A 576,716-nucleotide genomic window follows, 5' to 3' on the forward strand; every position below is an offset into this window, starting at 1 on the left:
GCCCACAAAGACCAACTGTGACCAAGATAACAGCCTGATTTATAACCTTGTTTACAGTTAACCAAAAGTCAGAGCAAGAATGCTCTGCAAATGAAAACAGAAGCTTCCCTGGACATAGGTAGGAAACAAAGTTTTTAAAAAGTCCTCTACAGACCATATAAACAGGACAAAGCGTAATTATACAGTATTTGGTCCCTGCTCCCACACAGAAGGAGGAGGGGCAAAGAGGCATGACTGACCACTAGCTAGCAAGGATTTTTAAATGACACAAACTAACAAATGCAATAGCTTTAAGTTAGTTAGTTAGTTAGTTAGTTAATGATTTATAGAGCGATGGATACCCAAGGGCTTCCTAGCGCTAAAAGAAATGTCCCAATCTCATCAGTGCCGTAACAGTGTCTAACAGGGAAATAAGAAGGTCTTCAGTTTCTTACGAAAGGAAAGTTCGCTATGGTCCTGACAAAGTCCCAAAGGCAAAGTTTTCCAGAGATGAGCAGATTTTACTGAAATTAAATTGCCTCCCCATCTGAACTTTTTAAAGCGAGGGGTATTGACTCATGAAGCAGAGGAAGACCTGAGGGGCCTAGTCAGAACATAAAAAGACAGAGTCTGTCTAAGAAATTTCAGCCCACTGTTATGCAAGGCTTTATGAGTCATACACATCGCCTTGAATTTGACTCGCTGATTTATGGGGAGCCAATGAAGAGAAGCCAGGGTGGCTTTGACAGAGGTGTGTCTGGGGGTCTTTTTTAACAGCCGTGCCGCAGAGTTCTGCATGATCTGTAACCTTCTGATTACTTACTTAGTAGAACTGAGAAAAAGAGAATTGCCGTAATCCAAGCAAGATAATAATAATGCTTGAATAAGAAGTCTTCTAGCCAAAAATGGTAGAAGATTGATGATTTTCCTTAAGGTCCTTAATAGAGCAAAACATGATGCAGCAAGTCTTTTGGATTGGTAGTCCATAGTAAGATGTGGATCTAACCAAAAACCCAAACTTTTGATGTTGTCCTTAGAAGACGGGAGAGTTCCAAACCCATCGGGCAAAACTGTCAGAGAATTAGAAGGGGGATGATGGCCAATGATAATTACCTCTGACTTATCGTCATTCAGCTTGGACTCTGTCATCCATTTGGATGCCTCATCCAGGCAGGCTGAGAGGTTGGATTGAGGGGTATTTCCAGAATTCGAAAAGGACACCATTAGTTGGGTATCGTCTGCATAAGAGACCAAAGAGAGGCCGTGGGGTTCTACAATCTAGGCCAACAGAGAAAGATAAATGTTAAAAAGTGTGGGACTAAGCGACGAACCCTGTGGAACTCCACAGGGGAGGGGCAAGGAATTGGAATAAAAAGCACGATCCAGCACCTGGAAGGTTCTATCCTTTAAGAAGGAGGAAAATCAGCAAAGTGTGTTCCCCTTAATTCATATCCCAGAGAATCTTTGAAGGAGAATGCTGTGGTCCACGGTATCAAAAGCAGCACTCAAATCCAGTAAGATGATAGCTGCCTGACCGCCACAAATCTAAAATTTGGCGTGCACTCTCTGTAACCGCTAACAATGCTGATTCCATGCTATGTTGTGGCCTGAACCCCATCTGAGAGGGATCTAGGAGTTTGTGTTCCTCAAGAAAGCATGTTAGCTGATTGTTGATATGTTTCTCCATAATCTTAGAAAGAATTGGGAGCCGGGCAATAGGTCTGTCATTCTTCTGATCCAAAGGATCAAGGTTGGATTTCTTTAATAGGGGTTTGATGACAGCATGCTTAAGAGATTGTGGTAGTATGCCTGAATTTAAAGAGTGGTTCAGAATTTCTTTCAGCACAGGGCAACTTATGTTAGAGGCTGGCGCAAGAATGTGAGGTGGAGCAGGATCTAACGGAGAGCCTGACTTTATTGTCTGAAGATAACTGATAATGAGGGCAATAGTAATTGGCTGAAAAGAAGAATGAGAGGGCCCTAACCTCTGGGGCTCATTGTGGAGGTTTCTGTCTTTTATAGGGTCCAGTGAAGGGGGGAAGAAGCATAGATATCAACAATCCTTTTTAGAAAGAAGTCTGCTAAACTATTACTGTGGTCTAAGGAAGTCTCTATTGGACGATCCACCAAAGGGGTTGAAGTGAGTTCCTTAAAAATCATAAAGATTTCTTTGTGAGAGTCGGCAGACTGTTCAATTCTTTGACTGTAGAATGAAGCTTGAGCTAACTTAATTGAGGCATGGAAGGCTCTGATTGCTTCTCTGTATTTTATCTTAGAGAAGGTGTTATAATCTTTCCTTCACCTTCTTTCTAGTTGTTTGCAATTCTTTTTCTGCTCTAGTAGTTGGGGAGTGCACCAAGGATTGAATTTGTGAGCCGTCCTTTTGACCCTCAGCTTGACGGAGAGAAGAGTATCCAAGGAGGTAGAAATCCACTTATTAAAATCCTCTACTGAGCCGGTGTTAGACTGATCCTGATTGGATGGCAAGGCAGCGAGGGTATTTGGTCAATCTGTGGGATCTAATTTTGACCATTGCCGGGAAACTAATTTTGTAAGATGATGATCGGAGGAAGGAGAGGACCAGGGTAAGGTTAGTGATACTAGCTAGTTATCAGTCCAAATCAGTATGCAAGGGGTGTGGAGACATAGATTGGGGAGGGCTGTAAAGACTAGGTCAGGAGTATGGCCTTTAATGTGGGTTGCTCCTTTAATGACCTGAGCTAGGTCTAAGGCACCTAGATTAGAAAGTAACAATTTAGTGGAAAAGCATTGTTCATCCTCTACATGGATATTGAAATCCCCTAGGATGGTAAAATGGGGAGTTTTACAGGAGATATCAGCTGCCAGGTCTGGCAAGGCCTGCAGAAAATCTCCATATTGGCCTGGAGGTCGATAAATAAGTATCCCGGAGAGGGTGAATGTGGCATTGGGGGTCAGAGCGAAGGCCAGACTTTCGCAGTCCGGGATCTGCAGTAGAGTCACAGAACATTTGATACCTTTCTTGTAGATAATGGCGATCCCGCCACCTCTCCCATGGGGTCTGTCTAGCCGGGAAATCGCGAAATCACATGGAAGGGCTTTTAGCATGTTAGGGGCGGAATCCTCATTTAGCCAGGTTTCTGTGAGAAACAGAATATCGGGAGACCATTCCTCTAACAGTGAGTGAATATATAAACTATGTGCTGGTAGAGATCGACAGTTAAGCAAAAATATATTTCCTAAATACTCCTTAGTGTGAGCTAAGGGAGAGATTAAATGTGAAGAAGGAGTCCAGGGACAGCTCTTTCATGTCCAATTATCTAGTTCCGGGTGAAGTTAGAATGTTCTGGTGTCATGGGGATAAATTACAAGCCAGCAGCTGTTGACGGGAGTAGACTAATCTTTTAGCCTTGGTGCCTATTGTGGAGCCGGTCTCTGGTCTCTGCTAGGTGCCGATGGGCACAGACGGGCTTGCCTTTGGCGCACCCGCTGCGCGCACGTCGCACAGGGCTGCTCATATGGAGCATTCGAAGAGCCCATGACAACTAGTCTGATGCTAGCAGATGTAGCAGAGTAGAAATGGCTGTCAATGCCTCTAAACACGGGCAGGCAGTGAGCAAAGACAAATACAGAGAATAAAATCGGTGAGAAAGGCAGTAATATGTTAAAATTATTAACTAACTAAAATGCACAGCTGTGTTTATGAGCGCAGCCTTCCCCCTTGATTCTACAGAGTTCTGGTCACTGATTAGGAAGAGACATACCTTCAAAATACACGGCTCGCAGGGCTGCTTAGTACAGTAAATATACTAAAAGCATACGCGAGGTTGAACGCTTACGCTTAACCTAAAAATGGGATGCAGGGATAGAAGCCAGCATTTCCTCGCAAGCATGCATACTTGAATTTCCTCCCATTTCGGTAGGATTCATAAACAGAATTCTACCACATTCATATCAATGTAGCACAACTCTATGAATCCTGCGAAATGTGTAGTTGGTGTTGTAGCCGATCTGTACATCAGACACAGCACTAAATACCCTCCTCATCACCTTTATGTTCAGGGCAAAGTGGCTCCCAAGGCATTGCCATTGTTCATGTGCTGCAGGTACTGATGGCTTGACTGAAGGCTATACTCATTGTTTAATATCCTTGCAAGACTGCTGCTCAGTACAAAACCTGACAGTTCCTTGCTAGTGGGTACCTATGTCCCTAGTTCCCACAAAACCACAGGCACAGGGAATACCCTTCAGTTGTGCCAGTGATCCAAATTATTATGCCTACAGTACCCGTAGAACACTGTCTACATCCAGGCCATGTAAAATCTGAGCACAGGGCATTTACAAATGCCAAGCTGCAATGGCCACCTGTGGCTACCACGCCTGTGAAATTTGCTAAGAGTAAAGCCTGTGCTCAATACCTGTGCTCACAGTGCATCTTGGCCAGCACCCAGGTCAGCAGCACAGGGAGTGCATGACTGTTGGCTCTGTCCTATGGGGACTTAACACTTGGCATGGCCTTTGCCCAAATCTTTTGTCTTACATCCATGTCACAGTCCAGATAGTGCATAACATTTAATTATGTCCAGTACACACATCTTAGGTCCAGTATCCATGCCCACAGTGCCTGTGGCCACGACCTTTGGGCACAGAGTATGGCCTCCTATCTAAAATGTTTTCTTCACTCGAATGAGGTTCCACAACCAGCTTACCCTGAGCTGACACTTCAAACCGAAAATGTGATCATACATTCCACCCCTGTGAGGTGTATACTAGCCTGCACGTTGATGGGGTGTCTTCAGCCTGCCCTATTCATGAACCAAGGAGAGGCATTGTTTATAAGCTGATCTACCATGTCTTGTTCAGTTGGTTCTGGTCTGCCTTGTGCTTTGTTACCAATGTGTGGGTAAATAACCAGTTAACGATGGATACTAATCTCTTAATCCAGAGTATGGTTAGACTGGTAACTTTTGACAGTGCTGGGGCAATGGACTTTTGGTATCTATTCTGCTGGAGGAGAGGCTGCATACTGCCTCTAGCATGTATGATCTCTGCATTTCCCTATAAATCCTACTTTCCCCTATGTTGTGGGTGTGCATAGTGTTCTGTCCACATGCAGCGTGTCTACACAACTTCAGCTGACTGAACCCTGCTTAGAAGTATTCTTGGGTTACTGAGTCACGAGGGAGCTATGTGGAACTTAAGATCCAGCTGAATAGAGCTCATTCAAGAATCTTTAAGATGTTAAGAGGGGTGAGAACATATAGGGAGTTTCCTCTCTGCCCTATACCTTAGGGCAGGGTTCTGTTGGATTAAGTCGTTCTATGTGATTTTGGTTATGTTTAACCATGTATTTATAGCCTTTTGCTCCCAGAGTTATCACATACTGAAGTCACTGTTACACCCAAACATGGCTCATATGTGCCACTGCCAATCTGCGAATCATAATAGGGACAGACCAGTTTACAGATATGGGCTCCCTGTGTCCTGGCACCAACAGGGTGCCTACTTTGGGTGCTAGACCGACTTCAGTGCCAGTAGTGTCCCTGCAATGAACTGTTATTGTGACAAATGTGGACCTTACTGATCTCTTTCTGATCAATTTCTCGTTCTTGAACATATATTTTTATATATCCTGGTATCCATGTTAAATGGACAACAAAGACATGCCTGTTAAGTGGTCTTTAACATCTTAATCCATCTTCATTGACTTGAGTGGGGCTCCTGTTCAGTTTTGGTGGTGGTAGTTCGAATTACTTGGACATTAAGATTATTTTTACTGGAACTGCAGTCACATGGGCGTCAACCCACTGTTATTCTGCCCTTCCCCATCACCTGTGAAAAATCAGATTGAGATTAAAGATTGAGCAATGATCAGGACTCATAAGATGAAGATCTGACCCTATATGGAAGCTCAGATCTTGTGGGCTATTCTCTAAGATGAGCCATGTTTAAAGATTTTTTGAAAGTCCATGTGGATCAGAGCCCCACTGCCATCTTTATCTGGGCCTGGTATTGTGACTGTCATTAGAAAGTCTTCAGTCATTAATAAATCACGTTCTCGAACAACAATGAAAGGAGCACAGTGGTTCCTAATGAAGGCTTGTGTTTTAATTTCTGTTGTGGGCAGTAAACTCTAATTAGAAGATACCATTTTAGGTCTTGGGTAAGCCCAGACCTTACTGTGTCCAAATGTGTGACTTAGAGTGAAGCCCGACCTGATAGTATTATTATATATTCCCTCTACTAAGTACATAGGTTATACAGGGTTCTATGCTAGCAGAAGAGCTCTTCTCTCAGAGCCCAGATGTGTATTGTTTGGCACTTTCAGAAAATCAATTTTCAATCAAAGGTTAATTTCTAAGACAATAGCAATCCAGTTTCTGGTGTATGCAACACACCTTGTCATATATACTCAATCCGCATGTTTCTGCAAAATTCTCCTGCGAGATGCCCTGCGGCTTACTCTCACTTTCTGGACATTACCCCCATTGACCGATAAGAGGAATCCATGCTTTTTAAGTCTGTTTTTAGGATCAGGCATAGCCTCTATTTCTTCCTCCATACCAGCAAGCTTATATTGCAGCAAACCATGTCCCCATTATTCAAGCTTGGTTGGCCCAGTGTGCTCACGCTAGAGAACCCTTCTTCCGAGGCGGGGACTCTGGGAGAGAGGGTGCATTGCCTGTATTTGTGGAATGAGCTTCACTGCCCATCTTAAACAGCCTCTAAGTTAGCATGTGGGAACATCATTAAGTCTGTGCCCTGCTGGAGATAGAGTTTTGCTAGACCACATCGATGATGTTACTCTACAATCATGTATCATTTTTCCAAGACTTGACAACAAGCTCAGAGTGTAGAATGTGCAGATCCCCTTTCTCCTTCTCATCAGCTAGCCATCACACTGTTGCCACCTCACCCAGCCACATCTTTCCCAATCAGATCAATGAAATTCATTCAGTAAAAGGACATCATTCCATTGAGAAAGTGGTATGAAAATATTTTAGAGGTATATTTTCTGCAAAACCGTGTCCACTCCACAATTAAGAAGGTTATTTAGCCTGGATTATTCTGCTTTTGAGACACAAGATGATTGGTCAGGTCTAAGCTTACTTTCAAATTCTCAAGATGGAAAATGTTGTTGTGGTCTGTGTACAGTCTACCATCAGAGAAGATCTGGGAATGGATCATATAAGATATGATAGTGAGCTATAGAAGTTGTGGCAATGGGCCATAAAACCTGGAGAAGATATTGGAGTTGGCCAAAGAAACTATATGATAGTGAGCATAGAGCATATGACAACAAGCCCATCTTCAGAGAACCAATGACAATGGGCCATCAAAATGTAAGTCTTCAGAGAAATTGTGACAATGAGCCATAGAAAACATTACATTGGGCCATAGAAGATAATATAGTGGGCAACAGAAACAATGACATCTAGCCAAAGAAGATATGAAAAAGGGAAATGGAACTGGGATCCTTCTGACACTCTTCACCACTGCACTCTTATCTACTTTGCACCACGGCACTCTACAACACTGCACTCTATGATACTCTACTCGAGGCCACTGCACTCTACGCCACTTCACTCTTCCCAGAAACAATCTAATCTATGCCACACTATTCCACTCTGCTCCTTTCCACTCTGTCACTGCAATCTACCCTTTGCCACTTCACTCCACTCCATCCCAGCATACTCTACGCCACTCTACTCTATATAGCTGCACTCTACACCTGCGCACGCTACTCAACTTTACTCACAACTAATACACTCTACACCACTGCATTGAACTCCAATGTATTCTGCACCACTGCACTGTACACCACTATATTCTACAACACTCTAAGCCACTGTACTATACACCACTGCACTCTGTCAGTTTACCCTGCACCACTCTATACCACTTCACTCTATTAATGTACTCTACAGCATGCACTCTACAACACTCTATGCTACAATACTGCACTCTCCGCCACTGAACTCCACACCACTCTACTCTGCGTCGCTGCACTCTACTCTGCACCACTCTACTTAACACCACTCTAATGCACTCTACACTAGTGCACTCTACTCCACCACACTCTGTGCCACTAGACACTATGCCAGTCCTCTCTATGCCACTCTAATCTACTGTGCACGACTGCACTCTATGACACTGAACTCCACACCACTTCACTATATGTCTCTCTACTCTACTCTATACCTCTCTACTATATGCTAGTGCATTCTCCACTACTGTGCTGTGCACCACTGCACTCTTTGCCTCTGCACCACTGCACTCTGAATAACCCTACTCTGCACCACTGCACTCTATGCCACTCTTCTCTGTGCCACTGCAGTCTACATCACTGCACCACGCAAATCTACACCACTCTACTGTGCTCTACGTCAATGCACTCTATGCCACTGCACTCTGCATCACTCTACGTTGCATCACTCCACCCTACGCCACTGTAATCCATTCTGCACCACTGCACCCTACACCATACCACTTCACTCTACACCACTCTTCTCTATGCCACTGCACTCTAAGCCACTCTGCTCTACACCTCTGCACTCTATCTGGCGCCACTCCACTCTATCCTGGACTACTCATCTCTACTCTACTTCACTGTACTGTGAAATAATCCACTTTGTGTCACTTCACTCTAAATCACTGCACTCTATGCCACAGCACTCCACATTGCACTTCTCCACTGACTGCACTCTACGCCACTGCAGTCTACACTGCACCACTCTACACTACCTCACTGCGCTCTACGCCAATGGACTCTACACCACTTTACTCAAAATGAACGCACTTTACGCCAATCTACTCTGCACCATTGTACTTTATGCCTCTTCACTGTAGTCCACTCTACGACACTCCAGTCTATGCCACTCTACTCCATGATGCTCCACGCTATGATGCTCTATTCTATCAAACTCTACTCCACTCTATGCCACCCCTCAACATTCTACTCCACTCTATGCCCCTCCACAACACTCTAATCCACTCTATGACCCTCTACAGCACTACTCCAATCTACAAAGTTCTACAGAACTCCCTCCACACGACTCTATGCCACTATACTCCACTCTATTCAATGACACACTCCTCCACTCCACTGCTCCACTCTACACCACTCCTCTCCACTTTATGCCACTTTATGCCACTCTATGCTGCTCCACTCTACTCTACATCACTCAGCACTACAACACTCTGGCTATATGCCATTCCACTTTCTTAAACTACTCCACTCTGTGCTACTCCACAATGTCCTCTGCTCTATGTCACTCTACTCTACAACACTCTGCTTCACTGCACCATCCATATCACTCCACCCTATTCTACACCACTCCATGACACCATGCCACTCCACAACACTCTACTACATTTTAGCATTCTACTGTACCACACTCAATTCTATTTTACTCTATGCCCTTCCACACTATGACACTCTTCTCCCTCCACAACTCTCCACACACAGCACTCTACAGCACTCCGCTCTGTCATTTCATAACACTCCACTTCACTCCACACCACTGAAACCTCTACTCTGCATCACTCTATGCCACTCCATGTATCTCTGCACCATTCCATAACACTTCATTTTACTCAATTTTGCAACTGTCCACTCCACTCTCATTTACCACTCTTAATTTTAGTCACGCTGAACAGCAGCAATGCAGGTGTACAACATGGCTAAAACATATTGGCAAAGACAATAGCTCCTGTATGGGCGAGACCCATTGACTTTGCAGTGCTTCTTTTAATAGAAGCCAGCACATACATATTTCTGTTCATTTTTCATCTTTTCAGCTCCTTTCCATTATGAGCCAGGACCTGAGGCTATCTATGCTGAGGTTATGACATGTCAACCACACTCACTGCATTAACAATATGCCCACTGCTGTGAATCAAATTTTTATTGTTGGTGGTGTCATTTTTAAAATAACAAATAACTTGTGATAATATGGTCACTAGTTGAAGCACATGGAATGTTTATGTCAGGGACAAGCTTTTTGCCCTTTTTTCAGATATACACTTATTGATGGGCGAACTGCCCCACTATATATATATATCTCCAAAACGAGATGCGAGATGAAGGTGAGAAAGTCATATAGGGCTCAGATGGGAGGAGCATTTAGAAACCTTACGAGACTTCTAGGAGAAGTGAAGTACTCAATAGGCAAGAACAGTGAAGTCATTTTTCGCCTTTAGAAGTGATTGGCCCGAGATGGACAAAGCACTTGTTAGGGTAGGAGAGCAGTGTGAGTTCTTACCTCCAGATGCCAGCCATCAAAGAGATGCCATGAATTGAAAGGGCATCAGCCTTAGAACCAATCCGTTCATGAGAAGCGGTAAACTGGCATGATGAACGATGTAATTTCTGCTCCTTAGAAATGATCATTCTTCAGCTAGGTATAGTGAGCTTACTCCCATTTAATTTCCAGTGTGAAAGACTAAAATAGTGTCTCTTGGGAGTGATGCGATCTCTCCCGCTTACAAGTGGTCCCTCAGAAAGATGAAAGCACTAAATGAGTACGAAGATCAGTGTGTGCCACCTTATCACAACGTGTGGTCACTTTATGGAGAATCTGTTGCATAAAAACACATTAATTAAATGTATACTCATTCTTAGAAATGATCCTTCAGAGAGAGGACAAACAATGTAGTTATGGGGGAAGAGAAGCTAAAGAATGCACATGCCCTCTCACCTCTAGGGATGATTTCTTAGGAGAGAAGCAGGGAGGCTCGAAGTTAGAAAACTGGCAGGATACCTGAAATGAATACGGAGCTAGATGTAATTTGGAAGATACCCAAGCATCTGTACCGCCTCGGCAATCATTGGAAAGAACCTATGTAAATCCGTTAGCTAAACCTTTGAGAGGTTAAAGATGGTATTGTGGCCAGGATGGTAAGTGATGGTTTTACAATAGTAATCAATTTTGAAACAAGCTTCATAGTGTTCCTTCTGAACACAATCAACATCTTTTGAACTGTAGACAGAATTTGTCAATTTTAATCTCTACTATCAAGCTGCGATGTCCGAACGTGTTGAACTAGAGCACTCGACAAGCTATGATTCCCTAGTTCCAATCGTGAGAAGAGAAGAATGAGCTTGGACCAGAGATCACCCACCGCAAAATGTGAGTTTAGAACGTTTACGGTCAGAGATTATTCCAAAAACTAGCAGGTTTCGAGTGCCTACAAAAGGTAATAAACATAATAAACTCGCAATATTCCTATTGTTACAACTGAAAAGCATTAACACAATCAATTTGAAAAAATAAGGCAGCCACTGGAGAGAAAATAGCTAATACTGAGTACTTAAGCCGAGTGATTTTCCTAAAAGCATCTACTCATGCTTGAGAAAATAAGGCACACATCACAAGAGATGTTTGATAAATGTCATAGTCAGAATCCATGGAATTCTTGAGGCACTCAAACCTTCTATTTGCACTGCAGTCTGTATCAATATATTGGGTGTTATTATTTAAAGCTCGCCTGTTATGGATAGCCTACCTTTTAACCTTCATTTTTTCAGCGCTGCTCCTTAGATTTGTGTTTCATGGAGCCAGCATTTACAACAAATTGTTATAAGGTTTTAAATTACACTAGTGAAATTTGGGACCCCATATACATTTATTACACATACCTATTTTTATTCATAAACAGGTTTATTTAGAGGCATGTTTCACGTTGGCCACTTTAGGGTGCTAGGAACGTAGCAAGAGAAGATTAATTAAGGGGGGTAGATACAGCAGGATGCAAGGGAGGGTCTGAAAATGGGCATTCTTCAAGTGCTTCCTTAGGGTAATTGGTTCTAGTTGAACTTACATTGCAAAAGCTTGGTGTTATGTCGGGAACTCCCCCCCCCTTCCAAGAACAGGGCCTAAGAATGAGAGCGAGCCCTGCGCTGCGTGGGCACTGAGGGAGACACATGTGACACGGGAGGGCCTCGGGTGTGCTGACTACCTCTGTGCAGCCCCACCCATTTATTTATACCTGCGGTTCCATGAACATGGCCCAAACCAAAATGGGCCTTGAGGGGACTGGGATGTGATGGTGAACACCCCTGCGCAGCCTGAAACATTACATTATTCCTTTATTATAAGATGAAACATGTAGAAAAGTAAGGCCAAAGGCCGGCATGGTGTAAAATGATAAAATGTAATCCAACTAGGAGTCCGGCATGACATTATCTAGGAGATGACAAACACAGGTTGTGCATAAATGCCTGCCCATAGCTTAACAGGTCAAAAGAACCAAAATCAAAGGATACTGTCAAATACACATATCAGCTCTTTGAAGCGGGATCTTCATTTTTCTGTTTATCAATCCATCACATAGTCCTGGAACTGATGAGATGGCGTTTGGATTTCGCAGTAGGTGATACCTCGAGAGACCCCCATCGGGTCTCTGCCATTCAGAGGGGGGCTTTTTGTTTTCCACCTCCAGCGCGGAGGGGGGCAGAGGGGTCCAGTTCAGATCTTGATGGTGACAAAGAGGCCAGCACCTCAGGAGTGTGTGGGGTGATTGGCAGTTCATCTGTGTTTGGGCCATCTTCACAATGATTGGCATACTCATTTGAGGAGTCAGGCACATTGGTAGGGAGTCTTCATTGTTAGCCAATTCTCCCCACTTTTTCGTCCAGGCTGGGGAACTGTACCTTGCTCCTTTAATGGCTCTTTGCTTCACAACTCCGTGGTGTGTTCGCTGAGTCAGACTTGCAGGTACGACTAGTCGGGGTCCTCAAGTAGATGCATGTCAGCTGAGACAGAGAGTTTATTCTTCAAGTGTCACAGTGACTTGAAGGTGTTCTGTGCTTCCGAATTCTTCTGTGAGAGCGTGGCCATGATGCTGTTCCACTTTCTGGACTGGACGGCTGCCATCGCTTGTTGAAAGCAGTGGTCTGCCCTGGTGGCTTTGATGATGTCAACTAACGAGATGGAGAGTGGTCGTGATCTCTCTACTACAATCTGCACATACTTTTTGGCCTCTTCCTGTGCTTCTTGAGGGGCGGAAACAGGCCATGCATGCCTTGAGAGATAATCAGCTGGGTTGTGGGTGCCAGGCTGGTATTCCATGAAGAATTGCTATTTTTGGAGTTGGAGTATCCACTTCTCGATCCTGGGAGGAGGCTTGGAGGCCGAGCCTTTAAAGAGTATCAACAGGGGTGTGGGGTCTGTGTTAACAAAAGGGTGTCCATACAGATAGGTGTGAAAATGCCAGCAATCCCAGTGGATAGTGATCGCTCCCTTTTCACTGTGAGAATAACTTTGTTCTGTGGGGGTCAAGGACTGTCTGGCATAGGGGATGGGGGCCCAATTTCCGCACAGCTGTTTTTATGGATAAGACCACTCCAAGGCCGGAAGGGCTTGCACTGACGAACAACATGGTGTCCTTGCACTGGTTGAAGTATGCAAGCGTGGTGTTGGCGGACAGGGCTTGCTTGGTGCCCTGAAACAACTTCTCTTACTCAGGACCCATTGCCAGGGGTGCAATGCCTTGGTGAGCTCCTGCAGTGGCCCGGTGGATTGGGGCAGGTTCTATATGAAACAACCACAGTATGTGACCATTCCCAGGAAACTTGTATCAGCGCAGCCCAAAGTGCGTGGAGAAAGTGGTTGCGTGCCGTGACTCAGATGTAAGGAGGAATTGGTGGTATCCTGAGGTCAGGTCCATCTTAGAGAACTACCGGGAGCCTGTGAACTCTCCCATTATGTTATTGACCTTGGGTGTCAGGTGATGCTCCTGTCTGATAGCAGTGTTCAGAACCCTCATGTCGACATATATGCGCACCTCCCCTGGTTGGTTGGCCTTATGTGAGGCGACAATAGGTGACACCCATGGTGTGGGCCCTTCCACTCTCTTGAAAATTTTGGTTTTCTCTAACTTCATAAGCTTGACTTCTATCTTCAGTTAGAGGTGGAAGGCAATGTAGCGGTGTCTCAGGGCTACCAGCTGCACAGACTGGTCAATGTGGAGCTGGACCATCTGGTTTTTCAGGCATCCAATGCCCTGGAAGACCTTTGCAAACTCAGCAAGGAGGGAATACAGGGAGCTGACGTGGACCCCAAAGGCGAACTGAACCAGCTGGTAGACATTCGGTTATGTGGCAACTGGGTAGCAGGTCTGCTCCTCTTATGGTGACACATATCTTTGTTTTTGTGACTTGATCTTGATTGCTGATAGTAGGGGTAAAGACTCATTCCAGCGGGAGGCACGTGGTGGTGCAATAGGTGTACACCTTGGTGGTGGTAGGGCACAGGGGTGGGGGGTGACAGAATGGCTTTATGTAGTGCTAGAGGTAGCATATTGATCGAATCTCCTGTGTTGATGAGAGCTACTAGCGGTTCTCCTGGGACTACGACTTAGCAGCAAGGGCCTCTGCGGAGGCAACCTGGATCAGGCTGTACCTTATTAATGACATGGAGAGTTCGTCAGACTTGTCTTCATCCATGTCCTCATCTTTGGCTATCACGGATTCGGTATTCACCTGGTTGGTGGTCCTCCTTTTCTGTCCTTTTGTAATGATTTGTTTTGCCACATGCTGCACACTTCTGCCCTTCCACTATGCAATCTCTTTCATGTGGGGTGAGGCTGCCGCACCACTGTATGGCGTGGCTGCTTGTGGTGTCTTCAGGCACTCCGTCTTCTTTTGAGGTGAGGACGTGGCACCTACTTGGTTGACAGGTTTGGACTTGATAGCCTGTTGGAGCATAGCTTCTTTGTGGGCTGCCCATGTTTTAGACAACTCTTTAGACCTGCCCAAGGTCAGGATGTCATCTATTGATATCCGAGGCACTTGAAAGATGTTTTCTGGCAGATTGGCTGAGGCACAGCCACAGATAAATTGGGCACGGATTTCATCCTGTTTGTTGGGGAGGGTGCACATGGTCGCCATATTACAGAGCCTGGCATAGAATACGTCCACCAACTGCTCTGGCATTTGCCAGGCTTGTCTGAGCTGGAATCATTCATAGTCTGGATTTGTTAGAGGTGCAAAATGAGCTGTCAAAGTCGGTTTTAGTGTGTTGTAGGTATGGGGGTGGTCCATCTTACCTCACTTTCTTGGACAGTTTGTAAACACTGACACCTCCCAGGTGCAGAAGCACTGGTCGTTGTTGCTCCTCCGCTAATTTGACCACTGCGAAGTACATTTCTAGACGGTCCACCCACATGGCCCATTTTGTTGATTGGAACGATGGGGCACCAGCTATGATGAAAGGTTCAATGATGGACACTGACGTCACGAGTGTGGATATCTACCGCTTATAGATCTGCTGTGGTGGCTGCGGCTAGCTGAGGTTAGGTGTCCAAAAGTGGGAGCTATGGTCTTCCTGTTTTCTCTTCTTCTGTTTTGGTGCAGAATTGTGCCTACGCTGCAAGTGGGTGCGCAGTGGCCTATTCCTTTGGCAACTTATGTTGTTTACAGGAATTCTGTGCTGCCATTCCTCCACCTTGCTTGCACTGTGTGCTTACTGTTGGCTGCCACGTGGTCTTGTGTCAGGTAGGGTGGTGGTATGTGGTTGGGCCTCTATGTTTACCCCTAGATGGTCAAAAAATTGTGCTCTCCGAGCACGTGCTGTGCATTTATGCTGGCATGCAGTGTGGGCGGTGGATTGCATGCTGTAAGTCTTTCTGTCTGCTCACAACACTTACTGGGGTGGTGGGCGGAGCCTCGCAAACCATGCAGCGACACTGCCTTCTTCTGCTGAACTTTTCAATAGTTTGGACCTTTCCAAGTGCCACGTGGTAGGTGATGCATTCTGTTTGACGTCACCAGTTATCATGTCGGGAACCCCCTCTCCCGAGCGCAGGGCCTAGGTATGAGAGCGAGGTCTGTACTGCGGGGGCTTTGTGGGAGACAAATGTGACACGGGAGGCCTTCTGGTGCGGGGACTGCCCGTTTATTTATACCTGTGGTTGCATGACCATGAGCCAAACCAAACCAAATTTGGGCGCCGGTGTGTAGGTGAACACCCCTGCATAGCCTGAAACATTACACTTCGGTTTTAATAGTTTTCTAAATTGAAGATAGTTGTGTCCAGGTCCCAGGTGAAGCTTTAGTGTGTACCAGTATGTATCATATAGACATAAGGGTGACAACTGTGGCTCAAAAAGGAGGTTAATTTAACTTATTGCACCAATAAGGGTCCCCAAGCACTGTGCATGGGCCCCTGACCTGAGGGCTCCTTACTGGGTCCAGAACGTAGGAGCAGGGCCGGCTTTAGGGTGGTATGACCGGTACACTGACTTTAGTGCGAGCGCGGTGTTTAAAAATAACTAATGGCTTTAGAAGCATGTAAACTTGCTTGTGCATCCAGCAGTTTTTCCCAATTTTATCTAGTGGCAGCTTTGGTGGATAATGTTGCTGCTGTAAAGAACGTGTGCCATGCACATCACAAACCTGTGATTGAACTGTGAGTAGAGCTTCAAAAAAGAAAATGAAATGTGTGTCAGAGAGGGACAGAGGACATGTGAGGGGCACTCTTGGAGAGTGGTAGAGAAGGAATTTGTGGAGATGGGGTCATGGGGGCCCCCCAAAAAAGACACTTACCTGGCGCCACCAGCGCAAAAGGAAGCCCCGCGTGGAGGGTCTCCTTTGTGTGTTTTGCAAAGGGGGAGCTCAAGTTTCATTACACCACTGAGGAAAGGTTAATAATTAGCAGGTACAGATGTGCTTTCCATTTCAGTCGTGTTTTTTTCCGGCCTCATCACAAGTTGGCAAGCTTATCTCTGTACCCTTTGCCCAACAGGCTTGGCTTGCTCTATTCGGGTCCAAAGACAGCGAAGATCATTTACCGTGCGCAAACAAAGGGAGAGTCCAGTGCAGCAACTGCACAGCGCATTTCATACCAAGGAGGCTGGACACTTAACACGGCTCGGTCCGCATGTGCTTCAACCATTTGTGACACCGAGAGAACAAAGCATCTTGGGCCGCACTCACATCTCGGACTGGCTCATAGGACAATCTGTCAGTGCCCGAATGGGTGGTCTCACAGATCAGTCCATTGGCAGTTTTTTTTAACTGTTTAATGGCTTGTTTTAAATGTTAATTTCTCTAGTTTTGCCACAAACATAGCCTGCAGCAAGCACATTTCAACGCAGTATCCATTACCTTTCGAAACATTTGTCATTGAGAGTTTAAAAATGCCCTGATTATCAAACGGGGGTCACTTTTTTATCTATCCGATTCACTAATAAAAGCCATTTTTAATTTGGTGCTTTGGACTATTTACTGCCCTCCGACACTGGCCACTCACACGACGAGTGGAGCTTTCCCCACGCATCCCCAAGGTTCCTACAGCAATGTCTCCCTCCAGGCAGTTCAATAGGTAAATACAATCCTCCTTCCTGTCTGTATTCAGTGAACAGAATGCACAGCACATCTCCTAATGGTAAAAAGTAAAACTACAAGTCACAGAAAGAACTAATAATTACATGCATCACAGATAAAATCGGTCCACTGTGACTTGGTAGCTAAGTGCCCACGATCCCAGTAATGCAATCTGGGTGTCTCTCAAGTGTCTCCGTTCTGCACTCTGTCAATCTGCACCGTTACGCTGGCAGTGTCAGTGCTTATTTGTACTGTGCCGGCCAAAATCTTTCATTTTTTCAAGGAACGGGTTGATGCCCCTTTAAACTGATCGGAGTGGGCTATTCCATAACCAAGAGGGAGTGTCCCTTGTGGTTAAAAATATGTGTCTTTATTCATCAACAGTAAGTTTATAGCATTCTATTTCTCAAGGTCTAGATCCATCGTTTGTAAATTTCTTTTGGCCAATATTTCTTCTGACATCTGTTGCCTGTTTATTGTCTTTCTCTGTGTTTCTGCTTGTGGATTTTGTTGTTACTCACAGTCAGGAGAGATTCCTAACTGAATGAAAAGGTAAAGAAGAGTTCTACGCCAGAAGAAAAACATACATAGCAAAGCAGGTTTCCCACTCTAGGACATAAAAGAACTGGCGAAATCATCCAGAAAAGATATACAACATATACAATATACAAGATATACAAGTGTTTTGGCGAACTTACACTGACCGACACCGTACCACCTGTTGCTGCTGCTGATCTGTGTGTGTATGTGAGTCTGATTGGTTCCCAGTTCGAGGCCCTCCTCCACCTGCGCCTCAACTCTGGTAGTCCTCTGTCTCAGCTGCCTTTCTGCTTCCCTCTGCTTTTCTTCTGCCATTATTTATGTTTCTCCTTTTTTTGTCTGGTTTACCCTTTTTCCGTTTTTCCCATGCTTGCTCGCCGCCACTGCTGTCCCTGTGGCCCTTCCCACTTCTTTGCGACCCACTTTCCCGTCCTCCCACTGCCTAACTGACCAACTCCTCTCACCTCCCTCCCCTTCCTAATGGTGGCTGCTCCGCAGTGAAAGGGGGGAACGTACACTGACCTTGGTCTGCGTTTGTGCTGCTTTTCCAGCACAGCACCACCTGTTGATGTGGTTGCCCTGCGTGTGTAAGCCTGCTCAGCTCCCAGTTTGAGGCCCTCCTCCACCCACAGGCAGCCGCCTGCGCCTCATCCCTCATGGCCTAGTGGTGGCCTTCAGTCTGTCTCTGCTGCATTCTGCCTCTATCTGCTTTTCTTCTGCCTTTTTAATTTTTCTTCTCTGTTTGTCTGTTTTTTCCGCACTTGCTCCTGCCGCTTCTGCCCCTAAGGCCCATTCCCCCTCCTTGCGATGAGCTTTCCCACCCTACCGCCGCCCAGCTGACTGACCTCTCCCACTTTTCTCCCCTTCTTAATGACACCCGCTGCGTGGTGAAGGGGCAAACTTACATTGACTTTGGTCAGTGTTTGTGCTGCTCCTCCGCATAGCACCAGCTGTTGCTGCTGCTGTCCTGTTTGTGTGAACTTCCTTGACTCCCAGTTCAAGGCCCTCCTCCAACCACAGGCAGACCGATCCCTCCCACCTCCTTCCCTTCCTAATGGTGGCCGCTGTGCAGCTGCAAAATGGGTGCACGCAGCAGGCAGGCTGCTGGCACACTGAAGACACTCCAAAGGCATGCCCGTCAGCACCCATCCACCCCTGAACTGTGCCCAGCACCACAGACCTTGGTTCCCGCACCACTCATCGGTACAATGCCTGAACCTATGTGCCCTCAAAACCAGAGACTCCACCACATGCCACCATGTCTCTCCGAAGGACAAGCAAGGCCCTTTATCCTGCCACAACTGCGACTTCACCTGCCCTTGCACACCATAGTGCCCCACCCTGAGCCCAGCCGGACACCTCAGATGTATACTTCTAAACACCTCTCCCTTGTCAAGCGCGCAGTAGAAGTACAGGATCTCCTCAAATCTATCGCACCTGATGTTGCCTTTCTCATGGAGACTTGGCTTACACCCACCTCAGCCCTGGACATCGCCACTGCTATCCCAGAAATCTACAAAATCGTCCATTAAGACCATATCAACCGACCAGGAGGAGGCATCACTATAAACTACAGGAACACACTCCAGCTTACGACCATCACCGAGGCCCAGACCCAGACAACCACCACCGAACACCTGCACTTCCAAATCTAGACCAACCCAAACACCTGTCTCTGTGGCAGCCACGTCTACAGACTTCCAGGGCCAGCCCCCAGTTCAGCAAAGCCATTGCCAACATCATCGCCACCCACCCCCTCTCCTCCGCCGAATACATCCTCCTCCTCAACTTTCACCTCAAAAACCACAACAACGCAAACACCACATCCCTCCTGGACAACCTCGCCACTCTCTGACTCAAGCAACTGGTCAACCTCCCCACTCACTCCGCAGGACATACCCTTGGCCCTGTCTTTTCAGCAGGAAACAACATCTCCCTCTCTCACACCTCCGAACACTTCTGGACTGATCGCCGACGTGTCCACTCACATTTACCAAGACCACCATACGCCCCACTATGCCCCCCTCCACCATTCCCTCTGCAGGAACTGGAGCAAGATTCCAGAAGCCCAGCTCACTGATGCACTCAGTCTCTCCCTTGCACTGGAGACCACAGACGAAATGACTTGGCTCGAACCACCACAGCTAGATGGCCAACACTGTAGCCCCCTTAGAAAACCCACTGGAAATCAGCACCACAGGAAACCCAGCTGGGTCACAACCTAACTCCAATATACTAAACGCACCTGTGGACGACTCAAACGAAAATGGAGGAAGAGCAAAACAAGGCAGACCACACAGCATACAAAGATGCAATCACTGCGCACCACCAACGCATCAGAGCCTCCAGAAAGGCTGCCATCTAGGAAGGCATTGGCACTAATGAGCATAACAGGTAATAGCTTTTTAGCATACACAAGTAATTCATGAATCCTGGCACGGACACTACAGACATCCCCCCTCATGAACTCTACCCACTCCGGGGCACCCTTGAATGCATGCCTACACCAAATCTTCTACTGAGTCATCGCCACCATCACCCCAAGGTGAGCCGGATAATCAACCACTTCATCGAAACCGCCACCTTCCCGAATGACTGGAAACATGCAGAGAGCAACCCGCTACTTAAGAAACCCACAGCCGATCCTAGAGATATAAAAAACTACAGGCCCAATTCTCTTCTCCCCTTCCCAGCCAAGGTAACCGAAAGGCCATCAACACATGGCTCATGGAATTCCTTGAGTCAAACCACTTCCTGGACCACTCCCAATCCGGTTTCAGGAACAACAACAACACCTAAACCTCCCTCCTTGCAGCCACAGATGACATCTGTACCAAACTGGACCACAGAGACATGGCTGCCCTCATCCTCCTTGACCTCTCTGTCTCCTTCGACACCATATCCCACACCACTCTATGCACCAGACTTCATAACATTGGCATCCGTGGCAAGACCCTGGAATAGATCTGCTCCTTTGTCACCCGAACAACCCAGACTGTCAGACTTCCGCCGTTCATCTCAGAACTAACATAAGCCCACTGCGAAGTATCCCAAGGCTCCTCCCTGAGCCCAACCCTCTTCAATATCTACATGGCTCTGCGTGCTAAAATGATCAGACAGCACAGCCTCAACATAGTCTCTCACGCCACACAACTAATTCTCTCTCTCACCGATGAACCATCAACAACCAAAAACAACTTCCGCAACGGAATGAGAGCAGTTGCTGACTGGATAAAAAACAGCTGCCCCAAGCTAAACTCGGAAAAGACTGAGATCCTCATTGTGGGTCCCACTCCCTCTGCCTGAAACAGTTCCTGGTGGCCAGCTGCCCTCGGAAGCGACCACAGACCATACACACAATCTGCGCATCATCCTGGACTCCACGCTGTCCATGACCGGCCAAGCCAACACATCTCATCGTCATGCTTCCACACCCTCCGCCTCCTCTGGAAGATCTTCAAGTGGATCCCAATGAAGCAAGAAGGACGGTCACCCACGCACTTGTCAGCAGCAAACTCGAATACAGCAATGCTCTCTATGTCGGAATCACAAAGAAGCTCCAAGCAAGACTCCAGAGAATTCAGAATGCAGCAGCCAGAGTCACCCTAGACATCTCCTGCCACAGCCACATCTCCACCCACCTTATAGACCTGCACTGGCTCCCCATCAACAAACACATCGCCTTGAAGGTCCTCACACATGCCTACAAGGCTCTGCACAACATCTGACTGGACTACCTCTACCACCACCTATCTTTCTACACCCCGCCAGACAACTCTGATCTTCTCAATGTGCCTTCGCCGCCACCCCTAAAATCAGGAAGAGCACAGTGGGAGGCAAATCCTTCACCCTACCTTGCAGCGCAGAGTAGGAACACACTACTAATCAACCTCAGGCAGTCCCCCCTCTCTGAATCAGTTCAAGAACGACCTCAAGACCTGGCTTTTCGACTGACCGATTCTCCCTCGACATCGCCTTGAGACCCCATGGGTGATAAGCAGCACTATATGCAACTTACTGATTGATTGATTGAAGCATCCCAATAAGAAAAGGGATATACTTCTGGTGATGATTTTTGCAACACAACTAATAACTAATTGTTTAAATTGAATTTAAAATATGTCAGATGTCTATAAATGATGAAAAGGGTGTTTTCTCACATGTTCTTCATTGTCCCATTCTATCCTATGGGATTTAGATTTCAGCAGATGGGATGTCCGTCGCCATTGTAACGGAGTAACCCATCTGCTGAGTTCTAAATCAGGCCCTAAATCTTGAAGAGCACTGCAAACAAGTGAAGACTCAGAACCTAGAACAAAGTATGGGACTCTTTCATTATTAATACCAACTTTTGAGGTCCCTCCAAACCAAGCACTATACTATCTTGTCTTATTCTTTATTTATTTTGTAAACAGATGTTATTGATTTTACATTCTTCAAGTAGCACTGGTATACATCTTAGACATATTGAATTACATCTTCACATATGGTAATTTTCACAAAATCGGAGCAGTGCTAATCATGTCAACCTCTTCTTCCTCCTCCCACTCCCCTATCGTGCACCTAATGTATTGTGTTGTCTACGAGTGGGTAACCATCAGCTCATTACCGCTTGAGGCTACCTCTTTGTGGCAGTACTATACTATGTGATCATCAGTCTCTCACCGTCTACTCCTGTACGAACATAAGTCTTCCCTCAATTCTATGTCATTAAGGAGCATAGGATGGGGAATCATTAAGGGATGGTTCCATAGGTTTAGATTCTTCTACTAGCATTTCCCATGCCCAGGCCATTTTAAGGGGACCTTGGTCATGATGGGCTCCACGGAGAAGCACTCCTCCCTCATAGTCCAACCATTGTTCCAATTCACATCTCCATGTTGTTAACCTAGGCCCCCCACCAACTGCCTTGTCTAATTTTTTAGCCACCAGTACCATTCTGCATGCTGGCACCCACTATCATGTGCCAATATCAGTGCAGCTTTGCATAACTCTCTCAGTCCTTCATGACTATGACAGAGTAAGCACCTTGCCACTCCCTATCACCTACCACACTAAACTGTCTCTGACCGTCCACCAGTCTTGAGATAAACATTTTTCTCTGTTTCCACTCTCAGCCACTAGCCCAGCTACTCTGTAACTGTACTTTTCTGCCACTGCTACAGAAGCCCATGCTTTCACCAAACACCCTGCTTTAACTTTTCACCATTGTTGACCAAAGTACTGAACTTCAGGATTCCAAGTATTTCCTTATCCCCTTCTCTCATTCAATAGCTTGGCGAATCGACAAAGTAAATCAAGTACATTAGCATATGTGCCATCCTAATCATGGTCCTCCTGTTCATAATACTTTAGTAAAAACCCAAGGGTGGCTCCTTCGCAATGGCAAAGGAGTGTAGTCCCACTGACTACGACCCAGCAGCTGAAACATAAAACAATATTTTATCATCTTTTTATTTTTCAGCTGCTGGCTGATCCAGCATGTTCAGGGAGGGGTGGGGCTGGGCCATGGGAGGGGGGAGTAGGAGTGGCTGACCGGATTCCAAGTACCCCTATCTCCGTAGGAGCCCACCTTAACTTGGCTCTCGCGTACTTACCTATTACACTGTTCAATTCTTTCTTCCCCCAGGAATGGTTGAAAATTGCAGTGTCCACTTTTAAAATAGCTTTTGGCCATTTTAAAGAAAACTGTGTACATTGTTGATTCCGTTCAAAGTTCTGATTATAACTATGCAAAGTAACTTACATTTTATGTATTTACCTGCAAACTGAATCTTGTGGTTCTAGAAATAAATTAACAAAACACATTTTTCTATAAAGAATCCTATTGGTCTGGAGTTAAGTCATTCAGTGTGTGTGTCTTCTATTTCTTGTGTGTGTACAACACATGCTTAACACTACCCTCTGATAAGCCTAACTGCTTGACCACACTACTACAAATAGAGCATTTGTATTATCCATTATTGCCTCTGTCAAGCCTCTGGGAAACCCCCGGACTCTGTGCACACTGTATCTCATTTTGACATAGTATATACAGACCCAGCTTCCTACATTGGTGGATCAGCAGTGAGGTCTACGACTTGCATTTGCTGGACTACTCAGCCAACACCTGATCACACGACTAAGGGCAAGATGTATTAATAAAACCCTTAGCGAATCGCAAATAGCGATTTTTTAAGAAATCGCTATTTCTGAGTCGCAAAATACAATGTACAAAATTGCGATTTGGGAATAACGATTTCTTAAAAATCGCTAATGCAAATTGTGAGGCCCAAATATCGAATCGCAAATATTTTTGCGATTCGGTATTTGGGCCTCGCATTTTGAAAATTGCAAATTGCAAAAAAGACACCTGGCACAGCCTGATGACATCACAAGCAGGAGGTGAGTCAGTCCAGGAGCCACACCCAAAGGAGCAGTGAGAGAGACACAGCCCAGCCCTAGGCAGCAAGTCCGTGAGCAAGTCAAGACTTTACATCACCATAGCCAATGCTGCTAATGGGAAGGAGAAGGGAGAGATGAAGAGAAAGCTGAAGTTCAGTCAGCAAGAATTGGAGGTGCTCACTGAGGAGGTGGTGCGGAACCATGACCGGCTATTTGGGAAGAGCTCACTCCAGGTCCCAGAGAGTGAGACGCGCAAACTTTGGGCTGACATCCAGACCAAAATCTGCGCAGTGGGGGTTGCGCAGCGCTCAGTTGGGGAGATAAGAAAGAGGTGGTATGACCTGCGTTCCCGTGCCAAGGAGAGGGTGGCCAGCAGGCTACAGGAGGCAAGGAGCACAGGAGGCGGACCATCCACCCAGACACCCTCCACCCCCATGGAAGACCTGGTGGAGTCGACACTGCTCCCAGAAGGGTCACTGACATAGACACGTCCGGCACACCCAGCACCAGTAAAGGTAAGTCCAATAATGATATGTAATCCCATATGTGTATGTACAAATGCCCCTTAGGAAATAGCAAGTAGTGCAAACCATTGTGATAAGTACTCCATTCCACATCTTAGATGCCGCACAACAATGCCTTATGGGAGTGGTAGTCCATAGCCCAGAGTTGAAAGTAGCACATAGAATGTAATTAAGTAGAGCAACACCCAGAAGAACACAACACCCACTACATAGTGATACGATGTATGTGTACATTTATTACCATTGTGCAACATTTGGTGATACATACATAAATGACATGCTGCACACTGTCGTTGCAGATGGCCCAGGCCCAGCAGCAGAAGATTGTGCCATTGTGGGGGATGCTGAAACACAGCCTCCATCAGACTCCAACACCAGCGAGTCATTGAGTATTGCGCCAATCAGACGGAGGGCAAGGGGTTTACCTCTCCCCAATTTGAGCCTGGACTAGGATGACGTGCGGGATGAAGGCCACACTCCATCCCCAGAAGCCAGATCCACCGTAAGGCAGCAGTCCCTGCCCCAGCGTTACTCAACACCCCACAGGAGGCCTCACGATGCAGGCACACAGTACACGGAAGTAGGTGAGGGCCCATCATTCTTCGGTGGCCTGGAAGCATCAATGCTCAAAGTGCAGTGCCTGCAAAACAAAAACATGAGGGCAATGCACAGACAGATGCAGGCACCCAATACCAACATGGGGGGGCTGCAGAAGCAGTTGGAGTGTCTGAATACCAACATTTGCAAGCTGCATGAGGGACAGCTAACAGCTGCGGAGAACACCAGGGAACTGACCAATGCAGTAAAGGAACTCTGTACTGAGGTCAGGCATGAGAGAGTCAGTCACCGCAGGCATGAAAGGCGATTCATGGGGATGTTCAGTGTCTTTTGTAGATCAGTCAATCGCCTAGCTACATCCACTGCCCTCATATCACACTGTGCTGTGGTGGCAGCACATAGCAGTCAGGATGTAGCCCAGGGACTGGTCCAGATTACCATCATTCTGGATACTATGCTGGCAAATCGCAGTGCTACACCCAGTGAACTTGGAGTTGGGGATACTGAGGAGTCATCTAGCCTCAGCAGCCTTGCAGTGCCCACGATGGATCCTAGGCGTCGAATGGCCAGGCACAGCAGTGCCACTGAGGCTGATACAATAGGTGCCGGCGAGGCCACTGCGCACTCGAGTGGAATGCGTGGCCGTAAAAAGTGACTTTGATGGCCACAAGGGACTAACTGCACAAGTTGAATTGCATAAAACTATGAAGACAATAGTGCAACACTGTAAATGGCTCATTTATGACACATGTGTATTGCTTTGTCCCAGTGACACGTATGTTACCTGAAGTCAAGGTAATAAAGGTGCTAACTACCAGAACACATGTAGGTGAGGTTGTGTTGTCATGGCTTACATCTGAAATGGTTGTGCGTGATGTCAGCACACCTTTGCTTGCCCTCTGCTGCACCGGTCCTGTCTTTTGGCTGAAGGGGTGGTATGGGATCATCATCATCATCGGAGTCTGTCTCTGATATTTCCACAGGTATGCCCCTGGTGGTAGCTATATTGTGCAAGATCGTACATGTGGGCACTATTCTACAGGTCGTGTCTGGGCTGTACTGTAGTGCCCCTCCACTTTTGTGGCTGCACCGGAAGCGACTCTTCAGCAGGCCAAAGGTGTGCTCCACCACATTGCGGGTTGCCCTGTGTGCTGAATTGGATCTCTGCACTGCTGGTGTTGCAGGATTTAGGTAGGGCGTCATCATGTAGGTGCGCACTGCGTAGGAACTGTCTCCTGGAAGGAACAGAGGGTATAATTAGTAGCTGAGCCATCTGACGTCACACTGCCATCAATGCACCATTGTAAAGAGGGAAAATACCTAGTAGATATCCTTCACCAAATTCCCCAGCTAGCAGTCCTGTGTGAATCCAGCTGTGGCGAAAGATGTACGAATCATGTGTGCTCCCTGGGTAAATGGCCACGAGATCAGTTATGATATAGAAGGCATTGCATATCACCTGTATATTCATTGAATGTTGGTATTTACAGTTGCGGTACACATACTCTGTGGCCGATGGTGGACAGATTGCAACATGTGTCCCATCTATGGCACCCAGGACGTGGGGGAACTGTGCTATCTGGTAGAAATCTCTTTTTGTCTGCTGTAGTTCCTATGGGGTGTGGGGGAATCTGATGTACTGGTGTATCCTACTCAGCATGGCGTTTAGAAATGCATTGAAAAACCTAGAGAGGGCACTCTGTGATACCCCACCAGCTGCTGCTATGACCCCTTGATAGCTCCCGGTGCAGGGAGCATAATACCTGCACATGGGTGGGTATGCTATTGGTCCTGTGTTTTTGTGCGCTGCAGTATAGGCTGTAGCTCAGCTATCAGGTCAAGTATCATGGCTGAGTTCAACCTGTACTTCTCATATATTTCCTCCTCAGTCTGGTCAAAAAGGGTAATGCGCACTCTGAAAATGCGCTCCAGTCTCCTCCTCCCTCTCCTCAAACCTGCCAAGATCCTCACTCTCCTCGCCATGACGTAGAGTGCAGCCATTGTGGAAAAGAGTCTGAGGCATTCTGGGCCTCTTTATATAGGTTGCACCTGGTTGCCACCTGGTTTCACTCCGTGGTAATTTGCATGTGCAAAAGGCCATTCTGCGAAAATTCGCAATTTGCAAATTTTTGATGCATCAAATTGCGGCATGGTTTTTCGTGTCGCATTTTGCGTCTCGCAATTTCTGACGTGAAATACCGATGCTGTATTTGCGAGTCGCTATTCTGATAGCGATTCGGTATTTCATGTTGCAAATTGCGAGATGCAAAATGCGACATGCAAAACCATGTCGCTTCGCAAAAAATCGCAAATATTGCGATTCCTTGTTTTTGGCCTGCAAATGCCTTTTATGCATCGCAGACCACGTTTTTGCATTCGCAAATGGCCAATTTCTGCAATTCGCACCGTTTGCGAATGCAAAATCGTTTGCTACATCAGGCCCTGAATTCCAAAATTGTCATTAGAAAACTGATTTTTGAATTTTGACTATTTTTCTAAATTTTTTAAAGTCCTGCTAGAGCCTTGATTAAGTCCCTTTTAGCATCTCATTTTAGGTTTAAAAGATTTTGTAAAGCTAGGATTTAGTTACTAGAAGTAGTTTTTAGTTTCTAAAAAGTAATCGCAACTTTAGTACCATAATGAGCAGCTCAGAAGAAATAGTGATGGAATTCAACCTCACTCTTTACCTCCATCTAGGGATAGCAGAGCTAAGGTCCCTCTGTAAGCTAAAAAATATTAGAACTGGTTCCAACCCTACCAAGGTCAAGATCCAGGAGCTCTTGGCAGAGGACACCAGGGACCACCGTAGTGAGGAGGAAGACCTCCCCTCAGATGGGGAAGAAGTTAGGGATCAGGAGGTTGAACTCCCACCTCCTAACCTAACTAGGGAGACCAGGGTTCCAAGATCCCTGTCTCGAAGAATAGTACTTACAGGATCTGGATCTTCCACAGGGGAGTCCAGTTCCTCTGGGAACATTGAGGACAGTCTCAATGAAGAGGACATCCTTTTAGCAAGGATGGCCAAGAAGTTAGCTTTGGAGAAACATCTCCTAGCTATAGAAAGGGAGAGGGCAGAAATGGGCTTAGCACCCATTAATGGTGGCAGCAACATAAATAGGGTAAGCAAGAATATTGACATTCTAAAAATCTCCAAAGGAAGTGCCTCAAAATATGAAGAGGGTGGTGATATCACCAAGTGGTTCACATCTTTTGAGAGGACTTGTGCAAACAGAAAGGTAAACAGATCTCACTGGGGAGCTCTCCTTTGGGAAATGTTCACTGGTAAGTGCAGGGATAGACTCATCATACTCTCTGGTAAAGATGCTGAGTCCTATGACCTCATGAAGGCTACCCTGATTGAGGGCTTTACATTCACTACTGAGGAGTACAGGATTAGGTTCAGGGGGCTCGACCAGACCTGGGTTGATTTTGTTGACTACTCAGTAAAGACACTAGATGGTTGGATAACTGGCAGTGGAGTGCATGACTATGATGGGCTGTATAATTTGTTTATGAAGGAAGACCTGTTAAGTAACTGCTTCAATGATAAGTTGCATCAACATCTGGTAGACCTAGGTCCAATTTCTCCCCAAGAATTTGAAAAGAAGGCAGACTGTTGGGTCAAGGCAAGGGTTACCAAGATTTCCACAACGGGTGACCAAAAGAAAGAGGTCACAAAGCCTCCCCAGGGGAAGGACAAAACTAAAGAGTCTTCTCAAAGGCCCCAAAAACCTACTCAGGAGGGTGGGCCTAGAGCCTCTTTACAGTCCACAAATGGGTATAAGTGTAAACACTTTGGGGGTTATTCTAACTTTGGAGGAGGTGTTATATTACATTATATCCTATGGAACTCGTAATACGGCTGGTGGTATATCCGTCACTTTACCGTCACTTTTGGGACGGATTAACACTCCTCCAAAGTTAGAATAACCCCCTTTGATCCCAAGGAGGCCTGGTGTCACAACTGTAAACACAAAACTTGAGACATGGCCTGCCCCTAAAAGAGTCCCACTAACTCTATTCCAGTCTCCAGGTGGGATCAACAGTGTGCCCAGAGCAAATCAGGCTTCACACTGATGTTGAAGAAACAAAAACAGTGGTTAATGTCTAATATTCGCACATCCATACATAGGATAAATGATTAGTAAGTCCAAACAACGTTAGAGTTCTCGTGGGTGCAGAACCCGGTAGTAATACCCAACCACCACGGGTATGCAGTGCACTGATCAAAAATAATTTTTTTAACTGTGCTGGAAAGTAATTTGGAAAATGATTAACTGACTTTTTCAACATTATACATGTAAAATCCTTACATGCAAGTTTTTGGCTTGAAAAAGTCTGTTGGACGAAATACGTGTTGGCTGTTTGTGGACTGTACACACTCATGACTGTTTGTGGACTGTTTACCCACAAGGAATTAAAGCTTACCCAGTTTGGAAAACAACCTTGATTGAACTTTGGACTTCTTAATTTTTTCACTTTGGATCATTTTGTTTGGACTGTTTTTTGGAGTGCCCCGGTACCATTTTCCAAATGCACACTTGTAAGGAAATGCCTCCTTGGCATGGTTGCCCCCTGACTTTTTGCCTTTGCTGATGCTATGTTTACAATTGAAAGTGTGCTGAGGCCTGCTAACCAGGCCCCAGCACCAGTGTTCTTTCCCTAACCTGTACTTTTGTATCCACAATTGGCAGACCCTGGCATCCAGATAAGTCCCTTGTAACTGGTACTTCTAGTACCAAGGGCCCTGATGCCAAGGAAGGTCTCTAAGGGCTGCAGCATGTCTTATGCCACCCTGGAGACCTCTCACTCAGCACAGACACACTGCTTGCCAGCTTGTGTGTGCTAGTGAGGACAAAACGAGTAAGTCGACATGGCACTCCCCTCAGGGTGCCATGCCAGCCTCTCACTGCCTATGCAGTATAGGTAAGCCACCCCTCTAGCAGGCCTTACAGCCCTAAGGCAGGGTGCACTATACCATAGGTGAGGGTACCAGTGCATGAGCATGGTACCCCTACAGTGTCTAAACAAAACCTTAGACATTGTAAGTGCAGGGTAGCCATAAGAGTATATGGTCTGGGAGTCTGTTTTACACGAACTCCACAGCACCATAATGGCTACACTGAAAACTGGGAAGTTTGGTATCAAACTTCTCAGCACAATAAATGCACACTGATGCCAGTGTACATTTTATTGTAAAATACACTACAGAGGGCACCTTAGAGGTGCCCCCTGAAACTTAACCAACTATCTGTGTAGGCTGACTGGTTCCAGCAGCCTGCCACACTAGAGACATGTTGCTGGCCCCATGGGGAGAGTGCCTTTGTCACTCTGAGGCCAGTAACAAAGCCTGCACTGGGTGGAGATGCTAACACCTCCCCCAGGCAGGAGCTGTGACACCTGGCGGTGAGCCTCAAAGGCTCACCCCTTTGTCACAGCCCAGCAGGGCACTCCAGCTTAGTGGAGTTGCCCGCCCCCTCCGGCCACGGCCCCCACTTTTGGCGGCAAGGCTGGAGGGAACAAAGAAAGCAACAAGGAGGAGTCACTGGCCAGTCAGGACAGCCCCTAAGGTGTCCTGAGCTGAGGTGACTCTAACTTTTAGAAATCCTCCATCTTGCAGATGGAGGATTCCCCCAATAGGGTTAGGATTGTGACCCCCTCCCCTTGGGAGGAGGCACAAAGAGGGTGTACCCACCCTCAGGGCTAGTAGCCATTGGCTACTAACCCCCCAGACCTAAACACGCCCTTAAATTTAGTATTTAAGGGCTACCCTGAACCCTAGAAAATCAGATTCCTGCAACTACAAGAAGAAGGACTGCCTAGCTGAAAACCCCTGCAGAGGAAGACCAGAAGACGACAACTGCCTTGGCTCCAGAAACTCACCGGCCTGTCTCCTGCCTTCCAAAGATCCTGCTCCAGCGACGCCTTCCAAAGGGACCAGCGACCTCGACATCCTCTGAGGACTGCCCCTGCTTCGAAAAGACAAGAAACTCCCGAGGACAGCGGACCTGCTCCAAGAAAAGCTGCAACTTTGTTTCCAGCAGCTTTAAAGAACCCTGCAAGCTCCCCGCAAGAAGCGTGAGACTTGCAACACTGCACCCGGCGACCCCGACTCGGCTGGTGGCGATCCAACACCTCAGGAGGGACCCCAGGACTACTCTAAGACTGTGAGTACAAAAGCCTGTCCCCCCCTGAGCCCCCACAGCGCCGCCTGCAGAGGGAATCCCGAGGCTTCCCCTGACCGCGACTCTTTGAATCCTAAGTCCCGACACCTGGGAGAGACCCTGCACCCGCAGCCCCCAGGACCTGAAGGACCGGACTTTCACTGGAGGAGTGACCCCCAGGAGTCCCTCTTTCTTGACCAAGTGGAGGTTTCCCCGAGGAACCCCCCCTTTGCCTGCCTGCAGCGCTGAAGAGATCCCTAGATCTCCCATTGACTTCCATTACCAACCCGACGCTTGTTTCTACACTGCACCCGGCCGCCCCCGCGCTGCTGAGGGTGAAATTTCTGTGTGGGCTTGTGTCCCCCCCCGGTGCCCTACAAAACCCCCCTGGTCTGCCCTCCGAAGACGCGGGTACTTACCTGCAAGCAGACCGGAACCGGGGCACCCCCTTCTCTCCATTCTAGCCTATGTGTTTTGGGCACCACTTTGAACTCTGCACCTGACCGGCCCTGAGCTGCTGGTGTGGTGTCTTTGGGGTTGCTCTGAACCCCCAACGGTGGGCTACCTTGGACCAAGAACTAAGCCCTGTAAGTGTCTCACTTACCTGGTTAACCTAACAAATACTTACCTCCCCTAGGAACTGTGAAAATTGCACTGTGTCCACTTTTAAAACAGCTATTTGTGAATAACTTGAAAAGTATACATGCAATTTTGATGATTTGAAGTTCCTAAAGTACTTACCTGCAATACCTTTCGAATGAGATATTACATGTAGAATTTGAACCTGTGGTTCTTAAAATAAACTAAGAAAATATATTTTTCTATACAAAAACCTATTGGCTGGATTTGTCTCTGAGTGTGTGTACCTCATTTATTGTCTATGTGTATGTACAACAAATGCTTAACACTACTCCTTGGATAAGCCTACTGCTCGACCACACTACCACAAAATAGAGCATTAGTATTATCTATTTTTACCACTATTTTACCTCTAAGGGGAACCCTTGGACTCTGTGCATGCTATTCCTTACTTTGAAATAGCACATACAGAGCCAACTTCCTACATTGGTGGATCAGCGGTGGGGTACAAGACTTTGCATTTGCTGGACTACTCAGCCAATACCTGATCACACGACAAATTCCAAAATTGTCATTAGAAATTCATTTTTGCAATTTGAAATTTTTCTAAATTCTTAAAAGTCCTGCTAGGGCCTTGTGTGTTAAGTCCCTGTTTAGCATTGTCTTTTAGAGTTTAAAAGTTTGTTAAAAGTTTGAAATTAGATTCTAGAAACAGTTTTAGATTCTTTAAAAAGTCTTCCAACTTTTAGCAAAATAATGTCTGATACAGAGATGAATGTGGTGGAACTCGACACCACACCTTACCTCCATCTTAAGATGAGGGAGCTAAGGTCTCTCTGTAATATCAAAAAAATAACCATTGGCTCCAGACCTACCAAAATTCAGCTCCAGGAGCTGTTGGCAGAGTTTGAAAAAGCCAACCCCTCTGATGATGACATCACAGAGGAAGAAATTAGTGACTTGGAGGCCAATGTCCCTCCTCCAGTCCTAAATAGGGAGAACAGGACCCCTCAAGTCCTGTCTCCAACTGTGTTAGTCAGAAATGGTGAGTCCCTCACAGGAGGGTCCCACATTTCTGAAATCACTGAGGATGCTCTCAGTGAAGATGACCTCCTGTTAGCCAGGATGGCCAAAAGATTGGCTTTAGAGAGACAGCTCCTAGCCATAGAAAGGGAAAGACAAGAGATGGGCCTAGGACCCATCAATGGTGGCAGCAATATAAATAGGGTCAGAGATTCTCCTGACATGTTAAAAATCCCCAAAGGGATTGTGACAAAATTTGAAGATGGTGATGACATCACCAAGTGGTTCACAGCTTTTGAGAGGGCTTGTGTAACCAGAAAAGTGAACAGATCTCACTGGGGTGCTCCCCTTTGGGAAATGTTCACTGGAAAGTGTAGGGATAGACTCCTCACACTCTCTGGAAAAGATGCAGAATCTTATGACCTCATGAAGGGTACCCTGATTGAGGGCTTTGGATTCTCCACTGAGGAGTACAGGATTAGGTTCAGGGGGGCTCAAAAATCCTCGAGCCAGACCTGGGTTGACTTTGTTGACTACTCAGTGAAAACACTAGATGGTTGGATTCAAGGCAGTGGTGTAAGTAATTATGATGGGCTGTACAATTTATTTGTGAAAGAACACCTGTTAAGTAATTGTTTCAATGATAAACTGCATCAGCATCTGGTAGACCTAGGACCAATTTCTCCCCAAGAATTGGGAAAGAAGGCGGACCATTGGGTCAAGACAAGGGTGTCCAAGACTTCAACAGGGGGTGACCAAAAGAAAGGGGTCACAAAGCCTCCCCAGGGGAAGGGTGATGAGACAACCAAAACTAAAAATAGTAAAGAGTCTTCTACAGGCCCCCAAAAACCTGCACAGGAGGGTGGGCCCAGAGCCTCTTCACAAAACAATGGGTACAAGGGTAACAACTTTGATCCCAAAAAGGCCTGGTGTCATAGCTGTAAACAGCATGGACACCAAACTGGAGACAAGGCCTGTCCCAAGAAAGGTTCCACTCCAAACTCCCATCCAGGTAACACTGGTATGGCTAGTCTCCAAGTGGGATCAACAGTGTGCCCAGAGCAAATCAGGGTCCACACTGAAGCTACTCTAGTTTCTGAGGGTGGGGTGGATTTAGCCACACTAGCTGTCTGGCCGCCTAACATGCAAAAATACAGACAGCAACTCTTAATTAATGGGACTAGAATAGAGGGCCTGAGGGATACAGGTGCCAGTGTCACCATGGTGACAGAGAAACTGGTTTCCCCTGGCCAATACCTGACTGGAAAAACTTACACAGTCACCAACGCTGACAATCAGAGAAAAGTACATCCCATGGCAATGGTTACTTTAGAATGGGGAGGGGTCAATGGCCTGAAACAGGTGGTGGTCTCCTCAAATATCCCAGTGGACTGTCTGCTTGGAAATGACCTGGAGTCCTCAGCATGGGCTGAGGTAGAACTAAAAACCCATGCAGCAATGCTGGGTATCCCTGAACTGGTGTGTGTGAAAACAAGAGCACAATGCAAGGCACAGGGTGAACAAGTAGAGCTGGAGTCTGGAAGAATGGCCCAGCCTACCAAGAGAACAGGAAAGTCAGTTGGGAAACCAACTGCAACACAGCAAAAGAAAGGGAACCTCTCTTCTCAGGAAGAAGTTCTGCCCTCTGAGGGAACTGAGCCTTTGGAGCTTGAACCTTATCAGGTTGAGCTCTTAGGCCCAGGGGGACCCTCAAGGGAGGAGCTGTGTAAGGGACAAGAAACCTGTCCCTCTCTTGAAGGCCTTAGGCAGCAAGCTGCTGAAGAGTCCAAAGGCAAGAAAAATGGAACGCATAGGGTCTATTGGGAAGATGGTCTCCTGTACACTGAGGCCAGAGACCCCAAACCTGGTGCCACTAGGAGAGTGGTAGTGCCTCAGCTGTTCAGGAAGTTCATCCTAACATTGGCCCATGACATTCCCCTTGCTGGACATTTGGGACAAACCAAGACGTGGGAGAGGTTAGTCAACCACTTCTACTGGCCCAATATGTCCAACATGGTTAAGGAGTTTTGCCTCTCCTGCCCCACCTGTCAAGCCAGTGGTAAGACAGGTGGACATCCAAAGGCCCCCCTCATTCCACTTCCAGTGGTGGGGGTTCCCTTTGAAAGAGTGGGTGTGGACATAGTTGGTCCACTAGAACCTCCCACAGCCTCAGGAAATATGTATATCCTGGTAGTAGTGGATCATGCTACCAGGTATCCTGAAGCTATTCCCCTTAGGTCGACTACTGCCCCTGCAGTAGCCAAGGCCCTCATTGGTATCTTTACCAGAGTGGGTTTCCCTAAGGAGGTGGTGTCTGACAGAGGTACCAACTTCATGTCAGCATACCTAAAGCACATGTGGAATGAGTGTGGAGTGACTTATAAATTCACTACACCATACCATCCCCAAACTAATGGCTTGGTTGAGAGATTCAACAAGACATTAAAAGGCATGATCATGGGGCTCCCAGAAAAGCTCAAAAGGAGATGGGATGTCCTCTTGCCATGTCTGCTTTTCGCTTACAGAGAGGTGCCACAGAAGGGAGTAGGATTCTCACCCTTTGAACTTCTGTTTGGTCATCCTGTAAGGGGACCACTTGCCCTTGTTAAAGAAGGCTGGGAGAGACCTCTCCATGAGCCTAAACAGGACATAGTGGACTATGTACTTGGCCTTCGCTCTAGAATGGCAGAGTACATGGAAAAGGCAACCAAAAACCTTGAGGCCAGCCAACAGCTCCAGAAGTTTTGGTATGACCAAAAGGCTGCACTGGTTGAGTTCCAACCAGGGCAGAAAGTCTGGGTTCTGGAGCCTGTGGCTCCCAGGGCACTCCAGGACAAATGGAGTGGCCCTTACCCAGTGCTAGAAAGGAAGAGTCAGGTCACCTACCTGGTGGACCTGGGCACAAGCAGGAGCCCCAAGAGGGTGATCCATGTGAACCGCCTTAAGCTCTTCCATGACAGGGCTGATGTGAATCTGTTGATGGTAACAGATGAGGATCAGGAGGCAGAGAGTGAACCTCTCCCTGATCTTCTGTCATCAGACCCAAAAGATGGCACAGTAGATGGAGTGATCTACTCAGACACCCTCTCTGGCCAACAGCAAGCTGATTGTAGGAGAGTCCTACAACAGTTTCCTGAACTCTTCTCCTTAACCCCTGGTCAGACACACCTGTGTACCCATGATGTGGACACAGGAGACAGCATGCCTGTCAAAAACAAAATCTTTAGACAGTCTGACCATGTTAAGAAAAGCATCAAGGTGGAAGTCCACAAGATGCTGGAATTGGGAGTAATTGAGCGCTCTGACAGCCCCTGGGCTAGCCCAGTGGTCTTAGTCCCCAAACCTCACACCAAAGATGGAAAGAAAGAGATGAGGTTTTGTGTGGACTACAGAGGGCTCAATTCTGTCACCAAGACAGATGCTCATCCAATTCCAAGAGCTGATGAGCTAATAGACAAATTAGGTGCTGCCAAATTCTTAAGTACCTTTGACTTGACAGCAGGGTACTGGCAAATAAAAATGGCACCTGGAGCAAAAGAGAAAACAGCATTCTCCACACCTGATGGGCATTATCAGTTTACTGTTATGCCCTTTGGTTTAAAGAATGCCCCTGCCACTTTCCAAAGGTTGGTGAATCAAGTCCTTGCTGGCTTGGAGTCCTTTAGCACAGCTTATCTTGATGATATTGCTGTCTTTAGCTCCACCTGGCAGGATCACCTGGTCCACCTGAAGAAGGTTTTGAAGGCTCTGCAATCTGCAGGCCTCTCTATCAAGGCATCCAAATGCCAGATAGGGCAGGGAACTGTGGTTTACTTGGGCCACCTTGTAGGTGGAGGCCAAGTTCAGCCACTCCAACCCAAGATCCAGACTATTCTGGACTGGGTAGCTCCAAAAACCCAGACTCAAGTCAGGGCATTCCTTGGCTTGACTGGGTATTACAGGAGGTTTGTGAAGGGATATGGATCCATTGTGACAGCCCTCACTGAACTCACCTCCAAGAAAATGCCCAAGAAAGTGAACTGGACTGTGGAATGCCAACAGGCCTTTGACACCCTGAAACAAGCAATGTGCTCAGCACCAGTTCTAAAAGCTCCAGATTATTCTAAGCAGTTCATTGTGCAGACTGATGCCTCTGAACATGGGATAGGGGCAGTTTTGTCCCAAACAAATGATGATGGCCTTGACCAGCCTGTTGCTTTCATTAGCAGGAGGTTACTCCCCAGGGAGCAGCGTTGGAGTGCCATTGAGAGGGAGGCCTTTGCTGTGGTTTGGTCCCTGAAGAAGCTGAGACCATACCTCTTTGGGACTCACTTCCTAGTTCAAACTGACCACAGACCTCTCAAATGGCTGATGCAAATAAAAGGTGAAAATCCTAAACTGTTGAGGTGGTCCATCTCCCTACAGGGAATGGACTTTATAGTGGAACACAGACCTGGGACTGCCCATGCCAATGCAGATGGCCTTTCCAGGTTCTTCCACTTAGAAAATGAAGACTCTCTTGGGAAAGGTTAGTCTCATCCTCTTTCGTTTGGGGGGGGGGGTTGTGTAAGGAAATGCCTCCTTGGCATGGTTGCCCCCTGACTTTTTGCCTTTGCTGATGCTATGTTTACAATTGAAAGTGTGCTGAGGCCTGCTAACCAGGCCCCAGCACCAGTGTTCTTTCCCTAACCTGTACTTTTGTATCCACAATTGGCAGACCCTGGCATCCAGATAAGTCCCTTGTAACTGGTACTTCTAGTACCAAGGGCCCGGATGCCAAGGAAGGTCTCTAAGGGCTGCAGCATGTCTTATGCCACCCTGGAGACCTCTCACTCAGCACAGACACACTGCTTGCCAGCTTGTGTGTGCTAGTGAGGACAAAACGAGTAAGTCGACATGGCACTCCCCTCAGGGTGCCATGCCAGCCTCTCACTGCCTATGCAGTATAGGTAAGACACCCCTCTAGCAGGCCTTACAGCCCTAAGGCAGGGTGCACTATACCATAGGTGAGGGTACCAGTGCATGAGCATGGTACCCCTACAGTGTCTAAACAAAACCTTAGACATTGTAAGTGCAGGGTAGCCATAAGAGTATATGGTCTGGGAGTCTGTTTTACACGAACTCCACAGCACCATAATGGCTACACTGAAAACTGGGAAGTTTGGTATCAAACTTCTCAGCACAATAAATGCACACTGATGCCAGTGTACATTTTATTGTAAAATACACCACAGAGGGCACCTTAGAGGTGCCCCCTGAAACTTAACCAACTATCTGTGTAGGCTGACTGGTTCCAGCAGCCTGCCACACTAGAGACATTTTGCTGGCCCCATGGGGAGAGTGCCTTTGTCACTCTGAGGCCAGTAACAAAGCCTGCACTGGGTGGAGATGCTAACACCTCCCCCAGGCAGGAGCTGTGACACCTGGCGGTGAGCCTCAAAGGCTCACCCCTTTGTCACAGCCCAGCAGGGCACTCCAGCTTAGTGGAGTTGCCCGCCCCCTCCGGCCACGGCCCCCACTTTTGGCGGCAAGGCTGGAGGGAACAAAGAAAGCAACAAGGAGGAGTCACTGGCCAGTCAGGACAGCCCCTAAGGTGTCCTGAGCTGAGGTGACTCTAACTTTTAGAAATCCTCCATCTTGCAGATGGAGGATTCCCCCAATAGGGTTAGGATTGTGACCCCCTCCCCTTGGGAGGAGGCACAAAGAGGGTGTACCCACCCTCAGGGCTAGTAGCCATTGGCTACTAACCCCCCAGACCTAAACACGCCCTTAAATTTAGTATTTAAGGGCTACCCTGAACCCTAGAAAATCAGATTCCTGCAACTACAAGAAGAAGGACTGCCTAGCTGAAAACCCCTGCAGAGGAAGACCAGAAGACGACAACTGCCTTGGCTCCAGAAACTCACCGGCCTGTCTCCTGCCTTCCAAAGATCCTGCTCCAGCGACGCCTTCCAAAGGGACCAGCGACCTCGACATCCTCTGAGGACTGCCCCTGCTTCGAAAAGACAAGAAACTCCCGAGGACAGCGGACCTGCTCCAAGAAAAGCTGCAACTTTGTTTCCAGCAGCTTTAAAGAACCCTGCAAGCTCCCCGCAAGAAGCGTGAGACTTGCAACACTGCACCCGGCGACCCCGACTCGGCTGGTGGCGATCCAACACCTCAGGAGGGACCCCAGGACTACTCTAAGACTGTGAGTACAAAAGCCTGTCACCCCCTGAGCCCCCACAGCGCCGCCTGCAGAGGGAATCCCGAGGCTTCCCCTGACCGCGACTCTTTGAATCCTAAGTCCCGACACCTGGGAGAGACCCTGCACCCGCAGCCCCCAGGACCTGAAGGACCGGACTTTCACTGGAGGAGTGACCCCCAGGAGTCCCTCTCCCTTGACCAAGTGGAGGTTTCCCCGAGGAACCCCCCCCCTTGCCTGCCTGCAGCGCTGAAGAGATCCCTAGATCTCCCATTGACTTCCATTACCAACCCGACGCTTGTTTCTACACTGCACCCGGCCGCCCCCGCGCTGCTGAGGGTGAAATTTCTGTGTGGGCTTGTGTCCCCCCCCGGTGCCCTACAAAACCCCCCTGGTCTGCCCTCCGAAGACGCGGGTACTTACCTGCAAGCAGACCGGAACCGGGGCACCCCCTTCTCTCCATTCTAGCCTATGTGTTTTGGGCACCACTTTGAACTCTGCACCTGACCGGCCCTGAGCTGCTGGTGTGGTGTCTTTGGGGTTGCTCTGAACCCCCAACGGTGGGCTACCTTGGACCAAGAACTAAGCCCTGTAAGTGTCTCACTTACCTGGTTAACCTAACAAATACTTACCTCCCCTAGGAACTGTGAAAATTGCACTGTGTCCACTTTTAAAACAGCTATTTGTGAATAACTTGAAAAGTATACATGCAATTTTGATGATTTGAAGTTCCTAAAGTACTTACCTGCAATACCTTTCGAATGAGATATTACATGTAGAATTTGAACCTGTGGTTCTTAAAATAAACTAAGAAAAGATATTTTTCTATACAAAAACCTATTGGCTGGATTTGTCTCTGAGTGTGTGTACCTCATTTATTGTCTATGTGTATGTACAACAAATGCTTAACACTACTCCTTGGATAAGCCTACTGCTCGACCACACTACCACAAAATAGAGCATTAGTATTATCTATTTTTACCACTATTTTACCTCTAAGGGGAACCCTTGGACTCTGTGCATGCTATTCCTTACTTTGAAATAGCACATACAGAGCCAACTTCCTACAACACTGATGTTACTTTAGTCTCTGGGGGTGGGGTGGATATAGCCACACTAGCTGCCTGTCCGCCTAAACTGCAAACATACAGACAGCAGCTCTTGATAAATGGAAAAAAGGTAGAAGCCCTGAAGGATACAGGTGCCAGTGTCACCATGGTGACAGAGAAACTGGTTTCCTCAGGACAGTATTTGGCTGGACATACGTATCCAGTTACCAATGCTGACAAGTGACTAAAGTCCATCCCATGGCTATGGTGACTTTACAATGGGGGGAGTTTACTGGCCTGAAAGAGGTGGTGGTCTCTTCTCCAATCCCAATAGAGTGTTTGCTAGGGAATGATTTGGAGTCCTCAGCATGGGCTGAGGTAGAACTCAAAACCCATGCAGCCATGCTGGGTATTCATGACCTGGTGTGTGTAAAAACAAGAGCACAGAGCAGAGCACAGGGTAGAAAAGAAGTGTTGGAGCCTTGAATAATGGCCCAGCCTTCCAAGAGTAAAGGGGGACTGGCCTCTGAACAGCACAAGTAGCAAAACCTCTCTTCCCAGGAAGATGTCTTATCCCCTGAGAGAACTGAGTCCCTGGAGCTGGAGCCTTACCAGGTAGAGTTCTTGGGCCCAGGGGGACCCCAAGGGAACAGCTGTGCTAGGGACAAAAGAGTTGTCCCATTCCTGAAGGCCTGAGACAGCAAGTTGCTGAACAGGAAAAGGGAGATGTCAGTGGCTCCCACAGGGTCTATTGGGAGGATGGACTCCTGTACACTGAGGCAAGAAAACCCAAACCTGGTGCCACTAGGAGAGTGGTAGTGCATCAAGAGTTTAGAGAGTTTATCCTCACATTAGCCCATGACATCCCCTTAGCTGGGCATTTGGGACAGACCAAGACATGGGACAGACTAGTGAACCATTTCTATAGGCCCAACATGTCCTAGAAAGGAATGGAGTTTTGTAGCTACTGTGTAACCTGTCAAGCCAGTGGTAAGACACGTGGCCATCCAAAGCCCCCCCTCATTCATCTTCCAGTGGTGGGGGTCCCCTTTGAAAGGGTTGGTATGGACATTGTGGGTCCACTTGAACCTCCTACAGCCTCAGGGAATCAATATATACTAGTAGTAGTGGATCACGCTACCAGATACCCTGAAGCAATTCCCCTTAGGTCAACTACTGCCCCTGCAGTAGCCAAATCCCCAATTGGTATTTTTACCAGAGTGGGTTTCCCTGAGGTGTGGTTTCTGACAGAGGTACCAATATTATATCATCTTACATAAAAACACATGTGGAATGAGTGTGGGGTGACTTATAAGTTCACCACACCATATCATCCACAAACCAATGGTCTTGTTGAGAGATTCAACAAGATATTGAAGGGCATGATCATGGGGCTCCCTGAACAACTCAAAAGGAGAATGGATGTCCTCCTGCCATGCCTGCTTTTTGCCTACAGAGAGGTGCCTCAGAAGGGAGTAGGGTTTTCCCCCTTTGAACTTCTGTTTGGCCATCCTGTAAGGGGACCACTAACACTTGTTAAAGGAGGCTGGGAGAGACCTCTCAATGAGCCTAAGCAAGATGTGTTGGACTATGTGCTTGGCCTTTGCTCTAGAATAGCTGAGTGCATGGAAAAGGCATCTAACAACCTTGAGGCCAGCCAACAACTCCAGAAGTTGTGGTATGACCATAAGGCTGCAAAGGTTGAATTTCAGCCAGGGCAGAAAGTCTGGGTTCTGGATCCTGTATCTCCCAGGGCACATACGGACAGATGGAGTGGCCCTTACCCAGTCCTTGAGAAAAAGAGTCAGGTCACTTAACTAGTGGACCTGGGCACTAGCAGGACCCCAAGATGGTGATCCATTCTAAGTGCCTAAAACTTTATAATGATACGGCAGACATAACCATGCTGATGGTTACTGATGAGGATCAGGAAGCAGATAGTGAACCTCTCCCTCACCTCCTCTCAACTGACCCTAAAGATGGATCATTAGATGGAGTTGTCTACTCAGACACCCTCTCTGCCCAACAGCAAGCTGACTGCAGGCAAGTCCTATAGCAGTATGCTAAGCTCTTCTCTTTAACCCCTGGTCAGACACACCTGTGTACCCGTGATGTGGACACAGGAGACAGTATGCCTGTCAAAAACAAAATATACAGACAGTCTGACCAAGTCAAAGAGAGCATCAAAGTGAAAGTCCACAAGATACTGTAGTTAGGGGTAATTGAGCCCTCTGATAGTCCCTAGGCGAGCCCAGTGGTCTTCGTTCCCAAGCCTCGTATCAAAGATGGCAAGAGAGAAATTAATTCTGTCACTAAGAAAGAAGCTCATCCCATACCCAGAGCAGATTAACTTATTGACAAATTGGGTGCAGCCAAATTCCTAAGTACCTTTGACTTAACTGCACGATACTGGCAAATTGGGATGGCAGCTGGAGCAAAAGAGAAAACAGCACTCTCAATACCTGATGAGCATTATCAGTTCACTGTTAACAATCAAGGTATTTATACAGCGCGCTACTCTCCCGTGAGGGTCTCAAGGTGCTAGGGGGGGTCACTGCTGCTCAAAAAGCCAGGTCTTGAGACGCCTCCGAAAGGCGAGGTGGTCCTGGGTGGTCCTGAGGTGGGCAGGGAGGGAATTCCACGTCTTGGCTGCCAGGTAGGAGAAGGATTTCCTCCCGGCGTTGGTTCGGCGGATGCGAGGGACGGCGGCAAGAGCGAGGCTGGTGGAGCGAAGTTGACGTGTGGACATGTAGAAGGTGAGGCGACGGTTGAGGTATTCGGGGCCCTTGTTGTGGAGGGCTTTGTGTGCGTGGTTGAGGAGCATGAAGGTGATCCTTTTGTTGACAGGTAGCCAGTGCAGGTGTCTCAGGTGGGCGGAGATGTGGCTGTGGCGGGGTACGTCGAGGATGAGGCGTACAGAGGCGTTTTGTATGCGCTGAAGACATTTCTGAAGTTTTGCAGTGGTTCCTGCGTATAGGGTGTTTCCATAGTCCAGGCGGCTTGTGACGAGGGCGTGGGTCACAGTTTTTCTGGTGTCGGCGGGGATCCAGCGGAAGATCTTTCAGAGCATGCGGAGTGTGTGGAAGCAAGAAGACGAGACGGCGTTGACTTGCTTGGTAATGGTGAGAAGGGGGTCCAGGATGAATCTGAGGTTGCGTGTGTGGTCTGAGGGGGTCGGTGCGGTGCCCAGGGCCGTGGGCCACCGGGAGTCCTCCCAGGCGAACGGGGAGTTTCTGAGGATGAGGACTTCCGTCTTGTCTGAGTTCAGCTTCAGGCGGCTGAGTTTCATCCATTCTGCGACGTCTTTCATTCCATCCTGCAGGTTGGTTTTGGCGGTGGCTGGGTCTTTGGTGAGGGAGAGTATCAGCTGGGTGTCGTCGGCATAGGAGATGATGTTGATGTTGTGTTTGCATGCGATGTCGGCGAGGGGGCTCATGTAGACATTGAAGAGAGTGGGGCTGAGCAAAGAGCCTTGTGGGACGCCGCAGATGATCTTGGTGGGTTCCGAGCGGAAAGGCGGGAGGCAGACTCTTTGGGAACGGTCCGAGAGAAAAGAGATGATCCAGTCCAGGGCCTGTCCTTGGATACCGGTGGAGCGGAGGCAGGTTATTAGGGTGCGGTGGCAGACGGTGTCGAAGGCAGCCGAGAGGTCGAGGAGGATGAGGGCGGTTGTTTCTCTGTTGTCCAGTAGGGTTCGGATGTCGTCGGTGACTGCGATGAGGGTGGTTTCCGTGCTGTGGTTGGCCCGAAATCTGGACTGGGAGGGGTCGAGCAGGTTGTTGTCTTCGAGGAAGTTGGTCAGTTGCTTGTTGATGGCCTTCTCAATGACTTTGGCCGGGAAGGGGAGGAGCGAGATGGGGCGGAAGTTCTTCAGGTCGTTGGGGTCCGCCGTAGGTTTCTTCAGGAGAGCGCTGACTTCCGTGTGTTTCCAGCTCTCGGGAAGGTGGCAGATGCAAACGAGCTGTTGATGATGGTCTGGAAATAGGGGGCGATGCTGGCGTCGGCTTTGTTGAAGATGTAATGTGGGCAAGGGTCCGAGGGGGCACCGGAGTGGATGGTGTTCATGGTAGTTTTGGTCTCTTCGGCGCTGATGGGTGTCCAGGCGTTGAGGGTGACGGCTGGGGCTGTGAGTTCCGTGGTGGTCGGCGGGGTCTGTGGACCGAAGCTGTCGCATAGGTCGGTGATCTTTCGATAGAAGAAGGTAGCGAGGGAGTTGCAGAGTTCTTGTGAGGGCGTGATGGAGTTGGAGCTGGCGTTGGGATTGGAGAGCTCTTTGACGATGTTGAAGAGTTCTTTGCTGTTGTGGGTGTTCTTGTCCAGTCTCTCTTTGAAGGATGCTCTTTTGGTGGCGCGGATCAGCTGGTGGTGTTTGCGGGTGGCTATTTTGAGGGCTGACATATTTTCTGCGGTGTCTTCTTTGCGCCAGGTTTTTTCGAGGGGACGGCAGGTTTTCTTGGATTCTTTGAGGGCGTCTGTGAACCATGGAGGTTTCCTGATGTTGGTCTGTCTTGGGAGGCGTCTGAGGGGGCGAGGTTGTCAGCGCAGTTGGTGATCCACTGTGTGAGGCTGAGGGCTGCATTGTTGGCGTCGGAGGTGATGGCAGGTTGTTTGTGGTTGAGAGTGGAGAGTAGCTGTTCTGTGGATATTTTGTTCCAAGGTCTGTGGGTGATAGGTTGTGTGCAAAGGTGGTGGGTCTTGCGTCTGAAGGTGAAGTGGACACATCTGTGGTCAGTCCAGTGTATCTCGGAAGAGTGGCTGAAGGATACGTGGTTGCTGGCGGAGAAGATGGGGTCGAGCATGTGTCCAGCGATGTGGGTGGGGGTGTTCACCAGTTGCTTGAGACCGAGGTTGGCGAGGTTGTCGACTAGGGTGGTGGTGTTGGTGTTGTTCTACTCCAGGTGGAAGTTCAAGTCTCCAAGGAGGATGTAGTCTGGCGAGGCTAGGGTGTGCTGGGAGATGAAGTCTGTGATGGATTCGCTGAATAGGGCGCGTGGTCCAGGGGGCCTGTAGACGAGAGTTCCTCTGAGGGTGGTCCTGGGGTCGGTGTGGATCTGGAAGTGCATGTGTTCAGCGGCGTGGAGGGTGTCTTCGGTGGAGGTAGTGACGTTGATGGAGCTCTTGTATATGATGGCGATTCCTCCTCCGACTTGGTTGGTGCAGTCTTTCCTGGCGATCTTGTAGCCGTCGGGGATGGCTAGGGCGATGTCGGGGGCCGATGAAGCATTCATCCAGGTCTCAGTGATGAAGGCTACGTCTGGTGCGGTAGAGTCCAGGAGGTCCCATAGTTCAATGGCGTGCTTGTGGACGGAGCGTGCGTTGATGAGGATGCACTTGAGGTGGTTGTTGGAGCATGGGCTGGTGGACGGATTTCAGTCGCGGTGGAAGGTATACTTGCAGGTTTGACAGGCGAAGGGTCCATGTGTGCGTTTCGGGCTGGCTTGGTAGCAGGTGGTAGTACGTCCGGGGTTGAGTGCGTGGAGGGAGGCGGAGTCGTAGCTGTGCTGGGGGTTTTGGGAGCGCTGGGGGCCACGGGTTCTGGCACTGGGTGCGGTCCAGGCGCGGACGGGCGCAGACGGGCTTGCCTTCGGCGCGCTAGCGGCGCACCCGCTGCGCGCGGCCGCACAGCGGCCGCCATAAGAGGGAAGAGGGGGAGGAGGGGTCAGCTGGGAGGAGGGAGGCAGGAGGGAGGGCGACGAATGGGAGCAGGGGGGGCGGGGCCGCACGGATGGCAGCAGCGGGAAAGCAGAGAGTGGGAAGCGGGGAGGCGGGAAAAAGAGAAAAAAATTGAGAAAAAAAGAAGCAATTCACTGGAGAAAGGCGAGGATGGCCAGAAAAAATAGAAAAAGTCAGAGGAGGAAAAAGCGCAGTGGAAAATAGAGGGGCGAGATACACAGGAGTAGAAAGCGCAGTGGCAGAGTGTAGAGGGGGAAATTCACGAGAGGAGAGCCAAGAGGAGAGGAGAAACAAAGAAATGGACAGGAGAGAGCGCAAAGAAGTTCACGAGGGGATAGCCAAGAGGAGAGGAGAAACAAATAAATGGACAGGAGAGAGCGCAAAGAAGTTCACGAGGGGAGAGCCAAGAGGAGAGGAGAAGCGAAGAAATGGACAGGAGAGAGCGCAAAGAAATTCACGAGGGGAGAGCCAAGAGGAGAGGAGAAACGAAGAAATGGACAGGAGAGAGCGAAAGAAGTTCACGAGGGGAGAGCCAAGAGGAGAGGAGAAATGAAGAAATAGACAGGAGGGAGTGCAAAAGAGCACCTACGGCCTCCAAGCGGTGGCAGGGGCCTGGGCAGGTGGAGCTGCAGCAGCGGGGAAGTGACCTACCCTAGGGTCAAGGGTCGCTCCCTAGGGTCAAGGGTCCCTAGGGACACTGTTATGTGCTTTGGCTTAAAGAATTCCCCTGCCACCTTCCAACGGTTGGTGAATCAAGTCCTTGCTGGTTTGAAGTCCTTTAGTGCAGCATATCTAGATGATATTGCTGTCTTTAGTTCCAACTGGCAGGATCAAGTGGTCCACCTGGGGAAGGCTTTGCAGGCCCTCAAAGCAGCAGGCCTCTCTATCAAAGCATCTAAGTGCCATATATGGCAGTGAACAGTTGTATACTTGGGCCACCTTGTAGGCGGAGGCCAAGTGCAACCTTTGTTACCCAACATCCAGACAATTCTGGACTGGGAGGTTAAAGAAACCCAGCCCCTTAAAGAAGCAATGTGCTCAGCCCCAGTTCTAAAAGTGCAAGATTATTCAAAGCAATTCTAAGCAGCGTTTGAGTGCTATTGAGAGGGAGGCCTTTGCTGTGGTTTGGTCCCTGAAAAAGCTGGCACTTACTCTGTAGTTCAAACTGACCAAAAACCTCTCAGATGGCTAATGCAAATAAAAGGTGAGAACCCTAAACTTTTGAGGTGGTCCATATCCCTACAGGGAATGGACTTTGTAGTGGAACACAGACCTGGGACAGCCCATGCCAATGCAGGTGGACTTTCCAGGTTCTTCCACTAAGACTATGAAGACTCTCTTGGGAAAGGTTAGTCTCATCCTCTTTCATTTGGGGGGAGGGGTTGTGTAGGAAAGTGCCACTGTTCACATGGTTATCCCCCCCACTTTTTGCCTAGTGTTGATGCGAACTTTGATTGAAAGTGTGCTGGGACCCTGCAAACCAGGCCCAAGCAGCAGTGTTCTTTCCCTAAATCCGTACCTTTCCTCCCACAATTGGCACAGCCCTGGCACACATTAAGTCCCTTGTAAACTCTTCCGCTGGTACTAAGGGCCCTGTGGCCAGGGAAGGTCTCTAGGGGCTGCAGCATGTATTATGCCACTCGGGGGACCCCTCACTCAGCACATACACACTGCCTTGCAGCTTTTGAGTGCTAGTGGGGAGAAAAAGACAAAGTCAACATGGCACCCCTCTCAGGGTGTCATGCCCACTAATCACTGCTTGTGACATAGATAAGTCACCCCTCTAGTGGGCCTTACAGCCCTAAGGCAGGGTGCACTATACCACAGGTGAGGGCATTGCTGTACGAGCAATATGCCTCTACAGTGTCTAAGTCTATTCTTAGACATTTTAAGTGTAGTGTAGCCATATTGAGTATATGGTCTTGGAGTTTGTCATTATGAACTCCACAGCACCATAATGGTTTCACTGAAAATTGGGAAGTTTGGTATCAATCTTCTCAGCACAATAAACTAACACTAATGCCAATGTGGGATTTATTGAAAAAGGCACACATATGGTATCTTAGAGATGCCCCTGTATGTTAGCCCAACTACTAGTGTAGGACTGGCCAGTCTGTGCCAGCCTGGCACTTTCAGGAGAGTTTCTGACCACATGGGGTGAGTGCCTTTGTGCCCTCTGTGGTCAGAAACAATGCCTGTTCTGGGTGGAGGTGCTTCACACCTCCCCCTGCAGGAAATGTGACACCTGTCGGTGAGCCTCAAAGGCTCACACCTCGGATTACAGTGCCCCAGGCACTCCAGCTAGTGGAGATGCCTGCCCCCACCTGACAAAGCCCCACTTTTGGCAGCAAGTCTGATGGGAATATTAGGGAAAACAGGGGAAGTGACCGCCCCAGCCAGGACCAGCCCTAGGGTGTCCAGGGCTAAGGTGACCTCCTCCTGCAGAATCCTCCATCTTGGTTTGGAGGACAGGCACCAAAAGGGATAGGAATGTGCACCCCTCCTCAAAGAAAGTGGGCACAAGGAGGGTGCAGCCACCCTCGGGGACAGTAGCCATTGGCTACTGCCCCCTGACCCTAACAAGCCCCTAAATCTGGGATTTAAGGGCCTCCCTGGACCCAGTTCACCAGATTCTGGTGACCTACAAGAAGAAGAAAGAATGCTTAGCTGAAAACCCCAGCAGAGAAGAAGGAAGACGACAACTGCTTTGGCCCCAGCCCTAGCGGCCTGTCTCCTGCTTCAAAGAACCTGCAAAAAGAACAGCAATGCGTCCCGCCGACCCAACAACCGCTGCCAACTCCAGAGGACTGCTCTGCACCCAGAAGGACGAAGAACTCCAGAGGAGAGCAGCTCTGTCCCAAAGAAACTTTCTACCAAGGACTCGCACCTCACTCTGGATGCGTGAGTCGTGACCCCTGTGCACCCGGCACCCACAGCCCATGTTCAGGTGGTCCACTCAGCAAGAAAGGATCCCCAGGAGATTGGGAGCAAAAGCCAACCCTGGGATGACCCCTCCAAGCCCCCACGACAACGCCTGCAGAGAGAATCCAGAGGACGGAGATATCTGATGCCAAAACGACACACTGCACCGCAGACCCCAGGCCTTGGAGAACCTGACCCCCGGTGCAGGATCAACCAGTGGGCAGCCCTCTGCCCTGCCTGACCAGTGGTGTGCCTGAGACCCCCCCCCGGACCTCGCCCACAGCCTCTGAGTGACCCCCAGGGTCTTCCCATTGACCTGCATTGGAAACCCGATGTGCTGTTTGCACCCTGCACCCAGCTGCCCATGTGCCTCTGAGGGTGTGTGTTTGGTGCCTAATTGTGGCCCCTCTAGTGCTCTTCTAAACCCTCCTGGTCTGCCCTCCGAGTTGCGGGTATTTACCTGCTCGCTCTCCGGATTCCAAGTACCCCCTATCTCCTTAGGCACCCACGTTAACTTGACCCTCCTTTGACCTCTGCACCCGACCAGTCCTGTGTTGCTGGTGGTGGGTGTTTGGGGCTAACTTAAATGCCCAATGACGGACTACCTAAAACTCGCAGATAAGAACTGTAAGTCGTATACTTACCTAGTACACTGTTCAATCCTTTCTTCCCCCAGGAACGGTTGAAAATTGCAGTGTCCAGTTTTAAAATAGCTTTTTGACATTTTAAAGAAAACTGTATACACTGTTGATTCCATTCAAAGTTCTGATTATAAGTATGCAAAGTACCTTACATTTTATGTACTTACCTGCAAACTGAATCTTGTGGTTCCCACGTCGTGTTGTTGGATACAGGCTGTTTGCGTTGCATTATTTCGCCAACAAGCCTTGGTTCACGCAAGAACGTATTTTGTGTCAAAGAAGAGCTGCCCGGACCAAGGAGGGACCTGGGGGTCTCAACTCACACTGAGGAGACAGAGGGGGCTCTCAGCACTTCGGAGAGCCCTCAGAAGACCTGGCAGCACCCACAGGTGTCCCAGGATATGGGAACAAAGGAGTTGCATAGTATGGTTGTCACAGCACTACACAAAGAGATCCCATGCTGACGGAGAACAACTCAGGGAGCTGAGCGTCACAGGATAGAGTGCTGGTGACCCAAACTACACTGTGCATGAAGAACTTTTGGAAGAAGTGCACAGAAGCCCAAGGAGCTGCAGAGGATGCGATGCACAGGGTTACTGTCTGGCACGGGGAGGCATGCCCCTACCTCCACCAAATTTGGACAGCTGGAACTTTGGACAGTCAGGATCTCTTCGGTGCACCACCTGTGTTCCAGGGATCACGCTTGTGGACAGGAGCAGAGTCCCAGAGTACCAGTCGTCATTGTAGAGAGGTGCCTGCTGAAGCAGGGAACTGACTCCGTCACTCCACGGGAGATTCCTTTGGTTCTTCTGGTGCAGGGTGAAGACAGGCAGTCCTCAGAGCGTGCACAACCTGGAAACTGTTGCAGTTGCTAGCTGGAGCTGAAGTTGCAGGTCACCGTAGCCTTCCGGATACTTTGTTGCAGTGACAGTGGTTCCTGGAGCAGTCTGTGGTTGATCCGACGGTCAGAAGCTGAAGCAGAGGATGCAGAGGAGTCCTGGTGGAGTCTTGCAAGCCGAATCTGAGGAAACACCCAGAGGAGAGACCCTAAATAGCCCTGAGAGGGGGGTTTGCTGTCTATCCAGGTATGCACCTATCAGGAGGGGTTTCTGACGTCACCTGCTGGCACTGGCCACTCAGAAGCTCCCAAAGGGTCCTCACACCTTGGAATCCAAGATGACTAACGCCAGGGACACTCTGGAGGAGCTCTGGGCACCACCCCTAGGGTGGTGATGGACTGGGGAGTGGCCCCTCCCCTTTCTTTTGTCCAGTTTTGCGCCAGAGCAGGGACTGAGGGTCTATGAACTGGTGTAGATTGTATTATGCAAGGAGGGCACCATTTGTGCCCTTCAAAGCATTTCCAGAGGCTCTGGGAGGATACCTCTCCCATGCCTGTAGCACCTCTTTCCAATGAGAGAGGGTGTAACACTCCTCTCCTAAAGGAAATGCATTGTTCTGCCTTCCTGGGATTAAGCTGCTTAATCCCCAGGAGGGTAGAAACTTGTCTGTGAGGTGCCAGCAGCTGTGGCTGCAGTGCAACCCTCAGAGTGCTGGCTTTGCAGTACTGGAGGTCCATGGTGGAGCCCCCAGGGTGCATGGAATTTGCCCCCCAATACCAGATTTGGATTGGGGGTTCAATTACACAATCTAAGACACCTCACATGTCCATATTGGGAGTTACCATTGTGAAGCTACATATATGTATTGACATATATGCAGTGCACACTTATAGTGGTGTCCCGCACTCACAAAGTCTGGGAAATTGGTCCTGGACAATGTGGGGGCACCTTTGCTAGTGCAAGGGTGCCCTCACACAGAGTAACTTTCACCTAGCTTTCAGTATCTGAAAGTTAGACATAGAGGTGACTTATAATTTACCTGGTGCAGTGAAAATGGCTGTGATATAGTGTGTGCACTATTTCACTCAGGCTGCAATGGCAGTCCTGTGAAAGGGCTTGTCTGAGGTCCTTATAGGTAGCAAAAGAAATGCTGCAGCCCATAAGGATCTCCTGTAACCCCAATGCCCTGGGTACCTAGGTACCATATACTAGGGTCTTATACGGGGGATCCAGTGTGCCAATCTGAATTGGAATATTAAGTCAGTAAACTATAGTGACAAATATGGTAAAAAGAGAGAGCATTAGCACTGGAGTTCTGGTTAGCAAAACTCCAATGACACAGTCAAGCATACTGACAACACAGTAAATCACACTGGCATATAGGCCATAAGCTATGAGTACTGGGGTCCTGACTAGCAGGACTCCAGTGAGACAGTAGAAACACACTGACAAACACTGACAAACAGGCCAAAAATGGGGGTAACCATGCTAGAAGAAAGCCACTTTCCTACAGGCTTACCTCTATTTCTCTTCATCCACTGGTCTTTTGTTGTGTCTTTGCCATATTTCTGCCACTGGTTATAACATACATGTAGGGGCAATGGGGCAGCCTGTTTCAGCAATTGGTTAACTTCACTGTGAGTATTTGGATTCTGCTCATTCATAAGGAGCACATAAACACAAAAAGTAGTTCCCTTTATTGCCTGAGACTAGTATAGCAATGTGTACTTTTTGAGAACAAAAATGTTTTTGCTTTTGGACAATGTTTTTAGGTCTTGCCTGAGACAGTGCAGTGAGTCTCTTTTTAATAAGAAAAAGAAAACTTAAAAGGCGCATACAGTGCCCCCATAACTTAGCATTACTTAGCATTGGTTGGCTTCAACATCACTCTCATTTTCTCGCTTCTCATTGGTCAGTGCCTCCTGCTTTCACTTTCTGTTCCTGTGTTTGGCCATTCTCAGGAGCATGGACCAAGTAAAGCTTCCCATTTTTTGGCCAGTGTCCTTCCACTGACTGCATGCTTCAGGAGGTACTTTAAAAAAAAATATATTCTTTGTTGCACTCCATAGCAGTGCATGTGTGTCTCTCGCCCCACTATCAGTAGTGTGGCTTTCCCCCTCCCAGCCTGTGGGTACTTGCCCCACCATCTCTCTTCCTCCTCCTATTGTCCATACTGTTACTTTCTTCCATCCTCCTCCCACTGTCTGTAATGTAGCTTGCTCCCTCCATCCTATCACCATCTGTGGTCCTATTTCCCCTCCTTCCTCTCTTGTGTTGCCTGTCCGTACTTTCCTCTACGGCTGTCAATTGTTTTGTGCCCCTCCGAGTTGTCACGTGTTGCTTATTTACAATTGCCTACTTCATGCCTCTGTGTGATCCATGGAGAAGTTTGAGGCCCAGCTCCCTATTTACCGGTGCCTCTGCGGCCTCAACTTAAGATAAAAACATGCATTGGCATAGGTCTTGCCTGAACAATATCTAGCGGCCTTGTCAATGTTTTTTAGTCATGTTGCAAAGCAGCAAAGGCGCAGTGCAACATATCTGAAAGTAAAGAAAAAAGCGCTAAGATTTGACCAACATTGACCATGACATAGCGCTTTTATTTTCTTTACTTTCAGCCATGTTGCATAGTGGCTGCGCTGCTGTGTAACATGGCTAAAAGAACATTGACAAGGCCAATATATCTCGTACAGGCAAGACCTATTTAGATTTGCCAAGTCTTGTTTATGTGTTGATGAGGGTCTCAATAACCCTGACAAAACAAAACAAGCAGTAGCAAAGCCAAAAGGCTGGAAGCTTTCACTCAAGGAATCTGCATGATCTATTTTAACATTGCTGGTCTTCTGGCATATGCTGTACAAACAGAACTTGTATTACAGCAGTGCATTTAAATGAAACACCACCCAGACAGCTAGAGATCTTCCCCTGCCTAGTATGATGCTTGGAACAGTCCCTTTATACAGGTGCAGTGCATACATTCTCAGAGTACCACACTGACACAACTGGACGGGTCACCCACTTTCCACAGACCTCGCAGAACAGGGCATGGCCACGCTTGTGGACAGCAAGCGAGCACTGTCGTGTGGTTGGATCGACAGTTCATATGGTACTTTATATGAAAGTGTAGTGCTTATTTCCTGAGCCATCTAGCTCTAGGCAATGTACAAACCATTGTCTACTACCAAGCAGGTATGCAATGTATACTACTGTATCTGTGAAGCAGGCCTGCCAATTCATACAGTGCTACTCTGCGTCACATGATACAGTGTCCCTTGGCATGGTCACCCGGGGAAGTGCCGATATCACATGGTGGTAGGGAGGCAAGCTGGAAACCCTCTCACGAGTGGGTTTCCAGCTTGTCTTTCGATAGTCCATTAAGTGGCATGAAAACGGACAACGGTGGAAGTCTCAGAAACATTTTTTTTTTTATTTTTTTTTATTAGTTGGTGGCAGAGGGAGCGGAAGTCTTTTAGGCAGTTCTTGGCCAGAAGCCGCCCCCCTGGGCCCTAGCACTGCAGATGTTTAGCTTTAAAAAAAAAACAGGGGCCAATAACCTTAACATGCTTGAACGTCCAAATAAATAAACACATGCACCACAGTTCCAAAAGAATAAAGTTCATGCCCCAATTCCCTGCCTGAATACAACGAGTAAGTAATGCTCTTCAAACACAATAACGTTGCCTCAACAGAAACTTGACCTTTGCACACGTAACGTAAACGATGGTAAATTGTAATTTGTGAAGTGAGCATGAGAGACAGATGTTAGCAGGATGCCCGAATGATGCCCCCATACTTGAAGGAATCTGCGTGAAGCCTACAATCATCAAGTAAGGATCACATAGTTCATATATAAAGAAATACATGCACTTCACTACCCTCCCCAAACACAAAGCTCTCGAACTTGTGTAGCCTAAATTAGGATCCCCTGATATAAGATTGTTAAAGCACAGGGAAATCTGATATCTCGTTCGTCAGAACATTATATTTTATGTATCTACACATTTATTTATCTATGTATCTGGATTTCTGTGGATATTTGTATCAGTATATCAATGTATCTATGAATCTGTGCATCTACGAATCTTTGTATATTCGTTTCCTGATATCTGTGTCTCTTTCTCTGCATATACTTGTATCTACACATTTATGTATCTGTAGTTCTGTGCATCTAAGTATCAGTGTATCTGTGTACCTGTGCATCAGTGCCTCTCTATGTGTCTGTCTTTGTATTCATTCACCAGTGTAGTTCATCATCTGTGTATCTATGCATCTTTGTACATTTGTTCCTTCAAATCTATGTATATGTTTCTCTATGCATCTTTGCAGCTATGTCTATGTGACCCTTTGTTGCTATGAGTTTAAGCCAGTGTTTCCAAGTATCTGAGATTATGTTTTTGTATTAACGTACCTAAACAAATGTATATCTTTAAGGCTGGTGCTTTGTACCTGCATGTCTATGTATCACAGTGTCTCTATGTATCTTTGTGTACGTGAATACTTATATCTCTGTATCAAATTATCTATGGATCTGTGCATCTATGTCCATACATTTATCTTTGTATCTATGTGCCTGTGGGTATATATCTCACTCTACATTTGTATCTCTGTTTCACTTTATCCATGATGTCCAGTCTTACAAGTTTCATTCACCGTTAGGACAGAGATAGTGGCCTCCAATCTGTAATTGAACAGAACTGGTCAATTGGGCATGAGTTTCCATCCCATGATGTACTGTTGTTTTCTCAGCGTGGTTCAGAAAATTGATTGTCTGAATATCAATGTCCCATAATGGTAATGGGGCAGGAATAAGTTAAGCACCTTCTGGTTCCTGACAACTGAACCATCCTAGTATGGCATCTGCTTCTGACTACTGGACCATCCTGGTATAGCTAAATCCTGATCCTGCACTACGAAGTAGAACATCTGGAAAAGACCAGGATATGTAGCATGGTCAGGTTTCCTGTTTTGAAGGTCTATATTAACCAGCCATTTTAGCCCTCTGTGCTTCCATTGTCTTCAACGGTGCATCCAACATTCCAGTGTTCTAATATAGCTTTAAAACCTGCCATAGCCCTTTGACTGATTATTAAAGCCCCATCCCTTTTTTATTTCCCTTGCCTTTGACTGAGGCCAATAACACTGGAGAGGGACTTTAATGACTAACAGTGCCCATTGTAGGAGGGCTATATTAACAATCATCAGTAAAATATGCAAAGGTAATGGAATAACGGGAATCTGACTATCAGGAATGTTATTACTACATGATAATTTAAATAGCTCTCTCATTTACCTTCATAAGGACAGTAATTCCATCAACTATTCAAATACTGTGCAAATTTGCAATTGAGAGAAAGAAATACAGTGGTTCTATGATTGCATAGAAAAACAAATTCATAGAGTACCAATACTGAGAAACCATTTCATCTAAACTAATTAGTCGAAATTTACAAGATGAATGACATTTATCATTAGTTAGAAACAATGTATAGTATATATGTTTTCTAAAATTGAATTTTACATGTTTTGCTAAGGTATAAATGCCATTAATATTGAAAAGGGGTAATCATGTTGATTTTTAATAAAATTAGTAATCCCACATCCATTCAAAAGGAGACATTTAACCTTTCTATTTAAATTGTTTTTCTTTGGGGAGGGTCTTCCCCCAAGTGCCACTTCCTACTTTCTATTACTTTCTTTTTCTCTACTGTGGTTTTTCTCGCTCCCTCCTGCTCCATGCTTCCTCCTTCTTTCCAATTATTTGTAGCCCCCACCCAACTTATTTTCAGCCACTTTTAAAATTGATTTACTAGTTTATTTAATTTTATTTTATTCTTCCACAATGTTCTTCCCCTTTTCATGCCTTTGAAGCCCGCCATGCATACCATTATTCTCCCTGCGAACCATTCCCCTACTTAAAACTATAGTCCTTATTTGGGATTGGTGGGCGTCCCGTCATATTTAGAGATCTGTGTCTGTCTGCTGGAGATCTCTGTCCTATGAGACGGCTCAGTGGAAGGAACTGTAGCTTTGCTGAGTGGCCAGCATATTTTTTGCAGCCAATCCGCAAATATGTTTGTTTTTCAAAGACAAACTGCCAAAGCGAGAGTTTGTTTTTGAAAAACAAAAATGCAAGGGCCCTGACACTTTGGGAGATTTCTCCTAGAACATGAGGGTCATTTTATTCTTTCCTGTTTGGGATTGCCAAGTTTTTCCTGTTGGTCCCAGACAGGCTCCAACTATGTCCGAGTTTCTTCCTAAATAGGATGAATGGTCTGAGATACCTAGTCCTATGGCTCAATATCAGTGGGCACATCTGTCAAAGGTTTCTGCTGGCGAAGACAGAGACGGTCCCACAATCCGAAACATGATGGTTTGATCAACTCCACCATGTTTAAGTTTGTAGCAGTTCCTGAAATGGAGTAAAAAGAGAACATTGAAGAAAAAGAAACATTTGCGCAGGTGTTCCTTGTTGTAGACTCAGTGGTGGGTAGAAAAGAATGGAGTGAGGCAGAGAGCAATGACACTGAGAAAAGTTCATTTCCGTTGGACAGGTGGCTATATAAACATACATTAGTGGGGATTTCCTTGCCTCTTGATTGATCAGAGATGAGGGGAATGAAGTGTAAGATTTCTGGTACACAGGGAATAGTCTTGTGGCACCATGGAATGTGACACATGGTGGGCACATGGAGTTCACTTGCATTAAAGTTTCAGTCTATTGTGCTATGGATGAGCCTGCGTAGATATGTGTATAGGTGGCACTATACCCACCAAGCTGTAAATAACATTGATATTTGCTGATGAAGCATTCAGAGTAGGCTGTAGATTTGGATACACTGTTCCAGGAGATCTGCAGACCTAGACAGATAGGGACTGTTTTAGAGGAGAGGAAAAGGGATATGTACGCTTTCCTCATGTGAAGAATACAAATGTGCTCCTTGAATAAATAAAGAACAAGGGTTGTTTTCAACATGCACGCCATTCAGCAGGATGGATCCGACATCCTGGAAATTCCATTCACTCAGAGTTTCGAGGAAACCGGTGTGCCTAGAAAGAATTTCCAGAACAGATTTCCTTGATTATTTTTTTTTTAAATCACATACAACCGACTCAACAAAAAAGTTCACATTACATATCCCCACACGAATGCTGAAACTGGCAAAACACCCGGAAAGGAGACAGGATAGCAAATCAAGAAAATTGTGTGGGGAAGAATATTTTACCACTCTGGATGAGGACCAGTCAGTGCTTAATTCATAAAGAATACTTGTCGGGCTCATAATTGTGCTCAGCAGCCGATGCATCAGCTATAGAAAGTCAAGGTCCTGAATACCAAGGGTGTGTACTCTTGCCTCCGTCAGCCACCACCAGACACTCCCTGTCTTTTTAGCTCACTCCTGCGGGCTCTTTTACATCCTAGTTTTCCCCTTTTCTCACTGTTTTTCCATCTTTCTCTTACTTCTTTCCTCCGTTTGTGTTTTACTCTCTCTTGCTCAGGATCAAAGTCTGTAGAGGAAAAATATGTGTTGGTAGCCAAAGATTAGTGCTGGCAGGTCCCACCTGTAACCAACCGTTCAAATTAAGCACCGGTGGACCTCAGAGAAGGTGACACACAACTCTCATAAAATAATTGGCCACAAAGTACCAATCAGAGTAGCACAGAAACCCTCAGTCTTCTGCTGCGCATGCGCGCAGTACGACACTGTTTGGAACCGTCATTGGGCCGACTTAAGCTAACAAGCAGCGGGGGCAAGGGAGGCTGAACTTGTGCGAATGGCGTACAGACTTTGAAAAAAGATAAGCACCCACCTGAACCTGTCCAAACATCAAAAATCATTCCGACTGATTTTGTAATGCTTCACCTTAGCTAGCTGGTGAACATGAGGACAAGGAGAATGTGTGCTGGGAGGGACATGGCTCTGTTTCCTACATGTTGTTGACGCCTCTGTGGCGTGGCTGCCGCGGTCATCCGTGTGGTGAGGGAGGCGATCCTCAGTCTCTTCAGGCCGTTGGACATGGAGAGCTCCGGGCTTGGGTTTCTGCTGGCCTTGGCTTCCATCGGCCTCTTGGCTGAGTCGAACCCCAGAGGTCGAAAAGAACTCGATGCAGACACCAACGGGATGCAGGTTTGTGAACCTTTGAATCTGGAACAAAATCTGAATTCAGACAGGCTATGCAAGTACTACTAAAGCTAATGTTTTTCTTTATTCTGTATAGTAAAATGGTTCCCTGAGCTTTATTACCAAAGACAGAACATGTACCACATGGGCAGCGCTATTGCAAGCTGCTCTCCCCCACTGAACATCCACAGGCAATAGTGCAAGCTACGCTCCTGCAAAGAGTGTAAGAACAAGTTTAGAATAGGTGTCAGGAGTACAACTATCGCTAGTGTACATTCGGGCACAATCTGAGCTTGTCTCGAATGTGCAAAATGTTGTTTAAAATGGGTGATCGACAGTTAATGAACAGATTGTCTGCTCCGAAAGTAAAGTGGCTCTGTTAAATTACTCAGTAATGAAAGCTTCACTCCCACATAGATCAGGAACAGCATGTGCAGAAGCTGTGGTACCAACTCCCCTCACACACGTAGGCGCAGTGCGGGCTGCCTACATCAGTGCAAATGTAACCTACATAGACAAACATGTATTGGCGCTCGACACACACACACTCCCTCCTGTCACGCTCAGCAAGTACTGAGTAAGCATCAGCAGTGCTAACTTTCATTGTTGACAGAACAGCTGAGTTTGAGCAACAGCAGCACAAGCTTCCCTCCCACGCAGAGCAGTTGCCACGTAGGCAGCAGTAGTGCAAACCAGTTTGAGCCGCAGCACAAGCGTCCCTATCACATCGAGCAGTAGTGCAAACTTCCTTCCTAAGCAGAAAGGCTACAGTTCGGTTTGAGCAGTAGCAGTTCAAGCTTCGTTCTCATACAGAGAGAGTAAATACTGCACAGTTAAGTGTAGAGGTAGCATCCTTCATACACAAAGCAGGCACAGGTAGCTGATGTGCAAGCTTCCCTCAAACACAGAATATGTGCAGCATGTGCTGTAAGTTCCCTAACCCACACAGAACACATGTAAACCAGACTGCGGCACTGCAAACCCTCACACAGAGCAGATGTGGCAGGGGATGTAGTAAAATATTTAATTTTGTAGAAGTGATGCAACAGTGAGGCCGGGAAGACGATGGCTACCTGGGTCCTGCTCTCTCTCCCTTCGAACTCAGCTGCTTAATGCTAGTGGCCATGAGTTCCGGAGATGTGGTTGGACTCTCAGCCCTCCTCCTTTGCCCACCCGGGACCCCTCCAGTGACTAGTGACCTTGGCAACCCATGTCCTGTCTGTTAGGGTGTCGCTGCTAGTTTGTGTTAAGAGGGCTTGAATGCTCTGCTGCGGAACATGCTTTTACGGGCACTACCGGGCACTGGGTGGTTTCTGAGTAGGCAGGCAGGGTGGGGTTCGCTTTTGTTGCTGGCGACGGACATGATGCGTTTCCTGTCAACTGCGGTTCCGTGTTTCAACAAGCATTGGCAATGCCAATAGATCTGGCTCCAAAGGAATGTTTATGGTAATGTGAAGCATTACAAGGAAATAGAATATGTATTTGTGTGGAAGCAAATAACTGTGTACTAATTGGTGTAGGTTAAATGGTCAGGTGACACTGGCACGGTCAAGTCAAATCTAAAAGTCCATTCCATGTAGATTCATGTCTGCCCACCACCCACCTGTGCTGCTGGTAACGAAAGACAAACAGGATAAATTATCTAGTTATCTAAGACATTTTTACAGCATTACAAAGTCACATGTGTGCCCCTGAAATTTCAGGCACCTGAATAAATAAAACTATCATCGATTGTGGAGGCAAGCACTTTTTAGTGAAAGCACACAACTTCTGCCCAATCAAAACATGTACTCCTGGCTCCCAGCATGCGGGCAGAGCCAAAGCCCCTCTCTAGCGGAACTCACATGATAGTCTGGTGACAGCTGGGTTGTCAAGCCAGACCATAAAATAAACAATGCAAAACAAATGATTTTAGAGTGTGGTTCAAAATAATTTGTTTTTATGTTGTGGTGTTTCCTGTCACCTGCAGAGTTGGCATCAGCAACGTTGAACTTCACGGATTTTCAGGGAGAGGGGACAGGTGTCTGTTGCTTGGCTCATAGAATACAGTGCATATATGATAAAGGAAATTCAGTTTTCATTGCAAAGGAATTCTGTTTAGTATATTAAACTCTATCATTGCATTGAGTGGCAGTTGTTAGAAGTGACATCATGAACTTAGAAACATGTATGCCATCATCACCTTTAAGAAGATGCTATAAGTGAATCAAGAGGAAATCTGTGTTTTGCACCCTATACGTGGCCTAGGGTTTTACTATATCAGTGCACACACCAAAATGATATATTTCAAGGTGCTTTCATGTGAAGATGAGTCGAAAGGAAGCACTAAGAAACAACCATTGGCAAAGCCAATAGGGCTCACCTACCCAAGCTCTATTGACTTTGATAATGTTTTTAGCCATGTGGTACTGCAGAGCAGCTGCTGTGCAACATGGCTGAAAGTAAAGAAATCTAAACACTAAGACGCTGACAGCGCTTGCCGCATCATAGTACTTTATTTCTTTACTTTCGGCCATGTTGCACAGCACGCGCACTGCAGGATGGAGTGGGAGGTGTGAGGCAGAACAACATCCTCATAATTAACTTTTAACCCTTTTATAATTTTAATTATAGTTTTAACTTTATTTTATTTTGCAGAACATAATGACGTTGGAAAAACACTTTGATGCAGTCAGTACTTGTTGCATCACAGTGTTCTTTTAACTTTATTCTTTGTTCACAATTCTTTGCCACCTGCTTGTTATTCTGATGTCTATAGATCTTATTTAGGATTGTTGATGAAACTGGAAGCCTTAATAATAACACCAATGTGTCTCAATTGTATTTGAGCATTTGTGTAGCCTTGCAGACCACTGATGCAGGATCCAGCTTGTCTGATTAAGGAATGTGACAGCACTAATGGCAGGGGGGTTTAGTTTTGGTACATTCGGCACATTTTACAGATAAACAAGGATGGGGAAGAGGGGTCGGCATGGGCAAGCAATGACAATGGGGAGGGTTGGGGGAATGGGTGTAGCAAAATGCTGAATTGGTGGGAGGGGGAGAACAGGGAGAGGGTTTGGGTGGGAGGGAAAAGAAGAAATACAGAGAAGGAGTGGGTGGGGAAAGAGAAATAGTACCTCAATCATACCAGGATCAGGGAACCGATACTAATCAAGAGAGAACAATCTGTGCATGGTCCATGCTCCACAGAAAAAAAAGGAAGTGATCTGACGCGCACTGGCCAAATAGATGTCAGCAAAGAAAAGGGACAATGAAGCCAATGAATGGTAACCAATAGAAGGCTCAAAGCCTTTTATTGTAAATAATACCACTCACAAGTGATGGCACATGCAGGGCATGCGTTGTCGCAGGCAAGAACTAAAAAGTAATTGCTTCCTGGTTTCACATTGTGCAATTCAGCCACTCCATGGGTATCTTATTCTCTCTCACTTTTTACATCAAAGCTTAAAGTTGTATTTTTAGTTATTTCAGGTCTAAATCAGAGTAGTGCTAAATACATCCAGGCTATGCAAATTTCAAAAGCACTGGTGGTAGTCGTGTTTGGAGAACTTCATGTTTCAATGCAGAAGCAGATTTTAAAACCAGAGCATCCACTCCTGGTCAGTGCATTGTGAATATATGCTCCATGTAGCTGAAAGTCTTTATTCATTTCCATCGATTCTTGAATTAATTCATCCATCAGCATTAATTCATCCACCCACACGTCATCACCCAATTAATCATTTGTTGAGCCTTGCAGCTTTGTCACTGTTCGCCATTCACCCATACAATGATTGGACAAGATTCTATCATGAAAAATGTGTTGTAAAACCCACCACATTTGCAATTCTGTTCGAACATCTTGTAGGAGAAGGACCCCAAAACTCACTTTGAAATGTGATCAGGCTTACTCAATGTGCCCGGTTGCTACATGCAGTACATGGGCAAGTCTGACAAAATTTGCCATGGCTGCTTTTGGTTCCCAGTCCGACTCTGCTGGGAAGGGTTACTTCAGCAGTGATATTCCACTAGCTAATCCGACATAGGGTGAGTGTCTGCACAGGGGGCCTCCCCCCTGCAATACCATGCAGACCAGTGTGTCATCCCTCTCTAACAATTCTTTGGTTATGGGTGCTTGTCCCCATGCTTACTGTCCTGTGCAAGTGTGGCAGCTGTGCATACTTTGCATTTCTTCCTTATTGCCCTTCTGCCTCCTGCCCAGGGAACTATGCCCCACATTATGACTGTCAAAATTCCTCATCTCTTTGCAGTTTGTGTTCATGGTTGGGGAAGGTGGCAAGAGTGTGTGCCAGGGCTTATGAATCGGAAGGGCCAAAGTGCCCCAAATATAGCTGACTTTTACTTCCTCACCCGGGGTCAAGTAGAGCCGGGCCAAAGCTAGGAGTATAGGGTTTGGGAGTAAGGCCACCAGAGATGAGGAACACAGAAGAAGTGATGGTCCTCTACCTGCGGGTACGCTTTTGAAAACAGGTTGCTAAGGGCCATTAAAAGTTAAGGCACACATTCCCTTTTTTATTCATATGAAATAGTGATCATAACATCCAATAGATATCAGGATGCCGTCTCAGCATCTTGTTGCATTGGAAACCTATGTGCTATAAACTTGAAGTAATGATGCTACACATCAGACGTCATGGCCAGGCGCACAGCGCAGAAGCCTCCAACTTAAAAAGGACAAAGCAGGCAGATATTATCCAGTGGAAATACACTTTTCAGGTACACAGGGGATCCCCATGAAGGTCTAAAACTATATTTATTGATTTATTTCTCTAAATATTCTACCATGAAATATGCAAGTCTTATCCTTACACTGCAATAACAATACTAATTTATTTTTCAATGCTTCAGTGGGCTTTCACCGTATAGCTCTTCATGGGGCCGATCATAAAACCATTTAGGTGTAAGGAAAATGATGTATGGGTTTGAATTTTGTTAGAATACTCCTCACCTGAGTGGAACTTCTTGGGGGTGTGACACATGCGTTTATATGTATATTGCATGTCTTTGCAGTGAAACGATAGGAGTGTTTTGGGAGTACGCATTTGTACACCAAACAAATACACAATGCAACTATTGCAAGTTTATTGTTCAGCTAGAGAAAAGTGAGACTCATGCCTTGTGAGATATATATATATATATATATATATATATATATATATATATATAGATATTTTTTTTTTTATATATATATAGATATATATGCAAAAAAGAAAAGAGAACTCTAGGTAGTTCCCAAGTTTAGGTGGAGAGCAGCTCCAGTAAAGCGCACCCTGCAACACCAGCGACACTCTAGATTTGCTCACCTCAAATGTCTGTTTATCTAGCAAAGTTTTTAAGCATAGGATCAGCCCAGTTCTATCCACCCCGAGCTAGATAGGGACAAAGTCTTTTGCCATTTGTACAGCAAGAATCTTTAAGCACAGGATTGACACAGTGCTATCCTCGCAGAGCTGTAAAATGACAAAAGCCATTCACCACTCCAGGTACAGTATTACAGCTTTGGACTGGTAAAATACCATCCAAGCCAACCTAGAATGAGTAAAAACAACCCTTGAAGTGTGTTTCACTCTCTTTAGAGCTCTTCAGAGGAGTTTAGCTTCCTCCATACACAAGGGAGCACCCAATATAAGTCAAACAAATCCCTTTCAGGGTTAGAGTGACGCATAAATTATGCAAACAAGAAAAGAGAACTCTGGTTACTTCCCAAGTTTAAAATGAGAGCTGCTCCAGTAAGGCGCACCCTGCAACACCAGCGACACTCTAGTTTTGCTCACCTCAAATGTCTGTTTATCTAGCAAAGATTTTAATCATAGGATCAGCGCAGTGCTGTCCATGCCGAGCTATATAGGGACAAAGGGGGTGATTCTAACCTTGGCGGACGGCGGAGGCCGTCCGCCAAGGTACCGCCGTGAAATGACCGCACCGCGGTCAAAAGACCGCGGCGGCCATTTAAACATTTCCTCTGGGCCGGCGGGCGCTCTCCGAAAGAGTGCCCGCCGGCCCAGAGGAAATGCCCCTGCAACGAGGACGCCGGCTCAGAATTGAGCCGGCGTAGTTGCAGGGGTGCGACGGGTGCAGTTGCACCCGTCGCATATTTCAGTGTCTGCAAGGCAGACACTGAAATACTTTGCGGGGCCCTCTTACGGGGGCCCCTGCCATGCCCATGCCATTGGCATGGGCACGGCGGCCCCCAGGGGCCCCGCGGCACCCCCTACCGCCATCCTGTTCATGGCGGGTTTCCCGCCATGAACAGGATGGCGGTAGGGGCTGTCAGAATCCTCATGGCGGCGGAGCGCGCTCTGCCGCCATGAAGGATTCCCCCGAGCAGCGGTAAGTCGGCGGGAGCCCGCCGACTTGCCGCTTCTGACCGCGGCTGAACCGCCGCGGTCAGAATGCTCGTGGGAGCACCGCCAGCCTGTTGGCGGTGCTCCCGTGGTCGGTGGCCCTGGCGGCCACCGGCCGCCAGGGTCAGAATGACCCCCAAAGTCTTTTGCCATTTGTACAGCAAAAAACCTTAAAGCATACGATTGATACAGTGTTATCCTCTCTGAGCTGTAAAATTACAAAAGCCATTCACCCCTCCAGGCACAGTATTACAGCTTTGGACTGGTAAAATACCATCCAAACCAACCTGGAATGAGTAAAAGCAACCCCTGACACGTGTTTCACTCTCAATGGAGCTCTTCACTCTAACCCTGAAAGGGATTTGTTTTGATATATATATATATATATATATATATATATATATATATAGAGAGAGAGAGAGAGAGAGAGACCTGCATATCTATCTATCTATCTATCTATCTATCTATCTATCTATCTATCTATCTATCTATCTATCTATCAATCTATCTATCTACTGGTCTCTATACCAGAAGGATTTCGCTTGGAATGTGAGTGTAATGGCTCTGTGCATGAGTGTGTGAGAATGCGCATGATTGTGAATGGTAAGGTTGTCAACACTAACGACTCAACTCACAGGGCTGAATTTGGCTGGACTGTCGGCAGTGAGCCAGATCTTGAATAAAGCTGTGGACCTCTCATAAGGCCAGAGACATAAGACTGGAACATGTCAACCAGCAGAGTGGAGAACCAATAGAAATTCTCAATATTGACACTTTCACTGTTTCTAATATCTCTACAGATTTCATGTAATTAAAAGTCTTTTTGGCTATGTAAAGGGCATTTTAATGCTCCGTTTGGATCCAAAAAGTACCAGAAGAAGGCAATAACACCTCCACATAAAAGATTCTTATCACCTGGAAGCCCATCCATTCCACCACAACTGTGGTACAGATGCGGTGTAACCTGACGATAAAGCAGGCCACCATGGGTGAGCAGCCACCATCAATTTTAGAGAAACTCACACCTTTTCAGAGACAATATCCCACAACTGTAAAGTATCAGGAATGATATTCTCATGTCCGAATTGCTCATTTTGATTTCTGGTAATTCCTGTATAGGAGGATATAAGCCCTGGACAGCCACTCTTCTTGCTCCCCTTTTTGAATGGGACACACAATTAAACTAGCCAGGGTCACATTAAAGCTCCAGATTTTGAAAACACCCAACTGCTTTGTTCAGAAGCTATCAATTTTAGGTAGTCCACTTGAGCAGGAATAACCTCCTTCCTGAAACACCAAGATGAAAGAATACAAAAGTCCTGAAGCAATCATTCCTGGAAAGTGAACCTAGGGTGAGGAAGTCTAGCACATTGAGTGTCAGAGCAATACAGTACTAAATAGTTTTTTTTTAAAAACGGAACATTAGCATTTTCCAGCAACACTTTCCGCTGTAAAAGTAATTTCTTTCTCCGAGAGAATTTTCAGCATGGTTATTGTAGTTTCCATTTTTAAAAATCCTTTTTAGGTCGAGCCTAGGCAGTGTGCATGTGCTGTCTGCAAGGCCTGCTGTATTCAGTAAAAGGACTTTGATCCCACCTGCTGCTTATGATAGGTTGATTCCAGTGTCGCTCTTCTTTGCTGCCTCCTAACTGGTTCGCGCAGCCGATACCTCATTTCCGTTCTTAGCTGAAGACCATAGGCTAAGTACTATATCCTTACACTTCAGGTGTTTATCTGTTCATTTGGGGGACTACTTTTTTTCTTGCCTGCTCGTGCTACACTGTGGGTGCGTGTTCACAAGTGCTAGCGATTTCACTCGCTATGACGGCTCCCATTGCTGCTTTCATTTTATTACATAGTTCACCTAATCTCCCCATACCACGCCCCCACCTCCTGTCAGTCACACCTTTTTCCTACAAGAGTGTGGGCTAATGTTCTCTTGCTCCCCCACCCCACCCTGCTCATTTATGTTGATCTGTGAATGTTGCCGATTAGCTCGTTAGCAGCATTTCATATTGTCACTTTTAAAAATGGCAACTTTATCTCAAATCCCCATCCTGAGCTTCCCATTGCGCTTCATCTCACTCCCCTCCTTCATGTTTATTTCTTCCACTCACCCTACCCCCACCAGCAAGTCAGTGATGTCTTTTCAAACAAAGGGCAGTGTGTACAAGCACCATAGCCACTTTGCTGAAAGTTTAACAGCATGTAAACAAGCATTTTCAATGCAACAGGTCTCGCATTTACTTGAGTTAGAGCTATTAGCATTATTAACTCCTAACTGGACTTTTCCTGCCACACAGATGAAAAGAAAAAAAAATGCAGCGCGAACGCTAACGCTCAACCGAAAAAGGAAACATCTACAGCGGGTGCAGGGAAGTGTCAACACATACCAATTCTGTTAATTAAATAACTGTTGTGAGAGTAGGTGCTCTCAGGGTGTAGATCCTGAAATTCCTCAAGCACCAGAGAAAACACTTTGTGGCAGAGGCGCGTTTGTACGTTTACTGTGTCATCCTCCCCCTTCTTCCGTGACTGGCTGTGTGTATCTCCCCTATGACCTAAAGCCTCACCTCCTCAGGACACCAGCGTCTACGTTGCCTCTACCGCTACTTGACATGAACAGACAGAAGCAGCAGCACATCAAGTGGAAGATGAGCTGCGAGCGATAAGCAAAGCTTTTTCTTTGCAGCAATGCAGCCTTGTATGTAAGTTAACCCTAAAAATGCTGCCATTATTCATCTAAATGCAATATCACTAATAGTGTAATGCCCAGCTGATTTACCTGTTGAGGATTGAAATGGAAAACAAAAAACAGTACTGAAGCCTTCTAGATTTCTCTAGATCGAAATGTTTACATCAGTGTGCACTATCAGGGGAGGCTGACATACTATACGTTTTTGTAAACTAATAGACTTAAAACATGAAGGAATAACAACATGAAATGCTTTAACTACAATAAAAGGTGGCTTTTTGAGGAGGTGTGTATTTAAAAAACATTTTTGATGCAGGCCCCTTGCCCTGAACCCTGTCTGTATGCCCTGTGCACAGCCGGGGAGGGGGTATGTGATGTCAAACACTGATGCTATTAATAAACGGACTCTGTGTAAAGTAATTTAGGAGGGCAAGGTGTGATGATTGGATACTACTCATCACAAAAATGTGAAAGCTTCCCTCAGAACCCACCACTGGGCACTCTCATAGAGCAGCACCTTAAAGGGAGTCATCTCTAGGCGATTGCAGCCTGCATAGTGTGCGCCTTATGTAGGTGTTCGGTCTGTTTGTGAGTGCCTGGAAGGCGGCAGATCACAAGAGCTTGTTCAAGTGTAAAACAGAGATTGCAGGTTATCAATTAACGATTCATTTCTATGCAAATTTTCCTTACTATACTGTGCTGGAAACACTCTGCAAATATCTACTCTGGTGCTTAATAAGAGTCGGGGGGCACTGTATGGGTACACAAATACACTACACACCACACATTTCCACCTCACACAATTCCACAACTACCAATTCCGATTCAACCCACATAATTCCACTCCAAGCCACTGACATCCACTCCAAGCCAAACAAAAACTCATAGATAAAAGACTTTGGCCCTCATTATAACATTGGCGGTAAATGCTGCTTACCGCCGTGCAGAAGACCGCCAACACATCACTGCAGCCGTGGAATTCCGCCACAGGTATTACGACCCATAGCTCAGAACCTGCCAAAATCTAGACACCCACACAATTCCGCCACACAAAGGTCAGTGATAAACTGCCGATAACAAAACCGACACCGTCACACCAACAGGAATACTCCCACACTATCACGACCCACGAATCCATGCGGCGGTCTTTCAACCGCAGTATTCCATTGGCGGTACACACCGCCACGCTCAAAATACACACGCAATTACAAAACACTACCACATTGGACAAATCGAAATACACACACCTGATACACATACACACACCACTCCCACACACCCAATACAATATAAGACACACACACACATTACCCACAAACCCTTAATACCCAAAAATGTGAAGAAGCCCAGAGAGACAGCAAAGCAAAGACAACACCAGCATACAGAGGCACACAACACCATCACACATACACATCCACGCACAAAACCACACACACCCCTAAACATCACACCCCACATCACAACACACACCACCTCACACATCACCCACACCACCCCGTGGCACCGCAAAGACACCACAGGTTTTCTGAGGAGGAGCTCAGGGTCATGGTGGAGGAAATCATTCGGGTAGAGCCACAGCTATTCGGATCACAGGTGCAGCACACCACCATAGCTAGGAAGATGGATCTATGGTGCAGAATCGTGGACAGGGTCAATGCAGTGGGACAGAACCCAAGAACACGGTATGACATCAGGAAGAGGTGGAACGACCTACGGGAGAAGGTGCGTTCCGTGGTCTGGGGACACCACATTGCGGTTCAGAGGACTGGCAGCGGACCCCACCTCCTCCCCCACAACTAACAACATGGGAGGAGCAGGTCTTGGTTATACTGCATCCTGAGGGCCTCGCAGGAGTAGCTGGAGGAATGGACTCTGGTAAGTTAAATCTTTAACTATTTCATCCCCCACCCTATCTGCATGCTAACACATATCCCCACCCTCGCCCTCACCCCCATCACTCCAACTCCTCACATATGTCCCACTATCACAAACCACCCATCCCAACACCAAGCCCTGCATGCAACAACAAAGCATGGACACCCATCACCAATGCATGTCCACTACACATACCCACACAGACCCCTAAAAAATTATCACACAAGGTCCTACACAGGAATGGAAGCACTGGGGTACAGGGTCACCCACCCATTGCACACCATGGCACACACAGATAATCATACCTTTACACCGCTGCAGGACCCCTACCCAACGTCACCGGACAGGAGGTTTCAGACATGTCCACTCCCCCCACAGAAGAGGCCCACAGTGATTACAACAGCTCTGTCCAACTGGATCTAGATGACCAGCCCGGCCCATCTGGGACCTCGGGACAGTCGGTTCCCCTCACACAGTCACAGGCAAACCGGGGAACTGGGAGAGCTGCTGTGCGACAGGGGGAGCACAGGCCCAGGGAACCCACTCTCCACTAGGCCCTCTCCAACATCATGGGAGCCTACCACCATTCCCAGGAGACGATAGAAACGGTACTGGCCAAGTTTCAGGAGACCCAGCGGCTGCAGGAGAAACAGTATTTGGGCTTCAGGGAGGAACTCAAATCCTTCAATACCACCCTGGGCACCATTGTAGGGGTGCTGAAGGACCTCGTGAACACCAGGAGGGACACTGTGGCACAACAAGGGGCCCCTTACACTAGCCTGGACGATGACCTGCCCACCACCTCCGCCGGCACTAGTGGACAGGAGGCACCGCCACAGGACCACGACACCAGCACCCCACCCCCTGCAGATGGAGAACCACCCCACAAGCTGTCCCTGAGATCCAGGACAAAGACAGAGAACAATGCCAAGACCCCTGCCAAGAAATGAAACCACCCTGATTGTCATCCTTCTGTCCCACTTTGTCACCCTGTCCATCCTTAAACTGCCCTAGCTCCACTTCCTATGCCCCTTTGGACAATGCACCGGTGAGGCAAATAGACTGGACTCTGCCATGGACATTCCTCCACCATCACCCCTGACCATTTTACAACCCCCTCCACTATTTAGCACTTAAATAAACCCCCTTGAATCACAAAACAATCTGGAGTCAGTCTGTGCTTTCACAATTGTGTATTAGCAATAACTGAGGGAGATGGCAATGTCCATTGTATTGTCAACATACCTATGTCACACAGCTCTACTCCATGAGGTAACATAGCAGAGGTCACACAGTGGGACCCACATCTGTGAAATCGAAAGGGAAAGTGACAGATCAGGGTCCATACACTGGGTGAAAGTGACAGACAGATGAGAGGTCAAACAATTTTATCAGATGTAGGAGGCAGTGATGTCTTCTTACCTGTGTCTCACTGGAAGTATTGATGGATCACAGTGTTTCTGTTGTCTATATCCTCTTCTTCTGCCTCCTCTTCTTCACTGTCCACAGGCTCCACAGCTGCCACAACACCTCCTTCAGGACCATCCTCCTGATGAAAAGGCACCTGTTGTCGCAAAGCCAAGTTGTGCAGCATACAGCAGGCCAAGATGATCTGGCACACCTTCTTTGGTGAGTAGTATAGGGAACCACCTGTCATATGAAGGCACCTGAACCTGGCCTTCAGGAGGCCGAAGGTCCTCTCTATAACCCTCCCAGTTCGCCCATGGGCCTCATTGTAGCGTTCCTCTGCCCTTGTCCTGGGATTCCTCACTGGGGTCAGTAGCCATGACAGGTTGGGGTAGCCAGAGTCACCTGCAAATGTCGAAGGACAACTGTTAGACACACACTAATCCTTAGGGGCAACCTCAGATCCAGACAGCTATTCACACTGTATAGGGTCCATGTCCTCACCTAATAGCCACACACAGTGCCTCTCGAGTTGCCCCTCACATAAGGGATGCTGCTATTCCTTAGAATGTAAGCGTCGTGCACTGAGCCAGGAAACTTGGCGTTCACATGGGAGATGTACTGGTCGGCCAAACACACCATCTGCACTTCATTGAATGGTAACTCTTCTGGTTTCTGTACACCTGTTCACTCCTGCGGGGGGTACCAAGGCCACATGTGTCCCATCAGTGGCACCTATGATGTTGGGGATATGTCCCAGGGCATAGAAGTCACCTTTCACTGTAGGCAGATTCTACACCTGAGGGAACACGATGTAGCTGCGCATGTGTTTCAGCAGGGTAGAAAACACTTTGGACAACACGTTAGAGAACATTGGCTGGGACATGCCTGATGCAATGGCCACTGTTGTTTGAAAGGACCCACTTGCCAGGAAATGGAGTACTGACAGGACCTGCACTATAGGGGGGATTCCTGTGGGATGGCGGATAGCTGACATCAGGTCTGGCTCCAACTGGGCCACAGTTCCTGGATTGTGGCACAATCAATTTTGTAGGTGACTATTACATGTCGCTCTTCCATTGTCGACAGGTTCACCAGCGGTCTGTACACCGGAGGATGCCGCCATCACCTCACCTGCCCCAGCGGACGTGCTCTATGGATGAGAACAGCGATTAGAGGGTCAGCCAACACTGAGGTACGAAATACTTTATTGCACACATTTGTCAATCCGCTATGTGCCTGTCTTAGTGTGTATGCAAGGCCTAGATATGTGTGACACATTTAAAATTAATGCCATGTGGCCCCCTGAAATGGCGACTGCCTGACCTGTAATGTGGGACAAGGGGATATGAAGTAACTGCGCTGGCGTTGTACACCGTCGTGGTAGGCGGTTGAAGACCACAGCGCAATCCTGTATTGGTTAACATTGGACCCTATGGGTCCCAGGAGACAATGACGATGTATGCCGGCAGTGACGGTATGCACCGGCGCGGACGTGACCGCCATTTTCTCTCTGTTCACTCACTTGATACCTGATCTTCGACCAGAGAGGACCTACACTGCAAGTGCTGCTGTGACCTCAGTCTGGAAGAGACAGTGGCTCAAGTGTCTGGGGAAAGGGCCCCTGCCTTCACATCGGAGGAGTTGGACAAACTAGTGGATGGGGTCCTCCCCAGTACACGCTACTCTACTGTCCTCCAGACAAACAGGTGAGTACACTGTGAGCATGCTGTATGGGCAATGCCTTTTTGGAGTGGTGTGGATGGGAGATGGGGGGGAATGAGGCGTGCATGAAATGACAGTGAGTGTATGTGCGTCAGGGCAAGGGTGGGAGCGTGGGCCAATGACTGTGACGGTACGGACGGTTATAGTTTTTCCTTTTCCCCTGTACTATTCCTGTAGGTCAGCGCCCACCAGAAGAAGGATATTTGCCGTGCCATCACCAAGGACATCCGGGCCCTGGGGGTCCACCACAGACGGAGCACTCACTGCCGGAAAAGATGGGAGGACATTCGCCGCTGTAGCAAGAAGACGGCGGAGGCCCAGCTGGGGATAGCCTCCCAATGTGGGAGGGGTGCCCGTCGCACCATGACCCCCCTGATGTTCCGGATCCTGGCGTTGGTGTATCCGGAGTTGGATGGGTGCTTGAGGGCATCACAGCAGCCACAAGGGGGTGAGTACTGTCACATCCATCTGATTCAGCATGCATTGGAGGTGTCTGGGTGGGGGAGGTGGGCTCTGGGTTCCCTTAGGCCAGGGCGAGTTTTGTAGGCAAGGTCCCTTCATGAGGCAGGCTATGTGGCACCCCACCCCACCAGTGTTAAGAGCCATCTACCCCTAGTCAGGCTCCTGTGACTTCCATGTGTGCAGCAATCGGGCATAGGCCTTGTACCCCATGTCCCTGTGATTAATTAGGGAACTCAAAGTGCATGGCGTAGTGCAGAGGGCTTCTGTGTCTGTAGTGTCCGCCGATGGTCGCCGTATAGCATGCACTGAACATGTCTTTCTACTTTCTTTCCCCCCCCTTTTTGTGGCCTCCCTGTTCTTGTGTACATTAGCATCATCAGGCGGAGGAGCTGTGCCACTGGAGCAGGAGGTAGCTGCATTCCACATGGCCCTGGAGGGCGAGACTACGGACTCTGAATTCACCAGTGGGACGGAGGGCGAGGGGAGCTCCACGGTGGCGACAGGAGCGGAGACCAGCGACACGGACTCGTCCATTGATGGGAGCTCCCTTGCGGTGGCGGGCCCATCTGTGCCCACCGCATCTACAGGTACAGCGCCACCCCCCCCTACCATCACCCCGCTCCCAGCAGCCCCTCAGCGTGTGCCCCATGGCCGCTCACCAAGGAGGGTTGGCATCTCCTTCACCCCAGACACCTCAGCCCCTGCCCCAGTCAGCCCTAGTGCCCTCAGTGAGGAGGCCATTGACCTCCTCAGATCCCTCAGTGTTGAGCAGTCTACCATTCTGAATGCCATCCAGGGTGTAGAGAGACAGTTGCAACTGACAAATGCATACCTGGAGGGCATTCATTCTGGTCAGGCAGCCCAACAGCGAGCATTTCAGACTCTGGCCTCAGCACTGATGTCAGTCATTGTCCCTGTGTCCAGCCTCCCCCCTCCAACTTCCTCCACCCAGACCCAATCCCCGGTACCTCAGCCTATCCCAAGCACACCATCAGACCAGCATGTACACACCTCAACACACAAGGGTAGCTCTGGCAAACATAAGCACCACACATTCTACATACCAACAGCCACTGCCTCCATTGTGTCCTCCTCCTCCACATCTCCCTCCTCCCTCCCTTTCTCATCTCCACTTACACCTGCATGCACTACATCTTCAGCCACTACATCCATCACCAGCACGCCCATCACCACACACTGCTCACATGCAATCACCACCCCCACTACCATTCACACATCCCCTGTGTCCTCTCCCAGTGTGTCTGTGAGCCCTCCTCCCAAACTACACAAACGCAGTCACACACCCACCCAACAGCCATCCACCTCAAAACAGACTCCAGCCCATGCACCTTCACCCAAAGTCAGCAAACAAACACCTTGTGACGGGTTCTTTATCCCGATATTGGAAGAAGGCGACAGACTCGGCTTTTATGGGGTTAGTGAGTTTATTTCTGTTCGTTTGCGCTAGACAATTATATTACTTTTCAAAGTTGTCTTGTGGTCAGACTCCAAAGAAATTAATATGAATCCCTTTATTCTTTTTCAGGGTTCGGTGGTGCTCCGGGAATAGCCTGGTCCAGTTTGGAGAGAGGTCTCGTTCTCCCGACTCTCAGTGACACCGGGTTTCCCAAAACAAAGAATGAGAAAGGAACAGGTAAGTGGGGGAAAAAGTAATTAAACACAGTTAATTAAGGTTAGTAGGGCGTGGAGGGGGGGGGGTTGTGAGAGTGGAGGTAAGTGGGGGCTACTTTTCCTTCGTGGTTTATTCTTTGTGAACTCTTCGTGCTCCCCTTTTATTCTATCCCACTGCTTCCTGTTTGCGGCACTTTGTGCTATTATAGTCAGTTAGTCTCTGTCTTATTTACACCGTCTCCCCTTCTCTGCAGGATCTCAGCCCTTTCCCCTTAACGCCCCGTAATCCAGCTAGCCACCCGGAACCCCAGTCCCACTGTCGGTACGCGCGTACCTTGGTTGGCCACGCCCCTCCAGGGACGTAGCCGGCTTCCAGGTGATCTCCCGACTTCTCTCGAGCAGGGGCGGGAGGCTCCCTGAGCTTTCCGCTCCTCAGCAATGCCTCTTCCTTCGTGGCGGGGTTTCCCTTCCCGGTCGGCGGCCCGCGGCGTTCCTCCTCTCGGCTCCTCGTCGATCCAGCGTCTCTCTCTCTCCTCCTCGCGTCGTCGTCTCCTGGTCCGTTTTCTCTGTCGGGTATTTCTTTCTGACAGGTGGCGTTGGACGTCATCACGTCCGGAGTTTCTCGGGTGCCCCCGGGGTATCCCTCGGCGGTTGTCCTATCTGCATATGAACCGGCGTCAGGAGGCGCCCGGTTACACACCTCCTACAACCACTACCTTTTCCTTCACACCCAAACCCCCTTCATCTACCCGTCCCAGTGTGTCTTAAAAACGTTTCCTGATAAACCTTGACCTCTTCCCTTCACCTCCCCCACCCCTTCCGTCCCCTAGGGCCCGCCTTTCCAGCTCCCAACCCAGCACCTCAGCCACCACATCACCGGGAACAGTGGTGCCAGCAGTAACCGGCTTCTGGAGAGCGCCAAGCAGCCGGGCAGCCAGTGTCCCAAGGAGCCAGTCCAAGGACATTCCCCCACCTCCAAAACAAAAGAAGTTGCCCACAGTCTGGAGGGCGAAGGCCAAAACACCTGCCACCAAGGGCTCAGCCAGGACAACAGTTGAGAGGGGCAAGACAGCTGCGCCACCATCCAAGGTGGGGTAGGGCCAGAGAAAGAAAGGGAAGTCGCCGCCAACCTGCACGGCGGACAAGACCGCCACCGGCACTGCCGCCACCGGCACTGCCACTCAGGACACCGCCGCCAGCAGCACGTTCAGTGAGCCCCCCACCAGCACCGCCGCCAAGGACACCGCCGCCAGCAGCACGCTCAGTGAGCACCCCACCAGCACCACTGCCCAATGAGCGCAGCAAGCACCGCTGCTACTGAGGCCGCCGCCAGCACCGCCAGCGGCCACGCCACATCCTGTGCCAGTGGCACCACCGCAGACATGGCTGCCATCCCTGGTGGTCAGTCATACGAGGCTGGTGGTCAGTCCCAGGGGCCTGGACAGCTTCCATGTTGCCCCACCGTCAGTGGACTGTCAGATCCACTACCTCTGTCCTTGGCAGGATGAAGCACTCAGGGCACAAAGCCCCCTCCAGAACCAGTGGAGAATGACATCCACTACCTCTGTCCTTGGCAGGAGGAAGCACTCTGGGCACAAAGCCCTCTCAGGAACCAGTGGAGAATGACATCCACTACCTCAGTCCTTAGCAGGATGAAGCACTCTGGGCACAAAGCCCCCTCCAGAACCAGTGGAGAATGACATCCACTACCTCAGTCCTTGGCAGGATGAAACACTCTGGGCACAAAGCACCATCCAGAACCAGGGGAGAATGTCATCCACTACCTCTGCCCTTGGCAGGCTGAAGCACTCTAGGCACAAAGCACCCTCAAGAACTGGTGGAGACAGTTATCCACTTGAGAGGCTGTGGCTTTGCACTATAAAGCAGTGGGCAAACCACCCACTGGAGAGACTTTTGAGACTGTGGCTTTGCACACCCAGGATAAAGCAGTGGGCAAACCACCCACTGGAGAGACTTGAGAGACTGTGGCTTTGCACTCCCCAGGATAAAGCAGTGGGCAAACCACCCACTGGAGATACTTGAGAGACTGTGGTTTTGCACTCCCCAGGATAAAGCAGTGGGCATGGAGCCCCCTCACAGAGCTGGCGTCGTGCACTCATGCGGCTGAGGTGCCCCCCTTCCTTTCCCCCTGAGGTGCCTGTTTTAGTTTGATCTGATGCCCCTGCAGTGTTCTCTCCGTTTGGATCGGGTATTAAGTGTGGGCCTCGCCCATGCATTTTGGGCCCAGTGGTCCACGAACTATGTAGGTGCAGTACCTGGACTTGAATTTTTGGTGTACATATTGGTTAATAGTGTATATATATTTTTGACTAATGGATGTTTCCTGATTACAATCGTTCACCTCATTTCCTTTTGTCCTTGCGTTCTTCCAGTGGGGGATTGGGTGGTGTAAACGTAATGTTTCAGCATGTATTTGTGTGTGTGTTGTGTGTGAGGGTGGGGGTGTTTCGTGTTGCATGTGTGTGTCACTCTCTTTTCCCTCCCCCCCTCCCCTGTGTCGTAAGTGCAGTACTCACCATGGCCGTCGCCGCCGTCGGTCATGCTCCTGGTAGAGGAGCAGGAAGACAATCGCAGGTAGAATTTGGAGTTCCGGCTCCATGGCGTCCTGGTTCCTCGTGGGGTGTGTAGAGGTGAGAGTTTTCCCTTCCAAGTCCAGTTTCCGCTGTGTTTTTGTTTGCATTGAATCCGCCCCGGAAAAGGTGGCGGATTGGCCTCTCATAATGGTGTGGGCGGTACATTGTCTTCCACCTGTCTGTTGGCGGTGACCGCCATGCTGTTTGTTTGTACCGCCGTGGCGGTCGGAGTGTTAAAGTAGCTGTCTATGTTGGCGGTTTCCGCGCGGTCATAATTCCATTTTTTTTACCACTGGCCTGTTGGCGGTATTACCGCCGCTTTAACACCAACCGCCACGGTTAAAGATTTACAACTGTACATTCTACTCAATATATACAATAGCTTATTAAATGCTTATATCAGTATTATACTGTATTGTATTAATAGATTTCTCTTGAGATATTGGATTACGTTTTTCTATTGTATGAAATGGTTGATTTGTGAAAGTTCTCTGTCATCCACAGATCTTGCCTTTATTATGAAACTGCTTAAATTAACAAATTGCATAGCTTTAAGGTGCATGAGACCATTGCACTGAAGTTCACTGGCATATTTGTACTACAACATTAAAGTGTTTCATGCCATCATTTTAAAGTTCCTAAACAGATTATGGGGGTCATTCTAACCCTGGCGGTCCGCGACTGCCAGGGCTAAAATGACAGAAGCACCGCCAACAGGCTGGCGGTGCTTCCCTGCACAGCCGCGGTCAGAAAACCGGGTCCGGCGGTTTCCCGCCGGATTAGCCCCAGCTGGGCGAATCCTCCATCCGCCATGGGGATTCCGACCCCCTTCCCGCCAGCCTGTTTCTGGCGGTTTTTACCGCCAGGAACAGGCTGGCGGGAACGGGTGTCCTGGGGCCCCTGGGGGCCCCTGCATTGCCCATGCCACTGGCATGGGCAGTGCAGGGGCCCTCTAACAGGGCTGCAGCCTGCTTTTCACTGTCTGCTCAGCAGACAGTGAAAAGCGCGACGGGTGCTACTGCACCCGTAGCACACCTACAACACCGCCGGCTCCATTCGGAGCCGGCTTCCGTGTTGCAGGCCCTTTCCCGCTGGGCCGGCGGGCGCTCCCTTGGTGGGCGCCCGCCGGCCCAGCGGGAAAGTCAGAATGGCCTCCGCGGTCTTTTGACCGCGGAGCGGCCATTTGGCGGTTTCCTCCAGGCGGGCGGCGACCGCCGCCCGCCTGAATTGGAATGACCCCCTATATGTTTCATGCTATTTTAACAGAGGTTTGTACATCACAGTATTGCCATTAGTATATCATAGCACTATTGTTCACTTCTGTATTATGTCACAGCATTAAAATATATTGATGTTTCATACATTTGAATTCAAGTTAATGGACATAGGGGGTTATTCTAACTTTGGAGGAGGTGTTAATCCGTCCCAAAAGTGACGGAAAAGTGACGGCTTTACCACCAGCCGTATTACGAGTCCATTATATCCTATGGAACTCGTAATACGGCTGGTGGTATATCCGTCACTTTACCGTCACTTTTGGGACGGATTAACACTCCTCCAAAGTTAGAATAACCCCCATAATATACCCTAGTACGCAATTCTTTCAAGTTATTATGCAATGCTGTGAAGGCTACCCAATACATCATACCATACCTTTAAAGTGCTCAGGAACTGAATTTCATTGACACAGAATTCCAAACTGTTGTGGTTTGTCAATCGATTATGCGCTATAATTTAATCAACCGATCATTAAAGTTAATTGAGTTCTGAATATCATATCACTAACGTTAGTTTCAAAGTCATACCATAACATTACCTCCGTTGACAATAGCCATAGTTTGTCAAAGTATCTTACACTGAGCTCCTGCACCACGTACCCCATTGAGACATTCACACATGACCCCAGCACTCTGACTATCCAAAACCAATCCACATCAACACTTCCGTGGGATCACTCAGCCTTCCCCTGAATTCGAAGCCAACACTATACCCTCTCCTCGTCGTGTCTCATAAAATCCCACTCTAGTGCAACGTTTTACAGCAAGGTTGTTTTATCCATGTGACTGGTTGACACCTGTTCGGTATAAGTCAATAAGGACGCTCAATGAAGGACCACACGCCAATTATGAATACAATTTAGCTTTACTAGAATTTCAGGTAAATGTATGCATTTAGCACATCAACAATGGTAGAATAAAAATAGCAATGAGGAGCATCTATTTATATATGAGTACACTAAAAAGAGCATTTCAGGACTCTGTGTTACCCGCATAAGAAATAAATTAATGAACTGAATTTGAGCTTGCTGGGCATGATTTTGTTTCAATAACTGGGATCTGACCAACGGAATCGGTGCAGCCGTCAGATGGCCATCAGTCCATCTGTTGAAGATTTATATATATATATATATATATATATATAAATATATATATATATATACAGGGAGTGCAGAATTATTAGGCAAGTTGTATTTTTGAGGATTAATTTTATTATTGAACAACAACCATGTTCTCAATGAACCCAAAAAACTCATTAATATCAAAGCTGAATATTTTTGGAAGTAGTTTTTAGTTTGTTTTTAGTTTTAGCTATGTTAGGGGGATATCTGTGTGTGCAGGTGACTATTACTGTGTATAATTATTAGGCAACTTAACAAAAAACAAATATATACCCATTTCAATTATTTATTATTACCAGTGAAACCAATATAACATCTCAACATTCACAAATATACATTTCTGACATTCAAAAACAAAACAAAAACAAATCAGTGACCAATATAGCCACCTTCTTTGCAAGGACACTCAAAAGCCTGCCATCCATGGATTCTGTCAGTGTTTTGATCTGTTCACAATCAACATTGCGTGCAGCAGCAACCACAGCCTCCCAGCCACTGTTCAGAGAGGTGTACTGTTTTCCCTCCTTGTAAATCTCACATTTGATGATGGACCACAGGTTCTCAATGGGGTTCAGATCAGGTGAACAAGGAGGCCATGTCATTAGATTTCCTTCTTTTATACCCTTTCTTGCCAGCCACGCTGTGGAGTACTTGGACGCGTGTGATGGAGCATTGTCCTGCATGAAAATCATATTTTTCTTGAAGGATGCAGACTTCTTCCTGTACCACTGCTTGAAGAAGGTGTCTTCCAGGAACTGGCAGAAGGACTGGGAGTTGAGCTTGACTCCATCCTCAACCCGAAAAGGCCCCACAAGCTCATCTTTGATGATACCAGCCCAAACCAGTACTCCACCTCCACCTTGCTGGCGTCTGAGTCGGACTGGAGCTCTCTGCCCTTTACCAATCCAGCCACAGGCCCATCCATCTGGCCCATCAAGACTCACTCTCATTTCATCAGTCCATAAAACCTTAGAAAAATCAGTCTTGAGATATTTCTTGGCCCAGTCTTGACGTTTCAGCTTGTGTGTCTTGTTCAGTGTTGGTCGTCTTTCAGCCTTTCTTACCTTGGCCATGTCTCTGAGTATTGCACACCTTGTGCTTTTGGGCACTCCAGTGATGTTGCAGCTCTGAAATATGGCCAAACTGGTGGCAGGTGGCATCGTGGCAGCTGCACGCTTGACTTTTCTCAGTTCATGGGCAGTTATTTTGCGCCTTGTTTTTTCCACACGCTTCTTGCGACCCTGTTGACTATTTTGAATGAAACGCTTGATTGTTCGATGATCACGCTTCAGAAGCTTTGCAATTTTAAGAGTGCTGCATCCCTCTGCAAGATATCTCACTATTTTTGACTTTTCTGAGCCTGTCAAGTCCTTCTTTTGACCCATTTTGCCAAAGGAAAGGAAGTTGCCTAATAATTATGCACACCTGATATAGGGTGTTGATGTCATTAGACCACACCCCTTCTCATTACAGAGATGCACATCACCTAATATGCTTAATTGGTAGTAGGCTTTCGAGCCTATACAGCTTGGAGTAAGACAACATGCATAAAGAGGATGATGTGGTCAAAATACTCATTTGCCTAATAATTCTGCACTCCCTGTATATATATATATATATATATATATATATATATATATATATATATATATATATATATTTATTATATGAGCAAAGAGTTCATTGACAGATATAAGCTTTGATTAACTGTATACCAAAATGCGTCACAATACGATGTTGAGGAAGCAAAATATAAACAAGCTGAATACTTCAGATATGCTTTGATTAACTGCATACCAAAATGCATGTTTCAATTACGGCAGCAAGCTCACACTACGATGTTCAGAAAGCAAACTATAAACGAGCTGAATACTTCAGATTATAAACACAGTGCAATCATAATAATCAATCATAATAATAGAGCAGAGAAACAAAGGCCTTTCATCCCTGTGTGGAAATTAACTTAGTCCACGAAATGCTGAGAAGCCCTCTACCGCCCGCTTGGACCTCTCTCCCCCTTAAGCATCACGGTCTCTGAACAGCAAGCAGGGAGGGAGCGCTGGACCTAGAGATGGCAGCTTTCACAACCCCATCTGCGAGCTTCAAATCCCTCAGCCGCACTTCAGTGCTTAAATAACTTGAAGCTTGGATTATATCCCTTTCTGGCATTTTCTAGCTATGTTATCAGCGCGTGTCTCTTGGCTGCTCTGCCCTTCCCCAGCCATTGTTTTCATTCTATCTTCTCCCTGTACTCTCGTTCTCAAGGTTGAGACGGAGTCTCCTACACAAACAAGCTTGAAAATAACATTGTGAACTTTTTTCCACATTGTTCGGGTTTCAGCAGGCATCACGCTCATCTACACTGCTCAAGCTAATTAACCCTTCGAGTCACAATGTCTTCCGCACCTTTCCCTATACTGATCAAAGGTCATTGACTGTAAAACATTAATCTGCACTCCCAACACAACCTCACAAAATAGGTTATGAAAATCTGTGTGAGGTATTCATCAGTGTAGTGAGGGAGATATGTAAGCTTAGTTCATGTCATGTTCCTTTAGCTGCAATGAATGACTTACAGCCATGCTCAATGGGTACTAAGCCTTGTCTCGAGTATCCATGTCTTTGCATCTCACGCAGCATGATCTACAACCATGCCATGCACACAGTCCCAGCCTTCCTGTGCCCAGTATCAATGCCTCTGGTGCCTATAGGACATGGTGTGCTGCCATATCCTACACAAACTAGTCATGCCATCAGTACCTAGAAAGCAAAGCCTAAGGCAATGTCCTACAGGCACTGGGTGCAGGGCATTGACTTCACCCTTATACACTCACAAGAGGTTCATCAATGCCTTGGTCTGTTCAGGCAACTCACATTTAAAATGTGGTACTTTGATCCCATTTTCCACCCCGTATGTCATGGAGCCCGAGTGGAGGATGTTCACCTTTCCCAGCCTAGCCTTCTAGAGATAAAAGACCTTTTATGGATTTGAAAGCTATGCCATTCTCCCATGGCTATGTTTTTTCAGGTCTGCTTCTTGTTTTGTCTCCAGTGAACTAGACAATGGGGGTCATTACAACATTGGCGGTAAAAGCCGCTTACCGCCGTGCAGATGACCGCCGCGGAATTCCGCCACAGTCATTATGACCCACAGCTCGGAATCTGCCAAAATCCAAACACCAACACAAGTCTGCTACACCAAAGGTCAGTGATAAACTGGCGATAACAAAACCTCTACCAGTAATACGCCCACACTGTCACGACCCACGAATCCACGTGGTGGTCTTTCAACCACGGTATTCCATTGGCGGTACACAACGCTGCGCTCAAAATACACACACATTTACAAAACTCAACCACATTGGACAATTCCAAATACACACACCTGATACACATACACACACCACTCCCACACATCCAATACAATATAAAACAAACACCCACATCACCCACAAACTGTTACAACAACAATTGCGACTGAGGGCCAGAGAGAGACACCACCATCTACAAACTAGCATCCACAGGCACTCAACACCATCACTCACACAACATCCACACACAAAACACTAAACACCTCTAAATATCACCCCACACATCACAACACACACCACCCTCACACATCACCCACACCACCCCATTACACCGCAAAGACACCCCAGGTTCTCTGAGGAGGAGCTCAGGGTCATGGTGGAGGAAATCATCCGGGTAGAACCACAGCTATTTGGTTCACAGGTGCAGCACACCACCATAGCTAGGAAGATGGAGCTATGGCGCAGAATCGTGGACAGGGTCAACGCAGTGGGACAGCACCCAAGAATTAGGGATGACATCAGGAAGAGGTGGAACGACCTACGGGGGAAGGTGCGTTCCGTGTTCTGGGGACACCACATTGCGGTTCAGAGGACTGGCGGCGGACCCCACCTCCTCCCCCACAACTAACAACATGCCCCATCTCCACATCCTATGCCCCTTTGGACAATGCACCTGTGAGACTAATAGACTGGACTCTGCCATGGACATTCCTCCACCATCAGCCCTGACCATTTTACAACCCCCTCCACTATTTAGCACCTAAATAAACACCCTTAAATCAAGAAACAATCTGGAGCCAGTCTGTGCTTACGAAAATGTGTATTTGCAATAACAGTGGCAAAATGCTATATCAATGTAATGTCAACATACCTATGTCACACGGCACTAGTCCATGCGGAAACAAAGCAGATGTCACACAGTGGGACCCACATCTGTGAAATCGTAAGGGAAAGTGACAACTCACTGACCATACACTGGGTGAAAATGATAGACAGATGAGAGGTATTAGAATTAAATCTGATGTAGCAGGCTGTGTTGTCTTCTTACCTGTGACTCAGTGGAAGTATTGCAGGATCACCGTGTTCCTGTTGTCTGTGCCCTCTTCTTCAGCTTCCTTGTCTTCACTGTCCACAGGCTCCACAGCTGCCTCACGACCTCCATCTGGACCATCCTCCTGCAGAAGAGGCACCTGTCGTTGCAAAGCCAAGTTGTGAAGCATACAGCAGGCCACGATGATCTGGCACACCTTCTTTGGTGAGGAGCATAGCGAACCACCTGTCATATGGAGGCACAGGAACCTGGCCTTCAGGAGGCCAAAGGTCCTCTCTTTAACCCTCCTAGTTCTCCCATGGGCCTCGTAGCGTTCCTCTGCCCTTGTCCTGGGATTCCTCACTGGGATCAGTATCCATGACAGGTTGGGGTAGCCAGAGTCACCTGCAAATGTTGAGGGACAACTGTTAGACACACACTAACCCTTAGGGACAACCCCAGACCCAGAACCCTATTCACACTGTATTGGGTCCATGTCCTATTTCTCAAAATGTAAGCGTCATGCACTGAGCCTGGGAATTTGGCGTTCACATGGGAGATGTACTGGTCTGCCAAACACACCATCTGCACATTCATCGAATGGTAACTCTTCCGGATTCTGTACACCTGCTCACTCCTGCGAGGGGGGACCAAGGCCACATGTGTCCCATCAATGGCACCTATGATGTTGGGGATATGTCCCAGGGCATAGAAATCACCTTTCACTGTAGGCAAATCCTCCACCTGAGGGAAAACGATGTAGCTCCGCATGTGTTTCAGCAGGGCAGACACAACACTCTGGACAACACGTTGGAAAACATAGGCTGGGACATCCTTGATGCAATGGCCACTGTAGTTTGAAATGACCCACTTGCTAGGAAATGGAGTACTGACAGAACCTGCACTTGAGGGGGGATTCCTGTGGTATGGCGGATAGCTGACATCAGGTCTGGCTCCAACTGGTCACACAGTTCCTGGATTGTGGCACGATCAAGTCTTCTAGGTGATGATCGCATGTCGCTCCTCCTTTGTCGACAGGTCCACCAGCGGTCTGTACACCGGAGGATGCCGCCATCTCCTCACATGCCCCAGCGGACGGTGTCTATGGAGGAGAACAGCAAGCAGAGAGTCAACCAACTCTGAGGTACGTAAACACAGCATACTCAGAAATATTAGCAAATCGACATATGCCTGTATGAGGATTTAGGCAAGGCCCCGATATGTGTGACGCATTTAAAATTAATGCCATGTGGCCCCCTGTAATGGAGGCTGCCTGACCTGTAATGTGGGAAAAGGAGATATGAGGTAACTGCGCTGGCATTGTACACCGTCGGGGTAGGCGGTCGCAGACCGCAGCGCAATCCTGCATTGGTTAACATTGGACCCTATGGGTCCCAGGAGCCAATGACGATGTATGCCGGCGGTGACGGTACGCACCGCCGCGGATGTGACCGCCATTTTCTCTCTGTTCAATCACTTGATGCCTGATCTTCGACAGGAGAGGACCTGCACTGCAAGTTCTACTGTGACCTCAGTCTGGAAGAGACAATGGCTCGTGTGTCTGGGGAAAGGGCCCCTGCCTTCAGCACGGAGGAGTTGGAGAAACTCGTGGATGGGGTCCTCCCCCAGTACACGTTAATCTACGGTCCTCCAGACAAACGGGTAAGTACACTGTGAGCATGCTGTATGGGCAATGCCTGTGTGGAGTGGTGTGGATGAAAGATAGGGGGGTGAGAATGAGGCGTGCATGAAACAATGGTGAGTGCATGTACGTCATGGCAAGGGTAGGGATGCGGGCCTATGACTGTGACGGTGCGGAAGATAATAACTTATCTTTTTCCCCTGTACTATTCCTGTAGGTCAGCGCCCACCAGAAGACGGACATTTGGCGTGCCATCGCCAAGGAAGTCCGGACCCTGGGGGTCTACCACAGACGGAGCACCCACTGCCGGAAAAGATGGGAGGACATTCGCCGCTGGAGCAAGAAGACGGCGGAGGCCCAGCTGGGGATGGCCTCCCAACGTGGGAGGGGTGCCCGTAGTACCATGACCCCCCGATGTTCTGGATCCTGGTGATTGCATATCCGTACTTGGATGTGTGCTTGAGGGCATCACAGCAGACACAAGGAGGTGAGTACACTCTCATTCTGCTGATTCAGCGCGCATTGTAGGTGTCTGGGTGGGGGAGGTGGGCTGTGGGTTACCCTAGGCCAGGGTGAATTTAGCAGGCAAAGACCCTTCTTAAGGCAGGCCCTGTGGCACCCCACCCCACCTTTGTACAGTGCCAACTACACCTAGTCAGGCTCCTGTGACATCCATGTGTCCAGCAATCGGGCATAGCCTTGTAACCCATGTCCCTGGGATTGAATAGGGAACTCCACGTGCGCGGCGTAGTGCAGGGGGCTTCTGTGTCTGTAGTGCCGTCAACGGTAGCGGTATTGCATGCACTCAACATGTCTTTCTTCTGTCTTCCCCCCTTTTTGTGGTCTCCCTGTTCTTGTGTGCATTAGCATCATCAGACGGAGGAGCAGTGGCACCAGAGCAGGAGGGAGTTGCATCCCACATGGCCCTGGAGGGCGACACAACGGAGACAGAATTTACCAGTGGGATGGAGGGCGAGGGGAGCTCCGCGTCGGGGACAGGAGCTGACACCAGCGATACGGACTCCTCCTCTGATGGGAGCTCCCTTGCGGTGGTGGGCCCCTCTGTGCCCCTGCATCTACAGGTACAGCCGCCACCCCCCCTACCAGCACCGCCCTCCCAGCAGCCCCTCAGCGTTTGCCCTGTGCCCGCTCACCCAGGACGGTGGGCATCACCTTTGCCCCAGGCACCTCAGCCCCTGCCCTTGACCTCCTCAGGTCCCTCACTGTTGGGCAGTTTACCATTTTGAATGCCATCCAGGGTGTAGAGAGGCAGTTGCAAGAAACCAATGCATACCTGGAGAGCATTCAGTCTGGTCAGGCAGCCCATCAGCGAACTTTTCAGACTCCGGCCTCAGCACTGATGGCAGCCATTGTCCCTGTCTCTAGCCTCCCCCCTCCAACTTCCTCCACCCAGACCCAAACCCCTGTACTTCCGCCTATCCCAAGCACACCATCAGACCAGCATGCACAAACCTCAACACACAAGGGAAGCTCAGGCAAACATAAGCACCACACATCCCACAGGCACTCACGCAAGCATCACACACATGCAGACACACCAACATCCACTGCCTCCACTGTGTCTCCCTCCTCCTCGTCTCCCTCCCTGTCTCGTCTCCACTCACACCTGCATATACTACATCCTCAGCCACTACGTCCATCACCAGCAGACCAACCACCACACCCTGCTCACGTGCACTCACCACCCCCACTACCATTCACACATCCCCTGTGCCCTCTCCCAGTGTGTCTGTGAGGCCACCTCCCAAAGTACACAAATGCAGCCACACACCCACCCAACAGCCATCCACCTCACAACAGCCTCAGGCCCATGCACCTTCACCCAAATTCAGCAGACGTACACCTCCTACAACCACTACCTCTTCCTTCACTCCCAAACCCCCTCCATCTACCCGTCCCAGTGTTCCTAAGAAACTTTTCCTGTCCAAACTTGACCTCTTTTCCTCACCTTCCCCACCCCTTCAGTCTCCTAGGGCCAGACTCTCCAGGTCCCAACCCAGCACCTCAGCCACAACATCTGCGGGACCAGTGGTGCCAGTAGTAACCGGCTTCTAGAGTGTGCCAGGCAGCAGGGCAGCCAGTGTGGCAAGGAGCCAGAGCACGGAGAGTCCCCCACCTGTAAAGCATAAAAAGTTTGCCAGTGCCCGGCGGGAGAGGAGAAAGAAATCAGCCACCAAAGCCGCTCCCAGGGGTACAGTTGGGGGTGTGGAGACAGCTGTGCCACCATCCAAGGTGGGGAAGGGGCACAGTAAAACCAGCAAGTCTGGGAAGATCTGCACGGCGGACAAGAACGCCAGAAGCACTGCTGCCCAGGACACCGCCGCCAGCAGCACCACTGCCCAGGACACCGCCGCCAGCAGCACAGCTGCCCAGGACACTGCCACCAGAAGCACCGCTTCCCAGGACACCGCCGCCAGCAGCACCGCTGCCCAGGACACTGGCGCCACCATCCCCACTGCCCAGGACACTGGTGCCAGCAGCATGGCTGCCCAGGACACCGCCGCCACCATCCCCGCTGCCCAGGACACTGCCGCCACCATCCCCGCTGCCCAGGACACCACCTCCAGCAGCACCACAGGCCAATGAGCGCCATAGCTTCTGACGCTACTGAGGCCGCCACGGGCAGGATGAAGCACTCTGGGCACCATGCTCCCTCCAGAACCAGTGGAGAGATACATCCACTACCTCAGTCCTTGGCAGGATTAAGCACTCTGAGCGCAAAGCCCCCTCCAGAACCAGTGGAGAGATACATCCACTACCTCAGTCCTTGGCAGGATGAAGCACTCTGGGCACCATGCCCCCTCCAGAACCAGTGGAGAGATACATCCACTACCTCATTCCTTGGCAGGATGAAGCACTCTGGGCACAAAGCCCCCTCCAGAACCAGTGGAGAGATACATCCACTACCTCAGTCCTTGGCAGGATGAAGCACTCTGGGCACCATGCCCCCTCCAGAACCAGTGGAGAGATACATCCACTACCTCAGCCCTTGGCAGGATGAAGCACTCTGGGCACAAAGCCCCCTCCAGAATCAGTGGAGGGATAAATCCACTACCTTAGTCCTTGGCAGGATGAAGCACTCTTGGCACCATGCCCCCTCCAGAACCAGTGGAGAGATACATCCACTACCTCAGTACTTGGCAGGATGAAGCACTCTGGGCACAAAGCCCCCTCCAGAACCAGTGGAGCGATACATCCACTACCTCAGTCCTTGGCAGGATGATGCACTCTGGGCACCATGCCCCCTCCACAACCAATGGAGAGATACATCCACTACCTCAGTCCTTGGCAGGATGAAGCACTCTGGGCACAAAGCCCCCTCCAGAACCAGTGGAGACTGTTATCCACTTGAGAGACTGTGGCTTTGCATTCCCCAGGATAAAGCTGTGGGCAAACCACCCACTGGAGAGACTTGAGAGACTGTGGCTTTGCACTCCCCAGGATAAAGCAGTGGGCAAACCACCCACTGGAGAGACTTGAGAGACTGTGGCTTTGCACTCCCCAGAATAAAGCAGTGGGCAAACCATCCACTGTAGAGACATGGGAGACTGTGGCATTTTACTCCCCAGGATAAAGCAGTGGGCAAACCACTCACTGGAGAGACTTGAGAGACTGTGGCTTTGCACTCCCCAGGATTGAACAGTGGGCATGGAGCTCCCTCGTGGATCTGGCATCGTGCCCTCATCTGGCTGAGGTGCCTCCCTTCCCTTCCCCCTGAGGTGCCTGTTTTATTTCTATCTGATGCCCCTGCAGTGTTCTCTCCGTCTTGTTCGGGTATTGAGTGTGGGCCTCGCCCATGCCTTTTGGGCCCAGTGGTCCACTGACTATGATAGTGGAATACCTTGGATTTGTATTCTTGGTGTATATATTTGTTTATAGTGTGAATATCTTAATATATGTATATATTTTTGATTACTGTCTTCGTATATATTACAATCAATCAACTAATTTCCTTTTGTCCTTGCATTCTTCCAGGGGCGGTTGGGGGGTGTAACTGTGATGTATCATGATGTATTAGTGTGTGTGTTGTCGTGGGTGAGGGTGTGGGTGGGAGTGTTGCATGCTGCGTTTGTGTGTCACTGTTTTTTCCCTCCCCCCTCCCCTGTGTCGTAGGTGCAGTACTCACCGTGGTCTTCTCCACCGGCGTTCGTGCTCCTGGTAGAGGAGCAGGAAGATAAGTGCTGGAAGTATCTGAAGTTCCGGTTCCATGGCGTCCTGGTTCCTCGTGGGATGTGTAGAGGTGAGCGTTTTCCCTTCCAAGTCCTGTTTCCGCCGTGTTTTTGTTCATGGTGTATCCGCCCCGGAAAAGGTGGCGGATTGGTGGCTTGTAATAATGTGGGCGGTACACTGTCTTCCGCCTGCCTGTTGGCGGTTACCGCCACGGTGTTTGTTTGTACCGCCGTGGCGGTCGGAGTGTTAAAGTGGCTTTCTATGTTGGCGGTTTCCACCACGTCGTAATTCCATTTATTTTTACACCGGCCTGTTGGCGGTTTTACCGCTGCTTCAACACCGACCGCCAGGGTTGTAATGACCACCAATGTATGGATCCACAGGAGGTCCTCCATGACTGTGCTGATATTTGAAAGCAGAGCTCTAATCTCATCTGGTCAAGCGGTTGCACTTGAAAGTGTCTTCTCACACACAGTTAATAATTTTAAGTGCAGTGACACAACCTTTTTTTCAGTCACTTAGAGAAAAGGCACCTCACTAGTCATTGCTTGTATTGTAAAAAGTGAATGGTGTCCTAATGAGGAAACAGTGACAAACTGCACAAAATGCCTGCTCCTCTTCTTGCTGCTATTATCCACCACATGGCTTTGCTAACCGGCTGTCAGAATGAATGGCTGGAGGTACTGCTTAGTGCTTGGAAATTTGCAAGTACAGGGAATCAATTTTGCAAACCAGCTCTTTCCTAGGGAAGTCGGTTCTTGCAGATTGTCAGTGCTGTCTGGACTGAGGCTTTGCATGCAGGGAGTATACAACATCAGAACAAGGAACTACATTTCCCAACAGGCCATGAATACCCACAAGGTATGGAGATGCAGTAACCATCTTTGACTTCTGGATATAACTTTCATCGTGGCTCACAATGTCCTTACTAAGCAATAGTGATTCAATGTTTCAGGAGCCAGAACCTTATTACACTGATCTAGGAATTCCTTTACTAAAGAACTGTTGCTCTCTTGGAATTTAGTGAACGATATTGGAATACAGGGAAGCATTTCAGGAAGTCATCTTGTTGATGAACATACAGTCTGGAGTATTTGATCATTATTATGAACTTTTAGAATGGGGGCTTGATGAATATTTACTGCGTCAGAGCAGGAGGGGCTTTTAAGCCAGGACTATGTACTCGTGGTTGTATAAGTGTCAAATCATAAGGTATAAGATTTTTAGTATGTTTACACAAATTGCTAGATAAGGCATACCAAATGTTTAACATTTAATAAATACCTGGCAGTGCTACACGAGTCACGTAGAAACTATAACTCATCTTCCACAGAGAGCGCTTAGTGAGAAAGAATGAGGTAGTTATTCTATTCACAAAGAGAAGAGTCAAGTGAACATATACTTACCATACTCATTATTATTTGTATGTTTAATTTCAAGAATTACAAGTTCCACACCACGGCACAGAGAGTTCGTAAAACAGAGATATTACTAAGGTATATCAATTTTCTGTTACATTTAAGTGTGGAATGTTCATTGCAAGTTACAAAAGATATATCTTTGCTTTTAGCAGTGCACTATAGCCTGCAGACCCACTGACCAGCAGAAGCAATGAGTCAAGGAGGTGGGGTGCAGTATCTCCATTTTCCTTCTTATTCCACTCCCTTATCCCTATTTCTACAGCTGTCTCTCATATTCCTGTGTCTGTGGTAAATGGTGGTGATACTGAGAGACTGAAGAGTGCATCACTTCAGTTGGAATCCAAGAATCTGGGTAGTGCATCCTGAAGCCTGCATGCTACTGTCTGTGTAGCCTTTCTTCATGAACACTATAAACGTCTGGTGGGCTTGTGCAATGTACATGAAAATATAAGTACACTGTTCCAAGAGAAAGCAAAATAGCACAGGGTAGCCCTTATGTTAGAAGCAAGTGCCCTCACACACCCAGTAGGGTGTCATGCTTTATCATCGGGCATGCTCCTCATCAGACCGGCGCTGCAATGTCTGACGGGCTCTTTGCTGGAGATTTTTTCTCTGTGCCGTGATGAAAGGGATACAAAAGAGTCAATGCCCACCTTCAGGCACTATAACAAGTAGGAGAGTGAAGGAAAGTTGAAATTGGCTCAAAACCCAAGCAAGACACCTAAATTTAATGATCAATAATGGGTATTGATCAGATGGTGACCTGGGGTCAAGGCAGAAATCAACAACAGAGGACCTAGTAGTCAATTTATCCACGAGACCCTTATCATCAGACGAGAGAGTGGCCTTGAACAGAGGTTTGAGCTTTGTCCCTACCCCCAGTGAAGATCTTTTCAGATTAAATTGTGAACTTTCCAGTTCTTCAGAAAGATCCGGGTGCACTTCTTTTTCAAGGATAATGTGATGGACCCCCAGCCTGAGCATTCTGGTTTAAGGAAACCATCTTCCTTTGTTCCCCCTTCTCCCACCATGCCCTGTGAAGAACTGGCTTTTGATAAACAAGTGATGTCTGATCTCAAGCAACTACAGCCGAAACGCCCCTTTATCAACATCCAGAGAGAGGAAGGGCTTGCAAACTTTAGCGTCTGACTCATCGATCGTGATCAAGCCTGCTGACAAGGGCGGCACCATTGTCATAATGAATTCAACTGACTACAGACAGGAGTGTATGCGTCTCTTTAGTGATTCAACCTACTATTCTCCCATCTCTAGAGATCCGACAGAACGTATACAGACTCACATACGGAGTACGATTGAAGAAGCTAGGAGTAATCTCTGGATTTCTCAAAAAGAGGTGGAGTTTTTAGACACTGCCCATCCACGGATTCCATACTTGGGACGAGAACCCCCCCTGGACATCCGATGGTGTTGGGTATTGGGTCTGTTCTAGAACCACTTTCGATGTTCTGTGACCACTTTCTACAACCTTTGGTTAGGAATTCCACCACCTATCTGAAAGATACCAAAGATGTTCTAAATCTGATCGAATCCGTCAACTTGACCACTGAAGTACATGCGTTGATCAAACTAGGAGTAGAGTCTCTGTATACCAACATACCTCAGGGGGCAACTCTACAAGTGGTAGAGAATGCCCTTCTCGCAAGCAATTGGGAGTCTCCCACTCCTGCTCACTTTATCATGCAACTTGCCACTACAGCTATGACTGAGAACCTTTTTCAATTTGAGGATCTCATTTTCCATCAGATTAGAGGGACTTCCATGGGGAGTACCTTTGCTCCTAGTTTGGCTTGTCTTTACATGTATGATTTTGAGAAATTATACATACTTCCCCCCACCAATCCTTTTTATGCCAACATCAAATTGTGCTGGTGCTACATTGATGACATCTTGATCATTTGGCAAGGTTCACCTACTCTTGTCACCACATTCAATGAATGGGTTAATGGTCCCGACACTTTTCTGAAGTTCACCTCCACCGTCTCTCTTACCACCATCCCTTTCTTGGATGTGATGATTACTATTGATAGAGGCAAATTAACGACATGCACTTACCACAAAACCACAGATCGTAATAGTTTGCTCCTTTTTGACAGTCATCACCCTAGAGCATTACGTGAAAATATACCTTTTGGTCAGTTTCTATGATTACGACGGAATTGCAGTAGTATTCAAGCATATGAGAACCAGGCAGATGATCTCACTATCAAATTACGGGAAAGACATTATCCTCGCCACGTTGTGAACACTGCCCGTAAAAGGGCGAAGAACAACAATAGGGATGCACTCTTGACTACCACCACAAGGGAACCTGACACTCGATTGACATGTGTTTCTACATTCACTCCTCTATCCAACAGTATTAAAAAACTGATCAATAAGAGATGGTCTATTCTAGAAAGCGGAGGTACATCCATTCCAAAACCCCTATTTACCTTTAAATGAACCAGCAACATCAGGGATATAGTGGTACATACTCGCCCACCCACACAGTGTGTGACTATTAAACAGGTGACCCTGTGGAACTTACCCCCAGTCTCAGGCCATTTCCCTTTTGGTAATTGCAGCGTCTGCCCATTGACCAGACGTCTTAACAAACTGACAAACTCGACTTGGAACCGATAGGTACATGCCGACTTACGAAAAATACTAACTGTAACACACGTAATTGTATCTATCTGATTACTTGCCCTTGTGGTCTACGTTACATTGGCATGACCACTAGACCAATCAAAATAAGGATTAATGAACACCGTAGTAACATCAGGTGTGGCCGCGTTACTACCAAATTGAGCGCACATTTTTTGGAATCACATCACAGTCCAGATGACATGTGGTGGGTAGTCTTGTACTCCCCGAGACACGTCAGCAGTGACTGCAATAATCTTTTTGAAACTGAACAACGGTGGGTGTTCAAACTGGGAACACACGTCCACAGGGTCAACGATGACATTCCCTGGTGACATTTTGCCCATTGACTTGCCTACATGCATCACTTAACTGACCCCGTGCTGAGAGGTGACTGTTTCCTCCTTGCCCTGTGCCTTCTATGTTTAAACAGCACTCATCATGGGATGAACTTTATTAGATACCTCTGTTATGTGTCATAATGGATGCCTTTTTCCCTTTGAGTTAATATCTATCCTCTATATGTATTTTTCCAAAAATATTTCCCTTTGATCACCATCCTTCTACACCTTCTTTAATCAGGATGTTTTTGTTTCAGTAACATGGAGGCCATTTTTAGTTGGCATAATTTGCTTATGGCTCGCAAGGTCTATTTTTGTTGATAGTGACTAGAAAGGTTGTTCCCCATACGTATATAAACATTTCTGTATGAATTCCGGATTGTTCCTCTGTTTGTGTTGACTGCTGGTTGGGAGAATGTGTCTCTTCCAGCGGTCCGTCGTTAGTTTTGATAGTGGGACTCACATGACCCGGCATGCCCAATTGGATCATGTCCTCTGCGATTGGCATCCGGGTCGCTCGACCTTTAACCCCTTCTGTGCCGCGGACGTAATGGTTACGTCCCGCGGCACAGTGCTGCTGTGCCGAGGACGTAACCACTACGTCCTCGGCACACAGCCCAGAGGGAGCGCTCTCGCTCCCTCTGTGTGCTTCCCCCCACCCCCCCAAAGTCAGGGATGGAAGGGGAAGCCCTTCCCCTTCCACCCCCGACCCCCCCACCCCCCCATAATGACGTCAGCGCGCGATCGCGCGCTGACTTCATTATGGGGATTTCGCCGCACAGGAAGCCATTTGCTTCCTGTGTGGCGACGAGGAAAGAGGTGAGTTCCTCTTCCCGGTGGGTGGGGGGTTTGGGCTAAAGAGGCACCGGGGGAGAGGAAAGGCTTTTCCTTTCCCCCGGTGTCTCTTTGAGCATTCCTGCTGCCCGATCGCATTGCGATCGGGCAGCAGGAATGCCCACTAGACACCAGGGATTTGTTTTTTTTGTTGTTTGCTCGTGTTTCTTGCTGGCGGGGAGCGGCCCCTTGGGCAAGGGTCGCTCCCCTTGTGGGGGCAATTAGTTACGGCCATTTCTGCCCCCCTTGGGGGCAGATTGGCCTACTTTTTAGGTGGATCTGCCCTTGGGGGCAGAAACCACTGGATCACCAGGGATTTATATTTTCTGTGCAGGTATGTTGGGAGGGGGTGCCCCCTTGGGCAAGGGGCGCCCCCCCCAAGGGGGCAGAGAACTGTTGGCCATTTCTGCCCCCCTTGGGGGCAGATCGGCCTATTTTTTTTAGGTCCATCTGCCCCCAAGGGGGGCAGAAGCCACTTAGGCACCAGGGATTGTGTGTGTAGTGGATGGGGGGGCGCCCCCTTGGGCAAGGGTCGCTCCCCTTTGGGGGGCATGTCTTTTAGGGCCATTTCTGCCCCCCTTGAGGGCAGATCAGCCTATTATTTTTAGGTTGATCTGCCCCAAGGGGGGCAGAAACCACTAGAACGCCAGGGATGTTTTTTTATGTGTTTATTTTTGTGGGGGGGCGTCCCCTTGGGCACGGGGCGCCCCCCCAAGGGGGGCATTGACCTGTTGGCCATTTCTGCCCCCCCTGGGGGCAGATGGGCCTATTTTTCTAGACCCACCTGCCCCCAAGGGGGGCAGAAGCCACGTAGACACCAGGGATAGTGTGTGTGTGTGTGTGTGTTAGTGGATGGGGGGGGGCTTGGGCAAGGGTCGCCCCCCACTTTGGGGGCACATGTACCCAGGCCATTTCTGCACCCCTTGGAGACAGATCAGCCTATTATTTTTAGGCTGATCTGCCCCCAAGGGGGGCAGAAACCACTAGAACGCCAGGGTTTTTTTTTTATGTGTTTATTTTTGTGGGGGGGCGTCCCCTTGGGCACGGGGCGCCCCCCCAAGGGGGGCATTGACCTGTTGGCCATTTCTGCCCCCCCTGGGGGCAGATGGGCCTATTTTTCTAGACACACCTGCCCCCAAGGGGGGCAGAAGCCACGTAGACACCAGGGATAGTGTGTGTGTGTGTGTGTGTTAGTGGATGGGGGGGGCTTGGGCAAGGGTCGCCCCCCACTTTGGGGGCACATGTACCCAGGCCATTTCTGCACCCCTTGGAGACAGATCAGCCTATTATTTTTAGGCTGATCTGCCCCCAAGGGGGGCAGAAACCACTAGAACGCCAGGGATTTTTTTTTATGTGTTTATTTTTGTGGGGGGGCGTCCCCTCGGGCACGGGGCGCCCCCCCAAGGGGGGCATTGACCTGTTGGCCATTTCTGCCCCCCCTGGGGGCAGATGGGCCTATTTTTCTAGACCCACCTGCCCCCAAGGGGGGCAGAAGCCACGTAGACACCAGGGATAGTGTGTGTGTGTGTGTGTGTTAGTGGATGGGGGGGGGCTTGGGCAAGGGTCGCCCCCCACTTTGGGGGCACATGTACCCAGGCCATTTCTGCACCCCTTGGAGACAGATCAGCCTATTATTTTTAGGCTGATCTGCCCCCAAGGGGGGCAGAAACCACTAGAACGCCAGGGATTTTTTTTTATGTGTTTATTTTTGTGGGGGGTGTCCCCTTGGGCACGGGACGCCCCCCCAAGGGGGGCATTGACCTGTTGGCCATTTCTGCCCCCCCTGGGGGCAGATGGGCCTATTTTTCTAGACCCACCTGCCCCCTAGGGGGGCAGAAGCCACGTAGACACCAGGGATAGTGTGTGTGTGTGTTAGTGGATGGGGGGGGGCTTGGGCAAGGGTCGCCCCCCACTTTGGGGGCACATGTACCCAGGCCATTTCTGCACCCCTTGGAGACAGATCAGCCTATTATTTTTAGGCTGATCTGCCCCCAAGGGGGGCAGAAACCACTAGAACGCCAGGGATTTTTTTAAATTTGTTTATTTTTGTGGGGGGGCGTCCCCTTGGTCACGGGGCGCCCCCCCAAGGGGGGCATTGACCTGTTGGCCATTTCTACACCCCCTGGGGGCAGATGGGCCTATTTTCTTAGGCCCACCTGCCCCCAAGGGGGCAGAAGCCACTTAGGCACCAGGGATAGTGTTGTGTGTGTTTTTTTTGTTTTTTTTTGTTTGAGGGCTGTCCCCTTTGGCAAGGGTCGCTCTCCATGGGGACACAGTACTAAAGGTATTTTCTGGCTTCCTTGGGGCAGACAGGCCTATTTTTTTAGTAGGCCCATCTGCCCCTATGACAGAATCCACTTAGGCACCAATTTCTAAAATGTTTGATGGTGGGGTGTTTGTCAACTGAAGAAGTCTTTGCATTTGTGATAAAAAAAATGTTCCTCCTTTTTGTTCTAGTTCAAAGCTTTTGCTTTATTTGCTGTGGCTCCTTGCGGTTTTGGCGGTGGTTGACCTGCATTTTGCACAGTTGCATGTTTTAGGTAAGTAAAGGAGTATTGTTGCCATGCATGAATGACATGTTTGTAGGGGGTGTACTAAATGCAGGATTGTGTGTGAAATTGTCCTTAGGTTTGTGCACAATGATATTTGTTTTGTCTTATTTCTAATTTGCCTTTCTTTCTTTCTTTTTAGTGGGATATCATTGGTGATTGCTGTGTAGTTGCTGGTGAATCAAGCTTTTTCAGGCAAGTGAGCGGTATAGTTTTTGAGTTTGTAACTCTTACTAACAAAGCTACACTTTGTTACTTGTCTTACACAGTGCTGGTTGTTGGTGGTGAATTTGTCCAGTTAATTTTAGCAGGAGAGATCATGGCTAGCCGCAGGATGACCGCTCAGCAGGTGGTTGGTATGCTTTTTGAGTCACAGTCTGATCATGACTATGAGACGGACTCTGCATCTGAGGCAGAGGAGGAAGTCAGAGATTCTGGCAGTGATGTTTCTGTTGGAGGGGAATCTTCTGATGATGAAGCCACACTCAGTGCAGATGAAGGTTCTGTTTTAGAGGAGGACATTGATGTGCCAATAGTGCAGCAACCTGGGGCTGAAAGGTTTCCCGTTAGAAGACCTGATGTCTGGGTTGCCCCAAACATGGAGCAGCCAGAGTTGCCTGCCTTTACTGGTCTCCCGGGGTGTAACGCCAATACAGAGAACTTTATGCCTATCAATTTCTTTGAGTTATTCATGGATGATGTGTTTTTGGAAGAGATTGTTGAGCAGACTAATTTGTATGCGGAGCAGCATTTGAGGGACAACGCTGCTAGACTTAGGCCACACTCTAGAGCTGCCCAGTGGATTCCCACAAATTTGGAGGAGCTAAAAAAGTTTTTGGGTTTGACTTTTTTGATGGGGTTGATAAGGAAGCCGTCACTGGCTTCTTATTGGTCTACTAGTCCCTTGATGGCAACAGCTATATTTCCAGCTACCATGAGTCGTAATCGGTATTTGCTTCTTCTTAGGATGCTGCATTTTGTTGACAATGCATTAGCCTTGCCACGAGATCACCCAGATTCTGACCGTCTTTTTAAGATTAGGCCTGTCCTTGATCATTTTGTAGATCGGTTTTCGGAGGTCTATGTTCCAGGCAAAGAGATAAGTGTGGACGAGTCTTTGGTCCTCTTCAAGGGTCGTTTGGTTTTTAGGCAGTACATTCCTAGCAAAAGGGCACGATATGGAATTAAATTGTATATGCTGTCTGAAAGTAGGACAGGATATGTGTATAGTTTCCGTGTGTACACTGGTAGGGATTCCAATATTGACCCCCCTGGTTGTCCTCCCACTTTTGGAGTTACTGAGAAAATAGTGTGGGATCTTGGTAGACGACTGTTCAACAAAGGTCACCATTTGTATGTAGATAACTTCTACACTGGTGTGCAGTTGTTCAAGGAATTGTTTAGAGTGGACACAGTTGCTTGTGGCACAATCCGTTCTAACCGGAAAGGCTATCCAAGGGAGCTTGTCTGTAAAAAACTTGAGAGGGGACAGTGCTGTGCCTTGCGGAACGAGGAGCTGCTAGCTTTGAAATTTTCAGACAAGAGGGATGTCTACATGCTAAGTACCATCCATGATGATAGTACTTCCCCTGTGACTGTTTGGGGCCAGGTTGCTGAAGTGCGCAAACCTGTGTGCATTTTAGATTATAATAAGCACATGGGAGGTGTAGATAGAGTTGACCAGAGGTTGGAACCTTATACTGCTATTCGTAAGTCTTATGTTTGGTATAAGAAGTTAGCACTTCACCTCTTCCACTTAGCAACCTTCAATGCTTTTATTGTGTTTAGGGATAGGTCTCCAGACTCAAAGATGACATTTGTGAAATTTCAGGAGTCAGTGATAGAGAGCCTTATTGTGGTGGAACAGGCCAGAGTTCCTAGAGAAGCAGTGGTGGAGGATGTGGCTAGATTGAAAGATCGCCACTTTGCTGAGCACATTCCTCCCACACCCAAAAAAGACTTTCCAGCTAAGAAATGTAGAGTGTGTTTTCGAAGAGGTATCCGGAGGGAGACTCGAATGTACTGCCCAGATTGTCCTTCAAAGCCTGGGCTGTGTGTCGGTGCTTGTTTTAAGAATTACCACACCCAGAAGAATTTCTGGGAACAACCATGAGTGTAAACTCATGTCTGTTTTGTATTTTCATGTGTTTAGTTTCATGGTTAGCATTTCTGTCATGTTGTTAGTTAGAGCTTTTGTGTTTGTTGTTTTGTAATTCTTTCTACTTAGTTAGGGGTTCCTCTGTTAAAAAAAAAAAAAATATGATGCCATTGTGTGTGGAGTGGGGCTTGGCTGAGACTGTACATATTGACTTGATGTTGGCTACTGCAACACACTGCAAGCCAAACACCAGTCCACACACTCCCATCAGCTGGTGTGATTGTTGTATCAGGCATGTGGGCGTATGTAAGTGATGGGCCCTTGAGTGGCGCTGTCTGTCGATGTGAGTGTTGTAATGTGCTGGGCCCGTGGCTGGCGGTGTGAATGGCCTTGTGTGTGTCATGTATGAAAGTTGTGTGAATGGACTGTAAAGCGGTTGGTGCCTTGTCGCGGCTTTACAGCTCACGAGCTGTGAGTCATTGGTTCAGTTTTTTGCCTTTCAGTTACTAACAGTGCTTTTCATTTTTGTGAAAGCTCTTGTTAGTAAAATTTGATCCACTGAACCATCACTCACCCTCGTGCCAAATCCAACCAGTATGTGTGGTAAAAATGACCAAACCTGCTCCGCTGTAATCAGGCGTCGCAGCACACCTATGACACGCTAGGTGCCTCAGGTGGGACCCCGATGATGAAGCATGCCACCAACTTGGTTGGTGGGTGAGGGGTCTTTTTCACATAACCTAAGTGTGTTTCTTTTCAAAATTTTAGTGTTTGGCACATCACGGACGTATGTGGGCACATCAAAACGATATATTACAAAACTACCTGTGTTTGGGGGGGGAGAGGGCACCTATGTTTTTGGTCCTGTGTGCGGCCTTCATCTAGGGAAACCTACCAAACCCAGACATTTTTTAAAACTAGACACCCCAAGGAGTCTAGGGAGGAGTGGCTTGCGTGGATCCCCCAACATTTTCTTACCCAGACTCCTCTGTAAACCTCAAAATGTGCTTAAAAAAAGCATATTTTCCTGACTTTTCTTCGTACGATCACCACTCCAGCACAAAATTCCTACTCCCCAGTGTTCCCCTCAGTCTCCCAAATAAAATGACACCTCACGTATGTGGGTCCCCAAAGCAGAGTCAGTCTAAAGATGTATAAAAGAATATGTCCTTATAAACTCGCAGTACTATCCCCTGTATCTCTACAAGTTTTGGGCCTTATTCTGTTGGAGGCACCTGGCCCACCCACACAACTGAGGTATCATTTTTATCGGGAGACTTGGGGGAACGCTGGGTGGAAGGAAATTTGTGGCTCCACTCAGATTCCAGAACTTTCTGTCACCGAAATGTGTGAAAAATGCGTTTTTTTAGCCAATATTTGAGGTTTGGAAAGGATTCTGGGTAACAGAACCTGGTCAGAGCCCCTCAAGTCACCCCATCTTGGATTCCCCTAGGTCTCTAGTTTTCATAAATGCACAGGTTTGGTAGGTTTCCCTAGGTGCTGGCTGAGCTACAGGCCAAAAACTACAGGTAGGCACTGTTTTCAATGAAAAAATGTGATGTGTCCACGCTGCGCTTTGGGGCGTTTCCTGTCGCGGGCGCTAGGCCTACCCACACAAGTGAGGTATCATTTTTATCGGGAGACGGGGGGGAACGCTGGGTGGAAGGAAATTTGTGGCTCCTCTCAGATTCCAGAACTTTCTGCCACAGAAATGTGAGGAACATGTGTTTTTTTAGCCAATTTTTGAGCTTTGCAAAGGATTCTGGGTAACAGAACCTGGTCCGAGCCCCGCTAGTCACCCCTCCTTGGATTCAACTAGGTCTCTAGTTTTCAGAAATGTACAGGTTTGGTAGGTTTCCCTAGGTGCCGGCTGAGCTAGAGGCCAAAATCTACAGGTAGTCACTTCGCAAAAAACACCTCTGTTTTCTTCCAAAATTTTGGTGGTGTCCACGTTGCGCTTTGGGGCGTTTCCTGTCGCGGGCGCTAGGCCTACCCACGCAAGTGAGGTATAATTTTTATCGGGAGACTTGGGGGAACGCTGGGTGGAAGGAAATTTGTGGCTCCTCCCAGATTCCAGAACTTTCTGCCACAGAAATGTGAGGAACATGTGTTTTTTTAGCCAAATTTTGAGGTTTGCAAAGGATTCTGGGTAACAGAACCTGGTCCGAGCCCCGCCAGTCACCCCTCCTTGGATTCCCCTAGGTCTCTAGTTTTCAGAAATGCACAGGTTTGGTAGGTTTCCCTAGGTGGCGGCTGAGCTACAGGCCAAAATCTACAGGTAGGCACTTTGCTAAAAACAGGTCTGTTTTCTGTGATGTGTCCACGTTGCGCTTTGGGGCGTTTCCTGTCGCGGGCGCTAGGCCTACCCACACAAGTGAGGTATCATTTTTATCGGGAGACGTGGGGGAACGCTGGGTGGAAGGAAATTTGTGGCTCCTCTCAGATTCCAGAACTTTCTGCCACAGAAATGTGAGGAACATGTGTTTTTTTAGCCAATTTTTGAGCTTTGCAAAGGATTCTGGGTAACAGAACCTGGTCCGAGCCCCGCCAGTCACCCCTCCTTGGATTCCCCTAGGTCTCTAGTTTTCAGAAATGCACAGGTTTGGTAGGTTTCCCTAGGTGGCGGCTGAGCTACAGGCCAAAATCTACAGGTAGGCACTTCGCTAAAAACAGGTCTGTTTTCTTCCAAAATTTTGGTGATGTCCACGTTGCGCTTTGGGGCGTTTCCTGTCGCGGGCGCTAGGCCTACCCACGCAAGTGAGGTATCATTTTTATCGGGAGACTTGGGGGAACGCTGGGTGGAAGGAAATTTGTGGCTCCTCCCAGATTCCAGAACTTTCTGCCACAGAAATGTGAGGAACATGTGTTTTTTTAGCCAATTTTTGAGCTTTGCAAAGGATTCTGGGTAACAGAACCTGGTCCGAGCCCTGACAGTCACCCCTCCTTGGATTCCCCTAGGTCTCTAGTTTTCAGAAATGCACAGGTTTGGTAGGTTTCCCTAGGTGGCGGCTGAGCTACAGGCCAAAATCTACAGGTAGGCACTTCGCTAAAAACAGGTCTGTTTTCTTCCAAAATTTTGGTGGTGTCCACGTTGCGCTTTGGGGCGTTTCCTGTCGCGGGCGCTAGGCCTACCCATGCAAGTGAGGTATCATTTTTATCGGGAGACTTGGGGGAACGCTGGGTGGAAGGAAATTTGTGGCTCCTCCCAGATTCCAGAACTTTCTGCCACAGAAATGTGAGGAACATGTGTTTTTTTAGCCAATTTTTGAGCTTTGCAAAGGATTCTGGGTAACAGAACCTGGTCCGAGCCCCGCCAGTCACCCCTCCTTGGATTCCCCTAGGTCTCTAGTTTTCAGAAATGCACAGGTTTGGTAGGTTTCCCTAGGTGGCGGCTGAGCTACAGGCCAAAATCTACAGGTAGGCACTTCGCTAAAAACAGGTCTGTTTTCTTCCAAAATTTTGGTGGTGTCCACGTTGCGCTTTGGGGCGTATCCTGTCGCGGGCGCTAGGCCTACCCATGCAAGTGAGGTATCATTTTTATCGGGAGACTTGGGGGAACGCTGGGTGGAAGGAAATTTGTGGCTCCTCTCAGATTCCAGAACTTTCTGCCACAGAAATGTGAGGAACATGTGTTTTTTTAGCCAATTTTTGAGCTTTGCAAAGGATTCTGGGTAACAGAACCTGGTCCGAGCCCCGCCAGTCACCCCTCCTTGGATTCCCCTAGGTCTCTAGTTTTCAGAAATGTACAGGTTTGGTAGGTTTCCCTAGGTGCCGGCTGAGCTAGAGGCCAAAATCTACAGGTAGTCACTTCGCAAAAAACACCTCTGTTTTCTTCCAAAATTTTGGTGGTGTCCACGTTGCGCTTTGGGGCGTTTCCTGTCGCGGGCGCTAGGCCTACCCACGCAAGTGAGGTATCATTTTTATCGGGAGACTTGGGGGAACGCTGGGTGGAAGGAAATTTGTGGCTCCTCTCAGATTCCAGAACTTTCTGTCACTCAAATGTGAGGAAAATGTGTTTTTTTAGCCAAAATATGAGGTTTGCAAAGGATTCTGGGTAACAGAACCTGGTCCGAGCCCCGCCAGTCACCCCTCCTTGGATTCCCCTAGGTCTCTAGTTTTCAGAAATGCACAGGTTTGGTAGGTTTCCCTAGGTGGCGGCTGAGCTAGAGGCCAAAATCTACAGGTAGGCACTTTGCTAAAAACAGGTCTGTTTTCTGTGATGTGTCCACGTTGCGCTTTGGGGCGTTTCCTGTCGCGGGCGCTAGGCCTACCCACACAAGTGAGGTATCATTTTTATCGGGAGACGTGGGGGAACGCTGGGTGGAAGGAAATTTGTGGCTCCTCTCGGATTCCAGAACTTTCTGCCACAGAAATGTGAGGAACATGTGTTTTTTTAGCCAATTTTTGAGCTTTGCAAAGGATTCTGGGTAACAGAACCTGGTCCGAGCCCCGCCAGTCACCCCTCCTTGGATTCCCCTAGGTCTCTAGTTTTCAGAAATGCACAGGTTTGGTAGGTTTCCCTAGGTGGCGGCTGAGCTAGAGGCCAAAACCTACAGGTAGGCACTTTGCTAAAAACAGGTCTGTTTTCTGTGATGTGTCCACGTTGCGCTTTGGGGCGTTTCCTGTCACGGGCGCTAGGCCTACCCACACAAGTGAGGTATCATTTTTATCGGGAGACGTGGGGGAACGCTGGGTGGAAGGAAATTTGTGGCTCCTCTCGGATTCCAGAACTTTCTGCCACAGAAATGTGAGGAACATGTGTTTTTTTAGCCAATTTTTGAGCTTTGCAAAGGATTCTGGGTAACAGAACCTGGTCCGAGCCCCGCCAGTCACCCCTCCTTGGATTCCCCTAGGTCTCTAGTTTTCAGAAATGTACAGGTTTGGTAGGTTTCCCTAGGTGCCAGCTGAGCTAGAGGCCAAAATCTACAGGTAGTCACTTCGCAAAAAACACCTCTGTTTTCTTCCAAAATTTTGGTGGTGTCCACGTTGCGCTTTGGGGCGTTTCCTGTCGCGGGCGCTAGGCCTACCCACGCAAGTGAGGTATCATTTTTATCGGGAGACTTGGGGGAACGCTGGGTGGAAGGAAATTTGTGGCTCCTCCCAGATTCCAGAACTTTCTGCCACAGAAATGTGAGGAACATGTGTTTTTGTAGCCAATTTTTGAGCTTTGCAAAGGATTCTGGGTAACAGAACCTGGTCCGAGCCCCGCCAGTCACCCCTCCTTGGATTCCCCTAGGTCTCTAGTTTTCAGAAATGTACAGGTTTGGTAGGTTTCCCTAGGTGGCGGCTGAGCTAGAGGCCAAAATCTACAGGTAGTCACTTCGCAAAAAACACCTCTGTTTTCTTCCAAAATTTTGGTGGTGTCCACGTTGCGCTTTGGGGCGTTTCCTGTCGCGGGCGCTAGGCCTACCCACACAAGTGAGGTATCATTTTTATCGGGAGACGTGGGGGAACGCTGGGTGGAAGGAAATTTGTGGCTCCTCTCAGATTCCAGAACTTTCTGCCACAGAAATGTGACGAACATGTGTTTTTTTATCCAATTTTTGAGCTTTGCAAAGGATTCTGGGTAACAGAACCTGGTCCGAGCCACACAAATCACCCCATCTTGGATTCCCCTAGGTCTCTAGTTTTCAGAAATGCACAGGTTTGGTAGGTTTCCCTAGGTGGCGGCTGAGCTAGAGGCCAAAATCTACAGGTAGGCACTTTGCTAAAAACAGGTCTGTTTTCTGTGATGTGTCCACATTGCGCTTTGGGGTGTTTCCTGTCGCGGGCGCTAGGCCTACCCACACAAGTGAGGTATCATTTTTATCGGGAGACGTGGGGGAACGCTGGGTGGAAGGAAATTTGTGGCTCCTCTCAGATTCCAGAACTTTCTGCCACAGAAATGTGAGGAACATGTGTTTTTTTAGCCAAATTTTGAGGTTTGCAAAGGATTCTGGGTAACAGAACCTGGTCCGAGCCACACAAATCACCCCATCTTGGATTCCCCTAGGTCTCTAGTTTTCAGAAATGCACAGGTTTGGTAGGTTTCCCTAGGTGGCGGCTGAGCTAGAGGCCAAAATCTACAGGTAGGCACTTTGCTAAAAACAGGTCTGTTTTCTGTGATGTGTCCACATTGCGCTTTGGGGTGTTTCCTGTCGCGGGCGCTAGGCCTACCCACACAAGTGAGGTATCATTTTTATCGGGAGACGTGGGGGAACGCTGGGAGGAAGGAAATTTGAGGCTCCTCTCAGATTCCAGAACTTTCTGCCACAGAAATGTGAGGAACATGTGTTTTTTTAGCCAAATTTTGAGGTTTGCAAAGGATTCTGGGTAACAGAACCTGGTCCGAGCCACACAAATCACCCCATCTTGGATTCCCCTAGGTCTCTAGTTTTCAGAAATGCACAGGTTTGGTAGGTTTCCCTAGGTGGCGGCTGAGCTAGAGGCCAAAATCTACAGGTAGGCACTTTGCTAAAAACAGGTCTGTTTTCTGTGATGTGTCCACGTTGCGCTTTGGGGCGTTTCCTGTCGCGGGCGCTAGGCCTACCCACACAAGTGAGGTATCATTTTTATCGGGAGACGTGGGGGAACGCTGGGTGGAAGGACATTTGTGGCTCCTCTCAGATTCCAGCACTTTCTGCCACAGAAATGTGAGGAACATGTGTTTTTTTAGCCAATTTTTGAGCTTTGCAAAGGATTCTGGGTAACAGAACCTGGTCCGAGCCACACAAATCACCCCATCTTGGATTCCCCTAGGTCTCTAGTTTTCAGAAATGCACAGGTTTGGTAGGTTTCCCTAGGTGGCGGCTGAGCTAGAGGCCAAAATCTACAGGTAGGCACTTTGCTAAAAACAGGTCTGTTTTCTGTGATGTGTCCACATTGCGCTTTGGGGTGTTTCCTGTCGCGGGCGCTAGGCCTACCCACACAAGTGAGGTATCATTTTTATCGGGAGACGTGGGGGAACGCTGGGTGGAAGGAAATTTGTGGTTCCTCTCAGATTCCAGAACTTTCTGCCACAGAAATGTGAGGAACATGTGTTTTTTTAGCCAAATTTTGAGGTTTGCAAAGGATTCTGGGTAACAGAACCTGGTCCGAGCCACACAAATCACCCCATCTTGGATTCCCCTAGGTCTCTAGTTTTCAGAAATGCACAGGTTTGGTAGGTTTCCCTAGGTGGCGGCTGAGCTAGAGGCCAAAATCTACAGGTAGGCACTTTGCTAAAAACAGGTCTGTTTTCTGTGATGTGTCCACGTTGCGCTTTGGTGCGTTTCCTGTCGCGGGCGCTAGGCCTACCCACACAAGTGAGGTATCATTTTTATCGGGAGACTTGGGGGAACATAGAATAGCAAAACAAGTGTTATTGCCCCTTGTCTTTCTCTACATTTTTCCCTTCCAAATGTAAGACAGTGTGTAAAAAAGACGTCTATTTGAGAAATGCCCTGTAATTCACATGCTAGTATGGGCACCCCGGAATTCAGAGATGTGCAAATAACCACTGCTTCTCAACACCTTATCTTGTGCCCATTTTGGAAATACAAAGGTTTTCTTGATAGCTATTTTTTACTCTTTATATTTCAGCTAATGAATTGCTGTATACCCGGCATAGAATGAAAACCCACTGCAGGGTGCAGGTCATTTATTGGCTCTGGGTACCTAGAGTTCTTGATGAACCTACAAGCCCTATATATCCCCGCAACCAGAAGAGTCCAGCAGACGTAACGGTATATTGCTTTCGAAAATCTGACATTGCAGGAAAAAGTTACAGAGTAAAACTTAGAGAAAAATTGATGTTTTTTTCACCTCAATTTCAATATTTTTCTTTTTCAGTTGCTATTTTCTGTAGGAAACCCTTGTAGGATCTACACAAATTACCCCTTGCTGAATTCAGAATTTTGTCTACTTTTCAGAAATGTTGCGGTTTATGGGATCCAGCGTTGGTTTCATGCCCATTTCTGTCACTGACTGGAAGGAGGCTGAAAGCACAAAAAATCGTAAAAATGGGGTATGTCCCAGTAAAATGCCAAAATTGGGTTGAAAAATTGGGTTTTCTGATTCAAGTCTGCCTGTTCCTGAAAGCTGGGAAGCTGGTGATTTTATCACCGCAAACCCTTTGTTGATGCCCTTTTCAGGGAAAAAACCACAAGCCTTCTTCTGCAGCCCATTTTTCCAAATTTTTTTAAAAAAATGAAATTTTCACTGTTTTTTGGCTAATTTCTTGGCCTCCTTCTGGGGAACCCACAAAGTCTGGGTACCTCTAGAATCCCTAGGATGTTGGAAAAAAAGGACGCAAATTTGGCATGGGTAGCTTATGTGAACAAAAAGTTATGAGGGCCTAAGCGCGAACTGCTCCAAATAGCCAAAAAAAGGCTCGGCACAGGAGGGGGAAAAGGCCTGGCAGCGAAGGGGTTAAGATTCCTGCTGGCTACGCTCCTGACTGTCTGCTCGGGAGCACAGCAATGGGTAGGTCCCATACAGGGAAATGGCAATGGAGACGTGAGTAAATGGTTAATTGCTAGAGCGAGCGAATAGTTTCACATTTCTTTTCAGATTTGTACAATTGTCGAATCTTGAGGGTACTGCGCAATTGAGTCATGCTTGTTTTTTTGGGGGGCCCTGTGTAATCCATCCTTAACCTCTATAATGGATGTGTACTTTATATGAAGGTTTCTTCTCTATCCGCTGAATGTTTGTGAGCACAACTGGTGCACTCCTTTTACTTCAAAGTGTGTATACCCTTCCTTGGGTTTGTGACTACTTGCACATATATTATGCAACATTTGCCTCCAGAGTTTTTGAGCCTACCTTACACGCTTGGTGTTCTTTAAAGAGGATATATATTTTTTATATGTGACTACTTGTACGTATGTTGTGTGCCTTGACATTTGACTCCCTAGTTCAGAGCCTCTTTTACATGCTGAGTGTTCTGCAGAGAGGATACCTTTACATTTGATTTCATATACCCCTGCCAGCATCACTAAATATTTTTACCTTGTGCTAAATTATTGTAGTGATTGCGCTTCCCCTCTGGCTTGTGCTTTCCCATGGAGCCGGGTCCTAGTTGTGGGACAGTAAGCTATTATTCTTATGTTCCATACACTACCACTGAGCATGAGTACACCGCTTGTTCACTGTGGGCCACTTCCATTACGTGTGGGCATCTTTTGTTATGACATACAGCGGAGTTTAGTTGTGTGCTTTTTTCTTCTTTCACAGGTTGGCCCTTGAGATAGACTAGCCTGACGTGCAGTTTACTTTTATTAAGTGACTGGAGTCTAATCAGATTGACAGTTGTGGACTTATTGAAATGTTGTAATTGAATTAACAGGAGAAGTATTCAATTAAGTGTTTTGGTCCTGATGAAGTGTTGCTGGATCCATATGGACCGTCTAAGACACAAAACATGTTGACCCTGCTCACAGGGGTTTGAGATAGTTTCCCAACCCCTATTTTGATTGTTTTGTGACAGTGTTTGAGCATTATCTCATTCCCCACTCTCCTCTTTTGTTTTTATTACTTTGGCCATTACCCTTGATTGATCATAAAATGTAGGTGTCTTGCTTGGGTTTGAGCCAATTTTAACTTTCCTTCACTCCTACTTGTTATAGTGCCTGAAGGTGGGCATTGACTCTTTTGTATCCCTTTCATCATGGCACAGAGAAAAGATCTCCGGCAAAGAGCCCCCTTCCAGGGGTGCCCGTCAGACATTGCAGCGCCGGTCTGACGAGGAGCATGTCCGATGATGAAGCATGACATCCTATTGGGTGTGTGAGGTCACTTGCATCTAACATAAGGGATACCCTGTGCTATTTCACTTTCTCTTGGATCAGTGTACTTATATTTTCAAATAATTGATTAAGGGAGACTGTCCACTGGCCCATTAATATCCCGGTCCCTCATTTTTTGACTATACTTAGTGCAGTGTATATCCATCCACTACCAGATACAATTTTCCTTGCCACAATGCCAGGGTACCTCTCACACCTTTTTGTGTACTGGGTATAATCTAACGACTTGAGATCTTTGTTAAGGGTGTCTGGTGTCAGTCAAGGCTAATCCACATAAGTTGACCAGTTAATAACAGTTAATAACAAAAGTCGGGCATTAGAGAAAGCCCAGATAGAAGGTAAAAAGTCCACAAAGATGCATTCTGTCATGACTGGAAGATGTTTTTAATTTTAATAATTGCTTGTGCTTTGATAGTCTTTAGTTTCTGCCAGGTCTGCCAAATGACAGACAATGGATCTTGGAATTAGGCTCTTTTTTCCCACCCAGAGAAATATTTACCAGTGGCAGGAGTTATTGCTCGGATCCCTTTCCTTCTCAGGAACAGGCACAGGCAGCCTACTGCCATGACATGAAACAGAAGAAAAGGAATCCCTTGTTATGACTTGTATGGATCCCACTATGTTGTTTCACTTAGAAAGGCCTGCACAGTTCAAACGTTGGGTAAAATCACACCTTTTCCTCACATTTCTGTGATAGAAAGTTCCAAAATCTGCAGGGAACTACAAAAGTCCTGCTACCTAGCATTCCTACACCTCCCTCAATAAAAATGGTACATCTCTTGTGTGACATGGGCCAATATCATCATGGAGGGTGGACTAAAAAGTAGAAAAAACAATAAAAAGTCAAACATAACAAAGGTGAAGGAAAGAAAGCTCAGTGAGCAACCTTGAGAATGTAGCCAAAGCCACAAGAACCCAAACATAATGTTGCTAGGCAGCGTGGTGAACATTTTTCTGCCTTTTATACTGCTACTGCCTAGCATGACTTAGAACTACAGTGAGATCTATATCTCTGAAAGGGCTAGTGATCCCGAAATGCTACATGTCTACAACGCACTAGTTTTTCCCACATGTCATCATCTTGTCTCCCAGAGCCTGTTAGCACATCCCTGCGCCAGTGTCTTCGTAACTGCTCCTTCTGTGTTGTTGGACTAATAGAACATCTGTGTAGGTAAGCATCCTGTCTTTTACTGCATAATGGTTTTATCCTGTTTTAAATTAGATGACTGTAGATGACTTTCACTTTCTATGCATGCACTTGCTGCACACTTCCTGAGTCCCTGATTCCTGACATGTTTTCCAATTCATTTCTTTTACTTCATATTGCAGTGTATTCTGCTGATGTTACACCGTTTTCTGTCTCTGTTATGTAAACGAGAACTCTGTAGCAGAGGTTGAGAACTATGTAGCAAAGGTGGTGTTTACAGTCAACCGCAACAAACAGGATATGACATACAGGAACAGGAAGCAGGCCATTCTGAGCCATCTAAGGAACACTACAAAATCCTCCTCCATCATGCTGCTCCTTTTGGTTAAGAAATTCTCAAATGGCTGAGCAAAAAGAAGAGAGGGCTTTCTCCCAAGAGGACTTGTCCAGAAATAGCCTCATTCAGGGGACCATGGGCAAGCAGGGCCTGCTGGATCTCAACCATAGTGGTTGAGGTCAATTGCCGCTGATGTCCTGGGGGTCTGTCCTACTATAACACATTAGTAAAATAAATGCTTGTCCAACTCACTGTTTGACTTTCAATAAGTAGAGTATTTTAATGCACTAGAACTCAATATTACACACAAAGGAAAATGTACACAATGCAATTTAGTGTCCTGCGCTGGAGTACATTGGTGTCCACTGTTGACCCCAGGGTTTACGCACGCTCACTCACCTGGTCCCTCTTTCGTGTCTCCACTTTCTTGTTGCGCTTTGACCGCCTGTGTTTGCCTCTTCTCTAGGCTCTTCTTAGACTTTTTGCACTAAATTTTTCACTTTCTGCTGCTTTGTGTACTGCCATTTCAGTCTTTCTACATTTCCAAGCCTCCCTTTGCCACCTTTTGTGCATTTCTTCTTCTTTCTGTTACCTTTTTCTCCACCATCTCATTCATCTTTTGACCCTTCTTGAGTGCCTCACAATCAGTCTTTGATACAATGTGGGCAACCTTTCACTCCTCTTATTTATTCATTCTTTATGCTCTCCTATGCCCTTTTCTTGCCCTTTCTTTGCTCTGTTTCATCTTTCTTTAGACATTCCTTTGGGAGCTTTTACCCCATCTTTGGTCTCTTATAGCTCCTCTCCTACTTCCCGCTCTTTTGCTCTCCTTCGCTTCTTTCCCACATTCTCTCCTTTGCAGTGCTCTTGTCCCGCTTCCCCTCAACTGCTAAGCCCCACCAATCCCCACTCCCTCTCTATTTAATGGTGGCCACAGCATGGATGCAAAGCAGAGGCACGGCTGGCATGTGACAGGTGCTCCTAAGACAAGCCCGTTTGCTCCCATCTGCGCCCTGCCTCTACCCAGAACCAGGAACCCAGGTCCTCCACTCACCCACTGCTGATTCTCTATCACCACCCTCCATGACCTCAACCCTGTCCTCTCCATTCTGCATTGCATCTGAACCTCACTGGCCCACAGCAAAGAGGCCTTAACCTTCCCCTCTTGAACCTTCTGGTGCACCCTCCGGCACCCATTCACCTCCTCCATGTGCACAACACACTTCAATCACAACACTCACAGCAAAAAGCACACTCCCGACCACACTACGCTACTACCTCCAGTCCACAACCTCAGTCTTTCCTGTTGTTCATCCTTTTCAACACCCACTCACTCACCAAACACACCACCGAAATCTGTGACCAGCGTCATGACCATAAACTGGACCTGCTCTTCCCAGTGGAAACCTGGCTCACTCCCACATTGATGCCGACACTGCCAATGCGATACCCCAGTATACAAGATCATAAGACAGGACTGGACTGTCAGACCTGAAGGTGGAATTGTCATCATCTCCAAGGTGTATATTCTGTGTGTCACAACTGCAGTGGATTTCAACATGAAATACCTGTCTTTCAAGCTCCTCATCACTGCCAAATTCACCCTGAACTACATTCTTGTCTACCAACCCTAGGGACACTGACCCAACTTTGCAAGCACAATCACTGATATTGTCGCACCCCTGGTACTCCAGGGCCTTCATACTCCTCAATATTCTTTGAGGACAAACAATTACCACCTTGAGGACCCGACAGACCCAAATGCATCCAATCTGTCCAACCTTGGACTCCCCCAGATAGTGAAAGACCCAACCCATGCTGCTGAACACCTTTTGGACCCCAAGTATTCTAGTTTCAAAAACCTCACATTGGGCAAACCCACACCGATCACCTGGTCTGACCACCCCTTTCTCCATTTCAACATACCTATTCCTTACCACTGCAGTAATGTCACCATCAAATTTACTCGTTGTGACTGGACCAAAGGCTCAGAAGAATCCTGCTCCTCTGAGCTCCTATTCCACTACCAACAATACCTCAACAACCTCACCAGATCCACCTCCAACTTCAATGCCAGGTTTACCTACTGGTAGACAACTTGGCCCCTGTCAAGATCACAAAGCCCTCAGAAGCTGACCTCAAGAAAGCTGGTACACACAAGAGCTCAAAGTCACCAAAAGTCACTGCAAGCAGTTAGCGGGCAAATAGAGACTAAGCCAAGAAAACACTGACAAGAACACTTTCAGGTCAGCCCTTAGATGATACCATCAAATGTTCAGAGCCACCAAACATATCACTCTCACCAAACTAATCAAAAACAGCACAAACACTGTAAAATAAATCTTTGCCATCATTTCATCTCTTCAGCAGCAGGCTCCATCAGCATCATGTGCTTGCAGGACTTCTGCTATCAGCTGTCCCATTTCTTTAGCACATGTGACAATTACAAACCCCAATCGGACCCCTCACCCCTCAGCACCCTTCTAACAGTCAACCCGGACAACTAGAAGACCACACTAACCATCTGGCTCACCATCACCATCCATGAAACTGCAGTTAACATGCAATCTCTACATTTCAGAGCATCGTTGAACCCACACCCACCAATGCATCTTCATCAAAGGATTGGACCCCATCAGCATGGCCCTCAGCTCCATCCTGAATGACTCAACACAGCCACCTTCTGGGACACCTGGGAATATGCCACAGTTCTCCCCATCCTAAGAAGACCACAGTGAACCCTACTATGCTTGCCAGCTACTTGCAGATCTCCCTGCAATCTTTCCTAGAGGAAGTCTTGGAGAAGAACATGGATAAACGACTAGCAGTCTTCCTTAGCAGTACACCATAGTGACAATGATCTCCTCGACACCACCCAATCCGGTTTCGGACCCAATCAAAGCACTGAGATCGCCCTCATTACCTCCACGGATGACATCCAACTCATCATGGACATAGGAGGCACAATTGTCTTCATCCTTCTGGATCTTTCTGCTGCATTTGATACCTTGTGCCACTGATCCTCATTCAACGCCTACACAAAGCTGTCATCCAAGGACCTGCACTACACTTGATCTGTTCCTTTCTGACAGACAGCTTGCAATCAGTCAGCCTGACACATTTCATCTGATATGCTACCAAACTCATTTGAGGTGTATCCGGAGCATCCTTGCATAGCCCATCGCTGCTCAATACATACATGGCTCCACTCACCAGCATCATTCTGACCCATGGAATTAATGTTATTTTTTAAGTGGACAAAACCAAGGTCATGTTCTTCCTCTCTGACAAAACTGAAAACATTCAGACTAACTTCTCCAGCTGCATGTCCAAAGTTGCCAGATGGATGAAGACCAAATGTTTCAAATTTAAGACGGACAATACAGAAGTAGTCATCTTTGGAAAACAAAGCATGATCTGGAACTCCACCTGGTGGACTGCCAACCTTGGACCCTCCCAAACTTACCAACCATACCAAAAAATCTCAGAATAGTGGTTGACAATCAACTCTCTATAACTAGTCACATGAACACAGTCTCTGCCTCCTGCCCTAACACACCCAGTAGATGATCAATAAGGTCTTCAAATGTATTCCCCTCAGCACCTGGAGAACTGTCACCCAGGCCCTCATCACCAGCAAACTGGACTAAGGAACCCATGAAAAGAAGGAATCAATGTACTACCAACCAGGAAACTTCAGTCAGACTCACAATAAAATTGGCAATCTCCTCCCACATCACCCCAAACCTCACAAATCTCCCATCACTCGACGTACGTATACAAATGGGCTCTTTTCAAACTCCTCTCATGTTCTTAACTAACAAGGCTCTTTCAGCCAGCAAATGGTCACCCATTTTTGGAGTGGCTATCTAGTTCCTCTCATGGTCACTCGCTCACCAACACTGCCTCATCAATTAGAGTCTGAGTCTTCACAATTCCTGGCTAGAACTGCCATGTAGAGACAGCAGGCTTACGGACTCAAGGGCCACAAAGCATAGTTATCCGTCTTCTTCCTTTGAATGTCCCAAAGACACGAGACATGCTGCACCTCGTTCCTCATGGACAGACACTCTTCTGGTAGAGTTGCCACGCTCCGTCTCTCTCTCAGAAGGACAGGCTTTTAGGCACTTAAGGTTGGGTATATAGTTCTTCAAGCAATAGATCAGACTCAGGTAATGTTTCCTCCCATCAGGGAAGCTTGCCTTTCCCTGACCCCAGAGGATTTGTGTCTGGAGAAACAAGCATGGTAGTGGGTCTTACGTTTATACAGCAAAGCCAAACAGGAGATGTGTATCCACTATATGCATCTTCAGAACTGTTTTTGGTGGTACTTCTGAAGAGATTAGGGAAAAGACAGAAAACTAGTGTCACCTAAGGGGTCCATTTTCCTTGAACAGTAGAGACTGCAGTCCCACCCTTGAACTACACCATCTACCAAATAGGACTGCCTCAGGAAGACTTATCAGCAGCTCTTCCCAAAATAGGCCCTCATTACAACCCTGGCGGTCGGTGTTAAATCGGCGGTAACACCGTCAACAGGCCGGCGGTAAAAAAAAAGGAATCATGACCACAGCGGAAACCGCCAACACATACAGCCACTTTAACACTCCGTCCGCTACAGCGGTAGCAACAAACACCGCGGTCGTAAACACCAACAGCCAAGCGGAAGACAAGGTTCCACCCACTGTATTACAAGAGGCCTATATGCCACCTTTTCCGGGGCAGTACCAACACCATCAAAAGCATGGTGAAAACAGTATTCTGAAGGGAAACAACTCACCTCTCGACACTCAAGGAAGAACCAGGACGCCATGGAGCCCGAGCTGCAGGTCTTCCCCATGCTGGTGTATCTGCTCATACACCAGGAGCACAAACGTCGGCGACGATGACCACAGTGAGTACTGCACCTAGCACACAAGGGAGGGGGGGGGAGGAAAAAGAGAGCGACACACACACACGCAACATGCAACACCCCCACCCTCACCCCCAACACCATACACAAAAACACATGCAACAACATTACATATACACCCGTAACCCTCTGGAATAATGCAAGGACAAAAGGAATGGAGTCAAATGAGTGTAGTATTAGACATACTTAGAAGTACGTTCAGAAATCAAAAACAGTATTTACAATATATACAATATATACAAAAGGCGGGACAATGCCCACTCAAAATGTCCGTGGCCCACTGGGCCAGAACACATGGCCAAGCCCACACTTGACTCCTGCCTCAATACGGAGAGAACACTGCAGGGGCATCAGGTCGAAAACACAAAGGCACCTCAGGGGGACGGGGAAAGGGGGCACCTCAGCCGAAAGATGGTACAACACCACTGCTCTTTAATGGGGCTCCATGCCCACTGCTTGGTCATGGGGAGTGCAAAGCCTCAGTCTCTCAAGTGGATGGTTTGCCCACTGCTTGGTCCTGGGGAATGCAAAGCCACAGTCTCTCAAGTGGGTGGTTTGCCCATTGCTTGGTCCCAGGGAGTGCAAAGACAAAGTCTCTCAAGTGGGTGGTTTGCCCACTGCTCGGTCCTGGGGAGTACAAGGCCAAAGTCTCTCTAGTGGATCCTTCTTCCACCGTTTCTGGAGGGGCTTTGTGCCCAGTGTGCTTCATCCTGGCAAGGATAGGGTGAGTGGATGCCTTCTTCCACTGGTTCAGGAGGGAGCTTTGTGTCCAGTGTGCTTCATCCTGGCAAGGAGAGGCTGAGTGGATGCCTTCTTCCACTGGTTCTGGAGGGGGCTTTGTGCCCAGTGTGCTTCATCCTGACAAGGATAGGTGAGTGGATGCCTTCTCCCACTGGTTCTGGAGGGGGCTTTGTGCCCAGTGTGCTTCATCCTGGCAAGGAGGGGCTGAGTGGATGTCTTCTTCCACTGGTTATGGAGGGGCCTTTGTGCCAAGTGTGCTTTATCATGCCAAGGAGGGGGTGAGTGGATGCTTTCTTCCACTGGTTCTGGAGGGGGCTTTGTGCCCTGTGATGCAGCACATGGGGAGTGCAAGGTCACAGTCACTCACCTGGGTGTCAGACCCACATAATTTTCTATGGGCAGGATGCATGACACTCCATGGAGGCAGGGCTGGCGGGGACAGCTGTACAGTGGTGGCAGTGGCGCTGCTGGTGTCAATGCTGCCAGTGGTAGGGTGAGGCTCCAGCCCTCGGACGGCTGCCCACTGGGGCTGCTGCTGCTGGCAGTGGTGCTGCTTGCCGCGGTGCAGGTGGCGGTGCTCACGGCAGTGCAGGTGGTGGTGCTGGCCGCGGTGCAGGTGTCGGTGCTGCCAGTGGTGGGGGGAGGCTCCAGCCCTTCCCCTGCAGCCTCGGACAGCTGCCCACTGGGGCTGCTGCTGCTGGCAGTGGTGCTGCTTGCAGCGGTGCAGGTGGCAGTGCTGGCTGAGGTGCAGGTGTCTGTGCTGCCAGTGGTGGGGGGAGGTTTGAGCCCTTCCCCTGCACCCTCAGTCGGCTGCCCACTGGTGCTGCTGCTGCTGGCAGTGGTGATGCTTGCGGCAGTGCAGGTGGCGTTGCTGGCCGCGGTGCAGGTGGCAGTGCTGGCAGTTGTGGTGGTAGCCTCCAGGCCTTCACCTACAGCCTCGGACTGCTGAGGTGCCCTGACTGGTGTTCTGTGCCCCTTCCTGCTCTTGGCAGATGGTGGTGCCTCCTTTCTTCGGGCAGCTGGAGTCTTTGACTTGGCCTTGCTGGCTGGTTGTGCCTCCTTCTCCTTGCTAGATGCTGTCCCCTTCTTGCCCTTGCCAGGTGGTGGAACCTTCTTGGCCTTGGCAGGTGTTGGTGGCACACTGGCTGGGCTGACGGGTGCCTCCTTAAAGCCTCTCACAGCTGCAGAAACCACAGCGGATGTGGACTTGGTGGCTGATGTGCTGGGCTGGGTTATGGCCACCCTGGCCCGAGGTGAAGGATTGGGGGGAGGGAAGAGGTCAATGTTGGCTAGGAAAAGCTTCTTAGGGACATTGGGGCGGGAAGAGGGTGAAGGTTTGGGAGTGGAGGAAGAGGGAGTGCTTGTAGGAGGTGCCAGTCTGTTGTGTTTGGGTGCAGGTGCATGAGCTGGATGCTGTTGTGAGATGGATGGCTGTTGGGTGGGTGTGTGGTCGCGTTTGTGTACTTTGGGAGGAGGGGTCACAGACCCAGTGGGAGAGGACACAGGGGACGTGTGCATGGATGTGGGGGTGGTGACTGCCAGTGAGGGGCGTGTAATGAAAGGCGTGCTGGTGATGGAGGTAGTGGATGCAGGTGTGAGTGGAGACGCAACTGGGAGAGAGGTGGACGAAGAGGAGGAGGGGGACACAGTGGAGGCAGTGGATGTTAGTGTGTCTGCATGGGGATGGTGCTTGTGTGAGTGCCTGTGAGATGAACTGTGGTGCTTGTGTCTGCCTGAGGCACTTCTGTGTGTTGATTTGGGTGAATGCTGGTCTGAAGGTGTGCTTGGGATAGGTTGGGGTTGAGGGGGACTGGGAACAGGAAGTTGGAGGGAGGAGGCTGGAGACAGTAACAATGGCTGCCGTCAGTGCAGATGCCAGAGCCTGAAATGCTCTCTGTTGGGCCACCACGCCAGAGTGAATGCCCTCCAGGTATGCATTTGTTTGTTGCAAATGCCTTTCAAGACCCTCCTCACTGAGGGCAGCAGGGCTGCCTGGGGCAGGGCCTGAGGTGCCTGGGGCGAAGAGATGCCCACCCTCCTGGGTGAGCGGGCACGGGAAACATGCTGAGGGGCTGCTGGGAGGGTGGTGCTGGTACAGGGGGTGGCGGCTGTACCTTTTGTTGGGGTGGGCACAGAGCTGTCCGCGACCACCAGGGAGCTTCCATCGGAGGAGGAGTCGCTGTCTGTAGTGTCCCCTCCTGTATCCGTTGTGGTGCTCCCCTCGCCCTCCGTCCCACTGGTGCCCTCACCGTCAGTGAATTCGGCCTCCAGGCCCATGTGGGATGCATCTACCTCTGTCGCCGGTGCCTCTGCTCCTCTGCCAGATGATGCTAATGCACACAAGGACAGGGTGAAAAAACAAGAAGGGGGGGAGAGACAGAGGATTCACTTGGTCAATGCCAGCAACAATACTACCATTGGAGTACATAACACACAGGGATCAGCCCTATGTACTAGGCCATGCACTACCAGTTACAAAGCTAGTCACCAGCCCATGGGGTACATTGCCCAACGCCATTGGCTGCACACCTGAAACCAACAGGACTCTGCCCAGTAGTAGATTCCCACTAACACTATTGGGGTTGGAGTGCTTTAGAGCCTGCCCAACAGGGGACCTACTCTGCTAGTTCACCCTGGCCTACGGGCACCCACAGCCCACATCCCCCACCACGGTACAACCTTAACGCATGCAAAGTCAAGATTCAGAATCTGTACTCACCCCCCTGCTGTGATGCCTTCAATCGCCCATCCAATGCCAGTTAGGCCACCACCAGGATGCGGAACATCAGGGGGGGTCAGGGTACAACGGGCACCCCTTCCTCATTGGGAGGCCAGGCCCAGCCCGGCCACCGCCGATTTCCTTGTCCAGTGGCGGAGGTCCTCCCACCGTTTGTGGCAGTGGGTGCTCCGCCTGTCAAAAACCCTGAGGGTCCACACCTCCTCGGTGATGGCACGCCAAATACCCCTTTTCTAATGGGCACTGACCTGCAGGAAAATATGCATAAAAAAAGGTATTAGTCATACCGTCCGGACTATTACACTCATGGCCCACAATATCCCTCCCATCCCCTTACACACAGACATTGACCACCAGACATGCAGCACTCTGTCCAGGACCCCTCAGGCCCCCCCTACACGAGGCTTACACACACAGCAATCCATACATTCATGGCCCATGCATCATGCTCACAGTGTACTCACCTGTTTGTCTGGAGGACCATAGAGTAAAGTGTACTGGGGTAGGACCCCATCCACCAGTCTCTCCAACTCCTCCGAAGTGAAGGCAGGGGCCCTTTCCCTAGACACTTGAGCCATTGTTGCTTCCAGACACAGGTCACAGCAGCACTTGTAGTGTAGGTCCTCTCCTGTTGAAGGTCAGGTAGCAAGGGAATGAACAGATAGAAAATGGCGGTCATGTCCACGACGGTGCATACCGTCACAGCCGGCGTACATCGCCATTGGCTCCTGGAACCCATAGGGCCCAATGATAACCAATGCGAAGTTGCGTGGCGGTCATCGACCGCCGACCGCAACGGCACACAACGCCAGCAGTATTACCTAATTTCCACATACTGTTTCTGTAAAGGGAAAAATGCATTTTTAATTTCACATATGTGTGAATATGACCCTCTGCTCACCGTTTTCCACCCTAGAGTTCAACCGGTGAGGGTGAATAGGAGATGGAGACATCCCCCTGTGTACAGACCCCTAGTGGACCTGGCGACAATAGAGGACAGACACATTATCCTTACCTACAGACTTGATAGGGCCACAATCCAAGAACTGTGTGCTCAATTGGATCCAAACCTGATTTCAGCTATCCGCCAGCCCACAGGTATCCCCTCTATAGTGCAGGTCCTGTCAGTGCTCCATTTCCTGGCAAGTGGTTCCTTCTAAGCAACAGTGGCCTTGGCATCAGGGATGTCTCAGCCAATTTTCTCCAACGTGTTGATCAGAGTGTTGTCTGTCCTGCTGAAACACATGCGCAGCTACATTGTATTCCCCCAGATGGCGGATTTGGCTACAGTAAAGACTAACTTTTATGCCCTGGGACATATCCCCAACATCATTGGTGCCATTGATGGTACATATATAGCATTTGTCCCCCCCGAGAAATGAACAAGTGTTCAAGAATAGAAAAAGCTTTCACTCTCAATGTTCAGATGGTGTGTTTGGCGGACCAGTACACCTCCCATGTGAATGCCAAGTATCCTGGCTCTGTGCATGATGCCTTTATCTTGAGGAATAGCAGCATTCAATATGTGATGTCTCAACTCCAGAGGCACCGGGTGTGGCTAATAGGTGAGCCCATGGTCCCCACCCAGTTGATGTAGGTATATGGGTGTGGGGTTGTCCCTATGGTTGTTATTAGCAAGGCACGTTTGGGTTGTGTGAGGTGTTATTGGTTTGGCTAAGTGATTGTCACTAGTGTGCATGCTGTGGTGATGGGTGTCCATGCAGGTCTGTGATGGGTGTCCATGCATTGGTGTTGCATGCAGGGCTTGGTAATGGGATGGGGGGTTGTGATAGTGGGGTATATGTGAGGTGGTGGAGTGATGGGGGTGAGGGTAGAGGTAGGAGTTTGTGATGGCATGTAGGTGGGGTGGGGGATATAGTAATAAAGATTTGACTTACCAGAGTCCAGTCCTCCTGCTACTCCTGCGAGGCCCTCAGGATGCATGATCGCCAAGACTTGCTCCTCCCATGTTGTTAGTTGTGGGGGAGGAGGTGGGGGTCCACCGCCAGTCCTCTGTACGGCTACCTGGTGGCTTGCTACCACGGAACGCACCTTCCCCTGTAGGTCTTTCCACCTCTTCCTGATGTCATCCCATTTTCTGGGGTGCTCTCCCACGGTGTTGACCCTGTCCATGACTCTCCGCCATAGCTCCATCTTCCTTGCAATGGACGTCTGTTGCACCTGTGATCCGAATAGCTGTGGCTCTACCCGGATGATTTCCTCCACCATGACCCTTAGCTCCTCCTCAGAGAACCTGGGGTGTCTTTGTGGTGCCATGGGTGTAGTGTGAGTGGTATGTGTGAGGGTGTGTGGAGTGATATGTTGGGGTGTGTGCTGTGAGGTGCATGGATGGTGTATGGGTGATGGTGTTTTGTGGCCCAGATTCAGTGGGTGCTCCTGGCTTGTCTTTCTCTCAGATGGCAATATTTATTTTCATTGTAAGGGGTTGTGGGTATTGTGGGTGTGTGTTTTAAATTGGATTTGGTGTGTGGGTTTGGTGTGTGTATGTGTGTCAGGTGTGTATAGTTTGAATTGTCCAATGTGATGTCGTTTTGTTAGTGTGTGTGTATTTTGAGCACAGCGGTGTGTACCGCCACTGGTTTACCGCGGTTGAATGACCGCCGCAGTTATTCGTAGGTCATGATGCTGTGGGTGTATTTCTGTTGGCGTAACAGTGTGGGTTTTGGTTCCGCTAGTTTAACACTGACCTTTGGGCTGGTGGACTTGTGAGGGTGTCTGTTTAGTGGCGGATTTCTCTGTGTGGGTCATAATACCCGTAACGGTATACCGCCGCGGTCAAATATGTTGGCGTCCATCAGCACGGTGGTCAGCGGCATTTACGCCAGGGTTGTAATGAGGGCCATAATGTCTAATAGAATTAATAGAATGCCTAAAAGAGCCCTGCCTCCTCTCATCCCACCCAGTGTCCAGGAATCCTCCCTCCAACAACCTCATCTCTCTCCTGTGCACAAGATCATGGTTGGGTTATCCAAAATGGATTCCACAGGCCTCCTTTATTCTGGTTCCCTCCTAAACACCGTGCATGTACCATGCAGGGTATATACAAAACATGCACAACATACATTTGGTATGTTTACACTAAGATCATGTTAGCACATAGAACTGCAACTGAGCAAGCAGGCCTCCAGTGACAGAACAAAGGGGTCTCATTGGAAATAGGTATTCAGAAAACATGGTACGCAGCCACTATTGCTCAATGTACTAAACCAATGACAGTAAGAGTAGTCCTAGACCACTGTACACCGAAGGCTTGATTGGTGCATCCCTTCAGTTCACGTTCCTCAATCATGTGCATACAGTGTTAATGTTTGTCATTCATGTGTGATTTAAGTCAGGTGAATGCTGTTTCCCTATGCTTTCTCATCCTGACTTTTTCATAGCGGCAGAGAAGAGCTCCGCCTAGAGGAGTACTACTGAATCCGATTGTAAAGTTACTAGAAGTAACTTTATGGTTGTAATTTAAGTTGTAAGAGTCTCAACCCCATCACAGAAGGTTGTGGGCACTCCTAATTCTACTACTGGGTGGCTATTGCCACCCAAAAATAAAGAATACCATCTAGGGGGATTCTGGACATGACTTAGGCAAAAATCAACGTGTGCAGAGATCTCCGAGTACAGATGTTTGTATGTGAATGGTGTCAATGGGCTCTTTACCTTTTTTCACAAACAAGGTACATACCCTTACACCAATTATCAGATTCCAGGTAGCCAAGATATCTGTAAACCATGTTGTGTGTCTAAACTGGACCTTTTTGGTTACTGAGGTTTGGGGATTATTTTTGAAGGGATGCCAGTCATCTGGGCTGAAACCAGGTAAGTATCGTGCTATGAGCCTGAAACCACTGACAAGACACACTACGGGGAAGATGTAGTATAACAAGCTTGATTCATTGTTGCATTCTGCCTTGCACTTTTGCCACATTGACGTGAACATAATAAACATAGCTAATTGAAAACTTTGTCGATCACAAAGTCTGCATCACACTGACCCTTTCCTCAAAGCATAACATTGACTATGGACTCTGAAGTAATTGCATTGTTTATTCCTGGATACATCCTAACTTGTGTCCGTGGACTGGTGCTGAATCGTAACACAGGATGGCGTGGCTTGCACGGATCTCACTATGGGGGTGATTCTAACCCTGGCGGTCGGTGATAAAGCGGCGACCAACCCGCCAGCAGGCCGGCGGTCGAAAAAATGGAATTCTGACCCTGGCGGCAACCGCCAACACAGCCCGCCACATTAACACTCCGACCGCCACGGGGGTACAGACAAACAGCGCGGCGGTCACCGCCAACAGGCAGGCGGCAGACAATGTACCGCCCACCCTATCACAACTCACCAATCCGCCACCTTTTCCGGGGCGGGAGCCCCGCCGATAAAAACACGGCGGAAACAGACTACGGACGGGAAAACGCTCACCAAAACACACTCCACGAGTACGGAGGACAGCATGGAACCCGAATTAAACATCCTACCTGCTCTCGTCTACCTTCTCATCTACCACGAGTACGAACGCCGGCGCAGACGACAACGGTGAGTACTGCACCTACGACACACGGGAGGGGGGAGGAGGAAAGGTTACGGGCACACACATATGCGACCCCCACCCCCCCAAACTATGTACACACCAATGCAGAGCAACAATGCACAGTGACACCACCCAAACCCCCCTGAAAAATGCAAAGACATAATTAAATTGTGAAGAAAAATTTATATAAAAAATAGACTCTGATATGTATCGGTCAACTATGCAAAATATCCATAACAAAATAATACTATACACACTGCCATGGAGAACCGAGGCAATTAGTCCTCTACATCAAAGTTAAATCGAACAGTCCGTGGGCTACAGTGTAGCGACACAAGGGCAAAGCCCACACAGGAGACCTGAGTCCTTTGGAGAGAACACTGCAGGGGCATCTGATGAATAAACTACAGGCACCTCAGGGGGAAGGGGGGGGCACCACAGCCACATGAGTCCACGACGCCAGATCCACGAAGGGGCCACCATGCCCACTGTGCCATCCTGGGGAGTGCAAAGCCACAGTCTCTCAAGTCTCTACAGTGGGTGGCTTGCCCACAGTGCCATCCTGGGGAGTGCAAAGCCGCAGTCTCTCAAGTCTCTACAGTGGGTGGGTTGCCCACTATGCCATCCTGGGGAGTGCAAAGCCACAGTCTCTCAAGTCTCTACAGTGGGTGGGTTGCCCACTGTGCCATCCTGGGGAGTGCAAAGCCACAGTCTCTCAAGTCTCTACAGTGGGTGGGTTGCCCACTCTGCCATCCTGGGGAGTGCAAAGCCACAGTCTCTCAAGTGGATGACAGTGGGTGGGTTGCCCACTGTGCCATCCTGGGGAGTGCAAAGCCACAGTCTCTCAAGTCTCTACAGTGGGTGGGTTGCCCACTCTGCCATCCTGGGGAGTGCAAAGCCACAGTCCATCAGGTGGATGACAGTCTCCACTGGTCAAGGAGGTGGCATGGTGGGCACAGTGAACCATAAACAGTGCTTGACAGGAAGGGCCCAGCGGAGCGGTACTTGACAGGAAGGGCCCAGCGGAGCGGTGCTTGAGACGGTGGGGCCCAGCGGAGCGGTGCTTGAGATGAAGGGCCCAGCGGAGCGGTGCTTGAGATGGCGGGGCCCAGCGGAGCGGTGCTTGAGACGGCGAGGCCCAGCGGAGCAGTGCTTGAGACGGCGGGGCCCAGCGGAGCGGTGCTTGAGACGGCGGGGCCCAGCGGAGCGGTGCTTGACAGGAAGGGCCCAGCGGAGCGGTGCTTGAGACGGCGGGGCCCAGCGGAGCGGTGCTTGAGATGAAGGGCCCAGCGGAGCGGTGCTTGACAGGAAGGGCCCAGCGGAGCGGTGCTTGAGACGGCGGGGCCCAGCGGAGCGGTGCTTGACAGGAAGGGCCCAGCGGAGCGGTGCTTGACAGGAAGGGCCCAGCGGAGCGGTGCTTGAGATGAAGGGCCCAGCGGAGCGGTGCTTGAGACGGCGAGGCCCAGCGGAGCGGTGCTTGAGACGGCGGGGCCCAGCGGAGCGGTGCTTGAGACGGCGGGGCCCAGCGGAGCGGTGCTTGACAGGAAGGGCCCAGCGGAGCGGTGCTTGAGACGGCGGGGCCCAGCGGAGCGGTGCTTGAGATGAAGGGCCCAGCGGAGCGGTGCTTGACAGGAAGGGCCCAGCAGAGCGGTGCTTGAGACGGCGGGGCCCTGTTCAGCGGTGCTCTTCTGCACGGCGGGGCCCTGTTCAGCGGTGCTCTTCTGCACGGCGGGGCCCTGTTCAGCGGTGCCTATCTTCACGGCGGGGCCCTGTTCAGCGGTGCTCTTCTGCACGGCGGGCCCTGTTCAGCGGTGCTCTTCTGCACGGCGGGCCCTGTTCAGCGGTGCCTATCTTCACTGCGGGCCCTGTTCAGCAGTGCTCTTCTGCACGGCGGGCCCTGTTCAGCGGTGCTCTTCTGCACGCCGGGGCCCTGTTCAGCGGTGCTCTTCTGCACGCCGGGCCCTGTTCAGCGGTGCCTATCTTCACGGCGGGGCCCTGTTCAGCGGTGCCTATCTTCACGGCGGGGCCCTGTTCAGCGGTGCTCTTCTGCACGGCGGGCCCTGTTCAGCGGTGCTCTTCTGCCCGGCGGGCCCTGTTCAGCGGTGCTCTTCTGCACGGCGGGGCCCTGTTCAGCGGTGCTCTTCTGCACGGCGGGGCCCTGTTCAGCTGTGCCTATCTTCACGGCGGGGCCCTGTTCAGCGGTGCTCTTCTGCACGGCGGGGCCCTGTTCAGCGGTGCTCTTCTGCACGGCGGGCCCTGTTCAGCGGTGCCTATCTTCACGGCGGGGCCCTGTTCAGCGGTGCCTATCTTCACGGCGGGGCCCTGTTCAGCGGTGCTCTTCTGCACGGCGGGCCCTGTTCAGCGGTGCACATCCAGTAGGTCCAAGGGAGCCAGACCTGGGCTGGACTCCCTGCTCAGTCGCCCTCCGTCCGTGATGTTTCTGGACCCTTCGGTGACGGAGTCCTGGGCCCTTTGGTGTCCTCCTTTACAGCTGGGATGTGGCATGTGGGGCCCACCTGCTCCGCGCTCCTGCTGGCTGACTTCTCCGCCCTGCTGCCCTTACGCTCCTTAGATGGGGCTCTCGGGCCCTTGCCTCCCCTAGATGTTGTGGCTGGTGAAGTGGGCGAACTCTGCTCCCTGGGGGCAGCCGTGTCAGTCCTCGCACGGCGGCCCTTGTGTTTCCTGGTCCTCTTGCTGGGGGGGGGGGGCTGGATGTGTCCTTGCTGCTGATGGAGGTGTCACTGCTGGCAAAGGGTGGACTCCAGAACCCGTGCACAACAGTGACACCCGAAGCTGGGCTGGTGGTGGCTGTGGTGCTCTTGGGACTCTTTGCAGATGGAGGGGGTAGGTCATCGGAGGGAAAGAGGTCAAGATTAGCAAGGAAACGTTTTTTAGGGCCAAGGTAAAGGGTAGGAGAAGTGGTGATGGGAGAGGAGGAAGAGGATTTGGTTGTAGGAGAGTCAGGTGTGCTGTCATTGGGTGAAGGTGCTGGTGCTGTAGGCTGTCGTGAGGTGGATGTCTGTTGGGTGGGTGGCTGCCTGCGTTTGTGTGTCTTGGAAGAGGGGGTGACAGACACAGTGGGAGAGGACACAGGGGACGTGTAAATGGCAGTGGGGGTGGTGACTGCACGCGTGCGGACTGTACAGGAGGGTGTGGTGGTGATGGAAGCACTGGCTGATGTTGGTGTGCATGCAGGTGTGAGTGTAGACGTCACAGGGAGGGAGGAGGGAGACGAGGAGGAGGGGGACACAGGGGTGGTAGTGACTGTTGGAATGTATGCATCTGGGTGTTGCTTGGGTGAGTGTTTGTGGGATCTGTGGTGCTTGTGTCTGGATGAGCTGCCCTTGGGTGTTGAGGTGTGTGCAGGCTGGTCAGATGGTGTGGATGGGATAGGCTGAGGAACAGGAGACAGAGACAGGGTGGAGGCAGTCAGAAGAGGGAGGCTGGAAACAGGGACAATGGCTGCCGTCAGTGCTGAGGCCAGAGCAGTGAACGATCGTTGATGGGCAGCCTGACCCGAATGAATGCCCTCCAGGTAGGCATTGCTCCGATGCACCTCCCTTTCTACCCCCTGGATGGCATTCAAAAGGGTAGTCTGCCCAACAATGAGCGTCCTCACAAGGTCAATGAGCTCCGCACTGAGGGCAGCAGGGGTGACAGGGGCAGGGGCTGAGGTGCCTGGGGCGAAGGAGACGCCCGCCTTCCTGGGCGAGCGGGCACGGAGCGTAGGCTGAGGGGCTGCAGGGAGGGCGGGGCTGGTGCGCTGGGTGGCGGCTGTACCTGTAGAGGCGGGGGGCACGGATGTTGCCGCCACCGCTAGGGAGCTCCCATCCGAGGACGTGTCGCTATCGCTGGTGTCACCACCGGTCCCCGTTGTGGTGCTCCCCTCGCCCTCCGGCTCACTAGTGCCCTCGGTGTCTGTTCCTGGGCCCACCGGGGCCTTGTGGCTTGCAGCTCCCTCGTGCTCCGATGCCAAATCTCCTCCGCCTGATGATGCTAATGCACACATGCACAAGAAGATGAAGAAGAAGGGTGGGGGGAGAAAAAGAAGACCTGGTTGAGTGCATGCAATGTCAACACCGTTGGCGGAGAGGACAGACACAGGAGCCGCATGCACTAAGCCGCGCATTCGGGGTACACTACTCAGTACTTCTGACTAGGACAACAGGTCAAGAGACGACAGACGCGCACATGTGTGAGGCTGGACCATCAATAGCTGTACTTGTCACCCTACAGAGGTGGGGGCCGGGAGCACAGGGCCATGCCTAAGGGAGAGGACTGCACTACAGAAAGCGCCCTGGCCTAATGTCACCCACAACCCTCATCCCCCACCCAGACGCCTCCACTGCGCAGAAAGATAGCAGAATGTGCTGATACTCACCCCCTTGTGTCTGCTGTGATGCTCTCAAGCGCCCATCCAAATCAGGGTAGGCCACCGCCAGGATCCGGGACATCAGGGGGGTCAGGGTACGACTGGCACCCCTCCTAGGTTGGGAGGCCATCCCCAGCAGTGACTCGGCGGTCTTCCTGGTTCCGCGGCGGATGTCCTCCCACCTCTTGCGGCAGTGGGTGCCCCGTCTGACGTGGACCCCCAGGGCCCGGACTTCCTTTGGCGATGGCACGCCAAATCTCGACTTTCTGATGGGCGCTGACCTATGTGACATGTACAGGGTGGGAAGGAAACATTAATCAACTTACTGCATGTTAGATGTGATTGGCCCCCCCTCCCCAACCTTGCAATATAGCACATGCTCTCATCTGTCATGCGTTGCACTCCTCATTCGCCCCCCACCCCACCAACTTACATCCACCCCACTCCACACAGGCATCGCCCATTCCATGTGTACTCACCTGTTGGTCTGGAGGACCGTAGAGTAACGCATACTGGGGGAGGACCCCATCCACGAGCTTCTCCAACTCTTCAGACGTGAAGGCAGGGGCCCTTTCCCCAGTCGCAGCAGCCATTGTCTCTTCCAGACCGAGTTCACAGCAGCACTTGCAGTATAGGTCCTCTCCTGTGGATGAGCAGGTCTCGAGTGATTAAGCAGATATAAAATGGCGGTCACGCCCGCGGCGGTGCGTACCGTGACCGCCGGCGCACATCGTCATTGGCTCCTGAAACCCATAGGCTTCAATGTTATCCAATGCGGCTCCGTATAGCGGTCTTCGACCGCCTACCGCCACGGTGTGCTCCGCCAGCGCAGTGACCTCACATCCCATTGTCCCACTTCACAGGTCAGGCAGCCGCCATTTCAAGGGCCCACATGCATAATTTCTACTGCGACACACAGGCCTAGGCCTTGCATTGCCACACATACACGCCTTTCAATACATAGATAACCTTGTGCTATGCAAGCTGTGGTGAACGTACCAGTGATTAGCTTGACTCTGTGCTCCATGTTGTCATTCCTCGCGTGTACCGACCGCTGGTGGACCTGTCGACAATGGAAGAATGCCACATCATACTACGATACCGACTTGACCGTGCCACTATCCATGAACTGTGTGCCCAGCTGGAGCCAGCCCTGATGTCCCCCATCCGCCAACCCACAGGAATTCCCCCTCTGGTGCAGGTGCTGTCAGTCCTCCATTTTCTTGCAAGTGGCTCATTCCAGACAACAGTGGCCATGTCATCTGGAATGTCTCAGCCAATGTTTTCAAAAGTTCTGTCTAGAGTGTTGTCTGCCCTGACGAAACACATGCGGAGTTACATTATATTCCCTGAGGAGGTTGATTTGCCCACTGTGAAGGGTGATTTTTATGCCCTTGGACATATTCCCAACATAATTGGTGCCATTGATGGGACCCATGTGGCTTTAGTACCCCCAAAAGACGATGAGCAGGTGTACAGAAACAGGAAAAGTTACCATTCTATGAACGTCCAGGTGGTCTGTTTGGCTGAACAGTACATCTCCCATGTGAATGCCATGTTCCCTGGTTCAGTGCATGACGCGTATGTGATGCGTAATAGCAGCATCCCTTATGTGATGGAACAGCTACAGAGACAACGTGTGTGGCTAATAGGTGACTCTGGTTACCCCAACCTGCCTTGGCTATTGACCCCAGTGAGGAATCCCCAGACCAGGGCTGAGGAACGGTACAATGAGGCCCATGGGCGAACTAGGAGGATCATAGAAAGGACTTTTGGCCTCCTGAAGGCCAGGTTTAGGTGCCTGCATATGACAGGGGGATCCCTGATGTACTCACCAAAGAAGGTGTGCCAGATCATCGTAGCCTGCTGTATGCTTCACAATCTGGCATTGCGACGTCAGGTGCCTTTCCTGCAGGAGGATGGTCCAGATGGTGGTGTTGAAGCAGCTGTGGAGCCTGTGGAGAGTGAAGAGGAGGAAGACTCAGAGGACGACACAGACAACAGGGACAGAGTTATCCAACAGTATTTTCAGTAGCACACAGGTAAGAATCACACACGCCATTTTACTTTTCCTGAAAGCCTCCAGCTTCTCAACTTTGTCTATGACCCCCCAGTTCTTTTAAACTGATGTTTGATTTTCCCTTCCCTTTTCAGTGCTGTATGACCCACTGCGTGACTTCTGCTTGGTTAGCCCATGGACTAATGCTTATTGATCTCGGTATGTGTTCAGCACAAAGTTAACAGAACATCATTGATCGGTAATGTGTTATACATTTGTAAATAATACAGCCTGACTCCAGCATGATTTCAGTGCATTGAGTGATTTATTTTTGGTGCTAGATAATGGTACATGATATTAACACGGTGATGGGTGGGGGTGGAGTAATGTCCATGGCAGAGTCCAGTTCTCAGTCTCACAGGTGCATTGTCCATATGCCTGTGGAAGGATGGAGCAGGGGCAGTTCAAGGTTGGACAGGATGGCAATGTGGGACAGTGGGATGACTTCAGGGGGTATCTCATGCTGGCGGGGGTCTTGACATCCTACTGTGTCTTTTTTTTTTTTATCTCAGGCTCCTCTTGCGGGGTGGTTGTTCTTCAGCAGGAGGTGGGGTTCTGGTGGCCTGTCGTTGTGGTGAGGCCTCCTGTCCACTAGCGCCGGCGGAGGTGGTAGGCTGTTCCTGGTCCGGGCTAGTGACAGGGGCCCTGTGTGGTGGCACATGGTCCCGCAACGTGTCTTCTATCCGGTTGAGGGCCTGGACTGTGCTCCCCATAGCGGTAGAGATGTTGGTGAGATGATTGGTGAACCCCATGTAGCGTTCCTCCTGCTGTGCCTGGATCTCCTGGAACCTGGCCAGTACCGTCGCCATCGTCTCTTGGGAGTGGTGGTAGGCTGCCATGATGGTGGTGAGGGCCTCTTGGAGAGTCGGTTCCCTGGGCCTCTCCTCCTCCCCCTGTCGCACAGCAGCCCTCCGAGTTGCCCTGTTTCCCCCGGCCTCTGTCCCCTGGACGGTGTGCCCACTACCACTGCCCCCAGGTCCCTGTTGTTGTTGGGGTGGTGGGTTAGCCTGGGTGCCCTGTAGTGGCAGACACACCGCTGATTGACCTGTCCTAGAGACAGAGGCATGGGCCCGCTGGGTGGGAGCTGTGCTGTTGTTCCCAGAGGGGGTTGGGTCTGCTGTGGCCTGTGTGTGGGGAACCGACTGTCCAGAGGTCCCCGATGGTCCGGGCTGGTCATCAGGTTCCAGGTCGACAGAGCTGCTGTCATCACTGGGGGCCTCTTCCGGGGGGGGGGTGGACATTTCTGGACCCTCCTGGCCGGTGTGTTGGCGTTCGGGTCCTGCATGGGGTAAGAGAGTATGGTTATTGTTTCTGTGTGTGCTATTGTGTGCGATTTATGGGTGCCCTTGTCCCCCAGTGCTGTCATTCCCTTGGGGGAGGTGTTGTGGGGGTGTTTGGGGGGGGGTATGTGCAGTGGTCATGCTTAGGTGATGGGTGTCCATAGTTTGTGGTGGCATGCAGGGGTTGGTGTTGGGTGGGTTGTGCTGGAGAGACATTCTCAGGGAGGATGTGTGATGGGGGGTTGGGGGTGAGGGTGGTGGTGGGGGTTAGCATGCTGGGGGGGGTGAAGTAGTTGAGATTGTACTTACCAGAGTCCATTCCTCCGTGTACTCCAGCGAGGCCATCAGGATGCAGGATGTTTAGTACCTCTTGCTCCCATGCTGTGAATTCGGGTGGAGTGGGTGGGGGTTCCCCGCCAGTCTTCTGCACTGCGATGTTGTGTCGCGAGACCATCGAGCGCACCTTTCCCCGTAAGTCGTTCCAGCGTTTGCGGATGTCGTCTCGATTTCTGGGATGCTGTCCCACCGCGTTTACCCTGTCCACGATCCGCTGCCATAGCTCCGCCTTCCTGGCTATAGTGGTGTGCTGCACCTGTGAGCCGAAGAGCTGGGGTTCGACTCTTATGATTTCCTCCACCATGACCCGGAGTTCTTGGTCCGAAAAGCGTGGGTGCCTTTGGGGTGCAATGGGGTGGTGTGGATGAGGTGTGGGGTGGTGTATATGGTGAAGAGTGTGTTGGTGTGTGGTGCTTTGTGCTTCTATGTGGTGTGTGTGATGGTGTAGTGTGCCTCTGTGTGATGTAGCTCTCTATTCTGTGATGTGTCTCTCTCTCCTTCGTCTCTGATCTTCGGTCGTAGGGGTTTGTGGGTGATGTGGGTGTGTGTTTTATAGTTGAATGGATGTGTGGGAGTGTTGTTTGTATGTGTGTCAGGTGTGTGTATTTCAAATTGTCCAATGTGGCTGTGTTTTGGAGCTGTGTGTGTATTTTGAGCGCCGCGGTGTGTACCGCCAATGGAATACCGCGGTTGAAAGACCGCCGCGTGGATTCGTGGGTCAGAATGGCATGGGCGTGTTTGTGTTGGCGTGGCGGTGGAGGTTTGGTCATCTCCAGTTTTCCGCGGCCCGCTGATGAGGCGGCCTTCCTTGGATGTCGGGTTTTTGGCGGATTCACAGTTGGTGGTCAGAATGACCGTGGCGGTTTACCGCGGCGGTAGTATGGCAGAGTTCTGACCGGCGGTAAGGCCCTTTTACCGCCGAGGTCAGAATGACCCCCTATGTCTTTCTATGCAGAACACCCTGCTCATTTTAAACTTTGGTTAAAAAAACTGAATTACTTCATATCGCTGATGAGGAAAGCTCCGAATCGTTTGCCAGTTTCAAAGTCCTAGCATACTCTCCCATTAAAAGCAATACTCAACTTGTGTCGTGGGCCTACTGCATGGGACCATGTGAAGCTAATGCAGTGTCAATGTGGTCTTTACATGGTCACCGTTTTGCCCTTTTCCTTTCACATGCAATCAGTCTGGGTTTGACAATGCAATTGAATCCATGCAAGCTGCACCATACTGGTTTGCCCTGGGTCATTAGTTTTCAGAAAGGGTCACCTCGGTGCCTACTTACCCCAGTTTCCAGTAACTTCAGCCATCTATTATGCATAGAAACTGAGAAGAAATTTGATTTTTTTCCTTAGTTTTGACATTTGCAGTTAAATTTACACAGCATAAAAAAAGGCAAGAAAGTGCAGTGGCCACTGTTGACATGCCAAATTTGTTAATATGTCATCCAGAGTTTCTTGCACTATCCCTCCCAATTTCAATTCAAAATGCTAAATTGTTTCCCTTTTTTACTCCTCAACAAAAAAACCTTTCCAAAATCAAACTTACTTGCACACCTTACTTGTACAGTATTTTGGAAGTGTTTTATGTAGATATGTTATGACACAAAAGTTGTAATCAGTCCAAAACAGGCTTTGACTCTGGCCTAACCAACTCAACCATAATTACAGCCACTATCACCAACTGTAGTGTTTCTCTCTCCTGCTCTCTGTCTTTCTCTCCTGCTCTGTCCTGGTTTACCTATAATTTCTTGACCACTGAGAGAGTAACAAACTTTGCCAATTCTTTTTCTCTTTCTTCTCCTAGGATGGTTACTTCATGGACACTTCAGGAGGTTGGCGAATTAACAACAACGAGGCCCCCTTGGGTGACTGGGGTGACTATGTCTATCTTTCAGGCGCCACAAATCTTGTGGCTTACAGTGTAAGATGAGTCAAGATTAAAAAATTGCTTGAAAGACCAAATGTAGTAGAGCCATAGTGACACTTCCAACTTGGCTAGTATTGTGAATTTCAGAAGAAAGTCTTTGATCAAAAATAAATCAGTTTATCTATAAATTATGGATGCAGCAAATTGTTCCACCAAAGGCTAGTGTTACTTGGAATCTTGGGGATTAGTGGTAACTGGTCCTCCAGGTCTCCAACAAACCCAGAACTCACTGAGCCAAGGTGGGTGTATTTCATCCAGCAGTCATTGTTATATGCATTAGTAGACCTAACCACTTACTTGACTCACGAAAACTAGGGGTGCCTACATGGCCTACACAAGGCAATGACTATCTTTGTTTAACACATATTTTACTGCAATTTTAGAATCCATCATATATTACAACATGGTCATATGTGATAATATTACAGTGTAGAATCATTCTGAACACGCAACAATATTCAGTGTGTGGATACATCATACAATTGTGGGCAATTATTGGCATACGGCCGCTGCTGCATTATGTGCAATTTTCACATGTGACTGTGATGGACCTGTAAACAATGAGAGTGAAAAGATAGACTCCTATACAAACATGAATACCCCCCCCCCACCCCCGCCGCCGGATCCACAGCCAGTCATCTTTGATCCATGTTTTTATGAATTGTGTATTGCATGCGAAGTGGTGCCTTTTGCTTGGGATTTTCTATATATGTGGGCTCAAGTGGTTATACGTGCATGGCATAAGGTACAGCTGCAGGTAGAGAGTGCCTCTAGTCAGGAGGAGGGAAGAAGAGGGGTTGGGAAAGGGCAGTACAACGCAGTTTAGATGCTGCAGGAGGTGTTAGTATCATCTTGGAATTTAAAAATGTCCACAAAAGCGTCTCAGACTATGACTAAAGATGGCTTACGGAGATCACTTTATTCCACCCTTCATAGGGCATATCCTTCCGCAGTGCTCTGTCGTTTAAATTCCTCTCTCCAGCTCAAGACCAGTAGTGCGCAGGGTGACTTCCAGTGCACGGCAATCTGCTGTTTGGCCAACAGGAGGGGAAAGTGAACAAACCTAGCTCGACTTTAAAGCTATTGGGTATGGTGTAAAGGCCCAGGAAGCAGTGTTCAACATTGTTCCAGTGAACAGCCCCTATCAGAGTGGACAGTGCATTGGGGACACCTTCCCAGTAAGGTGCTAACACTGGGCAAGCCCACAGCATATCTGGGTGTCAGTGTAACACCTAGAGCATGTTGAGGGGGACAGCAGGGAAAATTGAGAATTGGATAAGTGGTGTCAAATAGGCTTTGTGCAGTATTGTGAATTGTATGAATTTAAACCGCGGGTTTCAGGAGATCCTACAGGTGTTTACCAGTGCAAAATGCCATTCTTTATCATGTAAGGAATGGCCAAGAACACCTTCCCATTTGACTCTCAGAGGGTTGAGGAGGGTCCTGGTGTGAGCATGTATTTTTCTGTAGAGCCATTTAACCAGATAACTAGCGTGATCTATGTTACATACTGTTTGTATAAATGTATCTGTAGTTGTTTGGTGCCTTGGGGGTTCGAGGTGGTGCGAAGAAGATATTGCATAACCATGGCATGAGGTAGAACAAGCATTTACAATGCAGTAGGTCTTTCAGTTGCGAGAGTTAGTGCTATTGTCATTGTAAATGACAAAGGGGGTCATTTTGACCCCAGAGGTAAAAACCGCCTACCACGGCGACGGCTGCCAAAAGACCGTCACCACAGCTACCAGCCGTCTGCCGGATTATGACCACAGCCAGATTTCCTCCAGAAGGATGGCAGAAATCCAGCTGTGGCCATGCCGGCGGATGGCAGTAAGGTGGAGCTGCTGCCAGCAGCAGCCCCACGCCAGTAGACCACCGCCGACCGTATCATGACCTGGTGGTGTTCTGTTGGCGGATACTGCTGCTGGCAGCAGTGCCCCGTCCAGTCTCCTGCCGGAGGACCCCCTGACAACAGGTAAGTCGGGTGCTCCAACGGGGGAGAGGGGTTTGGGGTTGTTGTGTGTGTGTGGGGGGTGTATGTCTGTGTATGCATGTATGCGGGTGTGTGTTGCATGTTGTATGTGTGTGCATGTATGGATGTGTGAGTGTGTGAATGTTTTGTTGTTTGAATGCGTGTCTGCTTGTATGTAAGTGTGTGTGGATGTGTGTGCAAAAGGATGTATGCATGCATGGATGAATGTGGGAATGTGTGTATGTATGCGTGTGTGAGGAAGGGGCATATATGAAGGGGGGTTCTGGGGAAGAAGGGTGGGGGGAAGACCCCTATCAGTGACAGGGAAGGGATTCCCTGTCACTGAAAGTGCCTACTGTAATGGTTTTCGTGGCGGTAATGTTGGCACGAAAGCCATGGCGGTAGGCGGGGTCATAATCCCGCAGGTGGGCAAGTAACAGCCACCGGGCTAGAGAGTGAAGTCTCTAGCCCGGCGCTAGTAACCACAGTGGCGGTCGGTGTGGTACATTGGCGGTTTGGCTTTAGCCAAACCGCAAATGTCTTAATATGGAGAAAAGTGCCGCCAGCCTGTTGGCAGTACTTTTCTCCATATTAACGCTGTCCGCCGGGGTCATAATGAGGGCCAATGTCTTTACCTATGTGTTTTGGTGTGAAGTGTAGTGGATGCACGTGGTGTGGAGTGGACTTATGTGGGTTAAATTGGAATTGTTAGTTGTGGAATTGTGTGAGGTGTAATTGTGTGGTGTGTAGTGTAATTGTGTAGAGGAATGATGAATACATAGGAATCAAAGCCACACAGAATATATAGAAAGGGAGATAGAGAGGGATAGGTAGCATGTGCACGAAGTGATGAATGAAGAGTGTATGAGAGAGAGGATGAAGGGGGAGTATGCATTAGATGCATAAAGAGGGAGCTTCTGCGTCCAAAATGTTCCCCCCTTCGCTGCTAGGCCTTTCCCCTATCAGGTGCCAAGCCTTTTTTTGGCTGTTTGGGGCAGTTCGCCCTTAGGCCCTCATAACTTTTTGTCCACATAAGCTACCCACGCCAAATTTGTGTCCTTTTTTTCCAACATCCCAGGGATTCTAGAGGTATGCAGAGTTTGTTGGTTCCCCTGAAGGAGACCAAGAAATTAGCCAAAATACATCACAAAGTTCCTTTTTTTTTTTTTAAATGGGAAAAAATGGCTGCAGAAGAAGGCTTATGGTTTTTTCCCTGCAAATGGCATCAACAAAGGGTTTGCGGTGCTAAAATCACCATCTTCTCAGCTTTCAGGAACAGGCAGACTTGAATCAGAAAACCCCATTTTCAACACAATTTTGGCATTTTACTGGGACATACCCCATTTTTACTATTTTTTGGTGCTTTCAGCCTCCTTCCAGTTAGTGACAGGAATGGGTGTGAAACCAATGCTGGATCCTGAATAGCTAAACATGTCTGAAAAGTAGACAAAATTCTAAATTCAGCAAGGGGTAATTTGTGTAGATCCTACAAGGGTTTCCTACAGAAAATAACAGTTGAAATAAAAAAGAAAATGAAATTGAGGTTTCTCCACGTTTTACTCTGTAACTTTTTCCTGCGACATCAGATTTTTTAAAATCAATATACCGTTACGTCTGCTAGACTCTTCTGGTTGCAAGGATATATAGGGCTTGTAGGTTCATCAAGAATCCTAGGTACCCAGAGCCAATAAATGAGCTGGACCTTGCAATGGGTTTTCATTCTATGCTGGGTATACCAATTCATTTGCTAAAATATAAACAATGAAAAATGGGTATCAAGAAAACCTTTATATTTCAACAATGGGCACAAGATAAGGTGTTGAGAAGCAGAGGTTATTTGCACATCTCTGAATTCCGGGGTTCCCATACTAGCAAGTGAATTACAGGCATTTCTCAAATAGAAGTCTTTTTTACACACTGTCTTACATTTGGAAGGGAAAAATGTAGAGAAAGACAAGGGGAATAACACTTGTTTTGCTAATCTGTGTTCCCCCAAATCTCCCAATAAAAATGGTACCTCATTTGCGTGGGTAGGCCTAATGCTTGCAACAGGAAACGCAATATGGACACATCACATTTTACATTGAAATCTAATGCGTTTTTTTGCGTAAGTGCCTAGCTGTAGATTTTCGCCTATAGCTCAGCCGGCACCTAGGGAAACCTACCAAACCTGTGCATTTTTTAAAACTAGACACCTAGAGGAATCCAAGATGGGCTGACTTGTGGGGCTCTCACCAGGGTCTGTTACCCATAATCCTTTGCAAACCTCACAATTTGGGCAAAAAGCACTTTGTCCTCTCATTTTGGTGACAGAAAGTTCTGGAATCTGAGAGGAGCCTCAAATTTCCTTCCACCCAGTGACCCCCCCCAAGTCTCTCGATAAAAATAGTATCTTACTTGTGTGGGTAGGCCTAGCGCCTGCGACAGGAAATGCCCGAAACACAACTTGGACACATCACATTTTCCTAAAGAAAACAGAGCTGTTTTTTGCAAAGTACCTAGCTGGCATTTTGGCCTCTAGCTCAGCCGGCACCTAGGGAAACCTACTAAACCTGCACATGTTTGAAAACTAGACACCTAGGGGAATCCAAGATGGGGTGACTTGTGGGGCTCTCGTCAGGTTCTGTTACCCAGAATCATTTGCAAACCTTAAAATTTGACCAAAAAACACTTTTTCCTCACATTTCGGTGACAAAGTTCTGGAATCGGAGAGGAGCCACAAATTTGCTTCCACCCAATGTTCCCCCAAGTCTCCCGATAAAAATGGTACCTCACTTGTGTGGATGGGTCTAGTGCCCGCAAAAGGAAATGCCCCAAAACACATCAAAATTATCAAATACAAAACTACCTGTTTTTGTGGGGGGAGGGGGGGCAACTTCGTTTTTGGTCCTCGGCTCAACAGCCATCTGTGCAAACCCACCAAACCTAGACATTTCTGAAAACTAGACACCCGAGGGAGTCCAGGGAGGTGTGACGTGCGTGGATCCCCCAATGTTTTCTTACCCAGAATCCTCAGCAAACCTAAAATTGAGCTAAAACAAATCACATTTTTCCCACATTTCTGTGTGGGATCACTGCACCGGGACGAATTTCCTACCACCCAACGTTCCCCTCAGTCTACTGGTAAAAATGATACCGCACTTGTGTAGGTGGGCCAAGTGCCTGTGACAAGGAAGTGCCAAAAACATGTTGAAATTGAGGGGGAACCAAAGCGGGTCCAAAAGGGCAGTTTTAAAAAAAACATTTTTAGGCTGACAAGTGCAGCAGAATTATTATCGGTATAGATGAGACAATGCTGGGTGGTAGGAATTTTGTGCATTCCTGGAGATTCCCGAAGGTTGCCATCACAAAAATGTGAGAAAAATGTGTGATTTCCAGCAAAGTTGGAGGTTTGCAGAGCATTGTGGGTAAGAAAATGGTGCGGGGTGCATGTGAAGCACACCACCTTAGAATCACCCAGATATTTAGTTTTCAGATGTGTCTAGGTCTTGTGGATTTTTCTACATGGCAGCGTCCCAAAGTCCAAAAAGTGCAGCCCTCACCATTCTAAGTGGGACAATTTTGAGAGTTAGCCAAGCTCTCATGGCCCAAAAGTAAAACCAAACCCCATATAATCAATTGTCTTCTTGCTTGCCGTGGGATAAGATGTTTCAGTGTGCAGGGGGAGAGCTGAAAGACTGTTACCCCCTTCAGTTGGGCCAGGGGCATAACCAGGCCCATTCTGGTTGGTAGCCACCACCCCACTATTTTTTTTTTAATTCCCTGGCATCTAGTAGACTTTCTCTCCCCAGGGTGTGGATCAGGTGTAATTGCCTAATCTGCCCACTGGTAGGCAGAACAACTTTGGCCCCATTTATTTGGGGTGGGAGTATGGCCTTACCGCCACCCTCTTATTTAGAAAAAAAAATCTTCCCTGGTCTCCAGTGGGCTTTCTACCCCCCTTCGAGGCAGATGGGCCTTCCAAAAATAGGCCGATCTGCCCCCAAGGTGTGTAGTGGAAAAATGTGGCATGGCGTGCTGTGGAATTATATGGATAGTAATTAAATGGTATTAACAGTTGTGGAATTATGCAGAGTGAGATTGTGTGTTATAAACTTAATTATGTGGAATGGTGTTGTGGAGTGGCATGTTGTGGAGTTGAATTATGTGGTGTGCTGTTAGATTTTGTGGCATGATGTGGAACTTTGTGGTGTGTATTGGAGGGATGTGGTGTGTTGTGGAATTGTGTTGTGTAGCTGAAATATGTAGTTTGGTGGTATGTTTTGGAAATGTGTGGAGTTGAATTATGTTGTGTGGTGCAGAACTCTGTGGCACTGAATCGTGTGGTGTTGTGTAGAATTATGTGGGATGGTTTGGAGTGGTGTTATGTGGTACGGTGTGGAGTAGTATGATAAGGTGTGGAGTTCTGTGGCATGTTGCAAATTTGTATTTTTTGTGTGGAGTGTAATCATCCGTTTTGGAATTTAATGGACTGAGGGATGGAAAGACTGCCCCGGGCCATAAGCAGGATGTGTCCAGGTCCGATAGTTCTGCTGCAGCACCATGGGAGGGAAATACAATTCTACTCCAGCCTAAACCTACCATGTCTTGGATTGGCTTTAACCATGATCAACAATCAAGTACAATGTAGTTCAGTGTGGACAATTTCTTCTGTAAACAGCCCCCCTAACTATTTTGTATAAATGATTCACACAATAGAAGTCACAGGGTGGAAGCTAACACACTATGGGCCTCATTTCAACCTCTGTGGTCTTTTTTCAAGACTGCTGAGTACCGCTGTGCTGAAGACTGCCAGTGCAGGCGGTTTTCCACGCAGCGCATCAGGACTGCTGGCAGCCCTCTGTCCTTTTTCGGACGGAGAGCCACCAGCAGCCGTACTGGCTGGCGGCGGGGAAGTGGCGGCTGCTCCACCGCCCCGTCATCAGAACACCGCCCACCGAATCCCAACCCAGGATTCGGTGTGGCGGTGTTCTGGTGCGGGGAGCTGGCGGCGGAGCAGCCCCATGGTTCCCGTTACCTCCCGGAGGATCACCGTACAAGGTAAGGTGATCATCCTTTAGGGGATGGGGTTGGGGGATGATGTGTGTTGTGTGCGTGCATGGGGGAGTGCATGTGAGTATGTAGAGGGGGTGTGTGAGTGCGTGTATGCATGTGGGGTGTGTGTTGTGTGTCTGGAAAATGTGTGCCGGTCGGTCTGTTTGCATGTCTGTATGTGTGCGGGTATGTGTTGTTGTAGTGTGTGTATGCATGTAGGGGTGTGTGTGTGTGTTAATGTTGGGGGCGGGGGTGGGGAGGGGGTGAGTTTGTTAATGTTGGTGGTGGGCTGGGGAGGGGGGTCAGGGGTGTGGGGGGAGGACTCGGGTGGGGGAGGGGGGTGGTGGAGACCCCTATCAGTCCCAGGGAAGGAATTCCCTGGCACTGATAGTCCCTACCGACATGGATTTCGTGGCGGTTCCAAACCACACGAAATCCATGATGGTATGCAGGGTCCTGATACCGCAGGCGGTCTGGTGACAGCCGCCGGGCTGGAGACCGAAGTCTCCAGCCCAAGGGTCGTCACCGCCCTGGCGGTCGGAGTGAAGAAGTGGCGGATGACCATGGCGGTAACCGCCATGGTCATAATTCAATTCTTTTTCTGACGGCCTGTTGCCGGTATTATCGCCACTTCTCCCCCGCCCGCCAGGGTCGTAATGAGGGCCTATATGTAGGTGCACCAATCCACTGAGCTGCCTTCTGCTTTGAGTAAGGAGGTGCATTGTTCCAAGCTTGAAAATGTGAAAACCTATCCTGCATCACAAGACAAAGATGGACACAAACTGTAAACAACCCTACAAAAAGGGTTAGGAAACACACACTGTATAAGTGTCAGCCTTTTTAGGTACACTGTGTGTGTTGTAGTGACTGTGGACCTGGGAGACTTGAGTTCTAAACTCGTTTTCCCTAGATTGCTACACTGCGTGATCCTCGGCAGAGCACAGTCTCCTCCAGCACCCAAAATCTCTTCCCTGTAAAAAGTGGATCTTTGTAGAAAGACACTACATAAACAACTGAATATGTGCAAGCCTGTAGTGCGTAGAGGCGCCTGTGTGCCAAGTCAGGGCACAGAGACCATGCCAGCCACTGAATTACTGCCTGCAGGACACAGTGGCTGCACACCACGGAGATCCAACACACCAGCTTCATCCTCGTGGACCCCTCCTCATCCCTCGGACCCCACCTGGCTAGGAATCCGGGTTGGTGGATGTCCCGTCTGGATGGGCACAGGGGACCGAATTGAGACTCAAACAGAAAGCACACAGTGGAGGCACCGGTTCAGCAGTCAGCAAGGGAGGAGCGTAGGTCCATGGAGAATTGGGTGGTGGGGGCACAGAGCCAGAAGAAGGGATGGGAGGGGTATGGAAGGGTGCGATCTAGGCCCTTACCTTGGCTTGAGCACTGCGATCAGAGACTGAAAGTGAAAGGTTGTGTGCGACCGGCACTGATGGTCCCCACCTACTCTCACGGCTAGGATTGGGGGAGGGCGATATGGGGCCTCCTCATGTGTTATAAAACATTCAAGCATAGAACAATCTAGAGAGGCATGTGTATTTGGACAGCTGCATGGAGAGTTCAACCCCTGAATCCCAGATAAAGCTATCCCAGTAAATGTGATGGCCGGAAGATCCCATGTTGCAGTGATGACACTTATGCAGCCTTATATATTCAATTTAACAGCAGGATGTTGCTGTAGTGTGTCTCCAGAAATAGGAAAATGCCATGAAGATCAAAAGTAAAGGAATATGGTTGTTATTACCATATTTAAATATACAGACACAAACAAGCCCACGAGCAGAACGATGCAAGTTGGTTAACAGGACTCCAGGCAAACAGAATCTAGAATCCTAAGTACCATGGTTGCAAGATGGAATGGTACAGAAGTAATCTAGAATTTTGAAACACATAGAAAATGACATCGCCTTCCCCCATAAATAAACTAAAACAATAACATTATAACAAAACTAAACTAAAACAGTGTATATCACTGCCCTAATACATTTCAAAATCTATAAACATAAGCCAGAATGTTCACAGTAATTTGACCCAGATATATGAACTTGTTTAAATCAACTAGGTCATCTTCAATCTGTTGCTGACCTTCAATAACAACAGGATAATTGATGGTTGTGACACTAGTAAGATGTTACTGATTGTCAGGAACAGATTTATCTCTGAAATTAGGAATGTTCTTTGAAGATATTTATTCAAATTGCTCAGAATTTCTCTTATTCTGGAAAACATCAGTGGACAACATAGAATGATCTGTTGTGTTGCAATTACATGTTTCAAAATATATATCCGCCTCAGCATTTGTAATAGGAGTCACTCTGTTTCTATTCCACCATTTGATCAAAAACCAATCATTAATGATAACGTCTTGAACATTTTTCTTTCTATCAAAATACTGTTTCTGTTTGTCCTGTCTATGTGCCACAACATCTCACATTTTTTGTCAATGTTTAACTGATTATATTTGACTGTGTTAGTAGACTCTAACTAACTGGGTACAAGTGTAGTCCTGACATACCTGCCACGTGAATTATTGAATGAAGAATCCCCTGTAATGGAATGACGTGTTGTTAAATACCCCCACATCTTTTCTTCCACAAACTTTTCTACATCAAAGTTCGCTGAAAGAGCAGTTTAAATTCCATCTGTAATAAAAATGTTTGCTCTCTCAACTTTCCCATTGGAAGATGGACTATACAGGGCAACTTTTAAATATTTGATATCCAATTTCCGCATCAACTTATTAATCTCTCTTGAAAAAAATGCATCCCATTATCCGTAACAATGAATTGAGGATTTCCCTCAGCATAAAAAACTTTTGTTAAAAACTCTATTGCTGATTTGGTTTTAGATACATCCACAAAATCATAATAGATCGATTTAGAATAGTAATCCACTAACATGATCACATACCTTTGCTTCCTAGGAAGTAAATCGAACAGCCCAATGAAATCCATGGCCACCTTAACCCAAGGTCCTGCTGGAAGAGGTACTGGAAAAAGAGGCTTATTATATGTCCTCCAATACTTATCGGATGCAATGCACCGTGGACATTTCTAGATTAACATTGAAACACACTTATCTATCCCTAGCCACCAAAAATACTGTTTCAGTTTCTTGCAGGTAGCTAAAATACCTAAATGACCAGTGTGTGCCATCATCATAATACGTTCTTGTGAACTATTGGGTGCAACAAACAAAGAATCTCCTAATTTAATCTAAATCTAAATTTGATTTTCACATAACAGTTCTGCTGACACTTGTGCAAAACATCTCAACTCATGTGTCAATGATTTCTTAGAGGGCCACCCTACTTTTAAAAAATGAAACGCTTTCTGTAGTGTTTCATCCTGTTGGGTAGCTAAAAGCCATTCATCCTCTGAGATCACACCTTCACAAACAGAAATTACATCAATGGCTGCAACTATGCAATCCTCTTGATCTTCTTGTAGTTTTGACAAAAGGTCAACTAATTGCGAAGAAGCTTTGCAAAGACCATTACCACTTAGTGATCAGTAAACAATTGGTATGCAGTATCCCGCACATATGTTTTACATTTTTCCACTGCCCATACACAAGCTAAAGTTTCCCTTTCAATTGTACTATAATTCATTTCAGATTGGAAAAGTGCTCTAGAGGCAAAAGCTACAGTCCTCTCAACACCATCTACCCACTGACCAAAAACTGCCCCCAGACCTTTTAAGCTGGCATCTACTGAAATGAATGATTGGCCTGAAGGATCATATGATTGTAGTGCAGGGGCTTTGATAACTAATAGGTTCATTCTGACCCGCCCGCCTGGCGGGAACCGCCAAATGGCCGCTCCGCGGTCAGAAGACCGCGCATGCCATTCTGACTTTCCCGCTGGGCCGGCGGGCACCCACCAAGGGAGCGCCCGCCGGCCCAGCGGGAAAGGCCCTGCAACACAGAAGCCGGCTCCGAATGGAGCCGGCGGTGTTGCAGGAGTGCGACGGGTGCAGTTGCACCCGTCGCGATTTTCACTGTCTGCTAAGCAGACAGTGAAAATCATGCTGGGGCCCTGTTAGGGGGCCCCTGCACTGCCCATGCCAGTGGCATGGGTGGTGCAGGGGCCCCCAGGGGCCCCACGACACCCGTTCCCGCCATCCTGTTCCTGGCGGGAAGGGGGTCGGAATCTCCATGGCGGCGCTGCTTGCAGCGCCGCCATGGAGATTCAGCCCAGCAAGGGGAAATCCGGCGGGAAACCGCTGGATCCCCTTTTCTGACCGCGGCGGTAATGGGCTGGGAAGCACCGCCAGCCTGTTGGCGGTGCTTCCGTCATTTTAGCCCTGGCGGTCGCGGACCGCCAGGGTTAGAATGACCCCCTAAATCTTCAACATTTTCAAATGTCCGATTAATTTCTTCTGACCACACAAATTTAGTACCTTTTTCTAAAAGAATACATAACGTTTCTACTTGAAGAGCTTAACCAGGTACCAACTGTGCGTAATATTCGCATAACCCCAAGAAAGGTCTCGAAGTGTCCTTATCAGTAGGAGCGGAAGCTTTTCTTATGGCTTCTACATTAGATTCTTTGGTTCCTGTACCAGAACTTGAAATCTTATGTCCAAGATTCTCTACTTGTTGTACCAAAAAAGTGCATTTTTCAATTTTAACTGTCATGTCCCTTTCTTCTAAAATATAAAATACTCTCTCCAACACAGTCATATGTTCCTCCCTGATTTTGGTGTGGACTAGGATATCATCCTGGAATGCTTGGACATGAGAATTATATTTAAACAAATTGTCCATCAACTTTTGAAAAACCCTTGCAGCTGAAGCAAGTCCAAATGGAAGCTTTGAGTATTTATAAGCACCATAAGGTGTGACAAATGTTGTTAAAGATTGTGATCTCCCATCAAGAGCAATCTGGTGATAAGCTGCATGTAGATCAATAGTTGAAAAATACTTAGAATCCCCAATATTTGCTACCATTTCCTGTATATAGGGTAGAGGGTGACAGTCTACTAAAATATTTTGATTAAGTGACCTCAAGTCAACGCATAATCTTAAATCACCAGATTGTTTCTTGGTAAGCACAATTGGAGAAACCCATTCAGATGAGTCAGTAGAAGTAATTACCCCTTCAGATATAAGTTTCTCTAACAGATTTTTTAAGTCATCTCTTACACTCATAGGAACCTGTCCCACTCTATGAATTACTGGCTTAACATTCTCTTTTAGTTTTATCATGTGTTCCAAACCTTTTACTGTACCTATGGTATTTGAAAACACTTTCAGGAAGTTCTGTTGCATCAATTGTTTGACATCACCTACACCATCCAGATGTAGAATTGGTACCTCACCTAAAACTAAAGGATCCGAATGAACTGGGCATAGATAAATCCCTTATTTAGCTAAGTCATCCCATCCCACAATATTGCGTCCCTTAACAGCCACATACATTTTAGTACAAATCTGTCTGCATAGACACTGCAAAGGGGAAGAAAAATATCTAAGTAAATCTACATCCTGTTCCCCAAAAGCTTTGGGATTTATATCCACTGGAATTAGTAGAGGGTTTTCTGGCCAGAGTGCGAAGAATGTGGAATTTGATATTAAAGTGAATGGGGCTCCAGAGTCTGCCATAACATGAATGTCTTTACCATCAATTGCCACTTTGCAGTATGGACCTTTGATCCTCCCATCATTCCGATAGCTCTCTGTGCCATCATCTAGAGTTAGGAGTACATTGGAGAACTTCTGAGTGCACTCTTGAACGCCTCCAGACTGATATTGTGAATCTTGACTCTATTAGGTGACCTCTTACCTCCTCTACATAATGCAGGAAAATTATCTATTTTCTTACAATGACTACACGCTTTCTCAATTGCTGGACAAAACAAATATTTTCCAAAATGATTTTTTTGAGCCACACCTATGGCACATTTTCGTAGCCCCTCCACTAGATTGTGGTTTCTGTTTACTGAATGCACATAGTTGTGATTCCTCAGTAATGCAATTGACTGGAGATAAACCTGTCGACAAAGCACTTTAGTCATTATTATGATTGGCCATTACATGAGTAGTTAGAATGGACCTTTCGTTGCTCTTGGCAGTATCAATAGTTCTTCAAGTGTAGGATTTCTACAAGCTAGTAACCTTTCGTGCACTTTTTTTAGAGTAGCAGTTGAACACAAACTGATCCCTGATTTAAATGTCCACACTATTCTCAAATTCACAATTTGAAGCTAACACTCTCAGGATCACAATGAAATCTTCTACCGTTTCATCATTTGCCTGTTTGCATTTGAAAAAGTCATACCTTTCAAGCAATACACTTGTGTCCTCTGAATATTGTTTAAGCATACGCTCTTTTGCTTCAACAAACATGTTCCAAGGTGCGTTTTCCACATCAGGCTCAGACACTACCGATAAATTGTCAAACACTTTTTTGCCCCTCTACCCCTAAATGATTAAAAAGCAGTGCTTGTTTCCTGGAAGGCAGAAAATTATTTGCATCAGTGGCATCAAGTTTTCAAAAATATGAAGCCAGTCTCTCCATTTAATATCTGCTTTCCCTGGTTTCTGTAAAAATGGAGGAGGTTGTACCAATCCTTGTATGTACGCCATAGTCTAAAGTAAGAATAAAAGTATCAGTTTTTCCTAATTCAGAATATAGTTATGTTTTTTTATTTACTTTTTTTTATTCACTTTTTTCCCAAAAAATAAGTATTTAAAATGACACTTTTCAATTAAAGTTCCACAATGGCTGCTCCGTAACAACAGAGTGCTACTGAGCAACGTTGAAGACTCTGCGCATCAGACAACTTGTTTTCCACACAAATACTTTTAAATCTAAAGAAAATGTCCGCCGCATGATGACAACATGTTCCAGGCAAAGTATGCAGCGTGCTCTTGAGCAATGTAGCACCACTCTCTTCGAAGCTGCGCCACCGTGCTGCGCCACCTCAAAGAAAACCCTGGCAACCAGCGTGCTTTCCAACAAAATCCTAGCAACTATTGTGCTTCTCCATAACATAACTATCACTCCCGAAGCTGTGTCACTCTCCAGCGCGTGACGAACTGTATTCAAAAGTAATCCTGGAAGGCGCATGGGCACGTGGCAAAACCCCGTTGAACAAGGCAAGTAACTTGCATGTACGCACATGAAACCGGCATGAGGGCGCGATGAATAATATTTTATCAAAGTTCAATTTCGACATATAGACCATGTAGCATTCCCGAAAAATAAGATGAATCAGCAGCGTTAAAGCTGTATTCTCCGTACTAGTCAGTCATTAAGAATCAACACACAGCACCGCTCGTAACACAGCAAAAACCACTCACCAATTGAGCCTTTTAAAGAATCAAAACTGAAATTTCCCTCCTGTCACCTTCAGACTCCCAAAATGAAACAAGAGGAGCTTCCAACGGTCGATCGGTCTCTCCTCTGTGAGCTTGTCTCGTAGTTCAGCAAAAATAAACAGAGACCCCACTCCTGGTACCAAAATGTAGTGTGTCTCCAGAAACAGGAAACGCCATGAAGATCAAAAGTAAAGGAATATGGTTTTTATTACCATATTTAAATATATAGACACAAACAAGCCCACGAGAAGAACGATGCCAGTTCGTTAACAGGACTCCAGGCAAATAGAATCTGGAATCCTAAGTACCATGGTTACAAGATGGAATGGTACAGAGGCACTATAGAGTTTTACAACACATAGAATATGACTATCACCCTTCGCATACTTCAATAGATAGCACTGAATTAACACCCATTGATAATTAACTGTCAAAGTACTGCAGTGGTGACCTTGGCTGTATTAATTCAGTGTTACCGCACTGCTAAGTGCCATGATCATAGTACACAGAACCCCTACCCCTCTCTCTCCCCCCCTGGCTCCCCCAGTCTCTGCAGGGCCTCTCTATTCCTCACTGCAGTTGTTTAGGCCCTTCTCTAGGGCTCACTTTGCTCTGGTGGGGTTTCCCAAAAGTATACAGTGAGCACGTCACAACCACTAGGGGTTGGTACTCTTTTGCGTTCACGCACTGCCTCAACTCTGCCTCCAACAAATGGTCAACAACCAAAAGGAGGAAACGCTGCCCCAGAAGTGCTCTCTAAGGTAGTGAACGTAGACATACGTACAACCCCTGGTCGCAGCCCAGAGGTCGAGAGTCCACCGAGGATGAGTCCATGGATAAATTATCAGAACAGCCTTATGAAACCGTACCAGAAACCATGGCCTTCATGCATTGGCATCGCATGGCATCAGAAATAGAAAGATTTTTGCCAGAGACAAGCAATTTTGAAATACTCCTGAAATATAAATGTTGCAGATGTTATTTAAAGGAATGTTTCAGAATCAAACGTGTTGCTTTGCTATCTGTAGGTATTCTTTGGTGTGTTAATACATTGGTACTCATGTTCCTGAATTTGTACCACCGCACTTTGGAATATCAAACTATGTCACGTTTAAGATGGCGGTGGAATTAAGCTACAGGTTTACAGTAGCATTTGGGGATTGAGAGCACCCTGCTCTGTTCCTCTTTTATGTTTGTGATGCTGGCTGAGTCATGTTTCAGACAAGCGAGCAGCTCCAAGCAGAGCACAACAGCTGATCTGTTCTGGCTTGGGAGGAGGTGGGAGGGCTGAACGGGTGCAATCAAATGCCATGAGCTGAGCCGGAAGCATCCACACTGTGGCACCAGCAAGAAAGTAACAAGCATTTGCAATGCACTAGGGTCTCGCATTTCTCCGAGTTACAGCTATTAGCAGTTGTAAACTCCCCACTGGATTTTTCTTTCCACATTGAAAGACAAAAAACAGCACAATCGCGCTGCTACAGTTCACTCGTAATGAAACCTATTGACAAAAGTACAATTATCTACGTAACCGGCAAAAGTGTAAATTAACTATATAACATCGTTGATGTTATGCAAAGCACTCGACTTCTGCCAAGCGAGATCACGCTGCGAACAAAAGATAAAAAGTAGTCCACAAACTGGACGGGAAACAGCGAGCCTCGCATGTTTTCAGTACTTGGTCGCTGCGCTCGAGGAGGACTAACCACCAGAAAAGACATGACGCATGCGTGCCTTCCACTAATGAAAGAAAGCAGATTTTAACAGGAAAGCCCATGAACCAATGAAAGACAACTGACGTGACGTGAACGGGCTCCGAGCCCTTTTCTGACTCCTAAAGCGTCTCGTAAGCGAAACGCATGCGCAAGTGCATGCGACACAAGCTCGACCCTTAAAATGAAGTAGTCGCTGAAACCAATAAGTAAAGAATTATGGAGTAACTAAACAGTAGTCCTTGCTCGCAAAGAGAACAAGCTTTGCAATGCAGTGGGTCTCACGTTTGCTCGAGTTAGAGCTATTAGCGTTTTAAACTCCTAATCAGACTTTTCTTGCCACATAAACTGAAAAGTAAAAGAGTTTCACATAAGCGAGCCCATGGCAGCCATGAGTGAGAAGCACAAAACACACAAAAGGAAACCGAAGTTAGCTTGTGGTAAAAAGTATTGGCAAAAGTGCAATTATCCATGTACCCGGCAAAAGTGCAATTATCCATGTAACAGGGTCGATGTCATGCAAAGCGCTCGATTACTGCCCAGCGACATCCAGCTGCCTATGAAATAAAAAGAAAAAGTAGTCCAGAACCCATACGGAAAACATTGAGCCTCGTATGTTTTCAGTAGTTGGCTGTTGAGCTCGAGGAGGGCTAAATACCAGAAAAGGCATGCCTTTTACTAATGAAATCAAGCTAATTTTAAAAGGCAAGCTCACGAACCAACCAAACTGTTGGGCGTGACATAGACGTGGTTAAAAGCCCACAGAGAGATTACACCAGGGACAAAACGCTTTGCGCGCTCAATCCTAAAAACGCGGGTCAAAAAGAAATGACTGACCACTAGCAAGCATGGGCTGTTAAACGACACTGAAACCAACAAATTAAATCGCTTAAAGCCTGTGAGAAGCTGGTCTGGTTTGTAGTAGGTACCAGAGGTACTTACACCTTATACCAGGTCCAGTGATCCACCTTAGTGAAATGTAGGCTTTGTCTAGCAGCTCAGGCTGTCTAGGGGTAGCTGTAGCAGAGCAGCCAAGGCTGAACTAGGAGACATGCAAGCTCTTGCAATACCACTATAGTCACACAGTACTTATACACAAGAAAATACAATACTCAGTGTTACCAAAAATAGAGGTACTTTATTTTAGTGACACAAGGCCAAAAATATCTTAGGGGCTATACTCCCTCTGGAGGTAAATATTGTACACAATATATATACTATTAACCAAAATCAGGTAAGTAATCAGTCATAGAATAGTGCAAACAGTGAAAAACACAACAGGTTACGATGGGCCTAGGGGCAACACAAACCATATACTAAAATAGTGGAACACAAATGTCGGTTTCCCTCCTAGGCAAGTGTAGGTCATAGAGGGGCGCTAGGAGTGCAGGAAAACACCAAAGGTAAGTAAATTACCCCACCCCTGAGCTCAGGTAAAGTACAGAAGGTTTCCTCAGAACACACTCATGGTAAAGATTATGCAAAAAGCAAGCAAGTCTGCAAGAAACCAACAATGGATTACTGGATCTGAAGACCGAGGAGATAAAGTCCAAAAGTCGATGAAGAGTCCAGGAAGAACAGGAGCCCCTGCTAACCCAGATGAAGGTGCAAAAGTGGATTCCCAGGTTTGAGGAAGAAGTCAGAAATGCACCAAAGAAGACCGCTGCGGGATCCTGCTTGGTGCAAGAGATGTCGCACATCGAGTCGTTGGATGCAGGCTGGTTTTCGTCGTTAGATTCTGCCAACAAGCCTGGGCTCACACAAATGTCTTGGTTGGTGGCAAAAGGCGCTACCTGGGCCCAGGAGGGACCTGGGTGTCTCAACTCAGACTGAGGAGACAAAGGGGGCTCTCAGCACTTTAGAGAGCCCTCAGAAGACCAGGCAGCACCCACAGGAGTCCCAGAACTGGGGACAAAGGAGTGCAAAATGCAGTTGTCGCAGAACTACACAAAGGGATCCTACGCCGCCAGAGAACAACTCAGGGAGCTGAGCATCACAGGATATAGTGCTGGGGACCTGGGCTACGCTGTGCATGAAGGATTTCTGGAAGAAGTGCACAGAAGCCGAAGGAGCTGCAGAACACGCTGTGCACAGGGGTACTGTCTGGCATGAGGAAGCAGCCCCTTACCTCTACCAAATTTGGACAGCTGGACCTTTGGACAGTCAGGATCACTTCGGTCCATCACCTGTGTTCCATGGATCACGCTCGTTGACAGGAGAGGAGTCCCAGAGTACCGGTTGTCATTGCAGAGAGGTGTCTGCTGCTGAAGCAGGGAAGTGACTCTGTCACTCCACAGGAGATTCTTTCAGTTGTTCTGGTGCAGAATGAAGACAGTCCTCAGAGCGTACACAACCTGGAAACTGTTGCAGTTGCTGGCAGGAGCTGAAGTTGCTGAGTTGCAGTAACCTTTTTGGATACTTTGTTGCAGTTACAGTGTTCCTGGAGCAGTCTGCGGTTGATCCGATGGTCAGAAGCTGAAGCAGAGGATGCAGAGGAGTCCTAGTGGGGTCTTACAAACTGAATCTGAGGAACCACCCACAGGAGAGACCCAAAATAGCCCTCAGAGGGGGGTTGGTCACCTAACCAGGTATGGAGGAGTCTCTGACGTCACCTGCTGGCACTGGTCACTCAGATGCTCCCAGAGTTTCCTGAGCATCCGGAAAACAAGATGGCAGAAGCCAGGGACATTCTGAAGGAGCTCTGGGCACCACCCGTGGGGTGGTGATGGACAGGGGAGTGGTCACTCCCCTTTCCTTTGTCCAGTTTCGTGCCAGAGCAAGGACTGGGGGTCCCTGAATCAGTGTAGACTTGATTATGCAAGGAGAGCACCATCTGTGCCCTTCAAAGCACTTCCCGATGCTCTTGGAGGAAACCCCTCCCATGCCAGTAACACCTATTTCCAAAGGGAGATGCATTGTTCTGCCTTCCTGGGATTGATGGTGGCTTGAAAGGAAGACCGCTGGCATTGGATCACCAATGTGTAATAAGGGCCCAGTCCAAGGAGGGCCCAGTCTAAGGAGGGCAGAAGCCTTTCTGTAATGTGGCAGCAGCTGGGACTGCCGTGAAAACCTCAGAATACTGGTATGGCAGTACTGGGGATCCAGGGTGGAGCCCCCAGCGTGCATGGAATTGGCCCCCAATACCAGAATCAGATTGGGGGTACAGTTTCTCAATCCTAGAGACCTCACATGGCCATATTCGGAGTTACAATTGTGAAGCTACATATATGTGTTGACCTGTATGTAGTGCACATTTATAATGGTGTCCCCGCAATCACGAAGTCCGGGAAAATGGGCCTGGACGATGTGGAAGCACCTCTGCTAGTGCAGGGATGCCCTCACGCACAGGTACCATGCACCTAGCCTTCAGGGTCTGAAGGTTAGCTATATAGGTGACTTATAAGTGACCTGGTGCAGTGAAAATGACTGTGAAATAGTGCTTACACTATTTCACTCAGACTGCAATGGCAGTCCTGAAGAAGTGTTTGTATGAGCTCCTTATGGGTGGCAAAAGAAATGCTGCAGCCCATAAGGATCTCCTTGAACCCCAATGCCCTGGGTACCTTTGTACCATATACTAGGGACTTATAATGGGGGTCCAGTATGGCAATTTGGAGTGGAATACTGGTTTACCAGTATGTAAGTACAAATTTGGAATCAGAGAGAGCATGAGCACTGGAGTTCTGGTTAGCAGGACTCCAGTGACACAGTCAAGCATACTGACAAAACAGTAAAACATACTGACATGTAGGCCACAAACAATGAACACTGGGGTCCTAACTAGCAGGATCCCAGTGAGACAGTAAAAACAAACTGACAAACACTGAGAAACAGGCCAAAAATGGGGGCAACCATGCTAGAAAGAGGCTACTTTCTCACAAAGCGCACAGTATAAGTGTATTTAAAAGTATACAACAGGTCCTACGCTTACGCTTGACCTAAAAAGATAATGTGATAAACCATATATTTGTTGTCAACCTCCTGATACATCATGAGCACACATTCTGTAAATAGATGCCCCAGTGTAGTGGCTCCCACGTCTTGACAGGACAACAATTTATCACTGTGAGCAGGCCCAGTGCTGATAAAGTTAGGGGGGTAAATTTGTATATCAGAGGGCAGATTTCCAGGGGGTAAGGGCAATTAATAGGGAGGTGGGGAGGGTTTGTTGTTCCCAGTAGGAGTAAACTGTGAAGTTCACCCGCTTTTAGCTGTTGTTGTGTGTAGCTGATTTTATCTAGATGATGGCCTGCCAGCAAGTAGGACAGCCACTGAAGCTGCCCGGCTAGAAAATAGGCTTTAAAATCAGGTGCCCTCCATGCCTCCCTCGTCAGGTGGTAGTTGCATTTTGGGTAGTCCCACACTACGTCATCCTGTTCCCTACATAATGACAGGCAAGTTGACAGACAAAATAATATAACAAGTGGGCAATATCACTCGCTTAGTCAGCGAAATCCAGCCCAGCCTAGCACTGGCAGAGGTAATGTGATCTAAAGTTTTACATTAGATTTCAGTGATGCAATGGGTTTGGCGTATAGTAGTCAGATCAAGCATGTAAAGTATTGGGGGATATTAAGTTTACTATGGGCTGAGAACATGTAGTCCCATCCTAATGTGTTGAAGCTTGTACGTCCAACGTGAGGCAAAAACAACAAGTGATGGACAGAATGCTGAACATTGTCAAACACTCACCCCAGTCACAGATCTGGGTTTAATCCATCGTTCTTTTGCTCACCATGCCACCCCAGTTTGGACCCAGCCATATGCAAATCAACCTTGACCCTGTTCCTCATGGGAACAGTCCAGCCCGAACTGCCAAGCCAGGTCCTCACTGGACCAGAAACAAGCATCCTGGGACCGGTTTCGGGGTTTCACCCCTTCATCAGCCGGGCTGGCTTGAATCCAGTGGCATGGGAAGCACGGGACCCACGTCTGGGCATACCCTTCCCACTTAGGGCGACAAAGCAAAAACAACAAGTGATGGACGGAATGCTGAACATTGTCAAACACTCAATGTGAGGCAGCCTGCTGCTGGTAGTGCTCAGGGGGTGCTTTCATAACCTGGTATCATAATCTAATATTCAGGGGGTGCTGTCACTGAGGAAGGTGTCTGTGCTGCCAGGGGCTTGCAAGGGGGAGCTGTATATAACTCAGTGTAATATTTGTGGAAGGCATCATTAATCTCAGCTTGTGTGATGTGCTGATTATGTGTGGGTGTAATCATCAATTGTCACAGTGCAGGAATCTGTGCTGATCTAATCATATGTGCCAAAAGTACACCAGTTTTATTATCCTCCATGTGCATTTGTTGTATGCAAGGAGCATGGTCACCCACTCTGAGAGAATGTATTATGTAACAACGAATGTAGGAACCACGCATGCCTGAACTATGCGGTCGAAACAACGACCGTGTTGGTACCACAAATGCCTTTACAGCGATTTTTTGTTGTAAAAGCATGCCTAGTAAATGCATGTGTGGGAACGGCATGCATGGTTCTAGGATGCAACCCCCCACCTTCCCTAAGGCCCAGAAGTACCCTACCACTAATACTAAAACTACCCGACCATCCACCCCTAAAAAGAACCTACACTGGATACCTCCCAGCCACCCACCTTGAGCCATAAACCCTTCCCCGACCTCTCCCACCCACCTTAAAAACAACCGACCCTCCCACCCCACAGCTAAATACAAAACTACCCCGACCCCCGCACCCCCATGAACCAAACTAGCCTGATTACCCCCACCCCCAAAAACTAAACTACCTTGATCCCCCCAACCTCTAAAAACCAAAGTACCCTGATCCCCCACCCCCAAAAACCAAACTACCCGACCCCCCAAACCTCAGCCCTAATAACAAAAGTATCTTGATCCCCCCCAAAAACCAAACTACCCGACCCCCACCCCAAAAAACAAAAGTACCCTGATCCCGCCACCCCCAAAAAACAAACTACCCTCATCCCCCACCCCCAAAAACCTAACTACCTGATGCCCCACCCCCAAAAAACAAAATAACCTGATCCCCCGACCACCACCCCCAAAAAGCAAATTACCGCGCCCCACCACTTAAAACAAAAGTAGAGCCAAAGAAAAACACCCCCAAGAACCAAACTACCCCGAACCCCGTCCCCCAATAACCTTCCCCACCCCCAAAAACAAAAGTACCCCAACCCCCACCCCAAAACAAAAGTACTGCGACCCCGTGGACCCCATCTAAAAACAGAACTGCCCCGATCCCTCCACCCCTAAAAACCAGAACTACCCCGATCCCCGCCCCAAGCCTTTTAATCTACCTCACCCCTAAAAACTACCCCTCAACCCTGCCCCAGCCCCACTTACCTGACCGCATCCTCTCCTGATGCACTCTCCCTTTTTCTCTGCCTTAACCACGCATGTGCGTTGTTCAGCACATGCGTGGTTAAGGCAGAGAAAAAGGGAGTCATTGTTAACGCAAGCGTGGTTTCGCTTGCGTTAACATTGTAACGTTCCGGACGTTTCCCACTCTGAGATGCTCAAGGAGCTCAGCATATTTAATTCTGTCCTTCTGTAGCCTGTCCACGTGAGAGTCATCTAGGGAGGACTCATGTTCAGGGAGGCTCAGTTGGGTCTCTGTCCGTTTAAGGTATTGGTGTATGGTCCTGCGAACAACCGCTATGGTATTAATGGATACCCCTCTCACCACCACTTTAAAGGCCACCCACTCTTTCAGTGGGGATGAAGTGGTGTAGAAATACATTGCGTGTTGTGTTTGGAGCATAATTGCTGCCCTACCATGTAATGAACCTCTGAGAAAAATGTTGCATATTCTTATCTATTCTAGTGTCAGAGGTACTCCTGTTTGCACCCAAACAGCAACCCCACAGGCAAAGGCAGTGTATGTATTAGTAAATAATTGTCCTTTCCATTTTGTGTGTAATCTCACAGCTTCAATGGCAGGCAGGTAGTCTATTATAAGCAGACTATGTTGGTCCTACGGTGGTTGTGTTGTGCAAGGATCCTGTACCTTTTCTGCAAAGACCCCATATCCCTGATACTCCAAATTAGTACTTTAAATGAATTTGTAACCAACATTTCAACCAACAACACAGTCTACCATAATATATATCATGCAGTGGACATCTCATGCAATATAAGGCATTTAGGACCAGAGAATACAGAGGGGTGTACTTCTGGTTACTGCCTCTGGAGAGTCAAAAAAGAAGGCTTGTTGGTTGTGGATCACTTTCAGCTTGGTGGGGAACATAAGTGCGTATGTGACGCTTTCTGTTTTGTTTATGGTGGCTTGAAAGGAAGACCGCTGACATAAGATCACCAATGTGTAATAAGGGAAGAGGGACACCTTAGCGTTATCGATGGTGGTAGGTGCACATTCCTTGGCTTTTTGCAGTATTATGTTGTGATCTCTGAAGTTGAGTATCTTGGTCATTATTGGTCGTGGTGGTGTCCTCGGGGCAGGGTGGCATGTTGGGACTTGTTGGGCTCATTCTCCTGTGAACAGCGCCGATAGTCCCTGGGGAGGCAACCTGGGTTTTAAGCCAGTTCTCCATGTATAATGCAGCATCGGAGCACTCCGCGCTTTAACACATGCCAATTATATGCCTGTTATTTCAGCATGCTCTGCCTTCTGCATCTTCAGCCTATCATACAGGTTGGCAAGTTGAAGTTGGAGGTGTTCTATGGCTACAAAGTGTTCTGACTGCTGCAGGGATAATGAGGACAAATTTAACTCCTTGGCTTTGAACCTGTTTGACAGTTTATGTTGTTCATCTCTCAGAAGGCTCACAACTGTGGCCAATAAGTAAGTATGGTGCTCGATAGCTGTTGTAGAATCTCTGACTTCTTGCGGGATGACATCTAGCTTATCAGTGTTTCTTGGTTGCAACAAGCCATAACAATTTCATCTACAATCTCTACAAGGCATGTATGGTTTTCTGCCAGTGGCTGAGCCTTCCTTTCCGCACTCTGATACATTTTTGGCATTTCTAGAAACCTGTTTCAATGTGACTGTCCCTTCAAAGGCCAATTTTAGCTTAGTTTGTGTTAGGAAGTAGAGATGTTACCATATTTACTCACTATTTTATAAGAGGCTCCATCAACAGTTGGATAACAGCATATTCCCCCCTATCAGAGTAATATCCGCTGTTGACTGATGTGTGGAATCTACACTTTTTGAACAACATTTTGGCACGAGGCCGAGCCTTATGTCTTCCTCTATACTAGTTGGCTTAATGTATAGAAACCAATTTCACTTTATTCAGGTGTTCCACAGCATGATGTTGCTGAAGAACCTTTCTCCTTCCTGGGCAGACACTACAAGTAAGTGCCAGAGGCTGTTACAGTGATATCTGAACTATTCACACCCCTTACCATCATATCTAGTAAATGTGCCACCTATCATTCTTGGGATAACAAATTTCTCTACATGTCTTGTTGGGGCTAAATTTTCCGAGGTACATGTATATTATCATATGGATATTATTACACAAGAACCATTACTTACTGATTCCATGACTTGACAACAATCACAGAATGATCAAATTGCAGACTTTCCTCTCTGCTTTATATCAGCTGACCGTCACAATCTGGGCATCTCATGATGCTGGCATATTTAATCAAGTTTAGAAGGTAGTAATAAAACATATTTTCCTCAAAAAAGACCATTTTCCTCAAAAGTGGAAATAGCTCACCGTAGGCTTAGGTGTGTACTATTCCTCTGTGTTTGAGGCACAGGATGACTGACAAGTTCTAGGTGCCCTCTGGATGTCTAAGGAGAGGAATCGTAGCCTTGATTAGTCTCAGAACTTTAAGTTGTTCTGCAAAGACCCATCTTACATTAAGCTACTTTGCGTTATACATTAAAGTAATACGTGAAAAAATCGCTATAGACAATCAGCATTAAATGTAGCGAAAATATTAGCCTAGCCTCCCAATATATGCAAAACATCGCTCTATTATTTTAAACAAAACATAGAGAATGTTAATTCATAGCATCGCTAAATGGTGCCAGAAAAGTGCTCAGTGTTCCAGTGATCACATGAAAAAAGAATTTACCCTGTGACCAAGTATAGGATTATGTAAATGCAGAAGACACACAGCTTCAGTCTTTTTTTAATTTCAAAAATACTTTATATTGATTTTTTTTAAGAGAAGGTACTCTGCGATTATACAGTCATACCTTGGAGAGCGCAATCAATGAAAAAACGCTGAATCCATATCATATTCCAATGGAAATGACACATATAAAGTACATAACTGTGAGAGAGATACTTTAAGTTTTAAGGGACAGTATAAATCAAACATCAAGTGAAGTAACTGTAACCCAACCGTGACTATAATAGCAAGGTGTCTATAATAGCATAATGTCTAATCAATAGTGTAATAAAAATAAAAAGAGAGATGTATGTCAGAGAGACGAGAGGGGAGGGGAGAGGAGAGAAGGGGAGGGTGAAGGGTGGAGAAAGTAATTGTTCTGGGTCAACAAAGTTCAATATGACCCTGTATTTGGGAGGGACTCATGAATTCTGACGCCTATTTAGAGTATTCCCAGTAAAGCTACCCAAGTCGTCACAATCGTGGGTCAGCAAAAGCAATTCTATAGCGTGAGATACAAAATGCTAATTATGGGGGTTTGCATTTCTGCAGGTTTTCATTAATGCTGCCTCGAGCTACGAAACAAATAGAACTTCGGATCCATTAATGTGTCCTAACTTCTAGAAGTGCAGAGCAAGGGCCGCCATTTTTTATGACACAGTGGAGGTTAATTTGCACTCCATCAGTATTTGTACCAAAGGTTAGGAATGGGTTGAGGAGTAGTAAATCGTGAGTCTGCAGGGTGGACTAGATTGAGTGGGCAAAAATTCCAAAATCCTTTGTCAGAAAATCTATCATAAAAGTTACTTCAAAGATTTCCTAAATCATGGTTTGTATTCTAACCCAAAAGGGCTGACCAGTATACAGGAATAAAGCATATGTTCCAAAGAACCCACCACCTCATCGCATTTCCAACAGAGTTTGGACTCAGTTAGACCCAGTTTGTGAAGTCTGACTGGGGTCTAATCAGTTTTATGAATTGACCAGAAATTGACTGTGCTAAAGCAGGGGATAGTTTGTCCAGAAATGGGGAGCACCACATCTTTTGCCATGATGGATCCGTTAAAGAACTAGTAGGATTAATGCATGAGCTCCATTTCTTTTTTAGACATTCTCAGGAGGTTCAAGAAGTTTGTATATGTGTGATGCCAAACAAACGGTCAAGCTTCCGAAACTTAGCTAACAGAGCAGGGAGGTCAGGGGAGTGTGCGTGAGCTAATTTGCCAAGCGTACCTTTCAGTTTAAGAAAATTATAAAATTCTGTGTCAGAAAGAGAAAATCCTGTGCACAGAGAGAAGGGTAGATCATTATCCCATGTTCCCAAACCACCTATAAGGTTGATGCCTCTTACAGCCCAGTGTTCCCAGCAGATCGTTTTGAGAAGTACCTTGATTTTGTTGTTATGCCACAGAGAGCTGCACATGCATTTATCTAGTTTTTATCTTACTTTTTCAGAGCGTGGACTGCATCTAGAATTATGGCCTGGAATGTTCTAATTTTAGTAGCTGGATTTGATGTATGGTGGTGGTAGCACTAAGGGGCATAGGATGTACCAGATGGGACTCTATCTGTAACAAAAGTGGGGCTTGGTGCTCCTGTGATATAAACCACTATGTAACTTGGGCAGCCAAAAACGCAAGTTGGTGTCTCAGGAAGTTAAGGAGATTGAGGACCTCCTTAGCTTTAATAATTTTTGGTATGTTCATGGCAACCGTGGTTCTTTTGCCCTCCCACAAAAAACAGATTTGAATTTGTTTACTGAATTGAAAAAGGACGGTGAGAGTGAGACCAGTGGCATATTTGTTAGGGAATTAACAAGAGGCCCACCATCATTTTGAAAATGTCTGTCCTCCCTCATCAAGTGATATGTCTGGGAGTCCAAGCAGTTAACAAGTCTCTGATCTTGGTTAACATTTTATTTTTATCAAAAGCTATCGAGATTTTGAAGTCATTGCAAAACGAAACACCCAGATATTTGAGGGAAGAGGCTTGCCACTTCAGGCCCTAGCGGCCAATCGTGATTGATGAGCAATGAACATTGAGGTGAAGACCTCTGTTTTCTTTCTGTTAAGCAAGTAACCCAAGACCTTTGAGTATCTCTCTATCTCCTGCATGATGACCAGGATTGCTTGCTCAGCCTATTCAGTTAACAGTAACACTTCATCATTGTAGGCTGCAACTAATTGTCTAAGAGACTGGAATGGAATCCCTTTTATAGCATGATTATTTCTGAATGCCGAAAGAAGTGGTTCTGTTACTAATAGAAATAGGTGTTGCAACAATGGGCAGCCCTGGTGTGTGCCCTGAGATAACTGGGATGTTCGCTATAAGTGATAGTAACCATCACTCTCGCCTCTGGGTTCAAAAAGGGAGCCATAACCATACATATAAAGTCTCCACTGAATCTGTATTTGTAAATAAATAAAATAAATACTCAGATTTTTATAGCACATGCTTCCAACCTGTGAGGGTATCCAGGTGCTGTTCATGTAAAGGTGATTGCAGAAAGGTACAGGAAGCCTTTTCAAAGGCCTTTTCTGCATTGAGTGCCAAAGCAGCTGCTGGTGAATGAATGGATTTGGTTTTATCTGTTGCATGGCAAAACAACCCGATATAGTTGTCGTCCAATCTACCTTTGAGAAACCCAATCTGAGAAGAAGGGATAACTTTGAACTTAAGTGTCTCTAGCATGAATGCAGAATCGTCATATATAGCTTTCAGTGAAGATTTATTAACAGCACCGGTCTGAAATTCTTACCATCTAGTTGGTCTTTCCCTTCCTATGGAATAATAGTGCTTGTGGCTCCGGTAGCCGTCCATGAAATAAGCTCTAAATTTCCAAACAGATAAGAAGTTGTGTCTAGTGGGTCCGTATACATATCAGCAAATGTCTTACAGAATCTGCTAGAGTAGCCATCGGAATTAGGAGCACTCCTTGGTGTAAGACTGTGAATGGCATTCAGAAGCTCCACTTTGAAAAGGAGAATTAAAGTGCAACTGATCCTCATAAATGATGTACAGAAGGTCCATGGTCTCTAGGCACCAGGAGTGTGGAATTTCATAAAATATCTACTTGTTCATGGGACATATTGCTTCATAAATCTACTTGTCCCATAACAAAATGCACTTGTCTCTTTGGTGCAATGTAGTGCGGCGACAAATCATGGCAGCAATCTCATTATAAAAGAGCTTAGATAATAGCCTCTCTGATTATGCCATGGCTCATACTATAGTAAGGTTGGAATACTAGTAACTCCCTTATTTTGCCACAATTCCGCAGATCTGCATACTGGGACTGGAGGTAGCAGTAAGCAATAGTTTCAGGGTTAGAGTGCCCCTTTGAGTATATTGAAAACTTAATTACTTGAATGTTTTAGGGGTTTTCACAAGCTCTTCTCTAATCTTTTCCCATGTTGGAAAAGGTTGGAAATGTACTCCTTGACAAGAGCAAAAGTTAAATATCTACTTGCTTTGGGAAAAAAAAGTGGTTTGAGGGAAAGTGAACTTGTAAACTTGCTCAACAGATTTTCACATAAGCAAATCTATGCATGCATATTTGCTCATGCTAAAATAGAGTTCACAGATATTTTCTAGGAGTAGTATTTCCTGGCCTACTAAGGTAAATTCTTGTGAATTCATGAAAGCCAAAAGTCTACACCAACACATATACCATGGGTGCATGTCTGATATTAAGAATTGAGCATCTCGTTTGGTCTGGTGGTAACCAAGATCTTTTGTAATTATTAAAATGTTATCTCTCATACTGCTCTTCCATATGGAGCATACCAGCACAAGAAAGTTTTCTTCAATGCCAGGAACTACTGTGGTAATGTGTGCTTTTTGAGACTAAAAATGTTTTTGCTTTTCGCTAATGTCAGTTAAAATGGCGAGGGCCTGGCAGCTCCCACAACAATAAAGTTGTACAAAGATCATGTCAAAACAGACATTCATTGACAAAACCAAAAGGCTGGTGACCAATGTTAGACCCATTGGCTTTGCCAATGCTGTTTATTTTAATATTTCCAATAATCTTGTTAAAACTGGTTTACGGTAATTTCCCTTTATGAATTTTTTTTTTAATGCTAGCATGTATAAGCACATTTGACTAAATAATGCTTCAATGAAATGGTGCCTACAATTTCACAGTAATTTAGCAAAATGTTTTTTCCCTAGTTGCATTTTTAGTACAATTTATTTTGAAAGCAAAGAATCACTAATTTTGATTTCAGCATCTGCAAATATTTGCATGTAAGTAGAGTGCATTCTGGTAAGATTATATGTAACCTCATAGTTGTAAACTTTGGAAATGTGTACACATTTTTATACTGGAACCTGTGTTAGTAATGCGATCCAAGCTCATAACATTTCCATTGAGAGGTCACCCTAATAATAAACGCTTTGCTTTAGTAAGCCACAAATACAAGTTCGAACAGCATTAACACATGAACACAATTATTAACTGAGCTGCAGACAATGACCTTCCCTGCTCCATATTACAGTAAACTGGCTGCCAACAGGTTTGTGATGCAAGGAATCAGGCCTAATTGTCCCAAGAACAAAATAAACAATAATTCTTGTTGTTCTTGACCCAAACAATATACCCTAGTTGTCAGGCTATAGGAATTCCCTACCCCTAAGGTACTCTGAGCCTTCCATTGAGGAAAATGATGTGTTGGAGTTATTAACAATAGTATAAAAATAATTGAGAATACCCTGTGTTGAAGTTAGGACCTCACTGGTATCGCTCTTGCTGGGGGGATATAAGATATTTGTTTTCTACTGTGTTTCAGGTCTTTTGCTAGTCATTTCCCATCTTTGTTTTTGGCACACATTTTGTCTGCTTTAGTTAGGTCCACCCTTTTTTGGGCCTCCTGACTCAGCATTTTGTTATATCCATACTGTAGATTAAGAAGTTGCATCAGATCTGCGGATACCCTAGTATGTATATGTTTTTTATCCACATTTTTAATCTATGTCTCTAATATTGCCAGTTGTTTGGCGAATGACTTATTTTTAGCAGTCATTATATTTACCAATATCCATCTGATTGTGTCTTTAAGCACATCCTATCTATTCAAGGGAAAGTTATCAGTGACTGCTATCACTAATCACTTAAACTATTTTGTGTTTAGAAACTGTATCTTCTCACTGAATCGCCATTGTTTGGGTGGAGGTGTAGAATCTCCTAATGTAAGTTCCTCTGCAAGTCAGGTGGGATCAGAAATCACTACTGGCACTACTCTAGGATTTGTGGATATAGGGAGCAGTTCTTTACTTACCATTAGAAAGTGAATTCTAGAAAGGGAGTGGCATGGATTAGAATAAAACATGTAGTTACTACATGTGTGATTGTCTAAACTCCAGACAGTATTTGCACAGCATACTTTCATTAGGGTGGGAGATTTTCTACTGAAGAATTTACTATTTGTTACTCTGTCTAGGGTCCCATCCATAAGGAGATTAAAGTCACCAGGTAAATCAGACACTGTCTTGTCTAGATTCTGCCAGAATCCCATTGAGTTCTCCATAGGGGCATAGATAGTTACAATATAACTAAATATAGCCTACTTTGGTGATCATGAGAAGGTGTCACTATATTGATTGTGGACTTTTTAGAAATGATGGTGATTAGCCCATTTTTCTTATGGATAGCTGGAGAGCAGGTGATTTTCGAGACACAAGAGCTATAGATTTTGGCCTCATTGAGAGAATTGAGTTGTGTTTCCTTTAATATGATCATATCTTCCCTTAGTCTATTGGCCTGATTGAGAAAATTGAGTCATGTTTCATGCAATAATATCTTATCTTCTCTCATTCTATTGAAGTAGTCTGTAATCTCCATTTGTTCAGTGTGCTGATTTAGGCCCTTGGAATTAAGTGACAGAATTTTAATAGGTTGAACAATTATAATATTATTTTCCTAGGTTCAGTATGTTGGGTAGTCGACAAAACCTGGGTGTGAGCAGAGCCCAGTTCACTGTAAACCAACCCCTTGTATGAGTATAGACTTTCATATGGAGACAAGTGTGAGTGCCTATGAGTATGGGAATCTTGTGATTCAAAGGGCATAGACATCTATAGTAATAACAGGGCATCCTTGGTTACGGATATGATAGGCGCATAGATGAGGAGGGCTCACTACCAGTGTGGGAAGAGGTGATAGGGAAAAAAGATAGGTAGGGGGAAGGAAAGAATAAAAGCAAGAGAGTAAATATAGTCTCACAAACGTGAACCAAAAACAAACACATAATCAAAATCCAACCCCCAGCCTACACTCGAGATGCGGCAATTCCGCATCACCGCACCCAACACTGTACTGGATCAGGCGATGCCAAGAGCAGGCCTGCCAACATCATACATACCATACTATAGGCATTAGGTGACTAACAGATGGGACTGATCAAATCCAAAGTGTTGGTGATGATATCTGTCCTAGGGAATTCATGGGACGGGTACATTTGATGTGAAGAGTGGTGGGGTACATCTTTGAGTATACTGAGCATACTATAAATGGAATCGGTCCAGGAGGGTGAAAGGAGAAAGTGGTCAGAGGAGTTACAACCCAGATTCCACCATAATGAATCAATCAGTGAATCTAACCCTACAAGAATAAGGTGCTATGTTACCAATAATAAATGAAGCCAGGTAGAACCCAGTTGTCTGAGGAGAAGGAGTGCACAACAAGAATTTAGCTATCCCATAAATGGTAACAGTGAAATGAACAATATGTCAGTGACAAAAGAGATCCCTAGGAAAATAATTTCTTCAAATATAATTTCTGACTGAACAGAAGTATAAATAAAAGATTCTAAGTCAGTTGGTTCAGAGAAAATCATCAGCTTCCCTTTATAGACATTTTGTTATTTGACTGGGCCAATAAACAAGAATGGGATGGAGAGATCCCCAACATTTGATGAAGTGCCAAACAGCCTTTCTGTCAGGAGGCTATCTCTTTTGAGTAATCTTGCATGATCACGAACCTTGTGCCATTTCATTGCATGTGTTTTGGCTTCCTCATGTGTGCCAGTATAAACCCAGCGAGATGCAATCATTGGTTTGAAGGTCAGACTATGGCCCTCATTACAACCCTGGCGGTCGGTGTTAAAGCAGCGGTAATACCTCCAACAGACCGGCGGTAAAAAAATGGAATCACTACCATGGCAGAACCCGTCCACATAGACAGCCACTTTAACACACCGACCGCCATGGCGGTAGCAACAAACACCGCGGCGGTAACCGCCAACAGACATGCGGAAGACAAAGTACCGCCCACCCTATCACAACCCACCAATCTGCCAGCTTTTCTGGAGCGGTACCAACAACATCAAAAGCTTGGTGGAAACAGGACTTTGAAAGGAATCCACTCACCTCTCGACAAGAAACAAAGAACCAGGACGCCATGGAGCCCGAGCTGCAGGTCCTTCCCATGCTGGTGTATCTTCTCATACACAACGGATATCAAAAGTGGCGGCGGCGACCACGGTGAGTACTGAACCTGGCACACAGAGGACGGGGGGAGGAAAAAGAGAATGACACGCATACTCAACATGCAACACCGCCACCCCCACCGTCACTCACAACACCATAAACACAAAAACATGCATCAACATTACAGTTACACCCCGTAACCCCCTGGAAAAATGCAAGGACAAAAGGAATAGAGTCCAAACAGTGATATATTAGAAATAGGCAGACATAGTAAACGTTTAGAAAAACAGTATATACAAATATTTACAATATGTACAGAAGGTCGTACACTGTCTTTTGCAAATGTCCATGGCCCACTGGGCCAAAAAATCATGGGCAAAGCCCACACGTGACTCCTGCCTCAAAACGGAGAGAACACTGCATGGGCATCAGGTCAAAAACACACAGGCACCTCAGGGGGACGGGGAAGGAGGGGGCACCTCAGCCGGAAGATGATACCAGTCCTGGAGGGGGCTACATGCCCACAGTGATGTCCTGGTGAGTGCAAAGCCACAGTTTCATTAGTGGGTGGTTTACCCACTGCTTGGTCCTGGGGAGTGCAAGGCCACAGTCTCTCAAGTGGGTGGTTTGCCACCAGCGATGTCCTGGGGAGTTGAAAGCCACAGTCTCTCAAGTGGGTGCTTTGCCCACTGCTTGGTCCTGAGGAGTGCAAGGCCACAGTTTCTCAAGTAGGTGGTTTGCCCACTGCTTGCTCCTGGGGAGTGCAAAGCCACAGACTCCCAAATGGGTGGTTTGTCCACTGCTTGGTCCTGGGGAGTGCAAGGCCACAGTCTCTCAAGTGGGTGGTTTGCTCACAGCGATGTCCTGGGGAGTGCAAAGCCACAGTCTCTTAAGTGGGTGGTTTGCCCACTGCTTGGTCCTGGGGAGTGCAAGGCCACAGTCTCTCAAGTGGGTGGTTTGCCCACTGCTTGCTCCTGGGGAGTGCAAAGCCACAGTCTCTCAAGTAGGTGGTTTGCCCACTGCTTGGTCCTTGGGAGTGCAAAGTCACAATCTTTCAAGTGGGTGGTTTGCCCACTGCTTGCTCCTGAGGAGTGCAAAGCCACAGTCTCTAAAATGGGTGGTTTGACCCCTGCTTGCTCCTAGGGAGTGCAAAGCCACAGTCTCTCAAGTGGGTGGTTTGCCCACTGCTTGGTCCTGGGGACTGCAAAGCCACAGTCTCTGTACTGGATGGCTTTTTCCACTGTTTCTGGAGGGGGCTGTGTGCCCAGTGTGCTCCATACTGCCAAGGATAAGGTGAGTGGATGCCTTTCTCCACTGGTTCTGGAGAGGAATGTGTGCCCAGTGTGCTACATCCTGCCAAGGATAGCGTGAGTGGATGCCTTTCTCCACTGGTTCTGGAGGGGGCATGGTGCCCAGTGTGCTCCATCCTGCCAAGGATAGGGTGAGTGGATTTCTTTCTCCACTGGTTCTGGAGGGGGCATGGTGCCCAGTGAAGCTGCACTTTGGGTGTGGCAGTTCACATTCCCTCACCTGGGTGTCTGAGGCACGAGATTTGCAGGGAACATGTAGCATGATACCCCATGGAGGCAGAGCCAAACTCCATCCTGCGGTGACTAAGGCTGCAAGCTGGTGGTGTTGCCGGTGCTGGTGGGGGTGCTTCAAGTGGTGGTGGGACGATACCTGGCAGTCTCCTGCAGCCCTGGACGCCTGGCCACTGGGGATGATGCTGCTCACAGTTGTAGTGGCCCAGGTGGCGGTGTTTGCAGCGGGGTCTGTGGCGGGGATGCTGCTGGTGCTGGCTGTGGTGCAGGTGCTGGTAGTGGTGGAGGGAGACACCAGGCCATCTCCTGCAGCCTCAGATGGCTGCCCACTAGGGATGATGCTCACAGTTGGTGTGGCAGCGGCGGTGCAGAGGGCAGTGCAGGTGGCGGGGGAGGTGGCGGTGCCCGCGGCGGTACTTTCCGAGATACAGGTTGCAGGGCTGTTAGTACTGATGATGGGCACTAGTCCCTCACCTGAGCCTCCGTGGCCTGAAGTGGCTTGCCTTGGGTTTTCTTCCCCTTCTCCACCTTGGCTGATGCTGCTGGGACCGTGGCACTGGCAGCTTGAGTTTTGGAGGAGGCCTTGCTGGGTGGGTCGTACTTCTTGACCGTGCTGCATGCTGGCCCCTTCTTCACCTTGGCAGGTGGCAGGATGGGTTGGTCCTTAGCAGTGGTCAGTGGCACACTGGCTGCCCTTATGGGGGCCCCCTTTGATCCTCTGGGACTTGCAGGTACCACAGCGGATGCCGACTTGGTGGCTGAGGTGCTAGCCTGGGATCTGGACACCCTACCCGAGGGGAAGGACGGGAGAGGGGGAGGGAAGAGGTAAACATTAGCCAGGAAAAGTTTTTTAGACACACTGGGATGGGAAGATGGAGAGGGTGTCGGAGTGGAGGAAGAGGGAGTGGTTGTAGGAGGTGTACGTCTGCTGAGTTTTGGTGAAGGTGCATGGGTTGGATGCTGTTGTGAGGTGGATGGCTGTTGGGTGGGTGGGTGCTTGCGTTTGTGTTCTCTGGGAGGAGGCGTCACAGACACACTGGGAGAGGACACAGGGGATGTGTGCATGGTTGTGGGGGTGGTGACTGTCAGTGAGGGGCGTGTAGTGATAGGCGTGCTAGTGATGGAAGTAGTGGATGAAGATGTAGTGCATGCAGGTGTGAGTGAAAACAATACTGGGAGGGAGGTGGAGGAGGAGAAGGAGGAGGAGCAGGGGGCACAGTGGAGGCAGTGGATGTTGGTGTGTTTGCATGGGCATGGTGCTTGTGTGAGTGCCTGTGAGATGAAGAGTGGTGCTTATGTTTGCCTCAGCCACTTTTGTGTGGTGATTTGGGTGCATGCTGGTCTGAAGTTGTGCTGGGGATAGGCTGAGGTAGAGAGGACTGGGTCTGGGTAGTGGGAGTTGGAGGGGGGAGGCTGGACACAGGGACAATGGCTGCCATCAGTGTTGAGGCCAGAGCCTGAAATGCTCTCTGTTGGGCCGCCATGCCAGAGTGAATTCCCTCCAGGTATGCATTTGTTTGTTGCAAATGCCCTGCTAGACCCTGGATGGCATTCAGTATGGTTGACTGCCCAACAGAATGGGATCTCAGGAGGTCAATAGCCTCCTCACTGAGGGCAGCAGGGCTGACTGGGGCAGGGCCTGAGGTGCCTGGGGCACATGAGATGGCCACCCGCCTGGGTGAGCGGGAACGGGAAACACGTTGAGGGGCTGCTGGGAGCGCGGTGCTAGTAGGGGTGGTGGTGGTTGTATCTGTTGTTGGGGTGGGCACAGAGGAGTCCGCCACTGCCAGGGAGCTACCATCTGAGGAGGAGTCGATGTCAGTGGTCTCCCCTCCTGTCCCCGTCGTGGTGCTACCTTCGCCCTCCGTCCCAATGGTGCCTTCACCCTCGGTGGATTCGAGCTCCATGCCCATGTGGGATGCAGCTCCCTCCATCGCCAGTGCCTCTGCTACTCCGCCAGATGAAGCTAATGCACACAAGGACAGGGCGACAAAACAAAAAGGGGGGAAGAGACAGAGGATTCGCTTGGTCTATGCCAGCAGCACCACTACAGTTGGCGTACACAACACACAGTGAGCTGCCCTATGCACTAGGCCATGCCCAACCAGTCACTAAGATAGTCACCAGCCCATGGTGTACAATTCCTAATGCCAGCATCCGCACACCTGACACCCACAGGACCCTGCCCAGTAGTAGATGGCCACTTACACCATTGGGGTAGGAGTGCGCCAGAGCCTGCACACAAGGGACCTATCCTGCCATGATGGCCCCGGCCCAGGGGCACCCACAGCCCCCATCCCCCACCCAGCTACCTCATAAAGCACGCAAAGTCAGCTTTCTGAATCTGTAGTCACCCCCTTGTGGCTGCTGTGTCGCCCTTAAGCGCCCATCCAACTCTGGAAAGGCCACCACCGGGATGCGGAACATCAGGGGGGTCATGGTGCGACGGGCACCCCTTCCATGTTGGGAGGCCCGCCCCAGCTGGGCCTCCACCGTTTTCTTGGTCCAGCGGTGCAGGTCCTCCCATCTCTTGCAGCAGTGGGTGCTCCGCCTGTGATAGACTCCCAGGGTCCGCACCTCCTTGGCGATGGCACGCCAAATACCCTTTTTCTGGTGGCCGCTGACCTGGAGGAAAAAGACAGCAGAAAAGGAAATCACTCAAACGTCCGGACCTCCACACCCATTGCCCACCAGTTCCCACCCATGCCCTTAAACGCATACACTTACCACCTCTCATGCAGCACTCAGGCCAAGACGCATCAGCACCCCCCAACATGTGGCTTACATCCACACCACTCCAAACTTGCATTGCCCACACATCATGCTCACAGTGTACTCACCTGTTTGTCTGGAGCACCGTAAAGTAATGTGTACTGGGGTAGGACCCCATTCACCAGTTTCTCCTACTGCTCTGCAGTGAAGGCAGGGGCCCATTCCCCAGACACATGAGCCATTGTCAATCTAGACTCAGGTCACAGCAGCACTTGCAGTGTAGGTCCTCTCCTGTTGAAGGTCAGGTAGCAAGTAAGTGAAGAGATAGAAAATGGCGGTGACGTCTACAGCTGTGCGTACCGTCACCGCCGGCGTACATCGCCATTGGCTCCTGGAACCCATAGGGCCCAATGATAACCAATGCGCAGTTGCGCGGCAGTCATCGACCGCCTACTGCGACGATGCACAACGCCAGCGCACTTACCTCATTTCGACTTGCCCCTCCTCACAGGTCAAGCAGCTGCCATTTCAGGTGGGCACATGGCATGGCACCTAACTGCGTCACAGCAGACATTGGCACATCATCTGACTCTCGACTTCACATACTGCTTCTGTGACATAAATTCAGCAATATTAATGCAATCTATGTGGAAATATGACCCTTTGCTCACCGTTCTCCTCCATAGGCTACAACCTCTGAGGCAGATTATGAGATGGCGGCATCCTCCAGTGTACAGACCCCTGGTGGACCTGTCGACAATGGAGGACAGACACATTATCATCACATACATGCTTGATTGTCCCACAATCCAAGAACTGTGTGCCCAATTGGAGCCAGACCTGATGTCAGCTATCTGCCAGCCCACAGGAATCCCCCCTTCTATGCAGGTCCTGTCAGTGCTCCATTTCCTGGCAAGTGGGTCCTTTCAAACTACAGTGGCCATGGCATCAGGGATGTCTCAGCCAATGATCTCCATCGTGTTGACCAGAGTGTTGTCTGCCCTGCTGAAACACATGCGCAGCTACATCGTGTTCCCCCAGGTGGATGAATTGGCCACAGTGAAAGCTGACTTTTATGCCCTGGGACATATCCTCAACATCATAGGTGCCATTAATGATACACATGTGGCATTTCTCCCAGGAATAGAAAAAGCTATCACTCGATGAATGTGCAGATGGTGTGTTTGGCGGACCAGTACATCTGTCATGTGAATGCCAAATATCCTGGCTCTGTGCATGACGCCTATATTTTGAGGAATGGCAGCATCCCATATGTGATGGGACAACTCCAGAGGCACCGGCTGTGGCTAATAGGTGAGCCCAAGGTCCCCACCCAGTATAAGTAGGTGTCTGGGTATGGGGTTGTCCTTAAGAGTTAGTGTGTTTAACAGTTGTCCCTCAATATTTACAGGTGACTCTGGATACCCCAACCTTCATTACTACTGACGCCAGTGAGGAATCCCAGGACAAGGACAGAGGAACATTACAATGAGGCACATGGGCGTACAAGGAGGATAATTGAGAGAACCTTCGGCCTATTGAAGGCCAGTTTCAGGTGCCTCCAGCTGACTGGTGGATCCCTGTACTACTCACCCAAGAAGGTGTGCCAGATCATCGTGGCATGCTGTATGTTGCACAACCTGGCCTTGAGACGCCAGGTGCCTTTTCTGCAGGAAGATGAGCCTGGAGATGGTCTTGTGGCAGCGGTGGAGCCTGTGGACAGTGATGAAGAGGAGGCAGAGGAAGAAGATATTGACAACAGAACAAACATAATACAGCAGTACTTCCAGTGACACACAGGTAAGAGACTGTAACTCCACTTAACATTTCAGTAATCTGTTGGACATTGTACATGGCAGCCTCCTACCCTATGTCTATTGCCACTGAAGGTTCCTTTTGGAGTCTCTATTTTCAGATCTGTATGCCCCATTCTGTCTCCTGCTATATGTACTGATGCCCACCAAAGGCCATCCTGTAGTGAATTTCACTGCACATATATGTTGCAATGCTTTGAGAATGCTGTACTAATAAATTTGAGATTCATTACACTGACTCCAGTTTGGTATTTGTTTCAAGGGTATTTATTTAGTTGCTAATAAGTATAGGGGTATGTGCAATGGGCTGGGGTGAAGGTGGAGGAAAGTCCATGGTAGAGTCCAGTCTCTTGGTATCACAGGTGCATTGTCCAAGGGGGCAAAGAAAGGGGAGCAGTGGCAGTTCAATGTGGGCAGGGGAACTGAGTGGGACAGAAGGGTGACTATAAGGAGAGTCCTATTTCCTGGTGGGTGTCTTGGCAATGTTCTCTGTCTTCTGCATGGATCGCAGGGAGCGTTTGAGGGGTGTTTCTTCTGAAGGGGGTGGGGTGCTGATGGCCTTTTGGTCCTGTGGCGGGGCCTCCTGTCCACTAGCGCCGGCGGAGGTGGAAGGCTGTTCCTCGGTTTGGCTAGTGTCAGGCACCCTTTGTTGTGCCACTCCCTCATGGTCTTGCCCATGTCAGCCAGCACCCCTGCAATGGTGACCAGGATGGTGTAGATTTTGGTCAAGCCCTCCCTGATCCCCAGGTACTTTCCCTCCTGCAGCTCCTGGGTCTCCTGCAACGTGGCCAGTACCTGGCCCTTGGTCTCCTGGGAATGATGGTATGCTCCCAGGATGTTTGAGAGTGCCTCATGGAGAGTGGTTTCCCTGGGACTGTCGCACAGCAGTCCTCCCAGCTTCCCTGTTGTCGTGTGCCTCTGTCCCCTGAACAGTGTGCCCACTGCTACTGACCCAGGGTCCCTGATCGTCCTGTGTTTGTGGGGTTGCCTGGGGTCCCTGTAGTGGTGGACACACTGCTGATTGACGTGTTCTGGGGTCAGTGGCATGAGCCCGCTGGGTGGGTGCTGTGCTGGTGTTTCTGAAGGGGGAAGCTCTGTGGTGGTTTGGGACTGTGCCAGGGTAACCAACTGCCCAGAGGTCCCTGATGGGCCAGGTTGTTCATGCTGATCCAGGCGTGCAGAGCTGCTGTAATCACTGTGGGCCTCTTTTGGGGGAGGGACTGGATGTAGCTGGCACCTCCTCTCCGGGGACTTTGGGGAGGGGTCCTGTTGGAATGCAAATGCATTGTTTATATATCTTCGTGTGCCATCTTGTGCATGGGTGTGTTTCCCGGGATGATTGTAATTTCCCTGTCGGCTTGGTCTTGTGTGAGTGGTGATTTTGTGGGCTGGGTGAGTCTCTCTATTGGGCATGCTGGGGTGATGGCTGTCCATGCAGGTCTGTGATGGGTGTCCATGCATTGTTGTTGCATGCAGGGCTTGGTATTGGGATTGGTGGGTTGCACTAGTGGGGTATATGTGAGGTGTTGGAGTGATGGGGGTGAGGGTAGGGGTAGGAGTATGTGATGGCATGCAGGTAGGGTAGGGGGATAAGGTAGTTAAGATTTGACTTACCAGAATCCAGTCCTCCTGCTACTTCTGCGAGACCCTCAGGATGCATGATCGCCAAGACTTGCTCCTCCCATGTTGTTAGTTGTGGGGGAGGAGGTGGGGGTACAGCAATCTGGTATCTTGATACCACGGAACACACCTTCCCCTGTAGGTTGTTCCACCTCTTCCTGATGTCATCCCTGATTCTTAGGTGCTGTCCCACGACGTTGACCCTGTCCACGATCCTCCACCATAGCTCCATCTTCCTTTCAATAGACGTCTGCTGCACAGGTGATCCGAATAGCTGTGGCTCTACATGGATGATTTCCTCCACCATAACCCTTAGCTCCTCCTCAGAAAACCTGGGGTGTCTTTGGGGTGTCATGGATGTGGTGTGAGTGATATGTGTGAGGATGTGTGGGGCGATGTGTGGGATGATGTGTGGTGTATGCTGTGATGTGTGTGAATGGTGTATGGGTGATGGTGTTCTGTGTCTCTGATGGGGTGGGTGCTCCTGGCTTGTCTCTCTCAGTTAACTATCTTTTTTTACGTTGTAAGGGGTTGTGGGTATTATGTGTGTGTGCTTTATAGTGGTGTGAATGTGTGGGTGTAGTATGTGTATGTGTATGTGTGTTAGGTGTGTGTAGTTTGAATTGTCCAATGTGGTGATGTTTTGTAAATGTGTGTGTATTTTGAGCGCGGCGGTGTGTACCACCAGTGGTTTACTATGGTTGAAAGACCACTGCGTTGATTCATGGGTTGTGATACTGTAGGCATATTCCTGTTGGAGTAACGGTGTGGGTTTTGCTATCGCCAGTTTATCACTGACTTTTGGTGTGGCAGACTTGTGTGGGTGTCTGTATAGGGGTGGTATTCTATGTGTGGGTCATAATACCCGGAGTGGAATACCGTCGCGGACACGGTATGCTGGCGGCCGACCGCATGGCGGTAGGCAGCTTTTACCGCCACGGTTGTAATGAGGGCCTATGTCTGTTCTCTTTCTGTTATTGTTTTCTGTCATCTTTATTTATTTTTTCCTTTCTTTTCATTCTTGGCTCTTTCTCTCTCTTTTCAGACTTTCACTTTCCCCGCACTTTGTTCCCTGATGCCCCCCTGCCTCTGTTCGCACTGTGCTGTGCAGGTCCACATGTTTGCTGCTGCTGCCTCTGCTGCGAGCGAACTGAGAGCCTGCCTGACTCTCAGCTCGAGGTCCACCTCCACCCGCAGGCTCCTGCCTGCACCTCATCCCTGGTGACTTAGTAGCCATCTGATTGTAAGTATCTGCTGTCTTTTCTCTTTTTGATATTTTTTCTGTCATTTTTATTTTTTCCTTTCTTTTCATTCTTGTCTCTTTCTCTCTCTTTTCAACCTTTCACTCTCCCTGCGCTTCGTTCCCCTGCCGCTGCTGCCCTTGCAGCCCCAACCCCTCCTGCCCACGCAGCACTTTCCCACCCTCCTATCTCTTAGCTGACCAGAACCCCCGCCTCCCTCCTCCTCATAGTGGTGGCCACTGCGCAATGAGACAGTCACTCCTCTGACCTCCTGGTCAGTGTCTGTTTGCCCTCCTCTGTACAGCTCCACCTGTTTGCTGTTGCTTGTGCCTCTGCTGCGAGTGAACTGATAGCCTGTCTGACTCTCAATTCAAGGCCCATCTCCACCTGCAGGCTCCCGCCTGCGCCTCATCCCTGGTGGCCTAGTGGCCATCTGAGTGTAAGTATATGCTGTGTCTTTTCTTTTTACTATTTTTTCTGTCATCTTTAATTATTTTTTCCTTTCTTTTCATTCTTGTCTCTTTCTCTCTCCTTTCAACCTTTCACTCTCCCCGCACCCCGTTCCCTGCTGCTGCCCTTGCAGCCCAGCTTTCTCCCTCCTGCGAAGCACTTTTCCACCCTCCTGCCTCCCAGCTGACCAGACCCTCCCGCCTCACTCCTCTTCATAGTGGTGGCCGCTTCGCAATGAGACAGCGGCTCCTCTGACCTCCTGGTCAGCGTCTGTTCACCCTCCTCTGTGCAGCTCCACCTGTTTGTTGCTGCTGCTGTCTCTGCTGCGAGTGAACGGAGAGCCTGCCTGACTCTCAATTCAAGACCCACCTCCACCCGCAGGCTCCCGCCTGCACCACCTCTGTGCAGCTCCACCTGTTTGCTGCTGCTGCTGCCTCTGCTGTGAGCGAACTGGGAGTCCGCATGACTCTCAGATTGGGGCCCACCTGCACCCACAGGCTTCTGCCTGCGCCTAGTCACTGGTGGCCTAGTGGCCACCTGAGTTTCAGTATCTGCTGTCTCCTTTCTTTTTGCTATTTTTTCTGTCATCTTTATTTATGTTTTCCTTTCTTTTCATTCTTGTCTCTTTCCCTCTCCTTTCAGCCTTTCACTCTCCCTGTGCTCCGTTCCCTGCCGCTGCTGCCCCTGCAGCCCCAAACCCTCCCTTCTGTGAAGTGCTTTCCCAACCTCCTGTCGCTCAGCTGACCGTACTTCCCGCCTCCCTACTCTTCTTAATGGCGGCCACTGTGCTGCCGCACCAAAGGCAAGCCCGTCTGCATCTGTCCGCACTTAGACCGTGCCCAGGGCCACGAACCCTGGAGTTCCAACCTTCCATGGCTACAACTATGAGGCCCTCCATGCGCTGAACACAGGACGCTCCGCAGCCTGCCATTTCGCATCACCCAGAAACATCCATGGAAGGTTCTCCTGCCTCTACTACCACCGCACTCTCACCCTACACCAAGCTATGGACCCTCCCACCACTGAACCACCAAACACCAACCCAGACCACCCTAGCTGCATCCTCCTCAATGTTCGATCCCTCCACAAGCATGCCGTAGAACTCTAGGACCTTTTAGACTCCATCTGCCCAGACATCACCTTTCTCACTGAGACATGGACAAACACAGCGCCTGGATAGGACATTGCCATCCACACCCCCAGCAACTACAAACTGCTATGCAAAGACCAGCCATCTCACCCACACCATCATGAGCAGCATCCGCTACGGAGCCCCTCTGGACCTCTGCCCTCACCACATTGTTTAAAAAAAAAACAACACCTACATCACAACATCATGCCAGACATCTCCCAATCAGGGTTCAGGAGCAACCACAGCACGGAGACCACCCTCCCCGCTGCCACAGATGACATCTGCTCACTCCTCAACTGTGGCCATAAAGCAGCCCTCATCTTTCTGGCCGTATCGGCTGCCTTTGACATGGTTTCACACCTCACCCTCTGCTCTAGACTCACCGCAGCCGCCATCCGCGGCAAGGCTCTACAATGAATATGCTTCTTCCTGACTGGCAGAACCCAGAGAGTCAGACTCCTGTCTTTCCTGTCAGAACCTACTGAGGTGAACAGCAGAGTTCCACAGGGCTCCTCCCTGAGCCCCACACTCTTCAACATCTACATGGCCCGCTCGCATCCATCGTCAAAAACCAAGGGCTGAACACCGATGACACCCAACTGATCATCTCTCTGATGAAAACCCCACAGCTGCCAATAAGAATTTCCACAACAGGATGGAAGCCATCACCACCCGGATGAAGGATAGCTGCCTCGAGGTAACCTCTGACAAGACCGAGATCATCATCCTCCACATCAGCCTGGAATGACTCCTGGTGGCCATCCACCCTCTGCACCCCCCACCCCTACAGACCACGCATGCAGCCTTAACATCATCCTGGACACATTGCTCACCATGACCTGCCAAGTCAACTCAGTTGCATACTCCAGTTTTCACACTCTCTGACTGCTCCGGAAAATCTACAAATGGATCCCAAAGGATTGCTGCAGAAACGTGACCCATGCTGTGGTTACCAGCAGACTCGACTATGGCAACACCCTCTACGCCGGCACCATCCAGGAGAACCTGAAGAAATTACAGGCCATACAGATCTCCTCAGCCTGACTCATCCTGGACATTCCCTCTCGTGAATACATCTACAATCACCTGAGCAACCTCCACTGGCTTTCTATCGAGAAAAGGATTAACTTTAAACGCCTCATACACGCACACAAGGCCCTCCACGACTTAGGATCCGCCTACCTCAACCACCACATCACCTTCTACTCCCCCACCAGACCTCTCCACTCTGCTCAACAAGCACTAGCCACCTTACCCACATACGGAAGACCTTGGCTAGTGGAAGGGTCTTCACCTTCCTCGCGGCAAAGAGCTCAAACACCCTGCCCCTGCACATCAGGCAGTCACAATTCCTGCATCAGTTCAGGAAGGACTTAAAACCTGGCTCTTCAACTGAAGCTCAGAGGACAAACCCTCTCAGTGCTTTGAGACCCTTACGAGTGAGTAGCTGCATTTTGTGAACATTGATTTGATTTCATTTGATTTGAAGGTCATTGTCTTTGGAGATTTTAGAGTGTTACTCAAGGTTTTCATAGGTTTGCCTGATGGGATTCTATGTGCCATTTCAATCTGGAAATATTTCTCAAAGATGAGGCACAAAGATTGGGGTATTCAAGATTCGAAGAATTCAGCAGATTAATTAGCATCACATTCTGCTTTTTCAGGTAGACCAAAAATCCTCAGGTTACCTCAGGTTACCTCTAGGATTTCAGTCTTCCGTTCGGCCACATATTTAGATAACACATTTTTTTGATCTGCCATTCTTGATTGTTTCTACGCAGAAATATTTGAGACCTCCAGCATGCTGATTTTAGAGTCAGCTTCTGTAATCTTAACTGCCAGGTCTTTTAAGTCGTTTCGGAGGACCTGGAGCTCATGATGCATTACGTCTGTGTTACTTTTGGTTTCTTGAGCCAAATTGTGAAGTGCCCATAATCTTTGTATGATAAGTTCCATATATACCGCAGAATCAGATTTTGGTTTGATTGGTGAATCAGGAAGCAACAGATCCACCTTTTTGTGTTTCAGGCTGGATTTGGTTTATTTAGATTCCCTGGTTTCTTTGCTCTCTTTGCTTTTAGATTTGGTTACTGTTCATTGTTCACTAGAGGCAGGTGAAGCAAGATGTACAGTCCCTGTAAAGTTTGGCAGGATATGTAGCAGTTAATTCTTTGTAAAATGCTGGATGCTGTCATTTAGTATAGACAAATACAGATGTGCATGAAATCGAGATTGAGGAGGGCATGCGTCCATGCACCAGAAAGTATGCGAGTGTGCATTCTCTCTTAAGTTAAAAAAATAAAATAGGTCAGTTACAGTTGTCACATAAAGGAATATTCCAGGCCAGTGAATGTAGATTAGAGCTACAAGAAGCCCCAAAAGTGAAATATGTTGCACTGTACCTCTGGTGTAGAGCACACGGTGTCTATGCAGTTCAACAGAAGGAGAATTCAGAGGAGTTAGACGGGTGAGAGGTGCATTTGTCTACACATCTTAAAAAACCTCTGAGAGCCCCATGCCGTATATAGTATTCTTTCCTAGGCCTCCAGGTGGCATTATCGTTGTAATTACATTGTTACAACTGGTACTGGCTTATCAGTATATAGGCTGGATGTCTCTCTTGCCAGCGGGGCAGGCGTACTGCTCAGGACATCCAGGTTTTTATGTGGTTCTGCCGGTGCTCATCTTGAATCAGATTTAGCATTGAGAAGGAACCTCCCATTACAAGTGCCGTAAGGCAGAAGAAATATCTGCCATATTTATGATGTAGTAATCTGTTCACCAAACTCTAAATCTGTCGCTGAGTGTTTATAGTAGTTTCAATGGCATTTCGACCTCTGTATTTATTTATTTAGTGTAAGGACACCAAATAAGTGTATTTGTTGCAAGAGATTGAAAGTAGTAATAATCAATTAGTCTAATAAATTGAATCATTATGTGCTATTGCTTGAAAGTTATGCGGTCTGTGTCGAGCGTCAGCGAATGGTGTAAATCAATGTGGAAAAGCCAGCAACTCATACGGTCAATACCTCAGGATTAAAGGATGGGTTTCAGTGCAAACAGTCACCCTTCAAAGAAGATATGACGATATGATGGTGGGCCATAGAACCACTAGTACATCTTCAGAGGAGATATAACAATAGGCCATAGAACCTATGACAGTGGGCCATACAAGGCATAGGCGAAAGAAGCAATAGAACTGGCAACTTACATGCAGAGAAGATCTAACAATGGCCATAGAATTGGCAGCCTCACTTAACTGAAGTTATGCCACTCGGCCAAAGAAGACATGACAGTTCTCATAGGAGATGTGGTAGTGGGCCAACATAATAATTACATTGTGCCACAGAATTGGCAGCCTGTCTTCAGACAGAGTATGACGAAGGGCAAGTCAAGCTATACTAGTGGATCATAGAAGATGTGACACTGGGTATGGTTTGAACAGACCAAGAAAGATAGTGTGAGATATTGAGCAAAGTTCAGTACCTTCTCCTTTAGTTTAAATTTGATGAATTACTGTGAGGGGCAATGCTTCTGAGAATGTGTAGGGCATTCCAACCTCTAGGTGCATTTCTGAGTAAGGGCATTAGAGGGTGAACATTTACTGTGAAATGCTGAAAAGTTATGTTCATGTGCTTCTTCGGGTTCTGGTTTTGCTGTAAGGTCTTGTGTTATATACTGCCAGTGTGAAGGTTTAAAGGTAAAGCCTTGAATGTGTGGAAGTCTGTTTTATAAGTGGGGCAAGATTCAAGTGTTAAAAATTTGAGGGTCTTCAAAGCGGGTTGATTATGTCAAATTTACTTGTTTTGGTAAACAGCCTGGCAGCTGAGTTTAGGAGGCCTTTGAGAGAGGTCAGGCCAGACTTAGTCCAGTTATATCACGAGAGCCTAGATGGTGGATTTAAAGTCATGTTTAGGTGTGAAAGATGTGAAAGATGTGGTGTTTAGGAGAAGCTTCTTTTGGATTCTGGTGCTTTAAGCAAGTTCTTTTATTTGAAGATAAAGACTGATACATCTGAGCGTCTAAGCAATGTGAGGGAGGGGAGTTCTGGTTGACTAAAGGTGGTGGCCCTGTAGTGGATGGCGACCTCCAATGACTGACTGCCTGCTGAGTCAACTGAAGTGGCACCGACAATCATTTAGCAGTTCCCCAAGTCTACATGGGATGGTAAACTAGCTGGTTGGGTGGAGTGGGAGACTGACTGATTTGCAACAGGCCAAGCCCTCTGCCAAACCCTAAAGGACCCCCACAGTCTATTGAGGATTCAGATAAATTCTGTCAGGGACTTCCATGAGCTGATGTCGGATGGGCACAGGACTAGAAAGTCAGTGTCATTGGTCTTGAGAAACAGTGTATCACCCATAAAGTGATGAACTTGCTTTGGAGACAATCTCACCAAATGGTCAGAATACAAGTTAAATAGTAAGGTGCAATTATAGATCCTTGTGGTAGTCCAAACAGAACAGCTGTGAACACTGATAAGGGATTGCCTATTTTAATGCAAAAAAATAAACTGATATATTTTTTAACCATTCAGTACCATACTCTGAATGCCCACTCTGTTTCATAAAGGTTTGAAAAGGCTGTTACGGATGATAGAATTGAATGCTGTGACAGGTCCACGAGTACTTGCAAGTAGTGTTGCCTTCGCCCAACAACCTTAAGGAGTCAACAATGATTTTGAGCATGGAGGTTTCTAATTACATTGGTCTTCACTTTCAGGAATTTGTTTACGCACAACAAACTATGGTTATCAGCTAGGATTCAGGCTGTAATAGTACAGGGCCCAAGTGAAGTCTTCAGCATTGTACTGCGTCAGACTTTGGCAGTGACGGCAAACCAGTGTTTGGGAGAAGGGAACGTTTGTTTCACTTTGAAAGACCATACACCCTCCCTCTTTCATCAAAATTGAGATTAATGGAGATTCAATGCAAGCCTGAGTAGAGGCATATTGCATATTGGCTGCAGTTGTGGAGTTCGCCACCCTTGGATGCAATTAGGGAAACTATTACAGATCTGCTGAAGATCTATGTGGTCCTTCTGTACTGTGGACAGCCCGAGATAGAGAAATGCCCAAACAATGGCACTCGCTGGAAGCCATTACGTCTAGTAATGAGATTACAGTTAAAACATCACAGATGGGGAATGTGTGAAATGGCAGTGGGTAGGAAGGATCATTGCCAGGTGTGTGGCCCGCTAACGTGCAGAATAAAGATTTACCAGCCAGAGGGCTGTAGCTGGACATGACTGACCTACCTTATACAAACCTTTTGCGCTGAACATTTAGGCGTTCTCCTCCTTACCAAATATATTAAAGATGAGAGCTAGAGGACTGCTGTCCTGAAGCTGTGTCTATTGCAGTGGCAATGAGCACATTATTATTAGCAATAGAAAGAAGTGGCTAGAGACAGTTATGATGAATGATCAGAAATTTAGCATTTATGACCCACCGCTAATTGTATAGCTATTGCTGCTGTCACTTTTGCAGTTACAAATACATTGACGCGGCTTGGAGCGCTCGTCATAGCCATTTTGCATATGAAAAACATGGTCACACTCCCATGCTGTACAGGTTCTGTTTCTAATTGATTATAAAGGATTTGTGCTTGGATTTTTACATATGATTTGCTTGTGACTGTCATACCTGGCATTCGTAATTTCCGCCTACCATTATCTGTTGGTACCATGTTGTAGGTGTTTTTGAATTGTTGGTATGTATGGCTTCCCACATTTTATTTGCTTTCTATGTTTTTGTTTGCAAAGATTCTTACAGCGGAAAGAAATATAATTGTATTGGTCTAGTCAAACTCCAGATTGGTACAATCCAAATAAATGGTTTTGTGCTGCAAGTTTCTACAACTGAGTAGATAGGTTTTCTCTATAGATTTAGCCAGGAGAGGTAGCCTCTTATTGAGATTGTCAGGGTCAGTAATAAGAGTTTTATAAAAGGACAAACATATCCCACTTTAAAGGCACCAGGAAAGGAGCGAGTACAGCAAGTTCCTTGAGTAGGGAGTGAGTTAAAGTGGCAGAAAAGAAGGAAAATGCCTTAGTGGCTATTTCACGTTAAATTGCGACATCAGATAAAAGCCAATGATGGCACAGAAGGTATTTTCACCGTTAGGGGATGGGGCTAAGATTCTGGTTGGGAAAGAGTCAATCAGTACCTTTCCTGATTGCATGAATGTTTTGGAAGAAGTGTTTAGCTCTGCCACTCAGCTCGGAATGTTGGGTGGAGGATTGTTGGACAATTGTGACTGGTCATGAATAATTTTGAAACTCTCTGCGTTTATTCATAGCAATCTGTTATTTGGAACAGAAAAATGAGAAATTTGACTTAAAAGCGATTTTTTTCATTTGTTTCCTTCTGTGGGGCAAGAGTTGGGAGAGAGATTAGAATTTTAATGTTTCCCCTCTGCTGGGAACGTTTGACCTTTTTCGGATTTTGTTGAGCCAACTGGCAGGCTTCTTTGGGTTCATTTTTACTTAGTTGTGGCTGAAGCACTTTTATTAAATATCTTGGATATATTGTATTTGTAGAGATGTCATAGTTCACTGGGTTCATTGGAATGGGGTTTATCCTGGTTGAGAATGTTTATTTATATTAAAATAATACACAATGTCTTGGATTCACAAAAATCACTGCGCCAGATAAAACCACCTTATTATTTTTTTAAGTTAACAGTTTTGTTCCTTTTACAGATTTCTGAATCACACGTCATAAAGTATCTGCCCACGTTTGACCAGCTCCTTCAGGTAATAACACTGAATAAAACAGAACTACAATGTATTGTGTGTGTCAGTCACTGAGATTTAATGGCTCTAAATCCTGAATGAGCGAGGGTGGCACTATTTGGGTAAAGGCGAACATTTAAAGAGAACAACATACAATCCAAATGACCCTTAATTCGCTTAACTGAATAACCTATGAGCAGTAAATAAAACAACACCATAGCTTAGAATTGATCAAGTCGAAATATTACAACTGTGTCATAAAAAAAAACGTTTACATCAGTATCGGGCAGCTAACCTTGTTGAAATATTGTATTTTGAAATTCATTTGTGGAACCCATACAAGGATGAAAAATAGTTTCAAGTCGACACTGGGCATGCTTATTTATTTTTTAGATCGGTGACAGTAAAATCTGTGTCTTTATTTAAGCCCAGGCACGCAAACTTCCGCACCTCAGGGGGAAAGAGGTCATGACCTCCGCCACCTTGTCAAAAGGCCACCCGCCATATTCAGAGATCCCTGCATGCCATGCGGGGATCGTACTGGCGTGAAGGAAGCACCACCATAGCAGCTTCCTTTCCAGCAGTTAAGTTTGCCAAGTACGCCATGGTTAAAACGAGAGACAACAGACTCTCAAAGTGTCCATGAATCAGATACTAGCGCTTGTGCCTAGGAGAGTGAATTAGAGTTTCAACATTTGCTCTTCTCTGCGCTACAAAGATACCCAATGAAAACATCTGCCCAGCAACAACACTGGCAAATAATCTTTTTGAGTGCTATTCGAGCAAAGCACTGCTCTGGCCATGATGTCTGGCTTTCGGCCTTGAGATTCATTTCTCATTCCAATGCAGGACACCTATGAAAATTCCAGCGAAGGGATTCAATCTACTCTAGTTGGCGAAGGAGATCAATTCAAAAGATTGCTTTCCTGTACGTACTGCCGCTCTCAGCTGGTCGTTTGTACTTGTTTAGCTCTTGACAGGAAGCTCTGCAGCTCGAGCTGAGAGAGACACCCTTCTTTTATGAGGTTTTCCTGGAGGCTAAGACACTGCCTAGCACCAAAAGATCAGCCTGAATGAAGCTGCTGCTGCTCTTTGGGAGAAGAGGGCCAGGACCAGCCTCAGAAGAGGTGAAAGAAACTGCTAAGACCTACAAGGGGCAGAATCAAGAGTCATGAAAATATACAGCATAGCCAATATGTACAAGGGGGTTAGAAGCACACTGCCTCACATCCCAGCACAGTTCGCCCCTTAGCATAATGATAAATGTGGTGCACAATTAGCACATTCTTCAAATTTTACTGCTTTTGTTTTGCCACAGTTGGTGCAGGTAGTGCTGTATATCTCTAGACACATGCATACATTTCTGAATTTCATCCTTCATCAGTAGAGAGCAAAGAAATTTAATCTGGGGTTTCTGGAAATGCACTCTAAGTCTTCACAGGTCAAGTGCCACTCACAGGAACACAGATGCATCTCTAAAGCTCGTCAGCTTGTTGGCTCAAGGGGGCCTTTTAACCGGGGGCACGGGGTTAAAGCAAACTACCTTACATCCCAGCACAGCTCGCCCCTTTGCATTATGGTAAATGCAGTTCACAATTAGCCCTTACTTCAAATTTTACTGTAGAGAGAATAGAGCCAAGGGGTGAACTGTGCTGGGATGTGCCGCAGTGAGCTCCCAACACCCCTTCTAGCTGATATGTATAGTGTCTTCCATGATTTAGAACAGAACCTGTCTGGCTCCCCATGGACTCTGTATCAGTATAACGTAATCACTAGAATAGAATCTAATGAAAGCTTGCCTTAGATTGTTGGAATTTGTTTGTACACTCAGAGGAATAAAGACGTGTGATCAACAGCTTCTTGTGTGGCCTAGTAACTCGGCAAGTGTCAGGCTGGGGAAGATGCTTCAACTGGCGATGAGAAACTGACTAAGTAACCCTAAGAAGAAAGTGCTCTCCTAGAGAGTTTGCCTTGGTCCAAGCAAACTGCTCTTGTGTACCACGTGTGCCTTAGTTGAAGTGCCAAGTTGACGGTTGGTGTATGTGAAGTCAAAGCGCAACTCCAGCTGAAGTGAAGCATGTGAATAGAAAGAGCTTCATGGAAACTTCTACGCATTGTTGATAAAAAAAAAACTGCAGCCAAGATTCTACAAAAAGGTACAGCGCTGGCACGCATACTAAAGTTATACGGTATATGGAGTGTTTACATGGAAGGCAGATTCAACCAGGTTTACAAAGCAGTTAAAGACAATTATCAGATACCAATTAGTGCTTCATGGTAGAGCTCAGCCAGGTGAAAGACAATGCAAAAGAAAGCAAAAAAGCATAGAGTAAATGACTTACTGAGACCGCTGAAGAGAGTTGTTGCATCATGACCGACACTGGCCCCAAGAACATTGCACGGTAGTGTGCTAAATGAGCTGTCCAGATCGACATTGGCGAGAAATTTGGCAGAAGGGTGTTCTGCCAATGAATCTCATCAAGGCCGATCCCAAGGCCTGCCCCTCCCAAGGCCAGGGCCGGGGCATAAATGGAACTGAACCTGATTTCCAAGCAAAGAGGCTGGGGAAAGCTCCAATCCCAACATTAGTAAGTTTCACACTGGTATACAATGTTGTTGCCTTCCTCAAACCACCACCACCATTCTACACTGTCAAAAAGCAAAATATTGTCAATAGATAGACTGCATAGATAGAGACATTTGAAGATTTCATAGATGCACTCAAAGAGGCTGATAATAGAAAGATGATCAAATATCTCAAAAATCTTGCTGGTGATGGTGTGAAAGAAATCATCAGGAAGATGCCAAGAATTGACAAAGTCACACACCTTCAAATTAAGAATGTTGAATCTCAAGTTTAATCCAGTACTATGAACAATATGTTTTCAGCCAAGAACATCAAAAAGTTGGCAAAACAATCGATTAAATTGTGAAAAGGTTTCACTTGCTTATCAAACATTGTAAGTTCAATGAATTACATGATGAAGAAGCCACGAGTCTTAGAGTGATCAATGGATGCTAGTCCTATTCATTAAGACAATGAATGCTGAGAGAAACTCTTAGTCGAGGTGAGTGTTGATGGCTCCCAGAACGAAAGAACATGCTGAGAGACAAGCTGCTGACATCGAGGCCGGAGGTGCCCAGAGCAAGTCAGTCATGAGTGTGAAAAGCAATTCAAAACAAAAGAATGAAGTACACAAAGTGATGCTACATGCAAAAAGAAGTTGTGTTCTAGGTGTGGATTTGTGTTTCCATACAAAGAAAAGTGTCCTGTCATTGGTCAGATATGTAAAGACTGTGGTTTCGTGACGATGTGCAGAGCAAAAGAAAAAGTGAGTGAGTCATGGCACAAAGACAAAAAAGCCGTCAGAACATTCCAGAACCAACATTCGACGTGCGACCACAAGGCCAAGCAGCGAAATCAGTTGAAGCAAATAGATACTAAACAAAGTTGATCTTCTTCTAAATCGTCAAACAGTTCTTCCGCATCAGTGATAAGTGGAAGTGAAGAAAGTGATTGCACCATGTCAATGCTTACCTCAGAAAAACGTGTACATGTTGAACTGGTTGCCTGTGAGGAGAAAAGTCAGTCAAAAAAAGTCAACATGTCAAAGAAATGAAATCATATAAACACTGTCCAAAGATGACTTTGAAAATAAATGGATATCCAATTCCTCTCAATATCGATAGTGGTGCCTCGATAAATATAATGCCTGAAGAAAAGTATAATGAACTGTCTCCATTATCGTGGCTTGCACCGTCAAAGACCAAAGTGTACACTTGGGCTGCATCGATGCCTATGAAGAGTCGAGCTTCGTTTATAGCAACAGTGAAAAATAAGGAAACAAAAGTTCAAGGACCAATCCATGTGCTTCAAGGCACTGTGGCAAGTGCCTGCCTGCTCAATTTTAACACTGTTGCTGACATGGTATTGATTTCAGTGAATTATAACATGAATGCTCATCATGAAACAGTAAGTCAGTTCCCTTTATTGTTTCCTGGTTTAGCCAAGTTAAAGACTATGAAAGTAACACTTCATATTAGTGAGGTTGTCCGTCCTTTTGTTCAGAGATATAGACTAGTTGCTTTTCATCTACAAGAAGTTGTTGAAAAAGAACTTGAATTATTACTTATCCATGACATTATTGAACATTCCACTGGTCCAATGTCATGGTTTTCTTCCATAGAAGTACTGTCTAAAAAGAACCGTGAATGAGCTATGCGCATATGTCTTGACCTGCAACGGGCAAACAAAGCAATTAAAGGGCCGCACATTCCTGACATGTTCATGCAATTGAATGGTGCCAAAGTCTTTTCTCGACTTGATTTGAATAAAGGTTATCATCAGGTAGAACTTGAAGAAAGCTGCAGATATATTACAACCTTTTCTACACATGTTGGTTTGTTTAGATACAAGAGACTTAGGGCCTGATTTAGAGCGTGGTGGATGGGTTACTCCATCACAACGGTGAAGGATATCCCATCCGCCAATATCTAAATCCCATTATGTCCAATGGGATTTAGATCTTGATGGACGGGGTATCCGTCACTGTTGTGAAGGAGTAACCACTCCGCCAAACTCTAAACCAGGCCCTTAGTTTTGGTGTGTCATCGACTTCAGAACTTTTCCAAGACATCATACGGTGCATCACACAACCTGTTGTGAATGCATTTAAACATATCAATGACATATCGGTTTTTGGAGCTCCATAGAAGGATCACTATAGAGCACTCAGTAAGTATGTCAATTACTCAATGGTGCTGGTTTGACTTTAAATGCAGACAAATGTTAGTTCAATAAAACAAAGCTGCAATTCGTTGGTCATATCTTTTCGGACGGGGGCATGACACCTGATCCTAAGGTAACTATAACTCGTTCCTTCGCCATGCACAGCTAATTACTTCACATATTATATCATTGATGACACCTTCTATGGCATCTTTGATATCATCACTACAACATTTGCAACAAAATTATTGTTGAGAAAACTGTGCATGGCAAGGGCGCAAGTTATGGTTACCTTAAAATGTGAGTTATAGTTACTTGAAATAACTCTTACTATAACTTCTCAATAGTTATGTTTTTGTAGCAATAAATTCAGAACCTAACTGAACTGTCCCTGTGACCTTTGTTTTATCAGTGAATAATATATATATATATTTGTATGTCTCATGAGATATATATATATATATATATATATATATATATATATATATATATATATATTTGTATGTCTCATGATTTTCTGAAAAAATTACAATTTTTGATTTAACAGAGGGGGGAGATGTTAGCGTCTTGCCTGATTTAGAATGGAACCTTTCTGGCTCTCGGAGGACTCTGCATCAGTGTGATGTACTCGCTAGATAAGAAATGAATGAAAGCTTGGTTTCGAATGTTGGGGTTCACAAGTACACTCAGAGGAATAAAAGGTGCGATTAACAGCTCCGTGTGTGGCCTACTCATTCAGCGGGTATCAGGCTCGGTAGACGCTACAATGTGGACTCACAACTGAATCATCTACTGACCCATCTACATGGATACATGGCTATTCCCTATTTTACAACTATCTTTGGACAACTAACTCCAAAGAAACACATTATTGCTATCCATAAAGACAGACCTAAAAATATATAGGGTGAATAGCCAACATCCATAAAGTGTCTTGGAACTGTGCCACACAAATATCGCCCAGTTACTTGCCTTTGAGCAACTGTCAATCATGCTGAACTTGTATTACAAAAATATTTGGGACTTCCTCATTATTTATTGCCACCCTTGTCACAACTCTAGCTTCACAGAACAATTCAAAATGTTGTCATGAATATGTCTCTAGCCTACTCCAACAACATATATTTAGGAGACTTTTAACTTCAAAGCGAACCACTTAAGTGGACAACTGAAAGGAATCTGCAACTGATATAACTTATAAACTCTCCAACTCATACAAATGGCAACACACACAACCTTATCATAGGAGATGAGAACGTCATTACCAAGGAGGATCAAATCAAATTAGTCTGACCACCATGCAGTCTACTCAGAAGCCCTATAATGACTGGTCAGAAATGATGTCAATGGAGAATCATTAAAATTATGCTTATCCTCTACTCTCCACCAATTAAGAGCTGAGGGGCTGCGATGTGTGAGAAAACCAGCTTTATGTCTTTTACTAGAGGAAAATGGGAAAAGGGAGTAGAAGATAAGCACACTTGAGGCTGTAGACATCCCTTGGTGGTTCAGGTTAGTACACTTCTCCCTCTTGAAGGTGTTAGTTAAAAGAACCACACATGCCACAGGTACAGCTAATATAACTATAGTGACCAATGTAATCAATTCAGCGTTGTACTAGATATTAATATACCACAACAGAACACAATCCCCATTCCCATGTAACTCACCAGATACTCTGATGCTCCAAAAGTGACTATGGTAATGACCGCAGGCTGTAGCCAGAGATCTTCTTGAGCTTGGTGGCACCAGGAAACACAAAAGCAGATGTAACATTGAGTGAAATTCACTAATTAAGGTCCAAGGTGAAAGCCAGAGACAAAAGATTTTTTTTTACATAACTCTACTTATTAACATTTGCACATAGCAACACAGTTCACAACTTAAACTCATCTCTTTGTAAATAAATCAAATCAAGCATCTCCACATGAGGATACAGAAAGGATTAGTCACCTTTCTTTTACAGCGCCGTACCCTGCTACCCATCGAAGTGTTCCAGCCATGGGCCCCATATTTTCTTGTGTTTCATTTCTCAGTGCGCACTCTTGATTTATAGATTAACTCTTCTGCTATAGCGCATAAATCTTGCTGCATCCCCATTCGTCCATTAGCCCTAATAACATCAGTTTAGGTTCTGGAGCAATAGTCCTCCCAGTTACACAAGTCAAGATGTTGAAGACATCTCACCAGTAATTTTGTATTATTGGTCACCTCAGACCATGTGAGTGAAGGTGCCCTGGCCTGTGTTACATCGCATATAGTGAGGATTGTGATTTGGATTCATTTAATGCATCTGTGCAGGGTTGTGGTAGACTCTGCAAATAAGATGGATAAGCCTCAGTCGCATAGAAATTGCTAACACTCTCAGTGACATATTAGCCTCTTTCCAATTCTATTCTTGTAGTGATGCTATGTACTGCTCTCATCGCTCCTTCAGGGCCTTTATTGGGGCAGTCATGGTATTGACCAGTGTACGACAGAAGTGGGTAGTCCCTTTCTTTCTTATTTTGGTTTTGGTGACCTGGGTCTCCAATTGGTTATACAGTGGAAGGTTCTGAGTTTGATTTAAGGAGGCCACCAATGCATGTCAGTGTTGTAGGTAGCAGTAGAATTGTGTGTTCTATAGTTCATAAGAAACTTGAAAGTGTTGATAGGAGTGCATTGTTGTTCCCTCCCACACATCACCCAGTTTGGAGATTTCTATTGTTTTCCAAGCCCAGAATCCCTCCAAGGTATTTGTGTGGGGTAACGAGATACCCTCCCACTCAGGGTCTCTGCCATTGGTATGCTGAGTAATTTTGCTCCATGTGAAGCCAGTCATTAATAGGCGTTGTTAGACCTGACATTCTTGGTGTGGTTTCTCCTAACTTTCTGCCGTCAGCCCTCCTGTTTTTGCCGTCCTTAGGATTCGTAACTTATAGTGAAGTTGGATTTTAAATTGCAAACCTGAAAATGCCACATTTAGAAAGTTGACATTTTCTTTCCTTAGCCATTTGGTACCTGCAGCATATCTCTGGTCACATAACTCAGTTTAATTGGCAGTTGGGCTTTGTGTATTTCTCCTAGACAGCCACATTCAATAGGAGCATAGATGTGACTGGATGGGCCCTCACTGGCAGAATGAGAGGAAAGATCTGGGTCCAGCCTCACTTACACCTGAATATTTTGTGCCCTGTCCCAACACAAAGGGCTGCCTACCCTCTCTAGTTAGCCTGGAGCCAAGGCAGGGAGGACATCTGTGCACTACAAAGGCATGATTTTGAAATCTCCCTCACATCAAAGGCAGCACTGGGTATAAGAAATGAACCTTAGACACCATCACTTCAGTACACTTCTGGACCTGTGGATACTCTGCTAGGAAGAAGGACTGCTGTACTGTTGAAGAATTGCCACTCTGCTGGACTGCCCTCTAATGGACTCCTGCTGCTGTGCTGACCTGCCTGCTGCCATCTTGCCTGGGAGTGAGAAGAACTGGACCTGCATCTCTCCAACCCAGAACCCAGCGTGACTCCAAGGGCTGGTTGGCTGGCCTCCTGATCTAAAGTCTCAGGGACTTAAAAGACGTCCAACCACCATGCTTCTTGACCTGGACGCTGCTATCTCTGACTCTACCCTGCCAACCCCAGTACTGGACTCGTGGAAGTGGACCTAAGGTGCTTCCCAGTGGTACCAATGCTTCGTCCCTGCTGAGCCTTGCATCTCTGAGTAGAACCGTGGCATCTCCTCAGCTGAGTGGCGCATCCTCAAGCAAAACCGAGTCATCGTTGCTGCGTGGATTGGACTCAGCTCAGAAGACCCACAATGCTGCCACATCCCACATCTTCATTGCAGTGCCTTTGGAACCGTCACTGTGCAACGCTTCCCTGAAGCAGGTCCTCGGATCTCTCTTTGACTGCAGCCTCGGTGATGACGCCAAAGTTCTGCATTGCAACTTCATCATACATTGGAACCGATGCAACGCCTCAGCTGCTCAGCACATCCATAACACTGGCCTTCACATTGTAAGCCCCGTTGGTGGGATCCTCGACACAACAGGACCTCGCACCGCAGCCTCGCTGCATCTAGTAACCAACACATCTCATCAGCTGCGCGATGCATCTTCGACGCAGATCCACACACAGGATTTAAGGCACTTTGAACAGCGGACCTAGCTCACACCCCAGTCAACCAACAACCCCATTTCTCACTGACGTTATTTGGCTGGCCCAGTAGAAGAGCTTCAAATTAGTGACTCCCAGGTTACTGTCTTAGAGATAGAGGACACATTTGCGGAAGGAGATGTATGTTGGTGATCCAGTCCAAACGGAATTTCACCTTTGCTGATTGCAAGCCTTGGAAGAAATGTGGTGATATAGCATAGGGGTAATTCTGGAGCGTATAAAGCATCATAGGAGGATAGTCATTTTAATAAACACTACTCTACCCACTATAGTTTAGGGGAGGCCTTCCCATGCATCCATTTCCAGTCTGGTCCTAGCTAATAGCTGGGCTACGTTCAAGTCCCATGCCAGTTGCCTATCAGAAGTTATGTGTATTCTGAGATATCGGAGTCGTTCAGCCTATTGTAATTGGGTTGTGTCACATTAGTAGTCATGATTCTCGGTTACCCGGTTAGGGGGAAGTACAGATACTTAGTCCAGTTGACCGTAAAGCAGGAGGCGTCCCCATCTACTTGTAGCATGTGTATCAGTCTAATAAGGGAAGGTTCCTGAGCACTGAGGTAGACTAGAACCTTGTCAGTCTACAACAAGACCCTGTCTTTGGGACAATCCGGCCAACTGAAGCCCCTGAGGTCTGTGTTTTACCTTATCCACTCTGCCAAAGGTTCAATAGTAAAGGCAAAGAAGAGGAGTGAGGGGTGCATTCCTGTCAGGTCCTCTAATCTATGTGGAATCTGGGGGATAGTTCTCTGTTGACTCTGTCTAGTGCCCATGGTGTGGAGTAGAGTATTGTGATATGATGACAGAAGCATAGTCCGAAGATCATTCGGTCCAGTAAGCGGAACATCATTTCCCAGTAGAATTCTCCCTGTTTGAGAGCCTCCATATACATGTCAGGCAGCGGGGCAGTGAGGTGGGAGGCATATCTTTTGAAAAATTCCAAGGGGTACCCATTAGGGCTGGGTGTTTTCCCGACAGTGAATGATTGCATTGCTGTTGATATTTTGGCTTCTGTGAGTAGTTTGTCTAGGCCCTGTCTGTCTGCATCTGTGAGGCGCAGCAAAATCAAGTTATCCATGATTGGGTGCATTTGCTTTAGTGCTGGTGTGTATTGTACTGCATATAGTTGTTCATAGTAGTTTGCTAGTTCCTGCGTTATCAGTGTGTGATCAATAATGATGCCATGGATGGACAGTGTGAGTTTAGGGACCAAGGAGAGAGCTTGGTCTCTATTTGCGAGCTGCTGTAGTAGTTTCCCTTCTCTATCCTCCAATTGGTATATTGTGTATTGGGTCATTGCGTGGGCTTTGGAAGCGTGATCCAGGAGTTTATGGTGTAATGTCAGTCTCATCTTCTCTAAATCATGCCTAAAGTGGTCATCTGATGTGTTGTCCAGCTTACTTTCTGCCTCTACTAAGTTGTTCTCCAGCTCAGTCACTGCACTGTGTTGACTATGTTTTGCTGCCATCTAGTAAGACATGGCTTGCCCTCTCAGGACAGCTTTCAGTGCTTCCCATGGAATAGCAGGGCTCCTAACTGGATCTTTTTTAAGATCAAGTTAATCATCTATGTGGTGTTGAAGAAAGCCTGCACATGGGGCTGGGGTCGCACAGCCATCATGCGCTCAGCGTCCAAAGGCCAAATTGTCCTCTGTTAGGGTGCTTGAGGGCAAATACTATCAGAGTAGTGTAGTGGATACTGTTTAGTTTTTATGGGAATCAGGAGTCTAGCTTAGCCTTCTGGCTTGCAGGCCTTTGCCCCGTCAGGCAGTTACTTTTAACCTACTTAGCTTGCTCTGTTTTAGCACATTTATTTAATTATTTCTTCCAAGATGGCTTCTATATTTATAGTTAGGAAGATGCTTAGTTTCACATTATCAGTTCCACTCTGTAAAGGCATCATTATCAGTGTCAAAGATAAATGAGATACGTAGGTATTCACATCATGTACTTTCCCACTTTCGTGTGACAGTAACATAATATACCTTTTCAGGGAATTGTTTATAAAATTGCCGCCGCAAGCATACCTTCTTATCTATTGTTTGGGAACATACTTGCGTCAGGGGTCCTACAAGATCTGAATAAATCCATAATCACACAGACAAGGTTATCAGAGGGATTCCTACCAGATGCCATCAACGCTATCTATGCTACACATCGCCTTGATGCAGAACCGTCCTTCGTATCGCCACAGAGTATAATCAAGAGACATCATTCCAAGGTAACGTGGGTTGGGGGGGCTCTTCTTAAGGACATGGTACTGGCAGATTAGGTTTATCACACCTATCTCTCTTTAGGTTAGAGAGGTCTTTGTAATTATGACTCTCATTTTTACCTAACAAAACCTATTGAAAACTTAATCTCCTTTATTGTCTGTGTGTGATTGAGACGTTGCTCCTTTTAACCACGATTCCCCTGAGATGTCGCACTCTTGAATCCATGCATAAAGGCTGCCACAAATCACCTTTTACTACATAGGTTTTTGGTGATGTGCTGCTTGTGAGCCGGGAGGGTTGGGCCGACAGTTGCGACTTGTTGTAGGATTGGCCTAGTCACCTACAAACAAAAGTGCTGTAATCCGTAAACCAGCAATCTTGCCTAGAGAAAGAGTCCAACTACAACAATATGATTGGATAGGGCCTGAGGCAGTATGCCTGCTGAAACCAACATCAGTGTGTTGGTTGAGGGCATAAATACATAGGTGATCATTACAACCCTGGCGGACGGTGTTAAAGCGGCGGTAAGACCCCCAACAGGCCGGCGGTAAAAAATGTGCAATTATGACCGTGGCGGAAACCGCCAACAAAGACAGCCACTTTAACACTCCGACCGCCACGGCGGTATAAACAAACAGCGCGGCGGTCACCGCCAACAGACAGGCAGAAGACAATGTACCGCCCACAGTATCACAACCTACCAATCCGCCACCTTTTCCGGGGCGGATTCACCATGGATAAAAACACGGCGGAAAAAGCCATTTCAAAGGGAAAACGCTCACCTCTACACACTCCACGAGGAAGGAGGGCACCATGGAGCCGGAACTCCATATTCTGCCAGTGCTAGTCTTCCTGCTCCTCTACGAGGATCATCAACGCCGTCGGCGAAGACCACGGTAAGTACTGCACCTACGACATAGGGGAGGCAAAAACACAGGGACACACACACTCAACACCCCAACCCCCCGGAAGAATGCAAAGACAAAAGGAAATGAGTGGAACCATTGAAATATATCAAAATACAGTAAGCAAATATATACATATATATATATATATATATATATATGCACAATAAACAAAATATACACCACGATTAATAGTGCAGGTATTGCACCATTCATAGTCCGTGGACCACTGGGCCCAAAATACATGGGCGAGGCCCACACAAGATACCCGATCCAAACGGAGAGAACACTGCAGGGGCATCAGACCAAAATACAACAGGCACCTCATGGGGAAGGGAAGGGGGGGCACCTCAGCCGGATGAGTGCATCACGCCAGATCCACGAGGGGGCTCCATTCCTATTGATGTATCCTGGGGAATGCAAAGCCACAGTCTCTCAAGTCTCTACAGTGGGTGGGTTGCCCACTGTACCATCCTGGGGAGTGCAAAGCCATAGTCTCTCAAGTCTCTACAGTGGGTGGGTTGCCCACTGTAGCATCCTGGGGAGTGCAAAGCCACAGTCTCACAAGTCTCTCCAGAGGGTGGGTTGCCCACTGTTCAATCCTGGGGAGTGCAAAGCCACAGTCTCTCAAGTCTCTACAGTGGGTGGGTTGCCCACTGTACCATCCTGGGAGTGCAATGCCACAGTCTCTCAAGTGGATGTAGGTCTCCACTGGTTCTGGAGGGGGACTGGTGCCCAGAGTGCTTCATCCTGTGCAGGACAGACGGAGTGGATGCTGTTCTCCACTGGTTCTGGAGGGGGACTGGTGCCCAGAGTGCTTCATCCTGTGCAGGACAGACGGAGTGGATGCTGTTCTCCACTGGTGCTGGAGGGGGACTGGTGCCCAGAGGGCAGCCTACACCCCGTGACATCCCAGTTGCGTCACTGGCCCTGCCACAAATGGGCTAGCGGTGCTTTCCATGGCGGTCTTTGCCCTGTTCAGCGGTCCTTGGCTTGTTCAGCGGTGCTTGAGTTGCCAGTGTCAGACCTGTTCAGCGGTGCTTTCCATGGCAGTGTTTGCCCTGTTCAGCGGTCCTTGGCCTGTTCAGCGGTGCTTGAGTTGCCAGTCTCAGACCTGTTCAGCGGTGCTTTCCTTGGCTGTCTTTGCCCTGTTCAGCGGTCCTTGCCAAGGCGGTCCGTCATTACCCAGCAGGGCTGTGGCTGGCGGTCCTTCATGGGTTAGCTGGGCTGTGACGTGCGGGGCCCTCCTGGCCAGCTGGGCTGTGGCTGGCGGTGGCCTCCTGGGCAGTGACTCTGACGGTGGCCTCCTGGGCAGTGACGATGGGGCTGGCGGTGTCCTCCTGGGCAGTGACTCTGGCGGTGGCCGCCTGGCCAGTGACGATGGGGCTGGCGGTGGCCTCCTGGGCAGTGACTCTGGCGGTGGCCTCCTGGGCAGTGACGATGAGGCTGGCGGTGGCCTCCTGGGCAGTGACGATGGGGCTGGCGGAGGCCTCCTGGGCAGTGACAGTGGGGCTGGCAGTGGCCTCCTGGGCAGTGACTCTGGCGGTGGCCTCCTGGGCAGTGACGATGAGGCTGGCGGTGGCCTCCTGGGTGGTGACGATGGGGCTGGCAGAGGCCTCCTGGGCAGCGGGGATGATGGCGGTCTTCTCTGCCGTGCTGCTCCTCCCAGACTTTGGAGATTTCTTCTGCCCCTTCCCCACCTTGGGAGGAGTCACAGCTGAGTCGACACTCCCCCGGGACCCCTGTGAGCGGCATGGCTGGCTGGAGTCTTCCCCCTCTCCCGCCGGGCACTGTCCAACTTCTGGTGCTTGACGGGGGGACTGGCTGTGCTGTGGCTCTGTGCCACACAGGCTGGCCTGGTGTCCTTTGCACTCCACTTACCTGTAACAACAGGCACCACTGGTCCCAGAGATTTTTTGGCTGAGGTGCTACTAGGGGACCTATGAGTTGGGCGGGGGGGAATAGGTTAAGGGAGGACAGGAAAAGTTTTTTGGAGACACTGGGACGGGTAGTTGGAGGGGGTTTGGGAGTGGAGGAAGAGGTGGGGGTTGTAGGAGGTGTAACTTTTGTGGCTTTGGGTGCAGGTGCATGGGCTGGAGGCTGTCGTGAGGTGGATGGCTGTTGGGTGGGTGTGTGCCTGCGTTTGTGTATCTTCGGAGGGGGTGTCACAGACACACTGGGAGAGGACACAGGGGACGTAGAAATGGTAGTGGGGGTGGTGAGTGCACATGAGCAAGGTGTGGTGGTGGGTGTGCTAGTGCGGGATGTAGTGGCTGTAGTGGTAGTGCATGCAGGTGTGAGTGTAGACAAGACTGGGAGGGAGGAGGGAGCCGAGGAGGAGGGGGACACAGTGGAGGCAGTGGATGTTGGTGTGTCTGTATGTGTGTGATGCTTGTGTGAGTGCCTATGGGATGTGTGGTGCTTATGTTTGCCTGAGCTTCCTTATGTGGTGAGGTGTGTGCAGGCTGGTCTGATGGTGTGCTTGGGATAGGCAGAGGTACAGGGGATTGGGTCTGGGTGGAGGAAGTTGGAGGGGGGGCTAGACACAGGGACAATGGCTGCCATCAGTCCTGAGGCCAGAGTTTGAAGGGTTTGATGAAGGGCAGCCTGACCAGAATGAATGCCCTCCAGGAATGCATTAGTGTGTTGCAACTCCCTTTCTACACCCTGGATGACATTCAAAATGGTAGACTGCCCAACAGTGAGTGACCTGAGGAGGTCAATGGCCTCCTCACTGAGGGCAGCAGAGGTGACAGAGGCAGGGGCTGAGGTGCCTGGGGCGAAGGTGATGCCCACCCTCCTGGGTGAGCGGGCACGGGCGAAGGCTGAGGGGCTTCTGGGAGGGCGGTGCTGGTAGGGGGGTGGCGGCTGTACCTGTAGAAGTGGGGGGCACAGATGTTGCAGCCACCACAAGGGAGCTCCCATCGGAGGATGAGTCTGTGTCGCTGGTTGCAGATCCTGTGACCGCCGTGGTGCTCCCCTCGCCCTCCGTCCCACTGTTGTATTCTTAATCCGTAGTGTGGCCCTCAATGGCCATGTGGGATGCAGCTCCCTCGTGCTCCGGTGCCCCTGTACCTCCGCCTGATGATGCTAATGCACACAAGAACAGGGAGACCACAAAAAGGGGGGGGGACAGAAGAAAGACAGGTTGAGTGCATAGCTTACTGCTACCGTTGGCGGACAATACAGACACAGCAGCCCCCTGCACTATGTCGCGCTGTTGGGCTCTACAGATGCAATTCCTGGGAAATGTCCTACAAGGCTATGGAGGACATCTGCACACATAGATGACACAGGGGCATGAATACCTGTACTTGGCACTCTACAGAGGTGGGGTGGGGTGCCACATAGCCTGCCTTACGGAGGGGCCTTGCCTACGGAACTCGCCCTGGCCTAGGGAAATCCACAGCCCTCCTCCCCCACCCAGACACCTTCACTGCGTGCAAAGTCCGCTGAATGATAGTGTACTCACCCCCTTGTGTCTGCTGTGATGCCCTCAAGCGCCCATCCAACTCAGGGAAGGCCACAGCCAGGATTCGGAACATTAGGGGGGTCATGGTTCGACGGGCACCCCTCCCACGTTGGAAGGCCATCCCTAGCTGAGCCTCTGCCGTCTTCTTGCTCCAGCGGCAAATGTCCTCCCATCTTTTCCGGCACTGCGTGCTCCGTCTGTGGTGGACCCCCAGGGTCCGGACGTCCTTGGCGCTGGCACGCCAAATATCCTTCTTCTGGTGGGCGCTGACCTACATGACATGTACAGGGGAAGAAGAGAAGTCATTACCAACTGCACCGTCAAAGTGAGTGGCCCACATCCCTACCCTTGCCATGTAGCACATGCATTCACAGTCCTTCATGCACGCAGAACTGTGCCCCCTTCCTTCTTACAACCAGCTCTCGCCACACAGGCATAGCCCATACAACATGCTCCCTGTGTACTTACCTGTTGGTCTGGAGGACCGTAGAGTAGCATGTACTGGCGGAGGACCCCGTCGACGAGCTTCTCCAACTCCTCTGCAGTGAAGGCAGGGGCCCTTTCCCCAGACGCACAAGCCATTGTCTCTTCCAGACCGAGGTCACAGCAGCACTTGCAGTGTAGGTCCTCTCCTGTCGAAGATCAGGTATCGAGTGATTCAACAGCTAGAAAATGGCGGTCACGTCCATGGCGGTGCGTGCCATCACCGCCAGCGTACATCGTCATTGGCTCCTGAGACCCATAGGGTCCAATGTCAACCAATGCAGCATTGCGCCGCGTTCTTCGACCGCCTACCGTGACAGTGTACAACGCCAGCGCAGTTACCTCTCATCCCATTGTCCCAGTTTAGAGGTCAGGCAGCCGCCATTTCAGGGGCCCACATGGCCTAATTACCAACTGCGTCACACATACCTAGGCCTTGTCTCACAACACAAATACAGGCCTCATTTTGTGTATGAATGGTGTTCTGTGTAGACTGTGGGTACATACCTCTGAGTTGTTTGACTCTGTGGTCACTGTTGTCCTTCATAGGCACCGTCCGCTGGGACATTTGAGGAGATGGAGGCATCCTCCGGTGTACCGACCGCTGGTGGACCTGTCGACAATGGAGGAAAGAAGTTTGATAATTACCTACAGGTTTGACCGTGCCACAATCCAGGAACTGTGTACCCAGTTGGAGCCTGACCTGATGTCAGCAATCCGCCATCCCACAGGAATCCCCCCTCAAGTACAGGTGCTATCAGTGCACCATTTCCTTGCAAGTGGGTCATTTCAAACAACAGTGGCCATGGCATCAGGGATTTCCCAGACTATGTTTTCCAAAGTGTTGTCCAGAGTGTTATCTGCCCTCCTGAAACACATGCAGAGCTATATCGTTTTCCCTCAGGTGGAGGACTTGCCTACAGTGAAAGGTGACTTCTATGCCCTTGGACATATCCCCAACATCATAGGTGCCATTGATTGGACCCATGTAGCTTTGGACCCCCCCACAGGAGTGAACAGTTGTACAGAACCGGAAGAGTTATCATTCCATGAATGTACAGATGGTATGTTTGGCAGACCAGTACATCTCCCAGGTAAATGCTATGTTCCCTGGCTCAGTGCATGACGCCTACATCCTGCGGAATAGCAGCATCCCTTATGTGATGGGTCAACTCCAGAGGCACCCGGTGTGGCTATTAGGGGACTCTGGTTACCCCAACCTGTCATGGCTACTGACCACAGTGAGGAATCCCAGGACCAGGGCAGAGGAACGCTACAATGAGGCCCATGGGCGGACTAGGAGGGTGATTGAAGGCACCTTCGGCCTCCTGAAGGCCAGGTTCAGGTGCCTCCATATGACAGGTGGTTCCCTATTCTACTCACCAAAGAAGGTGTGCCAGATCATCGTGGCCTGCTGTATGCTTCACAACTTGGCTTTGCAACGACAGGTGCCTTTTTTGCAGGAGGATGGTCCAGATGGCGGTGTTGTGGCAGCTGTGGAGCCTGTGGACAGTGATGAGGAGGAAGCAGAGGAAGAAGACATTGACAACAGGGACTCAGTCATCCAGCAATATTTCCAGTGACACACAGGTGAGAAAACATTCCTGCCTACTACAAGTACTTTAACACTTCTACCTCTATCCTGTCTGTCATTTTCAACCAGTGTATGGTCACTGAGTTGGCATTTTCCCTTACGGTTTCACAGGTGTGGTTTCCAACGTGTGTCATCTGCTTAGATTCCTCATGGACTTGAGATGTGTGACATAGGTATGTTGACATTACATTTGAAAAAGCATTTTGTCACTGTCATTGCTAATACTCAATTTCGAAATCACAGACTGACTCCAGATTGTTTTGTGCTTCAAGGGTGTTTATTGAAATGCTCAATATTGGAGGGGGTTGTAAAATGGTGAGGGGGGATGGTGGAGGAATGTCCTTGGCAGAGCCCAGTCTATTAGTCTCACAGGTGCATTGCCCATATGGGCATAGGAAGTGGAGCTGGCGCAGTTCCAATATAGACAGGGTTACAAAGTGGGACAGTGGTTTGACAATCAGGGTGGTCTCATTTCTTGGCGGAGGTCTTGGCATCGTGCTCTGTCTTGTTCCTGGATCTCAGGGACCGCTTGCGGGGTGGTTCTCCGTCTGCAGGGGGGGGTGCTGGTGTGGTGGTCCTGTGGTGGTGCCTCCTGTCCACTAGCGCCAGTGGAGGTGGTGGGCAGTTCATCGTCCATGCTAGTGTCAGGGGCCCCTTGTAGTGCCACAGTGTCCCTCCTGGTGTTAAGTATTTCCTTCAGCACCCCTACGATGGTGCCCAGGGCGGAGCTGATGATTCTGAGTTCCTCCCTGAACCCCAAATACTGTTCCTCCTGCATGCGCTGGGTCTCCTGAAACTTGACCAGGACTGTTGCCATTGTCTCCTGGGAGTGGTGGTATGCTCCCATGATGGAGGAGAGGGCCTCGTGGAGAGGGGGTTCCCTGGGCCTCTCCACCCCCTGTCGCACGGCAGCCCTCCCAGTTCCCCTGTGTTCCTGTGCCTCCATCCCCTGGACCGTGTGCCCACTGCCACTGCCCCCAGGTCCCTGTTGTTGTTGGGGTGGTGGGTTATCCAGGGTTCCCTGTAGTGGTGGACACACAGCTGATTGACGTGTCCTGGGCACGGAGGTATGGGCCCGCTGGGTGGGTGCTGTGCTGGTGTTACCAGAGGGTGGAAGGTCTGTGGTGGGATGTGCCTGTGTGAGGGGAACCGACTGTCCCGAGGCCCGCGATGGTCCGGACTGGTCATCTGGATCCAGTTGGACAGAGCTGCTGTCATCACTGTGGGCCTCTTCTGTGGGTGGGGTGGAGATGTCTGGACCCTCCTGTCTGATGACGTTGGGTAGTGGTCCTGCAGGGGTGTAAAAGCATGATTATTGAATCTGTGTGTGTCATGGTGTGCAATGGGTGGGTGACCGTGTACCACAGTGCTAGCATTCCTGTGTGTGGGCTTGTGTGATGATGGTTGGGGGGGTGTTATGGGTATGTGCAGTGTGCATGCTTTAGTGATGGTTGTCCATGCTTTGTTGTGTCATGCAGGGCTTGGTGTTGGGATGTATGATTTGTGTTATTAGTACATTTGTGAGGAGTTGGAGTGATAGGGGAGGGGGCGAGGGTGGTGGTCTGTTATAGCATGCAGGTAGGGTGGGGGATATGATAGTTAAAGGTTTGACTTACCAGAGTCCATTCCTCCACTGACTCCTGCAAGGCCCTCAGGATGCAGAATAGCCAAGACCTGCTCCTCCCATGTTGTTAGTTGTGGGGGAGGAGGTGGGTGTCCGCCGCCAGTCCGCTGTACCGCCAGGTGGTGTCTTGAGACCACGGAACGCACCTTCCCCCGTAGGTCGTTCCACCTCTTCCTGATATCGTCCCGATTTCTTGGGTGCTGTCCCACTGCGTTGACCCTGTCGACTATTCTTCGCCATAGCTCCATCTTCCTAGTTATGGAGGTGTGCTGCACCTGTGCTCTGAATAGCTGTGGCTCTACCCGGACGATTTCCTCCACCATGACCCTGAGCTCCTCCTCCGAGAACCTGGGGTGTCTTTACCGTGCTATGGGGTGGTGTGGGTGATGTGTGGGGTGGTGTGTGTGGTGATAAGTGTGGTGATATGTAGTGGTGTGTGGTGTTTTGTGCGTGGAAGTTGTATGGGTGATGATGTTGAGTGTCTGTGGCTGCTAGTTTGTGGATGGTGGTGTCTCTCTCTCTGGCCTTCTTTCGGAATTTTCGGTAGTAGGGGTTTGTGGGTGATGTGGGGGTGTGTTTTATATTGTATTGGGTGTGTGGGACTGGTGTGTGTATGTGTATCAGGTGTGTGTATTTCGAATTGTCCAATGTGGCTGTGTTTTGGAGATGTGTGTGTATTTTGAGCGCAGCGGTGTGTACCGCCAATGGAATACCGCGGTTGAAAGACCGCTGCGTGGATTCGTGTGTCGTGATAGTGTGAGCGTATTTCTGTTGGCGTGACGGTGGAGGTTTTGTTTTCGCCAGTTTATCACTGACCTTTGGTGTGGCGGACTTGTGTGGGTGTCTGTATTTTGTCGGATTTCGATATGTGGGTCATAATAGCTGAGGCGGAATTCCGCGGCGGTGTGTTGGCGGTCTTCTGCACAGCGGTAAGCGGCTTTTACCGCCAATGTTGTAATGACCCCCATAATCTATCCTAGAAGAGAACTTGTGAGAGTGAGAGTAAAATGTGTATTCGGTCAGTTGAGGTTGGAGCAAGAGCCAGGTGTCAGTAAACCCAGTGAATCAGCCCATTTATTTAATGGTGTGCATTTACAGATGTGTGTGGAGTTAGTATCAACTTCTGAGATCATTAATGCATTGAAGTCCCCTCCAACTATTGTACAGACTGAAATGGAGTGCAGCAGGATAGTTGTAACTTTGCGGAGAGTACTCTAGTAATAGTCCAAAGTGTCTCCTCATGTGGGCCTCTATCACAGTGAAGCTGCCTAGATCATCATGAGTCATAGTTGTAACATGTAATAGGAAGTGCTTATGGAGTAGGAGGCTGGCCTTCGTGGATGTGCTGGTGTAACCGGCATGATACACTGTAGTGTATCCACCTCAAGACAAAATGGTGTGTTTCCTCAGCAGCACTACTGATGGTCATTGACGTTTGAAGTATTGGAAGTCAATGCCTCTCTTAATCTTGTCATTTAGGCCACTAGCATTCCAAAAAGGACCTGGAAAGCTTTGTGTGTTTTGCATCCATGGTTGATCTATGGTGCCTGTTGTCTGGGGGATGCTCATCTGGCAGTGTATTTGTTGTGAATGGACCATAACATTAACTTGATGAAATAAAAAAGTAATTTCTCAACTACCCTCCTCTCTACACTTCTCAATGTGAAGCATCTTTCACCATAATCCAACCTTAGGAACATTTGTCACTGAGTGTATGAGTAATTTCTCCCTTCACACGATCAAGCAAGAGGATTATGTCAGAGGTTTCATGCAGATGACTGAGCTGTAAGTCTCATCTACACTACAGTGGTCTTTTGTAGTAAAGTCCTGTCACCTGCCCAGTAATCCCATGGTCGTATATTGAAGTGTCTCATTGGAAAAGGATATAAAGAATTCAGTTATGCGCCAGTGGCCCATAAGTCTCTAGTGTGGGTCCATCTAGGGCTTCAGAGGTAACCAGATGATCTCTCATATTGTTTTGTCATCTATTACATGGAGACAGTCTCCTCCCTCCTGTGGGAGCACTGTCGTTAAGCATGTGCACCTCTTGATCTGTTCCTTCATGTCACGGAGAGCACCATTTTTACACTGTAGTCAAAGGCGGCGGGTTACTGCATGGGCTTTCATGTCTTGGCGACCAGATGCCCAGCTAGTCCCATACAGCTTGTGGTAAATCACAGGAGTGGGTTTTCCCTTCATATATGATTTTCAGTCTGGCTGGGAACAGTAGCATGTATTTCAGATGCATTTCTCTCAGTTTCCTCTTGATGTCCCAGAAGGACTTACATTGGTTCTGCACTTGTAAAGCATAATCCTGTCAACACCAGAGCAGTACGCGCTCTATTGGCGACAAAAATGCAAAAACCCAGCACTCTCAAAACAAAGTAATTTATGCATTGTGCTGATATGTTGTGGTTTAACCTTTTGCATTGCAGAGTTCAATCCTGAAAACTTATTTTTAATATGCTTACAAATACTGTTCCTTTGCAATGTATTGCTGCAGGTTTTCACAGTGTGCTAGGGTGTGGCCCCTTTCCAGGGCCTTCCAGAGACTTTCCCTGCAACATGCCTGGGCGTGGTTCTGGGCTGGGCCAAGACTCTATAAAAGAGAGCCAGCCCAACTCCCAGTGCTCACTATTCAGGGGTCCCGGTGCAGAGCAGCAGCTTCTTCCTGAGCTCCGGTCTCGGTGGCCTATTTGGATCTTCCAGTCTTCTGCCCTTCATCCTTCATTGGTGATCATTGTTCCAGGCGGTAAGACTGTGGTTGGACTGTCCCGACACCACTATTGAGAATTTTCATATTCTTGATTTAATTCTTAAATGAGTAACAGATTACTTGCGCGATACCATTTCTTGACATTTATATAGTAGTTTACTAATAGGCAAGACGCGCGATTTGTTTCATAAATGTTCGGCTTTGTTATTCATTGCATGCTACCATTTCTTGACACTGGCATGGTGGCTTAAGAATCAGCAAGACGCGCAATTCGTTTTATGGTGTTTAAACATTGTTGTCCATTGCGCGCTACTATTTCTTGACATTTACATGATGTTTTACGAATTGGCAAGACGCGCAACTCGTTTCATGAGGATTTAACTTTGTTGTTCATTGCGCGCTACCATTTCTTGACATTTACATGGTGGCTTAAGAATCGGCAAAAGGAGCGCGATTCGTTTAATTGTACTTTGATCTTGTTATTTATTGTGAGCTGTTATTTCTTGACATTTACCTCGTGTTTTACGAATCGGCAAGACGTGCAATTCGATTAATGATGATTTGACTTTGATATTCATTGCGTGCTACCATTTCTTGGTATTTTACATGGTAACACTCGAATCGGCAAGACGCACAATTCTCTCCTCAACTTTATTTCATGTTGTTTATTGTATGCCACTATTCTAAGATATTTATTATGTAATATTCAAGTTGACAAGTTATGTGATTTGTTTCCTGAATCCATATTGTGTTATTCATGGTGCACAATCCTTTTATGGTGTTTACTATATATATATATATATATATATATATATATATATATATATATATATATATATATATATCTGCAATATGCGCAATTTGTGTTGAAACATTTTAAGAGTACACAGAAGGCCAGAGTTTCTAGATGCAATATTGTATGATCCTAGTATACATTCTCAAAACAGGATTTATATGACTGGTTTAAAATTTAGTCAGAATGTTTTTCTGATTCTCATGTAAAGGAAAGTACTTGAATAAGAAAGTTTTCATTTAATTCATCTCGATTACCTTACAGGTATCTGGCCATCTTAAAACTTAGTCATTTTAAACTTAACTCTTAGATTGTTCATGTTTTCAGAGTGACTAGGCTTAGAATCATAGTCTAGTATTGATTTCAGAAGATATAATTTTCATATTGTGTGTTCTAACCTTTTTCTTACTACAGGTCTCCTTCCCAGCTGTTCCCTTCCTAATCCCCTCTTCCCCTCTTGATTTCTCTCAGTCTCTGTGATTTATCTATCAGAGTCTTGGAGCTGTTCAGTGGTGGACGTGTTGGGAATGTACACAGGCCCCGAGGATCTGGTGACTCTGACAAATCCGAATATATGCTGACTGTAACAGTGCCAAGCTTGAGAGTTGCCAGGAGTCTGGCTTGTTTCAAATTTTGTCTCATTTTGCATAGTTTAAAAACCTGGCAATCACTGGCTGAGAGGGGACCTGGGGGGGGTGGGGGGACCTGGGCACGCTGCCAGTAATCTATGTGCCCTTTTTTATGACAAAGCAGGGTGAAAGTGTGGTAGAGGGCAGGCATGTCTTAAGCCAGGTTGCAAGCAATCTTTCTGGGAGGGTGCCCTCTACCCCTTCTGGGATGTCAACAAGGTGCACATTGCTGCGTAGGGAGCACCCTTCTGCATCCTCCACCCTGCATTTGAGATGACATACTTATTCTTTTAGGTGGGCGACATACGTAGATAGTGTGTGGGCTGAGTCCTCTGCTGTGGAGATCTGTTGCTCGTCTTCCATACCTCTGTCTGCAACTTTGCCTAGATCCTGGCGGACCAGTCTGAATTCTATTCCAACCCCCCCACACCAGTCTGTGTTTCCATGGTAGAACGCATATTGTATCTGGCTTGTACGATTTGCTCTGGGGTGACCTGTGATACAGCAGCATATGCAAGGTGCCTGGTTCTCCATGTGACTGCTGAATGGGGGTGGCATATTTACTGATTTTGGTTTGTTGGGTAGTTTTCGGTGCCTGGGTTTTCCACATTTTTAGAGAGACCGGGGGGCAATCAATGGTGCCACAACCCACTGCCAGTATAAGTGCCCCCTTCCACAGGTGCTCATCTGGTGCAGCCCCAATTTCACCACCACAGTCCGAGTCAGGAGGGTTGAGGAGGACTCTTAATGAGGAGCAGGCTATGTTGTGGTGGTGGCCCCCCCTTGGGGGCAGAAAGTCCCTGGCGGGCCACTTTCAGTCTGTCTCAGTGCTGTCGTAGTTGGACTCGCTCCTAGGTGAGACTGCTGATTTAGGGATAACAGCACTTATGTTAGTAGCCGACTTAGCCACTCCTACAACAAGTCGCAACTGTTGGCCCAATCTTCCCGGCTCACAAGCAGTACCTCACCAAAACCCCAAATAGTAAAAGATGATTTATTACAACCTTATACATGGACTCTAGATTGCAACATCTCAGGGGAGTCGTGGTGGAACAGAAGTTACCTTTTTCTCACATTACCAGTAAGTCTCATTTACACACAGGCAATGAAGGAGATGCAGAAAAGTTTTCAATATATTTATTGAAAAGGCTGCAATCTACAATAAAATGCATGAGCTGCAAAGATTGGGATAACAAACAACAAAAGAAGCATAATTGTCAAGGTGAGAGTCATGAATACAAAGACCCCCACCATCTTGCAATAAACTTGAGATGTAAAATCCCTAGCATAGAGAAACTAATCCCTAACCTAATGAGACTATGGTATGATAAACCTAATCTGCCAATTCTGTGTCCATGAGAAGTACCCCCCCCCCAACCCTTGTTACCTTGTAATGAGGTCTCAAGGTCAGACTCTGTGGTGATACAAAGGCTGATTATGCAGCAAGGTGACGTGCAGTGTAGATGGCATCTGGAAGGAATCCCTCTAATGACCTTGTCCCTGTGAGATGTATATATACAGATCATGTAGGACCCCTGACACAGGTATGTTCCCAAGCAATTAATAAGGAGACAGACTTGAGACGGCAATTATGTAAAGAATCCCCAACAAGTGTACATTATGTTCCTGTCACACGTAAGTGAGAAAGGGACATGATATGAATACCTATGTACATCACCTGATCATGACACTGATAGTGACGCCTTCACATAGTGGCACTGATAATGTCATTCAAAACATTTATCTAACTATAAACAATAGTAGCCATCTTAAAAGAAATAATCAAATAAATGGCCTGAAACAGGGCATGCTAAGTAGGTTAAAAGTCACTAGGTGACAGGGGCACAGGCCTGTAAGCCAAAGGGCTCAGTTAATCTCCTGAGTCCCAATAAAACTAAATTGGATTCAATACACCCTCCCCATTGCCAGAACAAGGATGATAAGATGCTAGTGAGGGTGCAATTAGTCCAAACTAAAAATGCTCTGAACTAAAAACAGATTAAAATTGAATTAAAAACTAGGCTAAAAACATACAAAGCGATACAATGTCGACCATGACAAGCACAGCAGACCAAATGTGAATCGAATTTGGCAGTAAGCTTTTACATTTTTAAATAAGGTCAGTGGCCAAATCATTTCACAATAACCATGATCTTTAAGAATGTCTCCGAAGTCATTGAATGGGATCGTATCCAGGAATGACTCCACATCATCGGATGTCAGATTGATTACAGGATTTGCAGACGGATCCACGGAGCAGAAGCTCGCAGGGGCCTCAAGCACAGGATCACCCATGAAGGCAGCACTATCCATAATGCCTGAAGGAGCCAAATAGTTCACCCGAGGTGGCTTATCAGTGGCCTTGCGAATCAGCCGCAGTCTCATGGGACACGACTGTGAAGGAACCCTCGTAGGAAAAATCAGCAGTTCCTTGTCCACAGGAGGGACTGGCTGAATGGCAAGGCACACCAATGGTAGACACTTGAAGAGGCACCAGGTGCAATGAAAGACAAGTTGCACGCACTATAGGACTGGTCGGAATGAAAATGACCAGTCATGCTCCAATTCCTCCAGCAACGGGGCACCAAAGAACTGTACCATGTGATTACGGCACAACTGGGCTGGTGATAGTAGCTCCATTACTCTGCTTAACTGAGGAGGCACAACCACTGCGTATCAAGAATAGCAGCAACAGTATCCCACCAATCAGTGCCAAAGTCACAAGAAAGCCACCAAACACACTTGAAAAGAGTGAATGAATAGCTGATGGAATGGCTCTGAAGACAGTCTGGAAGATGGAAACAAATCCAGACCCAACAGCCTTAAAGAAGTGTACAATCCCCGCAGTGCTCGAGGCATTGAAAATTCTGAAGGCCAGCTCTCCAAAGTGCTTGGTGAAGTTGGTATTCATTCCACAAAAGTTCTGATAGCTCAGGACTACATAACTTCCTTTTGAAAGTATATGAAATGCTGGACAAATCAAATGGATGGGAGTACCCTTCAGAAAGCATGCCAAGTTTGTGACCCCTGCATATCAGAAACCATGAAGAGACACCTATTTGAAGATTATTGAATGACTAACAGTAGTCTCACATTCACTTCAGCTCAAAAAGACTTCTCTCTCACAGTTCAGACATTCAAACTCAAAGGGCAACTCCCACTTTTCCTTAATATAGCTCTCTCCTAGCCACTTGTATCTGCCCACAGCAAAATGTTACAAACATTTTGTGAAATGAAAGGTGGAAATTGGCAGATTTATATTGGCATATGCTAGCCATTTTTTGATGGTGTCTGCTACGGTAAAAGGCAGCTTTTCTAACCTTTCTATGTTAAGCATGGTGTAACTTGCTTCCTTTTTAGCCACTATCTGCTGCTCCCTGGATAAATTAAAATCAGCGAACAAGTCACTACTGTTGATGTATTTCCATGGGACTCGGCCATTTTTTAGAATCTGTAACGTCCAACCCAACTGCATGATAGAGCACAGCTGACTTTGCCCATGATGTAGGAAGAACATGTCATTCTGAATGATGTCAATTGCAGAGTACACAATATTATTAAGTGTGTATTTTCTGTTGGGCAGAGTATTCATGCCATTATCGACAACAGCTAAAGCCTTGTCCATATTTTCCTTATCTATCTGCCTTAAATATGCAGCTGCTACCATTTGAGAAAGCTTCCATATTTCATTTCATATGGCATACAGGAATCGTTTAGAGCGTGGTTTTCTTGGACCTAGCAAGAAATCTTGCAAGTCTACTTCCTCTGATAGGTGACTTAGGTATTCTTTAACTGCTGCTAAGGTGTTAGTGTGTAACCATTGTTGGCACAGTTTACCCGCACTGTATGTTGTAACTATACCTGAGTGTTGACCAGAGACATAGCAAAGGTTCGGCCAGCTAAACTTGAAACCCCGTGAGGAATTAACAAAACATGCCTGACACCTATTTGTGTCTATTGGCAACAATAACCACCCACCAAGACTTGAAAGTGTGGAATTATGGGTACCTTAGTGAACGCAAGCATCTAGTTCTTCCTCTGTGACATTAAGGAAAGTTGCCAACTGGTGAATTTGGCTGGTGTGGGGATAATGGGTGTATTCATTTATTTTATTTTCACTAAACCTATTCATGATGTCTGTTGAATTGTGTCATTTAAAAATATCATTTGGACAGGAATAAGGCATGCCCCAAACAAAGCTTCCCTACCCTGAATTTGCAAATCTTGTGTTCCCCCTATGCTTCTCACATCTATAGTCACTTCCAGCATTCATAACCTTCAACAGAAAGTCTGGAAACAAAGGAATCGGAGTAGATTAATTTGGTGTCAGTTAGCAAAATCTTCCGCTTTTTAGAAGGAGGTATTTTGAAATAATATCATTCAGCATTTTTAGTGTAATGCCCAGAAACGGATGCAAATGTGTCTACATACGTTTTGGAGCTCCCCACAGGTGGAGTTGAACAATGATCTCACTGTGTGTAATTAAATACTGATCTATGTCTAGTTGCTCGGTGCAGAAAATAATGTCTCCACTGAGGATAACTGAACATTTCCCCATAATTCGCTGTGTTCATGTGCACATCTTCACTTTCAAATACAAGGTAATCCTGCAATTCAGCAAGTATATAATTAATTGTTTTAACACACCATTCTTCAGAAACAATTCCAGGTATAATCAGCCATTGAAATTTATAACATATATGTAATTTGGATAACCTTAGTAGGCCCGAATATATATCAAGTGGAACTTTATCCCAAACAATCCCATCTGGAATTGGTAATGCTGAACTGTTCACAAGAGACAAGTCTTCACGAGCCTTATGTGAGGAAATGTATGGTGTTAAAACTTCATCCTCTTGCTCAACAGAAGAGTGTTCAGGAAGATAATGATCATTTATCAAGCGAAAGGAAACAGTCACAATACCAATCTATAACAGAAAGGCAAGCAATGTCAGAAATATCCACAGCTAAAACCATGGATAAACCAAATTGTGTTTTTTAAGTCATATGTGCAGCTTACGTGATTTTGAAACAGTTTGAGTAGCCAGTGCAGATGAAGTTGAAGAAAAGTCAGCAAGGTCGATGGAATAACCAGAAGTGGTCTCTGTAAACACAGGAGCTGGTGCATTACAGGTGGATGGATCCTCTTTGTGTGGGGGTTCATATTAGACAATGTTATCAGTTTGTGTTTCATTTAAGTAGAAAACAGCTACATCTTGGACAGTTCTTGTCAGTGAAGTGGTAACAGAAATCAGCAAAAGCTCATTCTCCACCCTCCCCATGCTCGAGGAGGCATTCGTAGCATCATTGTACATGCTGGTATCGTCTGAAGTGTTGTTATTTCTTCTTTGACGAGGTATGTGTTGTTGGGTAGTGAGAGGGGAACAGGGACTTATCAAGGGACCTCTCGGTCTACTGTGCAGGATCAGCCACATGATGCAATTTGATGTAATCGATGGAGACAAATCTGCTTCCTTTGGAACCTGGCAGCAGTGGTAGGATGACAATTCTCGAACCTTCTATTCCCAGGACTGGAACTGGTACTCTGTAAGATGGGCTGAATTTTTTCTTCACAGCAATCTTCTCACAAACCAGATCCCCAGCTTTAGAATTCCAGCCCATAGAAGTTGTTGGCAAATCCCTTATTCCAAAGGTGGCAGCACTGGCGGAAGAATTATACTGGCACAAAATGGTTGAAGCTCCTGTAACACAGTGAGATGTTCATTTATGTCAAAGGGCATGTCTGCTGCCAGCATACCAGGGCCATCTAGATCTGGGACATACATAGGCATCCCAAAGAGGACCTTGTAAAGAATGTGTCCTCCCAAGGACTCTCCTGGCAGATTATTCAGTGCTCTCTGGACCCCATATAGGTGATGAAGCCAACTGCAGCCTGAACCTAGTACTCTAGCTGTTAAGGACTGCTTCAGGTCACGATTCCTCCTCTCCACAACATTATTACTCTTGGGTTGATATGGGGAAGAGTAATGGAGTTCGACACCCATTGTCCTCATGGTGTCACTGAATGCCCTAGAGGCAAAGGGAGGGCCCTAGTTCGAGTGGAATGCTGCAACCGCGTATGTATTGATAGACCAGCAAGTCTTTTATAATAATTAGAGCGTCAGTGGACCGCTGTGGCCATACTCACAGGAATCTAGAACAAGAATCAAAAACGATTAAGATGTATTTGTCTGCACCACCAGGATGTAAGGGACCACAATGGTCCAGGTACACACATTGTAGAGGCCTATTGGACATGTAACACCCTTATAAGATCTAATCTCTGGTCTTGGTTGGGGTTCACTCGATCTCCGACCCCAGGAATTGTTACAAAGGCAACATTCTGTGCACTAATATGGTAGGAATATTTTGTAGGGCATGCTCTTGAAAGAGGCTTGCCTTCAGCCGAAGCTTTCACGGCTGCCAGAATTTCAATATCTAATCTCGTATGGGAACGAGTCACTGCAGCAACAGAAGCCGTAGCTACTGTAGATTTTGCCACTTCATCAGCCAAGGTGTTTCCTGTAATGTGTACTCCTACAGGTTGGTGGCCCAGTGAATGTACTACATGAACATTGGGTAGCTTATCCTTAAGATCAATCAATCTCCCCCACAAAGTTCTATGTTTTATGGTATTCCCCTTTGAGTCTCTGAACCCCTTCAACCACCAATGACTGAGGTAATCATTGTAGGACTGGACACAGTAGTATGAATCACACACAATCAATGTGAACTGTCCTGGAACCGTATGTTCCAGTGCCAAAATAAGAGCTTTGAGCTCAGCCAACTGTGCTGTGCAGTCCTCTATGGTCTGCTTGTAGGTATTCTGAGGGGTGGAATACACCATCCTAATACAGCTGGTTGTGCTGAACCATCAGTGTAAATGACAGTTTGGTATCTGTCAAGGGGCATGATGTTAAGAGGTGCGGGGTACTCCTATTTCTATAGGAGAAATTCTTGTATTTGAAGTTTTGAGTCAAAGATGTAATCTACATCAGTGGCAGTCATTGAGGTTACTCATTGAATCCAACATGGATGTAATGTTTTAGCATTAGGAACGCTTTCTTTGGTGACAGCCTCTAAGGCTGGTACCGGGGTAGCAACAATAATGCGGTTCCAATGGGCAAGTGGCCTCTCCTTAATGACAGCCATCCATACAGCAGTCAGAATATGTTCTGTGGATGCAAAAGTTGTTCTGCATCTAATCACAAATGTTATTTATATGCTTTGGGCACCGTGTCGCCCTCATTAAAGGTGGCATAGGTGAACCCGATGGCACCAGCAACTACTCTGGTGACCATATTTGTTTTGTTGTCACATGTGTAAGTGTTTTGCTTCTAGCATGTCTTGCTGCAATCCTCTAAGGATGCACGTTGTGTCTGCTTGAGAAATCTGGGTGAATTAAATCAAATAGTGGTTTTATGCATTAGGCATAATCTGGAATATAAATTCTGACCAAGCTGAAGAAACCAAGTAAAGACTGTAGTTTCCTGATAGTATTTCGTGGTTGAAGTTGAGCAAATTTTTCTAGAAAGTTTGGGGCCAGGCTCTTGCCCTCATCTGATAGCTCGTGTCTCAGGAACAATATCCTGAAAAAGACAATTTTAGTTTTCTTAAAATGTAATCTGTAGCCAAGAGCCGTGAACCCTAAGACGATCCGATCGACCCTGGCAAGGTAAATGTTGAGGTCATCTTCTGTGAGATAAATGTCATCCACATAGGAAAACGCCTCATGATCAATATCATGCAATATTGATGTTACAAAGGCAGATAACAACCCTGGGCTGTTCTTATAGCCTTGGGGCAAACAAAAGAAATGTTTTTGTGAGCCAAATGACAATGCACTCAGGCCCTGACTTTCATGCACTAAGTTTTGGCAGAAAGAAAACATTGGAAATATCCAAGGTTGTTTTGTATTTCTTATGCACTATGTTGTTAATTAGTGCGGTGCTGTGTGAATTTTGTATTGCATATATGTGCATATAGTTGTTTAGTTGTCTGTAACCTAAGACTCTTCTACATGAATGGTATGGTTTTGCAGTGGGGAATAAGGGATTATTCATTGCAGAAACATAGGGCTGTATTGCTCCCTGGTAATCAAGCTTATTGAGAATCTCTCACAGGAGCTTCAGCCTCGTGTTGAACAGGATATTGGGGTTGAGGCTGAGGTGTAGACGTAATATGTATTCCTTGGTAGGGGGAATCTTTATCCCACCCGTGGTTGTGGTATAGTGCGGGAGCCTGCGCCAAAGTCCAGCCTCCAGCATAGGCTTCTTTTACCGCTTCCGGAACAAGATCTGAGAGAGAAGGCAAAATGACATCTTCCCCATGTGGGAGCTTACGGACCTGTTCAAGCGGCCAACCTCTTTCTGCCAATAGGATATCATAATTAAGTTCCTCCCAAAAAACTCTATAACTCCCTCAATTTGGATATTTAAATCATAAACCCTGTCGGGTGGGAGAACCAGCCAGTCCACAGTTTCAACTGCAAGAAAGCCATTAGTTGCTGTCGCATCCAGATGATCTTTCATACTCTGGCAATACAGGGAGTGCAGAATTATTAGGCAAATGAGTATTTTGACCACATCATCCTCTTTATGCATGTTGTCTTACTCCAAGCTGTATAGGCTCGAAAGCCTACTACCAATTAAGCATATTAGGTGATGTGCATCTCTGTAATGAGAAGGGGTGTGGTCTAATGACATCAACACCCTATATCAGGTGTGCATAATTATTAGGCAACTTCCTTTCCTTTGGCAAAATGGGTCAAAAGAAGGACTTGACAGGCTCAGAAAAGTCAAAAATAGTGAGATATCTTGCAGAGGGATGCAGCACTCTTAAAATTGCAAAGCTTCTGAAGCGTGATCATCGAACAATCAAGCGTTTCATTCAAAATAGTCAACAGGGTCGCAAGAAGCGTGTGGAAAAACCAAGGCGCAAAATAACTGCCCATGAACTGAGAAAAGTCAAGCGTGCAGCTGCCACGGTGCCACTTGCCACCAGTTTGGCCATATTTCAGAGCTGCAACATCACTGGAGTGCCCAAAAGCACAAGGTGTGCAATACTCAGAGACATGGCCAAGGTAAGAAAGGCTGAAAGACGACCACCACTGAACAAGACACACAAGCTGAAACGTCAAGACTGGGCCAATAAATATCTCAAGACTGAGTTTTCTAAGGTTTTATGGACTGATGAAATGAGAGTGAGTCTTGATGGGCCAGATGGATGGGCCCGTGGCTGGATTGGTAAAGGGCAGAGAGCTCCAGTCCGACTCAGACGCCAGCAAGGTGGAGGTGGAGTACTGGTTTGGGCTGGTATCATCAAAGATGAGCTTGTGGGGCCTTTTCGGGTTGAGGATGGAGTCAAGCTCAACTCCCAGTCCTACTGCCAGTTCCTGGAAGACACCTTCTTCAAGCAGTGGTACAGGAAGAAGTCTGCATCCTTCAAGAAAAACATGATTTTCATGCAGGACAATGCTCCATCACACGCGTCCAAGTACTCCACAGCGTGGCTGGCAAGAAAGGGTATAAAAGAAGGAAATCTAATGACATGGCCTCCTTGTTCACCTGATCTGAACCCCATTGAGAACCTGTGGTCCATCATCAAATGTGAGATTTACAAGGAGGGAAAACAGTACACCTCTCTGAACAGTGTCTGGGAGGCTGTGGTTGCTGCTGCACGCATTGTTGATGGTGAACAGATCAAAACACTGACAGAATCCATGGATGGCAGGCTTTTGAGTGTCCTTGCAAAGAAAGGTGGCTATATTGGTCACTGATTTGTTTTTGTTTTGTTTTTGAATGTCAGAAATGTATATTTGTGAATGTTGAGATGTTATATTGGTTTCACTGGTAATAATAAATAATTGAAATGGGTATATATATTTTTTTTGTTAAGTTGCCTAATAATTATGCACAGTAATAGTCACCTGCACACACAGATATCCCCCTAACATAGCTAAAACTAAAAACAAACTAAAAACTACTTCCAAAAATATTCAGCTTTGATATTAATGAGTTTTTTGGGTTCATTGAGAACATGGTTGTTGTTCAATAATAAAATTAATCCTCAAAAATACAACTTGCCTAATAATTCTGCACTCCCTGTATATTGTGACTCCTGCTGCACTGTCCAGCAGGGTCACTGCCCACGTCTTGTTCTTCAGCAATGTTTTCAAGTTCACTGCCATGTTTGATTGAAATTGCTGCCACACTTTTCAACTGTGGCTTTTGTTTGTGAGGATTTGTCTTCTTTCTTTTGTGAAGACCGCTCAGGGGTGTGGAATTTATTAAAATATCTACTTGTCCATGAGACAGGTTGCTTCTTAAATATACTTGTCCTTTAAAAAATCTACTTGTCCCTTTGGTGCCATGAAGTGCAGTGAAATATGGCAAAACTCTCATTATGTAAGAGCTCTGATAATAGCCTCTCTGATTATGCCAGGGCTACTACTGTAGTAGGGCTTCAAAACTTGCAATTTTAATCCCTACTATAGCAATCTCCTTCTCTTGCCACCTTTCCGCAGATCTACATACCGAAGCTGGAGGAAGCAGAAAGCAATAGTTCCAGGGCTGGAATGCCTTTGAGTCTGCAAACCTATTAACTTGTATGGTTTAAGGATTTTCACCAGCTCTTCTCTAATCTTTTCCCATAATGAGAAAGGTTGGAAATGTATTTCTGACAATGGCAGAAGTAGATGTTCATCCAGGGATTGCGGAAAATCGGTTGGAGAGAAAATGAACTTGAAAACGCTCAGTAGATTTTCACATGAGCAAATCTACGCATGCGTATTTGCTTGTGCTAAAACACAGTTCATACATATTTTCTGGGAGTACAATTTTCTAGTTTCCTTCTGTAAGCTCTTGTGAATTCATGAAAGCCACTAATTCAAAGACATTTACCATGGGTGCATGTTTGTGACTTTCTTTAAGAATTGGGTCCCTAATTAGGTCTGTCGTTAACAAAGACATTTTATTTTTATTAAACTTCTAGTTCTCTCTCTCACTATTGGCTAACTTTACTGTGAGTGATCACATTCTGCTCTTCCACAAAGAGCATATTGGCACACAAAGTAGTTTTGTTCAGTGCCAGAAACTCCCACAACAATAAAGTTTTACAAAAGCCATGTCAAAACAAGACACGCATTGACAAAACTTCCTATGCCCATATGGGCAGTGCACCTGTGTGACCAATAGACTGGACTCTGCCATGGACATTCCTCCACCGTCCCCCATCACCATTTTACAACCCCCCTCCATTTTTGAGCACTTAAATAAACACCCTTGAACCACAAAACAATCTGGAGTCAGTCTGTGATTTGGTAAATGTGTATTATCAATGACAGTGTCAAAATGCGTTCTCAATTCTAAAGCCAACATACCTATGTCACACATCACAAGTCTTTGAAGGATGCAAGCAGATGACACACGTTGGTAACCACATCTGTGAAACCGTAATGGAAAGGTACAACTCAGTGACCAAATACTGCTATTAAATAACAGACAGGATAGAGGTAGAAGTGTGAAAGTGAATGTAATGTTAAAAAATAAGATGTTCTCACCTGTGTGTCACTGGAAATATTGCTGTATGACTGACTCCCTGTTGTCCATGTCTTCTTCCTCAGCTTCATCCTCATCACTGTCCACAGGCTCCACAGGTTCCACAGCTGCCACAACACCGCCATCTGGACCATCCTCCTGCAGAAAAGGCACCTGGCGTCGCAAAGCAAGATTGTGAAGCATCGAGCAGGTGATGATGATCTGGCACACCTTCTTGGGTGAGTAGAATAGGGAACCACCTGCCATATGGAGGCACTTGAACCTGGCCTTCAGGAGGCCGAAGGTGCATTCGATCACCCTCCTAGTCCGCCCATGGGCTGCATTGTAGCGTTCCTCTGCCCTGGTCCTGGGATTACTCACTGGGGTCAATAGCCAGGAAAGGTTGGGGTAACCAGAGTCCCCTAATAGCCACACACGGTGCCTTTGGAGTTGACCTATCATATAAGGGATGCTGCTATTCCGCAGGATGTAGGCGTCTTGCACTGAGCTAGGGAACATAGCATTTACCTGCAAGATGTACTGGTCTGCCAAACATACCATCTGTACATTCATCGAATGATAACTCTTCCGGTTCCTGTACACCTGTTCACTCCTGTGGGGGGGGACCAGAGCTACATGGGTCCCATCAATGGCACCTATGATGTTGGGGATATGTCCAAGGGCATAGAAGTCACCTTTCTCTGTGGACAAATCCTCCACCTCAGGGAAAACGATGTATCTCCTTACGTGTTTCAGCAGGGCAGCCAACACTCTGGACAACACGTTGGAAAACATAGGCTGGGACATCCCTGATGCCATGGCCACTGTTGTCTGAAAAGACCCACTACCAAGGAAATGGAGCACTGACAGCACTTGCACGTCAGGGGGGATTCCAGTGGGATGGCGGATTGGTGACATCAGGTCTGGCTCGAACTGGGTACATAGTTCCTGGATAGTGGCACGGTCAAAGCTGTAGGTGACGATTAAATGTCGCTCCTCCATTGTCAACAGGTCCACCAGCGGTCGGTACACCAGAGGATTCCGCCATCTTCTCAAATGTCCCAGCTGACGGTGCCTAGGAAGGACAACAGCGACCACAGAGTGAACAAATTCTCAGGTATGTACCCACAGATACACAGAACACGACACCAAACACAAAACTCTTCCTGTATGTGTGTTGAGTGTAGGCCTAGCTATGTGTGATGCAGTAGTAAATGAAGCCATGTGGGCCCCTGAAATGGCGGCTGCCTGACCTCTAAACTGGGACAATGGGAATGGGAGGTATCTGCGCTGGCGTTGTACACCGTTGCGGTAGGCGGTCATAGACCGCGGCGCAATGCTGCATTGGTTAACATTGGACCCTATGGGTCCCAGGAGCCAATGACGAAGTGCGCCGGCGGTGATGATACGCACCGCCGTGGACATCACCGCCGTGGACGTGACCGCCATTTTCTATCTGTTCAATCACTCGATACCTGATCTTCGACAGGAGAGGACCTACACTGCAAGTGCTGCTGTGACCTCGGTCTGGAAGAGATAATGGCTGCTGCATCTGGGGAAAGGGCCCCTGCCTTCACTGCTCAGGAGTTGGAGAAGCTAGTAGACAGGGTCCTCCCCCAGTACACGCTACTCTACGGTCCTCCAGACCAACAGGTAAGTACACAGGGAGCACGTTGTATGGGCTATGCCTGGGTGAGGATGGTTGGTTGTAAGAGGGAAGGGGGCAGAGTGCAGGGAACATGAAGGACTGTGAATGCATGTGCCACATGGCAAGGGTAGGGATGGGGGCCACTCACATCGACGGTGCAGTTGGTAATGACTTCTCTTCTTCCCCTGTGCATGTCATGTAGGTCAGCGCCCACCAGAAGGACATTTGGCGTGCCATCGCCAAGGACGTCCGGACCCTGGGGGTTCACCAGAGACGGGGCACCCACTGCCGTAAAAGATAGGAGGACATTCGCCGCTGGAGCAAGAAGACGGCAGAGGCTCAGCTGGGGATGGCCTCCCAACGTGGGAGGGGTGCCCATCGCACCATGGGCCCCCTGATGTTCAGGATCCTGGCGGTAGCCTACCCGGAGTTGGATGGGCGCTTGAGGGCATCACAGCAGACACAAGGGGGTGAGTACACTCGCATTCTGGGGACTTGGCGCGCAGTTGAGGGGTCTGGGTGTGGGAGGAGGGCTGTGGGTGTACCTAGGCCAGTCAGAAATACGTAGGCTAGGCCCCTCCGTAATGCAGGGCATGTGGCACCCCCCCACCTCAGAAGTGCGCCAAGTACAGGTATACATGCCCCTGTGGCATCCATGTGTGCAGATGTCCACCATAGCCATGTAGGCCATATCCCAGCAATTCCATCTGTAGAGGCCAAGAGCACGGCGTAGTGCAGGGGGCTGCTGTGTCTGTATTGTCCGCCAACGGTAGCGGTAAGGCATGCACTCAAACTGTCTTTCTTCTGTCGTCTCCTCCCCCTTTTTGTGTTCTCCCTGTTCTTGTGTGCATCAGCATCATCAGGTGGAGGTACAGTGGCATCGGAGCACGAGGGAGCTGCATCCCACATGGCCATGGAGGGCCACACCACGGACTCTGTGGGACGGAGGGCGAGGGGAGCTACACGTCGGTCACCGGATCACCAACCAGCGACACGGACTCATCCGCCGATGGGAGCTCCCTTCTGGTGGTGGCACCATCTGTGCCCCCCACTTCTACAGGAACAGCTGCCACCTCCCCTACCAGCACCGCCCTCCCAGCAGCCCCTCAGCGTTCGGCCCGTGCCCGCTCACCCAGGAGGGTGGGCATCACCTTCGCCCCAGGCACCTCAGCCCCTGCCCCAGTCACCCCTGCTGCCCTCAGTGAGGAGGCCATGGCCCTCCTCAGGTCACTCACTGTTGGGCAGTCTACCATTGTGGATGCCATGCAGGGTGTAGAAAGGGAGTTTGCAACACACTAATGCATTCCTGGAGGGCATTCATTCTGGTCAGGCTGCCCATCATCGAACCCTGCAATCTCTGGCCTCAGCACTGATGGCAGCCATTGTCCCTGTCTCTAGCCTCCCCCTTCCAACTTCCTCCACCCAGACCCAATCCCCTGTACCCCAGCCTGTCCCAAGCACACCATCAGACAAGCATGCATACACCTCAACACCCAAAAGTAGCTCAGGTAAACATAAGCACCACACAACCCACAGGCACTCACACAAGCATCACACACATGCAGACACAGCAACATCCACTGCCTCCACTGTGTCCCCCTCCTCATCGTCTCCCTCCCAGTATCCTCTACACTCTCACCTGCATGCACTACATCTACAGGCACTAGGACTCGCACCAGAACGCCCAGCACCACACCCCGCTCACCTGCACTCACCACCCCCACTCCCATTTACACGTCCCCTGTGTCCTCTCCCAGTGTGTCTGTGATGCCTCCTCCCAAAGTACACAAACGTGGGCACCCACACACCCAACATCCATCCACCTCACGACAGCCTCCAGTACCTGCACCTGCACCCAAAACACCTAAAGTGACGCCTCCTACAACCACCTCCACTTCCTCCACTCCCAGACCCCCTCCAGCTACCCATCCCAGTGTTCGTCAGAAAGTGTCCCTCTGCAACGTTGACCTCTTTGCCCCCACCCCTCCAATTCATCAGTCCCGTAGTAGCGCCTCAGCCAAAAAGACTCCAGTACCAGTGGTGCGTGTTACAGGTGTGTGGAGTGCACCGGCCACCAGGGCAGGCAGTGTGACACGGAGCCAAGGCACTGCCAGTCCACCCCCTGTAAAGCATCTCAAGTTGGAAAGTGGCCGACGGGACCGGGGAAGTCTCCTGGAGGCAAAACTACTCACAAGGGTCCCAGGGGGATTGCAGAGTCAGCTGTGACTCCTCCAAAGCTGGTGAAGTGCCAGAAGAAGTCTGCACAGCCTCGTGAGAGCAGCACGGCGGAGAAGGGCAGCATCCTCCCCGGCGGACTGGACGCCAGCACCGTCGTCACTGGTAAGGAGACCACCGCTGGAGTCAGTGCCCAGGAGGGCAGAAGTATAGTCACTGGTCAGGAGACCACCGCCGGAGTCAGTGCCCAGGAGGGCCCCGGCTGCCAAAGCCCCGCTGGGCAATGAGGGACCGTCATGCCACACACCAATGCACAGGTCAGAGACCGCCATGCCACACACCAATGCACAGGTTAGAGACCGCCATGGCAAAGCACCGCTGAACAGGCCAGAGACCGCCATGGCAAAGCACCGCTGAACAGGGCAAGCACCGCTGAACAGGCCAGAGACCGCCATGGCAAAGCACCGCTGAACAGGCCAGAGACCGCCATGGCAGAGCACCGCTGAACAGGGCAAGCACCGCTGAACAGGCCAGAGACCGCCATGGCAAAGCACCGCTGAACAGGGCAGAGCACCGCTGCAGAATGAAAACACCGCCACATCAAGCATCGTTATCCCATGTACAGCTGGGACAGTGACGGGACAGGAACTGTCACGGGGAGCCTAATCCAGTCTAGGCACCCTTCCCCCTCCAGAACCAGTGGAGAGATCCATCCACTCCATCTGTCCTTAACGGGATGAAGCACTCTGGGCACCAGTCCCCCTCCAGAACCAGTGGTGACTGTTATCCACTTGAGAGACTGTGGCTTTGCACTCCCCAGGATGGTACAGTGGGCAACCCACCCACTGTAGAGACTTGAGAGACTGGCTTTGCACTACCCAGGATATGGCAGTGGGCAACCCACCCACTGTAGAGACTTGAGAGACTGTGGCTTTGCACTCCCCAGGATATGGCAGTGGGCAGCCCACTCACTTGTGGGACTTGAGAGACTGTGGCTTTGCACTCCCCAGGATGGTACAGTGGGCAACCCACCCACTGTAGATACTTGAGAGACTGTGGCTTTGCACTCCCCAGGATATGGCAGTGGGCAACCCACTCACTTGTGGGACTTGAGAGACTGTGGCTTTGCACTCCCCAGGATGGTACAGTGGGCAATCCACCCACTGTAGAGACTTGAGAGACTGTGGCTTTGCACTCCCCAGGATATGGCAGTGGGCAAACCACCCACTGTAGAGACTTGAGAGACTGTGGCTTTGCACTCCTCAGGATACATCAATGGGCATGGAGCCCCGTCGTGGATTTGGCGTGGTGCTGTAATCCGTCTGAGGTGCCCCCCTTTCCCTTCCCCCTGAGGTGCCTGTTGTATTTCTATCTGATGCCCGTCAGTGTTCTCTCTGTTTGTGGACAGGTATCTTGTGTGGGCCTCGCCCATGCATTTTTGGCCCAGTGGTGCACGAACATTGATATGTGCATATCTGCGCTACTTCTCGTAATGTATATACTTTTTAATGTGTTTATATATATATATGTATATATTTGGTAACTGTATTTTGATACATTACAATGTTTGAACTGATTTCCTTTTGTCCTAGCATTCTTCCGGGGGGGTTGTGGGTTGTTACTGTGATGTTTGGAAATGCATTGATGTGTGTGTTGTAATGTGCAAGGGTGGGGGTAGGGGTGGGGGTGTTGCGTGTGTGTCCCCCTGACTTTTGCCTCCCCGCTCCCCTATGTCGTAGGTGCAGTACTCACCATTGTCTTCGCCGCCGCTGGTGTTCGTAGATGAGTAGGAAGACAAGGGCAGGGAGGATTTGTAATTCCGGCTCCATGGTATCCTCCTTCCTTGTGGGATGTGTAGAGGTGAGCGTTTTCCCATTGCAAAAGCTGTTTCCGCCGTGTTTTTATGCAGGGTGAATCCGCCCCGGAAAAGGTGGCGGATTGGCGGGTTGTGATACTGTGGGCGGTACATTGTCTTCCGCCTGTCTGTTGGCGGTGACAGCCGCGCTGCTTGTCTGTACTGCCGTGGCGGTCGGAGTATTAAAGTGGCTGTCTTTGTTGGCGGTTTCCGCCACGGTCATAATTCCCTTTATTTGTCCGCCGGCCTGTTTGCGGTATTACCGCACCTTTAACACCGTCCGCCAGGGTTGTAATGACCACCTATGTCTCCTTTCGGAGATCTCTGCATGCGGAGAATCTGCTCTCTGACTTATTCTGTCTTTATTTTGTTCTTGTTTATCCTAGTGTTTTTTAGAACCCTCTTGTGCTTGTTTAGTATCGTCCTTAGGAGTGGTACTCTGAATTTCAGACTTCTTAGGCGTGACTCCCAAACTATCCCGTCCTATACTAAGTTAGGTATTGGAAATTATAATTTTCAGTAGTTGACTCCCCTGTTACAACTGTAGAATCTCCCGGAGCCACTGGCATATAGCCAATGCTACTGTCTCCTCTTTAATGTCACTGAGTATTATTGAGGAGACTGTCGAAGTTATACATCAGTTTCATTCCCAAATTCAGGGCTGCAGCAGCCCGTGTTCATTTTGAATTAGCTTTAACACTTCCGGCAAGTTGGTAAGTGTCAGGGTATCATGCATAATAGTGTAAATTGAAGCGAAGACTGAATCCCATGTGGTCCAATCATCCACTGAGGGAACCATTCCGAATGGCAAGCACATTGTGAGATTTCTATGTTTATTGTGCAGTCCAGTATGGGGAAACACTGCTTCTAGCTGGTTTGTTTTTTTTGCTATCCAGAACAGTATTTGTTCATGTTCCATGAGCGCTTTGGCCATGATAGAGTTTATTGTTTGTGGGTAAGTCCCAGTAACGACCAATTGGTGACTAGCTGGTGCAGCCCGTGCTGGGGTGGTATTCAAGATCCGCATAGCGAATTGTACCAGACATCTGTAAAGTTGTACTCGCTCATTGTAAAGTGTGCATATGTCAGCTATTTGCATAGCCTGTACGGCAGGATGTGGTGAGTATGTGGCAAATATGGGCCACGTTGGTCCATCATTACTTAAAGGACCTAATCTCACAAGTTGTATTACAGGTGGTAGGGCGCCATTGAACCAGTTTTAATTTTCTTGATAGGAAAGGGGTATCTCTAGATACTGATATGCTTGGAACTGCAGCAGTACATTTACTGTTTGATATGTGTGAAATGCATATGTTGTTTCATCTTCTTCTGGAAAGGTCACTCAAGAACACAATGTCTCTGTTTGGTAAGCTTCATGAGCGTCCACTATAAATGTGACATCCCCACCCTCATCTGTTAAGCCATGGGCTATGAGATGTTGTGTTAATGTGGGTCTGACATTTTCTGGAATGTCTATGGCATTAGCCATGTTGAATAATAGATACAGAGAAGGAACACCAAATGGGGAGAAAGTCCTTTTAAGATTTCAGGCTTGAACAACCTAAGGCCTAGTTAGATGGTCCCTATTTAGCTGAGGAGTATTATCCCTAAAATCACGGACGTCTTTGTATAATGGTACTTAGGGTACCTGCTGTGTGTGAGAACGAGATACTCAGGCTATCCGTAAATTGGTGCCAAAACACCATTGTTGGTGGTGCCATGTCGTTGTTTGACCCTCGCAGTGTAGATAGCATCTGAAAGGAATCCCTCTAATGACCTTGTCCGTGTGAGAAGTATTTATACGAATTATGTAGAAACCCTGATGCAGGTATTTTCTCAAACAATTGATAAGGAGGCAGACTTGTGTTGGCAATTATGTAAACAATCACCGACAAGTGTACATTATGTTCCTATCACACGTAAGTGAGAAATGGACATGATGTGAATACCTACATGCATCACTTGATCATGACGCCGATAGTAATGCCTTCACAGAGTGGCACTGATCATGTAAATCAAAACATTTCTCTAACTATAAACAATAGCAGCCATCATAAAAGAAATAATAAATTAAATGTCCTAAAACAAAACACGCTAAGTAGGTTGAAAGTCACTAGGTGATGCAGGGCACAGGCCTGCAAGCCAAAGGGCTAAGCTAATCTTCTGAGTCTAAGTCCCAATATGACTAAATAAGATTCTCTACAGTGTGGCATAGAAAATAGATGCACCGGTCCTCAATGCGGTACTCTTGGGGCTTCCGCTTGGTGGTCCATAGAAGGAAAGGTCTTGGCCCTCCGCCACCCTCCACTGCCAGGCCCTTGCTGCAGCAAGTCTTCAGTTCCTCCACACCTCCCACATAGGCTTCAGGCACTACCCACCTGCGGCTCCATGAGTGACACCGCCAGGCGCAGTCAGCATCACCTCCAGGAGCACAGCTAAGCCCATTTGTTCCAAAGGCACGAGCGTCAGCCTTCACTTGGTCGTGGGACTTCGAGGCGAGAGCTGACAGAGGCCTCTCCTCCTGGTCTGTGAGGCCACCTGTCACCATGGAAGTCAGAATCAGTCCTCCCTTACTCATGCCTCAGTACTGGCGAAGACATTCTGTAGCTACTCCTAAAAAATCTTAATTCATCACTGTCCAAAGGCATTTTTTCAACAGCTCTGAAGTCTGGACAAGTCACCTCACTATCTAAGAGACCATCCCAGAAACCTTCAGAACTGCAGGCTGATGAACAAACTAACCTTCTGTGCAAAATAATCGAAAACACAGTGTATTTACAACTCATGTTGCACATCATGACAACAAACAACCTGCTTAACAAAACACGTTCAGGCTTCAGATCCAGGTCCCCTACATCTCGCAGAGGAAAATCTCAAAATGGCAATTTTAAACCTGTAGGTAGCATCAAATAGTATCAAACATACATCCTTGACAAACATTCTCTCAGCCAGAATGGGTATCGGAGGATCAGTCCTAAATCGGTTGCAGTCATTTCTTACAAGCACGACCCAGTTTGTAGTGCTTGACGTCTTGAAGTCTTAACATAAACCATAAACTGTGATGTGCATGCAAGGATTACCCCTGGCCCCAGTCCTCTTGTGCCTTTGCATGGAGACACAGACAGAAATGATACAAAACAAGAACATAGCAATACACCAATACGCTGATATAAGCTGATGGCTGTTCCTCAGGATCTCCAGTCCTTTGAAAATAATACATTTGAAAATGTTTCTAAAAAAAAATAATTGAATGGATGTCAATCTTAATGAAACTGAATCTTGACAAGTTTGAATTTATCCTTATCATGTCAAAGACTTTCACCACCTGGTTAAAAGTCACATAAAACTCTAGGAATTTTGCCTATAATTGCTCGGGTTGTAAATCTTTGAGATTCACTGTTGACACTAAACTTCTTTGAATATGTCAATAAACTAACAAGACACTCTATATAAAATCTACCCCTCCTAAACAGAATTAAGAATTCCATTCCACCAGAAAACGGTGATCTATCTCTTTATGTTCCTTTAGCAAGGCCACCAAAATCCACAATCTCACCACTGAAAGTCACCCCAGATGTTGCAGCACATATGGTAGCAAATGCAAAAAAATCAGATCACTTTCCGATATGAAAGCAATTACCTTGCTCCATATCAGATCCATAAGATGGTGACTGGTTGGATATATACTTTATATGTACGAGTCTTCATTATGTTTGGCATCAAATATTTGGATGAATTAGTCAAAAGATCCAGCTAATTTTACACCCAGATACTTATGGGGCTTTGTTTGGAATGATTTCGCAACCTACCAGTAGCACCTTAGGGCAACAGCCATTTGTGTTTGCCCCCTTGTCTATTGCCAGGTTACTAATAATACAAAAATAGAGAGATTAGCTGAGTTGCCTCCCTTTAGTCAATGGTTTAATCAAATCAACGGGTGACAATGTTTGAGAGTTTATATGCTGCAAGAATGGGGCCTATGAAAAAATCTTCTGAGATTTGGCGATTTCTGCCTGAAATGGTTGTGTCTATGTGTTTCTTCTACCTCCACCATTCACTCGTTTTATGGTGAAATTAACGTAAGTGTAGTCGCTATTCGCTTTGTGCCATTTTCATGAATTATGCTGTGAGATGTAACAACTTTATGGTGAAAGATTGTACTGATATTTGGAGTAATGTATGTAATGATTTTTTCCGCCCAAAAAAAAAGGAAAAAAAAGCAATTACATTGGGTACCGCTAAAAGTACAAATCAATTACAAGAAAGATAGACTTTGAGCTCATATTCTACCTGCAATAAAAACTTCACATCCCAGGGGGACATAAACTAACAAGTGGAAATCGAGTCTAACACTGGAAGTCCTAAAAAAATGAAGACCAAGACTTTGAAACAGGATTATTCCTGTTTAGCCACAAGGCTATGGAACCAGCTCCCATAATCTATAAAAACAATGACGTATCTCCTCATCTCTCAAAATAAAGCTTAAAAGGCACCTTTTCAGACCCTTTCTACCATAGTGTGTACTACCTAGGCTCCACTTAAACTGATTTCTCTGAAATACATTTATTGGAATTCGATGGAATAAGATATTCTATGGTAATACCATTTTTGTAAAGCACACCTCTGCTCAGTATTAATACTGTTAGTAAATAAGTAAATCCATAAATACATACATCTACGTCACAAGAGTGAAAAGGACATGAAGGAAACACCAGAGGACTGTGCTGTCTCCTTGACTGCTTACTGTGTTCTTGGGGTGACCACCTCGCAATAAGACAAATTCTGGACAGGACTGTAAAAAACTTCAGGACAAAGGGTCAAAATTTAGGACAAATATTCAGGACGAAGGGTCAAAATGCGGGACAAAAATTCAAGAACAAACGTCAGTTTTACAGACACACCCAAGATAGGCCTTACTCCATTAGGTTATCAGCGCATTTTTTTACTCTTTTTAACATAGCATTATTTATTTATTCACTGTGGTCTGTTTGTGATTGCCTCCTCCTATGCAACATTCCGGTGTCATATTAAGTCCTTGTTCAATAGTAAATGAATGCCCTTCAGCACTGTTTCAAGGCCATCACCCCAACCCAAATCTACTCAATCTTTCTTTGAGAGAAAGCAGCAGCAACATTTTAATTATGTTGCTGCTGCTTTTAAAACATTTTAAAATCCATGGCAACAGTTTGGGAAACATTAAAGTAAGTAATCTTAGGCTAGTTTAAACAGGTTGAACAAAAGAATCTGGCTCACCTCAACCTCCAATGGACTTTCAACCTAAAAAAAAATTAATGAGACAGAGCAGATGGTGTGGGAGACAGTCTCACACCTGATGTCAGGATGTGAGGTACCCACAACTTGTCTGTAGTCTCACAGCACTACAGTGTACGTCCAGCACTCTACATTTATCTCAGAGCTGGGAGTCCGGACTACCAATCATAGATAATAAAAGAGGAGGATGAAATTGTGATCAAATGCGAGATCCACTGCAGCAGATTCAAAGGGTTGTTGCTAAGAACCGGATAAATAAGGAAGACAAGAACATGGTGGGACAATTCCTAAAATCAGACAAGATGGGTTCACCAAGAATATAGGAAGGTATTGCGTACCTGGGGAGGTGTCTCTGTAGACAGGAGAGAAACAGAAGAGGTACTGTCACTGAGTTGAACAAGAAGCACCAACCCACCCTGGTAAGCTCTTCTGGTGCAGTGGTTCGCCGTTCGTGCTTGTGAAGGGTGAGCAGGGGTCAGACCCCTTTCAAGGTTGTGCAAGGCAATTGCCTGCTCTGTCCATGTCTTAAAATGGTTTTGCATTTGAGCAAAAGCCAAACCAGTGATCTGGGTTATCCCTAAGTGTCAAATACACATAGACGTGGTCATTACAACCCTGGCGGTCGGTGTTAAAGCGGCAGTAAAACCGCCAACAGGCTGGAGGAAAAAAAAATGGAATCACGACCGTGGCGGAAACCGCCAACATAGACAGCCACTTTACTACTCCGACCGCCACGGCGGTACAAACTGCTGCTGGAGGTCCTGTCTTTGGCAGCGGGGCTGCTGGCGGTCGTCTCCTGGGCAGTGGGGCTGCTGGCGGTCTTGTCCGCCGTGCTGATCTTCCCAGACTTGCAGTTTTACTGTGCCCCTTCCTCACCCTGGATGGTGTCGCAGCTGTCTCCACACTCCCAACTGTACCCCTGGGAGCGGCTTTGGTGGCTGATTTCTTTCCCCTCTCCCACCGGGCACTGTCCAACTTTTTATGCTTGACAGGTGGGGGACTGTCCGTGCTGTGGCTCCTTACCACACTGGCTGCCCTGCTGCCTGGTGCACTCCATAATCCAGTGACTACTGGCACCACTGGTACCGCCGATGTTGTGGCTGAGGTGCTAGGTTGGGACATGGAGAGTCGGGCCCTAGGAGACTGAAGGGGTGGGGGAGGTGAGGGAAAGAGGTCAAGGCTGGCCAGGAAACGTTTCTTAGGAACACTGGGACGGGTAGCTGGAGGGTGTTTGGGAGTGAAGGAAGAGGTTGTGGTTGTAGGAGGTGTACGTTTGCTGACTTTGGGTGAAGGTGCATGGGCTGGAGGTTGTCGTGAGGTGGATGGCTGTTGGGTGGGTGTGTTGCTGTGTTTGTGTACCTTGTGAGGTGGCCTCACAGACACACTGGGAGAGGACACAGGGGATGTGTGAATGGTAGTGGTGGTGGTGACTGCACGTGAGTGGGGTGTGCTGGTGTGTGCTGGTGATGGACGTAGTGGGTGAGGATGTAGTGCATGCAGGTGTGAGTGGAGATGAGACAGGGAGGGAGGAGAGAGACGAGGAGAAGGGGGACACAGTAGAGGCAGTGGATGTTGTTGTGTCTGTATGTGTGTGATGCTTGCGTGAGTGCCTGTGGGATGTGTGGTGCTTATGTTTGCCAGAGCTTCCCTTGTGTGTTGAGGTGAGTGCACGCTGGTCTGATGGTGTGCTTGGGATAGGCTGAGGTACAAGGGTGTGGCTCTGGGTGGAGGAAGTTGGAGGGGGAGGCTACAGACAGGGACAATGGCTGCCATCAGTGCTGAGGCCAGAGTCTGAAAAGCTCACTGAAGGGCTGCCTGACCAGAGTGAATGCCCTCCAGTTATGCATTGGTTTGTTGCAACTGCCTCTCAACACCCTGGATGGAATTCAGAATGGTAGACTGCCCAACAGTGAGGGACCTGAGGAGGTCAATGGTTTCCCCACTGAGGGCAGCAGGGGTGACTGGGGCAGGGCCTGAGGTGCCTGGGGCAAAGGTGATGCCCACCTTCCTGGGTGAGCGGGCACGGGGCAAACGCTGAGGGGCTGCTGGGAGAGCGGTGCTGGGGGGGTGGCGGCTGTACCTGTAGATGCGGGGGGCACAGATGGGGCCGCCACCGCAAGGGAGCTCCCATCAGAGGAGGAGTCCGTATCGCTGGAGTCAGCTCCTGTCCCCACCTTGGAGCTCCCCTCGCCCTCCATCCCACTGGTGAATTCGGAGTCCATAGGCTCGCCCTCCAGGGCCATGTGGGATGCAGCTCCCTCCTGCTCCAGTGCCACTGCTCCTCCGCCTGATGATGCTAATGCACACAAAACAGGGAGACCACAAAAAGGGGGGGAGTCAGAAGAAAGACATGTTCAGTGCATGCAATACCGCTACCGTTGGCGGACATGACAGACACAGAAGCCCCCTGCACTACGCGGCCCACTTGGGGTCCACTATTCAATCCCTGGGAAATGGCTTACAAGGCTACGGCCGATTTCTGCACACATGGATGTCACAGGAGCCTGACTAGGTGTAGTTGGCACTGTACACAGGTGGGGTGGGGTGCCACAGGGCCTGCCTGAAGAAGGGAACTTAACTACCAAACTCGGCCTGGCCTAGGGGAACCCACAGTCCACCTCCCCCACCCAGACACCTACAATGCGCGCTGAATCCGTAGAATGAGAGTGTACTCACCCCCTTGTTGCTGCTGTGATGCCCTCAAGCGCCCATCCAACTCCGGGTACGCCACCGTCAAGATCCTGAACATCAGGGGGGTCATGGTGCGACGGGCACCCCTCCCACGTTAGGAGGCCATCCCCAGCTGGGCCTCCGCCATCTTCTTGCTCCAGCGGCGAATGTCTTCCCATCTTTTCCGGCAGTGGGTGCTCCGTCTGTGGTAGACCCCCAGGGTCCGGACTTCTTTGGCGATGGCACGCCAGATGTCCTTCTTCTGGTGGGCGCTGACCTACAGAAATTGTACAGGGGAAAAAGAGAAGTAATTACCAACTGCACCGTCACAGTCATTGGCCCGCATCCCTACCCTTGCCATGACGCACATGCACTCACCGTCGTTTTATGCACGCCTCATTCTCACCCCCCCTATCTTTCATCCACCCCACTCCACACAGGCATTGCCCATACAGCATGTTCACAGTGTACTTACCTGTTTGTCTGGAGGACCGCAGAGTAGCGTCTACTGGGGGAGGACCCCATCCACAAGTTTCTCCAACTCTTCCGTGCTGAAGGCAGGGGCCCTTTCCCCAGACACACGAGCCATTGTCTCTTCCAGACTGAGGTCACAGCAGCACTTGCAGTGTAGGTCATCTCCTATCGAAGATCAGGTATCGAGTGATTGAACAGAGAGAAAATGACGGTCACGTCCGCGGCGGTGCGTACCGTCACCGCCGGCATACATCGTCATTGGCTCCTGGGACCCATAGGGTCCAATGTTAACCAATGCAAAATTGCGCTGCGGTCTTCGACCGCCTACTGCGATGGTGTACAACGCCAGCGCAGTTAGCCCATATCCCCTTGTCCCACCTTACAGGTCAGGCAGACGCCATTTCAGGGGCCCACATGGCATTATTTTGTACTGCCTCACACATACCTAGGCCTTGCCTAAATACTCATACAGGCAAATTTCGATTTATGAATATTTTCAGAGTAAACTGTGTTTACGTACCTCAGAGTTGGTTGACTCTGTGTTCGCTGTTCTCCTCCACAGGCATCGTCCGCTGGGGCATGTGAGGAGATGGCGGCATCCTCCGGTGTACAGACCGCTGGTGGACCTGTTGACAATGGAGGAAAGACATGTGATCATCACCTACAGGCTTGATCGTGCCACAATCCAGGAACTGTGTGCCCAGTTGGAGCCAGACCTGATGTCAGCTATCCGCCATCCCACAGGAATCCCCCCTCAAGTGCAGGTGCTGTCAGTACTCCATTTCCTAGCAAGTGGGTTTTTTCAAACAACAGTGGCCATAGCATCAGGGATGTACCAGCCTATGTTTTCCAACGTGTTGTCCAGAGTGTTGTCTGCCCTGCTGAAACACATGCGGAGCTACATCGTTTTCCCTCAGGTGGAGGATTTGCCTACAGTGAAAGGTGATTTCTATGCCCTGAGACAAATCCCCAACATCATAGGTGCCATCGATGGGACACATGTGGCCTTGGTACCCCCCGCAGGAGTGAACAGGTGTACAGAAACCGGAAGAGTTACCATTCCATGATTGTGCAGATGGTGTGTTCGGCAGACCAGTACATCTCCCATGTTAATGCAAAATTCCCTAGGTCAGTGCATGACGCTTACATCCTGCGGAATAGCAGCATCCCTTATGTGATGGGTAAACTCCAGAGGCACCAGGTGTGGCTATTAGTTGAGCACATGGACCCAAATCAGTGGGAATAGTTGTCTGGGTCTGTGGATGTCCCTATGAGTTGGTGTGTGTCTAACAGTTGTCCCTCGCCATTTGCAGCTGATACTGGTTACCCCAACCTGTCATGGCTACTGACCCCAGTGAGGAATCCCAGGACAAGGGCAGAGGAACGCTACAAAGAGGCCCATGGGCGAACTAGGAGGATTAGAGAGCGGACCTTCGGCCTCCTGAAGGCCAGGTTCCGGTGCCTCCATATGGCAGGTGGTTTCCTATTCTACTCACCAAAGAAGGTATGCCAGATCATCGTGGCCTGCTGTATGCTTCACAACTTGGCTTTGCAACAACAGGTGCCTTTTCTGCAGGAGGATGGTCCAGATGGAGGTCTTGAGGCAGCTGTGGAGCCTGTGGACAGTGAAGACGAGGAAGCAGAAGAAGAGGACATCGACAACAGGAACACAGTGATCCTGCAATACTGCCAGTGAGACACAGGTAAGTAGACAACACTGCCTTCTACATCTAATTTAAATCTAATAACTCTCTACTGTTTGGTATTTTCACCCAGTGTATGGTCACTGAGTTGTCACTTTCCCTTACGATTTCACAGATGTGGGTCCCACTGTGTGACATCTGCTTTGTTTCCTCATGGACTAGAGCTGTGTGACATAGGTATGTTGACATTACATTTGAAAGAGCATTTTGGCACTGTAATTGCTAATACACTATTTCGACATCACAGACAGACTCCAGATTGTTTTGTGTTTTAAGGGAGTTTATTTAAGTGCTCAATATTGGAGGGGGTTGTAAAATGGTGAGGGGTGATGGTGGAGGAATGTCCATGGCAGAGTCCAGTCTATTAGTCTCACAGGTGCATTGTCCAAAGGGGCATAGGAAGTGGAGCTGGGGCAGTTTATGGATGGACAGGGTGACAAGGTGGGACAAATGGATGACAATCGGGGTGGTCTCATTTCTTGGCAGGGGTCTTGGCTTTGTTCTCTGTCTTTGTCCTGGATCTCGGGGACCGTTTGCGGTGGTTCTCCCTCTGCAGGGGGTGGGGTGCTGGTGTGGTGGTCTTGTGGTGGTGCCTCCTGTCCACTAGCGCCAGCGGAGGTGGTGGGCAGTTCATCGTCCAGGCTACTGCCAGGGGCCCCTTGTTGTGCCACAGTGTCCAGCCTGGTGTTGACGAGTTCCTTCAGCACCCCTACAATGGTGCCCAGGGTGGAATTGATGGATATGAGTTCCTCCCTGAAGCCCAAATACTGTTCCTCTGCAGCCGCTGGGTCTCCTGAAACTTGGCCAGTACCGTTGCCATCGTCTCCTGGGAATGGTGGTAGGCTCTCATGATGTTGGAGAGGGCCTCGTGGAGAGTGGGTTCGGTGGGCCTGGCCTCCCCCTGTCGCACAGCAGCCCTCCCAGTTCCCCTGTGTTCCTGGGCCACTGTCCCCGTCCCCTGAACCGTGTGCCCACTGCCCCCAGGTCCCTGTTGTTGTTGGGGTGGTGGGTTATCCTGGGTTCCCTGTAGTGGTGGACACACTGCTGCTTGACGTGTCCTGGGGACAGAGGTATGGGCCCACTTGGTGGGTGCTGTGCTGGTGTTTCCATAGGGGGGAAGCCCTGTAGTGGCCTAGATGGGCCGGGCTGGTCATCTAGATCCAGTTGGACAGAGCTGCTGTCATCACTGTGGGCCTCTTAAGTGGGTGGAGTGGACATGTCTGGACCCTCCTGTCCGGTGACGTTGGGTAGGGGTCCTGCAGGGGTGTAAAAGCATGATTATTGCATCTGTGTGTGCCATGGTGTGCAATGGGTGGGTGACCGTGTACCCCAGTGCTTGCATTCCTGTGTAGGACCTTGTGTGATGATGGTTTAGGGGGGGTGTATGGGTATGTGCAGTGGCCATGCTTTGGTGATGGGTGTCCATGCTTTGGTGTTGCATGCAGGGCTTGGTGTTGGGATGGGTGGTTTGTGATATTGGGACATGTGTGAGGAGTAGGAGTGATGGGGGTGAGGACGAGGGTGGGGTTATGTGATAGCATGCAGGTAGGGTGGGAGATGAAGTAGTGAAAGATTTGACTTACCAGAGTCCATTCCTCCAGCTACTCCTGCCAGGCCCTCAGGATGCAGAATAGCCAAGACCTGCTCCTCCCATGTTGTTAGTTGTGGGGGAGGAGGTGGGGGTCCACCGCCAGTCCTCTGTACCGCAGTGTGGTGTCTGGAGGCAACGAAACGCACCTTCCCCAAAAGGTCGTTCCACCTCTTCCTGATGACATCCCTAGTTCTTGGGTGCTGTCCCACTGCGTTGACCCTGTCCACGATTCTTCACCATAGCTCCGTCTTCCTAGCTATGGAGGTGTGCTGCATCTGTGATCCAAATAGCTGTGGCTCTACCCGGATGATTTCCTCCACCATGACCCTGAGCTCCTACTCAGAGAACCTGGAGTGTGTTTGCGGTGCCATGGGGTGGTGTGGGTGATGTGTGGGGTGGTGTGTGTTGTGATGTGTGGGGTGATATTTAGTGGTGTGTTGTGTGAGGTGTGTGGATGTTATGTGGGTGAAGGTGTTGAGTGCCTGTGGATGCTCGTTTGTAGATGGTGGTGTTTCTCTCTGGCCTTCAGTCGCAATTGTTGTCGTAGGGGTTTGTGGGTGTGTGTTTTATATTGTATTGGGTGTGTGGGAGTGGCGTGTGTATGTGTATCAGGTGTGTGTATTTCGAATTGTCCAATGTGGTAGTGTTTTGTAAATGTGTGTGTATTTTGAGCGCAGCGGTGTGTGCCGCCAATGGAATACCGTGGTTGAAAGACCGCCGCATGGATTCGTGGGTCGTGATAGTGTGGGTGTATTCCTGTTGGCGTGAGGGTGGAGGATTTCTTATCGCCAGTTTATCACTGACCTTTGGTGTGGCGGACTTGTGTGGGTGTCTAGATTTTGGCGGATTCCAGCCTTTGGATCATAATGACCGTGGCGGAATTCCGCAGCCGCGGCGGTGTGTTGGCAGTCTTCTACATGGCAGTAAGTGGCTTTTACGGTCAATGTTGTAATGACCCCCAGAATCTTCAAACCATTTGGGATGTAACTTGCACAAACAAAATGTAAGAACATGAGAAAGATTTTAAAATGTAATTAGGGTTTCTTTAACATATGGTACTGTTTTCCCCTTTTTATACAACTAGACCTCAGATTAAACAGGGAACCAGTTAACTTTCGAGACCTAGTGATTAATATCTACCATTTCCCCACTGATTTGCAGGATGGAAATCTCATCAGAGCGTCATTGTCCCCCTGAGCCCAGTTTGCTTTTTGGTCTTTTCTTCTGCTTTCTATAGTGGGCCACATGGCATGAGTGTAGGTGGTGTGCTACCTGATGATAGTGTTATTTTACAAACCTTCCCCTGCTCATCCTTCATTCCTTCTTCAAACACACCACACATCTGATTTGGTTTCTGGGGTGCCGTTGTGTACTCTTTCCACTCTACAGCTACCCACGACTGCGGGTGGATTTGGCCTTGAGGACTTAGAACACTATTATTTAGCTGCACAGGACCAATGGGTGGCGTCCTGGCTGTCTGCCCGCCCTCCTACATGAGATGGGGTATACCTGTAAAGACTTTTAAGGAGGGCTTACTGCACTGCTCATTGTTTCCTACTGACTATTCTATGGAACACCATCCGGGGTCATCATGCACAGTTTTCACTTGCCATGCTAGAAGCTGTAAACACACTGACACGAAGGAAGCTTGGACACTTGCACTACCTTAGCTAGGCCTTCCCACTCGAACAGGACGGCTGTGCTCAGAACAACTCCGTCAGTGGCATGCTGCAGGTGTCTTAAAATTGGGGGATTTGTTTCTGTACGGCGGGCTACTAAATTTCCAAACCCTTGTGGCAGACTACCATCTTCAGCCCGGTCAACTCCTTACTTACAACCACCTTAACCAATCATTAAGTGCCCTATTTCATTTCTGCCACCTAGCACTAACTCTACATGAGGTGTGCCAGAAGCTCTACACCATAGGGACTGATAAGATGAGTGTGCAGACCTTTACTGCAACATGAAGACCACTCCAGGTCTTCTTGTCATACTACCTGGACAATTGATGTGGCCAAACCTCTGCAAGATACGACTGGACAAAAATATTGGATTTTCCCCATAAAGTATCCCATGGCTATAACTTTAAGTCATTCATAGAACTTTCTTGGGAATGCATTCCACCCATTGCTTGCCATTGGGTTTGTGGCTTGTAACTCACATTTCGTTGCATTCAGTTTGCTGGCTTTATTTGTTTTAGGCTATCTAGCTAGTTTGTCCCTTCCCTTACCCAAACCTTATTTACAGTATCTCCCTTTCTATGAACAGGCCTTATCTCATCACATCTTCTGTGCATTCAAAGAACAAGGTCAAATGTCAGGCTCTGTCTTGGTGGGAACTTAGAGCCACACGTACATACCTTTTATCTCGTCACAAACAGGCCGATTCGCAGATTCGGGCCATTTGCGATGAGAAAAATGCTTTTTGGTATGTACAGACCTATTTTTGAAATTCAGTAATCTATTTACCGAATCACAAAAAGGGTTTGCGAGTCGCAATTAGGAAGTGACGTTCCCATCCTAATTGCGAGTTGCAGTTCGATGTATGATTGTTTTGTGCCATGAGTGCGGTTCCAAACTTGTACTAACCCATTCGCAAATGGGAAGGGGTCCCCGTGGGACCCTTTCCCCTTTGTGAGTAGCAGTGAAAATATTTTTTAAGTGAAGGCAGTGGACCACTGCCTGCTCTGAAAAATTGATAAGAAAACTTAATTTTTTGTTTCTGAAATGCATCTTGTTTTCCTTTAAGGAAAACAGGCTGCATTTAAAAAAAAAAATGCTTTATTTAAAAGCAGTTACAGACATGGAGGGTCATTCTGACCCTGGCGGCCGGTGGCCGCCAGGGCCACCGACCACGGGAGCACCGCCAACAGGCTGGCGGTGCTCCAATGAGCATTCTGACCGCGGCGGTTCAGCCGCGGTCAGAAGCGGAAACTCAGCGGTCTCCCGCTGACTTTCCGCTGCTCTTTGGAATCCTCCATGGCTGCGGAGCGCGCTCCGCAGCCATGAGGATTCTGACCCCCCCTACCGCCATCCAGTTCATGGCGGGAAAGCCGCCATGAACAGGATGGCGGTAGGGGGGGTCGCGGGGCCCCTGGGGGCCCCTGCCGTGCCCATGCCAATGGCATGGGCACGGCAGGGGCCCCCGTAAGAGGGCCCCGAAAAGTATTTCAGTGTCTGCCTTGCAGACACTGAAATACGCGACGGGTGCCACTGCACCCGTCGCACCTTCCCACTCCGCCGGCTCGATTACGAGCCGGCATCCTCGTGGGAAGGTCGTTTTCCCCTGGGCTGGCGGGCGGTTTTACTGGAACCGCCCGCCAGCCCAGGGGAAAACTCGTAATACCCGCCGCGGTCTTTTGACCGCGGCGCGGTAATTTGGAGGGCGGGATCCTGGCGGGCGGCCTCCGCCGCCCGCCAGGGTCATAATGAGGCCCATGGTGGTCTGCTGTCTCCAGCTGGCCACCGTCCCTGTGAGGGTGGCCATTCCCAATGGGGTCGCAAATTGTGACCTACCTTATGAATATTCATGAGGTAGGTCATTTGAGACCCCATTGGGAATCGCAAACAGTGTACAGTACACTGTTGTGCATTCAGTTTTGCAAGTCGCAAAACCAAATCTTTGTACATGTGGCCCTTAGTGTTTACTTTTCTTTCTCTGACTTCAAAGTGAGAGGATTTATGCGACAATCTTGCTGGATACTGGGGGTAGGAAAGAGTATTTTTCTGCAACTTGACTATATTTAAATAAACTGTGCAAGGATTTCAGAATATATCAGAATTAGAAATACAAATGAAGCACAATTCTGAACTGTGATGGAAATAATTACCTTTATATTATTAAAACAAATCATTACATTAGGTGTTGCAAGTTCCACTCATCATCATCTTTGCGCTGTATAGTTTTATTTGAAGAACTGCATGCCTGTGCAAATGTAATGGTCATTTCAATCAAAAACGTGTTGTTACCACACAATGCATACTCCACTCTACTCTACCTTCCACCACTCCACACCACGGCACCCTACTCTGTACCATCCTATGGCACTGCACTGAGGGACACTGTACTCTTCTCCACTCTTCTCCACTCCATGCCACTGCACTCTATGCTACTTCACACTATGCCTCTCTACTGTACTCTGTACCACTCTACAATGCACTTTATGTCTCTCTACACCACTGTGCTCTGTGCCTCTGCACGTTATACAGGTCTAGGCAACACTAATTTACTCAGCACAACGCCACTCTACGCCACTCTGCAACACTTCACTCCATGCCAATACACTCTATGCTAGTGCACTTCACTCTGTATCACTCATCACTATGCCCCTGCACTCTACATCAATACATGGTACGTCACTCTCATCTACTCTGCACCACTGTGCTCTACTTCAATGCATTCTATGCCAGTGCACTCTAAACAACTGCAATATATGCCACTGCACTCTACTTTGCACCACTGTACTCTATGCCACTGCTCTCTATGCCACTCTATTCCACAATACACCACTTTACTCTGTACTACTGCATTGTGCACCAATACACTCTATGCCACTGCACTCTATAACACTCTACTCTGCATAACTCCACTCTACACCATTGCACTTTACAGCACTATACTCTGCTCTTCACTGCTGCACTCTACACCACTCCACTCTGCAACACACTATGCCACTCAAGTCTGTGCTGCACTCTATGCCACTGCACCACTCTGCACTACTGCACTCTCTGCCACTCTATTGTGTGCCATTCAACTCCACTGCACTCTCTGCCACTCTACTTTGCCCCATGCCACTCTATGCTACTGCACTGTAAATCACTGCACTCTGCACCAGTGCACTCTAAACAACTGCACTATACGCTACTGCACCACTGTGATCTACACCACTGCTCTCTATGCCACTCTACTCCACACCACTGCACTGACACTCTATGCTGCAACATTGCAGTCTCCACCACTGTACTCTACACCACTCTACTCTGCTCCATGCCACTGCACTCTAAACAACTGCACTCTACTCTGCACCACTGTACTCTACGCCACTGCCCCTATGCCACTGTACTCCACTCTACACCACTGCAATGACACTCTACTCTGCAACATTGCAGTCTCCACCACTGTACTCTATACCACTCTAATCAGTACTACTACATTCTACACCAATGCACTCTATACCACTGCACTCTATGCCACTCTGCTCTGCATCACTCCACTCTATGCCACTGACCTCTACAGCACTATACTCTACACTGCACCATTCTACACTACTCCACTCTCCACCACTCTTCACCACTGCACTCTATGCTACTCGAGTCTGCTTTGCACTCCATGCCACTGCACTACTCTACACTACTGTACTCTCTGCCACTCTGTTGTATGCCACTCTGCTCCACTGTACTCTATGCCACTCTACTCTGCCCCATGCCATTTTATGCAACTGCACTCTAAAGCGCTGCACTCTGAACAACTGCCTTGTACCCTACTGCACTCTACTCTGCACCACTGTACTCTACACCACAGTTCCTATGCCACTCTACTCCAATCTACACTACTGCAGGGACACTCTACTCTGCATCATTGCACTCTCTGCCACTGTACTGTACACCACTGTACTCTGTACTACTACATTGTGAATGCAAAACATTCTACAGCACTATACTCTACTCTGCACTACACCACTCTACGCTATTCTACTATGCACCACTCTACACCACTGCACTCTATGCCACTCGAGTCTATACTGCACTCTATGCTACTGCACTATACACCACACTACACTACTGCACACTCTGCCACTCTACCCTACACCCCCCACTCTGCACCCCTACACTCTACTGTGCACCACTGTAATCTATGCCTCTGCATTCTATGACACTACATTGTACGCCGCTGAATTCTATGCCGCTGCATTCATTGCCACTTCACTCTAGACCACTATATTCTGCAACACTCTACACCAATGCACTCTACATCAATCAACTCCACTGCATACCACCCCACTATATGCCACTCTATGCGACTCTACAGTATGCCACTCCTAAACACTACACTCTCTGCCACTGTACAACACTACTCTTTGCAATTCCACCCTTCAGCACTTCGCAACACTCTCCTTTAAGCCAGTAACTTTTAGCCATGCTGAACAGCAGCCACTCTGGTGTATAACATGGCTAAAACACATTGGCAAAGCCAATAACTCTTGCGTAGACAAAACCTATCAGGTTTGCCAATGTTTGTTAGTACTATGAGGTGCTGAGGACCCTGAAAGCACTGTGAATGTGTAAGTCCTTATTTCAAACATGCATTACACACATCATAATATAGGCGGCTACAAAATGCGCAAATACATATAGGATAAATAAAAAGTCCATCTAAAATACAAATGTCAATAATATACAGATTATACCTAGTGCAAACATTTTTATAACTGTCCATTAAAACCACACACTCCTATGGCACTCTACTTCACTCTACACTACTGCACTGACACTGTACTCTGCAACATTGCATTCTCTGTCACTGTACTGTACACCACTCTACTCTCTACTTCTGCATTCTACTTCAATACATTCTACAGCACTATACTTTATTCTGCGCTGCACCACTCTACGTTATTCTACTATGCAACACTTTACACTCCTGCACTCTATGCCACTCGAGTCTATGCTGCATTCTATGCTACTGCACTATACACCACACTACTCTACTGCACACTCTGCCACTATTGTACGCCACTCTACGCAGCCCTACACTTTACTGTGCGCCACTGTAATCAATGCCTCTGCATTCTATGACACTACATTGTACGCCGCTGAATTCTATGCTGCTGCATTCAATGCCACTTCACTCTACACCACTATTTTCTGCAACACTCTACACCAATGCACTCTACATCAGTCAACTCCACTGCATACCACCCCACTATATGCCACTCTACGCAACTCCACAGTATGCCACTCCTAAACAGCACACTCTATGCCACTCTACAACACTCTACTCCACTCTTTGCCATTCCACTCTTCAACAATTCACAACACTCTCCTTTATGCCACTAACTTTTAGCCACGCCGAACAGCAGCCACTCTGGTGTATAACATGACCAAAACACATTAACAAAGCCAATAACTCTTGCGTAGACAAGAGGTCCCTGAAAGCACTGTGAATGTGGAAGTCCTTATTTTAAACATGCATTACACACATCATAATATAGGCGGCTACAAAATGTGCAAATACATTTAGGATAAATAAAAAAAAGTCCTTCTAAAATACAAATGTCAATGATATACAGATTATACCTAGTGCAATTTTTTTTATAAGAGTCCATTAAAACCACACACTCCACAGCTCACCTTGGGACACCCTTACAGTACCTCTCTACAAGAAAATATCTTTGATATCTGAAAGCATCAGGCCGCCTTGTCAGGGGTAGTAAGCGCTATATAAAGTGACTCCTTTCATTAAAGTCAATGCAGGATTCCAAGCCCCTTTGTGTTTGCAGATTTACCAGTTGTGCACATTTGCATTTCTTTAAGGAAGGAGACCCCCTGGCAAGAAAGCCCTGTTCTTATCTGTCTGCCCCTCCCTCCCTCAGAGCACACTAGACTCCCTGCCTTTCAATCCATCTGGGGAACTGATCGTTCATAATTCCATTTTGTCCTTTAGGTGAAAGTCTAAAATTACAGATAAATGCTGTCCCTTAAGCCTTTCATCATGGACAACAGACGGAAGGGATAAATCACGGGCAGTCCGTGAAAATTACGGACAGGTAGTCACCCTATGTGTACTCCTGCCCTATAGCTCAGCGGAGTGCTTCTAAGTTAGTTACCAACTGGTGGACAGAAGTGTGCCAGGAAAAAAGTCACTTGATCTCATTTGATGTCTCGTTGCTCCTGAAACCCAGATTGCTGACTAAGATGAGCACAATACAATACTGCTCCCAAGAACTGTGTCCATTGATCTCCACATGAGCAGAGCGATTTCCTTACACAGGACATACATCGCCTAAAGGACTTTGGCCCTCATTACAACCCTGGCGGTCGGTGTTAAAGCGGTGGTAATAACTCAAACAGGCCGGTGGGAAAAAAAATGTGATTACGACTGTGGCGGAAACTGCCAACATAGACAGCCACTTCAATACTCTGACCGCCACAGCGGTACAAACAAACAGCACAGTGGAAACCGCCAACAGACAGGAGGAAGACAATGTAACGCCCACCCTATCACAACAGGCCTATCCGCCACCTTTTCCGGGGCGGAACCAATGCGAACAAAAACATGGCGGAAACAGTACACAAAAGGGAAAACACTCACCTCTCAACACCCCACGAGGAACCCGAACGACATGGAGCCCGAATTGCAGATACTGCCGATGATGGTCTTCCTTCTCTTCTATCAGGAGCTCCAACAACGGTGGCGACGACCATGGTGAGTACTGCCCCTACAACACAGGGGAGGGGGAGGGAAAAGAGAGTGACACACATACGCAACACGCAACACCCCACCCTCATCCACAACAACATACACACAAATACATGCAGCAACATTACATAAACACACCCCCACCCCCTGGAAGAAAGCAACGACAAAAGGAATTGAGATGAACGAATGTAATCATGTGAAATCTCATTATCAAAGTTCAAAATCCAGTAAACGCAATTATGTACACTAACTACATAAGTTCGGATAGTGCACCAATAATTGTCAGTGGACCACTGGGCCCAAAATGCATGGGCAAAGCCCACACCAGATTCCAAACGGAGAGAACACTGCTGGGGCATCAGACCGAAAATATACAGGCACCTCAGGGGGAGGGGGAGGGAGGGCACCTCAGCCAGATGAAAGCACGGCGCCACTGCTGCACGAGGGGGCTCCATGCCCATTGATGTATGCTGGGGAGTGCAAAGCCACAGTCTCACAAGTCTTTCCAGTGGGTGGTTGCCCACTGCTTTATCCTGGGGAGTGCAAAGCCACAGTCTCACAAGTCTTTCTAGCGGGTGGTTTGCCCACTGCTTTATCCTGGGGAGTGCAAAGCCACAGTCTCACAAGTCTTTCCAGTGGGTGGTTTGCCCACTGCTTTATCCTGGGGAGTGCAAAGCCACAGTCTCTCAAGTGGATAACAGTCTCCACTGGTTCTGGAGGGGGCTTGGTGCCCAGAGTGCTTCATCCTGCCAAGGACAGAGGTAGTGGATGTCATTCTCCACTGGTTCTGGAGGGGGCTTGGTGCCCAGAGTGCTTCATCCTGCCAAGAACAGGGGTAGTGGATGTCATTCTCCACTGGTTCTGGTAGTGGATGTCATTCTCCACTGGTTCTGGAGGCAACTTGGTGCCCAGAGTGCTTCATCCTTCCAAGGACAGAGGTAGTGGATGCCATTCTCCACTGGTTCTGGAGGGGGCATGGTGCCTAGAGTGCTTCATCCTGCCAAGGTCAGAGGTAGTGGATGTCATTCTCGACTGGTTCTGGAGGGGGCATTGTGCCCAGAGTGCTCCACGTGCAGTGTGGCCGTTACAATACACTCGCCTGGGGGGGTGCCACGAGATTGCCGAGGTGCAGGTAACATGCTACGCCATGGAGGCAGAGACATACCCCACACTGCTGCTGCTTCGCATTCCATATGCAGGTGACAACTGTGATGACAGTGATGCTTCATGGAAGCTGCCCAGGGTCCTGGAACTCCCCACCAGCCTCGGACGACTGACCACAGGGGATGGTAGGCATGTCTGCGGTAGTGCCACTGTCTGAGGATGTTGCGGGTCTGCTGGCGGTGCTTACAGCGGTTTCAGTCGTGGCGGTGCTGGCTGCAGGGTCCATCGTGGCAGTGCTGGTAGCGGGGTCTGTGGCAGCGGTGCTGGCGGCGGGGTCTGTGGCTGCGGTGCTGGCTGCGGGGTCTGTGGCGGCGGTGCTGGCTGCGGGGTCTGTGGCGGCAGAGTATGTGTCAGCATCTGCTGAGGGAGAAAGCAGGATGTCTCCTGCAGCCTCGGACGGCTGCCCACCGGGGAAGAGGCTGGAGACTGTCGCAGCAGCTGTAGACGGGCCGGAGGCGGTGCAGGTGGCGGTGCAGGTACGGTGTTCGCCGCCGTACAGGTTGGTGTGGACGTGGACAGAAGGTGTGACACTGGTCCCTCAGTAGGTTCCACCATGCCCTCTCCTGACCTGCCCTTCAGTTTTTTGCCCTTCCCCACTTTTGATGGTGGCGCAGTTGTCTTGCCACTATCCCCTTTAGTTTTCGCTGACCCCTTGGTGGCAGGTGGTTTTGTCTTCTCCCTCTGGGATGTGGGCACCTTTTTAACCTTGGCAGGCAGCGGTATGTCCTTGCCCTTGCTCTCTGGCACACTTTCAGCCCTGATGGTTGGCGCACTCCATGACCCCGTAGTTGCTGGCACCACTGTGCCTGGGGATGTGGTGGGTGAAGTTCTGGGCTGGGACCTGGAAAGCCTGGCCCTAGGCGAAGGACGGGTGGTGCTGAAGGGAAGAGGTCAATGTTTGACAGGAAACGTTTTTTAGACACACTGGGATGGGTAGATGGAGGGGGTTTGGGAGTGGAGGAAGAGGTAGTGGTTGTAGGAGGTGTACGTCTGCTGAATTTGGGTGCAGGTGCATGGGCTGGAGGCTGTTGTGAGGTGGATGGCTGTTGGGTGGGTGTGTGCCTGCGTTTGTGTACTTTGGGAGGAGGGCTCACTGACACACTGTGAGAGGACACTGGGGATGTGTGAATGGTAGTGGGGGTGGTGATTGCATGTGATTGGTGTGTGGTGATGGGCGTGTTGGTGATGGAGGTAGTGGCTGAGGAAGTAGTGCATGCAGGTGTGAGTGTAGATGAGACTGGGAGGGAGGAGGGAGATGTGGAGTAGGGGGACACAGTGGAGGAAGTGAATGTTGGTATGTGTGATTGGGTATGATGCTTGTGTGAGTGCCTGTGGGATGTGTGGTGCTTATGTTTGCCTGAGCCACTCTTGTGTGTTGATGTGTGTGCATGCTGGTCTGATGGTGTCGTTGGGATAGGCTGAGGTACAGGGGATTGGGTCTGGGTGGAGGAGCTTGGAGGGGGGAGGCTGGACACAGGGACAATGGCTGCCAACAGTGCTGAGGCCAGAGCCTGAAATGCTCTCTGTTGGGCTGCCTGGTCAGAATGAATGCCCTCCAGGTATGCATTTGTTTGTTGCAAATGCCACTCAACACCCTGGATGGCATTCAGAATGGTAGACTGCCCAACAGTGAGGGATCTCAGGAGGTCAATAGCCTCCTCACTGAGGGCAGCAGAGCTGACTGGGGCAGGGCCTGAGGTGCCCTGGGCGAAAGAGATGCGCACCCTCCTGGGTGAGCCGGGACAGGACACACACTGAGGGGCTGCTGGGAGGGTGGTGCTGGTGGAGGGGTGGCGGCTATACCTGTTGATGCGGTCCCATCCACTAGTTTTTCCAACTCCTCCGAAGTTAAGGCAGGGGCCCTTTTCCCAGACACTGTAGCCATTGTCGCTTCCAGACACAGGTCACAGCAGCATTTGCAGTATAGGTCCTCTCCTGTTGAAGGTCAGGTATCAAGTGAGTGAACTGACAGAAAATGGCGGTCACATCCATGGTGGTGCGTACCGTCACCTCCGGCATACATCGTCATTGGCTAGTCGGACCCATAAGGCCCAATGTTAACCAATGAAGAATTGCACCGCGGTCTTCGACCGCCCATCGCAACAGGGTAGAACGCCAGCGCAGTTACCTCATATCCCCTTGTCCCACCTTACAGGTCAGGCAGCCACCATTTCAGGATGCCACATGGCATTTATAATAACTGTGTCACACCAATGTAGGCCTGGAATACACACAGTTACAGGCACATTGCGAATTAATAAATGTGTGCAAATGACATTTTGTGATACCTCAGTGTTGGCTGACTCTCTGCTTGCTGTTCTCCTCCACATGGCACGTCTGCTGGGGCAGGTGATGAGATGGCGCATCCTCCGGTGTACAGACCGCTGGTGGACCTGTCGACAATGGAAGACACATCATAGTCACATACAGACTTGATCGTGCAACAATCCAGGAACTGTGTGCCATGTTGGAACCCGACCTGATGTCAGCTATCCGCCATCCCACAGGGATACCCCCTCTAGTTCAGGTCCTGCCAGTACTCCATTTCCTGGCAAGTGATTCCTTTCAAACAACAGTGGCCATTGCATCAGGGATGTCCCAGCCAATGTTCTCTAACGTGTTGTCCAGAGTGTTGTCTGCCCTGCTGAAATACATGCGCAGCTACATCGTGTTCCCTCAGGTGGAGGATTTGCAAACAGTGAAAGGTGACTTCTATGCCCTGGGACATATCCCCAGCATCATTGGTGCCATTGATGGGACACATGTGGCATTGGTACACCTCCCCCACAGGAGTGAACAGGTGTACAGAAACCGTAAGAGCTACCATTCGATGAATGTGCAGATGGTTTGTTTGGCAGACCAGTACATCTCCCATGTGAATGCCATGTTTCCTGGCTCAGTGCATGACGCTTACATTTTGAGGAATAGCAGCATCCCTTATGTGATGGGACAACTCCAGAGGCACTGTGTGTGGCTAATAGGTGAGGCCAAGGGCCCTATACACTGTGAATAGGTGTCTGGGGATGGGGTTGTCCCTAAGGGTTAGTGTGTGTCTAACAGTTGTCCCTCGATATTTGCAGGTGACTCTGGTTACCCCAACCTGTCATGGCTACTGACCCCAGTGAGGAATCCCAGGACAAGGGCAGAGGAACGCTACAATGAGGCACATGGGCGAACTAGGCGGGTGATCGAACGAACATTTGGCCTCCTGAAGGCCAGATTCCGGTGCTACCATATGACATTATTTTTGATGCAAAAGTGGTGCAAACTTACAAAACACAATTGTATTTTGAAAGTTTGCGCCGCTTTTGCAAAAAAAATGGCGCAAATGCAGTGCAAAAAAAGAATAAGTATGGGCCTTGGTTATATGTTGTAATCTGTCTGGTTTAGTAGGTTGATTGGGGGTGGTCAACAAGTCTATGTGTGAGGTAAGTGGGTAAGACAAAATTTCGACTGAGATTTGGCGAGTCCTATGTGCACCAGGACAGACCCATTGATCAGTTGAGAGTAAGATTTGCAGGTCACATCTTGCTTGCAAATGTGGGAGAATGAGAAGGAGGAATAGCTGCATGAGCGAAAAGGGCCATCAGTGAAAATAAATAAGGTCTCTGAAGCGATTGCATACCTTCCTGTAGTAAACCAGCAGGTTTGTTTTTGGTTATTGGTTTTTGGTCAGTGCTCGCAATAATTTGCATTAGTTTTGTGTGAAATGGAATTTAGGAGGACAAGCTGCAAGACTTTGTCAGCTGCAGTGTGTGAGCATGACGTCAGAGTGAGCCGCGCTGGGATAGGTTGGTTAGTAAGAAGAGTCGCAAGTGGATTTCCAGCCGTCCGTGAGAGACAATTGGTTGAGAAAGCGGGTGAAGGTAATCCTGGGAGTAAAAGTAATTTCCTTATCGAATTGAATAAAAACAACAGAGAAAGATGACGTTTTTCAAAGCATTTAGGAGTGCCTTGAAGGGTGATACATACATTAAGGCGACAGTGGGGGAGCCTACCCCACCGGAAAATTCTCCAGCCTATATATTAATGGAGGAGCGAGGTGTCCCGCCATGTTTGTGGTTAAAGCAGTGGTGCAAATTGACTGAGAAACAGGGAGCTTTAGCATTTCCAGAGCATGTAACATTTAATTTGAGAATTTTGGATCAATTGCGAATGACATTATATGAGACAAAGCCACTTCCGAGACCGGCACAGTTTGAGGCATTCGCGGTTTGGGAGCTCATAGCAAAACAGCAGCAAGAAATGAAATTTTAGAGGAGAATAAGGAAGGTAGAGACGTCTTTAGCAGAGGCAAGATGGGATTGGGAACAGAAGAAGTGGAGAATGGCGATGTTGCAGGGTGTTAAGTTCTTTCCTGCTATCACAGAGGAAGACGAGTCAGAAGGGAAAGAGGATACTAGCAAGAGAGATAAGAGTTCATCGGGGGTAAGAAGAAGAAAAAGACCTATGTAGAAGAGGAAGATTCAGATGTTGAGGATATTACTACTCAGGTGTAGAGAGATAGACCTCCACCCTATGCGATGCATGAAGGGGGTCCAAGTACTAGTTCTGCTCCAACTGCCCCAGCTCAAGTATTGGGGATAGCGGGACTAATGCAAGCAGATAATGGACAGGTAGAAGAGGTAGTGCAGAGTACTCTGAATGCAGTGACTACGTTGGTAGTCCAAGCGCAGATGCACCCACCACGGGTACAGAGAATTTATCCAGAGGTACGGATTCTCAAGACAACCTCGAACTTAGTGGTCGCTACGGAGCAAGTGGTTCCGATGTTAGTTCAGACCGAGCCAACTCTAATGTTGATGCCTCAGGCACAGCCACAGGGTTTGCTGAAGTTCATACCAATGATAGGGACATAGTCATATGTGACACCAGTAATGAATCAGAGCATGGAAATAGCCCTTCCACAAAATGCGAGTGTCAGAGAGGTACCAGATGCAATATCGCTGCTGATTACTGTTGGTCCAGCGGTACCATTATTTGCGCAAAAGAAGCCGATTGCAGGAGGACAGAGTGAAACATCACAAAGCCTCGTAAGGAGGGGGGTGAGAGAGCATGTGCAGGTGGTTTCATCTATGGGTCAGACCTTTGATGGATCTAGGCCGTTAATGGACCTTAGCCCACTTGTTGGCTTCCAGATGCCGTAAATGGCCTGAGTGTAAATCAGAGCTTGAAGCTTTTGACACCGCAAACTCCAGGTGCAGTGGTGCAACAGGTGCCATTGCTGAACGCAAGTAATATTTCATTATAGGGATTGAAAGCACAGCAGTCAAATGAGTGGTTAGGTAGACTGAATACTCCACGAAACACGTCCAAGAGTGAAGAGCAAATTGATCGCGTAAGGCTGGCTATAGAATTGACTGAACTGGTTGAGGGATCTATGGGAGTGAATAGTTTAGAATCCTATACTGAAGAGAAGCTGAGGTACTTGTGTCCGAGAATCACGAGAGAAGTGGGCAAGATACATCAGAAATTGGTAGACTTAGCAGAGAAGCATGACATAGAAATTGAGAAAATTAAGCATTTGAAATGAAGCTACAGATTCGATTTTGAGGCAAAAGACTTTGAACACATGAGGTCAGCTGGAATGAAGGTGCATCTTAAAGAGCTATTGCAGAGTGCTCAGATCTGGGGAGCATTAGAGAAGTGGGAAGGCAGATGGGCGAAAAAGAAAGATAAATGGAAATGAGATTCACAGGAAGGGTCCGAAAGTGTTCAGAAAGAAAGGGATCCAGTAAACGTTTTACCAATGAGGGAAATTCCAGGAGGGCAGTTTGTTCACGTTCCATGGCACAAGAGTGATATTTTGTCATTCACAAATGATTAGCCAAAGCTGAGGGAGAAACCGGTTGAATGGTACCAGCAGACAGATAGATTTGTGAAACGTTTGAAATGTCTGTGGGAAGACTTGAATACTTTGTTGGAGATAGTAGTGCCAGCTAATTTGTGGGATGAATGCAAGATGGCAGTGGATGAGTGAACCAGAAAGAGATAGAGTTACAGGTGCACCATCACCTGAAGTGATGAAACATTATTATAAGGTGAATGAGTTCCTGAAGACAAGAATCTCGCCTAAACATATTGACTGGCAGAGAATTGACAGGACAGTGCAGGAGGTAAAATAATTGATACATACATACTATGAGAGGTTGCTGAAGGTGTTCAAGGAGTACAGTGGCAAGGAAGTGATTGAGCCGAAAGACATGCTACACTTTGTGTTCAGGTTCGTGGAAGGATTGAGACCTGAAAATAGGTGAGATGATTAAGAGTCCTTTGATTTGTTGGCAAGCAAAACCAATTGATGAGGTATTGCAGTATGCGAAATACTGTAGTGATGAGATTGAGTTGAAGCAGAAGAAGCTGAAAGAGAAAGCAATGGTGATGCAAATTAAGGCAGCTCAGACAGGAGTGCGAGGAGCTCTAGTTCAACAGATGCCGCAATCGCAGGGAACTGTTATGTTTCAACCTTAGGTGAGAGGTAGAGGTCATGGAGCTAATATGAATCTGGGTCCAGATTTGAGTACCGTAGTGGTTCAAAATGATGTGCAAGGGAAGAAAAATATGTTGCCGTGTCATCTTTGCGGAAATATGGGACACTGGAAACGGAAGTGTCCAATGATGGTGCAAGATGGTGTTGTTCAGCAAAGTGGTGATGTCAATACATTTCAGACTGTGAAAGTCCCTAGAATGAGAGGACTTAATCCGAATTTCCAGAGTAATATGAATCAAATGCAACATTTTCAACCTATGCAGCAGATGCAAATGCCACGTGCACAAATGACACAGCTGCAACCAATGCAGCAGCAGGTTCCTGTGGTACCTAGACAGCAAATGCAGATACCTCAAGCCCTGATGGACCAGCAACAGATGATGCTTACTCAGCAGGTTGCAGGTCAGAGACAAGACAGAAGTAATGACACAGTGCACCAATTTCCATTACATAGTGAGAATGAAATAAATGACAAATGGATGTGTGAGAGTTGGGATGAGGAGCCATGCATGCTTGCTGCGTCCCTAGAGGTAGATCAGAGAGGACCTTTAGTGAAGGGAAAGGTGATGGGTCATAGGGTCTCATTTCTAGTGGACACAAGAGCTACGCACTCTGCAGTAAGAAGTGCAGAAGTTCCAAACGTACCTCTTTGAGGCAGGACAGTTCAGGTTGTAGTATTAGCGAACAGACAGTTGATAAATCCGATCACAGATCCAGTACAGGTTGAGATTGGTAACTTTCAGGGACTGCACAAGTTTGTAGTTTGTGACTCAAGTCCACTATCTCTACTGGGAAGGGACTTGTTGTGCAAGACCAGATGTTCGATTAGTTGTTCAACTGCTGGAATAGAGGTTCAGACAAATAGTGATAATGAGGAAGAACAAGCTCCTGAAACTAAGAATGAAACCACTAATGAAGAGTACCCGTTGACTGAGTTTTTCCCGATGTTTACTGTAAAAGAATTACATGCAGATTTGCAGGGGACAGTGCAGGAAAATGTGTGGGACCTGACAGGTAAAGAAGTGGGTTTGATTAAGGGAGTGGAGCCAATTAAGATCACTTTGAAGCCGTATGTAGTGTTCCAGCAGCTTCCACAGTATAATATGGCACAAGATGTTCTGATGAAAGTGGCGCAGATGATTGGAAATTTTCTGAAACAAGGGGTTTTGAAGGAAGTGTTGAGTAGCCCATGTAATTCACTGATAATGGGATTAAAGAAGCCTTGTGGGCAAGTACAAATTGTGCAAGACTTGCGAAAAGTGAATGACATGGTGGTCAATGTTGTCCTATGGTGCCGAATCCAGCGGTAATATTGTTTCAGTTTCCATGCGATGCAGAATGGTTCACAGTGGTTGATTTGTCACAAGCTTTCTTTTCTGTGCCTCTTCATGAGGATAGTCAGTTTCTTTTTAGTTTCAAATTCCTAGACAGAGTCTACAGCTGGTGCAGGCTTCCTCAAGGGTACAAGGAGTGACCATCCTTGTTCAATCAGATCTTGAAAAAAAATCTGCAGTCATTGGAACTACCGTACCAATCGACTCTGGTGCAATACATCGACGACTTACTGATTGCATCCAAAACAAGGGACGAGTGTAAGTATGACTTGATTGCCCTGTTAAATCATTTGGGAAAATTCAAGCATAACGTGTCACCTTTGAAATTGCAGTACTGTCAGAAGTCAGTGAAATATCTGGGACACCTAATTGAGAAGGGGTCAAGGAGAATTTCCAGAGAAAGGATTACAATGATATTGGAGAGAAGTACCCTGACTTCACAGAGAGATGTCAAAATGTTCCTGGGAATGGTAGGTTATTGTCATCAATGGATTCCAAATTTTGCTGAGATTGCCAAACCATTGCAGCAGCTGACACACAAGGATGTTACAGATCCCATTACCTTAGATCAGAATCAGATGAAGGTGTTAACTGAGTTGAGAGAGAGTTTGTGCAGAGCTCCAGCGTTGGGAATGCCTGATTACACTAAGCCATTCATATTGTTTTGTCATGAACGTGATGCTTGTTCTTTGTCTGTCTAGACACAGGTCCATGGAGGTGCTTATCGCCCAGTAGCCTATTTTTCAGCTACCTTGGACCCAGTTGCAGCCGCCTTACCAGGCTGTTTGTGTGCAGTTGCTGCAGTTGGTCAAAGCCTTTCACAGTGGGAGGGAGTAGTGATGGGATACCCTTTGACAATAATGGTACCTCACTCTGTTGAGATCTTACTGACAAGAACGAAAACACAGTATTTGACTGCTGCCAGACTGACAAGGTATGAGACGAGCATTCTATGTGCTCCAAATGTCACATTGAAAACATGCACAGTGTTAAACCCGGCAACATTACTTCCAAGTGTTACTGTTGAAATTGAAAAAGAAGAAGACATTGAGCATGATTGTCTTGAGGTAGCTGAGTTGTGCACGAAACCCAGACCTGATATTAGAGATACCCTTTTGGGAGAAAGTGACCAAATTGTCTTTGTCGATGGCTCATGTCTCAGAGATGGTACAGGAACATAAGAGCAGGATATGCCGTGTGGACAATTACAGGTACTTTAGAAGCTTCTTTGCTTTGAGGTGTACGTTCTGCACAAGTAGCAGAATTGGTAGCTCTTACTAGAGCGTGCCATGTATCTGCGAGATTGAGAGTTACTATCTTTACAGATAGCCAATATGGATTCGGAATTGTCCATGATTTTGGTCAGTTGTGGTCGCAAAGAGGTTTCCTAACCTCTACTGGTACACCAGTAAGAAATGGCGACAGAATAAAAGAGCTGCTGTATGTAATACAATTACCTGAAGAAATTGCCGTGGTGAAATGCAGTGCACATCTGAAGTCACAAGACTACATCTCACTAGGAAATGGATATGCAGATCAAGTCGCAAGGTTTTGCGCATTGAACTGTATATCGTTCAAAGACAAGTGGGAACTGATGTCAGAAGAAGACAATTCATGTACAAGTTTTGTATTGAAAGTGATCGATACTCTGGAAGAATTGAAAACACTGCAAAACAATGTTGACAAAGAGGAGAAACGACTTTGATCTAAACTAAAATGTGTTCAAAGGACTGATGAGATATAGGTTTCTGAGGAAAGTCAGATGGTCCTGCCAAATAGTTTATTGTCACAAATGGTCAGGTATTATCATGGGCAGGCACACATTGGGAGGGATGCAATGGTTCGGTTGTTCCAGATTGAGTGGTTCAATCCTAAATTTAGGCAGGCAGCAGAGGCAGTATGTCATCTCTGTATAATCTGTCAGCAGCTAAATGTGGGAAAAGGGACAGTGGTGAATTTGAGCCACATTGGAAGAGCAGGAGGTCAATTCAGCAGGATGCAATTTGATTTCATTGAGATGCCTGCATGTGGAGGTTTGAAGTATGTTTTGGTGATTGTGTGCATTTTTAGTCACTGGATTGAAGCATACACCACAAGAAGGAATGACAGCCTCACAGTAGCAAAGTTGTTGCTCAGGGAGTTGATACCACATTTCAGGTTTCCGATCTCTTTAGAATCAGATAGGGGAACTCACTTCATCAACAAGGTGATTTAACTCTTATGTGCAGCACTAATCATTGAGCAGAAGTTGCATTGTAGTTACCACCCTGAAGCATCAGTACTAGTGGAACAGATGAATGTATTTTGAAATCCAGAATTGCTTAGATGTGTGCAGCTACGAATCTGAAATGGCCAGATGCATTGCCTTTGGTGTTGATGTTGATGAGAAATACACCTGACAGGAAGACAGGGCTATCGCCCCACAAGATTCTCATGGGCAGATCAATGAGATTACCATCAGTTCCAGCAAATGTACTTGTAAACATTACAGATGATATGGTGTTGGACATCTGCACGGGTCTGGCTGATGTGGTTCGCTCTTTCACTCAGCAGGTGCATGCCACTACCCTGCCACACATCCACGATCCAGGACACAATCTGAGAGCCAGTGGCTGGGTCGTTGTTTGAAAACATGTTCACAAGACGTGTTTAGAGCCTCACTGGAGAGGGCCTTACCAGGTGGTCTTAACAACTACAACAGCTGTGAAGTGTGCAGGACTTCCGAACTGGATTCACGTGAGTCATACAAAGAAGGTGGCATGTCCATTGGATAAGGAAGAAGTTTTGTTGAGAGCACCAACAACAGTGAAACAGGTTGTCGCACCTGAGCCAGAAAGAGAACCAAGAGAGGCTGAAATGAACGAGTACTTGTGGAAGATGGTTCTATGATTCCTGTAAGAGACAAACGTGAAGAATTACAGGAGGGTGCGGAAGAATCAGTCTCTACGGATACTAGCTCAGCAGAGGTTCTCCCAGAAGCAGACGGTGCTGAAAAGCAAACAGAGCAAGTGCCAGACCACGAAAGTGAAGGGGTTTAGACGGAGCAAAGCCAAGTTGATCTGACTCCTCCTCAGCCTGTTGCAGGTCCATCAAGAGAAAACACTATAGAAAAAGAGAAAGAGAAAAGTCCAATCTTGAGCAGGATATTGACAGAAGGATTAAGAAAAGGTGATAGTTGGCCTGAATCGCAAGTAGGGAAAAGAAAGGAATTGGTCATAAATGAAACAATAGAGGAAGAGGTAGGTACTACGAGAAAAGAAGAATTGAGTGAAGGAGAAATAAGTGGTGATTGAAAATTAAGAAGAAAGAGAATAGCAAGTCGTCGTTACGCAGGTCCTGAATGGGCTTATGCAACTACAAATGAATGGCAACACAAGTTTATGTCCTTTTGTTTTTATAGAGCAGTTCCGAGTCAGTACTTTGATGTGACCCGAAGGTGAACAAGAAGCTGAAGTGTTGAACCAAGCTGAAATACTTTAAAGAGACTGTTGAAAATAAACCGGAAGAGACACTGAAAACCTGATTTGACATAAAACCGGATGTGACAAGCTGCTAATCGATTTTGACAAAGGAAAAGGGTTCCTGGATGTGAAACTGAACAGTGAGAGAAGATTTTTTTCTTATTTTTGATTTTTATTGCACTGTATTTAAGAGTTACTTCTGCTTTCTGGTTCTTTGCAAATCATGGGCGAGATAAATAATAAAGTTAGGAATGCTAGGCGCTGTAGATATACCAGCATTGGATTGGCAATTATGTGTGAAATTTTGTTTATAGTAGTCATTGTGGGAGTGTCTGTTCTTGATATGAAAGGAGCCAGTCATATTTCTGTTCCTGAAACTACTACACTAACGGCTTTAGAGAGGTTTAAGTTAGATGAGAAGTATTTGCATGAGTATACTAATGCTCAAGGAGAGCTTTCTTCTAATGTCTTCTATCGATTATTGAGTGAATATGTTGAGACGATGGATGCAAGGGATTGTCTTGTGTGTACGCAAATTCCTTCGTCAGTAGAGGAAGTAGTTATGTACCACAGCTTACCATTAACCTACAGAATAAGCTGTAGTCTGCTACTAACAAGGTTCTATAATCAAGAGTATATACAGTATTTTTATTCTAGTTATGATGTGGTGTTTTTGTTTGTTCCTATTATTAGGTATTTGAGTAGAGTAGCTAAGGATCATGATATAGTATTAGTTAGAGGATTTTTTGAGCCTACACTAACATTTGGAACTGCTTATGTGCATAAAAATAATCTCACATGCTTGCTTACACATTTTGAAAAGAGCTCTATAGAGCATACTGATGATAGGAGAAAAGCACTTAAAGAGAAATTAGAAAAAGATTTAGGGAAAAGGACTTACAAGAATGATTATGCTTTCACTGCAATTAAGACGCAAGGGAAACTAGCTTTAGATGCCTTACATGTAGGGAAGCTTTGTATATATAGGCTAAAACCATGCACTGACACTTTATTTGTGGGAACGAGTGAATGTAGGCATGTGTTTTTGTTCCAGAGTAAATGGACTTTTATGTTGAATGGTCAGGACCCTGCGATTCCTGGTAGCTATTATATTTGTGGACCTAATGCTTATTATCGTCTTCCAAGAGGATGGTATGGGACATGTTATTTGGGGATAGTTTTCCCAAAGATTTATCAGATAGATGACTTGAAGAAGTTTCCGAAACTGACTGAATTACATCATAAGCGACAGAGGAGGGAATCCTCTTCTGCTATTGTGGGAGTGGGAGATATATTTGGAGCGGTGATTCCTTCACTAGGGGTCATCCTGAATTCAATCAAGATACGAAAGTTGTCTACTGTTGTGGATAACATGCTGACAAATTTTACAGGGGCGATACTCCTGACAGATACAGAATTAGCTGTGGATAGAGCTATGACGCTTCAGAATCACCTTGCTTTAGACGTCCTTCTAGTGAAGGATGGCGGAGTCTGTAAAATGATTAACTCTAGGCATTGCTGCTCATATGTACCTAAAAATAGTAAAGAGATAATAGACTTACTTACTAACCTGACTAACTTAAGTAAGGATTTGAAAGAATTGGAGGAACCAGGTGTTTGGGAAAAGGTTGGAAAGGGATTTGCTTCAGCAGGAAATTGGCTTAGTAATATTTGGAATGGGGTATTTTTTAAAATCATGCAGGGAATATTAATTGTGATTGCTTGCATATTATGATTATGAGGTTTATGTAAATTGTGTCAAAAGATTAACTTCAAGGGTCGCTGGGACTGTGAGAAAACAGTAAGGGTGTCCAAAATACCCCACCCCAAGACCCTGAAAAGTAGGAGTAAAGTTACCCTACAACCCCAGAAAGACAGAATAGTCGTGATAGGGGATTCTGCAAGAACCACAAGCACCAGCAAAACACTGAAGATGGATTCCTGGACCCGAGGACCTGTAAAGGAAGGGGACCAAGTCCAAGTGTCCGGGGGGGCAGGAGCCCACTAAACCCCGGATGAAGGTGCGAAAGGGCTGCCTCCGGGTGGAAGAAGCCAAAGATTCTGCAACAACGAAAAGGGCTAGGAACTTCTCCTTTGGATGGAAGATGTCCCACGTAGTGCTGGAGGTCGCAGAAGTGTTTCCAGGCAGAAATACCGCAAACATGCCTTGCTAGCTGCAAGAGTCACGGTTGAGGATTTTGGGTGCTGCTGGGGACCAGGAAGGACCAGGATGTCGCCCCTTGGAGGAGGAGACAAAGTGGGCGCTCAGCAACTCAGAGAGCCCCTGCAGAAGCAGGCAGCACCCGCGGAAGTACCGGAACAGGCACTTAGAAGATCTGAGGACTGCGGTCGACTCAGAGTCACAAAGGAGGGTCCCACGACGTCGGAGTCCAACTCAGCGAGTTGGGCAGTGCAGGATGGAGTGCTGGGGACCCAGGCTAGGCTGTGCACAAAGGAATCCTTGGAGAAGTGCACAGAAGCCGGAGCAGCTGCCAATCACGCAGTACACAGGTTTGCTGTCTGGTGTAGTCGTCTTGCTACTTTGTTGTGGTTTTGCAGGCGTCCTGGAGCAGTCCGCGGTCGATCCTTGGCAGAAGTCGAAGAGGGAAGTGCAGAGAACTCTAGTGAGCTCTTGCATTCGTTATCTGAGGAATAGCCCAGAGGAGAGACCCTAAAATAGCCAGAAAAGGAGGTTTGGCTAGTAAGAAAGGAGGCTTGGCTACTGAAAGAGGTAAGCACCTATCAGGAGGGGTCTCTGACGTCACCTGCTGGCACTGGCCACTCAGAGCATTCCATTGTGCCCCAACAACTCTGAATCCAAGACGGCAGAGGTCTGGGACACACTGGAGGAGCTCCGGGCACCTCCCCTGGGAGGTGCAGGTCACGGGAGTAGTCACTCCCCTTTCCTTTGTCCAGTTTCACGCCAGAGCAAGGCTGGGGGATCCCTGAACTGGTGTAGACTGGCTTATGCAGAGATGGGCACCATCTGTGCCCATCAAAGCATTTCCAGAAGCTGGGGGAGGCTACTCCTCCCCAGCTCTTCACACCTATTTCCAAAGGGAGAGGGTGTAACACCCTTTCTCAGAGGAAATCCTTTGTTCTGCCTTCCTGGGACTCGGCTGCCCAGACCCCAGGGGGGCAGAAACCTGTCTGAGGGGTTGGCAGCAGCTGCAGTGGAGCACCCGGAAAGGCAGTTTGGCAGTACCCGGGTTCTGTGCTAGACACCGGGGATGCATGGAATTGTCCCCCAATACCAGAGTGGTATTGGGGTGACAATTCCATGATCCTAGACATGTTACATGGCCATGTTCGGAGTTACCATTGTGACGCTACATATAGGTGGTGACATATATGTAGTGCACACGTGTAATGGTGTCCCCGCATTCACAAAGTCCGGGGAATTTGCCCTGGACAATGTGGGGGCACCTTGGCTAGTGCCAGGGTGCCCACACACTAAGTAGCTTGGCACCTAACCTTCACCAAGTGAGGGTTAGACATATAGGTGACTTATAAGTTACTTATGTGCAGTGAAAAATGGCTGTGAAATAACGTGGACGTTATTTCACTCAGGCTGCAGTAGCAGGCCTGTGTAAGAATTGTCTGAGCTCCCTATGGGTGGCAAAAGAAATGCTGTAGGCCATAGGGATCTCCAGGAACCCCAACACCCTGGGTACCTAGGTACCATATACAAGGGAATTATAAGGGTGTTCCAGTGTGCCAATGAGAATTGGTGAAGATAGTCACTAGACTGCAGTGACAATTGTGAAAAGAAGAGAGAGCATAAACACTGAGGTTCTGGTTAGCAGAGCATCAGTGATACAGTTAGGCACCACACAGGGAACACATACAGGCCACAAACCTATGAGCGCTGGGGTCCTGGCTAGCAGGATCCCAGTGATACATATCAAACACACTGACAACATAGGGTTTTCACTATGAGCACTGGGCCCTGGCTAGCAGGATCCCAGTGAGACAGTAAAAACACCCTGACATATACTCACAAACAGGCCAAAAGTGGTGGAAACAAGGCTAGAAAGAGGCTACCTTCCTACATTAATGTAGGAACAATTTGACTAGTGGAGCTGTCAGCCAAGATTACCAGCCATCAAAACGTTTTAATTATATATTTTTCTTTTTCAAAAACACACTCACAAAGCAGGAGTTTGTTTGTGAAAAACAAAAAACTAATGCCCCCCACACCCTGGTAGTTCACTCTGAGTGTGGGTGTCATTATTTTTTCCCTGACTGTTTTTTTTTCTCTCTTGTTTTTTGGCAATTACGAATAGGAAAAAAAGAGACTTTAGGCTGTTCTACCTAAATTGAGCAGACAGTCTAAAATCCTTCCTCTGATGTCCCTTCCTCCATTGGGCTTTAGAAGGAAGTAGTAGGGCTTCATCGATGAAATACTTATGGCCTGCCGAACTCTAAATGAGGCAGGCCAACTGAGGGTTTGGGGGACAGGGTACTTTGATGCGTTTGCAACAGAGTACCCTGGCTGCCAAAATCTAAATCTTGCCCTAAGACCTTTATTTACCTTAGGCTAAATAGTGATGTGATTGGTTGGCCTGGTGCTATACCAGTTCTACATGATCAATTCAGAATGTTCTCATTCATGTTTTATCCATTTAGTTTTACATGTGGTGTGGCAGTTGCTTCAAGGAAGCAGAACAGCTCCAGAAGCTTGATGAAGCACCAGCTTGGGATAGATATTTTAGCTATGTGATGTACTTGGAGGAAACATATAGGCCCTCATTACAACCCTGGTGGTCAGTGATAAAGCGGCTGTAATACCACCAACAGGCCAGCGGTAATAAATATGAAAGTATGACCATGGCGGAAACCGCTCAGACAGACAGCCACTTTAACACACCGACTGCCAGGGCGAAATCAACAGGCACCACGGCGGTAACCGCCAGCAGCCAGGCAGAAGACAATGTTCCGCCCAGTGTATTAAGACACACCAATTCGCCACCTTTTCCGGGACGGTACCAACGACATCGAAAGCCTGGCGGAAACAATGCACAGAAGGGAAACGACTCACCTCTGGACACTCAAGGAAGAACCACGCCGCCATGGAGCCCGAGTTGCATGTGTTCCCCATGCTCTTCTACCTTCTGCTCCACTACGAACACCAACGCCGGCAAAGACGACCACAGTGGGTTCTGCTGCCTAGCACACGGCGGGGAGGAAAGCGAGAGTGACACACACACACGCAACATGCAACACCCCCAACCTCAACACCATACACACAAACAGATGCAGTAACATTACATATTCATCCAGTACCCCTCAGGAATAATGCAAGGACAAAATACATTGATTAAAGTGAGTGTAATAAGATAAAATAGTATAAATATGTGCATCCAAATCAACAAGTATATACATATTTACAAACGTACGGACACTGCCCAGTTTTCAATGTCCGTGGGCCACAGGGCCACATCACATAGTCCAAGGCCCCACCTCGCTCCTGCAAGAACACGGAGAGAACACTGCAGGGGCATCAGGTCAAAAATAACCAGGCCCCTCAGGGGGACGGGGAATCGGTGGGGCCCTCAGCCGGAAGATGGTACAACGCCACTGGTCCTGGAGGGGGCAACATGCCCATTACTCTGTCCTATGGAGTGCAAGGCCACAGTCTCTCAAGTGGGTGACTTGCCCACATGCTCTGGAGAGGGCAGCATGCCCTGTGCTTGGTCCTGGGGAGTACAAGGCCACAATCTCTGAAGTGGGTGGCTTCCCCACATGCTCTGGAGGGGGCAACATGCCCTGTGCTTGGTCCTGGGGAGTGCAAGGCCCAAGTCACTCAAGTGGGTGACTTCCGCACATGTTTTGGAGGGGGCAACATGTCCTGTGCTTGGTCCTGGGGAGTGCAAGGCCACAGTCTCTCAAGTGGGTGACTTGCCCACTGGCTCTGGAAGGGGCAACATGCCCTGTGCTTGATCCTGGGGAGTGCAAAGCCACAGTCTCTCAAGTGGATGTCTTCTCCACTGGTTCTGGAGGATGCATTGTGCCCAGTGAGCTTCATCCTGTGGAGGATAGGGTGAGTGGATGGCTTCTTCCACTGGTTCTGGAGGGGGCATTGTGCCCAGTGAGCTTCACCCTGTGGAGGATGGGGTGAGTGGATGGCTTCTTCCACTGGTTCTGGAGGGGCATTGTGTCCAGTGAGTTTCATCCTGTGGAGGATGGGGTGAGTGGATGGCTTCTCCACTGGTTCTTGAGGGAGCAATGTGCCCAGTGAGCTTCATCCTGTGGAGGATGGGGTGAGTGGATGGCTTCTTCCACTGTTTCTGGAGGGGACAAAGAGCCCTGTGATGAAGATCTTGGCGAGTGCAAGGTCACAATCTCTCACCTGGGTGTCAGACCTACAGGATTTGTTGGGGCCAGGCCGCACAACAGCCCATGTAGACAGGACTACACACTGTCTGCCGGCGGTAACGGCTGCTCAGTGGTGGCAGTGGTGGTGCTGCTGGTGGAGCTGGCAGTGGTGGGGGGAGGCTCCAGCTCATCCCCTGTAGCCTCGGATGCCTGCGCACTGGGGCTACTCCTGCTGGTGGTGGTGCAGGTGGCGGTGCTGGCAGTGGTGGGGGGAGGCTCCAGCCCTTCCCCTTCAGCCTCAGACAGCTGCCCCTGGGGCTGCTGCTACTGGTGGCGGTGCTTACAGTTGTGGGGGGAGGCTCCAGCCCATCCCCTGCAGCCTCGGACGGCTGCCCACTGGGGCTGCTGCTCCTGGCAGTGGTGCTGGTGGCGGTGCTGGCAGTGGTGGGGAGGAGGCTCCAGCCCTTCCACTGCAGCCTCGGATGGCTGCCCACTGGGGCTGCTGCTCCTGGCAGTGGTGCTGGTGGCGGTGCTGGCAGTGGTGGGGAGTAGGCTCCTGCCCTTCCCCTGCAGCCTCGGACGGCTGCCCATTGGGGCTGCTGCTACTGGTGGCGGTGCTTACAGTTGTTCGGGGAGGCTCCAGCCCATCCCCTGCAGCATCGGACGGCTGCCCACTGGGGCTGCTGCTGCAGGCAGTGGTGCTGGTGGCGGTGCTGAGAGTAGTGGGGGAGGCTCCAGCTCTTCCCCTGCAGCCTCAGATGGCTGCTCACTGGGGCCGCTGCTGGTGGTGGAGATGCTGGCAGTGGTAGGGGGAGGCTCCAGCCCTTTCCCTGCAGCCTCAGACGGCTGCCGACTGGGGCTGCTGGCAGCGGTGCTGGTGGTGCTGGCAGTGGTGGGGGGAGGCTCCAGCCCTTCCCCTGCAGCCTCAGGCGGCTGCCCACTGGGGCAGCTACTGCTGGCAGTGGTGCTGGTGGCAGTGCTGGTGGCGGTGCAGGTGGTGGTGCTGGCAGTTGTGGGGGGAGGATCCAGCCCTTACCCTGCAGCCTCGGATGGCTGCACCACCATGGTTGGTGGTGGGGGCTCCGACTGAGTCCCTGCACCAGCTCCCTTGTCTCTACTGCCTGCTGTTACAGACCCCTTACCCCTCCTTCCTGCAGCTGGGGCTACCTCCTTGCACTTCTTCCTGCGGCTGGTGCTCCATCCTTGTCCTTCCGTCCTGCAGCTGGGGCTGCCTCCTTTCCCTTCCGTCCTGCAGCTGGGGCTGCCTCCTTGCCCTTCCATCCTGCAACTGGAGCTGACTCCTTGTCCTTCCTCGAAGCACTTGGGCCTGGCACCCTGTCCTTCTGGCTGAGAAGTTGGGGACACTACTGTGCCCGTGGACCAGGTGGCTGAGGTGCTTGCCTGGGTTTTGACCGCCCTGGCCTGACATGAGGGACAGGGGAGGGGTAGGGAAGAGGTCAATGGTGGAGAGGAAAAGCTTCTTAGGAACATTGAGGCGGGAAGAGGGAGATGGTTTGAGAGTGGAGGGAGAGGGAATGGTGGTAGGAGGTGTCTGTCTGCTGTGTTTGGGTGCAAGTGCATGGGCTGGATGCTGTTGAGAGGTTGATGGCTGTTGGGTGTCTGAGTGTTTGCGTTTGTGTACTTTGGGAGGAGGGGGCACAGGCACAGTGGGAGAAGACACAGGGGATGTGTCCATGGATGTGGGGGTGGTGACTGCCAATGAGGGGCGTGTACTGTTAGGTGTGCTGGTGATGGTGGTAGTGGATGAGGATGTAGTGCATGCAGGTGTGAGTGTAGACACAACTGGAAGGGAGGTGGAAGACAAGGAGGAGAGGGCCACAGTGGAGGCAGTGGATGTTGGTATGTCTGCTTCTGGATGGTGTTTGTGTAAGTGCCTGTGGGATGAAGTGTGGTGCTCCTGTTTGCCATGGCCACTCTTGTGTGTTGTCCTGCCTGGGTGCATGCTCGTCTCACTGTGTGCTTGGGATAGGTTGGGGTTGAGGGGAATGGGATTGGGAAGAGGAAGTTGGAGAGGGAGGCTGGAAACAGGGAAAATGGCTGCCATCAGAGAGGAGGCCAGAGCATGGATTGATCTATGTTGGGCCACCAAGCCAGTGTCAATGCCCTCCAGGAATGCATTTGTCTGTTGCATTTGGGCTGCCAGCCCCTGCATGGCATTCACAATGGTTGGCTGCCCAACAGAGATGGACCGCAGGAGGTCAATAGCCTCCTCACTCAGGGCAGCAGGGCTAACTGGGGCAGGGCCTAAGGTGCCTGGGGCATCTGAGATGCCCACCTTCCTGGGTGAGTTGGCACGGGAAACTCGCTGAGGGGCTGCTGGGAGGGCGGTGCTGGTATGGAGGTGGTGGGTGTACCTGTAGCTGGGGTGGGCACAGAAGTGTCCACCACCACTAGGGAGCTCCCAGCGGAGGAGGTATTGGTGTCCGAACTTTCCCCTCCTGTCCCCGCCGTGTTGCTCCCTTCGCCCTCTCTCCAACTGGTGCCCTCACCGTCGGTGGATTCGGCCTCCTGGGTCCTGTGGGATGCAGGTCCTTCCGTCGCCGGTGCCTCTGCTCCTCCGCTAGATTATGCTAATGCACATAAGGATAGGGTGACAAAACAAAAATGGGGGGGGGGAGACAAAGGATACACTTGGTCAATGGCACCAACAACACCACCGTTGGCATACACAACACACTCACACACAGGGAACAGCCATGCGCACTAGACAATGCACTACCAGTCACAATGCTAGTCACCAGCCAATGGATAGGAACACCTAACGCCAATTGCAGCATACCTGAGACCCACAGAACCCTGCCCAGTAGTGGATGCCTACTAGCTTGTTTGGAATACTTTCACATCAGAACCCTGCCCAACATGGGACCTACCCTGCAATACCAGGCCTGGCCTAGGGGCACCCACAAGGCCCACACACCCCACCCGGATACCACCACACCAAGCGTAAGTAGAAATGAAGGGCATTGTACTCACCCCCTTGTGGCTGCTGTGATGCCCCCAAGCGCCCATCTAGCTCTGGATAGGCCACCGCCAGTGTGTGGGCCATCAGGGGGGTCAGGGTTCGACAGGCACCCCTTCCTCGTTGGGAAGCCATCCCCAGCTAGGCCTCCTCGGTCTTCCATGCTCAGCGTCTCAGGTCCTCCCACCGTTTCCGACAGTGGGTGCTCCACCTGCCGTAGACCAACAGGGTCCACATGTCCTTGGCGTTGGTACGCCTTATACCCTTCTTTTGATGGGCGGTGACCTGCAGGGAAATAGACACAGTGAAAGGTACTAGTCAGACCATCCTGCCTGTTACACTCATGGCCCACTATGCCCCTTCCCATCCCCATTAACACAGACATGGCCCTCCATACATGCTGCACGCTGCCCAGGGCCCATCCACCACCCACCCCCTACATGAGGTCTTCAAACAGCACTCCATACATTCACGCCCCATGCATTGTACTCACGGTGTACTCACCTGTTGGTCTGGAGGCTCATACAGCATTTGGTACTAGGACCCCATCCACCAGTCACTCCAACTGCGCAGAGGTGAAGGCAGGGGCCCTTTCCCATCACACGAGTCATGGTCGGTTCCAGACACAGGTCACAGCAGCACATGCAGTGTAGGTCCCCTCCTGTTGAAGGTCAGGTAGCAAGTGAGGAATTAGATAGAAAATGGCTGTAACATCTGCGGCAGTGAATACCGTCACCGCCGGCGTACATCACCATTGGCCACTGTACCCCATAGGGCCCAATGTTAACCAATGAGAAGTTGCACAGCGGTTCTCGACCGCCTCCCGTAACGGCGCACAATTTCAGCGAAATTACCCCATTTCCACCTGTCCCTCCATGCAGGACAGGCGGATGCCATTCCAGGGGGGAGGGGAGGCAGGCCATGGATCCTAACTGCATCACAGTACACAAATACACCATTTGGACATCTCCAACAAAATACTGTTACAACACAACATACATTGTACTGTAGTGGTTGAAATGTAGAGATAATGACCAGCTGCTCACTATTTTACCCCATAGTTTGCAACAGCTGCGGATGAATAGAAGATGGAGACATCCCTCCGTGTACAGACCCCTGGTAGACTTGGCAACAATGGAGGGCAGGCACATTATCCTCATCTATAGACTTGACAGGGCCACAATCACGGAACTGTGTGCCCAATTGGAGCCTGACCTAATCTCTGCTATCCCTCACCCCACCGGGATCCCCCCTCTTGTGCAAGTGCTATCAGTGCTCCATTTCCTGGCAACTGGCTCCTTCCAAGTGACAGTGGGCTTGGCAGCAGGAATGTCTCAGCCAATGTTCTCAATAGTGCTGACCTGAATGTTGTCTGCCCTGATTAAACACATGTGCAGCTACATATTTTTCCCCCAGGTGGAGGATTTGGCCACAGTGAAAGCTGATTTCTATGCAATGGGACATATCCCCAACATTATTGGGGCTATTCATGGAACACATATTTCATTTGTCACCCCCGGCGAAATGAAGAGGTGTTCAGAAATCAAAAGAGCTTTCACTCCATGAATGTACAGATGGTGTGTTTGGCAGACAAGTACATCTCTTACGTCAATGCAAAGTATCCTGGGTCTGTGCATGATGCCTTTATCCTGAGGAATAGCAGCAACCCAAATGTGATGGCCCAACTACAGAGGCACAGGGTGTGGCTAATAGGTGAGCCCTGGTTCCCAACCAGTATATGTTGGTGTATGGGTATGGTGTTGGCCCTAAGTGTTAGTGTGTGGCTAACAGTTTTCCCTCGATATTTGCAGGTGACTCTGGTTACCCCAACCTCTCATGGGTCCTGACCCCTGTGAGGAATCCCAGGACAAGGGCAGAGGAACGTTACAATGAGGCACATGGGCGAACAAGAATAATTATAGAGATGACCTTTGACCTCCTGAAGGCCAGGTTTCGTTGCCTCCATCTCACAGGTGCTACTCACCCAAGAAGGTCTGATAGATCATCGTGGCATCCTGTATGTTGCACAACCTTCCCTTGCGTCGCCAGGTGCCTTTTCTGCAGGAGGAGGAGGCTGGAGATGGCTGTGTGGCAGCAGTGGACCCTGTGGACAGTGAAGATGAGGAGGCAGAAGATGAGGACAACAGAAGTGCAATTATTTGTCAATACTTCCAATGAGACACAGGTCAGACAGTGTAACTTCACATTTAATTGACAGTTTTGTGTTTGGCATTGTCACTGGCAGGCTGTGAATTCTCACTTCTATGGCCACTCACTGTACCCTTTGGCATCTCTATTTGTAGATATTTGTGCCCCACTATCACTCCTGGTGTGTTCACTGCAGCCAACTACAGGTCTTTCCTATGTATACATTACTGTACAGTTGAATTACAATGTTTAAACCTTGTTAAACAAATACATACCTAAATCATTTGACATACTCCATACTTGTATTTTTCTAAAAGGTGTTTATTTAAGTGCTAAGAAGTAGAGGGGGGAGTGCAGTGGGCTGGAGTGATGATGGAGGAAAGTCCAGGATAGAGTCCAGTCTATTTGTATCACAGGTGCATTGTCCAAGGGGGCATAGGAAGGGAAGCAATGGCAGTACAAGGTGGACAGGGTGACAGAGTGGGACACAAGGGTGACTATCAGGAGTCTTATTTCCTGGTGGGGGTCTTGGCAAGTGTCTCTGGCTTCTACCTGGATCGCAGGGAATGTTTGTGGGGTGGTTCTCCTTCTGCAGGGGTAGGGGTGCCGGTGGCCTGTGGTTCCTGTGGCGGGGCCTCCTGTCCACTAACGGCAACGGAGGTGGAGGGCTATTCAATGGTTTGGCTAGTGTCAGGGACCCGGTGGTGTGCCACTGCCTCCCTTATAGTGTTGGTCATGTCTGCCAGCACCCCTGCAAAGGGGACCAGGGTGGTGTTGATGTCCTTCAAGTCCTCCCTGATCCCCAGGTACTATCCCTCCTGCAGCTGCATGTTCTCCTGCAACTTGTCCAGTATCTGGCCCAGCGTATCCTGGGAATGTTGGTATGCTCTCAGGATCGCAGTGAGTGCCTCCTCGAGAGTCAGTTCCGTGGGCCTGTCCTCCCCCTGTTGCACATGAGTCCTCCCAGCTTCCCTGTTGTCCTGTGCCTCTGTCTCCTGAACCGTGTGCCCACTGCCACTGGCCCCATGTCCCTGATCGTCCTGTGTTTGTGGGGTGGCCTGTCGCCCCTTTAGTGGTAGACACACTGCTGGTTGACGTGTCCTGGGGACAAAGGTATGGGCCCGCTGGGTGGGTGTTCTGGTGGTGTTTCCTGATGTGGGAGGCTCTGTGGTGATGTGAGACTGTGCCTGGGTAACAGACTGTATGGAGATCCCTGATGGGCCAGGTTGGTCATCCAGATCCAGGCGACCAGAGCTGCTGTCATCACTGTGGGCCTCTTCTGTGGGGGTACTGGATGTTGCTGGCACACTTTGGGTGGGATACATGTGGAGATGTAATTGCAGTGTTATTGTTTCTGCATGTGACATATTGTGCATGGGTGTGTTGCCCTCTATGGTTGTTATTGCCCTGGCAGATTTGCCTTGTGTGAGTTGTTATTTGGTGGGCTAGGTGATTCTCTCCAGTGTGCATGCAGTGGTGATAGGTGTCCATGCAGGTCTGTGAGGGGTGTCCATGCATTGGTGTTGCATGCAGGGCTTGTTATAGGGATGAGTGGGTTGTGATGGTGGGGTATGTGGGAGGTGGTGGAGTGATGGGAGTGAGGGTAAAGGTGGGGGTTTGTGATGGCATGCAGGTAGGGGGGGTGATAGTAATAGAGATTTGACTTACCAGAGTCCAGTTCTCCTCCTACTCCTGCCAGGCCCTCAGAATGCACGATTGCCAAGACTTGCTCCACCCATGTTGTTAGTTGTGGGGGAGGAGGTGGGGGTCCACCGCCAGTCTTCTGTACTGCGATCTGGGGTCTTGCTGCCATGGAATGCACCTTTCCCCGTTGGTCGTTCCACCTCTTCCTGATGTCATCCCTTGTTTTGGGGTGCTGTCCCACGGTGTTGACCCTGTCCACGATTCTCCGCCATAGCTCCATCTTCCTAGCAATGGATGTCTGCTGCACCTGTGATCTAAATAGCTGTGGATCTACCCGGATGATTTCCTCCACCATGACCCTTAGCTCCTGCTCTGAGAACCTGGGGTGTCGTTGTGGTGCCATGGGTGTAGTGTGAGTGGTGTGAGTGAGGGTGTGTGGAGTTTGGTGTGTGATGTAAGGTGTGCGAGTGGTGTATAGGTGATGGTGTTATGTGGCTCTGGTTATGTGGGTGCTCTTGCTGTATCTCCCTCTGTTGGCAATTGTTTGTAGTTGTAAAGGGTTGTGGGTAATGTGGGTGTGTGTTTTATAGTGGTGTGGGTGTGGTGTGTGTATGGGTGTCAGGTGTGTATAGTTTGAATTGTTGAATGTGGTGTTGTTTTGCATGTGTGTGTGTATTTTGAGCGCAGCAGTATGTTCCGCCACGGTCGAATGTCCGCCGTGGTGATTTGTGGGTCATAATGTGATGGGTGTAGTTCTGTTGGCGTAACGGTGTGGGTTTTGCTACTGCCAGTTTATCACTGACCTTTGGGCTGGCGGACTTGTGTGTGTGGCTGTATAGTGAAAGATTGGTATGTGTGTGTCATAATATGGTTGGCGGTTATCCGCCGTGGCAACGTTATGTTGGCGGCAGTCGACATGGCGGTAAGTGGGATTTACAGCCAATGTCATAATGAGGGCCATAGTGCCTATCAAAAGAGGCTAACAACCTCAGGGAATCCACAGTTGTAGACCATGATTAGAAAAGAAGTGTAGCTGAACTGTAAAGCAACAATGTGTGGTTTAAACATCTTCACAAGCATGGGTGAAGCACCCCCTTTTGTACAGCTAGCATCACTTTAAACAAGTGCAGGAAGCCCACCCTTAATAATCACAGGCCTACATGCCACAAGAACAGTAGGAGCACCTCATGCTTGAGTTCTTCGCTCACCTTCCATTTTGTATCTGCGTTGCACAGTCACTGATCAGTGTAATGTGGATAACTATCGAATGCACAGTCTCCATTTATGATGATCCTTAGGCTGAGCAGTAGCATGAACACTCCACTCTAGTGCAGCTCTTCTTTCATCATAGACAGCTGGACATAGCATTTGCAGCTTCTGACCCTTTGTGCCTTTTGCAATGAGTTAAGGTAGGTAGCTTACAGGGCTTTCTACTTCAAAGTCCTCTCTAACAATTAGCAGCAAGGTTTCTTATTCAGTTCTAAAGGCTGTTCGCGGCTGCTAAGGGAGGACATCACCAAAGTCCTGCCTCAGGTCCACTCTTTCCTCTGTCATAGTGCAAAAAAAGTCTGCTTGAAGTGAAAGGACAATTGATATTTAGGCTCACTGAGCCTACTTGTATCCCAGGATAGAGGCGGCTACACTGGACCTTGTGAGGATTTGAACATTTGGACGCGGAAACACAATTCAAGCACACCTATGTGCACATCACCTCCAGAATTAATGGTGATGTCTCAAATCCCTTAATATGGCCTGAAGACGTGTATTTATTCCAGAAAGGCTTTAACCAATCAGAGGTGCTAACAGGTATTGCAACTCGTCTTACTGAGATGCACATAGAGGCGATGGACATAGAGTTTATCTTTATATCCAGATAAGAACATATTGCAGTGCTTTAGCCATAATGCCAGAGATGCTGATCGAGAAGTGGCAAATCCAGCTACACTGCACTAAATGCCACTCCACATAACCCACAGCACTGCAGCTCCTCCACCCCTCCTTTTCTAATGTCTTAATCTTTTTTTTTACCTCCGTGGTGGATGTCAGACCACAGGGTTTGAACGCACAGCCATGATCTGGTCACCCCCCATTAACACATACACAATCCCAATCCATGTCCAGTGCACCACCATACCACCTCCGGAGTAAATTCAAGGTACTCTGGACAATCGGACAAAAGTACATTAGAAGCTGGGGAGAAGAGGAGAGGACTAATCCCAGTAACACAAGAGGCCCAAGAAACTAAGGGCCTGATTACAACTTTGGAGGACGGTGTTAAACCGTCCCAAAAGTGGCGGATATACCACCTACCGTATTACGAGTCCATTATATCCTATGGAACTCGTAATACGGTAGGTGGTATATCCGTCACTTTTGGGACGGTTTAACACCGTCCTCCAAAGTTGTAATCAGGCCCTAAGTAACAGAACATGGAGCATAATAGTGTAATGGTTTCTGTAGGAAAGGGCCCCTTTTGGCATGGTCACCCCCCACGTGTTGCATGATACCTGATGCTAAGTTGACTGAGTGTGTGCTGGGATCCTGCTAACCAGGCTCCAGCAACTATGTTCTTTACCTACACTGTACCATTGCTTCCGCATTTGGCACACCTCTGGCACACAGCTAAGTCCCTTGTAAAAGGTATCCGTAGTACCAAGAGCCCTGTGGCCATGGAGTTTCTCTAAAGGCTGCAGCATGTATTGTGCAATCTAAGGGTCCCATCACCAAACACATGCACACTGCCATTGCATATTGTGTTTGTTGGTTTGGAGAAAAAGGTAAAGTTGACATGGCATCCCTCCCTGGGTGCCATGTCCACAAACCACTGTCTGTAGCATAGGCAAATCACCGCTCTAGCAGGCCTTACTTACAGTCCTAAGGCAGGATGCACTGCACCACAGGTGAGGGCTTAGCTGCATGAGCAATATGCCCTTACAGTGTCTAAGTCAATTCTTAGACATTGTAAGTGCAGTGTAGCCATATTGAGTACATGGGCTGGGAGTTGGTTTTTACGAACTCCACAGCTCGATAATTGCTTCACTGGATGCTGGGAAGTTTTGTATCAAATGTCACAGCTCCAGAAACCTACAATGATGCCAGTGTTGGATATTTTGTAAAATACACACAGAGGGGCATCTTAGAGATGCCCGCTTAAATTCACCTAACTCTCTAGCATGTGGCTGACCAGTCTGTGCCAGCCTGCTACCACCAGGCAAGTTTATGGACCAATGAGGTGAGTGCCTTTGTGCTCTCAGGAGTCAGGAACAAAGCCTACACTGGATTAAGGTGCTTCACACCCCCCTGCAGGAACACCAACACTTGGCAGTGAGCCTCAAATGCTCCTGCCTTTTGTTATGCTGCCTCAGGGCACCCCAGCCAGTGGAGATGCCTGCCCTTCAGACCAGGCCCCACATTTTGGCAGCAAGTCTGTTGAGAAAATTAGAGAATACCAGCTGGGACCAAGCATTTGATACTTGAAAGTGATACATTCTTGAAACTATATGCACCTGCAACAAAGATCCTTTTGGTTCTAGAAATAAAAATGACCAACTATATTTTTGATACATAAAACATTGGGCTGGAGTTAGTAATTGAGTGTGTGTTTCATTCCTTGACTGTGTGTCTACAATTAATGCTTTGCACTACCCTCTGATAGGCCTAACTGCTTGACCACACTACCACAAAAAAGAGAATAAGTATTATCTACTTTAGCCTCTGTAAAGCTTCTGGGGAACTCTTAGACTTTGTGCACACTATACCTCACTTTGGTACAGTATATACAGTGCCATATTCCTACAGTTTCTGCAGGAGGAGCTCTCACAAGACAGCTATATGCATATCTGTATATTGGGAGACGTATTCTCTTCTAAATGACACATTGTCAGTCCATCTTACTGCATCTCTCCCTGTACTCTGCAACTGTGTACCAACTCTACTTTGCTCTGGTGGGTTCCACTTTCTGAGAACCCCAGATTTAATCACTTTTCCCCAAACCTTTCAAGCCTGTTATACACCATAGAAATGATAGTGAAGTCTGAGTGATGGGGCAGGTAGCTCTGCCAGAGTTTGCTCTTGCCAGATTGGGGGGAGGTAGTTTGTAGAGAACAGCACTGCTGTGGAGGGGGCATACACCATTTCAGTGAAGAAAAAGCGCTCCTGGGGGGATTCTTGGGTTATACTACCACGCAACGTGGACTGGTGGGTGCCAATACAACCCAATTGATATTGCAAAAATAAATTAGAAGCAATGTAATGGTCTTGATGCATAAGATGATAGCACAAACCATTGAAGCTTCAGTATGGGAGAATGTCCCATACTTGTGGAGGGAAAGTATTTACACACACAGTACTCGAAGTGATGCAGACCTGGCTAGAGTAAGAAAGGGAGCATTGGCATAACCAAAAGGTTTGGCCTGGTAAGCTCATGACAAGCACACACAGACGATATTATTAGAAAAAACTGCAACCACCTAAATGTGTCTGCCATATGCTTGCAATAAAAAAAAAACTTTAAAAACATTAACTAATGTGACCATGTTTCTTGTAATGTTGATTAAATAAGCTTTGTAGTGGTGCCATGCATTTTATTGTTATTTTTGAAGGGGACAGTATACCAAATAATGAAACACTGAAATTGCACACAGATACAATATTATTATGAATGGTGTTCCATATCATTTTGAGCAGAAGCTTGAGTTTACAGTTAAATGGTATTACAGGTCTCATGGTATTATTGTATGCAGTAGCGCCTCATTTTTTTTTCTTAGGGGCAAATCCTTGGGTTCATTCCTGGAGGACTTATACCAAGACAAAAGGCTCAGAATTATGGGTTTGCTTATTTTTGTATGCTGAACTCCATTTCACATTGGCTCTTAGCGGATCAACTTGTAATCCCTCAATATTACACATATCCCCAACATAGGTGTAGTATCACCACCGGAGCCTTACAATCTACTTTTAAATGGCCACGAAACTTTAGGGTTTAGGGTGTTCTTGAATGGCCGAAGAATTGCTTTTCAGGATGGGGTACATTTGGTTTATATCTTTGAATATCCATTGTTCATTTAGCCTTTTCAATCTGCCTTACATTTTTATATGGCACCTTAGCTATAGTTACCCTCCTGCTCGTTGCATTTCTTATTGCTTCAAATCTTTGATGTTTTAAAAGTATGACAGTAAAAGAACGCTGTCCAGTTCTTCCAGTTCAAATGCTCCAGGGATGGAAGCTAATTCCAGCTCCAACTAATTCCATTGTAATGTGTACATCGTGAGACAAAACCTAGGCCACGTGCATGCTAACCCTGACAGGCTTATTTTGAGAGTGGTTCACGGGGAGGGAGGTGTCAAGGAGGAAATAGATAGTCTGTTTATGAATAATGAATAAGTGATCTGATTGGCCATTGGAAGATTTCTTTCCGTTTGTATTGATCCAACAATCAATATGTAAATACCTTTCAGACCTTTAAGATGGTACTTCTGGAGGTCAGGACTGTGTGTGATGGTTTCACATTGCAAATTATTTGTGAAACTAACTTCATGGACTTCCTTCTGAATAAAGTGTTAATCTTGTGGATTTTAGATAGAAATGTTATTTAAAATCTACGATGAGGTTACGATGTTCGAACTTGTCGAGCTAGCGCCCAACTCCACCGAAAACAGATGTCGCGACTGCTGCACTCCAACACCCTACGATTCCCAGCTTCCAATCATGAGAAGAGAAGAAGGAAATTGGACCATAGACCATAGGGTGAGTTTTAGTAATAACTGAGATTCACTAATCATAATATTTAATATTATTAAATTATTCAAAAAACTATCTAAAAATGATAACAAATGCACAATGGCGTAACAAAACTTGAGAGCCCCCCTGCAGACTCACTCAGGAACTCTCAGGTCTGTGCTGAGGGGGCCCTTGGAGCTCAGGAGCCCCACTCACCGCAGCAGCTGAGGCAGCCTTTCTTATGCCACTGTAAACACAGTATAACTATTGCCCTAAATACAATTGCAAAAAATTGACAAAGGTATAACTCTAAAACATTGGTTCCCAACCTGTGGTCCGGAGACCCCTGGGGGTCCGTGAAGCCTTCTCAGGGGGTCCGCGAGAGCCTAGAAAATTTTAAAATATTAACAAATATTGACAAATTAGGTCCCCAGCTTTCAGTAATGACTCAAACGGGGGTCCCCGGATTCTAATGATGATTCAGTGGGGGTCCCTGGGTTCCATTAATGTTAAAGTGGGGGTCCACAGAAATCAAAAGGTTGGGAACCACTGCTCTAGAACATATAAGGTGTCGCTAGAGAGAAGATCTCCAATACCAGGGCCTTATGTGATTAAAGTCACTTAAGGCATTAATAATGTTTCTAACACATGTGGCACAAACCACAAGATAGGTTTTGAAATCATCATAGTCACTTTCCCTGGACTTCTTGAGCTACTTAATTCTGCTTTAGGTTCTGGATTCTTTACTTAGTAATCAGTTAAATAATATCTCCCACGTTTCCCTCTATCTTTCCAACCTCTCTAACCTCTCCTTGAGATTTATTTCTTATTGATTCAGTACATAAAGTCAGTTGTTATAAGTTTTTGAGTGATGTTTTATGTGGAATAATGCAATTCCAACTATGCAGCTTTAATTGCGTTCTTTGGACGAAAATCGGATCTATACATATTTGACTGACTTAAAATGGAAAAACTCATAACTATGTTACAATCATATTTATTTGTTATTTATAAAGGGGTATATATATATTTCTTCTTGACACCTTAGCCACTTCTGAGGGATATGAAATGCGCATGAAAATGAGTTAAAGGTGTTCAGTAGAGTGTACGAAAGAGTCTGAAAACATACTTCAATTGATGTCTTTGTTGTAGCTGGTTCTGGTGGAAGGCCCTTCCTGAGGCGAAGAGAGGTATGTTTAGCTCCGAATTTAAGATTCAGGGTGTATCAATACAATGTGTTTTTGATTGACGTAAGGGTGGGAACTAAGCCACCATAAGAAAGTTAACAATTTTGAAAGAAATCAATAGTTGCAATTAAAATATTATTTTCCCTGCAGAAGACAGGGAATTCCTGTGAAACACGGGGCATGCCCTAAATTGTTTTTTTGGAACTATGTCACAGAGCAAATAATGTGTTTGACACCAGAAATTATGGTGCGTAAATAGCTATAATTATGCGTTATACAAATCACAGGCTGACCGGATCATGAACACATGAAATCAACCGTTTCAGTATTGTACCGGCTTAAAGGGTGGAGGCTATAGAAAAAGGGCTTTTAGTTGCCGGGGCACTCCTAACACAGGAAGCAGTATTAGTCACTTCCTGGTTGGGACAGGTAGTTGGGGCACATGCACTTAATTCTGTCAGTATCGGAGGCAAGGATTATGCATTTCTTTCTTCACTTTATTAAATAGCAGCTCTCAAAGGACTTATGAAAGAAAAAACAATAAGACATGAACCACTGGGAATGAGTGTCCATAACAACCATAGTCCAATCATAACTCAGTCTATATATACAAGTGTGTGACGTCCCTTCCTCTTCCTCCACTGCTCGTCAGTTAAATCACTGCTTTTCTTAACTTTGCCTCCCTAAATAAATACTTTAATAACTGCTAGCTTGTTTACATTTTATTGTTGTATTCTTGGGTTTTCATCTGACCCTTTTGCGCGGTAGGCTTTTAGCTCGAGTGCACGTTTTTTTTTATATCCCGCAAGGGTCCTGTGGATGCGCTCATGTGTGTTGACAATTGTACTGTCAGGCGCATTGCGGCCTGTTTGAGCGGCTTGTGTAGTGCTCCTAAAAGGCTTGCATGCGCATTTGGGTAAACCATGATAGGTTTTCTCTTTGGGTTTTCCTCACGTTTCCCATGCCAACCCTTGCATTCCAGACACCGCTACGTCAATTGCTTCCCTTGTTTTTAGGGTCGAGTCTGCGTTGCATGCGCTCGCGCATGCGTATCGCAGCGAGACGCTTTTGTATTTAGAAAAGGGCTTGGAGCCCTGCCAACTTCACGTCAGTGTTTTTTATTGGTTCGTGGGCTTGCCTAATAAAATCTGCTTGCTTTCATTAGTCGAAGGCAAGCATACGTCATGCCTTTTCCGGTGGCTAGCCCTCCTCGAGTGCAGCGACCAAGTACAGAAAACATGCGAGGCTCGCTGTTTTGCATCGGGCTCGTGGACTTCTTTTTCTCTAATTTACGAGCGCGATCTCGCTTGGCAGAAGTCGAGCGCTTTACATAATTAATTTCACTTTTTAGGGTTGTGTACACAAATGCACTTTTGCCAGATAGGTGAAATGTCGGGTTAGGAGTTTACAACGCGATCAGCTCTAACATGAGCAAACGCGAGACCCGTTGCATTGTAAATGCTTGTTTCTCTATGCAGCCAAACAGCTTAAACGCCACCTGGTGGCGAACACATATTATCGCACCCATTTTATACAGTTTATGAGCACTTGTGAGTGGGCTGCCCTCTAAAAGCTTTGGCCCTAATATATTGCTGTTGGCGCTCTCACCCTCATTTAATGGACCACTTCAATGATCATGAATATTCCTCCTTACAGAACGCAGAAGAGGAATGGCCTCCACAATGCCTCCCTGCAGGGGTTGACCAAGCACTTTCAGAGCATTTTTAGAGTGCTGCCCCCCCCACCTGCAAGATCAGGTAGATAAATTGGCTAAGAGTATTCCAGGGGTTTTCAGTAACCTTTCATCAATAAGAGCAGGCCATAGTGCTAGTGCGAACGGGGAAAGAAGGCCTCTTAAGTATAATGCAGGGCACCCGGAAGGTTTCAACAAGTTAACAGAGACCTTCCGTAAGAGTGAGTGCATGCTTAAACCTGCACCATACGGGAAAGGAGACAAACCCAGAGAAATTAGGGACGCAGTTGCCCCAAATTCAGATCTTGATTCTGGGGGTTGCTATATAGGGGAGGGTGATTCAGATGGATACATCTCATCCAACGAGGATAAGGACTCAGGCACACCATGGTGCCCAGGATCAAATTCCTCTGAATCCCCAGAAGGGGACACAGGCCACTCAGACATGTTCGATCCCACTGGTATCTACCATCCCTGCTTGTCCAAATGGACCCGGACCAAAAGGTGGCGCACTACGTAGCTAACAAAATCCGCCAGCCTTTAGAAAAGCAAGTCTGAGTAAGACTTAGGGCTGAATGCCCCAGGCCCTCATTGCAAGGGAAAGTGCCAGCCACACCGTATATTGATCCCAAATTGTACACATCCTTCAACATATACAGTATATGAGGGACTCTAAGAAGGACATAAACCATTCTTGGAGAAATTGCCAAGATAAACTCATAGACGTAGTTGGTCCCCTTACACAGATCATTCAGATGGTGGAACAGTCAAAGCAGTCAGGCATCCCCATGTCCACAGAAATCGCGGCTGGTTTGGCGCAGAGGGAATGCAAACTGTGTGCTAGCAGCAGAACAAAGATCTGTCCTCATCAAGATAGACTCCAAGCTTGGAGAACTCGCAACCTCTGAGGCCGGGGTCATTGCCCAGGGTAATCTCTTTGGGGAACCATTTGTAAAGGAAGGGCGCAATCTTCCATTAAAAAGATTTTTCCTGGGAAGGTTTGTACAGGGGCTGGACGAGGCAGGGGCCACTCATCCGACCAGTTGTACCAATAAGACCCCTCTAGAATCCAGTTCAAGAGGAACAATAGCTGGAACTGTGGAAGACAGAAAACCTTCCATCCCATCAGAGGGCAAGGCAGAAAAAGGAGCAGGCACAAATGAATCAGGAGGAAATTCTGGTAAGCAGTACCATTTATTTCCCACAAAACCTAGGGGGGAGACTTCTAACGTATGCTCACAAATGGAGGAAAATTACACCAAACAGTTTGAGGCTTTCACATCAAGTTCTACAGATCTCCAGTTCAGGAACCTCGACCGAGTGCTGTGGTCTTCTGGAATGATGAGATTAATCTCATAGATTAAGAGGTAACAGAACTTCTAGAAAAAGGCACCATTTACAGGTTGGTACTTTATTCTCAGGGTTTTTTGAGCAACCTATTCCTCATACAGTAGAAGGACAATGGCTTCAGGCTGGTCATGAACTTGAGAGAATTCAATGAGTGGCTGGTATACCACCATTTCAAGATGGAAGGTATCCATCTGCTAAGAGCCATCTTCTAACAGGGGACTGGCTGGTCAGACTGAATCTCAAGGATGCCTAACTCACAGTACCCATCTGTCTACCTGATTAGACATTTCTCTAGTTTGCATGGGGTAGACAAGCGTACAAATTTCAAGCTCTCCCCTTCAATCTTTCATCAGCCCCATGGTGCTTTACAAAGCTCCTCAGACCAGCGGTGGAGGTTCTCCACACAAGGGGGATTCGGATGATCATCTATATGGATTACCTCCTTCTTATGGACCAGTCTCGGGTGCAACTCAGATACAATCTGAACATGACTATTGCACTCCTTCAGGAAGTGGGGTGTATCATCAACGAACGGAAAACCAAACTGATTCCAACCCAACACATGACATTCCTGGGGTTCCTCTTTGACTCAGTCTTGGCTTTCCTGATTCTTCCCTTTTCAAAGGTCACAAAAATACGGAGGGAACACAGAGCTGCCCTAAGACAGGTCAGAATCTCTCTACCGCAACGGGCCGGAATAGTGGGACTTCTCTCCTCATCCATTCAAGCCAACTTCCCAGGACTTTTGCACTATCGAGCCCTACCTACGGAGACTCAAAGCGGCACACCTACGAGAACTAATTTCCTTGTCTCCGTAAGCCAAGACAAATCTCCAGTGGTGGCTTGACCATATGGATGCCTGGAATAGAAGGGTGATTTTTGGGACAATGCCGGACATAGTCATAGAATCGGACTCCAACCTTCTGGGCTGGGGGGCCAGATGCAGTGATGTATGGATTGGTGGCAGATGGTTGAAGGAGGAATTGCAATTTCACATCAATTGTCTGGAACTCCTGACGGGATCCCTTGCAATAAAAACCCTCACCAAGGACAGAGCATCCTGCTGTATTCTGTTATGGATGGACAACATCTCAGTAGTACAATACGTTAACTGATTGAAAGACATCTGCTTGAAGATTCTGTTGAATCTCACAAAGGAATTGTGGCACTACTGCCTGCAGAAACTGATTTCAGTGACAGCAGAATACCTTCCAGAGATTGAGAATTCGGTGGTGGACTGGAACTTCAGGAACTTCGTGGTCAGCAGTGATTGGAAATTGGATTGACCAATTTTTCTAGCTCTGATAGACAGATGGGGTTCGTGCGACTCGGATCTTTTTGCATCTCAACTGAACCATCAACTAGCAAGGTAAGTAAGCTGGAGAATGGATCAGGATGCACTAGAAGTGAATGCTTTCCTACAGGACTGGTCAAAGGATCAGCCGTATGCCTTTCCACCTTTTCTGATGTTTCCCAGGGTAGTGGCTCAGGTCATACAACAATCAGCACCTCTGTTGCCAGTAACGCCAAATTAGAAGTCGCAAACAAACACAAGTGCATCCTGGGCCCAGTTTCAGGGTATCACCCCTCATCAGTCAGGCTAGCTTGAATACAGTGGGCTAGTAGTCTTGTGACCCACATCTGGGCATACCCGGTGCACTTAGGGCAACAAAAGCAAACAAACACAAATGGTGGATGGAATGCAGAACCAATCAAACATTCACCCCCAGTCACAGATCTGGGTTTAATCCATCAATTCTTTTGCTCACCATGCCACCCCAATTTGGACCCAGCCATAAGCAAATCAGTCTTGACCCTATTCCCCATGGGAACAGTCCAGCTTGGCCTGGAAACAAGCATCCTGGGACCTGTTTCAGGGTATCACCCTTCATCATCCACGATAGCTTGAATCCAGTAGCATAGTAAGCCCAGGACCCATGTCTGGGCATACCCGGAGCACTAAGGGCAACAAAAGCAAACAAGCATAAATAAGTCACAGATCTGGGTTTATTCCATCAATTCTTTTGTTCACCATGCCCCCCAGTTTAGGCCTAGCCATATGCAAATCAGTCTTGACCATGAGAATTTGCAAGCATGTTTCCTATTGTAGAAGGAACCGTCCTAGAATCACCCGATAGAACTGCCCTTATTCCCCCCAATCCTCAGGGATCATAATGGCATTCTGCTCCCTGTGGCTCTTCAGAGTCATCTCTCCCTCATGGCATGGAACATTTCCAGAGATGCTGGAAGGATGACCACCTTTCAGCAGAGGCTGCAAACTTCATCCAACAGGCATGGGCTGCTGGCACCACCAAAAGATATTGTTCGACTTGGAGACAATGGCATCATTCTTTTGTAGAGAAACATCTGGACTCCTTGGGGGCATAAGTTACTTTGATATTAAATATTTTAGCGTAATTGACATAGTGAAGGTTGGCATACAATACAGTCGGCCATATCATCCGGCCATGAGACTACTGATAACAAGCCTGTTGGTGAACATCCTTGGAATCTGTTAACTAATGTGAGGTATTTGACTTTCTAGACCTCCAGAGCCCAGACACTCTGCCTGTGGGATGTTAATTTGGTACTAAGACTATTATTGAGTTGGCAAGATAATCAATACCTGTCTTGAAACTGGCCTTCTTATTATGTCTAATATCATGCAAGAGTGTCTAAAATATATGGGCACTGCATACTTCAGGCAGAGTTTTCACAATAGAGGGAGAAACGTTTGTCATATCCAGGTGAACTAAGACTAATACCAGGTCCTTATCCTATCCTGCCTTTTCGGAACACCCTAAGTTATATGTGGTAAGATGCATTAAAGCATACGAAGATATGGTAGCTGATGTCAGACCACCAGGTGAGAGACAACTTCTCATTGCCATTCAGAAACTGTATCTTCACCTTCCATTGCCAGGTGCGTATGGTGGATCATGGCAGAAGGTGGTGTGGATATACAAAAATGTGGATCTCATTCCACTAGGGGGCCATGGCATCTAAGGCCATTCAGGTAGGTGGCAGACTGGAAGACATCATAAGTGTGGTGGACCGATCATTTGAATCAACCTTTAAGATGTTCAATTTTAAACCCATTTCGGAAGCTGCAGATCTGGTGATAAGTGAGCTTTCAACATGCATAATCCTTGCCTCTGGCTATGACATAGATTAAAAAATGTCCTAGCTAACAAGAAGGACATTTTAAATTCTATTAAGAACAAGGAGGTGAGGATTATGCATTTCTTTCATCACCTTAATAAATAGCAGCTTTCAAAGAACTTGTGAAAGAAAAAACATTAAGACTACATATCTCATGAACCTTTGGGAATGAGTGCCCATAACAACCATAGTCCAATCATAACATGGTCACCTGTATATAAGTGTTTGATGTTTATCCCTATCTACTAATTTAGCATGGTCTGGGTTTTCCTCAAATCTTAATGACTAGTAAAAGCAGGCACAACCAATGAGTCAAGCAATATATCACGTCATATACCTAGCTGTAACAAATGTGCTTTACCTTAAAGCACACATTTTACGTCTTTGACCATTGTGATGTTACCTTCACCTAGGCTAGGAATTTGTACTGGAAGGTGAACTTCCATTACAAATCTTAGGCCAGACACTGTTGGCTTGCCGTTGAGCAACAGCGTTAGGCCTAGCGACATACACAACAGTCAGGTATAGCGGGACCGCTGACATTGGCAGAAGACTCTTACTAAATCTGGAGCTGTGCTGTTGTCTGGCCTTTACTTATTACACCCTATCAGTTTTTCGTGCAGAACTCCATTGCACGAAGGACAGTAAATCTGGGCCTTAGAATCTTGCACAAAACTATTCTACCCCTTCCAATTGCCTGCCATAAAAATATTGTACAAGCGCTTATCTCAGATAGAACTCAGCAATACATTTTAATTAGGTCTCCCTGTTGCATGCTGAAATGCCTAGAGATACTTCATAACATGGCTGCCTGCCTGATTGGACATGCCCATGACCTCTACATTAAGACTACATATCTCATGAACCATTGGGAATGAGTGCCCATAACAACCATAGTCCAATCATAACATGGTCACCTGTATATAAGTGTTTGATGTTTATCCCTATCTACTAATTTAGCATGGTCTGGGTTTTCCTCAAATCTTAATGCCAAATAAAAGCAGGCACAACCAATGAGTCAAGCAATATATCACCTCATATACCTATCTGTAACAAATGTGCTTTACCTTAAAGCACAAATTTTACGTCTTTGACCGTTGTGATGTTACCTTCACCTAGGCTAGGAATTTGTACTGAAAGGTGAACTTCCAATACAAATCTTAGGCCAGACACTGTTGGCTTGCCTTAGAGCAACAGCGTTAGGCCTAGCGACATACACAACAGTCAGGTATAGCGGGACCGCTGACATTGGCAGAAGACTCTTACTAAATCTAGAGCTGTGCTGTTGTCTGGCGTTTACATATTACACCCTATCAGTTTTTCGTGCAGAACTCCATTGCACGAAGGACAGTAAATCTGGGCCTTAGAATCTTGCACAAAACTCTTCTACCCCTTCCAATTGCCTGCCATAAAAATATTGTACAAGTGCTTATCTCAGATGGACCTCAGCAACACATTTTAATTAGGTCTCCCTGTTGCATGCTGAAATGCCTAGAGATACTTCATAACATGGCTGCCTGCCTGATTGGACATTCCCACGTCTCTTGTTATTTAGCTGTCTTTCATTGACTTTCTATTCATCTTATGGCCCAGATACCTGTTTGATCACTGCTGCCGGAATATTCTAATCATTTGGTGCTCCCCCATATCAAATGAGCAGGATTCAGGGGCAGATCTTATCAGCAAAAACATGGAACAACCTGCCTTCCATGATCAGATCTATTTCTAACCATATCACATTATACAAAGCCCTTACAATGTGTCTCTTTTCTTAAGTGTTTTGACTTGTGGCTGGACAGGTTTCACTGTTAAAGTAGCACTGACACACCTTATTGAAGGCACTGTTCAAGCTTTAGAACTATAGTTCAATTCACCTTCTTCAGTCTCAGAGAGAACAAAATCTTGGGGGCTCGATACAGCTTTCTGTGGATCTCTCCATCTTCATCTCTCACAAGAGAATTTGTGCTCTTTGCCTCCCTATATTTACGCCTCCCCACACACAAGATTTTGAGTATGCAGTGAACAGAATGTACAGTACAGAACACAATAGGAAAAGGTAAAACTACAATTCACAGAATGCAACGTGATGTTGACTAAAAGACCAGGAATAATTGTATGTGTTACACATGAAATAAAACCACTTGACACCTCTGGGTCCCCGACTCCAGTGTTGCAATTTAGGTGCACCCACATTATCTTCACTTCAGTCTGTTACCTCTCCCATCATTGTGTCAGTATAATTGTCTGCTTGTACCTTGTCAACCACTATCTTTACTTTTTTCATGATATGGGTAATACTTATTGAAAACATTGTGGAGAGGCTATTCCTTAAATGTATAAAATGGGAATAACTCTTTTGTTTGAGATTGTATCTTAACTCATTGTCAGTAGATTCAGACCATTGGACTCCTCATGGTCTCAATTTGTATTTTGTAGTACTTTCCTCTTGGTTAATATTTTTTCCTTCTGTTATAGTTTTCCTTATCTTTCAGTCTGACCATCTGTTGTTGTTTAAGTTTTCTTTGTGGCTGTTGGCAGTCAGGACAGATTCCTGATTGGATGATAGAGAGACCAGAAACCTATGCCAGAAAATAGACACACTAACTAAGACACGGGCCACGCTGATGCAGTGTTCTCACATAAGGATGAAATAAGAACAGTCTAAAACATACTCATTAGCGTATCTCCTGATGGAGATAGCTCCTCCTCGAACTCCATCCAGCGGGAACAGAGCTTGCCATTCTGACCTTTAGAAGATTCCAGTCCTGAAAAATACCCCCCCCCAAAGTAACCATTCTCATTGGTTGATACACATTGACCCATTCAAATGAGGAATGAACACAAAACGTGCTCTATGTGTGATGTAGTAGCAGACCCCCAACTATGAAGAAAAGAATTCTACTTAACACCATTTTTAGCACATCCTCTCTTCTGTGTCGGCAATATCAGTTTATAGATATGGGAGAACAATTTAAAGACTTTTAATGATAAAACAATTGAGCCCCTATAAAAAGAATAGGACTGCCCTATAAGAAACAAAGTATATAATATGTGCTGAAACTTCATAATTTATAAATTTTTAGGTTTAGGTATTTTTTTAACATAACTAATAACCAATTGTTTATGTTGCGTTTACATTTTTTGAAGGACCATAATGGTCAGAATATGTGTGTCTTGTGTGTTCTTCACTTCTATAAAAGGCACTCTCTGTTGAGATGATATCGGCTTCACTAAAATCTTCCCCTGGTAACACATATGGTTGAACAGTTTTTAGAAAAACTCCATATGATAGACAGCTCTATATCTTTCGAAACCCAAACTCAGAAAATGGGTAAAGACTCAGAATCTATAACCATATGGAAGATTCTTTTATTACAAGCTCCAACTATAGTTGCCACTCTGTAGCATGTGCCAGGCTATCATACATTACTTGACACTGCTGGAGGGTAAAGTGACAACCTTGTGGCATCTTGCCAACCAGCAAGCATATCTGTTTTTCCACCTGCAAATGACTTACAAATACATCAGTCCAGATACAGAAGATGACAGATGCGCCCCAAATGTCACCACAGGAGGGTCACATGACCTCCCAGTGGGGTCCAATCGACCAACAAGGGACTTTGTTCTCTCTAATTTCCCTCCCATGAATGGCTTATAAATACATCAATCCCAAGGTAATAGGAGACAAAATTGCCCCATCTGACACCACATGAGGATCACCTGACATCCCTTGCCATCCTGTCACCAGCAACTGGCTCTGCTTCCCACCAGAAAAGGGCTTTCACAATCCTACCCCCAAGCTATCACTCACCTTTGCACCCTTACTTAAGTGAAAACAAACAAGGGCATCATCTATTTGGACCTGGAAGTACCTAGAGTCTGAACACTTGGTCGAGGTATACTATTTTGACTGCAGCCTCACAAATTTCTCACTTAGCACTTAGATCAAGGAAACACATTCACTTCTCTTGCACATCTGTTACCTCTAAATTCATCCACGTATCACTCACCAGAATACACGCCACGTCTATAACATAACACATCAGCTAATGCTTATCAGTGCACATTGTGCAGCCATACATGCTCCAGGTATGACTGACATCAACCACCACTATACAGTTAATGCACTCTTCTTCACTTACACCTCATTCACAACCTCCTCCAGTTACATCCTGGAAGTCCTTATCCCTGTTGGTTATAGTATGAAACAGTTTGACCTTACACTCAGACCAGGAGGGGGACTTGTGACTATCCCAAGAACATTTGGCCCTTCACTCTTAGCAATGTTACCACACCAAAACCTTTCAAGCTCCTGATGGGCCACTTTGCTTTTGAAGCATTCAAAGCAGCCCCCTTTAACATTATCTACAGATTACACACACCAAACAACCACTCCCTGGAGGAAATCTCAGCTTCATCATATCTACTCATTCTAACACACTCACCCCACATTTCTCAGACTCTTAAGTCTCCCCGGCAATGACAACATGAAATGCATGAAGGAAGCTTTCTACACACTCTTCAACACACTGGAATAAATCAACTCATTTATGACCTAGCACACACCACAAGCACAACACTGGAGCTCATTCTTTCAACTTTCATTATAGCCAGTGCCAAACACCTATAGCTCTTCCCACATCACCATCCTCGTCACCATCGCACATACTACACTTCATCATTAGGTTTAACCAAAAAGAAAGAAATTAGCATTCTGCTTCATCAAAGACACCCATCTGGAAAAAGTGCAAAAGATCTAAACAATCAGACAGAACGTTTCCAGACTTCCAGAGGTGTCACTTCTCTCCTCGATGTCTATAACAGAGAAATCCTGTTGAACACTATGTGCAACCTGAAGACCTGATTGACCAAGCCAAGGCCCTAAGTCCCTTGGTAACCTCAAGAGCTTAAAGAAAATTAATGTACCTTAACAAAGACTGGGGAATATCAAAACAGCCAGTAGACTTCACCATACATAAAACACTCCCCTACAATTGTTAATCCCTAATCGTCATGCTGAATACCTTTTACTACAAGACCACCTTCACAGAGGCAACCAACACAAGCAATGTCCTATTCAAAACTACCAAATACTGAACCAACAGTCCTCGCATCAGTTGACAAATGCAATGCCATCAACCACTTCTTCACTGAGATCGACAAAACTAGACCCGACATTGTCACTACTTCATTGGCCCCCCTCACCTCCAGCAATCCCCAGTCGCCTCACCACCAAGTAGCCCACTTTTTAATCTGAAATCACACACAGATTGCTCCCATACCTCAAAGTCTCTCAAGGTAACCTCCCATGAAGACAATGCCCTTCCTTTTTTCAACCATCATACACTCACAGGAGAAGCCCTCACACCCTTTCTCAACATCATCAATGCCTTGCTAGGCCAAGGAACATTCTGAGATCCCCTGAAGGCAAGTCAAATGCTTTCCTGACTAAAGAAACTAGGTTTCTCGTTGTCGGAGTATGCACCCTGTACAAGCAGTGTAAGTCAGATACACACTGAAAGATAACCTGTGCTCACCTTCTAGTAGGTTGGCACAGAGCAGGCAAGCTTATCTAAAGAGGCAATGTGTAAAGTATTTGTGTAACATAACACAATTAAAACGCTTCAAAAAACTCTACACCAGGTTACAGAGAAAATTGTTTTTATAAATAAATCAAGACAAAAAGGACAAACATCCAATAAGTAGAAGTTGAATAAGAGTTCTAGCACTTAGAAGCAGTAAGTGTCAATGGGGTAATCTGGTCGTGCTGGACCGGAATAAAGTCAACAGTTCAGGCCAACCACGATGGAGCACAAGCCTAGTGAACAGAGTACCATGGTCCTGGTCACAACAGTGTGATGCGGGGTGCAGACTAGCAGTGCATTGAGCAATACATTGATGTCAAACTTGAGGTCGAGGGATGCATCTATTTTGTTCACGCAGTAGTGGCAATGTGTCGGTTCCAAAAACAAAGCGCTGAGGTGAGATGCATCGGTTCCAAAGTGCGATGTGCCAGGTTTCTCCATGAAGTCGAGGGGATGAGTCAATCTCTCAAAGCTGCTGCAACGGTGTCTAAGACTGGTCGGGTATGTGGTGGGTACCTACGGTACTTACACCTTATACCAGGTATCCCTTCTTAGTGTAGTGTAGTCAGTACTAAGAAAGTGGAATGTGAAAGTCAGTCCCCCACCTAGGTAAGTGTAGTGTGTAGAGGTGAGCTGAGAGCACTAGGAAAGCCCAGAGGCAAGTACCACAACCCACCCCAGCGACCAGGAAAGCAGTAGTTAATCACTGTAAATTTGTGTGATCACACACAGAGAAGAGAAGAAGAATTGACCAAAGCCCAGAAGAGACTGCAAGACTCCAACAGTGCATTCCTGGACAAGAGGACCTGTGAAAAAAAGGGGCCAAGTCCAAGAAGCACAGCAGGGTCCAGGAAGGGCAGGAGCCCCTACCCACCAGGGTGAAGGTGCAAGAGGTGAACCACCGGTGAAGAAGAAGAGTCAGCACTGCACCCAAGAAGACGAAGTTGAGTTCCTGGAGTATGCAGGTGATGGCCCACACCAGAAGAAGGATTGCAGTAGGGTTTGCGTCTTCGGGTTCCGCCAACAAGCCTTGGCACACACAAAACGCATAGTTAGTGGAAAGTGGAGCTGCCGGGGACCAGGAAGGACCAGGTGGACTCTACCCACGGGGGAGGAGTCAGAGGGGGCCCTCAGCAACATAGAGAGTCCACAGAAGCCCAGGCAGCACCCACAGGATGGGGACAGAAGAGTCGCAGAAGAGGCCCACGCAGCACTATGAAAAAGGATCCTACGTCGACGGAGAACCACTCAGGGAGCTGTGCGTTGCAGGAAGGAGTGATGGGGGCTGAAGCTTCAAGTTGCGTGAAGATCTTGTGGAAAGGATGCCAACAAGCCTTGGCAGCTGCAAAGGACCGGTGCACGGGGGTACTGTCCTGTGTGGGCAAACAAGGGCTTACCTCCACCCCAATTGGACAGCTGGAAGAGAGGATGTAGGAAAGTACCATCTTGCCTGGCATGTTACCCCCATTTTTACTGTATGTATGTTTGTTTTTGCCTATGGGTCACTGGGATCCTGCTAGCCAGGACCCCAATGCTCACAAAGTGTGCCCTGTATGTGTTCCCTGTGTGGTGCCTCACTGTATCACTGAGGCTCTGCTAACCAGAACCTCAGTGTTTATGCTCTCTCTGCTTTTAAATTGTCACTGCAGGCTAGTGACTAATTTTACCAATTGTGATTGGCACACTGGAACACCCTTATAATTCCCTGGTATATAGTACCTAGGTACCCAGGGTATTGGGGTTCGAGGAGATCCCTATGGGCTGCAGCATTTCTTTTGCCACCGATAGGGAGCTCAGACAATTCTTACACAGGACTGCCACTGCAGCCTGAGTGAAATAACGTCCACGTTATTTTACAGCCATTTTACACTGCACTTGAGTAACTTATAAGTCACCTATATGTCTAACCCTCACTTAGTGAAGGTTAGGTGCAAAGTTACTTAGTGTGTGGGCACCCTGGCACTAGCCAAGGTGCCCCCACATTGTTCAGGGCAATTTCCCCGAACTTTGTTAGTGCGGGGACGCCATTACACACGTGCACTACATATATGTCAATACCTATATGTAGCGCCACCATGGTAACTCCGAACATGGCCATGTAACATGTCCAGGGTCATGGAATTGTCACCCCAATAACATTCTGGTATTGGGGGGACAATTCCATGCATTCCCGGGTCTCCATCATAGAGCTCGGGTACTACCAAACTAACTTTCTGCAGCTACTGTTGCTGCCAACCCTCAGGCAGGTTTCTGCCCCCCGGGGCCTGGGCAGCTCAGACCCAGGAAGACAGAACAAAGGATTTCCTCTGAGAGAAGGTGTTACACACCGTCCCTTTGGAAATAGGTGTGAAGGGCCTGGGAGGCATAGCCTCTCCTGGTCTCTGGAAATGCTTTGAAGGGCACAGATGGTGCCCTTCCTGCATAAGCCAGTCTACACCGGTTCAGAGATCCCCCCAGCCCTGCTCTGGCACAAAACTGGACAAAGGAAAGGGGAGTGACCACTCCCCTGATCAGCACCTCCCAGGGGAGGTGCCCAGAGCTCCTCCAGTGTGTCCCAGACCTCTGCCATCTTGGATGCAGAGGTGTGAGGGCACAATGGACAGCTCTGTGAGGCCAGTGCCAGCAGGTGACGTCAGAAAACCCTCCTGATAGGTGCTTACCTTTCTCTGTAGCCAATCCTCCTATTTAGGGTCTCTCCTGTGGGTATCTCACCAGATAACGAATGCAAGAGCTCACCAGAGTTCCTCTGCACTTCCCTCTTCGACTTCTGCCAAGGATCGACCGCTGACTGCTACAGGACGCCTGCAAAAACGCAACAAAGTAGCAAGAAGACTACCAGCAACATTTTAGCGCCTCATCCTGCCGGCGGTCTCGACTGTTTCCTGGTGGTGCATGCTCTGAGGGCTGTCTGCTTTCACCCTGCACTGGAAGCCAAGAAGAAATCTCCCGTGGGTTGACAGAATCTTCCCCCTGCCAACGCAGGCACCAAACTTCTGCATCACCGGTCCTCTGGGTCCCCTCTCATCTTGACGAGCGTGGTCCCTGGAACACAGGAGCTGGATCCAAGTGTCCCTGACAGTCCAGTGGCCCTTCTGTCCAAATTTGGTAGAGGTAAGTCCTTGCCTCCCCACGCCAGACAGTAATCCTGTGTACTGCGTGAACTGCAGCTGCTAGGGTTTCTGTTCACTTTTGAAAGACTTCATTCATGCATAGCCTAGCCCAGGTCCCCAGCACTCCATCCTGCATTGCCCAACTCGATGAGTTGGACTCCGACTTCGTGGGACTCCCTTTTGTTGTGCTGAGTTGACTGTCATGCTCAGATCTTCTGAACGTCTGTTCAGGTGCTTCTGCAGGTGCTGCCTGCTTCTGCTTGGGCTCTACGTATTGCTGAGCGACCCCTCTGTCTCCTCCTCCAAGGGGCGACCTCCTGGTCCTTCCTGGGCCCTGGCAGCACCCAAAACCTTCAACCACTAGCAAGGCTTGTTTGCGGTCTTTCTGCGTTGAAACAACTCTGCATCCTCCAGCACACCGTGGGACATCTTCTGACCAAAGGAGAAGTTCCTGGCACCTTCCGTTGTTGCAGAATCTTTGGCTTCTTCCACCCAGAGGCAGCCCTTTTGCACCTTCATCCGGGGTTTAGTGGGCTCCTGCCCCCCCTGGACACTTGCGTGACTCTTAGACTTTGACCCCTTCCTTTACAGGTCCTCAGATCTAGGAACCCATCTTCAGTGCTTTGCAGTCAGTTGTTGTCGTTGCAGAATCCCCTATCTCGACTTTACTGTCTTTCTGGGGTAGTAGGGTAAATTTACTCCTACTTTTCAGGGTCTTGGGGTGGGGTATCTTGGACACCCTTAGTGTTTCTTACACTGCCAGTGACCCTCTACACATTACACTAGGCCTGGGGTCCATTCGTCTTTCACATTCCACTTTTGGAGTATATGGTTTGTGTTGCCTCTAGGCCTATTTTTCCCTATTGCATTCTATTGTGTTCTATACTGTTTGCACTACTTTTCTAACTGTTACTTACCTGATTTTGGTTTGTGTCTGTATATTTTGTGTATATTACTTACCTCCTAAGGGAGTATATCCTCTGATATACTTTTGACATATTGTAACTAAAATAAAGTACCTTCATTTTTAGTTACTCTGAGTATTGTGTTTTCTTATGATATAGTACTAAGTGATAAAAGTGGTATAGTAGGAGCCTTGCATGTCTCCTAGTTCAGCCTAAGCTGCTCTGCTATAGCTATCTCTATCAGCCTAAACTGCTAGAACACTACTAATCTACTAATAAGGGATAACTGGACCTGGCACAAGGTGTAAGTATCACAAGGTATCCACTATAAGCCAGGCCAGCCTCCTACAGAGGACAATCGGGATCACTTCAGTCCACCACCCATGATGCAGGATCCATGCAGCTCAGCGGGAGAGGGGATCCACGGAGCCGGTTGTCATCGCAGTTGGTGCCTACAGAAGCAGGGGAGTGACTCCTTCACCCCAAGGGAGATTCCTTCTTCCTTCTGATGCAGGCTGAAGACAGGCTGTAATCCGAGGATGCACGACCGGGGAAATGTTGCAGTTGCCGGAAGGAGCCGGACATATAATGTTGCAGAAGGCGTCTTGCTTCTTTGTTGCAGCTTGTAGGATCCTGAAGAGTCCAGCTGCAGTTTCTTTGGTCAGAAGTCAAAGTGGAGTTTGCAGAGGATTCCTGCTGGAGTCTTGCAATCCGAATCTGAGGAACCACTAAAGAGAGAGTCCCTAAATAGCCCTGGAAGAGGAATTGGTCACTGAGCTGCGTGACCTATCAGGAGGGGCCTTTGACGTCACCTGCTGGCACTGGCACTCAGATGCCCCAGAGTATCCTGCCAACCTTGAATCCAAGATGGCAAAACCCAGGGACTCTCTGGAGGAGCTATGAGCACCACACCTGGGTTGGTGATGGGCAGGGGAGTGGTTACTTCCCTTTCTTTGTCCAGTTTTGCACCAGAGCAGGGACTGGGGGGTCCCTGAACCGGTGTAGACTGGAGGCTACCCCTCCCAAGCCTGTAACACCTATTTCCATAGGGAGAGGGTGTAACACCCCTCTCCCAAAGGAAATCCTCTGTGCTGCCTTCCTGGGCTTGAGCTGCTCAAGCAACAGGAAGGCAGAAACCTGTCTGGGAGGTAGCAGCAGCTTGGGCTGCTCAGAAACCCTCAGAAGGCTGAAATGGCAATACTGGGGGTCCTCTGAGGAGCCCCCAGAGTGCATGGGATCATACAACCAATGCTTGCAAAAGCCTTTTGGTATGTGTTAGAAATGGGGTTTTTGGTTGGCAGTTAGGTTGCCCTCTGTCCAAGCAAGAACCCTCACTCTAGTCAGGGTAAGTCACACACAATCCAAAATCAGCCTGTGCTCACCCTCCGGTAGCTTGGCACGAGCAGTCAGGCTTAACTTAGAAGGCAATGTGTAAAGCATTTGTGCAATAAATCATACAACACCATAGCATAACACCACAAAAATACACCACACAGTATTTAGAAAAATATATAATATTTATCTGGGTATCTTCAGGTCAAAACGATCAAAGTTGCAATATGAATTTGTAAAGATATCACTGAAAAGTGATATAAAGTGTCTTTAAGTCTTTAAAAAGCAATAAAGTGTCTTTCAAGCACAGAGTACCTGGTTTCTGGTGGGAAATCTCCTCAGAGGGCCACAGGAGAAGAGATGCGTGGAAAAAGGGGGGCGTGCGTCGATTTCCTCTCAGCACACACAGACTTGCGTCGTTCTTTTCCACGCGGGGAAGTCGGGCGTCGTTTTCCGGCGTGCAGACAGTCTCTTTTTGTGGATCGCGAGGATTACCAGATGTCCCGGGTCTGTGCGTGGATTCTCCTGCTTATTTTCCGGCTGCGCGTCGTTCTGCGGGGCTGCGCGTCGAAGTTTCGATCTCACGGTAGGCGTCGCGTCGATTTCTCCTTGGAAGTCGGGCGGCGTTGTCCTTGCGAGGCCGTGCGTCGAAATTTTGGTCTCACGGCAGGCGTCGCGTCGATTTCTCCTTGGAAGTCGGGCGGCGTTGTCCTTGCGAGGCCGTGCGTCAAAGTTTCGCACTCACTGTAGACGTCGCGTCGATTTCTCCTTGGAAGTCGGGCGGCTTTGTCCTTGCGAGGTTGTGCGTCGAAGTCTCGATCGTCCCGAGGGCGTCGCGTCGATCAGCGTCGGTGTGCGGCGTCTTTCTCGCCGCGAAACAAGCTGTGCGTCGAAATTTTCGGCGCACGGAGCGTCCAAGTGAAAGGAAGAAGTCTTTTTGGTCCTGAGACTTCAAGGAACAGGAGGCAAGCTCTATACAAGCCCTTGGAGAGCACTTTCACAGCCAGACAAGAGTTCAGCAAGGCAGCAGGGCAACAGCAAGACAGCAGTCCTTTGTAGAAAGCAGACAGGTGAGTCCTTTGAGCAGCCAGGCAGTTCTTCTTGGCAGGATGTAGTTTCTGGTTCAGGTTTCTTCTCCAGCAAGTGTCTGATGAGGTAGGGCAGAGGCCCTGTTTTATACTAAGTTGTGCCTTTGAAGTGGGGGTGACTTCAAAGAGTGTCTAAGAAATGCACCAAGCCCCCTTTCAGTTCAATCCTGTCTGCCAGAGTCCCAGTAGGGGGTGTGGCAGTCCTTTGTGTGAGGGCAGGCCCTCCACCCTCCCAGCCCAGGAAGACCCATTCAAAATGCAGATGTATGCAAGTGAGGCTGAGTACCCTGTGTTTGGGGTGTGTCTGAGTGAATGCACAAGGAGCTGTCAACTAAACCTAGCCAGACGTGGATTGAAGGGCACAACAAGTTTTTAGTGCAAAGAAATGCTCACTTTCTAAAAGTGGCATTTCTAGAATAGTAATATTAAATCCGACTTCACCAGTCAGCAGGATTTTATATTACCATTCTGGCCATACTAAATATGACATTCCTGCTCCTTTCAGATCAGCAGCTGCCACTTCAACAGTGTATGAGGGCAGCCCCAATGTTAGCCTATGAAGGGAGCAGGCCTCACAGTAGTGTAAAAACGAATTTAGGAGTTTTACACTACCAGGACATATAACTACACAGGTACATGTCCTGCCTTTTACCTACACAGCACCCTGCTCTAGGGGTTACCTAGGGCACACATTAGGGATGACTTATATGTAGAAAAAGGGGAGTTCTAGGCTTGGCAAGTACTTTTAAATGCCAAGTCAAAGTGGCAGTGAAACTGCACACACAGGCCTTGCAATGGCAGGCCTGAGACAAGGTTAAGGGGCTACTGAGGTGGGTGGCACAACCAGTGCTGCAGGCCCACTAGTAGCATTTAATCTACATGCCCTAGGCACATGTAGTGCACTCTACTAGGGACTTACAGGTAAATTAAATAGTCAATCATGGATAAACCAATCAGTAGTACAATTTACCCAGAGAGCATATGCACTTTAGCACTGGTTAGCAGTGGTAAAGTGCCCAGAGGTCAAAAGCCAACAACAACAGGTCAGAAAAAATAGGAGGAAGGAGGCAATAAGTTTGGGGATGTCCCTGTCAAAAAGCCAGGTCCAACATGACCCCCTACCAGCCTAAAGCCAGGGGAGTACAATCACTATCCTGATGTACTTCCCTGTTTGAGGCGACAGAACAAGGACCCAGGCCCACAACAGCAGGGGCATGCTCCAGTTCTTCGCCTTCCTGACTCCAATTGGATCACTCTGTCCATACTCTCAGGGCCCACTAAGCCAACCCATGGGGAACCTTTCTCCTTACCTGCGGATCCCATCTGTGCAGCACCTAACCTTACTTTGCTCACAGATGTATCCCAGGAGCAGGATAGTACCACCATGACCAACACAGTGGTGTTGCCCACTCTACCCCTGGGGTGTGACACTTGTCCCCTCCCCAGGGATAACTCTGTCCACCTGGACAGCAAGCCACAGTGATTACTGACAGCTGCCAGGGATGAGAGCCAGCCCCCAGGCCTCTCAAAGCTCTCCAACCACTGTGGCTGTGGAGAGTGGGGGGCGGTAGCCCCAGGTGCTGGGCACCCTTTAACCACTCTCCCTTCCACCAGGTCAGGGATGACAGCCTGAACCTGGTCCTCCCCTCTGGGGCTTTGTACCCTCCCTCCTGGAGCGGTACCCCCAGAGTCCAACATGGTCAGGGTGCTTACAGAAGTCACCCTGTACCATTCCTCCACCAGTGCAGGGCTGTTAACCTGCAACTGGCCCTCCAACCTGGGGCCTGTACCTACAGGTTGGACTAGGGCCCGGGGTGAGGCTTCCCTCCCCCTGCCCTCCCTTCTGGGGTCCAGCACCCTCCAACTAGGAGTGGCCTCCTCAGAAGACAACATGGTAGGGGCACTGTTATCAGTAGCCCCTCCCTCCAGGTCCGGGGGGACACCCTGAACCTGGTCTTCCAGCCCAGGGTCTGTACCCTCAGACTGGATCACTGCCTGGCAAACCAGGACTTCCTGGGAGGCACACCTACCCCCCACCAGGTCAGAGTTTAACCTCTGCACCTTCCCATTCAACTCAGAGTCACCACCCTGAAGTTGAACAATGGCCTGGCACGCCAGGACTTCCTGGAGGGCACACTGACCCTCCACCAGGTCAGAGTTTAACCTCTGCACCTGACCATTCAACTCAGAGTCACCACCCTGAAGTTGAACAATTGCCTGGCACGCCAGGACTTCCTGGAGGGCACACTGACCCTCCACCAGGTCAGAGTTTAACCTCTGAACTTGGCCATTCAACTCAGAGTCATCACCCTGAAGTTGAACAATTGCCTGGCACACCAGGACTTCCTGGAGGGCACACTGACCCTCCACCAGGTCAGAGTTTAACCTCTGAACTGGGTCATTCAACTCAGAGTCGCCACCCTGAAGTTGAACAATTGCCTGGCGCACCAGGACTTTCTGGGAGGCACACCTACCTCCCACCAGGTCAGAGTTTAACCTCTGAGCCTGGTTCCCCAACCCAGGGTCACCACCCTGAGGTTGGGCAATTGCCTGGCACGCCAGGACTTTCTGGGGGGCACACCTACCCCCCACCAGGTCAGAGTTTAACCTCTGAACCTGGTCATCCAACCCAGAGTCAACACCCTGAGGTTGGACAATTGCCTGGCACAGCAGGGCTTCTTGGGAGGCACACCTACCTCCCACCAGGTCAGAGTTTAACCTCTGAACCTGGGTATCCAACCCAGAGTCACCACCCTGAGGTTGAACAATTGCCTGGCACGCCAGGACTTTCAGGGGGGCACACCTACCCCCCACCAGGTCAGAGTTTAACCTCTGAACCCGGTTATTCAACCCAGAGTCAGTACTCTGAGGTTGAACAATTGCCTGGCACGCCAGGACTTTCTGGGGGGCACACCTACCCCCCACCAGGTCAGAGTTTAACCTCTGAACCCGGTTATCCAACCCAGAGTCAGCACTCTGAGGTTGGACCACTGCCTGGTACACCAGGACTTTCTGGGGGGCACGCCTACCCCCCAACAGGTCAGAGCTTATCCCCTGAACCTGGTTAGCCAACCCAGAGTCACCACCCTGAGGTTGAACCATTGCCTGGCAGGCCAGGACTTCCAGGGAGGCACACCTACCTCCCACCAGGTCAGAGTTTAACCTCTGAGCCTGGTTCCCCAACCCAGGGTCACCACCCTGAGGTTGGGCAATTGCCTGGCACGCCAGGACTTTCTGGGGGGCACACCTACCCCCCACCAGGTCAGAGTTTAACCTCTGAACCTGGTCATCCAATCCAGAGTCAACACCCTGAGGTTGGACAATTGCCTGGCACAGCAGGACTTCTTGGGAGGCACATCTACCTCCCACCAGGTCAGAGTTTAACCTCTGAACCTGGGTATCCAACCCAGAGTCACCACCCTGAGGTTGAATCTTTGCCTGGCATGCCAGGACTTCCTGGGGGGCACTCTCACCCCCCACAAGGGACACACTGTCCCCAAGGGCCACACAAGAGTCTGGTTGGCGCAGGTCTCCCGACCTCTGCCCATCCGGCAGAGTCTGGGTTTCCCCCAAACCAGAAACGGTTTCACCTGGGTCATTCCTGGGGGGCTCTGCTCTCAGAGCTGTCCCCTGACTCTCAAGGTCCTCCACTGGGGTCTGCAACCCCCTCTCAACCCTATGTCTGGACTTCTGCACCCCCTCACTAGGAGGGGTACTGCCAGACACCAGAACTGTTGGGATGCTGGCTACAGTCACCCCCCCAAGTTCTTCTGACACTGCGGGGCTTCCCTCAAAAGGTGGCCCTACGGTACAGGCTAGGCTTCCCTCCTGGTGTTCCCTCATGGAACCCTCTAGGACCTGGGACCTACCTGGGACACTACAATCCTCTCCCACCACACTCGGTTGGGAACCACCTAGACCACTCCCTTCAGGAGCACCCCCAAATGCCTCTTCAGACTCTCTGGTACTCACTCAGAAGTCTGCCTCCATTGTAAGTTCCCTGGGGTCAGAGAACTCACACTCCACCTGGTGTTGGCGTAGCTCTGGAAAATAAGGACCAGACATATGCTCTCCAGCAATTACATCACTCTGCCCTTCACATGTATTAACCACAGTACCCTTCACCCAACCACCCAGTAACTCAACCTTGGAAAAGCACTCTACTTCACCCTCCTGAGACTGGTGAGACAGTATCTGTCTGTCCCTGACACTCAACCCAAACTCTTCTGGGATGTCTCTACACTCTATATCCAGGACGTCCACCAGGGGGGAACCCTTTTCTCTGTCACTCTCTGCTAGAGTCAGTAAAGTGTCCCTCCCCCCAGTAGGAATATGACTCCCTGTGCCAGTTCCCCAATCCTTCTCAGGGACCCTGTGCATAACAGGAACTACCTCATACCCTTGAACTGCCTGGGGTGTGTCAACTCCCTTCTTCAAGTTGGGCACCACATCTCTGGGCTTGTGCCCTTCTTCAGCAGTACTAGATGCAAGATTTTTGCTGCCCCCATCTGAACTGGACTCAGCCCTTCCGGCCTCCAGTTTCAGCTCTTTACAGCTCAGCTCTTGAGCTGCAATCTTTTCTTCTTCCAGGGCTAAGAGTCTTTTTGCCTCAACCTCTGCAAGATACTCCTCTAATTGTTGCTCCTGTCGCCTTTGACTTCGGAGCCATTCATCTATTTCTGGGTCACTGTCCAACTCTGAGTAGTCTTCCTCCTCATCTGAGTAGTCTTCCTCCTCATCTGAGGGGTACTTAGTCATTTGGTTTCTTGCTGCCTCTCTCTCTGCCCATCTTTCCTCCCCCCAGACTATGTAGTGATGGAGCATCTCCGCTTTAGTAGATCTCCTTGCTACAGGAAGGCCCCATTGTCTGCAAAGCTTCCTTAGGTCAGCCTTAGTGAGGTGGTCAGTAGGAACAAAGAATGAGTAGGTACACAATCCCATTTTGATAAGATCTTATCAGCAAAAACCAAAATCCAAAGTCCAAAATATCAATAGTATATCCAGGAGGACATCAGAGAACCAAGAGCCAGAAAAGATGAAAAATCAAGTTGACCTTCAACTGTGGGTAGGTAGTGAAATACTTAGCTACTGTATGTCACTGCACAAACACAAGTCCTATCCTCACCGCTGATCACCAATGTTAGAAATGGGGTTTTTGGTTGGCAGTTAGGTTTCCCTCTGTCCAAGCAAGAACCCTCACTCTAGTCAGGGTAAGTCACACACAATCCAAAATCAGCCTGTGCTCACCCTCCGGTAGCTTGGCACGAGCAGTCAGGCTTAACTTAGAAGGCAATGTGTAAAGCATTTGTGCAATAAATCATACAACACCATAGCATAACACCACAAAAATACACCACACAGTATTTAGAAAAATATATAATATTTATCTGGGTATCTTCAGGTCAAAACGATCAAAGTTGCAATATGAATTTGTAAAGATATCACTGAAAAGTGATATAAAGTGTCTTTAAGTCTTTAAAAAGCAATAAAGTGTCTTTCAAGCACAGAGTACCTGGTTTCTGGTGGGAAATCTCCTCAGAGGGCCACAGGAGAAGAGATGCGTGGAAAAAGGGGGGCGTGCGTCGATTTCCTCTCAGCACACACAGACTTGCGTCGTTCTTTTCCACGCGGGGAAGTCGGGCGCCGTTTTCCGGCGCGCAGACAGTCTCTTTTTGTGGATCGCGAGGATTACCAGACGTCCCGGGTCTGTGCGTGGATTCTCCTGCTTATTTTCCGGCTGCGCGTCGTTCTGCGGGGCTGCGCGTCGAAGTTTCGATCTCACGGTAGGCGTCGCGTCGATTTCTCCTTGGAAGTCGGGCGGCGTTGTCCTTGCGAGGCCGTGCGTCGAAATTTTGGTCTCACGGCAGGCGTCGCGTCGATTTCTCCTTGGAAGTCGGGCGGCGTTGTCCTTGCGAGGTCGTGCGTCAAAGTTTCGCACTCACGGTAGGCGTCGCGTCGATTTCTGCTTGGAAGTCGGGCGGCTTTGTCCTTGCGAGGTTGTGCGTCGAAGTCTCGATCGTCCCGAGGGCGTCGCGTCGATCAGCGTCGGTGTGCGGCGTCTTTCTCGCCGCGAAACAAGCTGTGCGTCTAAATTTTCGGCGCACGGAGCGTCCAAGTGAAAGGAAGAAGTCTTTTTGGTCCTGAGACTTCAAGGAACAGGAGGCAAGCTCTATCCAAGCCCTTGGAGAGCACTTTCACAGCCAGACAAGAGTTCAGCAAGGCAGCAGGGCAACAGCAAGACAGCAGTCCTTTGTAGAAAGCAGACAGGTGAGTCCTTTGAGCAGCCAGGCAGTTCTTCTTGGCAGGATGTAGTTTCTGGTTCAGGTTTCTTCTCCAGCAAGTGTCTGATGAGGTAGGGCAGAGGCCCTGTTTTATACTAAGTTGTGCCTTTGAAGTGGGGGTGACTTCAAAGAGTGTCTAAGAAATGCACCAAGCCCCCTTTCAGTTCAATCCTGTCTGCCAGAGTCCCAGTAGGGGGTGTGGCAGTCCTTTGTGTGAGGGCAGGCCCTCCACCCTCCCAGCCCAGGAAGACCCATTCAAAATGCAGATGTATGCAAGTGAGGCTGAGTACCCTGTGTTTGGGGTGTGTCTGAGTGAATGCACAAGGAGCTGTCAACTAAACCTAGCCAGACGTGGATTGAAGGGCACAACAAGTTTTTAGTGCAAAGAAATGCTCACTTTCTAAAAGTGGCATTTCTAGAATAGTAATATTAAATCCGACTTCACCAGTCAGCAGGATTTTATATTACCATTCTGGCCATACTAAATATGACATTCCTGCTCCTTTCAGATCAGCAGCTGCCACTTCAACAGTGTATGAGGGCAGCCCCAATGTTAGCCTATGAAGGGAGCAGGCCTCACAGTAGTGTAAAAACGAATTTAGGAGTTTTACACTACCAGGACATATAACTACACAGGTACATGTCCTGCCTTTTACCTACACAGCACCCTGCTCTAGGGGTTACCTAGGGCACACATTAGGGATGACTTATATGTAGAAAAAGGGGAGTTCTAGGCTTGGCAAGTACTTTTAAATGCCAAGTCAAAGTGGCAGTGAAACTGCACACACAGGCCTTGCAATGGCAGGCCTGAGACAAGGTTAAGGGGCTACTGAGGTGGGTGGCACAACCAGTGCTGCAGGCCCACTAGTAGCATTTAATCTACATGCCCTAGGCACATGTAGTGCACTCTACTAGGGACTTACAGGTAAATTAAATAGTCAATCATGGATAAACCAATCAGTAGTACAATTTACCCAGAGAGCATATGCACTTTAGCACTGGTTAGCAGTGGTAAAGTGCCCAGAGGTCAAAAGCCAACAACAACAGGTCAGAAAAAATAGGAGGAAGGAGGCAAAAAGTTTGGGGATGTCCCTGTCAAAAAGCCAGGTCCAACAGTATGATTCCAACATGCTTGACACCAAACGTGCATATGTTCAGAGTTACCATTATGTAGCTGGACATAGGCATTGCCCTATATCCAGCTCTCCCTCAGCAGAGTCAGGGAGCAGCAGGGTAGCACAGCAGAAAAATCAGTCCTTCCAGTTCATCAGCCCAACAGAGTGACATTTCTTGATGTAGCACAGCACTTCTTCTGACAGAGTCTAGTTATAGGTCCAGAAACGCAGGGGTTATACCGAGTTGTGCCTTTTAAGCGGGGGTGACTTCAAAGGGTCTTTGAAGTGCATAGGGGGCCTTGGCTCCATGCAAGATTTAAAAGTACATGTCCTACTTTATACGTACACAGTACCCTGCCCTATGGGCCTACTTTAGTGGTGACTTAAGTGTAATAAAAGGGGCATTTAAGGCTTGCCAAAGGGTTTTAAATGCCAAGTTGAAGTGGCAGTAGAACTGCACAAAGAGGCTCCGCAGTGGCATGCCTGAGACATGTTTAATTGGCTACTTGTGTGAGTGGCACTAGCAGTGCTGCAGGCCCACTTGTAACGTTTAATTTACAGGCCTTGATTATATGGTACACCACTTTATAAGGGACTTACAAGTAAATTAAATATACCAGCTGTGTATAAACTGGTGTTACCTGGGGAGAAACACATGCACTTTAGCACTGGTGGTCAGTGGTAAAGTGCCCAGAGTCCTAAGTCAACCAAACACATCAGCAAAAACATGAAGCAAGTAGGCAAAACTTTTGGGGGGAGACCACCTTAAGGCTGACAGGTCTAGAAGAAACTATCCCTGAACCCACCTCATCCCAGCATTTGCATCCCCATTATTGAAAGAAATCACCACCAAGTTGCAGAAGCACATAAGCAAGAAATGTCTTCTACAGAACCACCAATCAGGATTCAGACTATGATGCAGTACTGAGATACTCACTCTTCAAGTAGCCATCTGCACCCTCCTCTTCAATGCCAGGAATGATTCTTGCCTCTTGGTCCTGCGTGACCTTTATTAAGCATTCAAGACATTTGGCCATTGAGCTCTCCTCACCATCCTGAGATTGGATTCTCACCCACTAGTCTAAAGTGAACCACATCCAATCTCACCAACTTTTTCCAGCTCTCACTTTAGGTTCCACGTGATCAGAGGCACTTCTAGTCTCCTACATAGTACCCAAAGTCTCCATCCCCCTCTCATAATCTTTAACATTAACATTTCACCCCCTAGACACATTGCTAGAGTCAGCAAAGTCAAGAACCATCAATACACTGATGATACTCTAATTTACCAACAAGTATCCTTTACAAGTGATATACAGATGATCAGATCCTACCTTGAATCTAATCAGTCTTTGATGTCAACTGGTACCTGAAGTAGAACTCTCTCAAATGTTTAAATCTGTCTGTTAGGAAACAGCACCAAACAACCCCAGGCTCAAGCCAGGTCTTCCAACTTAACCCTACCAAGCTTCACCCCATCAGCTTATATACCAAGCAAAATCCCTCAGATTCACCCTCTATACCCACCTCTGGTTAAAGATTCAACAAGCATCACCAGGAAGACCAAGACAGCTTGGTTCCAACAGTCCCCCTTAAAGAAAGTGAAGCTCTTTCTCTCAGAAGACAACGTCAGAATGACAATGTCAGAACAACAATATAAGCCTTAGTTCGAGGTGGATGGAACGAACACCCTCTTCAGTGCTTTCCCTGACACCACTGTGGCATCCCTGCAAAGTATTCTATATACTGCATATGGGCTCATCAAGGACTCAAGGAAATCCAACCACATCACTTCCACATTTAAACACCCACATTAAATCCTCCCCTTCAAGACTAGCTGCCTTGTTTATAAGGCCTCAACAATAGCACCTTAGCTTATCTGGGTAGCAAACACACATCTGAAGGACAATGTCATACCAGGCACCTGGATGCACCCAGACTGGAGTCAAAACATAGTAAAAAGGAAAAACCAGAAGAAAAGCCTTCTATGTTCATGCTTCCAGGATTTGGAACAGGATGCCCGTCAGCAATAGAAAAGGTCAAATTGAGAATAAAACCGGAGGACACACCTCTTCAAGGAGCATTAGCCCTGACTTGACTATTTACCCTTGACCTCTCCCTATGATTGTATCTTCCTTGCGGTCATGGCCCCAGTAAAGCACTCTGTTGCTACTGAGTTATGTTTGTGCACTTCAAATACCAATAAAAACATAAATATATTCATATTCTGTAGCCACCAGTACTGTTCTGTGTCCTAGTTTCCCCTGCCATGTGTGATCACCAGCGCAGTTTCAACATAAGTCTTTCAATCCTTCATGATTGTGAAAGGCCACTCCCCATTCCGAGCCACACTACCCTGTCTGTGCCCGTGTCCATCAGTCTTAAGGTAAACATGTTTTCTCCAACCACCCACAGTCGTCTGCTGAGCTACCCTAGGACTGAGCTCTAGGGATGACTGCAGACAGAAGAGTCCCCTGCATGGTATACAGTTGTGTCCCCAGCCCTGTGTGCCCATCTGTGAGTATCTAGTATCCCTGCTTTTGAATATTGGTGTCAGCCTAAACTAATCTTACATTTACACAAAGGAAAAGGCATTCCCTTGGACACGGTCCTGGACTTGGAGAGGCACACCAAGCATGCTCTCCATAACGGTAGAGGACTACTGACAGTGTCAAACATTAATGTGCCTAAGACAGTGGTGGCAGCAATCTGAGGTTTAAAAAAAATCATAGTGTGACCAGACCTTTTTTTATCTGTGTCACGATAAAAGAGTCCTGCTTGCTTACTCGTTTAAAGTTCTACAGCTAGAGATGAAGCCAGAGTCTAGGGCCGGTATACCTAACACACTGATGTACACATGTTGCTTGTGTTTTACATGCTATGATTGCCTAAGTGAACCAGAGTGACAGAAGCCTGTGTGGTCTCTTTTAAAAGCAACTGGTTTGTTCATGTGCGCAAGATGGAGGTAACCTTACTATCCCAGACAGTGGAGGTGAATTACTGACATTCCTTAGAGGTTTGGAACCTAGTTACAGCAGTGGAGTAAAAGGAGATTGGTGTCCCCTTAGAAATTTTTTTATGTCCTTTTGATTCGGAGGGCTGCTGATTAGTCTTCCTTAAGCTGCCATCTGATGGATGGCAGGGGTGAAAGGTGGTACTGCAGTTCCTCTTGTTATAACGTGAGTGGTTCTTTAAAGAGGGTCAGACGTTTGTCTCTGTTCCTGACCACTGTCAAGTGTATCTGATGATAGTCAAGTGCACACTGCTTACTCTTCCTTGTGCCTCCGTTGTGAGTGTTCCAGTCTAGAGATGGCCCCGCTGGGAGGAGCAATAATCTTGATAAAGGCTTAGGGCCTTTTGTGTAAGCTTATGATTGTTTCCTACTCACAAAGTTATTTTATGGGTAGTATCTTTATGACTGTGGAGTCGCCACACATTTAAAGGTAGGGCAATCCTGTGAAGTATATTTGTGAATAGCAAATAATCATAAACCTACACACAAGTGTAAGTTTACTTTTGTGAATTAGGCCTTAAGTTTAGAGGACAGCATGAGAAGAACATGTGAAATGAGAACTGACACAAATATGTTCTATAAGGGCTGACAGAGAATACACATCCCCTGTCTGCCATCCATGCATAAAGTGGGAGCTGTTGACCCACTTGTTATTCCAGTTCCAAGTTATTTTTGACCAAGGAGGGGGTACTCCATGGAGTACCCAGAGGACTACTATGCAATCAGAGCTAGTGCCTGACTGGCAACCAGCTTCTTAGAGGTGAGAGGACATCACCTGAGTATGATCTGGAGGAAGAACTGATTTCCCTCTCCTGAAAAGCCTGGAGAGTTCCACCTGGACAAGTGGAAGGAATGATGAATCCTGCAGGAGGAGCTGAGCACCTACTGTGGACATGAGCAGTTGTTCCCTGTGCTGAGGGTCTGTCCTCCAGAAACTACTATAAAGCATGACTGACAATCTTCTGACTTCGAACCAATCACTTAAGTTGAAGTGTAAGGTTGACAGCACAACCAAAATATGCCTGAGTGAATCCCACATTGTTAACACTGGAGCCGCAGCCATGGCTCTTGCTGGTGGTGCCAGAATGGTCTGTATCACTCAAGAATAACCATGTGAAGCGGTGGCACTTGCCAAAGTGTGTCTGACAGACTGAAACTGAGCCTGGTATTGATCATACATATGCCCATGTGGAGAATGTAATTGAAAGTGAAGCCTGCTATTTTGAAGTACTTGCCAACATTTGCCAAAGCAACAGAGTAGCTGCCTGTGACGCTAGCCAAAGTGTGTCTGAATGGATCCTCCCACCACAGCTACAAGTGCCTTGAAGCCACTCAGTCGCCAACCTCAGACCTTTGCCTTGACGAGGACTACATCAACATCTCATCCCAAGGAAGCCGAAGTGACTGACCTCAAGGCAAGGCCTGCCTTAGACCAGCAAGATCCGTGCTTCTGAGGCTGTCAGCCAAGGAGGGTGCCAGCATTGAAGACAGCAGTGCCCCGCACTGTCTACAGAATGTTGCCTTGTGGCCCAAGCCTCCCTGCTTAGACCGTAGCAGCCACCATGACTGACTGTAGATGACACCTTTCCTCTGCAGCGAGGAAGAATTATGAACAAAAGCTTGGGAGGCTGATACGAGGCCTTGCACAGCCTCAGAATAAGGTGGAGAGGCTGTGCTCCTACTGCCTTAAGACTGCTAACCTAGGAGAGCAGAGATGAGCCTGTACTACTACACACATAAGCTGCTGTATCGCGGGGTGGGGGCTGTAAAGAGACAGAGTGAGGAAGGGAAAGCCTTTCCTGGAAGTATTAGCATCTTAACCCTACCCTGGAAAATGGATACCTTTTGTGCAGTATGTAGTACTGAGTTTTAGCGTAATTAGGTGCTTGTCTTTTTTCAAAGAGAAGCACTGAGCTGGACAATTATGTGATTATGCTATTAGGTGTCCCTTGAGTGCTGATCTTGTTGTACCCCTACACTAACCTATACAAAAATAATTTCAAAGGCACGAAAATATTTGTTTCCTTCAAATTAACTCTGTGTGTTTTATTCAAAGAATTGGCCACTACGTGTTTCACAATACAGATTGCTTCTTCAGGGCCACCATTGTCCATATCAAAATCTATAGAGACATAAAAACATAGAGAAGCTACACAAGCACCATATAATACAGCAACTTCCTCCAATCCATACAGGGAAATTGAACTCATACTTCCCTTAAAAAATCTTTTTTAATAATCACATATATATTCAATCTATACTTAGGATATTAGTACCTGCTCACCATTAATTAAGCATAGTACCATATTTAAGTTATTTATAATTACAAAAAAACTATATATTGCAAATCGTAATCCATCCTCAAAATTTACAACAACATCCAAAGCAACTTAGGTGCATTCATAAATCCACCCTTTACTAGTACAGTCTAGGTTACACTCCTACACAAAGGTTGAGCCTTATACCTACTAACGTCTCACTGATATTCACTTAAGTACCGAATTACTTTTCTTGAAGCTCTCAGGATGTCTCAACACGTCATAAAATCCTCACCTCAACACATTCAGCTCTCTTAAATACAGACTACTCAAATCCCTCTTATACAAATAAAGGTCCAATTCCAGTACCAACTAGTAAAACCAGCTCTGTGCTGCATATATCACATCCAATTTCTTAGTACTAAAAAGACACCCCTTTCCTAGCCGATACGTCAAGAAATTCAATTGTAAGGTTTTAACCGGTGTTTCAAAAAGATTTAGATTGGTTGTTAATGTCAAAAGGTAATCTTAATTTGGTATCTTTGCAACACATATTAACCGCATATCAAAAATCGTTCCCAACTCGTAAAACAATAAGCTTTAAACAATAACACAACAGTAACACTAATTCTTCCATAAACAGTTCATTACCTGAAGATCGCAGCAGAGTGAGGGGCATAGTAGCTCCTTTCAATAGTGTTTATGAATTCTAGAATGCCTCAAAGTGGTAGCTTTGTATGTGGACCACCTACACAGATGGCTACCACCTCGTGGTTTTGACGTTTTACTTCTCTCACACCAATGTCCCTGAGAAGTCTGTGACTGCTCGCCATTGCTACTGCTGAGAGTCAAGTGCTTAGTACTTGGTCTAGGTTGCACAGCCATAATAAGACAAATCCTGACATATCAGAGACAAACGACCCCAGCCCCATTGCTGTGGCCCATTAGCCCTGCGAACGTCATGTAATTTTGAAAGTGAACACGTTAACAGAATGCCCCATCGATGGTTACTATGCAGAAATTAAAGGAACGTGAGTGCTATGTACAATGACCAAATAAGCACACCAAAATCCACAACTAACGTATTGAGTGCACTTCACTACCCTCCCCAAATACAAAGGTCTGAGCTTTGCATAACATAAGCTATCAACCTCTGATATCAGTAAGCGAGTTCAGAATATTATAAATCCATTTAACTTTACCTTCTGGTATATATGTGTGTGTGTTCATCTTCGTACCTGTGTAGCAATGTCCCTAAACACTTGTGTATCTATGAATATTTACTTTTGTGTCTGCATATCTGGATAACTGTGTAGATAGTTATCTTTCTGTCTATCAATATGAGTAGCTTTTTATCTAGGTATCAATGTCTCTGTGAGTCGGTGTATCTGTGCATCTTTGTATCAATGAATATTGCTATAGGTGTATCTTTATAGTTATGCATCTGTCCCTCTATGCATTTTTTTTGTATTTATGAACGTGCATATTTTTGATTCTACGTATCTATGGCTCTCTGTATCAATATATCTGTGCATCTCTGTATTGCTCAGTCACTGCTGAGTATCTGCATTTGAGTACAAATATTTGTGTGTGTGTCTATACCTCCATATATTCACTATGTCTTTTTTTACAGGCTTCATCCTCTATTTGGAAAGAGGTAGTGGCCTCTGATACGGAAGTGAACAAAACCAGTCCTATGAGAAAGAGTCCCCATCACGCCATGGACCGCTGCTCGCACTGCTGCCTTCTCAGCGTGGTTCAAAAAGTCAAACGTCTGCATGCCAATGGCTCATAATGGAAAGAGGCCAGGTATAGTGGGGCCAGCTTCTGGGTCAGTCATCTGGACCGTTCCACCATGGCCAAATCCAGAGCCTGCAGCCTACAGGAGAATCCAGGACCTACTCAGGAAAATGCTAAACGTGTCTCTCTTTCGTCCTCACCTAGGATAATTCTGAACCTATACGCTATTTGGCTTCTACTTTCCATTATTCAGAGTTTCTTACATCACACAATGTGTTAATTTTAATGTTTATTGTTATGTAAAGCATGTTGATTCATCTGAGGTATAGAAAATGCCAAATAAATAAGTAATAACATACATACATACATTTCGGTTCCTACGCACTGTTTTTAAATGTATGAGTCTCCAATCTTATGTTTTTAGCATAGCTCTCATTTTCTTGTTGTTTTTTCCTTGCTGCCCTGTACTAGACGCTGCTTTGGATCATCTTAATACCCATACTATTTCCACTCTTGCCATCCTTTGCTCTTGATCAAAGCACAGTTTTTAATGTGAACTTTCCATAGCTTCCCTGTGCTAGACATTAGCGCCATTTTTAATTTGTTGTAGGTATTGGATAAAGCATGGGGCTGGCTTCATTGAAAAGATGAGTGATGCAGATAGACCATTTTTATTTCAGGAGGAGCATCTTAAACATGAGGAGCTATGCATAGAACATTATGGTGTCCTGGAGCGTGTAAAAACATACCTTACAGAATCCGAATGTAGTGTGGTCATGCGGTTGGAAGAGTAACACTAAATAATTGGACTGTTTACATTATACTTGTTCTTATGTTATGAAATTGCATACATTCACCTTTTTCAGGTCCAAGAGAAGGGTGTAATATGCTCAAAATTCAAAAAATTTCTTTCAAGTGCCAAAGCCTGGACTAGACAGTAATTTACCCGCTTGGCTATTTCTTCCTAATATTTCCTACAGGCCACTCTGTGGCAGAATTACAATATAATTATGATTAAATAAATACACTAAAGGTATCAGAGATGGTCAAACTTAAGTTCATCCGTAGTCGTCCACAAAATGAGATTATGATGTAAAGCTTGTGGCATACATCTGTGTTTTGACGTGCTAGCTCTTCCTGTGAAGGCTTCCTCTTCATGTCTCAGAACTAATCTATATTTAATTTGCTTTCATTCAAAGCCTGAAATTTGTTTTAGTAAAGAAGGAGATGAAAAAACCTGTTGCTTTAAGCCAATTGTACTACAGAGTATCGAAGGTATAATATAGAAGGGTCACAATATTGCGAACAGAGTATTGATACAAAATGTTCAAGCCATGAGTCCACAGATGGAGGTTCGTTTCTTAACTCTCTCTCTCTCTCTCTCTATATATATATATATATATATATATATATATTAATATATATATATATAGAGAGAGAGAGCGCGAGAGAGAGAGAGAGAGTGAGAGAGAGAGAGAGAGAGAGAGTTAAGGAACGAACCTCCCTATATATATATATATATATATATATATAGAGAGAGAGAGAGAGAGAGAGAGAGATTTATATGAAAATTTGGGTTGGTGGTTGACTAACTGGGGTGTGAGCTATGGCCAAGCAACTACCACAATCCCTTTCAGGGCGAAACACAAATAGTCTCTAATTTAACCTGTGCTTAACCCTGGGTAACTTGTCATGAAAAGGAGTCAGGCTAAACTTACAGGCAATGTGTCAAGTATTAATGCAATACACAGACAACAACATTAAAGCATTAACACAATAAAAACCTCAAAGTAATTTAGAAAACTAGAGAAAAATGTAGTACATTACTTAACACCAAAACCATCAAAATCCAATTAGAAGAACCAGAGTTATGAATTTGTAAAGTTTTAGGTTCAAAACACCAACTCCTCAGTTTTAGAAAATGCCCATCTGGGCACTTTTAGCACCACAACCAAGGGTCTAGGAGTGGATGGAGATCTCTTTGGGATTCAGTACTCATTCAAGGTGGGTCCCGGTGTGGGTTTAGGATGGGGGCAGTTATGTTCCTGTGGCTGTGAACAGGGGGCCAGCTAAACTAGCCCTTGGAGTCACTTCTGGAGTCCTGGGTGCAGGTGAAGATGCAGGGATCCATAGCAGGGTTGGCCTCTGACAGTTCAAGGCAGGCTCCAGTCAGTGAAGCAGTCTTTCCAGGTCTAGCAGCAGTCTGGTAGAGTGCACAGTAGGTCACAACAGCAGGCAGTCTTCTGAGAGTCCTTACACAGGTCCAGTAGTGGACTGAGGAGCAGGTCTGATAGACCTATTTTTATACCCTGGTGCCCTGCTCCTAGACGTTTGGAGTAGTTTTCAGAAGGGTTCTGTGAAGCTCCAGGAATATCCTGCCTCCCCCGTCCTGGCTCCTAGCTGGCTGCACTGATAATACAGAGTTGTTAAGCCTATTGTGTGGTGGCAGAGCCCAGCTTATTCATTTGCAAGTAGGGCTGTGTTTAGTTCTGCCACTCCCCCCGCCTTCAAGTCAGTTAATGAGCCATTCAGGTTCTGCTAATCCCACTACTGTGTGACAGTCTAGGGGCATTTCACAAATTATCAACTGTCAATTACACCCAGTCATGTGACCTAGATCAGGCTGCTGACACAGAGGGCTAAAGGTAGGAAAATGCCAACTTTCTAAAAATGACATTTTCAAACTTGTGATGATAAATCTGACTTTACCATTAAAAGAGGGTTTATCATTACAAGTTCATAGATTCCAAACATGTATATCTATCATCTATGGTTTAGGAATTACTGCTTATTAAATACAAAAAGGAATCCTCAATGTTATGATATGGGAGGAGTAGGCCTCACAGTAGTGAAACACTAATTTGGAAGTTTTTCACTACTAGGACACATAAAACTAAAAATTACATGTCTTACATTTTAATTTCACAGCACTCTGCCCTATGAGCTAACTAGGGCCTGTCTTAGGGGGTGACCTTAGGGGTGATATATGTAATAAAAGGGAAGTTCAAGGCTTGACAAGGGGTTGTATATGCAAAGTCAACATTGCAGTAGGGTACTGCCTCCAGGCTGCAATGGTAGGCTTGGGAAACGTCTTAAGGTGCTACTTAAGTGGGTGGCGCAATAAGTGCTTTAGGCCCACTGGTAACATTTAATTAAAAGGCCCAGGGTATATGGTATACCACTCTACAAGGGACGTACATGTAAATTAAATATGCAAATAAGGATTATGCCAATCAAACCATGTTTAGGGAAGTGAGCGCAAACACTTTAACACTGGTAAGTCCTAAGACCAACATGCAAAAATTCAGAAAAAAGTAGAAGGAGAAAGGCAAAAAGTTTAGGAATGACCATGCAGAAAGGGCCATTTCTAACTATATATATATATATATATATATATATATATATATATATATATATATATATGCACACATATACATGTATATACCTATGTATGTGTGTGTGTCTATCTATCTATCTATCTATCTATCTATCTATCTATCTATCTATCTATCTATCTATCTATCTATATATATATACCTATATTTGTATGTATTTATACAAAGAGAGATAGATATTACCTATATATTATCTAGTTAAGAACTAGTTCCTTTAGAAAAATCTTTTTTTGTTTTGTTAATAACGTTTGCACCATTTGATGAATCTTCACAACATTTTCCAAACAACAATGGACATCACTTCAGTTGCTGTCTGGAAAGTTTCAGGGTGATCATCAAGTGGGGGCTGAGAAAAAGAGGGAGTCCCAAAACACGTTTTCCCCATTCATTTTTCCATGGGCATTTTGAACAGCGACAGCGCCAAAACCACTGGACCGAATGACACCAAATTCTGCAGAAAGATAGCTCTTGCTCCAGAAAGAGGCCTTTTTGCTGTTTGGCGTAAATCCATTCAGTAGCTTTAAAGAAATTAAAGGAAATTTAAATCTGTGTATATATAGGGATGCAAAGGATTCACGATCCCCTCCCGATCTCGTGCTGAGATCTGATTGGATGACAACACTTCAACAAAGAAGTGTTTTTAGCAATGTTGGTACTGGGCTTCTGCTGAGTCCCACAAAAAAGCTTAAAAATAAAGAAACGGGGTCAGGGTGGAGTCATCCTGACCCCTTAGCCCTGGTGGAGGAGTCCCAGAGAGATCCCCCACAGGGCTAAAAAGCATTTTCCCGTTACATTTTTCCTGCAGAATCGCAACTGGGTTGGGAATCGGTTGCAAACATTTAAAAAAAAACAAAGTGCAAGCGCCCGCGTTTTGTCATTTTGAAGCCCCCTTGTGGGCCATGTCCTGGGGGCATTATTTAAGTGTGGGCACCCTCTCCCGCTGCCCCAGGAACCGCCACCTCCCGGGGCATTAACCAAAGCTAATGCCAGCAGCTGCCTGCCCCCCCCCCCCTGAAGCCAAGGGGACCACCACCTCCCAGGGGTATTTGTTTGGGAGGGGCCGTGATCCTCCCCACCCCGCAGCCCTGGGGACCATCACCTTCCTGGGGCATATGCTAAATTAATAGAAAGGGGGTCTGTTTTAGACCCCCTGCAGCCCCGGTTACCACCACCTCCCCGGGACATTCTTGTTGTAGAGGAGTTGCGCTGCCCCCCCTCGTGGAGCCTCTTATGGCCCTGGGGACAGCCATCCCCCAGGGCAAACTCTTGCTATGTCTTGGAGTGCCCACCCCTGGTACATAGCTATTTGCTGTGGCTTGGCTGCAGCTTTGACAGCTGCAGCCAAGTCACAACAAACGCTTCACTTTCTGACGGCGGGATCTGACAAACTGGTCCAGCTGTCGAAAAGCAGAGTTTTCATCTCGTTCCATGCACGCAGGTATGCATGGAATGTGATCATGAAGTCTCGGTCCAAGCAATAGGCTTCTACTGTACATGGGGCAGAACTGTGAAGACATCTTTATGCTGAAAGGCTGTGAAATCCTGTACCAGCTTGTATACACTGAACACAGACAATTGGCTTTAGCAGCTGGGGAATTCCTTTATAAAAGGATGCTCATTGTAGGAGGCTGGCCTGGTTTGTAGTGGGTACCTAAGGTACTTACACCTTATACCAGGTCCAGTTATCCATTATTAGTGAAATGTAGGCAGTGTCTAGAAGCCAGGCTGTAAAGAGGTAGCTGTAGGCAGAGCAGCCAAGGCTGAACTAGGAGACATGCAAAGCTCTTGGAATACCACTGAAGTCACACAGTACTTACACAAGAAAGACAATTCTCAGTGTTACAAAAATAAAGGCACTTTATTTTAGTGACACAAGGTCAAAAATATCTTACAGGCTATACTCCCTTAGGAGGTAAGTATTATACATAAAATATACACTAGTAACCAAAATCAGGTATGTAAACAGTCATAAAATAGTGCAAATAGTGAAATTCACAATAGGTTGCAATGGGCCTTGGGGGAACACAAACCATATAAATAAATAGTGGAAGGTGAAAGTATGTTTCCCACCTAGACAAGTGTAGTGTGTAGAGGGGTGCTGGGAGTATAAGAAAACACCAAAGGTAAGTAAAAAACCCCACCCCAGAGCCCAGGATAACAGGAGTAAAACACAGCAAGTTTCCTAAAACACACTACAAGTTGTGGTATAAGACAGTGCAAGAACCAGAAGAGACTGCAAGACACCAACAATGGATTCCTGGACCTGAAGACCTGTGGAGGAAGGTAACCAAGTCCAAGAAGCAGCGAACCACCAGTGAGAAGACACAGTCAGTATTCCACCAAAGAAGATAGATGTGAGTTCCTGGTTGGTGCAGAAGATGCCCCATGCCAGATGGATGAATGCAGTCTGGTTTGCATTGCAGGATTCTGCCAACAAGCCTTGGTAAATGCAAAACTTGTGTTTCGCAAAAGGTGGCGCTGCCTGGGCCCAGGAAGGACAAGGTCAACTCTACCCAGAAGGGGGAGACAGAGGAGGCTCTCAGAAACTCAGAGATTCAGAGATTGATTGATTGATTTTAGAGAGCCCTCAGAAGACCAGCCAGCATGCACAGGAGTCCCACAGCATGGGGACAAAGGTATTGCAAATGCCGATTGTTGCAGCACTACACAAAGGGATCCCACGCCGCTGGAGAACAACTCAGGGAGCTCAGCATCGCAGGATAGAGTGTTGGAGACCTGGGCTACAATGTGCACAAAGGAATTCTTGGAAAAGCACAGGAGTACTGTCTGGCACAGGGAGACAGGCTCTTACCTCCACCAAATTTGGACAGCTGGACCTTTGGACAGTCAGGGTCACTTTAGTCCACCATCTGTGTTCCAGGATCCACGGTCGTCATTGGGAGAGGGTACCCAGAGTACTGGTTGTTGCTGCAGAGAGGTGCCAGCTGAAGCAGGGAAGTGACTCCGTCACTCCACTGGAGATTCCTTCAGTTCTTCTGGTGCAGGATGAAGACAGGCAGTCCTCACAGTGTGCATGAGCTGGAAACTGTTGCAGTTTCTGGCAGGAGCTGAAGTTACAGAGTTTCAGTAGCTTTCTTGGATACTTTGTTGCAGTTGTAGAGTTCCTGGAGCAGTTCTGCTGTTGATCCGACTGTAGAAGATGAAGTAAAGGATGCAGAGGATCCCTGCTGGAGTCTTGCAATCCGAATCTGTGGAAACACCCACAGGAGAGACCCTAAATAGCCCTCAGAGGGGGATTGGTCACCTAACCAGGTATGGACCTATCAGGAAGGGTCTCGGACATCATCTGCTGGCAGTGGCTCCTCAAATGCTCCCAGAGTTCCCTGAACATCCTGAAAACAAGATGGCAGAACCCAGGGACACTCTGGAGGAGCTCTGGGCACCACCCATGGGTTGGTGATGGACAGGGGAGTGGTCACTTGCCGCTCCTTTTTCCAGTTTCATGCCAGAGCAGGGACTGGGGGTCCCTGAACCGGGGTAGACTGGATTATGCAAGGAGGGCACCATCTGTGCCCTTCAAAGCACTTCCAGAATCTTTGGGAGGAAACCCCTCCCATGCCTGTAACACCTATTTCCAAAGGGAGAGGGTGTAACACCCCTCTCCTAAAGGAAATGCTTTGTTCTGCCTTCCTGGGATTGAGCTGCTCAAGCTTCAGGAGGGCAGAAGCCTGTCTGTGGGGTGGCAGCAGCTGGGGCTGCAGTGAAAACCTCAGGAGGCTGGTATGGCAGTACTGGGGGTCCATGGTGGAGCCCCCAGGGTGCATGGAATTGGCCCCCAATACCAGAATCGGATTGGAGGTACAATTTCTCAATTCTAGACACCTCAAATGGCCATTTGAAGCTACATATATGTGTTGACCTATATGTAGTGCATACTTAAAGTGGTGTCCCCTCACTCACGAAGTCTGAGAAAATGGGACTGGATGACGTGGGGGCATCTCTGCAAGTGCAGGGGTGCCCTCACACACAGGTACTGTGCGCCTAGCCTTCAGGGTTTTAAGGTTAGATATATAGGTGACTTATAGGCGTCCTGGTGCAGTAAATGGCTGTGAAATAGTGCTTACACTATTTCATTCAGGCTACAATAGCGGTCCTGACAATATGTTTGTATGAGCTCCTTATGGGTAGCAAAAGAAATGCTGCAGCCCATAAGGATCTCCTGAATGCCCTGTGTACCTAGGTACCATATACTAGGGACTTATAAGGGGGGTCCAGTATGCCAATTTGGAGTGGAATACTGGGTTACCAGTATGTAAGTGTAAATTTGGAATCAGAGAGAGCATAAGCACTGGAGTTCTGGTTAGCAGGACTCTAGTGACACAGTCAAGCATACTGACAAAACAGTCAAACATACTGACTTGTAGGCCACAAACTATGAGCACTGGGGTCCTGAATAGCAGGATCCCAGTGAGACAGTAAAAACACATTGATAAACAGACCCAAAACGGGGGTAACCATGCTAGAAAGAGGCTAATTTCTCACACTCAGCCAGAACAATTCTGTAGATGAAACAAATTTTTGTTTGCTTGGTTGAAATAAATAGAATTTTAAAAAAACACGCTGAGTGGCCTTTAGCTCCCCTGAGAAAGCATTTGTTTTGGAAATATATATATATATATATATGTATTACCTACTGGCAATCGCCTCTATGTAGTTATAGTTAAAATCATGTTTCCATAGGAAAAGCGTTTTCTGACTTGTCTAGATCTTTCACTGCTGTATGAGGACCATCAAAAAATGTTCCCCTAAAAGTGTGCTCATAATTCTTGATACTCATGGAAAGCTTTGAGGTGATCTGTCAAGAGGGACCAAGAAAAAGGGGTTAAAAAAGTGCATTTCTCAGGTTAATTCCAGTAGGAGTTTCGAACACTACAGCCCGAACCACTGGACGGAATTACATCAAATTTGTCAGAAAGCTAGATTTTGTTCCTCAGATTGTGCTTTTTGTTATTTGCTGCAAATCTGTTCAGTAGTTGTTGAGAAATTTAAGGAAATCCAAATTTGTATATCTTGGGACGCAGATCCTGCCCTGTGACTTCGCAAAGAATAACAAGCTCCTGCAGGGAAATGCAGAGCTCCTATTGGCTACCAACACTTCAACCCGTAAGTGTTGGCAACCATCTTGGGACTTGGTTTGTTTTTAATTAAGCCCCCGGGTGGGCCAGGTCCCTGGGGGCAATGCTCCTTTATTAAATTAAAGGACGGGGGTACACATGGCCCTTCCCCCCATGGGCATTTTTATGGTTTGGGGACCACCACCTTCCTGAGGCTTATGAAAAATGATGGTGGGGGCCATACAGACCCCTGGGCTCTAGGGACCACCACCTCCCCAGGGCTATAATTTAAATGAATAGGGGGGCCATGGAGACCCCTGATCAAATTTTGCAGCTCCCTGTGTGTAAGAGCAATGCAGCCTCCCACAGGAGGCGTGGCGACAGCTGGGGTCACAGGGGCATTCAGGCTCCCCCCCATGTCCCTCAAAGCTGCTGACTGGGTACCCTGGGTGGGAGACATGGCCCGGCCCCCGGGGATGGGGAGGTAGGAACCTGAACCAAACATTTTGATTGCCCGATCAGCTTTGCGGAGAGGAGAAATCGACTCTGTTCCCTTGAAACGCCCGATTGGGCTGCATAAGCACAAATGGGGTGGAAGGTTGACTAGATCTATCAGGCCACCACATCTCTGACCACACCGAATTCTGGGTACCAAAGGTCAAAATCTCTGTCTTTTCAGCATTATGTGTTCGGGTAATTCTCCTTCATCTAACTGCTGATGTTTAACATGCATTGTTTGAACATTTTGGCCACTTTTCAATACATGTATTTATCATTTCTGCAATTAACACAATGTCTATGGTTTTTGCTGTTATGCATTAGTATTGAGCTGTGTTTTAGCCCAAAGAAAATTGCTTTGTGGCACCATTCTAATTCAGGACCGGAGGCTTCGGATTATGCTTCTTTTTCTTTATTGAGTAAAAACACAGCAGCCAATTAAACACCTGAAAACTCTAAACCACATATCCCATGAGCCCCCAACAGCTCAATGTCTCATCCAATCATTGGACCTCATCTCCATATAAATGTTCTTGCCACCATTGTCCATCCTCTTTCAATGCTGCAGCAACTAGAGATAGATGCATTTCGATTTTGTCCTTGATTGATTGCACGCTATGTTATGCTTACTGTGCTTTTATATTTAATGATAACTAGCAGCAGAGTGGTTTCTGCTTTTGAGTCCTTTTGATTTCCTCCATTGTGTTGGCCATAAGTGGAGCTGGAGTGGGGATTTGCAGAGCTGACTTGCGGTGCTTAGAGCAAGGACTTTGCCCTCTTTAATTTTCTAACTTCGCTCATGCGTGCAAACCTGATCTTGACATTTTGATTACCCGATAAGCTTTGCAGAGACGAGAAATTGTCTCTGTTCCTTTGAAACGCCTGAGGGGGCTGCATAAGTGCTAACAGGGCCTTACCCTAGGGAATTTGGCAGGTGGCTTCCTCCACGCTTTATTGTACTGGCAAGGACAGTTTTACTGTCAAACTATATGATGGCGAAGACTTTCTGGCACCTGCTGTTCGGGGCTGTCGTTCCCCGGCAAACCTCTTCCAATCCCCATGAGACCTTTCACCACATTGGATATTACGCCAAGGAGGGTGAAGCATATCAAGAAATTTCAGACGTACCCTATGAGCACCAAATGTAAGAGAGGTTGGTGGAGGCACTGGGTAACCATGTGCAGGATTCCATTAATGGAGCACTGATTAAAGCACTCAGGCCATTTACACAGCCATTAGTCTGTTATGGCTGGTGTGAGTTAATTGAGGGACCCTCTGGTGGCAGATTATTTCATGACTTTATGACCACTGACCCGGGCTTTGCCCAGGGATCCTCTTCGGTGGGGTTCTTCCTCAGTGCTAGCACAAATGGCCACCTCGGTCCTCTGGGAGCGCTGCTTCTCAAGGCCCTCCGGGGTTCTTTCGGTCCCAAAGTTGTAAACAGCTCATTTGTCTTCTGTGCCCTCCATTCACTCATCTGATTCAGAACCCTCTCAAGGGTACCTGCAACCTGCGACAAAACGGACACGTAAAGCTCATCATTCTTGAACCGAAGTCTCGGGACCAAGCAACTGGAACTTGCTGTTTGATTCAGGAAATATCGCTCACCCGCGCTCCACCAAATGGGTCCCATAAAGGGGGCTGGCACATTATGTTCTGGACAGATTATGCAAAGGGCTCGTACGTGAAGTGCATAACACCTGGAGATCAGAATGCCCTCAGCCCTCTCTCCTTGGTAAGGTTGTGGACACCCCAGAATTAGGCCCCAGTATGGCAACTTTTCTTGAAAAATTTGCAAAAGACCTTCCAAAAAAGTTCTCGATCGGGCATGGTGCGGATGCCAAGATATGCTCTTGGACCTTTCCGGCCCCCTTACAAAAAATCTTGAGTTGGCTGTCCAAGCGAAGGATGCGAGTTCTCAGATGGATCCGGAGGTATTTTTTTAATGGAACCAGAGGGCCCTGTGCCTTCTCAACAACACTAATTGTGCGATACCAACAGAACACCACAAGCCTTTCCTCATACTAATTGACCCAAAACTGGTGGAATTGGCCTCTACTGAGGCAGACCCCTTGAAAAAAGTATTATTGTTCGGAGACAAATTTGCCAAAGACCTTGGCAAATATGTCACCACGTTCTCAGCATTGGACAAGACCCAAACATCCATGAAGAAAGAGTTCACTGGCCTTTCTGTGACGGCAGGATTCTTCCAAGCTCAGGCACCATGACATGATTCAACCAGACTTCACAAGTTTACTTAAAAAGGGGAAGAGGTACATCCTACAATTCCTCCAACTTCTATCCCACTCACAACAGAGGAGGTCGTAGCTGTGCCCACCGAGGAGGATATCGTCGAGGATCCTTCGCCACTGATGTCACTTATACAAATAGAAGGTATTCTCTCATCAGAGGTTATTTTGGGGGAAAGGATAAAGGTTCACCTACACAAATGCGAGATGATCATCCAAAACCTTTGGGAGTTGCAGACATTTCATGGTTTCAGATTAGAATTTTTTTGCACTCCTTTTCTAGAGCGCCCCCTTAATCCTCTTTTTTTTCCCCAAGCAGACAGCAGTTTAATGGACAACGAGATTCACTCACTGCTGTAAAAGAGGACAATGATCAGGTCTTTGCCCGACCCCCAGGGTTTTGTCAACACAGTCTTTTTGGTGCAGACCAAGGACGGCAGTTCCCACCTGGTTCTGATCCTGAAATATTTCAACTCTTGGATAGTGCATTGCCATTTCAAAATGGAGGGCATACACTTTCTCCGAGACCTGTTACAAGAAGGCAATTGGATAATGTGACTCAATCTCAAAGGCACCTAATTAACAGTTCCGATGTTTGCCCCTCCTCAACTGTTCCCCCAGTTTTTCTGGCACCACCAATGGTACAAATTTACTGCCCTTCCTTTTAGTCTTTCATCAGCCCCCTGGAATTTCAACAAATTGCTTCGGGCAGTGGTTCAAATTCTCAAGGAGTGGGGGTAAGATTAATCATATATCTAGACGATATTCTTGCCATGGCACAAAGAAAAGATATGGTTCTTCTTAACCTCTCTTGGGTTATTCAGCTCTTACAAGATCAGTTTGTCATCAGCTCATAGAGGCCGATCACAGTTCCTGCTTAAGCTCTAGAATTCTTAGGTTTCAAGTGGACTCAATCAGAACTCAGCTGAGGTTGCCGTTAACGAAATGAATTTCTATAAAAAAAGAGTTGAGGAGAGTCCTTACCTCTTTGACTATATCATTGAGGATTTTGGCACGCCTGGTAGGTCTATGGTGTCATTCATCCAGGCTATCTTCCCGGGACCACTTCATTATTGAGCACTTCAAAGACTGAAGATCTTACACCTCTGGAAGGGGTTGCCTTACTCGGAATGGATAGTGTTATTGGAGGAGACCAGGACAGAGATTTCCTGGAGGCTGGATCACATGGATGCATGGAATAGCAAAGCCATTTTTGCATCAGTTCCAGAAGTGATCATAGAATTGAAGGCCAGTTGATGGGGCTTGGCCACTCAGTGTGGTCTGGTGGAGATGGAGGGCAGCTGGTCCCCAGATGAACTTCACCTCCACATCCACTCCCTTAAGCTGTTAGCAGGAGACTTGCTGTTTGAACGTTATCCCCTCGCAAGGTGAACTGTTGCATTCTCCTCAGAATGGACAATGTTTCAGCAGCAGGGTACATCAGCCATATAGGGGATGAAATCATGTCTTCTGGTGAAGATTACGAAGGATTTTTGGTACTATTGTCTCAGGCATCAAATTTCAGTGACGGCGGAGTATATTCGGAGTCGATGCGATGTGAAAGCAAAGTGGAACTCTCGTTTCCTCTATGATGCCAGTGATTGGAGACTTCATCCATGTATCTTTCATGCACTGAATCTGCATTGGAGTCCGTGCAAGATCGAACTATTTGTATCTCATCTTTCAATCTTTTAAAGTTGGAGACTGAATCCCCTTGCCACAAATTCTGATGCTTTTCTCCAAACTTGGTCGATGGGACTTCTGTATGTGTTTTCTCACTTTTCTATGATCCAGAGAGTACTCTCTCAGGTGTGGCAGCAAGCAGCAGAAATGGTCCTAGTGACCCCTTGTTGGAAGGTCCAGTCTTAGTTTCCAGTAGTGATATCGCTGTCTTGCGCTTCACTGGTTCGGGTTGACTCCTCCCCAGATCTTTGCTCCGATCCAATGGACATTCCTCACATACTGGTGGTTCAGGATTGCTTGTCTCTTATGGCGTGGAGACTTTCTGGTGATGCAAACAAGTGCCAAGAGTTTCAGAAAATGCAATGTTCTTCTTATCACAGTCTTGGGGTCCCATTGCTCATAAATGATACAAAGCGGCCTGGTAATTTTCAGTTCTCTTCAAGTTCCTGTAGTATTTGTTTCTCATATTTTCCATTTCAATCTCTTCCCTCCTCAGTTTATTCTTTGCTCTTTGCACCATCCAGAATTTGTATGCTTTGTAAAATCCAGGTGCACAAATTATACACACAGTCACAATCTCAGGATCATTCTCACAAATCCATTCCCTAAATCTTCAAACCAAGATCCTATTTTTGAGAATCCTTCACCTATTGTCTCCCAGATATTTGTCTGTTTCAGGTCATACAAGTCATTTTTCAGACTTGTTAGGTTAGAAATGTATTTTCCTTTTTTTCTTACTGTTGTTAGGTTTGTAGGTGCAACAATGTTACACCTTCAAAACTAGACAGCCTCTGCCTTCTTTTGCTAAAAGGATGTCTAACGCAAGACGATTCTGCAAAACCATTGATCTTACCGCAACCATTTCTGTGTTGTGTCCATTAGGAGCATTGCACATGCAAAGTCAGTTGGCATCTTATCTACAGCGGTTGATAACTTCCTTCTCCTAATATCATTCAAGATGACACGCACTGATAGAATAAAGGCACCATAAATATCTTCGGTAATCTCTGAAACACTTGCTCCTCATTTAGTTCCTGCCTTATATTTTTTATTACCTGTTGGGTGGTCAAGAATGTCTACCTGATAAATATTTGGGAAAACCACCCCTAGATAACATGTTCCGTACCAACCTTTTTGTAACCTGTTATAAGTGTTTTTCCCACAAATTTAATATACACCAGGCACAGCAAGGTCTTGTCCATTCAACATAAAATCCCACACACTCTTAAACAAAAACACATTTATATTCACTAGTCCCTACAAATTTATTGTCAGCTTATGACTACGGCCTACATATATATATATATATATGTATATATATATATATATATATATATATATATATATATATACACAAAGCTTCCCTACATGTTGTCAATCTAAAACTGTGTCCTTGTGTATCTGGCATGCTGTAAGTGGAATCTTTTTTGTAATTATGTGAAACTATGCCGTTGCTTTTCTCCTGTCATCAACTTGTTTAATGAACTCTTTCTCTACTTGTGTGAGAACACATGTTAAGTTTTCCCGATGTGCGCATGCTAGGCCAAAAGTTAGTGTAGGCTCAAAGAATCCTCCTACGATATCTCCGTTCTTAGCCTTCGCAATGCTGCTCAAATGCTAGTTAATGGGAACAAGAGAGAAAACAAGATCAAAGTTAGAGTAAAAACACTGGCTATACTCTTGATTGTACAAGCATGGTAACAGTAGGCTGCAACTAATGCCATACGTTAGTGGTAAGCTCTGATATGTAATACCTTCTTGTACTGTCAAAGGAATCTGGGTGCACACATAACAGTGACACACATTCATTGTATCCACATACTCATACAGCAAACTATAATAAACATTGGAAGACAAGTCTTCCTTTGGTCATCTAAATGAAGCAATCTCTCATCCTCAGAAAACTTGTCCAGTTAAGATAGTAATTTGCTTCACTGGAATTGATGTGGTTGACACATTTTCTTTCACTGAAACACTCAAACATGCAATTAATACAGTACTCAGAATCACACATACTATTGCTAAACCAATGCATACATATTTACATCTGCTACGTTTACCCTGTTCAGGGTTCATGGCTTCTGAAGATCAAAGAGGGAAAAGATAAAGGAAGAAAAAAATAAAGCAAAGCCAGCAAAATCAAAATTCAAGCAGTCTTTTAAAAATCTCTTTGCACTTATTTGGAATGATTCTTGATCTCTAGAAAGTTTATCAAAATTCAACTCAATGTTCTCAAAGTTAAAAAAATTTAATTCCAGGATGTTTCACTGAATTCTCATGGCCCAAACAGAAAGCAATAAACTTGCTCCCCTATTCATTTGCAACAAGATAAATCCATTCAGATGTTGAGTTTTTGCGGCTTGGCACTCTTTTTCTTTTGGTTATCGTTATGGCACAAATTTTGCCTTCAATTTGATTCCATTCTTTGCTATTTCTGTTATAGTTTGAAGCTTACCAGCAACAGGGTCAGGTATGTGTGTGTGGTTCCAGTGGTCTCCTCTTATAGTTCTCTTTTGAGCTGCAACTGAATTCTCAACGTTTGCTGGGTTGGCAGATGGATTGGACTTGACTCTCCTTGACCTTCATCTGAATTTGGAATGCTTGCACGTTCATCATTTTGCACAAGCTCTATTTCAGCCAATTGTCCAGTCCTCACAACTTGGCTGACCTGAACCCCTTCACTTTCTGCATTCACCCCAAGGGGATCAGACTCTGTGTCTTCAAGAAGACATGGAACTTTGCGTGTATGGCTTGCATGAATTCAGTTTGGAAGACCAGCACACTTCACATCTGTTGTAGTCACAAAAACGATTTAATAAAGTCCTTTCCACCTTGGTTCTAGGCAAGGCTTTCTAACATGTTTTTTGAGGAGCACCCATTCACCAGCCTTCAGGCTGTGACACTAGTCTTGGGTTGTTTGAACTGTTGTTGCTTCAATCGGATGAGACAAAGAGCGAACCACATCAGCCAGACCTCTGCAATAATCCAGCAGTAAGTCATCTGTTATGCTCACAAGTGCATTGGCAGGCATTGCTGGCAGCCTCATTGCACGCCCATAAGGATTTCATGTGGCAAAAGTCCTGTCTTCCTGTCAAAGGTGCTACACATGCTCATCAGGACAAGTAGTAAAGCATCAGGTCATTACAATATTGTAGAGGCACAAGCCTTTCCAAATCAAGCTTTCAGTGTTCCATTAATTCAGCTCACCAATCCAGATGCCTTTGGTCTGCAACTGCAGTGCAATTTTTGCTCAATGTTCAGTGTCGCACACAACAATTTAATGATCTCGTTATTAAAATGAGATTCTCCGTCTGATTCCAAAGAAGTTCGGAAGCCGAACCTTGGTATCAGTTCTCTGAGCAGCAGCTTGGCTACAGTAAGACTCTCATTCCTATGTGTTGGGTATGCTTCTATCCAGTGTGAAAACACACACACACAGTCACCAACACACACTCCATGCCACATCTGCCAAGTGCTATTGAAGTGTCATCAATTACCCACAGCGCAAGATGCCAATTGTTTGTTGAGGCCAGTGCTAGAGTGGGAAATCGTACCCCAGTATGCACTTCGCTGCCCAGAGGAGGACCTGCCAGCACACCACTCCACACCTGCAAATCGCTTTTAAAGGGTCATCAATTCCCCGAAGCACAGGACACATGTGGGATACATCTGGCCACAGGCCCGGGAGAAGACTGTGACAAGAGCAGGCCCGTTTGCACCCCTCCCTGGCTGGACTAGGCAGGGCAGGGCCACCCACCATGGTCCCTTTTTCAAACACTGATTATTTAGTAATAAATGCATTTATATAACAACCACACTGATCTACATCCAGGGAAGCAGCCAACACACATTCTTCCTCTTCTAACTCTCATACTTCATTCACTTCATCATCGCTGAAATCGATGAGTGGGTGTTGTGTGGTTAACTGATTTACATTTGCATTTGCTCTCTGGTTTGTGTTCTGCTGAGGACATTACCTGTTGCTGTGCCGTCGGAGCATGTGCAATCTGCATTTGCTGTGGGACCGGAATTTGCTGTTGGGGGAACCCTACCTGCTGTTGGAGAATTTGCAATTGTACTACTCCAGTAGGAACATTCATATTTTGATTTCGGGGTCTCTGAATTCTTTGATTTTGAAACTGACAGTTGTCAACCATCTGCACAACACCACCACCTTGCACCACATTATTTTACATTACTATATGGACACTCCTTGCTCCAGTGTCCAACATTGCTGAATGCACAAGAAGGAAGCATTATCCTCATGGACTAATCATCACCCACACTGACATTCTGATCTACCCGAGCTTCACAAGTTCTACCTCTAAACTGAGGCATTATATTGCCCTGCTGTTGTACTCCCTGAATTCCAACTGTGCTCACCATCCCTTGCGAACCTTGCATTCCTGCTGCTTGCGTAGTTTTGGTTTGCATCATCATCGCTGTTTCCTTTAATTTCTTCTGCTCCAATTCAATTTCATCACTACAGTATTTTGCATATTGCAGTACTTCATCAATCGGCTTTCTCTGCCAGCAAATCAAATGATTCCGAATCATGTTGCTTATTTCAGGCTTCAACCCTTGTACAAATCTAAGCACAAAATGAATCATACTTCTCAGTTCAATAATATCAGTACCACTATACTGTTTGAATGCTTGCAACAATCTCTCATTTTTTTTTTCATAAATCTGTTTATTATTGGGTTTTTTCGTTTAGTTTACATTTCACATCTTGTCTTGATTAGTGATTATTACAATGCAGTGTATTTTAGCGCTTGATGTTCATATTGTTACATACCTTTATGGAAGTCGTTGCGTATGCCCTTCTCGGTTCTTAATGTGTTAGTTTGCTCAATTGTGCTGTGCGTTCTATTCCCCTATGTGATGTGATCTTCTCATTGTGGATGTCAGTTCGCTTTAGTCTAATCTCTCCCCTGTTGGGTGTGCTTCCGTGTTATATAGTTGGAGTAAGAACTCCTCCCAGTCGATGGAGATCGGGAATTGTCGTAGCCCTAGGGTTTCTTCATGTTTGAGTGCTAAGTTTCCTGCTCCCGCCCATACCCTGAGTGAGCGTCTCCAGGCCTGTATCGGCGGAGGGTCTGGAGACTTCCACCTTTGGGTCACTAGCCGTTTCGCGACAATTAGTCCTAGGTCTATGAAACGTGTCTCTGCTCTGTGTTGCTTGCTTCTTGGGAACAGTCCTAGGAGGCATGCCTCCCATGTAAAGGGTATTTGTTGTGTTATGCAAGTAGTTAGTTTGTCAATCACCGCTCTCCAATAGGCGCCTAAGCTAGGACAGGACCACATCATGTGCAGCATCTCCACTCCAATCTCATGGCATCTGGGGCAGGCCGCATCCTGACGGTTAAAGTACTTGTTTACACGTGCAGGTGTAAGGTAGGCTCTGTTCACTATATAATACTGGATTAGTCTGAATCGCGAGTTACGTGGTATGTTGAGGTGGCCTGAGATGGCAGATCTCCATTTTGTTATCACGATGGGTTCGCCCGCGTCTGTTTCCCATGCCATATGTAATGTATCACTTTCGGGGGCAGTTTGGATTCTCAGGGCGTCCGCTAGCCAGCTGGCCTGGTGTTGGCAGCAGCCCACCACCTGTAGGTACTGGACCAGCAGGTGGGTGGGCAGAACCGTTGTGATGTCTCCCCACCTGGAACTCAAAGACCTCACCAATGAGCAGTATAGGAGGAATTGGCCAGGCGGGAGCCCCATTTCTTGGTGCTTGGCAAGCGGTAATAGTCGGTTTTCATCATATATGTCACCCAATGTGTGCAATTCTAGCTCGTGCCATGAGCGCAGTTCTGTGTCTGATGTGATCCTAGTGCCCCTTTGTGTGCCCGCCAGTGCTGGAGCGGGTGCGAATGGGATCGTTGGTCCCGTAAGGCAGAGTGATCTATGATAGCATTTATGAGCTGTTTTAAGGAACATTTGTCGTAGGGTTCGCGTGTGTGTGAGAGGGTGAAATAAATGCTGTATTTGTTGGAGCAAGTATGGTCCTGTCTCTGTTGCTGTATCTGCCAGTTGTTTACCAGCCAGCCATCTGGATATCCACTGAAGTTGGGCTGCCAGATAATAGTGCTCCAGGTTGGGAACCGCAAGTCCACCCTTATCGGTCGGTTAGGTACAGTTTTTTCAGGGCTACTCTGCAGCGGCCGTTGTTCCATATAAAGGGGGTGATTCTAACCCTGGCGGTCGGTGTTAAAGCGGCGGCCAACCCGCCAACAGGCTGGCGGTAAAAAATATGGAATTCTGACCCTGGCGGGAACCGCCAACACAAGCAGCCACTTTAACACTACGCCCGCCACAGCGGTACAAACAAACAGCGCGGCGGTCACCGCCAACAGCCAGGCGGCAGACAATGTACCGCCCACACTATCACAACTCACCAATCCGCCACCTTTTCCGGGGCAGGAGCACCGCCGATAAAAACACGGCGGAAACAGACTACGAACGGGAAAACGCTCACCACTACGCACTCCAGGAGGAAGGAGGACAGCATGGAACCCGAATTAAACATCCTACCTGCTCTTGTCTACCTTCTCATCTACCACGAGTACGAAGTCCGGCGCAGACGACAACGGTGAGTACTGCACCTACGACACACGGGAGGGGGGAGGACGAAAGGTTACGGTCACACACATATGCGACCCCCCCCCCCCAACTATGTACACACCAATGCAGAGCAACAAGTCACAGTGACACCACCCAAACACCCCTGAAAAATGCTAGGACATAATCAAATTTGGAATAAATGTTTATGTACCAAAAAGCTCCTGAAAATTACCGGACAACCATGAAAGGTATTCACAAGAAAACAAATGACATACACCTCAGTGTATAACTGAAGTAACAAGTCCTGCACATCCTACGAATTCATCATGTCCGTGGGCCAAAGTTTTGAGAAACAAGGGCAAAGCCCACACAGGAGACCTGAGTCCTTTGGAGAGAACACTGCAGGGGCATCAGATGTAAAAACTACAGGCACCTCAGGGGGAAGGGAAGGGGGGGGCACCACAGCCACATGAGTCCACGACGCTAGATCCACGAGGAGCCACCATGGCCACTGTACCATCCTGGGGAGTGCAAAGCCACAGTCTCTCAATGTCTCTACAGTGGGTGGGCTGCCCACTGTACCATCCTGGGGAGTGCAAAGCCACAGTCTCTCAATGTCTGTACAGTGGGTGGGCTGCCCACTGGACCATCCTGGGGAGTGCAAAGCCACAGTCTCTCAATGTCTCTACAGTGGGTGGGCTGCCCACTGGACCATCCTGGGGAGTGCAAAGCCACAGCCTCTCAATGTCTCTACAGTGGGTGGGCTGCCCACTGTACCATCCTGGGGAGTGCAAAGCCACAGCCTCTCAATGTCTCTACAGTGGGTGGGCTGCCCACTGTACCATCCTGGGGAGTGCAAAGCCACAGTCCATCAGGTGGATGACAGTCTCCACTGGTCAAGGAGGAGGCATGGTGGGCACAGTGAACCATAAACAGTGATTGAGACGGCGGTGCCCAGCGGAGCGGTGTTTGAGACGGCGGGGCCCAGCGGAGCGGTGCTTGAGACGGCGGGGCCCAGCGGAGCGGTGCTTGAGATGAAGGGCCCAGCGGAGCGGTGCATGAGACGGCAGGGCCCAGCGGAGCGGTGCTTGAGAAGAAGGGCCCAGCGGAGCGGTGCTTGAGATGAAGGGCCCAGCGGAGCGGTGCATGAGACGGCGGGGCCCAGCGGAGCGGTGCTTGAGAAGAAGGGCCCAGCGGAGCGGTGCTTGAGAAGAAGGGCCCAGCGGAGCGGTGCTTGAGATGAAGGGCCCAGCGGAGCAGTGCTTGAGACGGCGGTGCCCAGCGGAGCGGTGCTTGAGAAGAAGGGCCCAGCGGAGCGGTGCTTGAGACGGCGGTGCCCAGCGGAGCGGTGCTTGAGAAGAAGGGCCCAGCGGAGCGGTGCTTGAGAAGAAGGGCCCAGCGGAGCGGTGCTTGCGACGGCGGGGCCCTGTTCAGCGGTGCTCCTCTCCACGGCGGGCCCTGTTCAGCGGTGCCTATCCTCACGGCGGGGCCCTGTTCAGCGGTGCTCTTCTGCACCGCGGGCCCTGTTCAGCGGTGCTCCTCTCCACGGCGGGCCCTGTTCAGCGGTGCTCCTCTCCACGGCGGGCCCTGTTCAGCGGTGCTCCTCTCCACGGCGGGCCCTGTTCAGCGGTGCTCTTCTCCACGGCGGGCCCTGTTCAGCGGTGCCTATCCTCACGGCGGGGCCCTGTTCAGCGGTGCTCTTCTGCACCGCGGGCCCTGTTCAGCCGTGCTCCTCTCCACGGCGGGCCCTGTTCAGCGGTGCTCTTCTCCACGGCGGGCCCTGTTCAGCGGTGCTCTTCTGCACGGCGGGCCCTGTTCAGCGGTGCTCTTCTGCACGGCGGGCCCTGTTCAGCGGTGCACTTCTGCACGGCGGGCCCTGTTCAGCGGTGCTCTTCTGCACCGCGGGCCCTGTTCAGCGGTGCTCTTCTGCACCGCGGGCCCTGTTCAGCGGTGCTCCTCTCCACGGCGGGCCCTGTTCAGTGGTGCTCTTCTCCACGGCGGGCCCTGTTCAGCGGTGCTCTTCTGCACCGCGGGCCCTGTTCAGCGGTGCTCATCCAGCAGGTCAAGGGAGCCAGACCTGGCCTGGACTCCCTGCTCAGTCGCCCTCGGACCGTGACGTTTCTGGACCCTTCGGGGATGGACTCCTGGCCTCCTTAGTGTCCTCCTTCCCAGCTGGGATGTGACATGTGGGGTCCACCTTCTCCGCGCTCCTGCTGCCCTTCCGCTCCTTTGATGGGGCTCTCGGGCCCTTGCCTCCCCTAGATGGTGTGGGTGGTGAAGTGGCCGCACATTGCTCCTTGGGGGCAGCCCTGTCGGTCCTCGCACGGCGGCCCTTGTTTTTGCGGGTCCTCTTGCCGGGGGGGGGGGCTGGACGTGTCCTTGCTGCTGATCGATGTGTCACTGCTGGCAAAGGGTGGGCTCCAGAACCCATGCACAACAGTGACACCAAAAGCTGGGCTGGTGGTGGCTGCGGTGCTCTTGGGACTCTTTGCAGATGGAGGGGGGAGCTCATCGGGGGAAAGAGGTCAAGATTAGCCATGAAAAGTTTTTTAGGGCCAAGGTAAAGGGTAGGAGAAGTGGAGATGGAAGTGGAGGAAGAGGAGGTGGTTGTAGGAGAGTCAGGTGTGCTGTCATTGGGTGAAGGTGCTGGTGCTGTAGGCTGTCGTGAGGTGGATGGCTGTTGGGTGGGTGGCTGCCTGCGTTTGTGTGTCTTGGAAGAGGGGGTGACAGACACAGTGGGAGAGGACACAGGGGACGTGTAAATGGCAGTGGGGGTGGTGACTGCACGAGTGTGGACTGTACTGGAGGGTGAGGTGGTGATGGAAGCACTGGCTGATGTTGGGGTGCATGCAGGTGTGAGTGTAGACGTCACAGGGAGGGAGGAGGGAGATGAGGAGGAGGGGGACACAGAGGTGGTTGTGACTGTTGGAATGTCTGCATCTGGGTGTTGCTTGGGTGAGTGTTTGTGGGATCTGTGGTGCTTGTGTTTGGATGAGCTGCTCTTGGGTGTTGAGGTGTGTGCAGGCTGGGCTGATGGTGTGGATGGGATAGGCTGAGGAACAGGAGACAGAGAAAGGCTGGAGGCAGTAAGAAGAGGGAGGCTGGAAACAGGGACAATGGCTGCCGTCAGTGCTGAGGCCAGAGCAGTGAACGCTCGTTGATGGGCAGCCTGACCCGAATGAATGCCCTCCAGGTACGCATTGCTCTGTTGCACCTCCCTTTGCACACCCTGGATGGCATTCAAAAGGGTCGTCTGCCCAACAATGAGCGTCCTTACCAGGTCAATGAGCTCCGCACTGAGGGCAGCAGGGGCAACAGGGGCAGGGGCTGAGGTGCCTGGGGCGAAGGAGACGCGCGCCTTCCTGGGCGAACGGGCACGGAGCGAAGACTGAGGGGCTGCTGGGAGGGCGGGGCTGGTGCGCTGGGTGGCGGCTGTACCTGTAGAGGCGGGGGGCACGGATGTTGCCGCCACCGCTAGGGAGCTCCCATCCGAGGACGTGTCGCTGTCGCTGCTCTCACCAGCGGTCCCCGTCGTGGTGGTCCCCTCGCCCTCCGGATCACTGGTGCCCTCGGTGTCTGTTCCTGGGCCCACCGGGGCCGTGTGTCCTGCAGCTCCCTCGTGCTCCGATGCCAAATCTCCTCCGCCTGATGATGCTAATGCACACATGCACAAGAAGATGAAGAGAAAGGGTGGGGGGAGAAAAACAGAAGACCAGGTTGAGTGCATGCAATGTCAACACCGTTGGCGGAGAGGACAGACACAGTAGCCTAATGCACTAAGCCGCGCATTCGGGGTACACTACTCAGTACTACTGACTAGGACAACAGGCCAAGAGACGTCAAACGCGCACATGGGAGATGCTGGACCTTCAATGGCTGTACTTGTCACCCTACAGAGGTGGGGGCCGGGGGCACAGGGCCATGCCTAAGGGAGAGGACTACACTACAGAAAGCGCCCTGGCCTAATGTCACCCACAGCCCTCCTCCCCCACCCAGACGCCTCCACTGCGCAGAAAGATAGGAGAATGTGCTGATACTCACCCCCTTGTGTCTGCTGTGATGTCTTAAAGCGCCCATCCAATTCAGGGTAGGCCACCGCCAGGATCCAAGACATCAGGGGGGTCATGGTGCGACTGGCACCCCTCCTAGGTTGGGAGGCCATCCCCAGCAGTGTTTCTGCAGTCTTCCTTGTTCCGCGGCGGATGTCCTCCCACCTCTTGCGGCAGTGGGTGCCCCGTCTGTTGTGGACCCCCAAGTTCCGGACTTCCTTGGCGATGGCACGCCAAATCTCGATCTTCTGATGGGCGCTGACCTATTTGACCTGTACAGGGTGGAAAGGAGGAAATCATCAATGACCTGCATGTTAGATGTGATTGGCCCCCCCCACCAACTTTGCCATATGGCACATGCTCTCATCTGTCGGGCGTTGCACTCCTCATTCGCCCCCCACCCCACCAACTTACATCCACCCCAATCCACACAGGCATAGCCCATTCCATGTGCACCCGGTGTACTCACTTGTTGGTCTGGAGGACCATAGAGTAGCGCATACTGGGGGAGGACCCCATCCACGAGCTTCTCCAACTCTTCAGACGTGAAGGCAGGGGCCCTTTCCCCAGTCGCAGCAGCCATTGTATCTTCCAGCCCGAGGTCACAGCAGCACTTGCAGTATAGGTCCTCTCCTGTGGATGATCAGGTCTCGAGTGATTAATCAGATAGAAAATGGCGGTCACGCCCGCGGCGGTGCGTACCGCGACCGCCGGCGCACATCGTCATTGGCTCCTGAAACCCATAGGGTTCAATGTTAACCAATGCGGCTTTGCGCCGCGGTCTTCGACCGCCTACCGCCACGGTGTGCCCCGCCAGCGCATTGACCTCACATCCCATTGTCCCACTTCACAGGTCAGGCAGCCGCCGTTTCAAGGGCCTACATTGCTTAATTTTGACTGCGACACACAGGCCTAGGCCTTGCATTGCCACACATACACGCCTTTCAACCCATTGCCATTCTTTAACTGTGCAAGCTGTCTGTACGTACCTGTGGTTTGCCTGACTCTGTGCTCCATGTTGTCCTTCCTAGGCACCGTCCGCTGGGACTTGCGAGGAGAAGGACGAATCCTCGCGTGTACCGACCGCTGGTGGACCTGTCGACAATGGAAGAACGCCATATAATACTTCGATACAGACTTGACCGTGCCACTATCCATGAACTGTGTGCCCAGCTGGAGCCAGCCCTGATGTCCCCCATCCGCCAACCCACAGGGATTCCCCCTATGGTGCAGGTTTTGTCAGTCCTCCATTTTTTGGCAAGTGGGTCATTCCAGACAACAGTGGCCATGTCATCTGGGATGTCTCAGCCTATGTTTTCAAAGATTTTGAGCAGAGTGTTGTCTGCCCTGATGAAACTCATGCGGAGCTACATCATTTTCCCAGAGGAGGGTGACTTGCCTACAGTGAAGGGTGATTTCTATGCCCTTGGACATATCCCCAACATCATTGGTGCCATTGATGGGACCCATGTGGCTTTGGTACCCCCAAAAGACGATGAGCAGGTGTACAGAAACAGAAAAAGTTATCATTCGATGAATGTCCAGGTGGTCTGTTTGGCTGACCAGTACATCTCCCATGTAAATGCCAAGTTCCCAGGGTCAGTGCATGACGCGTATGTGATGCGAAATAGCAGCATCCCCTATGTGATGGAGCAGCTACAGAGACAACGTGTGTGGCTAATAGGTGACTCTGGTTACCCCAACCTGCCTTGGCTACTGACCCCAGTGAGGAATCCCCGGACCAGGGCAGAGGAACGGTACAATGAGGCCCATGGGCGAACTAGGAGGATCATCGAAAGGACCTTTGGCCTCCTGAAGGCCAGGTTTAGGTGCCTGCATATGACTGGGGGATCCCTGATGTACTCACCAAAGAAGGTGTGCCACATCATCGTGGCCTGCTGTATGCTTCACAATCTGGCATTGCGACGTCAGGTTCCTTTCCTGCAGGAGGATGGTGCAGATGGTGGTGTTGAAGCAGCTGTGGAGCCTGCGGAGAGTGAAGAGGAGGAAGACTCAGGGGACGACACAGACAACAGGGACAGAGTAATAGAACAGTATTTCCAGTAGCACACAGGTAATAATCACCCATGCCATTTTACATTTCCTGAAAGCCTCCTGCATCTCAACTTTGTCGATTTCCCCCCAGACCTATAAACATGATGTTTGATTTTCCCTTCCCTTTTCTGTGCTGTATGAGCCACTGCGTGACCTCGGCTTGGTTGGCCCATGGACTAATGCTAAGTTACCTCGGTATGTGTAATTCACAATGTTAATAATACAGTTCTCAGTCTCACAGGTGCATTGTCCATATGCCTGTGGCAGGATGGAGCAGGGGCAGTTCAAGGTTTGACAGGGTGGCAATGTGGAACAGTGGGAGGACTTCAGGGGGTATGTGATGCTGGCGGGGGACTTGACATCCTACTCTGTCGTTTTTTTTATCTCAGGCTCCTTTTGCGGGGCGGTTGTTGTTCAGCAGGAGGTGGGGTTCTGGTGTGCTGTTGTTGTGGTGGGGCCTCCTGTCCACTAGCGCCGGCGGAGGTGGTAGGCTGTTCCTGTTCCTGGCTAGTGACAGGGGCCCTGTGTGATGCCACATGGTCCCGAAACGTGTCCTCTATACGGTTCAGGGCCTGGACTATGCTCCCCATAGCGGTTGAGATGTTGCTGAGTTGGTCGCTGAACCCCATGTAGCGTTGCTCCTGCTGTGCCTGGATGTCCTGGAACCTGGCCAGTACCGTCGCCATCGTCTCTTGTGAGTGGTGGTAGGCTGCCATGATGGTGGTGAGGGCCTCTTGGAGAGTGGGTTCCCTGGGCCTCTCCTCCCCCCCCTGTCGCACAGCAGCCCTCCGAGTTGCCCTGTTTCCCTGGGCCTCTGTCCCCTGGACGGTGTGCCCACTGCCCCCAGGTCCCTGTTGTTGTTGGGTTGGTGGGTTACCCTGGGGGCCCTGTAGTGGTAGACACACCGCTGCATGACCTGTCCTAGAGACAGAGGCATGGGCCCGCTGGGTGGGAGCTGTGCTGTTGTTCCCAGAGGGGGTTGGGTCTGCAGTGGCCTGTGTCTGGGTGAGGGGAACCGACTGCCCAGAGGTCCCCGATGGTCCGGGCTGGTCGTCAGGTTCCAGGTCGACAGAGCTGCTGTCATCACTAGGGGCCTGTTCCGGGGGTGGGATGGACATTTCTGGGCCCTCCTGACCGGTGTGTTGTCGTTCGGGTCCTGCATGGGGTAAGAGGGTATGGTTATTGTTTCTGTGTGTGCATTAGCTTGCGTTTTATGGGTGCCCTTGTCCCCCAGTGCTGGCATTCCCTTGGGGGAGGTGTTGTGAGGGTGTTTTGTGGGGGGGGTGATGGGTATGTGCAGTGGTCTTGCTTAGGTGATGGGTGTCCATAGTTGGGGGGTGGCATGCAGGGGTTGGTGTTGGGTGGGTTGTGCTGGGGAGACATTCTCAGGGAGGATGTGTGATGGGGGGTTGGGGGTGAGGGTGGGGGTTAGCATGCTGGGGGAGGGGGGGGGAAGTGGTTGGCCTTGTACTTACTAGAGTCCATTCCTCCGTGTACTCCAGCGAGGCCATCGGGATGCAGGATGTTGAGTACCTCTTGCTCCCATGTTGTGAATTCGGGTGGAGTGGGTGGGGGTCCCCCGCCAGTCTTCTGCACTGCGATGTTGTGTCGCGAGACCATCGAGCGCACCTTCCCCCGTAGGTCGTTCCATCGTTTGCGGATGTCCTCTCGATTTCTGGGATGCTGTCCCACCGCGTTGACCCTGTCCACGATCCGCTGCCAGAGCTCCGCCTTCCTTGCTATGGTGGTGTGCTGGACCTGTGAGCCGAAGAGCTGGGGTTCCACTCTTATGATCTCCTCCACCATGACCCGGAGTTCTTGGTCCGAAAAGCGTGGGTGCCTTTGTGGTGCCATGGGGTGGTGTGTATGAGGTGTGGGGTGGTGTATGTGATGATGTGTGTGTTGGTGTGTGGTGCTTTGTGCTTCTATGTGGTGTGTGTGATGTTGCGGTGTGCCTCTGTGTGTCTGGCTCTCTATTCTCTGATGTGTCTCTCTCTCCTTCGTCTCTGGTTTTTGTTGGTAGGGGTTTGTGGGTGATGTGGGTGTGTGTTTTATATGGTATTGGATGTGTGGGAGTGGTGTGTGTATGTGTTTCAGGTGTGTGCCTTTCAAATTGTCCAATGTGGTAGTGTTTTGTAAAGGTGTGTGTATTTTTACCGCGGCGGTGTGTACCGCCAATGGAATACCGCGGTTGAATGACCGCCGCGTCGATTTGCGGGTCATAATGGGATGGGCGTATTTCTGTTGGCGTGGTGGTGGAGGTTTGGTCTTCTCCAGTTTACCGCTGGCCGCTGATGTGGCGGACTGCAGTGGAGGGCGGATTTTCGGAGGTTTTGCAGTTGTGGGTCAGAATGTCCGTGGCGGCTGACCGCGGCGGTATTGTGGCGGCCTTCTGACCGGCGGTAAGCGGCTTTTACCGCCGAGGTCAGAATGACCCCCAAATTCTCTCAGCCCTATTTCCAGTGCCTTAAAGAAGCTGGGGGAGACATAGGGGGTCATTCTGACCCCGGCGGTCTCAGACCGCCGGGGCCAGGGTCGGCGGGAGCACCGCCGACAGACCGGCGGTGCCCCGCAGGGCATTCTGACCGCGGCGCTTTGGCCGCGGTCAGTGCAGGAAAACCGGCGGTCTCCCGCCGGTTTTCCGCTGCCCGTCAGAATCCTCCAAGGCGGCGCAGCATGCTGCGCCGCCTTGGGGATTCTGACACCCCCTACCGCCATCCTGTTCCTGGCGGTTCGCCCGCCAGGAACAGGATGGCGGTAGGGGGTGTCACGGGGCCCCTGGGGGCCCCTGCAGTGCCCATGCCAATGGCATGGGCACTGCAGGGGCCCCCGTAAGAGGGCCCCGCTTGTATTTCACTGTCTGCATAGCAGACAGTGAAATACGCGACGGGTGCACTAGCACCCGTCGCACCTTCCCACTCCGCCGGCTTGATTACGAGCCGGCTTCATGGTGGGAAGGTCGTTTTCCCCTGGGCTGGCGGGCGGCCTTTTGAAGGCCGCCCGCCAGCCCAGGGGAAAACTCAAAATACCCGCCGCGGTCTTCCGACCGCGGTACGGTATTTTGGCGGCTCCCGCCGGGCGCGCGGTGACCGCGCCCGGCGGGAGTCAGAATGACCCCCATAATGTGGTAGGTTAGAGAAGAAGTATTGGAGTCACGGAAGCACCACCATTTTTAGGAGTGCTATCCTACCTGCCACTGATAGTGGCAATGTTCCTCCAGAAAGCCATTTGGGATCTGACTGAGGATGTTGCTTTTACTAGATTACCCTCAAATATGTCTTCTTCGCTATGGTAGACTTGAATGCCCAGGTATCTAAAAGTGCTTTTTTGCCATGGGACTGGACTTTCAGCTAGGGTAAGTCTCGGGTCTGGTAGGTCTGGGTCGAATGGGAAGAGGCCTGACTTAGACCAGTTGACCTTAAGACCTGACATCTGCGCAAAGTGCCGCAAGAGCGAGCCAGCCCTTTGTGGAATCTGCGTGATGTCTCTGAAATATAGTAAGAGGTCGTCAGCGTAGAGCGACACTATGTGTAAGCCGTCTCCCAAAGGTATTCCCCAGTTGGGTCCCCAGCCACGTAGGGCGGCCGCTAGGGGCTCCATTGCGAGTGAGAATAGTAACTGTGAGAGGGGGCAGCCCTGTCTCGTGCCTCTACCTACCCGGATTGGTTCTGATATCTCGGAGCCCAGACCCACCCTTATCGTGGGTCTGGTGTATAGTAGTTTAATTAGGCGAGTGAAAAATGGTCCCATTCCGTATTTTTGCAGCACTTTGAACAAGTAGGGCCATTCCATAGAATCAAAAGCTTTCTCCAGATCAAGGACAAGGCAGCCCGCCTGAGGCCAGGCCCGCTTAGCATATTCCATAACCCAGAACCCAGGCTGGTACAAATCTGTTTTGGTCGGGGTGTATTAATTCTGGCACGCTTGGCGCCAGTCTTGTCACTAATATCTTGGCTAGTATTTCATAATCAGTGTTTAGCATTGCCAGCGGTCTGTATGAGCCCATATCTATTGGGTCTCTTCCAGGTTTGGGAAGGGAGACCAGTAATGCCTCCCTTTGTATATCCGATAAGCGGCCCTCTTGCTCGGCTGCCTTGTATACCTGGAGTAGCTTGGGCGCTAGGTGCACCGTGAATGCTTTGTAGAAGTCAACTGGTAGCCCATCTGGGCCTGGTGTCTTTCCTGAATTGAGGTCTTTGATAATGGCTTTGATCTCCTCGAGGTCAAGAGGTGCCTCGAGATATTTCAATCTGGTCGTTTTCTAGGTTTAGGAGTTTCACTTTGGTAAGAAATTCCGCAATGGGGTCTTCTCCAGGGGTTGTCTTTACGATGTAGAGCGTCGTATAATGTCTTATAAATTCAGTTTGTATCTCTGCGGGTGTGTATACTATCTCCCCTGTTTGTGAGCGAATTTCCATTATTGGTTTCCTCTTACAGTCCAGTCGTATCTGCCAGGCCAGTAATTTACCTGCTTTATCCACTGACGCATGAGTTCTCGTGGAGTGTGCGGTGTAATTTAGGCATCTCAAATGCTCTAGTAGTGTCTGGTGTTCTGTGTGTAGTGCTGCTAGTCTTGCCTTTTCAGCTTGGTTATTAGTGATTTCGTCTTCTGACTGCGGTAGGATCCGCTCTATTCGGGCCAAGTCACGTTCAATGGTTTTGCGCATGTTACACTGAGCTCCTAGGCAGTGTCCTCGGATAAAGACTTTGAATGCATCCCATTCGATTAGTCCCGAGGTAGCCGTGCCTTCATTTTGTTCAAAATACTCTAGAATTGCAGCGCTTAATGATGCTCTAAAATCAGCATCTTCTAAGAGTTCTGGCCTCAGCTTCCATGTGGGGATAGGTAAGTGGGGAGATCTCCAGCACAACCGCGCTATCAAAGGGTTATGATCTGAGTGTGTGCGCTCCATGTATACCGGGTTCTCCACCACTGAGGCAAGGTTCGCAGTGCAGAATATGTGATCTAGGCGTACATGTAGGAAATGCGGGGAGGAGTAGAAAGACTAGGTTCTGTCCTCTCTGTGTCTCTGCCGCCATACATCTATTAGTTGCCATTGCTGAGTCCAGTTCACCAGGCCTCGTGAAGCAGCCACCACTGGGGATGTTGGCAGCGGAGGGAAGGAGCGGTCTAGTTCTATGTCTTGCACGCTGTTGAAGTCTCCCCCTAGTATCCATGGGAGTGTGCTCCAGTGTGCCAGGTGGCGCGATAGGGTGTGTAGAAAGGTAGTTTGGTCTGTGTTTGGGGCGTATATGGAGCCCAGTATGACTATGCGCCCTGCCAGTATCCCTTTGACGAGTACATATCTACCCTGCGGGTCTATGATCTGTTCTTCCGCCGCAAAGGGGGTGCCTGCCCTAATCCAGATAAGCGTGACCCTGGCATAAGCAGAATCTCCTGTTGCATATAATTGTCCTCTCCAGCGCTGGCGCAGTCGGGGGATTTCCTGGTCTATTAGGTGTGTCTCTTGTAGGAACGCCAGTTGAACTGAGTGTCTTTTAAGGTAGGAGTAGATGGTGTATCACCGCTTGGGGGTATGTATACCTCTTACATTCCAGGTAATTGTTGTGTATGTAGCCATGTATTGAGTGTTAGGTCTTTTTTCCGCTTCGCCCACCTATGTCCCCTGCGTTGCGCTATTTCGTTAGTTTTCAGTTCCCGGCTGGAATTTAAAAAGATTGTGTATGACCATCGGCAAAAACAGAACTTAATTATTACTATTAGAGCAGTTAAACAACGGGTCACCGCCCAAACATTGCAACAAAGACAAGAACGTACAGGTGTGTGTCTATACATTTTGTGACTCCACTGATAGGAGTATAGGGGTAGGCCTGTTGTGCCAGGAGATGGTGTAGTCTTAGGCCTTGTAGTCCGGCTACGACGGATAACTAAGATGATAGGTGGGAGCGCAGGGGGGTAGATTGGCACAAGTATTTGTTAGTTGTGTTGGCTGTTTGCTCGCCCAATAGAGCGATTCGTGTGGTTGTCTCGAACTGGATGTTTCTTGCAGAGTGGTATGACTTTACGATGTACAGGAGTTTTTTAGAAGATTTCATCTGCAGTGGCCGGCGTCACAGGGGGGTCCTTCGATAGGGCTCGATTCTGATAAGCGGTTCGGTGTAGGGGGACGGTCACTGGTCATTTGTGAGAGTTCTGTGTCTGATCCAGAGCTCGGGGGATGTGCCCATCACTGTTGCGGTGTGTGTCGCCTCCCTTCTCTCCCGAATTAGTTTTTCCAGGTCTGGAGCACATTTGGTTGGCCCTGTATGAGTTGTGTTTCTTTTCCGGTCTTGTTTGTTTCGGCTGTGCTTGGCCCGGGGTGCTCATTCAGTTCGCTCCAGCGTATCACCAGTTGAGAGTCCTGTTGATTCGAGCCATTCCCATGCTGCCTCAGGGGTGGGGAAGAAGTGTGTTTTGTCTTTAGCCACAACTCGTAGTTTGGCTGGGAAGAGTAGCGAATAGATTAGGCCCAGTGATTGTAGCTTACGTTTCACGGGAAGATAGGAGGCCCGATCCCTTTGCACTGCTAAGGTGTAGTCTGGGAACAATAATATTTGCATGTCATCTATTCTGGGTGGTGGCGCAGCTCTTACCGTTCGCAGTATGATGTCTCTGTCCGCACAATGGAGGAGGTGTATTATGAATGGGCGCGGAGTGCTCCCTGGCGGCCTCGCCCGGGCCGGGATCCGGTGAGCACGTTCCACAGAGAAAAAAGGGGTGAGCGTTTAATCTCGTACCAACCCTCGCAGACAAGTCTCCGAGTAAGCCATCGGATCTCGACTCTCCGTGACCTCCGGTTGGTTTACCACTCGTATATTGTTCCTTCTGGATTGGCCCTCCGCGTCCTCTGCCCGTCGCTCCAGTTCTGCCACTCTGGCTTGTATGTCTTCCATTCCTGTTTTCAGCTGGGTGGTCGCATGAGTTAGATCCTGTATTGTGGCTTCAATCTCCTTGGTTCTGTCTGATAGTTTGTGGTGGTCCGCGTGTAGGAGGGTGAGGTCGCTCTCCACTCTATCTATCTTGGCTTCTAAAGATCTGCGGGCACGCTGCAGCGAGTCCCTAATGCGTTCCACCGCAGCAAGTACCACATCTAACTTTTGGTTATCTTGAGTTGGGAGGTCTTGTGTTTTCCCAGATCCAGATCGGAGTCGCCCGGTTCCGGGCATGGTTTAGTTTGTTGGGAGGCTAGTTTAGTTTCTGTTCGTCACTCTGCGCTCAGTTTGTTTGCGCACACATTACATACTATGGATTAATGTCCATTGGCGAGTTGTTGAGGGGGTATGCTGTGTGTTGCCAGTTCCCGACTATTTGGTGAAGGGTTTCCCTACTATCAATCTTTCCTGGATCTTCAGCGTGGGTTCCCGGTCGTGAGTAGACTTACAAGAAATCACTTTTGGCAGAGGCGTCTCAGTAGTGTTTCATTTGTCTTTAGTCTTCAGCAGGTTGCGTGGCTTCAGTGTTGTGTCCCCCCTGTTGAGCTCCTGTGTTTGATCAGGGGAGGGTCGGGCCCGCTTGTCGGGGGTGGGGAGACTGTGTCCCTGCGACAGCACGTGCAGCCCGGTCGGTTAGCGCCTCCCTCCGAGTCTTGCGCCACTGATCTCCGCTCTCACGGCGCCCCACGCGCCCCAAGGGGTCCTGGCCCAGGGGTCCCAGCGTCGCTGTAGGTCTGCTTTGGTGGTTTTAGCAGTTTTGATATGTGTCGGGTAGGGATCTCTGACTGTGTCTTTCCAGGCTTTTCCCACTTGGCTCCAGTCACCAGGAGGGGGTCACTCCCTTCTTCCGAACGCTTCCACCAGTGTTGAGGGACGCGATTTCCCGGTCTCCACCAGCCCGTTCTGGCGTTCGTGCGTGGCGTTCGGATTTACCTCAATACACGCCGCAGGAGTTGGTCAGGTCGCACCCGCACTCCGCATATGCGCCGCCGTCGACAGCGGGTTTGCTCTCGCCGTAAGGGTTCAGTCACAGCTCGGGCAGGAGGGCCGTAGTGTAAAGGGAAAGGCGCGCCAGCCTCGGTGTTTAGTCCTGGCTGTAGCAGTTGTCTCTGTTCCCGTGATTGGGCCTTTCTGTGGATGGCCAGTAAGTTCAGCTTTCTGGGCCTGGTCGCCTCCTCCCCACTGAGGGTGAAGTGAGTGGGGAAGAAAGAGAGTCAGGGTTATCCTCTGATGTCTCACGCAGTAGCTCCCTTGTAAGGCCTATGCACGTTTCCTTTTATTTTATTTTCTTCTTCCTTTCTTTGTTTGCCTCTTTTTTTTAAAAAATGTAAAAAAGTTGGTGGCCAAAGGGGGCTCCCAGTTTCTGTGCGTCGCTTCAGTAGGGCCCCTCCTCCCCTTTCCGCCGGTCAATCCCGTCACCTAGGGCCCCGTGGGCACTTCCAGGGCACGGCTGCAGTGAAGCAGAGGGGGAAGAGAGGGCCACGGGCACCGCCCACAGCTTCGATGCTGCCCCGGCGAGGCGCCTCGCTATTTGTTATTTTGTGCAAGGGGGGAAGGAGGCGCCCTTTCTCACCAGTTGTTCAGGGCGTCTCCGGTGGGGGGGCCAGCAGCGGTCCGATCCCTGCGGGCGGCTCTGGCTGCACCCGCCGCCTCTCTCCACTCGCGCTCCTCACCCTGCAGCTCCGCCTCGCGGCGCGGCCCACACGACCACGGAATCGTCCAGGAGCCGAGGCCACCGGGGGAGCGGCTCCAGCCCAAGGAGCCCTGATGCGTTGTCCGCGTCCAGGCAGTCAGCGTGGGGCATCGCGCCCCCCCCAGTGCCCCCACCCTGGTGCTGTTTAAGCTGATTGCGGCGCGGAGCTCTACCAGCTCGCGCCCGCCATGTTAGGTGGCTTAGCCACGCCTCCTTGCAACAATCTCTCATAGTAAGCATGAACAGACTCCTGGACTACTGTCAAGCCTCTGTCAATCAATATCTTTAGTAGAAAACTCTAGTTTTCAGGAATTCAATCACCTTATAATAACTTTTCATCATCTCTTCAAATGGCGCACCTGTTTTTGGATCTCTTGACTGTACCTGAATTGGCCAATTAACACTTTGCTTACATTCAACCTAGAAATATGCTGGAACCACAATTTCAAATACAGTCTCCAGATGTTCCCTCAGACACTTTGTAAGCTTGACAAACCTCTCTGTTGGTACCATTCTACTGGCTTCTCCCTCAACCCTGGGTAATCATAGGTGAATCACAGTATGTCACTTCTGCTCCAAGGGACATGAACAAAATTCCATCCCAGAATTTCTCTCACTGGCATCATCTTAATAGCTCCCTCAGCCTACTTTACACCATTCAAGGGTGCAGTCAGCTTTGAATTCTGATCTCTTTTCTTCAACCCATCTGCTTTCTCATTTATCTAATGCTCCCCATGTTTGGATGTTTTGGATAAATTCTCTAATGTGAATTTTCATGCCAGGTGATCTCATGTTTGCAGTGTCTCTAGAATCAAACTCTAATCTGTAACTTCTTTTTAATGATTTGGATTTATCCAAATCAATTTGTTATTTCTCTGCCAAATCAGCTAATTTCCCATAAATCTGTCCTGCATGGTATGTGACATCCTTTCACATAAAGTGCAATTAATTTGCATTGTAATAATCCAATCTGTCCAGCTCAGGTGTTACTCAATCATTTCATTCAATTCCAATTTCAGTCTAGCCAAATTTAATGTCTTTTCTCCCTCTGGTGTGTTAATACTCTGGGGCTGTATAAATCCTGAATTCTGATCCTGGTTCTCGGTTATCACTCTGTTGGGATTAAGACTTCATTCCCTCTTCTAGTGGCCCAACTAGACAACGATTTGATCTCTTCTAAGTTGCCACATCAATCCTCGGGTCAATTGGAACACTGTGACCTCTATACCTGTTCCTACCTTGCATCACTAGAAATCCCTGCTGATATACTCCCTGCGTAGATCCAACATTCCCTACAAAAGGTTGACTCTGACTCCCTCTCTCTTCAGCTTTCATCTGTGCCACCTTCAGTCCCCTCTTCTTCATTTCCAATTCATCATAACAATATTTTGCATATCTCAGGATTTCATCAATCAATCAGTATTTGTAAAGTGCAGCTACTCACCCTTGAGGGTCTCAAGGAGCTGGGGGGAGGGGCCTCATCCGAAGAGCCATGTCTTGTGGTTTTTCCTGAAAATGGTGAGCGACGGGCTTTGTATGAGGTGCAGGAGGAGGTTGTTCCAGCTTTTCGCTGCAGTGTAGGTAACAGATCGTCCCCCAGCGGTGGTTTTGTGGATGCAAGGGATGGTGACCAGGGCCATCTGGGTGGAACGAAGGGATCTGGCTGGGGTATGGAAGGAGACGTGGTAGTTCAGGTAGGCTGGTCCTGCGTTGTGTATGGCCTTGTACATGTGGGAGAGAAGCTTGAAGGTGATTCGCTTCTCGACCAGTAGCCAGTGGGGGGTCCTCAGGTGTTGGGAGATGTGTTCTCGGCAAAGGAGGTCCAGAATGAGTTTGGTGGCGGCGTTCTGGATGAGTTGACGTTTTCTTATGTTCCTAGTTGAGGTGCCGGCATAGAGGGCATTGCCGTAGTCGAGCTTGCTCGTGACTAAGGTGTGGGTGACTGTCCTGCTACTATCTGCTGGGAGCCATCTGAGGATCTTCCGGAGTTAGCGGAGTGTGTGCCAAAAGGAGGACGCGACAGAGTTTACCTGGCGGGTCATGGATAGTGAGTAATCGATGATGATTCCTAAGTTGTGGGCGTACTCTGTCGGTGCAGGGGGGTGCTGAGGGACATGGGCCACCAGGAGTCGTCCCAAGCTGAGGTGGCATTTCCGAAGATGATAAGCTCCGTCTTGTTGGAGTTGAGCTTGAGGCAGCTTTCTCTCACCCAACGGTGGGGACAGCTTCCATTCCTGCTTGAAAGTTCCTTTTGGCCGTGTCTAGATCTTCGGTGAGGGAAATGATGAGTTGTGTGTCATTGGTATATGACACAATGTTCTTACGGTGGCTTCTGACTATTGCAGCAAGAGGGACCATGTATATATTGAACAGTGTGGGCCTCAGCAGTTGACTCCTGTGGGTCTGGAGGTGTAGGGCAGGAGTATGACCATCTGTGTCCTCCTGGAGAGGAAGTAGTGGATCCATTCCAGTGCTCTTCCACGGATTCCTATGTCATGGAGTCTGGCGTGCAGAGTGCGGTGGAAAACCATGTCAAAAGCTGCTGAGAGGTTGAGGAGTATGAGTGCTGTGGTGTGGCTGCGGTCTAGGAGTAATCAGAAGTTGTCGGTGGCTGCCAGGAGTGCTGCCTCATCTCTCTCCACCTGTCACTCTTCTAATCCAGGGACGCCTATCCTCCAGTTCACGTCATGACGCTCCGTCCAACGTTGGAGAAATTAATCCTTGAGAGTCCCCCTGGGGCACTCTTCATGCGTCCCCAACTGATGCGAGTCCATCAGCCCCATTCCACTCCCCTAATCAAATTTCGAATAGCCTTAAAGAATTTCACCTTTTCCAACAATGTCAACAATCACAGATAGAATTTCAGTTTCAACTGAGAAATAATTTATTTTTGTTCACAGTTCTTGCTTGATGTTAATAGCCAATAGCACTGTGGCACTCTATGATGCAGTCAACAAATCGCAGCATGGCACCCACACCAACAGTCCAATCTCAGTGCGGAAGACTATGATGTCTTTCCCGCTCCTCACAGCGCCGGACCCTCCTTTACAATTCCTCATGAACATTGCAATACAAGCACAATAATAATGCCAAGCAACATTTTGACAACCTTAACTGTCCCACTAAAGAATCAGTAGTATTCAATCACATGAGAAATGTTTAAAATCAATACTTTCCAGGCTACTCTGACTCGAGCAAAACTTTGACTAGCGAGGCATCACCCGGATTAGTGCACTTCACCCCTGTGCAAAAGGATCCACCACACTGAACACACCTTGCTCTCACTCAAAGGTATTTGTCCCTATTTCAATTTTGTAGCTGACTATACCTCATGACTAACATCACCAAACTTAGCAGACAATTACAACACAGTGTATTCTACACTGATAACTTATTACTATCCCAGATTCTTAGGCTACGTCGAGCCCGTTAACCACTTCAACTTCTTTGCAATAAGTGCTGTTCACCCACACAACTTAAAACATCACCACACAATCACAGCAAAACACTGCAAGCTAGACATAAGTAATTAAAAGTGTCACCTTATTAATACTCACTTCTCTGCTGCTACAACTTCATTCCAGATTTCCAAATTGGTACATGTTTTTTGAGATCGGGAATGGGCTTGGGCAAAACTAAGCTCTCATACGGATACAAGTACTCCCTCCGTTTCAGAACAGAACCGCCCTCTGCTATTACCTAACAGCACGCAGATACATGATTTACAATTTCTCATCTGTTGGATGTTTTTCAGTTGACGCAGACATCGAGGGAATCAACAATATTAAACAATTTAGATTTTTGTGAAGCCCATTTGGCCACACCATAAAGATCAAGTATCACTAATTGTAGTTAGGTAATGTATTTCCAATCAATAGCCAATCAAATATATATGCAAGTCATGAAAAGTTTGAAAAGGTACAGGATTACAACTGGCATACTGAAATCTCGCAGTTAGTTCAATCAAATTAAGATACAAAGCAATTAAAACCACAGCAAGTCAGACATTGAGAATTAGAAATAGGTGTTTCATAAAGAAACCCTGCTCTCTCTTCTAAGCATAAACATTTTCTAAAATCACCTAGTCAAAGTTTATAATCAGTAATGAGGATGGTTGAGATGAAATCGTAAGGAAATTCGGAAATACGAGAAGGTGTCAACATAATGAAGGCTTCATTAGAAGTCTTCCAGAAAAAAAAGAATAAGGCCCTCATTACAACCCTGGCGGTAAATCCCGCTTACTGCAGGGCAGAAGACCGCCAACACGCTGCTGCAGCGGCAGAGTTCCGCTACAGCTATTACGACCCACAGCTCGGAATCCGCCAAAATCCAGACACCCACACAAGTCCGCCACACCAAAGGTCAGTGATAAACTGGCGATAACAAAACCGACACCATCACGCCAACAGGAATACGCCCAAACTATCACGACCCACGAATCCACGCGGCGGTCGTTCAACCGCGGTATTCCATTGGCAGTACACACCACCGCGCTCAAAATACACACACATTTACAAAACAAAATCACATTGGACAAATCGAAATACACACACCTGATACACATACACACACCACTCCCACACACCCAATCCAATATCGAACACACACCCATATCACCCACAAACCCTTACAACCAGAATTGCGATAGAAGGCCAGAGAGAGACACCACCAGAAACAACACTAGCATCCACAGGCACACAACATCATCACTCACACAACATCCACGCACCTCAGACAAAACACACACAAACACATCCCCTCACACATCACAACCGACACCACCTCACACATCACCCACACCACATCATGGCACCTCAACGACACCCCAGGTTCTCTGAGGAGGAGCTCAGGGTCATGGTGGAGGAAATCGTCCAGGTAGAGCCACAACTATTCGGATCACAGGTGCATCACACCTCCATTGCTAGGAAGATGGAGCTATGGCGCAGAATCGTCGACAGGGTCATCGCAGTGGGACAGCACCCCAGAACATGGGATGACATCAGGAAGAGGTGGAACAACCTACGGGGGAGGTGCATTCCGTGGTCTCCAGACACCAGATTGCAGTACAGAGGACTGGTGGTGGACCCCCACCTCCTCGCCCACAACTAACATCATGGGAGGAGCAAGTCTTGGCAATACTGCATCCTTAGGGCCTCGCAGGAGTAGCAGGAGGAATGGACTCTGGTAAGGCAACTCTTAACTATAATATCCCCCACATTACCTGCATGCCATCACATACCCCCACCCTCACACTCACCCCCATCACTCCAACACCTCACATATGTCCCACTATCACAACCCACACATCCCAACACCAAGCCCTGCATGCAACACCAAAGCATGGACACCCATCACCAAAGCATGTCCACAACAGATACCCACACAGACCCAAAACCAAATATCACACAAGGACCTAGACAAGAATGCAAGCACTGGAGTACAGGGTCACTCACCCATTACACACGATGGCACACACAAATGCAATAATCATGCCTTTACACCCCTGCAGGACCCCTACCCAACATCACTGGACAGGAGGTTCCAGACATGTCCAGTCCCCCCACAGAAGAGGCCCACAGTGATGACAGCAGCTCTGCACAACTGGATCAAGATGACCAGCCGGGCCCATCTGGGACCTCGGGACAGTCGGTTCCCCTGACACTGTCACCAGCCACCACAGAGCCTCCATCCTCAGGAAACACCAGCACAGCACTCACCCAGTGGGCCCATCCCTCTGTCCCCAGGACACGTCAAGCAGCAGTGTGTCCACCACTACAGGGAGCCCAGGCAAACCCACCACCCCAAGAAAATCAGGGACCTGGGGGCAGTGGCAGTGGGCACACGGTTCAGGGGACAGACAAACAGGAAAACAGAGGAACTGGGAGGACTGCTGTGCGACAGGGGGCGGAGAGGCCCAGGGAACCCACTCTCCACAAGGCCCTCTCCAACATCATGGGAGCGTACCATCATTCCCAGGAGACGATAGCAACAGTACTGGCCAACTTTCAGGAGACCCAGCGGCTGCAGGAGGAACATTATCTGGGGATCAGGGAGGAACTCAAGTCCATCAACACCACCCTGGTCACCATTGTAGGGGGGCTGCAGGACCTTGTCAACACCAGGAGGGACACTGTGGCACAACAAGGGGTTCCTGACACTAGCCTGGATGATGAACAGCCCTCCACCTCTGCCGGCGATAGTGGACAGGAGGCACCGCCACAGGACCACGACACCAGCACCCCACCCTCTGCAGATGGAGAGCCACCCCACAAATTGTCCCTGAGATCCAGGAACAAGACAGAGAACATTGACAAGACCCCCGCCAGGAAATGAGACCCCACTGAATGTCATCCTTCTGTCCCACTTTGTCACCCTGTCCATCCTTCAACTACCATTTCTCCACTTCCTATGCCCCTTTGGACAATACACATGTGAAACAAATAGACTGGACTCTACCATGGACATTCCTCCACCATCACCCCTGACCATTTTACAACCCCCTCCACTTATTTGCACAAAAATAAACACACATCAATCACAAGACAATCTGGAGTCAGTCTGTGCTTTCACAAATGCAAATGTGTAATTGCAATAACTGTGGAATATAGCAATGTCAATTTCATAGTCAACATCCCGATGTAACACAGCTCTAGTCCATGAGGAAATATAGCAGAGATCACAAAGTGGGACCCACATCTGTTAAATGGAAAGGCAAAGTGACAAGTCAGGGTCCATACAGTGGCTGAAAATGACAGACTTATGATAGGTCAAACAATAGTATGAGATGTGGGAGGCAGTGATATCTTCTTACCTGTGTCTCACTGGAAGTATTGCTGGATAACGTTGTTTCTGTTGTCGACATCCTCTTCCTCTGCCTCCTCTTGTTCACTGTCCACAGGCTCCACAGCAGTCACAAGACCTCCAGCTGGACCATCCTCCTGCAGGAAAGGCACCTGTAGTCGCAAAGCCAGGTTGTGCAGCATACAGCAGGCCACGATGATCTGGCACACCTTCTTTGTTGAGTAGAAGAGAGAACCACCTGTCATATAGAGGCACCGGAACCTGGCCTTCAGGAGGCCGAAGGTTCTTTCTATAATTCTCCTAGTTCACCCATGTGCCTCATTGTAGCGTTCCTCTGCCCTTGTCCTGGGATTTCTCATTGGGGTCAGTAGCCATGACAGGTTTGGGTAACCAGAGTCACCTGAAAATATTGATGGACAACTGTTAGGCACACACTAACCCGTAGGGACAACCCCAGACAACTACTCACAGGGTATATGGTCCTTGTCCTCAACTAAGCCACACACGGTGCTTCTGGAGTTGCCCCATCACATAAGGGATGCTGCTATTCCTCAGAATGTAAGCGTCATGCACTGAGCCAGGAAACGTGGCATTCACATGGGAGATGTACTGGTCGGCCAAACACCATCTGCACATTCATTGAATGGTAGCTCTTCCGGTTTCTGTACACCTGTTCACTTCTGCGGGGGTACCAAGGCCACGTGTGTCCCATCAATGGCACCTATGATGTTGGGGATATGTCCCAGGGCATAGAAGTCACCCTTTCACTGTAGGCAAATCCTCCACCTGATGGAAAACGATGTAGCTGCGCATGTGTTTCAGCATGGCAGACAAAACTCTAGACAACACGTTAGAGAACATTGGCTGGGACATCCCTGATGCAATGGCCACTGTTGTTTGAAAAGACCCACTTGCCAGGAAATGGAGTACTGACAGGTCCTGCATTAGAGGGGGGATCCCTGTGGGATGGCGGATAGCTGTGTTTGATCAGGGGAGGGTCGGGCCCGCTTGTCGGGGGTGGGGAGACTGTGTCCCTGCGACAGCACGTGCAGCCCGGTCGGTTAGCGCCTCCCTCCGAGTCTTGCGCCACTGATCTCCGCTCTCACGGCGCCCCACGCGCCCCAAGGGGTCCTGGCCCAGGGGTCCCAGCGTCGCTGTAGGTCTGCTTTGGTGGTTTTAGCAGTTTTTATATGTGTCGGGTAGGGATCTCTGACTGTGTCTTTCCAGGCTTTTCCCACTTGGCTCCAGTCACCAGGAGGGGGTCACTCCCTTCTTCCGAACGCTTCCACCAGTGTTGAGGGACGCGATTTCCCGGTCTCCACCAGCCCGTTCCGGCGTTCGTGCGTGCCGTTCGGATTTACCTCAATACACGCCGCAGGAGTTGGTCAGGTCGCACCCGCACTCCGCATATGCGCCGCCGTCGACAGCGGGTTTGCTCTCGCCGTAAGGGTTCAGTCACAGCTCGGGCAGGAGGGCCGTAGTGTAAAGGGAAAGGCGCGCCAGCCTCGGTGTTTAGTCCTGGCTGTAGCAGTTGTCTCTGTTCCCGTGATTGGGCCTTTCTGTGGATGGCCAGTAAGTTCAGCTTTCTGGGCCTGGTCGCCTCCTCCCCACTGAGGGTGAAGTGAGTGGGGAAGAAAGAGAGTCAGGGTTATCCTCTGATGTCTCACGCAGTAGCTCCCTTGTAAGGCCTATGCACGTTTCCTTTTATTTTATTTCCTTCTTCCTTTCTTTGTTTGCCTCTTTTTTTAAAAAAATGTAAAAAAGTTGGTGGCCAAAGGGGGCTCCCAGTTTCTGTGCGTCGCTTCAGTAGGGCCCCTCCTCCCCTTTCCGCCGGTCAATCCCGTCACCTAGGGCCCCGTGGGCACTTCCAGGGCACGGCTGCAGTGAAGCAGAGGGGGAAGAGAGGGCCACGGGCACCGCCCACAGCTTCGATGCTGCCCCGGCGAGGCGCCTCGCTATTTGTTATTTTGTGCAAGGGGGGAAGGAGGCGCCCTTTCTCACCAGTTGTTCAGGGCGTCTCCGGTGGGGGGGCCAGCAGCGGTCCGATCCCTGCGGGCGGCTCTGGCTGCGCCCGCCGCCTCTCTCCACTCGCGCTCCTCACCCTGCAGCTCCGCCTCGCGGCGCGTCCCACACGACCACGGAATCGTCCAGGAGCCGAGGCCACCGGGGGAGCGGCTCCAGCCCAAGGAGCCCTGATGCGTCGTCCGCGTCCAGGCAGTCAGCGTGGGGCATCGCGCCCCCCCCCAGTGCCCCCACCCTGGTGCTGTTTAAGCTGATTGCGGAGCGGAGCTCTACCAGCTCGCGCCCGCCATGTTAGGTGGCTTAGCCACGCCTCCTTGCAACAATCTCTCATAGTAAGCATGAACAGACTCCTGGACTACTGTCAAGCCTCTGTCAATCAATATCTTTAGTAGAAAACTCTAGTTTTCAGGAATTCAATCACCTTATAATAACTTTTCATCATCTCTTCAAATGGCGCACCTGTTTTTAGATCTCTTGACTGTACCTGAATTGGCCAATTAACACTTTGCTTACATTCAACCTAGAAATATGCTGGAACCACAATTTCAAATACAGTCTCCAGATGTTCCCTCAGACACTTTGTAAGCTTGACAAACCTCTCTGTTGGTACCATTCTACTGGCTTCTCCCTCAACCCTGGGTAATCATAGGTGAATCACAGTATGTCACTTCTGCTCCAAGGGACATGAACAAAATTCCATCCCAGAATTTCTCTCACTGGCATCATCTTAATAGCTCCCTCAGCCTACTTTACACCATTCAAGGGTGCAGTCAGCTTTGAATTCTGATCTCTTTTCTTTAACCCATCTGCTTTCTCATTTATCTAATGCTCCCCATGTTTGGATGTTTTGGATAAATTCTCTAATGTGAATTTTCATGCCAGGTGATCTCATGTTTGCAGTGTCTCTAGAATCAAACTCTAATCTGTAACTTCTTTTTAATGATTTGGATTTATCCAAATCAATTTGTTATTTCTCTGCCAAATCAGCTAATTTCCCATAAATCTGTCCTGCATGGTATGTGACATCCTTTCACATAAAGTGCAATTAATTTGCATTGTAATAATCCAATCTGTCCAGCTCAGGTGTTACTCAATCATTTCATTCAATTCCAATTTCAGTCTAGTCAAATTTAATGTCTTTTCTCCCTCTGGTGTGTTAATACTCTGGGGCTGTATAAATCCTGAATTCTGATCCTGGTTCTCGGTTATCACTCTGTTGGGATTAAGACTTCATTCCCTCTTCTAGTGGCCCAACTAGACAACGATTTGATCTCTTCAAAGTTGCCACATCAATCCTCGGGTCAATTGGAACACTGTGACCTCTATACCTGTTCCTACCTTGCATCACTAGAAATCCCTGCTGATATACTCCCTGCGTAGATCCAACATTCCCTACAAAAGGTTGACTCTGACTCCCTCTCTCTTCAGCTTTCATCTGTGCCACCTTCAGTCCCCTCTGCTTCATTTCCAATTCATCATAACAATATTTTGCATATCTCAGGATTTCATCAATCAATCAGTATTTGTAAAGTGCAGCTACTCACCCTTGAGGGTCTCAAGGAGCTGGGGGGAGGGGCCTCATCCGAAGAGCCATGTCTTGTGGTTTTTCCTGAAAATGGTGAGCGACGGGCTTTGTATGAGGTGCAGGAGGAGGTTGTTCCAGCTTTTCGCTGCAGTGTAGGTAACAGATCGTCCCCCAGCGGTGGTTTTGTGGATGCAAGGGATGGTGACCAGGGCCATCTGGGTGGAACGAAGGGATCTGGCTGGGGTATGGAAGGAGACGTGGTAGTTCAGGTAGGCTGGTCCTGCGTTGTGTATGGCCTTGTACATGTGGGAGAGAAGATTGAAGGTGATTCGCTTCTCGACCAGTAGCCAGTGGGGGGTCCTCAGGTGTTGGGAGATGTGTTCTCGGCAAAGGAGGTCCAGAATGAGTTTGGTGGCGGCGTTCTGGATGAGTTGACGTTTTCTTATGTTCCTAGTTGAGGTGCCGGCATAGAGGGCATTGCCGTAGTCGAGCTTGCTCGTGACTAAGGTGTGGGTGACTGTCCTGCTACTATCTGCTGGGAGCCATCTGAGGATCTTCCGGAGTTAGCGGAGTGTGTGCCAAAAGGAGGACGCGACAGAGTTTACCTGGCGGGTCATGGATAGTGAGTAATCGATGATGATTCCTAAGTTGTGGGCGTGCTCTGTCGGTGCAGGGGGGTGCTGAGGGACATGGGCCACCAGGAGTCGTCCCAAGCTGAGGTGGCATTTCCGAAGATGATAAGCTCCGTCTTGTTGGAGTTGAGCTTGAGGCAGCTTTCTCTCACCCAACGGTGGGGACAGCTTCCATTCCTGCTTGAAAGTTCCTTTTGGCCGTGTCTAGACCTTCGGTGAGGGAAATGATGAGTTGTGTGTCATTGGTATATGACACAATGTTCTTACGGTGGCTTCTGACTATTGCAGCAAGAGGGACCATGTATATATTGAACAGTGTGGGCCTCAGCAGTTGACTCCTGTGGGTCTGGAGGTGTAGGGCAGGAGTATGACCATCTGTGTCCTCCTGGAGAGGAAGTAGTGGATCCATTCCAGTGCTCTTCCACGGATTCCTATGTCATGGAGTCTGGCGTGCAGAGTGCGGTGGAAAACCATGTCAAAAGCTGCTGAGAGGTTGAGGAGTATGAGTGCTGTGGTGTGGCTGCGGTCTAGGAGTAATCAGAAGTTGTCGGTGGCTGCCAGGAGTGCTGCCTCATCTCTCTCCACCTGTCACTCTTCTAATCCAGGGACGCCTATCCTCCAGTTCACGTCATGACGCTCCGTCCAACGTTGGAGAAATTAATCCTTGAGAGTCCCCCTGGGGCACTCTTCATGCGTCCCCAACTGATGCGAGTCCATCAGCCCCATTCCACTCCCCTAATCAAATTTCGAATAGCCTTAAAGAATTTCACCTTTTCCAACAATGTCAACAATCACAGATAGAATTTCAGTTTCAACTGAGAAATAATTTATTTTTGTTCACAGTTCTTGCTTGATGTTAATAGCCAATAGCACTGCGGCACTCTATGATGCAGTCAACAAATCGCAGCATGGCACCCACACCAACAGTCCAATCTCAGTGCGGAAGACTATGATGTCTTTCCCGCTCCTCACAGCGCCGGACCCTCCTTTACAATTCCTCATGAACATTGCAATACAAGCACAATAATAATGCCAAGCAACATTTTGACAACCTTAACTGTCCCACTAAAGAATCAGTAGTATTCAATCACATGAGAAATGTTTAAAATCAATACTTTCCAGGCTACTCTGACTCGAGCAAAACTTTGACTAGCGAGGCATCACCCGGATTAGTGCACTTCACCCCTGTGCAAAAGGATCCACCACACTGAACACACCTTGCTCTCACTCAAAGGTATTTGTCCCTATTTCAATTTTGTAGCTGACTATACCTCATGACTAACATCACCAAACTTAGCAGACAATTACAACACAGTGTATTCTACACTGATAACTTATTACTATCCCAGATTCTTAGGCTACGTCGAGCCCGTTAACCACTTCAACTTCTTTGCAATAAGTGCTGTTCACCCACACAACTTAAAACATCACCACACAATCACAGCAAAACACTGCAAGCTAGACATAAGTAATTAAAAGTGTCACCTTATTAATACTCACTTCTCTGCTGCTACAACTTCATTCCAGATTTCCAAATTGGTACATGTTTTTTGAGATCGGGAATGGGCTTGGGCAAAACTAAGCTCTCATACGGATACAAGTACTCCCTCCGTTTCAGAACAGAACCGCCCTCTGCTATTACCTAACAGCACGCAGATACATGATTTACAATTTCTCATCTGTTGGATGTTTTTCAGTTGACGCAGACATCGAGGGAATCAACAATATTAAACAATTTAGATTTTTGTGAAGCCCATTTGGCCACACCATAAAGATCAAGTATCACTAATTGTAGTTAGGTAATGTATTTCCAATCAATAGCCAATCAAATATATATGCAAGTCATGAAAAGTTTGAAAAGGTACAGGATTACAACTGGCATACTGAAATCTCGCAGTTAGTTCATCAAATTAAGATACAAAGCAATTAAAACCACAGCAAGTCAGACATTGAGAATTAGAAATAGGTGTTTCATAAAGAAACCCTGCTCTCTCTTCTAAGCATAAACATTTTCTAAAATCACCTAGTCAAAGTTTATAATCAGTAATGAGGATGGTTGAGATGAAATCGTAAGGAAATTCGGAAATACGAGAAGGTGTCAACATAATGAAGGCTTCATTAGAAGTCTTCCAGAAAAAAAAGAATAAGGCCCTCATTACAACCCTGGCGGTAAATCCCGCTTACTGCAGGGCAGAAGACCGCCAACACGCTGCTGCAGCGGCAGAGTTCCGCTACAGCTATTACGACCCACAGCTCGGAATCCGCCAAAATCCAGACACCCACACAAGTCCGCCACACCAAAGGTCAGTGATAAACTGGCGATAACAAAACCGACACCATCACGCCAACAGGAATACGCCCAAACTATCACGACCCACGAATCCACGTGGCGGTCTTTCAACCGCGGTATTCCATTGGCAGTACACACCACCGCGCTCAAAATACACACACATTTACAAAACAAAATCACATTGGACAAATCGAAATACACACACCTGATACACATACACACACCACTCCCACACACCCAATCCAATATCGAACACACACCCATATCACCCACAAACCCTTACAACCAGAATTGCGATAGAAGGCCAGAGAGAGACACCACCAGAAACAACACTAGCATCCACAGGCACACAACATCATCACTCACACAACATCCACGCACCTCAGACAAAACACACACAAACACATCCCCTCACACATCACAACCGACACCACCTCACACATCACCCACACCACATCATGGCACCTCAACAACACCCCAGGTTCTCTGAGGAGGAGCTCAGGGTCATGGTGGAGGAAATCGTCCAGGTAGAGCCACAACTATTCGGATCACAGGTGCATCACACCTCCATTGCTAGGAAGATGGAGCTATGGCGCAGAATCGTCGACAGGGTCATCGCAGTGGGACAGCACCCCAGAACATGGGATGACATCAGGAAGAGGTGGAACAACCTACGGGGGAGGTGCATTCCGTGGTCTCCAGACACCAGATTGCAGTACAGAGGACTGGTGGTGGACCCCCACCTCCTCGCCCACAACTAACATCATGGGAGGAGCAAGTCTTGGCAATACTGCATCCTTAGGGCCTCGCAGGAGTAGCAGGAGGAATGGACTCTGGTAAGGCAACTCTTAACTATAATATCCCCCACACTACCTGCATGCCATCACATACCCCCACCCTCACACTCACCCCCATCACTCCAACACCTCACATATGTCCCACTATCACAACCCACACATCCCAACACCAAGCCCTGCATGCAACACCAAAGCATGGACACCCATCACCAAAGCATGTCCACAACAGATACCCACACAGACCCAAAACCAAATATCACACAAGGACCTAGACAAGAATGCAAGCACTGGAGTACAGGGTCACTCACCCATTACACACGATGGCACACACAAATGCAATAATCATGCCTTTACACCCCTGCAGGACCCCTACCCAACATCACTGGACAGGAGGTTCCAGACATGTCCAGTCCCCCCACAGAAGAGGCCCACAGTGATGACAGCAGCTCTGCACAACTGGATCAAGATGACCAGCCGGGCCCATCTGGGACCTCGGGACAGTCGGTTCCCCTGACACTGTCACAAGCCACCACAGAGCCTCCATCCTCAGGAAACACCAGCACAGCACTCACCCAGTGGGCCCATCCCTCTGTCCCCAGGACACGTCAAGCAGCAGTGTGTCCACCACTACAGGGAGCCCAGGCAAACCCACCACCCCAAGAAAATCAGGGACCTGGGGGCAGTGGCAGTGGGCACACGGTTCAGGGGACAGACAAACAGGAAAACAGAGGAACTGGGAGGACTGCTGTGCGACAGGGGGCGGAGAGGCCCAGGGAACCCACTCTCCACAAGGCCCTCTCCAACATCATGGGAGCGTACCATCATTCCCAGGAGACGATAGCAACAGTACTGGCCAACTTTCAGGAGACCCAGCGGCTGCAGGAGGAACATTATCTGGGGATCAGGGAGGAACTCAAGTCCATCAACACCACCCTGGTCACCATTGTAGGGGGGCTGCAGGACCTTGTCAACACCAGGAGGGACACTGTGGCACAACAAGGGGTTCCTGACACTAGCCTGGATGATGAACAGCCCTCCACCTCTGCCGGCGATAGTGGACAGGAGGCACCGCCACAGGACCACGACACCAGCACCCCACCCTCTGCAGATGGAGAGCCACCCCACAAATTGTCCCTGAGATCCAGGAACAAGACAGAGAACATTGACAAGACCCCCGCCAGGAAATGAGACCCCACTGAATGTCATCCTTCTGTCCCACTTTGTCACCCTGTCCATCCTTCAACTACCATTTCTCCACTTCCTATGCCCCTTTGGACAATACACATGTGAAACAAATAGACTGGACTCTACCATGGACATTCCTCCACCATCACCCCTGACCATTTTACAACCCCCTCCACTTATTTGCACAAAAATAAACACACATCAATCACAAGACAATCTGGAGTCAGTCTGTGCTTTCACAAATGCAAATGTGTAATTGCAATAACTGTGGAATATAGCAATGTCAATTTCATAGTCAACATCCCGATGTAACACAGCTCTAGTCCATGAGGAAATATAGCAGAGATCACAAAGTGGGACCCACATCTGTTAAATGGAAAGGCAAAGTGACAAGTCAGGGTCCATACAGTGGCTGAAAATGACAGACTTATGATAGGTCAAACAATAGTATGAGATGTGGGAGGCAGTGATATCTTCTTACCTGTGTCTCACTGGAAGTATTGCTGGATAACGTTGTTTCTGTTGTCGACATCCTCTTCCTCTGCCTCCTCTTGTTCACTGTCCACAGGCTCCACAGCAGTCACAAGACCTCCAGCTGGACCATCCTCCTGCAGGAAAGGCACCTGTAGTCGCAAAGCCAGGTTGTGCAGCATACAGCAGGCCACGATGATCTGGCACACCTTCTTTGTTGAGTAGAAGAGAGAACCACCTGTCATATAGAGGCACCGGAACCTGGCCTTCAGGAGGCCGAAGGTTCTTTCTATAATTCTCCTAGTTCACCCATGTGCCTCATTGTAGCGTTCCTCTGCCCTTGTCCTGGGATTTCTCATTGGGGTCAGTAGCCATGACAGGTTTGGGTAACCAGAGTCACCTGAAAATATTGATGGACAACTGTTAGGCACACACTAACCCGTAGGGACAACCCCAGACAACTACTCACAGGGTATATGGTCCTTGTCCTCAACTAAGCCACACACGGTGCTTCTGGAGTTGCCCCATCACATAAGGGATGCTGCTATTCCTCAGAATGTAAGCGTCATGCACTGAGCCAGGAAACGTGGCATTCACATGGGAGATGTACTGGTCGGCCAAACACCATCTGCACATTCATTGAATGGTAGCTCTTCCGGTTTCTGTACACCTGTTCACTTCTGCGGGGGTACCAAGGCCACGTGTGTCCCATCAATGGCACCTATGATGTTGGGGATATGTCCCAGGGCATAGAAGTCACCCTTTCACTGTAGGCAAATCCTCCACCTGATGGAAAACGATGTAGCTGCGCATGTGTTTCAGCATGGCAGACAAAACTCTAGACAACACGTTAGAGAACATTGGCTGGGACATCCCTGATGCAATGGCCACTGTTGTTTGAAAAGACCCACTTGCCAGGAAATGGAGTACTGACAGGTCCTGCATTAGAGGGGGGATCCCTGTGGGATGGCGGATAGCTGTGTTTGATCAGGGGAGGGTCGGGCCCGCTTGTCGGGGGTGGGGAGACTGTGTCCCTGCGACAGCACGTGCAGCCCGGTCGGTTAGCGCCTCCCTCCGAGTCTTGCGCCACTGATCTCCGCTCTCACGGCGCCCCACGCGCCCCAAGGGGTCCTGGCCCAGGGGTCCCAGCGTCGCTGTAGGTCTGCTTTGGTGGTTTTAGCAGTTTTTATATGTGTCGGGTAGGGATCTCTGACTGTGTCTTTCCAGGCTTTTCCCACTTGGCTCCAGTCACCAGGAGGGGGTCACTCCCTTCTTCCGAACGCTTCCACCAGTGTTGAGGGACGCGATTTCCCGGTCTCCACCAGCCCGTTCCGGCGTTCGTGCGTGCCGTTCGGATTTACCTCAATACACGCCGCAGGAGTTGGTCAGGTCGCACCCGCACTCCGCATATGCGCCGCCGTCGACAGCGGGTTTGCTCTCGCCGTAAGGGTTCAGTCACAGCTCGGGCAGGAGGGCCGTAGTGTAAAGGGAAAGGCGCGCCAGCCTCGGTGTTTAGTCCTGGCTGTAGCAGTTGTCTCTGTTCCCGTGATTGGGCCTTTCTGTGGATGGCCAGTAAGTTCAGCTTTCTGGGCCTGGTCGCCTCCTCCCCACTGAGGGTGAAGTGAGTGGGGAAGAAAGAGAGTCAGGGTTATCCTCTGATGTCTCACGCAGTAGCTCCCTTGTAAGGCCTATGCACGTTTCCTTTTATTTTATTTCCTTCTTCCTTTCTTTGTTTGCCTCTTTTTTTAAAAAAATGTAAAAAAGTTGGTGGCCAAAGGGGGCTCCCAGTTTCTGTGCGTCGCTTCAGTAGGGCCCCTCCTCCCCTTTCTGCCGGTCAATCCCGTCACCTAGGGCCCCGTGGGCACTTCCAGGGCACGGCTGCAGTGAAGCAGAGGGGGAAGAGAGGGCCACGGGCACCGCCCACAGCTTCGATGCTGCCCCGGCGAGGCGCCTCGCTATTTGTTATTTTGTGCAAGGGGGGAAGGAGGCGCCCTTTCTCACCAGTTGTTCAGGGCGTCTCCGGTGGGGGGGCCAGCAGCGGTCCGATCCCTGCGGGCGGCTCTGGCTGCGCCCGCCGCCTCTCTCCACTCGCGCTCCTCACCCTGCAGCTCCGCCTCGCGGCGCGTCCCACACGACCACGGAATCGTCCAGGAGCCGAGGCCACCGGGGGAGCGGCTCCAGCCCAAGGAGCCCTGATGCGTCGTCCGCGTCCAGGCAGTCAGCGTGGGGCATCGCGTCCCCCCCAGTGCCCCCACCCTGGTGCTGTTTAAGCTGATTGCGGCGCGGAGCTCTACCAGCTCGCGCCCGCCATGTTAGGTGGCTTAGCCACGCCTCCTTGCAACAATCTCTCATAGTAAGCATGAACAGACTCCTGGACTACTGTCAAGCCTCTGTCAATCAATATCTTTAGTAGAAAACTCTAGTTTTCAGGAATTCAATCACCTTATAATAACTTTTCATCATCTCTTCAAATGGCGCACCTGTTTTTGGATCTCTTGACTGTACCTGAATTGGCCAATTAACACTTTGCTTACATTCAACCTAGAAATATGCTGGAACCACAATTTCAAATACAGTCTCCAGATGTTCCCTCAGACACTTTGTAAGCTTGACAAACCTCTCTGTTGGTACCATTCTACTGGCTTCTCCCTCAACCCTGGGTAATCATAGGTGAATCACAGTATGTCACTTCTGCTCCAAGGGACATGAACAAAATTCCATCCCAGAATTTCTCTCACTGGCATCATCTTAATAGCTCCCTCAGCCTACTTTACACCATTCAAGGGTGCAGTCAGCTTTGAATTCTGATCTCTTTTCTTTAACCCATCTGCTTTCTCATTTATCTAATGCTCCCCATGTTTGGATGTTTTGGATAAATTCTCTAATGTGAATTTTCATGCCAGGTGATCTCATGTTTGCAGTGTCTCTAGAATCAAACTCTAATCTGTAACTTCTTTTTAATGATTTGGATTTATCCAAATCAATTTGTTATTTCTCTGCCAAATCAGCTAATTTCCCATAAATCTGTCCTGCATGGTATGTGACATCCTTTCACATAAAGTGCAATTAATTTGCATTGTAATAATCCAATCTGTCCAGCTCAGGTGTTACTCAATCATTTCATTCAATTCCAATTTCAGTCTAGCCAAATTTAATGTCTTTTCTCCCTCTGGTGTGTTAATACTCTGGGGCTGTATAAATCCTGAATTCTGATCCTGGTTCTCGGTTATCACTCTGTTGGGATTAAGACTTCATTCCCTCTTCTAGTGGCCCAACTAGACAACGATTTGATCTCTTCAAAGTTGCCACATCAATCCTCGGGTCAATTGGAACACTGTGACCTCTATACCTGTTCCTACCTTGCATCACTAGAAATCCCTGCTGATATACTCCCTGCGTAGATCCAACATTCCCTACAAAAGGTTGACTCTGACTCCCTCTCTCTTCAGCTTTCATCTGTGCCACCTTCAGTCCCCTCTGCTTCATTTCCAATTCATCATAACAATATTTTGCATATCTCAGGATTTCATCAATCAATCAGTATTTGTAAAGTGCAGCTACTCACCCTTGAGGGTCTCAAGGAGCTGGGGGGAGGGGCCTCATCCGAAGAGCCATGTGTTGTGGTTTTTCCTGAAAATGGTGAGCGACGGGCTTTGTATGAGGTGCAGGAGGAGGTTGTTCCAGCTTTTCGCTGCAGTGTAGGTAACAGATCGTCCCCAGCGGTGGTTTTGTGGATGCAAGGGATGGTGACCAGGGCCATCTGGGTGGAACGAAGGGATCTGGCTGGGGTATGGAAGGAGACGTGGTAGTTCAGGTAGGCTGGTCCTGCGTTGTGTATGGCCTTGTACATGTGGGAGAGAAGATTGAAGGTGATTCGCTTCTCGACCAGTAGCCAGTGGGGGGTCCTCAGGTGTTGGGAGATGTGTTCTCGGCAAAGGAGGTCCAGAATGAGTTTGGTGGCGGCGTTCTGGATGAGTTGACGTTTTCTTATGTTCCTAGTTGAGGTGCCGGCATAGAGGGCATTGCCGTAGTCGAGCTTGCTCGTGACTAAGGTGTGGGTGACTGTCCTGCTACTATCTGCTGGGAGCCATCTGAGGATCTTCCGGAGTTAGCGGAGTGTGTGCCAAAAGGAGGACGCGACAGAGTTTACCTGGCGGGTCATGGATAGTGAGTAATCGATGATGATTCCTAAGTTGTGGGCGTGCTCTGTCGGTGCAGGGGGGTGCTGAGGGACATGGGCCACCAGGAGTCGTCCCAAGCTGAGGTGGCATTTCCGAAGATGATAAGCTCCGTCTTGTTGGAGTTGAGCTTGAGGCAGCTTTCTCTCACCCAACGGTGGGGACAGCTTCCATTCCTGCTTGAAAGTTCCTTTTGGCCGTGTCTAGACCTTCGGTGAGGGAAATGATGAGTTGTGTGTCATTGGTATATGACACAATGTTCTTACGGTGGCTTCTGACTATTGCAGCAAGAGGGACCATGTATATATTGAACAGTGTGGGCCTCAGCAGTTGACTCCTGTGGGTCTGGAGGTGTAGGGCAGGAGTATGACCATCTGTGTCCTCCTGGAGAGGAAGTAGTGGATCCATTCCAGTGCTCTTCCACGGATTCCTATGTCATGGAGTCTGGCGTGCAGAGTGCGGTGGAAAACCATGTCAAAAGCTGCTGAGAGGTTGAGGAGTATGAGTGCTGTGGTGTGGCTGCGGTCTAGGAGTAATCAGAAGTTGTCGGTGGCTGCCAGGAGTGCTGCTTCATCTCTCTCCACCTGTCACTCTTCTAATCCAGGGACGCCTATCCTCCAGTTCACGTCATGACGCTCCGTCCAACGTTGGAGAAATTAATCCTTGAGAGTCCCCCTGGGGCACTCTTCATGCGTCCCCAACTGATGCGAGTCCATCAGCCCCATTCCACTCCCCTAATCAAATTTCGAATAGCCTTAAAGAATTTCACCTTTTCCAACAATGTCAACAATCACAGATAGAATTTCAGTTTCAACTGAGAAATAATTTATTTTTGTTCACAGTTCTTGCTTGATGTTAATAGCCAATAGCACTGTGGCACTCTATGATGCAGTCAACAAATCGCAGCATGGCACCCACACCAACAGTCCAATCTCAGTGCGGAAGACTATGATGTCTTTCCCGCTCCTCACAGCGCTGGACCCTCCTTTACAATTCCTCATGAACATTGCAATACAAGCACAATAATAATGCCAAGCAACATTTTGACAACCTTAACTGTCCCACTAAAGAATCAGTAGTATTCAATCACATGAAAAATGTTTAAAATCAATACTTTCCAGGCTACTCTGACTCGAGCAAAACTTTGACTAGCGAGGCATCACCCGGATTAGTGCACTTCACCCCTGTGCAAAAGGATCCACCACACTGAACACACCTTGCTCTCACTCAAAGGTATTTGTCCCTATTTCAATTTTGTAGCTGACTATACCTCATGACTAACATCACCAAACTTAGCAGACAATTACAACACAGTGTATTCTACACTGATAACTTATTACTATCCCAGATTCTTAGGCTACGTCGAGCCCGTTAACCACTTCAACTTCTTTGCAATAAGTGCTGTTCACCCACACAACTTAAAACATCACCACACAATCACAGCAAAACACTGCAAGCTAGACATAAGTAATTAAAAGTGTCACCTTATTAATACTCACTTCTCTGCTGCTACAACTTCATTCCAGATTTCCAAATTGGTACATTTTTTTGAGATCGGGAATGGGCTTGGGCAAAACTAAGCTCTCATACGGATACAAGTACTCCCTCCGTTTCAGAACAGAACCGCCCTCTGCTATTACCTAACAGCACGCAGATACATGATTTACAATTTCTCATCTGTTGGATGTTTTTCAGTTGACGCAGACATCGAGGGAATCAACAATATTAAACAATTTAGATTTTTGTGAAGCCCATTTGGCCACACCATAAAGATCAAGTATCACTAATTGTAGTTAGGTAATGTATTTCCAATCAATAGCCAATCAAATATATATGCAAGTCATGAAAAGTTTGAAAAGGTACAGGATTACAACTGGCATACTGAAATCTCGCAGTTAGTTCATCAAATTAAGATACAAAGCAATTAAAACCACAGCAAGTCAGACATTGAGAATTAGAAATAGGTGTTTCATAAAGAAACCCTGCTCTCTCTTCTAAGCATAAACATTTTCTAAAATCACCTAGTCAAAGTTTATAATCAGTAATGAGGATGGTTGAGATGAAATCGTAAGGAAATTCGGAAATACGAGAAGGTGTCAACATAATGAAGGCTTCATTAGAAGTCTTCCAGAAAAAAAAGAATAAGGCCCTCATTACAACCCTGGCGGTAAATCCCGCTTACTGCCGTGCAGAAGACCGCCAACACACTGCTGCAGCGGCAGAGTTCCGCTACAGCTATTACGACCCACAGCTCGGAATCCGCCAAAATCCAGACACCCACACAAGTCCGCCACACCAAAGGTCAGTGATAAACTGGCGATAACAAAACCGACACCATCACGCCAACAGGAATACGCCCAAACTATCACGACCCACGAATCCACGCGGCGGTCTTTCAACCGCGGTATTCCATTGGCAGTACACACCACCGCGCTCAAAATACACACACATTTACAAAACAAAATCACATTGGACAAATCGAAATACACACACCTGATACACATACACACACCACTCCCACACACCCAATCCAATATCGAACACACACCCACATCACCCACAAACCCTTACAACCAGAATTGCGATAGAAGGCCAGAGAGAGACACCACCAGAAACAACACTAGCATCCACAGGCACACAACATCATCACTCACACAACATCCACGCACCTCAGACAAAACACACACAAACACATCCCCTCACACATCACAACCGACACCACCTCACACATCACCCACACCACATCATGGCACCTCAACGACACCCCAGGTTCTCTGAGGAGGAGCTCAGGGTCATGGTGGAGGAAATCGTCCAGGTAGAGCCACAACTATTCGGATCACAGGTGCATCACACCTCCATTGCTAGGAAGATGGAGCTATGGCGCAGAATCGTCGACAGGTTCATCGCAGTGGGACAGCACCCCAGAACATGGGATGACATCAGGAAGAGGTGGAACAACCTACGGGGGAGGTGCATTCCGTGGTCTCCAGACACCAGATTGCAGTACAGAGGACTGGTGGTGGACCCCCACCTCCTCGTCCACAACTAACATCATGGGAGGAGCAAGTCTTGGCAATACTGCATCCTTAGGGCCTCGCAGGAGTAGCAGGAGGAATGGACTCTGGTAAGGCAACTCTTAACTATAATATCCCCCACACTACCTGCATGCCATCACATACCCCCACCCTCACACTCACCCCCATCACTCCAACACCTCACATATGTCCCACTATCACAACCCACACATCCCAACACCAAGCCCTGCATGCAACACCAAAGCATGGACACCCATCACCAAAGCATGTCCACAACAGATACCCACACAGACCCAAAACCAAATATCACACAAGGACCTAGACAAGAATGCAAGCACTGGAGTACAGGGTCACTCACCCATTACACACGATGGCACACACAAATGCAATAATCATGCCTTTACACCCCTGCAGGACCCCTACCCAACATCACTGGACAGGAGGTTCCAGACATGTCCAGTCCCCCCACAGAAGAGGCCCACAGTGATGACAGCAGCTCTGCACAACTGGATCAAGATGACCAGCCGGGCCCATCTGGGACCTCGGGACAGTCGGTTCCCCTGACACTGTCACAAGCCACCACAGAGCCTCCATCCTCAGGAAACACCAGCACAGCACTCACCCAGTGGGCCCATCCCTCTGTCCCCAGGACACGTCAAGCAGCAGTGTGTCCACCACTACAGGGAGCCCAGGCAAACCCACCACCCCAAGAAAATCAGGGACCTGGGGGCAGTGGCAGTGGGCACACGGTTCAGGGGACAGACGAACAGGAAAACAGAGGAACTGGGAGGACTGCTGTGCGACAGGGGGCGGAGAGGCCCAGGGAACCCACTCTCCACAAGGCCCTCTCCAACATCATGGGAGCGTACCATCATTCCCAGGAGACGATAGCAACAGTACTGGCCAACTTTCAGGAGACCCAGCGGCTGCAGGAGGAACATTATCTGGGGATCAGGGAGGAACTCAAGTCCATCAACACCATCCTGGTCACCATTGTAGGGGGGCTGCAGGACCTTGTCAACACCAGGAGGGACACTGTGGCACAACAAGGGGTTCCTGACACTAGCCTGGATGATGAACAGCCCTCCACCTCTGCCGGCGATAGTGGACAGGAGGCACCGCCACAGGACCACGACACCAGCACCCCACCCTCTGCAGATGGAGAGCCACCCCACAAATTGTCCCTGAGATCCAGGAACAAGACAGAGAACATTGACAAGACCCCCGCCAGGAAATGGGACCCCACTGAATGTCATCCTTCTGTCCCACTTTGTCACCCTGTCCATCCTTCAACTACCCTTTCTCCACTTCCTATGCCCCTTTGGACAATACACATGTGAAACAAATAGACTGGACTCTACCATGGACATTCCTCCACCATCACCCCTGACCATTTTACAACCCCCTCCACTTATTTGCACAAAAATAAACACACATCAATCACAAGACAATCTGGAGTCAGTCTGTGCTTTCACAAATGCAAATGTGTAATTGCAATAACTATGGAATATATAGCAATGTCAATTTCATAGTCAACATCCCGATGTAACACAGCTCTAGTCCATGAGGAAATATAGCAGAGATCACAAAGTGGGACCCACATCTGTTAAATGGAAAGGCAAAGTGACAAGTCAGGGTCCATACAGTGGCTGAAAATGACAGACTTATGATAGGTCAAACAATAGTATGAGATGTGGGAGGCAGTGATATCTTCTTACCTGTGTCTCACTGGAAGTATTGCTGGATAACGTTGTTTCTGTTGTCGACATCCTCTTCCTCTGCCTCCTCTTGTTCACTGTCCACAGGCTCCACAGCAGTCACAAGACCTCCAGCTGGACCATCCTCCTGCAGGAAAGGCACCTGCAGTCGCAAAGCCAGGTTGTGCAGCATACAGCAGGCCACGATGATCTGGCACACCTTCTTTGTTGAGTAGAAGAGAGAACCACCTGTCATATAGAGGCACCGGAACCTGGCCTTCAGGAGGCCGAAGGTTCTTTCTATAATTCTCCTAGTTCACCCATGTGCCTCATTGTAGCGTTCCTCTGCCCTTGTCCTGGGATTTCTCACTGGGGTCAGTAGCCATGACAGGTTTGGGTAACCAGAGTCACCTGAAAATATTGAGGGACAACTGTTAGGCACACACTAACCCGTAGGGACAACCCCAGACAACTACTCACAGGGTATATGGTCCTTGTCCTCAACTAAGCCACACACGGTGCTTCTGGAGTTGCCCCATCACATAAGGGATGCTGCTATTCCTCAGAATGTAAGCGTCATGCACTGAGCCAGGAAACGTGGCATTCACATGGGAGATGTACTGGTCGGCCAAACACCATCTGCACATTCATTGAATGGTAGCTCTTCCGGTTTCTGTACACCTGTTCACTCCTGCGGGGGTACTAAGGCCACGTGTGTCCCATCAATGGCACCTATGATGTTGGGGATATGTCCCAGGGCATAGAAGTCACCCTTTCACTGTAGGCAAATCCTCCACCTGATGGAAAACGATGTAGCTGCGCATGTGTTTCAGCATGGCAGACAAAACTCTAGACAACACGTTAGAGAACATTGGCTGGGACATCCCTGATGCAATGGCCACTGTTGTTTGAAAAGACCCACTTGCCAGGAAATGGAGTACTGACAGGTCCTGCATTAGAGGGGGGATCCCTGTGGGATGGCGGATAGCTGACATCAGGTCTGGCTCCAACTGGGCACACAGTTCATGGATTGTTGCACGATCAAGTCTGTAGGTGACCATTACGTGTTTCTCTTCCATTGTCGACAGGTCCACCAGCGGTCTGTACACGGAGGATGCCGTCATCTCATCACCTGCCCCAGCGGACGTGCCCTATGGACGAGAACAGCGAGCAGAGAGTCAGCCAACACTGAGGTACTACAAAATGTCATTTTCACACATTGATTAATCCGCAATGTGCCTGTTACTGTGCGTATGCAAAGGCCTAGACAGGTGTGATGCAGTTAATATTAATGCCATGTGGTACCCTGAAATGGCGTCTGCCTGACCTGTAAGGTGGGACAAGGGGATATGAGGTAGCTGCGCTGGCGTTCAACACCGTCGCGGTACGCAGTGAAAGACCGCAGCTCAATCCTGCATTGGTTAACATTGGGCCCTATGGGTCCCAGGAGCCAATAACGATGTACGCCGGCGGAGACGGTACGCACCGCCGCGGACGTGACCGCCATTTTCTGTCTGTTCACTCACTTGATCCCTGACCTTCGACAGGAGAGGACCTACACTGCAAGTGCTGCTGTGACCTGGGCTGGAAGTGACGATGGCTCATGTGTCTGGGGAAAGGGCCCCTGCCTTCACTTCAGAGGAGTTGGAGAAGTTAGTGGATGGGGTCCTCCCCCAGTACATGCTACTCTACGGTCCTCCAGACAAACAGGTGAGTACACTGTGAGCATGCTGCATGGGCAATGCCTGTTTGGAGTTGTGTGGATGGAAGATACATGGTGGGGGACTGAGGCTGGCATGAGCGGACGGTGAGTGTATATGCGTCAGGGCAAGGGTGGGAACGTGGGCCAATGAGTATGACGATCCGGACGGGTAAAGATTATCCTTTTCCCCTGTACTATTCCTCTAGGTCAGCGTCCACCAGATGAAGAATATTTGGTGTGCTATCGCCAAGGATGTCCGGACCCTGGGGGTCCACCACAGACGGAGCACCCACTGCCGGAAAAGATGGAAGGACATTCGCCGCTGGAGCAAGAAGACGGAGGAGGCCCAGCTGGGGATGGCCTCCCAACGTGGGAGGGGTGTCTGTCGCACCATAACCCCCCTGATGTTCCGATTCCTGGCGGTGGCGTATCCAGAGTTGGATGGGTGCTTGAGGGCATCACAGCAGCCACAAGGGGGTGAGTACAGTCACAATCATCTGAATCTGCGTCCATTACGAGGTGTCTGGGTAGGGGAGGTGGGCAGTGGGTTCCCCTAGGCCAGGGCGAGCTTGGTAGGCAAAGTCCCTTGTGAGGCAGGCTCAGTGGCACCCCAACCCCACTAGTGGTTAGTGCCATCTACACCTAGTCAGGCTCCTGTGACTTCCATGTGTGCAGCAATCGGGCATAGGCCTTGTACCCCATGGCCCTGTGAATAATCTAGGAACTATAAATGCATGGCGTAGTGCAGAGGTCTGCTGTGTCTGTAGTGTCCGCCAACGGACTGAACATGTCTTTCTTCTGTCCCCCCCCCCATTTTTGTGGTCTCCCTGTTCTTGTGTGCAATAGCATCATCAGGCGGAGGAGCAGTGGCACCGGAGCAGGAGGGAGCTGCATCCCACTTGGCCCTGGAGGGCGAAACAACGGAGTCTGAAGCCACCAGTGGGACGGAGGGCGAGGGGAGCTCCACGGCAGGGACAGAAGGTGACAGCAGTGACAGTGACTCCTCCTCTGATGGGAGCTCCCTTGCAGTGGTGGGCCCCTCTGTGCCCCCGCATCAACAGGTACAGCCGCCACCCCCCCTATCAACACCGCCCTCCCAGCAGCCCCTCAGCATGTGTCCCGTGCCCGCTCACCCAGGAGGGTGGACATCTCCTTTGCCCCAGGCACCTCAGGCCCTGCCCCAGTCAGCCCTGCTGCCCTCAGTGAGGAGTCTATTGACCTCCAGAGATCCCTCACTGTTGGGCAGTCTACCATTGTGAATGCCATCCAGGGTGTTGAGAGGCATTTGCAACAAACAAATGCATACCTGGAGGGCATTCATTCTGGCCAGGCAGCCGAACAGAGAGCATTTCTGCCTCTGGCCTCAGCACTGTTGGCATCCATTGTCCCTGTGTCCAGCCTCCCCCCGCCAACTTCCTCCACCCAGACCCAATCCCCTTTACCTCAGCCTATCCCAAGCACACCATCAGACCACTATGCACACACCTCTACACACAAGGGTGGCTCAGTCAAACATAAGCACCACACATCCCACTGGCACTCACACAAGCATCATACCCATGCAGACATACCAACATCCACTGCCTCCGCTGTGTCCTCCTCCTCCACGTCTCCCTCCTCGCTCCCAGTCTCGTCTCCACTCACACCTGCATGCTCTACATCTTCAGCCAATACCTCCATCACCAGTACGCCCATCACCACACACCGCTCACGTGCACTCACCACCCCCACTACCATTCACACATCCCCTGTGTCCTCTACCAGTGTCTCTGTGAGCCCTCCTCCCAAACTACACAAACGCAGGCACACACACACCCAACAGCCATCCACTTCACAACAGCCTCCAGCCCATGCACCTTCACCCAAATTCAGCAGACGTACACCTCCTACAAGCAGTACCTCTTCCTCTACTCCCAAACCCCCTCCATCTTCACGTCTCAGTATGTCTAAAAAACTTTTCCTGGCTTATTTTGACCTCTTCCTTACACCTCCCCCGTCCATCCCCTAGGGCCAGGCTTTCCGGGTCCCAACCCAGCACCTCAGCCACCACATCCCCAGGCACAGTGGTGCTAGCAACTGTGGGCTAATGGAGTGCGCCAACCATCATGGCTGCCAGTGTGCCACAGAGTAAGGGCAAGGACATTCCCCCACCTGCAAAACTAAAAAAGTTGCCCACATCCCAGAGGGAGAAGCAGAAAACACCTGCCACCAAGGGCTCAGGGAAAACGAAAGGCGATAGTGTCAAGACAGCTGCGCCACCATCCAGGGTGGTGAAGGGCCAGAAACTGAAGGGCAGGTCAGGAGAGGGCATGGTGGCACCGACTGAGGGACCAGTGTCACACCTACTGTCCACGTCGACACCAACCTGTACGGCGGAGAAGACCGTGACCTGCACCACCACCTGCACCACCACAAACCCTGCCGCCAGCACAGCTGTCATTGAGCCCAGCACTGCCGCCACAGAGCCCACCGCCAGAACCACCGCCACAGAGCCTGCAGTCAGCACCACTTCCAGAGAGCCCGCAGCCAGCACCGCCGCCACAGAACCCACCGCCATCACCACTGTCATAGAGGCTGCCACCAGCACCGCCGCCACAGAGCCCGCTGCCAGCACCACTGTCATTGAGCCCGCCACCAGCACCACCGCCACAGAACCCGCCGCCAGCACAGTCACCACAGAACCTGCAGCCAGCTCCGCTGCCACAGAACCCGCAGCCAGCACCGCCGCCACAGAGCCCGCCGCCAGCACCGCCACGACTGGCACCGCCGCCTGCACTGCCATGACTGACACCGTCGCAAGCAACGCCGCAACTGACACCGCCGCAAGCACCGTCAGCTGCCCCGCGACATACTGAGCCAGTGGCACCACCGCAGACATGGCTGCCATCCCCAGTGGTCATACGTCCGATGAAGCACTCTGGGCACAAAGCCCCCTCCAGAACCAGTGGAGAAAGGCATGAACTACCTCTGTCCTTGGCAGGATGAAGCACTCTGGGCACAAAGCCCACTCAAGAACCAGTGGAGTTTCACATACACTAGCTCTGTCCTTGGCAGGATGAAGCATTCTGGGCACAAAGCCCCCTCCAGAACCAGTGGAGAAAGGCATGCACTACCTTTGTCTTTGGCAGGATGAAGCACTCTGGGCACAAAGCCCCCTCCAGAACCAGTGAAGAAAGGCATCCACTACCTCTGTCCTTGGCAGGATGAAGCACTCTTGGCACAAAGCCCACTCCAGAACCAGTGGAGAAAGGCATCCACTTGTGATACTGTGGCTTGGCACTACCCAGGATAAAGCAGTGGGCAACCCACCCACTGAAAAGACTTAAGAGACTGTGGCTTTGCACTCCCCAGGATAAAGCAGTGGGCAACCCACCAACTGAAAAGACTTGAGAGACTGTGGCTTTGCACTCCCCAGGATAAAGCAGTGGGCAACCCACCCACTGAAATGACTTGAGAGATTGTGGCTTTGAACTCCCATGATAAAGCAGTGGGCAAACCACCCACTGAAAAGACTTGAGAGACTGTGGCTTTGCACTCCCCAGGATAAAGCAGTGGGCAAACCACCCACTGAAAAGACTTGAGAGACTGTGGCTTTGCACTCCTCAGGATACATCAATGGGCATGGAGCCCCCTCGTGGAGCAGTGGCGTCGTGCGTTCATCAGGCTGAGGGGCCCCCCTCCCCCTGAGGTGCCTGTTTATTTTCCATCTGATGCCCTCCAATGTTCTCTCCGTTTGGAGTCAGGTATCTAGTATGGGCCTCCCCCATGCATTTTTGGCCCAGTGGTCCATGGACAATGATTGGTGCACTATCCGGACTTGTGTAGTTGGTGTTCATAATTGTATATACTGTATTTAGTGTTTAGACTACTGGATTTTTATCGATTACAATTGGTCAAGTCAATTCCTTTTGTCCTTGTGTTATTGAAGGGGGGGTGGTGGGTGTATATGTAATGTTGCAGCATGTATTTGTGTGTATGGTGTTGTGGGTGAGGGTGGGGGTGGGGGTGGGGGTGGGGGTGTTGCGTGTTGCGTGTTGCATGTGTGTGTCACTCTCTTTTCCCTCCCCCCTCCCCTGTGTTGTAGGTGCAGTACTCACAGTAGTCGTCGTCACCGTCTCTGGAGTTCCTGATAGAGGGGCAGGAAGACCATCGCCGGCAGGATCTGCAGATCTGGCTCCATGGCGTCCTGGCTCCTCGTGGGGTGTGGAGAGGTGAGTGATTTTCCCTTCTGTGTACTGTTTCCGCCTTGTTTTTGTTTGTGTTGGTTCCGCCCCGGAAAAGGTGGCGGATTGGCATCTTGTGATAGGGTGGGTGGTACATTGTCTTCCGCCTGTCTGTTGGCGGTTACCGCCGCGCTGTTTGTTTTTTACCGCTGTGGCGGTTGGAGTGTTAAAGTGGCTGTCTATGTTGGCGGTTTCCGCCGTGGTCGTAATCCCATTTGTTTTCCGCCAGCCTGTTGGCGGTGTTACCGCCCCTTTAACACCGACCAGCAGGGTTGTAATGAGGGCCTAAGTGTTTAGCATGAAGCTTCACACTTGCAAGAATAAGGGAAGCAGAGGTTTGTACCCCTCAAATTCTAAGGGAAGTCTGCCTTAATTTGTAACAACATAAGCATTAATTAAAACAAACAAAACCTTCAACATCAGTGTTATCTTCTTCTCCACTCCAAGACCCTATCAGTTTCTAATCCATCTTCTGCATTTGCAACACCACCTGAATTTGTCATCCCACAGAACTCGGACAGTTACTGTAACCCTGAACATCCCAAACTCCTGGTACACGATGAATAGGAGACTTCTGTTACGTACTGCGCTGGACTTCTCACCTCTGGATACCGGGTTGTCGAATACACCAAGTCTTCTACAGGTTATGGATCCTCCTAGATAAGGGCGACCCCTTCTAGTAGCCACGGTGCCGCTTGACAGGCTACGCCAAAGCAGACCGTACCCTCCAGAAGGAGTCCCAGAGGGAAAAAAAAACAACACTGGGGAAAAAACCTCAAACAGGAACTCCTGAAGAAAAACAAGAAAAAACAGGACTAAACAACAGGAAACAAAAATAGGCAAAAATCTCACAAGGCAAAAAGCAGGAACAAAGAACAGGCAAAAATCTCCCAAGGCAAAAAGCAGGAACAAAGAACAGGCAAAAATCTCCCAAGGCAAAAAGCAGGAACAAAGAACAGGAGCGAACAGCACAACCAAAAGGAAGTGTTTGCAACGCAATGTGGAACAAGACTGACTGACTTATATACTGAGAAAAGGGAAGTGACATCACAGGAACAGGAAAGAACACCATCTTGAATTGGGAAGAGCCCATAGACCAGTATAGGAAAAAGAAAGTAGTATAAAAGAAAAACAGAGCATGCTGGGACAAAAACACGAAGAACACAAGATGGACACAACATGGACAGAGACAGGTAAAAAGACCAGACAAACACACCAACAACAAAAAGAAGAAAAAAAAGGCTACAGGTAAGTGTAGCGCGACCGGGAGCGAAATATAGGCTTCCCAGAATGTGTAGTCAAAAAACGCGGGGAACGGCGCTCCGAGTATCGGGAGCGCATTCCATCCGCGAGGACAGAAAGAGACGCCGCGTCTGAGCGTGGCGTTACAACTTCAGCTGCTCATTAGATCTTGACGTATCTTGCCAAGATTTCTTCTCTCAGACCTTACTATCCGCAACTAATACATAAAAACAATACTCCTTTTCTGTAGCTAACAAAGCCTTGAAAGGCACCTGCAACGAAAGAGAACACAATATCCAAGCACAACACATTTCAGAGTTAAGGCCTTTAGTCAGTTATAGTTATCCTGACTCTAACTAAACATTTTAATATGTATTTTCGAATACATTATAATGTAGTAACATGTTAGCTAAAACAACAAGTGATGGACGGAATGCTGAACATTGTCAAACACTCACCCCCAGTCATAGATCTGGGTTTAATCCATCGTTCTTGACCCTGTTCCTCATGAGAACAGTCCAGACCGAACTGCCAAGCCAGGTCCTCACTGGACCGGAAACAAGCATCCTGGGACCGGTTTCGGGGTTTCACCCCTCATCAGCCAGGCTAGCTTGAATCCAGTGGCATGGGAAGCACGGGACCCACGTCTGGGCATACCCTTCCCACTTAGGGCGACAAAGCAAAAACAACAAGTGATGGACGGAATGCTGAACATTGTCAAACACTCACCCCCAGTCATAGATCTGGGTTTAATCCATCGTTCTTTTGCTCACGATGGACCCAGCCATATGCAAATCAGTCTTGACCCTGTCCCCCATGGGAACAGTCCAGCCCGAACTGCTAGGCCAGGTCTTCCCTGGACTGGAAACAAGCATCCTGGGACCGCTTTCGGGGTTTCACCCCTCATCAGCCAGGCTAGCTTGAATCCAAGGGCATGGGAAGCACGGGACCCACGTCTAGGCATACCCTTCCCACTTAGGGCGACAAAGCAAAAACAACAAGTGATGGACGGAATGCTGAACATTGTCAAACATTCACCCCCAGTACAGTGATCTGGGCCTAAATCCATTGTTTTTTTGCTGCCCATGCCATTCCAGTTTGGACCCAGCCATATGCAAATCAGTCTTGACTCTGTCCCCCATGGGAACAGTCCAGCCCGAACTGCTAGGCCAGGTCTTCCCTGGACTGGAAACAAGCATCCTGGGACCGGTTTCGGGGTTTCACCCCTCATCAGCCAGGCTAGCTTGAATCCAGGGGCAGGGGAAGCACGGGACCCACGTCTGGGCATACCCTTCCCACTTAGGGCGACAAAGCAAAAACAACAAGTGATGGACGGAATGCTGAACATTGTCAAACATTCACCCCCAGTACAGTTATCTGGGGGCCTAAATCCATCGTTTTTTTGCTGCCCATGCCATTCCAGTTTGGACCCAGCCATATGCAAATCAGTCTTGACCCTGTCCCCCATGGGAACAGTCCAGCCCGAACTGCTAGGCCAGGTCTTCCCTGGACTGGAAACAAGCATCCTGGGACCGGTTTCGGGGTTTCACCCCTCATCAGCCAGGCTAGCTTGAATCCAGGGACATGGGAAGCACGGGACCCACGTCTGGGCATACCCTTCCCACTTAGGGCGACAAAGCAAAAACAACAAGTGATGGACGGAATGCTGAACATTGTCAAACATTCACCCCCAGTACAGTGATCTGGGCCTAAATCCATCGTTTTTTTGCTGCCCATGCCATTCCAGTTTGGACCCAGCCATATGCAAATCAGTCTTGACCCTGTCCCCCATGGGAACAGTCCAGCCCGAACTGCTAGGCCAGGTCTTCCCTGGACTGGAAACAAGCATCCTGGGACCGGTTTCAGGGTTTCACCCCTCATCAGCCAGGCTAGCTTGAATCCAGGGGCATGGGAAGCACGGGACCCACGTCTGGGCATACCCTTCCCACTTAGGGCGACAAAGCAAAAACAACAAGTGATGGACGGAATGCTGAACATTGTCAAACATTCACCCCCAGTACAGTGATCTGGGCCTAAATCCATCGTTTTTTTGCTGCCCATGCCATTCCAGTTTGGACCCAGCCAAATGCAAATCAGTCTTGACCCTGTCCCCCATGGGAACAGTCCAGCCCGAACTGCTAGACCAGGTCTTCCCTGGACTGGAAACAAGCATCCTGTGACCGGTTTCGGGGTTTCACCCCTCATCAGCCAGGCTTTGTCGCCCTAAGTGGGAAGGGTATGCCCAGACGTGGGTCCCGTGCTTCCCCTGCCCCTGGATTCAAGCTAGCCTGGCTGATGAGGGGTGAAACCCCGAAACCGGTCCCAGGATGCTTGTTTCCAGTCCAGGGAAGACCTGGCCTAGCAGTTCGGGCTGGACTGTTCCCATGGGGGACAGAGTCAAGACTGATTTGCATATGGCTGGGTCCAAACTGGAATGGCATGGGCAGCAAAAAAACAATGGATTTAGGCCCAGATCACTGTACTGGGGGTGAATGTTTGACAATGTTCAGCATTCCGTCCATCACTTGTTGTTTTTGCTTTGTCGCCCTAAGTGGGAAGGGTATGCCTAGACGTGGGTCCCGTGCTTCCCATGCCCTTGGATTCAAGCTAGCCTGGCTGATGAGGGGTGAAACCCCGAAAGCGGTCCCAGGATGCTTGTTTCCAGTCCAGGGAAGACCTGGCCTAGCAGTTCGGGCTGGACTGTTCCCATGGGGGACAGGGTCAAGACTGATTTGCATATGGCTGGGTCCAAACTGGAATGGCATGGGCAGCAAAAAAACGATGGATTTAGGCCCAGATCACTGTACTGGGGGTGAATGTTTGACAATGTTCAGCATTCCGTCCATCACTTGTTGTTTTTGCTTTGTCGCCCTAAGTGGGAAGGGTATGCCCAGACGTGGGTCCCGTGCTTCCCCTGCCCCTGGATTCAAGCTAGCCTGGCTGATGAGGGGTGAAACCCCGAAACCGGTCCCAGGATGCTTGTTTCCAGTCCAGGGAAGACCTGGCCTAGCAGTTCGGGCTGACTGTTCCCATGGGGGACAGGGTCAAGACTGATTTGCATATGGCTGGGTCCAAACTGGAATGGCATGGGCAGCAAAAAAACAATGGATTTAGGCCCAGATCACTGTACTGGGGGTGAATGTTTGACAATGTTCAGCATTCCGTCCATCACTTGTTGTTTTTGCCGTAACATGTTAGCTTTCAGGACACCATAAATGTAAAGAAGAGAAATACATTTTACTTTAATAAATGCAACTGAAATAATAAATGTAAAATGTATATAATGAACCCATGTACACATTTTATATCAACATTGGTATTACACACTCATAACGCTTCAGTTTTTCAGTGATTACATTCCAATATGCATATATGTAGTCACACATGTTCATTTTGTTAAGGCACGCAGTAAATATACTATCAAATGAAAATGTGTATTTTGCGCAATGATGACTGCTAAAAGGAGGAGTCTAAATTGCATTACTCCAACATCCACGGTGCTCCATGAAGCCTTCAGGAGGTAGCCAGTTGGGTGGACAATTGTAAACTTATACTACTATAATAGACAGGGTAACCCAATATTCCCCCAAGAACTGGGTACTTAGAATTGTAATGTAACAAATGTTCAAGGAGGACTCATTTTGATAATTAACTCAATGTAGATGAATATCAACATTTAGGCCCCGATTATGACAATGGTGGAAAATCCCGCTTACCGCCACGATGACTGCCACCAACCTACCGCCGCCGCCGCGTATATCCACTCACCATATTATGACACACACACACCAATTCATCACTAGTCAGCCACACACACAATTCTGCCACACCAAAGGTCAGTGATAAAATGGCGGTATCAAAGCCCACACCGTTACGCCAACAGAACAACGTCCACCACATTATGACCCTGAATCACCATGGCGGACATTCAATGGTGGTAAACCATTGGAGGTACACACCGCCGCGCTCAATATACACACACACACGCACATACAAAACAACACCACATTGGACAATTCAAACTACACACACCTGACACCCATACACACACCACACCCACACCACTATAAAACACACACTCACAATACCCACAACCCTTTACGAATACAAACCATTGGCACGAGACAGGCACCATGACGACAGACAAGACCAGAGCCACACACCACATCACCTATACACCACCCACGCACCTTACATCACACACCCCAACACATCACCATACACACCCACACTACTCACACAACACCCATGGCACCACAAAGACCCCCGATTCTCAGAGGAAGAGCTAAGGGTCATGGTGGTGGAAATCATCTGGGTAGAGCCACAGCTATTTAGAGCAAAGGGTGCAGCAGATATCCAATGCTAGGAAGATGGAGCTATGGCGGAGGATCGTGGAGAAGGTCAACGCTGTGGGGCAGCACCCAACTCACACAAGTGAAAGGTGCCAGGGCGAATACAACCAAATAGGGCAACCCACCGATGCACAACATGTCACACACAGAAACAATGACACTGCCTTCACATCCCCACAGGTACCCCAGCCAATGTCAGCGGAGAAGAGGTGCTAGCACTATCCAGTCCCCCCACAGAAGAGGCCCACAGTGATGACAGCGACTCTGGTCGCCTGGATCTGGATGACCAACCTGGCCCATCAGGGACCTCTGGACAGTCGGTAACCCAGCCACAGTGACACACCACCACAGAGCCTACCCCCTCAGGAAACACCACCACAGCACCCACTCAGTGTACCAATACCTCTGTCCCCAGGACACGTCAATCAGCAGTGTGTCCACCACTACAGGGACCCCAGGGCACACCTCAACCCCGAAGAGAATCAGGGACCTGGGGTCAGTGGCAGTGGGCACCCAGTTCAGGTGACAGAGGGACAGGACAACAGGTAAACTGTGCGCCAGGGGGAGGACAGGCCCAGGGAACCGACTCTCCAGGAGGCACTCACCGAGATCCTGGGAGCATACCAACATTCCCAGGATACCCTGGGCCAGATCCTGGCCAACGTTCAGGAGAACAGGCAGCTGCAGGAGGGACTGTACCAGGGGATCAGGGAGAACTTGCAGGCCATTAACAGAACCCTGGTCTTCATTGCAGGGCTGCTGGCAGACATGGCCAACATTATGAGGGAGGTAGCCTCACAATAGCGGGCCCCTGCCACTAGCCAGACATCTGAACTGCCTTCCACCTTCGCTGCTGCTACTGGACAGGAGGCCCCGCCACAGGACCAACAGGCCACCAGCACCCCTCCCCCTGCAGAAGGTGAACCATCCCGTAAACGTTCCCTGTGATCCAGGCAGAATCCAAAGACTATTGCCAAGACCCCCACCAGGAAATGAGACTCTCCTGATGGTCACCCTTGTGTCCCACTGTGCCACCCTGTCCACCTTGAACTGCCATTGCTCACCTTCCTATGTCTCCTTGGACAATGCACCTGTGCTACCAATAGACTGGAACTATACCCTGGACTTTCCTCCATCATCATCCCAGCCCACTGCACTTGCCCCTCTACTTCTTAGCATTAAATAAACACCATTTAAAAAAATACAAGTATGGAGTATGTCAAATAATTTAAGTATGTATTGGTTTAACCAGGTTCAAACATTACAATTCAAATGTACAGTAATGTTCACATTGGAAAGACCTGCAGTTGGATGCAGTGATCACACCAGGAGCGATAGTGGCAGACCAACATCTGCAAAATGAGTTTCCAAAGGGTACATTGAGTGGGCATAGAAGTGGGAAATAACAGCATGCCAGTGACAAAGATAAAAAAAGAAAATGTCAATGAAAAATAAGTATCACTGTCCTACCTGTGTGCCATTGGAAGTATTGTCTGATCACTGCAGTTCTGTTGTCCTCATCCTCATCCTCAGCTTCCTCATCCTCACTGTCCACAGGGTCCACTGCTGCCACACGGCCATCTCCAGCCTCCTCCTCCTGCAGAAAAGGCACATGGTGTCTCAAGGCAAGGTTGTGCAACATACGGCATGCCACGATTATCTGGCAGACCGTCTTGGGTGAGTAGCACAGTGATCCACCTGTTAGATGGAGGCACAGAAACCTGGCCTTCAGGAGGCCAAAGGTAAGTTCTATTATCCTTCTTGTACGCCCATGTGCCTCATTGTAACATTCTTCTGCCCTTTTCCTGGGATTCCTCACAGGGGTCAGTAGCCATGATAGGTTGGGATAACCTAAGTCATCTGAAAATATGGAGGGACAACATTTAGCCACACACTATCCCATATGGCCTACACCATACCCATACACCAACATCTACTGGGTGGGAACCAGGGCTCACCTATGAGCCACACCCTGTTTCTCTGTAGTTGGGCCATCACATTTGGGATGCTACTATTCCTGAGGATAAAGGCATCATGCACAGACCCAGGATACTTAGCATTGACAAGGGAGATGAACTGGTCCGCCAGGCACACCATCTGGAGATTCATGGAATGAAAACTCTTTATATTTCTGAATACCTGTTCATTTTGCCGTGGTGAACAAATGCATTATGTGTTCCTTCAATTGCCCCAATTATGTTGGGGATATGTCCCATTGCATAGAAGTCAGCCTTCACTGTGGCCAAATCTTCCACCTGGGGGAATACAATGTCGCTGCACATGTGTTTAATCAGGGCAGACAACACTCTGGTCAGCACTATTGAGAACTTTGGCTGTGACATTCCTGCTACCAAGCCCACTATCACTTGGAAAGAACCAGTTGCCAGGAAATGGACCACTGATAGAACTTGCACAAAAGGGGGGATACCACTGGGGTGAAGGATAGCAGATATCAAGTCAGGCTCCACTTGGGCACAGAGCTCCGTGACTGTGGCCCTGTCAAGTCTGTAGGTGAGGATAATGTGCCTGTCCTCCATTGTTGCCAAGTCCACCAGGGGTCTGTACATGGGGGTATGTCTCCATCTCCTATTCATCTGCAGTGGTAGCAAATAAATGGGGCAAAACAGTGAGGAGCCGGTCACAAACTGAACATTGTAGCCAGAACAGTACAATGCATGATGTTAATTTAAAATGTATAAGTGGCATTTGTCCTGTATGTCCAATTGTGAACTGTGTGCAGTTATAATCCAGGGCCTGTCCCCTCAGAAATGGCGTCCGCCTGTCCTGTGTGGAGGGACAGGTGGAAGTTGTCAAGGTCCAATTCCTCGGGATCTGTGCGTTGCTCGTTAATGGTCCACCTCCAGGCAACACCAATTCAGATGCTGTAATAGCACTGAAGATTGGAGAGGCCAGGCGGGGGAAGGGGAAGTAGGAGAGGAACAGCGTGGAAGGAGATCTGAAAAGGAAGATGTTAAATATAAAGAGAACAACTATAATACTATAATAAAATTAAACTCTGATCAATTATTTATATTGTAATAGTTTACAAATATCATGTAAGATATACATGTAAAAATATACCAACGCTCCCCATGATCAACTGAGAAACTACAAGCAATGATAATCCAGTAATTATATAATATCATATATTCATAGAAAAGATATTCTCAAAGAAAAATAAAGCTTGACATTAACTACTGCTTAATGTTAATGTAGTTAACTTTCTCTTCTGCTGTTAGTGCCTAAAATACTAAGCAAACATTTACATTGAAGAATCATTCATCTAAACAATCCTAAAATAAACTGTTGTCAACATCAACAACTTTTAAAGTATCCAAACATTTCTTTAAAAACACACACCAAATGTAAAAATGCGCTTTTCAATATTATGCACGTGTAAATATGTTCGTCTTTCAGTTATAAATGTATTTGTTAACATACGATATCCAAGAATTTACGCGGTTCTTTTATCTACAGGAAAATCTCTGAAAAGAGAAAACCTGCTCGAGAAGGAACTGGTAACTATGGCAACGGTAAACTCAATGAGCTCTGAGAATCATCGGAGCGGCAACAAAGTATCAAGGATTTCTCTTGAATGAAATAAACATCGGCGGGGAGAAGCTCTGTCAGAACGGATCGATACTGCGCCAAGGTATACGACTACGACAGCTCCAAAGCCTGACAGAAGTGAGGTAATTCCGCTGACGTGCACCGTTTGGGAACCGCCGTGCAACGCCTCATTGTATAATATTGGCCCCTATGGGGTACAGTGGCCAATGGTCATGTACGCTGGCGGTGACGGTATGCACCGCCGTGTACGTCACCACCATTTTCTATCTCTTCACTCACTTGCTACCTGAACCTACCATGGCGCCATTGACTGGGGAAAGGGCCCCTGCCTTCACCTCGGCGGAGTTGGAGAAACTGGTGGATCCGGTCCTACCCCAGTACGGACTGCTGTATGGGCCTCCAGACCAACATGTGAGTACACTGTGAGCACGATGCATGGGGCATGAATGCATGGAGTGGTCTGGGTAAAGGTCTCGTGTGGGGGGGGTTGGTGGATGTCCCTGGGTGGCATGCAGCTTGAGTGCTGGGCCCTGTGTGTGCAAATGGCGATGTGAAGGGGTATGGTGGGCCATAAGTGTAACAGGCAGGACGGTCTGACCAATACCTTTCCCTGTGTGTATTTCTCTGCAGGTCAGCGCCCATCAAAAGAAAGGTAAATGGCATGCCATCGCCAAGGACGTGCGGACCCTGGGGGTCTATGGCAGGTGAAGCACCCACTGTCGGAAACGGTGGGAAGACCTGAGATGCTGGGCACGGAAGACCGCCGATTCCCAGCTGAGGAGGGCCTCCAAGTGAGGAAGGGGTGCCTGTTGAACCATAACCCCCTGATGGCCCGCATACTGAGCTGGATGGGTGCTTGAGGGCACCACAGCAGCCACAAGGGGATGAGTACAGTGCCCATCATTACAACTTACGCATGGTGGGGTGATATCCAGGTGGTTGATGTGTGTCTGTGGGTGCCCCTAAGCCATGCCTGACATTGCAGAGTAGGTCCCATGTTGGGCAGGGTTCTGATGTGATATTCCTCCTACCTAGCTTGTAGGCATCCACTACTGGGCAGGGCTGTGTGGGTCCCAGGTATGCTTCAGTTGGCGGTATGTGTCCCTCCCCATGTCCTGGTTTCTAGCATTGTTACTGGTAGCGCATTGCATAGTGCGTAGGCCTGTTCCCTGTGTGTGAGGGTGGTATGTACTCCAACGGTGGTGTTGGAGCAGCCATTGACCCAGTGTATCCTTTGTCTCTCTGCCCCCCCTTTTTATTTTGTCATCCTGTCCTTATGTGCATTAGCATCATCTAGCGGAGGAGCAGAGGCACCGGCGATGGAGGGAGCTGCATCCCACAGGGCCCAGGAGGCAGAGTCCACTGACGGTGAGGGCACCAGTGGGACGGAGGGCGAGGGGAACACCACAGCGGAGACTGGAGGGGACAGTTTGGACACAGATACCTTCCCCGATGGAAGCTCCCTGGTGGTGGCGGACAGTTCTGTGACCACCCCAGGTACAGGTACAGCCGCCACCCCGTACCAGCACCACCCTCCCAGCAGCCCCTCATCGAGTTGCCAGTGCCCGCTCACCCAGAGGGCGGGCATCTCTTTTGCCCCACGCACCTCAGGCCCTGCCCCTGTGAGCCCTGCTGCCCTGAGTGAGGAGGCTATTCACCTCCTGAGATCCATCTCTGTTGGGCAGTCAACCATTGTGAATGCCATCCAGGGACTGGCAGCTCACATGCAATAGACAAATGCAGTTCTGGAGGGCATTCACACTGACTTGGCGACCCAACAGAGATCAATCCAGGCTCTGGCCTCCTCTCTTATGGCAGCCTTTGTCCCTGTTTCCACCCTCCCCCTTAACTTCCTCTTCCCAATCCCATTCCCCTCAACCCCAACCTATCCCAAGCTCACAGGCAGACAAGAATGCACACAGGACAACACACAAGAGTGGCACATGCAAACACAAGCACTGCACATTATCCCACAGGCACTCACACAAATACCATCCAGATGCAGACACACCAACATTGACTGCCTCTACTGTGGCCCCCTCCTCCACTTCCCTCCCAGTTGCACCTACACTCACACCTGCATGCACTACATCCTCATCCACTACTGCCATCACCAGCACACCTAGCAGAACAGACATCTCACTGGCGGACACCACCACAACAGCCATGCACACATTCCCTGTGTTCTCTCCCACTGTGTCTGTCCCCCCCTCCCAAGATACACAAACGCAAGCACTCAGACACCCAAGATCCATCCACCTCACAACAGCATCCAGCACATGCAGCTGCACCCAAACACAGCAGACACCTCCGACATCCACTCCCTCTTCCTCTACTCCCAAACCTTCTCCCCTTTCCCGTCCCAATTTCCCTAAGCAGCTTTTCCTCTCCACCATTGACCTCTTCCCTATCCCTCCACCCCCGTCTGGCCAGGGTGGCTAAAACCCAGGCAAGCACCTCAGCCACCCAGTCCATGGGCCCAGTAGTATCCACACCCACCCTTGGTGGTAAAGGATCCAGGGCACCATGCAGTCTCAAGGAAAGGGTGCCTGCCCCAAGTGCTGCCCGGAAGGACAAGGAGCCCTCCCCAACTGCTGCCCTGAAGGGCAAGGTGCCACCCCCATCTGCTGCCAGGAAGGGCAAGGAGCCTGCCCCAAGTGTTGCCCTGAAGGGCAAGGTGCCATCCCCAGCTGCTGCAAGGAAAGGCAAGGAGCCTGCCCTAAGTGCTGCCATGAACAGCAAGGAGCCATCCCCAGCTACTGCCAGGAAGGGCAAGGGGCCTGCACCAGCAGGCAGGAAGGACAAGGGGCCTGGTGCTGGGACTCAGTCAGAACACCCAACAACATCCATGGTTGTGCAGCCATCCGAGGCTGCAGGGGATGGGCAGGAGCTTCCCCCCACAACCACCACCAGCAGCAGCAGCACCACCACCAGCAGTGGGCAGCCCTCCAAGGCTGCAAGGGATGGGCAGGAGCTTCCCCCCACAACCACCAGCAGCAGCAGCACCACCACCACCACCAGTGGGAAGCCATCTGAAGCTGCAGGGGATGGGCTGGAGCCTCCCCCCCACCACCAGCAGCAGCACTACTATCACCACTGAGCAGCCGTCACCGCTGGCGGACAGTCTGTAGACCTGCCTCCATTGGCTGTTGTGCGGCCTCCCCCCTGCAAATCCTGTGGGTATGACACCCAGCTGAGAGACTGTGACCTTGCACTCCCCAGGTCTGAAGCACAGGGCACAATGTCCCCTCCAGAACCACTGGGTATGACACCCACTTACCCCACCCTCCCCTTGATATGAAGCACAGGGCATGATGCCCCCCTCCAGAACCAGTGGGTATGACACCCACTCACCCCATCCTCCCCAGGATCTAAAGCACAAGGCAGACACTGACTCACCACATCCTCCCCAGGATCTGAAGCACAGGGCACGATACCCCCTCCAGAACCACCAGAACCAATTGGTATGACACCCACTCACCCCATCCTCCCCAGTATCTGAAGCACAAGGCACAATGCCCCCTCCAGAACCAGTGGGTATGACACCCACTCACCCCATCCTCCCCAGGATCTGAAGCACAGGGCATGTTGCCCCTTCCAGAGCATGCGGGCAAGTCACCCACTTGAGAGACTGTGGCCTTGCACTCCCTAGGACGAAGCAAAGGGCATGTTGCCCCCTCCAGAGCATGTGGGCAAGTCACCCACTTGAGAGACTGTGGCCTTGCACTCCCCAGGACCAAGCACAGGGCATGTTGCCCCCTCCAGAACAAGTGGTGCTGGCTGAGGTGCCCCCCGTACCCTTTCCAACTGATGCCCCTGCAGTGTTCTCTCCAGGGTTGGTGCAGGAGAAAAGTGGGGCCTTGGACTTTGTCATATGGCCCTGTGGCCCACGCACATTGAGGACTGGGCAGTGTCCCTTGATCTGTACATATGTATATACTTTTAGATTTACTGTATTTATATTATTACACTTACTTTCATCTATTCGTGTTGTCCTTGCATTATTTCTGAGGGGTACGGGGTCAATATGTTTTCTTACTGCATCTGATTGTGTGTATGGTGTTGGGGGTGGGGTGGTGGTGCGTGTGTGTGCCACTCTCTTTTTTCCCCCTGCCCTCCACGTGTGCTAGGCAGCTGTACTCACCGTGGTCGTCTTTGCCATCGTTGGTGTCCGTGCCTGAGCAGGATGCAAAATATCATAGGAAAGATTTGCAGCTCTGACTCCATGGCGTCATGGTTGTTCCCTGTGTCTCCAAAGGTGAGTCCTTCCCCTTCTGTGTAGTGTTTCTGCCAGGCTTTTGCTGTCGTTGGTACCGCCCCAAAAAGGTGGCAGTTTCAAGGGTCTTAATACGGTGGGCGGAACATTGACTTCCGCCTGGCTGTAGGCGGCTACCGACAGGGTGCCTGTTGTTTCTGCCCTGGCGGTCGGTGTGGTAAAGTGGCTGTCTATCTAAGATCTTTCCGCCATGGTCATAATTTGGTGGTAGTTACCGCCAGCCTGTTGGTGGTATTGCTGCCACTTTATCACTGACCGCCAGGGTTGTAATGAGGGCCTTAATGTTTTGGCCCAAGCATGGACCAATTCTATATTTGAATAAATCCACATATGGCATGATATAAAACGGATGTAAATTTTATATGATCATCAAGTTCATACAAGAAATTAGAGCAGTCACAACACCACTGATTAATCTTGTATACAAGCACAGGTACCTACTCCAGTCCCACTATCTCTACATTAAGGGGACACGACGAGGGGACCAGCCCTCTGACTATCTAATACAAACAACAGTTAATAATTAATCAGCCCTATCTGATGCCATACAGGCAATCAGAATCTTTTGTGAAATATTCCAGCAGAAATGTGATGAGTTTCGTCATGAAGGTGTAAGGTCATCGTTTTGGTCTCGCACAACTTAAACAATCCCTGAGACCATCCTCAGGACAACGTGTCATGAAGGAATTAATTACAGCAATTGTTGCTCTACCAGATAATAAATACCTTTTATTAATAAACCAATAAGTACATGTAAAAACAAACCAAAACACATGGGCGGAGCTAGCATGCCAGCAAGATGGCCGGCACCTTGTGAGGCTCTGCTGGGCTTAGGGCCTCAATTTTGCATTGATCCTGTCACGGGTGAACTTATTTGGATCTCCTTGCTGGGCGGCCCTTTGGAGTTGCTGGTGCTGCTGGCCGCTGTGGCAGAGGACGTTGTGGAGCCCTAGGTGCGCTGATTCTTGCGGCGGAGGAGGATGGCCTGGCCCGCGTTGGGCTGGGCCGGACGGAGATGCGCCGCTGCGGACTTTCCTGCATGCGACATCGCCGGCTGAGGTGCTGCCGCTTACTGGAGGCGGAGAGCTCTTTGCGCGGGCCAGAACGGCGGTCGTGTCGGACCGTGGCCCCCGCTGCCCCGCCTCCCCATGGCTCCCGGGGGCTTGGGGCTGGTTGGCCCGCTGCTCTGGTGAGGCGGACGGCCCCGTGCGGGTCGGAGGTTTTTCGCGGCCTGCTTGGGGTTCGCCCGGGCTGAGTTTGGTGCCGGCTGTTGGGTCCCTGTGTGGGGTGCTGGCTCGGGAGAATTGTGGGGATGGCCGTTGGGTCTCCTTTCCCGTGCCCTGGGGTCTGGGGGGTGCCGGTTGCGGATCTGCTGGCCGGGCTGGTGACCCACTTGCCTTTCTCTGGGCGGGGGAGACTCTGCGGTGGGCCTGCTGAGTGCCAGCTACCCCTGTTGGAACGGGCTGGTGGTGCCATTGTGAGAGCTTTTTGGGTGCCATTTTTGGAATTGTTGTGATACCCTGCAGGCAGCGTGGCACTTTACAGGGCCCGGCTTCTCTGCCTGCGGGTGGTCCGGATTTGGGCTGCCTGTCCTGGTGGCACCCGGCCCGGTGGAGATGTAAGGTGGAGCTTGCTGCCTTGGAGAGTTTGAATGCCTGGGGGGTCCCGTGGCTTGTGAAGGTCGCTGCTGGGAGAACTCTGCACGCCAGTTGTGAACTCTGATAAACTGGCGAGGTGCCTCCTTTGGGGACTCTACAGCTGCAAGAATGGGGAAAGCAGAACAGTGGCCAGCGAAGATCTCCTTCGATGGGGCCGGAGGAAAGGTGGAGTTCTTGCCTCCCAGTCAGGAGAGGCGCTGGTGGAGGAAGGGTCATCGGACATGTTGGTCAAAGCCATGTTTCTAGATTTGAAAAACAGTTTGACAGGTATTGACACTAAACTCAATCACTTAACTGTACAACTGGATCGCGCCAGGGTGGATGATCACGTATCTCGATTTGAGCAGCTGGAGGTGCGAACTTCGGAACTGGACGATCAACGGCGCAGTGAGCATGAACAACTGTTGCGAATGGAGAGGTTGCTGGAAGTAATACGTAATAAAAATGGAGATTTGGAGGCACGCTCGCGTCGCAATAACACTAGATTGATTGGCCTCCCAGAGTCCACGGACATGGGTAGGATGGAGGACTTTGTTGAAGGTATGCTTTCTGAACGTTTTCCCAGTGAGCTTTTGCGTCTGTTGGTGGTGGAGAGGGTGCACATATCGCTGGGACCTCAGCCTCCACCTGGGACCCCGCCTTGCCCCATCATCATTTGTCTGCTGAACTACCGCGACAGGGATGCGGTGCTTCGACTGGCTAGAAAATGCCGTCCGGTGATATATAAGATTTCTGAACTGAACTTTTTCCCAGACTACACCCCTAGTGTGCAGGCGGCATGCAGGGCCTTCTTACCAATTAAGCGCTCTCTTGGGCAGACAGATGCTAGGTTTTCTCTTAAATATCCTGCGAAACTGAAAGTGCAGCATCAGGGTAAACTGCATTTCTTTACTGATCCAAAGCTGGCGGCTAAATTCGTTAAGACGATTCCTCAGAGCTTTGTGGCCATGGATTTGAATGGGCCTGGGGGGGAGTGTGAGGCTCTCAGTGATAATGACTAAATTACCTTGGACATGGGCCGATCAATTGGCCGTATAGATACATTGCTCTCTGTATTAATCACAGTCTTGACGTTCCTATTCCTTTTCGAGCCCTCTGCCCGCCCTTCCCAGTCCTGGCCAGGACGATGGGTTGGGTGGCCGGCCAGCTCTTGCCCCTTGGATGAGTCCTGTTACTATGACACGGGTTAATGGTTGGGTTCTTGTGGTTAAAGGGGGGGTGGCTGCTTGCTTTGACCCGTTTGGGGGGTCTGCGAGGGTGGGGCTTGGGTTTGTTTCAATGTTCGTTCTTTCTTGTCTCTTTACTTCTTTCTTTCTGCTTTCTCTGTTTGAGTGTGGATGGAGGCGTGGGGAGGTGGCGGGGCAGTACGGTGCCTTAGCAGGAGTGCAGCGATGACACGGGAGAGGGTGACATTGATTTGTTGTCTTACCTGGAATGTGCGAGGTTTGAACAATGAATGTAAGGTGCGACTCATGTCTGCGTACGTTAAGCGCCAGAATATAGATATATGCATGTTGCAGGAGACTCATTTAGTGGCGGCTATGATGCACCGATTGAAGGCTGGATGGATCGGTGAATGTTACGGCACGGTGTTTTCGCGTTATGCCAGGGGCGTGGCGATTCTGATGCGCAAGGCACTGCAATGGCAAACCCAAAGGGCAATAAAGGACCCTAATGGACAATATGTGTTGCTGAGTGGAATGCTGCTGGACAGGCCTTGCAGACTCGTGTCAGTGTATGGTCCTAGTACGGACGACCCAGAGTTCTTTAGTGAGGGCTGGCGGCTAGTCGAATCGATAGGGGGAGGTGCTGTGATCTGGGGGGGGGACTTTAATGTGATCTTGGATCCGGAGTGGGATCGGGAGAGTCTGGCCAGGGTGCAACATGTGGCTGCAGCTAGGGCTCTGTTGGCTGTTATAGCTAATGGGGCCTTAGTGGATATATGGCGAGCAAAGCATGGAGATGCGAGAGAGGGAACATGCGTTAGCTATGTCCATAATAGCTGGTCTCGTATTGATCGCTGGCTGGGCTCACAGGATGTGGTGCTTTGGACGTAGTCGGTGGAGCACTTGGCGCGTACGCTGTCGGACCACTCCTCGGTTAAGCTAGAGCTGGCGGTGCCTGGTGGGCCGGGACGTGCTTTTGCGTGGCGTTTGCCTCGGGGGGGAACTCTGGGATGGGGCATTCCGCAAGGAGATTTGCAAGGCCATTACCCACTATTTTGAAGAGAATGGCGGGTCTGTGAGCTTGGCTGGAACGTTATGGAAGGCCTTTAAAGTGGTCATCCGTGGGATATGTATTTCTAAATAGCATGGAGTGGTGCGAGCGTTGTGCCACGAGCTAGCTGATTTGGAGGCGCGGATAGCGGACTTGGAGGCGCGTTTGGTGGCGGATTGGTCTGGTGCCACGCTGGCGGCTCTGCGGAGCTCAGTTTCTCTTAATGAGGAAGCCTCTGTGTGGGAAATTTGTTTTCTGGGGAGGTTTGCCAGGGCGAGGTGCTACGCCGAAGGAGAGAGGGCCGGGAGCACGCTGGCGAGCATGCTCCGTAAACCTTGGGCCAATAGTTATGTCACTGGAATAGACAGTTCTGAGGGAGAGCACGTGGCAGGAATGGATGGCGTCATGCAGGTGTTCACTAAGTTTTTTATGGACCTGTATTCTGAAACCGCTGAGCTGAATGCTGAGGTCATACAGGACTACTTTTCTGAAATCAGCTTGCTCTGGTTTGAAGATGCGCACAGAGCTTATTCTGACAAGCCCTTCTCGGTAGAGGAGGTAAAGGCTGCGATTCGTGCCCTGCCTGGGGACAAGTCCCCCTGCCTGGATGGCCTGACTCCTGCATTTTATAAGAAATACTCCGATATACTCGCTCCTCAACTGCTGGAGGTTTACACTGAGGCAATGGAGACTGGAATTCTACCCGCTTCCCTCCGGTAGGTGCTGATTGTCACGATCCTTTAGCCTGGTAAGGATCCGTATAGCTGCGATTCGTATCACCCGCTAAAATGATAGTGGCACGGTTGCAGCCGTTGATGACGAGACTGGTGCTGCCAGATCAGTCGAGGTTCTTGTCGGGGCAGTCCATGGCGCATAATTTGCAGACGTTTTCGATTGCAGCGGAAAAGGATGCAGTGGCGGTGTTTTTGGACGCAACAAAGGCCTTTGACTCGTTGGCATGGAAATATTTATTTGCACTTCTTGGCAGGATGGGTATAAGCGAGCGCTTCGTCAATTTGATATGCCTGCTGTACACAGAGCCCGTCACTCATCTGCGGTTGAATGGTAGCATATCAGCCCCCTTCCGGGTAGCCCGGGAAACTCGACAGGGGTGCCCTTTATCCCCGTTACTTTTTGCGATATCGATGGAGCCACTTGCGGCTTTTTTGTGACAACACCACAACAACAAAGGGCTGCCATTCCAGCAGCAGCCTATCTTGATCTCTATGTATGCTGACGACATTGCGCTGTATGTACGTGAGCCAGGGAAAAATGTAGATGTTTTGCTGGATGAGATCGTTCAATTTGGCGTATTTTCTGGCATAGTGATTAACTGGTCTAAGTCTGTTGTGCTGTCTCTCTCCTCGGGGACAGCAGATTTTTCGGCCCGATACCCTATTAAGTGGGCGCACGGTCCGGTATGGTCTCTGGGAGTCTGGTTGAGCTGTGATGTTGAAACGCTCTGGATGGCTAATTATGGCAAGGTCATGTCTTGGCTGGACAACAGGATTGAGGTGTGGCGCTTACTGCCACTGTCCTTAATAGGGCGTATCGCTATCGCCAAAATGGTAGTGTTACCTAAATTTCTGTATTTGTTTGTAAATCTCCCTCTCGTCCTCACCGCAAGTTTTTTTAAAAGGCTTTGCTCCGCTATGATTCGACTGGTTTGGGCAGGTGGCCAGCCTAGAATTGCATGGGAGAAATTGACGTTGCCGCTTGAATTGGGCGGCATTGCTGCTCCGGACCTGGAGCTCTATTATCACTGTGCGCAAGCCCATTTTGCGTATTACTGGATTCACCCTATTCGATACATGCCGCATCTTGCTCCTGAGAGCGATGCGGTATGGCCTGACGGATTGACTTGAGTTTTGGGGAGCTTGTCTCGGCCTAGGTCTCAGGGAGTGGATACGGTGGCGTGCACTATAAAGGCCTGGATGGCTACATTGAAGAGATTTGGTGTACGCGAGCCCTTTGCGCCATCAATGTCGGTGCTTGCCGTTGCAGATGAGAGGATGTTCCGAGATTCGCAGCTGCAGAGTTATCTTTGTGACTCGTACCTGTCTCTATTGGTGAACTGCTTTGTGGAGGGGCGGCTGATCTCTCCGGAGGTGGCGCTTGGAGATGAGACTGATAATGGGTTGCATCGGCTTGCGTGTATGTGCAATGCTCCGTGTGCGCTATTCTGGTCTCCCGGAGAACCCGCTGATATGCCGGGCACTGGAGATATTATGGAGTTCACAGTCGTCGAGGAAGCTCATTACCAAGTTGTATGGCTGCCTCCAGGAACAGCAGAGCGAGAGTGCAATGTCTGCTAAAGCAAAGTGGGAAGAGGATGTCGGTGAGGCCATCTCAGACGAGGTATGGAAGAAGTGTTGTGCGCATATGAGGGAGCTGTCACCAAACTATAGGCTGCGACTCGTTCATTTCAAATTTTTGCACTGCCTATATCACACTCCTCGAGGTTTATATACTATGGGGCTGCATGCGGAGGCTAACTGTGAGCTATGTCATGCCCCAGATGCTGATTTTCTCCATCTGGCGTGGCACTGTGGGGAAGTATGCAACTTTTGGCTGAAAGTAATGCATGCAATTGAAGGGATGACCAGTTTGACGTTGGCCCCCTCTCCGGTGTTGGTGTTGCTTGGATGGGTGGATGGAGTGCCAGTAGCTATGCGGAGGCTGGTGGGCATGTTGCTACTGTTGGGCAAGCGTAGAGTTGCGGTATGTTGGGGACGGGGACGGCCTCCTCGTGCTTCTGAATGGCTGCGTGACGCCGCATTCTGTCAGTAGAAACTGACGACTTATTGGGAGCTGGAACCTGAGGGCCCTCGACCTCGAGACATTTGGGCGCCTCTGCGCTCCTTTTTGGAGACAGCTTACTAAGAACTGGGTGCTCTTTCCGACTGGTCAGGCATCTGGGAATTAGCTTTGTGTTGCCGATCCTGTGTGATGTTGATGATTGGGGTGATAGAGTATTGTGCTGCCTACGCCTCCTGCCTGCTTTCCTCTCTATGTCTCTGCTAGTTGCAGATCTGTTCTTAACCCTTCAGACGTGAGCATTTACTGTTAGCGGCCCTGGACTTGCGCCCCTAAGGCCTAATATTCTGGTACTACGGTTGGATTCTGATGTATTTGAACTGAGAGGGGGGCATTTCCTCCTGATACCTTTCCTTCTGAGAACTGCTGGAGTGGCCTCGGGTGTTGCACACTGTAGGGCCATGTATATGCTAATATTGCATTGCCCGAAGGGCTTGTTTGTTGTATGTTCACTTAAAACTGAATAAATAAAATAAAAATAAAAAATAAAAAAAACAATACACACCATACATAAACATGGATCGCTCTCTCACAATATACACAATATACACCACATGCAGTCAACTGTGAATGGAATCAAAGAAATCTCATGCAACTGTGAACTGAACCCTACACTTGTGCCTACAGCAAGACATCACCTAAATTAGAAGGAGCAACCAGTCTCACCACTAATGCCAGTGCCAGTGTTGCCCAATATAAAAGCCTCCACCTCAGCTCCACATAGATATACCACAATAAAAACCATGTTGAAGGACATGTGGGGGGGTGTGCTTAACCCTCTTTTTGAGACACTGTATCAGGATGCTGTTAACTAAACAAAAAAAGAATAAAACTCAACCACTGAATTCAATGTACTGCCAACAATTACTGAAAACAGAGACAACTTAAACTTGCTTCATCCAACTTCCCATTGCGGTCAAAGGATCCGCTCAGCTCAACATAATATGCCTCATACTTCCCACCACAGTGAGGAATGCCTGGGCAATCCTTAATACTACTTCTACAAATAGGTCTCCGGACTCTGTTAACTGAACAAGAACGGACACCCTTGTGAGGATAAACAACCCAATCTGCCATCATACCTTAAAACACATAGGGGCTCATTCCAACCCTGGTGGTCTATGACCGCCAGGGTGGAGGCCGGCTGAAGCACCACCAACAGGCTGGCGGTGCTTCATTCCGTATTCTGACCGCGGCTGTGAAGCCACGGTCGCCCAGACGGGTCCGGCGGTTTACCGCCGGATTTCCCCCAGCTGGGGGAATCCTCCATGGCGGCGCTGCTTGCAGCGCCGCCATGGGGATTCCGACCCCCTTCCCGCCATCCTGTTCCTGGCGGTTTTTACCGCCAGGAACAGGATGGCGGGAACGGGTGTCGTGGGGCCCCTGGGGGCCCCTGCACTGCCCATGCCACTGGCATGGGCAGTGCAGGGGCCCCCTAACAGGGCCCCAGCATGATTTCCACTGTCTACATTGCAGACAGTGGAAATCGCGACGGGTGCAACTTCACCCGTCGCACCCCTGCAACTCCGCCGGCTCCATTCGGAGCCGGCTTCCTTGTTGCAGGGCCTTTCCCGCTGGGCCGGCGGGCGCGCTTTTGGCGCCGTATTACGAGTCCGTTAAATCCTATGGAACTCGTAATACGGCTGGTGGTATATCTGTCACTTTACCGTCACTTTTGGGACGGATTAACACTCCTCCAAAGTTGTAATAACCCCCATAAACTTACTTCATCCTGGTTACAAACACGGTATACAGTATAGATCTGCTCTGTTCTGCAAGTACCGATGGCTACAAACACACAAGCAGCCAAAGCCACACTATGTATACTTCACAGTCAAAAGTCCCTCCCTCCAAGGGCCACTTGATTAAAGTGAAAACCATGGTAGCCATCTTGGAGTGGAGAACATGCTCATGATATGTATTGATTCTCATGCATCTTGACGTAGCCAGACATACATAGTGGGCAAAAATTCTTCAGACTAGACTATACGACTGAAAATACTCCCAAATTAATTCACAGTTGCTAGCCTACATATCGAGAACGGTGGTAGGAGCAAAACTATAGAATGGGTCACATGTCATCATCAGATTATAAAAAATAAGTTACAACCCAAGGATTGGGACTGGATATTGTCATAAAAAATATCTCAAAATGGTACACTATCTATAACCCAGGATACTACAAACATGACACTGTGGAGCTTACACCATGGACAACAACTGCCAATCCAGCTGTTGATTCAAACCTTTATGTACCGTGTTGGGCAGCCAAGTCCATCTGTTCTCTCATATTGGGCGCAGACAATCCACATCATGTTTGCATTTAGGATATTTTACAATTTCCAATACAAACCAATTCATTGCAGTAGGAACAAGAGACATTTTCCAATAATGTTCAACAAGAGGAGCATTGTGTACTTTGCAATAAATTCTTGACTGGTGTTGTGTGATGCTTATGCACACCTCTTGCGTTGTTTTCCCTATATAAAAGAGTGCATAGGAACATTGAATAAACAATACAACATTTTTAGACCCACAATGAGAATATTGTTTCAGGGTTAACCTAACATCATTAATCTCAAAGATTTTACAACATCATCTGTACTGCATGCATTACAATTACCAAATGGGTAGTGCCCAGTGACCGGTTATAAAACCCAGCACTGGTGCAGAGAACTGGATTCAGGATCATTGTTGGCTCTAATGATACTGACTCTTATATTTGGTTTCCTTTTTTAAAAGCAAACAGCAAATCTGACCAATGCTCAACAGATGGCAGTTTTTTAAAGTGATCTGCCTATTGGATTCTGTGCCAAAGGTAGTTACACAGGTGATTCTGGACTGGACTTTTTTCTCTCTGACTTGCAATAACACATTGTGGTCAGAATACCGTGGCCGTTTCAAAGACGTCTTGACCAATCTCTCAAATTACGCTGGTGGTGATCAATATATTTAAGGAGGGTATTCCTTGAAGTGGATTTAGTATATGGACTCAGTAGTGTTAGAGAGCAAATTCTATTCATAAAAATGTAATTACTAAAGTGCAAATTATAAATGTAACATGTTTAAAAGCCTAACTGAAAAATATGTGTTAGAAAAATAAACATGTATTTTTTTATACAACTGACATGGTGTACATCATAAACAATGTACATTATGAAAAGTATTAATGTCTAATGTAGAAATGTTTTGTTTATTCATAATTACACTAGAGAAGATGAATTATGAATGAATTATTAAGTTTGAAATGATTATTAAATGTGTTAGCTTTAGAGAAAGGCCCATGTTTAGCATTTTTTAAAAGGCCTGTGTTTTAGCATTTTCTAGAAACTTGGGCCGTCATTACAACCCTGGCGGTCGGTGTTAAAGCAGCGGTAATACCGCCAACAGGTTGGCAGTAACAATAATGGAATCATGACCACGGCGGAAACCGCCAACAGATACAGCCACTTTAACACTCCGACCGCCACAGTGGTAGCAACAAACACCGCGGCGGTAACTGCCAACAGCCAGGCGGAAGACAATGTAACGCCCACCCCATTACAACCCGCCCATCCGCCAGCTTTTCCGGGGCAGTACCAACGCCATCAAAAGCACGGGGGAAACAGTACTTTGAGCGGAAACCACTCATCTCTCAACACTTAAGGAAGAACCAGGACGCCATGGAGCCCGAGCTGCAGGCCCTCCCCATGCTGGTGTTTCTGCTCATATAACAGGAGTACCAACGGTGGTGGCGATGACCACGGTGAGTACTGCACTTAGCACATGGGGGGAAGAGAGTGACACACACGCAACACGCAACACCCCACCCTCACCCCCAACACCATACACACAAACACATGCAAAAACATTCCATATACACCCCGTAACCCTCTAGAATATCGCAAGGACAAAAGTAATTGAGTCAAATGAGTGTTATATCAGAAATAGTTAGAAATACGTTAATAATTCAAAAACAGCATTTACAAAATATACAATATGTACAAAAGGCGGGACAATGTCCACTCAAAATGTCTGTGGCCCACTGGGCCAAAACACATAGGCCAAGCCCACACTTGACTCCTGCCTCAATATGTAGAGAACACTGCAGGGACATCAGGTCGAAAACACACAGGCACCTCAGGGGGACGGGTAAGGGGGGGCAAGGCCACTGCTCCTGGAGGGGGCTCCATGCCCACAGCGATGTCCTGGGGAGTGCTAAGCTACAGTCTCTCAAGTGGGTGGTTTGCCCACTGCTTGCACCTTGGGAGTGCAAGGCCACAGTCTCTCTAGCGGGTGCCAGCTTTCCACTGGTTCTGGAGGGAGCTTGGTGCCCAGTGTGCGTCATCCTCCCAAGGATATGGTGAGTGGATGCCTTCTTCCACTGGTTCTGGAGGGGGCTTGGTGCACAGTGTGCTTCATCCTGCCAAGGATAGTGTGGGTGGATGCCTTCTTCCACTGGTTCTGGAGGGGGCTGTGTGCCCAGTGTGCTTCATCCTGCCAAGGATAGGGTGAGTGGATGCCTTCTTCCACTGGTTCTGGAGGGGGCTTGGTGCCCAGTGTGCTTCATCCTGCCCAGGATAGGGTGAGTGGATGCCTTGTTCCACTGGTTCTGGAGGGGCCTGGGTGCCCAGTGTGCTTCGTCCTGCCAAGGATAGGGTGAGTGGATGCCTTCTTCCACTGGTTCTGGAGGGGGCTGTGTGCCCAGTGTGCTTCATCCTGCCAAGGATAGGGTGAGTGGATACCTTCTTCCACTGGTTCTAGAGGCGGCTTGGTGCCCAGTGATGCAGCACATGGGGTGTGCAAGGTCACAGTCACACACCTGGGTGTCAGATCCACACAATTCTCTGTGGGCAGGATGCATGACACACCATGGATGCATGACTACAGTCCATCCGCCGACGGGGACGGCTGTACAGTGGTTGCAGTGCTGGTGCAGGTGGCGGTGCTCCCAGTGGTGGGGGAGGCTCAAGCCCTTCCCCTGAAGCCTCGGACGGGTGCCCACTGGGGCTGCTGCTGCTGGTGGCAGTGCTGCTGTCCGCGGTGCAGGTGGCAGTGCTGGGTGCGGGGCAGCTTGCAGTGGTGGCCACAGTGCAGGTGGTGGTGCTGCCCGCGGTGCAGCTGGCAGTGCTGCCTGTGGAGGGGGGAGTCTCCAGCCCTTCCCTTGCAGCCTCGGATGGCTGCCCACTGGGGCTGCTGCTGCTGGTGGCGGTGCTGCTGTCCATGATGCAGGTGGCGGTGCTGGCTGCAGGGCAGGTGGCGGTGGTAGCCGCGGTGCAGGTGGCAATGCTGGCCGCGGTGTAGCTGGCAGTGCTGCCAGTGGAGGGGGGAGGCTCCAGCCCTTCCCCTGCGGCCTCAGATGGCTGAAGTGCCCTGGCTGTGCCCCTTCCTGCCCTTGGCAGATGGTGGTGCCTCTTTGCTTCTGCCAGCTGGAGTCTTTGCCTTGGCCTTGCTGGCTGGTTGTGCCTCCTCTTTGCTGGATGCTCTCCCCTTTTTCCCCTTTCCTCGTGGCGGAACCTTCTTGTCCTTGGCAGGTGTTGGTGGCACACTGGCTGGGCTGACGGGTGCCTCCTTAGAGCCTCTCAGAGCTCCAGAAATCACAGCGGATGTGGACTTGGTGCCTGAGGTGCTGGGCTGGGTTCTGGCCACCCTAGCCCAAATTGAAGGATGGGGGGAGGGTTAGGGAATAGGTCAAGGGTGGCGAGGAAAAGCTTCTTAGGGACACTGGGCTGGGAAGAGGGTGAAGGTCTGGGAGTGGAGGAAGAGCGAGTGGTCGTAGGAGGTGTCAGTCTGCTGTGTTTGGGTGCAGGTGCAAGAGCTGGATGCTGTTGTGAGGTGGATTGCTGTTGGGTGGGTGTGTGCTTGCGTTTGTGTACTTTGGGAGGAGGGGTCACAGACACAGTGGGAGAGGACACAGGGGATGTGTGCATGGATGTGGGGGTGGTGACTGCCAGTGGGGGGCGTGTAGTGATAGGCTTTCTGGTGATAGAGGTAGTAGATGAGGATGTAGTGCATGCAAGTGTGAGTGGAGACGCTACTGGGAGGGAGGTGGACGAGGAGGAGGAGGGGGACACAGTGGAGGCAATGGATGTTGGAGTGTCTGCTTCTGGAGGGTGCTTGTGTGAGTGCCAGTGGGATGATGTGTTGTGTTTGTGTTTGTCTGAGCCACTTTTGTGTGTTGATTTGGGTGAATTCTGGTCTGATGATGTCCTTGGAATAGGTTGGGTTGTGGGGATTGAGACTGGGTAGAGGACGTTGGAGGGGGGAGGCTGGAGACAGGGACAATGGCTGCCATCAGAGCGGAGGCCAGAGCCTGAAATGCTCTCTGTTGGGCCGCCATGCCAGAGTGAATGCCCTCCAGGTATGCATTTGTTTGTTGCAAATGCCTCTCGACACCCTGGATGGCATTCAGGATGGTTGACTGCCCCAGTGAGAAATGCCAGGACAAGGGCAGAGGAACGTTACAATGAGGCACATGAGCATACAAGGAGGATAATTGAGAGAACCTTTGGCCTCCTGAAGGCCGCGTTCAGATGCCTCCATCTGACTGGTGGATCCCTGTACTACTCACCCAAGAAGGTGTGCCAGATCATCGTTGCATGTTGCACAACCTGGCCTTGAGACACCAGGTGCCTTTTCTGCAGGAGAATGAGCCTGGAGATGGTCTTGTGGCAGCGGTGGAGCCTGTGGACAGTGAGGAAGAGGAGGCAGTGAGGAAGAGAAGGTAGAAGATGAAGATGTGGACAACAGAAGTTCTGTCATACAGCAGTACTTCCAGTGACACACAGGTAAGACACTGTAACATCACTTTACAACGCAGTTTTCTTTTGGACATTGAACATGGCAGCATGATTTCCCTATGTCTATGGCCACTTACTGTTCTCTTTGGCATCTCTATTTTCAGATCTCTGTGCCCGCTGCTGCCCACTACAGGTCGTACCAATCTATATATAACTGTACATATGATTTGCAATGTTTACAGATTGTTGTACTAAAACATATTTCAATCAATTGACAGACTCCAGACTTGTATTTGTTCCATATGTGTTTATTTAAGTGCTAAGAGGTTGAGGGGGGTGTGTAATGGGCTGGGGTGATGGTGGAAGAATGTCCAGGTGGAGTCCAGTCTCTTTGTTTCACAGGTGCATTCCCTCCTGCAGCCGCTGGGTCTCCTGCAACTTGGCCAGTATCCTGGGAATGATGGTATGCTCCCAGGATCCCTGCAAGTGCCTCGTGTAGAGTGGGTCCCCTGGGCCTGTCCTCCCCCTGTCGCAAAGCAGTCCTCCCAGTTTCCCTGTTGTCCTGTGCCTCTGTCCCCTGAACCATGTGCCCACTGACCCCAGGTCCCTCATTGTCTTGGGCTTGTGGGGTTGCCTGGGGTCCCTGTAGTGGTGGACACACTGCTGATTGATGTGTCCTGGGGACAGTGGTATGGGCCTGCTGGGTGGTTGCTCTGCTGGTGTTTCCTGAGGGGGGAATGTGGTGGTATGGGACTGTGGCAGGGTAACCGCCTGTCCAGAGGTCCCTGATAGGCCAGGTTGGTCATCGTGATCCAGGCGTGCAGAGCTGCTGTCATCACTGTGAGCCTCTTCTGTGGGGGGACTGGATGTTGGTGGCACCTCCTCTCCGGTGACGTTGAGTGAGGGCCCTGTGGGGATGTAAATGCAGTGTTATTGTATCTGCGTGTGCCATCTTGTGCATGGGTGTGTTTCCCTCTATGGTTGTGATAGCCCTGTCAGCTTTGCCTTGTGTGTGTGGTGATTTTGTGGGCTAGGTGATTCTCTCTAATGGGCATGCTTTAGTGATGGGTGTCCATGCAGGTCTGTGATGGGTGTCCATGCATTGGTGTTGCATGCAGGGCTTGGTATTGGGATGGGTGGGTTGTGATAGTGGGGCATATGTGAGGTGGTGGAGTGATGGGGGTCAGGGTAGGGGTAGGAGTTTGTGATGACATGCAGGTAGGGTGGGAGATATAATAGTAAAGATTTGACTTACCAGAGTCCAGTCCTCCTGCTACTCCTGCGAGGCCCTCAGGATGCATGATCACCAAGACTTGCTCCTCCCATGTTGTTAGTTGTGGGGAAGGAGGTGGGGGTCCACCGCCAGTCCTCTGTACTGCTATTTGATGTCTTGCTACCACGGAATGGACCTTCCCCCATAAGTCGTTCCACCTCTTCCTGATGTTATCCCTTGTTCTGGGGTGCTGTCCCACAGCGTTGACCCTGTCCACGACTCTCCGCCATAGCTCCATTTTCCTTCCAATGGAAGTCTGCTGCACCTGTGATCCGAATAGCTGTGGCTCTACCCGGATGATTTCCTCCATCATGACCCTTGGGTCCTCCTCTGAAAACCTGGGGTGTCTTTGGGGTGCCATGGATGTGGTGTGAATGGTATGTGTGGGGTGATGTGTTGTGGTGTGTGCTGTGAGGTGCATGGATGGTTTATGGGTGATAGTGTTCTTTGGCTTAGATTGAGTGGGTGCTCCTGGCTTGTCTCTCTCTCTCTCTCTGTTAGCAATATTTTCTTTCGTTGAAAGGGCTGTGGGTAATGTGGGTGTGTGGCTTATAGTAGTGTGGGTGTGGTGTGTGTATGTGTGTCAGGTGTGTGTAGTTTGAATTGTCCTATGTGGTGTAGTTTTGTAAGTGTGTATGTATTTTGAGTGCGGCGGTGTGTACCGCCAATGGTTTACCGCAGTTGAAAGACTGCTGCGGTGATTCGTGGGTCCGTATACTGTGGCATATTTCTATTGGCGTAACAGTGTGGGTTTTGGGACTGCCAGTTAATCACTGACCTTTGGGCTGGTGGACTTGGGGGGGTGTCTGTATAGCGGTGGATTTCTCTGTGTGGATCATAATACCCGTAGCAGTATACCGCCGTGGTCACGGTATGTTGGCGGCCGTCAACACGGCGGTAGGCGGCATTTACCGCCAATGTTGTAAAGAGGACCTTGATGTTCATTGTTCATTTGTTGCTGACCTTAAAAAACTTTCTGAAATATTTAACAATTTAGTTATTTAACATTCTGTGTGACTTGTACAGAGAGGAAAAATTATGTTCCTGACTTGTTGCATTTGTTCCTTCCTGAGATAATAATTAAACGTTTTTAACAATGAGCTTCAGTGCTCAATATCATGTTTCATAATGTGTAACAATTGCATTCAACTACAGAAGCTGGTGACCAGAGACAAGAGAAGATGAACCAATCCTCATGTACTGTCCGAAAAAGAAGATGAATGGAATACACAAGCAAAACCTGATTGGCTATTAACAACCTCACCCTATAGTCTTGCCCAATAGAAGCTTAGCTTGTTTCTTTTTGGGACTTTAATATAGCATGGTTTTAGGTGATATAACTTCAGATCTTCTATGCTAGAGAGATGCTGTGTTTCTCTTACTTAGCTCTTATGATTCTATCAGTTCACATAAATTAAGGCCCGATTCTATTGAACTGTTTCCCCATTCATGTTTCTAATTCTGATGCTGCCCAATGAAGACCAGATGCTCCGTTGATGAAGACATTGCTGCCTGCTGATCCATTTAGGAGAGGTATAACAAATGTGCATTTGTCTATCTTGCAGGGTTTTCTGGTTTTCTCTGTTTTAAAAAATCCAAAAGCTTTTTGGTTGGCGCGATAGCCAGATGTTTTCCAAATTAATTTTTGTCTTCTTTTGGCATGAAATCCAGACATGCTTATCAAATTAGAGTAATATTCAGGGATGCCCGATCCAATATTTAAATTTGATTGTTTTATAAATTGATTGTAAATAATGTATCTGCAATAACTAAATGTATTCTGTTTCTATTTTTCATCTCTTGTTGTTATTCTGCATTGTAGTTCTGGAATGTTTAATGATTACTGCTTTGGCTAGATTGAGATTTTTCAGACGGTTTGGTGAGCCTGTGTTGTTTTTATATGTATATCATTTGGTCTTGCACATGATTTATGTGATATTAGCATTGTTAATCTAAAGAGCAATAAATGTTTAAACTTTACTAAACTGGTGTGGTGATTCACGGCCACATAGGTCATGGTGCGTTTAAATTGTTGACTCTAAATGAAACATTTGAATGTTTATTTGTTTAGTGGTTTAACATTGCGTGTTACAAAGTTCTCTTACTCCTGTCTGGGTCCAAAGGTCCGAGTCAACATCTGAGGCTAATAGATAATTTACCCTATACGGGACACCTTATCATAATAAAATAAATCAAATAAGGTCTGTCAAGCCCAACAGCAGTGACTGGCTGTTCTCTTCGAAGATCTTCCAATCAAGGAAGATAGTATAGCTATTGTTGTATTCTATCGTAACATGAAGATTACCATCCTGTGTATTTAACCACTCAAGACTGCACACACAGACAGTGCATTGGCAGGTCTGAGACACGTTTACCGGGCTACTCATGTGGGTGGCACAATCAGTGCTGCAGGCCCACTAGTAGCATTTGAATTACAGGCCCTGGGCACCTCTAGTGCACTTTACTAGGGACTTACTAGTAAATCAGTTATGCCAATCAGGGGTAACCAATCATGATCACAATTTATACAGGGAGCACTTGCAGTTTAGCACTGGTCAACAGTGGTAAAGTGCCCAGAGTACCAAAAAACAACAAACATTAAGCCCAGCACACAATCAAAAAATACAGAAAGCAGAGGGAAAAGACTGGGGAAACCACACCAAGAATGCCAGGTCTCACAACGCTAATGAGTGAAAACTATGATATCACTGGTTTACATTGCCCTTCTACCTTTTATCCAACAACAAGTCTCACACCTAGAGAACTACTGGCTTTTCAAAATGTCGTTTTAGGTAAGGTACAACAGATATGCAAACAAAATAGATATAAACAGTACAATTTTACCAAGACACAAGTTGCTTTGAACTATTTGGCTTCATGCAAAGATATTGTAATAAAGTTGGCAGGCAAAGGTGGAAATGTAATTATACAGGACAAAAAAGACTATGATTCAGAAATACTAGGACAACTGATGAACCCCCTTCATAATCAGAAATTACCAGGCAACCCTATAGCTGCCATTAGAAAAGAAATAATTACATTGGCACAAATTGGGCTACATAGGCAATGGCTTAGTCTGAAAGAATTTGACTATTTAAACAAGGATGATTATGCGATACTCGTGTTTTACACGTGCCCCAAAATTCACAAAGATGTAAGACAACCACCTGGAAGGTGGCTGGTTGTCAATCGGTTTTACAACCATTGGCTGAGTATGTTGATTTTTTCAATAAACCTGCAGTTTCACTGTCTAAATCTTTCACAAGAGATAGTGTGGCAGTTATTTCCAAAATTAGGGGACTGGAGTTTGACCCGGAACAAGATATTCTGGTTACCATGGACATCGAAAGCCTTTACTCTAACATTCCATAAAATGCAGCCTTATTAGTCATTGAAAAACCATTAGACTTGAGACAGCAGCCCCATAATGTCCCTATGGATTTCATCAAAAATTGTGATAGGATTGCATTAGAGTGGAACTACCTTATGTTTAATGGGGAATCTTTTGGCCAAATTAAAGGTGTGGCGATGGGGGCTAAATTTGCTCCAGATATTCCTAATCTTTATGTAGAAGACTTTGAAGAGAACGTCATTTATAATGAAATCAACCCTTATGTGAATAATGTGAAACATGGGCTAATTTTGTGAGCCCAGCTTTTTCCCTGTGCCCTAATACAGCCCAGTGATCAAGGATTTCTTGGAGACCTAGGTAAGGAGCCCCAGACTTTTCCAGGAAATCTCATTATTTGTTTAAAAGTGTTTTCTACTGCTACCCGTGTCTATTTACTGTAGACTCACTGTGTTTCAGGCAGTTTGGCCTTTTAAAGTGCTGTTTTTTAGCTGTGACTGTTAGACATTTACCTCCTAGTTTATGGCAACACACTGCATAAAGCCCCCCCTTCTTTTTTAAGTAAAAAGGCTACATACACCTCAGTGGATAACTCGAGTGTGTTTATGAGACTGTTTAATCTGTTACTGTGATTAAAATTGTGTTTAGAAACTGTCTGCATCACCTGTTTTTGCCTTGAAAAAGCTAAATTTCTGAGTGTGCAACAAGCAGAATTTCAGTGTTTTTTACAATCTCTCCCTTACCTGGAAAGTAGGCTCTGCTAGCTTGGAAGTGTGGATGCAGCCTGTCTGTATACAAGGCGTTTCTGATAGAGCAGCAGCTCCCTCCTCCCTTCCCACAGGGGCTGGGGCTTCAGTTAACATGGTCTACATATAGGTTTCTATTGGTTGTTGTATGTGGTGTTGCGAAAGGTTGTTGGGGTTGGTCTTTCTATTGGCTTAGGGATTAGGGTTGGGTTTGTGATTGGCACTAGGGTTGAGATTCCTATTGGCTCCTGGTTTTTAGAGTTGGGCTTGTGATTGGTACTAGGGTTGAGATTCCAATTGGCTCCTGGTTTTTAGGGTTGGGGTTGTGATTGGTACTAGGGTTGAGATTCCTATTGGTTTCTGGTTTTAGGGTTGGGGTTGTGATTGGTTGTCAGGATTAGGGGTATTTGGTTGTGAGATTTAGGATTACAAATCTAATTGGTTAGGGTTGGGACTAGGTTTCTATTGGCCAGTAGGGCTATTTAAGCCTAGAGCTCAGGGCGTCTCAGCCCGAGCGTCAAGGCTAAGGGCAGAGAGGACAAGGACAGTCGACTCTTTGGGCCTGTTCGGGACTGGTAGGGCCTAGGGCCGGAAATGCTGCCCAATTTTCCATTTACCAAAAAGGAACTTACTCCATACACATCCATCAACATGCAAACACATTATCAGAAAAGACATCCAAATCCTGCATCACAAACTGACCTCACACCGATTGCAATGTCTCATCAACCAGCACAAAACCACATATACCACACCTATACACATGTCCACCACAACTACAATAGTAAGACCCCTTAATTCTCACAGCAAACACTACTCAGTCCATTCCAACTAACACAACCTGCCATCGCCCACACAACACAAAACCACATTATACATTACTTTCAGCCATCCAGATACACACTCCTTGTTCATACAAACCAACAGCACTATCCTTTATTTGCTCCTGCCAGACCCCCTTTTATCATGACAATACCTAAACCCAGCCTTCTAACACACCATCTACAAACACCCTTCCCCTCTCTTCACCAACTACACACAAGCATACAATCCTCATACTCCACTCCACCACACATATTACCTCTTTGAGTCATCATAACTAGCACAGACTCCCCTGACACGCATCCATCCCCTCTTACACACATCATACACTCATCTCCAGAACACATCAACACCCCATGTAATACTCTAATACCACTCAGCAGCACTAACTCACATACAAATCTTTCACAGAAAACCACTAAATCAATATCTCCTCTCACTATTCCACAAAAACAATACAGACCACACACATCAGCATACCAAAATAACACAAACTTTCATAATACTTTCTGTCACACCCACTCCCACCCTCATGACTACACAAAGAATACAAATCCTAACCAATCTTTACACCTACGTACTCACTCTTCACAAACATCTACCACAAGCACCGCAACACAGCAACATTCATTCACCCACCTCTCATCCATTGCACAATTTACAGCCTTACGTTATGATCCACATGCTCCTCCACCATCTCTAACCCATACTCCTTCCACACTAAACAGATGCAAACAAAATAAACAACTGGCCACTCTTAACAACTTTGCATCCCCTTGTCTATTACATAATAAGGCCACCCTACAAAGAAAAGTACACTCTTCATGTCTCTCTCAGCCACCAAGTCCACCACCGACACACACAAAACCAAAAAAATGCCTCCTAAGCATGCTGGATGAGGAACACTATATTGAAAAACAGGACTACTGTGACCCTTAAACGGTTATCACAACTAACAACACACCTGCTACAAGCTCAAAATATACTGCTCACCCTTCTCCTAGAAACAAAATAACACCGCCACTAACACACTTTTTCTAAACTGCCAGCTCATAAATGCTCGATCACTCTAAAAAAACAAGCATCACATCTACGACTTGCTCACAGACACACAACCTGGCTTACTATTCATAACAGAATCATGGGTGGGAGATGACATGGCCCCAGTGTTGCATGAAGCCGAACTTCCGGGCTATCAAACCATCACACAAAACCGTATAGGCAAGAGAGGAGGTGGACTAGCTATTATTCAAACAAGCAATAAATCTCACTAAAACATACATTTCCATATAAGGTTGTGAAGCCTTCCTCACCAGATTCCACCCTATTCCAACTTCCTCCTGTAACTTTCGCCTCCTTTACAGACCTCCAGCTAACAACTCAACATTCCCAGACGCTTTTCTAGGTAAAGTCTCAAACCTTATTACATTATACTCAAATCAATGCATTCTTGGGGACCTAAATATTTGGTTTGACAAACCCAATATGCCCCGTTCTAAAGCTATCACCTCTGGCCTTGATGGATTGAACCTACTTCAGATTGTACATAATCCCACACACATCGCTAGATACATCGTAGATGTTGTTTTTTGCTAAGCCTGAACTCGTTACCGTTCATAGCATCATGCCAATCACATGGTCAGACCCCCATTTGATAACTTTCCAACATAAAACACCACAATTCAACACACCCCACAAATACTTACATACATTCACCCATTGACCATGGAGCAAACTCAATTTTGATGACTTAGAAACACAACTAACAGCCAACACAGATCTAGATACAATTAGTTCTGTTCCAAAACATTATGAGTGGCTACAGGAAGCTTTTGATATCCTAATACTACTCAGAAAAACTAAACAGGACAAAAGAAAACCAACACCTTGGAGGAACACAGAACTTAAAAAGATAAAGCAACAAATCAGAAGGTTGCAGAGGACCTGGCTCAAAACAAACAACATTCAAGACAAACTGAAGTTACACAAACTCAACAGAATATACAAATCATCAATCAAAAAAGTTAACAAACAAATGAACAAACTAGCAACTCATTACACAACCAAGGCAGACACATTGCACTCCTATTTAAAAAAGAAGAAAACCATCAGCACCAACCCCTTTCCTAAAATCTCCTCTAAGAATAAACCAACCCAGCCTCTACAGTCCTTCAAACAAATATCACAAGGTGAATTTGTGGCTTTGGTCAAAGCAAGCAGGCCTTGCAGTTGCGCTCCTGACCCCTGCCCACCACACATCTTCAAGAACATTATTTTATTTACTTGTGCTGCCATACCTGTAAGAAAAATCATTAACAACTCTTTAACTACAGGAACTTTTCCTGAAGACCTCAAAAAGGCATACATACGTTCTTTATTAAAGAAAACAAACCTAAGACCAGCAGGACCCCAACAATGACAGACCAATCACAAATGGACCTTTTCTGGGCAAACTGATAAAAAGAGCAGCAGCTGCCCAGATGTCATAATTCATTGAAGACAATTCCATACTTTCAGACTACCAAACTGGATTCCGCCCAGGAAGAGGCACTGAATCGGCACTCATAGTAATCTGGGATGATCTTAAAAACACAGTTGACCGCAATGGAATTGCTGCACTACTTCTCTTGGACCTCTCGGCTGCCGTTGATACGGTTGACCATGACATCCTAATTCAAAGACTCCACGAAGCCAGCATAGAAGGGACTGCTCTCGACTGGATTACATCCTACCTTCAAAACAGAACAAATATTATCTATTCTCCCCCCTTCTCATCCAAACCCTACCTCACAAAAGCAGGGTACCCCCAAGGAGCAATCATCTCACCTTTGCTTTTCAACATCTACATGATATCATTAGCAGAACTGATCAATGATTTTCAACTCACATGCTACAACTATGCAGATGACACACAAATACTACTTAAATTGGAATGCCCCAAAGACTTTGAGAAATCACAAATCTTCAGTTGCCTCAGAGCCTTTGCTCAGTGGATGACTTGGAGCCATCTAAAACTAAATGCTTCTAAAACGGAAATACTCATATGTGGTGGCTGGAAAAATGATGACCCACTTTGTGCCTGGCCTGACGATCTTGGACCACCTGCTCAATTCTCTGAGGAAGTTAAAAACCTTGGAATTACCATGGACTCCAAGTTAGCAATGAATGCCCAAGTGGACAAATTAGCACAAACAAGCTTCATCACCTTGAAGACTCTGCAACGCATATTCCTCCACCTCGGATTTCCACACAAGGTACAGGCTACTATCTCTCTCGTACTATCCAAACTGGACTATGCCAATAGCCTCTACCGTGGATCATCTCTATCTATTATGAAAAAACTACAACGTATTCAGAACTCCGCTGCCAGGCTACCATTACATGTAAAGCCACAAGCCCACATCTCCCCTGCCTTGAGAGCCCTACATTGGTTACCCATTGCCCGAAGACCCACCTTCAAGCTGCTTTGTACCACCCACAAAGCTATACATGGAACAGGACCGCTTTTTATCAGAAACAAAATAACCAAACACATTCAACAAAGAAACCTCCACTCAAGATTGGCACCCCGCCTTAGAACATCACCATACAAGAAAAAGACTATAGATGGTACATCCTCCTCCATTCAAGCAGCCCAACTATGGAATTCACTACCCCCAAATATAAGATCCACGGATAACTATCTTGTCTTCAGTAGACTACTTGAGAGTTGGCTCTTTCCTTCATAACCACCATATTCAAACAGCAATGGACTGCATATGCCTGTGTTGATAAATATTTGTAATCTGATTATGTGTATATACTAGATATTTATAGTTCTTTAGGAAATATGTATCACTGCTATGTCATAACAATACATTACACACATACTCTTTAAACCTGTTTAACAATTGTATATTTACTCATGATTAAGTATGTATAAGTACATGAATGTATATATATATAGATATATATATGTGTGTATGTGTGTGTATGCATGTGTGTATGTATGTGTGTGTGTATATATATATATATATATATATATATATATGTTATTCTATGATTAACATGTTCATAGGTCATTGCATAGCTCCTAGATAAGTTGTTATATTAGATACTTATGAATCCCTGCTCTCATTTTCATATCACACTGATCAAATTTTTTATTATCATAAGCATTTCACTATTCAAAAATTGAGGAAAGAAATGAATGTTAGAAAAGTGCACTTATTAATTAACTTCAAATCTTGAATGTCTGTGTTTATACAATACTACTTTTCTTCTCATATTATTAACCCATTATTATATTCCTTGAACATATATTTCCTTACTATGTATTTACATATCTATCTATTACTCTAGTCCTACTGTACTAGAGAAAAATTGAATAAAAATAAATAAAATTGAATCTGTCTAGAATTGAAATAAATTAGTACATTGAAGTAAAAAAACAAAAATAATAATAATGAATAAATAAATTTAAAAAATAAAAAAAAGATTGAAAAAGTTTATATATATATATATATATATATATATATATTTTTTTTTTTTTTTTTTTTTTTTCTCCACCAAATGACACAAGGTCAAACACGGCACACACAGGAAACCTTGTGTTTGAAGAATATATTCTTCCAAAAGAGAAAAGAAACCCAAACTTCACCAACGCGTTTCAACCACCAGAGGTCTTGATCACGGTGAATGAGTGATCCATGTACCACTCAATTTTTTATTTTTCCTATTGTCTGCCATTATGCGGCATTCTGGGAAATGTATTTATAAACACCTTTTTGTCATTCTATACATTTACTCCTATAACAAATCCAATAAAAAACTTCTATCCCACATACCACAGTGATAAATCAAAACATAAATTTTACAGATATTAAAACAAGAACTCAAGAACAAAATATTAGCATTAAACTATTGACCTTTTTTTGGGGGGGATAATAGATTTTTCTGTAAAGTTTTTCCGTGTCTCAGAAATTGGAAACAAGGAGGAAAAGAAAAGGAAAAAAAGGAGGAAAAAAGGAGGAAAAGAGGAGGAATAAGAGAGAACTGAAGATTTCCAAACAATAGAAAAGGAAACCCCAAAAGTGGATAATATACTGTATGAACAATAGGGGTATATATGGAAATATTTCTTTTCTTTCGCTCTTACTTTGTAGCTAAAAAACGTGCTGGTGATGGAATGTTTGTCCCCCCTTTCTCCTCTATCCCCCTTTTTCTTCTCTCTTCTTTCTTCTTTCTTCTTTCTTCCTTCTTCTTTCCTCTTTTTTTCCTCCTCTTCTCCTCCTTTTTCCTCCTTTTTTTCCTCCTTGTTTCCAATTTCTGAGACATGGAAAAACTTTACAGAAAATATCTATAATCCAAAAAAAAAAAAAAAAAAAGTTTTTTTTGTATGCAAAAAATAAAAAAAAGACAAGGTCCATAGTTTAATGCTAATATTTTTTTCTTGTTTTAATATCTGTAAAATATATGCTTTGATTTATCACTGTGGTATGTGGGATAGAAGTTTTTTATTGGATTTGTTATAGGAGTAAATGCATAGAATGACAAAACGGTGTTTATAACTACATTTCCCAGAATGCCGCATAATGGCAGACAATAGCAAAAAGTATAAATTTAGTGGTACATGGATCACTCATTCACCGTGATCAAGACCTTTGGTGGTTGAAACGCGTTGGTGAAGTTTGGGTTTCTTTTCTCTTTTGGAAGAATAAATTCTTCAAACACAAGGTTTCCTGTGTGTGCCGTATTTGACCTTGTGTCATTTGGTGGAGAATGTAATTACAGGGTTGGCCCGTCCCTGACACGAGCACCAACTTAATTGAGCGTGCTTTGATTGGGGCCATTTGGAGAAAAAATAAATATATATATATATATATATATATATAAATACAATTATTAATAAATAAAAATAATATAAATTTTACACTATTGTAAGCTTCACTTTGTCTACCCATCACCATATGTCATGTCTCTATCAATCTATCTTCCATCCCCACTCTGACTGATCCCAAACCCATTCTAATACTTTCTTCTCCAAGGAAACCCTGCCTAAGCTCTTCCCTCCTCTTACAAATCTAGCTCACCCAAACCTCAGTTTACTACCATGATCTCCCAAACAACCCTACTAAATTCTCCCTCATTTATCTCACCTTTGACTCATCCAAAACCCTTTCTGCTACTATGATTCTCCATAACCCTTTCCACAGACTCTTCCCTTGTCCATCTCTCCTTTACTCATCCCAAGCCTCATCCTATTATTATAAACTCCCAATTAACACTTCTGGATTCTTCCCTCCTCTATCCCTCCATTACTCTGGCCAATTCAATTAACAAACTCACATATCCTCTGCTCAAATTAACCCATAATAATACTAAAACTGTACTCATATTTCCTCATACTAATCCACCACTAATTCCTCTCGGATTCCGAAGTAGCGTGCTACTCGCCGAAAAGCGCTTCGACGCCTCGTCAGGGGTCGTACGTGCTATATAAATACTATTACAATACAATACAATACATAGATGATGTTTTATTATTATGGCTTGGGTATAGGGCTCTGCTTTTGGAATTTCAGGAGTGGATAAACACACAGGATGTTAATCTTCATTTTATGATGGAATACAACAATAGCTCTATTAACTCCTTTGATTTGAGGATCTGTGAAGTGGATGGCCAGTTACTACTGAGTCTATATACTAACCCCACTTCAAGGAATACCCTCCTTAAATATATGAGCCACCATCCCTGACATTTAAGAGACACTCTTCCATTTGGACAATTTTTACATATTAAACAGAATTGTACCAAGAAAAAGGGTTACTTTAGTGAGGCAAAAGTGTTGTGTTCCAAGCTAATCACCGGAAGTTATCCCTGTCAAGAGGTCTTTGAAATGCACGTGGTATTATGACTGCAATGCACTATTGTAAGGCAGAGAAAAAAAAGTCCAGTCCAGAATCACTTGTGTAACTACCTTTGGTACAAAATCAAATATTATTAGGCAGATAATTTTTTTGATAACTGGCACCTGTTGAGCATTGGTCTTATTTTTCCAGGCAGGCCCCTGTTTGTTTTAAAAAAAGGAAAAACATCTAAGAGACTGGCTGATTAGAGCCCACAATGATCCTGAACCCAGTTCTCTGCACCAATACTGGGGTTTACAACTGGTCACTGTGCACTACCCTTGCGGTAATTGTATGCATGCAGTACAGTGGATGTTGTAAAAACCTGAGAGATGAATAATGTTAGGTGGAACCTGAAACAACATTTAAATTTTGGGTCTAAAAATGTTGTATATTGTTTCTAATATCCTTGTGCACAACTCAAGAGGTGCGCAAACATATCGCACAACACCAGTCAAGAATTTGTTGTGGAGTACACAATGCTTCTCTTCTCGAACATCATTTGAAAATGTCTTGTGTTCCTACTGCAATGAAACGGTTTGTGTTGGATGTAAAATGTTCCAAACGCAAACATGACGTGGATCATCTGCTAATAATATAAGAGAACAGATGGATGTGGCTGGACAACACGGTGCATAAAGGTTTGAATCAAAAGGTGGAATGGCAGCTGTTGTCCACAGTGTAAGCGGCACAGTGTCATGTTTGTAGTATCCTGGGTTATAGGTAGTGTACCATGTTAGGATATTTTTGCGTACCATCTCCAGCCCCAATTCTTGGGTTGTAACCTGTTTTTTTTAATCTTATGATGACATGTGACCCATCCTATAGTTTTTCTCCTGCTGCTATACTCAATATGTGGGCTTGCAACTGTGATGAGAGTATTTTCTGTCATATAGACTAGTTTGAAGAATTTTTGCTCAGTGTGTATGTCTGAATATGTCCAGATGCATGAGGATCAATACATATTAAGGATCATGTTCACCACTCCAAGATGGCTACCATGGTTTTCACTTGAATCATGTGACCCTTGAAGGGCGGGGCTTTAGACTGGGAAGGATATATATGTAGAGAGAGTGGCTTTGGCTGCCTGCGTTTTAACAGCCGTTGGGACTTGCCAAATGGAGTGGATCTGTGTACTGCGCTTGTCATCAGGATGAAGTAAGTTTATGTGGTCTCTGTATTGCAGTGTTTTACACTAGGATGTCAGATTGAGTTGTGTATCCTCACCAGAGTGTCCATTCTTGTTTAGTTAACAGAGTCCAGATACCTTTTTGTAGAAGCAGTATTAAGGATTCCCCATGCGTTCCTCACTGTGGGTCGAAGTATGAGGCATATTATGTTGAGCTGAGCGGATCTTTGGACCGCGATGGGAAGTTGGATGAAGTAAAGTTTCAGTTGTCTCTGTTTTCAGTAATTGTTGGCAGTGCGTTAGATTTAGTGGTTGAGCTTTATCATTTTTTCATTTAGTTAATAGTGTCCTGATACAGTGTCTCAGAAACAGGGGTAAGCACTCCGCCACATGTCCCTCACGGTGGTTTTTATTGTGGTATATCTAAATTTCATGTGGAGCTGAGGTGGAGGCTTCTCTATTCGGCAACACTGGCACTGGTATTAGTAGTGAGATTGGTCACTCCCAATGTAGGTGAGGTCTCATTGTAGGCACAAGTGTACATTTCGGCTCACATATGCATGGGATTGCTTTGATTCCATTCACAGGTGACTGCATGTGGTGTATATTGTGAACAGGCAATCTGCATTTATGTATGGCATCTTTTGGGTTTGGTTTGTTTTTACATGTACATATTGGTTTATTAATATAAGATATTTATTATGTTGTAGAGCAACAATTGTTGTAATTAATTTCTTCATGACACGTTGTCCTGAGGATGGTTTCAGGGACTTTTTGGGCCATGGGAGACCGAAACTTCGACCATAGACCCTCATGACGAAACTCATTGCATTTGTGCTGGAATATTTCATGAAGGATTCTGATTGCCTATGTGACATCAGACAAGACGGATTAATTATTAACTGTTGTATTCGATAGTCATAGGGCTGGTGCCCTCTTTGTGTCCCCTAGATGTGAAGTTAGTGGGGCAGGAGTAGGTTACCTGTGCTTGTATGCATGATTAATCAGTGTTGCTGTTGCTGCTCTAATTTCTTGTGTAAACTTGATGATCATAGAAAATTGACATGCATTTTATATCACCACGTATGTTGATTTATTCAAATATAGAATTGGTCTGAGCTTGGAATAGAACATTCAATGTTGATATTCATCTATATTGAGTTAATTATCAAAATGAGTCCTCCTTGAACATCTGTTAAATTACAGTTGTAAACCTAAGCTAAATGAAAATAAGACTGAGGTCAGGCAATAACTGCACCAAGAAATTCAATCTCCTGTGCCTAACTGTCTAGAGAGGCTTCCCAGCCCCAAACATGTGATAAACAATCTTGGAATGCGGATAGACTCTAGCCTCACCACTGGGCACCAAGACAAAACACTTACCGCCTCTTGCTTCAGTGTTCTGAAATTGCTAAAAAAAGGTTTTAAATCTTTTCCCTTTCTTAGCCAGAAGATTAATTGTTCAGGCTCTTGTTATCTCCCGCCTCAATTATGGCAATGCTCTATATCTTGGTTCACCACGATATGCGATCAGAAGGCTGCAGGTGCCACAGAACGCTGCCGCACAGCTTCCGATGAACCTTCCAAGATAATATTCTGCAATGAGACTTGAAAGATCTTCACTGACTCCCAGTGGAGCTTATGCATTCTTCACAGGTCTCTCCATAAGAGAGGTCCCATTTGGATACCCTCTCCACGGAACTGCACCAGCTGCCCAATGAGCTTTATTTTCACAAAGCTGTGAAAAGGTGTCTCTACAGCAGTGGCGGCCGACACAAATTAAAAGTGGTGGGGTGAGTGGATGGTGCACGGGGGAGAACAGGGAGAGCACAGGGAGGTTAATAATTAAAAAAATAAAACACTTCCCTGGTGCTGTCGGCTGCCTCGCGCTCCTCTGCTTCCTAGTCCCAGCAGTCCCTGGGACAACTTCAGAGCCCCCGTGCAATCCCCATGCTGCTCTCATGCTATTACCATGCATGACAGCAGTGCAGGGATTGGCCTGAGCTGGCTGGTTTAAAGCTCACTCAGGCACAGGAAACCTTTGCTGTTTCTCCAACCCGGCTAGGCAGTATAGCTGGGTTGGCGCAACCTAACAGCGGATGTCTGTTTGGCCAGTCTAGAATTGCCTGCCAAACTTACTTGCACACTTAAGTGCACACCACTCCTCCACTCCACCTCCCTCCTCCCATGGCCCAGCCCTGCACCTCCTTGCACACCCTGACTTAGCCAGCAGCTGAAAAATAAAATGATAATAAAATATTGTAGCATTTTCAGCTGCTGGCTCTGAGCCAGTGGGGCGATGCTCCTCCGCCACTGCGGAGGAGCCACCCCTGGGTGACCCCCATCGTATGAAAAGGTAAGGCTACTCCAGCTTTGAGACAGCAGAAGAAACAGAGAGAGAGAAAGTCAGAAGACAAGAGAGAAACTAAAAGGTACAGCGATTGAGAGCAAAAGAAGAAGGTAAGAGAGAAATAGAGATACAAGTCAAAAGTAAAGAGAGAGAGGATGAAGCCAGGAAGAAAGTACAAGAAAGCGATACAGAAAGAGAAACAGAGAGAGTGCGAGAGATGGAAAGAGAGATGAGTCAGATAAATAGATGTAGTGAGAAGAGAGACAGAGTAATCACATGACATGTTTTGCTGGCTCAGCTTGGGCGTTGGCACATAGAGCCAAGCTGAGCCCCTGGAATTGGCTCTGGCATGGCTGTTCCCATTAATTCTCTGGCTTGCCCACCTCTACATTACAGTGGCCTGATTTTAAGTATTGATAATTTGCTTCCATGTACACTGAGAGCCATAAAGAGTTTTAAGTACTAATATTTACTGTTTCAATATTGCTTCCCCAAAATATTTATGAAGGGTATTCGGGTTGAACTCCATGACCTTGGATTTATGTGATTTTAAACTTAAATGGTTCTTGCCCAAAGAATGCACCTTTGCTGTTGTGCTTTATGAGTAATGTGTAGGATTGACACGTTTCTCTAACTTTCACTGCAATTTACATCCTTTAATCCCCTTTCGGTAATTCTTATAACTTTGCGAAACCGCATTCATTCATGGTAAACGTTATGAGCAATACTTGATGTAGTTGACCAATTCTCATTTTTTTGTACGATCCTTTCCATAGATATTATGTACAGTTACCATGTCTATGGCTCTAAGTATATGGTCCCAATTTTATATATTTTTTCAAAAATATTTATACAGCATAACACCCTACATCCCAATGACAATGGCCTAAAATATGAAAGATTTTTTTCGAGAAACATTCATTCTTTTTTCATGTTCCCCTTAGAAAGCATAAACTAAGCCTCACTGTCACTTGGAAGCCATTTTCACTTCCAATGACATGCATTGGTATCTTCACAAAGGCAGGCAGTGACTACATGTTATGCAGCAATCTTACAAGTCTTGAACTTTGAGTCCACACCAACAATTTAGAGTTCTGAGGCTTCACAGGAAGTTGCCTGAATTTGTAGTCACGTAAGACACATTTTACTGTGATAACTGTGTTCGTCTCATTCTACGGCACATCAACTGCTTTTCTACACATTATTTTCACAGCAGTGTCAGATGACTTTGTTGCCACTGGTATTGTCCACATTTATTGGGTGCTATTGCGTTTACAGATGAGTGTGTATCTGACTCACTTATTCCACTGGGAGCTCACCAGTCAATATATATAATCTAATACTTTCCCAACCTCCTGGCATAGCCCTCACATGATTTGATTAATAACATGTGTTTTATTTGTTGTTTGTACAGATGGCTCTATCTATCTTTGTCCTGACGAAACCTCACTAAATAATCTCGGAGGTGTATACCTTGTGTTGGCTTCAGCTATGTGTCACATTTAGTTGCTTTCAGCTTCATTGTGCAGACCACATTCATTTCTTTGTACCTAAGCCTTTATATATGTATTTATAAATCTTTGTTCTGTGTTATGACTGGGACACTGACCACTTTTTTGCACCAGTTGGCTATTTTGATTCTATGACCATTTGTATCGATGAATCAATTGCATTGGTGTTTGCATACCCAGAAGATCGGTCAGTGGTATGTTGATTTGTTTGGATACACAATAGGTGGACCAGTGGTCTGTTGATTTGTTTGCATACACAGAAGATAGGCCAGTTGTGTGTTGTTTGGTTTGCATATACAGAAGATAGGCCAGTGGCCTGTTGATTTGTTTGCATACACAGATGATAGGACAGTGGCCTGTGGATCTGAGAATTTATATTAACTATGTTAATTTTATTTACTATTTATCTTGCATTCTCTTGATGAATGAGTCCTTGGTAAATTATTGTTTTACCTATTCATATTTACCGTATTTCCACTTGATACTGGATTGCTCATTATTTCTATTACTTTCATACATATGTCAAAATTATTATTTTCTCCTTCCCCTGTGTTCTTCTTGTGCACAATAACATGTCTCTGTAAGATCACCTCCACACACCTTGGTGCAGCACAGGAAGGCCTGACCAGTGCCACTGGCGTTTTGCATTTTTATTGTGGAATGGAAATAGCCGGTGGTGCCTGCCAGCTTCTTCACTGATGAACCTGGGAAGCTTTATGCAAGATGTGATAGTTCATGAGGTCAGTGCATGTGAGGCAGAAAATACAGTTTCTCAGCTCGCGTTTGGTTTCAGAATTCCAGAGGACCCTGATCCAAGTCAAAGCTGGCCACCTGGCTTAAATCATGCTTGAGCCTTCAGTGACTCTCCCACTTCTACTAAAATGCCCCGGTAAACACCAACTAGCTCTAAATGTCCCTCAGACCTGTGGCATTGCTCTCTTTAACAACTGCACCTTAAACACTTCGCACAGTCAGTAGCAATATGGTGTCATTCTCTCTACCTGGGTCTGGATTGTATTGACAGATCCTTATGGGTGAAGACAGTTTGGGGGTTATTCCAACTTTGGAGGAGGCGTTAATCCGTCCCAAAAGTGACGGAAAAGTGACGGATTTACCACCAGCCGTATTACGAGTCCATTATATCCTATGGAACTCGTAATACGGCTGGTGGTATATCCGTCACTTTACCGTCACTTTTGGGACGGATTAACACTCCTCCAAAGTTGGAATAACCCCCTTTATGCCTTACTGGGCTTACATCACATTATTTATGAAAATGTAGAGATTCCCTCCCATGTGGCACAATGGTTTAATTTGATCTCACTGGGTAGCACTGGAAGATATGCCATCTATAAAAATAGTTATAAACAACAAACTTTAAAAAGTGCTTATGATACAGGCCAGTTATATTTGAAAAGCAATTCTTCCAGTGTTAACTACGTGAAGGTCAACCAGCTGACTAGGCTCCACCCTTACTACCTGAAGGATAACCAGCAGACCAGGCTTTATTACTACTACCTGAAGGTCTACCAACTGACCAACCTCTGTCTTTAGTACTTGATAGTCAATCACTTGACCAGTCTTCTCCATTACTACTTGAAGGTCAATCACCTGACCGATCTTCATCTTTACTACTTGAAGGTCAACTAGCTGTCCTGCAAGCAGTAAGAATAGAGGTTTTGGTCCGTAAGACATGTATCGATGATTTTACAAGCTGATTGGCTTATTCTGCTTCAATGTCTTGGAGCATGGTTTGGACTGAGACCGGAAGAGGGATTGTGTTGTTGATATTATTTGAACATCGACACAACACCTATTGTTAAAGTGTCCAATGACTCAATAAGAGAATAACATATTATAAACCGTTGTTGTCACGTGGAACAATCAAACGATTTGTGAAGTAACACTGGTTGAAATCAGATCCCAAGAAGTATGGGTTAACAAAGAAAATGCTGACTGAATTTACACTAAAATAGAAGGCGTTATTGAATGAGAAAGTATACAGAAGTCATAACCCTAATGTCTAGAAAAATATGTATTTTTTTAAACTCTGTAACCGAACTGCTTAAAAATAAATATTGTGTGCTGAACTGTCTGTAGTGGTGCTGTTCCGTGAAAAATTCAAACAGTGAGAGGGTTACAATATTGCCGGCAAATTATCGATCCGCAACAATATAGTATCCACAATCTCAACTGCCACTACACTGTCAGGGAAAGTAGATGTGGAGTTAAGAATAGTAAATCTATACTTCTCTAAGTATACATTTGCGAACCATGCAGTGAAGATATGATATTTTTGCAGTTATGGGTTCATGACCACGATAATGTGACATATACTTGTCTTAAAATGCCTCAAGGATTTGTATAAGACCCCCCTCGAATGGACACTTCTAGTCGATGACAAGATATTCGAAGATTTCAATTCCACCAAGTGCACCGGTTTCTTCATGGAAACATTTTATTGATTTTTTTAAAGTAATGAAATTATCAGTGATACAGCTAACATATTTCTACAATTTCACAAGGATGCGATGAAATGAGTAAATGCGGAACTTACTTTCACAGGCGGAACTAAACTATTTGTGTCGATGACCGTTTAAAGATAACTACATTATTAGTATCTCTGGTCATGGGGTACACAACATCAAAACAGAGTATTACTGCCTTTGACCTTACTGGCATACATATTCAAGCCCAAACTCTCAAAAGAAAGACTGCCATTTGGCTCGAACAAGGCAAATCTTGACACGATACTTTGCCATGCCCGGTTCTGACAGTGTTTTAACATCTCGTCTGACATCCATGCCAAAGAACAAAGATCACTAATTAATTTCACACAGATCAAAGACTAAATACTAGACTGCTGTGACCTTTGATCTCAAGCAGCCTCTTTTAGGAAGGAAGAGCAGCTGTCCCAGTTGCTCACAGATAAATTCTCAAGGTTCGATCACAGCTAGTGAGTCGGTTTTATTGACTCTTAATCTTACTTTGTAGCTGCCTTTTTTAATTTTACTGATTTATTAATTTATTTTTACAGCGTGCCTTGAACCATGATCGTTCTCTTGCTGTGTCTTGTCTTCTATTCAGACCCTTCAGGGTCACTGTTACTCCCTGGATCACTCTGCAAGTTTAAGCTGGAATAGCAGCCGGTGCAGTCAGGCTGAGGAGGGCGGGTCCTTCTTCTCGTCGGCGGACTTCCCCCTGTCACCTCCCTCTTCTGGCGCAGATTTTCTGTGTGGTCATTGACCATTAGCTCCTTGGGACGGGGAAAGAAATTATAAAATTGTGGTTAGCTTCTGTAAATTTTTGGAGTTAAAAATGTCACTGAAATATTGGATTACAAAGATTTTTGACGAATTATAGCTCATTTAGAGCCTGAAGGATGCCAAGAAAAGGTGAATTGAACATCCGGCTACCTCACAGTTTTCTCGTCATATTTAGAGGTGGGGTACAGCAGGTTTTCCAATGAAATCCTTGGCCTGAATTAAAGTCCTCCACTGGGCCTCCAGGTCATAGAGACGGTCTCCATGTACAGCAGTACTGGATGTGGATATCAAGCCATAATACACAGAGAAACGACCCTGTATGTCGAGCTATTGAGCTTTTCTTTTTCACAAAGAAAGTCCTGCTTTGGAGGTTTGTTTGTAGAACAGAAGACCAAATGACAGATGGTTTGAAAATAAGCAGTGACAAAAGTGATTTCATTTTCCTGACAAATGCACCTTAGTCACATAGATCCCTGCCAGATGGTGGAGTCTCTAATTCTGGATGGCCAAGAACCTCCTCTTCCAACAGCATTCTAGCTAGAACACTGAACTCAGCTCTTGGCACTAAACCTCAATGGCCTTCACAGCTGGCCATATACAGTTTTTGTACACTCTGTATACTACCTCAGCCTTTTTACTATTATACACTCTATTTTATGTAGTGATCTACCTTGTTCTATTTCCATCCTTTGTAATTACGTATAGCTGTATTATCTATCTTAGACCATCTGTAACTTCTTGGTAACAAAATAATTCTCCTGTAAAGCACTGTAGCACCTTCGGGTAATGTTCATGCTATATAAATATGCATAACTAAATAAATACCCTGACATCTGGTTCAGAAAAGTTCTTCCTTTCCCCTGTCAAGGCTCCAAGAAGTCTGGGGTGACAAAGACTAGTGTCAGGCTTATTTGTGTGTGAAGGAGATAAAGCCCTTTGAAAGGTAAGTGGAGCTGGAAACAGCTGTGCTGCCCAACCATCCTGGCAGGATGGCCCATCCTGTCCACATCTAGTCCCACTGTCCAGAAGTGATACACAACCCCAGCACAGAGCCATTCACAGTCATATGACCCAGGATGCTGGCAGAAGGCACAAATGGTTAGGACAAGAAAATGGCAACATGCAACAGTGCAAAATGACTTTAAGCATTTTCCATGGCTAGGACATGTACAATATAAACCTGCATATCCTACTGCTTAACTGCAGCACACCCTGCCCTATGAGACTTTAGGGTTTACCTTAAGGGTCACATATGTATTAAAAAGGAAGATTTAGGCCTGGCAGAAGGGTTATTTTGAAAGGTTGAAACAGAAGTTCAAAACTGCAGTACTGGCTGCAATGGCTATCCTGAGATATGTTTTAAAAGGCTCCTTTAGCAGGTGGCAAAATGAGTGCTGAAGGCCCACTAAAAGAATTTAATTTACAGGCCCTGGATACATGTAGTACCATTTACTATGGACTTAAAAGTAAATGTAATGTGCCAATCAGGTAGACGGCAAATGCATCATGTTCTAGGGAGAGAGCACAATCAATTTATACTGGTTAGCAGAGAAAAAGGGCACAGAGTCCGAAAGTCAATATAAATCGTTTCAGCAACAGAAATCTCAGGGAAATCCTGCAAAAGGGTCAGATCTAACAACAGTTCATGTGGTTTACTTGACACTAGAGTGGGTAGTGTTTTTAAAAACATGTTTTTTATAAAGTATTATGTTTAAAAATTGAGTTTCATTCTTATTTTATCAGAATAACTTAAATCAGAACAACTTTAAATAAACAGTTTACAATATTATGGTTCATTAAGTACTCTTATTTTTTAAAAAATATATCAGGATTTGTTGGACGGATTGGGATGGTCCTTTATTAGACAAATTAGCTAATATATAAAATATGGACTTCTAGGGGTATTTTAATTAATATTTTTGTATTTTGGTAAATAAATTAAATATATTGGTATCAATCATGCAATAATATACATATTTAAATTGTTAAAAGATATTGGCGTTCAGAATTCTAAGATTATGAATTAAATATTAAAAAAGTACATATAATTGTCAGAATATTACTTTTAAATGTAATACTAAATATTTGAAAGTAATTTCTAAACTAATGACATAAAAAAAAAATGTCGAATTTTTTAAAAAAAACACTTTTTTATGTTTACAAAAACTGTGTTTGAAATTAGGCTATTATTGTTGACCTCAGCAATTATATGTACTTTCCCAGAGTATCTTGTACTGGAGATAGAACAGTAGCACCCCTCCATTATTTATAGTCTTTCTCCAGTGTTTGTAGGACTGTAGTTAGTAATTCCTATGCCCCACAAAAAATGTTTGCACTTTCCCCACTGTTAGTAAGACTGGGCTAGGAATAGTACATCTGACCCTTGTCAATCACATGTATTTTCCTCAAAGATAGTGGGACTGTAATTAGAGCAGTAAATCTGAGCCCCTGCACTCCAATGTATTGCAAATTTCACCTTTCACTGTTATTAGGACTGGAAATAGAACAGCAGGCCTCGAAAAATCATAAAAATGTTACATGACCTGCAGGTCCAGTGACTTAAATAATCTACTCGACCTACCTGTAATGTTCTTGACCCATAAAGTGGTTTCAAATTATGTAATCCTGGGCAAATATTTTAATTCACTGAGCCGCCATTTTCTTCATTATCACATATGATTGCACCTTTAAATATGTTAGTGCAGTATGTCCGCTGTACAAAAAACACTTGTTTAATAGACTAAGGGCCTAATTATGAGATTGACGGTGGTGGTCAGACCGCCACGTCTGAGGCAGTCAAACTGCCAAATTACAACTTTGGCAGGCAGACACGCCTCAAGACAGCCGACCCTGCCAGGATCATAGATCTTGATGGGGTGACGGCAGTCAGGCTTGTAATCAGCCATGGCAGCTGGCTAATTACACCCCCACTTTCCACCAGTCTTTAATTGCAGGGACAACACCATGAAAAGGCTGACAGAAAGCAAGTGCCCGGGGCCATGGGGGGGGGGGGGAGGCTTCACTTCCCATGCCCATGGTATTAGCAGTGCAGGGGCCCCCCTTCCTAGCACTGTCAGAATGTGCACTGTCTGGTTTGCAGACAGTGTCAATTCCAAGGGTGTTGGAGTGTTAGGATGTTGGCCTCGGCTCCCTCAAGCCAATACCTTAACCCTGTTCCTGCCAGGCAGCCTGGTGTGAACACGAACACGTACTGCAATGTTCCTGCCTGTCAGCCTGGAGGGGACATTGTAATACACTCAGGGGAAACGTCATCGCCATGGTGGTGGCGTCCTTCCCGTGAATTTTGAAGTCCTATGGTGCAACCACCAAACTCGTAATAAGGCTAATAATATTTGCTCCATATATAATACAAATTTAGCTGTATATAGGATACAAGAGACCCCAGATTTGCCTCTTAGTTCATTAACATCATTTTCATCGGGGAGGCAGAATGTTTCTCTAATCATGGTTCAAAACTATGTAATTAAAGCATGAAGTGGTTGCATACTTCCATTCCCAATCAGCACATTTTACAATAAAATAGCCACAAAATGTCCAAGTGACATGCGGTTTTACTGATAAAACAATATAGTTTACAAACAGTAATGTTTGTAAATAGAGTTTCTGCAAATATTTGTCATTTGGACATCACCTAATACAATGTTCTGATTTGTTTTGCTCCTATTTAAATCTTTCCATCACACATCTAAACTACAAAGATGCATTTGTAATTCCTGATATATTTTGAAATATTTGTACTATTTATTTACAAGCTATTTAAATGTAGTGAGTTCGAAAAAACCCACAGCCTTTTGTTTGGGGGTGATTGTCAGATAGCTCACTTTACAAAACCCTCCAACTGTAGTAAAAGAAAAAAGTAAACACCATTCAGTAAAAAGACAAACTGCGGAGAGAGGAGACCAAGTCCAGAAGTCGATGAAGAGTCCAGGAAGAATAGGAGCCCTGTGGAAGAAGGTGCAAAAGTGAATTCTCCGCTTGAAAGAAAAGTACAGAAATGCACCAAAGAAGATAGCTGCAGGTTCCTGCTTGGTGCAAGAGATGTCCCACATCGAGGCTGTTTGCATCGGTGGATTCCACCAACAAGCCTTGGTTCACCCAAGAACGCGTTTTGCATCAAAGAGGAGCTGCCCAGACCCAGGAGGGACCTGGTGGCCTCAACTTGGACTGAGGAGACAGAGGGGGCTCTCAGCACTTCAGAGGGCCCTCAGAAGACCAGGCAGCACCAATGGGAGTCCCAGGACATGGGGACAAAGGAGTTGCAAAGTGTGGTTGTCGCAGCACTACACAGAAGGATCATAGGTCGCCGGAGAACAACTCAGGAAGCTGAGCGTTGCAGGATAGTGGTAGGGACCTGGGCTAGGCTGTGCACGAAGAACGTTCAGAAGAACTTCACAGAAGCCCAAGGAGCTGCAGAGAACATGATGCAGATGGCTACTGTCTGGCACAGGGAGGCAAGCCCTTACAGCCACCAGATTTGGACAGCTGGACCTTTGGAAAGTCAGGGTCACTTCGGTCCACCACCTGTGTTCCAGGGATCACACTCATTGACAGGAGAGGAGTCCCACAGTACCAGCCGTCGTCGCAGAGAGCTGCCTACTGAAGCAGGGAAGTGACTCCATCACTTCATGGGAGATTCCTTCGGTTTTTCTGGTGCAGGGTGAAGACAGGCAGTCCTCACAGTGTGCACAACCTGGAAACTGTTTCAGTTGCTGGCTGGAGCTGAAGTTGCAGGTCACAGTAGCCTTCCTGGATACTTTGTTGCAGTTACGGCGGTTCCTAGAGCAGTCTGTGATTGATGAAGCTGAAGCAGAGGTTGCAGAGGAGTCCTGGTGGAGTCTTGCAAACGGAATCTGGCGAAACACCCAGAAGAGAGACCCTAAATAGCCCTGCGAGGGCTGCACCTATCAGGAGGGGTCTCTGATGTCCCCTGCTGGCAATGGCCACTCAGATGCTCCCAGAGGGTCCCCGCACCTTGGAATCCAAGATGGCTACTGCCAGGGCCACTCTGAATGAGCTCTAGGAACCACCCTTGGGGTGGTGATGGACAAGGGAGTGGTCACTTCCCTTTCCTTTGTCCAGTTTTGCGCCAGAGCAGGGACTGGGAGTCCCTGAACCAGTGTAGACTGGATTATGCAAGGAGGGCAGCGTTTGTGCCTTCAAAGCATTTCCAGAGGCTCTGGGAGGATACCCCTCCCATGCCTGTTACACCTGTTACCAATGGGAGAGGTGTAACACCCCTCTCCTAAAGTAAATGCATTGTTCTGCCTTCCTGGGATGGGATTGAGCTGCTCAATCCCCAGGAGAGCAGAAACCTGTCTGTGAGGCGGCAGCAGCTGGGGCTGCACTGGAAACCTCAGAGAGCTGGTTTGGCAGTACTGGGGGTCAATGGTAGAGCCCCCAGGGTGCATGGAACTGCCCCCCCCCAATATCAGATTTGGATTGGGGGTTCAATTTCACAATCTTAGATACCTCAAATGGCTATATTTGGAGTTACCATTGTGAAGCTACATATATGTATTGACATATATGTAGTGCACGCTTATAATGGTGTCCCCGCACTCATGAAATCTGAGAAATTGGTCCTGGACAATGTGGGGGCACCTTTGCTAGTGCAAGGTTGCCCTCACACACAGTAACTTTGCACCTAGCCTTCAGTAACAGAAGGTTAGACATGTAGGTAACTTATAAGTTACCCGGTGCAGTGAAAATGGCTGTGAAATAGTGTGTGCACTATTTCACTCAGGCTGCAGTGGCAGTCCTGAAGGAGTGTTTGTATGAGCTCCTTATTGGTGGCAAAAGAAATGCTGCAGCCCATAAGGATCTCCTGGAATCCCAATGCCCTCGGTACCTAGGTACTATATACTAGGGACATATAAGGTGGCTCCAGTATGCCAATCTGAATTGGAATATGGAGTCACTAAACTATAGTGACAAATTTGTTAAACAGAGAGAGCATAAGCACTGGAGTTCTGGTTAGCGGAACTCCAGTGACAGTCAAGCATACTAACAACACACATAGGCCACAAACTACGAGCACTGGGGTTCTGGCTAGCAGGATCCCAGTGAGACAGTAAAAACACACTGACATAGAGGTCTCAAACTATGACCACTGGGGTTCTGGCTGTCAGGATCCCTGTGAGTCAGTAAAAACACACTGACAAACAGGCCAAAAATGTCTGTTTAGAAAAGTATTTTTTATTTTTTAAATATTTCATTGGACTCCCATTGACCTCGGTTTGATCCGTTCCTGTTGCTGGCACTAGGCCCAATCACACAAGTAGTGCAGCACTTTTATCAGCACAAGTGGGGCAATGCTGGGCTGTAGGAATTTTGTGGATTCCTGTGGATTCCGAAGTTTGCATCACAGAAATATAAGGAAAATGCATGATTTCAGAAACATTTGAGGTTTGCAGGACATTGTGGGTAAGAAAACCTCATGGATTCACACAGGGCACACCAACTTGGAATCCCCTAATTGTGTATTGTTTGCTTTTAAAAAATGTCTGTAGTTCGAAGGTTCCTATGGGTGGCAGCTGAGCATCACCCAAATCCTGCAGCTATCCTTATTGCTGATCTCTCCACTTAGCACTTTAGAGCCTTTTGTGTCAAGGTCTCTTGGCTCACCCATGCAAGTGAGGTACCATCTTTATTGGGAGACTTGAAGGAATGCTGTGTGGTACGAATATTTTTGCTCCCTGCAGATTCCAGAAGCTTTCATCACTGAAATGTGAGGAAACTGTGTGTTATTAGTCAGCTTTTGAGGTTTGCAGGGTATTGTGGGTAAGCAAATGTTGTGGGATGCATGGCTAGTTTTCAGAACTGTCTGGGTCGGGTAGCTTTCTCCTGGTGGTAGCCTACCTAAGCCCAAAAAATGCAGCTGTTCACCATTGCAAGTGGGATGATATTGGGAGTTAGCCAAACTCTCCAGGCCCATATGCAAAAACAAAACCCAAAAGAATCAAACGTCCTGTTACTTGCCACTGGGATAGATTGCCTTAGTCCGCAAGCGTGCAGAAAGAATGTTAATGTTTTAATGCTGAGCATGGGACCTGATGTTAGAATGGGAATGAACATATATCTGATGTTAGAATGGGAATGAGCATCTATGTTGCTGCCATACAGTGGCTCCTTGTGGACTTTCTGTCCCCTGGGCGGGGGGGCAGATCTGGGACAATTGCCTCCATCTGCCTCGAGGGGGCAAAAATCCTGTTTCCCCTTTCATTAGGGGTCGGGGCATGGCCAAGCCCATTCTGGGCAGACCCCACCCCTCTATTCTTGTATTTGAAAAAGAAATCCCTGGTGCTTGGTGGGCTTTCTGTCCCCCCAGGGGACAGATCAGAGACAATTGCCCCATCTGTCACCCAGCAGGGGAAAGATGGGACATGCCGTTCTGGGCATGCCATTCTGAACAGCCCCTACCCCTCAATTTTTTTTTTTTTAAGATACCGTTTCCCAATTATTTTGGGATGGGGACATGGCCATGCTCATGCTGGGCAGCCTCGCCCCCTAAAAACCTATGCAATTATTTCTCACTAGTACCTATTGGGCTTTCTACCCCCCTGCGGGGCGGATCGGGGGTATTGTCCTGAGTGTCCCCGGGGTGGATAGAAAGAGTGTTCCCCATTTTAATAAGGGTGGAGGCATGGCAGTACCCATGCTGGGCAGCCCCCACCACTATAGTTTTTTTAAAAAAGAAATCCCTGGTGCTTAGTGGGCATTCTGCTCGTGGGGGGAAGATCAGGGGTAATTGTCCCTCTGCTACCCCCTGGGGGGCAGAAAGACTGTTTCCTCTTTTATTAGTTATGGCGGCATGGCCATGCCCATTCTGGGCAGCCCCCATCTCTCTATTTTTATTTGAAAAAGAAATCCATGGTGCCTAGCGGGCAAGGGAACAAGGGGAGGTAGTGAAGTGTCTGCCACTGGCCGACACCAACACTAATAGGATTAAGGGAAATAGTATGCTTCAAAATAATGTGCAATTCCAGGGAATTCAAATTCAACAATTGCAGTCTGCTGTCCTTGCAGGCCTTCATCCCTAGGTTTGTAGATGTTCAAACAGGAGGGGGCAAAAAAGTCCTACCTTATGCATATTAATTAGATAAGAGGTTTTGTGACCTTCTGTGAATGTGCACTTGGCAATGTGACTAATTAGTACATCAGTCACATTGCAAAATTAAATAAACAGTTGTTGTGCAAGAAAACTCTGACTGGTTTGAAACCTGGACTTCATAATTTCAACCGTTATGTTTGATTACCAAGTCATGTGGAAACAATTTAGATTTAGTTCTTATTGCTATATGATTGGCTGTTTAAGGTTAAACTGCTGACTGAAAAAGCTGATTATCTGTCCTTTAATGTGAACTTTTAGATAATAACTTTGTATGCAGTTCCCAAGAATAAACTCCTCCAAGCAATGGTAAATACATTGGATAAAGAATTGGAAGAGGCTGCACACCCATTATTTCATAAGATTCAATGAGTGTTGGAAATGGCTTCTCTAAAGGGTCACCCCAAAACTTTTTGCCTTCCTTCTCTTCTTTTTCTGACCTCATTTTTGCAGGTTTTAGGACTCTGCGCACTTTACTACTGCTAACCAGTGCTAAAGTGCATATGCTCTCTCCCTTAAACATTGGTTCATTCCCAATTGGCACATTTGATTTACTTGTAAGTCCCTAGTAAAGTGCACTACATGTGCCCGGGCCTGTAAATTGAATGCTACTAGTGGGCCTTCGGAACTGATTGTGCCACCCACATAGGTAGCCCCTTAACCATGTCTCAGGCCTGCCATTGCAAGGCCTGTGTGTGTAGTTTCACTGTCACTTCGACTTGGCATTTAAAAGTGCTTCTACATATAAATTACCCCTAAGGTAGGCCCTAGGAAACCCATAGGGGAGGGTGCTATGTAGGTCAAAGGCAGGACATATACATGTGTGTTTTATATGTACTGGTAGTGGAAAACTCCTACATTTGTTTTACACTACTGCGTGGCCTGTTCCTTTCATAGACTAGCATTAGGACTGTGTAGTGTTCTTTGATTCTGTTCCACACGCCGTGCGGTGGTGTTTCAGTGTGTCAGCGTGAGGGACAGAATCAGAACGGGAGGAAGGAAGTGGAGCGTGGAGGAGGCAGCGGCGGTTCCGGTGTCTCCCTCCCGGTTATTATTTTAATAAAAGAATCGTACTTGTGGACTCACCGCCTCGGCCCAGATTCTTTCACTGGCGACGAAGGGTGTAGTGCTGACCGGGAGGAGAGACAAGAAACAACAGAGGCTGATTTTTACAATGTTCCTGTAGGATTATTTTACGTGACTTCGTGAGGCAGCAACTCCTTTTGATGATTAACGCCGTCTCAAGGGAAGGCAGCAGCAAAGATCATAGGTGCTTAGCAACTACGGAAAGCATTTCCTGAAGGTTTTTCAACGGCAAGAATTGGTGAACTGTAGTTGCCTAGCAACTGTGAGTAGCTTTCTCAGAAAAGTTCTGGCCCAGGATGTTGCTAGGCAACCAGTGACATTCAGTTTTTCAAGCCTAGATATTGTTTATCCTGGCAACAATTTATCTTCTGAAGGGGTTGGAGCTGCACTGACATTTTGGAGTAGTAAGACCAATCCGGAAGTGTTTGTATATTGTTAAATTTCAAGCAGTAACAGTTTTCGGATTTTATTGAGAAAATGGAAGGATTTACTGCACCAAGTTTTTTCTTGAACAACCCTGGGGAACCCATTGTAGCCTGGGAGGACTGGAAAGAAGGTTTTGAAGCGTATGTCCTGACTGTGGGTGGAGATATATTTACGGCATCCAGAAAATTGGCCATGTTAAAACATTGTTTGGGTGCAGAAGGAAGACGCATTTTGAAACATTTACCATATCCTTATGAGGATGGAGACCCGGATGAGGATGAATATGAGGTTGCCATGGAACAGTTGAACTCCAATTTTGGAAAGAAGAAAAATGTCATTGTGGAGCGTTTTAAATTTTTAAAAAGGAGCCAATTGCCAGGAGAATCTGTGGAAAGTTATGTGGCAAGTTTGAGGATTTTGGCAGCCACTTGCAATTATGGTCATTTTCAGGATGAAATGCTGAGAGACCAACTGGTTTTGAAAGTTAATGAACATTTTTTTAGGAAAAACTGTTGAATACAGAAGATTTGACGTTACAAAAAGTCATAGACTTTATTAAAAGGGTTGAAATAACGACTGATGGCTTAAAGGAACTATCTACCGCATCTGGAGCTATAAATGTGGTCAATGCAGAAGATTCTAAGTTCAAGAAAAAAGATACATTTGGAACTTCTGGGAAGATGGATGGAAGAAAGGACATTGTTTGTTACAAATGTGGCCTTAAGGGGCACATAGCGACTGATGTTTGCTGTCCTGCGGCTGGACAAGTGTGCAGAAAGTGCAAGTCCAAGGGACATTTTGCAAGGGTGTGCAAAGGGAGGCAGATGAGTGCGAGGAGGGGTAGAGTTGCAATCAATTCAGTGGGGAGTGATAGTGAGGACATAGACAGACAGCAATTTATTTTGCAGGAGGTGGATGTTGAGAGTGTGAGTTCTTGTGGTCCGCACTGCGTAGTTAAAATTGATGGGGTAGATATACTCGTGATGGCTGACTCAGGGGCAAGATATACTTTGATCGGAAAAGATAACATACCTAGTTTTCTGACACATGAGATCAAACCACCGGATGTACGTTTACAAGCTTATGGTAATAAACCCATTGAGCTAGTGGGGTATATGGACGCATCACTGGAGTTCCAAGGGGCAGTTGTCAAGTCTAAAGTGTATTTTGTGGAGGAGGGTACCAATTTATTAGGTTGGCCGTAACAAAAAGACCTCGGCATCATTCTTGATCCCAATCACCCTGATCAGGTATTGGGTTCGAGGTCTAACGTACACATGGTGCAAAGGACTAACTTTGTAGAGGAATTCCCTCAAGTATTTAGTAATAAGTTAGGAAAGTTGAAAGGATTTATGCATAAAATCGTTTTAAAGCGGGATGCTGTACCTAAGGCGCATACACCGCGTCCAGTTCCCATTGTGATGAAGGAACAACTACGACGTGAATTATCCAAGTTGTCCGAGCAAGGTGTGATCGAGGAAATCGAAGCATCTGAGTGGTTGGCGCCAGTGGTGATTGCTAAGAAGGCTAATGGTGACATACGTTTGTGTGTGGATTTGCGCGATCTTAATGCTGCTATATGGGTGGATAGACATCCTCTGCCCAATATAGGTGAAATGTTATCTACAGTGAAAGGGGCAAGTGTATTTTCTACTTTGGATTTATCATCTTCGTATCATCAGATTGAGTTACATCCGGAGTCATAATCATTAACTTATTTCATTACTCCAGAGGGGGCATATAGATTTAAGCGCATGCCTTTCGGCTTGGCATCAGCGTTGTCAGTATTTCAACAGGCAATGCACCATTTACCGAAAGATATCTCAGGTGTTACTTATTTTCAAGATGACATCTTGGTGTTTGGTAGTGACCAGAAAGAACATGATGGAGCAATGAGAAAAGTGTTGGGTGTTTTAAAGGAGAGTGGGTTGACGATCAAATTGGAGAAATGCAGATTGAGTGTGCCAGAAGTGGAGTATTTGGGTCATTGCATTAACAAATATGGGATTTCGCCTAAACTTAATTTAGTAGAGGCAATAGAAAGCGCGCCTTCTCCAGCTAGCAAAGATCAATTAAGATCATTTTTAGGTCTAGCAGAATATTACTCAAAGTTTATTCCCAAGTTTGCTGACAAAACTGTGCACATGAGAAAGTTGCTATGCGTGAGGGAGCAATTTGTATGGAGTGAGGATTGTGAGAGGGAGTTTTGTTTGTTGAAAAAACAAATTGCCTCTGCTCCAGCTCTTAAGCCGTTTGACACAAGGGAGGAGATCATTATTAATACGGACGCCAGTTCCGTTGGGCTGGGTGTGGTGTTAATGCAAAGAAGAGGGGAAGAAGAAGTGACAATTGCATATGCTTCCAGACCGTTGAGTTAGTCAGAAATGAACTATTCCACCATTGAAAAGGAGGCATTGGCGTGTTGGTGAGATGTTGACCATTTCCGCAAGTATGTCTGGGGTTTAAAATTAGTGATTCGTGCTGATCATCGTCCTTTAGTAGAAGTATTTTCGACTAAGGGGGATGGTAGGGCCACACCTGGAATAGCTCGTTGGGTGGCTAGAATGTTGGAATATAATTATGATTTGGTGTATTTTCCTGGAAAAAAAAATGTGTTGGCTGATTGTCTGTCTAGGCTTCCTGTGCGTTCAGTTCTGGGTGCAAAGGGAGAATCTGAAGTTGATGAACTCATAGCCTATGTTGGTGTGGATATTGGATACGTGACAAAAGGTAGAATTTCTCATGAAGAATGGGTGTCTGTGGTTCAAAAAGATGTCGTGCTGCAAGAATTGATGGGTTATTGCCGTCATGGGTGGCCAAATAGAGGTAGTGTTTCTTGCGATGCAGAGTATTTCTGTCAAGTTGGTGTAGAGTTGTGTATGATGGATGGAGTGGTGTTCAGGGGCGAGCTGTTGGTGGTTCCTATCGACTTGCGGGAACGAGTATTGAAATTGGCTCATGAGGGCCATCTCGGAATGAGCGCAACGAAAAGGAGAATCAGATCGGAGTACTGGTGGCCAGGGCTTGATAGGGATGTAGAACATCATGTGAGGGAGTGTGTGTTGTGTACATGGAGCGACAAGTCTCAAAAGGTTGTTAAAAGTGATCTGGTGGTGTCTGACAAATCGGATGGGCCGTGGAAGAAAATAGCCATTGATATTATGGGTCCGTTTAATATTTTGGGAAGTGTGCCGAAATATGCTTTGGTGGTTGTGGACTATTTTTCCAGGTGGCCAGTCGTGAAATTTGTAGAAAACATAAATACTGGGTGTGTGGTGGAGTTCTTGTCGGATTTGTTTGAGTCAGAAGGAGTCCCTGAAATGATAGTTTCTGACAATGGTGTGCAATTTGTATCGAATGTTATGAAAGATTTTTTATGCAAATTTGATATATAGCACATCAGAGCATCTGTTTATTATCCACAGAGTAATGGTTTGGTGGAGAGGTGGAACAGGACGCTGAAAGAGGGGCTGCAACTAGCAATCTATAATGGTATAAATTGGCAGAAGGCAGTGAAGGACCTAGTTTGGTCATATCGCACAACTCCCCATAGTGTGATGGGAAAATTACCTTTCGAGGTCATGAGAGGTAGAAAACCGAGGGCATTGTTGTCTAAAGGTGTGGTGAGTAAGAAGTTTGATATGAGTGAAATTCCTGATGATTACAAGGTTGGTGATTGGGTGCGAGTAGTGAAGGGCGCAAGGACAGCTAAAGGAGAGTCTCAATTTTCAGAACCTTTGGAGGTGAGAAAAGTCTATAAGTATGCTGAGTTGCTGAGTGATGGTAATGTGTGGAACCGTGGAAAGGTTATAAAGGTGCCTATATGGTGTAGTCGGGAGAAGTTGCTCAACATGGGAAATAAATTGGGTAACAATGTGGATGATGATACCAGCACTAGTGAAACCCCATTGAGTGAGAGAGAGCATGAAAGTGTGAAGGTGAGGGACAAGTCAGTGTTAAGAAGGCCTAAGAGATTTGATGATTATATCGAACAGTAACATTGGCAACATGCTTCTGCTTAGTTTAAATTGTCAATATCTTTATTCATTATAATTAGTTTTATGTATCGATGTATTACATTTATTGTCATATATATATTCATGTCAGGCTAAAGTCTTCATGTTTTATAATATGTTGATGTTATTTTATTTTGAAGAAAAGGGGGAGTGTAGTGTTCTTTGATTCTGTTCCGCGCGCCGTGCGGTAGTGTTTCAGCGTGTCGGCGCGAGGGACAGAATCAGAACGGGAGGAAGGAAGTGGAGCGTGGAGGAGGCAGCGGCGGTTGCGGTGTCTTCCTCCCGGTTATTATTTTAATAAAAGAATCGTACTTGTGGACTCACCGCCTCGGCCCAGATTTTTTCAGACTGCCCTCATATACCTTTGAATTACAAATGGAGGGACGCCTACAAAGTTCATAAAGAAAGTATTCATCCAAATATGTTGCTCCAGTGGGATCTTTTATTCTCTTCAATATAACAGACAACAGCCAACTCCGGGCGGTAAAACAAACATACATAAAGTATACATTATTCTCATTGACTACATCAAAAAAATATGATTCCAAAACATAATAGAGCCATACAAACATGACATATAAAGATTTTAGCTCATCATGCTAATAGAAAACAGTGTCAAGTTTAATCATTACACTTTTAAAAATCTGTGCAAGTGTCTCTTCCCCCATGTATTTATTGTTGGTCACTGCTAAAAACATAAAAAAGCACTGAACCTTGTCCCCTTTTCCATAATGCTGCAGTAGCAATCCAAATTAGGACCAAGACCTAGGTATAGATAAACTCCTGTGATCACTCTACAATGAAATATTCTAGTTCAAATGTACACGTCAATATCTTATCATACATATTAATGAACAGTTCTTCAATCTAAGCGTAATATTTAAAAATATTTCTCCTCCCTATCATGAACATTTTTATGTTCCATTAGGAATATAGGTCGAACGAGGGTTTAAATAACATGCCATCAGTGATTTTTATTTGCGCAGAGGGTTGCAGTTTCCCATGACATCAGCTGCAAGCTCTTAACCACATATATTCCCTTGTATCATTCCTTTGGTCAAAGTATATTAATTCCTAAAAATGAATAAAAAATATGTGTACATAGTAACCGCCAGCAAAATGCCATTGCATGCACACACAATCAAGGCCAAACTCAAAAATGTTTCTACCCAGACATGTTGAAATCACCTTCGTATTTGAAAGTAAAATGATAACAAAAATCTCCCCTAGCTTGTAGTTTAATGTTAAAATGAATATCGAGCTGAATAAAAAACCAAGATAGAAAAGTAAAAATACAGATGCCCAATCACCATTAAAATTGTATAAATGAGTCAATTCCCCCCCTAACATTATCCCATCTAGTTTAGTAACTGAGAGATAGAGATAAATACAGCCTTACCAGCATGCAGGATAAGGAAGGTCACGATGTGAAGACAAGGCAATAAATGACACTACTTTCAACAAATAACCCCTAAGTCTCATTTAGCCAGACAGTTATTAACCCTTTTAAATGAAAGATCCTCTGACTTCATGACTGATTACTTACAAACATAAATAGCCAAATACATCATCATGTGAAAACCCGGTCTTTAGAATCACCCCTGTGAAAGCTGAATGTATTAATAATTAATTTTATGTACTATGAGTTATGAATTTGCATAGAATTTGACTAATATGGAAAATAATATGTGACTTGGAAAATGTGCCCACTTGAGTGGCCGTCATCAATTACGTAAATGCTTTCAGTGATGCATATGAATTATTATTCAAAGTGTATGTGCAGAGAAGCTATAGTAGTGTGTTATATTAATGAATTTACATTATGTATTTGCTTTATTAATTAGGGACCTTAAGTTAGGGAGGTTTGGGCCTAGTCTGCACAGCCTCATATTAAGCTGCATTGTCTAATAACATTGTGGGAATGTATTTCCAGAGAAATCAAGCCCTGTATTGTACACACTGTGTTGACCAAACGTTAGCAGATGCCTTTAACGTTCTCATGAGAACTAGATGCTAGAATATCTTGTGGTAGAAATTGTTAGATTGTATAGTTTGATGTGTGAGACTGCGATTGTTCCCAGGAGCTAAAAATGGACGTACTGAGTGTAGTACGGATGGAAACAAAAAAGGTTACGTGACGATGGGAACTGGAGAAGAAGAGCCAATCATTGACATGTGAAAGCAGTTTTGTTTTATCTTAGATTTGGGGTTTTATCCTTATTGGACTAATTGTAAACAAATACTTTTTTGACCAATTACAACTTTGGAAGTACTTTGGTTTTACCGTATCCTGACTGCACAAAGGAGAGGTGCACTGACAACTTAATTGCTATCTTTAACTTTATCTCTTAAATTATGATGCTGAATACTGATCCCTTAGATATTGCTTCTTAAGTGGTTCAGATATCGCTTAGAGACCCCTGTTCCTGAACCATTCCCTTTCACTGCCCATTGCTGATGCTGACCGAACTGAAGTCCAACTGATGAAGATAATCGCAGCTTGCTGATCCATAAGAGGAGAGGTATAACAAATGCGTTCTTGTTAAAACTTATGTTCTTTGTTTCTAGGTACCAACCGCTATTCTGATAGAGCCATAGTTAGATTCTTTTTCCAAATTAACTTTGACTAAATTGTTTTGCATGAAGCCCAAACATGCTATCCTAATCAGAAGGTTAGTTAGGGGGATCCCGAAATGCTAATAGATTGCTCTTAACAGAGAGCTGATGTTTTTCATTTGCTGAATTTAGCCGTATGCTATTTCTATTGTGCAATTATTCTTGCTTTTGATTTGTACTGTGACTCTCGAATGTTTAGTAATCAATGCCTTAGCTAAATTGAGATTCTTTAGAACATTTGGTCAACCAGTGTTGCTTATGTATGTTTACCAACTGATTTTGAGACTAATTTACATGACATTAGCATTGTTAATCTAAGGAAATCAACATTATAACTTTTATATAAGGTGTGGTTATTTATGGCCAAAAGGGTCATGGTGCGTGAAAATTAAAGACTCCAAAGGTAGATGATGATGTTTCTTGATTAAGATGATGACATTTTAATGTATATGGGACTTATGATGGAATCACTTTAAGCGTAGTCAAGAGGCCCATCAAACCTCTAATGCGTCCCCTTATAAATTAAATATCAAAGACCAAGTAAGGACAGACGTGCTAACACCCCTACATAGTCAAAAATAACTCACCAGTTCAAATTAAATAACAGCCAACATTTAGGCCACTCTGCAACATTGCTTCCGTTTTCAAACACTTAGACGAATGCCATGACGAGTTGTCCTTGCTGCCTTATTCACTTCTATTTGAATATTCTTCCAGGGTCACATGAGTAGGACCCCTTAAAGTGAAATATACATGTCTTTATTTAGAAACAATCCAACATCTAGTGATGACACCCTAATTTAGCCTGTCCCCAGTGGACGAATGGGTCTTTCCGCATCCTCATTTATTGGATGTCATTTTTATAGTGACAAGAACTCATTCTACCCCTTATCAGTCACAACAAAAAATTCCATTTCCTCCATGGAGGTTTAATCCAGTTCCAAATCAGAAAAGATCACAGAAAGATGTAATCCAAAACTCTAGTATAATCTCATGCTTAATTGTTAATCTGATTTAGAATATAACAGACTTCTCCTAGGGACGTATCTGATTTTTAATTCACAAAGACATACAAGGTGAAATGATAATCATACGTCAGATTCAAACGCTGTATTATTATGGGAGTTCAACTGGGGCTACAGACATTCAGCCCACTACTCCACGGAGTCCCTGAGTGTTTGAAGTCAGCTGCATGGTGGCAAGTATGATCTAAAAAGAGTTATTTGAGTGGCAAATGGGTTGTTCTAATTTACATATTTCAAAATATTTTTACTACCCATGAATGACTCACAAAGTTGTAATTAAAATGTAGCAATATTTATTAGTCTAAAAAAGGAAAAACTAAAATGAAAGAATTAGAAATGAAAAATAGCCACATACCAGATTCAAACCGTGTGTTGGTTCAACAGGCCAACACTAAGCAACAGACATCTAGCCCACCACTCCACAGGATCCCTAAACATCTTATAGTCAAATACACAGAGACAATAAATCATCAATTAAAGCCTACCCTTATGTAATTTAACAGCGCTTATTTCCATGGTGGATAAATTATCCTGTATTACATATTTCTAAAAAATAACACTTAAAATTATAGTTGGTAAGGTAAGTGTGATCATTTGTCCTTTTCAAGTTATATATAAATCTCACAATTTTAGCCCAAGTTGGAGAACATCCAAACCACCGCTCCATGGGAATCTCTACATATAGGTATATAAATATATCTATTTCGTAATCATAAAGCACCATAAGCACTATACAACCAGAAGTACCAAAAAGCGCCTTCCTTATCCTGCATTCTCGTGAAGATGTAATCATCTCTATTTCTCAATTATTAAACCAGAAAGGATAATGTTATGTGGGGAATGAACTCATTTATGCAATTATAACTGTGGACTGGTATCCATATTTTACTTTTCTGTCTTGGCCTTTGATTCAGCTGGAAATTTATTTTAACATTAAACCACAAGCTAGGGAAGTATTTGTTATCATTTTGCTTTCAATTAAGAACGTGATTTTAACATGTCTGCATAGAAACATTTTTGAGTTTGGCCTTGATTGTGTGTGTAATCAACAACATTGTGCTAGCGGTTACTATGTACACATATTTTTGATTCATTTTTAGGAATTAATATACTTTGACCAAAGGAATAAGACAAGGGAATATATGTGGTTGAGAACTTGCAGGCGGTGTAATGGGAAATTTCAACCTTCTGCCCAAATAAAAATACTGATGGAATGTTATTTAAATCCCTGTTCGACCCATATTCCTAATGGAACATAAAAATGTTCATGCCAGGGAGGAGAAATATTTTTGAATATTAAGCTTAGATTGAATACCTGTTTATTATTATGTATGATAAGATATCGACATGTAGGGGAAATATATTTGAACTAGAATGTTTAATTGTAGAGTGATCACAGGAGTTTATCTATACCTAGGTCTTGGTCGTAATTTGGATTGCTACTGTAGCATTATGGAAAAGGGGGCAGGGTTCAGTCCTTTCCTTTTTAATGTCTTTAGATTGTGCTTTTTTATGTTTTTAGCAGTAACCAACAATACATAGGAAGAAGATACATGTGCACGTTTTTAAAAGTGTAATGAATAAACTTGACACTGTATTCTATTAGCATGATGAGCTCAAAGCTTTAGATGTCATGTTTGCATGGCTCTATTATGTACTGGAATCATATTTTTTGATGTAGTAAATGAGAATTATGTATACTTTATGTATGTTTGTTTTACAGCCCTGAGGAAGTTCACAGGTGGTGAACGAAATGCGTTGGCTGTTATATTAAAGAGATTGAAAGATCCCGTTGGAGCAACATATTTAGATGATTACTTTCTATATGAACTTTGTTGTGCCCCTCCAATTGTAATTCACAAATATTGGACCATTATTGGTTGGATTCTGGGAGCAGTGGGTGCCTGGTTTGGGAGCACAACATAATATAATATTTGGGACATGATGGAGGTGCGTTTTCAGTATTTGGCTCACTTCTCTGGTTAGACGACATTACTGCCCTCATATGCTGTTTGAGTGGTAGATTCTCATCAGAAAGGGGTAACCAGGTCATATTTAGTATGGCCAGAATGGTAATAGAAAATCCTGCTTATTGGTGAGGTTGGATTGCATATTACTATTTTAGAAATGGCACTTTTAGAAAGTGAGAATTTCTTTGCACTTAAAAAACATTTGTGTCTTACAGCCTATCTCTAATCAATGTCTGGGCTGGGCTGGTTGCCAGCCTCCTTGTGCACCCAGACAACTACAAATACAGGACACTCAGTCACATCTGCATTCATCTGAAAACTGAATCAGTCTTCCTGGGCTGGAAGGGTGGAGAGCCTGACACTTACATTTCAAAGGCTAGTGGCCTGCCTTCACACAATGGACTGCCAGCCCCCCTACTGGGACCTTGGTCAGGGGAACTTGTACACTTCAAAACCATTATTTGAGGTCTCCCCCACTTCAAAGGCATTTTGGGGTATATAAACTGGGTCTCTGACCCCACCAACTCAGATACTACTGGAACTGAACCCTGAAACCTGTCAAGAGGAACTACCTGGCTGCCTAAAGGACTCATATGGACTGCTTTGATGAGAAGGCCTGCTGCCATGCTACCCTCGGACTTTGTTGAGAAGTGCTCTCCAAGGGTTTGGATTGAGCTTGCCTCCTGTTTTCTGAAGTCTCAGTGCCAAAAAGACTTCATCTCTTCAGGAAATTCCTTGTGTGTTGAAAATTGACACACAGCCTCCCGGAAATGACGCATAGCTATCTTACGACTGAGAAATCTCTGCACAGACGAACCGGAAAGAGGCAGTCCAACTTCCTGAGTGAAGATTTGATGCAGCGCCTGCTTTGTGGCAGAAATTTGACGCACAGCCTTACCAGATCGACGCACAGCCAAACTGCAACGCCGCAGCCTTTCTCCGAGTGGAAAATCGACGTAGCACCTGCCATGCAACAGAAAATTCTACACATCGCCCTACCAGATCGAAGCAACACCTGTGACTTCTTTCAGCGGGCCCAGGATTTCCCCACATCGTCCATGGGCATCAAAAAGATCCCTGCATCATAATGAGGGACCAAGACTTTGCGTCGATAAACAACACAAGCCCCTTGCAGGGTGGAAATAAACAATGCATCGTCTGTGTCACATTGGAAAATCCGACGCACACCATATTTTTCCACGCATCTCCTCCTCTGCAGTCTCCATGCGTGTTTTTTTTGCCACAAAACAGGTATTTTGTGTAATCACGAGGCAACTATTGATATTTAAGACTCTTTTTAAACTTGAAAAAGTGATATCTCAACTTGTGCTTATTGGATCTTTATCATTTTTACCTGATTTTATATTCAGATAAATATAATCTATTTTTCTAAACCTATGTGGTGTATTTATGTGGTGTTTTCATTGTGTTACTGTATGATTTATTACACAAATACTTTACACATTGCCTTGTAAGTTAAGTCTGACTGCTCAACGCCAAGCTACCAGAGGATGGGCACAGGATAATTTTCGATTGTGTGTGACTCTCCCCATCCCAGGTAGGTCACGCAAAAGGTGTAAGAGAAGAGCAACAGTACGTGATTTTCTGATATGTTTAAAATTATGATTGTACCCTCATTTTACTGTTATGATGTCATTACTAAAGATGAACACTGGTTGCATGAGTATTACAGCGAAAATGTGACTTGTGTGGCTCTTTCTTGTAGCACATGCAATCATGAGAGTGTATGCCTGGTATCCAAAAGAAGAGAAGTTATGTCAGTCTCAGATCATGCCCTGTATCATCACATAGTGTATCTTGCATGTGGGTCAAAAGCTCGGTGTGAGGGGAACTGTTGTGTGATAGGGCATGCCACTGGACAGGGCCAATGAGGGAACAATGGTAATGCCCTCCTACAAGATGCCAGCTCTGTAATGATAGCGTGCCAATATTGGTCCTCAAACAATTACAACATTTTTGAAGTAGTGGCTATATCCGACTGCACTTGTCTAGATCCCAACAATGTATTATTATGGTGCTTAACCCCCTGAAGTTCCACTGCCAGAAAACTCCTTGTTAACAAAAATGTGTTAATCATGCAAATAGTGGGAAGCACTAACATTTCTGTAACCTTCTTGATTACTTTATCAAAATAAATGTCATTAAGTTTCCAATAGTTTGTGATGTTTACAGAAACATTCCAATTCTTGTGCAATCCATCTAATAGCTTCCAGTCACAGTTCCATGTAAAAAACTGTCTCATTTTAATCTTCAGATTTATTTTTTTCAACACATCCCAAGCATTATATCAGCCCAGTCAATGTATGTCCTCCATTATTAGGACCTCATCTGAGCTGTAAGAAAATACATACAAGAAATGTATTTAAAGTTAACTGCAACAGTACATTTTGCAGTGTATTTCATTCTCTGCAATTTTCATTAATACATGTAAGGAATACTACTAGACCAATTAAGGTACAACTTCAGGAACATTGTGGGGCAATAAGGATTAGAAATCCTCACTATCCATTAGTCCTGCATTTTGAAGACTGCCATCCAGGGAACTATTAATTCACATTTTATTGGGTGCAACAGATCAGTTATAGCCCTAGAAGTGGGGATCGAGCTGCTCTTGAGACATACTGAAGCAAGATGGATCAGACGATTGCAAGCAGTTGCGCAGGATTAAACACAGTGAGAATGAGTTACATTATTTTCTTTAGGAATAGGTTGTCAAAATTAGTGTCAGATGTGATAACCATGGTATAGGATTTGGGAGGGACAGCAGCTTTTTATATTTTGTCTTGCTGGGAATAAGGGCATGATATACTTGGTTGTCAGTGTTGTACAAATGTGTCAATGAACATATGGTAGTGTACTGTGGTTACAATTGGTGTGTAGATATGTAGGTGGTTTTTGGCCTAATGACATTGTTAGCTACACACTTATTCAATAATTGAAAATTGCCATTATTAGCCCTAATACACTACAAAATGGCGGCCGCTTTGAGTCGGTTTGATATGGACCTGAGCCAAATTGATGGATATACTTCTTGTGATTGTGAACTGTTACCAGTAGCATCAATACACTGCAAAATGGAGGCCACTTTCCATCATTATGCTATTGACCTAAGTGGAATCTATGGATGTACTTCATTTGACCATGCCAATTTGGTCACTGTACCATTGTATTGAAGTGATGACCAATCTTTAAAATTTTAGATTGTTGGTAAATGGAAGTTGTTAATATATGGCTTTTAGGAGTTTGCAGACTACACTGTGGCTTTATATGGTGTCATTGCTTAGTAATAAATGGATGATATGCCATGCTTGAATTAGACACTTTTTATGTTAGGATGATATATCTTTGTACACATGAAATAGTGCAGTAGTTATAATTTGCTTATAGTAATATGTCGGTGGATAATTCCCTAAAGGAATTGTTAGACACACCTTTATCCAATGATTGTGAATTGTCATTATTATTAATATTGACATACTAAAAAATTGTGGCACTTTTGAAATGATAACTCTCAGAAATCTCTTATTACATTGTAGTTACAATTTGTGTGTTGTAATATGCATGTGGTTGATGTTAGACACACACTTATCTGATAATTGTGAATTTTCACTATTAGTATTGATACACTATAAAATAGCAACCGCTTTTGGTCATTACAATACAGACATGGGCAGAATCGAACAGGTACTTCATTTTGACTTTTTCAATATGGTCAATACATTGCTGCTGCTAGCAAATATCTTGATAGCTAATCCTTGATGATTTAGGCAAATGTTGTTAAAAAGAAGGAAGTTGTTAATGTATTGTTTTTGGAGAGTTTCGTTGGAAGTTGCATGTTACAACAAGGTGATGATTGTAGTGCCTGAGATTTGGATTTGAGTCTTGATCAATAAGAGATGAGTTTTGGTTTTTACTTATGAGCAACTATCCCAAAATGGATGCTATGCTGCTGATTGGGATCGGGGTGTCGCAGTTGTTATTTTCTGGATTACAGGTATATTATGCCTGTGGTATATCTGCTAATGTTTTTTTCTTGATAAGAACAACAAGAAATGGGGACCTACATCTGTTACACTTTTTCCTTATTGGTAAACAATGACTATTGATCATATGCAAATGGCTTGATCTTGATGATAAGGAAAGATAACAAGATACGGTTAAATGTAATGATTCAAATGAAATATGCTCTTTTTGACTGCATGTGGTTGAATAGATTGAACAAGATACGAACAGAAACCCTCTTAAAATGATTTGTTTTGTATTAACAAGTATGGAAAGACACTTACATGTGGCATCCAGACTGTGACTTGTCAATTACTTTGGATAGTAGTGTGATCAATTACCTTCACAGGAGGCTTGTATTGAGAATTGGTATAGGCTGACTTAGTCATTTTGTTTGACTGAAGAGTGGCCTAGACCATGCAAAACAAATATTATGGAGGAGGAGGTACTAAATGACTTTGTGGATAGGGTAAATGATGGGTGAGTGATAGTATGAATGGTGGGTGAATAATGGTATGTATGACAAGATATTTAGAAACTTCCATACTCTGATGCATAGATATTTAATTGCATTTATTCACACATGTTATTCTAAGATGTTGCAGACTCTTGTACATGAGCAGTTGAAAATGTATTTGTATTACAATGTAAAATCCAAACAAAAGATTAATATAAGGAGCATTTGATAGAACTAATTGGACATCTATTTAAATATTTATAATAATTTGAATATGCAGGTATAAGGTGATAAAAGGGAGGATCGACGTTATCACCTATCTAAGGGTGCCGGTGGTTAAACTTAATAATTAGGTTTGGAAAAATATTTGTAGTCACTATTAGGAGGTATTTTTAACTTGGTAACCAATACCTTATTTACATAATTAATTGTGTAACTTGGTAACTGGCTGGATATGGATTTGAGTCATAAATTTGGACATATTGAAGAAATCTTAGGGTCTGATTTAGAACTTGACAGACAGGATACTCCGTCACAATGGTGATGGATATCCCATCTGCTGAAATGTAAATCCCTTAGTATATAAAGTCAGTCGAGTTCTAAATCAGGCTCGTAATGATGTGTATCTTTCATACATTTTAACATCTACTAAACAGAGCAGTGATATATACAACACCACAAAATGAAATATTCATGGATGATTTGGTGTTAGTTGAAATGTTGATTGTATATTTTAGTCAAACTGTGACACTGGATATTGTTAGAAATGGGGTCTCTAATTGGCAGTGGTTTGCACCCTGTCCAAGTAGGGACCCCCACTGTACCCAGGGTAAGTGAGGCACATAGCTAAGATAATACCTGCTCACCCCCTTGGTAGCTTAGCTTAGGCAGTCTGACTTATCTCAGAGGCAATGTATAAAGTATTTGCATACACAGTAACACAGTGAATACACCACAAACGTACTCCACACCAGTTTAGAAAAATAGTCAATATTTATCTGAGTAAGCAAGACCAAAACAACAAAAAGCCAACATACATGCATAAGGATACAAATTTTCAAAGATTAAATCTTACTATTGTGCTTAGAAACACAATAGTTCCAACTTGGGATATCCCCGCATCTTGAGGGAGTCCTTCCCAAAAGTCAGATGCCACTCTGTTCCTTACTACTACTGGGGGAGGAGGGTTAGGAGGGGGGTTGATTCTTCAGTTCCTTACTGCTAGGCAGGGGAAGAGAGGCTTTGGTTCCTTACAGTTGCAGGAGAGGTGATGCGGCGTCAGTGGCAAAGCACTTGCTCCTTACAGCCCAGCAGAGTAGATGAATCCAGCAGGTCAAGACGCAAGGCGTTAACTTCACGGTGTCGCAATCACACAATAGGGCCACTGATGCTGTGACTTTTTTTTTTACAAGAAACTGTAATTGGAATTTATTAGATGGGTTCAACAGGAATTCAAATGTTTCTATAATAATGACAAACTGTTAGAATTTTAATTCATTTAATTTTGATAAAATGATCAACAGTTTTACAGAATTTTGAGTGCTTCTTTTTACTTTTTGTAATATTGTTCATCATGCTGACATCACAAAAGCTGTGCCCCTTTACTGCATAGAAGAAACTGCCTTTCGGAGTATGCATGTTGAGAGGTAAGCTGCAAAAGAGAATCCAAACTCCTCCTTATTGCTATTTGCAGTAATAGGGGAAACCATTTGTTGCACCTGAGGAGAATGGCACCGGAGCCATCTGGTGACTTTCTTTCCTACCCTTTATTGAGGCGACACTGGAAAGCCATATGGAAAAGAATACAACCATTATTTCATACAGCGTGCGCTGGGAATTACCAGTGTAGGAAGAGGTTGTTCTTCCTGGGTAGGAGGTGCATTAGGTGTTATTTGCTGGCAACAATAACTGAATGACTGATTTGCTGTAAAGTAACAAACTCCCTACCCCCAACCCCCAGGCCCCTGCTTTTCTATTTTGGTGCTGCTCCTAAAGATGGGCACTGGCTTTAGGTCTATTAAACCCAAGCGTTATGCTGTTTGATTATTTTGTGAGATGAGTGCACTCTTGACACTGTATTCTTGTACTGTGGGAGATCAGAAATGTTGTCATGTAATGTATCCCTGTAACATCATGAGTATCAATAATGAGGCTACCTCGAACACACAGATTTAATGACAGATATGAGGTGGTTTGAGACCAATTTAATGCATTATATGACTAGAGTTACATTCTTTTTTATCAATATTCTTTTTTGTCATGATATGTATTCATATTTAAATACATGTCATTTATTTCATGCTGTTAGACTTGGCATCCTTGGCCTGGTCTCCCCAAACATTTTGCCTCTGTTTCCCAGGTTGTTGATGTGTGCTGGACTCTATTTTCACTGTTTTTGATATTCTGGGCACTTTCCTCCTGCTATCCAATGCTAAATTGCAAGTGCTCCTATGTAAAATGTATGTGTAATTGGTTTTCCATGATTGGCATATTTGATTTACTAGTAATTCCCTAGTACAGTGCACTAGAGGTGCCCAGGGCCTGTAAATCAAATGCTACTAGTGGGTCTGCAGCACTGGTAGTGCCACCCACATAAGTAACTCTGTAAACATGGCTCAGACATGCCACTGCACTGCTTGTGTGTGCAGTTTTAAACTGTGAATTCGACTTGGCAAGTGTACACACTTGCCCGGCCTAAACCTTCCCTTTTCATACATGTAAGGCACCCCTAAGGTAGGCTCTAGGTTGCCCTATGGGCAGGGTGCAGTCTATGTTTAAGGTAGGACATATGCTGATGTGTTTTATATGTCCTAACAGTGAAATACTGCCAAATTTGGTTTTCACTGTTAAAATAGGAGCTGTCTTTAAATGTTATTAAAGTGCAGATTCCCTTTGGGAGCAGATAGAAATTTGGAGTTTAGGGTATCTGAGCCCACAATTTAAAAATACATCTTTTAGTGAAGCTGGTTTTAGATTGTGTGTTTAAAAATGCCACTTTTAGAAAATAGGCATTTTCTAGACAGTGACGAAAGGGGATTGGGGTGTAGCCCGCAAATCCTGATGAGCCATCTTTGCTGGAAGGGAGGGGAGGAGTGGTCCCTCACACCTGAATGGCCTGTGACTGCCGTCACACATTGCAGTCTCCAACCCCCTGGTGTGTGGCTGGGGCCTGGCCTTGACAAGAAAGGATCTTACAAACACTTGAGTCTTTAATTTAAAGTTTGCAAACTTTATATACATAAAGAGGTATAAGTATTGGACCCAAAGCCCCAGACTTTAGATTACTATAAGGATTCAAGAGGAAACTCTGCCTGGAGAAGAGCTGAGAAGTGCTGCCTTGGCCTGTGACTGTGCTGTGTTGGGCTATCCTGCGGTTGCTGCTTCTGCCTGTGCAAGGGGACAGAGACTGGACTTTGTTTTGCATTCCTGCTTGCGAGGTATCTCCAAGGGCTTGGAGTAGGGCTTGCCTCCTGCTTTGAGGCCTTAGGGACAGCAAAGGCTTCACCAACCAGACCAGAGTCTGCTTGCTGTGGACTCTAGCTTGCCAGAGCGTGCCATTCCAGTTCCTGGACCCCTGGAAGTGAATTCCTGGAAATAAAACAGTCTAGCGATGCCGGATGATGCCATGCGACTTCGCAAAGGATGCCGCTGCCCGGAACTGCGATGCCTGCTGCCCCGAGGCCAGCGACCTCACTGAGTGTGACAAATCCGACGACCCCGTAGGCTGATGCTGCTATCCCGGAAGCGCAATGCTGCCTGCCCTGAGGCAGTGAACCTTGTAGAAGTCTGATGACCCTGTAGGCCTTACATCGCTGCAGCCGCTGATCCTCCCTGACTTCGTTGACACCGGAGGGTCTTGAGTCCAGAGTACGTGATGAACCAATGCCATAGCAGTGCCTGTGGCCTTGTGACATCATTGCGATCCCATGAGGTTGCCCTGCAGCATCGTGACTTCACCAGACTTCGTATATGCCGTAACCAAGGGATCGACTTTGCATCCGCCGCAGCTTCACCTCCACCGCCCTGCAGTAAGGACCTCATGCCGCTGCACGATGCCTCTGCCCTTCTGCCCCATGGCACTGAAACCGACACCACATCAGAGCCTGTGACGGCTCACTCCCAGACTCCGTGCACCGGCCTGTTTCCCACTTGTTTACTAAGGTACTGTACCAGGGGGGGGGCAACGACTCCATAAACGGCGCCATTGGCATTGCATTGTAGGAATCGGCTCCGTCACGACCCCACATAATACCAACTTGCAATATTTGTGCCTCAAGGTACTGTTTTCATGCTTTTATGTGCTAAATTTATATTTTTAGCTGTATATTGTGGATTTTTCATCGTATTTAGTCTTGTTTTAGATAAAATAATAACTAATTTTCTAAACCTGTGTTGTGTCATTTTGTAGTGGTTCACTGTATTACTGTGTGTGTCTGCACAAATACTTAACACATTATCTCTGAAATTAAGCCTGCCTACTCATGCCAAGCTACCAAGGGGGTGAGCGGGGGTTAACTAAGTGTGACTCTCCTTTACCCTGACTAGAGTGAGGGTCCTTGCTTGGACAGGGGGTAACCTGACGGCCAAACCAAGACCCCATTTCTAACACATGCCATTTCCATTAAATGCTTATGCAGTTAGAGCTTGTCTTTGGTAGGTCAGACCTGCCAACTCACACAGTGCCACCCTGTGTTACACGATTTTGGCTGCCTTCACATGGTCAAAAATCACACCGTGACAGGTAAGGGGAGCTGGAAACCACTGCAGAGAGTGGATTTCCAGCTCGTCTTTTAAGGCTACAAGTAGGCAATGCCCATTAAGGGGCATGAAAACACCACAGGACATCACCAACAGCCTCTACAACCACATGTTCTTGTTTTTTTGCAGTAGAAGGAGGAGGTCAATGTGGGCAGGTGACGGGGCAGAAGGCCTCCTGTGAAAATTCTTGGCATAAAGCCCCACCCCTCCAAAGCCAAGCCCCTTCCTCACACGGCCAGTTATTTCCTCACTTTGGCAGGTGGACCTATCCCCACAGCTGCTCCGTGCAGAAAGGTCCATGGAGAAGGTAAGTCCTACTGGTATGCTTCAAGTGCAGTTTCAAAGCATGAGCAAGGTATGGTGCAGAAACTCTTCACTGAGCTTCCTTGGATGAAATAAACTGACTTTGAACTCTGACAGTCTCTGACAGTCTTGAGTTTGCATTTGGTCTCTATGAGCCAAGTAGTTCTTATTTTGAGGCCAGGTACCACACCAGGCGCAATCCAACACACCTAATAGAGCAGGGATAGAGAAAGCAATGAGCTCTCAAAAAACAAATATATATATATATATATATATATATATATATGTGTGTGTGTGTGTATATATACATATATATATATATATATATATATATATATATATATATATATATATATATATATATATATATATATATATATATATATATATATAAAATCTACTGGTGGTTGCCAGTAGGTAGTTATAGTATTATAGTTAGGAACTAGTTTCCATAGACGGAGCGTTTTGCCTACAACTTTGGTGCAGCTTCACGAAACTTCACAAATTTTCAAGACTTATAATTTGGTTAGTGTAGCTGCTGTCTTGAAAGTTTCGGGGTGATCCATCAAGGGAGGGCAAGAAAAAGGAGGGTCCCAAAATGCTTTTTCCCCATTCCTTTTTCCAGAGGATCTTTAGACACGCCTACAGCCTAAACTGCTGAACGGAATTACATTACATTTGGCAGGAAGCTAGAACCTGTTCCACAGATTACGCTTGTTGTGGTTTGGTGTAAATTTGTAGTTTTGGAGTAACTTAAGGCCAAAAAATATAGCTATCTAGGTCTAGGGACACAAATCCTGTGCAGGACCCGGATCTGCGAATACAGGGGATGGGGATGGGAAAGCAAGGCCCTGATTGGCTGGCTGCAACCTGACAGAAAAGTTGCAGCCACCATTTTGTTTGGGGCCATTTGGAGAAAAAAAAAAACAATATATATATATATATATATATATATATATATATATATATATATATATATATATATATATTCACTGAAAAAAAAACAGAAAAAAACAAAGGGTGCAGTGACGTTATAGTTAAGTTCAGAATTTTCCCAGTTATAGGTATGGTTAAGTCAAGTAACTTTAACTCACATCCTAAGGTAAATATAACTTGCGCCTTCGCCATGTACAGCTAATTACTCCACATATTACATAAGTGAGGGCACCTTCTACGGCATCATTGATAATATTACTGCAACATTTGCAATAAAATTATTGATGAGAAAACTGCATGGTAGGGGCACAAGGTATAGGACACGAGTTATAGTTACCTGAGTTAACCATAACTATAACTGATACATTTCTATGGTTTTGTGCGAAGAAATTCTGAACCTAACTATAATGTCCATGTAACCTTTAACCTTTTTTCTGTTTTTTTTCAGTGATTATATATATATATATATATATATATATATATATATATATATATTTGTGTGTGTGTGTGTGTGTGTATGTATGTACCAACACACATATACACACACATACACATAATATATTCACAGCTAAAACTAAAGGTTGCAGTGATGAGTCAGTTAGATGTTGAATTTGAGATAAGAGCTAATGTTTTAAAAAACAAAAAAGTCACTGAACTTTGCTCCGGTTATAGTTTAGTCAACTAACTATTTAACTATAACTTGAGACATGAGCCCCCTCAGATAATGCTTATGACTTCAAACTTTACATCAGTCATGACGTGTAATTACACCATTGATGACATATCAAGTGGCATAACTGATGACATTTTTGTTGCCATCACTGATAAACACTTGTGTCCAGTTTTCTCTCAGCAATGAAACAGATAATGGAAATAACCTTTCGGAATATGTAAGACACATAGCACATCTGTCAAGTCACCCACATTTGGTGGATGTTACTATTTCTGTTGCTTTTCAACCGCCTAACAAACAAATGCCTCAATGAACTTTCATTTGGTCACTGACTTTTTAAACCTTGCATACCCTCCAAAAAGTATTTGTTCTTTACTTACCTTTATTAAATCACCCTCTTAAAGACTTCACATGATCTGCAATTGTGAGCAGTTGACAGGAATATGCATTAGCCCCTCATATAACAGCTTCAGATAACCCTATGGACAACCCACTGTAGTTTGGTCAAATACACTAAACACACTACTGAGAAGAGCAGAATGTTATACAATATTAGAGTCATGATTACAACCACTATGTGAGTAAAACCATCTCTAAATGGGTCACCCCCACATTGTACAGTATTCAGCAATGTGCAATAACTTAAAATTCTCACCTAATGAATGTTCACTTTACTTATATTGTGTCGACTTCACTTTATAACAATTATTTAAGATGTGCATGTTTCAAACATCCACTGGGGAATAATCTCTTGTTAACAGGATCTTTGGCTTTTCTCACAGACTTTGGCTTTAAGCCACAATCTACTTTGAAACATGTGTCTGCAACCCATACCGGGTTTGCACAGCCTTTACCATATTTAACATGGAGTACTGCTTGCACCCACCAAAACTTTACTATTAGGTATGTTGTGCACCACACAACTTTCACAATGCACAGCCAGACTAACCTCCAAGGCCCCTGCCATTTACATTGTATGCACCAGTGTCATAATGAAAGTTGAGAGAGCCCCCTGCAAGGTACACGGAGGACCCACCCAAACTCAGTCAGGAGCTCTCAGGCCGGAGTAATGTGCTGAGGGGGGCCCCTGGAGCTCATGGGCCCCCCGCACTGTGGCGCCTGCCGGGGCCTATGTTATGCCACTGTTGTGCACCTGCATGTGTACATACATTAATTCTTTGTGGTATAGGACTGTAGATCCTTTACTACCCTCTTTCTTTTTTTTAATTATGTATGGGTTTACGGATAAATGTGAATAGCGTTATCATGGATTATGCCATCAGCGATATCATGCATGATGTCATCAAAAATGTCATGTAGAAGTCTACAGTGATGTTCTTTGACATTTCATGAGTGATGTAATACATGAGGTCATAAGCAGTACATGACAAAGTACAAGTTATAGTTAATTGACTAATTGATAACAGTCACATGAGAGGTTTTTGTTTGTTTTTGAAACGTAGTTTTTGTCTCATTTAAACACCTAACTATAATGTAATTTTATCCTTTGTTTTTTTCAGTGAATTTGTATGTTTTCTTGATCATACTCTAAGAGGAGCATATGCTGGAATCCCCAGGTAACTTGCGTCCAACCCCCTATGGGTGTCCAACTTCTCCACCGTACACAAAATATAGCTGTACACAGTAGGGGGTGGGCTGCAGTACACTCTAGCTAGACTCTGCACCAACCATCCGCAGGTGAACTACTCCCATCCTCCTGCAGCTGGCCAAATCTTAATCCCTTCCCACTGCAAATTGTCTCTGGCCAGGCTCCGCACCAAACCCTGTTTGGGCGACCTGTCTTCGTCTTCCCACGGATGACCAACTCATTGCTGTAGGAAAGTACCATCTTGCCTGGCATGTTACCCCCATATTTCACTGTATGTGTGTTGTTTTAGCCCTTGTGTCACTGGGGTCCTGCCAGGCAAGACCCCAGTGCTCATAGTATGTGCCTTGTATGTGTTCCCTGTGTGGTGCCTAACTGTATCACTGAGGCTCTGCTAACCAGAACCTCAGTGTTTATGCTCTCTCTGCTTTCTAAATTTGTCACTGCAGGCTAGTGACTAAATTTACCAATTCTCACTGGCACACTGGTGCACCAATATAATTCCCTTGTATATGTCCTGAGGTACCCAGGGTATTGGGCTTCCAGGAGATCCCTATGGGCTGCAGCATTTCTTTTGCCACCCATAGGGAGCTCAGACAATTCTTACACAGGCCTGCCACTGCAGCCTGAGTGAAATAACATCCACGTTATTTCACAGCAATTTTTCACTGCACATAAGTAACTTATAAGTCACCTATATGTCTAACCTTCACTTAGTGAAGGTTGGGTGCCAAGTTACTTAGTGTGTGGGCACCCTGGCACTAGCCAAGGTGCCCCCACATCGTTCAGGGCAATTTTCCCCGGCTTTGTGAGTGCGGGGACACCATTACAGGCGTGCACTATACATAGGTCACTACCTATGTATAGCGTCACAATGGTAACTCTGAACATGGCCATGTAACATGTCTAAGATCATGGAATTGTCCCCCCAATACCATTCTGGTATTGGGGGGACAATTCCATGATTCCCCGGGTCTCTAGCACAGAACCCAGGTACTGCCAAACTGCCTTTCCGGGGCTTCCACTGCAGCTGCTGCTGCTGCCAGCCCCTCAGACAGGTTTCTGCCCTCCTGGGGTCCAGGCAGCCCTGGCCCAGGAAGGCAGAACAAAGGATTTCATGCCCTTTGGAAATAGGTGTGAAGGGCTGGGGAGGAGTAGCCTCCCCCAGCCTCTGGAAATGCTTTGATGGGCACAGATGGTGCCCATCTCTGCATAAGCCAGTCTACACCGGTTCAGGGATCCCCCAGCCCTGCTCTGGCGCGAAACAGGACAAAGGAAAGGGGAGTGACCACTCCCCTGACCCGTACCTCCCAGGGGAGGTGCCCAGAGCTCCTCCAGTGTGTCCCACACCTCTGCCATCTTGGAAACAGAGGTGTTGGGAGCACACTGGACTGCTCTGAGTGGCCAATGTCAGCAGGTGACCTCAGAGACCCCCTCTGATAGGCTCTTACCTCTCTTGGTAGCCAATCCTCCTTTCTTGGTAGCCAAACCTCCTTTTCTGGCTATTTAGGGTCTCTCCTATGGGGTATTCTTCAGATAACGAATGCAAGAGCTCACTAGAGTTCCTCTGCACTTCCCTCTTCGACTTCTGCCAAGGATCGACCGCTGACTGCTCCAGGACGCCTGCAAAACCACAACAAAGTAGCAAGACGGCTACCAGCAACATTGTAGAGCCTCATCCTGACGACTTTCTCGACTGTTTCCTGGTGGTGCATGTTCTGGGGGTCATCTGCCTTCACCCTGCACTGGAAGCCAAGAAGAAATCTCCTGTGGGTCGAGGGAATCTTCCCCCTGCTAACACAGGCACCAAAAGACTACATCACCGGTCCTCTGGATCCCCTCTCATCCTGATGAGCGTGGTCCCTGGAACACAGGAACTCTATCCAAGTGACTCCCACAGTCCAGTGATCCTTCAGTCCAAGTTTGGTGGAGGTAAGGCCTTGCCTCCCCACGCTAGACTGCAAACCTGTGTACTGCGTGATTTGCAGCTGCTCCGGCTCCTGTGCACTCTTCCAAGATTTCCTTCATGCACAGCCTAGCCTGGGTCCCCAGCACTCTGTCCTGCAGTGCTCAACCCTCTGAGTTGGCCTCAGGCATCTTGGGACCCTCCTTTGTGACTCTGAGCCAGCTCCAGTTCACAAATCTTCTAAGTGCCTGTTTGGGTACTTCTGCGGGTGCTGCCTGCTTTTGTGAGGGCTCTCTGAGTTGCTGAGCACCCCCTCTGTCTCCTCCTCTAAGGGGCGATAACCTGGTCCTTCCTGGTCCCCAGCAGCACCCAAAAACCTCTAATGTGACCCTTGCAGCTAGCAAGGCTTGTTTGCAGTATTTCTGTGTGGGAACACTTCTGCAACCTTCATCACGACGTGGGACATCTTTCATCCAAAGGAGAAGTTCTTAGTCCTCTTCGTTATTGCAGAACTCAAAGCTTCTTCCATCTGGAGGCAGCTTCCTTGCACCTTCATCCGGGGTTTCTTGGGCTCCTGCCCCCCCTGGACATTATCACGACTCTTGGACTTGGCCCCCTTGCCTTGCAGGTCCTCAGGTCCGAGAATCCACCTTCAGTGCCTTGCTGGCGTTTGTTGTTCTTGCAGAATCCCCCTATCACGATTATTGTGTCCTTTTTGGGTAGTATGTGTAATTTACTCCTACTTTTCAGGGTCTTGGGGTGGGGTATCTTGAACACCCTGACTGTTTTCTTACAGTCCCAGCGACCCTTTACAAGCTCCCATAGGTCTGGGGTCCATTCGTGATTGGCATTCCACTTTTGGAGAATATGGTTTGTGTTGCCCCTAGACCTATGTTCACCTATTGCAACCTATTGTAATTCTACACTGTTTGCATTACTTTTCTGACTCTTACTTACCTGTTTTGGGTTTGTGTACATATAACTTGTGTATATTGCTTACCTTCTTACTGAGGGTACTCACTGAGATACTTGTGGCATATTGTCATAAAAATAAAGTACCTTTATTTTTAGTAACTCTGTGTATTGTGTTTTCTTATGATATTGTGCTATATGATATAAGTGGTATAGTAGGAGCTTTGCATGTCTCCTAGTTCAGCCTAAGCTGCTTTGCCATAGCTACCTTCTATCAGCCTAAGCTGCTAGAAACACCTCTATTCTACTAATAAGGGATAACTGGACCTGGCACAGGGTGTAAGTACCTTTGGTACCCACTACAAGCCAGGCCAGCCTCCTACAATTGCCCCACAGGGTCTATGGCTTCTGACAAGGCCTTGCTCCGAACGCCTGCTGAAGGCCAACCACTCTGCTGCTGAAGGCCTGTGGCTAAGCATAACATGTGGTTGACAGCCAGGCCTCACCTTTGCACCTATCTGCATAGACTAACCTGTGACAAACCACACGTGGGCAGCCATACCCCCGTCCATACAACCTCCAAATAATGACTCTTGGTTCTCAGTTAGCCCCTATCTTTCTCATAAGCATGTTTGGAGTTACTGTTAATTGCAAGGATACCCTGATCCTGTTTCCAGTGTTGCTGGTAAGGTGAATAGATGACTATTCTACCACTATTGAGGCGACGCTGGAAAGCCATATGGAAACCCATACAATTATTTTGGTTGTATAATTGGATGGCAGGGGTAGCCCATATGCTCCGCCTTTAGCATGTGATTTGCCCAACTCCCCTCATTCTAGCAGATTGCGTTCGTGTAATGGATGCCGCACGGACAAGCAGCCCAAAGCTCTGTACTGACAGCAGTAGCTCGACGCCCTGAAAGTGCCTGCAAGCATTGGGACTGTCAGCTTAACAGGCCGAGGATAAAGAAGGCCTTGCCAAACAGGCAAGTTCTCCCCTCTTACAGCAGCTCAGCTATCACTAACAGAGATGAGTGCTACTGGCTATAAGGAGTCGGGGTCACTCGCAGCTGCCATTAGTGTGGGATGCACGGCAAGCGGCGGCGGCAGCTGTTACAGCATAAATATGGTGCAGTTGGGACAATAGTAAAAAGAAATGTGGATGACATTCGATAAACTTCAGAAGCTGACTATATTCAGGGGCTTACCCAACACCCCCACAGGGAAGTAATCAGAGTTCCAGGAGGTAGGTGGCTATGGCTCAAAGTTGTTGTTAATGGAACCCCTCTTAATCTGGTTAAATATTATGGCCCAGTTACCGCTGAGGTGGATTCATTATTGCAGATCCACAATATTGCTATGGGGGGCTGAGGGCCCAGTGATTTTATGTGGGATTTCAGTTGTAGCCAGGATTTGATATTGGATACGTTGAATAAAGCCAAAAAGCAGCTAAAGCCCCAAACTAAAAAAGTGATCTGAAACAGGACTTTCAATTAATAGATCCATGGCACCTAGATTATCCGGGTTCTCCAAAATATACATGTTTTTCCACACCACTTTAAAACTGCTTCACGCTTGGATTTTGTTTTTAATCTTCCAGTTGATTAAAAGTGCTGGGTCAAATATCTGGGCGAACGCCTTCTCTGATCACTCGGCGGTCTCTATTAAGGTAAAGTTGGTAACAACTAGGAGGGAAAGTCCTAGGTGGCGGCTGGACTGGTCTCTTTTTTCCAACCAAGAGTGGCTGGAAGGTATGAAGAAATTTATCTTAGAGTTTTTTCTTGTTAATAGAGGTACAGCCTTGCTCATCTCAGTTTGGGAGGCTTTGAAGGCCATAGCATGGGGCAGATTATTGCATCCAAAGTGAGTCAATTCAAAGAGTGGACCCTGCAAATGGCAAAGTTGCAACTAGCAGTAGACAATGCTTTGCAGGCCAAGAGTAGGGTTACAGGTAATCTGCCTTCTGAGAATGAACAGTAGAAAGCAAAGCAGAATCTAAGATTATTTTCTTACGCTAGAGGAAATAAATAACTCTAAAGCATATCGGCAACTAGTGTATGAGGAGAATCAGCAGATAGGCAAGTTTCTGGTAAGGTCTACCTGGTTCACATAGGGTACTTCAATGGTGAGGCAATTAGAGAATCCAGTCACCCATAGGATAGTTACAGAGACGGACGAGTTGTCTCAGGTTTTTTTTTACAGCACTACAGAAATATTTATGAAACTAAGTATTTAGTCCCGCTATCAGGCATATAATGGTATTATGGTTCTTTAGTGCTGCCAAAGCTGGCAAGCTCTTAGGTCGGGATAATTACACCTAAAATAACTGTGGCAGAGGTTCACAAAGCACTTTCAAAAATGCCTAATGCTAAAGCATGTCGGAATGATGGGTTTACATCAGAATTTTATAAAATATTTGCAGCAGAGTTGGTACCCTTCTTTACAGATCTATTTAATTTCATATGGGAGGGTGTGAGAGTTTCCCCAACTTTCAAGGAATACACCATAGCGAGCTTTTTTAAAAAAAAGATAACCCCACAAATGTGAACTCCTACCGCCCAGTCAATCATTTTAATGATGATTATAATCTGTTGATGAAAGTATGTGCTTCCCGGGTTATTCCAGCTGTTTAAGCTTTAATTAATATGGACCGCAATGGCCCTGTCTCTAATAGTCTGGTGACAGCTAATACTAATGTTCTAATACAGACGTTGGATTTCTTTTCATGCAATCAAAAGAGCACAGCAATAATAATGATTGATGCAGAGAAGGCGTTCAGTCTGGTAACCTGGGAAGCTCTGCTTTATAGCTTACATAAATGTAGAATCCCTTTACAGTTTATTTCAATGCTTGCAAATTTATATCAAGATGCACAGGTTAAGATATTCTCTCCAGTTTGGCTGGAACAGTGGCAATCAATAGAGGCACCCGTCAGGGATGTTCTCTATCTCCCATTTGGTTTACATTTATTATTGAGCCTCTAGCAATTAGGATCCAACACAACGAGGGGATTTGTGCCCCAATGGATGGTATGTCCTAGCTAAAGCTATTCGCAGATGATAAAATCTTGTATCTGAAACCAGATAATACGAATCTGCAGAGGGCTCTTGATGAATTTGAGGAATTTACAAGGATTGGTGGATATAAGATTATCAAAGTAAAAAAGAGTTTCTGCTTTTTAATGTATTGGTGGAGGGTTTACCTTTTTCTTTACAGCAGCAAGGGAGTTCTCAAAGCCATGTATGCTATTTAGGTTTACATGTTACGAACAATTATTTACAGCTTTTCCAGTTAAACTGAGGAATGTTGAGGAAGATTTCAGGGCTATTGGAAAGATGGTCAGGCCTTCCCCTGACAGTGGTCGGCAGGGTTACACTTATTAAAACGTCCATTTTACCCTTACTCTTATTTCTTTTTTCAACTGTTCCTATTAAAGTAAGCAACAGCTATTTTAAGGAGCTTGATTCACTTGCAATAACCTTTGTCTGGAATAGGAAAGCCCCTGCGGTGTAATACTCTGTCATGCAAGTGGATAAAGCTCGTGGTGGTCTCACTCTTCTGCATATCTAGACATACTATCAAGCAACATTTTTGGATATCATGGCAAGATTGCTAAAAGGCAGAGGAGTATTCAATTTATTTATTTTACCGCTAGAGTGCCTTTGCCAGTTCCCGGGTGCCTTGGACGAGATCACCTCGTCCTACACCCAGGAACTGGGGGGAGCGCTAGTACTCCCCACATGGGCTCTCCACCCACCCCCCCGGTCGTGGATGGAAGGGGAAGCCCTTCCCCTTCCACCCGGCAACCCCCCCCACACCCCCCGTGATATCAGCGCTCATCGCACACTGACAATCACAGAGGGCCTCCTCCATCTCTCTTTCGATCACGTGGAGGAGGCCAGAGAGGCTTCAAAGGAAAGGAAAGGAATTTCCTTCCCTTTGAAGTCTCTCTGAGCGTTTCAAAAGCCGGATTGCAAGCAATCCGGCTTTTGAAACGCCCACTAGACACCAGGGTTTTTTTTTTTTTTTTAAATTGGCATAAGAGAGCGACCCCTTGGGCAAGGGTCGCTCCCAGGGGGGGGGAATTTTTTTGGAAGGCCTATTATTAGGCCGATCTGACCCCAGGGGGGGCAGAAACCTCTAGGATCATTTATTTTTATTTATTTTTGTTTTTGTTTTGTTTTTTTACAGGTGGGGAGCGATCCTTTAGGCAAGGGTCGCTCCCCTAGGGGGCAAATTATATTTAGGCCATTTCTGCCCCCCTTGGGGGCAGATTGGCCTATTTTTATGAGGCCAATCTGCCCCCAAGGGGGACAGAAATCACTAGACACCAGGGAGTTTTTTTTCTCATGAATTTCACGCAAGGGGAGCGACCCCTTAGGCAAGAGTCGCTCCCCTGGGGGGCAAATTGTATTTAGACCATTTTGCAGATCGGCCGATTAAAGGTCAATCTGCCCCCAAAGGGGCAGAAACCACTAGGCACCGGGGATTTTCATTTTTGTGCCAATGTCACGCAAGGGGAGCGGCCCCGTAGGCAAGGGTCGCTCCTGGGGGTTTGGGGGGGAAAATTTATTTTAGGTCATTTCTGCCCTCCCGGGAGCAGATCGGCCTATTGTTATTAGGCCGATCTGCCCCCAGGGGGGGCAGAAACTTCTAGGCGCCAGGGCAATTTTTTTGTTTGTGGTTTTTTTTTTGTTTTTTGTTTATTTAGAGATGGGGAGCGACCCATTAGGCAAGGGTCACTCCACTGGGGGGCACATTGTATTTAGACCATTTCTGCCCCCCTTGGGGGCAGATCGGCCGATTAGAGGTCAATCTGTCCCCAAGGGGGGCGAAACCACTAGGCACCGGGGATTTTTTTTTTGCGTCAATGTCACGCAGGGGGAGCGACCCCGTAGGCAAGGGTCGCTCCCCGGGGGAGCTGGGGGGCATACTTATTTTAGGCCATTTCTGACCCCCTGGGGCCGGCTGAGCTAGAGGCCAAAATCCACAGGTAGGCACTTTGTAAAAAACACCTCTGTTTTCTGTGAAAAAATGTGATGTGTCCACGTTGTGTTTTGGGCCATTTCATTTCATGGGCGCTAGGCCTACCCACACAAGTGAGGTATCATTTTTATTGGGAGACTTGGGGGAACGCTGGGTGGAAGGAAATTTGTGGCTCCTCTCAGATTCCAGAACTTTCTGTCACCGAAATTTGAGGAAAACGTGTTTTTTTAGCCAAATTTTGAGGTTTGCAAAGGATTCTGGGTAACAGAACCTGGTCAGAGCCCCACAAGTCACCCCATCATGGATTCCCCTAGGTCTCTAGTTTTAAAAAATGCACAGGTTTGATAGGTTTCCCAAGGTGCCGGCTGAGCTAGAGGCCAAAATCTACAGGTAGGCACTTTGCAAAAAACACCTCTGTTTTCTGTCAAAAATTGTGATGTGCCCACGTTGTGTTTTGGGGCATTTCCTGTTGCGGGCGCTAGGCCTACCCATACAAGTGAGGTGTCATTTTTATCAGGAGACTTTGGGGAATGCTGGGTGGAAGGAAATGTGTAGCTCCTCTCAGATTCCAGAACTTTCTGTCATCGGAATGTGAGGAAAACATGTTTTTTTTAGCCAAAGTTTGAGGTTTGCAAAGGATTCTGGGTAACAGAACCTGGTCAGAGCCCCACAAGTCACCCCATCTTGAATTCCCCTAGGTCTCTAGTTTTCAAAAATGCACAGGTTTGGTAGGTTTCCCTAACTGCCGGCTGAGCTAGAGGCCAAAATCTACAGGTAGGCACCTTGCAAAAAACACCTCTGTTTTCTGTCAAAAATTGTGATGTGTCCACGTTGTGTTTTGGGGCATTTCCTTTTGCGGGCGCTAGGGCTAACCACACAAGTGAGGTATCATTTTTATCGGGAGACTTGGGGGAACGCTGGGTGGAAGGAAATTTGTGGCTCCTCTCAGATTCCAGAACTTTCTGTCACCGAAATGTGAGGAAAACATGTTTTTGTAGCCAGATTTTGAGGTTTGCAAAGGATTCTGGGTAACAGAACCTGGTCAGAGCCCCACAAGTCACCCCACCTTGGATTCCCCTAGGTCTCTAGTTTTTTAAAATGCACAGTTTTGGTAGGTTTCCATAGGTGCCGGCTGAGCTAGAGGCCAAAATCTACAGGTAGGCACTTTGCAAAAAACACCTCTGTTTTCTGTCAAAAAATGTGATGTGTCCACATTGTGTTTTGGGGCATTCCCTGTCGCGGGCGCTAGGCCTACCCATACAAGTGAGGTATCATTTTTATCGGGAGACTTGGGGGAACATAGAATAGCAAAACAAGCCTTGTCTTTCTCTACATTTTTTCCTTTCAAATATAAGAGAGTGTGTAAAAAAGACTTCTATTTGAGAAATGCCCTGTAATTCACATGCTAGTATGGGCACCCCGGAATTCAGAGATGTGCAAATAACCACTGCTCCTCAACACCTTATCTTGTGCCCATTTTTGGTAATACAAAGGTTTTCTTGATAGCTATTTTTCACTCTTTATATTTCAGGAAATTATTTGCTGTATACCCGGTATAGAATGAAAACCCACTGCAGGGTGCAGCTCATTTATTGGCTCTGGGTACCTAACCTACAAGCCCTATATATCCCCACAACCAGAAGAGTCCAGCAGACGTAAAGGTATATTGCTTTCAAAAATCTGACATTGCAGGAAAAAGTAACAGAGTAAAACGTAGAGAAAAATTGCTGTTTTTTTCACCTCAATTTCTATATTATTTATTTTCAGTTGTTATTTTCTGTAGGAAACCCTTGTAGGATCTACACAAATTACCCCTTGCTGAATTCAGAATTTTGTCTACTTTGTTTAGGTTTCCTGGATCCAGCATTGGTTTCACACACTTTTCTGTCAATGACTGGAAGGAGGCTGAAAGCACAAAAAATTGTCAAAATGGGGTATGTTCCAGTAAAATGCCATATTTGTGTTGCAAAATTGGGTTTTCTGATTCCAGTCTGCCTGTTCCTGAAAGCTGGGAAGCTGGTGATTTTAGCACCACAAACTCTTTGTTGATGCCATTTTCAGGGAAAAAACCTCAAGCCTTCTTCTGCAGCCCCTTTTCCCCATTTTTTAAAAAAAAAACGAAATTTTCACTGTATTTTGGCTAATTTCTTGGCCTCCTTCAGGGGAACCCACAAAGGCTGGGTACCTCTACAATCCCTAGGATGCTGAAAAAAAAGGACACAAATTTGGCTTGGCTAGCTTATGTGGACAAAAAGTTATGAGGGCCTAAGCGCAAACTGCCCCAAATAGCCAAAAAAAGGCCTGGCACAGGAGGGGGAAAAGGCCTGGCAGCAAAGGGATTAAAGAATGGTGCAGGAATCAGCAACAGCTTACCAGCTTTTATTAAGACAGTGAAATTGTCAAAAGAAACTAGGGACAAGTCACTTCAGGAGACGGATACTAGGATTAAAGATCTGTTTATCTCGCATTATATCCCAGCAGGTTATATGTATCTCAAAGTGCAGGTGTTTTATCATTCCGGGTTGATTATATCTAGAGCCGAGATTTGATATTGGAACTCTTTGGGTTTTAAGAAGCTTGGTCGTTTTATTCAGATGGCAAATAACATTACATGACAGGAGCTTACCATGAGAAAGATCAGTGCAACCACCTTTTCCTAAATTTACAGCAGATTATCCATTTGATAGTAAATACCTGTCAGGATGCAAGTCAAGATGTCCATCTGGTTTTGTGCACACTTGCAAAATCCAACCTCCTTTGTGTTGGTAATTGGTACAGGTTGCTACATAGTCAATGAACTCAGGAACAAGAGACCAGCTTCTTAAAGAAAAGCCGTCTAAAACGCAGTGTCACGTTCCTGAAAGGGATTGGCAGTTTACCTCGGAGATTGGGTATAAGTCATTGAAAGTGTTAAATTTTAAAAGAATGTGGCCCTCATTCGAACATTGGCGGGCGGCGGAGGCCGCCCGCCAAAGTCCCGCCGTCAAAATACCGTACCGCGGTCGCAAGACCGCGGCGGGTATTTTGACTTTTCCCCTGGGCTGGCGGGCGGCCGCCGAAAGGCCGCCCGCCAGCCCAGGGGAAAACGACCTTCCCACCATGAAGCCGGCTCGTAATCGAGCCGGCGGAGTGGGAAGGTGCGACGGGTGCTACTGCACCCGTCGCGTATTTCACTGTCTGCTATGCAGACAGTGAAATACTAGCGGGGCCCTCTTACGGGGGCCCCTGCAGTGCCCATGCCATTGGCATGGAACCGCCAGGAACAGGATGGCGGTAGGGGGTGTCAGAATCCCCCATGGCGGCGCAGCGAGCTGCGCCGCCATGGGGGATTCAAATGGGCAACGGAAAACCGGCGGGAGACTGCCGGTTTTCCATTTCTGACCGCGGCCAAAGCGCCGCGGTCAGAATGCCCAAGGGAGCACCGCCGGCCTGTCGGCGGTGCTCCCGCCCCCGTTGGCCCTGGCGGTGCAACACCGCCAGGGTCATAATGAGGGCCTGTATTTCTTAACTCGATGGATTGTACAATACCCCGCAGGCCTTCATAAAATGTACCCGCCAGCCTCAGATCAATGTTTTTACTGCCAACAGGAAGGTGCAGGGGATTGGATCCACACTTTTTTTTACCTGTCGGAAGTTGGGGCAGTTTTGGGAAGAGTTATTTGCCGCAACCAGCCTTGGTCTCCAGACTAAGATAGTTCCTGAAGCATGTTTAGTACTTTTGGGGGCGTGCAGCAGAGTACGAGTGTCAGTATTAGTAAATGGGGTCAATTTTCCTATCTATTTCATTTACTATAGCTCATTCTTTGATTCCTCAAAACTGGGGAAGAACACGATTAGTTCCAGCGTTGCAGAGCTCGAGAGAAAAAATGCTTAGGATAAAGAAGTTTGACGAGGCTTATGTGAAACGGGTTGGGGGCTGCGGGCTCTAAGAGGTTTGCTGCTATTTGGCATTATTTAGAGCTAACCGAAAGCCTTCAGGGACAATCTATATTTCAGTGGCGATTTTTAATACTCGTATAGCTGTACTTTAAAATTTCAGCTTCGAGATTCTTAACCCGCCCCGAATGAAAAATGTGCAAAAAAAAATGTTTATATTCACTACACTTTTTGAAGCAGGAGATGAGATCTGTGGGTTAATTTACTGATTGATGTTATCGCATACCAGGTATATTTATGTATGCTGTTCTCCTGTTTTATCTAAAAAAACTGCACTATGCCACTTTTTGTGTGTTAGCACGGATGTACTTCACTATTTCAGCTTGGTAGTTCAGTGTAGGTCGTATACTTACTCTAATTGAAATTGGTACAATATGATCGAATCTTTATGTTTATAGTATTTTTTGATTATGAGATGTGAGTACTGGGTCAATGATATATCTTGCATTAGAGATACTCATGTATGCAGCTTCCCTGTCTTTTCTCGAAAAATGCACTATGCTCCTTTATGCGTGTTAGTACAGTTGCACTTTACTATTACATCTCGGAGGTTTCGTGTCGGGCGTATTCTTGCTCGAATTGAAATTTCTTTCATATGATTGAATCGTTTATATTTATTGCAGTTTTTTGACTATGAGATGAGATTACCAGGTCAACGATATCTTGCATCAGAGATACTTATGTATGCTGCTCACCTACCTTTTGAATTATGCACTGTCACCTTATTGTTGCTATGAAAAATATTTATATCTGACTAGTGTCATGATATCTTGCTTCAGTATTTAATGGGCATTCTTTGTTCGCTAAAGGTAACATCTAACCTTGCACCGTTGCACGTTAATACTGCTAGGAAGAAGAAACAAGGCTGTAACCACACCGCCCCAAGGAGGAACAAACGTTAAGCATTTACCAATGATAACAAGGGATTTTTTGACGGGCAATTCCAGGAACGAGCTATAGTGATGGGCGTGGTTAAAAGCCCAAATACATAACAACACGTTCAAAAAAGCACGCTTGAGCGCTGATAAGTTCGACCTAAAAAGGAGATTTGTTCTTATTTTGATTGGGTGTAGTTCTTTGTGCTGCTCTCCAACTATATTCACAATCTTCATTATGTTACGTATGTCTACTATGCGTAATCATCATTTTGACCATACTGTTGCTTTTTTTTTTTATACATACGTTCTGTGGCTTTGACTGTCCAATTCGGCTCAATAAAAAAAAAAAAAAAAAACATATTATTTCATACAATGTTCGCTTGGATTTACCAGTCTAGGAAGAGGTTGCCCTTCCTGGGTAGGAGTTCCGTGGGTCCTGGGGTGGAGCGACGATTTCGGAGGTCTCCCCCCTGGAAAGTTTGTGGAAGATGGTTCAGCCCATTGGCGCTGTTTTGGGCGCTTTTTGGGCAAGTTTTTGGGAGCCTGGGGCAAAATTATAAAGGTGGGAGCCATTTTGGGATAGCCACCATTTTGTCAGGTGACACAGCAGTGGGTGAGCAGCAGATTTTTCCCCACTCTCCCGTCCAAAATAGAGAAGGAGTAGGGGTGCGGGTGGTTATAAGGGTTAGTTTAGTTTTTGGCCAATTTGGAAAGGTGTGCACGGTTCGCGGATTTTGTATTTGTCGCTTGCATCAGGTGCAGGCGGAGACAGAGACTGGGCATATGACATACGATAACTGATGGGAAGAAAATATGACAAGGCACTTGCAGATTAGAAGAGGGTGGACAGTAGCAGGGCAACAAAGATAACATACTGAGCATTAGGGGTTGGACACTTGGACGCTCAAGACGCTAGCAGCTGACTATTAAGGTACTAGACGGATTCAACAAGAGCATTAAGAAAGGATGACTGGACTAATGAGCTGCAAGTTTAAGGGGGAAGGGAGGGGGAAGGTAGGGTAGGGGAGGGGGAAGTGGTTTGGTTAGAAGAAATTATGTATAGTGAGGTTTTAGTTTTGTAAGGCTTGAGGCCAAGGGGTATTTTATGAGTGCACCTGTTTCCAATATAGCAGCCTTTTACACACAAAAGGGAGTAATGGTGCTGATTTTACTCTTCCACAATTTGGTGTTATTCGCTGGCAACATTAACTGAATGGCTGATTTGCTGTAAGTAACAAACCCCCTACCCACAACCCCAAGACCCCTGCTTTACTATTTCGGTGCTGCTACTAAAGATGAGCACTGGATTTAGATCTATTAAACCCAAACCTTCTGCTGTTTGATTATTTTGTGCGATGAGTGCAATCGTGACAAGGTATTCTGGGAACCTGGGTGATCAGAACTGCCGTTATTTAATGTATCACTGTAAAATCACATTGCGTATCCATAATGAGGATGCTTTGAACACTCAGAATTGATGACAAATATGACATTGTTTTATACCAATTTAATGAATTACATGACTAGAGATAAATAAATTATGTTTATCAATATTTGTTATGTCATGAGATGTATTCATATTTAAATACATCGTGTTTATTCCATGCCATTTACATTAAATGCTAGTGAATGAGAGCAGTGCTTTGGTGGGTGGACCTCTCCCAGTGTTGCCACATGAAGAAAGGTCTGTGAAGAAAGATGGCAAGGTAATGCCTACTGGTATGCCTCAAGTCCACTTTTACAGCGTGAGCAAGGCTGTGATGCCAACATTCATCACCTAGCTTCCTTGGATGAAATAAACTGACTTTGAAGCCTGACAGTCTCTGACAGTCCTGAGTTCACATTTCTTCTCTAAGGACCAAGTGGTACTTATTTGAAGGCCAACTACCGCACCTAGTTTAACACAACACACCCAAAAGAGCAGGGGTAAAAAAATTTAGTGAGCGTTGACTGTATATATATATATATATATAAAATATATATATATATATATATATATATATATATATATATATATATATAAACACACACACACCCACACATACATATACACACAAACACACCCGCATATACATATATAAAATATATTCACAGCTAAAAATGAAGGTTAAAGTGACGTTTCTGTGAGACGTTGAAATGAGATGAGAACTAATGTTTATAAAAAACAAAAAGTAATTGAAAGTTGTGCCTCCATCAATGCTTATGACACCACTGATTACATCACTTATGATTATGACATCATTGATGACATTACTGTTGACATCACTGATAACATCATGCAATGATTTTGACAATGTGCTATCAGCTTTGTGGACTGCAAGTAATTCCAGAAGCTACACTTGTGTCCAATTTTCTATCAGCAGTGAACTGATAATGGACACAACCTTTCGGAATATGTAGGGCGCGTAACATATTTGTCAGGTCACCCACATTTGGTGGATGTTACCCTCTTTCTACTGCAATTCACCCACCTAACAAACAAATGCCTCAACAAGCTTTAATTTGGTCACTGAATTTTAAAACCTTGAACACCCTCCAGAAGGTGTTTGTTCTTTCTCGCCTCAATGGAATCACCCTCTCAAAGACTTCACATTACCTACAATTTTGAGTCAAGGGGTTGACAGGTATGCATTGGCCACTGATATGACAGCTTTAGCTAGTCCCTATTAACAACCCTCTGTGGTTTGGTAAAATACACTAGCACATTAATGAGATGAACAGAATGTCATACAATATTAGAACCATGATTACAAACTCTATGTGAGTAAAACCAACTCTAAGTGGGCCAACCCTACACTGTACAGTATTCAACAATGTGCAATGCGTCAAAATATTCAGGGAAGATTTGCACATACATGTTCACACCTTATAACTGTCCACATTACCTAGAATTTGTCTACTGCACTTCATAACAACTGTTTACCATGTGCATGTTACAAACATCCACTGGTGGGTAATCTATTGGGAACAGGATCTTTGGCTTTTCTCACAGACGTTTGGCAACAAACTTTGGCTTTAAGCCACAATCTACTTTGAAACATGTCTCTGCAACCCACAGCAAGCTCACACAACGTTTACCATGTTTAACATGGAATACTGCCTGCTCCCAAAACTTTACTAGTAGTTATGTTGTGTACCATACAACTTTCACAATGCACATCCAGACCTGCCTGTTAGGCCTGTGCTATTTCCATTCTATGCACCAGTGGTGTAATGAAAGTTGAGCCACCCCTCTGCAAGGTACATTGAAGGGCACCCTCTCCGGACTCAATCAGGGCCTGTCAGGCCAGGGTAATGTGCTCTGATGTCATGTCACTGCTATGCATCTACATATGCACATGCAGAAATTATTAGCGATATGACTATAGGCCCTTTACTAGACACTTTCTTTTTCAAAATTATGTAAGGTTTTATGAAGTAATGTGAATAGCATTATCATGGATGATGCCATCAGCGATGTAATCAGTGATGTCATAAATTATGTAATTAGATGTTGACAATGATGTTATTTAACATGTCATGTAATATATGGGGTTATAAGTAGCATGTGACAGAGCACAAGTTATAGTTATTTGACTAAACTATAACTGGCAAATGTTTAGTGTTTTTTGTTCTTAAACTGTAGTTCTTATCTCATTTAAACCCCTAACTATAATGTGACTTTATCCATTGTTTTTTTCAGTGAATTTCTATGTTATCAGATGTTCTAAGTGGATCATATGCTCAAATCCTTAGGTGACCTGCGTCCAAACCCCCATGGGTGTCCAACTTCCCTGCTGTACAGAACATTTGGCTATGCAAAGTAGGTAGGCGGTGTGCTGCAGTACTTGTACCTACCCAGGCCCTGCACCAAAGACCCTCTGGTGAGCTCCTCCCACCCTCCTGCAGTTGGCCAATCCCCTATCCCCTGCCACTGCAAACTGCGTCTGGCCAGGTCCAGCACCTAACTCTGTACAGGCAACCTGTACTCATCTTCCCACGTTTGACCAACCCACTTCCCCACACTGTCTATGGTCTCTGACAAGACCTTGTTCCAAATGCCGGCGAAAGGCCAACCACTCTGCTGCTCTAGGCCTGTGGCTGTGTCCAGGATGCTGTTAACAGTCGGGCCTCACCTCTGCTCCTAACTCCAGTGTGTGACCTGTGACCAACCACCTATGGGCAGCCAACCTCCCACTCGATACAACCTCCTGATGCAGGCTCTTAATTCCGAGTCAGCCCCCATCTTTCTCATAAGCATGTTTGGAGTCACTGTTAATTGCAAGGATAACCTGATCACCTTACTGTTTCTAGTGTTGCTGGTAAGGTGAATAAATGGTGTGTGGTTGATCTATCACAAATTGATCTGGAATGTCAGTATCTAACATACACAGACCTGTATCTATCTATTTACTAGTTGACATTTTTGCATTGAGTGCTGTTACCTTCATATTCATCCTTATTTCCTTGTGAAATCTCACCTGTTCCCCATTCACTTCCGTATTTATAGGTGAGTGTAGCCCAGGCAACACAGCCACAGCCGTTGGCAGTGCCTTGGGTCTGTGTTCGCTCTTGGATTCTTGACTGCTCCTGAAGCCTCCATTCATGAGTTCTCTTTTCATGTCCTCTGTAAGCCCTGCCTAGAAAATGAGAGAGCAGACAATAATAGTTTAGCTTTTGTTATATGTATAAACAGTTCACCAGTTGTACATATTGAGGAGCTTGGGTGGCGCCTAGGAGTTTCATGAACGTATAGAGGCATGAGTCATAGGCTGGTGAACATGTCAATGAAAATCTGTGTCTCATTGACATGGTTATGAAATGTAATTTTGAAATCAAAAATAGTTTATGAAGATGGGAGACATAAATGTAGGACAACACACAGGACATACAAAAGCCAGTGGAACGCCATCCATCTCACAAGTGCGATCAGATGCATTAGTGCCCAATTTGACTTTCATCACTCAAAATGATCCAAACCACATCATGACAGTTTTCAGACTGCACACCACTTCCCTAGTCCTAGATGGTAGTAGTTGGTAATTACGTTTGTCGGATGCTGCAGAAAGAACCATTAACACTAGCAATGCTAGTGTTCTCTCATATAGAATTTATTGAACCTTGGATATATTTGAGAATTCACCTCACCAAGACTATTAAAGATTGAACCTTGTTTAGCCTAAAGTATGGGCTGAAATCAGCCAGGATTGAGTGTAACTTCATAAACCTTACAGCAACATGATAGAAGCCTTCTCTGTGACTTTTAATAAGAAGAGAATGTCAGATTTTTCCAACAGTCGGTTTAAAAAAAGGGAAGACAATATGTGTTTAAGTAAATTAGGGATAATGTCATTTGTAAAGGATACATTAAAAACATTTGCAACACTATGCAATCACTCTTCTACACACTATTCAATCACAGGAAAGGAGGAAGGATCTCCCCAAATGGATATTTTCCAAAAGTGGACTAGATTAGCTCTCTGTCTTGATTATATGAAACACCTTTCTTTTGGATTTTTCGAGAAGCCAGCAAGCACCTACTGCTCTTTGTAAGTTGGCCTGATTGTTATAAATGTTGTAATTCATTACACCAAGCATTCTGGACATCAAGGATGCCTCTAGTGGATGCCATATCTTTAAGATTTAGATATATTTTTGGTGTAAAAATAGACAGGACTCTCGGACCAGCAGTCTAGTTATGTATTTCCAAATGACACAATCGATGCATAATATAACTTCTGATATCACAGCATTTCTTTGTGACATCAATACGACTACAAAGTGTCACTCTGTCCTAGGTAAAATGGAAGCTCACACTTGTGTGATCCATCAAATAAAGTAATCATTTGCCACCCATAAGCTCAAGGGTGATATTATATGGCAATACCCAATCTAAAATGTACATTTATTTTTAATCAAATACCTACTGTGTAGAGTTGAGACTGATAATATATTCTGAAGCCTTTCTGACCCTTTGACAGCAAATTGTATCACGGGATAAACTATTTACAGCAGTTATCTTAATGTGCAAAGAAGTGATAACTGCAAGAGGTCCAGAATTGCCATCACAAAAGTGTTTAGACTTGTCAATGATATTGCATCCATTATGTTGGCCTACCAGTCCTTTTAAAAAGGTATATAGGCCCTCATTACAACCTTGGCAGTCAGTGATAAAGCGGCGGTAATACCGTCAACAGGCCTGCGGTAATAAATATGAAATTATGACCACAGTGGAAATCGTTCAGACAGACAGCCACTGTAACACACCGACCGCCAGGGCGAAATCAACAGGGACCACGGCGGTAACCGCCAACAGCCAGACGGAAGACAATGTACTGCGCAAAGTAATATGGCACACCTATCCACCACCTTTTCCGGGGCGGTACCAACGACATCAAAAGCCTGGCGGAAACACTGCACAGAAGGGAAACGACTCACCTCAGGACACTCTAGGAAAAACCACGCCACAATGGAGCCCGAGTTGCATGTCTTCCCCATGCTCTTCTACCTTCTGCTCCACTACAAACACCAACGCCAGCGAAGACCACCACGGTGAGTACTGTAGCCTAGCACACAGGGGAGGGGGGAGGAAAAAGAGAGTGACACACTCTCAACACCACACACACAACCAGATGCGGTAACATTATATATACACCCCGTACCCCTCAGGAATAATGCAAGGACAACTACTATAGTGTAAAAAGGCTATAATAAGATAAATATAGATGAAATTTGTGCATCTAAATAAAAAAGTATATACATATTTACAATACAAGGGACACTGCCCAGTCCTCAATGTCCGTAGGCCACATCACAAATTCCAAGGCCCCACCTCACTCCTGCAACAACACGGAGAGAACACTGCAGGGGCATCAGGTCAAAAATACACAGGCACCTTAGGTGGATGGGGAATGGGGGGCACCTCAGCCGGAAGATGGTACAATGCCACTGGTCCTGGAGGGGCCAACATGCGGGTCACTCTGTCCTGGGGAGTTCAAGGCCACAGACTCACAAGTGGGTGACTTGCCCACATGCTCTGGAGGGGCAACATGCCCTGTGCTTGGTCCTGGGGAGTGCAAGGCCACAATCTCTAAGTGGGTGATTTGCCCACTGACTTGTCCTGGGTAGTGCAAGGCCACAGTCTCTCTAGTGGGTGACTACTTCCACTGGTTCTGGAGGGGGTATTGTGCCCAGTGTGCTTCTTCCTGTCAAGGATGGGGTGAGTGGATGGCTTCTCCACTGGTTCTGGAGGGGGCATTGTGCCCTATGTGCTTCTTCCTGGGAAGGATGGGGTGAGTGGATGGTTTCTCCACTGGTTCTGGAGGGGGCATTGTGCCCAGTGTGCTTCTTCCTGGGAAGGATGGGGTGAGTGGATGGCTTCTCCACTGGTTCTGTAGGAGGCATTATGCCCAGTGTGCTTCTTTGTGGGAAGGATGGGGTGAGTGGATGGCTTCTCCACTGGTTCTTTAGGGGGCATTATGCCCAGTGTGCTTCTTCCTGTGAAGGATGGGGTGAGTGGATGGCTTCTCTCCTGGTTCTGGAGGGGACATTGTGCCCTGTGATGCAGGTCTTAGGTAGTGCAAACTCACAGTCTCTCAGCTGGTTGTCAGACCCACCTGATTTACAGGGGCCAGGCCGCACAACAGCCCATGGATGCAGGACTACACACTGTCTGCCGGCGGTGACAGCTGCTCAGTGGTGGCAGTGGCAGTGGCAGTGCAAGCGTCAGTGCTGGCAGTGGTGGGGGGGGAGGCTCCAGCCCTTCCCCTGCAGCCTCTGACGGCTGCCCACTGGGGCTGCTGCTGCTGGCAGTGGTGCTGGTGGTGGTGCTCGCAGTGGCGGGGGGAGGCTCCAGCCCTTCCCCTTTAGCTTTGGATGGCTGATACACCAAGGTTGGTGGTGGGGGCTCCGACTGAGTCCCAGCACCAGGCCTCTTGTCCTTTTTGCCTGCTGTTGCAGGCCCCTTGCCCCTCCTGCCAGCAGCTGGGGATGGCTCCTTGCTCCTTTTGGCAGCAGTTGGGGACTGCTCTTGCCCTTCCTCCCAGCAGCCGTGGATTGCTCCTTGCCCTTCCTTTTACCAGCTGGGGTTGCCTCCTTGCCCTTCTTTGCAGCAGCTGGGGCTGCCTCCTTGCCTTTCAGGTGTGAGTGTAGATGCAACTGGGAGGGAGGTGGACGAGGAGGAGGAGGGGTCCACAGTGGAGGCAGTGGATGTTGGTGTGTCTGCATCTGGATGGTGTTTGTGTGAGTGCCCGTGGGATGAAGTTTGGTGCTTGTGTTTGCCATGTCCACTCTTGTGTGTTGTCCTGGGTGCCTGCTTGTCTGACTGTGTGCTTGGGATAGGTTGGGGTTGAGGGGAATGGGATTTGGTAGAGAAAGTTGAAGGTGGGGACTCTAGAAACAGGGACAATGGCTGCCATCAGAGAGGAGGCCAGAGCCTGGATTGATCTCTGTTGCGCCGCCATGCCAGTGTGAATGCCCTCCAGGAATGCATTTGTCTGTTGCATTTGGGCTGCACCCCCTGGATGGCATTCACAATGGTTGACTGCCCAACAGAGATGGATCACAGGAGGTCAATAGCCGCCTCACTCAGGGCAGCAGGGCTCACTGGGGCAGGGCTTGAGGTGCCTGGAGCGAAGGAGATGCCCACCCTCCTGGGTGAGCGGGCACAGGAAACACACTGAGGGGTGCTGGGAGGGCGGTGCTGGAACGGGGGTGGCGGCTGTACCTGTAGCTGGGGTGGTCACAGAAGTGTCCGCCACCACCAGGGAGCTTCCATCTGAGGAGGAATCAGTTTTCGAACTTTCCCCTCCTGTCTCCGCCGTGGTGCTCCCGTCGCCCTCTGCCCCACTGGTGCCCTCACCATCGGTGGATTCGGCCTCCTGGGCCCTGTGGGATGCAGCTCCTTCTGTCGCCGTTGCCTCAGCTCCTCTGCCAGATGATGCTACTGCACATAAGGACACGGTGACAAAACAAAAAGGGGGAAAGAGACAAAGGATACACTTGGTCATTGGTGCCAACAAGTCCACCATTGGCGTACACACACACACACAGGGAACAGCCGTATGCACTAGTCAATGCACTACCAGTCACAATGCTAGTCACCAGCCCATGGATAGGGACACCTAACACCAATTGCAGCATACCTGAGACCCACAGACCCCTGCCCAGCAATGGATGCCAACTAGCTTGGTTGGAGTACTTTCACATAAGAACCCTGCCCAACATGGGACCTACTCTGTAATGTCAGGCCTGGCCTAGGGGCACCCACAGTCCCACATCCCCCACCCGGATAACACCCCACCAGGCGCAAGTTGTAAATTGGGGCACTGTACTCACTCCTTTGTGGCTGCTGTGATGCCCCCAAGCACCTATCCAGCTTTGGATAGGCCATCGCCAGTATGCGGGCCATCAGGGGGGTCAGGGTTCGACGAGCACCCCTTCCTCATTGGGAAGCCATCCCCAGCTGGGCCTCCGCTGTCTTCCGTGCCCAGTGTCTCAGGTCCTCCTACCGTTTGCAACAGTGGGTGCTCTTCCTGCCATAGACCCCCAGGGTCTGCACGTCCTTGGCGATGGAACACCATTTACCCTTTTTCTGATGGGCACTGACCTGCATGGAAATGGACACAGGGAAAGATATTAGTCCGACCGTCCTGCCTGTTACACTCATGGCTCACCATGCCCCTTCCCATCCCCATTAGCACAGACATGGCCCACCATACATGCAGCACGCTGCCCAGGGCCCATTCATCAAACCCCACCCAAATGAGGCCTTCACAGACAGCACTCCATGCATTTACGCCCCATGTCTCGTACTCACAGTGTACTCACCTGTTGGTCTGGAGGCCCATACAGCATTCTGTACTGGGGTAGGACCCCATCCACCAGTCGCTCCAACTTTGCCGAGGTGAAGGCAGGGGCCCTTTCCCCAGTGACACGAGCCATGGTCAGTTCTAGACACATGTCACAGCAGCACTTGTAGTGTAGGTCCTCTCCTGTTGAAGGTCAGGTAGCAAGTAAGTGAACAGATAGAAAATGGCAGTGATGTCTGCGGCGGTGCATACCGTCACCGCCGGCATACATCACAATTGGCCACTGTACCCCATAGGGCCCAATGTTAACCAATGAGGAGTTGCACTACGGTTTTCGACCGCCTCCCGCAACAACGCACAACGTCAACGGAATTACCTCATTTCCACCAGTTCCTCCAAACAGGACAGGCGGACGCCATTTCAGGGGGGGTGCAGGCCATGGCTCCTAACTGTGTCACAGTACACATATGCACCATTTGGACTTCTCCAACAAAATACCGTTACAATAACGACATGCATTGAAGTGTAGTGGTTTGAAATAAGAGATACTGACCAGCTGCTCACCATTTGCCCCATAGATTGCAACCACTGTGGATGAGTAGGAGATGGAGACATACCCCCTTGTACAGACCCCTGGTGGACTTGGCAACAATGGAGGACAGGCACATTATCCTCACCTATAGACTGGACAGGGCCACAGAGCTGTATGCCCAATTGGTGCCTGACATAATATCTGCTATCCGTCACCCCACCGGGATCCCCCCTCTTGTGCAAGTGCCATCAGTGCTCCATTTCCTGGCAGCTGGCTCCTTCCAAGTGACAGTGGGCTTGGCAGCAGGAATGTCTCAGCCAATGTTCTCAATAGTGCTGACCAGAGTGTTGTCTGCCCTAATTAAACACATGCACAGCTACATCTTTTTCCCCCAGGTGGAGGATTTGGCCACAGTGAAAACTGATTTCTATGCAATGGGACATATCCTCAACATTATTGGAGCAATTGATGGTACACGTATAGTATTTGCCCCCCCCGGTGAAATGAACAGGTGTTCAGATATCGAAAGAGCTTTCACTCGATGAATGTGCAGATGGTGTGCCTGGCGGACCAGTGCATCTCCCACGTCAGTGCAAACTATCATGGGTTTGTGCATGATGCCTTAATCCTGAGGAATAGCAGCATCTCATTTGTGATGGCTCAACTCCAGAGGCACAGGGTGAGGCTAATAGGTGAGCCCTGGTTCCTACCCAGTGGATGTTGGTGTATGGGTATGGTATGGGCCCTAAGGGTTGGTGTGTGGATAACAGTTGTCCCTCGCTATTTGCAAGTGATGCTGGTTACCCCAACTTCTCATGGTCTACTGACCCCTGTGAGGAATCCCAGGACAAGGGCAGAGGAACATTACAATGAGGCACATAGGCGAACAAGAAGAATTATAGAAAGGACCTTTGGCCTCCTGAAGGTCAGGTTTTGTTGCCTCCATCTAACAGGTGGATCCCTGTACTACTCACCCAAGAAGGTGTGCCAGATCATCATGACATGCTGTATGTTGCACAACCTTGCCTTACGTCGCCAGGTGCCTTTTCTGCAGGAGGATGAGGCTGAAGATGGCCGTGTGGAAGCAGTCGACCCTGTGGACAGTGACGATGAGGAGGCAGAGGATGAGGACAACAGAAGTGCAATAATTTGTCAATACTTCCAATGACACACAGGTAAGACAGTGTAACTTCACATTTAAATGACAGTTTTGTGTTTGACATTGTCACTGGCTGGCTAATTTTCCCACTTCTATGGCCACTCACTGTAGCCTTTGGCATCTCTATTTGCAGATATTTGTGCCCTACTATCGCTCCTGGTGTGTTGACTGCAGCCAACTACAGGTCATTTCTATGTATACATTTCTGTACAGTTGATTTTCAATGTTTAAACCTTGTTTTACGAATACATAATTAAATCATTTGACGTACTCCATACTTGTATTTTTTCAAAGGGTGTGTATTTAAGTGTTAAGAGATAGAGGGGGATGTACAATGGGCTGGGGGGATGATGGAGGAAAGTCCAGGTTGGAGTCCAGTCTATTTGTATCACAGGTGCATTGTCCAAGGGGTCATAGGAAGGGGAGCAATGGCAGTTCAAAGTGGACAGGGTGACAGAGTGGGACACAAGGGTGACAATCAGGAGAGTCGTATTTCCTGTTGGAGGTCTTGGCAATAGCCTCTGGACTCTGCCTGGATCGCAGGGAACATTTGCGGGGTGGTTCACCTTCTGCAAGGGGAGGGGTGCTGGCGGCCTGTTGTTCCTGTGGCGGGCCTCCTGTCCACTATAGGCAGCGGAGGTTGACGGCTGTTCAACTTTTTGGCTAGTGGCAGAGGCCCGTTGGGGTGTCACTGCCTCCCTCATAGGGTTGGCCATTTCTGCCAGCACCCCTGCAATGGAGACCAGGGTGGTGTTGATGTCCTTCAAGTCCTCCCTGATCCCCAGGTACTGTCCCTCCTGCAGCTGCATGTTCTCCTGAAACTTGTCCAGTATCTGGCCCATCGTCTCCTGGGAATGGTGGTATGCTCCCAGGATCCCAGTGAGTGCCTCCTAGAGAGTTGGTTCCCTGGGCCTCTCCTCCCCCTGTCACAAAGCAGTCCTCCCAGCTTCCCTGTTGTTCTGTGCCTCTGTCCCCTGAACTGTGTGTCCGTTGCCACCGACACCAGGTCCCCGATCTTCCTATGTTTGTGGTGTGGCCTGGGGTCCCTGTAGTGGTGGACACACTGCTGATTGGGGGTGTGAGTGTGCCTGTGTAACTGACTGTCCGGAGGTCCCCGACGGGCCAGGTTGGTCACCCAGATCCAGGCGAGCAGAGTTGCTGTCATCACTGTGGGCCTCTTCTGTGGGGGACTGGATGTTGCTGGCACTTCTTCTCCTGTGACATTAGCTGGGGGACCTGTGGGGATGTATATGCAGTGTTATTGTTTCTGTGTGTGACATTTTGGGCATGGGTGTGTTGCCCTCTTTGGTTGCTGCCTTGGCAGATTTGCATTTGAGTGAGTAGCTAGTTGGCAGGCTAAGTGATTCTCTCCAGTGTCCATGCAGTGGTGATAGGTGTCCATGCAGGTCTGTGAGTGTTGTCCATGCATTGGTGTTACGTGCAGGGCTTGGTATTGGGATGAGTGGGTTATGATGGTGGGGTATGTGGGAGGTGGTGAAGTGATGGGAGTGAGGGTGAGGGTGGGGGGTTGTGATGGCATGCAGGTAGAGGGGTTGATAGTAATGGAGATTTGACTTACCAGAGTCCAGTCCTCCTCGTACTCCTGCCAGGCCCTCAGGTTGCATGATTACTAAGACTTGCTCCTCCTATGTTGTTAGTTCTGGGGGAGGAGGTGGGGGTCCACCACCAGTCCTCTGTACAGCTAGTTTATGTTTTGCTGCTGTGGAACGTACCTTCCTTTGTAGGTCGTTCCACCTCTTCCTGACGTCATCCCTTGTTCTGGGGTGCTGTCCCACGGCATTGACCATGTCCACGATTCTCCGTCATAGCTCCATCTTCCTAGCAATGGATGTCTGCTGCACCTGTGCTCCAAATAGCTGTGGGTCTACCCTGATAATTTCCTCCACCATGACCCTCAGCTCTTCCTCAGAGAATCTGGGGTGTCGTTGTGGTGCCATGGGTGTAGCGTGAGTGGTGTGGGTGAGGGTGTGTGGGGTGATGTGTTGGGGTGTGTGATGTAAGGTGCGTGGGTGGTATATAGGTGATGATGCTATGTGGCTGTGGTTGTGTGTGTGCTCTTGCTGTATCTCTCTAGTGGCAATGATTTTTAATTGTAAAGGGTTGTGGGTAATGGTGTGTGTTTTATAGTGGTGTGGTGTGTGTATGAGTGTCAGGTGTGTGTAGTTTGAATTGTCCAATGTGGTGTAGTTTTGTTAGTGTGTGTGTATTTAGAGTGCGGAGGTATGCACCGCCAATGGTTTACCGCCACTGAATGTCCGCCAAGGTGATTTGTGGGTCATAATGTGATGGGCATAGTTCTGTTGGCGTAACGGTGTGGGTTTTGCTACCACCAGTTTATCACTGACCTTTGGGCTGGCGGACTTGTGTTTGTGGCTGTATAGTGACGGATTGGTATGTGTGTGTCATAATATGCTTGTCGGTTATCCGCCGCGGCAGCGTTATGTAGGTGGCAGTCTGCTTGGCGATAAGTGGGATTTACCGCCAATGTCATAATGAGGGCCATAATTACTAATCTTGATTCCACTTATACTTACTTCCCAAGGTAAGTATCGGTGGAGTTATGTTAATATATACTTTCTTTACAGGGTAGTATTAGAAGCATATAGTAAATCTAATAGTATTGGTTTTTTTACATATTTTATTGCATTTCTCAAAACATTGAAATCATGGGACATTGCAGAATATGTAGTATAACAAGTCATTGTTACATCAGTTCTACAATAGAAATTGTGTAGGATTGCAAGTGGATGTCCAACATTCAGTGAAGGAGCAACCATAATATGTAGTATCATGTCCCAGTAATCAATACATCAAATTTTTAAAAAGAGCATCTACGTCTATCAACTCCCTCCTCCATCCCCCTCAACATTGACACCATAGTGAACCCATAACCACCATGCAACCAATTTGTTGATATTTACATATGAAACTTCCTATGTCAATGAGGATCAGAGAATGTAGTAACCAATGCCGTTGACTAGTGTCAAGGGAACTGTAAGGGGCTGACGCACATTAAAGTGTGGTTAGGGAAAGTATATATTTCTTTAGTCAGTGTCTGCCATATGAGTTCTAAACTGCACCAGCAAAGTTCCCACATCATGGATATAAGTCTCTTGCGTAGACCCCTGTGTTCCTTCCTCCGAAGCGCCAAGCTTTTGGCTGACTTTATTTATTTACTTCCTCACTCCAGCTCAGTATAAGTGGTGTCTTGGGTGACTTCCAAAAGAGAGTGAATTGCCTGTTGGCAAGGAGGATTACTAGATCAATAAAGCTTGAGTCAGTCATAGATGTCCTGGTTCTGGAATATAGTCCCAGTATGCAGTGTTATGAGGAATTCCAATGATTGGTGCCTGTAAGGAGTAGGAGGCTGGCCTGGTTTGTAGTGGGTACCTAAGGTACTTACACCTTATACCAGGTCCAGTTATCCCTTATTAGTGAAATGTAGGCAGTGTCTAGCAGCTTAGGCTGTCTCGGTGTAGCTGTAGCAGAGCAGCCAAGGCTGAACTAGGAGACATGTAAAGCTCTTGCAATACCACTATAGTCACACAGTACTTATGCACAATAAAAGACAATACTCAATGTTACCAAAAATAAAGATAATTTATTTTTGTGACACAAGGCCAAATATATCTCAGAGGAAATACTCCTTCTGGAGGCAAGTATTAAACACAATATATGCACTAGTAACCACAATCAGGTATGTAAACAGCCTTAGAATAGTGCAAACAGTGAGAAACACAATAGATTGCAATGGGCCTAGGGGCAACACAAACCATATACTAAAATACTGGACTGCAAAGGTTGGATTCCTCCCTAGGCAAGTGTAGTGTGTAAAGGGGCACTGGGAGTGTAAGGAAACACCAAAGGTAAGTAAAGTACCCCTCCCCAGAGCAGGAGTAAAGTACAGCAAGTTTCCTCAGAACACACTACAGGTTGTGATAAAGAATTATGCAAGAACCAAGCAAGACTGCAAGCAGCCAGCAATGGATTCCTGGACCTGAAGACCTGTGGAAAGAGGAGAGCAAGTCCAGAAGTCGATGAAGAGTTCAGGAAGAACAGGAGCCCCTGCCCACCTGGAAGACGGTGCAACAGTGGATTCTCTGGTTGGAAGAAAAGTACAGAAATGCACCAAAGAAGATAGCTGCGGGTTCCTGCTTGGTGCAAGAGATGTCCCACGTTGCGTTGTTGGATGCAGGCTGTTTGCATCACTGGATTCTTCCAACAGGCCTTGGTTCATGCAAGAACGCGTTTTGTGTCAAAGAGGAGCTGCCCGGAGCCAGGAGGGATCTGGAGATCTTAACTTGGACCGAGGAAACAGAGGGGGCTCTCAGCACTTCAGAGAGCCCTCAGAAGACCAGGCAGCCTCCACAGGAGTCCCAGGACACAGGGAGAAAGAAGCTGCAAAGTGCGGTCATCGCAGCACTACACAAAAGGATCCCACGCCGCCGGAGCACAACTCAGAGAACTGTGCATCGCAGGATGGAGTGCTGGGGACCTGGGCTACACTGGGCATGAAGAACTTTTGGACAAAGTGCACAGAAGCCAGAGGAGCAGCAGAGGACGCAATGCACAGGGGTACTGTCTGGCATGGGGAGGCAAGCCCTTACCTCCTCCAAATTTGGACAGCTGGACCTTTGGACAGTCAGGATCACTTCAGTCCACCACCTGTGTTCCAGGGATCATGCTCATCGACAGAAGAGGAGTCCCAGAGTACTGGTTGTCGTTGCAGAGAGGTGCCTGCTAAAGCAGCAAAGTGACTCTGTCACTCCACAGGAGATTCCTTTGGTCCTTCTGGTGCAGGTTGAAGACAGGCAGTCCTCAGAGCGTGCACAACATGGAAACTGTTGCAGTTGCTGGCCAGAGCTGAAGGTGCAGGTCACAGTAGCCTTCCTGGATACTTTGTTGCAGTTGCAGCGGCTCCTGGAGCAGTCTGTGGTTGATCCGACGGGCTGAAGCTGAAGCAGCCCTGGTGGAGTCTTGCAAACCAAGTCTGAGGAAACACACACTGGAGAGACCCTAAATAGCCCTCAGAGGGGGATTAGTCACCTAACTAGGTATGGACCTGTTAGGAGGGGTCTCTGACACCACCTGCTGGCACTGGCCAGTTAGGTGTTCCCAGAGTATCCCAACACCTTCGAATCCAAGATGGCTAACACCAGGGACACTCTGGAGGAGCTCTGGGCACCACCCTTGGGGTGGTGATGGACAGGGGAGTAGTCACTCCCCTTTCCTTTGTCTAGTTTCGTGCCCGAGCAGGGGCTGGAGATCCCTGAACTGGTGTAGACTGGATTATGCAAGGAGGGCACCATCTGTGCCCTTCAAAGCACTCCCAGAGGCTCTGGGAGGAAACCCCTCCCATGCCTGTAACACCTATTTCCAAAGGAAGAGGGTGTAACACCCCTGTCCCAAAGGAAATGCATTGTTCTGCCTTCCTGGGATTGGGCTGCCCAAGCCCCAGGTGGGCCGAAGCCTGCCTGTGAGGTGGTAGCAGTTGGGGCTGCATCGAAAATCTCAAAAGACTGGTATGGCAGTACTGGGGGTCCATGGTGGAGCCCCCAGGGTGCATGGAATTGCCCCTCTAATACCAGAATCAGATTGGGGGTACAATTTCCGGTTCCTAGACACCTCACATGGCCATATTAGGAGTTACCACTGTGAAGCTCTATATATGTATTGACCTATATGTAGTACACACTTATAATGGCATCCCTGCACTCACTAAGGCTGGGAAAATGGCCCTGGATGATGTGGGAGCACCTCTACTAGTGCAGGGGTGACCTCACACATAGTAACTCGAACCTAGCCTTCAGGGTCTGAAGGTTAGACATATAGGTGACTTATAGGTTACCTGGTGCAGTGAAAATGGCTGTGAAATAGTGTTTACACTATTTCACTCTGGCTGCAATGGCAGTCCTGAAGAAGTGTTTGTATGAGCTCCTTATGGGTGGCAAAGGAAAAGTTGCAGTCCATAAGGATCTCCTGGAACCCCAATGCCCTGGGTACCTAGGTATTATATACTAGGGACTTATAGGGGGGGGTCCAGTCGGCCAATTTGGAGTGGAATACTAGGTTACCAGTATGTAATTACAAATTTGGAATCAGCAAGAGCATAAGCACTAGAGTTTTGATTAACAGGACTCCAGTGACACAGTCAAGCATACTGACAAAACAGTAAAACATACTGACATATAGGCCACAAACTATGAGCACTGGGGTCCCAGTGAGACAGTACAGACACACTGACAAACAGGCCAAAAATGGGGGTAACCATGCTAGAAGAAAGCCACCTTCCTACATAAGGGTCCTAAGTGATCTGCATACTTCCTCCCAGTAAGAAGTCAGGGAGGGGCACATCCACATCATATGTAGTAGATCTGCCTCTTCAGAGCAGCATCTGGGGCACGAAGATGCAGCTGCAGGAAATATTTTATGTAATTTAGAGGGTGTTAGATGTGCTCTGTGTAGTATTGCAAACTGGATACATTTAAACCACGGATTGCGAGGTATTATATTAGGATACTTCAGGGGGAATTGCCATTCTCTGTCATTAAATGGCAGGCCCAGCTCAACTTCCCATCAATCTCTCAGTGAAGTAAATGTTTAAGTGGGAGTGTAGGCCCTTGTATAGCCACCTAACTAAGTCCCTACCTGGGCCCATCTCAAAAAAGCCCAGTACTAATGCATGGGTATCCAATACTACCCCCATCAGCGACCAGTACCGGCATGTGTATTGTACGAAAAAGGTGTCCGTTGAGCTCTTGTAATTGGATAAAATCTCGATGTGATAATAATGTCCTGCCCTCAAATAAATCACTGATGGTAGAGACACCCACATCGCCCAGCGCAACAGTTTGGTAGATGTGAGGGTGCCCAGTGGGGTGGGTAAACCATAAAGAGGGATGTTTGGGGAGTAGGGATTCTTAGTGCATGTGAGCTTGAGCACAATGTTTCAGTATTCAAGAGCATTGTATAAGAGCAAGGGTAAGTTAGGAGTCTTGTGAGCTCAGGTAGCCGTAATGCATGTAAGCTCCCAGTGTGCAGTTTAGACGGCGTGTATCCTATCTCCTGTAAATGAAGACCAGCCAGCCAGTATGACAGCCACTGTATTTGGACTGCAATGCAGTAAGACAAGAAATCTGGGGCGCCAACCTGCCATCCTCTGTTGGAAGTTATAGTTTTGAGAGATCAATGCGGCGACGGCCTGTGCCCCATATTAGATCGATCAGAAGAGTCGAAAGTTAGAAAGACCCACCATGGAACAATTATAGGCAAATTCACAAAACAGTATTATAATTTAGGGAGCAGTACAATTTTTGAAAGGGCTAACCGGGCTGTCATCGAAAGGGGAAGGGTGATCTAGAACTTCACCTGGGCTCTTAGCGCAGAGATGGCTTTATATAGATTCCCTTTGAGCAGATCCGTATGTGTTCTGTAGATCTGTATGCCGAGATATCTGAATGTGTTGTGGGCCAATGGGATGGCTCTCCCACCCAAAAGTATTGTGTCTTGTGACCTGTTGTCCTGGAAGGAAAAGGCATGCGATTTGGCATGGTTGACTCCTAAGCCAGATACATCACCAAAAGTCTGTAACGATGTGGATACAGATGTGAGATCCATCCCAAGATCATGTTTGTATTTGATCACATCATCTTCATATAGTGATACTGCATGTGATTGAGGTCCATGTGGGATACCCCAGACTCCTGCTTAAGTATTTGGCCAGGGACTCCATCGCCAGCACAAACAGCGGACACCCTTGGCAAGTGCTCTGGGAAAATCGAGTATTGTGAGGAGATCTGCATGCCCTTCTTGGCATGTGCCATTGGGTTAGTGTTGAGTACCCTGACACAGTTTATAAACGAGGGAGGGGTGTTACATTTCTGCAGTACTGAGATCACATAATCCCAATCTAGGGAAGCAACTGCCTGTTGAAGGTCCAGAGAGAGGCGGCTCACATTGGGAAAGATGTCCCGTGGCACCTCCAAGACTTGGTATAGGGGTGTATGTTTAATTTGGTGTTCCTACGTTGCACAAAGCCGCGCTGATCAATGTGAATTAAATTTGGGAGTAAGGGGAGCAGCATCTGGGGCAAGGAGTTTACTAAGTATTTTATATTCGGAGGTCAGTAGTGAGAGAGGGCTATGAGAAATAAGGTCGTCAGAGGCCTGATTGGGTTTAAGCAGAGAGGACCCAAGGGATTGGCAGGTTGTGGGGGTTAAGGATCCTGCTTTTATGGATGCTTTGTAGAGTTTCTCCAAATGGAGGAATGGACATGTGGTGAACGTTGAAAAAGATTCGATGGGCAAACCATCTATGCCTGTTTTTTTCTATGAGCCATTCTCCTGATGGCCTCAAGCAGTTCTTCTGGAGTCAAAGGAGCCTCGAGGGATGTATGCACTGCCCAAAAAATCCAGGTGAGTCACAAGCCACTCTGAAATCTCTTGTTCTCCTCGGGTGGGGGGTAGGTCTACCCCTGTAAAGATTAGCATATAGGAATCTGAAGGTGTTGTTAATGTCTAATTGTGTAATGGAGGGCGTCCCCGAAGGCAAAGTGATGGATAGAATAGTTTGGGGGAAAGCAGTGGTTGGATCATGCAGGCGAGAAATGTACCAGCTCTATTGCCTTCATATTGCAACTTCTGTGTATATGTTTGGTAATCAAGAAGCCTCAGTAGTTCTAGAGTTTCTCTGTGCAGCATCCTAGTGTCTCGTAGTGCTCCTGAGTGTGTCTGTTCATGCATAGCCCCTTGTTTGAGGGTCTCTAACTGGGACTCCACGTGTTGTAATTTGCGAAGAACAAGTGTCTGGCTCCCACTGCAGTGGCTATGGCACCCCCTGGATCTTGAAAATTCAATAAGGGGCATGAAGGCAGTACCCTCATTCTCCACAAAGTAAGTGTTGATGACAGTGCCCAGGGTATCCCTGTAAACTGCAACTTCTAGAAGTGTTGATTTCATGCACCATGGAGGTATCGGCTAAGGGACCTTGCCCCATGACAGGAGGACCATCTCAAGTGGATTATGATCTGAGAAAGTCTTTCCTGAGTAAGTTGCATTAGTGAATTTTCCCACCATGAGTGCCAGACTAAGGAAATGATCCGAAGGGGTGTGGAGGCCATGAGGTAGCAAGAAGCAGTATTCACGCATTCCTTTATTGTGAGCTCTCCATATATCTGTCAAGGACCAGTGTGAGAGCCAGTTGGAGAGACATTGGGCCTCCTTGGCAGAGTTGGTGTTTGGCAAGGGAGGCGTGATCTATCTAGGTAGATGTCTAGGACTGCATTAAAATCCCACTATCAGCCAAAGAAGGTGTGCCCATTCCAATTGTTTTTTGGATATATGTTGTAGGAAAACATCTTGTTCAATGTTTGGCATTTATACACTGCCCTGAGCTATTATCTCCCCATCTAAGAGGCCTCTAATTAAGACATAGGCCTTCATTACAACCCTGGTGGTAAATCCCGCCTACCGCTGTGCTGAAGGCCGCCAACATACAGTGGCCGCAGCGGAAATCAGCTACAGGTATTACGACCCACATCTCGGAATCCGCCACAATACAGACACCAACACAAGTCTGCCACACCAAAGGTCAGTGATAAACTGGCAATACGAAAACCCACACTGTCACGCCAACAGGAATACGCCTACACTAGCACGACCCACGAATCAACGCAGCGGTCTTTCACCCCGGTAATCCATTGGTGGTACGCACAGCTGCGCTCAAAATACACACACATTTACAATACACAACCACATTGGACATTTCAAAATACACACACCTGATACACATACACACACCACACCCACACACTCACACCACTATAAAACACACACCCACATTACCCACAACCCCTTACAACGATTATTTTTTTGAAGAAGCAGAGAGAGAGAATAGCATACACCACACCAGCATCCACAGGCACACAACATCATCACTCATACAACATTCACGTACCTCAAACAACACACCCCAACACAACACATCACACAGCACAACAAACAGCACCTCAAACATTACCCACACCACATCATGGCACCTCAAAGACAGCCCAGGTTTTCTGAGGAGGAGCTCAGGGTCATGGTGGAGGACATCATCCGGGTAGAGCCACAGCTTTTCGGATCACAGGTGCAGCACACCTCCATTGCTAGGAAGATGGAGCTATGGCAGAGAATCGTCAACAGGGTCAATGCAGTGGGACAGCATCCAAGAACACGGGATGACATCAGGAGGAGGTGGAAAGACCTACGGGGGAAGGTGCGTTCTGTGGTATCCAGACACCCGATAGCAGTACAGAGGACTGGCGGTGGACCCCCACCTCCTCCCCCACAACTAACAACATGGGAGGAGCAAGACTTGGCAATACTGCATCCTGAGGGCCTCGCAGGAGTAGCAGGAGGACTGGACTCTGGTAAGTCATATCTTTACTACTATATCCCCCACCCCACCTGCATGCCATCACATACCCCCACCCTCACCCCCATCACTCCAACACCTCACATATGCCCCACCATCACAACCCACCCATCCCAAGCCCTCCATGCAAAACCTCTGCATAGACACCCATCACCAAAGCATGTCCAGTACAGATACTCACCCAGGCCCCAAAATCACTAATCACACAAGGGCCAAATAATGCAAGCACAGGAGTAGAGGGTAACTCACACATTGCACAAGATGGCACACACAGACACAAGAACTATGCATTTACACCCCAACAGGACCAATGCCCAACGTCACCGGACAGGAGGTGCCAGACATATCCAGTCCCCCCACAGAAGAGACCCACAGTGACGACAGCAGCTCTGCACGCCTGGATCAAGATGACCAGCCCGGCCCATCAGGGACCTCTGGACTGTCAGTTTCCCTGCCACAGTCACAAACCACCACAGACACTCCCCCCTCAGGAAACACCAGCAAAGCACCTGCCCAGCCCTCTGTCCCCAGGACACATCAATCAGCAGTGTGTCCACCACTACAGGGACCCCAGGCAAACCCACCAACCCAAGACAATCAGGGGCCTGGGGTCAGTGGGCATATGGTTCAGGGGACAGAGGCACAGGACAACAGGGAAAATGGGAGGACTGCTGTGCGACAGGGGGAGGACAGGCCAAGGGAACCCACTCTCCAACATCATGGGAGCATACCATCATTCCCAGGAGACCATGGGCACGGTACTGGGCAAGTTTCGGGAGACTGAGCGGATGCAGGAGGAACATTACCTGGGGATCAGGGAGGACTTGAAGTCCATCAACACCACCCTGGTCACCATTGCAGGGGTGCTGGCAGACCTGGCCAACACCATGAGGGACACAGTGGCAAACAAACGGGCCCATGACACTAGCCTGAACGTTGAACAGCCCTTCACCTCCGCCGGAACTAGAGGACAGGAGGTCCGGCCACAGGGCCTACAGGCCACCAGCACCCCACCCCCTGCAGAAGGAGAACCAGCCCGCAAACGGTCTGTTATAATGTTTATGTTATAATGTTAAATGCCTTATTTCTTAACATTGTGCCAGGCCTGGAATTCCGGTGACTTCTTGACTCGCATTCTGGAGTCTGGGGGATGCCGGTGTTCCAGGCACGACAGTTTGGTTGGATCAGTGGGAGCCGAGAATCAGCTCTTGCTGTTTGGGTTGTTATTCACGATTAAACTTCAGTTTCGGAATTCATACCGTCTCTATAACTTCGTTATAACACTGGCGATGAGGGACTAACAACCCGGAACCCACAAACTAATTTTTTTGACATTGAGCTGCATTTTCTATCGGCTGTTTGACGACCGGCTCCCGTTGCTAAGGAATGTATAAAGCTTGATGAGATCGCCATTTTCGTATGTATTGGAATTCATTTTTCTGTGAAGCTGGGCATTTCGAAGCTGTCAATGAGATCGCCATTTTCATATGTATTGGAATTCATTTTTCTGTGAAGCTGGGCATTTCGAAGCTGTCGATGAGATTGCCATTTTCGTATGTATTGGAATTCATTTTTCTGTGAAGCTGGGCATTTCGAAGCCGCTGTTGCTCTTTACATTGAAGTGTGAGCACTCCGCGCGTGCGCGGCTAACTTCGTTGGTGGCCTACGCATTTTTATTTCTCTGCTTCTTCTCTCAAGCTGCTGCTGTTCTTTTTGTTAAGTGAGCGCGCAGTTTCTGATTACGAAGGAAGTTTTCAGTCAGAGTCACGGTCAGCTGTTTTCTTTCTTAATTCCAGTTCTGATATCTTGCATGAGCTTTCCATCGCATCGCTATGGGCTCAACGTTACGTGTTTTCCTGCCTCAGCTGTTGCTAGGCAAGATTTTGAACATCAACAATTAAACTAGACCACGTCTCATGATTCCCTGTTGGAGGATTTAAGTATTTTTTTTTATAGCATTTTTAGAGCGTTTTCAGAGCATTTTTAGAAGTAATAGTCACTCACTACTTTCTTATGATATTTATATATATAAAAAAAAAAAAAATTATATATTTTTGTTGGTTTTTCTTTCCTTGTTTGGTTAATTCAACTTCATTGATTGCCATGGCTACACCTTCTCTGTCTCAACCACCTCCTTTTTTACTGGACAAAGGTGATCCAATTCTTCCATGGAAGCAATGGAAAAATCTTTTTGACTCGTACCTGATAGCCATAGGTGGAGAGAAGTTCACCCCAGCCAGGAAACAAGCTGTTCTTCTACACAATCTTGGAATTGAAGGCAGGAACATATATGACAGTCTTGAACCTTTGACCATGGGTGGAGCTGATGGTGGACCCAGAGATGTATATGAGATGTCTGCAGCAATGTTGGCAATCCATTTTGAGTCCAAACTAAACGTTGTTCTTGAAAGGCATAAGTTTTTTGCCAGATCTCAAGGCAATACTGAAAGTGTGGGCAATTTCATCGCTGCGTTGCGTACATTAGCACGCACCTGTGACTTTGGTGAGATTACATACTCTCTGATACGTGATTAACTGGTGCGTTGCACTAACAACAAAAGAGTACAGGAGAAACTTTTGACTAGGAATCCCGATTTGAGAGAAGCAATTGCAATTGTCGAAGGCATGGAAAGTACTAGTAATTGGATCAAAGAAATGAACCATTCCGATGGAGACAGTCTCTCCGCTATCCTAGAGTCAAGAATTCAAAAAGATGAAGTTTTAAGAGTTGGTAGGGATAATAAGACGCAAACATCTTTTCAAGATAAAAAAAGAGACAGTAAATCTTTACGTTGTTACCGTTGTGGTAATATGGGTCATGCAGCAAACAGTCCCAATTGTTTTGCACGGAATTCTATGTGTAGGAAATGTGGAAAGAAAGGTCATTATGCCAGGGTGTGCAACAAAGACAAAATCAGCATAGATTCTGTCACTGGAGATATTAGCAATGTTGTTTTATATGTTGGGCAAAAGGTCGATCTGGTGGAACACAACATCAGTATGGTAGATGGGGGGCCAGTGATCATGCCTGAATGTACCATTGAACTGGACAATAAGGCTGTTACTGTTCTAGCGGATTCAGGTTCTCCATACACCATGGTTGGTGACAAGAACTGGCAGACAATTTTTGGTGAGACTTTAGATTCACTTATTGAACCGGACATCAACCCTGTAAGTTATGGAGGTGCCAAAATAGATGTGGTGGGGTACAAAGTTATGAAAATTCAGTTTCGAGACAGAAGTACTGTAGGAAAGGTATATGTGGCCAAACGTGGTAATAATTTACTGGGATGGCGCCACCAACGGGACATGGGTATTAAATTGGATCCTAATTCAGAGAACCAGGTTATGGTGGTGTCAGATGTAAACGAATCTTTGGAAATTTGCAAGGATTTCCCAAGTGTGTTTAGCGAGAAATTAGGTTGTTTGGCAAATTTTGAACATAGGATCATTCTCAAGAAAAATGTAACCCCGATTGTACATAAAGTCAGGAGAGTACCTAAGTTAATGATAGAGCCACTGAAAGCTGAACTTGACAGGTTATTAAAGGCAGGTGTTATCGAGGAGATAGAATCCTCGGAATGGCTAGCCCCTGTCGTTTTGGCACCGAAGGATAATGGGAAGCGGATCCGCATGTGTGTTGATCTTAGAGACCTTAATAAGTATATTTGGATAGATCATCAACCTCTACCAAATATTACTGAAGAGTTATGATGTCTAGGTGGGTCCAAGGTGTTCAGTGTGTTGGATTTATCCTCGGCCTATCATCAGATAGTGTTGCACCCTTAGTCCAGGCACCTCACATCCTTTGTAACACCTTTGGGTGCTTATCAGTTCTTGAGGATGCCTTTTGGACTGGCCTCGGCGGCTGCGTGTTTCCAACGCCCCAACAGGACCACTGCCCAACGTCACCGGACAGGAGGTGCCAGACATATCCAGTCCCCCCACAGAAGAGACCCACAGTGATGACAGCAGCTCTGCACGCCTGGATCAAGATGACCAGCCCGGCCCATCAGGGACCTCTGGACTGTCAGTTTCCCTGCCACAGTCACAAACCACCACAGACACTCCCCCCTCAGGAAACACCAACACAGCACCTGCCCAGCCCTCTGTCCCCAGGACACATCAATCAGCAGTGTGTCCACCACTACAGGGACCCCAGGCAAACCCACCAACCCAAGACAATCAGGGGCCTGGGGTCAGTGGGCATATGGTTCAGGGGACAGAGGCACAGGACAACAGGGAAAATGGGAGGACTGCTGTGCGACAGGGGGAGGACAGGCCAAGGGAACCCACTCTCCAACATCATGGGAGCATACCATCATTCCCAGGAGACCATGGGCACGGTACTGGGCAAGTTTCGGGAGACTGAGCGGATGCAGGAGGAACATTACCTGGGGATCAGGGAGGACTTGAAGTCCATCAACACCACCCTGGTCACCATTGCAGGGGTGCTGGCAGACCTGGCCAACACCATGAGGGACACAGTGGCAAACAAATGGGCATATGACACTAGCCTGAACGATGAACAGCCCTTCACCTCCGCCGGAACTAGTGGACAGGAGGTCCGGCCACAGGGCCTACAGGCCACCAGCACCCCACCCCCTGCAGAAGGAGAACCAGCCCGCAAACGGTCTGTTATAATGTTTATGTTATAATGTTAAATGCCTTATTTCTTAACATTGTGCCAGGCCTGGAATTCCGGTGACTTCTTGACTCGCATTCTGGAGTCTGGGGGATGCCGGTGTTCCAGGCACGACAGTTTGGTTGGATCAGTGGGAGCCGAGAATCAGCTCTTGCTGTTTGGGTTGTTATTCACGATTAAACTTCAGTTTCGGAATTCATACCGTCTCTATAACTTCGTTATAACACTGGCGATGAGGGACTAACAACCCGGAACCCACAAACTCATTTTTTTGACATTGAGCTGCATTTTCTATCGGCTGTTTGACGACCGGCTCCCGTTGCTAAGGAATGTATAAAGCTTGATGAGATCGCCATTTTCGTATGTATTGGAATTCATTTTTCTGTGAAGCTGGGCATTTCGAAGCTGTCAATGAGATCGCCATTTTCATATGTATTGGAATTCATTTTTCTGTGAAGCTGGGCATTTCGAAGCTGTCGATGAGATTGCCATTTTTGTATGTATTGGAATTCATTTTTCTGTGAAGCTGGGCATTTCGAAGCCGCTGTTGCTCTTTACATTGAAGTGTGAGCACTCCACGCGCGCGCGGCTAACTTCGTTGGTGGCCTACGCATTTTTATTTCTCTGCTTCTTCTCTCAAGCTGCTGCTGTTCTTTTTGTTAAGTGAGCGCGCAGTTTCTGATTACGAAGGAAGTTTTCAGTCAGAGTCAAGGTCAGCTGTTTTCTTTCTTAATTCCAGTTATGATATCTTGCATGAGCTTTCCATCGCATCGCTATGGGCTCAACGTTACGTGTTTTCCTGCCACAGCTGTTGCTAGGCAAGATTTTGAACATCAACAATTAAACTAGACCACGTCTCATGATTCCCTGTTGGAGGATTTAAGTATTTTTTTTTATAGCATTTTTAGAGCGTTTTCAGAGCATTTTTAGAAGTAATAGTCACTCACTACTTTCTTATGATATTTATATATAAAAAAAAAAAAAATTATATATTTTTGTTGGTTTTTCTTTCCTTGTTTGGTTAATTCAACTTCATTGATTGCCATGGCTACACCTTCTCTGTCTCAACCACCTCCTTTTTTACTGGACAAAGGTGATCCAATTCTTCCATGGAAGCGATGGAAAAATCTTTTTGACTCGTACCTGATAGCCATAGGTGGAGAGAAGTTCACCCCAGCCAGGAAACAAGCTGTTCTTCTACACAATCTTGGAATTGAAGGCAGGAACATATATGACAGTCTTGAACCTTTGACCATGGGTGGAGCTGATGGTGAACCCAGAGATGTATATGAGATGTCTGCAGCAATGTTGGCAATCCATTTTGAGTCCAAACTAAACGTTGTTCTTGAAAGGCATAAGTTTTTTGCCAGATCTCAAGGCAATACTGAAAGTGTGGGCAATTTCATCGCTGCGTTGCGTACATTAGCACGCACCTGTGACTTTGGTGAGATTACAGACTCTCTGATACGTGATCAACTGGTGCGTTGCACTAACAACAAAAGAGTACAGGAGAAACTTTTGACTAAGAATCCCGATTTGAGAGAAGCAATTGCAATTGTCGAAGGCATGGAAAGTACTAGTAATTGGATCAAAGAAATGAACCATTCCGGTGGAGACAGTCTCTCCGCTATCCTAGAGTCAAGAATTCAAAAAGATGAAGTTTTAAGAGTTGGTAGGGATAATAAGACGCAAACATCTTTTCAAGATAAAAAAAGAGACAGTAAATCTTTACGTTGTTACCGTTGTGGTAATATGGGTCATGCAGCAAACAGTCCCAATTGTTTTGCACGGAATTCTATGTGTAGGAAATGTGGAAAGAAAGGTCATTATGCCAGGGTGTGCAACAAAGACAAAATCAGCATAGATTCTGTCACTGGAGATATTAGCAATGTTGTTATATGTTGGGCAAAAGGTCGATCTGGTGGAACACAACATCAGTATGGTAGATGGGGGGCCAGTGATCATGCCTGAATGTACCATTGAACTGGACAATAAGGCTGTTACTGTTCTAGCGGATTCAGGTTCTCCATACACCATGGTTGGTGACAAGAACTGGCAGACAATTTTTGGTGAGACTTTAGATTCACTTATTGAACCGGACATCAACCCTGTAAGTTATGGAGGTGCCAAAATAGATGTGGTGGGGTACAAAGTTATGAAAATTCAGTTTCGAGACAGAAGTACTGTAGGAAAGGAATATGTGGCCAAACGTGGCAATAATTTACTGGGATGGCGCCACCAACGGGACATGGGTATTAAATTGGATCCTAATTCAGAGAACCAGGTTATGGTGGTGTCAGATGTAAACGAATCTTTGGAAATTTGCAAGGATTTCCCAAGTGTGTTTAGTGAGAAATTAGGTTGTTTGGCAAATTTTGAACATAGGATCATTCTCAAGAAAAATGTAACCCCGATTGTACATAAAGTCAGGAGAGTACCTAAGTTAATGATAGAGCCACTGAAAGCTGAACTTGACAGGTTATTAAAGGCAGGTGTTATCGAGGAGATAGAATCCTCGGAATGGCTAGCCCCTGTCGTTTTGGCACCGAAGGATAATGGGAAGCGGATCTGCATGTGTGTTGATCTTAGAGACCTTAATAAGTATATTTGGATAGATCGTCAACCTCTACCAAATATTACTGAAGAGTTATCATGTCTAGGTGGGTCCAAGGTGTTCAGTGTGTTGGATTTATCCTCGGCCTATCATCAGATAGTGTTGCACCCTGAGTCCAGGCACCTCACATCCTTTGTAACACCTTTGGGTGCTTATCAGTTCTTGAGGATGCCTTTTGGACTGGCCTCGGCGGCTGCGTGTTTCCAACGCATTATGAAGAAAATTTTAGGGGGGATTCCCGGCACATTATGTTTTCAAGATGACATATTGATTCATGGTGGAACAGTGAGGGAACATGACAAAATTTTAAGAGAAGTTTTGTGCAAATTAGCAGAGGCCGGTCTTACTGTTAGAAAAGAAAAGTGTAAATTTAAAGTCACCTCGGTGACATACTTGGAACATACTATCTCAGGTGAGGGAATCAAACCGAAGTTGGAGTTAGTAGATTCCATAACTCGTGCTCCTGAGCCCAAGAACAAAGATGATGTGAGGTCATTCCTAGGGTTGGCAGAATATTATTCCAAATTCATTCCTATTTTTTCTAGTGTGACACAACCGTTGAGAGTATTGTTGAAAAGGGGTTGTGAATTTGTTTGGAATAAGGAGTGTGAGACTGCTGTGTTGTTTGTAAAGAGTTGTATTGGAAAGATGCCTACCTTAGGGCATTTTGATGTTTGTGCCAAAACCTACTTGTACACTGATGCAAGTTTTAGAGGATTGGGGGCTGTCCTTATACAGAAGGAGGGTAGTGAAGATAAAGTAATTGCTTTTGCTTCTCGTTCTCTTAAAGAGACAGAACAACATTATTCAGTCATAGAAAGAGAGGCACTTGCGTGTGTGTGGGCAGTCAAGCACTTTAAATTTTATCTGTGGGGGTTACCCTTTGTAGTGAGGACTGACCACAGGCCCCTCATCCAAATTTTCACCCCAAAGACAAATGAAGTGTTGACTCCTAGAATACGAAGGTGGGCGGAGGGTTTATTGGAGTACAATTTTGTTGTTGAATATGTACCTGGGCCGAGGAATATTGTGGCAGACTTTTTGTCCCGTTCTTCAGTTGACAGTAACGAGGAAGTAGGGGATGAAATTACTATCAACTGGGTGAGAGAAATGGCTATCAATGAAGAAGAATGGAAGTTGGCTGTGGTAAATGATTTGGATAGACAAAATCTTGAAGCTTTTATGGTTAAGGGATGGCCTGAATATAAGGACGTTCCTGACGCTTTGAAAGGTTTTTGGAATGTGTGAAATGAACTCTCTCTTAGTGAAGGAGAATTGTTTAGAGGAAGCAAACCCATACCTCCTGAGGGTGTGAGAAACAAAATCCTTAATTTAGCTCACGAAGGGCATTTGGGTAGGAGTTTAACTAAGTCTAGACTTAGACCCATTTATTGGTGGCCAGGGTTGGACCGTGAGGCTGAAGCAGTTGTGAAGGATTGTTTGAGTTGTGCCAGTAATGACAAAAGCAAAGTTGTGATGAGAGCACCACTGTCTCCTGTAGAAGTTCCAAAGAGAACTTGGATGAAATTAGGTCTCTATTTTATGGGTCCTTTCCATCTCTTACCAGCGAATTAACAGTATGTCATGCTTTTGGTGAATTATACGTCCAAGTGGGTAGTGACAAAATGTGTGAATTCTGTAGATACCCGCACTGTAATTGAGTTCCTTGAAGAGGAGTTCTCTAGGGAGGGCATACCTAGTCATTTAGTCACAGACAATGGAGTACAGTTGACTTCGCAAGAGATGAAACGTTTTTTAGATTCCCTGGCTATTGTGCATTTAAAGACAGCTTTGTATTTACCACAGGCCAATGGTCTAGCAGAGCGTATGAACAGAATGGTCAAAACTTGTGTACAAGAGGCTATTGAAACTAGAACTCCTTTAAATAATCTCCTAAGGGATTTGTGGTGGGCGTATCGTAACACACCGAACAGCATCACCAACATAGCTCCTTTTGAATATATGAGGGGAAGGTTAGGTTGTTCTAAATTGTTTCCAGCGTGGTTTAATAACAATTTAGCACGGATTGATCTTAATCAGGAGAAATTTGATATGGCACCCAGTCTCAGGAAGAAATATCAATGCAATTACAAATTGCGTTTTGATGCTAAACATTGTGTTTCTAGTGCTAAGTGGAAGGTTGGGGATTTGGTGTTGGTGAAGAGCCCTTGTTTTACGACCAAAGGGAAATCTGTCTTCAAGGGCCCTTTCTGCATAAAAGGAATAAAGGGAAACGTGGTGATTCTGGACAATGGAGATACTTGGAGCATGTCCAGAATCGTGAGGTGGAGAGGAGTGGTAGAAGACTCCAACTTTCCTGTTTTGCAAGATCAAAGAAGAAATTTTAAGGGAACATCTAAGGAGTCACCACGTCCTGAAGCTTCATCCAGGTTACGTTCTAAACCACTCTGGATGAAAGACTATATCACTTGACTCTTTCATTACATAGTTTTGTTATTTGGATATTAGACATTTTCATGGTAACTTCATGGTAACATCTAAGGAGTTATCACTAGAGTTTCATCCAGGTTATATTCTATATCATACTGGGTGAAAGATTTTTATCACTTAACTCTTTTGCTACATTGTTTTGTTATTAGGTTATTTTGTGTGGGAGGGGGATGTGTTATAATGTTTATGTTATAATGTTAAATGCCTTATTTCTTAACATGGTGCCAGGCCTGGAATTCCGGTGACTTCTTGACTCGCATTCTGGAGTCTGGGGGATGCCGGTGTTCCAGGCACGACAGTTTGGTTGGATCAGTGGGAGCCGAGAATCAGCTCTTGCCGTTTGGGTTGTTATTCACGATTAAACTTCAGTTTCGGAATTCATACCGTCTCTATAACTTCGTAACGGTCCCTGAGATCCAGGAACAAGACAGAGAACATTGCCAAGACCCCCGCCAGGAAATAACACTCTCCTGATTGTCACCCTTTTGTCCCACTTTGTCACCCTGACAACTTTCAACTGTCATTACTCCACTTTCAATGTTCCCTTGGACAATGCATCTGTGAGACCAAGAGACTGGACTCTACCATGGGCATTCCCCACCATCACCCCAGTCCATCGCACAGCCCCCTCCACTTATTTTCACAGAAATAAACACCCTTGAGTCACAAATCAATCTGGAGGCAGTCTGTACTTTCACAAATGTGTAATTGCAACCGCTCAGAAATATAGCAATGTCAATGTTCATGTTCACATACCAATGTTAGACAGTTGTTGGACAGCAGTAAACATAGCAGAAGGCACAAAGTGGGACCCAGATCTGTGAAATGGAAAGCCAAAGTGATATGTCAGGATCCATACACATAGGTAAAAAGGCAGATTTATGCAATGTTCTACAGTAGTGTGATATGAGAGAAGCAGTGCCATCCTCTTACCTGTGTCTCACTGGAAGTATTGCATGATGATGTTGTATCGGTTGTTTATATCTTCTTCTTCTGCCTCCTCTTCGTCACTGTCCACAGGCTCCACAGCTGCCACAAGACCATCATCAGGCCCATCCTCATGCAGAAAAGGCACCTGGCGTCACAAAGCCAGGTTGTGCAACATACAGCATGCCACGATGATCTGGCACACCTTCTTTGGTGTGTAGTATAGAGAGCCACCTGTCAGATGTAGGCACCGGAGTCTGGCCTTCAGGAGGCCGAAGGTCCGCTCTATTATCCTCCTAGTTCGCCCATGTGCCTCATTGTAGCATTCCTCTGCCCTTGTCCTGGGATTCCTCACTGGGGTCAGTAGCCATGACAGGTTGGGGTAACCAGAGTCACCTGCAAATATCGAGGGACAACTGTTAGACATCCTCCAACCGGTAGGGACTCTCCCATACCCAGACACCTATGTCAACTTTGTTGGGACCTTGTGCTCACCTATTAGCCACAGACGGTGCCTCTGGAGTTGCCCCATCATATAAGGGATGCTGCTATTCCTCAAAATGTAAGCGTCATGCACTGAGCCAGGATACTTGGCATTCACATGGGAGATGTACTGCTCTGCCAAACACACCATCTGCACATTCATAGAATATTAGCTTTTGCGGTTTCTGTACACCTGTTCATTCCTGTGGGGGGGGCCAAATGTCACATGTGTACTATCAATGGCACCAGTGATGTTGGGGATATGTCCCAGAGCATAGAAGTCACCTTTCACTGTGGGCAAATCCTCCACCTGAGGAAAAACGATGTAGCTGCGCATGTGTTTCAGCAGGGCAGACAACACTCTTGACAACACGTTAGAGAACATTGGCTGTGACATCCCTGATGCCATGGCCACTTGACCCACTGGCCAGGAAACGGAGTACTGACAGGACCTGCACTAGAGGCGAGATTCCTGTGGGATGGCGGATAGCTGATATCAGGTCTGGCTCCAACTGGGCACAAAGTTCATGGATTGTGGCACGATCAATTCTGTAGGTGATAATGATGTGTCTTTCTTCCATTGTTGACAGGTCCACCAAAGATCTGTATACCGGAGGATAACACCATCTCATCACCTGCCCCAGCGGAAATGCCCTATGTAGGAGAAGGGTGAGCAGAGTGTCATACACCACATAGGTTTCACAAGGCTGTTTAGAACAATCGTGATGTAATCGGTGTGTGGAGCTGTCTGTCCATATTCCTGGCCAAAAGTGCTGTGACGCAGTTAGTTGCCCTGCCATGTCCCCCCCTGAAATGGCGACTGCCTGACCTGTAAGGAGGGACAAGGGGAAATGAGGTAACTGTTCTCGCGTTGTGCAGCGTCGCGGTAGGTGGTCAAAGACCGCGGCGCAATTCAGCATTGGTTGTCATTGGGCCCTATGTGTTCCAGGAGCCAATGACGATGTACGCTGGAGGTGACGGTACGCACCGCCGCGGACGTGACCACCATTTTCTATCTGTTCACTCACTTGATACCTGACCTTCAACAAGAGAGGACCTACACTGCAAGTGATGCTGTGACCTGAGTGTCTGGGGAAAGGACCCCTGCCTTCACTGTGGAGAAGTTGGAGAAACTGGTGGATGGGGTCCTCCCCCAGTACACGCTACTCTACAGTCCTCCAGACAAACAGGTGAGTACACTGTGGGCATGATGCATGGCACATTAATGTATGGAGTGTCGTGGATGGAAGAGACAGGAGGGAGGCAGAGGCCAGCATGTGAGGATGGTGAGTGTATGTTTTTCTGGGCCAGGGTTGGAGGTTTGTGGCCAATGATTAAGAAGAACCGGACGTGGGACTAACATCCATTCTTACTTCACTATTCCTCTAGGTCAGCGCCCACCAGAAGAAGGGGATTTAGTGTGCCATTGCTAAGGAAGTTCGAACCCTGGGGGTCTACCATAGACGGAGCACCCACTGCCGCAAAAGATGGGAGTACCTGCGCCGCTGGAGCAAGAAGATGGCGGAGGCCCAGCTGGGGATGGCCTCCCAACGTGGAAGGGTGCCCATCGCACCATGACCCCCCTGATGTACCGGATCCTGGCGGTGGCATATCCTGAGTTGGATGAGCACTTGAGGGCATCACAGCAGCCACAAGTGGGTGAGTACAGTCTCATTCAGCTGACTCTGCGCGCTTAATGAGGTTTCTGGGTGGAGGAAGTGGGCTGTGGGTTCCCCTTGGCCAGGGCAGACAGGCCAAGGTAGATCCATTGTTTTGCAGGCTCAGTGCCACTCCAACTCCAAAAGTGGTAGTGGCCCTCTACACCTAGTCAGGCTCCGGTGGGTTCTAGCTGTTCATCAAATGGGTCTAGGCAGAGTCCTCCATGGGCATGTGCTTTTCCCCTGAACTGTTAGTGCATGGGCTAGTGCATAGGGCTGCTCCCTGTGTGTTGTGTCCGCCAGCGGTAGTGGTGTTGCAGGCATTGACCATGTGTCTCTTCTGTCTTTCCCCCCCTTTTTGTTTTGTCACCCTGTCCTTGTATCATCATCATCTGGCAGAGGAGCATTGGCACCGAAGCAGGAGGGAGCTGCAACCCACATGGCCCTGGAGGGTGAATTAACGGAGTCTGAAGACACCAGTGGGACGGAGGGCGAGGGGAGCTCCACGACGGGGACAGGACGAGACACCAGCGAAAGCGACTCCTCCTCTGATGGGAGCTCCCTTGCGGTGGCGGGCACCTCTGTGCCCACAGCATCAACAGGTACAGCCGCCACCCCACTACCAGCACCACCCTCCCAGCAGCCCCTCAGCGTGTTTCCCGTGCCCGCTCACCCAGGAGGGTGGGCATCTCCTTCGCCCCAGGCACCTCAGGCCCTGCCCCAGTCAGCCCTGCTGCCCTCAATGAGGAGGCTATTGACCTCCTGAGATCCCTCACTGTTGGGCAATTAACCATTTTGAATGCCATCCAGGGTGTCGAGAGGCATTTGCAGCAAATAAATGCATACCTGGAGGGCATTCATTCTGGCGTGGCAGCCCAACAGAGTGCATTTCAGGGTCTGGCCTCAGCACTGATGGCAGCCATTGACCCTGTGTCCAGCCTCCCCCCTCCAACTTCCACTACCCAGACCCAATCCCCTGTACCTCAGCCTATCCCAAGCACACCATCAGAGTAGCATGCACACTCATCAACACACAAGAGTGGACATGGTAAACATAAGCACCACACATCACACAGACACTCGAGTATCTGATAACAAACGAACGTGCGACGTCTTCGGCTCTTGGGCTCCACGCCCTAGATATGGTTCCTTGTTATTAGGCTTATCAGGGCCTACCTCACTTTACTTGGTCATCACACTGACCTAAAGCACTCGTTGCCTTGAAATTACTACCTCAAATCAACCTTCTACATTGCAAGAGCTCCACTCCCTTGCCTTACCACGGGCTTCCCAAGACTGTCTAGCTGGCCGGACGGCCTAGCCTTGATGAAGTCACCTGAGTGACGAAACATGTGTTGGCTGTATTTTGAAGAATGCGCAATCTTGAGGCAGACTGTGCCTGCAATTAAAGACATTTTTCTCCAACTAGTTCGGGATCTTCACGTATTCTTTCTCCAACTTTAACCATTCTACCAGGGATACATATCCTTGCTACGCTATTGGACTATTTACATCTGTGTGCTGTGGTCACATTGCAACTCCCGGCACTCAGACAAGCACCATTCCCATGCAGACACACCAACATCCACTGCCTCCACTGCGTCACCCTCCTCCACGTCCTCCTCCTCCCTCCCAACTACTCACATCTGCATGCACTACATCCTCAGCCACTACCTCCATCACCAGTACGCCCATCACCACACACCGCTCACGTACAATCACCACCCCCACTACTACCATGCACACGTCCCCTGTGTCCTCTCCCAATGTGTCTGTGAGCCCTCCTACAAAACTACACAAACACAGGCACACACCCACTCAACAGCCATCCACCTCACAACAGCCTCCAGCCCATGCACCTTCACCCAAATGCAGCAGACGTACACCTCCTACAATCACAACCTATTCCTCCACTCCCAAACCCCCTCCATCTTCCCGTTCCAGTGTGTCTAAAAATCTTTTCCTGGCTAACATTGACCTCTTCCCTACACCTCCCCCTGTCCTTGCCCTAGGGCCAGGATGTCCAGATCCCAGCCCAGCACCTCAGCCACCAAATCCTCCAGCACTGTGGTCCTTACAAGTCCAGGAACATCGAAGGCGGTACCCATCAGGGCTGCCAGTGTGCCACCTAGCGATGCCAAGGATCAGCCCATTCTGCCACCTGCCAAGGTGAAGAAGGTGGCCACATGCCGTAGGGAAAAGCCACACCAACCACTCAGCAAGGCCTCCTCCAAGCCAAAAGGAGACAGTACCAAGGTCCCAGCAGCGACTTCCAAGGTGGGGAAGGGACACAAGGCTAAAGGGAAGTCAGCACAGGGCACTGAGCCTCCAGCTGAGGGACTGGTGTCACTCCTTCTGGCAAACAGAGCAGCAACATGTACGGCGGTGGACACGGCCACCTGCACCGCCACCTGCACTGCCCCGCCACCTGCACGGCTACCTGCACGGCCACTTGCACAGCCACCTGCACGTCTGCTGCCTCAGCAACAGAGCAACAGTCTCCAGCATCATCCCCAGTGGGCAGCCGTCCGAGGCTGCAGGAGACATCCTGCTGTCTCCTTCCACAGGTGCTGACACATGCACCACCGGCAGCATCTCCGCCACGGATGCTGCAGCTGCCACCAGCCCCACGAAGTGCACAGACAGTGCCACCACAGCCCACATGGACAACATTCCCAGTGGACAGCTGTCCGAGGCTGCAGGAGATGACCTGGACCCTGCACAGTGTACGTGAGGCACCACAACCAGCACTGTTAGTACCAGCAGTTGGCAGGCAAAGTCGCAGCAGGGTGGAGTGTGTCTCTGACTCCATGGAGTATCATGCTACCTGTTCCTAGGCAATCCTGGATTAATGCGGCGGCCACAAATGCGACGGATTGGACTCTGCCTTCTTATCTACTTCGAAACGGATTGATTACTATTTAATGAGTACATTGAATTCCTCTACCTATCTGATGTTGAACTTAACCATACGCCTTGAGAAAGCCCTGGTGGACGCACCATAGTGGGTGTTAGACTTTTCATCCTTGGCGTGGTCTCCCTTAACTTTTTGCCTCTGTTCCCCAGGTTGTTGATGTGTGCTGGACTCTGATTTTACTGTTTTTGTTACTCTGGGCACTTTACCACTGCTAACCAGTGCTAAAGTGCAAGTGCTCCTTTACAAAATGTGTATGTAATTGGTTCTCCATGATTGGCATATTTGGTTTACTGTTAAGTCCCTAGTAAAGTGCACTAGAGGTGCCCAGGGCCTGTAAATCAAATGTTACTAGTGGGCCTGCAGCACTGGTTGTGCCACCCACACAAGTAACCCTGTAATAATGTCTCAGACCTGCCACTGCAGTGTCTGTGTGTGTATTTTTACACTGTAAATTCGACTTGGCAAGTGTACCCACTCGCCAGGCCTAAACCTTCCCTTTACTTACATGTAAGGCACCCCTAAGGTAGGCCCTAGGTAGCCCCAAGGGCAGGGTGCAGTGTATGGATAAGGTAGGACATATAGTAATGTGGTTTACATGTCCTGACAGTGAAATCCTGCCAACTTCGTTTTTCACTGTTGCAAGGCCTGTCTCTCTCAGAGGATAATATGCGGGCTACATTTAAACATGATTAAAGTGTAGATTCCCCTAGAGAGTAGATGGACATGTGGAGTTTGGGGTCCCTGAACTCACAATTTAAAAATACATCTTTTAATAAAGTTGATTTTAAGATTGTGCGTTTGAAAATGCCACTTTTAGAAAGTGAGCATTTTCTTGCTTAAACCATTCTGTGACTCTGCCTTGTTTGTGGATTCCCTGTCTGGGTCAGTTTGACAGTTGGGCTGTTTTTCACCTCACACTACACAGTGACACAAAGGGAGCTGGGGTGTAACCTGCATTTCCTGATTAGCCATCTCTGCTAGGAGGGAGGGGTGGAGTGGTCACTCTCATTTGAAAGGACTGTGCCTGCCTCTAACAATGCAGACTCCAACCCCCTGGTGTGTGTCTGTGGCCTTGCCTGGGCAAGGCAGGATTTCACAAGTAGGTGTGAGTCCCCTTTGAAGAAAGGTGACTTCAAAGACTAAAATGGGTATAAGAAGGGCACCCAAATCTACATACTTTAGAAACACTTCTGGAACCAAGAGGAACCTCTGCCTGGAGAAGAGCTGATAGCTGAGGAAGAAGTGCTGCCCTGCCTGTGACTGTGCTTTGCGGAGCTTTCCTGAAGTGCTGCTTCTGCCAGAGTAAGAGGGCAAAGACTGGACTTTGTGTGCCTTCCATCTTGTGAAGAAATCTCCAAGGGCTTGAGTTAGAGCTTGCCTCCTGTTGTTTGAAGTCTCAGGGACAGCAAAGACTTCTCTCTGCCAGCACCTGGTGTCTCTGGAGAGACTCCTGCTCTGACAAGTGGTGCCCTATCTAGTCCCTGGGCCCTTGAAAGGAAAGCTGGTGGAAATCCAAGGAAAGTGACTTCGGACGACTCCGGACCGCCGCCGCTGCTGAATCCGGTGAAGCCGCCTGCACCCGACGCGTGACCTTCGCTGGAACACGACGCTCTTCGCAGGCCCGACACCGCTGCAGCCCCGCTGAAGTCCGCGACTCCTTGGAAGTCGCAGCACCACATTGTGTCCGACGCCGATCGAAGTGCGTGGATTCAACGTTTCACATAGACGCCGCTATCCCGACTTCGCGCATCTGCAAGTTTTCACTCTTCACCAAAGGTACTGTACTTGGGGGTCTACACGACTCCGTGACAGGCGCCGCTGGTGTCGGCTTGTTGGGAACGACTCCGTCACGACGCCGTGTTAATAACATCTCATCGAAGCATTTTTGTTTCTAAGCATTATTTTTTAATTTAATCTTTACAAATTAATAACTTGACTTGTGTATGTCGGATTTTTGTCGTTTTGGTCTTGTTTTGTTTAGATAAATATTTTCTATTTTTCTAAACTGGTGTTGTGTCATTTTGTAGTGTTTTCATTAAGTTACTGTGTGTGTTGGTACAAATACTTTACACCTAGCGCTCTGAAGTTAAGCCTACTGCTCTGCCAAGCTACCAAGGGGGTAAGCAGGGGTTAGCTGAGGGTGATTCTCTTTTACCCTGACTAGAGTGAGGGTCCTTGCTTGAACAGGGGGTAACCTGACTGGCAACCAAAGACCCCATTTCTAACAGTGGGCGAAACACGTGTCGGCTGAGCCCTTTGTATGTTTCGTTTGCCACCCATAAATGCCGGAATAAAAGCAACTGTACCGATCAAGCGTTTGACTCACGTCTTGGATATTATTTTTCTTTATAAACAACCTTGGAACATTGCATCCAATATATATCAGTACCTCCTATGGCAATGAGACGCCTATAAATTAAGGTAATCAGTGGGAACCTCCCTTCTATCAGTTGGGCAGCCATACGAGGCTGCAGGAGACATCCTGCTGTCTCCCTCCACAGGTGCTGACACATGCACCACTGGCAGCATCTCTGCCACAGACGCCGCCGCTGCCACCACCACAAGCCCCGCGACGTGCACAGACTGTGCCACCACAGCCGACATGGACAACATTCCCAGTGGACAGCTGTCCGAGGCTGTAAGAGACGGCCTGGACCCTGCACAGGGTACGTGAGGCACCACAACTAGCACTGTTAGTACCAGCAGTTGGCAGGCAGTCGCAGCAGGGTGGAGTGTGTCACTGACTCCATGGAGTATCATGCTACCTGTTCCCAGGCAATCTTGTGGCATACACACCCAGGTGAGGGAATGGGACCTGCCACACAGCATGTGCAGCACTCTGGGCACCATGACCCCTCCAGAACCAGTGGAGAACTGCATCCACTACCCCAGTCCTTGGCAGGATGAATCACTCTGGGAACAAAGCCCCCTCCAGAACCAGTGGAACATGTCACACACTTGAGAGACTGTGGCTTTGCACTCCCCAGGACAAGGCGGTGGGCAAACCACCCACTTGAGAAACTTGAGAGACTGCGGCTTTGCACTCCCCAGGATAAAGCAGTGGGCAAACCACCCACTTGAGAGACTTGAGAGACTGTGGCTTTGCACTCACCAGGATAAAGCAGTGGGCAAACCACCCACTTGAGAGACTTAAGAGACTGTGGCTTTGCACTCCCCAGGACCCTCGTGGAGCAGTGGCGTCGTCCCTTCATCCGGCAGATGTGCCCCCCCTCCCATTCCCCCTGAGGTGCCTGTTTATTTTCGACCTGATGCCCCAGCAGTGTTCTCTCTGTTTACAGTCTGGTATCATGTGTGGGCTTCGCCCATGCATTGTGGGACCACTGGTCCACAGACAATGATTGGAACACTATCCAGACTTGTGTAGTTGCTGTACATATTTGTATATTCTGATCTGTTACAGACATGTTTCCATATCTGAATTTTTTATGATTACACTTGTAACAATCATTTCATTTTGTCCTTGCGTTCTTCCAGGGGGTTACAGGGTGTATATGTAATGTTGCGGCATGTATTTGTGTGTATGGTGTTGTGGGTGAGGGTGGGGGTGGGGGTGTTGAGTGTGTGTGTCACTTTATTTTTCCTCCCCCCTCCCCTGTGTGCTAGGTGCAGTACTCACTGTGGTCGTCGCCGCCGTCTTTACTGCTCCTGGTAGAAGAGAAGATAAACCAACATTGGTTGCACCTGAAGTTCGGGCTCCATGGCGTCCTGGTTCCTTGTAGGGTGTCGAGAGGTGAGTGGTTTCCATTCCAAAGACTGCGTCCGCCGTGCTTTTGATGGCGTTGGTACCACCCCAGAAAAGGTGGCGGATTGGTGCCTTGTAATACAGTGCGTGGTACATTGTGTTTCGCCTGTCTGTTGGCGGTTACCGCCGCGGTGTTTGTTTCTACCGCCGTGGCGGTTGGAGTGTTAAAGTGACTGTCTATGTTGGCGGTTTCTGCCATTGTCGTGATTCCATTTTTTTTACCGCCTGCCTGTTGGCGGTATTACCGCCGCTTTAACACTGACCGCCAGGGCTGTAAAGAGGGCCATAGTGCCCCTGTGGGTCAATTTTAGTGGTCTGTGCTTTGAAGGGGACCCCCACCCTGAACCAAATGGCCGTTCCTCAGAAATACCCCGAATATGTTGTGGCAAAAAGTTGCCCCCTCCATCTTGTGCATAGTTTGACAGCCTCAGGAGACATATTGTGGTTTTATTGCTGGTATACTATATTTGCCTTGCAGGGGTAAAGTTATGCCAAATCCCAATCCCCTGAAGCTCCACATCAGTAGTTTGTAATGGTGTTTGGTATATGACATTGTAACCACACATTGGAAATCATATCTTAGGGGAGGCTGTGAACATTTAAAGAACATGCATGTCATAGGAACACTTCTGGTGCATCAAAAAACATTTCTCCAATACCAGGTTCAACCAGAAACAATTGTTCAACCAAATCAGAACTAACAAACAAAGCATAATGAACAAATAACACATAATGCAGTTGCCTAGAGGGTTCCAAGTTCAGCATAGATTAGGATCCACCAGTAAAGGGGTCAATAAACTGTAGTACTGCCCATTGGCGTCCCAGGATTTGCAGACAATAATAAAAATAAGGAGCAAAATTGCAGGCATACAGCAGGTAATAACAGCACTGTCACCTGGGGCGGTTGTTGGAAGGAGGGCCCAACACGTACGCAACTCTGCCAGAAAAGTATCACAGTTGTATAGGTAGAGGGAGAAGAAAGGGGGGATAATCATGATGGGCAGAGAGTGAAGGGGAGAGAAAGGGGGAGGAGGGACATGTATGATTAGAGATCCAGTGTAGGAGAAGGCATTAATGGTGATATCCCTGGGCCAGGGGACGGGTCTGGGGAGCACAGAGTGGGCCTAATACTTTAAAAAGGTCAAATTACTGTATCAGCAGACTGTGGTGTTACGGTAGAAAAGAGAGTCATACTTGCATTGGAGTCTGAGTTATAATGGATGCCAGCTGAAGAGCTGGATGTGGGTTGTGTATAAAGTGATCCAATACATGACATTGCTAGCACTGCCTGTCTGCTCCCCATGGCCTGTTGAAGCAATGGCGTTGCCTTCGAAGTAGGTTGTAAAGCCTGTCCTCAATGCCGAAGAGGTATGCGCGCCTTCCTCTATGCGATCTCTGACGGGGACGAATTTGAGCAGTTGAGTGTGTGTATTGGTGCTCCAACCAGTCCCATGCAGCCTCCAGGCAGTCAAGGAGAAAAGAAGGTTGATCATGTAAGATCTTCAGATGCTCTGGAAAGATTAAGACATAGGTAATGCCCTCAGTATGCAACTGCCTTCTGACTGCCTGGAAGGACGCACACCGCGTCCGCACCGCCAGCATGAAAGAGAGACAGCAAGATATTGTCAACAGTTATATGGGCTATCTCCCTGGCCTTTTGGTGTAAATGATACTGGTACCTATAGATAAGTATCCTTGCTATTAGGGGACTTGGTGGTGCCCCTGGTAGAGGGTGTTGAGTCGGCACCCTGTGCACATGTTCTACAGTAAACAGAGGTGACAGATCGTGGGGGGCAACTGCCCTCTGGAACCACTGCTCAGTAAAGCAATGTTGGATTGAAGCTTTCCACACCCTCCGGCATTCCAACAATGTGAATGTTATTGTGCCGCACACGACCCTCTACATCTTCTGCTCTCTCATGCAAAACCACAAGTTGGTTTTAGAGTTCAGCTATAGACGTAGCATGTGAGGTCTGCTGGGGGAATAGTTCTGAGAGCGTAGTCTCAGTCGTTTTCAGCTTGTCGGTTACCCTATGATGGTCTTAGTGCAGGATGCCAAAGTTTGCTGCTAAAGTGTCAATGAGGAGTTGCGAGAGAGTAGCCTCTTTCTAGCATGTTTACCCCCATTTTTGGCCTGTTCGTCAGTGTGTTTTTACTGTCTCACTGGGATCCTGCTAGTCAGGAACCCAGTGCTCATAGTTTGTGGCCTACATGTCAGTTTGTTTTACTGTTTTGTCAGTATGCTTGACTGTGTTACTGGAGTCCTGCTAATCAGAACTCCAGTGCTTATGCTCTCTCTGATTCCAAATTTGTACTTACATACCAGTAACCTGGTATACTGGACCCCCCTTATAAGTCCCTAGTATATGGTACCTAGGTACCCAGGTGCATTGGGTTTCCAGGAGATCTTTGCGGGCTGCAGCATTTCTTTTGCCACCCATAAGGAACTCATACTAACACTTCTTCAGGACTGCCATTGCAGCCTGAGTGAAATAGTGTAAGTACTATTTCACAGCCGTTTTCACTGCACCAGGTCACTTATAAGTCACCTATATATTTAACCTTCAGACCCAGGTCACTTATAAGTCACCTATTTATCTATCCTTCAGAACCTGAAGGCTAGGTGCATAGTACCTGTGTGTGAGGGCACCCCTGCACTAGCAGAGGTGCACCCACGTCGTCCAGTCCCATTTTCCCAGACTTCGTGAGTGCAGGGACACCATTATAAGTGTGCACTACATTTAGGTCAATACATATATGTAGCTTCACAATGGTAACTCTGAATATGGCCATGTAAGGTTTCTAGGAACCGGAAATTGTACCCCAATCTGATTCTGGTATTTGGGGGCCAATTCCATGCATCCTGGGGGCTCCAACATGGACCCCCAGTACTGCCATACCAGTCTTCTGAGGTTTTTACTGCACCCCCAGCTGATGCCACCTGACAGACAGGCGTCTGCCCTCCTAGGGGTTGAACAGCTCAATCCCAGGAAGGTAGAACAACGCATTTCCTTTTGGAGAGGGATGTTACACCCTCTCCCTTTGGAACTAGGTGTTACAGGCATGGGAGGGGTTTCCTCCCAGAGCCTCTGGAAGTGCTTTGAAGGGCACTGATGGTGCCTTCCTTGCATAATCCAGTCTTCACCGGTTCAGGGACCCTCAGTCCCTGTTCTGGCACGAAACTGGACAAAGGAAAGAGGAATGATCACTCCCCTGTCCATCACCACACCAGGGTGGTGCCCAGAGCTTCTCCAGAGTGTCCATGGGTTCTGCCATCTTGCTTTCAGGATGGTCAGGGAACTCTAGGGGCATCTAAGTGGCCAGTGCCAGCAGGTGACATCAGAGACCCCTCCTGATAGGTCCATACCTGGTTAAGTGACCAATCCCCCTCTGAGGGCTATTTTGGGTCTCTCCTGTGGGTGTTTCCTCAGATTCGGTTTGCAAGACTCCATCAGGACTCCTCTGCATCCTCTGCTTCAGCTTCTGACCATCAGAGCAACCGCAGACTGCTCCAGGAATGCTGTATCTGCAACAAAGTATCCAAGAAGTCTACTATGACCCCGCAACTTCAGCTCAAGCCAGCAACTGAAACAGTTTCCAGCTTGTGCACGCTCTGAGGACTGTCTTTCTTAATTCTGCACCAGAAGGACCGAAGGAATCTCCTGTGGAGTGGCGGAGTCACTTCCCCTCTTCAGCAGGCACCTCTCTGCAATGACAATCGGTTCCTGGGACTCCTTTCCTGTCGACAAGAGTAATCCTTGGAACACAAGTGGTGGACCAAAGTAATCCTGACTGTCCAAAGGTCCAGCTGTCCAAATTTGGTGGAGGTAAGGGCTTGCCTCCCTATGCCAGACAATACCCCTGTGCACCGCATATTCTGAAGCTCCTTGGGCTTCTATGCACTTCTTCCAAAAGTTCTTCATGCACAGTGTAACTCAGGTCCCCAGCACTCTATTCTACGACGCTCAGCTCCCTGAGTTGTTCTCCGGAGGCATGCGATCCCTTTGTATAGTGCTGCGACGACTGCAATTTTCAACTCCTTTGTCCCCATGTCCTGGGACTCCTGTGGGTACCCTGGTCTTCTGAGGGCTCTCTGAAGTGCTGAGAGCCCCCTCTGTCTCCTCAGTCTGAGTCGAGACCCCCAGGTCCCTCCTGGGCCCAGGCAGAGCCTTTCTGTTGCAAAACCCATCTTTGCATTAACCAAGGCTTGTTGGCAGAATCCAGTGACGAAAACAGCCTGCATTCAACGACTCAACGTGGGACATCTCTTGCACCAAGCAGGAACCTGCAGCTGTCTTCTTTGGTGCACTTCTGTACTTTTCTTCTAACCGGAGAATCCACTTTGCACCTTGATCCAGGTTGGCAGGGGCTCCTGTTCTTCCCGGACTCTTCATTGAGTTCTGGACTTGGTCTCACCTCTCCACAGGTCCTCAGGTCTAGGAATCCATCATTGGTTTCTGGCAGTCTTGCTTGGTTTTTGCATAATCCCTTACCACGGCTCCTAGTGTGTTCTGAGGAAACTTGCTGTACTTTACTCCTGTTTTCCTGGGCTCTGTGGTGGGGTGTTTTACTTACCTTTGGTGTTTTCTTACACTCCCAGCGCCCCTCTACACACTACACCTGCCTAGGGTGGGGGAAACTGTCATTCGCATTCCACTATTTTAGTATATGGATTGTGTAGCCCCTAGGCCCATTGCAATCCATTGTGTTTTTCACTGTTTGCACTATTTTCTGACTGTGTACTTGCCTGATTTTGGTTACTAGTGTATATATTGTGTATAATATTTACCTCCAGTAGGAGTATTGCCTCTAAGATATTTTTGGCCTTGTGTCACTGAAATAAAGTACCTTTAATTTTGGTAACACTGAGTATTGTCTTTTTTGTGTATCAGTACTATGTGACTATAGTGGTATTGCAAGAGCTGTGCATGTTCAGCCTTGGCTCCTCTGCTACAGCTACCCCTAGACAGCCTAAGCTGCTAGACACTGCCTACATTTCACTAAGGTGGATCACTGGACCTGCTATAAGGTGTAAGTGCCTCTGGTACCCACTACAAACCAGGCCAGCTTCCCACAGGTGTTCAAAGGCAGACTTGGAATCTTGTATTTCCTGAAGTATCATGTCCAGTTTATTCAGTGGAGGAGCCAGGTTTGCGGTTGAAATGCAGTCTTCTAATGTGTGCCTAAGGGAGACAGCTGAGTGACTTCTCTGGAAGGGCCCTTGGTTCCACTGGGAAGATGGCTGTGTGGTTGAAGTGCATGACATGATAGCACAATGAGGATATGTGGTGGGAACAATGAAAACATATCAGTAGAGTCACGTAAATGTAGCCAGTGCAGAGAAGCAGGCAGGAACCACACCTAGATCGTAGCCCCGCCCATGCAAACCATCTATCACCATGCCACTGAAGGACCCAGCAGCACCAGGACATGCCACGGCATCCACACACTTAGAGCCACAGGTAAAGGAGATCCAGGCCCGACTGAAGGTCATGTCAATCCCAGCGGTCCCGGTAGGCTAGAGCCAGGCACAGTGCAGTGGTGTAGATGGCGCAGTAAGGCTGGTAGATGCTGCCTAGTGCTCTAAACTGCAGCACTCAGCAGGGTGTGGAATCTAGGATGTAAATGTATGGGGAGTAAATATAGGGCATTCGCCAGTCAAGAGCCCCTCTGTATGGTTCCTAGGACACTCCTCTAGTGCAGGGGAGCCCAACAACAAAGGTGTGGTGCAACCAGGACCTCCGGGGAGATCCATTTGTAGTGGAAGCCCACTGAAGCAGGAGCTTATCAGTTCAAAGGCGTGCACAGTCTCTATTGCCTCACAGGTTCATATCAGTGTGCAGGAGAGGGTCGGGGGCCCCAAAACCCCCAGATGGCCAGACAGTCAACAAATGTTATCCACACCTCATGGGCATAACACCCTGCACCACGCTCCATGCCACCAGCACCATCAGAAGGCGCTATAGGGATACCCACTGTCATGAACACCTGAGTCCCAGTGTCATTACAGCTCACTTGGGGGGCCTCAACTGGAAGCAGATAAGTTGGCCGTACCTCAGGGGCAGTGTCAGCCTCCATGAAGGCTCTAATAAGCACAGCTTCAAGTCAGGAGGCCTCCACGGATGGCATTTCGATCCTCCTCACCCCTCCGTCCAAGCTCCGACAAGTGGGACACGACCGCAGATCTTATGGTGGGTGAAGAAGATGACATCACATGCCTGCCAGCCTCAGGGTCCATCGCAGAAGGATGAATACGGCAGGAGGGAGGCGGGCGCTCGAGGGTGACTGTCCGGGCACCCGAAGTCTCCAGAGGTTAACTGGCGGTACCCACTAGCCTCAGCCACAGTCGCCGCCTGCTCCGTGTCAGCCACGAGGCAAGGTGGTGCAACCTGGGATCTAAGGCCCAGCCGAGCAGGGCTGCACTCCATGTGCGAGATCTTCAGGGGGCAGCCAGCAAAGGCACAGATGTCCATGGTGGTAGCCAGGCAGCTCGGCAGTGTTGCCATGAGGTCAGCACTGCTGTAACCCAAGGTGGTGTTGTCTCTGTGCAGGATACATGTCGGATCCTGTGAGGTTCCTGGGAGTCCAGGGGGAGCTTCAGGGAAGCACATCTGTCATCGTCAGCAGTTGCCAATGCACCCTTGCAATAGTATTGTAGATGGATGTTTATGACTTTGCTCAAGTGTCATACAATCATATGATATGCTTAGAATAAGGAAAACAAACTATGGGCCTGATTCCAACTTTGGCGGGCGGCCTCCCGCCGACAAATGACCGCACCGCGGTCAAAAGACCGCAGCGGCCATTCTTACATTTCCGCTGGGCCGGCGGGCGCTCTCCAGAAGAGCGCCCGCCGGCCCAGCGGAAATGCCCCTGCAACGAGGATGCCGGCTCCGAATGGAGCCGGCGGAGTTGCAGGGGTGCGACGGGTGCAGTGGCACCCGTCGCGTATTTCATTGCATTGCAGACACTGAAATACTTTGTGGGGCCCTCTTACGGGGGCCCCTGCAGTGCCCATGCCATTGGCATGGGCACTGCAGGGGCCCCCAGGGGCCCCGCGGCACCCCCTACCGCCATCCTGACAGGATGGCGGTAGGGGGTGTCAGAATCCCCATGGAGGATTCTGTAGGGAAGTGGTAAACCGGCGGGAGACCGCCGGTTTACCCTTTCTGGCCGCGGCTGAACCGCCGCGGTCAGAATGCCCTTGGGAGCACCGCCAGCCTGTTGGCGGTGCTCCCGTGGTCGGTGACCCTGGCGGTCACCGGCCGCCAGGGTCAGAATGACCCCCTATATCTCTAATTTGCGCATATTCCTCTGTGTGAGAAAGTAGCCTCTTTCTTGCACGGTTACCCCCATTTGTGGCCTGTTTGTCAGTGTTTTTCAGTGCTAGCCAGGACCCCAGTGCTCATGGTTTGTGGCCTACTTGTCAGACTGTTTCACTGTTTTTGTCAGTGTGCTTAACTGTGTCACTGGAGTCCTGCCAACCAGAACGCCAGTGCTTATGATCTGTCTGCTTCCAAATTTGTACTTACATACTGGGAACCTACCCCCCTTATAAATCCCTAGTATATGGTACCTAGGTACCCAGGGCATTGGGGTTCCAGGGGATCCTTATGGGCTGCAGCATTTCTTTTGCCACCCATAAAGAGCCCATACAAAGACTTCTACAGGACTGCCATTGCAGCCTGTGTGAAAAAGTGTAAGTACTATTTCACAGCCGTTTTCACTGCACCAGGTCACTTATAAGTCACCTATATATGTAACCTTCAGACCCAGGTCACTTATAAGTCACCTATATATCTAACCTTCAGACCCTGAAGGCTAGGTGCATAGTACCTGTGTGTGAGGGCACCCCTGCACTAGCAGAGGTGCCCCCACGTCGTCAAGTCACATTTTTCACAGACTTCGTGAGTGCAGGGACACCATTATAAGTGTGCATTACATTTAGGTCAATATATATATGTAGCTTCACAATGGTAACACTGAATATGGCCATGTAAGGTGTCTAGGAACTGGAAATTGTACCCCCAATCTGATTCTGGTATTTGAGGGCCAATTCCATGCACCCTGGGAGCTCCAACATGGACCCCCAGTACTGTCATAGCAGTCTTCTGAGGTTTTTACTGCAGCCCCAGCTGCTGCCACCTGACAGATAAGTGTCTGCCCTCCTGGGGCTTGAACAGCTCAATCCCAGGAAGGTAGAACATTGCAGTTCCTTTTGGAGAGGGATGTTACACCCTCTCCCTTTGGAACTTGGTGTTACAGGCATGGGAGGGTTTTCCTCCCAGAGCCTGTGGTGCCCTCCTTGCATAATCCAGTCTTCACCGGTTCAGGGACCCTCAGTCCCTGCTCTGGCACGAAACTGGACAAAGGAAAGTGGAATGATCACTCCCCTGTCCATCACCACACCAGGGTCATCTTGTTTTCAGGATGGTCAGGGAACTCTAGGGGCATCTGAGTGGCCAGTGCCAGCAGGTGACGTCAGAGACCCCTTCTGATAGGTCTGAGTAGCTTATATAATCCATATTAACATGAAATGTTTATAAACTAATGTACAATAATGCTGCATAGAAATTGTATTAATATGTTTTGCTAAAACGTGCACTTGAAATGTGCCCAAGGGGAGTGGCCATCAAAATTTACGGGGACTAATGAAAATGACTAATGTTGATGAATTACTACATTTAGAGATGGTTTTACACTAATTATTAATGGCTATGTTATTAAAATTTGCTGATAAATCTTTTAGGCCTTAGTTAGCATGATTCGAGGCCTAGCTGCCTGACTCTCATATTAAATGTGTTTTTCTAAACGTGCAGTGAGCTGACTTGCTAAAGGACATGAAATCTTGTTTTTTTCCAAACTAGAAGCTGAATGTAACTATAGTAGATCCATTCTCATGTAGCTCGTCTTGCTTGTAGAAATATGTTAGCTAAATGCAACAGTGTAGATTAATGTTAGGTACAAGGTCGCCTAAACCGGTACAGACAATGGAGCCACTGACCAAAGATGCGCAAAGAATTACAAAAGGATGAAATCATACCGGACATTCTACCCCTAAAGACATCAATCATAAGGTCCAATAAAATGCATGTTATGGGGTGACAAATTCAATGACCTAATGTAAAGTTAATTGGTTAAAGATAGTGGGTGTAACCCTTTGTCCAATCAAATGTTAGGGGAATGTACAACGAAAAGGGGATAAAAACCCTTGACACCAGGAAGTAAATCAGAACAGGAGGGATAGGAGAGAGACTAGGGGAGATGCTGATGCGATTTGTTATGATCCAGACACTTTGTCACTTTGCTTAGTGACTTGATAAATTTAGATTAGAACCATCCTTGTCCTTAGATTGCCCATTTACACTTTACCTCCTTATGAGGGAAGTGTCCCTTTTACCTGAGCTGAGTTGCTGACTGATGCCGAATCAACTGATGTCCTGAAGACGTAGACCAAACCTGAGTGCTGCCCAAACTTGGAGGGTAACTATATGACAATGAAATTCTAATTGTCTGTTTGCTTCTCCTTTCTAGGTACCAACTGCTTTTCTTTTGACAGAAACCATAGTTAGATGTTTTTCAAATTGGTGTTACTAAATTGTTTTGCATGAAGCCCAACATGCCAATGCTAATTAGAGGTTAGTTGAGAGGGGTTCACTAAACTGACGCAAATAAACAAATGACTGAATCAATGCTTTGTTGAATAATGTACTAATGATACTCTGCTAAGGATAGCCTATGTTCACGCTTTGCTATGTTCTGGTGTTCGTGATTCTTGCTTTGATGAAATCTTATCAAAGTTGCCATATTGTGACTATGTTAATGTGTTTCTTGGTTTTGAGACTAATAAACTTATTAGTAGAATTGTAATCAATAGGGAATAAATATCACAAAACTCATACTAAACTGGTGTGGTTATTCATGACTGAAAGGTCATAGTGGTGTTTTAGCATGTGTGGTATAGAATTTGCACTTGCTCAGCTTATGCATATTGCAGGTGATTTGTGAAGTTTGTGTGTTTAGGCCAGGTAATGTTGTTTTAGGAGGCGTGGGCGTACTCCACAGTATGAGAGTAGGGAAGTCGGTGTACTTCATGTGAGTGTGGCGCTTTGTGCTAAAAAATTATCCACGTGGTTGGTTGGTGATGTACAGACCCGTCGTGGTCTAAGACTCCGGAGTATATTGACAAGTGTAGGAGAAACTTGGGTTTATGTTGTAATTTGTGCGGTTTAATAGGTCAATCGGGCGTGGTTGACAAGTCGAGTTTGAGTCAAATTGTGTGAGTGAAACCTTCGATGGAGATTTGGCAAGTTCTAAAGTGCACTAGAACAAACCATTGACACGTCGAGAGTAGGATTTGCGGGTCGAATTCTGCTTGCGTATGCGGGAGCTGAGAAGGAGAGAGTAGCGGCCGAGGCTTTAAGTGAAATCTCTGTAAAGTTCTGAAGCGATTGTGTACCCTTCCTGTAGTAAAACAGCAAATTTGAGTTTTTGTTGTTAAAGGTGCTCACAATAATTTTGCATTAGTTTGGTGTGAATCCAGTGTGAGGAGGACAAGCCACAAGACTTTGTCAGCCGCAGTGTGTAAGTGTGACATCAGTGGTGCCGCACTGGGATAGGTCAGTTGCCGAGAGGGGTCGTGCACGGATTGGCAGCGGTCTGTGAGAGACAATAGGTTGAGAAAGGTGGGTGAAGAGTGTTCTGGGAATTAAAGTCACTTTCTGATCAGATTCAAAACAAACTAAAAGATGCAAAAATGAAGTTTTTCAAGGCGTTAAAGAGTGCTCTGAAGGGAGATACATATATTAGGGCGAGTGAAGGGGAGCCTACACCGCCTGAGGGTACTCCAGCTTATATAGTAATGGAGGAAAAGGGATTTGCGCCATGTCTTTGGAGGAAGCAGTGGTGCAAATTAACAGAGAAGGAGGGATGTTTAGAGTTTCCGGAGCATGGAACATTCAATGCATGAATCTTAGATAACTTGAGGTGGATGTTAAGTGTGCAAAAGCCGCCTCCAAGACCAGCTCAGTATGAGGCATTAGCAGTCTGGGATTTAATGGCCATATGACAAAGACAGCAAACATTTGAAAGGAGAATGAAAAGGGCAGAGAAAACTTTAGCTGAGGATAGATGGGACAATGAGAGGCGAATGTGGAGAAGGGGAATAGTTGACGGACTTAAATTGTTCCCGGCAATAACCCAAGAAGGTGAGATACAGGGAAGGAAAGCCACCTGTAAGACAGACAAGGTCTCTAGCAAGACAAAAGAAACTCAGAGGTCTCTGGTGGATGAAGATGATTCAGATGATGAGGAGTTTCTTAATCAGTTGTTACATGATCGCCCGCCACCTTTTGCTATAAATGACAATGCTCCAAGAACTAGTGCAGGTCCTGAAGATTTGACACAAAGTACGGGAATTACAAGTACAGTGTAGACAAGCGATACAGTTTTGATATAGAATGGTGTCAGTGTACCCACTGCACCAGACATGCAGACACAGTTGCAACCTCCGCCACAGATACAGAGGATTTATCCAGACGTCCCAGTACTAGAGACAAGTACAAGTCTGATGGTGCTGCCTGATCCGATATATACAAGATCAAAGCTAGTGCAGATTGAGCCAACTCCGCAATTGCTGCCCCAGCCGCAACAACAACTGATTCCGGGTTACAATCCAGTGGCAGGACCTCAGTCAGTACCTGCACCAGCCACAGTGAGTCAAGCTTTAGGAGTTACTGCTCCACGGGGTTTGGGACCTGGTCAGACACCAGCTGCCATATCATTACCAATTACTGTTGGTCCTTCACCTGTGTTCTTCTTTGTCCTCTGCACCCCGACCTGCGTGTTCTTTTTTCTTTCTTCATCTGTGTTCTTCATCTGTGTTCTTCTTTCTTCCCTGCACCCCGTCGTGCGTGTTCTCTCTTCTTCTTTGTCCTTCTTCTTTGTCCTTCTTCTGTGTTCTTCATCTGTGTTCTTCTTTCTTCCCTGCACCCCGTCCTGCGTGTTCTCTCTTCTTCTTTGTCCTTCTTCTTTGTTCTTCATATGTGTTCTTCATCTGTGTTCTTCTTTCTTCCCTGCACCCCGTCCTGCGTGTTCTCTCTTCTTCTTTGTCCTTCTTCTGTGTTCTTCATCTGTGTTCTTCTTTCTTCCTGCACCCCGTCCTGCGTGTTCTTTCTTTCTCCTCTGCTTCTCAGGTCTCTCCTCTGCTGCCTGACTCCTCTTCTTTACCCTTCTTCTTGGCTCTTCTCTCTTCTGTTCTTGACTCTTCTCTCTTCTGTTCTTCTGTTCTTGACTCTTCTCTCTTCTTCTTCTTTACCCTTCTTCTTGGCTCTTCTCTCTTCTGTTCTTGGCTCTTCTCTCTTCTGTTCTTGACTATTCTCTCTTCTGTTCTTCTGTTCTTGACTCTTCTCTCTTCTGTACTTCTGTCCTTCTGTTCTTGACTCTTCTCTCTTCTGTTCTTCTGTTCTTGACTCTTCTCTCTTCTGTTCTTCTGTTCTTGACTCTTCTCTCTTCTGTTCTTCTGTTCTTCTGTTCTTGACTCTACTCTCTGTTCTTCCTTACTTCCCTCCACCTCTGTAACCACCCCTCCCCTATCTTTCTTCCTTACTCCCCTCCACCTTTAAGCCCCCCTCCCCTATCTTTCTTCCTTACTCCCCTCCACCTTTAACCCCCCTCCCCTATCTTTTCTCCCCTCCCCTCTACTTGACCCCCCCACCCTCCGCTTTCTCGCCGCCACCTCCTGCTCGGCCCCGCCCCCCTGCTCCCATTCGTCGCCCCCCTCCCGCCCCCCGCCCCCAGCTGACCCCTCCTCCCCCCCTCCTCCCTCTTACGGCGGCTACTGCACGGCCGCGCCGCGCCAAAGGCAAGCCCGTCTGTGCCCGTCCGCGCCTGAACCGCACCCAGCGCCACGACCCCTGGCCCCCAGCACTCCCAATCCCCACAGCACCGCTACGACCCCTACATCCTCCACGCCCTCAACCCGGGGCGCTCCAGTACCTGCTTCCAAGCCAACCCTAAACGTACCCATGGACCCTTCGCATGCCTCGCCTGCAAACTCACCTTCCACCGCGAAACCACCCCGTCCGCCAGCCCACGCGCCAACAACCACCTCAAATGCATCCTGATCAATGCACGCTCCGTCCACAAGCACGCTGTTGAACTATGGGACCTCCTGGACTCCACTGCACCGGACGTCCCCTTCATCACTGAGACCTGGATGAACGCCTCTTCGGCCCCCAACATCGCCATAGCCATCCCCGACGGCTACAAGATCTCCAGGAGAGACCACTCCAACCAAGTCGGTGGAGGAATCGCCATCGTCTTCAAGGACTCCATCAACGTCACCACCTCCACCGAAGAAACCCCCCTCGCGGCCGAACACCTGCACTTCCAGATCCACACCGACCCCAGGACCACCCTCAGAGGAACTCTCATCTACAGACCCCCTGGACCACGCGCCCTCTTCAGCGACTCTATCACTGACTTCATCTCCCAGCACGCCCTTGCCTCGCCGGACTACATCCTCCTCGGTGACCTCAACTTCCACCTGGAACAGAACAACGACCCCAACACCACCACCCTGCTCGCCAACCTCGCCAACCTCGGTCTAAAGCAACTGGTGAACACCCCCACCCACATCGTCGGACACACGCTCGACCCCATCTTCTCCGCCAGCAACCACGTATCCTTCAGCCACTCCTCCGTAATACACTGGACCGACCACAGATGTGTCCACTTCACCTTCCAACGCGAGACTCGCCACCTCCGCACACAATCCATCCCACGCCGACATTGGAACAAAATCCCAGCAGAACAGCTTCTCTCCACTCTCATCGACAACCAACCCACCTTCTCCACCGACCCCAACGACGCAGCCCTCAGCCTCACGCATTGGATCACCAACTGCTCAGACAACCTCTTTCCCCTCAGATGCCTCCCAAGACAGACTAACACCAAAAAACCTCTCTGGTTCACAGACACCCTCAAGGAATCTAAAAAAAACTGCTGCACCCTCGAGAAAGCCTGGCGCAAGGACCACACCGCAGAGAACATGTCTGCCCTCAAGAACGCTACCCGCGAACACCACCAACTGATCCGCGCCACCAAAAGAAATTCCTTCACAGACAGACTGGACAAGAACACTCACAACAGCAAAGAACTCTTCAACATTGTCAAAGAGCTCTCCAACCCCAACGCCAACGTCATCACGCCCTCACAAGACCTCTGCAACTCCCTCACCACCTTCTTCCATCGTAAGATCACCGACCTTCACGACAGCTTCGGACACCAGACCCAGCCAACCACACAGAACCTGCCACCCCAGCCATCACCCTCAAAGCCTAGACTCACATCAACACGGAAGAGACCAAAGCCACCATGAACTCCATCCACTCCGGTGCCCCCTCGGACCCCTGCCCACACTTCATCTTCAACAAAGCCGACGACATCATCGCCCCGCATCTCCAGACCATCATCAACAGCTCGTTTGCTTCTGCCACCTTCCCCGAGAGCTGGAAACACGCCGAAGCCAACGCCCTACTGAAGAAACCTACGGAGGACCCCAGCGACCTGAAGAACTTCCGTCCCATCTCGCTCCTCCCCTTCCCTGCCAAAGAAGACCGTCAACAAGCAACTTACCAACTTCCTTGAAGACAACAACCTACTCGACCCCTCTCAGTCCGGATTCCGAGCCAATCACAGCACAGAAACCGCCCTCATCTCAGTCACAGACGACATCAGAACTCTGATGGACAACGGAGAAACAGTCGCCCTCATCCTCCTCGACCTCTCGGCTGCCTTCGACACCGTCTGCCACCGAACCCTAATATCCCGACTCCGCTCCACCAGGATCCAAGGACAGGCCCTGGACCGGATCACCTCCTTCCTCTCCAACCGCTCCCAAAGAGTCTACCTCCCACCTTTCCGCTCAGACCCCACCAAGATCATCTGCGGCGTCCCACAAGGCTCCTCGCTCAGCCCGACTCTCTTCAATGTCTACATGAGCCCCCTCGCCGACATCGTACGCAAACACAACATCAACATCACCTCCTACGCCGACGACACTCAGCTGATACTCTCCCTCACCAAGGACCCCACCAGCGCCAAGACCAACCTGCAAGATGGAATGAAAGACGTCGCGGAATGGATGAAACTCAGCCGTCTGAAACCGAACTCAGACAAAACCGAAGTCCTCATCCTCAGAAACACCCTGTCTGCCTGGGATGACTCCTGGTGGCCCACGGCCCTTGGCACCGCACCAACCCCCTCTGACCACGCACGCAACCTCAGATTAATCCTGTACCCACTTCTCACCATGACTAAACAAGTCAACGCCGTATCATTCTCCTGCTTCCTCACCCTTTGCATGCTCCGAAAGATCTTCCGTTGGATCCCCGCCGACACCAGAAAGACAGTGACCCACGCCCTCGTCACGAGCCGCCTGGACTACGGCAACACCCTATATGCAGGAACCACCGCTAAACTCCAGAAACGTCTGCAGCAAATTCAAAACGCCTCCGCCCGCCTCGTCCTCGACATACCCCGCAACAGCCACATCTCCGCCCACCTGAGACACCTGCACTGGCTTGCCGTCAACAGAAGGATCACCTTCCGACTCCTCACCCACGCACACAAAGCCCTCCACAACAAGGGACCCGAATACCTCAACCGTCGCCTCAGCTTCTACATGCCCACCCGTCAACTTCACTCCGCCAACCTCTCGCTCACCACCGTCCCTCGCATCCGCCGCACCACGGCAGGTGGGAAATCCTTTTCCTACCTGGCGGCCAAGACATGGAATTCCCTCCCCACCAACCTCAGGACCACCCAGGACCACCTCACATTCCGGAGGCAACTCAAGACCTGGCTCTTCGAGCAGCAGTAACCCCATCCCCCTAACGCCTTGAGACCCGCACGGGTGAGTAGCGTGCTTTATAAATGCTTGTGATTTGATTTGATTTGATTTGGTCCGCCAGTACCGCTATATGCACAGGGTAAGCCTGGCGTGTGTGATCAGGGAGTGAGGACCCAAGAGGCAATAAGAGGAGGGTTTACAGGAACTCCACAGCCAATGACATCAAGGGAACAAGCAGCAGAAGGACTCAGATCTTTGCTAGACCTTAGTCCGATTGGGGCTCCCTTAGACGCAATGAGACAAGCAGGGCTAAGTGTGCTAGCCCCACAGACACTGAATACAAATACGTCACAGTCACCATTGATGCAGTCAGGAAACATTTTGATGCAAGGATTTTCCGTGCAAAAGTTGAATGAGTGGTTAGAAAAGACTCACGCTTCTCAAACTACTACAGTGACCGCAGAGAGGTCAGAAAGGGATGAATACCTGAACTTTGTGAGACTGGGTGTAGAAGCTGCAGAACTAGTGGAAGGAAAAATGGGGGTGAACAGATTAGAGTCATACACAGAAGCAGAATTGAGGTATCTGTGCCCCAAAATCACTAAAGAAGTGAGTAAGGTGCATCAGAGGTTGGCAAACCTAGCGGATAAATACAACATTGATATTGAAAATACTAAACATTTGAAAAGAAGCTACAGATTAGACTTCGATTCCAAAGATTTTGATCACATGAGGTCTGCCGGAATGAAAGCGCATCTTAAAGAAATACTGCAAAGTGCGCAAATCTGGTATGCCTTAGAGAAATGGGAAGGCAGATGGGCAAAGAAAAGAGATAAAGAGAAAGGCGATGATCCGGAACCAAAGCAGGCTAAAGCCGCACCGGACACGGGGACAGTAAAGAAGCTACCAATGAGAGAGACAGCTGGAGCGGTGCTAGTCCATGTGCCGTGGTCTAGGGGTGATATTTTGTCCTTTACAAATGACTATCCCAGGTTGAGGGAGTAACCGATAGAGTGGTACCAGCAGACGGATAGGTTTGTGAAACTTGCGAAATGTCTCTGAGAGGACTTGAATACCCTGTTTGAGATTATCGTTCCACCTGACTTATGGCTTGAGTGCAAGAGAGGTGTGGATTGGCCGACACAGGAACCGGCAAGGGATAAGGTGACTGGAGCACCATCTGAGGAGGTGATGAAGTATTATCATAAAGTGATTGAGTTTTTGAAGCAGAAAGTGTCGCCGAAAGTGACTGATTGGCAGAAAATCAATCGAACATCACAGGAGGCCAAAGAATCGATTCATGCCTACTATGAGAGATTGTTGAAGGCATTCAAACATTACAGTGGCACTGAGGTCATTGAGCCAAAATACATGAATCATCTTCTGTTCAGGTTTGTTGAAGGGCTGAGACCAGAGATTAGTCAGATGATTAAGAATCATTTGATCTGTTGGCAAGCAAAGCCGATTGATGAGGTGTTGCAGTATGCAAAATACTGTAGTGACGAGATTGAGTTGAAGCATAGAAAATTGAAAGAGAAGGTGATGGTGATGCAGATTAAGGCAGCGCAAGCAGGGATGCAGGGAAATGGGGTACAGCAGGTGATACAGCAACAACCGCAAGGGAATGGCATGTTTCAGGCACAACTGAAAGGTCGAGGTCGAGGTTTTGTGAACCGTGGTCCAGACCTGAATACTGTGGTGGTTCAAAATGATGTGCAGGGGATGAAAAAGGTGTCACCATGTCACGCGTGCGGGGGCGTGGGGCATTGGAAGCGGGAATGCCCAATGGTGGTGCAGGATGGTGTTGTTCAACAAAGCAATGATGTCGGTACCTTTCAAAATGTGAGGGGTCCAAAAATGAGGGGTCAAAATCCGAACTTCCAGAATAACATGGTACAAATGCAGGGGTTAAGGCCATGCAGCAAATACAAATGCTGTGTGTCCAACAAGCACAGATGCAACAGGCACAACAGCAGGTTCCCAATGGTACCTAGTCAGCAAATGCAGATACCATTAGCTCCGATGGGACAGCAACAGGTGATGCTTCCTCAACAGGTCACAGGCCAAACGATGAGTCAAAATAACACAGTACAACAGTTCCCATTGCGTGGTGAGGATGGAATAAACGATGAATAGTCGGATGATTGTTCAGACAGTGACGAGTGCAGGCTTGCAGCGTCCCTAGAGGTAGATCAGAGGGGTCCCTATGTAGAAGGAAAAGCAATGGGTCACAAGGTTTCGTTCCTAGTTGATACAGGAGCTACACGCTCTACAGTCAGAAGTGCAGAAGTTCTGAAATTACCACTTTCGGGGTGTACCATAAGAGTGGTAGGAGTAGCAAATCAGTTTCTGACAAATCCGATTACAGACCCGGTCCAAGTTGAGATTGGCAACTTCCAGGGATTGCACAAATTTGTAGTCTGTGATTCTAGTCCTGAATCCCTACTGGGAAGAGACTTGCTGTGCAAAACGAGGTGTTCAATTACCTGTCCCAATGAAGGAATTGAGGTGCAGACAAACAGTGATGATGAAGGGGACGATGGACAATTTTCAGAGTTAGAGACGGAGATTCCAAATGAGGAATACCCTTTAATAACATTGTTCCCAATGCTTACAGTGAATGACTTGCCACCCGAGTTGTAGGGGACAGTGACAGAGAAAGTGTGGGACCTGACAGGAAAAGAAGTGGGACTGATAAAAAGAGTAGAACCGGTCAAAGTACAGGTTAAGCTGAATGCAGTGTTTCCTCAGGTACCGCAGTACCACATGGCACAAGATGTCCTCATTCAGGTAGCGCAGATAATTGCGGACTTTGTGAAGCAAGGGGATCTGAAAGAAGTGCTGAGCAGCCCTTGTAATTCACCAATAATGGGTTTGAAAAAGCCTTGTGGGAAAGTTTGAATTGTTCAAGACTTGAGGAAAATAAACGAGATAGTGGTAAAGTGTTGCCCCATAGTGCCACATCCAGCTGTGATCATGTTTCAGGTTCCGTGTGATGCAGAGTGGTTCACAATTGTGGACCTGTCTCAAGCATTATTTTTGGTGCCTCTTCATGAGGATAGCCAATTTCTCTTCAGTTTCAAATTCCTGGATAAGGTGTACAGTTGGTGCAGAATTCCTCAAGGGTTTTCTGAGTCACCTTCCATCTTCCAACAGATATTGAAGAAGGATTTGGAGTCGTTAGAACTGCCTTTCAGTTCGACTCTAGTACAGTACATTGATGATTTGTTAATTGCGTCCAGAACAAAAGACGACTGCAAGTATGACACAATTGCCTTACTGAACCATTTGGGAAAGAACTGACATAAAGTGTCCCCAAAGAAGCTGCAATACTGTCAGAGAGAGGTGAAGTACTTAGGTCACCTGATTGAGAAAGGGTCGAGAAAAATATCCAAAGAGAGAGTGACAGCCATATTGCAGATGAATCCCCCAACAACCAAAAGAGATGTCAGAATGTTTTTGGGAATGGTGGGCTACTGTCGTCAATGGATTCCCAACTTCTCGATTATCTCTAAACCGTTGGTGAAACTAACAGGCAAAGAAGTTCAAGATGACCCGGGTAACATGATCTTGTCCGAAAAAGAGATGAAGGCATTCATGAAATTGAGAGAATGTATGTGCAGGGCACCAGATTTAGGTATGCCTGATTACACAAAGCCTTTTCTACTGTTTTGTCATGAATGTGATGCATGTTCTTTGTCTGTTTTAACACAGGTCCATGGAGATGCAAACCACCCAGTAGCATATTCATCAGCTACTTTGGACCCAGTTGCAGCAGCCTTACCAGGTTGTTTGCGTGCAGTTGCAGCAGTTGGTCAAAGCCTCACACAGTGTGAAGGCATAGTGATGGGACATCCCTTAACAGTAATGGTTCCTCATTCAGTTGAAATTCTGCTAACCCGAACCAAAACACAGCATATGACAAATGCTAGGCTGAATAGATACGAGACCGTTATGCTGGGGTCTCCAAATGTGTCCCTAAAGAGATGTACTGTGTTGAACCCGGCAACTTTACTTCCTATTGAAAATGCAGACATTAATGATGCTGAGGAAGTAGAACATGATTGTCTTGAGGTAACAGAACTATGCACCAAACCAAGACCTGACATCAAAGATACTCAATTGGAAGAAAATGACTACATCATGTTTGTTGATGGTTCATGCTTGAGAGACTCAGTGGGAGTACTGAGAGCTGGGTATGCTGTGTGTACAATCACCGATATTCTAGAAGCTTCCTGGCTCGAAAGAGTGCACTCTGCACAAGTGGCTGAATTAATTGCCCTTGCTAGGGCATGCCACGCAGCTGAAAACCTGAAAGTCACTATCTATACTGACAGCAGATACGGATTCAGAATTGTACATGATTTTGGCCAACTATGGTCACAGAGGGGTTTCATGACCTCTTCTGGTTCATCAGTGAAAAATGGTGAGAAGATTAAGGATTTGTTGCATGCGATTCAGTTACCTCATGAAATTGCCGTGGTGAAATGCAATGCTCATGTTAAGTCACAAGACTTTGTATCAATGGGAAACGGCTATGCAGATCAAGTCGCAAAGTTTTGCGCATTGAACTGTATATTGTTCCGAGATCAGTGGGAATTGTTACCTGAGACTGAGAATGAAACATGTTTGAATTTTGCATTAAGGATGGTTGACACATTGTAATTGTAATTGTAATCGTATTTATATAGTGCTTACTACCTCTGACGAGGCGTCGAAGCGCTTTTCGATGAGTAGCACGCTACTCTGGAACCCAACAAGATTTAGTGATGGATTAGTATAGTTTAATAATGAGTACAGTTTTAGTATTATTATGAGTTAATTTGAGATGAGCTAAAATCACTGCAGGGACATGCTGGCAAAGAGGAGAAACGCTCCTGGCAGAGAATGCACTGTGTACAAAGAGCTGATGACTTATGGGTCTCAGAGAAGGGGAAAATGGTTTTGCCAAACAGTCTTCTGTCACAATTTGCGAGGTTCTATGATGGCCAAGCCCATATAGGGAGAGACGCAATGATCAGGTTGTTCAAAATCGATTGGTTCAATCCAAAATTCAGACAAGCTGCAGAGGTTATCTGTCACAGGTGCATCATCTGTCAACAGATGAATGCAGGAAAAGGGACGGTGGTGAATATGAGCCACGTTGGGAGAGCTGGCAGTCCATTTAGCAGGATGCAGATGGACTTCATTGAAATGCCTGTGTGTGGAGGACTGAGATATGTGTTGGTGATTGTGTGTGTTTTCAGTCACTGGATTGAAGCTTACCCTACACGTAGGAATGGCAGTCTCACAGTAGCAAAGCTGCTGCTCAGGGAATTAATACCACGTTTCAGATTTCCGTTCTCTTTAGAATCAGATAGGGGCAGACACTTCGACAATGAGGTGATTAAGTTTGTGTGTGCCGCATTAAACATTGAGCAGAAGCTGCATTGTAGCTATCACCCTGAAGCATCAAGATTAGTGGAACAGATGAATGGTACCTTGAAATAGAGAATGGCAAAAATGTGCGCAGCTACCAATCTGAAATGGCCAGATGCATTGCCCTTAGTACTGATGTCAATGAGAAATACACTTGACAAGAAAACAGGACTATCTCCTCATGAGATTCTGATGGGTCGAGCCATGCGATTACCCGCAGTACCTGCAAATGCTCTTGTGAATATCACGGATGATATGGTGTTGGACTACTGCAAGGGTCTGGCTGATGTGGTCCGCTCTTTTTCTCACCAGGTGGAGGCTAACACATTGCCACCGATCAGTGATCCAGCTTACACCCTGAAAGCCGGTGACTGGGTTGTTGTCAAGAAACACATGAGGAAGTCGTGCTTGGAGCCGCGTTGGAAAGGGCCATATCAAGTAATACTGACAACCACTATTGCTGTGAAATGTGCAGGTGTTTCGAATTGGATACATGACAGTCACACAAAGAAAGTGACTTGTTCAACTGACGAAGAACTTGAAGTGTCCAAAACAACAACTGCAGATAAGGAAGTCTCAGGGCCGGAGAGTATTCAAAGGGGAACTGAGACTGAAGGAGAGCCCACTGAGGACGGCGTAGTCACTCAAAGTGAGTTTAAGAGGGGTGACAGTGAGCCTATCTCAGCTGAGGTAACAGGGGAACCGACATAAAGAGAGGTTCTCCCAGAAGCAGACGGATACAGGTTTGAAGTTGAGCCCGTAACAGACCCTGAAGGCGAGGTGGAAGAAGCAGAGGGAGATCAAAGTGAATTGACTCCTCCTGAGCCGATTGCAGGTCCATGAAGAGAAAACACCATAGCACAAGAGGAGGGTGCTGTTCAACGTTCTGAAAGGCCAAGCAGGAAGAAAACTCATAAAGGAGATAACTGGCCGAAGCAACAAGCTGCAGGAGAGAAAGTGGTCCCTTGTGATACAATAGAGGAAGAAGTTGACACGACCAGAAAAGAGGATCTTAGTGAAGGAGAGTTACAAAGTGAAATCAAACTGAAAAGAAAGAGTCACAAACAGAAGGTACGCAGGTCCTGAATGGGCGTATGCAACAACAGCTTAATGGCAACAAAGAATTCTTGGCGTTCTGTTTTGATCGAGAGGTACCAGGTCAATACTACGGCACCTGAATTCAACTTTAGAAAGAAACTGTGTTAAAAATATTGAAATTAAAATTGAAAGCTTAGAAGGTGAGAAAAGAGACTGATAAATTACCGGATGTGACACTGATAACCTGAATTGACTCTGAAAACCGATTACGACTAGCTGCTAAACCTGATTTGACAAAGGGGGTCCTGGAGTGAGTGAAACGCTGTAAATACTCGCAGAGAGAGAGAAACTTTGCACAAGAAAAAAAAGGAGCTTTTATATCGTCCTCAAGTTGATTGTTTGCTTTGTATTATTTTGGCTATCTGATTCTTTACAGATCATGAGTTACACTAAAAGTAAGAGTAAAAAGGGTAGGATGTGTGGTTGGTTAAGTGCTATTCTAGGCATTGTATGTGCAATAATAATTATAGGTGTGTTTGTGGGAATGCCATGGATAGATAAGAAAGTGACTAACAATGCTTCAAAACCTGAGACTGCTACACTAACACCATGGGAGAAGTTTGAGCAGGATGCAAAATACTTGCATGAGGGAACTAATTCAAAAGGGGAACTATCTACTAATGTCTTCTATCGCTTGTTGAATGAGTATGTTGACACAATGGATGCAAAGAATTGTTATGTGTGCACAAAGATTCCTTCGTCAGTGCAAGAAGGGGTTACTTACCATAGCTTGCCGCTAACTTCCGGGATAAGCTGTAGTTTGCTGTTAACAAGATTCTATGATCAAGAGCCTGGGCAATACTTCTACTCTAACCTAGATGTAGTGTTTTCTTTTGTGCCTGTGATTGAGTTTCTGAACAAGTTAGCTAAAGAGCATAGCATAAAATTAGTTAGGGGTTTCTGTGAGCCGACATTGACATTTGGGACTGCTTATGCACACCACAACAATCTAACCTGCTTACTAACACCTGTAGAAAAGAGCTTCTTAGATCACACTGATGATAGACGCAAGGCATTGAAAGAAAGGCTAGAAAAGGGATTAGAAAAACACACTATTGCAAATGATTATGCTTACACCGCAATAAAGACACAAGGCAAATTAGCTATAGATGCATTACTTGTAGGTAGGCTTTGTATTTATAGGCCGAAATCCGAGCATGACACTTTATTTGTGGGAACGAGTGACTGCAGGCATGTATTTTTGTTTCAGCGTAAATGGACATTCATGTTAAATGGACAGGTCCCAGAGATCCCTGGGATCTACTATATTTGTGGGCTTAATGCTTATTACCGTCTCCCTAATGGATGGTATGGGACATGTTATTTGGGGATAGTTTTCCCAAAGATTTACCAGATTGATGACTTAAAGCAAATTCCTAAAATGTCTGAATTACAACATACTAGACAAAAGTGAGAGACAGCGGCTGCTGTCGTTGGTGACATATTTGGAGCCATAATTCCTTCAGTAGGGGTTATCTTAAACTCCATAAAGATTCAAAAGTTGTCTACTATTGTGGATAACATGCTGACAAACTTCACAGGGGCTATACTCCTGATGGATACTGAACTTGCTGCGGAAAGAGCTATGACTCTTCAAAACCGGCTTGCTTTAGACATTCTTTTAGCGAAGAGCGGCGGAGTCTGTAAGATGCTTAATGAGCGCCATTGTTGTGCGTTCATACCGGACAATAGCAAAAAGATTAGAAGTATGCTTACTAACCTAATAAGAGACAGTGCAGATTTGAAGGACTTGAAGGAACCTGGAGTTTGGGAGAAAGTTGGGAAAGGAATTACCAGAGTAGGGAATTGGTTCAGTAATATTTGGAATGAGGTTCTTGCAAAAATATTAGGGGTCTATTGATTGTTCTGTTTTGCCTATTGGGATTATGGGGATCATGCAAAATTTATGAAAGAATTAAAAGAAATGTGACAAAACAAAATAAAAGAAATAAAGAAAATGAAAGGGAGAAAATGTTTAATGAAATTTGGGAAAGCTCACACAAAGGGCATAATGTTGAGATGCGCGTTATGAGGAAAGTGAGAGGTTGACAAGGGAAAGGTTTGTGTGATGACAAAGGTCATCAGAGGAGGGACTGAGAGAGCGTAGCTTATATAATCTATATTAACATGAAATGTTTATGAACTAATGTACAATAATGCTGCATAGAAATTGTATTAATATGTTTTGCTAAAACGTGCACTTGAAATGTGCCCACGGGGAGTGGCCACCAATGTATACGGGGACTAATGAAAATGTCTAATGTTGATGAATTACTACATTTAAAGATGGTTTACACTAATTATTAATTGTTATGTTATTAAAATTTGCTGATAAATCTTTTAGGCCTTAGTTAGCATGAGTCGAGGCCTAGCTGCCTGACTCTCATATTAAATGTGTTTTTCAAAACGTGCAGTGTGCTGACTTGCTAAAGGACATGATCTCTTGTTTTTTTCCAAACTTGAAGCTGAACGTAACTATAGTAGATCCATTCTCATGTAGCTCGTCTTGCTTGTAGAAATATGTTAGCTAAATGGCACAGTGTAGATTAATGTTAGGTACAAGGTCACCTAAACCGGTACAGACAATGGAGCCACTGACCGAAGATGCGCAAAGAATTACAAAAGGATGAAATCATACCGAACATCCTACCCCTAAAGATGTCAATCATAGCGACCAATAAAATGCATGAGAACTGTTATGGGGTGACAAATTCAATGACCTAATGTAGAGTTCATTGGTTAAAGATAGTGGGTGCAACCCTTTGTCCAATCAAATTTTTGGGGAATGTACAACGAAAAGGGGATAAAAACCCTTGACACCAGGAAGTAAATCAGAACAGGAGGGATAGGACAGAGACTAGGGGCGATGCTGATGCGATTTGTTATGATCCAGACACTTTGTCACTTTGCTTAGTGACTTGATAAATTTAGATTAGAACCATCCTTGTCCTTAGATTGCCCATTTACACTTTACCTCCTTATGAGGGAAGTGCCCCTTTTACCTTAGCTGAGTTCCTGACTGATGCCGAATCAACTGATGTCCTTAAGACGAAGCCCAAACCTGAGTGCTGCCCAAACTTGGAGGGTAACTATATGACAATGAAATTGTGATTGTCTGTTTGCTTTTCCTTTCTAGGTACCAACTGCTTTTCTTTTGACAGAGACCATCGTTAGATGTTTTCCAAATTGGTGTTACTAAATTGTTTTGCATGAAGCCCAACATGCCAATGCTAATTAGAGGTTAGTTGAGAGGGGTTCACTAAACTGACACAAATAGACAAATGACTGAATCAATGCTTTGTTGAATAATGTACTAATGATACTCTGCTAAGGATAGCCTATGTTCACGCCTCGCTATGTTCTGATGTTCGTGATTCTTGCTTTGATGAAATCTTATCAGGTTTGCCATATTGTGACTATGTTAATGTGTTTCTTGGTTTTGAGACAAATAAACTTATTAGTAGAATTGTAATCAATAGGAAATAAATATCACAAAACTCATACTAAACTGGTGTGGTTATTCATGAATGAAAGGTCATGGTGGTGTCTTGAGTTTAATTAAATGTCATTAACTAAGGTGAAATGCATTGTTGTGATAAATATTGATGACATTATTGACGTATTGATTGACATGTTGATTAGTTATCTTGTCCTAAGGTGTCTTCAATCAGGGTCAAAAGATTAATTGGCCTAAAACGAGTCCCAATGTGTAATAATTAGTCATAAAGGGATGCGTTATCAGTTCCATACCTGGTTAAGTGACCAATCCCCCTCTGAAGGCTATTTAGGGTCTCTCCTGTGGGTATTTACTCAGATTCGGTTTGCAAGACTCCATCAGGACTCCTCTACATCCTCTACTTCACCTTCTGACCGTCGAGGCAACCGCAGACTGCTCCAGGAATGCTGTATCTGCAACAAAGTATCCAAGAAGTCTACTGTGACCCTGCAACTTCAGCTCCAGCCAGCAACTGAAACAGTTTCCAGGTTGTGCACGCTCTGAGGACTGTCTTTCTTCATTCTGCACCAGAAGGACCAAAGGAATCTCCTGTGGAGTGATGGAGTCACTTCTGCGCTTCAGCAGGCACCTCTCTGCAATGACAATCGGTACCCTGGGACTCCTCTCCTGTCGACGAGAGTGTTCCTTGGAACACAGGTAGTGGACCGAAGTAATCCTGACTGTCCAAAGGTCCAGCTGTCCAAATTTGGTGGAGGTAAGGGCTTGCCTCCCCATGCCAGACAGTACACCTGTGCACCGCGCATTCTGAAGCTCCTTGGGCTTCTATGCACTTCTTCCAAAAGTTCTTCATGCACAGCGTAACTCAGGTTCCCAGCACTCTATTCTACTACGCTCAGCTCCCTGAGTTGTTCTCCGGAGGCGTGGGATCCCTTTGTGTAGTGCTGCGACGACCGCAATTTTCAACTCCTTTGTCTCCATGTCCTGGGACTCCCGTGGGTACCCTGGTCTTCTGAGGGCTCTCTGAAGTGCTGAGAGCCCCCTCTGTCTCCTCAGTCTGTTTCACAGCCATTTTCACTGCACCAGGTCACTTATAAGTCACCTATATGTCAGGCCTTCAGACCCTGAAGGCTGGGTGCAAAGTACCTGTGTGTGAGGGCACCCCTGCACTAGCAGAGGTGCACCCGCATTGTTCAGGCCCATTTTCCCGGACTTCTTGAGTGTGGGGACGCTTTAAGTGTGCACTGTACATAGGTCAATACCTATGCACATCTTCACAATGGTAACTCCAAATATGGCCATGTAAGGTGTCTAACAATTGGGAATTGTACCCCAATACTAATTACACTATTGGCTGCACAATCCACTGCATTTTAGGGGCTCCACAGTGGACCCCCAGTACCGCCATACCAGTCTTCTGAGGATTTCACCGCAGCCCCAGTTGCTGCCACCTCACAGACAGGCTTCTGCCCTCCTGGGGCTTGGGCAGCCCAATCCCAGTAAGGCAGAACAATGCATTTCCTTTGGGACAGGGGTGTTACACCCTCTCCCTTTGGAAATAGGTGTTACAGGCATGGGATAGGTATCCCCCCAGAGCATCTGGAAATGCTTTAAAGGGTACAGATGGTGCCCCCCTTGCACAATCCAGTCTACACCGGTACAGGGTCCCCAGTCCCTGCTCTGGCGCACAACTGGACAATTGAAAGGGTAGTGACCACTCCCCTGTTCATCGCCACCCCTGGGGTAGTTCCCACAGCTTCTCCAGAGTGTTCCTGGGTTTTTGCCATCTTGGATTCCAGGTTAGCAGGCACTCTGGGAACATATGAGTGTCCAGTGTCAGCAGGTGATGTCAGAGACCCCTCCTGATAGATGCTTACCTGGTTAGGTGACCAATCCCCCTCTCAGGGCTATTTAGGGTCTCTTCCCTGGGTGTTTCTCCAGATTCGGATAGCAAGACTCCAGCAGGAATCCTCTGCATCCTTTACTTCATCTTCTACTGATGGATCAACCGCTGACTGCTCCAGGAACTCTACAAAACTGCAACAAAGAAGCTAAAACGACTTCTGCAACATTGTATTTTTAACTCCTGCCAGCAACTGCAACAGTTTCCAGGTCGTGCACCAGAAGAACTGAAGGAATCTCCCGTGGAGTGATGGAGTCACTTCTCTGCTTCAGAAGGCACCTCTCTGCAGCGACGATCGGTGGCTTAGGTCCCCTCTCCAGATGACAGGCGTGGAACCAGCGACATGGGTGGTGGACTAAAGTGACTCTGACAGTCCCAACTTCCATCTGTCCAATTTTGGTGGAGGTAAGAGCTTGCCTCCCCACGCAAGACAGTACCGCCGTGCACCGCGTGACTTGCAGTTGCCAAGGCTTGTGTGCGACTTTCCATGAAGTTCTTCGTGCACAGCACAGTTTAGGCCCCCAGCACTCCATCCTGCGATGTACAGCTTCCTGAGGGGTTCTCCGGTGGCGTGGGAATCCTTTGTGTCGTGCTGCGTGGGCCTTCATTTGCACCTCCTTTGTCCCCATGCTGTGGAACTCCTGTGCACGCTGCCTGGTCTTCTGAGGGCTCTCTGAGTGCTGAGAGCCCCCTCTGTCTCCTTCTCCTGGGCAGAGGCCACCAGGTCCCTCCTGGTCACGAGCAGCGCCATTGTCCACTAACAGCGAGCTTTGCGTGTGCCAAGGCTTGTTGGCAGAATCCAGCGACGCAACCCAGACTGCATTCATCCATCCAGCCTGGGACATCTTCTGCACTAACCAGGAACCTGCATCTGTCTTCTTTGATGCAATACTGACTTTGTCTTCTCACCGATGGTTCTTCTTTTGCACCTTCATCCGGTTAGCTGGGACTCCTATTCGCCTTGGACTCTTCAGTGCTTCTTGGACTTCTTCCACAATTCTTCAGGACCAGGAATCCATTGTTGGTGTCTTGCAGTCTCTTCTGGTTCTTGCATTATCCTCTATTGCAACTTCTAGTGTGTTTTAGGAAACCTGCTGTGTTTTACTCTTTCTTTCCTGGGCTCCGGGGTGGGGTACATTACTTACCTTTCATGTTTTCTTACACTCCCAGTGCCCCTCTACACACTACACTTGCCTAGGTGAGAAACCGACTTTCGCATTCCACTATTTTAGTATATTGTTCATGTTCCCCATAGACCCATTGCAACCTATTGTGATTTTCACTATTTGCACTGTTTTCCTACTGAGTACTTACCTGTTTCTGGTTACTAGTGTATATATTGTGTAATTTACTTACCTCCAAAGGGAGTGTAGTCTCCAAAGTATGTTTGACAATGTGTGACTTAAGTTAAAGTACCTTTATTTTTGTAACACTGAGGTGGTCATTCCAACCTTGGCGGTAAAAGCCGCTTACCGCTGTCAGAAGACCGCCAACATACCGCCGCAGCCGCGGTAAACCGCCACAGTCATTTTGACCCACAACAGGCAAACCGCCAAAATACAGACATCCACAAAAGTCCGCAACACCAAAGGGCAGCGAGAAACTGGCGATGACCAAACCTCCACTGTCACGCCAACAGAAATACGCCCACACTATCACGACACACGAATCCATGCGGCGGTCTTTCAACCACGGTATACCATTGGCGGTACACACCGCCGCGCTCAAAATACACACACACTTACAAAACACAGCCACATTGGACAATTACAAATACACACACCTGATACACATACACACACCACTCCCACGCACCCAACACAATATAAAACACACACCCACATCACCCTCAAACCCCCACTCCTACAGAATCGGGACCACGCACTGAGAAAAAGAGAACTGAGCACCCAGACGCGCATTTTACTTTCACCCAGCAATATTTCCACCAACTTCACACAACACACCAATACACATCACCACACAATCCACCCCACACATCACCCACACCACCCCATGGCACCACAAAGACACCCCAGGCACTCGGAGGATGAACTCAGGGTCATGGTGGAGGAAATTGTACGGGTAGAGCCACAGCTCTTCGGAACACAGGTGCAGCACACCACCATTGCCAGGAAGATGGAGCTATGGAGCAGAATAGTCGATAGGGTCAACGCTGTGGGACAGCACCCAAGAAATAGGGACGACATCAGGAAGCGGTGGAACGACCTACGGGGGAAGGTGCGTTCAATGGTATCCAGGCACAACATTGTGGTGCAGCGGACTGGCGGCAGACCCCCACCTCCTCCCCCAGAATTTACAACATGGGAGGAGCAGGTCTTGGCAATCCTGCATCCTGAGGGCCTCGCAGGAGTAGGAGGAGGAATGGACTCTGGTAAGTCTCATCTTCACTACTTCATCCCCCCCACCCCACCAGCATGCCAACTCATACCCCCACCCTCACCCCACCCCACCCCCATCACATCCTACTCCTTGCTAATGTCTCCCCATCACAGCCCACCCATCCCAACCCCAAGCCCTGCATGCGACCACAAAGCATGGGCACCCATCAACAAAGCATGCCCACTGCACATACCCATCCCCCCAAACCACCGTCACAAAAGCCCCCACACAGGAATGCCAGCACTGGGGTACACGGGCACCCACCCATTACACGCCATGGCACACACAAATGCTACAACCATACTTTTATACCCCTGCAGGACCCAAACGCCACGTCACCGCGCAGGAGGGTCCACAAATGTCCATTCCACCCCCAGAAGAGGCCCACAGTGAGGACAGCACCTCTGTCGACCTGGATCTAGATGACCAGCCCGGCCCATCCGGGACCTCTGGAGAGTCGGTTACCCTCAGACAGCCACAGCCCATAGCAGACCTTCCCCCCTCTGGGGACACCAGCACAGCACCCACCCAGCGGGCCCATACCTCTGTCCCCAGGACACGTCAATCAGCGGTGTGTCCACCACTACAGGGCACCCAGGTTAACCTAGCACCCCAACAACAACAGGGACCTGGGGGCAGTGGTAGTGGGCACACAGTCCAGGGGACAGAGGCCCAGGGAAACAGGGGAACTGGGAGGGCTGCTGTGCGACGGGGGGGACAGCCTCAGGGAACCCACTCTCCACGAGGCCCTCTCCTCCATCATGGGAGCCTACCATCATTCCCAGGAGACGATGGCGACGGTACTGGCCAGGTTTCAGGAGATCCAGCTCCTGCAGGAGGAACAGTATCTGGGGTTCAGGGAGGAACTACGAACCATCAGTTCTGCCATGGGCACCATTGTAGGGGCTCTGAATCTGATAGTCACCACATTGCGGGACACAGTGGCACCACAAAGGGCCCCTGACACTAGCATGGACCAAGAACTGCCTACCACCTCTGCCGGCGCTAGTGGACAGGAGGCCCAGCCACAGGACCAACAGGCCACCAGCACCCCACCCCCTGCAGAAGGAGAACCACCCCGCAAGCGGGCCCTGAGATCCAGGAAGAAGACAGAGTAAGATGCCAAGACCCCTGCCAGGAAAGGATACCTCCCTGATTGTCATCCCACTGTCCCACATTGTCATCCTGTCCATCCTTAAACTACCCCTGCTCCACTTTCCACAGCCATTTGGACAATGCACCTGTGATACAAATAGTCTGGACTCTGCCATGGACAATCCTCCACCATCACCCCTCACCGATTTGCAACCACCCACCAATATAGAGCACTGAAATAAACACAGTTATTGCACAAAACAATCAGGAGTCTGGCTGTGAGTTTGTACAAATGTATTAGACATTACCGTGCCAAAAATGCATATTTACATTGTGATGCCAACATACCACTGTCACACAGCTGTAGTCCATGGGGAAACAAAGCAGATGTCACGCAGTGGGGCCCACATCTCTGAAATTGGAAGGGAAAGTCACAACTCAGTTACCATACACTGGGGGAAAAGGTCAGACAGTAGAGAGGTAGTAGGGGTTAAGTATATGTAATATGCCGGGTTGGAATCTTACCTGTGTGTCATTGAAAATACTGCTGTATTACTGCGTTCCTGTTGTCTATGTCGTCCTCTTCGGCTTCCTCCTCTTCACTCTCCACAGGCTCCACAGCTGCTACAACACCACCATCTGGACCATCCTCCTGCAGAAAAGGCACCTGGTGTCGCAAAGCCAGGTTGTGAAGCATACAGCAGGCCACGATGATCTGGCACACCTTCTTTGGTGAGTACAATAGGGATCCACCTGTCATATGGAGGCACCTGAACCTGGCCTTCAGGAGCCTGAAGGTCCTTTCTATCACTCTCCTAGTTCTCCCATGGGCCTCATTGTACCGTTCCTCTGCCCTTGTCCTGGGATTCCTCACTGGGGTCAGTAGCCATGACAGGTTGGGGTAACCAGAGTCACCAATTAGCCACACACGTTGCCTCTGGAGTTGACCCATCACGTAAGGGATGCTGCTATTCCGCATGATGTAGGCGTCATGCACTGAGCTAGGGAACTTAGCATTAACATGTGAGATGTACTGGTGTGCCAAACACACCATCTGTACATTCATAGAATGATAACTCTTTGTGTTTCTGTACACTTGTTCACTCCTGCTGGGGGGTACTAAAGCCACATGGGTCCCATCAATGGCACCTATGATGTTGGGGATATGTCCAAGGGCATAGAAATCACCCTTCACTGTAGCCAAATCCCCCACCTCAGGGAAAACGATGTAGCTCCGCATGTGTTTCAGCAGGGCAGACAACACTCTGGACAACACCTTGGAAAACATAGGCTGGGACATCCCTGATGATATGGCCACTGTTGTTTGAAATGACCCACTTGCAAGGAAATGGAGCACTGACAGCACCTGCACTAGAGGGGGGATCCCTGTGGGTTGGCGGATTGGTGACATCAGGTCTGGCTCCAGCTGGGCACACAGTTCATGAATAGTGGCTCGGTCAAGCCTGTATGTCAGTATGACATGTCTTTCTTCCATTGTCGACAGGTCTACCAGCGGTCTGTACACGGGAAGATTCCTCCATCTCCTCGCATGTCGCAGCGGACAGTGCCTATGAAGGACAACAGAGAGCACAGAGTCAATCAACCCACAGGTACGTAACCACAGCTTGCACAAAACACGATTCCCAATGCATTGAATGGCTTGTATGAGTGTTGATGCAAGGCCTAGGTATGTGTGACGCAGTAAAAAGTAAGCCATGTGGGCCCCTGAAATGGCGGCTGCCTGACCTGTGAAGTGCGACAATGGGATGTGAGGTAAATGCGCTGGCGTGGCGCACCGCCGCGGGCGTGACCGCCATTTTCTATCTGCTTAATCACTAGATACCTGATCTTCGACAGGAGAGGACCTACACTGCAAGTGCTGCTGTGACCTCGGTCTGGAAGAGACATTGGCTCATGCGACTGGGGAAAGGGCCCCGGCCTTCACTGCTCAGGAATTGGAGAAACTCGTGGATGGGGTCCTCCCCCAGTATGCGCAAATCTACGGTCCTCCAGACCAACAGGTAAGTACACTGGGGCCATGCTTAGTGGCCAATGCCTGTGTTGAGTGGGGTGGATGAAATATGGTGGGGAGGGGAGCGATTGAGGCATGCATCAAACGATGGATGAGAGCATGTGCCACATGGCAAGGGTAGGGATGGGGGGCCACTCACATTGAGGGTGCAGAAGGTGATGACTCTTTTTCTCCCCCTGTACATTTCACATAGGTCAGCGCCCACCAGAAGATTGATATTTGGCGTGCCATCACCAAGGACGTCCGGACCCTGGGGGTCCACCAAAGACGGGGCACCCACTGCCGGAAGAGATGGGAGGACATCCGATGCTGGAGCAGGAAGATGGCGGAGGCTCAGCTGGGGATGGCCTCCCAACGTGGGAGGGGTGCCAGTCGGACTTTGACCCCCCTGATGTTCCGGATCCTGGCGGTGGCCTACCCCGATTTGGATGGGCGCGTGAGGACATCACAGCAGACACAAGGGGGTGAGTACACTCTCATTCTGGTGACTTTGCGCACAGTGGAGGTGTCTGGGTGGGGGAGGAGGGCTGTGGGTATCCCTAGACCAGGGCGAATTCTGTAGACTAGCCCCTCCGTAAGGCATGGCCCTGTGCCCCCGCCCCCCACCTCTGTAGGGTGCCAAGTACAGCTATTCATGGCCATGTGTCATCTATGTGTGCAGATGTCGTCCATAGGCTTGTAGGCCATGTCCCACGGATTGAGTAGTGGACCCCAAGTGCGCGGCGTAGTGCAGGGGGCTTCTGTGTCTGTCCTGTCCGCCAACGGTGTCGCCAATGCATGCACTCAACATGTCTTTATTTTCTCCCCCCCCCCCCTTTTTTGTGGTTTTCCTGTTCATGTGTGCATTAGCATCATCAGGCGGAGGAGAAGTGGCATCGGAGCACGAGGGAGCTGCATCCCACATGGCCATGGAGGGCCATGCAATGGATTTCGATTTCACCAGTGGGACGGAGAGCGAGGGGAGCTCCACAGCGGGGACTCGGGCAGACATAAGTGACACGGACTCGTCCTCTGAAGTGAGCTCCCTTGTGGTGGCGGCAACATCTGTGCCCCCCGCAACAACAGGTACAGCCGCCACCCAGCGCACCAGCACTGCCCTCCCAGCAGCCCCTCAGCGTTTGCCCTGTGCCCGCTCACCCAGGAAGGTGGGCATCTCCTTCGCCCCAGGCACCTCAGGCCCTGCCCCAGTCACCCCTGCTGCCCTCAGTGAGGAGATCATTGACTTCCTGAGGACGCTCACTGTTGGGCAGTCTACCATATTGAATGCCATCCAGGGTGTCGAAAGAGAGGTGCACCAGAGTAATGCATACCTGGAGGGCATTCATTCTGGTCAGGCTGCCCTTCAGCGATCGTTCAACACTCTGGCCTCAGCACTGATGGCAGCCATTGTCCCTGTCTCTTACCTCCCCCCTCCGACTTCCTCCACCCAGACCCTTTCACCTGTACCTCTGCCTATCCCAGACACACCATCAGACCAGCCTGCACACACCTCAACACCCAAGGGAAGCTCAGGCAGACATAAGCACCACACATCACACAGGCATTCACCCAAGCAACATCCACATACAGACATACCAACACCCACTGCCTCCACTGTGTCCCCCTCTTCCTCGTCTCCCTCCTCCCTCCCTGTCACATCTCCACTCACACCTGCATGCACTACATCTTCAGCCACTACGTCCATCACCAGCACACACACCAGAACCCCCCGCACACGTGCAGTCACCACCCCCACTGCCATTTACACGTCCCCTGTGTCCTCTCCCAGTGTGTCTGTGAACCCCTCTTCCAAGTTACACAAACGCAGGCAGCCACCCACCAAACAGCCATCCACCTCACAACAGCCTCCAGCCCAAGCACCTGCACCCAAAGATACCAGACTTCAAAATCCTACAACCACATCCTCTTCCTCCACTCCCATACCCACTACACCTACCCCTCCCATAGCTCCTAAAAAGCTTTTCCTGTCCAAACTTAACCTCTTTCCACCAACTCCCCCAGCCCGTCCATGTCATAGGACTCCAGTCAGCACCTCAGCCACCACTAAACCGGGCCCTGTCATGACAGTCTGCCATGGACTATGGAGTCCCCCACCCTCCAGGGCAGCCAGTTAAGTACGGAGCCAAGGCACGGGCAGCCCACCCCCGGAGAAACAATCAAAGATAGGCAGTGGCCGGCGCGAGAGGGTGAAGACACCAGGCACAAAAAACCCTACCATGGCTCCAGCAGGAGGTGTGGAGACAGCTGTCACACCGCCCAAGGTGGGGAAGGGCCACAGGCGATCAGGGAAGGCTGGGAAGGGCAGCACGCCCGACAAGACCGCCATCAGCCCAGCTGGCCAGGAGGGCCCCGCCAGCCCCATCCCAGGTGGGCAGGAGGCCACCCACATGCCCGGCACTGCAGCCCAGGAGGGACCCGCCAGCCCCATCCCAGGTGGGCAGGAGGCCACCAACATGCCCGGCACTGCAGCCCAGGAGGGCCCCGCCAGCCACAGGACAGGTGGCAAATGAGCTCCACGCCATGGCCAGATCCGCTGAACTGGGCTCTTCATCTCAAGCACCTCTGAACTGGGCACCGCCGTCTCAAGCACCGCTGAACTGGGCACCGCCGTCTCAAGCACCGCTGAACTGGGCCCTTCATCTCAAGCACCGATGAACCATGAGCGCCAGGGGCTTGCCCGCATCTTAGTCGGGCAGGACTGCACGAAGCAGTCTGGGCACCAGGCCCCACCCAGAACCAGTGGAGACTGTTATACACTTGTGAGACTGTGGCTTTGCACTCCCCAGGATATAACAGTGGGCAACCCACCCACTTGTGAGACTTGAGAGACTGTGGCTTTGCACTCCCCAGGATGGAACAGTGGGCAAGCCACCCACTGTAGAGACTTGAGAGACTGTGGCTTTGCACTCCCCAGGATTGAACAGTGGGCAAGCCACCCACTGTAGAGACTTGAGAGACTGTGGCTTTGCACTCCCCAGGATTGAACAGTGGGCATGGAGGCCCCTCGTGGATCTGGCGTCGTGGACTCATGTGGCTGAGGTGCCCCCCCTTCCCTTCCCCCTGAGGTGCCTGTAGTTTTGCTATCTGATGCCCCTGCAGTGTTCTCTCCATTGGAGTCAGGTATCTTGTGTGGGCTTTGACCATGTGATTTGGGCCCAGTGGTCCACGGACAATACATGCTACAATGCTTGGACTTGTACATATATGTATATAACAGTTTTTGATGTAGAATTATATTTTTCAGCCAGTAATACAATATATTCCTATGTTTAGAATCATTTCCTTTTGTGTTTGCATTCTTCCGGGGGTTTTGGGGGGTGTCACTCTGATGTGTTGATACGCATTGATGTGTGTGTTGTAGTGGGTGAGGGTGAGGGTGGGTGTGTCGCGTATGTGTGTACCCGTAATATTTTCTCCACCCCTCTCCCCTGTGTCGTAGGTGCAGTACTCACCATTGTTTTCTGCGCCGGCATTCGTGCTCCTGGTAGAGGAGTAGGTACACAATCGCTGGGAGTATGTGGAGTTCGGGTTCCATGCTGTCCTTATTCCTCGTGGGCTGTATGGAGGTGAGCGTTTTCCCTTCAAAATGGCTGTTTCCGCCGTGTTTTTATCGGCGGGGCTACCGCCCCGGAAAAGGTGGCAGATTGGTAGGTTGTGATAGGGTGGGCGGTACATTGTCTCCCGCCTGTCTGTTGGCGGTGACCGCCGCGCTGTTTGTTTGTGCCGCCGTGGTGGGCGCTGTGGTAATGTGGAGGTCCCTGTTGGTGGTTTCCGCCAGGGTCGGAATTCCATTTTTTTCCCCGCCAGCCTGTTTGCGGTTTGGCCGCTGGTTTAACACCGACCGCCAGGGTTGGAATGACCCCCTGAGTATTGTCTTTCATCTGTGTGAGTACTGTGTGACTACAGTGGTATTGCAAGAGCTTTGAATGCCTCTTAGTTCAGCTTTGGCTGCTCTGTCTACAGCTACCTTTAGACAGCCTGGCTTGTAGACACTGACTACATTTTGCTAATAAGGGATAACTGTACCTGGTATACGGTGTAAGTACCTTAGGTACCCACTACAAACGAGGCCAGCCTCCTACAATCTGTGACCTGAATAACATTGCAACATCCCTAACTTTGTTGTCTTGTGTTTACAGGATATTAAATCCTCTTTGAAATGCTAATTTGAGAGTATGGTCTTTTAGTTCATCAAGCCAGGCTTTGGAAAGTACAACCAGATTGTGTTTGCTACTATTAACAATGTATTATATTATAATTGCATTTATATAGTGCTCACTACCACTCACGGGGCATTGAACTGCTTTGCACCAGTCAGAATGCTGCTCTAGAAACCCAGGGTAAGTAGGTAATTAAGTGGTTATAGTTGGTTATAGGGATTAGCCTTGTGCTCTCAAGAAAACTACTGCATGCATTTAATCTGGTATATTGAGATAGTTCATATTAGTTATGTGTAATAATTATTGGGGATTTGTGAGTTTTAAATTTTGTTTCTGGTTTTAAGCATTACAAGTACCATTCAGACAAAATAATGTTAATATTGCAAGGCAGAAATGTGTCAGACATACGTCATGGTACAGTCTGAGGCATAAACAGTAAGTGAAAAGGAACAGCAACTGGTGCAAGCAACCAACACTTCATGGTAATGACATCTTGATCATGATTGTAATAATGAATATCGAGGATATAAATATTGTGGTACAAGAATATTGTGGACATATAAAAGACTATGATCAAACCATGAATATTGAAAGGTAAGTGCATATAGAGAAAGTATAGTTTTACTGATCCTTACTCCACATCTCTATCCCTTGAAGATTTATATATTATCAATTATGGATTTACATATAGAAAATCTATACTTACTTACCTTTCCATATTTTGGATTCAATATATTGTCCTTGATAATCCTTGTTAGACCTGGTATCCTTGGTGTGGTTTCCCCTGTCTTTTTGCCTCTGCTTCCTGTGTTTTGGACTGTGTGCTGGACTCTGTTTTTTGCTGGTTTTGTTATTCTGGGCACTTTGGCACTGCTAACCAGTGCTAAAGTACAAGTGCTCTATGTGTAAACAATATGTGTAATTGGCTTTTCCATGATTGGCATACTTGATTTACTAGTAAGTCCCTAGTAAAGTGCACTAGAGGTGCCCAGAGCCTGTAAATCAAATGATACTAGCTGGCCTGCAGCACTGATTGTGCCACTCACATATAGCCCTTTAAACATGGCTCAGACCTGCCACTGCAGTGTCTGTGTGTGCAGTTTTAAAATGCCAATTCGACCTGGCAAGTGTACCCACTTGCCAGGCCCAAACCTTCCCTTTTACTACATGTAAGCCACTCCTGAGGTACGCCCTAGGTAGCCCCATGGGCAGGGTGCAGTGTATTTAAAAGGTAGGGCATGTACTGAGGTGTTCTACATGTCCTGATAGTGAAATACTGCCTAATTCGGTTTTCAGTTTTGCAAAGCCTTTCTCTCTCATAGGTTAACATGGGAACTGCCTTTAAATATCTTTTAAGTTCAGTTTCCATTGGGAGCAGATAGAGATTTAGAGTTTGGGGTCTCTGAACTCAAAATTTAAAAATACATCTTGTGGTAAAGTTGTTTTTTAGATTGTCCATTTGAAAATGCCACTTTTATAAAGCGGGCATTCTCTTGCTTACCCATTCTGTGCCTATGCCTGCTTGTGTATTCCATGTGTGAGGCAGACTGACATTTGGACTGTTTGTGAATCTCCAATAGGCACTGACTTAAAGGGAGATGTTGTGTTGCCTGCTTATCCTGATGAGTCTCCTAGGCTAGAGTGTGGAGGGAGGAGCTGACACTTACACCTGAAAGGGCTGTGCCAGCCCTCACACACTGCAGTCTCCAACCCCCGTTGTGTGTCTGGGGCCAGGCCTGGGCAAGGCAGGATCTTGTGAACAACAGAGACTTTCCTTTGAAGTTTGACTACTTCAAAGGCAGAAAGAGGTATAAGTAGTTGACCCAACACCCCAGATTTTTAGATTACTTCTGAAGTCAAGAGGAACCTCTGCCAAGGAGAAGAGCTGAAGAGCTGGAGGAGGAGCACTGCCCTTTTGCCTGTGAGTGTGCTTTGCTGGGTTGGCCTTCAGTTGCTGCTTCTGCCTGAGAGAGGGCAAAGACTGGACTTTGTGGTATTTTCCTATTTTTTAAGTGTCTCCAAGGGCTTGGACTGAGCTTGCCCCCTGTTTTGAAGTCTCAGGGCCATCAAAGACTTCTGCTAGCACCTGGACTCTCTTGCTGAGACTCCTTCCCTGCCAAGTGGTGCCCACTTCAGTCCCTGTATCCTTGAAAGGTGAAGCTGGTGGAACCAAGACTGAAATCCACGCATTGGAGACGTGCGGGAGTAAAATTGACGCACCACCTGCATCGTGGCTGGTAAATCGACGCACCACCTGGATCGCGGCTGGAGAAACGAGGCAACACCCACTTGCGGCTGCTAAAATCGACGCTTCACCCACGCAGAGGGGCTTTTCATCACTGTGCGGGCAGATTTTGGATGCAACGTTGTTGGGCATCAAAACCACAGTGAACCTGCGCGGACTTGAGGTTGCCCATCTGGAAATCAACACATCTCTCTCTTGCAGGAGAGAAATACCATGCCTCACCTACCCACCCGGAGAAGAAACGACACACGGCCTCACTTGCGAGTAAGGAATCAATGCATTGCTGACTTTTACAATGCACGCTCACTTGAGTAGAGCTTGAATAAAGCTTGAGTACTTTGTGTAACATCAAAAACATCAATGCATCCATTGTTTTCTATGGAGTTAGACTCTTTTTAATTAAAAAATTCATAACTTTACTTGTGTATGTTGGATTTTTGTCATTTTGGTCTTGTTTGATTTAGATAAATATTGGCTATTTTCTAAACTGGTGTCCATTTTGTAGTGTTTTCATTGTATGACTGTGTGTTGGTACAAATACTTTACACATTGCCTTTGAGATAAGCCTGACTGCTTGTGCCAAGCTACCAAGGGAGTGAGAAGGGGTTATTTTAAGTGTGTATCTCCCTTGCCCTGACTAGAAAGAGAGTCCCTGTTTCGACAGAGTTCAAATTGACTGACAAAAGGAGAACCCATTTCTAACAATCCTATACCTCCATATTCCATCTTTGAGTACAACTGATCCACAGGATAGATATCTAACCAGTTCAAATAAATAAGTGAGGTAAGTGATTGTAGAGCACTGGAACGTAGTGTAATAGTCTGCGAGTAGTGGGGGCTACTACAGTGGTTTAACATCTGACTTGGGCTTAATTTTGAGCAGAATGTAGTCCCGGTCGGTTAATGTATTTGGTTCCTTATGCAGTTATTTAAGAGCGTAGTCTGGTCATATGTGCCTATGCCCATTTATAGAGCTCAGATCTCCAGTTACCAATTTCTGGAGCATCAGGTGACTTCCAACAAGCCTCAATGGCTCTCTTAGCTGCCAGAAGAGCCAAATCAATTAATCTGCAGATCCCACTACTAGCCTTCAGTCTAAGTAATAGACCTAGGAGGCAAATCTTTGCTTCCATCAAATGTAACATGCCTGTCAAACTTGAAACCAGTTACGTTGTCCAAAAAGTTGTGATACTTGGACATGACCAAACTATATGATAGAATGTCCCTTCAGTGTTCCGACATCTTGGGCAGGTGCAATTTAGACAGAGTGATGTAGCTACAGTGTGTATTGTTGAATTGTAAAAACTTTAGCGTAGCATTCCAGGTGCTTTTCCCTACATATCAGAGAGAGGCCGCCCATTGCATGTCTGAGGAAGCTATCAGATCAGTCTTCCAGATGTTTAGGTCCTTTTTCAGAACAGATCTAATGAACGTTTAAATACTGGAAACCATGTGGCTACATCCTCCCCATGTCAGAAGTATTGGCACAGCATGATCTATTTCAGGTTTCTCAAGACAAGGGCCCAAAGAGGTCCAATTGTTATTTCCATAGCACTGTGTTAAAAATTGACCAGGTGATATGTTACTTCCTTGTTGTAACTCTGTAAAGGAACGAAAGGTCCCTGTGTTATAGAGCTGGCCAAAATGCATGATAGTAGCCAACTTCCAGATAGTCAGGTTAGCTCAAGCCCTGATTTAGTAAAGACTGTGAATGGCCCAGGGAGGAATTTCAGGGCATATGCTGTGTGTTGTCAAGCTCGTTGAACATATCTGCGCCAACATTATCTAGCTATTACTAAAAGGCAAGGTGTATCAGTAGAAAGTCACAAAGCCCCATAAAGCAGGTCAAGTATGGCTAACCCACTCTAAGCGATTTGCATATACTATAGTGCAGGAGTTTGTGTTAGTCTTAGCAAGGAAACAACCCATTACATATGAGCAGCATGATATTATGTCTCAATATATGGAATACTGAGGCCTCCCTCATGGACATGGAGACATCGTTTTGGGCAAGGCCACTCTGTGTCTACTATTTTCCCAAATTAGATCTTCTAACCCTATGTTAACGCCCTGAAACAAATGGTACGTGAGCACAACGGTTATAGTGGAAAGTAAGGACAGATGGGTCAAAGGATCAATTTAGCAACTGCTGTCCTATAAAGAGGTGAAAAGGGAGGTTCTTCCAGAGCCTACAGATGATCTGGTAGCTGCTAAGGGTCTGCCCATGTTCCCTGAGATTATGTTGAGTTGCTTCCTATTTATTTTGATCCCTAAATATTTTATTGTTTTTAAGGAAAACTTACAACCACAAATATGTATTGCAGGGAGCGACTGGGTCTCTTGGTCTGTTAAGGGAAACATGTCCGATTTGTCTATATTCACTCCAAACTCCTCCAAAGCATCCAAGGCCACTGGCAGGCCAGAGCAGACATACTGGCAATACAATATATCATCTATATATAATGACATAGTGTTACTGTGATGCTTTATTACTGAGTCGTTCTGGACTCCCAGCTGTCATATGTGACTTGAAAGAGGTTCCAATACCAAGGAGAACAACAGTGGTGATAAGGGGGACACCTTGTAGTGGGGGTATGTGAGTTCATGCAATGGTTGAAGTGATTAATAGATGAGGTAGAGGAAATTAAGTATTATTAGGTTACAGGGGTATGAATTTCAAAGAAGAAAAGAGTGTGATCTTGAAATGAGCATGAGTTGTTTGGAAAAATACAATAATAGAGATTAAAGCAAACATGCCTGTGACTCAGAGTAGTGCAAAAAGAACAGTTGATGGACAGAATGTAGACCAAATCAAACATTCTCCCTTAGTCACAGATCTGGGTTTAATCCATAAGTTTTTTTGCCCACCATGCCATTCCAGTTTGGACCCAGCCATATGCAAATCAGTCTTGGCCCGTTCCCCATGGGAACAGTCCAGCCCGGACTGCCAAGTCAGGTCCTCCCTGGACCAGAAACAAGCATCCTGGGTCCGGTTTCGGGGTATCACCCCTCTTCAGCCAGACTAGCTTGAATCTGGTGGCATAGTGAGCACGGGACTGTTTGGGCATACCCTTCCCACTTGGGGTGACAAATGAAAAAAAAAACAGTTGATGGACATAATGTAGACCAAATCAAACAGTCTCCTCCAGTCACAGATCTGGGTTTAATCCATCAGTTTTCTTGCTCACCATGCCCTTCCAGTTTGGACCCAGCCATATGCAAATCAGTCTTGGCCCCGTTCCCCATGGGAGCAGTCCAGCCCGAACTGCCAGGCCAGGTCCTCCCTAGACCAGAAATAAGCATCCTGGGACCGGTTTTGGAGTATCACCCCTCCTCAGCCAGGCTAGCTTGAATCTGGTGGCATAGTGAGCACAGGACCCGCGTCTGGGCATACCCTTCCCTCTTGGGGTGACAAATGCAATCTGGGATGGTGTGGTGAGCAAAAAAACAATGGATTAAATCCAGATCTCTGTGACTGGGGGTGAATGTTTGATTTGCTCTGCATTCCGTCCATCATCTGTTCTTTTTGCATGTGACTCAGAGTAGGCCTGCTCAGAGAGAGGAGACATGCCAAGGATGGAAAGGAAGATGACAGTCATTTGAAAGAAAAAAATAATTGACAGTCGGATGTTTTAAGTTAAGGTCAGTTTCTCTGTGAGAGTGTTTTAGGAATATTGTGTTTTTAAATAAAAGACAATCTGAGGGTGCAAAAGTAGAAAAATATTGCTTGCATGCTAGATAGAGCTATGTTAAGTGACTTTTATTAGGCACTAGAATCAGGCAAACAATCTATTCTCTGCTCAGCACTTGCTCTTGCTAGACAACTGCTTCAACAAGGAAGCTCCTCTGCACTTGGGTTGGAAGTGTAAAGTAAATAAATAGGGAAATATCATGAGGTTAATGCTAGGCTCAGAGGAAGTAATAAACTTATGACCATATCAACATGAGGTTATATGCAGGATAAATAATACAACATTGAAAAAGGGATTCTGCAAATACTTGAGCGCATGTTTTATGATGTTATGAAGTTTTGAACACTGTATTAATTAGAAAGTAAAAAGTGGATCCATTATTGATGTCCCTGGTTTAACATGGCACATGATGGGGGATAGGACAGCCTCCCCACTCAGGGGAAGTGTATTATCTGAATTCCTGTTGCTTGAAGGCAGAGACTAGACTTTGAAATGATGAAGGATGGAAACAAGGCTCTCCCTAAAAAATCAAGGAAGGTTTTGTTAGACAGTGGTAGCTGATTATATTGTTTTCCCAAGCACTAAACGTTTGGCAGATGGTAAGCTCAAAGAGTGGGACTGCTGTTTCTATTGCTGAAGGTAAGGAGGTTTCCAGACAGGGTCTGTCATTTTTGTGCCTCTAACAGCTACAACAGGAAGGGCGATAACAGCTGGGTGCAGGGGATCTCATACTCTATTGTGCTTTTGTTGTGGGTGCTCCTGATTGGAGACAGATCATGTGTATCTTGAGGTGAGAGGCTTTATTTTACCAAAAAGCTGTCCTTGGAGATTCAGAGTGTGCATAGGAAGTAACTTGGTTGTTTAATTGAACTGCAACAGTACTTGAGGCCTGGAGACACAAGCGGCAAAAGGCAGCACCTGCCATGAATACTGCTCTGTAACCCCTTATTGCTGCTGGATCCAGAACACATATTCTTAACCTTTCCAGTCAGCAAACAATTTTCAAACAGGCAGAAAAATGTGATTCCTTCTTTAGAGGACTGAGTGTATGTGGTCTGTGGCAGAGAACAAAAGGCAGAATTATTTAATGGACCCAATTTTGAAAGCAGTTTTAAAGTCTACAGATGTGTTGATAATAAAAATTTTTAAATATTGTTCAGTTGTATTGTACAACTTTTATGGATATCTTGGTGGAAGAGTCTCTCAAAGCCTACACAGAATCGAATTGGAAAATTGGCCCCCAACAGGACAGCTACATTCTTGCTACTTTATCTTTATACAGTGTATGATTCTGGTTATTGACAAATAGGTTTAAATGGAACTGCATCAGCTGAAAGAAAAATGTGCAGGTCAGTCAACATGCAGGACTGTGCCCTGATGTCACACAGCTCATCCTCTCCCTCCTCACTGCGAACACCACCACCAGGATTAAGTTCACCTCCTGCAAGACCAACGTGGCCAAATGGATGAGGGAGAACTTCCTAAAACTCAACTCGGACAAAACAGAGGTCCTGTTCTTCAGAAGCAAGTGCTCCCCATGGAACACATGGTGGACATCCAAACTAGGGGCCATATGTACGAACACATTTTCCCATAGACACAGAATGGGCAAAACTGCTTGCTACATCTGGCCCTAGGTCCCACACCCACCCCGCTGACCACACCAGAAACCTCCTCATCCTGGATGACAAACACACTATGAATAAATAGTTTAATGCTGTGACAGCATCCTTCTGCCTCATTTTCAGAATGCTGAGCAGGATTTTTCAAATGGCTCTCTACGCATACAAAACACCCATATCCTCATTACAAGCAAACTAGACTATGGCAACGCACTCTAGGTTGGTATCTCCAACCAGCTCACATAGATTCGAAACCATCCAAAAAATCACAATCATACTCATCCTGAATGCCCCCAGGAGTGCTCAGATCACTTCCTGCCTCAGCGAACTACACTGGATACCCAGCCAGAAACTTTGCAAATTCAAACTGCTCATCCACACCTAGAAAGCCCTCCAAAACATCGAACCAGCACACCCTAATAACTGACTTCAACTCCACCAACCATCCAGACAGCTATACTCCACCTCTCTCACACTTGCATGTGTCCCCCAGATCCTCAGAAGGAAGTCAGGAGGGTGCTCCTCCTCCTTCATTGCCGCCAAGAACTGGAATGAACTTCCCCAACACATCAGGACAACCACTCCGCTACTCAAATTTGGCAAGAAACTGAAGACCTGGCTGTACAGGTAGATGTTCTGCACAGCCTACGTTCCTGCTCCAGTGCCTATTTTCCCTTATGGGTGATAAATTCTGACATACTATTGATTTAACATAACATGTAAATTTCAGAATCCTAAATAGATCATGCGGTACTTGAGATCCAGAGAACTCGCATCCTTCTGGTTTTTATCTAGGTGAGAACTCAGCTATGGCCATATTCTTGAGTCCCCTTTGGCATATTGTGCAGGGAAGCCATAATTTTGCGTTACTAGGCCAGGGGAAAACTAGCCTTGACATAGAGCACAATTACAGGTTTGGAGAAGTTCTGAGTCAGATTCCAGGTAGCCAGAATTAGCGAAACTGGCTGGAATTTCCACACAGAATTCTTTCAAGTTGGGGTTTAGACCCCTTGGAATGGGAAATAACTGTGAAGATCTAGAATTAGTGTTCCACATGATATTCCTGCTTCCGAAAATTTTAACACAGACATTAACCACCTGCTGCTTTGAGCATGACTTATAAATGTGTGAAGCAGAATTCTACATAGGAGTTCTGTTCCGCACAGATCTTAAACTGCACAATAGCAGGCTGCTGTTGGGTTGCCACAAAACATTCATTGCAGGCGTGGACACTTTCTCTTACTTCTATCATTGCAAGTGAACGTTTTCTGAAGCTGCGTTGTGCAAGACACTTTCTGTGACGCAGCTCATCCGTGCTGTTTATCATGTAAACAAATACTGGCCCTGCTCGAGCACCCCTGCACGTCCCAGGTTCGTACAAGGCTCAGGTTAAAGGACGGTCCCGCCAAGGCCTCCCGAGGCAGACCTGTGCGGCCTCGGTTAAGCCATTGTACAAGTACCCAGCAATGTCATCGTATTCCTCTCAGTGGTTACCCCGATTAGCATGTCGGCTCTTCTCGAAGCATCGGATTTTGCTTTTACCACTTGCCCTGGATAAAGTTACCTATCATCATCATGCCTACAGCCGGTGTGGCTCCTCCACATTTCGCTCTAATCTCCCATTTACCACGGGGTTTCTCTGCATATGTCGTAAACACTCAGCCCTTTAATGCCTCCACAAACCTCCCAGGTTGTAAACAATTCGGTGGGCCGCTGCAGAAATCCGTTGGAAGCTCACGGAGCTTGCAATCATGCCCTTACGCACGTGCTCATTCGAAGTTCAGGCCCTGTCTCGTGTCAAGGGCAAGACCCGACACGGCCGATAACCTCCAACACAACATGTCTTGCTTAATACAAGGGAGGAAGGTAGGTGTTTAATTTTTCTCTGGGACACCGCCACTTAAAACTGAGGAAAATAGATTTCTGGGGTGCAATTAGCAAGAATTGCAGGTTTTGAGATTACAGGAGGGGCCTTTGGAAAGCTCTCACTCACATAGCTTGATGCTTAAAAAAAACAAGCATTGTCAAATCCAACAGGTCTCGTCTTTTGGCTTTGCCAATGCAGCCCTATTAGCTTTGCCAATATTTTTAGAGGATGCTTTTCAGTATCAACAAAAACAAATAAAATGGATAATAATTTGCTGATATATAAGTAAAACATGATTGCTTAAAGTAACTAAGGTCAAATGTAAATTTACAAGCAAAATAAAATGCCAATACGGTGTAAAACCACAGAACCATTTCACATTAAAATACTCAGGGTTAGGAATGAATGGAGACAAACAACAACAAACACATACAGTGGAACTAGTAAGCAACGTTAAGAAAATTATAGGGGTCTCTGAGCTTGAGACAAAAATGTCCTGTCAAACGACAAACTAACCTTTAACATTAATACATGGATTTCACTTGGTTTTCAGGTTTAAACAGTCTCAAACATAAAACAGGAGCATGTGATAGTTCGTAGTTAGAGGCACAATCTGAACCTTTCCACATGAAACACACGCAAACCTGAATCTGGTATACTTTTGAAGAACGAAGCAAAATGTTATCAGATCAACTAGTACTGGGAAGCAGGAGGAGATTAACAACACGCAGCAGGTAAGTAAAGGAAGAGGAATGAGTAGTGAAAATAGGATATAAAAGCTGCAGGGGTTTGAGAGCACATGAAGGATGGAACGAAATGGCGAGGAGCTGTGCGGTGGAACAAGGAACGTTGGAAAGTATTTACAAAAAATTGTAAAAGCGAAAAAAATACAAGCAGCTTTAGAGGCTCCATACATGAAAACTAAAGAGTACCATAAGAACACACATGTTCACATAAAACACTACCAAGAAAAAAAAAACAATGAGAAGTTGTGGAAGTGTAGCTGGTGCTCAAGTGAAACGTCACATAATCGGGTCCTGCTCGCCTATTTAAAAATGCTAAGAAGGGAGACTAATTAAGTTAAATGAATCTGTACTTGGAGTGCTCCACACAGCAACAAGGAAGTGACGGCATCCCGAGGGCTGCCGAATTAGAAGGTACCAAAGAAGAGTGATAATGGTGCTAGGAAATGGTAAGTGATGGGCAGGCTAAAAGCCCCTTTTTGTAGAGTTTTGTTTCCAGATACAATAGATTGTTGCCATAGTGACAGCGCATATGTGCTGCCTGCAGGCTCGACCTATAAAGGTGATGGCCTCTGTAGAAATTTGGGTGTCACAAGCCACAAGTTCAAATAGCAGCAGGGACAACTTAGTCTATCATCATTATAAGGGTGATAGATGAATGTCATCAAGCTCCATGGTGAATGATCTTTTTATAATGCCACTGATACTTTTGATGTGCTTAAAGCCTGAGGGATGCTAACACTGCAAGAAAGTAACAGCAAAGAAGAGGTGGAGACATTGATAGTGCTAGTCTGGCAGTATGGTTCCTTTGACATAATAACCAAACCCTTAAAAGTGCTGCTACGAGTGAGAAAACAAATATTTAGTCTCTTGCTTGTGGACAGGGGCGAAACAATGGCCTCCCCTGCGCCCCTTCAGGGTGCCCCCATTCAGCACAAGGCCAATGAATATCTGTGAGACAGGGCAGACTCCGAGGGCCCCTCATCACATTCTGCAGGTGGGCCAGTGGTCGAAGTGCATAAAGAAAAGTATGGGAACTGTGATCCTGAGTACAATGAGGGTGCGGTCAGAGACATGGCTAAAAAGCACAGAATATTCCATAACCATTTTATTGTCCTTTCACCTCCACAGAACTACAGATACAATAAAACGCACACACTTTAAATGAAAAATAAATACAACTTAAATGTATGTGTGGGAAATGCATTCTTCTGGTAGGAAAGCTTGATTGGTTAGTGTGATCACTTCAGGTGTCTGTGGGTGTTCTGATTCAGGTTTGGTGCACTGGGGAAATAGCAAAGGAGGGCAAGCCAACAAATTAACAGGGAGAGCCAAGCTAAGGTTCTGGCTCGGATCTTACAGCCAGTACATGAGCTAAGCTCTGAAATTATTTGCTCTGTAAATCACAAATCTTGTATAATATGATAAAGGTTGTCCAAAATGTAAAAAAAATGTATTCTTTTACCATGTGGAAGCTTTGACATTATTAAGGCACGTAATATCACTACCTGAGAAGTACTCATGAAAAGTGATAGTTTTGTACAACTGGCATTCTGAACTCACATATTTGAAAGTGTTTTCACACGCCATAGTGAAGAAAAAAGAGATTGGGTGAAATAAAATATGTGCCAAAGATCACACAGTTTAACCGTGGAAGCAGCAACTTATCTATTTTGTTCTGGTTTGACCTTGTACAAACCAGCCAGCAAATGGGTATCTATTTGTCTTTTCTTATTTGAAGGCTTTGATTTTATCTCTTATTGCATTTTTTCAATACAGCGCAAAAGTGATCTGAAGGCCAAGTGCTTTACACATGCACCAGTACCATTACACATATTATTTATAGGCATGAGGAGATTAAGGCCCTCATTCTGACCCTGGCGGTCTTTTCGCAAGACCGCCGAGTTACCGCCGCGGTGAAGACCGCCGACCGCGGCGGTATGCCGCTGTGCGCATTCTGACCGCTGGGAGCGTTCCGCCGGAAAACCGCCAGCAGCCACACTGGCGGTCGGCGGGAAAGTGGAGACTGGTCAACCTCCACCGCCACGCCAGCAGAACACCGCCCACAGAATTACGACCCACATTTCTGTGTGGCGGTCTTCTGTTGGCGGTCTTCTGTTGGCGGTCACCTCCCCATGGCTCCCGTCGCCTCCCGGAGGACCAACGCACAAGGTAAGTTGATCGTCCGTGAGGGGAGGGGGTGGGGGGGTGTTGTGTGATGTGGGCGTGCATGGGGGTGTGCGTGTGAGTGTGTAGAGGGGGTGTGTGAGTGCGTGTATGCGGGCGGGGGGTGCTGCTGTGTCTATGGGTAATGTGTGCTGTTCGGCAGGTGCGCATGTCTGCATGTATGTGTGCGGGTATGTGTCCCCGTTGTGTATGTGTGTGTAGGGGGTGTGTATATGTGCATGTTGGGGGTGTGTGCATGTCGGGGTGCATGTATGTGCATGTCGGGCTGGGGGTGGGGAGGGGGTTCGTACCACCTCTGGGGGGTGGCAGGGGGGTGGAGGGTGTGGGGGGAGGACTCGGGTGGGTAGTGGGGGGTGGGGGAAACCCCTATCAGTGCCAGGGAAGGAATTCCCTGGCCCCGATAGTGCTTACCGCCATGGTTCGCACGGTGGTTCCCGCCCGCAAGAAACCGCGGCGGTAGGCAGGGTCATAATACCCTTGGCGGTCTTGGGACGACCGCCGGGCCGGAGTGCGCAAACTCCAGCCCGGCGGTCATGACCGCCGTGGCGGTCGGAGTGGAGAAGTGGCGGTCGGTCGCGGCGGGGACCGCCGCGGTCAGAATGCCATTTTTAATACCGCCGGTCTGTTCGCGGTCCGACCGCCGTCTCTCCGCCGACCGCCAGGGTCAGAATGAGGGCCTAAGTGATCTGGCAAGAATCATAGGATGTTGAGCCAAAGCTAAGACTCAAGCCTGCTTCCCTAGTTCCACAGTCGGCTGCTCTCACCATAATGCCACACCGTGGGTTGATGGAGCGAGGCAGGCGCATGAAAGCTTGGCTCGTTATGGCCTTGAGGTTCGAACAGGACCTCGAGCTGAGCCAGAGCCAAGCTTCAGGCTCCAGCTTTTAGTGGAACGCCCACCTCTAGGAAATAGTGATATGTTTTTAGAGAGCCAGGAGGTTCAAATCTGGGAATATATGTCATTAGTATACAAAATGTATTACCCACTGTGTAAGAAAGGTTGAACACATTATAAATAGAATTTTGAAATAAACAATCCATTTTCCTGTTTGCAGTGCTTTCTAGAGTTATGTTTTTAATAATACGCCGACTATACTGAGGGCAAATATTTTTTTTATAGGTTTCCATTCAAAGCACAAATTCCAGATTATACCCATTAAAGCTTGGCCTGTCTGCCAGGCAGCCTTTTTGTTTGCCAATTAATCAAGTGCGCACACTCACATTTATTTCAGGAGCATGGACTTCCGAGAGAATGCTTCTTCCTCTTTAGCTGCCTTTCCTTTCTCTCACTTCACAGTAGAGAAGACCCTTCTACTCACCTTTCAACCTGCAGCAACTCAACCATTCAGGGGTGGTTATTTTTTAGTTAAAAGTATGGAACTGTTTTGATCAAATTAAAAAACTTGAGAACTTCAGACCCCTCCCCCCCTTTCCTCTGCCCACTTGAATCCCTCAGGTGGACCCATCATTTTGTATTACGCCAGTGCTTGTGGGAACTTCTGTGAGTTTAGTGTTTAGTGAATATATCACCTAAGGAAGTTGCCTGTTTATAGTCAGAAAGAGGGTGGACTACCAATTACTTGTCAGTGTATGCACGTATGCATGTGTGTGACGTATAGAGTGCAAACCTAGCTACAATGCAACAGTGCTCTACCCACAGAGAAGTGTTACAGTGGGTAGTGCAGAAAATTGTGGAGACAGAATCTCATCCTCCTCTCTCCCTGTCATGGCTTCCTCTCTCTTCGGCTTGCTATCCTCTCACTTTGCCTCCACTTCTACCTGGTCCTTCTGACTTCACCTCATCCTTCTCTCTCGCCTCACCATTCACTCTCTTTCATGCCTTTCTCTTACTCTCAACCTCACCATATCCTCCTTCTCCCCATCTCACTGTGTATTGTTTCTTCTTCACTATCCTCCCTCTCTTTGCCCTGTCCTCCTCCCTCTTACCCTCACACTACTACCTAGCTCCCTCCCCTCTCTCCTATTCATCATCCTCTCTTTCTACTTCAATGTCCTCTTTCTCCACCGCAAACTTGGCTGTCTCCACTTAACCCTCTTCTGTTAGCTTTTCCTTCACTGCTGGCTGCTTATATAAGTAAAGGAAGCTTGAACTGCGTCTGTACACGTGGTGTTCTTGTGTGGGTGTGCATAATTGGACCTTGGAAATCTACTGCCTTGTACCTTGTAGGAAAGTAGCCTCTTTCTAGCATGGTTACCCCCACTTCTGGCCTGTTTGTGAGAGTGTGTCAGTGTGTTTTTACTGTGTCAGGGGGATCCTGCTAGCCAGGACCCCAGTGCTCATAGATAAAAACCTATATGTCAGTGTGTTTTGCCTGTCTCACTGGGATCCTGCTAGCCAGGACCCCAGTGCTCATAGTTTGTGGCCTAATGTGTATGCCTGTGTAGTGCCTAACTGTGTCACTGACGCTCTGCTAATCCAAACCTCAGTGCTTTTGCTCTCTCTGATTTTAAATTTGTCACTGTAGGCCAGTGACTTCATTTACCAATTTCAATTGGCATACTGGACCCCCCTTAGAAGTGCCTGGTATATGGTACCTAGGTACCCAGGGCATTGGGGTTCCAGGAGATCCATATGGGCTGCAGCATGTCTTTTGCCACCCATAAGGAGCTCAGACAAACCCTTACACGGGACTGCCATTGCAGCCTGCGTGAAATAGTGTACAAACTATTTCACAGCCATTTTCACTTCACTTAAGTAACTTATAAGTCACTGATATGTCTAAACTTCACTTGCTGAAGGTTAGGTGCAGAGTTACTAAGTGTGAGGGCACCCTTGCACTAGCAAAGGTGCCCCCACATAGTTCAGGGCCATTTCTCTGGACTTTGTGAGTGCGAGGACGCAATTACATGCGTGCACTACATATAGGTCAATGCCTATATGTAGTTTCACAATGGTAACTCCGAATATGGCCATGCAACATGTCTAAGATCATAGAACTGTCCCCCCAGTCCAAATCTGGTACTGGGGAGCCAATTCCATGCATCCTGGGGGCTCCACCATGGACCCCCAGTACTGCCAAACCAGCTCTCTGAGGCTTGCACTGCAGCTACAGCTGCTGCCATCTCACAGACAGGGTTCTGCCCTCCTGGGGTCTGAGCAGCTCAGTCCCACGAAGGCAGAACAAAGCATTGCCATTAGGAGCAGGGTGTTACACCCTCTCCCTTTGGAAATAGGTGTTACAGGCTGGGAGGGGCAGCCTCCCCCAGCCTCTGGAAATGCTTTGAAGGGCACATATGGTGCCCTCCTTGCATAAACTAGTCTACACCAGTTCAGGGACCCCTTTTTCCCTGCTCTGGTGGGAAACTGGACAAAGGAAAGGGGAGTGACCACTCCCCTGTCCATCACCACCCCAGGGGTGGTGCCCAGAGCTCCTCCAGTGTGTCCCAGACTTCAGCCATCTTGCTTTGCAAGGTGTGGGGGCACTCTGGAGGCCTCTGACTGGCCAGTGCCAGCAGGTGACGTCAGAGACCCCTCCAGATAGGTCCATACCTGATAAGGTAGCCAATCCCCCTCTCAGGGCTATTTAGGGTCTCTCCTGTGGGTTCTCTTCAGATTCTGCTTGCAAGGTTCCTTCCGGAATCCTCTGCAACCACTTCAGACTCTTCTGTCCTCGGATCAACTGCAGCCTTCTCCAAGAAACGCTGTAACTGCAACAAAGTGTCCACAAGAGACACTTTCCTTCAGCAACCTCAGCTCCAAGTGAGCAACTGCAACAGTTTCCATGGTGTGCACGCTCTGGGGACTCCCTGTCATCATCCTGCACCAGAAGGACCGTAGAAGTCTCCTGTGGAGTGACAGAGTCACTCCCCTGCTCCAAACAGGCAGCTTCCAGGGCGATGACTGGTGCCCTGGGACTCCTATCACGGCAACAAGCGTGTTTCTAAAGACACAGAGGGTGGACATCATCAACATAGACTGTCCTGAGGTCCTGCTGACGCAATTTGGAGGAGGTAAGACCTTGCCTTCCCCAAGAACAATGGTACCCCTTTGTTTTGTGCCTTCTTTGCCTCCTGAGGCCTCTGTGCAAAATTCCTTCGTGCACAGCCTGGCCCAGGTCCCCAGGACTTCACCCTGTGACGCTCAACTCGCGGAGTTGTTCTCCAGTGGTGTGGGTCCTTCTTTTGTTGTGTTGCAACAATTGCATTTTGCACCTCCTTTGAACCTGGATCCTGCAGCTTCTGGAGGTGCTGGCTGGCATTCTGAGGGCTTTCTAAAGTGCTGAGAGCCTCCTCTTCCTCCTCACACAGAGTTGAGGCCCCCAGATCCCTTCTGGGTCCATCCAGCACCTTTTTGATAAAAAATTCACTTTTGCCATAGCCAAGGCTTCTTGGCGCCTTCCAACACAAAATCTCATCTGCAACAATCTTCACGCCGTGGGACATCTTTTGCATCACCCAGGCACCCACTGGCATCTTCCTAGGGTGCATTTCTGCAGTCTTCAACTAACCAGGGACTCTTCCTTTGCACCCTCTTCTGGGTTGGCAGGGGCTCCTGTACTTCCTGAAACTTCTTTCGACTTCTGGACTTGGTCCTCTTCCTTTGCAGGTCTTCAGGTCTATTAATCCAGCAGTTGTTCTTTGCAGACTTGGTTGGCTGCTGCAAAATCCCCAAAACGAGGTGTAGTGTGTCCTAAGGAAACTTGCAGTACTTTACTCCTGCTTTTCTGGGCTCTGGGGTGGAGTAATTTATTTACCTTTACTGTATTCATACTCTCCCAGCGATTCTGCACACACTACATTTATCTAGGGGGGAATTCGTGATTCACATTCCACTTTTTTAGTATATGGTTTGTGTTGCCCCTAGACCTATTTTCTCCCATTGCATTGTATAGGATTTCCTACTGTTTTCATTGTTCTATGACTATTTACTTGTCTCATTTTGGTGTCTAGTGTATATATTGTATATAATACTTACCTCCAGAAGGAGTATTGTCTCTAAGATATTTTTGGTACTCTGTCACCCAAATAAATACCTTTATTTTTGGTAACACTGAGTATTGTCTTTACATGTGCATAAGTACTGTGTAACTGTAAGTGGTATTGCCTTAGCTTTGCATGTCTCCTAGTTCAGCCTAAGCTGCTCTTCTAAGGCTACCTCTATCAGCCTAAGCTGCTAGAACACTACTACATTCACTAACAAGGGAGAACTTGACCTTGTGTAAGGTGTAAGTACCCAAGGTACCCACTACAAACCAGACCAGCCTCCTACATTGGTGGTGCAGCAGTGGGATAAGTACTTGCAATTGCTTCACCACTTTGTTACCTGTGATTTTCACAAGAAAAGCTTGCTCCAATATTTAGAGCATATACAATATATACCTAGAAACAATTTTTAACTTTCTTAAAAGTTCTGTTTAACTTTGCAAAAGTTTTTCAAAGTTCTGAAACGTTTTCTTCTTTTCTCTAAAATGTTAGCTCTGTTATTCTACTAACTGTTTACTCACTTTCCCAAAACGTTTTTCTTTCAATATGTCTTCTGTAGATGCTACCCCTAGAGTTGTGAAAACAACATGAGAATCTAAACTTTAAAAGTTTGAGGGGTCTCTGTACTGAAAGAAGTTTAGGGATTGGGGGAGAACCCCAATAAGGAGTTCCTCTTAAATCTTCTCCTCCAAGATGACCAGGGACTCAGCACTGGTCCACATCAGACAGGGGAAGGGGTAGAGGATAACTCCAACCAGGAAGGCTCAGAGGAGCATGATGACAATCCTGGGGAGGGTCCTTCCACAGACCTATCTGTCAACAAGCCCCCTAGTATAACTTGTAGTGGGAAGGGTTCACACACAAGTACGGCTCCCTTCCCCCCTAGAGGCCAGGTCACTAGAGTGGCCCCTGTTAAAGATAGGTCCGCCTCTGCACACGCTCATGTTACCTCTGTTTCATAGGCTTCACATAATTCTAGTCCTGAGGACCAGTCCCTAGATAGGGAACTCAGAAAGCTGAGGTTAGAGGAGGCCAGACTGAAGCTAATGCAGCAGCAGTTGGCCTTAGACAGTGAATCCCTGGCTGTGGAGAAAGAGAGACAGGGTTTGGGGTTAGGTCACCATACTGGCAGCAGCAGTTTTAGAAATACAAATGTTAGGGAACCTTCATTTGATTGTAGAAATCTGCATAAAGTTGTCCCTCCTTACAAGGATGGTGATGACATCAACAAGTGGTTTGCTGCACTTGAGAGGTCCTGTACAGTTCAGAGGGTCCCTCATGTACAGTGGGCTGCTATCCTTTGATTATCCTTCTCTGGCAAAGGTAGAGACAAACTTCTTATTTCCAGAGAGGATGATGCAGATAATTATCAGGTTCTTAAAAATTCACTCTTAGATGGTCTTGGCTTAATCACTGAACAGTATAGACTTAAGTTCAGAGAGACCAGAAAGGAGTCATCATAGGACTGGACAGACTTTGTAGACTGTTCTGTGAAGGCCCTAGAAGGTTGGTTACATGGCAGTAAGGTTACTGATTATGAAAGCCTTTATAACTTAATTCTGAGAGAGCATATCTTAAATAATTGTGTGTCTGACTTGTTACATCAGTATCTTGTGGACTCGGATCTGACCTCTCCCCAAGATTTGGGAAAGAAGGCAGACAAATGGGTCAGAACAAGGGTGAGCAGAAAAGCTCATACAGGGGGTGACAAGGATGGCAAGAAGAAAGATGGTGAAAAATCTCAGGACAAGCATGGGGATAAAAGTAAACATAAAGATCCTTCTTCAGGTCCAAAACACTCCTCTAGGGGTGGGTATAAAACGTCTTCACCTTCTTCAAACTCTTCACACAGTCAGAAAAAGCCTAGGTGCTATGTGTGTAGAAATAAAGGCCATTGGCCAGGGGATGAGTCCTGCACACATAAAACCCCTGAGCCTACCACCACTAAGACATCAGACTCTAGTGCCCCTAGCAGTAGTGGTAATAGTGGTGGGACTACTGGCAATAGACAAACTAAAGGTGCAGTTGGGTCCACTTTTGGGACCATAATAGAAACTGGGGTAGACAGTCCCAATACAGTTTCTGTCACTCCTGGTGGCATTGGCCTTGCCACCTTGGCTGCTTGTCCCCTTAACATGGATAAGTACAGGCAGTCAATCTTAATAAATGTTGTTGAGGCCCAGGCCTACAGGGACACAGGTACCAGTATCACTTTGGTGACTGAAAACCTGGTGTCACCTGCACAACACCTCCTTGGACAGAAGTACCAAGTTACTGATGTCAATAACTCCACTCAGTCTCTCCCCTTAGCTGTAGTTCAACTTAGTTGGGGTGGAGTTACTGGCCCTAAGCAGGTGGTGGTATCATCTAGCTTACCTGTAGATTCTCTCTTAGGGAATGACCTAGAGGCCTCAGATTGGGCTGAGGTAGAGTTTAGTACCCATGCATTCATGCTGGGTATCCATGAGGAATTGCTTCCTCTCATTTCTGGTGAAATGAAAAAGCAAAGGAGAGAAAAAGGCCTGAAATCTCGGGATCCCTCTCCACCAACAAGTAAAAAGGGTATCAGAGTATCCCTTCCCCACCCTGCCACTAAGGATACCATTTGTGTTGTGGGAGAAACCTCTCCAGGGGTGGAACCTGTACAAAAGGCGACCTCAGCTACCACAGCTGGACTCCCAGAGGTAAAAGTACCTCTCTGTGGAATTACTAATCCAGATGTGCAAAATTGCACCATTTTTGTAACTATGGAGCATCCCTCCAGTCCTCCCAGAGAAACTTTAGTGCAGCAGCCCTGAACTACCTCTAAACACTTAGGACAGCAGCCCTATCCTGGTGTGGAGCTTATAGGACAACAGCCCTGCCATGCTCCAACTCAAGTGAAACAGCCACCCTGTTCTCTCTTACAGCCATATGGACAAAGTTTTTGCCCAGCTATGGCTTTATTGAGACAGCATCCCTGTCTAGCATTTCCTGCAACGAACATATGCCCAGTGGACCGATCCCACTGCCCAACTTTAAAACATACTCATAGGAACTCTGAGAATTTACACTCACACTGTTGGTTAGGTAGAAATCTCCAAACAGGGTGGTTTACATCCCCACAGGCAACTAACCATATAGTGGATGATAAAGGGAGTAACCATTCTATTGCAGATCTACTCTCCACTTATCACCACTTAGACAATAAAGTCTCAACTGGCCAAGGTTAGCCTTATTGTCCTTTGTTTGGAGGGGATTGTGTAGGGGGGAATTTGTGATTCACATTCCACTTTTTTAGTACATGGTTTATGTTGCCCCTAGACCTATTTTCTCCCATTGCATTCTATAGGATTTCCTACTGTTTGCACTGTTCAATGACTATTTGCTTGTCTAATTTTGGTGTCTAGTGTATATATTGTGTATAATATTTACCTCCAGGAGGAGTATTGTCTCTAAGATATTTTTGGTACTGTGTCACCCAAATAAAGACCTTTATTTTTGGTAACACTGAGTATTGTCTTTACTTGTGCATAAGTACTGTGAAACTATAAGTGGTATTGCATGAGCTTTGCATGTCTCCTAGTTCAGCCTACACTGCTCTGCTATAGCTACCTCTATCAGCCTAAGCTGCTAGAACACTACTACATTCACTAACAAGGGATAACTGGAACTGGTGTAAGTACCCAAGGTACCCACTACAAACCAGGCCAGCCTCCTGCATACCTGTTCTCCACTGACAGCTCTCAACATTTTGAACAGTGGCCGCAACAAGGCCTGGGTTACATATAGAATGTACTCATCAGCACACAGAAGACCTACAAATACATGGGGGCCATGGGTATTTACAAGAGACAATAAAGGGCTACGCAGCTTTTAGTAATCTATGTAATAACTACAGCTGTCCTTTTAGCCCAAATAAGTACAATAACAATTGGAAAAGCAATAAAAGTTGGCAACCAGCAAGACATTCAAATGTCACCACGTTTCTACACTTAGCTGCCCACTCTCCAAAAGTACAACTTCTGATGTTCACAACTGAACTAGTGGCTAGTTTTTAAAGAAATATTCAGTTGTCAGTCCTTTGAGGAAAATGTATTTTAAGGGGGCACATTGGAAATGCACAGCTGATGTGAGTGCCTCAAAATTGACAGTCTTGTCTAAATTGTGATTGGCATATTCCTCTTCTTTCATGTTCTCTTCCTTTCTCCCTCTAGTCTTTCCTGTTCACATCACCCTGTCTGTCTCCATCACCTTCTCTACCCATCACTGTCTTCTCCTTTCTACTCTACCGCTCTCTTCTTAACACTCCTTCTCTTCCCCACCCCAATTTTTCATTTGGCCATCACCCTCCTCTCTGATATTATTCCTTTCCCATCATCCAAATCTTTTATCAGTCTCATCCTCCACATTCACACTTCGCTAGTCCTCTCACTTTACTCACCTCTGATCCTTTTCTCAGTACAAGCCTGCCAATCACCTTATTCCCATCAGCCACTTTGCTCATCATTCTCCTGCTCCATCATCCTCCTTCATCTACCTCTAACAACATCTTCATCGCCTTCTCTACTTTATGACACACTCCACTCTACTACTTCTCTCTGATCAGCCTTCCTAGTCACATTCCTTCACTCCCCTTTGTTAGAGAGCAAACATTATTAATAACATTATGACTAGACAAATCTTATAATTCATGTGTATTAAAGTAGCTTAATTAGAGAAACGTGTGCTAGAAAAGTAAAATGTGCATGTTTGAAATGTGGCTGACATGGTGTCCGCCACATCGAGTTCTATTTGAAATAATAAATAACTGTGAAAACACATTTTGATGAATCATAACCATTTGTACTGATAATAGATTATTAATATTGATGAGCAAAACTAATGATTTGAAATAATTATTGATTATTTACATAATATACTCAATATAGTTTGACAGTTAAAATCATTTCATTCTTCATGTATTAGCATTAGTTGAAAGGCCTAAGCATTAGTATTTTTCCACAGTACAGTGTTGAGATGTTCTGCTGACTTCATTGAAATCGTTTGCAAACATGTTTTAGTAGCTGTTCTATTGAAAGCTCACAGTGGAAATCGAGTGCTGTTTTCACTCTACTCATTCTGTACTTCCTTGTGATAATTACTGAACATTTTAACAATGGGCTTTAGCTTCTGGTAGGAAGTACTGTTAGTTAAAGTGTCATGTTCTGTGCTGTTTTCTAAAAAGTTATTATATTCTGCAGGAACCGCCGACCGGAAAAGAGTATCAACATGGGCCTACCTGGAAGAAGCCATGAGGAAAGATACAAACTGAAGAAGAGTTGGAATTCATTTGTTTGATCACTGTTACACTGCATAGTCTTGTCCAACAGGTGTCTAGCTAGTGATTTTTGGGACTTTAGTTAGGCAAAGTTCTAGATGATGTGAGTCAGATCTGTTGTAGGTTATGTCTAGTTTTGTCCCAGTTGACATGTCTATTAGTTTAGATACTTTATACCCACCATTACTGAACTGTTTTCCCCTTCATGTTCCTGATGCCAATTGCTGAAGACCTGTTGTTCCTGTGCTCTGCTGACAAAGACGCTGCTAACTGCTGTTACTCTTAGGAGAGGTATAACCAATGTGCATTTATTTTCCTTTTGCAGGTTTCCTTGGAAATCCAACCTCATGTTCTTGTTAGCGCCATAGTTTAGATGTTTTCCAAACTACATTTTTGCCTTACTTTGATTTTGTATTGTGACAAAGCCCAGCCCAACGCATGCTTTTCGAATTAAAATTTGGTAGCAAGGATGTCTGACCCAATAATTAAAATGTTTGTTTATTGAGAGATTATGACTGATTCAGCTGCACAACTAATGAAATCTATTGCTGTTTCTCAAATAATTGTATTATTATTATGGATAATTCTATTGGAGTGTTTAATGGTGATTGCACTTCTTAGGTTAAGATTTTTCAGACGTTTTGGACAATCTTTGTTGCTTCTGTATTACTTTCATCAGGTTTTGCATACTATATACATGACTTTAGCATTGTTAATATAAGGGCAATACATGTTTAATCTTTACTAAAATTGGTGTGGTGAATAATGATCACACAGGTCAATTTCTGACTCCATTTTGCATATTATTGTTGTTTGTGGCTATTTGGTTCTTATTGTTTGATTTGATGATCTTATTACTCCTGTCTGAGCCAAAAGATTTGAGTCGACCTCTGAGGGTAGTAAATGTCACTGCCTTATTCACCTAAGCCTAATTTAGGAGATCACACGCCCACACCTTCTACTTCCTTCTTTACTCCTATTTAATCCACCTTTTCGAAACCAGTTGTTTCTCTTATTGTTGCTTTTGTTCCTTACCTCTGAGCCATAACATACTCCACTAGCACCTCTGGAGGTTGAGAGTAGACAAGACAGTGGCAGTATTTGTCTTCAGTGGTGCCACAGAAGACCTACTGTTTTATGCATAATGGGAACCTGGACAGCTCCTGTCCATGCTGTATCTGTGTCATGTTATGTTAGTGAAACTTGACAAAAGTCTTTTCACTGTAGAAAAGACAAAAATTCCAAATGTGTGGCATTGTTTTTTTTCATACAAATGTGTGGCACTGTTTTTTCATATAGTGCCACAAATTAGGAATAGTGTCACAGCAAGAAGAAAGTAAACAAATCACAACCCATTTTGTGATAATATTACTTCATTATGTTGTCACTTTTACACGTTAACAAAGTCTGAGGAAAATTTTCACCTCATTAGCACCAGTTTAAAACCCAAATACAGCAAAACCCAGCTGCTAGGTGACAAGTCAACCTTTGTGAAGGGCCTTCCATTGTGCAGCAGCACATGTTGCTACATTTTTAATAGCTTTTGATTTGTTTGAGCTAGACAGATTTTTGTTAAAATCTGCGGATTATCTGTATTAGATGATGGATTGCATTTTAAATGTGATAACTCCACAATTATGCAAAAAACGCAATCGCTGCAGAAGTGAATAATTCCAGTAGCCCTGGCAATATGTAATCTCTTATATGCTGTGTAATGAAAGCTTGTGGGCCTCTTTTGTTACAAAGGTACCCCTTCACAGGTACCCCAACCTTTCATATGTGCATGATAACAGCCACCATACCTATTGACTTCACGCCTCTCCCCAAGCACTCCAGGTAGCCCAAGGCCTTAATGTTTTTCAGGAAAGTTAAATAATTAGGTCCAGACGAATCATTAAAGAAAACAAACAAAATAAGTTTTCTGTTATTAAATGGGCCTTGTGAGAGCCTGGCCTACCTGCCCCTTGCTAGACCCGGGACTAAGTTGAAGATAACCCGCTCTCCAGTCCCTTTTTTGAACACCCAGGTAAACACCCAGGTTACGTAGACACCCAGATGAATACGACAGGGGGACACTCTCAAATGACTAACTTCTTTCTGTGTGTCAGAGTGGGTTATACTTAGGTGCCAGGACAAGCTCCTTGTAAACTCATAACATATGAGGTCCACTGGAAACACCATGTGCAAGCAGTAATGGTGACCAGGTTTTTTTAAATATAAGACAAAATATTATTCTGATCCAGGAGCTCTATCCACTGGCTAGTAAAATGTGGGGATTGTATTGTCATTTGGTGACACCTAGTGGTGTTGCCCTAAAGCTGCTGCTTCAACTCTTGTTATGGAGCAGTCAGCCCTGCTCAAACTCTTAGAATGCTTCCACCTGATCTTTGGGATCTTAGGTGGTAGTGCCTCTACTTCCATCATTTCCTGTTTCCTGCACTGCAGTTTAAAAAGAGCTCTCATTCATTCTTAACTCTTACAAATGGAGATAATTTCCCTGCCATCACCTTCTCAGCCCCATGCCGACAGCTTCTCACACCACTTTCACTCTCTATTGGTCTCAGTAAAAGATAATGTGAGTAATAGGATTTGCATTTACATTAAAGAAAATTATTAGAACAATCCTATATGCACACCATAGCCCCCACTGAAACAGATGTTGCCCCACCCAAGTATATGTCTCTCCAGACCTCAACATAACAAGAGTTCTTTGGAGCAAGACTTTTTCTCTAATCCCCAAAAATGCTCAAACTCAAATTCTTTGGGTCAAAACCTGACAGGACTCAACGCTATCAAGAGGGGCAGCTTGGTACCTGTTAGTGGCTAAGAACATGTGATAAACCCCCGGCTCTCCCCCTCATGGTGAAACATGTTTTCAGGGAATGCATGTTATAGCTTCAAAACTATAATTTCTCTGTAGTTTTAATTACTTCACAGTGCCTTAATTATTTTAGTCTTTACTTCTTTTTAGGGTTGAGCGTGCAAGCCCTCTCACCCCTGTTGTAATCTGTCTGTGGGCTTTTAACCACGCCCATGTCACGCCCATCACTTTCTTGGTTCATGGTCTTGCCTATTAAAATTCACTTGATTTCATTTGTGAAAGGCATGCATACGTCATGCCTTTTCTGGTGTTTAGTCCTCCTCGAGCGCACCGGCCAACTACTGAAAACATACGAGGCTCCATGTTTTTCGCATGGTTTCTGCACTACTTTCCCTTTTTATTTCCTACACACCACGATCTCGCTGAGCAGAAATCGAGGCTTTGCATGACTATCAGTTTAATTGTATTGTTTATCCTAGAGCTCATTGGCAAATTCAAGATTTTTTTTATTTTTATTTGTTTGTAATTTTCCCCGTCCCTATCATAACCCCATACCCCCCTCCCCTTGTAACAAATGCTGACGTGCGAAAGAGTTTCAGACTTGATTTTGATGCCAACTAGCAGATGCAAATGAGACCCCATTTGTTTATGTGAGTGACTTTTACCTTTAAAGCTTCCCACGTTTTTTGTGGGTTTTGTTCTCAGGACAACCCCGCCTAAAATGGCTCTTTGTTCCTGGCCGCGCATATCTCCCAACAGAACAATACGTGAACTGCTTCTATCCATCTGTATTGACAAATTGTGCTGCAACTGCCAGTTAACTGATTGCCTCTACAGGAGCAGCCTTTTCGTGTTTTGTGTTTATGACACTGAATCGGGCAGAACTATCACAGCGTTGAAATTGCTGTGTATTAATAAAAGCGCTGAAGCTAGAGGCCTTTTTCATTTGAAAGGTTTGAAGGTTAGTGATAGTGCTGCCTGACGCACGCCGCCAGTAACATATTTAAATTTGCAACCACGGGCTGAATTGTTAGCCAAAAATCCTATGTAATTTGTACGCTTGAAGCTTTGTGCACTGCTTCTGTTGTCTGTATTGGCACGTGCATCCAGGTGTCCACGTGCATTTAGACAAAAAGTTTCAACTCCCAAAGTACTACTGAGGCCAATAGATGCATGCTTGATGGACCCACAAACTAGATATGTTGGCAGCAGTTTAGACTAAATATTCCTGCTGCTACGCTGTAGAGAATTTTCTTGAGGTAAATCTCGTTAGCTAGTACTCCTGTCAACTCTGGCGCTTTCCGTCACATTATTTGAGGACACTGGTTGCTGTATTATTTAACTATCTTAGCATGCGCGTCACGGTTCGAAGATAAGAACATTCTGAGGTCTGGTTTTAGCGCAACTGCTTGCATTACCTATTTTTACCATTTAAAAAAAATAATATATAAACAAAGTGCTCCTGCTCTCTGCCCAAAGCTGTACCAGTATTTCAACTCATGCTGTTGGTTGTTTGGTGCATTCTTCTGCCTCACTTGGGGTGCTTACTGCTTGCATGATAGTGCACCAGAGACGTTTACATCCAAAAGAACTCTAAGTTATTGAACATTATCTTGCTGATGCAGTGTATACAGAAAGCATTTTTCTTTCCATTTGTTCGCTGCGCTCATGTTTTTTGAGGTTGAGCATAGCAGCGCGCATGCGCTGCTTTTCCGATGTATTATTATCTATTTGGGCTTTCAAACACGCCCACCTCTTGCTCATCACTATTGCTCGTTCCTGGGCTTGCCCTTCAAAAATCCTTTGTTATCATTGGTAAGTGCTTTACGTTTGTCCCTCCTTGGGACGGTTTGGTTACCCCTTGGACACTGACCCTTTGACATGGCTAATTGCACTTTTGTCAATATGTTTGACTGCAAGCAAACTTCTTTTCCCTTTTGTGTGGCTCCTTCACGCTCATGTTCATGGCGGCCGTCTCGCTTTTGTGAAACTGTTTTACTTTTCATTTTCAAACTATGTGGCAAGAAAAGTCCGGTTAAGAGTTTACTACGCCAATAGCTCTAACTCGAGCAAATGAGAGACCCATTGCATTGCAATTTTTGTTAACACTTCTTTTCGTTTTTCCCTTCTGTTGCCCCCTTGTTTCCTTCATTCATTTTATTTATTTTGTGTCTGTTTTTACTTGCTCTTCTTTTTCATTTTGAGGGAAACATCCACTCCCAAATACTCCCCAACTTCTGAGGCCTTTGATGAAACACAGAAACTGAAAGTGAAAAAAGTTCTCATCTTGGAAGCTGCAAAAGTATATTGGATTTTAGGTTTTAAGCTAAGAAATAAAGTTGGTTCTGAAATGTACTGCATATGTAATTGGTTTACAGCAGGCCGCACTGGTCTACTAGAAGTCCCATTTGTCATGTAGGGACTCTGTTGTGACTGACGCTTGGTTAGCCCTACCCTTGTATGAGGTCGAGTATGGACCCGCGACTCACTTCTTTTAGAGACCAGCCTTTATCTTCTGTCCTTCCTCTCGCCTTTCACTTCTCTCTTGGCGTATGTGTTTCTAAAATCCGTTCTTCTGCCTACGTTGTAGTCTTTTCCTTGCCCCCCACAGTTTTTCTAACATCCACTACCTCTCTTTCTTTTTCTATCCCCCTAAAGTCACTTACCTGTGACTGTCCGACACCATGCCCGCCATTAGCCGGGTAGTGGGGAGCCCCCGAGGCCACGACAAAAACGAAGACCGTCGCCAGCCCTGCCAGCCGCCAAGCGTTCATCCTCAGGGATCTGCTGAGCACAGCGACTGAACACCGCACCCAGCACTTTTCCAAAGCCCTCCCGTGGCCCCTCCTCTCACCACCACATTCTTCAGTCTGGTATCTCTGTGTCTGCAGGTGAGAAACCTAGCTTAGTCAAATAGCGCAGCAGGCTAACTCAACTGCTGCTGAGATTTGCGTCTCACCTTTAATCAGTAACCTGGTTAAAGTGACTGATGTAGCACTGAGTTACCTACAGAACACCAGGGAAATAGTCGAGTTCGATAATCACGCCAAAGTTCGTCTCATGGGCTGCCGTGCCAAGAGTGGAATGAAACCTGCTTCCTCGTAGGCTTAGGTCATATGGCCCCCTGCTAAGGTGGGAATAAGGGCGTCTCGCGCACCGAAATTTGATGAAAAATGAATCTCCAGGCCTGCAGTGATAACTGCGGACCAAACAGATGTCCCACGTTCGAGGCCGAATGGAGATTCACCTCCTCTTGGGAGGAGGGGTTGGGAAGCCACATGCAGGATAACGTCTTATTCGATTGTAAAAGAGGAACAAACTTTAGGTAGAAATCCGAGACAAGGGCAGACATCTATAGGCGAAACATGAGTGCAAACCTCCTGTAATGCTGTTACTGTGAGTAAACTAAGGGACAGTTCCAGCATTTCAAAATGGATGCACTGTCAAGACTAAAACCCTGTTGATTTGCACCAGGTTGGAAAGTGGTTCCAATGACCAGAACATCCCAATAGCGTAGCCTTCACACTAGATAGACCTTTGGATGCAAATGACCACTTCCATCGGAGGGGTAACGTGACAAAGTGTGCCCCCCCCCTTTCAGGATGTGTTGAGGGTAAATGAGTATCCCATATCTCACTGATATTTATTGGCTTGGAGCTGAGTGGGAGACCATTGAAGGGTTGCCCCCCCCCGCTTGAAGGGTTGAGGCCCTCTCCATGGCAGGGGCTGCAGTGGCCTGTGTTACACCCCTGACTTCCATGGAGAAGCCATTTGCGCTGGAGGATGGTCCTCCCAAACCTCAGATGCTAGGCACAGTACGTGCATTGCTGCTAGGGAAGTGTGGTACTAGGAACAAGGAGACTAGGAAGAGAGTTGTGGACCTGTGGATTCACAGCCGCATCTCAGAAATGTAATCCAAACTTTTGGAGTTGACAAAGAACCACTAGCTGGACTTCTGTTTCCTCTTTATAAATTTTCACATGCTCCATAAGCGCACTTACTGTGCTAAATCCAACTCCTTCCAGTTTGTGGATGCAAGTTGGGGATGTCCGAGTATGCTCTGCGCGGTCTATTCCTCGAACTGAGAGAGCATATCTACCATTGAAGCTAAGGTAAACATGATGGTGAATACTACCTAAGGTCTAAAAAAAGCCAAAGAAATATCCTGTGGGACTCATTCACCAACACTTCAAATTTTGCTTTCAAAGGAAAGCTACAAATTGAGTTTGCACACTTCCAAACAAGTAGAAATGTTGGTGAATATGTCCCACGAGGCATTTGTTTGACTTATTTCACTAACTCTGGTTCTCGTTGGCAATCAGGGTTGTCTTTGTGTAGCATACATAAGTCCCCTAACAAGCACTTCAAAATTCAGCCACGCCTTTAGCATTTTGGGAAGTAAGGGCGTCTGGCACCCAGAAATTTGATGAAAAATGAATCTCCAGGCCTGCAGTGATAAGTGCGGACCAAACAGATGGCCCAAGTTCGAGGCAGAATGAAGATTCACCTCCTCTTGGGAGGTGGGGTTGGGAAGCCACATGCAGGATAATTCCTTATTCGAGTGTAAAAGAGGAACAAACTTTAGGTAGAAATCTGAGACAAGGGCAGGGGAACTACCCAAGTGGAAGAATCCTTAAATATGGCTGGTAACATAAAAGGACTCCAGTTCACCAATACTGTGACTTTGAATGGTTGCCACCATGAAGTGAGCTTTAGTCTACAGATATTTGAGGTTGTTTGATTTGTATTCAAAGAGGACTGCATGTAATGCCAGCAGAACCTGAGGGAGATCCTGAGGAGGAATCTGGAAATGGATGACTGGGCGCCACTTTTGAAAATTGAAAAATACTCAGAAGACATCTATAGGCAAAACATAAGTGCAAACCTCCTATAATGCTCTTACTGTGAGTAAACTAAGGGAGAGTTCCAGCATTTCAAAATGGATGCACTGTCAAGACTAAAACCCTGTTGATTTGCACCAGGTTGGAAAGTAGTTCCAATGACCAGAACATCCCCATAGCGTAGTCATCACACAAGACCTTTGGATGCAAATGACCACTTGCATCAGTGGCGCAACATGACAAAGTGTGCCCCCCCCTTTCAGGATGTGTTGAGGGTAAATGAGTATCCCATATCTCACTGATATTTATTGGCTTGGTGCTGAGTGGGAGACCCTTGAAGGGTTGGGCCCCCCTTGAAGGGTTGGGGCCCTCTGCATGGCAGGGGCTGCAGTGGCCTGTGTTACACCACTGACTTCCATGGAGAAGCCATTTGCGCTGGAGGATGGTCCTCCCAAACTTCAGATGCTAGGCACAGTACGTGCATTGCTGCTAGGGAAGTGTGGTACTAGAAACGAGAATACTAGGAAGAGAGTTGTGGACCTGTGGATTCACAGCCACATCTCAGAAATATAATCCAAACATTTAGAGCTGACAAAGAACCACTAGCTGGACTTCTGTTTCCTCTTTATACATTTTCACATACATCCTGGAGATCAGAGAGAGAGGGACTATGCTGAAAAATACCACTTTGCCACTA

At 47.4% G+C, this 576,716-nt stretch overlaps 1 protein-coding gene across 3 annotated transcripts; it reads left to right on the forward strand.

The window, feature by feature from the left end:
* The first annotated feature begins 58,113 nt into the window (after window positions 1-58,113).
* On the forward strand, window positions 58,114-310,354 carry LOC138260777 (uncharacterized). 3 transcript variants are annotated; one of them, XM_069209226.1, is made up of 5 exons: window positions 58,115-58,472; window positions 133,712-133,828; window positions 183,619-183,672; window positions 275,431-275,598; window positions 309,284-310,348. In XM_069209226.1, exons 1-5 carry the CDS (start codon window positions 58,362-58,364, stop codon window positions 309,443-309,445), a joined length of 612 nt encoding a protein of 203 aa, XP_069065327.1. In that variant the 5' UTR covers window positions 58,115-58,361; the 3' UTR covers window positions 309,446-310,348. The 3 variants fall into 3 exon arrangements, with proteins under 3 accessions (XP_069065329.1, XP_069065328.1, XP_069065327.1); XM_069209228.1 differs by lacking the exon at window positions 275,431-275,598 and having other exon boundaries at window positions 58,114-58,472; window positions 309,284-310,354; XM_069209227.1 differs by lacking the exon at window positions 133,712-133,828 and having other exon boundaries at window positions 58,114-58,472; window positions 309,284-310,353.
* The last annotated feature ends 266,362 nt before the right edge of the window (window positions 310,355-576,716 follow it).

The sequence above is a fragment of the Pleurodeles waltl genome, chromosome 10 (genome assembly GCF_031143425.1).
Source record: "Pleurodeles waltl isolate 20211129_DDA chromosome 10, aPleWal1.hap1.20221129, whole genome shotgun sequence".
NCBI lineage: Eukaryota > Metazoa > Chordata > Amphibia > Caudata > Salamandridae > Pleurodeles > Pleurodeles waltl.

Bases quoted from the DNA above. Each gene is read 5' to 3' on its own strand.
- LOC138260777 (XM_069209226.1), top strand. From the start codon at position 58,362: ATGGAGAGCTCCGGGCTTGGGTTTCTGCTGGCCTTGGCTTCCATCGGC. The intron at 133,829-183,618 runs GTAAGATGAGTC...TTCCTTTTACAG, and splicing joins CAAATCTTGTGGCTTACAGT to ATTTCTGAATCACACGTCAT. The intron at 275,599-309,283 runs GTGAGTTTTAGT...CTTTTTTTACAG, and splicing joins ATTGGACCATAGACCATAGG to GCTTCATCCTCTATTTGGAA.